Source organism: Globicephala melas, chromosome 8, assembly GCF_963455315.2.
Source record: "Globicephala melas chromosome 8, mGloMel1.2, whole genome shotgun sequence".
Lineage (NCBI taxonomy): Eukaryota > Metazoa > Chordata > Mammalia > Artiodactyla > Delphinidae > Globicephala > Globicephala melas.
This window is the reverse complement of record NC_083321.1, coordinates 48,961,140-49,422,801: the sequence shown is the minus strand read 5'-3', so window position 1 is coordinate 49,422,801 and position 461,662 is coordinate 48,961,140. Positions and strand designations below refer to the sequence as shown.

Sequence of the window (461,662 nt, the reverse complement as noted above, 5' to 3'; positions counted from 1 at the left end):
GTGCCCAGCACTAGTTGACAACTAATCTAGTGTTTGATGAATGGCTGAATGAATGGAAACCCAAGTAACCATCTTGGGTGACTGGATGAATAATAAGGATGGTAGATTACGCGAGACTCTTCTGTTGGCAAGTTCACAGGAACCACCCTGAGCTGGATGAAGCCCAAAGAGGAATTAATCACAAGGATCCCAGGGTATCTAACGGGACCCAAAGGTCAGAAGTGAAGAGTCTCTAGAAACCCAAGGAAGTGTCTTGCTCTGCCTGTGCCTTGGCTTCAAGCTGCTCTCTTTTTTCCTCAACCCTCCCTGCCTCTTTCCCTGGGGACCTTATCTCTTCCCTGACCTCAATACACCTATGACTCTCAAATGTCTTTTATTGTCCATTCTGCTCCATCTTGGATGTCTGCCCCTAGAGTGTCCACATGTGCCAAACTGAACTCACCAGTTCCCCTCCTAACCTGATCATTTATTCAATACATTTTTTTAACTGAGCACCTACTATGTGCTGGGATGAGCTTTTAAAGTTTCCTCTGCTTCTCCTCTGTATTTCCAAACCCGAGCATGGGAACCAGAGTTGTGAGCCTTGATTTCCCGTCTCATCCCCTAAATCCCATCAGACACCAAGTCTAGTAAATTCTACCTAGTAATGCTGTGTCCACCTTCACTGCCAATACCTTAGTCTGGCCACATGATTCAATGTCTGACTTCACAGTTCTCCTGCCCTATCACAAGCCTCTGGTACCTTTTATTGCTGTGTTTCTGCAGGGCAGAGACGGGGACAGAAACAGGATAGTGGAGAAGCAGTGACAGACATAGTTTGCCTCATGTTTTCACTGCATGACCATTTTGCTGTGTGCCACAAAATCTCAGTGACATGCAAACATTTATTCTCATACCCCTGGGTCTTCACGTTGACTGTAGGTTGGCTAAAGTGAGCTTGGATGGGCAGCTCTGCTTCAGGCTGCCAGTCTGCCTCAGCTGGGCACCTCCCTGTTGTGGGCTGGGCCCAGGTCTGCTCCACTGGGTCCAGGCTGAAGGAACAGTTCTGGGCCATGTTCTGATGGTTTCTGACCCAAAGAGAAGACCTTCTCTCTTGGTTTGGGTTCCCCCAAAAGCCGACCCCGAGACAAGGATTGGGTGTAGTCAGCTTATCTGAAAGGTGATCCCAGGGAGTACCAGTGAAGCAGTGGCAAAGTGAGTTGAAGAAGAGAGAAAAGCTCCCCCGCAAAAATTGTGCGACCACTGTGGTCAACTATGTCCCATCGGGGACCCTCTGTGGAATAGAGAATCTGACTACCCTCACTGGGTGACAGCTGTCCTTGGGAACATTAAATCTCCTGCACTTTGGGGTTGCCCTGAGCAAGCTCCCAGGGTGATGGAGAAAGCCTTGGGCACAGAAATACACAGAACACTAAGGGTGGGAAGCTGTCAGATGCTTGAGGACTATCCATTGCACCTGTGTTGAACTTCAAGATGAGCTGAGGGGATACGGGCTGGGGAATAAACAGTGTCTGGCACACTCTCTTTTACACAACACCCATCTATCAAATCTCAGGAAAGACTCTGAGTAGTCTTGCTTGGGTTATGTGTCCATCCGTGAGCCAATCACAATGGCCAGGGCATTAGAGCACCAGTTTGGGGTCATGTATTCCCCTCATGGGGGTACAGAGTGAGGAAAGCCCCACTTGAACCCATGGACTAATTTCTCCACAAAGAGAAGATTATAGAAGCTCAGGCTTTTCTGGTGGATTCCAAGAGACCACAAGAGTTCAAGTAGTTTTTGCTGCTGAATTCTCTGCCCATTAGCATTCTATCCTGGAATTAGGGAGCGGTATCTCAGGTTTACACCCCACTGTGATGCCTTTTTTTTTTTTTTTTTTTTTTTTTTGCAGTACGCGGGCCTCTCACTGTTGTGGCCTCTCCCGTTGCGGAGCGCAGGCTCCGGACGCACAGGCTCAGCGGCCATGGCTCACGGGCCCAGCCGCTCCGCAGCATGTGGGATCTTCCCGGACCGGGGCACAAACCCGTGTCCCCTGCATTGGCAGGCTGACTCTCAACCACTGCACCACCAGGGAAGCCCTGTGATGCCATTTTTAATTCTACCTGCTCCGAATCTCCTCTGGTCAGCCCCTCACTTAAACCCACTCCTTGTACAAATGTGTTTCCATCAGGCTCTCTGGGTTCTTGTAACATGCTACTTGAAATTCCTCACTCCAACTCCATCTCCACCTTAAAAGAGCTTAAAGAAGCAGGGATGTGGATTTTGTTGTTTCTGTTCATAATTTTATCCTCAGTGCCTGACACATTAGAGATGCTCAAGAATTTTCTGAATAAATGAGTAAGCAGGTTTTGAGGGAGGGAAGATAAGTTCAGTTTGGGACATGTTGAATTTGATAAACTCTGCTGGATGCTAACTCCATCGCCCAGAGAAACTCACACCTCAATTTAAACTGTATACTGGCAATTAGAGGATCTTAGATTTGGAGACTCACAAAATCATAGCCACATAACATCCCAGCATCTTAGGGTCACTGAACTATCAAAACTTAGGCCCCACCAGAAGCCAGAGTAGATTCGGGAGCAAGGATGCTTAACCTGAGTGAGACTGGGGCAGATGCATAACCACCCTGAAATTTGTGTAACGTCTGTGTGAAGGTGCATATATCCATTTTCTGAGGAGCAGTTTCAGGTTTCATCAGACTTCTAAAGATAAAAAACCACTAACTGTATTACAGTCTGTATAAAAGAAGGAAAAGAGAAATACCCGAGAAGTTGCTGGTATGCGTCTAGAGTATCTCTGGAAGGATATACAGGAAATGGGAACATTGGTTAGCTCTGGGGAGAGCAGGTTGGGGCTGGGGGATCAGTGAGAGAAAGACGTTTCACTGCATGCTTCGTGGACTATAAATTTTGAATAATGAAAATGTACTACCTTTTATTAAGTTAAAACTTAAAAAAATTAAAATTATGGGGATTTCCTGGCAATCCAGTGGTTAGGACTCCAGCTTTCACTGCCGAGGGCCCAGGTTCGATCCCAGGCTGGGGCACTGAGATGCCACCTGCCACGCATCGCAGCCAAAAAAAAAAAAAAAAAAGTTACAGTTATGATTGATCCTGTTAAGTGACCAGAGACGTAAATTAAAAACTAGATACCATTTGTACCACCAGTTAAATGAAAATTAAGAGAGATTAATAATGCCCAGTGTTGGCAAAGACATGGAGAAAAGGACACTTTTGTCCATTGTTGGTGGGAGGGTGAAGTGGGACCTTTTGGATGGCAACCTGGCAGTGGCGCAGTGGCTATCTAAATGAATACTATTCAGATCCTTTAAATATCATCTTCCTGATATCTTTCCTATAAAAATATGCAGACAAGAGGACAAAGATTTATATACATGGATGTTCACTGCAATATCATGTGTAATAACAAAAAATTAGGAAAAAAACCCTAAGTGTCCCTCAATAAGGAAATGGTTAAATAAATTATGGATTAACTATATATGAAATTCCATGCTGCCATCATAATGAACAAGGTAGATATGCATGTGTGACATGGAAGGAAGTCCATGGTACATTGTTACCTGGGAAAAGGTTGTAGAACATGTATGCATAAGCACACTTCCTTTTTCTTTTTGAAAATAGTGACAATAAAAAAACCCAAAACAGGCTGTATACAGAAAACTATGTGTGTATGTATATTTAAATATATTACTTGTGTGTGCATCAGAAAAGGTCTTGAAGGTACATTACCACGGAAACAGCAGGCATGGGTAACAGTGAGAAGGGGGACATGGAGGGAAAGCAAGAAAAGGGGGACTTGGGCTTTGTGATTCATTCATACACAATAAGCATTCATTCATACACAATAAGCATTCATTCATACACAATAAGCATTACTCGGTAAAAAAATAAAAAAAGAAGCAGCACCAACTTAGAAACTGTCTGTTCCAATCTTGACCCAAAGCTGGGACACCTTCTTGGAGCCACTTTGGGCCCTCAGCGTGCCCACCCAGAGGATGCAGGAGGCTTCCCTGGGGGAAGCAGTACCCTCTGTACTCTCCCCCACCCAGCCCCTCTTCCCGCACCACCTGGGGGTCCCTGCCTGGCATCAGCTGAGGGCTTAGGGTGAGGGTTCAGTTGGCAGCAGGATTGCAGGGACAGAGGAGGACCCTCTGGATCCCCAAGCCCTGCTCTAAGCCTGACCCTGGAGTCCTGCTGTGGCCCCACCAGCTGACCACTCCTGGATCTGCCCTGTTCCAGCCTCATGTCCCCCTGAGGGGAAGCCTGAACCTCTCACTGTGGCAGTCAAGCTCCTTCAGGACTGGCCCCAGGCTTTCCAACACTGCAACTGCCACACTAGCCAGAACGTCTTTCACTCTTTACATTCCGAGTCCCTACCTCTAATACCATTGCTCTTCCCATTCCTGCTGTCCCAAACTCCTTTCCCACCCTCAACTCCAATCTTTTCTCTCCTACCTTCCCTGACTGAAGCCTTATTCTCCTATTTGTCCCACAAGACCCTGTTCACATGTCACCTCCTCCAGGAAGTCTCCCATGTTCCTTCCGGCAAGAAGGGTCCCCTCTCGCTTCTGAGCCTCCGTTTCTACGTTGTGACTCTGTGTCAAGCACCCAAAGGGGCCCAGGCTAGGTGTCAATTCATCACAATTTATTAAACTGTGCAGATTCCCATTTTCCAGACGAGGAAACTGAGACCCAAAGAGTAACTTGCCCAAGGTCACCTCCAATATGCAGACCCCTGCCATGATGTCTCTGCTGCTCGTGTCCATGGGCCTCATGGAAGCACTTCAGGTACAGTCATCCTCCGCTGACCCCATGCCCTAGCTGCTGGCTTCTGAAGTCTGCCGGATGCTTCGCTTGGAGATCGCTCAGAGCTTGGAGATCGGACAGCCCCAGAGCCTGGTCTCGGGGATCTGTAGCTAGTAGTTCCCAAGCCCCTTCCCCTCCAGGTGTGTCTGGGGCCCTTACTCTTTCTCAGCTCAGTGGAGGGGGAAGCTGGATAACAGGGCTCCCGTTCTCCCAGGGCCTAATCTCTCAGTCCTTGCTGCTCCCCCTGCCTCAGGCCCAGAGCCACCCCATCACACGACGAGACCTCTTCTCTCGAGAAATGCCCCTGGACATGGCCCTGGCCTCCTTTGACGACCAGTATGCTGGCTGTGCCGCAGCCATGGCGGCGGCTCTCCCGGATCTCAACCGCACGGAGTTCCAGGCCAACAAAGTGTACGCCGATGTCTGGGCTCAGGCAAGCAGCCAGTGGCAGGAGCGCCAGGCTTGGGGGTCCAAGTGGGGCCTCAGCCCTACCCGTCTGTCCCCGCCCGCAGGCTTCCGAGAAGAGCACGGGGTGGCCCTCCTGGCCTACACAGCTAACAGCCCCCTGCACAAAGAATTCAACGCGGCCGTGCGCGAGGCTGGCCGCTCCCGGCTCCACTACCTCCACCACTTCTCCTTCAAGACACTCCACTTCCTGCTGACTGAGGCCCTGCAGCTGCTGGGCAGGGGCCAGCGTCCACCCCAGTGCCGCCAGGTGTTCCGAGGGGTGCAGGGCCTACGCTTCCGGCCAGCAGGGCCCGGGGCCACCGTCAGGCTGGGGGGCTTTGCCTCTGCATCCTTGCAGAATGTTGCAGCCCAGCAGTTTGGGGAAGACACCTTCTTCGGCATCTGGACCTGCCTCGGGGCCCCTATCAAGGGCTACTCCTTTTTCCCTGGGGAGGAGGAGGTGCTGATCCCTCCCTTCGAGACCTTCCAGGTGATCAATGCCAGCAGACCGGCCCAGGGCCCCACCCGCATCTACCTCCGGGCCCTGGGCCAGCGCAGCATGTACAACTGTGAGTACATCAAAGGTGAGCAGGGCACGTGCCAGCCAGCAGCTGGGCGGAAGGTGGCCTTGCCCGTCCCGTTTTCAGAAGATACATACAGAGATATTAGAAACAGTGAGAAGGACCGAGTCCTGTCCCCCAGCCCCTCCACCCCTTCCGTCCAAGGAGAGACATAACCTTCTTAAGTAGCACGCTTGCTTCTCGACCCTGGAGGTGTCTAAGCCAGAGCTGGCCACTTGCCTGCGGGGAGACTGAAGAGGGTTTCCTGACCAACGCAGATGTCTTTGGCCATCTGAGGGCCAAAGAGACTTGGTGTCAGGCTTTCCTCCCAGCTGGAAGCTGCTGCCAGAAATGAGTAAGCGGCCCACCCCAGTTTTCTGAGAGGAGTGTGTTTATTTGACTGAACAGAACCCCTGTGCCGTCATGTGTGCTGGCGGGGGTGGGGTGGGGTGGTGAGCCAGCAGTCAGGTGCATTACCCCTAAATTCCAGCTTGGGCTCTGGCAGGTCTTGGATGCTTTCCTGTCCATCCTCCCTGGACCATCCAGAGGAGTAATCATGAAGATGGGCCCAGGTCCTTAACCTCTGAAGGGGCTGTGGGCTGCTGGTCCTCGTTGAGGGATGCCCAGGGGCCTGTGAGGCCCACTTTTCATATCAATAGTTAGAGGCAGGCTGTTGGCTGGACCCATGGACCACATCTCAAGGGATAAGTTCCAGCGTGGCTTCAGTTACCACCTTGGACAGCATCACGAGCGTGCACGAGTTGATGGAAGGTGAAGGAGACACACAAACTAGCCCCTCCTTGGCTGGGACAAGACATGGGAGAGGGAGAGGCGGGTGTGGCATGGAGGCAAAGTTACAGGCCGGGGGGGCAGGAGGAGTGCCCAGATGACCCTGGCTTCAAGGGCTGGTGCCTTTCTGGCCCTGCTATTCATGGGTCAAGTCAAACCCAGGCAAGGGAGGTCCCACTGTAAGGAAGCAGAATCAGGAGAAAACACACCAGCTTCTCCTAGAGGAAGTCAGGGATGGACCACGGGGCTCTGGAGTCCCTTACCATCCCGAGAGCTGCTGAGCCTTTGATTCTTTGCTGTTTCTTCCCTACAGACAAGCAGTGCAAGTCAGGGCCCTGCCGTCTGGATAACTCAGGTGAGGGCTGTGGGCATCTGTGGGGCTCTGCTGGGGGCTGAGCTGGCTATCCTGGGTCTGGGCCCCTCTCCTGGATGGACATCCCCCATAAAATAAAAACAACGCCCTTTCAATCAAAAAAAGTAGACTCCCTTAAGCAGACACCTGTGGGAGGTTGCTAACCCTCCCCACTGAATGTGTATGTGGGAGATGGCCACCCAGCCTGGGGCCGTCTCCGCCTTCCCAGGAGTCCACTGACCAGAGCCCAGAGAGCTCCAGGCTGCACTGAGGCGACGGAGGGAAGGGCCACTCCACAAAGTCCTCCTGGGCCTTCTCCTCCTCCTGCCGCAGAGCCCTCGGTCTGTTACTGCCTTCAGAGCTCTCTCAGACCACCTCCCAAGATCAAGGTCAGGTCTTGGCTTCTGGAGACCTGGGCTCTAGCCCAGGCTCTGCCCTAACTCTCTCTGTGACCAAACATCTCTCTCTGGGCCTCAGTTTCCCTATCTGCATAGTAGGCATATCGGACTAGACGGTCCCCAGGTTCCCTTTGGCTTGAACACCTGCTGTGCCAGGTCCTGCCTCAGCCACCACTTCTCTAGGCGGGAACAGGCCATTCTCAGGGAAGAAATCACAGCCGCCCCTCCCCCTCGGGTCCCGCCTCCTCCCTCAGGGCTCTGAGAACAGCGGATAGGAAGGAGCCCCAGCCACCCTTCTCCATGACACAGTACCACTCAGGGTTCCGTGAATCCTCACCATGATCCAATGATGCAGGTAATGTCATCACCCCTGTTCCACAGATGAGAGAAGGCAGGCACAAAGAGATGATGCAACCAGCCCCACACACAGAACTAGAAAAGTGTTCGGTCCAAACAGCCTGGTCCTGGAGCTGAACCTGGAACCACCGTACCAGGCTGGCCCCCACCTCCTCAGATATCATCTCATTTTATCCTTACTGGACAACTATCGACTGGAAGGAGGTGGGACAGGGAGTATTATCCTCATTATATAGTAAAGTGAGACTCGGAGACAGAAGTGACTTGCTCCAGGTGAGAGTGAGTTAGTGGCAGAGTCAAGACCAGCCAGGTCTCCAGACGCCAACTCAGCCTCTTTGAGGTCTGATAACGTAATTTCAAGCACTGCGAGAGTTTAGGATTCCCGCCCCCCCTCCCCATCCCCCATCCCAGTGCACCAGCAACTCTCCCACCAGAGTTTGAGCAGAGGAGCAAAGATCTGCATCACCAGATCCCACTCAGATCTCTAACCCTTTTCATTCCACCCTGCAGTGCCTCAGCTGTGTCAGTAGGAGACTGGGGGACAGACCTAAGGACCTCTGGAAGGGGAACTGGGGCTCTCCTTGGTCTCATCTCCACCTTCCTCCCTAATTTTGTGTATCAGTCAGCTCACTCTGCTCTGTTCATCTTGTTTCTTTGTGTATCTCACGTTGCCCCTAAATCTCTGTGCCTCTGTTTTTCCTGCAGCCATGGGTCAGGGCCCCCTGTCTGCAGTCTGGTCCCTTCTACTGCTGCTCTGGTTCCTTGTTGGAGAAGCCTTTCCAGAGAGTCCAGGACTCCTCTAATCCATCAGCCACTGAACAGCTCTGCCGTCACCTCTGCCCAACATGAGGCTGTCAGCCACATGTATGCTTTAAGCGTGGCCAAGATCTGCGGTAATTCCATCTGGAGGGAACTCTGGGATTTTCTCTGGCAGCTGCCAGGCTTGCTAGCGGGAAGAGGAAAATGTAGGGACTGGGCCTCATCCAGGGGTCTAGGAGTAAGACGGTGAATAGAGGTGGGGGGACTGCAGGACAGGTAACCACTCACTTGGAGACAGAAGATTAAAGTCGTTTGGAGGTGGGGCGATTGGGGAGAACAGTACTTGGCCATGGTATTTGCTGATACTACTCAAATGCTTCCCATGTACACCTGGACTGCTCCTATTCGCTCCTCCAGGAAGCCTTCTCTGACCCCTCCACCCTGCTGGGTTAGGGGCCCTGCCTCTGTGCTCCCAAAGGGCCATGGTCTCCCAAGTCCAACTGTGAGCTTATGAGGGCAGGGACGGCGTCCGAGGCACAGAGGTGGTGCCAGAAGATGTGTGGAAGTCAGAAAGGAACAAATAAATACCTTGTGAATGCTGGTTCCTGTACTGCCCCTACCTTGGGCACCTTCAAGCTCTCCGGATGTCACTGTGTGGGAACAGGGTAGACTGGATCTCATCTTCTTGTCAGCAAAGATGTAATTTCTGCTCTGATGCATGAGTCCTAAGGTCCCTAAGAGGCTGGTCCCCAAGTTCCACCACCATGGGCCCTAAGGATAAGAGAGGACACGGAGGAAGTGATAGGCACACACTTTATTATCAGTCGGGGCTTTGGGGCCAAATCCTTGTGTGGCCTCCTGCTCTGGAAACTGGACCAGGAATCCTGAATTCCCAGTTGCCATCCCTGAGCCCCCAGGTAGGGACAGGCAAGACCAAGTCCCTGTAACAGCAGCCACAGAGGAAGGAAGAGAAGACAGGAAGTGTGGCAGTTCTGTTTGTACTACCTGCACTCTCCTCACTGAAAGCACTAACACTCAGCATCGGAGTTCAGTTCTGTCCCTGCAGGACTGCCCTTTGATCTTGACCCTTCTTAGAGTCCCTCCTCTGCAGGAATCAGGGGAGCGGAAAGCTCTGGGTTTCCCTTGGAGGTTAGGGTACAGAGACAATGAGTACTCCCTCTGGTGTGTGAAGTAAGTAGCGCTGAAGAGAGGATGTCCCAGGCTCTGAGGGCCAGTGGAGAGAGACTGAGTGGCCTGAGGGCCAACCACCACCTGGCCTGGCCATTCCATCCCCGTCTGGAGGTGCTGTGGCTGCAGCAGACCCCTGGGACTCACAGGGCCTGCACCAGCACGAGAAGGCTCATCACCAGAGCCATGGAGAAGAAGATGCCCAGGAAGAAACGGTCCATGACACGGGCCAGGCGCTTCCACTCCTCATGGCAGCGCTGGGCAGCCCTGTGTCTGTGGAAGGTGTTGGTGATGGTGGCTACATGGCGCAGCAGGGCTTCCTGATGGCACAGACACCGAGGCTCATGGCAAGGGCCTGCTGGTGGGCCAGCTTCTCTGTCAGGAGGCTGGGGGCTGGGGGATGACTCAGGAGGTCTAGACTGCCCACAGGGCTCCCCTCGTTCCCGCACACACAGGCCCCGCGCCAGGCGTCCCAGCAGGAGGGTCCGAGCCCAGGCTGGCACTGGGCGGGCACTGGGACCACAGTAATGCAAGTTCATGATAAGGATGGTGAGCGCTGTGGAGAAGGTGACCATGGTCATGGTGGCCATGTAGTACTTTCCTGCAAGAGAGGGAAAGGGAACTGAGGCCCCAAACAAGAACTCAGGGGGCCTGAGCTCCCCAACTGCCTGAGCACAAGGAGGAATGAGCTCATTCCCCCGTAAGGCTCGCAGGACCCTCCAAGCCCAATGGATGGAAGCGGGAAGGAGGTAAGGGCCAAGGGCTCCATCTCCCGCATTCCCCCGTCAGGTTCTCAGAAGCGACCTGCTCCCTAATTGTTCCCCCCACTGCTGGAGGCTGGACTCACCCACAGTCCCGTGAAAGTCACACTCTTAAATAGAACCAGCATGATCTGAAGCAAGTTATAACAGAAACTTCCTCACAGGTGTGTGGTGCTGCTTCCTTGAGTTAATAAACGTCAAGTGTTTAGGAGACCGCCTGACACGCAGTGAGCACTTAGTATGGTTTGCCTGTGATTGTAACACTGGGGATGTCGACCTTCCTCCATCAAGTCCTTGAGGAAAGACCAACTCTTTCCTCTGCCCCTTCTCCCTGGAGGGGGCCGACCTCTTCCCCCTCAATCTCAGAACGAGGCCAGACCCCAAGACGGTCGGCGGGGCCCCTCCGCTGACCCAGGCCGGTCCGGCTCCCACTCCTGCACCTGCGGACACCCGCGCACTTCAAACCCGGGTTGAGGGCGTCCTCTTCCGGCCCCCTCCCCCGCCACCCCGGGCCCTCAGAGCTCACCGATGAGCGGCACGCTCTCGGCCGGCGGCATGCTCTCGGCCAGGAGCAGCTGGAAGACCGTGAGCGCCAGCAGCACGGTGACGCCGAGCGACACCTTCTCGCCCGAGTCGGCGGGCAGGTGGAAGGCGAGAGGCGCCAGCAGCGAGATGAGCACGCAGGGCAGCAGCAGGTTGCACACGTAGGCGGCGGCGCGGCGGCGCAGCAGCAGCGTGAAGGTCACGTCCGGGTAGGGCTCGGAGCAGCAGCCGTAGGTGAGCACGCGCCGCCGGGCCGGCATGCCCAGCACACGCCACTCCACGTTCTCCACGAAGTCGGCCAGGCTGGCGGCGGCGCCGCGCGTCTGTACGTCCAGCTGGTGCCCGCCGTGCGTCCACGAGCCGAACGTCAGGCCGCAGCGCTGCGCGTCGAATGGGAAGGCCGACACGTCCACGCGGCACGAGCTGCGCGTGATGGCCGGCGCGTCCCAGCGCACGGCGCCGTCGTGCCGCAGGACCACGTTGGTGCTGGCTGAGGCTGGCGCCTGCGCATCCGCCCTGCGGGCAGGGGGTGGGGCTGCCTGAGGCGCCGTGGCCTGGGAGGTAAGGGCTGCCCCTTGAAAGGGGTGCGCTTCCGGCCCGCTGGGGGCGGCACAGAGGGCAAAGGGAGCAGTAGAGAGGGCCCTCTGTGCCTTTGGAGGCCTAGCGGGGCCGGCGCCTGTAGGGCCCAGAACGAGACACAGACCTAGCTCAAAAGTTGGCGCGGGGCTCACGGTGGCTTTCCTTGAGTGTCATCTGCAAAGCTCCTAGAGGGGCCCTGAGGAAAATATGCAGAGCTATGTGTTGTCTGGGAAGCACAGAACTGGCTTAGGCGGCATAAGGGACTACAGAGGGCTAAGCCCTGAAGGAAATCCCTAGGCAGGCCCTGGGGTGCCCTGAGAAAAGGGTGGAGAGTGCCATAAAGAGGCACTTGTGTCCCAGAACCCCTTCTGCGAGAGATACAGAATTGGCCCTGGACCACACGGAGGATTCCTAGGAGACACTCAGCCTGGGTTGGCTTGAGACAGCCTAAAGTGGAGGTGCCGTCAAGGGGCTGTGAGGTCCCTCCAGCAGGCCCTTGCCATGAGCCGCTGTGTGTGTGTGTGGGGGGGGGGGTGGTCAGGAAGCCCTACTGCACCATGCAGCCACAATTGCCAACACCTTCCTGGCAGCATAGAAGGGTCCTAGGGGAAAGCGTCTAGGGCACCATAGGAGCCGGGTTCGATGTGGAGGATGGGGGACAAGTGCATCACCAGAGCCAAGGGCAACTCTAGGGAGGGGTAGGAGAGGGAAGGGGCCCAGGTAGGAAGTACTTGTTATAGAGTATGATGTCCGGTCGCCACACGAGACTGCTGGGGATGCGGATGGCATCCAGGCCACCATAGGCGTCAGGGTCCCATCGTAGGTAGGCATCTGTCCACTCCTGTCGGATCCACAGGTACAGGGTCAGCACCTGGTTCCGCTCATCCTAGTTGGGGGCAGAGAGTGGGCATAGATGTGGACAGACGTCTGCACATAGCCTGCCCTGTGTGTGCACACTCACCTATAGAGCTCTGGTCAGCACCCGCAAACCTGACTTGCCCATACAGTTCAGTTCCCACCCAGCCTTGCTATGTGACCTTGGCAGGTCCTTCTCTTCTCTGGGCCTGAGTTTCCTCAGAAGTTACATGGGTGGTAATCTCTGCTAGGCATGGATTCAAGTGTGCAAAGTATTGGGCACACTGTGGGCACCCAACAGTTAGGATCCAACAGTTGGTAGCTGTTATTGTTGCTAATCTTAATGTTTACAGGAAAGAATTGATTGGAGATTAATCCCAGTCTCCCATTCCCCCATTCCTTGACACTGTCACCAGCACACTCCACGACTGTACAAAAACCAACGCACCATGTCAATGATCTGGGACAACGTCACTTCCAGGGTCACGTTCAGAGCCTGGTCTGTGTCTGCCACAGGTCTCAGGGCACTTGTGTAGTTGGCAAAGAGGTCTCGGAACAGCTTGTGTGCCAGCCTGCCCTCAGCTCCGAAGCACTCTGGGGGACCAGTAAGAAAGGGTGTCCATCCGAGACCCTAGTCCAGGGGCCTCTGCTCACAATCTGTACCCTCCACAAGACTGAGGCCCTGTCAGCTGCTCTACTGTCTCACAGCTGTCTAACTGTCCCTGTTCTCTGTCTCTCTACCTGTGGCTCTAGTTCCTCCCTGGCCTGCCTCCAAGGATAGATGAGGTGAAGGCCATAGTGTGAGTAGGTACTATCTTCTGAAGCAAGGCTGATGGGTTTCTTCCCCACCATTCCCTTCCCAAGGACCTGGATTCTGCTTGCCCCACCACAAATGCTGGAGGGGCTGGGAATTCCCTGGCAGTCCAGTGGTTAAGATTCCACGCTTCCACTGCAGCGGGCACGGGTTCGATTCCTGGTTGGAGAACTAAGATCCTGCATGGCGTGTGATGTGGCCAAAACAAAACAAACAAAAGAACAAATGCTGGAGGGGCCCAAACAGATGGCAAGAGTCCCAGTTCTCAACCAGGCATCCAGAACCCTGTTGCCCTGCCTCTTCCAGTCCCTCCAGCCTGTCTCTGCTTCTCTAGCTGCACTTCAGTTGATGTCTTCAAAGCTTCTAACACTATGGGCCCCTCCTTCCTGAAAACACACTCTTCCCCGGGTTTTGTGACACATCCCATTGTCCTCAGTCCTTTTTTTTTTTTCTCAGTCCTTGATTTAGGTATTGTTCCCCAGAATCTTGTCCTTTGCCCTTGTCTCCTTTTTTCTTCAGCCCAGATTTTTCTCCTGAGCTCCGACCTGAATGTCCTAAATGTCCTGTAAGCACTTTAAACTGTGTAGGGCCAAAATATGAACTTCTTTCCTCCCACCACGTTCTTGTTTTCTTTTTTTCTTTTTTTAAAAATTTATTATTTATTTGGCTGTGCTGGGTCTTAGTTGCAGCACACGGGATCTTCGTTGTGGCGTGCGGGATCATTTCACTTGTGGCGTGTGGACTCTTTAGTTGCGGCATGCAGGCTCTTAGTTGCGGCACGTGGGCTCTTAGTTGCGGCCTGTGGGATCTAGTTCCCTGATCAGGGATCGAACCCGGGCCCCCTGCATTGGGAGCGCGGAGTCTTAACTGCTAGACCACCAGGGAAGACTCTCCTCCCTCCATGTTCTGAAACCTGTTCCTTGTCCTGTGTTCCCCATCTCAGCAAACAGCACTCCCCGGTGACCTCAGCTGGAAATCTGGTAATTTGTCTCTCCCTTCTGCCCCTCCTCTCTGCAGACCACTCTGTGCCCGCATCCTGTCAGTCATACTGCTGAATGCTCTTGAATGCTTCATCACCTCTCCAGCTCGGGCCCATCCTCCCTGCATATGGACCACGGCAGCAGCCGCCTCCTCCCTGCTCTCCCATCTCGGGCTCACCTCTCTAACCACCTGCCACACTTCTGAGAGATCAAGCTTTTAAACAAATGAATCTGACTAGACCAGTAGCTGCTTAAACCTGTTCAATGGCTCCCCAGGCCTGCTAGATAAAGCCCAAACTCACCCTTCGCGCTCTGGTCCCCCTGGCTTTCCCAGCCCTATCCCTGGGAGCTGCCCCATCGACTGCTCCCGCCCCAGTCAGGCAAGCCCCCTCTTGCCCTCTTCAGCTCCCCCTCCTCCACACTCCCCAGACAGTGCTTGCTCCCAGCACAGAAATGAAGAGAGAACACGTGGAGAGAGGTTTGGGGAGCATGGGAACAGCAGCAACGCCCAGAGAGGCCAGGGCTGGTTTACTGAGCATACCTGGCAGGAGTGGGAGCAGAAGCAGAAGGCCCAGACTGGAGACAGAGATGCTGAGGCTGAGGCGGTGGCTGCCGGGCCCCATGGCCTTGCCGCAGCCAGAGGAAGGGCAGGTCTCTGGACAGGAGCCTCCTGGCCTGACCTACGGCAGCATCAGGCCCTGCTGGCAAGGATGGTGTAGACAGTCCCTGCAAGGCAGAAGGAAGACTGGGATCTCTGTTGAGTCCAACTACCCTGCAGGGAGTCCTGCAGCCCTTCCAGTTCCTTGACCCTGCTATTTGTACCTGCCCTGGGATTTTAGTCCTTGGGCCTTGGCATCTACTGTTTCTCCTTCTCTTCTGGCCTCTGCCTCTGCCCTGTTCTTCGCCTCCCACCCCCTTTACCTCTCACTCAGCCTCTCTGTCTCGATTTCCTTCTAGCCGTCCCTCTGTAACTCTTTCTTGGTCTCTGCCTCCCTGACTCTGGTCTTCCTCTCTCTCTTCCTTTCTCCTGCCTCTATTTCAGCCCCCTTGACTTCCTCAAGCCCTTCCCCACACCTGACTCTGGGGGAGCCTGGCGCATTCTCAGCAAGACAGGGACAGGGACTCCATCAGCCCTGAGCCTTCAGAGGCACAGGACAGAAGGCCGTGCCCCCTTTCCCTTTCATTAGCTTAATTACAGAGTTGGGACACCTGTGTCCATGGGAACAGAACAACTGAAACTGACACCTCAGGTCACTGGGACCTGAATTATTCAAATTCTGTAAGGTAGCACCCATGCTCAGGCCCAACTTGGGGGATTGGAGGGTACAGAGATGCCAGGTCAGGATCTGCAAGAGACTGGGGCTTAAAGGTGTGAGGGGAGAGGGCCAGTGGATGGTAACTGTCCTCCCAGCTCTGTCATCATTACTGAATTCTTCAGGCTCCCTTTCATCTGTCAGCTGTGCCCTCAGTTAGGGACTGAACACATCTGTCTAGGCCGGGTGCTTTGTGCCAAGCAAGCTCTCCCCTCCTGGTGAGAGGGGTGCCAAGACTGAGGCTGCTCCAGGTGGCCCCACAAAGCAGGAGATGCAGCCTGCATCCTCGCCATCCCACAGCCATCCCAGTCTGAGCCTCAGTATTCTCCCTATGCTTAAACATCACGGGCGGTATTGGGCCACAGGGAAAACACAGCCTTTATTTATTTATATTTATTTATTTTTTAATATCTTTATTGGAGTATAATTGCTTTACAATGGTGTATTATTTTCTGCTGTATAACAAAGTGAATCAGCTATACATATACATATATCCCCATATCTCCTCCCTCTTGCATCTCCCTCCCACCCTCCCTATCCCACCCCTCTAGGTGGTCACAAAGCACGGAGCTGATCTCCCTGTGCTATGTGGCTGCTTCCCACTAGCGATCTATTTTACGTTTGGTAGTGTATATATGTCCATGCTACTCTCTCACTTCATCCCAGCTTACCCTTCCCCCTCCCCGTGTCCTCATGTCCATTCTCCACGTCTGTGTCTTTATTCCTGTCCTGCCCCTAGGTTCTTCAGAACCATTTTTTTTTTTTTTTTAGATTCCATATATATATGTGTTAGCATACGGTATTTGTTTTTCTCTTTCTGACTTACTTCACTCTGTATGACAGACTCTAGGTCCATCCACCTCACTACAAATAACTCAATTTCGTTTCTTTTCATGGCTGAGTAATAGTCCATTGTATATATGTGCTACATCTTCTTTATCCATTCATCCGATGATGGATACTTAGGTTGCTTCCATGACCTGGCTATTGTAAGTAGAGCTGCAATGAACATTGTGGTACATGACTATTCTTGAATTATGGTTTTCTCAGGGTATATGGCCAGTAGTGGGATTGCTGGGTCGTATGGTAGTTCTATTTTAGTTTTTTAAGGAACCTCCATACTGTTCTCCATAGTGGCTGTATCAATTTACATTCCCACCAACAGTGCAAGAGAGTTCCCTTTTCTCCACACCCTCTCCAGCATTTATTGTTTTTAGATTTTTTGATGATGGCCATTCTGACTGGTGTGAGGGGATACCTCATTGTAGTTTTTTTTTTTGCGGTACGTGGGCCTCTCATTGTTGTGGCCTCTCCCGTTGTGGAGCACAGGCTCCGGACGCGCAGGCTCAGCGGCCATGGCTCACGGGCCCAGCCGCTCCGGGGCATGTGGGATCTTCCCGGACCGGGGTACGAACCCGTGTCCCCTGCATCGGCAGGCGGACTCTCAACCACTGCGCCACCAGGGAAGCCCCTCATTGTAGTTTTGATTTGCATTTCTCTAATGATTAGTGATGTTGAGCATTCTTTCATGTGTTTGTTGGCAATCTGTATTTCTTCTTTGGAGAAATGTCTATTTAGGTCTTCTGCCCATTTTTGGATTGGGTTGTTTTTTTGATATTGAGCTACATGAGCTGCTTGTAAATTTTGGAGATTAATCCTTTGTCAGTTGCTTCATTTGCAAATATTTCTCCCATTCTGAGGGTTGTTTTTTTGTCTTATTTATGGTTTCCTTTGCTGTTCAAAAGCTTTTAAGTTTCATTAGGTCCCATGTGTTTATTTTTGTTTTTATTTCCATTTCTCTAAGAGGTGGGTCAAAAAGGATCTTGCTGTGGTTTATGTCGTAGAGTGTTCTATGTTTTCCTCTAAGAGTTTTATAGTGTCTTGCCTTACATTTAGGTCTTTAATCCATTTTGAGTTTATTTTTGTGTATGGTGTTAGGGAGTGTTCTGATTTCATTCTTTTACATGTAGCTGTCCAGTTTTCCCAGCACCACTTATTGAAGAGGCTGTCTTTTCTCCACTGTATATTCTTGCCTCCTTTATCAAAGATAAGGTGAGCATATATGCATGGGCTTTTCTCTGGGCTTTCTATCCTGTTCCATTGATCTATATTTCTGGGAAAACAGCCTTTTTTTTTTTTAACATCTTTATTGGAGTATAATTGCTTTACAATGGTGTGTTAGTTTCTGCTGTAAAACAAAGTGAATCAGCCATACATATACATATATCCCCATATCTCCTCCCTCTTGCATCTCCCTCCCACCCTCCCTATCCCACCCTCCCTATCCCACCCCTCTAGGTGGTCACAAAGCACAAGCTGATCTCCCTGAAGACAAAGCCTTTAGAGTTACTTTCAGCTCTGTCCTATGAGCTGTCTGACCTGGGTAAGATACTGAAACTCTCTGTGTTTCAGTTTTATCAAACAGGTTAGTGGGATTAACAGTCCTCACCTAAATAGTTGTCGTAAGAATTAAATGAGACAATGCAAGTACCTGATAATGCAAGGCAACTGCCTAGTACATTGACAAATGCACAGCAATCAACAGTATTTGCACTATGGTCCTAGTGAGTTAGTCAAGATATCTTCAGAAACACACATTTAGATTCATAAGCCCCAGCCCCCGGCAAATACCATTCTTCCTTCTGTCTCTGTGAAATCATGTCAGTATTTGTCTTTTTTTTTGGCTGCGCTGTGCAGCCCACAGGATCTTAGTTCCCTGACCAGGGATCGAACCTGTGCCCAGTGCAGTGGAAGCACAGAGTCCTAACCACTGGACCACCAGGGAAATCCCAGTATTTGTCTTTTTGTGCCTGGCTTATTTCACTTCATATAATGTCCTAAAGTTTCATCCATGTTGTAGTATATGTCAGAATTTCCTTCCTTTTTAAGGCTGAATAACATTCTATTGTATGTATATACCACATTTTGCTTATCCATTCATCTCTTGATGGGCACTTGGGTTGCTTTCACATTTCAGTTATTGTGAATAATGCTGCTATGAACATGGATGTACAAATATCCTTTCAAGATTCTGCTTTCAGTTCTTTTGGATATATACCCAGAAGTGGAATTGCTGGATCATATGGTAATTGTTTTTAATTTTTTGAAGAATTGCCATACTGTTTTCCACAGCGGACATACCTTTTTATTGAATACATTCCCACCAACAATGCACAAGGCTTCCAATCTCTCCACATCCTCACCAACATCTTTTACTTTGTTTTCTTTGATAATGGCCATCCTAATGCATACGAGGTGGTATCTGGTTCATAGTTTTGATTTGTATCTCCCTAATGATTAGCGATGTTGAGCATCTTTTTACGTATTGGCCATTTGTATATCCTCGTTGGAGAAATGTCCGTTCAAGTCCTTTGTTCATTTTTAAATTGATTTTTTTTTCTCTTTATGTTGTTGAGTTCTAGGAGTCCTCTATATATTCTGGATATTAATCCCTTATCAGATAAATCATTTGCAAATGTTTCTCCCATTCTCTAGGTTGCCTTTTTACTCAGTGTCTTTAGAATGAACAAAATTAAAAATTCTTCATGTAGTTCATTTTGTCTATTTTTTTCTTTTGTTGCTTGTGCCTTTGGTGTCATATCCAAGAAATCATTACCAAATCCAATGTTGTTAAGATTTTACCCTCTATTTTCTTCTAAGAGTTTTATAATTTTATTTATTTAAATATTTACTTATTTATTTGGCTGTGCCAGGTCTTAGTTGTGGCATGTGGGATCTTCGCTGCTGCCTGCAGGATCTTTTAGTTGCGATTTGTGGGCTCCTGTAGTTGCAGCATGTGGAATCTAGTTCCCTGACCAGGGATTGAAACCAGGCTCCCTGCATTGGGAGTGTGGAGTCTTAACCGCTGGACCACCAGGGGAGTCCCTAAGAGTTTTATAATTTTAGGTCTTACATTTAAGTCTTTGATCTAATTTGACTTAGTTTTTCTATGTGGTGTTAGATTCTGATGAAATATATAAATAGAAGGTGGTATGTCCATACAATCAAGTATCATATGGCCATAAGATGGCATGAAGTACCAATGTATGCTACAACATGGATGAACCTTGAAAGTATTATGCTAAGGGAAAGAATCCAGTTACAAAAGGTCACATATTGTGTGATTCCATTTATATGAAATGTCCAGGACAGGCAAATCTATAGAGATAGGAGGTAGATTAGTGGTTGTGTACGTCTGGGAAAGTTGGGGAATGATGGCTGAAAGCTATGGCGTTTCTTTTTAGGAGGATGAAAATGTTCTAAAATTGATTGTGTGGTGATGGCTGCACAACTCTGTGAATATAGCTAAACTAATTGTACGCATTAAATGGGTAATTGTATGGTATGTGAATTCTATTTCAGTAAAGCTGTTATCAAAAATATTGGGGGGGCTTCCCTGGTGGCGCAGTGGTTGAGAGTCCGCCTGCCGATGCAGGGAAAACGGGTTCGTGCCCTGGTCCGGGAAGATCCCACATGCCGCAGAGCGGTTGGGCCCGTGAGCCATGGCTGCTGAGCCTGAGCATCCGGAGCCTGTGCTCCACAACGGGAGAGGCCAGAACAGTGAGAGGCCCGTGTACCGCAAAAAAAAAAAAAAAAAATATTGGGACTTCCCTGATGGTCCAGTGGTTAGGACTCTGAGATCCCAGTGCGGGGGGCCCGGGTTTGATCCCTGGTCGGGGAACTGGATCCCACATGCTGCAACTAAGGATCCCTCGTGCCTCAGCTAAGACCCTGCGCAGCCAAATAAATTAATAAATATTAAAAAAATCATAATCCACCATGAATGAGTTAGCTGAAACAAAAACACTCATAGAAACAAGAGATCACATATTGGACATATTAATGATAATTTGAGTAGCTAATATACTTTGGGTAGTGCTCTAAGCACTTTAACATATATTAATCCATAATTCTCACAACACCCTATGAAGTAAATACTATTATTGATTCCATTTTACAAATGAGGTAACTGAGGCACAGGAAATAACTTAGCCAAGATTCCATAGGATATTCCAGTGGACCCAGGATTTGAACGTAATTGGGGTAAACAGTCCATCCCTATACTACACTATACTATAATTATACTGCCTCTTTTAAAAACAACATATAAGTGTATGTAATATGATTTAAGAAATAAATGAGGACTGAAAAGTGAAAACAAGAGGACTATCAAGAATGAGTAGGTAGGGACTTTTCCCTGGTGGTCCAGTGGCTAAGTCTCTGTGCTCCCAATGCAGGGGGCCCAGGTTTGATCCCTGGTCAGTGAACTAGATGCCACGTGCTGCAACTAAGATTTCACATGCCGCAACTAAAGATCCCGCCATGTGGGAAGCCGCATGCCATGCGGCGCGGCCAAAAAACCAAACCAAAACCAAAAAAACAAAACAAAAACAAAGGAGGAAGACAAGACTTAAGAGTGAGTGGCAGGGCTTCTCTGGTGGTGCCGTGGTTGGGAATCCACCTGCCAATGTAGGGGACACGGGTTCGAGCCCTGGTCCAGGAAGATCCCACATGCCGCAGAGAAACTAAGCCCGTGTGCCACCACTACTGAAGCCCGCGCGCCTAGAGCCTGTGCTCCACAAGAGAAGCCACTGCAATAAGAAGCCCACACACCGCAACCAAGAGTACCCCCCCCCCACAGTAACTACAGAAAGCCCACGCGCAGCAACAAAGACCCAACACAGCCAAAAATAAAATAAATTTATTAAAAAAAAAAAAAAAGAGTGGCAGATGTTGTAGGGATGGGTGTCGGGGTAAAAGATGCATTTTTCTTTCCGTACCATTTTCTTCAGCAGTTATTCAATCTTTTGGGGGCACAAGGTTGTCTTACCCTCAAATTACATTTAAAAGCAACATTTTGCAGAATACCTTTAGGCCAAAATAAAGGCTAAATTCAAGAGTGCTTCAAAACACATGGAAATATCACATACATAGAATAGACTGGAGAGTTACAGAAAAATTGGTATGTTTACCTGAAAAAATGGTGAAATATTTCTTATAACATATTTAGTGTGTTTTAGGGTAAAAATGTTAATTTGAAAAAAATAATTCTAAAAGTTGGTGGGGGGCTTCCCTGGTGGTGCAGTGGTTAAGAATCCGCCTGCCAATGCAGGGGACACAGGTTTGAGCTCTGGTCTGGGAAGATCCTACATGCTGCAGGGTAACTAGGCCCGTGCGCCACGACTACTGAGCCTGTGCTCTAGAGCCCACAAGCCACAACTACTGAACCCACGCGCCTAGAGCCCGTGCTCCGCAACGAGAGAGGCCACTGCAGTGAGAAGCCCGCACATGGCAACGAGGAGGGGCCCCCGCTCGCCGCAACTAAAGAAAGCCACGCACAGCAACAAAGAAGCAAAGTAGCCAAAAATAAATAAATTTATTTAAAAAAAAAGTTGGTGGGTTATTTTTAAAAAGCCATTTTGGAAAAAAAAAGTACCTGGACAACAACTGATTTTAGTCTCTATTTTGAAAATACTGAATCATCACATATAAAAAGATAAGGAATGTGCGATGATGAAACAGTGAATCTTGGTCATGATTATTAGGTGGAAGGTTGATGGAAGCTTTAGAAAGGGTGAATCAGGCTGACAACACCTGAATCAACAATCTTAACATCACTAGAAGTAGAACAGCGAGACAGTGTCTTCCGTAGTGATGAAACACGGCACCACCTATGAGAAGGACCCTGAATCTAATCAAGTCTCTAGATCTAACCAGTGGTATACAGCAAGTAAGGGAGGTAGAGGCACAATCAGCCAAATCTAGAAGCCCCTGGCCCTCTATGCTAAAGGATGAATGTCCCAGGTACTTCATCAAATAAAGGGCATTTAAAAAAGGAGAGAGGAGAACTGTTAATAGATTAAAAGAGACTTAAGAGACTTATCAGCCAAATGCAAGTGTGGACTCTGTTTAGATCCTGATTTAATTTAAACAAATCAACTGTAGTAAGATTTTACTTTTGAGACAACTGGGGAATTCGAAAATGCAGAGAGTATTAGTTAATATTTTGGAATTATTGTTAATTTTGTTAGGTACGACAATGGTATTGTGATTATATTTATAAAAATTTATCTTAGAAATGCTTAGGTATTGATGAAATGATGATCTCCCTTAGAAATACCATGGTGAGGGACTTCCCTGGTGGCACAGTGGTTAAGAATCCGCCTGCCAATGCAGGGGACACGGGTTCAAGCCCTGGTCCGGGAAGATCCCACATGCTGCAGAGCAACTAAGCCCGGTCGCCACAACTACTGAGCCTGCGCTCTAGAGCCCGCAAGCCACAACTACTGAAGCCCACGTGCCTAGAGCCCGCGCTCTGCAGCAAGAAAAGCCACTGCAATGAGAAGCCCACACACCACAATGAAGAGTAGCCCCCGCTCTCTGCAACTAGAGAAAGCCCACGCACAGCAACGAAGACCCAATGCAGTCAAAAATAAATTAAAAAAAAAAAAAAAAGAAAGAAATACCATGGTGGGTGCGTGGGTAGGAATAAGAATGGGGGTAAAGATATTAAATAAGATTGAAAAACTGAGACATCATTTTATTTTTGCATGGGTGAAAATTTCTACAATAAAAGATTTTTAAAAACCCTTAGGAAAGCATAAGAAATGAATGTTTAAAGCAGAAATGAATATATTACAATACAGAACTCCAATAAAACTGTTATGTCTGAGAGCTGGTTCTCTGAAAGACAACAAATTTAAAAAATCTGAAATAATTCCCTGGGAATACAAAGTAACAAAACAAGTCAAACAGCTAAAAAAGACCAGCTAGCCTGCAGGTCTTGGCTCTGCTAATCCAACATTTAATCTCCAGACCTCTATTAACTTTGATTTTGGCATTATTCCAGCATTCTGCTGAGGAAATACTTTGAACATTGTATGAGGTTGTGGATTCCACAGATCTGTTGAGTTTTGAGACAACTGGTTCTTATTTTTATATTTTTGAGAAACTTAAATTTTTAAAAATATGTTTCAATGGGATTTTGAAATATAGAAGAGACCGCTTATCATCTTTATTGTTCACTTTAACTGTAAGTCTATTCTCTGTGACGCAAATAGCTGCTGTGATAAATATTTGACTTACAGGTTTTTTTTTTTTTTTTTTTAAAGGAAATACCTAAGAGGAAATACTGCCCATATTCACAGTGCTTAACATTTCTAAAGGTAAACCACTTCTAAAGCACTCACTTTTCACAAAACACCTCTGGTGAGGAACGCAGAACAAATTCTTTGCTCTAAGTCCAGCAAATGCTCCGTGACTCGCTCAGGTTCACAGTCAGTCAGTAATGGTGGGAGATTCCCAGCTGAGTAACCCTTATCCTCAGGGGCCCAAATTAAAGGGAAGCCCCAGCCACTGCTTGCTCATCTCATCGATGTCCCAGAAATCTTTGGCCTAATCCTCATTGGAAATTGCTCATATCTTCAATTTAACACAACCAACCAACCAACCTACTCATCAGCCTCATTTGATCCCTCTCAAGCACAGCTCTGTGAAGCAGCAACATCAGGGATCATTATCCCTTTTACACAATGGAAGCTGAAAGATGAAGTGCCAAGGTTTAAAAACAAAAACCCCAGAGCAGAGAGGCTTTGAATACTAAGTATATACCACTGGGCAATTTGAAACCCTGCCCCATTCCCCACTAGGAATCCAAGCGCATAAAAATAAATGTATAGCAGTCAGGATCCATCAATAATCTCAACCCCCTCACCCCAAAATTGACCCTTATAAACCTAGCCTTGATCTAGTCTGCAAATATTCTCTCATTAACCCACGGCCAGTCTCTCTTTAGAGTGCAAATCAAACAAGGCCACCATAAAGCTCCTTGGGACAAGGCTCAAAACCACAAAAGGAAAGCCAATACCAGGAATGCTATAAACATTTCATTTTATTTATTTTTTTTAAGAAAGTAGCTTCAGAAAAAGAGGAAAATAATCTAGGTCATATATATATATATATATATATATATATATATATATATATATATATATATACACACACTTTTTAATAAAATCCTTTCTGTAATCTTCATGCATGAAGACCCAGGGAGGCATGCCATGTTGTCTGTGACAGCCCTCACACCGCAGTCTCAGACCGTTACCTGGGGCTCCCCACAGCTGTGGGCAGCAGTGTAGCAAAAGCCCCCTGCCTCCCCCTGAAGCCCAGATCCTTGCCTGCCTCAGTGATGGTTTCACCATCTGGGACTGTAAATGGAGGGTGGGAAATGCTCTGGGCTAGAGTGGGAGGGACAGGGAGGGCTACCCAACCTGCCATGTTTCATCCAAACTCTTCAGGCAAATCCAGACAGGAGGCCTAGCAAGATGACTGAAAACCAGGCACCAAACTGAATTCTGGGAGTTTCCCAGAGATGTGTGATCTGGTACCAAGAGCTCCTGCACGGGGAAGGTTTGGTGTTCACAGAACATTCAAGGCAGGAAGAACAATCAAGCCTTGAAGCCCCACCCCTCGATGGCAGGCACTCACTTCTACCCTAAATGGGTCAGAAAGACCCTGTTCTGCCTCCTAATTCAGTCCAACTCTCTTCTGACGCCAAAAGTCAGTGTTAATCAACAACCTACTTCAGAGACAGATTCTCCTTCCTTCTGTGGATAGTTTACTTGTTAAGAGAGGACAGTCCTAGGTCAACACATTTGTCCCATCACCTGTTCCACTCCTTCTAAAGAGTCCTAGTATAAAAGGGCAGGAGTAGGAGTAGGGTAGCAGTTTGGCATCGAGTCACAAGATCCAGAATGGCTGACGGAGGAAAAGCATTCCCTGGTTCTTAGGGGGTGTGGGAATTCTGCCAAAGGTGCTTTACCGACGCTTTACTGACCATTTACAAAAAGAAAGGGGGAAAAAAAAAAAAGAATAGTCTTCAGGATGGTAAAAAAGAGACTTGGATCCTTTTTTGGGGGTTCCAAAAGCCCTTATGCTGTGTTTAGTATTAAGAAAGCCGTGAACAACTGGAGGTTGCTGCTTGGGCAGCAGGAAGGGAGGGTGGATTCCATGGCCAACCCAGAGAATGGCAAATGGTGCCAATCAACTCAACGTAGGGGACCTCTGCGTAGTGAGTGTGAATCGGCATGTGAGTGTGGTGCGCGGAGCCTGGGGCTCACTGGCTCCCCACAGTCAGTTCCCGCAGGTAGGACTGTGTGAGACTGCGCAGTTCCTCCAAGGCATAGTCCTCAGGCATGGGGAGCCGGCCAATGTGGGGAGCCAACAGGCGCAAAGGGACTCGCTGAGGGTCTGGCGTTGAGTCGGAGGTTGCATCAGGGGCATGCTGAAGGCTCAGTACCACCCGCAGCAGGTTGGCTACACGTTTGGCCATGTCTGGAGAAAGAGAGCAGAGTAAGCACCAAAGGACTGGGGGTGAGGTGTGGTTATAATAATCATAAAGACAGGCAATGAGCAGGCAGGAAGGGGGAGGAGGCGAGAGGCTGACCTGACTGAGCCAGGCGATCCTTGGCATTGTAACACTGGATCTGCTCTATCCGGTTGCACAGTGAGGTCACTTTGGTATGTAACTGCTCTAGCTCATAACCTGAGCAATCCACCTACAAAGAAGCAGAGGAACCAATTAGGCCAAGAGGAGCTCCCATCACTCCAATCCTACCCACAGACTGACTATGCAACACTCTGAAACAAGAGTGAGGTGAGGGAGGGGAAAACCCAAGAAGCTGGCCGGCAGTGCCATGTCACCACCATCCAGCCTAGTCACTGAGGATAAGACGAGACCTTAGCAATTATACACAACAGGAAAACAATATAGTGTACAGGGCCTAGGATTGGGCAAGTCTTGAAATCACCATTCGTGAACCATGTAACTATCAGGCTTTAACACTGCACCAAAAATCTATATAAATCTGGGTTCACAAACATGGTATTGATTTCTTAAGAGCACACAGTGAGAGGTGGAGCCCAAGCCAGCACTTAATTTAAGTCTCCTGACTCCAACTAAGAATCAGCATTTAATTATGCAGATATTAACAGGAATTGTGGCTTTGTTAACAACAGAAATCAATTACTTTCATGCCAAATGTTATGTGAAACATCCTCACCAAATCTCTGACCTTACTCTATCTCTCAACCCTAAGCTTCTCATTTAAAACTAGGGGAAAAGATGAGAACAAGGGGAGGAGACTGACTATGGACAAGGCTTAGGAATGTCCATTGTACACACTACTTGGCAATAAGCACCAAAAAACGTTTTAAAGTTTTGATAGAGCTGTCATAGTAACTACATCAAATTAGCTTCATCAAAATATCCCTCCTGGGCTTCCCTGGTGGCGCAGTGGTTGAGAGTCCGCCTGCCGATGCAGGGGACACGGGTTCGTGCCCCGGTCCGGGAGGATCCCACATGCCGCGGAGCGGCTGGGCCCGTGAGCCATGGCCGCTGAGCCTGCACGTCCGGAGCCTGTGCTCCGCAACGGGAGCGGCCACAACAGCGAGAGGCCCACGTACCGCAAAAAAAAAAAAAAAAAAAAAAATCCCTCCTACACTGACAGTGCTATCTCTGCCAATGAGTTTTTCAAGTCGTTGCTCAAGCCTTTGGAGGTCGCTATGGCTCTGTGGGCCAGGGAAAGGGGAAACTAGGCCGTGGTTTAAGGAACTCAGGCACCTGCTGTATATGATGGAGCATTTCGATGACCCGAATGTAGTCCAGGTAAACAAGCCCAGATGTCTCCCAGTCCTGGATTAGGCTGCTGCGCTCCGGGGGTGCCAGGTCTTCCAAGAACCCCTTCAGGTAGTCATAGTTCTCGTTAATAATGGCATCTGAAGAAACAAAATATTGACCAAAAGTGCACAAAGGAAGGACATGGCAGAAAGATCTAAGACAGGAAGAAAGGGAAAATTATGTTGGGTCAGACTTGAGAATTACAGTAGAATATTTTGAAATTCTCTTAAGAAAACTGTGAAGAATTTCTGGCTTCAGTTTCCCAAACAGATATTTCTGGTGTTGCTGAATAAAACTCCCTAAATAAACAAAGAGTTTAACATAATTAATGAATATCAAGAATATTCCTGGCAAATGGGAATGTAACAATATTGCTGTTGACCCCGCCCCTCACCCTTACCAAGCATCTTCTGCACAGAGAGCTTTTACAAAGTGTGATCTGATTCAAGTCTGCCATACCCTGTTCTGATCATCATTTCTGGCCTGACTCATCATGGGCTCAGAGACTGGAAGAATTGGGGGTAATTCCAGGAGACACAGGCCCTAGTCTGAAGCACTCACCAGAAGCTAAGTGCTGGATGACGAGTTTGTGGCAGCGGTTCCAGTGCCCCGCTTTAAATAAATAGAGGGCCTCCAAGTGCCTGTCGGATTCCATGTGTGCTCGCACTGCTTTGGCCTCATGAATCCACTCAGCAGGCACACAGAGCTTCTCCGTCAGGAAAATCTCCTTAGCCCACGATTCAGGGGTCTCCAACAGTTGGCAGTGCCGCGTAAGCAGCTCTCGAACAGCCTTCTCACGCATGCTATAGGAGGAAAGGTCAGCTGGGATAAATCTCATTCTCACTGATGGAGAAGGCTGCCTCAGACAGCTCACAGTGGCCCGTGAGGCAGTCTCTTAAACTGCAGGTCCTGACCCTTAGCGGATCACCTCAAACTTCACTTAAAAAGCTATCACACCAGCATTAATTTTTAAAATGAAACAGAATAGAAGCATTCTGTAAAAACATTATATTTTCATGGTCAAAAAAGTCTGAAAACGAATACTCTTGGGAAGGTTGCCCACTACCCTGAAAAGGTTTTCTCCTGACTCGGCTCATTTCTTTCCTTTTTAAAAATTTTATTGGAGTACAGCTGATTTACAATGTTGTGTTAGTTTCAGGTGTACAGCAAAGTGATTCAGTTATACATGTACATATATTCATTCTTTTTTAGATTTTTTTTCTCATACAGGTTATCACAGAATATTGAGTAGAGTTCCCTGTGCTCTACAGTAGGTCCTTGTTGTTTATCGATCTTATATATAGTAGTGTGTGTGTGTTCATCCCAGTAGGCTCATTTCTTTGTTTCCTTTCTCTAACAGGAGATGAAGGACTGGGATAGGGGAATTCTAGATCCACCGAGCACTCTGCAGTTTATTTCTAACCTCCTCCCTGCCCTCTGTCTCACGTGGTCAATGCAAGAAAACAAAGTAGTTTTTAAACATAAGGTCTCTTCCAGGTCGTTTTTTCCCTTAAAAGTCATCGGCCTTCCTAATTCATTTTCTCTTTACTGCTAGACTTAGGCTAAACTCAATCTTTCTGCTCTCAAGGCCACTTAAATAGAGTCCTTCTATGTCTGGGCCAAAGGATCAGTCATTTTAATTTCAGATCAAAGCTATTCTCCTCATCTTAGATTCTTTTCTCAACTCCTAGCTTTTTCAAAGGACTCCCAATCTCATGACAACTGCCTCCTTTTTTCCTCCCCTTTAGGAAACAGGATCTGCTTTCCCACAGCCAATCATCAATCATCCCATCAGCCAGCCTTTTACCACGTGAAATTCTCCATGAGTGTGTTTAAATAAACTCAGAGGAAAATTCTGGGATCATTTTGTTTCCTGGTAAGGAGCAAGAGGAAAGAGAAATTCCTTAAAAGTAAGGTTGTGCTGGATGCTTTACACTTTTAATTCCACAGTCACCTTTGAATAGAGATTAATATTTAAAAAAACTGAGGTCTAGAGAGTGTCTTTACTCAAAGTCAAAAGTGAAGTAAGCTCTACCTTAGGTCAAAGTGAGTACATGGTGGAGCCAGAATTTAGAAAGCTCTGACTACAAAACAACTTCTTTCCACACCCTAAGACATGACAGATAGTACAGTACAATGATCAAGAGCACAGACTCTGGGTGTCTTGAGTTGAAAGGCTCACTCTGCCATTTAGTACCTATGTGACCTTGAACAAAAGTTACCTAATCTCTCTATCCCTTGGGTTGCTCATCTATAAAATAGATAGTAAGAGTGTCTCATAGGTTCATTATGAGCATTCAATGAGTTAATATATTTAAAGTACTTGCAACAGTGTATAAAGATATATAAAAGCATTATATAACAAAGTATTATATAAATGTTTTTGTTCTTAGTGTTATGCCATGCTGCTACCATTAACAAAAAACCTCCAACTTCATCTCATTCAAAGCATGGAACAGAGATGTTTCTCTGGTTTTTGTTCAGCACAAAGAACCAAAACATTACACATCTAAGCAAGATTGTATTGGTAAATAGGTAAATACAACACTATCAAACTTGAGGGATAGGGGTGGGTGGATGGAAAGGGAAGGGCCAGTAAAGAAAAAGCAGGGGCCCTCCCTGCCAACCATTACTCCACAGATCCAACTCGGACAGCACTATTTCTGCATAATTCTAAACATGCCACATTCAAGGAATCTGTGCCTAGTTAATGGGGTTTCTCCACCCGGGCATATCTTTCCTTCCCACTTAATTATTTCCTATACCAATTTTACACGTACTTTGAATCTTATCTCTAGAGAGACTCAGAGATTCTGCAGTTCACAGAGATCTCTTCTCCCTTCTCGGACTATTGGGAGGCCTTATGATAAATAGCACGATTTGGCACTTAATCAAGGGCAATCTTTCTAACGTGTTCACATGAATACAGAGACAGTCTGGGCTGCAGGTTGAACTGTCTTAAGGTTTATCACAAGGCTGGACCCAGAAATACATTCTAAACACTTACTTGCTGAACTGAACCCTAAGAGACTGATTCCTTTGGCATTGCCCTGTAGCGCTGGATGCAACCAGTGTGTTTGATGGCTTCTCACTCACCTTGAGTTGTCAATGTGCAGGAGGACAAAGATGGCCCACTCCCAGAGCCCCTCACTTTCCAGCTGGCCAGCATAACTGGCCTGCAGCACACCCTCACACTGCTCTGAGAGATGGGTGTAGTTAAGAGCCCGTAGCACCTCCCACAAGTGCCAGCTTAGACGGTAGTCCAAAGGATCTGCTGTTATGCTTCGAGGCTCCAGCAGCTGGTTGAGATCATAATGTCTGCAAAGGAGAATGTGCTGAGAGTTACCAAACCCAGCTAGCAGACCACCTGTACTGGACGAGTCAACTGTCTCAGCTACAGCTTACAAAACAATAAAGGCAGGCAGCCAGGAGCAGAAGCATCATAAGCCTTATAGTCTTCCTCCTCTAGGTTCAGTCACATTACCGATCTACCAAAAACCAAGGCACTTCGTCTTCGGTGGCTCTTCTACCAGGTTTGCTGGTAGTTGTTTGGTCTATTTTTACCATCCTGGTACAGGGAGTCTTCACAACTCTCTCCCTTCCATTCTTTCACTGTAGTATCAATTACTTTTCTTAACGATTTAAAAAATACACGTTAATTTAAAAAGAGACATGTACCACAATGTTCACTGCAGCACTATTTACAATTGCCAGGACATGGAATGTCCATCAACAGATGAATGGATAAAGATGTGGCACATATATACAATGGAATATTACTCAGCCATAAAAAGAAACGAAACTGAGTTATTTGTAGTGAGGTGGATGGACCTAGAGTCTGTCATACAGAGTGAAGTAAGTCAGAAAGAGAAAAACAAATACCATATGCTAACACATATATACAGAATCTAAAAAAAAAAAAAAGGTACTGATGAACCTAGTTGCAGGGCAAGAATAAAGATGCAGACATAGAGAATGGACTTGAGGACATGGGGTGGGAAGGGGAAGCTGGGGCAAAGTGAGAGTAGCATCGATATATATATACTACTGAATGTAAAATAGTTAGCTAGTGGGAAGCAGTCGCGTAGCACAGGGAGATCAGCTCGGTGCCCTGCAATGACCTAGAGGTGTGGGATAGGGAGGATGGGAGGGAGGGAGACGCAAGAGGGAGGGGATATGGGGACATATGTATGCATACGGCTGATTCACTTTGTTGTATAACAGAAATTAACACAGTATTGTGAAGCCATTAGACTCCAATAAAGATCTATCAAAAAATATATATATAAGTTATTTAGTATCTTTCAGGTTGTTTTACTATCTGAAGTTGCTGGAATGCTACTTCACCTGTTTGTTTGACCAGCTAACTAGTCTTTTTTGTTGTTGTTTTATTTTTTTAAATTCAGATTTATTTATTCATTTATTTTGGCTGCCCTGGATCTTTGCTACAATGCATGGGCTTCTCTAGTTGTGGCACACGGGCTTAGGTGCCCAGTGGCAGGTGGGATCTTAGTTCTCTGACCAGGGACTGAACCTGGGCCCCCTGCGTCGGGAGTGTGGAGTCTTAACCACTGTACCATTAGGGAAGTCCCAATAGCTAACCAGTCTTGATGGTTATTTCCTTCTATGGCTTATAAATCTTACTTTTGATTTTGTCTACAGTATGTATTATTCTTTATATAGAAATCCAGGTTTGAAAGTCTCCCTACAGACTTTCACTTTTTTTTCTGCTGAGCGCCCAGGGACTTCAAAGACTCTGGACCAGTTTATGTGTTATGTTCTTAGCTTCCAAGTCCCAGACCATAAGAAGAGTAAGAACTAAGATCCCACACCTAAAAGTTTTAAAGATCTGGGCCTTGATTACCAACCAAAACTTTTCCCTTTCACCTAAGATCCCAGACATTTTACAAGTTCCTAACACCTCCCCAAGTAATGAGTAGTTTTTCTTGACCGGTGCTGTCAAACTGAACTCTGTGTGATGATGGAAATGTTCTATAATCTGCCTTGACCAATAAGATAGGCACTAGCCACATTAAACACTTGAAATATGGCTAGTGTGAATAAGTAATTATATTTAAAAACTAATTTAAAGTAGTATTATGAGAATAGCGGCCATTATACAGTGCAGTTCCTTACAGTTTATGTAAGGGTTTTAGTCATAGCAATTCTACCTTACATGAGAAGAACACTTTATTATCTCATTCAGGCTTTGGTTTCTCTATTTCTGACACTTTGAGATATATACTTTTCTTCCTCTTCCTTTTTTCTTTTTTTTTGACATTAAAAAAATTGACATACAGGGCTTCCCCTGGTGGCGCAGTGTCCGCCTGCCGATGCGGGGGACACGGGTTCGTGCCCCGGTCCGGGAGGATCCCACATGCCACGGAGCGGCTGGGCCCGTGAGCCATGGCCACTGGGCCTGTGCGTTCGGGGCCTGTGCTCCGCAACGGGAGGGGCCGCGGCGGTGAGAGGCCCTCGTACCGCAAAAATAAATAAATAAATAAGAAAAATTGACATACAATAAACTGTACATATTTAGAATGTACAATTTTCATAAGTTTAAACATATATATACACCTGTGAAACTACCACCAAGGTCAAGATAACAAGCATACCCATCACCTCCAAAAGTTTCCTTAAGTCCCTCTGTGATCCCTCTCTCCTGCCCCTCCCTACACCTACCCTTCCCAGGCAACCACTGATCTTTCTATCATTATAGATTAGTTTGCATTTTCCAGAGTTTTACATAAATTAGAATCAAGCAGTAGGTACATTTTTGGGGGTATTTTTTTTTTCTCACCGCTTCAAAAATAAGTAAAAGTATTTTGTGATTCACCATGCTGTTGCATTTTATCAACAGTTCATTCTTTCTTACTGCTGAGATAGTATTCCATTGTATAGATGTACCACAATTTGCTTATCTAATCACCTGTTGATGGAAATTTGGGTTGTTTCCCGTTTTGGACCTTTACAAATAAAGCTGCTATCAACATATAAATAGACATATGTTTTCATTCCTCTTGGGTAAATACCTACGAGTGGAATGGCTGGATCATATGTATGTAGCCGTATGTTTAACTTTTTAAGCCGCCAAACTGTTTTTCCAAGTGCCAGTATTATTTTACATTTTCCCCCAGCAGGGTTGAGAATTCCAAATGTTCCGCTTCCATGATGACATTTGGTGCAGGTGTCTTAATTTTTAGCCATTCTAATAGATGGGTAGTGGCATCCCATGACGGCTTTAATTTGCATGTCCCTGATGTCTACTGATAAAAACTTTTCATGGGCTTTATATGTACGTCCTCTTTGGGGAAGCATCCCTTTAAATATTTTTCCCAATTTTTAAATTGGATTGTTTTCTTATTATTGAGTTCAGAGAGTTCTTTACATGCTCTGGATAAAAGTCCTTTATCAGATATATGAATTGCAAGTATCTTCTCCCAATTTGTGGCTCATCTTTTCATTCTCTTAACAGTCTGTCTAATGAGTAGTAGTTTTTAATTTTGTTAAAGTCCAATTTATCAATTTTTTCTTTTATGGATGTGTTTGGTATCTAAGAAATCTTTGCCTAACCCACAGTTGCAAAGATTTTCTTCTAAGAGGTTATTGTTTTAAGTTTGACATTTAGGTTTATGATTCATTTTGAGCTAGTTGACTAATTGAGATAACCAATGAAACCAAAAGCTGGAGACAGACTAATCAAGAGAAAAAGAGAGAAGACACAAATACCAATATCATGGAAGAAAGAGACACAGCCACACATCCTACAGACATTAAAAAAGAATAAGGGGGCTTCCCTGGTGGCGCAGTGGTTAAGAGTTCGCCTGCTAATGCAGGGGACATGGGTTTGAGCCCTGGTTCGGGAGGATCCCACATGCCGCGGAGCAGCTAAGCCCGTGTGCCACGACTACTGAGCCTGCGCTCTGGCGCCCGCGAGCCACAACTACTGAGCCCACGTGCTGCAACTACTGAAGCCTGTGCGCCTAGAGCCCGTGCTCTGCAACGAGAGAGGCCACCGCAATGAGAAGCCCGTGCACCGCAATGAAGAGTAGCCCCCGCTCGCTGCAACTAGAGAAAGCCCGCATGCAGCAACAAAGACCCAATGCAGCCAAAAATGAATAAATAAATAATTTAAAAAAATGAATAAGGAGGGACTTCCCTGGTGGCTCAGTGGTTAGAATCTGCCTGCTAATGCAGCGGACACGGGTTCGACCCCTGGTCCAGGAAGGTCCCACATGCCACGAAGCAACTAAGTCCGTGTGCAACAACTACTGAAGCCCGTGCGCCTAGAACCCGTGGCTCCGCAATAAGAGAAGCCACCAAAATGAGAAGCCCGCGCACCACAACGAAGAGTAGCCCCTGCTCGCCACCAACTAGAGAAAGCCCGCATGCAGCAACGAAGACCCAACGCGGTCAAAAATGAGTGAATGAATGAATAAATAAATAAAAGAATATAGAAATGTTATAAAGAACTTTATGCTAATAAATTTGGTGACTTTGGTGAAACAGACAAATTCCTTAGGAAAAACAAATGAGCAAAACTGACTCAAGAATAAATAGAAAACCTCGACAGCTCTGTATCTATTAAAGAAACTGATTTTATAGTTTAAAAACTTCAATAAATTGGACTTTATAAAAATGTAAAACTTCTGTGCCTGTGTATTGGGAGAAAATAATTGCAAAAACACATTTATAATAAAGGACTTGCATCCTAAATATATAAAGAACTATTACAACACAATAACTATTAGGCGACCCTATTAAAAAAAGGGGGGCAAAAGGTTTCTAATAGATTTCAACAAGGAAGATATATAGATAGATGGTAAATAAGCACATGAAAAAATGCCTGCCACCATTAGGCATTAGGGAAATGCAAATTAAAACACAATTTTAATTATGTGTATTTTACCACAATAAAAGGCTGTATTATTCTATAATTTATATAGTTAATTTAAAAAAGTATTTAAATAAAGAAATGAAATGAGATGTGAGCTAATACTTTTGACTGGAGAAAACCACTCAGTGTTTCTGATAAGGTAAAAAGACAGCTCTGAGATAGTTTTGATTATCTGATTAGATATCATAGCATGTTATTATATTAATTTCTTATTAAGCACACAAAAAATGACACACCACTATGTGCCCACTAAAATGGTAAAATTTTAAAAGCTGACAATACCAAGTTTTGAAGAGGATATGGAGCAATTACAGATCTTGGTGGGAATGCAAAATGATACAAACATTTTTAGATACAAATGTTCATAGCAGCTTTATTCTTAACAGCCCAAAACAAGAAAACTGTCCATTAACAAATGAATAAATAAATAAATTTCTGATACACATATTAACATGGATAAATCTCAGAATCACTATGCTGGGTAAAAGAAGCCAGGCACAAAAGATAACATACAGAATGATCCCAATTACATAAAATTCTATAACAGCAAAACTAATCTACAGTAATGAAAAGTCAGTCAGTAGCTGTCTGTGGTGTAGACTGATTGCAAAGGGACATGAGGTAACTTTTTGAGGGTAATGTACATGTTACCTTGATAGTGATGGTAGTTAGATTACATTAAAACATATCAAACCACAAATTCATTATGTGTAAAACTGTATCTCATTAAAGTTGATTAAAATAATTTTTAGATTTTTAAAAAACAATTTCATTTAAGTATAGTTGATTTAAAATGTGAATTTTTAGATTTCTAATTCCAGTTCCCATGCTCTTTGCACTCAATTACTGTAAGTTATATTTTGGTAATTTATATAGACTTAGGGCAATTTGACCACATATAAAAGGGAAAGGACTCCCTAGGGTTCATGGAACCCTCGAGTGACTATAACATATGGCTCTGATTTACCTGTCACTATAGAGTTTTAGAAGGTGAAAGCAGACATCTTGAAGAGGTCTCTGTGAGTCTTGCTCCTCCTCTACCACAAAGCCAGAGTCCTCCAGGTATGAGGGAAGTGGGCAGCAGGCATATCTGTCACCCTCAGAGGTATTCTGAAGAATTTGATAAAACAATACATCAGCTGCTAGTATGTTTCACTAGATTCTACTGTGTCTCAGTTACTCAGATGTGTATTAAGAATGGTGCGACATCCTCTAAAGGAGTGTTTCAAGGATTTTAAACTTATTTTGATCAGTGACATATTCCACCTGCCTTCAATGGACTGGCAAAGACCTCAGACAGCTCTAACCCCACCACCTTTCTTGCCACAATTCTTATTACACTCAATTTTTTTTAGTGTTCTCTTTTTCCTGACAAATACTTATAATTCTGGCAAATGATATCAAAGACAATAAAAATGAACAGTAAGAGAAGAACCAAATAATGGCATTAAAAACATTAATAATCCTTTAACCTCCAAATGGACAAGGAATATGAAATATAGTGATATTTAGAGGCAAATTTCAGACCTGCTAATTTGGGGCTATAATAAACACGAGGTCAGGCTGTATCTCAGGGAATTCCTGAAGGAATAAGACAGCATTAGGAATGAAGAAAAACCCTCCAATGTTGAGGCAGGAAAACAGCAGTAAGAAAATAAATTGTGGAAACTCATCGTATTAAACAAAATAGAAGCAGAAACTTGAAGAAGTTTCCCATCAGATTTCCTGTGTCCATTTCAATTCTATGGTACTTTTCAAAAAGCAGTTAGGAAAAAGTATTATGAAATGTGATTTGATGGTTTTTTCTCTGTAGTACTTTTCTGGCAAAAACAGAAATCCTACCAGGACTCTTTTGTTTGGCTATACTGGATACATATACCTGAAATGCTTCTTCATACATGCTGAGTGCCTTGGAAATGGAGGCTGTTGGTGGGAGCAAATACCAAAGATGGATAGCCAGGGACCTTTTCCAATCCAACTGTGAGCATACATTGATTTGCTTCTGCTCTGAGAGCTGCCATACCTACAGGAGACAAAATCACCATCACAGCTCTAAATTATACATTACCTTGTTATTGGCCAGGCCTGCACGTTGCTCACTTACTCAAGTTGATTCTAAATGATTTAAATAGCAGTGTTAATGATCCGGATATAAAATACACAGTCCCTTCGTGGCAGGTGATAGGGTGGACTTAGACAGTAAGTGCTGAGAAGAGGTGAGAACCACTCATTGACCACAGCTGCCAACTTTAAGATGTGAATAAATTCTGATTAGTGATTTCATTTTTGGAAATTGACTTTAAGATGGCAAGCAAAATGGGTAGGCAGCAAGAAAACTGGCTTAAAGTAATTATGATACATCATTCATAAAATGGAAGAGAAGTGGCTATTGAAAGAAGAGGGGCCACACAACATGAAAAATGATCATATTCAGTAAGTTAAAAAAAAGTTGCAGAACTGCTACATATAATTCATTTTATTTGAATATATAACAAGTGTAAATACGCACACATATATGTCAAAATAGACTTAAAATGTGTCTAGAAAGACAGACAATGAATTATGTTGTTTATCACTATGATAATGGGATATGGTGAATTTTAACATTTTAATTTCTATATAACCAGTATTTCTTCCCCACAATGTACATGTTGTACATTTAAAATCTGAAAATATTTCTGCTGAAAGTTAAATACAAGTTGCTTAGTTATATGTAATAGTGTACAATTTACAAAGATAGCTCTTTGCCTTAACCTCAAGCAATCCTGAACCTATGAGAAAATTTATGTAAGTTTATGAGAAAAGAGAAAAATACCGGTTTTCCAGCCAAGAGGGCAAAGATACGCAGTCTCTCCTCCTGGATGAAACAGTCAGCCTGGAGCTGATGCCAATCTACCAGCTGCATAGTAAGCAGCTCCCGGACCGACTGGCTGCCAACCAACTGGGATAAAAGAAGGGCAAGACGATGATCACCTACAAGAGAAACAGTTCTCTGGTGATACTGAGAATTCACAGACTTGGGAAAACACTTGGGGGCATTATTTTATTTCTTCTGGCCCTCAAGAAACACCTCTGACTGCTCTCTGCAGTAGTGCTAAAATACTGATCAAGAACTTAACGTTTTTGGCTTGGGTAGAAAACCTTCAAAGTATTGTAGCTTAAACTAATTACATATAGATTATATAGTACACAGAGTTCAGTGTCAGATCTACTATTATTTCTGTGACCCTACACAAGGTACCTCATCTGTAAAATGGAGGGAAGTATCATTTGATTCAAAGGTCTATAGTGAAAACTGAGATGACATAACTGTAAACATGCCCAACTAGCAGGTACTATATAATGACACTGAGAAATGGCAAACTCAAACCTAGAGGAAAAACAAATGTATGATATAAAGAAAATGGTTGAGTCTTTCACTCTCTAGAGTCCAGTATCTCTTTTAATAAAAAATTTTAAGTACAAAGGCTTGAGGCAATAAAAAAATTCTAGGGACTTCCCTGGTGGCGCAGTGATTAAGAATTGGACTGTCAATTCAGGGGACATGGGTTCAAGCCCTGGTCCGGGAAGATCCCACATGCCGCGGAGCAACTAAGCCTGCGCACCTCAACTACTCAGCCTGCACTCTAGAGCCCGCGAGCCTCAACTACTGAGGCCCGCGCGCGTGCTTAGAGCCCATGCTCCACGACCAGAAGCCACTGTAATAAGAAGCCCGTGCACCACAACGAAGAGTAGCCCCCGCTCACAGCAACTAGAGAAAGCCCACGCGCAGCAACGAAGACCCAACACAGCCAAAAAATAAATAAATAGATAGATAGATAAATAAAATTTATCTAAGGTTATAAAAGGAAAACTGGAAGACAGAGTCCCTACCTATTCTGGAGGAACTGGCGATCTTCCTGGGAAGTTTATACTTAACATTCGGGTTAGAAGACAAGGGCAAACGCACGATTAAGGGGTAGGGACAGTGAGTAGGAAGTAGGCAGGGGTGCAGAGAAGGACGGTATGCCCCACCTGACTGCTGGGCCAGGGAGCAGGCCTCACTGATCCTCTTGCCCGTGAGGTAGCTGAAGACAGCCTCCACAGGGTTGTCTTTTCGGGTTAGGGAGACTTCCTCCTCAATTCGAGGTGCAGCTGTATGGGACAGCCAGCGAGAGAAAGCTCTTCTTCGCTCCAGAATCTGAATGTATTCAGTGGGCTCATCCAGCTGGCTGTCAAGCTCCTTCAGGTGGCCCCATAGAGCTTCACATAATGTCCACGTTAGGCTCCAGTGCTTCACAACTAAGGAAGGGACAGGAAAATAATGCAATGACATGAAGCCATACAATAACTACAGAGAGGGGATCACTTCAATGTGGCATTAAAAATACATAAATTAATAAATACCCCAAACAACAACTCAAGTTGATTTCCCTGAATCTGTCTCCACCTCACTCACCTGTGTCTTACAAGCTCCAGAGGTGTGTGGTATTGCCTGCTCACTCCATGTATCCATGGTACTTACATAACAAATGTAACTCCAGGCTCCTTTAAACAGGTTCCTCTAGCCTAATTATGGCTACATATAGTCTCAAATGATAGAGAAAAATCCTCTAATTTGATCAAATTCTGTTCAAAAAATGCTTTAAGAAATATAAAGTGCTCTGAAAACTTGTGAGGGATTATTATCTGCTATAGGCACAGCCTAACATTTTAGTGAGCCTAAATGATACTGTTCAAAGCACTCAGGAGTAAACCAACTCTCATCTACACAATGTAACTATACAATAGTTACCACCTTCATTTTACAGATGAAGAAAATGAGGTACAGATCATTAAGTGACTTGCTCAAGGTTACAGGCAAGATGTAACAGAGCCAGGATTCAAACTCAAGTACTCAGAGTCCAACTCTATACTCTTAACCACTAATGCTATATTGCCCCTCACAAAGGAAAACAAAAAGGAAGCACTGTTTACCACCTTAAGCTACTTACAAGTATGCATTGGGAAGATGGCTCACATATTTGAAGAGATAAGACAACTACAGCAAACACAAAGAAATGAACATAAACAATTCCCAAAACATGTGGTATGGAACATTCTAATAGTCCCCATTTTTCAGTAAAAGTGACGTGAAATGTTGTGTGAAACATGTAATTTTTCTACTTGAAATAGTAAGTGCCCAAATTAGAAAAGCCCTTTATGGAAGTACTGGTTCAGAAAAACATGATCAGAATCATTATAGAGAGGTAATAGTGAGAGAAGTCAGGAAGGGAAGTTATAACCACCAAAGTTGTTGGGAAGAACAAGTGGGACTTGAGTTGGACATGGAAGAATGGGTAGGACTTAGGTAGGATCTCTCTCCCGCTATGTTCTCCGGGTAGGGTAAGGGATCTAATTTTATAAGCCCACGGGATGTGACTGGCTACAGTTCCTTTGAACAGTGGCCTAAGAGTAATGATAAACAATGATGTGATTTCTTCCTGCTTGAGATTTTGCTCATCCCAACTCAACTACAGATAAAGTGTAAGCTCAGGCATCCACCACTACATTGGCACAAGGAAACTGTGTCCTCCTATGAACATATGCTCCTACTCCTGTTCCTGGGGCATCAAGGGTTAGAAGTATAGTCCATACTCACTTTGTGGTTCCAGTAAGTCTCCTGATGCTTCCTTAACCCAATCTGCATAGTCATGAATGATAGCAACTCCCGGATTGGGGACAATGAGAGGACACAGCTCATCCACATGGACAGTGCTATGTTTTAATTTAAGCTCCAGAGATGTCTGGTATAATTGCAGGTCTTCATCCAGCTTCTTTTGCCTCAAACTGAGTTTTTCCAAATGAACTTTGAATGGAGACTCAGTTAGGCTACAAGAGAAAATAACAAATAAGAAAAGACAGATGGTAGAATTTTCCTACAATGAAACCTGTTTCTTTTTATAATTACAAAATAGGACACGAAACATTCCACTTTGATTTTAAAGAAAATTTGTTTCTTAATATCAAACTATAATGAACTTATTTGATATATATTGAGCAAATTACCTGACCGATGCATTCAGAAAAGAATCCTAAGCCTTCTTAGGCCAGATTATAATAGGCATAGGAGTGAGTACAATTAGACCTGGAAATGGCTCTGCATGTATATAGATACTATGAAATCCAATGGTCAAAAGCTAGTGTGGGACACCCGTTTCTCAAACCACACTTAACTCATTAAGTTATGAGTTATCAGTATCAAAAGTCATGAGGCTAAGCTTACAGATGCTAAAGAACTGACTCTCAATTAAGATGAGCATACAGTTGAGCAGCCTTGATCCAATTTTTAGGACTGACATTAACAATCTCTAAAATATCATGACATCATGGATAACCTGGGTTTAGGATCAATATTCCTAATTGTGAGGTATAAGAGATGCTGTTGATTTTTTATTTCTTCAAAATCAACTTTAAAAACTAATAATAATAGGTGATCATAGTCACAATCTGTAGTAAAGATAGCAGTTTGTTACAATTATGAAAAGTAAATAGAAAAATGTTACAAATTTTACAAAAAACTGTATGCATACTACGTAATGACTACCAGAACACTATATATATTTTTATATATATATATAAAATCAGTACGGTAATATATAGTATATAAAGTATATACAGAACTATAATCATACATATGTAAATATTAATGGTGGGAACTGTGTAGAGATATATAACATGTATAATTATCAGATGTCATCTTATTTCCAAATACTTGTGTATGGATTATCCACAGTTCATACATTTACCTTATTAAGTCTAAGACACAGGGAATGTGCTTTAATGAGAATATACCTTACTTATGAAGATATTACCAATATCTAAGTGAGAAAATAGAAAAATGACTAATGCAATAAAAAGGATGAAAACTCAAGGAATGCTGCAGCATTAGCTTTGAGTCTGTTACTTTTCCACCTAAAGTTTAACTGTTAGATAACTATTCTATACTCTTCATACCTTGATGGTACAAATGGAGCTATTAATCATTTTAGCTTTTAATTATACAAATAAAATTGTGCTAAGAATATATCTAGAAAGATCACAAAGCAGGGCCCTGAACATGGGTCTCCTGGTGATGAAAAGCTTTTTCTCACCTACCACGTTGCCCTTCTCAAAAAGCATAAGAATACGTGACTCACGATTTAACAGCTACTGGATTAGGCAGGAATCCATATTCCATAGAATCAGCAATCTGATGATTTTCCAGTTCCTGAGGGCCACTCAGCTGTTCTCCACTATTAGCAAGAGTCCAGTTAGGGCCCCAACCAACCCGAAATGAGCGTCCCATAAACAGGGCCAGGTCCATCAGGAGTTTCCCCTTTCCATAGGTGACAGACTTTTCAAGAGGGACTAGGCCTGGTTGTCTGCGTGTACCCACTGTTTTCAACTGAACCTCAGGTGCTGGGCTGGGCACCGTAAACACAGAGGTCAGGGGTGGAGGGACAGACCAAGGGGATGTGGATGGAATATTCATCAATGACGATGTTCTGGGAGTGCGACACTCTTGTAAAGAGGCACTTGGTGAAAGAAAAGTTCCACTTGCAAATTTTGATTGTAGTAACCCACCTACTAAAATAAGGAAAAAAAAAAGACTATTAGAAAATACAGTCTATTGATTCTTGAACAACAACCATCAAGGCTGAAATTATAGTTTTATTAAGCTACTTAAATCACATACAGATGACCAGGAGTAGCTTATATCAGACTCTACAGAAATTCCTCTTTCACACAGGAAATCAAGGCAGGAATTCTAATGATGATGATGTCACCAACAATAACAACATTAATAACACTACTACTACTACTACTACTACTACTACTACTACTACTACTACTACTACTACTACTACTATTTAAAAAAACTATCTAGCAGTTATCTGCAGCAGACTCTATATAAGCCATTTATATACACTGTTTCATTTCATCCTTCAATAACTTTAAATGAAGAACATTACAGTCCTCACTTTATAGATGGGAAAACTGGGCTCAGTTAAGTGACTTGTCCAAATCCACAAAGCTACTAAGTGGCAGAACTAAGAGATAAACCCAGCTAAGTCTGACACCAATACTCATGCCCGTATCAGAATGCCAAATGTAACCTTTCTTAGTCAACATAAAAAGTTGGTAAGATCAAAAGTCAAATTCATACCACTCCAGTACTCAATGTCAGACTTAAGAAAACAGAAACCTATCTGTGATTGCATATATGCCTTTCAGAGGCATCTTGTGATTGCATATATGCCCTTCAGAAGGATAGTTCTTGTTATTTTTGCCTGTTTTCCAATTTTATGTATTTCCTGTCTAAAGCAAGGACTTAGTTACTGAAGTATGAGATTTTCATGTAGTGTTCATTACGGAAAAGCTTGCTATAAATGTTTAACTGATGCTTTATTAAAGTATTTTTAAAAAGGAACGTTAACTAGGGTACTCAAAAGAACTGAAAAATAAACATTTAGTTTTTGTTTTTGTTTTCGTTTTGGTACGCGGGCCTCTCCCGTTGCGGAGCACAGGTTCCGGACGCGCAGGCTCAGCGGCCACGGCTCACGGGTCCAGCTGCTCCGCGGCATGTGGGATCTTCACGGACTGGGGCACGAACCCGTGTCCCCTGCATCGGCAGGCAGACTCTCAACCACTGTGCCACCAGGGAAGCCCAAACATTTAGTTTTTAAGGCAATATAGCAAATATCTTCCTGGTAGTTCCTCTGGCTTTCAAACCGTTTTGAAATTACACCTGCTGAACTCCTCTGTTGATATCAATACTCTACCTCCAATCCCACATAGTTACAAGCCCACTAGAAGAGATAAGAAAAGCTTTAAAATGTACAGGCAACTGCTGTCCTGGGAATTTGGGAAGGTTTAGGGAAAGGTAGAAATCTGAAAAGTTTTGCACATTATAAGAAGCAACATTTGCCCCTAGAAAGCAATAATGATAGTGTTAGAACTGCACAAAAAGAGTACAGAGCAAGACAACTTGCTGATTCCTCTAAGGTATGATAAAAATTAGGATATCTGAGCTTACTATCTAACCCACACTCATAAGCAAATAAAAACATGCCCCCCAACAAAACAAATGCTTTTTTTCTCCATACAACTTCTGCATCTGCACCAGTGACCATGTTTTTTAAAAACTGGCCCCACCTAACAGGTGCATTTATAAGAGTACATTTCTGCTTGGCATCATTATGTCATACACCTTTAGGGAGTTGTTTGCTAGAGAAGTCAACTCAGCTTAGAAGAAGATACGTGAAAAGCCAGACTTTACAGCTTTCTTGCAAAAGAGCATCTTTTACAGTACCTAATGAACGGGATTTTGATGAGTGAGTTGCTGAAATGGGGAGCCTGGGAGAACAGATTTCTTGAGACGTATCTGCTTTAGAAGGAAGGCGACTGAAGCGTTGATCCAGGACCATATCTACATCTTCTTCATCAGCAAGCAATGATGCTTTCATGATCTAAAAAGGCAATATCTATAGAATGAATGTGCTCCCCCAAATCCAAAGGCCATAAAAGAAAAATGCAGTTTACAACGACCAATTTTTTAAAAAGCTCTGTCTCAGGCTGTGTCCAGAGCTAGTATAATATTTGTGTGACTCTGTTCCACTGTATGTGCCTGAAGGACAGAAGTTATATAAAACTCCTCTGCTTTGTATATACAGTCTCACCAGAGGCTGGCACACAGCAGTTGCTCACGTCTGCTGAATGAATTAATTTCAAAGTCAAATGTAAGTCAAAGGCTAAATTCATAATATGACAAAAGGCACAGGCAGGGAGAAGTTGAGACAGAGCTTAAAGAAACTTGTAACTACAATTTAAAAAAGAGAAAAAATAAACAAATGAACAAACAAAACTCCTGTGGAGCACTTTCCAGAGCTTCAAAACCTCTCTGTAAAGTAAATGAAATTAATATTTTATAGTGCTCACATTAAATGACTTGCCTAAAGTCACACAGTAACAGTTACAAAACTGGGGTTAGAATCCAGGTCTTCTGAATCTCACTATAGCCTTCCTCCCACGAATGGGAAAATGATGCCTAAACATGGGCCATATTCCTGGTTTTTCTCATTCCAGTGACCATTCAACACTCTTAAGTGATTAATGAAAGGAAAAGCCTGATGTTATGAAGGGAAGATAAATATTAGTTTGGATTCCTGTTGTAGTAAGGGTGGGTTAGGACTTCACCTGTAAGACATGTGGATTAATTCCCAGTGAAGACGCAATGTGTGTTGAGGCAGACACAGGTTCCTGATCCTCAGGCACGCTCTCTTCTAACATGGAATCCAAAACTGGCTCCTGGGTGATATCTATCATGTCACTGTCCAGTTCCACAACCCTCCCTAACTGCTCCACCTCTGGGCTCTGGCTCTGTAGACAGCAGAAAGATCAGGGAAGCAGCATTAAACGACACCAAATAGACACAAAGCTTCTAGACCATATTTACTTTATTCAAAATATGATACAACAATATTAGATTCTGCCCATTCCATCATAATGTGAGGTAGCATATTTGCTAAAGAGGATTTAAAAATTACCCCCCAATTCCTCTATTAGTACTTGGGATCCAAATGAGGATTCATGGAATCACCCTTTTGTAATATTATGGTCTAGAGCCTGGAACCTAAGCCAGCACCCATACTGAACATATGGTCTTCTTGAGACAAAGATTATGCCTTACTTGATTTAGTTAGCAACTATAATTTTCTGATTTATACAGGGTTACCCTTCCCTCACATTCCTTGCAGTCAGAAGCCATTGGGAAAAGAGAATAAAAGATACAAATATCAAAGTCTCCAGTAACTCTGCATTTTCTTAAAGAAAACATTTAGACATAAATTTCTAGTTATCACAAACACAATTTTGGGCCTGGAATTTATCTTTCAGGAGACTGAATCCTAAGGTTAGCTGGGCTCTACCCGTGCAGTATCATATCAGATGACGAACGTGTACTCTAATTTCCCAAAAGAAAAAGCAAAGTTCTATTAGGAACAATTTTTATCTGGGAATAATTCCTTTATGTTTAAATGTGTCAAGAGTTAGATTTACATTTATTAAGCAGTTTTAAAGATACAGCCATGATTAAGTCTATGGTTTGAAAAGGTAAACATTCATAAAGCGGAAACACACTGTAAAATTGGCTCAGTGCAAATTCATTAAATATGTCCTAAACTTGCATATGACCTGGTTAAAATGTTAACAAGCGGCTAAGCCAATTTACAAAACATTCTCAAATCTAAAAGTTCTTCCAATTAGTTTTCTTCCATAATCTCATCTGTAGATTATTAACCTTCCACAATTTTTGGCTTATCTTTCATGAGTGGCCTATTTCATGCTAAACTTCAAATGGATGCTATTGTACAATAGGTGGTTAAAAAAAAAAGTTTCATGATTTCTTTGAACCAAGAAACAACCATTAGCATAACTTTTTAAACTTTAAATTTTTCAATGGTGTATTATCTATTACTCCCCTGAATTCCTTTAACAAATATCCTTACTAAAAGAATGACTATTTCCATCTATAACTGTAGAAAAGTTGAGGTGTTGGAAACGTGGTGAATTGCCACTTAAGTTGTGAACAATCCCCAAGGACTGCTCTAACAAACTGGAGGCTAAATAATGGTTAAAAGACAAAATGATACTATTTTTTACCTATTGGGGAGGCTACAGGCAGGTCTAACTACTTTTACGTTTTAAAATTCTGGAAAAAAAATGAAAAGCAGCCCTGGTGGTGATCCTCTCATTATAATTACAAGAATCATGGGAACAATCCAATGCCCTCTGGTCTGTTAACTTTTAACCAATTCACTTTATGAATAGTTCTGAAATTCCCCATCCTCTGTCAACCTGTCAGGATACCCTCTTCTGCTGGGCTCCCGTAACACCTTGTCTATACCTATTTTATACACTATATCATGGTATAATTCCTTGTGTGTGTGTGTATACACACATACACACACACACACATATATATATATTTGACCCACCAGATTGTGAAGGCTTGAAAGTAGAGATTATAGCCTACTATTTTCTGTATCTAACACCAAGCACATTGTTAAATTCACCAAAACACTTTGTTATTTCTACTGGCTAATGCAGTGTCTGCCACGCAGTAGGAAAAGCTAATACCTATGAAAGATAAGGAGCGAGTATAGGTGCGAGGAAAGGAAGGAGGAAGAGGGTTTCAATTTACTATACTATTCAACAAAGGAATAACAGTAACAGCAACAGATGCTCACTTAGAACACTTTTAGGCAGTGGCAGGATTTCATCAAGTAACTAGATTAGAGACCTAAGGGACTCAGCCTATCTTTAAGAAAGCTAAGGATCAAGGTTTTATTTGTTTCATCCTCATGCATAGACTTCAAAGCTACTGTCATCTAATAAGTGGACAGGGCGAAGTGAATTTGAAACTATGAGGACCTGGTAAACTCCTAGAAACCCCATGTGTGGATTTCATTTAAGTATATCTAAGTAATTTCAACAAACTACCCCAACAGATGTTATTTTCAGAGAAATCTTGGGAGATCAGGTGCTTCCTCAAAGCCAGTACTAGAAAGAAAAGTAGACAATAAAAAAAATTGGTGACACAGAAGGACCTGAGTAAGGAAAGAAGGGGGTTAAAAAAAAAGAAGCCCATCAAATACTAAGTAAACAGACAAGATCTACAAAATGACTCTCTTTAGATATATGGAGGGTGATGTTTCACAACTGAAACCTTTAATGTTTTTAGAAACCTCCACTCTCCAGCTCAAAAGAATCTTCCTCATGTAAACAATACCCTAAAGATACAGCATCTCTTAATCCAACAGATAAAGTAATGCAATGAAGTTAAATCAAGATACCCTTATTCAACAAAGGGTAAATATCCAATCCAAGGTCAAATCCATGTTTAAATAATTCATATTGTTCTCCCAGCCAAATAGCCTAATCCAGTATATAAGTACTACTATTGCCTGCCTCCAACTCGTTTTCTAACAGCAAAGAATGTTTCATATTCATTTTGCTGGAAAATCAGCCCTGTCAACAATACTGTGTTCAAGAGCAATCCCATGTCAGGGTTACAAGGGCCCATGAAAGTGTGCATGTTTCTACACATACATTCACGGATATTACTGCAGGAGGCATAGGATTCAATAACATGAATATCTGAAAAAGGCTTGTGACTATAGAATTATTTTATATATAACATGTATAAATTACATAAAATATAAATTAAAATATATATTGATTCACTGGCTAAATTTAGATACCTGCCACTTTTTAAAACAAGTAAACACAAGATAAAATGGAACTTTCTTCTAAATTCTAATCACTTTTTCCTTTAAAAAACTTTTAAAGTTATTTGAATGTACTCACCGAGTAAACAATGCTAAGTTTCTGAGCAAGTCAACTAGTGTGTCTTGATGGTACTGAACACAAGTTACATTTCACTATAAGGCTTAGGAAAAAGCTACATGTCTCTCTACGTCACTGCTGAAGATCTGAAGCCTTTTGACAGTTTCGAAATGAGGCTACATTTCTCAATCACTTGGGGGAAAGCATTTAAAATATAAATATGCCTGAGCCTCAATGCCAGATACATGGGCTCTCCAAGGTATTGATGCAGTTGGCTGAAAATTGGGTCTTAGATCAGCATTTTAGAATAAATGTTCTAACTACCAAACAAATGTTTCTGTAACTGCCCTAATTCACCTGTGATGAAGGGTTTTCTGCCAACATTTTCTCTAACTTAAAAGGCATAGAGAGGGAGTTCCCTGGTGGCCTAGTGGTTAGGATTTGGTGCTTGCACTGCTGTGGCCGGGGTTCAATCCCTGGTTGGGGAACTGTGATCCCACAAGCCATTCAGCGCAGCCAAAAAAAAGGCACAGAGGAGAAGATTACATAAAAATATAGTTACCTTTCTGTTTTCTGATTGCTTAGATTCACTTGCTGTTTAAGGAGCAAAGCAAGGTTTAAGAACGAACTGCAAAGACAGGACTGAGGATATTATACAAAAGATAGTTGAATAAATGTAACCATTAAACAAAACTATATATCTTCCTAATGCCTTAAGGACACCATCCCCCCCCCCCCCCGCTAAAGTCAGAGAACCTGAGATTGTGTACAGTGGGGGAAAGAAAGCTACAGCAGACGGAAGGAACACCGTATCACGGAAATCAACCCCTCCAGGGAGCCAGGTGACAATGTGAAGACAATCATCTTGACACTGGAATGAGAAGACTGTGCTGTTTCCAGTTTATTCAGATGGCTCAAGTATTTTCCTCATGCCAAGTAAAATGTAGGTCCTGCTGCTAATAACTCAAAAAACTGTGCAACCACTGGCATTTCCCCTAACCTCACTTAGGTCACTGGGCATTACAAAGAGTTCTCCAAAGTCCCCTGTTATTGTTCTAACACATTAGCCTAAATATCTAAACAAGTCTACCCATTTCTCCCTTCTGCATCCAAAAGGTCAAAGACGGTCCACTTCCTCAATCAAAGGAGATATCTGGATAAGATACCTATTCACTATATTCTCTTTGCCCATCTTGATCCTTACCACCTCTCCTTTTCCTAGAACCTTCTCCTGAAATTTTTTGGTGCTCAGTTTTTCAAAAGAACTCTCTCACCTACTGTAGTGCCATCACAGGAATTTATTGTTATCTCTTACTATTTGTATTCTGGAAATTAAAGAGCCTAGAAATCACTGATGGTCAACATTACATAAATTTGCTCTACCTGTCCAAAAGATGAAGCTTTTCTTTTTCAGCTGTATCTTTAAGGAGCCTACATATTACTTTTATTGGCAGAAAAGAAGGCTATCTGACTCTTATCCAAAGAAATACATATACAGTATACTGCAAAATTGGAAAGAGAGATTATACAAAGCATATGATTCAGACAAAATGAATGTGGGTAACTGGAAAACCAAGTCCATTTACAGCATTTCTTTAGTTCAGAAGAGATGTATTCTAAATAGAGGGGTATTCTAAAGGCTAAAATTATAAACATAAAAGTCAACATATTTCCCATTTCCCACTTGTATCATACCCTCCCCCTCACCCTGTACGCGCAAACGTGAACATATATACACAAAAGTCTCCAAAGTGCCTCCCAAGAAATTATTTAATCAATCATAAAAATCGCACATTTCAGCAGCCTTCAGCATTAAGAATTGTAGCATGGAAAATTCCAAAGGTCCTGCTTTTAGCAGCTGAGAGGTAGAGGATGCTTTACAAAGACATTTTATATCAAGTTCTCTTCTTTGAGATGAGTATGGCAGCACAGAAAAAAACTGTTATAACCTGATTGAATATAAACAACATCCAAATGAAAGTAAAACACCCTTATGATTTGGCAAAGAAACTACCTGATATTTAAATTACAAACCTTTCCTTACAAGGACAAAAGGTTTATACTGGCTTAACAATACTGAAAAAGAGTGTGGTACAGGTAATTGCAATAAATGATGTAGCCCCTACTCTCCCCAAGCCAACAATTCATTTGTATTCTAAAGCTTTATGTATTTTCATAAAGACTATGTATTGTCAAAATACAAATATCAAGAGATTACCTGAAGTATAAGCAAACAACTTGAGAAAAATGGAGTTAAAAACCCTTGCAGAAAGCTAACCTGAACTTTTAAAAAAACCATGGAGGTAAAGAATAAGATTAAACTGCACATTAGGTAGTCAACAGAAGTCGGGTTTACTCTGCATCAACCCACACAAGCAAAATACTATCTTAAGTTGATCACTGAGCAGAGAATTCAGCAAGTCCAAATGAAGAGAGAGGGAGGTGTTTAAGAATGACAATCTGTAGAAGGAATGATCCAAACAGCAAGAGAATTCTTTGAATCTCTCAAGTAAACAACAGATACCAGTACCACCTCATGCCCTCCCTTGTAATTGTCTTAACATGATTGCCAATACATTTGTACTCTTCAAAGTTCCGGGGTCATAAAACAGCTTTGTACTAGCTGAATGACTTGCTTTCAACGTCTGTATCATGGACTCCATTCAAATTCATTGTCCTGTCTCTACCTGGGGCGGAGGTGCTGGTTTGCCATTAAGAGCCATCTGGAATGGGGTGGCCTGGCCTGCAGGAGGTAAAGGGGCAGTCTTCAACTTCTTTGTACTAGTTTTGGATGGCCGTTCCTCCTCCTCTTCATCAGAATCCTGAAGGCCATACTTAGAAAAATGAGAGACCTAAGGAAGAGAAGAATCCAACAAAATCACTTTTAACACTGTTATATTCAGAAGGGCTTCCATTATACTTGCCCTTGCAATCTTACAGAATTAGCTTCAAAAAAAAAAAAAAGAGATCAAAATATTTAAAGCAAAATGAAATGTCACGTATCATACTTTACTGTTTTTTTCTACGATTTACTATTAATACAGGAAACCAAATCCAGAAGAGTCATTACTATTTTCGGTATATATGTATATATTATGTGCGTGCGCGCGCATGCGTGCGTGTGTGTGTATGTACTGCCTAGTTGTTCCTTACCTACACAAGGGCCTTCGACAAGCTAAATAATCCAACTGGTCTAGAAGAGAAAGAATCCACTGGACTAAACTATTAAGGAAGGGAGGAAGTCAACCTCTACATACCCAGAAATCTTTAAAAGAATAAAAATTATTTAGGAAGAGGTGATCTATCAAGAGACAAAAATTCTGCCTGATGTCCCCAATGATGTCACAAATTAAAAAAACACACCATAGAAGTATATCTAAATGGTCATAAGATGGGGCGTAGAACTTGAATCATGTGCTCAAAAAGTTTATAATAGTTCCTTACTGCTCTGGGGTTTAATGAGATGTGTAATTTGAAGCAAATTATGATGTATCTCTATATCTATTTCCTAATTTGTAGAAATAGAATTTAAAAAAGGATCTCTTCTAACACAGTTTATAACTACAGTTTATAAGAACTAGGTTAAATGACTATACCTTAAAAAAAAAAAAAAAAAAAGACTATACCTTAAATACCCAAGAACCAGTTTCAGGACGGTACTCTTTGAACTGAGCTCCCTGTTTCCTTGAAACTGCTTCCAATCTTCCCTCATAGTTGATATCAGCAAGTCGATCTGGGCTCTTTATTAAACAACGAGATGTTTTATCTGTTGGCCAAACTCCATCCAATGTAACTTCAGCCTTCCTGTAATGTACAATCAAGTAAAGTGTAAATGTTTCATATCTATGACCAGAAAGCCAAGTAACACATATATACACAGCAAATAAAGGTACCTGTGTTACTGTGGAATTATTCTGCAGGTGTTTCATAAACTTGAGTCTTGGCTCCTAAGGTAGATGGGCTTAAGAGTAAGGAATTACCCCCACATCAACTAGCTAAATATCTGGTTCAAGAGTGTCAAATCCCACTTACTTCAAACTACCATGGTACATCAATTATTTCCAATCCGATTTTTTTTTTTAGTAAATTTATTTATTTATTTATTTATCTTGGGCTGCGTTGGGTCTTCATTGCTGCGTGCGGGCTTTTCTCTAGTTGTGGCGAGCGGGGGCTACTCTTTGTTGCGGTGCGCGGGCTTCTCATTGTGGTGGCGTCTCTTGTTGCGGAGCATGGGCTCTAGACACGCGGGCTTCAGTAGTTGTGGCTCACAGGCTCTGGAGTGCAGGCTCAGTAGTTGCAGCGCATGGGCTTAGCTGCTCCACAGCATGTGAGATCTTCCTGGACCAGAGCTCAAACCTGTGTCCCCTGCACTGGCAGGTGGATTCTCAACCATTGCGCCACCAGGGACGCCCCTCCAATCCGATTTTTTTTTTTTAATGGACGGGGACGGGGGTGCGGGGGGAGCCTGCATTGGGTCTTCATTGCTGTGCTGGGGTTTTCTCTAGTTGCAGGGGGCTACTCTTCGCTGAGGTGGCTTCTCTTGCTGCGGAGCACGGGCTCTGGGCATGCGGGCTTCAGTAGTTGCAGCACGTGGGCTCAGTAGTTGTTGCGCACGGGCTTAGTTGCTCCGTGGCGTGTGGGATGTTCCTGGACCAGGGATTGAACCCGTGTCACCCGCATTGGCAGGCGGATTCTCTTTTAATTTTATTTATTTATTTATTTATTTATTGTCTGTGTTGGGTCTTCATTGCTGTGTGTGGGCTTTCTCTAGTTGCGGTGAGTGGGGGCTACTCTTTGCTGTGGTGCGCGGGCTTCTTGTTGTGGTGCGCAGGCTTTTTGTTGCGGTGACTTCTCTTGTTGCGGAGCACGGGCTTCAGCAGTTGTGGCACACGGGCTCTAGAGCGCAGGATCAGTAGTTGTGGCACATGGGCTTAGTTGCTCCGCAGCATGTGGGATCTTCCTGGGCCAGGGCTCGAACCCATGTCCCCTACATTGGCAGGTGGATTCTTAACCACTGCGGCAGGCAGATTCTTAACCACTGTGCCACCAGGGTCCCCAATCTGATTTTAGTAACACTTAAGCTATGCATCCTTGACCAAGTCCAGTGTTAATAGTTCAGTGCAAAGACCTAAGTGTTAGTGAAGGTCTTAAAGTGTTATTGTACATAACAACAACAGTAATAATAGCAGCAACTACCATTAACAACGAATGCCTGCAGAATGAGGTATCAGGAACATCACAGTATTAACCATTAAATGAGTGTGAATTGATGATAATAATGGTAATGTAATCCTTCTAATAGCAATATCTGAGATCAAGGACTGTGTCCTATTCATCCAGTATGCCTTGCATTTAGTACAGTGATTACCACATAATAATAGATTACTTTTTTTTGATGACTTTAACATTAATTTTTATTGTGGTTAAAAAGGTGTAACAAAAGTTATCATCACCATTCTACTGTCTTGTTTCTATGAATCTGACTCTCTACGTGCCTCAAATAAGTTGACTCATACATTATTTGTCTTTCTGCAAGCAACTGGCTTATTTCACTTAGTATAATGTCCTGAAGGTTCATCCGTTCCGTAGCATGTGTCAAAGTTTCCTTCCTTTTTAAGGCTAAATAATATTCCACTGTGTGTACATACATTTTGTTTATTCACGGACACTTGGGTTTCTTCTACCTCTTGGCTATTATGAACAGTGCTGCTATGAATATGGGTGTGCACATATCTTTTCAAGACTCTATTTTTCAATTCTTTTGGATATATACTCAGAATTAGAATTGCTGGTTCATTTTTAAGTTTTTGAGGAACCATCATACATACTCTTTCCCATAGCAGCTGCACCACATTTTACATTCCCACCAACAATACACAAAGGTTCTAATTTCTCCACACTCTTGCAAAAACGTTATTTTTCTTTTAAAGTAACCTCCTAAGGGGTGTGATAACTCACTGTGGTTTTGATTTGCATTTCCCTAATTATTATCAATGTTGAGCATCTTTTCATATGCTTGTTGGCCACTTTTTTATCATATTTGGAGAATCATGTATTCAAGTCCTTTGCCCATTTTTAATTATTTTTTTTTAAATGGTTGAGCTATAGAAGTTCTTCATATTCTGGGTATTAACCCCTTATTAGATACATGATTTGCTGGCTTTTCATTCTGTTGATTATGCCCTTTGATGTACAGAAGTTTTAAATTTTGATGTAGTCCACTTTGTCTATTTTATTTATTTATAAATTTATTTATTTTATTTATTTATTTTTGGCTGTGTTGGGTTTTCGTTGCTGCGCGCAGGCTTTCCCCAATTGTGGCAAGCAGGGGCCACCCCGTGTTGCGGTGCGTGGGCTTCTCATTGCAGTGGACTTCCTCCCTCCCTGTGGTGGGCTCTAGGCACACGGGCTTCAGTAGTTGTGGCATGTGGGCTCAGTAGTTGTGGCTCGCGGGCTCTAGAGCCCAGGCTCAGCAGCCGTGGCGCACAGGCTCAGCTGCTCTGCGGCATGTGGGATCCTCCTGGACCAGGGCTCGAACCCGTGTCCCCCGCACTGGCAGGTGGACTCTCAACCACTGCGCCACCAGGGAAGCCCCAGTTTGTTTATTTTTACTATTTGTTGCCTATGCATTCAGTGTCGTACCCAGGAAGTCTTTGCCATGTATGTTGTGAAACATATTCTAAGAGTTTTATAGTTTTAAGTCTTATGTTTTAGGTCTTTGATCAATTTTGAGTTCATTTTTATTTATGGCATAAGGATACAACTTCATTCTTCTGTTGTGGATATCCAGTGTTCCCAAAACCATTTGCTGAAGAGATTTCTTTCTCCATTGCATGGTCTTGGCAACCCTGTCAACATTTAACCCTGTATGTGTGGGCTCTCTATTCTGTTCCATTACTCTATATGTCTGTCTTTATGCCAGTAACACACTGTTTTGGTTACTGTAGCTTTGTTTTTCAAGTCAGGAAGTGTGAGTCCTCCAGCTCTGTTATTTTTCAAGATTAGTCTGGCTATTCATGGTACTCTTGAAATTCTGTATATTTTAGGATCATTTTTTCTATTTCTGCAAAAGATGCAGTTGGGATTTTGATAGGGACTGCATTAACTCAGTTGACTGCTTTGGGTAGTATGGACATCTTAACAATTTTAAGTCTTCCTATCCATGAACATGGGATATCTATTCATTTATATGTCTTCTTTAATTTCTCTCAGCAGCGTTTTGTAGTTTTCAGCATATAAGTCTTTTGCCTCCTTGGTTAAGTTTATTCCTAAGTATTTTATTCTTCTTGATGCTACTGTAAATGAAACTGTCTTAACTTCCTTTTCAAATTATTGTTAGTGTACAGAAACTCAACTGTTTTTTGCGTGTTGATTTTGTACCTTGCTAAATGTGTTTATTAGCTGTAAAGTTTTTTGTGGAATCTTTAGGCTTTCTACATATAAGATCACATCATCTGGGACTTCCCTGGCATCCCAGAGGTTAAGACTCCACACTTCCACTGGAGGGGCATGGGTTTGATCCCTGGTTAAGAAACTAAGATCCCACGTGCCACACGGCATGGCCAAAAAAATAAATAAGTAAAAATTAAAAAAGAAAAAGATCACATCATCTGTGAACAGAGATAAAGTTACTTCTTTCTTTTCAATTTGAATGTCTTTTATTTCTTTATCTTGTTTAATTGGTTTGGCTCGGACTTCCAGCAGTGGCAAAAGCAAGCATCCTTGTCTTGTTCCTGATCTTAGAAGAAAAGCTCTCAGTCTTTCACTACTGAGTATGATGTTCCCTGTGGGTTTTTCAAATATGGCCTTTTTATGCTGAGGTAGTTTCCTTCTATCTTTATTTTGCTGAGTGTCTTTAAAATGAAAAGGTACTGAATTCAGTCTACTGCTTTTTCTGCACCAAGATGATCATGTGGTTTTCTTCCTTCGTAAATGTGATGCATTACATTCATCAATTTTTGTATGTTAAGCCATCTGTGCATTCCAGAAATAAATCCCATTTGGTCATGGTGTGTAATCCAATCGATGCAGTACTGAATTCTGTCTGCTAGTATTTTGTTGAGGATATTTACATCAATATTTATTAAAGATACTGGTCTGTAGTCTTTTCTTGTAGCATCTTTGTTTAGCTTTGGAATCAGGGTAACGCTTGCCTCAAAGAATTAGAAAAGTGTTCCCTCCTCAATTTTTGGGAAGAGTTTGAGGAGAATGGTGTAAATTCTTCTTTAAATGTTTAGTATAATTCACCAGTGAAGCCATCTGGTCCAGCACTTGGGTGAAGCAGGCACCAGGGAAGGGGGTATTGATTACTAATTCAATTTCCTTATTAGTTACAGGGCTGTTCAGAGCTTCTATTTCTTTGTTTTTATTATCATTTATAAATTTATTTATTTATTTGGCTGTGTTGGGTCTTCGTTGCTGCGTGCAGGCTTTCTCTAGTTGTGGCGAGCGGGGGCCACTCCTCGTTGTGGTGCGTGGGCCTCTCATTAAGGTGGCTTCTCCTGTTGTGGAGCACGCGCTCCAGGCATGTGGGCTTTGGTAGTTGTGACACTCAGGCTCGGTAGTTGTGGCTCATGGGCTCTAGAGCGCAGGTTCAGTAGTTGGGGTGCACAGGCTTAGTTGCTTAGCACGTGGGATCTTCCCAGACCAGGGCTCGAACCCGCGTCCCCTGCACTGGCAGGCAGATTCTTAACCACTGCGCCACCAGGGAAGCCCTAGAGCTTCTATTTCTTCATGATTCAATCTCAGTGGGTTGTGAACATAAATGACTTTAATTATGGCCCTTTCACCTGGACCATATTAGAAGCTAGTATCTCACACTAACATATAGAGAAAGAGTTAAGCACAGTCACAGCAGAAACAAGAAAAAAATACTATTAAAAAGCATTTTCCAGGACTTCCCTGGCAGTCCAGTGGTTAAGAATCTGTGCTTCCACTGCAGAGGGCAAGGGTTCAACCCCTGGTTGGGGAACTAAGATGCCACATGGTACGCAGTGTGGCCAAAAGAAAAAAAAAAGGCGTTTCCCAAAAGTTTTTGGAAACTAACCAATTGGACCTGATGATATTAGGGAAAAGAAGCCAAAGAAGTCATACTATATCATTTCTTTATCACTTACACTTTTAAATGAAAGTAGAGAAACAATAATCATACACTATAGTAAGTCAAAGGAATAAGTTGCAAAGAAATGTATATAATATGAATACATTTGTGTTAACAGAAAAAAACTGTGATTTAACTGATTATTTTTTAAATATGTAAATAAATTCATACCTATTTAGCCCTTCACCCACAGGTGGTTTTTGGTTATCATCTAAGTAAACAATCACTTCTTTCCTTCGGATATGCACAATGTCATCTAAATTTAGATTTGTCAAATTCACATCTCCTTCAAAATAGATTGAACCATAACCTATAAATCAGAACAAACAGTTAAAAACTCATCCTGTATAGAGGGCAAATACCCATTTCATACTTCTAGTGATTATATAATGAGAAGGAGCAAGCAGCTTTAAACATTAATCAATATTCTAAATCACCCAGCAATTCCTTGAATGGGTTATTTCATCTATAATATGTATTAGAAGGTGACATCAAATACATTTATCTGATTTAACATGTGCGTTTTTACAGCACTTAACGTTATCCTCAAAATAGCCTTTTTAAATCTCTCCCCAAATTTAAATCTCTCCGGCTGCTACATAAACAACCCTTAACACCTAGCCTGCAGTATGAATTAAAATACTTGAGCCCTTCTTTTAATACAATACAGCAAGATGAGATTTTTCCCCAAGAAAATTTATCTGTAATAACTTAATAATATGAAGTTGAACCTAAGTATTACCCATCTCTTGTCAACTATTAATTTTCTCACTATTTCTTGCTGTTTACAGTATTTTAATTGTAGAAAATTGCAATGAGCCAAATACTTACAAACAGTCTTTGTGAAGACTATTACAAAGTTCTAGTCTTTTTTTGTTACTTGTCAATCAAAGTGTCTATTCAGGCCAAGGTGGGTCCAAATGTAGGTAAAAAACAAATTTAGCTATCAAGAGCTTCCTTTACTTAATTACAAAAATAAAGTGAAGATCTCTGGCTTATACACTACTAACTCTCAAATTCACACTCACCTTTACGACCAATAGTGAAGTCAGAGACAATGCACTCTCCTTTTTCATTGGTAATTTTAGCTAGGTCATCCATGGATGGAATAGTATAGTAGCCAACCTTAGTGAGAACGATGCCTATGACAAAAGAAACAGAAAATACTAGTTGTGACTGACCTCAGGTAGAGGAATTTTCGGTAGTATTTATTTCACTTTTTCCTTTTTAAAAATTTTCTACAGAATGGAATTTAAAAAATTACCTGATCAGTAAATTATTATAAAAAGAGAAAATATATAGGAATAAAGCATTTTTCCAAGCTAGTTTTCTTTTTTTTTTTCAATCTGCTTTTCTAAGAGACACTATTCCTAAGAGAAACCAAGTGTTTTTTTAAAAAAACCTCATGGTTAAGTAAGTCTGGAGAACATGCACAAGATAGTATATTACAGGTTCTGAAAACTCACAAAACAATGAAATCTATTTACTTAATCCAGTGTTTCCAAGACTTATTTAACCACAGAACTTCCTTTTCATATGACACCTATTAACATACGTGCACTATGAAAGGCATTCCATAGAATACATTCTGGGAAAGACTTATTGTTTTCTTTTATTTTACACATGGAAGACGCCCAAACCCAGGTTTTTGGCTTATGTGGTAATTCAGTGGATTAGAGGTGGAGCTAAAACTCCAAAACCAATGCTTTTAGTTTTACATGTTATTGCCTTCTATAAACCTCTTGTATCTTTCAAATTTACATCCTCAAATTGAGAGCTAAAATCAAGATGAAAAATCCTACATGAGAAAGTCCCATAGACAAATGGAAACTTAAAGGACTACACTGATGTTATTTTAAAAAGTGCTAACTAGGCAGATTTCTGAAGAAATCAAAGAAAATATAGCATGGGTATGCTTGTTCTAGTCACTCCTTGTTCCATTTACAGGAAGAGATCAGGCTAACTTGCTCTCTGAGAGGAAAGAGTTTAAGGCCAATGTAAGATCAAATTCCAGCCTCCAGCAATGCCCACTCACATGTTTAACTTGCTTCTCTATGGGCGAGTTTTAGAGGGTTGTTAAAGTGTCCTTGAGAATGGAATTTTAAATTGGGAGGCGGCAAAAAATGTCAGTGAGAAAACTCGAAACAATAAAAAAAAAATCTAGACTGGATATTTAAGATGTAGTATTATAATGAACTCATGTAGATATCTAAACACAAATGTAGATAACATAGGATTCTTAATGTGGAAGTATAAAGTTGTTTCCTTAGGGCGCCAAGTGGCCAAAGATATATATGAAGGCAATAAGATAATTAGATATAGAACAAGTTTACAGACACATCAAGACAAACTGTAAAATAAATTAAAAAAAAAAAGACTAGGCAAAACTAATCTATGTGACAGAAACGAGACTGTGGTTGACTTCTTGAGATGGGGACAGAAAAGAACTTTCCAGAGTGAAAGAAATGTTCTATCTCTTGATTGAGTATATATATGTCAAAATTCATTGAAATGAACACTTAAGATCTGTGTACTTCACTATATGTAAATTGTACCTCAATTAAAAGGGGGGAAGGGGGAATGTAATGACATTTGTCAAAACCCAAATGAGATGTTAAGTCAACAGAGAGAAAAAGCAAACTTTAAGCATCCCATCAAGATACTTCAATCTTGTAGTTTATACTGTTTCATGGATTAGTGTGGAAAAACTAATCAGTTCATTGTTGGGGACAAAAAAGAAAAGCACAGAACTGAGGTGATAATAACCATAGCAACCACTAACATTTGAATGCCTATTCTAGTCAGGCATTATGGTCTACTCAAATCTCAAAAATCTCATATGATAATACTGCTATAATTTTAATTAAAAAACCAATAAACAATATGTGAGTTTATAAAGCTAGGAAAAATTATGAGGATAGTCTCTCTGGCTACAAAATTTGGGATATTTAAACTATACCAGGATAATTAATAAAATGAATTTTAACTACTCCAAAGGTACAAAAAAAAAGTGAATTCCAAATCAACCAAAGCATCAGTGAGAAGTGTTTAAGTGTTAACTTCCATAAAATGCAATAAAAAACATTTAGAAGTTCAGATAGCTGACTTCTATTATGTTGAAAATCAGTGACAAACAGGTCTCATATGACTGGTAGGAGATTACTTAAGTGCCAATCTGAATCTGACCTGCTGGATGCATATGGTAAGTATTATTTTCTATTTCTTCTCGGTCATCCTGAAGTGACTCCTCATGAAAAGAGGTCTCTTCACTGCTTCCTTCCAGCCCATTTCGCAAGGCAGCATGCATGTTTAACGCAACAATGGTATCATCCACACTGTTGCTGCTGTTATGTTTATTTCCAGCACTCTCTGGGGTTTGAGGAATGGGTTTGGCAATAGGGTTAGTATAAAAACGTGACACAAGAGAATCATCATCTCCATCCTGCTGATGGTTTTCATCGACTGGTTTGCTCAGAAAACTGAATCTGAAAAGGGAGAAAATAAATACTATCTTAGTCCCTTGAGTAGGAACAGTAGTAAAATGGTAACAATCAAACATTACTAGGCTTTTACTAGCTTCTGGCACCGTTCTAGGTAATTCCATGTATTAAAAATTCACTTAATACTTACGGTAAACCTGTAAAATAGGCTATCATTCTCTGTATTTTACAGAAAACTCGGACACAGAAAAATAACTTGCCAAGGTCACAAAGCTGTTAAGTGCTAGAGTTGGGATTGTAATCCAGGAAATCTGGCTGTAGATTCCACAGCTTTAACTGACCTATTTTCATGAATGAATGAACCTGAGCGTCACAACATTTAGTTTAAAGGGGGAAGGGGGTGTCTACTATGTGGGGTCAAATAATCAGTGGTGAATTTCAAAATAAAAAACTGAAAATTTAAAATTTTTAATATTATAATCAATAAGGTATTAGTGATTCATTTATGAAAACTCAAACTAAAATTTTATCCAAAGAGAAAAAAAACAGAAGTGCAAAGACATATATACAAGGATTTTTCACTGAAGCATTATTTTGAATATAGGAATACCAAAATAATCTAAATGTCCTCTAATAGAGAACTGATTGAATTACCTTACATTTACAATAATGGTTACAGACTCATTTAAAAAGAGGAGGCAGGTTATTCATATTGATACGGAAAGGTGTTTACAGTAAATGGAAATAAGCAGGTTACAGAATATTATTTCATGCATAAACTCTACAATATATAAGAATATATTTATAAATAAATTTTTAAACTGTAAGAATATATACTGAACTCTTAAGAATTAGTGTATATACTTGTACTTCCTCCTTTATATATTTCTATACTTTTTTATTTTTTTGGTTTGGTTACAGTGACTGTGTATCACTTTAACAACCCCATCCAAAATGACATACATGGATACCAAAATAGTTTTGCAGAAATGAATCAGAAAAATAATTTTATGGTCTAAAGTACTCAAGAAGTAACAACACAACATAACTTCTAGATGCTGATATGCTGTAATATTGGGTTGGCCAAAAAGTTCGTTTGGACTTTTCCGTAAGATGTTATGGAAAAATCCGAACGAACTTTTTGGCCAACCCAATACTTCTAACTTCATACAATTTCATAGAATGAATAAATTCTAAGCTCAGAATCTTTTCTAAATGAGCACAAGGCCCTCTACCAGAAGTAACCCAAATGAGAATTCAGTTTACCTCTCTCCATTTTCTGGATAATCAGATGGTGAAGCTAGATCTTCTGAATCACGATTAACAGGAGAGAAGAGATTGCTATTGTTAAGGTTTTTCAAAACCAACTTCTTAATGCTCTTCCTATAAAGAGACCAAAAGAAAAAAAAGAAAGAACTCAGGCACACATAATTACATCAAAGACCATCTTAAAACCTTAAGTGGAAAGGAACACTCTTATTCAATTCATATATATCTAAAATTGACCTAACAAGTTCAATTCACCAACTTATCCCATAAATACATAACCAGAACACAAGGTCTCAAATATATTACACTCAGGTGTTTGGAAGAATAAGCTAAGCACATCAAAATCAAGTAGGAAATCCCCCAGAAAATACTCTTCCCTTTCTGAACTCCCTGAGCATTTTGTTCAGACACTAGTTTACTCATCACACTGTCATATATTTCAATTACTTCTCGACATGTCTTTTCTCTCGTTAAATACTTTTTCTTTTTTGGCAGTCAGGATTTATGACTGCTCCTGCATAGAACCTGGCACGCTGCCTTGAAGGAAAATAGGATAGATGTTTGTTGATTAAATGAGAAAGGTTTCTTTAAAAAAAAAGACAAGAAAGAGGAGTAAAATCCCCTGATATCCAATGATGGAAATGACCATGAATACCTAAAAAGTTCGTTTGTGTACAATAGGTTTAATTAAGGCAACAACCTCTACAGCATACCAGCTTTAAGTAGAAAAACAATACAAGAGATCTTAATCAACCTCCACTTAAAAAGTCACTGGATTACCTAATGCACTCCATTCCCTCTTTTAGAAAAACCAACCACTGGGAATTCCCTGGAGGTCCAGTGGTTAGGACTGCACGTTTCCACTGCGTGGTTTGATCCCTGGTTGGGGAACTAAGATCCTATATGGTGTGCGGTACAGCCAAAAAAACAAAAACAAAGCAAAACAAAAAAAACCCCACCAACCAACCCGCCTCCCCACCCCCCGCCCCGACCGCCGCCCAAAACCAACCATTAAGTAGTTAGGCCACTCTCTAATTTATTCTAGTCTCAACAACTGGGTTATATAGTAACAAACATCTAGTGTTTGTTCCTTACCTATGTATGCTATTTATACTCCCTATAGTCATGATGTTATTAAATAAGTATTAAGTAAGCCAATGAAATAGGCACTTGACAATAAAAAATTATTATTTCCATGAAAAATAAAAGTTGCTCTCCTATTAATGGTAGACTAGGTAATGCAGACTAATTCTCCTAGGAAGGATTACCAGAAAACTCAGAGCTCTTTCTAGGCATTAAGAGCCAACAAGATAGTAAAAAATGACTGTACCAGCAACCTGGGGGGACAGTGGTACGGGGAGCTGTCCGATATTTTGGGTTGCTTTTCTCCTGGAGACTTTTCGGATCCAAAGGGAAGGCTGAGAGGCTGATGGTGAACTTGACAAGTCTTGTGGGACCAGGGAGGCAGAGATGAGTCTAGAGCCACCAAGGGGGTGGGTCACTAGTAAATGCCACTTGTTTTGTGTTGGGACCTGAAAAGTCTCTACCCCTGGAGTTAAGAAAGAACTAAAAGTAAAAAGCACATGGTCCTAAGTTCAGCTATGACTCATCTCATAAGCACTGTCATAAAAAAAGAAAAAAAAAACTCTGAAGGTCAATATCATCATCCTTGAATTCCAGTTACTGCCAGTTTTCTTCAAAGAAGATAAATGGCTAATAAGCACATAAGACACACAACATCATAAAGGGAATGCAAATTACAAGCATGAGGTACCACTTCACCCCCACTACAATGGCTATTATAAACAGACAGACATACCAGAAAATAACAAGAGCTGACAAGGATATGGAGAAAATTAAAACATTGTGCACTGCTGGTGGGAATGTAAAATGGTGCAGCGGCTATGGAAAACAGTTTGGCAGTTCTTTCTTTCTTTTTTCCTTTATTTTTTAACATCTTTAGTGGAGTATAATTGCTCTACAATGGTGTTAGTTTCTGCTTTATAACAAAGTGAATCAGCCATACATATACATATATCCCCACACCTCCTCCCTCTTGCGACTCCCTCCCACCCTCCCTATCCCACCACTCTAGGTGGTCACAAAGCATGGAGCTGATCTCCCTGTGCTATGCGGCTGTTTCCCACTAGCTACCGATATTACATATGGTAGTGTATATATGTCCATGCCACTCTCTCACTTCATCCCAGCTTACCCTTCCCCCTCCCCGTGTCCTCAAGTCCATTCTCTATGTCTGCGTCTTTATTCTTGTCCTGCGCCTAGGTTCTTCAGAACCAATTTTTTCTTTTTTTTAGATTCCATATTTATGTGTTAGTATACGGTATTTGTTTTTCTCTTTCTGACTTACTTCACTCTGTATGACAGACTCTAGGTGCATCCACCTCACTACAAATAACTCAATTTCGTTTCTTTTTATGGCTGAGTAATAGTCCATTGTATATATGTGACACATCTTCTTTATCCATTCATCTGTCAATGGACACTTAGGTTGCTTCCATGTCCTGGCTCTTGTAAACAGAGCTGCAATGAACACTGTGGTACATGACTCTTTGAATTATGGTTTTCTCAGGGTATATGCCCAGTAGTAGGATTGCCGGGTCATATGGTAGTTCTATTTTTAGTTTTTTAAGGAACCTCCATACTGTTCTCCATAGTGGCTGTATCAATTTACATTCCTACCAACAGTGTAAGAAGGTTCCCTTTTCTCCACACCCTCTCCAGTGTTTTTTGTAGATTTTTTTGATGATGGCCATTCTGACTGGTGTGAGGTGACACCTCATTGTAGTTTTGATTTGCATTTCTCTAATGATTCGTGATGCTGACCATCCTTTCATGTGTTTGTTGCCAATCTGTATATCTTCTTTGGAAAAATGTCTATTTAGGTCTTCTGCCTATTTCTGGATTGGGTTGTTTGTTTTCTGGATATTGAGCTGCATGAGCTGCTTGTAAATTTTAGACATTAATCCTTTGTCAGTTGCTTTGTTTGCAAATATTTTCTCCCATTCTGAGGGTTGTCTTTTCGTCTTGTTTATGGCTTCCTTTGCTGTGCAAGAGCTTTTAAGTTTCATTAGATCCCATCTGTTTTTGTTTTTATTTCCATTTCTCTAGAAGGTGGGCCAAAAAGGATCTTGCTGTGATTTGTGTCAAAGAGTGTTCTTCCTATGTTTTCCTCTAAGAGTTTTATAGTGCCTGGCCTTACATTTAGGTCTTTAATCCATTTTGAGTTTATTTTTGTGTATGGTGTTAGGGACTGTTCTAATTTCATTCTTTTACATGTAGCTGTCCAGTTTTCCCAGCACCACTTATTGAAGACGCTGTCTCTTCTCCACTGTATATTCGTGCCTCCTTTATCAAAAACAAGGTGACTATATGTGGGTGGGTTTATCTCTGGGCTTTCTATCCTGTTCCATTGATCTATATGTCTGTTTTTGTGCCAGTATCATACTGTCTTGATGACTGTAGCTTTGTAGTATAGTCTGAAGTCCAGGAGCCTGATTCCTCCAGCTCCATTTTTCTTTCTCAAGACTGCTTTGGCTCTTCGGGGTCTTTTGTGTTTCCATACAAATTGTGAAATTTTTTGTTCTAGTTCTGTGAAAAATGCCATTGGTAGTTTGATAGGGATTGCATTGAATCTGTAGATGCTTTGGGTAGCATAGTCATTTTCACAATGTTGATTCTTCCAATCCAAGAACATGGTATATCTCTCCACATGTTTGTAACATCTTTAATTTCTTTTATCAGTGTCTTCTAGTTTTCTGCATACATACAAGTCTTTTGTCTCCTTAGGTAGGTTTATTCCTAGGTATTTTATTCTTTTTGTGGCAGTGGTAAATGGGAATGTTTCCTTAATTTCTCTTTCAGATTTTACATCATCTTTCACCATCTGAAGAGTTTGAGAAGGACAGGTGTTAGCTCTTCTCTAAATGTTTGCTGGAATTCGTCTGTGAAGCCATCTGGTCCTGGGCTTTTGTTTGTTGGAAGATTTTTAATCACAGTCTCAATTTCAGTGCTTGTCATTGGTCTGTTTAAATTTTCTCTCTCTTCCTGGTTCAGACTCGGAAGGTTGTGCTTTTCTAAGAATTTGTCCATTTCTGCCAGGTTGTCCATTTTATTGGCATATAATTGCTTGTAGTAATCTCTCATGATCCTTTGTATTTCTGCAGTTAGTTGTTACTTCTCCTTTTTCATTTCTAATTCTACTGATTTGAGTCTTCTCCCTTTTTTTCTTGATGAGTCTGGCTAATGGTTTATCAATTTTGTTTATCTTCTCAAAGAACCAGCTTTTAGTTTTGCTAATCTTTGCTATCATTTCCTTCATTTCTTTTTCATTTATTTCTGATCTGATATTTATGATTTCTTTCCTTCAGCTAACTTTGGGGTTTTTTTTGTCCTTCTTTCTCTAATTGCTTTAGGTATAACGTTCTGTTGTTTATTTGAGATGTTTCTTGAGGCAGGATTGTTTATTTGAGATGTTTCTTGTTTCTTGAGGCAGGAATGTATTGCTATAAACTTCCGTCTTAAGAACTGCTTTTGCTGCATCCCATAGGTTTTGGGTCGTTGTGTTTTCTTCATTGTCATTTGTTTCTAGGTATTTTTTGATTTCCTCTTTGATTTCTTCAGTGATCTCTTGGTTATTTAGTAGTGTACTGTTTAGCCTCCATGTGTTTGTATTTCTTTTTACAGATTTCTTTCTGTAATTGATATGTAGTCTCATAGTGTTGTGGTTGGAAAAGATACTTGATACAATTTCAATTTTCTTAAATTTACCAAGGCTTGATTTGTGACCCAAGATATGATCTATCCTGGAGAATGTTCCATGAGCACTTGAGAAGAAAGTATATTCTGTTATTTTTGGATGGAATGTCCTATATCAATTAAGTCCATCTTGTTTAATGTATCATTTAAAGCTTGTGCTTCCTTATTTATTTTCATTTTGTATGATCTGTCCATTGGTGAAAGTGGGGTGTTAGTCCCCTACTATGATTGTGTTACTGTTGATTTCCCCTTTTATGGCTGTAAGCATTTGCCTTATGTATTGAGGTGCTTCTATGTTGGGTGCATAAATATTTACAAATGTTATATCTTCTTCTTGGATCGATCCCTTGATCATTATGTAGTGTCCTTCTTTGTCTCTTGTAATAGTGTTTATTTTAAAGACTATGTTGTCTGACATGAGAATTGCTACTCCAGCTTTCTTTTGATTTCCATTTGTATGGAATATCTTTTTCCATCCCCTCACTTTCAGTCTGTATGTGTCCCTAGGTCTGAAGTGGGTCTCTTGTAGACAGCATATATACACGGCTTGTCTTTGTATCCATTCAGCCAATCTATGCCTTTTGGTTGGAGTATTTAATCTATTTACATTTAAGGTAGTTATCGACATGTATGTTCCTATTACCATTTTCTTAATTGTTTTGGGTTTGTTATTGTAGGTCTTTTCCTTCTCTTCTGTTTCCTGCCTAGAGAAGTTCCTTTAGCATTTGTTGTAAAGTTGATTTGGTGGTGCTGAATTCTCTTAGCTTTTGCTTGTCTGTAAAGGTTTTAATTTCTCCGTCAAGTCTGAATGAGATCCTTGCTGGGTATTCTTGGTTGTAGGTTTTTCCCTTTCATCACTTTAAGTATATCATGCCACTCCCTTCTGGCTTGTAGAGTTTCTGCTGACAAATCAGCTGTTAACCTTATGGGAGTTCCCTTGTATGTTATTTGTCGTTTTTCCCTTGCTGCTTTCAATAAATTTTCTTTGTCTTTAATTTTTGCCAATTTGATTACTATGTTAACCTGACACGGATTCCCTTATATGTTATTTGTTGTTTTTCCCTTGCTGCTTTTAGTATGTTTTCTTTGTATTTAATTTTTGATAGTTTGATGAATATGTGTCTAAGCATCTTTCTCCTTGGATTTATCCTGTATGGGACTCTGTGCTTCCTGGACTTGATTAACTATTTCCTTTCCCATATTAGGGAAGTTTTCAAATATAATCTCTTCAAATATTTTCTCAGTCCCTTTCTTTTTCTCTTCCTCTTCTGGGACCCCTATAATTTGAACGTTGGTGTGTTTAATGTTGTCCCGGAGGTCTCTGAGACTGTCCTCAATTCTTCTCATTTGTTTTTCTTTATTTTGCTCTGAGGTAGTTATTTCCACTACTTTATCTTCCAGGTCATTTATCCGTTCTTCTGCCTCATTTATTCTGCTATTGATTCCTTCTAGAGAATTTTTAATTTCTTTTATTGTGTTGTTCATCATTGTTTGTTTGCTCTTCAGGTCATCTAGGTCCTTGTTAAACGTTTCTTGTATTTTCTCCATTCTATTTCCAAGGTTTTGGATCATCTTTACTATCATTACTCTGAATTGTTTTTCAGGTAGCCCGAACAGTTTGCCAGTTCTTTAAAAGGTTAAGTATAGAATCAATGTATGACCAAACTATTCAAGTCCTGGATATATACTCAAAGGAATTGAAACTGGGACTCTGATACTTGTACACCAACATTTATAGCAGCAGTATTCACACAGCTGAAAGGTGGAAACAACCCAAAAGTCCATCAATAGATGGAATGGATAAACAAAATGTGGGTTAACCATACAGTGGAATATTATTCAGCCTTAAAAAGAAATGAAGTTCTGGGCTTCCCTGGTGGCGCAGTGGTTGAGAGTCCGCCTGCCGATGCAGGGGACACGGGTTCATGCCCCAGTCTGGGAAGATCCCACATGCCGCGGAGTGGCTAGGACCATGAGCCATGGCCACTGAGCCTGCGCTCTACAACGGGAGAGGCCACAACAGTGAGAGGCCCACATACCGCCAAAAAAAAAAAAAAAAAAGAAATGAAGTTCTGATACATGCTACAACTTAATGAACCTCTAAAACATTATGCCAACTAATGAGAACATACTGTATAGCACAGGGAACTCTACTTAATGCACTGTGCTGACATGAATGGGAAGGAAGTCCAAAAGGGAGGGGATATGTGTATATGTATGGCTGATTCATTTTGCTGTACAGCAGAAACTACACAACATTGTAAAGCAACTATACTCCAATAAAATTTAAACAAATAAAATAAAACATTATGCCAAGTAAAATAATCCAGACATGAAAGAAAGAATAAATTCTGTATGATTCTCTGTATATTAGTTATCTAAAATAGGCAAATTCTTACAGACAGAAGGTAATATAAAGGTTAAGAGGTTAACAGGTTTCTTCTTCTGTGGGAAGAAGAAAATAGGGAATTATCGCATGGCAGGTACAGAGTTTCTGTTTGGGATGATGAAGTTCTGGAGATACTGGTGGTGATAGTTACACAATATTGTAAATATACTTAACACCACTGAATTGTAATTGTACGTAACATAAATTTTACCATTTTAACCATTTTCATGTATATTTTACCACAATAAAAATTAGTAAGTAAAAAAAACACAAGTCATTCACGCACACATTTGTAAAAGCTGTTAAATATTAAAATAGATAAATTTAGGAAAACTGAAGATGTGTTTATATACGTTTTTGTGATTTGGAGGTTAAGGAAATAAAGTAACTGAAATATCCAAACCAAATAAATCACTATGTATGTAGAAGACTTAAATGATTAGCAAGCTTAGTTTAATTTAATATCCCCATACCCAACAATTATGGAATATATATTCTTTTCAAATACACATGGAATGTTTATGAAAACTAACCACATGTTGGACTATTAAACCAAGCCACAAGTTTCAAAGAACTGAAATCACCTGAAGTACTCTTTTCTTTTGCACATAAGCTAGAAATCAGTAACAAAGAGATAACTTAAAAATCTCCATGTTAGGAATTTATATTCTTGAATAACCCAAGGCTCAAAAAACCCTATGAAAATCAGAAAGCATTTATCATATAATTATTTTTTGAACATTAAGAGTACTCCATATCAAAACTTGTAGAGTACAAATAGAGCTGAACTAAAAGGGAAATTTACATCTCTAGATGCATAATTAATATTTGAAAAGAAGGAAAGCTGAAAATAAAAGCTAAGCATCCATTTAGACAAAGGACAGAAAATTAAATACCATAAAAGGAGGGGGGGAATGGACCTCCCTGGTGGCACAGTGGTTAAGAATCCGCCTGCCAATGCAGGGGACATGGGTTCGAGCCCCGGTCCGTGAAGATCCTACATGCTGTGGAGCAACTAAGCCTGTGCACCACAACTACTGAGCCTGAGCTCTAGAGCCTGCGAGCCACAACTACTGAGCCCGCACACCCAGAGCCCATGCTCCACAACAAGAGAAGCCACCGCAATGAGAAGCCTGTGCAGTGCAACGAAGAGTAGCCCCCGCTTGCCACAACTAGAGAAAAGCCCGCGTGCAGGCAACAAAGAACCAATGCAGTCAAAAATAAAATAATTTTTTTTTAAAAGAGGGGGGAATGGACTAAAAATAAATATTAGTGAAAATATGATAAATAAAATTAAAAATTAATGAAAGAGGAATTAGACTCAAGAGCATCAATAATGCCAGAAGTTAGTTCTTTGAAGTGGTCAATAAAACTGGTAGATCCCTGACCACATTGCTAAAATGAGAAGGCACAAAATACCTACATGTCAGGAATGAAAACACAGACATCCCCACAGATTCTACTAAAATGAAAAAGCCAGTAAGGATATTTTTAAACAACTTTATGCCAGTAAGTTTGGAATTTTAATGAGCTGAAATGAATATTATAAGAACATAACTTGTCAAAAGTGACTCAAAAAAATGAAAAAGCTGATGTCCTATAACTTTAAAGTCAATAATTAAAACAAAACACCTTACTACAAATAATACTTCAGACTCGTATCTTCACTAGTATCCAACATCTAATGGAAGGGGGGGTGGGGAAAGGCCTATCTTACCCAAAGTCTTCCAGAGAATAGAGGAAATGATACAATTTGTGAGGTCAGCCTAATTTTTATACCAAAACTGGGTAAGGAAATTATAAGACAGGAACATCCAAGCCAATCTAAATCAGGAACACAGAAGGCAAAAAAAGTCCTGGACAAAATTTTACATGGTGAACGCTACAAGAAAGTAAGTTGGGCTTCCCTGGTGGCACAGTGGTTGAGAATCTGCCTGCCAGTGCAGGGGACGCGGGTTCGAGCCCTGGTCCGGGAGGATCCCACATGCCGCGGAGCAACCAGGCCCGTGCGCCACAACTACTGAGCCTGCGCGTCTGGAGCCTGTGCTCCACAACAAGAGAGGCCGCGGTAGTAAGAGGCCCGCGCACTGCGATGAAGAGTGGCCCCCGCTTGCTGCAACTAGAGAAAAAGCCCTCGCACAGAAACGAAGACCCAACACAGCCGAAAATAAATAAATAAATTAATTAATTAGAAAAAAAAGTTAAAAAAAAAAAAGAAAGTAAGTTACCAAACACTATCAGGGTCTATGGAAAGGACTTAGGAGCCAACATAAAAGGGTCCCTTCTGGCCAAAGAGCGAACAACCTAGTGATCACAGAAAATATTAGCTGTAATGGATGGAAACACAGCAACAGGGGTGGGGTGGGGGGCAGGAGAGAAGATGGCTTAATTAAATGTTTCACATGAAGAACGTACAAGTAAAAAACAAGGAACTAAATATGAAACATAAAAACAGTGTCAGGCAAATGTGAAGAGGACTGGAATCAGAAATATCAAGGTGAGACAGGTACAAAGAACAGACACAAGAAGCCAAAGAACAGAAAAGTGTCGCACAATTTGTGAAGCAAAACTATGTGACTTTGAACACCAGATTTATTTCAACAATGAAATATTTCATAAGTAAAAACAAGTGACAGATTCATGTATATTTCGCCATATTTACGTCACTGCCCTCACTTGGCTTATAGGAATATAGCGATATAGGAATAAGAGTTACTTGTTTGAACTTGTATTGAACTTGTTTCCCACAACCTTGCTACATTTACTTATTAGTTCAGAACTGACATACAGTAAACAGCACATATTAAGTTTTGACATGTGTATAAGTTTTGAAATGTGTATACGCCAGTGAAACCATCATCACAATCAAGAAAAACAACACAGCCATAAATACCCAGAAGTCTCCTCATACACCTTGTAATCTCTCCTTTCTATCCCTCCAAGACCTCTCCCTCATGCCCAGGCAACAACTTGCACTTTCCAGTATTTTCTATAAATGGAGCGGTGGGGGGAGAGACTATCTTGATAAATACAAGACAGAATACCATTCGGTCAAGTCATGTTTGAAACAAACATTGAAAAAAAAAACTGGAAAATAAAATTATATCCGCTTGAAAAAATATATGTGTATTTAAAACCAGAAACATAACAAAATACTCCCTCTGCCTGACAGTCCTCCCTATCCCTCTTCAGTTTAAACAACACATCCTCAGAGAAGCTTTCCTTCATCATTCTGTTAGTCTCTCGTACAGTGGCAATCTCTACTTCTGTCACTTGTCTCACTTGTGATTATTTTGTCAACATCTCTCTTCCCCCATAGTTTGTGACAGAGGAATGTGTCTTGTTCACAGCAACTAAGCCCGTGTGCCACAACTACTGAGTCTGTGCTCTACAGCCTGCAAGTCACAACTACTGAGGCCCACATGCCTAGAGCCCGTGCTCCACAACAAGAGAAGCCACTGCAATGAGAAGCCCGCGCACTGCAACGAAGAGTAGCCCCTGCTCGCCACAACTAGAGAAAGCCCTTGCGCAGCAACAAAGACCCAACGCAGCCAAAAAAACAAAACCCCCCACAACATTGTAATCAACTATATTTCAATAAGTTATTTAAAACTTAAAAAAAAAAGAATAAACACACATGCAAACGAACAAGCATATAACTTGAATAGAGCATCACCTAATACATCAAAGTAGCATTTAAATTCCCTTGGGAATGGTGCAGTTTGTTTAACAAATGATGCTGGCATAACTGGCAGAAAAAATAAATAAATAAAAGAACATGGGGAGTTCTGACAAGAGAAAAGATGGGTAAAATTTAAAATAGGGTGGCCAGAGTAGTATTCACCAATGTGACATTTGAGTAAAGAGCAAGAGAGTTAGCTATTAGGATTTATGGGGAGAAGTGTTTTAGGCAAAGAGAACAATTGGAGGAAAGATCCAAAGGCAATAGCATGCCTTTCTTGTCCTAACAGCAGCAAGGAGATTATGGTGGAGTAAACAGTGAAGACAGTAGTAGATGTGTTTACAGAGGTAATGGAACATCAGATCTTACAGGGCCTCATATGCCACTGTAAGGAATTCAGCTTTTACTGGGTGAAGTATGAACCACAATTGAGTTTTGGACAGAAAGTGACGTGGTCTGACTTAAACTTCAAAGGAATCACTGTTAGCTTTATTCTGAACAGAATGCAAAGAACAAGGGTAAAAGCAAAAAGATCAGTTAGGAGAATATTGCAATAATTCAGTCAAGAGATGATGGTGCCTTGGGTCAAGGTAATTAGTAGCAGTGAAGGTGGTAAGAATTGGTCAGATTCTGGATAACTTTTAAAGGTAGAACAAAGATTTGCTGATGGCTTAGATATGGGATGTATGAAAAAAGTCAATGATGATTCCAAAATTTTTGGCCTGAGCAACTAGAGTGATAGAAATGCAATTATCTGCAACAGGAAAGGCTTTGGGTGGAACAGCTTTAAGGTGGAAGATCAGTTCAGTTCTGGACATGTTAATTTTGAAATAAATGTCTATTAGACATGCAAGTGGAGATGTTGAGTAGGGCTGGACATTGGATATGAGCGTGGAGTTTGCGAGAGAGGTCCAGGCTGGAGATAAAAGTTTGAGAATTAGACTACAGATGATCAAAAAGTCTTGAATTAAATTAAATCACTTTGGGAGTGAGTAAAGATAATGTGATCAAGAACTGAGCCTAGGGGCACTCCAGTTTTAAGAGGCCAGGAAGAAGAGTAACCAGCAAGGGAGACAGAAGGAGCAACCAGTAAGGTAGGAACAAAACTAGAAAAGTGGGGGGTTCCTGGAAGCCACATTTCCAGGAAAGTAAATCAAGGAAAAGTGACAGGTAAACCGTGTACTTCCAATACATCAAGTAAAGACTGTTGAGAGCAACACCACAGAAGTAGAAGCCAGGAAGGGGATACCATATTAACAGCAAAACGTGTGCTTTCCCACTCCAATTCTCTCTATTTGTATATCATATTTGTAGATCCTAAGACCTGGTGAAATTGCCCTGAAAGCTGTTGATCTAATGACTGGACTAAAAAGGGTGACTCTAAGCCCTTTTTATTTACTCTGTGCCGAACAATTTGCTAAATGCTGGGGACATAAACATGAATAATACACAGTCCCTGCCTTCAAAATAATCCAGTGATGTTCTAAAGAAATGCATAAAATCGGACTTTCCATCTTTTCTGAAGCAGCTGTCCAACATACTTTTAAGAGAAAAAAAGGAGTGATAATTTTTTACACTTTATAACATTCACAGACTAAGAACTATAAGAGATGAATTTCTACTTTTCCCCCCAAAGCTTTAAAAAAAAAAAAAAAAAGCTTTCCTTTCTGATTAGAAAAGTATTCGGTATTTTAAAAAAGCCTCTGTGTGTGTTTAGCAATGCATCTAGAAAAATAAACAACTTAGAAATGAAATGCCCTGAAATTATATCTCCAGAAGTTAACTACTGTTGACACTTTGGTATGTATTTTTCTTGTTTTTTTCCCCCATGCATATATAGTAACACTCTAATAAGGCATGTTTGCATACTGTAAGTATAATTTTCAATGTTTACCAACAACTCTTCTACATACTTTCCTGAATTTATTTTCAATGTAATTAGTTATTTTATTATTTAATATCTATATGTGTAGGAATGAAAACAAATGTGTGTATACGTATATATATTTTTTCTTAACTAGTTTGGCCAATTTGAGTTGTAAGAAAACAGTGTCTTCTGCTTAAAATAATGTAAGCACTAGCACTAGCTTATCAAAAACAAAACCAAATAACATGATATAGGCAAAACTTGAAGGATGTTAACCAAAACATGTTAACTATGATTATCTCTGGGAGTGACTGAGTTATTTTTATTCTTCTTCATGATATTCTATATTTATCACATTAAGAAAAAAATGTATATACAACATTTGTAGCACATTTAAGTAAACAGTTTTATACTTAGTTTATATTAATATTTTACATCTAATTTAACAGAAACTCACTTGGGCATGAATGCTCCATTGGCTAAGGATGGTTCATCGTCATCTAGCCCATCGAAGAGGTGTGACTTGGCTGTGCCTGTTGTTTGTAAAGCCTTCGGTCGGACTCTGGTGGCAGGGCGGGGTGTCAGTTTATAATGCGTAGGTGTTGTGAGAGCCTTCTGGGCTGCTGGATTTGTCGGTTTCAATCTCTGAAAAACAAAAAAATCAAGGACAGTTCTAGTTTAACTCAAATATGATACTGGCCTTAAAAATCAGAAGACCAGAGTTCATACCTCATCTCTGCCATTCACCTGCTAGATCCCTCTTGGAGTCTTGGCTCTCAGAACTCAAGGATTTCCCACCCAACTTTGTATGTAAGAATGCTAATGCTAATTAGCATTCTTACATACAAAGTAATGCTTTGTAACTGAATGCTAATGTACAAAGTAATGCTTTGTAACTGAATGCTAATGTAACTGTCTTTATTTCTCTATAATTGATTTTCATTCATCTCCCCAGCCCCCATTTCACTGGGTTTGTCTGACTTGTTTCAAAATGTAATGGAGATACTGCATCTGAAGTGCTTTGTAAATCAAAATGTACTAACATATTAATATACCTTGTGCATTTCTCTTCATCTTACAAAAGAGAATAGCCTGCAGTTGTTTTGCTTTCTAAAACAAAGACGACAATATTTACATTCAATTTTAAGAAAATACCAAAATAATTCTAAGCCTAATTATTTTTCAATTAAACCAAAAATCTTATCCTTCAAGAAAAACTGAGGCACAGCCATAAATATTCAACTTTTATGCAATCTACATCACTCTGAAAAAATGGATAGATATTAGCCTTTATTTATCCACCATTTAATAAATGCTGATAATTACCATGAGTCAAACACTAAGAATAAAAATAATACAGTTGGGACTTCCCTGGTGGTGTAATGGTTAAGAATCCGCCTGCCAATGCAGAGGACATGGGTTCGAGCCCTGGCCCAGGAAGATCCCACATGCTGCGGAGCAACTAAGCCCGTGTGCCACAACTACTGAGCCTATGCTCTAGAGCCTGCGAGCCACGATGACTGAGCCCAAATGCCACAACTACTGAAGCCCATGTGCCTAGAGACCATGCTCTGCAACAAGAGAAGCCACTGCAATGAGAAGACTGCGCACCACAACGAAGAGTAGCCCCCACTCACTGCAACTAGAGAAAGCCGGTGTGCAGCAATGAAGAAAGAAAGGAAAGAAAGGAAGGAAAGGAAGGAAGGAAGGAAGGAAAGGAAGGAAGGAAGGAAGGAAGGAAAGGAAAGGAAGGAAAGAAAAGAAAGAAAAGAAAAAGAAAGAAAGAAAAGAAAAAGAAAGAAAGAAATTTAAAATAATACAAATACTCTCCCTGATTTTTGAGGGTATTAAAAGTTAGTGGAGGAGACATACAACTAAATTAATTAGTCTTCAGGTTAGTTTTTTTTGTGTGTGTGGTACGCGGGCCTCTCTCACTGTTGTGGCCTCTCCCGTTGCGGAGCAACAGGCTCCGGACGTGCAGGCCCAGCAGCCATGGCTCACGGACCCAGCTGCTCCACGGCATGTGGGATCTTCCCGGACCGGGGCACGAACCCGTGTCCCCTGCATCGGCAGGCGGACTCTCAACCACTGCGCCACCAGGGAAGCCCTTCAGGTTGGTTTTGATGGCACCTTTACTATGTCTCCATAGTATCTTTAGGATGTTATACATTTGTTTTTCTAAACAGTATTCATGGGATTATATAACACTTGAAACAACAATATCTAAAATATAAAACTTGTCACAGTTTATTCTTCTCTTCACAATGCAGACTGTTTACACTTCAGTAACAACAAACCTTCCCAAATCTCTTTTGAGATCTTTCACAATTCTGTGCCTTTGCTTGGAATGTCTTGACCTAGATCTACCAACTTCTACATATGTTCTCAAAAAAAATTAAACCTTACCTCTTCTGAAAACCTTTATCAAACTCACCCAAGAATCTATGCTCTTCCCTCTGTGATATTTTAAAATATTTATTAACATGAAATTCACTAACATAAAATTCACCATTTTAATGCATTTAATTCAGTTGAGTTTTAGTATATTTACAAGGCTGTACAACCACCAACCACTAAATTCCAGAACATTTCCCTCATTCCAAAAAGAAATCCCGTGCCTCCCAGTTCCTCTCTTTATCTCTCTCCTTTTTTTAACATTCATTTATTTTATTATCTATTTGGCTGTGTCAGATCCTAGTTGTGGCATGTGGGACCTTTTAGTTACAGCATGTGGAATCTTTAGTTGCAGCATGTGGGATCTAGTTCCCTGACTAGGGATCAAACCCGGGCCCCCAGCACTGGGAGTGTGGAGTCTTAGCCACTGGACCACCAGGGAAGTCCCCTCTATCTCTTGGCAAGCATGTCTTTCTGTCTCTATGGATTTGCCTATTCTACACATTTCATATAAATAGAATCATGTGGCCTTTGCGTTTGGCTTCTTTGACTTAGCATGTTTTCAAGATTCATCCATGTTGTAGCATGGATCATCACTTCATTCCTTTTTATGGCTGAATGATATTCCATTATATAGACATACAACATTGTGTTTATCCATTCATCAGTTGATGGGCTCATCTATTACTGCATATACTATACTAAAGCTGAGTAAATTTAAGCATGTACAGGTCTGATCTTCCTCACTAGATAGCAAGCTCTTAGAGAATAAATTCTTGTTTACTTTTATTAGGTATCCTCAGTGCTGAACACAGTAACTAGTGAGACATAAATGGCTAAATAATAATTTCTGTATACTGAGCAACTTACTCTAATTCTCAACACTGAACAGAATTGCTATTCCCATTCTACAGATGAAACACATTTCAGAGAGGCAAAAGGAGATGCCCAATATCTCACAGATTGTAAGTGGTAAAAAAGGATTAAACCGACCAAAGACTACTTTCAATGCCACAACACAGTGAGCACAAGATCATTTCTAGAGCCTAAGAGATTAAGACAAAGCTATGTAGAAATCAGGAGAAAAGAATTTTGATTTGCCGCTTAAGACATTATGATGTTAGAGAAATCAGCCTCTGTGAGCCTTAGTTTGCTCAACTATAAAATGAGTATAATATCTGCCTCGTATCAGGGCTGTTGAAAAGTCTCAGCCTTCACTTCCAGTTCAATACTTATTTCACTGTCATGCTGCCTTCCAGATACAAAAATAATTTACCCCCTGGCCTAGTGAAAAGCATAAATAATGCGTCTTAAAAGCTTAATTACACCTAAGTTTCTCCTACTCTGAGAACAGATTTTATAGAAACATCCTTCAACTTACCTCTTCTTTCTTCTTCGGGTCTGACATGGGATTCCGGAAGAGAGGAGAGTCTCCAAAAGGTGAGTATGTCAGACTATTGATGTGCTGTTGGAGAACAGCCTGCTGGGCAGCAGAAGCATTTGGATCTGTCAAAGCTTTTTAAAAAAAGAAAAGAAAAAGCAAGATGTCAGTCCAAGGATCCAGTGCCTTAAATCAAGAGAACTTGAGATTCTCTTCAAAATGTTCAGACTCACTCAGTGGCATTACTGGTTGAGAGCAAAGGAGCAAACTGTGAAGAAAATCAACAATCAAATAATCTAAAAGGTCAAAGATATGTGGAGCACTTCATAAGAGAGAACACACATAAAATTTTACTTAGGTGTTCATTATTGCCAACAATCAAAGAAATGTAAACCTAAACAACGGTGAAGAAATTTTATATCTACCTCATTATCTATCAATGGCATAGCTATATAAAAAGGGATCAGTCTGACTTCCAGAAACACTGCAAATTGGTTTAATGTCTAAAAGAAACAATATGACAGTACACAGAGCAAGTAACGTTTTTATATTTTTTAACCTAATAATTTTAATCATAAAAATCTAACCCAAGGACTTAATCAAACTAGAAGGAAAATAAAGACATATTTGTAAGTGTTCACTGAACGTTATCTGTAATGGTCAAGACTTGGAAACAACCTACGTCCAACATTAACAGTTGTAAAAATCATGATTCATCAACATGGTGGATTAAGTAGTTGTTAAAAATGACAATGTGGAAATAAAGTATCTTTGATTTAATAAGTAAAAAATTCCAGAATAAAAAATATTAAGTATACTGAGAATATAGAGGAAGAGGGTAGCAAATGAAAATGGCTGTTAAGGCATCCTTATATTTACTATTTGCATTTGATATTCATATTCCATTTAAGTAAAAATTGAAAGGAAAAAAAGATCACCCCATTTTCTTTCAAAGTGTAAGAACAGGGCTTCCCTGGTGGCGTAGTGGTTAAGAATCCGCCTGCCAATGCAAGGGACACGGGTTTGAGCCCTGGTCCAGGAAGATCCCACATGCCACGGAGCAACTAAGCCCATGAGCCACAACTACTGAGCCTGCGCTCTAGAGCCCGCAAGCCACAACTACTGAGTCTGTGTGCTGTGACTACTGAAGCCTGCGTGCCTAGAGCCCATGCTCTGCAACAAGAGAAGCCACCACAATGAGAACCCGTGCACAGCAAAGAAGAGTAGCCCCCGCTCGCTGCAACCAGAGAAAGACTGTGCACAGCAACGAAGACCCAACACAGTCAAAAAAATAAAGAAAGAAATAAAATAAAGAAATAGAGAAAAAAAAAGTGTAACAAGAAACGTCATCAGACAGGAACAATGATCTACAATTGTACACGGTAAAAAGAAAACAGCAACAAAAAAATCTGCACTGTACCCTGATTGATGAAGAAACCTCTTCACAAGATAAATATTTCAAAAAAAAATACTGGTAAAAAAATCAAATCAGGGCTTCCCTGGTGGCACAGTGGTTGAGAGTTCGCCTGCCGATGCAGGGACATGGGTTCATGCCCCGGTCCGGGAAGATCCCGCATGCTGCAGAGCGGCTGGGATAATCCACAGAAAAGAAGTGCCACAAACAAAAAATTTTGAAAAATTTAATACAATGGAGCAGAGTGGGGGGTGGGGGAGTGGAGAGACAATAGCAGCATCAACAACAAACTCAAAACAGTTAAAATAAAATTAATGAAAAGGGGTAGATCCACTGTAGTCAAATTAAGCATTCTTAAAACTGGATGTATTCACTAAATACTAAAACACTGTATGTTGATATTTTAGGAGAGGGTACAAATTTGCTCAGGATTGTGAAACCCAGAGGAGATGTCAATTTAATGATCATATAGTAAAGCATCTGTATTCAGAAAGCTCCTAAATCCAATTTAAGACTACTGGTGAGAAAAAAATACAGAAAAGTAGCCACCCAATAACATAATGTTGTTCTGTGGACTATTCAATAAGATTAAAAAAACCCTGGATATTTTTAATGAACTCTGATATTCACTAGTCAGTTTGTTACCTGACAGCCAATTACACATTAAAAAAACACTGATCAGGGACTTCCCTGGTGGTCCAGTGGTAAAGAATCTGCCTTCTAATGCAGGGGATGCAGGTTCGCTCCCTGGGCGGGGAACCAAGATCCCACATGCCGCAGGGCAACTAAGCCTGCGCGCCACAACTACTGAGCTCGCGTGCCTCAACCAGAGAGCCTGCGTGCCGCAAACCACTGAGCCCACACACCACAACTAGAGAGAGAAAAACCCGCACGCCACAATTAGAGAGAAGCCCCTGCGCAGCAACGAAAGATCCCGTGAGCCGCAACTAAGACCCAACACAGCCAAATAAATAAATAAATTAAAAGAAAAACACTGACCAGCACTAGCTGATCCCACCATATAACAAGTATAGGTCACCCCTCCTGGGTATGCTCAAATAAAAACCTCCTCAACAAATTCAAACATACGTAATTAGGAAAGTGTGTGAGGATGTCTTTATTTCTGTATGTTTAAATATGAAATTTTCTCTGTTAACTGAATTATTTCAAATAAAATACAGAAAAGAGAGCTGATAAGTTAGCAAAAATAAGAGAATAAGCAAGCATAAGCGCTAGTTAAGCTATCATTTACTGGTGTTATATTCAGTTCTGGTCATAATTTGAAAACATACTGAAAAACCATATCATAACCAAATGATTAAAGAGATAGAAAAAAGGTATAAAAATCAAGTCTTCTGAGACCAGAGGAAACTGATACTTTATCTGAAAGAAAGGCAATAGGTTACCACAAAGAAATTGTAGGAGACTGATTTTGCTTGGCTTTAGGAGATAGAAGTAGAACCACCGGGTGGAAATTCTATAAAGGCAGGTTTTGGTTTCTAATCAACCTGAACAAAACAATGGACTGGACCAACCTGTAAGAAAGCCACCATAGCCAAGACTTTTAAGTAACGGACTCCCACAAGCTCTAAAGCACCTTATAACTAAGATCCTGTGATGCAAAGATGTACATTCTAAATCAATACAACTACATTTAAATGAGCAGAAACACTACTGTATATAACTGTAATATCAAATTCATGTCAGGAACTTTTTATTGGCTTTGGGAAAAGATGGATTATTAAAAACCATTCAAAAGCTATCTATGTAAAATAGCAGGTTATGGTATTTATGCTACCTCCTACTAAAATCAAAACTAAGGAAAACAAATAAAATTTGAATATAATTTTATGATAAAACTGATTCTAATTTTCACAGAGAAATTAGAGTTCTAATTCACCTCTGCTAGCTCCAAAGACCTAATTTAAAGCTATGGATAAAACAAATTAAAATATCTACACAGCCCACAATGACAAAGAATAGGAAGGTAGTAAATGAACAGATGAGAAAATATAACAAATGCCTAGAAGAAAGAAGTGGACAAGCAGGAGAGAGTAAACCATACCTTGGAGTACACTCAAAGGGGATTACAGCCAAAAGGAGGGACTATCTGCCTGAAGCACAGAAAGCTGAGAGATTCAAGAAGACTAAATTTGATGAACTGAGACTGTGGAAGGAGAGAAGAACCGATGCAAAGCATATATACACAACAACTACTATACCCTGTCATCCTCCTAATCCCTGATGCTCAACAGATAAGTCAAAATATCAGAGAGAGTTCCTCTGATGAAATCAAGTTAACAAGGGCAACAAGGGGACCTGCATCATCCCAGAGCTAAGAATGTGATATTCTAACATTTAGAGGACCCTTGGCTAATAGCTGGTCCCTGGGCTACTTATCAAATGAAATCTACTGATGAAAATGCTCTACCCAGGTACACAAGTTGCCAGTGAGATTTTTATTATTTTATTCTTAAATATGACTGGAAAGCATCACTGAGTATTAAAGAATAGGATCAAAACAAAAATAAAACAAACAAAAAACCCACAAAAATAATCCTGAAAATTTAAGGAACAGAAGAATTCTAAAAAAATTTTAATGCCAATTAAATTCAGAGTTTCAAGAAAAAAACTGCATCTAAGAACTGGATGCTTAAAAAAAGGAACTTCCAGAGAATGAGAAAGACAGTAAAAAAAAATCCAAAAGGATGATTCAGAAGACAATTAAAAAAAAACTTCTAGAAAGTAGAAACATGGGTGAAAAAAATCAAATGTTAAGACAGAAAAGGTCTAGGAATTCCCTGGTGGTCCAGTGGTTAGGACTCGGCGCTCTCACTGCTGGGGCCCAGGTTCAATCCCTGGTCAGGGAACTAAGATGCTGCATGCCTCATGGCGTGGCCAAAAAAGAAAAAAGACAGAAAAGGTCTAAGCAAATCACTGAAATTTCAGAACAAAGGGACAATCCTAAATGGTTGTGAGCCTGGGGGTAACAAGTCTCAAGAATCAGAAAGGCATTAGACTTCTTATCAGAGATGGTTAATGCGAGAAGTATCGTCAAAGTTCTGAGGGTGAATTATTTTTACACCAGAATTCCATAACATTAAAGTGTGTGGAACAAATGAAGATGTTTTCAGAACTGTAAGTAGTCAAAGTTTACCTTTCATATCCATGTTACTTAAAGACACATTCCAGAAAATTTAGGAAATAGAGGAAAACCCTATATCCAGGACATAGCAGTCCCCACTGAGTAGACTTGAAGGGAATATACTAGAGCAATGCTGAAGGCCTAGGGAGTAATCAGAGTTCATACTGCTACAGGAGGACAGAGAGATCAAAGAATGAGGTATCCAGGGTAAAAGAATTCTAATACTACCCTTAAGAATTTGGACTAGTGTTAAGAAGGTGATAAGGGCAGGTAATGTAATGCAAGGGAAAAAAATTAGAAGTTCCAGGACAAAGAAAAAGCTGTATGAGAAAAGATTACTTGGTTAAGTAGCAATATTTTCACAGTTATAATAAAATGCTATGCTCATTTGAAACTGTTATTCTTTCCCCAAAGAAAAAAAGACAGTAATTATTAGGAGAGAGTACTTTATCAACTTTATCAATACAAAAATATAAAAAGGGCAAAGAAATGACAGAAAAAGAAGGGTAAAGAAGAGGACTATTAGCCTTACTTGACCAAGGGGACTCAAGAAATACTATCTCCTAGTTGACAGAGTAAGAAAAAGTATGTAAGGACATGGCTTAAATTTGCAAAGTATGTAAGGACATGGAAATTTGCATGGCTTCTCAAAATGTGAAACATGGATCATGATAATACAGGAGATGAATTTAATGGTACAGAGACTCACTCCTTCCTTCTCTCCTTCCTTCCATCCATCCATCCATCCATCCATCCATCCATCTCAGTTACTCTATATCTGCCAGGTGACATCAGTTTTTTATTTTTGGTAAAACATAATTTTCTTTAAAAAAAAGATATTTAAGTTACAAAGTAAGTTAATTTTAAATAAGAAATAATAACAAAGGTGGCAGGCAGATATAGCAAAAACTAGGAAGGGGTATTCAAACAAATGAAGTATGAAAAACACTTTAATAGATAAAACTAAACTTGTGGGGGACTTCCCTGGTGGCACAGTGGATAAGACTCTGCGCTCCCAATGCAGGGGGCCTGGGTTCGATCCCTGGTCAGGGAACTAGATCTCACATGCATGCTGCAACTAAGAGTTTGCATGCCACAACTAAGGAGCCAGCAAGCCGCAATTAAGGAGCCCATGAGATGCAACTAAGACCTGGCACGACCAAATAAGTAATATTTTAAAAATGTCTCAAATCCAGCTACAACAACAACAAAAAAAAACCCCTAACCTTAGGGAATTTAGTAAACAGATATATTGGGAGAAGTGAATAAAAAACAGAGCTGATAACTGAGCTAAATTCTCATCTACCATTAACAAGTTAAATATTGATATATGTAGACTTAAGCAAAACACAGCAATATAAGCACATCATTCAGAGATATAAACTTACTTACATGCCAGATGAATTAAAAGCTGTAACAAAAGTGGTTTCTTTGGGGGAGTAAACCTAGGAGTGGGGAAGCGGGGAAGGTCAGGACCTATTCTAAGTGCTTCTGCACTACATGATTGTTTAATGACCTATGTGTAATATACCGCTTTGGTAGGGACGGGATAGGGTGGGGCGGAAAATCAAGTCAGCAAGTTAAGTATTAGCAAGAAATAAACTGAGTAAAGGCTTCTAAAGTGACTGACACTTACCTACTGGGGCCTGGGGGGCTCCAAAGCCCAAAGTGGCTGTCGTAGTATTAAATCCAGGGGCCCCAAAGGCTCCTGTACCAAGAGGCCCTCCGATCTTAGGTTGGTTGTTCCCAAATAAAGATGCTTGTCCAGCACCAAGAGCTATGGAGACAAGAGGAAAGAAAAAGCGCCACAGAAGATCCTTTGAATGTTACGCCAGAGGTCAGTTACTTAAAAATGTAATACATTTGGAAACTTCATAATAACCACTCATTTCAAAAAAAAATCTAATACAGTAAATGCTAACTATATGCCAAGAACTGTTGAGTACATCGTATATATCATAGGCAAAATACTTAACCTCTTTGTGCTTCAGTTTCCTCAACTATAACATGAGATAATAATACATAGCTTAGATATTTATCCTACGATTAAAATAAACACATATTAAGCATTGTAGAGGTCTGGTAGATACTAACATTCATTAGATATTAACTACTATCATCTCATTTAACCTTCACAAGCCTGAAGCAGGAACTATTGTCCCTATTTTACAGGAGAGAAAATGGAGGCTTTAATAATTAGCTCAATGTCACAAACGTAGTAAGTGGTGAAACCAGAGTTCACACCTCGATGCATCTGACAATACAACCAGGGCTCTTAATTGCTACTCTATAGTAAAACAGATTTCTAAAGAATTTCAAAATTGTCAATTCTCCTTAAATTTCAGTATCTGCAAATCAAATACTCAACTGAACCAATTAAAACGTCACCTTTTTGACTAACATGCAGGTTATAGAAAACCAAATCCAATATATCTTCTTTGAAGAGCAAAAAGTAACACTTTCAAGTATACCGTCTCATGAAAACTATTTCCGACAATTTTTTTTTTGTTTTATAAAAAGCTGAATGCCTTGTGATGAGGTTACTAAACAGATTCAAGTTTCAGCCTAAATCTGTGGATGAAATAAGAACTTATCTTCACCAGGGAGAAGGCCGCTGCAGAAACCTGTAATGTTTTAAAGCTTAATGAATCTTGCTTATGGACCGTGCTGTTGGCAATGATTTTAAAGTGTAAAGTGGGAAGAATTTAGTTTTTTTAGGATAAGTTATTGGCATAAATTAAAAACATTTTTCCATCCCTCCCCCACCCCAAAGAAAAAGTTAATGGCAATTTGGAAGATCTGAAGTTCTTTTTTTTTTTTTTTTTTGTGGTATGCGGGCCTCTCACTGCTGTGGCCTCTCCCGTTGCGGAGCACAGGCTCCGGATGTGCAGGCTCAGCGGCCATGGCTCACAGACCCAGCCGTTCCGTGGCATGTGGGATCTTCCCGGACCGGGGCACGAACCCGTGTGTCCCTTGCATCGGCAGGCAGACTCTCAACCACTGCACCACCAGGGAAGCCCTGAAGTTCTTTTTAACATACAAATGTTTCTTGACAGAGATATGGTTTACCAGGAAAATCACTTCAAACATATAATATAATACTTGGAGGTCAAAAATATCGAATGGAAACTGTCTTGAGATTGCAACCCCAAAAAAAGGATAGGAAGTTTACACTCAGAGAATGCATTACAATATAAATTAATGAGGATGACTCCTAAATGAACAAAGCATTCCTTAACTGTCCAACTCTCACTAATAATAATAAGATAACAATATAGCAATGGGATTATTTCACCTTAAAAAACCCAGCTTTGAAACAGGGAATAAGACTCCTTTTAAAGTTCCAACCCATTAGAAACTGGTGAAAATTCCAAGAAAAACTAAAATTATATTACTCCCTTTTTTTTTTTTTTTTTTGCGGTACGTGGGCCTCTCATTGTTGTGGCCTCTCCCGTTGCGGAGCACAGGCTCCGGACGCACAGGCTCAGTGGCCATGGCTCACGGGCCCAGCCGCTCCGCGGCATGGGGGATCCTCCCGGACCCGGGCACGAACCCGCGTCCCCTGCATCGGCAGGCGGACTCTCAACCACTGCGCCACCAGGGAAGCCCATATTACTTCCTTTTTGAAAAAATTTATTTATTTTTGGCTGCATGGGTCTTCATTGCTGCGCGTGGGCTTTCTCTAGTTGTGGCAAGTGGGGGCTACTCTTCGTTGCGGTGCGTGGGCTTCTCATTACAGTCGCTCCTCTTGTCGTGGAGCACAGGCTCTAGGCACGCGGGCTTCAGTACTTGTGGCACGTGGGCTCTATAGCGCAGGCTCCATAGTTGTGGCGCACAGGCTTAGCTGCTCCGCGGCATGTGGGATCTTCCCAGACCAGGGCTCGAACCCATGTCCCCTGCGTTGGCAGGCGGATTCTTAAGCACTGCACCCCCAGGGAAGTCCCTATATTACTCCCTTAAAGAACATGGTTTACAGTAAAAATTTCAGGATTCTTCTTTTTTCTCCCAGAGAACAAAACCTCCTTACCACCCCTAAACAAAAGGCTTAGATGAAACCTGAATATATAAAATGGATAAAAATTTCTGTTCTGGATGGGTGTGTATTTGCATTAGCCCTGAAGGAAGAATCATGAAACAGTCTAAAAATCACTATATTTCAATAACCTACAAAATAACAAAAACATGTATTTTATCCAGATCAGTCTTATATTATGTACAAATGGCTTTTTATACTTAGTGAAAGGACTTACACAAGTTGAGGGACATTCTGATGTATAATAATGTCAATTTATGAATTGTGTTATATTTACAGGTAGTTGTAGGAGTCATAAGGAAGATATACTGGTGGCACCATGGTAACAGTGGTCCTAAAAACTCTAAGGATGCTCAAAGAATAAATAAAAATGGTTATACTTTATTGAGATTTTCTAATAAATGTTAGAATTTAATTTTATCTATGGTACCTATTAGCTTTGGGTAGATTTTTCTGTGTATATCTTAGTGTAACAAACTTTACTAGATGTACCCTTAAACTTATGGCTTCATAGAAAATCTTAAGAACTAAAACTTCTCAGTATTGTTACTAAGTAACTACCAAGAAAATGGCATACTATTGATAGTGCTAATGACAGTTAATACCTGTGTGAAACAAGAAACTGATGCACCCATGATTTAATGATACACCAAAGGATAATATAAAACATTTTACACTAAGATTGGTCACTTAAATCTAGGTGTACAAAAAATTTATGTATTTGTACACTTAAGGTTTCTACAGTCGACTACTCATGAAGTACCCAAAGGCCTATGTTACATGAAAATGTACTTCTGTTGAGGCATGAGTTTGAATCTCTATCATTCAAAACAAGAAGCTATCTACATAGGAATACCCACTTAGCTAATGACCCCCTAAAACACAGTCCAAAGCTACAATGTTATCCTAATTGTGATACCATGAAATGCAGAATTCATTAATGTGGGTATTTATATCTGATAGTCTCCAGACACATTCCTCTCAGAGCCAAAAGTCTGCTTTAGCAGACGTGACCACCAAAGAATTTCAATAGTGTGTACTCAGTGATTCACAATTCTCGTTTCCCTACATGATCTATTGCTGCTAAGGTGGGGGTGTAAAATTCTTTATTAATTTTATTTGGCTTTTAGTTTATATGGGCAAAGCATGAATTAGGATTATATAACAGCAGTGAAAATGAGATTCATCGTCTGTGAGGTACAACTGTTCAAGGAAAACCGAATATATTCAAATAAATAAAGAGGTTGAGGTATTACATTATTGTAGAACAGAAGACAACAGCATCAGGAAAAAAGTTATAGGCGACTTTATAATCTTAGACTACAGAAATAAAGCACTGCTAATCATAATCTGCAAGACCCAGAAGCCAAAGAGGAGAGAATGACAACTTTGACCACATAAAAATAAAACTTGTACATTAAGATATCACAAACAAAATTAAATGATAAACAAAGACTGAGTGGAAATATCTGGTAACAGACATTAGAGCAGCATCTTATCCCAGCTTAGGTTTATGGTTCATAAGCTGTCTAGCATCAAACTACCTTGAAAAAGACCACACCAAAGTTAATTTTCCTTCTGCGATTAGAAGAGAACATGATGTCAGATGTTATATTCTGCTTAAGTTTAAGGATCACATTGTACAAAAAACTACAGCTTTTTAGTTTTTATTTCTTGCAAAATATATGTAGTAGAATTTGAGTAAGCTCAAAGGCTCAAGAAGTTTACCATACGACCCAAAAGAGTTAATATCCACAATATATAAAACGTTATCAAAAATAAAGAAACAATGATCAACAATGATTATGAATAGAGAACTGAAAGATTCAAATGTCCAGTAAACATACACAAGGGTATCCTTCACCGGTAATCAGTGAAGTGTAAATCAGAACATACCAACTTCCACTATCAGGCACACAAAGATGAAGAAGCCCAACAATATGGAAAGGGTATGAAAAAATGGGCACTTTTATAAAATATGAGCAAAAATGCAAACTGGCATTCTTTTTGGAAGGCAAATTAAAAATTGGCAAGACTGACCAAAATTCAAAATATGTGTATCTTCTGACATAACACATTAAGTACTGAAAATCCCAGGCACACCAGGACTATCAGAGGACAAACATTTTGTACAAAAGGAACAGACAGCCTCTAAGATAAATGTGCCAGCATTTTAAAATCTGGTAAAGCATATGGGAATGTTTTCTAAATCCATTTGTGAAAATGAAAATCTAGGCCTCTTATTTCCATGTATATGATCAAACAAAGGTCTTAAGTTGCAGCAATTAGATTTAGTTGTATCACTTCCTAAATCTTATGGTACAGTTCCTTACCTGTTCCAAATCCTGCACCAAGCCCGGCTCCCAGAGTTCCAGGTCCTGGTTTACTTCCAAAAATACTATTCCCACTGGTATTTGTGCCAAACCCTAGAAGGACAAAAGAATGAGTGGACTGTACATTAACACAACTCTCAATGTCCTGTACAAGGGAATTTCAAACAAAGCAGTCTGACCCTAAGTTTTGCATCCCTTCATTTTTTGATATTTAGAAATCCTAAATGGTAGGCTAATTTAATGTTTAAGTTTAAGTAAGTATAAACAGATCCCACAGTCTTCCTATTTACTTAATTATATTTTAGACTTGAAGTATCAATTCAATATAGGATAATACCCAATATTAAAGCAAAGTGATTGTGCTTGAGCTTGGGGAACATTCCCTTTGTAATACTCAAAGCCTCCATTCTATGTTTCACGTTTAATTAGTAGAAGAAAAATTAATCCCCCCAAACTTTCACTAAAAAATAAGACAGTCAACAAAGACACTTCACTGAACCTAAAGGTTCTTGCTAAGAGAAGATTACCTATAAAAATCTCTACAGCAGCTTTTGTTTTGAACAGATGGACCTTGTATGAATAGTAATGTGTGGCTGATCACACATGAGGAGCGTTAATGGAGTCAGACTCAAACAGCTCATAGGAGCATTCGAGGACTCAGCTAGCTGACGTTAAAAAGAGAAGATAATCTATGAATAACCTTTCTTGAATTGAATTGTTTCATTATCGGAGATGATGGAGAGTTGAACAAACCATCCTCTTTCACTATGACCCAACATTTAGAGAAAATCCTGTGATTCCCCTCTAAAATCCACAAGTCTCCCCACAAAGACACCTACACATCACATTACTGCTATTATTTCTCTTTTGTTCAGATGTGTGCACAGTTTCTGTACTCCTTTTGGAGCTAAATATCAACAAATGATAATGAACATATCATTAATCTCTTTTGATAAGAGGAAAAAAACCCCAATCACTGGCCAGCAAATCCTGTTTGTGGTACACCTGAAGTCTTTTAAAAAGGTATCATGGAGGTGAACAAGTTCAACATAACAGAATAAAGAAAGTGTCTTGGAATATATGTCAGTGTCACCAACTAAGATTATACTTTGTCAGGCCAATATTTGAATTTATATATGAATGAAAAATGTAAAGAACAAAAGTTAAAGAATTATACAGTTTGAAAACATATTTCTAATGTCATTTAAAAATCTAAGCAAGTAACCTGACTTACTTTCAATACATTTAATTCATGCATTAAGTCTTTTCTTCAATTTTTCTAACAGCTATGGCCACAAAAATGGAGTACTGCCCACTCAAGCACAATCAATTTTCTTTAAAGAAAAAAAACCAAAAAACCCAGAAAATGTACTTGGAGATGTTGTCTTTCTGAGTTAAAATTTAACCAAAAAGGATCTTCCAACCCCATAAACAGCAGAAAACAAGATACTAGTGAACTACCTCAAACCCACAGGAGGGAAGTAAGTCCCAACTTACACTGTTTATACCACACATTTCCACAGATTCTTACTGACAAAAGTTTATCAACTCTGTTATTTCAAAACAACTTTAAAGTAAAATTAAGAACAATTAATTAATTAACAGTCAATAATTTATGACAAAGGAGCCAAGAATATACAATGGAGAAAGGACAGTCTTCAATAAATGGTGTTGGGAAAACTGGACAACCACATGTAAAAGAATAAAACTGGACCATTATCGTACAACATAAACAAAATGGATTACAGACTTGAATATAAGATCTAAAATCATAAAACTCCTAGAAGGAAACATAGGGGTAAGCGAGAAAAAAAACTTTCTATCTATATATGATGACAGACGTTACTTAGACTTATTGTGGTAATCATCTCACAATTATACAAATATTGGACCATTACATTGTATTGGGTGGGCCAAAAAGTGCCTTCAGTTTTTAAAGTAAAAATAAAAGATACATTTTTCATTTTCACCAAGAACTTTACTGAACAACATATTCACCCTTTTGTTCCACTACCTTCTGACATTTTTCAGCCCACTTCATAATTCTATCTTCCCAAAACTTTTTATCTTTTTGAGCAAATAACTGTTCCAGGTGCCTTTTACAGTCTTCCAGGGAATTGAAATTTTTTTCCATTAATAGAATTTTGTAAAGACCGAAATAAATGGAAATCTGAAGGTACAATGTCTGGTGAATATGGCGGATGAATCAGAACTTCCCAGCCAAGCTTTAACAGTTTTTCCTTGGTCATCAAAGAAACAAGTGGTCTTGCGTTATCCTGATGGAAGATGATGCATTTTCTGTAGACTAATTCTGGACGCTTTTCATCAAGTGCTGCTTTCAGTTGGTCTAACTGGGAGCAGTGCTTATTGGAATTAATTGTTTGGTTTTCTGGAAGGAGCTCATAATAGAGGATTCCCTTCCAATCCCACCATATATACAACATCACCTTCTCTGGATGAAGACCGGCCTTTGGTGTGGTTGGTGGTGGTTCATTTCGCTTGCCCCACGATCTCTTCCGTTCCACATTGTTGTACAGTATCCACTTTTCATCGCCCATCACAATTTGTTTTAAAAACGCAATGTTTTCATTACATTTCAGTAGAGAATCGCATGTGGAAATACGGTCAAGAAGGTTTCTTTCGTTTAACTTATGTGGAACTCACACATCAAAGCAATGAACATAACCAAGCTGGTGCAAGTGATTTTCAAAGCTCGATTTTGGTATTTTGAGTATGTCGGCTGTCTCCCGCGTGGTTTAACGTTTATTGTTCTCAATTATTGTTCCAATTTGATTGCTATCAACTTCAACTGGTCTACCCAACCGTGGAGCATTGTCCAGTGAGAAATCTCCAGCATGAAACTTTACGAACCACTTTTGACACATTTTTCAGTCACAGCACCTTCTCCATATGCTGCACAAATCTTTTTGTGCGTTTCAGTTGCGTTTTTACCTTTCTTGAAATAATAAAGCATAATATGCCGAAAATGTTGTTCTCTTCCATCTTCAATATTAAAATGGTTACACAAAAATTCACCAATTTTGATGTCTTTTTTCAAATGCATGCTGTCACATACAATCTAACAAAATTGTTTCAAATGAAGTTAGAAAACTAAGTGCTATTAGAGCCATCTTACGAAAAACGAACTTTTTGGCCCACCCAATACATCTGAAATATAATGTTACATGTCAATTATATCTCAATTAAAAAAAAACGCTTAAAATATCAGATGTCTATGTACACAAAGAGCTAAACTGTCCCCTTAACCATGTAGCATGAGGAACCAATAATTTATTACCAAGTACCATCTTATCAATACCCAAAAGATCTTCAACCTCTTTAAACTGTTGCTCGCAAGTGCTGACATCCTGCTTGTAATTTCTCTCCTGAAACAATTCTATTCATTCACTTAACCTTAAACTAGTCCCTGTTAGGTTAATTACTAAGAAAATGAACTGATGACTCTAAAGAATGACTTAAGGATGTGGCAACATCAATTGTAGATGAACCTTTTCACTCTGTGGATTAATCACCATCATAATGAAACACAATCCCATACTGGGTAACGTGCAACCAACTATGATATGATACTACAAATCTTTGTGTAACCTTATTCCATTTCCAGATTTGTTATATGACTTATTACCAAATCAGAAGATCATCTCTGCCCACAACACCAAAGTTGATAGCTTCCCAAGACAACAGGAACATCAAAGAAAGTCTTAGTTAGATCTGGATCCCTCTGGGGTGGTAATGGAATGACAAGTTCACCCAAGAGTAAAACAAAACTTGCCACCCTGCAACCCCTACTTGTATAGGGAATCTTTCCTCTCAGGGCCCCACTTATTCATTAATAAACTTTTAGTGAGCACCTAGTCTATGCCAGGTACTCGGTCAACATTAAGGATTTAAAAAAAAAAAAAGGACAATTCAAATTCAGCACATAAGTAGTGAGGCATATCAAATAAAGATGAGAGTTTTCATTTTCAAATCAATAGCCTACATAAGCACCTTGTCAGATAGAAAATATATTTAATTCTGAACGTGAAGTATGCTATCAAAAAACATGCATTTTCTTTTTTTTCCTTTTTTTTTTTTTTTTTGCGGTATGCAGGCCTCCCACTGTTGTGGCCCCTCCCATCGTGGAGCACAGGCTCTGGATGCACAGGCTCAGCGGCCACGGCTCACGGGCCCAGCCGCTCCGCGGCATGTGGGATCTTCCTGGACCGGGGCACAAACCTGTGTCCCCTGCATCGGCAGGCTGCTCTCAACCACTGCGCCACCAGGGAAGCCCAGAAGATAATTTTTAAGAGGAAAAAGGTCTACAAAGTCTCTCTGGGGAAGAGGGAGTGACAGTGATTTAAAAAAAAAAAAAAAAAGGCTGAAAAACACTGATTTAACCCTTAAGTATCTTTCCCATCTTACTTCATAGATAAGAAACAAATACACAAAATTTGATATCCATGCTAACCAAGTCTACTGCCTCAAAACCATTCTTTCATCGAGCACAGCCAAAAAGAATTACAGGTAGAATGATAATCATTACTAGGAATGAATGAACCCAACAAAAGGGGTTATAAAACTCAAATCAAAACATTAATTTAGGAATTGGCACCTGACAAGGACCTATCTATCTCCTTCACATAGTTCATATTTCCATGAACACATATAACCTTCCAATGGATGCTTAATGTAGCCTCTTTCTCCAGTACACGATCATTAAAAAAACTCACTGAAGGGCTTCACTGGTGGCACAGCAGTTAAGAATCCGCCTGCCAATGCAGGGGACACGGGTTCGAGCCCTGGTCCAGGAAGATCCCACATGCCACGGAGCAACTAAGCCCGTGCGCCACAACTACTGAGCCTGTGCTCTAGAGCCCGTGAGCCTCAACTACTGAAGCCCGCACGCCTAGAGACCACGCTCCACAACATGAGAAGCCACCACAACGAGAAGCCCACGCACCGCAAGGAAGAGTAGCCCCCGCTTCCACAACTAGAGAAAGCCCGTGCGCAGCAACAAAGACCCAACTCAGCCAAAAATTAATTAAATAAATTTATTAAAAAAAAAACTCACTGAAAAACTGTAACTGCTGACTTACGGCAAATGGCCATATGTTTGTACTCATCACCCACTAGATATCCAGAACCTAATGTTGCATCTGGCACATGAAATCCTTAAAACAAATATTTCAACCACTATTCCCCTTGGTAATGAAATGAACTTTTCATATATGATTTATCTCAAAATACATTGAATTTGTTTGAAAACTTAATTAGGTAGTTATAAAAGACAGTTAAAATAATAGAAATAATGTTTCTATTAAATGAATTTAAAATTTTCCAGCATATCTCTGGAAAGTAGTATAAGGTTTGTTTTTCTGTTATTCAATCTTACATATATTTTCCAAATTTCTTCCAATGAACATGTATTCAAAAATACACACAGCTATAGGAAAACTAATGAACAGTCCCCCAAATCAGAGAGGCTTCAACTTCCAATGAGAATCATTAAATCTCAAAAAAACAACAAAACACAAAACAACAACAGAAAGTTAAAAAAAAGAATCATCTAATCTCATCTGTTTACTACTTCCCTGCTTGAAACCTGGCCTAACAGAATGTGTTATCTCAAGCAAATGTGTTTCACTTATTGTTTCTCAATTATTGGTGAGGTAATCCAAAGAAAATGATTCCTTATTTTGAAAAAAATCTACCTCCATTAGAGAACCAACATTCTGCACAGTACTGCTACTGCATGTGCTGAATGCCCCATTTTATCCAAAGCAGGGAGTCAAGAGAATATAAATTAGTTAAGGCAATTTACATACATCTCTTTCCAGGCATCTCAACCCAAGTGCTTGATTTTAAACCTTTCCCTCTGGAACCTCATATCAAGCCACAGCTTACCTGAGAATTTTAAAATATTCCCAATAATATGAATCAGGAGAATGTGTGGTATAGTCAGTATAACTTTAAGAGAGTCAAACCTGCTTTTTATATGTACCAAAATTGGAAGTGTTTGTATTGGTTCCTAAAGTCAGGGTTGGTTTGTTACCAAAGAGCCCGCCACTGGTTGTACCAAACGAAGGAGCACTGGTTGTGCTGGTTCCAAATGTAGTAAGCTTGTTATTGCCAAACAGGGTCTAAAAAGAACACAACACAGGAAAATATTAAGTAGTATAAAGATACACTCCAAACAGGAAACAGAGGTTACCTTAGGTACACTGGATTGGGTGTGTGGTAAGGGAGAGAAGATATCATAATTTTTATAAAAAAGGTATAAAGAAGGATGAATAACTATCAGAAAAACATACTAATCTGAGCAAGATTAACAAGACAGAATGCTCCTGGCTTGAGAAGTTAATGGTAACACTTCATCAAACATAATATTTCAGTGAGACAAAGAAAACAACAACAACAACAACAAGTCAATCAAATATTTTTTACCTGGTAACAGAAACGTTATCATGTATTTAACGTGCCAGTAGAAAGAGTTACAGTAAAAAGTTTAAACATGCTACAACATGGATGAAACTTCAAAACATTATGCTAAGTAAAACAAGTCACAAAAGATGTGACTCCATTTATATGAAATGTCCAGAATAGGTAAATCCATAGACAGCAGGCCTGAAGTGACTTGGGGGAAATGAGAAGTGACTATTAATGGGGATGACGTTTCTTTTTAGGGTGACAAATATGTTCTAAAATTGACTATGGTGATAGCTGCACAATCTGTGAATATGCTAAAAACAGCTGAATTTTAAACTTTAAAAGGGTGAATTGCATGGCAAATGGATTATATCCCAATAAAGTTGTTAAAAAATAACTTTCTGAAGCATTAGATAATTTTCTCAATTTCTCACCTCAAATAAGAAATAATAGATTTCAATCTCCATGAAAACAACCACACGATTTGGGAACTTTTCCTTTTTTTTTTTTAAACTGAAGTTCAAAGCTTGTTATAATGCGTACATAATACAGACATATCGTTTCTCTAAGTGGTATTTACTATTGTTTTTTAGGTCAAGTGTATTCCTATATAGTAATTTTTTACTTAAATGACTTAACAAGGAAAAAAATTCAGTTAAGCCTCCAGTGGCATGAAGACCTTCAGAATACCAACAATTTTAACAACTTGATCACCACCAAAAATACTTAATTAACAAATACGATACTAACTTATCACCCAAAATAGAAGTTAGAAATAGGAATTTAAAATTACCTGATTTGGGGCTTCCCTGGTGGCACAGTGGTTAAGAATCTGACTGCCAGTGCAGGGAACCTGGGTTTGAGCCCTGGGTCAGGAAGATCCTACATGCTGCGAAGCAACGAAGCCCGTGTGCCACAACTACTGAGCCTGCGCTCTAGAGCCCACGAGCCACAACTACTGAAGTCTGCGTGCCACAACTACTGACGCCCGCATGCCTAGAGCCCGTGCTCCGCAACGAGAAGCCACCAAAATGAGAAGCCTGTGCACCACAACGAAGAGTAGCCCCCTCTCCTCGCAAATAGAGAAAGCCCGCGTGCAGCGGCGAAAGCCCAACACAGCCATAAAATAAATAAATAAATAAATAAATATTTATTTATTTAAAAAAGAAAAAAAAAAACACCTGATTTTAAGAGCAAAAGCACCTCAACTTAAACTCAACAATTTAACCAACGGGAGTGAAATTTTACTAAAAGAAGTAAACTCCACATAAGTATTGAAACAAACAAGTTTTAAAAAGAACTTACTTTTTGAAAATAAACCTATTATAAGTTGCCTATTTTTAAGTTACCAAATAGCTTTCAGTTACTATCAGTATCAAATCATACACTATAACCCAAAAGAATACTTGAAGACAGACTTTTCTTTCTTCTTTTTTAAATTCAGCATTCTTTTTTCTTATTCTGTTGTTTTTTTTTTTTTTTGCAGTATGCGGGCCTCTCACTGTTGTGGCCTCTCCCGTTGCGGAGCACAGGCTCCGGACGCGCAGGCTCAGCGGCCATGGCTCACGGGCCCAGCCGCTCCGCCGCATGTGGGATCCTCCCGGACTGGGGCACGAACCCACGTCCCCTGTATCTGCAGGCGGACTCTCAACCACTGCGCCACCAGGGAATCCCTATTTTTCTTTTTTTAAAATTTATTTATTTATTTTTTTGGCTGTGTTCCGTGGCTTGTAGGATCTTAGTTCCTTGATCAGGGCTTGAACCCAGGCCCATGGCAGTGAAAGCACTGAGTATTAACCACTGGACCACCAGGGAATTCCCAAAAGACAGGTTTTTCTTAGAAATTCCTTTAACAGATTTATACACATCTTCAAGTTACAGTCAACTGCAAAAACCTACCGAACCAACAGCACCAAATCCAGTACTGGTCTGCCCAAAGAGACCTGTTCCCGTTCCAAATGCTGTCCCAGTGCTGGTGTTTGTAGCTGTCCCAAAAAGACCTCCCGGCTGTGAGGCTTGGGTTACTCCAAATAAACCCTGTAAAAGGTAGTCTAGATTACAAGAAAACCTACAATAGTCAGTTGTCTTTAAAAGTCTTAGATTATTAATAATAGTTGCCATTTTTTTAAGTTTATGTGACAGACATTATGCTAAATATATAGAACATTTCTTTTCTTCACAACAACCCTGAAACGCAGGGCCGTTTTCCAAAAGAAAATAAGGCTCAGAGCAGTTAAAAACTTGCCCAAGATGTCACAGCCCCTAAGTGGAAGGACCAGAAATTCGTATCTGTATCTAAGCCTGATGAGCAACACAGTCCTGGACAGCTATAAAAACCTTATACTAACTCTTGTGCTCTAAGAGATAACAGGGTTGCCACACTGAAAACAAAATGCCATGACAGGGTGCTTCATTTTCAGAGTTATGCCAAAAGAACGTATTAATACTGAGCTGGGGAATGGACTTTGAATCAAATAACTGAAAATAATCAGCTGAAAATAATAAAATTAATCTGAACAAAGGCAGTAGTGTAATGTTAAGTCTTCATTTGTTATGATAAACTACACAATTTCAAATAAGCAAAGTTTGTATCATCCAATGTTTAAAGATTTTTTTATGCATTAGTCAACAAAAGAAAAATATTTAATTAGTGGGCTATAGCTGAATTGAGAATTCAACGTAGTGTTTTAAACAGCTTTATTGAGATATAATTCACATACCATAAAGTTTACCTATTTAAAGTGGACTATTCAGTGGGTTTTTTCTATGTTCAGTGCTATGCAACCATCCCCACTCTAAATTCAGAAAATTTTGATCACTCTAAAAAGAAACCCTGGACCCATTAGCAGTCACTCCCCATTCCTAGGCAACCAACCACTAATCTACTTTCTGTTCCCATAGATTTGTCCATTCTGAACATTTCATATGAGTGGAATCATACAAAACGTGGTCTTTTGTGAATGGCTTCTTTCACTTAGCATGTTTAAAAGGTCTCTCCATGTTGTAGCATGTATCAGTACTTCATTCCATTTTAATGGCTGAATAATAGTCCACTGTATGGATATACCGCGTTCATTTATCCCTTCATCACTGATGGACATTTGGGTTGTTTCCACCTTTTAGTTATTATGATCAGTTGTATACAAGTTCTTGTGTTTTCATTTCTCTTGGGGGAAATACCAAGGTGTGCAACTGCTGGGTCATATGTTAACTCTACATTTAGCATTTTGAGGCATTGCCAAATTTTTCCAAAGTGGCTGCACTATTTTATATTCCAAACAGCAATGCATGAGGGTTCCAATTTCTCCAAATTCTTGAAAACATTCATTATCATTGTCTCTCTTTTTGTTTATAGCCTTCCTAGTGTGGATATGAAGTGATATCTCACTGTGGTTTTGAAGTGCAGTTTCCCTGATGCCTACTGACATTGAGTACCTTTTCATGTGCTTATTAGTCATTTATCTTCTTTGGAAAAATGTCTATTCAAGTATTCGGCCCATTTTTTAATGGTCTGTCTTATTATTCAATTATAAGAGTTCTTAATTGTTTGGACACAAGTCCTTTGTGAGATATATGACTTGAAAATATTTTCTCCAATTTGCAGGTATTCTTTTTGCTTTCTTGATGGTATCCCCTTTGACCCACCAAAGTTTTTAACTTTGAAGAAGCCCAATCTATTTTTCCCTTTTGCTGCTTTTGCTTTTGGTGTACTATCTAACAGATCATTGCCTAACTCCTTTTCTTCTATGAGTTTTATAGTTTTAGCTCTTACATTTGATCCATTTTAAGCTTTTATAGTTACCACAATTGTATAAAGAAAAGGTCCAACCTCGTGCTTTTGCACGTGGAAAACCATTATCCCAGCACTCTTTGTTGAAAGATTCTCTCCGTAGTGAACTGTTTTAGTACTCTTGTTGAAAATCAATTAACCATGAGGACTTGTTTCTGGACTCTCAATTCTAGTCCCCTGATTTTATATGTCTAGCCTTATGCCAGTATTACACTGTCTTCATCACTTCATCACTCCAGCTTTCTTTTCTTTCAAGACTGTTCTGGCTATTCTGAGCTCCCTTCTATTCCTTTTTGAGTGTTTTTATTATGAAAGGTTGTCAAATGTCTTTTCTCTACCTACTGAGGTGACAATATGGCTTTTGTACTTTATTCTACTTTATGGTTTATTACATTAATATGAAAATACGTTGAACCAACCTTCCTAGGATAAATCCCACTTGGTCACAGTGTATAATCCTTTTTATATGTTGTTGAATTCAATTTGCCAGTATTTTGAAGATTTTTGGGTCTACCTGTATTTTTTATTTTTTAATCAGGCAAAGTATCTCTAATTTTAAAACCAGGTATATCCCAAGGATTCTAATCAATAAATCATACCTCAAATTTACCTTTAATTTTATACTTCCCTAAAAGAGTCCCTAGAAATAAACTGCTCATGACTATAAGGACTTTCTCTTCTACTATCTGGACAGAAGTAGCAATTATCCAACATGGCTCTAAGTTTTAGTTCTCTCTTATTTATTTTAATGAACTAAACTTCTTTGCCTGATTCCACTTAAGGGAATGAGCTGAAAGAACCTTCTGAAACAGAGCCAGTAGTTTATAAATATTTTCTCCTATACTCTACAGAATGCCTGGAGTCAATGTCCTAAGGTATAGCTTCAGGACGGCCAATTCTAGCACACTAAGCAGCGATTAGTGATGAGAAAATATGCCCAGAAAGGATAAGTGACTTGTTCAATAGCCCCTCATTAAATACGGAGTAGAGCCTGGACTAGAATCTATGTCTTAATTATTCAAAGATTTTTGCTCTCTTCCCTTTACTACACATACGTATCGTCAACCCTTAAGAACTGCAGTAGAGATAGAACTTGTTAATTTGACATGATTAGAAGCCTCATTACTTAGCTCTACAAATAAGACCTGTTTCCTTACCATGGTGTTGGTGCTTGGCTGTCCTAGTGTGTTGGTATTACCAAAGGAAAAGCCAGTGGTCTGGGTGGTTATGGCCTGGGCAAATGGTTTGCTGAAGAGGCTGGTAGCCTGCTGATTCTGTTGGCCAAAAAGACCACCTGGATTTGTTCCAAATCCAGTCGTACCTTTCAGGAAAAGAAAAGGAAAAATAAACGGTGGGGGGAAATGCCAAACCTCACATTATCTAGTTACTTCAATAGTCTATGTTATTGATTATATACCTAAATTACCCTACATTCATTCATTACTCAAACTGGATAACCACTTCATTTTCCACCTTTCTTCACGTAACTCCAGATTTGGTTCAGACTCGACTTTCTATAAAAATACTCTGACCCCAAGAACCCAGGCTGGGCTAAGTAATCTTCCTTTGTGACCCCACAGCTTTTTGTCTATTTTACAAGGTAACACACTACACTTAAAGTCTATGTGTGTATTTTTAACCTCGTTAGACTAAGTTTTTCTTCAGAACAGGGGCTTTCTCTTTATAGCAATATATCCAGCATAGGTGTGACACAATAACAATACTTAATAATGGCTAAACTAAATCACAGAATACCAAAACTGAAAAGAATGTAAATGCCATCTAAACGTGTATTCATTTGTGTATTTGTGTATGTAACTCTATAGAAGGCTACCCTCAAAAATGTAACTTTTGCTTGTTTCTACAGAAGCAAACTGGTGGCTAAGGGGGAAAAAAAGAAAAGACCTTTGGATATGTACGTTTTTGTATATCATGAACTTTAAATCATATGTGTATATTACTTTTGCAAAAGTAACACTTTTATAAAGTAATTTAGTAATCATCCTAGACTCCCCTCTTTCACATCCCACATAAATCAATCCATCAATAAATCCCATCGGTTCTACATTCAAACTGGCTCCAGAATCTGACACTTTTACCATACCATAGCACCATTCTCTGCAAGCCACATCATCTCTCATGTGGATAGGGCAACAGCTTTTCTAACTGATTTGTTTCCACCCTTGCCCCCATACAATCTACTCTTAATACAGCAGCCTTCAGAATGATCCTTTATTCATAATCACATGACTTATCTAAACCTTCTAATGGCTTCCTGACTCAAATAAAAATTCAGATCTTGACACTGGCCCACAAAGGCCTATAAAATATATTCCCCTAGGGCTTCCCTGGTGGCGCAGTTGTTGAGAGTCCGCCTGCTGATGCAGGAGACATGGGTTCGTGCCCTGGTCCGAGAGGATCCCACATGCTGCGGAGTGGCTGGGCCCGTGAGCCGTGGCTGCTGAGCCTGCACGTCCAGAGCCTGTGCTCCGCAACGGGAGAGGCCACAACAGTGAGAGGCCCGCGTACCGCAAAATAAAAAAAAAAAAAAAAAAAAAATATATATATATATACACACACACACACACACACACACACACACACACACACACACACACACACACACACACACACACACACACACACACACACACACACACACACACACACACACACATATATATTCCCCTATACCCTCCAGTACTTCCCCTTGTCCTCTCCCCTTTGGCAAAAACTCAGGATTTCTAGATTTCTAGTTTCCTCCAGCTGGAATATTCTTCCCCCAGAAATCTGTATAGCTTTATGCTTCACCTTCTTCAGATAGGTCACTGATCAAACACCACCTATCAGTGAAGCCCTTCTTAATCATCTGCACTTAATACTGTATTTCTCCCCACCCCCCACAAACATACCAGGCATTTCCTATTCCTCTAGCACCCCTGAATCATTTTTCTCCATAGCACTTAAGCACAAAAATGACAATGTTTTACTTTCAGCTATCTGTCCCTCCTCAATATGGCCCAACATGATGTCAAGTGCTTACTAGTTCCAAAGCCTGTTTTGTTCTGACCATAGGCAAAGCCTGAATTTGTAGTGGAAGAACTGAAGAGTCCTGTTGCACTGGAGGTGGCTGGAGAAGACCCAAACAAGCCAGTCGTGGTACCTGCTCCCACCTGGTTCTGCGGGCCTTTCCGGTTGGCCTGATAATCCTCTAAACGAAGCTCCTAGAGTAAGTGAAAACATATTCCAAATTAATATGCAGCCAAAAAAATTATTTAGGAGGCTAAATAATACTTGCATTTAGTATTCAATTTCTATGTTCACATAGGAACCATGATTAAAAAAACAGAAAACTATGGAATGGTTAACTTACTATCATTACAGAAAAACACTTTCAACAGTGTATAATGGACATTAAAATTCATACCATAATTACCATAAAACTACAGGCCAAAGGACCAGCCAACCACATCTTAATTTCAATTTTCTTCTATAGACAATAATACTTTCATTTAGACAATAATATCTACTCCCACCCCAAATGTAAAGATTAGCTGATTAAAAGATGGATGATTCTGAAGAATTCAGAAAACTCAGGAAAAGAAGAGATAAAGTTTAACAGTTTTGTCTCACAAGTAAGGGTGTTTCTGTATACTCCAAAGAAGCAAGCACAGTCTGGGATGTAAAAGAAGCAACAGCAACAACCAGAGATGACAGTCAAAATGTACAACGAACTATCACACAACAATGATAATGAACAACCTATAACTTCGCACAACAACATGGATAAACATCACAATGCTGAAAGACAGATTTAAGAGTACGTAATATAAGATCCCATCTACGTAAAATTCAAAAATGGGCAAAACATGGGCAGTCAGGATAGTGGTTACCTTTGGAAGGGGAGGATTGTGACTCTGGGGGCAGGGCCCAAAGGGGACATCAGGGATGCTGATAATGATTTACTTATTGTGTTGCACACTTATGACTTTGCATGAGTTTACTAAAAACACATGCATGTGCACACACTGCCCAGTGTAGTATGAGCAACAGCCAATCAGAATAGACTATTAGTAAAACTATACCCGTACATACAAGCTGAATATCATCCTTGCCTAAAACAACAAATATCTATAAATAATGTATTAATGAAAAAAAATTGGTTAATCTTAATTTTTTACATAAATCCTAAAAAATAATCAAAAACATTTTAAAAAGCTGCTTCCCAATAGAATCAAAAGGTTAGGGTGATACTCTGTAATGCATTTTACTGACCTCTAGGGACTTGCTTTCATATTCTTTCATAGCAGTAATACACTGGTGCTTGGTACTGATGTTAGTGCTAACTCCAGCTTTAACCATAGTATCTGTACCAGTTGGAGGCTGCAAAGGAAGATAAAGGCAAATCTGAAAGTCTAAAGAAAACGTTTAAGTTCAAGCTTTATAACCCTACTCTCCCAGACACAATTCTTCAACGACTGAACTCTATAACCAGTCCCCTAGGTTCTTTACTTAACGGGACAGTTTTAAGAGTGCTTGATTAAATACACTGCATTCTTGATCTCTCCCTGTATCAAGGTTATCTGCATAAGTCAATCTCAGAAACAGTTATCAAAAACCCAGGGATTAATCCCATAACGAAGCCATTCAATTATCTACTAAAATACACTTAATAATATATGCATAAGGGAAGCTTTATCCAATTTACCTAATATATACATTTAAACCTCTATTTCTGAGTTCTAATTCCTACTTTGCTCTGAAGTGTCTGCTTTGTGACTATTGTTGCATTTATGAAATATGGAAGCCTGGTTTTTCCCCCATAAGCTTAGGAGGCAAAAGGCACTAGGTAACTAAAGATTCCTACTTAGGGTCTTCCCTGGTGGCGCAGTGGTTGAGAGTCCACCTGCCGATGCAGGGACACAGGTTCGTGCCCCGGTCCGGGAAGATCCCACATGCCGCGGAGCAGCTGGGCCCGTGAGCCATGGCTGCTGAGCCTGCGCGTCCGGAGCCTGTGCTCCGTAACGGGAGAGGCCACAACAGTGAGAGGCCCGCATATCACAAAAAAAAAAAAAAAAAGATTCCTACTTGTATTGTTAGTTTTCTCAATTACTGTACTTTCTAAGAGACAACACACAGTATTTTTCTCTATCATTTACATTTAACTTTATTTTAAATTCAGGATTCTAAATTGAGTATTATGAATTCAACACCCTGCCTAAGAAATTCTTCATTTTCTGGAAGAATTTTAACAAGTTTTGCCAATCCCTATATTTGCCAGAGATTTCCATTAGACTAACTGCACTGCCAGCCTATCCTAAGTATCTCCAAAACAATCACATCAAGTAGTATCTTACATCAAGTGGTATTCCATGTATTTTCATAAACAGAATCTTTCATTCTAACCCTCTATCCAACTTCTCTCAAAAAAGCTGAAGAAAACACAAAACTCATTTGCTTCATTTTGTCATTTCACCACAAAAGTTTTATTTCTAATTGGCACACAGAAACTGATGAGTTATTCCATACAGCTCCTTAAGGAGGCCCTATTTTCAATGATTTTTACAGTTTGCCCCATCATTCCTTCTTTACTTCTGTAAAGAATGGTTGACGATTCAGAGGCCAATTATGAACACAGTAAATACAAGCTCAACCTGATATTTCCTTTTTTCTGGCTGCACCACAAGGCTTGTGGAATCTCAGTTCCCTAACCAGGGATTGAACCCGGGCCACGACAGTGAAAGCCTGGAATCCTAACCACTAAGCCATCAGGGAACTGTAATCAACTACTACTGTAAACAACCTTGTGAATACAAATTTAATTGGTTTGAGCATAATTCAAATATAAATTATAATCTAGATTTATGTTTCATGACTCTTCCTGTCTACTATACAACTATTCCCAGATATTGTTCTTAACACATATTTCAGGAAGAGTGAGACTAAGCTATGCATAACTGGAAAGAGAAGAAATGTTATGATTCCTCCTACAAAAAAACATACAGGAGACAAAAATATTACACAAAGATCGAAAGACAATACTTACGTTAAACTTAATAGTAGTCCCAGTAGGAGCAGCTGTAAAACTACTTGGCCCAAAGAGGGAGCCAGATGTGCTACCAAAAGGATTAGAGGTGGTATTTGTAGTTCCAAAAAGTCCCCCGCTGCTGGTACTTGTTCCAAAATCTATAAATTAGAAAGAAAAATGGGATGGTAACAGTAAAGAATTTAAGAATCTGTAAGCTATCTTGGAATTGGCCTGTGGCATTAGAGCAGCATTACTTCCAAATCCTCAGGTTTTCTATCTTTCCAATCTCCCTAGCAAGTACCTTCAAACAGATATTTCATACAGACACACACAGTTCTAGGCTCACAACTTTGACGTGAAACAAAATCTGAATCTTTAGTCAGCTAAGTGTCTGTAAAGTCCTTGGGCATACTTAAACAACAAGTTAGAAGAAATAGTATTGTTTCATTAAATATTTTATCTTATTTCTCTTGGTAAGACCAGATGCTCAATGAACTTGTCTTTCTGACAATGCCTTACCACAACAGACCTGAACAAGAGTCACAGTATATTTTATTTACATATATTATTACAAACACCCACATATAACCAAAACGTTTAAAACAAACAAATGGTCCCATTAGGGTAACCACACATAGGTTAATATAAAATTTCACCCAGAAAAATAATTTAGAAAAATTAGTAGGCATGTTGGTCATTTACAGAAATAAATCTACTTTCCCAAATAGCTGAGTTTAAAAAAAAACACATAACAGAGAATTTAACTGTAATCTAAGGAATGTATTCTTCAAAATATAAGATACTACTTCTAAAGAAATTACACATATGGTACCAGAAATAGCAGTAAGCAATACAAAGTTATTTGCCAATATTTAATATTAAGTGACATCCTCATACCAAGTTAAGAGGAATGTGATTTCTCACTGGCAATCATACTATTTCTTTTCTAAAAACATGTCCTAATATATAAAGTAAATAGGCATATGTCTTTTGAATTAGTATTTTAGATTGCATTTTATATTGTCATGGTTAAATATTTCAACATCCCCTCAAACAACTTTCCCTTTGTAAAATACTGATAGCTGGCTAACTTACTTATTCTACCATACCAGTGCTGGGAATGGCATCAACTCACAGGGCACACCTGTGCAACTAGCAGTGTTTCTGCCTCAAAGAACTGTGTGGTGAAGTATCCCTGGGTCACATTTAGACTTAAAGAGAAAGAAGCCATCAATTAAAAACACCTGCCATGGCTAAGGAATGGAGGAGTAACCATGTCACATCCAGTACTTACCATTCCTGCTTCAGTCTCTTCAAACCAAAAGCGAAACAAAGGCAGGAAGGTGCCCCTGCAGTATACTACAGTTAACTACACATATTTCTCCTTGAAATTCTCCCTTCTTGACACCTATGACAGTACTCTGACCTGGCTTTTCATCTTATTCTCTGGTCATTCTATATCAGGTACCTCTTCCTCTGCATATTCCTTAAATACCAGTGCCCCTCAGACTTCCATTCTTGAAGAGATGTACCCCTTCCCTTCCAGCCTATTAAACTTTTCAATATCATTTTGAGTTTTCCTCTCCCCATGTTTTTGCTATGTGGTGAGAAAAGGAGGTGGGTGAACACAGGGAAAAGGAGAAGAGAGAACACATTCAATAAGCAAATCAAATTGTTAGATGCAGAAATCCAATGATTTACTACTTACTCCCAAAGCCTGTTGGTTTATTTTGTGCAAAGGCATTGTTTTGGGATGAGAAGAGACTGGTCCCTGTGCTTGCAGTTCCAAACAAGCTGTTTGATGTTCCTGTTGATGTGCCAAACCCAAAGCCACTGCTTGTGGAGGTAGCTGGCTGGCTAAATGAATTGGTACCAAATAAGCCTCCTGAAGAGATAGAGAGGGGAAAAAAAGGGTTAAACAGACTGGAGTCACTAAGTGAAGCCCTATACCAGCTATGAATAAACCAACTGTATTCCAAATAAAGCCCCTACCTGGTTTGGTCTGTGAATTTCCAAACAGGCCTCCGGTATTGTTGCTAGAACCAAATGCAGATGTTCCAAATGCCCCTCCACTAGTAGTGCCAAAACCAGTATCTGATAAAGCAAAATCCAGGGTCAGAATAAAATCTAAACCAGGTGGCCCAATGAAAGAGGATTTTAATATTTCTTAACATTCTGCATTTGAACAGGACCACTGGTCTAATCCAAAAACTATTTTTTCAAAATTCCATCAGACTACTTATAACAGAGCTGATATTAAGCCACACTTTATTCATTGTCCTGGGTAAAGTAAGGAAACAAAGTTAAAAAGCTTATAACTTTTCAATAAGTTAAAGATGTTGATAGGTTTAAAAAAAAAAGTGCCAAGCTACTATGAACTACAGACAAAAATAATCAAAATTTGGGTTTCCTGGTGGCACAGTGGTTAAGAATCCACCTGCCAATGCAGGGGACACGGGTTCGAGCCCAGTCCAGGAAGATCCCACATGCCGCCGAGCAACTAAACCCGTGCGCCACAACTACTGAGCCTGCACTCTAGGGCCCGCGAGTCACAACTACAGAAGCCCATGTGCCTAGAGCCCGTGATCCGCAACAAGAGAAGCCACCGCAATGAGCAGCCTGCGCACCGCAACGAAGAGTAGCCCCTGCTCACCGCAACTAGAGAAAGCCCACGCACAGCAACGAAGACCCAACGCAGCCAAAAAACAAAACAAAAAAAAAACAAAAGAAACAAAAAACTGTTAAAATTTTCTCCAGACACCGTACACTCTACAGTCTCTGGGATGAATGGTCCTTAATTAGAGGAGCACATCAGAATGACCTGGGAAGTTTTCAAAATACACATGTTCAACTTCCAATCCCAGAGATTCTAATTCCATAGTTCTATGATGGGATATACATATTTCGGGAACAAACCTCCAAGAGTGACTCTGAGATAAACAACAAGGTCCTACTGTATAGCACAGGGAACTAGTAATGTAGTCAATATCTTATAAAATGAACTATAATGGGAAAGAATCTGAAAAAATATGTGTGTATAACTGAATCATGCTGCTATACACCAGAAACTAACACAACATTGTAAATCAAGTATATTTCAATAAAAAAAAAATTTTTTTTTAAAGTGACTCTGGGGGCTTCCCTGGTGGCGCAATGGTTGAGAATCCACCTGCCAATTCAGGAGACACGGGTTCGATCCCCGGTCTGGGAAGATCCCACATGTCGCAGGGCAACTAAGCCCGTGCGCCACAACTACGGAGGCTGCGCTCTAGAGCCCATGAGCCACAACCACTGAGCCTGTGTGCCGCAACTACTGAAGCCCACGTGCCTAGAGCCCGTGCTCCGTAACAAGAGAAGCCACCGCACTGAGAAGCCCATACACGGCAATGAAGAGTAGCCCCTGCTCACCGCTACTAGAGAAAGCCCACATGCAGCTACAAAGACCCAACTCAGCCAAAAATAAATAAATTAATTAAAAAAAAAAAGTGACTCTGGACTTCCCTGGTGGTCCAGTGGTTAAGAATCCACCTGGTGGGCACTCTTGGTTAAAAATCAAGGACCTAGATATATAAAATAGTTTAAGAAAAGGTCAGGGGTCACTTGTAAAAATTTTCTCTAATATTTTTGTTAGGAATGATTGAGGTTTGGTAGTTATGCTTTTTAAAAATCTTCATGAATTAAAGTTCCTGGGATTTCCATTAAAAAACTGTTCAGATGCTCCACTTAAAAAGAGAGGGATAGGGCTTCCTTGGTGGCGCAGTGGTTGAGACTCTGCCTGCCGATGCAGGGGACACGGGTTTGTGCCCCAGTCCGGGAAGATCCCACATGCCGAAGAGCGGCTAGGCCTGTGAGCTATGGCCGCTGAGCCTGCACGTCCAGAGCCTGTGCTCCACAACGGGAGAGGCCACAACAGTGAGAGGCCCGCGTGTACCGTTAAAAAAAAAAAAGAGAGAGAGGGATAAAAACAAGATCGGGAAAATGCTGATAGCTGAAACTGGGAAATAAGTACACGAGAGTTAGTTATACCATTCCTTCTGTTTTTGTGTTTAAGTATAAATTTTTAACAAAAAGTTTAAAAGTGAGTAAGGGTTGCTATAGACAACTAGTGCCATGTGGAATGGAAGGGGAAATGGATCTCAAGAGGACTGGTGGGAATTAGGGACTCTTACATTTTAACCGTTGTTTCTTATTCACAGAGCAAATCTCAGAGCTGTTATTCAGTAACTGCATTTTATTTTATTTTATTTTTTTGGCCACGCAGCATGAGGGATCTTAGTTCCCCGACCAGGGATCCAACCCAGGCCCCTTGCAGTGGAAGCAGGGCATCTTAACCACTGGACTGCCAGGATGTCCCTCAATAATTGCATTTCATTTTTTTAAAGATTTATTTATTTATTTTTGGCTGTGTTGGGTCTTAGTTGCGGCACACGGGATCATTGCTGCAGCTCGTGGGCTCTTCATTGCAGCAAACGGGCTTCTCTCTAGTTGTGGCGTGCAGGTTCCAGAGCATGTGGGCTCTGCAGCTTGTGGCACACAGCCTCTCTAGTTGAGGCGTGCAAGCTCTGGCACGCGGGCTTAGCTGCCCCGCGGCATGTGGGATCTTTGTTCCCTAACCAGGGATCGAACCCGTGTCCCCTGCATTGTAAGGCGGATTCTTTACCACTGGGCCACCAGGGAAGTCCCAATAATTGCATTTTAGACTCCAATATTTAAAAAAGGATTTCCTGGTCTGAAAATTAGTAACAAATTATAAATTTCTGCCAAAAGAGCCAATTAATAACAATACTTTAAATACCTTCTACTGATGATCAGAAAACCATGAAAACTCAGAACTTATTTCTCTTTTTTTTAGAAAATTTTAACAAGATCATATCCTGGTCATTTTTCAAAGTTATTATAAAGACCAAAGCATAAATTAATTCCTATCTAAAACTACTGGAGTGGATTTATTCTTAATAATAGCTGAAGATTTTTCTCCCTCATTTGTTATTTTTTAAAACTTACTCTGCCCAAATGTTGAAGCTGTGCCAAAGCCACCGGTGCCACCCCCAAAGGGTGTTCCAAATGACTTATTAAACATCTTCGAAATCTTCAGAAAGCTGGAAAGAAGAAAAAAATTATCACTTTTTAAAGACCACAGAATGCAATGGAATTTTTTTCAGAAAAATATATCATTCTACAAATTTAGTTAGGTCTATTCAAACTATAGCATAACGTTCACTCTCATTCAATATCCTAAAACTCTATATGATAAAACAGACTTTGTAAAGTTGAGCTGAAATGAATTAGTACCATAATGTGAAGTTAAACTTCATATCCCACCAATAACCATCCCTTTAAAACAATGTTTTTCGACCTTTTTGAAAAACCTAAGCCCCCCTTTAATAAAGATTTCAGGTCTACTATACCAGATTTTGGTATGTCCCACGTAGTAAGTTATGCAGAATACCCATTAAAAATTACAAGGATATTCTCTTATCCCAACCACCTGAGAAGCTAAAATTTTTGTCAGGCTTTAGTTTCAACAGTTTGCATTGTAAAGTTTCCCCCCCATTTGCTTGTATATAAAATGATGTAATATTGTTCTTCAAACTATACACACACCTCCTCCTCCCATCTCTAAATCCCAGAGATTCTGGTGCCCTGACATTCTTTTTGAGATTACTTCTTAACACTACTCTCTATGGTCCCCTGCTTATCTATCTTCTACTTCTTCTGGGAATATTACAGAAAACCTTTGGTCAAAACCCCCACTGCATATGAATGAGTCCCCTCCAGTATCCAAACTATACACCCAGGCACACTTAATGAATTGGACCAAAGTTCCAACAAGTACAAAAATGAAGTTTGACTTCCCCCACCTAGATCTGAATGAAAACAAGGTAAAGGTATAGTTTACTAAAGAAGTAAACACTTTCCCCCTCTATAAATTTTCCTTAAACTTAGGACATCTGCTACCACTTACCTGCCAGCAGACAAGAAAATAATGAGTAAACTACTTTAAATATGAAAACTCAGAAAATAGTCAATCATGTTTGTTTGGATTTTATAACAGGCATGATGGCTTTTTTATTATTTACACATAATGAAGTAGTTTTTTTCTTCTAGTAAAATCATATGCCTCATTCATATAATAGAATTAAACGTATCAATAACATGTTGAGGTGTGCCCCACCCACAATATTCCAGTGTCCCATTAGCACTTTGGTATTCTAACATCCAAAACATTTTGTGCAACACTGGAAAAAAGGTGAAATAAGAAATGCTTTTTATAGAAAGCAATATTCTGCCCCCTGTGTTCCCCTAGAAAAAAAATTCCAGCACTTAGTTCTTTATCCTAACATCCAGGAATTTAATAACTCCTTCAATTAAACAAAGCTCACTGAAACCAGTGGTTCAAGAAGGCCACATCAGAATTAGATGGCAAGCTTTTCAAAGTACAAGCCTCTAGGCCCCATTCCAGAAGTCAGAAACCAAAATGTCCAGGATTGGGATGTAGACATTTGCATTTTGAAAGGCTCCTCAAGTGACTCTAATCCATTCCCTTGGAACTGGAGGCTATATTTCAGGTAATCATCATTTCTCTTTCAGTAATGAGATCTGCTTGAAGTTTCCTGCCTTCCCAATTTATCAGGTGTCACAAAGTGACAGACTGGACCTTTACCATATTAACTGGTGACTCTCCCTTCCAGGGGAAATATTCTTGGAAGTACTATTGTTTTGCTTTTCAACAGTTGATTCAGAATTGGCAGTTATGCTAGGGGTCAGATGTCTGGACCAACTCATTTTGATTGTACTCTCTCTCACACTGCAGTCTTGGGTCACAGCCCCAACTAAATCCACTTTATCTGCTGACTAAATTTTTTGACCTGTCACCAGTAAGGTAAAAACTGAGTTGTAATATTGTTATCATGCTAAATCTGCCATTTGTTTTCTTATTTGACCCCACAAATAGCAATCTATTCGTGTAAATCTGACATCTTCCATACAGCTGACATGTCAGGATGCAAAAGCCTAGTTAATAGTTTTTCTCTATGAAATCTGTCCTCATATAGAAGATTTTAGTGTTAATTAGGGTTTCAGTGGCACTAGGTTCTACAGACCAAATCCACAACTTCTAGCAATCAAAATTTGATTTTAAACAGTCTTATCCTAACATAAAAACCTAGTATCACACATATATTCCACAAAGGATTTTAAGTAGTAATAAAATATCCTGAGAAACACCTCACAGTTTACAAGCCCTTATATATTATCTCAACAACCCTAAAAGGATCGTATGAAAACAGAATCAGGTGTTTAGCAAGTTTCCCCAAGGTCAAAGAAGTGATAAGTGGTAGATCCCCAGTTTAACCTCTGACTTCCCATGGACACCTTCAATCCTAGGATGGAAGATACTAAGAAACAAGCAAGAACATGTGCTGTGGGCTTCCCTGGTGGCGCAGTGGTTGAGAGTCCACCTGCCGATGCAGGGGACACGGGTTCGTGCCCCGGTCCGGGAAGATCCCACATGCCGCGGAGCGGCTAGGCCCATAAGCCATGGCCGCTGAGCCAGCACGTCCGGAGCCTGTGCTCTGCAACGAGAGAGGCCACGACAGTGAGAGGCCCACATAACGCAAAAAAAAAAAAAAGAACATGTGCTGTATATTAAGGAAATTCATCTGTTCCAGACCCAAGAACAAGGACAATACAGGGACCAAATCCAATTTAGACTCCTGGAAAAAAAGCTTCTCACTCAAGCTCAGCCTATCTTTTTGGTTCTGGCAAGGATGAGCCTGGTTTAGCCTCAAGCCTGATCACACTGGGATTCTAAGTGTTTTTTTAAAAACTATCACCATGGAAGCCAACCAAGATTTTGGAAACAGCCTCATTATTTTTATCATGATCGTTAGAAATTAAAGAATGGCTAATACATTAAACCCTTTGCTCTTCAAACAAATCAATTTCCTGAATATGCTATGAAATGTCAGTGACTCATGAGAAATGCCCCCCACCCATCGCCCCTACCAAACAACGTACTAATTCATTCTTCAAAACCTAGTTCAAATGACATCTCTTCTATAAGCCTTCTCAAACTCCCTTTAGCAATTAGTCATTCCTTTGGGCTTCCATGGCACATTATGATTTGTTTACACATATCTATCTTGACTCTATAGTGGACCTGTGATAACACCAACTACACAGATCTCCCTTTGGGACTCAAGGATTTGTTGTCCCAGCTGCTGAGAAGTACTACCAAAAGATTGCCCTCAGCTGTCGGCCCTCTTCAGAACAGCTGAGAGCTGCCTCACCCAAGGTCAGATCATCTCCGGAGGATAGACCATATCCAAAAGCCAGGCACCTTTGCTCCACCTTAGGGTAACTCTGAAGGGTGATTCTAGCTTCATACTCTCCATGGATTGGCTGAGGCCTTCATTAAGATCACAATTCAATTTCTTCCTCAGCTCATTTCTGCTTCCTTCTCTCCCACAGATGGTGATCCCAAGCTCACTCTCTAATAAAACTCATGCAGGATTATCTCCAAGTCAGTGGCTGCTTCCCAAGGAAGTCAACCTCTCAACCTCCCCCAACGATCCCCTCAATACGTAATCAACTCCTCTAAGGTAGGAATAGTACCATTTGTTTACTATCCCAAAATGTAACAATGGGTCTGAAACATAGATGTACTCATTTTCCAAATTAATGATAATCATCACGAATGTGCCTTTAAAACACAGCCTAAATGATCAAGTTACTTTTTTTTTTTTTTAATTTATTTATTTGGCTGCACCGGGTCTTAGTTGCAGCATGCGGGATCTAGTTCTTTGACCAGGGATCGAACCGGGGGCCCCCTGCACTGGGAGTATAGAGTCTTAACTGCTGGACCACCAGGGAAGTCCCATGATCAAGTTACTTTAGAAGTACCTTCTAACTTAAAATTATGCTAGATTAATTCTCACAACAAAAGGAAGCCATGAAAGGAAAGATTCTTGGTAGAATTTATCATTTAATTCAGAGGTTGCTAAAGGGAAGAGATCACACAATGGCTGGATACAACCACCAGACACTTCTTTGGCCTGTTATATATACATACATACATACATACATACATACACACATACATACATACACACACACACACACACACGGTATATTATACACATACATATGTATGTATGTATTTTGAAATGTTTATGTGTATATATATATTGTCAATCTAGCTGATAACATTTAAAATAGGGATATGTCAGAAAAATGATTAAGCAGACTAGGATTATAATCACTTCATGGCAGTAAGAGTCTGGAGCTTAGTAGGAACTGTCTCTTTTGGTCATAGCCATACTCTAATGTGCCACCATACCCACCCAGTATCATTCATCTCCATCAGCTGCCTGGCCCCAACAGGTTTTGAGTTTGTAACTTCTGATATAATCACAGAAAGAACCCACACATTAAGAACTCAAAGAGCATGTAATTGCCAAGAAGTAAGAAGTCAAAATTAGGCAGGAAAATGGGCGAGAACTGTGAGGAAAAATTCCTGATGACTTAGAATGCGAACTAGGTCTTAAGGGATTAGAAAGAGAAGAGAGGGAAAGCATAAGAAAGGTACACAGGTAAGAATGGGTTATTTGTGTACCTCTCCTATCTGGCCTTGTATCTCAACACCAAGCTCAGTTTCCCTCATATGATAAACATATAATAAATGTACTTAACAGTTTATTATGTAGTGATGTCATTAACATTAAATTACCCAATTAAAGGAGTGAATCAGAGCATTCTGCTAAGTATGTACCCAGAATATGGTGTATCAAGAGTAAGGCACCACCAGAACATTTGAACAAAGTTACCCTATGAGAATTATTCCAAGTAAAAGATGTTTAATGAAAAAAAGGAAGTTGAAAAAGACACATTTGGCAGATTCTTTCTGTAAAATAGAAAAGGTAATACACTGTTATTTATGGATACATATATACATAGTAAAAGTAAAAGAGGGAGACTGGTTACTAAAATAGATGAAGGTGGTTGCCTCTGGGGAGAGGAAGGGAAATGAGGCATGGGGCAGAGATTCAGAGGACCCAAACTTTTCTGTAATGTTTACTTCCTCTATTAACAATAACAAAAGATCTAGAGGATGCAGATATTTGCACTAACTCTCTATTTCCATTAAAAAATCTATTCAAAAAAGAGAAAGAAGTAATCCTAGAGACTGAAATGTGTGGAACTTCTAAATTCATTCAAGTTTAAAGGAATAGCACATATTCAAGTCTTTATCCTTTCAAATACATTAACCTGGCCCAAACTAAAACCCTCCTAGAGTAAATAATACTAGCTAATTCTTAAGTTCCTACTGTGTCCCAAGGGCTGTTCTAAGTGCTTTTTTAAAAAAATTCTATTCACTTATTTATGGCTGCGTTGGGTCTTCGTTGCTGCGCGCGGGCTTTCTTTAGTCTTCGTTGCGGTGCGCAGGCTTCTCATTGCAGTGGCTTCTCTTGTTGCAGAGCACAGGTTCTAGGCACGCGGACTCAGTACTTGCGTCGCAGGCTCTAGAGTGCAGGCTCAGCAGTTGTGCACACGGGCTTAGTTGCTCCGAGGCATGTGGGATCTTCCCGGACCAGGGTTGAACCCCTGCTCCCTGCATTGGCAGGCAGATTCTTTTTTTTTCTTTTTTAAATTAACATCTTTATTGGAGTATAACTGCTTTACAATGGTGTGTTAGTTTCTGCTATATAACAAAGTGAATCAGCTATACATATATCCCCATATTTCCTCCCTCTTGCATCTCCCTCCCACCCTCCCTATCCCACCCCTCTAGGTGGACACAAAGCACCAAGCTGATCTCCCTGTGCTATGTGGCTGCTTCCCACTAGCTATCTATTTTACATTTGGTAGTGTATATGTGTCCATGCTACTCTCTCACTTCGTCCCAGCTTACCCTTCCCCCTCCCAGTGTCCTCAAGTTCATTCTCTGTGTCTGCGTCTTTATTCTGGCAGGCGGATTCTTTTTTTTTTTTTAATTTTTTTTTCGGTACGCGGGCCTCTCACTGTTGTGGCCTCTCCCGTTGCGGAGCACAGGCTCCGGACACGCAGGCTCAGCGGCCATGGCTCGGGCCCAGCCGCTCCGCGGCATGTGGGATCCTCCCGGACCGGGGCACGAACCCATGTCCCCTGCATCGGCAGGCGGACTCTCAACCACTGCGCCACCAGGAAAGCCCTAGCAGGCGGATTCTTAATCACTGCGCCACCAGGGAAGTCCTAAGTGCTTTTTAATGAATTCTCTTATAAACCTCCCAAAACTCCAATAAGGTAGTTATTCTTATCCTTATTTTACAAATGGGGAAATTGAGACAGAAATAACTTGCCGAAGACCACAAAGTTATTATTTACTCCAGAAGCTATGCTCCTAGAGTCCTCCTTAAGAAAGAACACTGACAACTAAAGGGAAATGACTTTACATTCATTACAAATAGGGAACCTATAAGACCAAAATTTGGCAGTATTGATCCAGCACTATCAGGAGAAAGAGACACTTCTCTGGCAAACATGGGAGTTCTAGTCACCAGGAAGGTAATCTCTCTCAGGGACTGACAATTCATAAGGTTATCACCGTGGCTTCTATGAACTTTCCTACAAAGATTAACCACTTCCTCTATGGACGGACTGACTTACACTCGTTGCAATTTTTTTTGGTGTAAGACATATTTAGAGGGACGTCCCTGGTGGAGCAGTAGTTAAGAATCCACCTGCCAACGCAGGGGACACGGGTTCGAGCCCTGGTCCGGGAAGATCCCACATGCCGCGGAGCAACTAAGCCCATGTACCACAACTACTGAGCCTGCACACCACAACTACTGAAGCCCACACGCCTAGAGCCCGTGCTTTGCAACAAGAGAAGCCACCTCAATGAGAAGCCTGTGCACCTTAACGAAGAGTAGCCCCTGCTCGCCGCAACTAGAGAAAGCCCAGGCACAGCACCAAAGACCCAATGCAGCCCAATAAAAGTGTCTTTCAACTATTTCAATTTATTCAATTTCCCTTTAAAATTAAAAAAAGACATATTTAGAAAGAAAAAATAAAAATGAAATAGTGTTATACAGAAAGAGACAATGTCCTTAAATTTACTGTTCTCTATGCTCAATCTTCTAATTAATAATTCAGACTGTGAGATATAAGAAAGAGGTAGCCTTAATGACAGGTTAACAGTAGTCCAGTATTCTCCCACCGTCCCAACTAAAGCTCAATAAACTGATGTCCAATTTTCGTGAGCTTTGTGAACTCTGGGCACAATGACAAAACTGTTTTCTTCCAGAAAAGTGGTGGACAGACCCTGAAACATGGTAACACCCAGTCAACTGCCAACTTTAAGTGCTATCTGAATGACTAAGCAAGCTTGCTGCTCTCTGACAACAGAAAGTCACACAAATGGGAAGTAATTTTTTCTTTCCACTTCACTGAGTTCCTTTGTATCAAACTCAGTAAAGAGCAAAAACACTAAATATCTGTTACACAAATGGACTAGTATAGTACTTTCCAGCTTACAAAGTATTTTTTCATATAGTCTCTCATCTAATCTTCACAAAAGTACTTAAAAAGACAGGAATTATCATCACAGATAAACTGAATAGAAAAATACTAATTTTTGCCTTGGATGAGAGAGGAGGGATGGGAGTTGGGGAGAATTCCAGGTAAAAGAGATTGGCCTAATCTTAATCACCTAATAATATAGCCCAGCAAAACTATCCACTTGTTTTACAGTATCCTTCCTATGATTAATCCCCAGATCAAGCCATTCCCCTTGTTAGAACATTCATTCTTCTCTCTAAATACTATGTTCCCTTTTCTTTCTAAAAATTGCTGCTCAAGCCTCACCTGCTTCACATGACTGTCCCAGATTAGACCCTTCAGACTCTTATCAGTATAAAAATACTTCCCCTCCCCCTCCCCCTTTCCAACCCCTATTACATAAACTAATGCCTCCCAGCTGTTTTTAGTTATGCAATATATTTGCTGTTATACCTGCCACTTGAGTATATGAGTTGTTTGCTGCCCTGGTAAAAAGCATCTTGATTTTGCTTCATTTCTCCCATTCGTGTGTAAAATTAACTTGAAATAATCCACAGTGTCTAATACAGCTCCTTCCTCATAGTGCTGAGTAGCATTTTTTCATCCCCTTAACATAACACTCATTTTACAAACTGAAGTAGTGAAGAATACATTAGCTTTAGAGACAAATCTATATTAAAAACTCTCTGCCACTTAGTATGTTTGCAGTTCTCTGTAAATCTAAAATTAATTCAAAATAAAAAGGTAAAAGAGGAATAAAAAACCGCTGCTACTTGCTACTGTGTAATTGTAGTTAAGTCATGATATTCAACCTCAGATCTCAATTTCTGTTGATACATCTGAACAATAGGGATTATACAGCCTACACCAAAGAACTGTTAGGAGGACAAAGTTGTCTCAAACTAGAGTTCCTCAAAAGCAGGTTTGTGTTTAGTTTTACAATATTTTTAATTAGAAAAATGTAATAATTTCCCCCCACTCTAAACCTTGATTGATCAATGCCTAGCTAGAACTCCATACATAATATGACTTATTTCCCAATACTTCAGTGTCATCTACTGACCACTTAACACAACTGTAAAGCACCACTGCAAACAATGAAAACAATTACCTCCCCACACAATATACCGAGTCACTCTGGATCATTCATTCACTTCTGCTCCTTTCACATCTCTAGCCTCATTCCCAACTACTCACCTTTTTAATTTACAAAACCATTTGCCTATTTCTTAAGAAGCTTATTCCAGCAAGAAGGGTTCGGGGGGCTGATACTAGTAATCTTTGTGTAAAAGAAGCACATGGAGGTCTAAACAAAGGTGTGATGATGAGTGACTCCAACACGTATTCAAGGAGGATGAACTGTTCCCTTCCTGAACAGATTAATTCAGGCATTCGATTATTCTTCCCTTGATCAGTGGTTTTCAAATAGTTAGCTATGGAACCCACTCCATAAAACAGACATAAGCACAAAAGCTGCCCTGGCTGAAGTAAAGAGGGGTGGGGGCACAGTAGAACCCCATCAGCTGACCCTTTCAAAGAAGCTTACAGCTGTATGAACCAGTGTGAAAAATCATTGCCCTAGATTAGTGGTTCTCAAACTGTGGTCCAAAGGCTCCTAGAAGTCCCCAAGACCTTGTTCGGGGGCCCAAGAAGTCAAAACCATTTTCATAACAATCCTAAGATATTATTTGCCTTTTTAAAAAAAACTGTGCTCACCTCTACACCTAGAACCTGAGCATGAAACAAGACAACGGCCCCAAACTGTATACTCATTGGATTCTTCACTGCCACCCACTTATAGCACACACAAAACTCCACTTTCGGGCTTCCCTGGTGGCGCAGTGGTTGAGAGTCCACCTGCCAATGCAGGGGACACGGGTTCGTGCCCCGGTTCGGGAAGATCCCACATGCCGCGGAGCGGCTGGGCCCATGAGTCACGGCCGCTGAGCCTGCGCATCCGGAGCCTGTGCTCCGCAACGGGAGAGGCCACAACAGTGAGAGGCCCGCATACCGCAAAAAAAAAAAATCCACTTTCACTTAAATGTCCTTGATGGAGCAGTAAAAATTATGGATTGTATTAACGCTTGACATTTCAGTACACATCTTTTCAATACTGTGTGATTATTTGGGGGGACAAAGTGGGAAGTACTCAAAAGCACTTCTACATATTGAAATACAATGGCTGTCCCAAGGAAAAACACTTGGGTGATTACTTTTGAGTAGAAAGCTGAACCAAGTTTTTTTTTAATGGAACACCATTTTTATTTCAAAGAATAAATGACAAACTATGGTTACTTAGATTTGAAGAGAAAATTGGAATATTGAAAACTTGTGTACACCACTATGAGCTTGTCAACTTCCCAATTCTTAAAAGATTTATCTGATGAAATGGGTGGAAATATTAGCAACTGTAAATTTGTCAACATTTGGAAGAGCTGCGTAACTCAGTGCACCAATGATTCCTAATGACCAATATATAATGTCATAAAATCATGCACAGGTAAACAAACACCCATTCAAAGTGCAAGACAGACCAATGAATTTTAATGTAACATTGTACAAAAGTTCAATGATATGGTTTCAGATTCCATGTTGCAACAAACCTTTAAGAAGGTTTGAGTGTACTGTCAAAGGAGAAATCTACAATTATTTGAAGAGGTCATTAGAACACTCCTTTTTCCAAATACTATATATCTGTATAAGGCTGGATTTCTTCACATACTTCAACTAAAACAACATACCAACCATCTGAATGCAAAAGATCTGCAAATTCAGTGATCTTCTATTAAGCCAGACATTAAAAAGATTTGCAAAAATGTAAAACAATGCCACTGTTGTCACTAAATTTTTTAGTAACTTTTCGTAAGAGTATTTTTTAAATCAATAAATCTTTTAAATATTAGTTTCAGTTTCTAGCTGTTCAGAGTCCGCAATAATTCTTAAAAGCATAAAGGAGTCCCAAGACCTCAAACTTTGAGAACTGCTAGACCATTGCTAGAGCCTCCTTCTAATCGTCTGACTCCAGTTTCACACCTTCCAATTTACCCTACTACCTCCCAGCTTAAACTAACTCTTAGTACCAGACTTAGCTAATTAGACCTATACTTTAAGAAATCATTTTTATTTCTCTACTAAAAAATTACAATTGTTTCGCAGTACACTGAATTAAGTACAAACTCTTAAAATGTGGCAAATAATTCTCAGTGTTTATTAAATTCTCAGAGTCAGTACAATGGGACAAGACCTCCGATTCACGTGGCAGGTCGTGTATCAGTGAAATGGAAAGAGAATGGAATCACAGAGCATCACATTTAATTGTATCAATTCAACTACAAGCTCTTTTTTGCCCTCTTCCACAAAACAAATAAATATTGCTCTATTTACCCAACAACCTATCTCCTTTCAAACAGGACTTTGATTTCTCCTATCTCAGAGGAAGGGAGGTTACCACAGAAATGAAAGGAGAAACTAAAGAAAGTGACTCTAGGACTCTTAGCTTTTCAGCTTCCCATACCAGATTCTGACAATTTAAGGGTTTTCGAGAACAGTTTCAACCAGATGCAACTTATTAGCGGACTCCACAAGCATAGACCAGACATGATAAAGGTAAGATTTTTTTACTGAAATAGTGGGAACGTTTTCTCTAGAGCAGTGGTCTCACTCAGGGGCAGTTTTGCCTCCCAGGTAACATGTGACAATGTTTGGAGACATTCTTGGTTGTTACAACTTAGGGAGGGGGTGTTATGAGTACTTTATGGGTAAAATACTACAATACACAAATGCCAAATACTTAGGTTCAATTCCAAACACACAGAATGCACCAAGTTCTTAAGAAACGCTGTTTACATACTTTGTCTCTAATACCTACTGGTAAATCTCTAAATTTCTTAATCTCCTAAACTTTGGACAAATTGCATAATTGCAGATGTGCTCTTTATTTACTGGAAATTAAATATCAGTACTACTACCCCTTTCTTCCTAAGGTTAATTGCTACCATAAAAAATCACAATAAAGTAATATTACTGATTTTTTCCAAGCTATGAACTTGGTTCCCTAAAAGTTGTGCTTGTTCTTAGTTATCCAGGAGCAAGTGGACATGAATAAAGTCAGGTACCAAAGTACCGTGTATCACACGAATGGTATGGGTCCTCTTATCTGGGCCCCGTATTTCAGGAGTACACAAATACCCAGCCTCTTCATAGACTATTTTTAGGCTTAACTTCTCCATATCTGTTTATCCATTCAGGCAAGCACACTTACTGCGGGGCTACTCTGTGCTAAGCAAACTGAATACAAAGTCAAAAATTTTTTACCAGTCTAATAAAAAGACACAGCTAAAATACAAAATGATTTGTGCTATAAATAGAAGTATCAAATAAGTGTTATGGAAGCTTGCAGGGGAAAGAACGCCAGGAAAGGCTTCCCAGAAGAGAACATGTCACAGAAAACATACCCTGTTCACCTCTTAGTATTAAGACTACAGTTCTCTTCTGCTCTTACATACATTTTTCAGTTTTTGCTTCGTCATCTAAACAAGAGGAAAGTGACGATCTGACTTATGTGAACAGACCAAAGTGGCCTTCATCAAATCTCAATGAAGAGTCAAAAAATAACCTTATCAAATTATTTCCCAGTACCTCCTTCCTGTCCAACTTCTGGTTTTTTAAATATCCTAACTTCTTCGATCAAGTTCCAAACACACCATCTGTCACTCACTCAGTCAACAAGTGTTTCCTTCTGAATTTATAAGACTGTCACAGGGGATGATCACTGCTCTTTTCTTTCTTTCTTCCAGTTAGCTTCTTCTCCCAAAATAGTTTAATCTTCTCATTTCATTCTACTACAATTTTCGAATTCAGTAAGAGAGGCGTTATGAGTTCCGAGGTACAAGAAATACAAAATGACTGCTGTGTACCTTTCTAAATCTTGTCCATATTTCTGGTTTTCTATTGCAATATTGCTGTAGTTCATTAACTGGACTCTTTCTTCTGAGTCCCCAGCAGCTGTCACAAATAAAAATTTCAGACCTGGGACAGGAAACTAGCCAATGACATGTAGTTTTATCGATTCATTTCCAATACATAACATAACTAACATTCTTTAACCAACTTGTAAGTTTAGTTCTCATAGTCTAGGTGAACTAATGAAGCGTCTGCCTTACCACGAACAGAGCTGGTAGTAACTAAATCGGAAACGCTATTGAAGACTAGGTCTGCTCCTAACTATCCATGTCCCTACCTTAACCCCTCCACTCTTCCAAAGGGAATCCTCAGTAATGGGAGGCTGGAACACCCAGGGCGGGCAGTGTAGTAGAAAAATTTCTACACTGAGTCAGATGTAGCATTGGCTAATCCTGTTTCTTCTCTAGGCCTCGGTTTCTCCACCTATAGAACTTGCATTTAACGTAGAGTAGGGGGATTGGCTTAATTTCTAAGGTCCTTATGGCGATAGTAATTCAAAAACCTCACCTCGTCTAGCTTTACGTGGAACACGTGGGAGAACAGAAAATAAACTTTCACTCCATTAAACCGACCTTAATTCTCAGATACTGTTTTAAAAAGGTAACAAACTCCCGACGCACTCACACTCCCCTGGGGCTGCAAATTTCCCCTTGGAGAAGCCAAGGCACATAAAGTCCATCCCGCACGATGGTCAGAGAAGTGCTGGGAAAACCGTACTCAGGGTCTCAAGGCGCTGCCCCAGCAAAGGGCCGGCCCACCTAACCACCGCCCGGCAAATGAATGAGTACAACCAGCTAAAGGGACGCCCCTCAACGTAGGCTGCAACGCGAGACCCCAGGGCCCAGATCCCACCGATAGCGACTCCTTCCCGGAGCCCGAAAAGCTGGGCCTCGGGGCCGCAGGGTCGCGGGCCCCGCCCCCTCCCTCAGGGCAGAAGGTGCGCGCCCCGGCTCGAGACTCGGGCGCGGAGAGGGCCTGGGACTCCCCGCGAACCCGCCCGCCCTGAGAGGAGGTGGAGCCTGCCGGTCCCCGGCCGCCACCACCCCGGCTCCCGACTTACCGCGATGCGGTGGGGGACGGGAAGTGTCAGGAGTGAGGGCCTAGGCCCGTCTGCCACCCGCCGCTCAGAGAGCAGCGCGCGGCCGCCACAAAACCGTCACCGCCGCCACCACCTCCGCTACCGACCGCCGCTTCGGGCGCAGCGCGCAGAGGGCCCGACTGCGTCACACGCCGCCTGCCGTCAGAGGCTCGCTGCGGACGCTCCGCCCTCGCTGTCTGCTCATTGGCAGATACCGCCGCCACTCTAGGCCCACCCTGTTATGCATTGGACCTAGAGTCTTTTGAAACCGAACGTGAGGGCTGTCTTTGGGAGACTGGAGAGGGGGAAGAGGAGGGACGGAAGGAATTAGGGGGAGGAAGCGGGAGGGGCAGTGGGAGGGACATGAAGTACGGCCCCTCGCCGCCGCGGTTGGCTGGGAGGGAGTCGTGACGTCACAAGGGCCCCTAGAGGTAGGCTGGTGAGTGGCTACATCGGGCGGGGGGAGGGGAGAAGAGTGATGACGCTATGCTGAGGCTCCGCCCCCTTCTTTGGAGCGGAGAGACTCGGGTTGCTGATGCTCGGGCCAATCAGAGTGAAGGCTCCAGGATGGCATGGTAACTATTCTACCCTTACTTTTCCCCAGTCCTCGGGCTGTGACGGGAAAGCTCCCCCGTTGTCTTGCCCTTACTTCCTGGCCAGACCACGTGCGGAGCTGGAGTGACCTCCTAGGAGGTCTATCTGCGTAGCTCACCTGCAGCTGCTCCGAGGCCCGCAAACCTGGCCTCCTTGTCTCCTGACCCATGCCAACCCCAACACAACCTTTCCCTCTCTGAATCCCTAGAATGGACGTTAGGAACATTAGAGGTGCCTTAAGGGAATGGTTCAGCTTAGAGTTTGGTACAAATGACAATTCTCGGAACTTCTTTCCCACCTGCACTTTAGGAACCCCTACTTATTCTTAAAGTCTAGTTGAAATGTTCCCGCTTCTCTGGGATCTCTCACAGCTAGTTGGAGTAATGCTTGGGCAGGCCTCTGTCACAGCCTTGTTACTTTGTATTCTGTTATTTACTTTCCTATCTTCTGGTGCCGGGCTCTTGAAGGCCAGAGCTTCATTTTCAAGTTGGTGTTCCTTTCCCTCAAGGCCTAGCCCGGAGCAGAAGCCTGATATCTCAAGGGGGTGGGTTGAGCATGTTCTAGAAACTAGATCTAGTGACTGTGGGTCCCACACAAAATAGCAGGGACTGTGTTCAGAAAGCAAAACCTATTAGGATTACCGCTCCACCACCCCCTCCTCCTGGGACATATCTACAAAATTGAAATGGGCCCTGCCCAAAACATGGATAAACTTAAATCACTCTGGGTTTTCAGTGGTGGCAAGGGATTAGAGTTACTTAGTCAAAAAGTGAACACACCATTGTAAAGCAGTTATACTCCAATAAAGATGTTAAAAAAAAAAAAAGTGGAGTGATCTGGTAGTAAAGGTAAAATAAGATAATGGATGGAAGAAACCTAGTGCATTGTAGATGTTCAGTAGGTGCTTGAAGAAAGAAAAAAAATAAATATGTGGATGGTCAAATAGGAAAGCTAAACATCTGACTCCAGACACCTTTCCCCAACTACTCCATCCAAACATCACTCCTTTCCCTCCACCCTCCCTTGCCTATATTCAGCATCAGAAAGTCATTAGGTCTCCCTGGAGAGTTACAGTAGCTTCCTCACTGCCCTCCTGAACCTTTGATTTCTCACCTTCCAATCCTCAAACCCAGCTCTGTTTAAGGCTCTCCTCTGCTTATTTATTCTGATGTCCCTAAGGCCAGCCACACAGCATAGGTGTGCATTAAATGTTTGATGCATGAATGAGAGAATTATTTTCTTAAATAGAAAAGAAGTATGGGACTTTTGAGTCAGAGAACCCTGGGTTTAAATCTGAGCCCAACCATGTATTAACTGTATGAACTTTGGGCAAATTTCTTAACCCCTCTGAAACTCAGTTTCCTTGTCTGTAAAATGGGGGTAATAATTGTACTTGCCTCACAGAGTTGTGAGAATTAAATGAGCTGAGGCATATGGTAACTGGTACACAGGTACCCTCAATAAATGATAGATATTATTTGTATTCTTTAAAAATGTTAAGGAATTCCCATTCTAAATATTCTAAGACATGGATTCTGACACAGAAAAGGAGCTCAGAAATATGTCTTGTGTGAGTGAGTGTATTTAGTCCAGAGTACTAGCAGGTGTGCAGGAGTTGGGTCCCTTAAGTAGTGTATACTTATTGGAAGACTGGAGGGAGAGACACTGGACAAGGAGTGCTCCAGGGAGGAATTTCCTGTGATCATGGTGATTTCTAAGTAGAAGGACCTCTTGTTAGGTACTCTGGCAGGCATGTGGCCTACAAGCTCATCATTCCCAGGGACTTCTGCCCCAGGAAGGACTTCTTTGTGGACCAGGGCTTCCTAGGCCCACATAGTCTTACTCTGCCTAATTCTCATAACACCCCTTTTGATTGTCATCATCTGCCTTCTTCTCCTCTAAAGCCAAGGAATTTGGTGCATGTTCTCAAAAGCTTGCTGAGCCAAGCTCTGTCCTGGGCATTAGGAGCCCAGAGATGTCCACCGCTCAACACTCTGCCGTGGCCAAGAGAGACAGAGCTAAGTAAAGTCCATTTCTGTCCTGGAAGCTTCCAGTCTCTCTCACACATGCCCTGAGAATTCACTCTATGCAGCTCTGAAGGATTGATACCCAGGGAGTATAGAGACCTGTAAGGACTGCAGAATTATAAAAGAACACGAGACTTCCTTCCAGAGAGATGATTCTAAATTTCTTATATGGTACATTGGAAAGAGCAGCAGAGTTAGATTCAAACAGATCTAAGTTCAAGTCCTAGATCTACTACTTTTTAGACCTTGCACAAATTATTTAATTGTTCTGTGCACCAGTTTCGTTGTCTATAAAGTGGGCACAATAATTTCTGTTTCATAAGGTGCTTGTGAGGTCAAATAAGATCATGAAATTTGCAAAGGACTGGGCCCCTGTTTGGTACCTGGTAAGCATGCAGTAAATGTTGATTTCCTTCTTTTCCTATAACTTGATAAGGAAGGGTGATGTTTATAAATGACATATAATTAGATTTACATAAATCTTGTGTGAATATCTGACTTTTAACTAGAGCATTTAGTCAATTGCATTTAACGAATTTACTGGTATATTTAGGATTTTATCTAACATTTTAGACTTTCTGTTTGCCCCAGATGTTCTGTTTCTGTGCTTTTTAAAAAAATTTTTTTTTTTTGGTAAAAATAACTACCACTTACTGAGGCCAAGCTCTTTGCCAGATTTTTTTTTAAAAATTGAGATATAATTTGCATACTATAACATTCACCCATTTGAAGTGTACAATTCAGAGGTTTTTAGTATATTCACAAGGTTGTGCAACTACCACCACTATATAATTCCAGAACATTTTCATAATCCCAGAAGAAACCCCAGGCCCATTAGCAATCATTCCCCATCTCCCCCTTCCCCCCAGCTCCTGGCAATTTACTAGTACACTTTCTGTCTCAATGGATTTGCCTACTCTGGACACTTCATATAAATGGAATCATAAAATACGTGGCCTTTGTGTCTGACTTCTTTCACTTATCATAATGTTTCAAAGTTCCACCCATTTTTATAGGAGAATAATATTCCATTTTATGAATATACCATATTTTGTTTATACAGTCATGAGTTGGACGGCATTTGAGTTGTTTCATCATGAATAATGATTATTCTATTATTCCACTATGAATAGTACTGCTATGGACATTCATGTAAAAGTTTTTTGTGGACATGTGTTTTCAATTCTCTTGTGTTTATACCTAGGAGTGGATTTGCAGGGTCATATAGTAACTCTATATTTAGCTTCTTGAGGAGCTGCCAAACTGTTTTCCAAACTGGCTGTACCATTTTACATTCCTGCCAGCCACATCTTTGCCAACACTTGTTATTTTCTTTTTTCTTTCTTTTTAAATTATAGCCATGCTAGGTGGTGTGAAGTGGCATCTCACTGTGGTTTTTTTTATACGTTTCCCCGGTGACTAATGATGTTGACCATCTTTTCACGTGCTTATTGGCCATTTAAATCTCCTTTCTTGCATTCTTTTGGATTACTTCATTTTTATTCCTGCATCAGTTTGGAAATTAAATTCTTTTTCTATTATTTTAGTGATAGCCCTAGAAATTACTGCATGCATGCCTAACTCACTAAAGTGTCATGCTAATCTATACCTTTATAGGAAGGGTAGAGTTTGCTGAGACAAGGAAAAGATGCATTCCATGCCAGATGAACAGGGAGAACAGAGATGTGGGACCAGGAAAGAGCTCAGTGTATCCATGGGTGCAAACTGGGACTTCATCCTAGAAGTGATAGGGGAGGGGCTTTACTGGTGGCACAGTAGTTAAGAATCCACCTGCCAATGCAGGGGACACGGGTTCGAGCCCTGGTCCGGGAAGATCCCACGTGCGACGGAGCAACTAAGCCCGTGTGCCACCACTACCGAGCCTGCGCTCTAGAGCCCGTGAGCCACAACTACTGAACTGAAGCCCGCGCACCTAGAGCCCGTGCTCCGCAATAAGAGAAACCACTGCAATGTGAAGCCCGCGCATCGCAACGCTCGCTGCAACTAGAGAAAGCCCGCTCTCAGCAACGAAGACCCAACACGGCCAAAAATAAATAATTTTTTATAAAAAAGAAGTGATAGGGAAGCTAAAGAATGTTCTATAGAACAATGAAGATGTAATTACTATTTGAGGCAGAATGGAGCTGGAGCAAGATGGGTGAGCCTAGGGTAAATAGTTTAAAGCCATCCAAGAAGGATGTGTCTTCCATGAGAAAGATCTCTGGGAAGAAAAAAAGAACACTCCTCCTCAACCCAGGAAGACTTTCCTAAGGCTGCCTAGGAGGCAGGGCAGCGTTTGGCCTGAAATTGGATGCTTTTAGCACTGTTTCTGTCTCTGTCACTTTACCTACCTCCCACCCCCACCCCGAGCCATGCACCCTCTGCCTCCACCCTCTATTCCCAGCAGTCATTCTTCAAAGGCCTTTCTTGCAGTTCCTAAATCTCTTCTTGATATATCTAAATCCTACCCATCCTTCAAAATCCAGTTCAATTAAATCAATCTAGCAAATATTTTCTGGACTCTTACTGTATGCCCATGCCTGGGCTAAGCTGAGAGATTCAGAAATAAACAGAACAGGTGGAGGTTCTGTCCTTAAATGAGCTGCCAGGAGGGTCGGGGAAACAGGCAACAGATTATTTTGCTTCATTGTGGTTAGAGCCCTCATAAGGGTGTGATGGAAGGCCATCCAAGGCTGCCTGAGGAGTGGGGAGGTGGGCAGATCATGGGGGGTAGGGAGAGATAAGGAGGAAGTTAAAAAAGGCTCCATGGAAGAGGTGAGTGTAGTTAGAATGTAAAACAAGTGGTTGCTGGAGTAGAGGATGGCCACGTTATGAAGGATACTGAACATCACACTAAGGAATTTGCCCTTGATGCTGAAAGCCATGAAAATTTACTATTTTGCCACAAGGCACAAGGGCGGGACATGATCAGATCTGTGTGGTAAGAAGAGCCAATGTGGCTAATGGGGAGAATGATGGAGAGATAGGAGGGCAGTGAAGGAGTGAAGGAGATCTCCTACAGGAAGCTTTCCTTGACAACTATATCCCACCTTCACTTCCCCTCTTCTGCCCCCCACCTCTACACCGCCCTATGCTTCTGGGGGCTGGAACATCCCTGAAAACAAATGCTCAGTGAGCTTGGGATATCTGGTATGTGTATGTGGAAAGGGGAGTGGAGCAGTGATCATGGCTAAAGCTTGAAGACAGTGGTGCTGTTTCAGGCACAGGCCTCTCTGGGATATGTCCAGGCACCAGGCAAACCAACCAGGAGGGAGGAGACACTGAAAGGCTTCAACAGCAGCAGCAGCTACTTGGACAATGGACAAATGCCAGTTCAGCAAACACTGAGAGCGTCCTGAATAAGGTCGAGCCTAGATGCTTAGATGCTTGTTCAATTTTTTAATCTGTAAAATGGCTTTCATCAAACCTACCTCATCAGATTATTAAGAGGATCAAATAAGAGAATGCATATATAGTCCCTGGCACATAGTAAGAACTCATCTTTTTCTTCCACTTTTCCTCATATAAATCAAGTAGGTGATAGTCTTTCAAACTGACAGTGGAGGAAACAGATTCAGAGAGGGTCAGTGACAGCTGAGGTCAGACAGTTCGGAAAAGGCTCAATCAGGACAAATTCAGACTGTTGCTGACACATCTAGCTGTCATCAACCTGGCACACTGCTCTATTACCTCATCTAATTCTCACAACAACACTATAATGTGGATATTCCTAAAACCATTTTACAGATGAGGAAACAGACTGAGGACTGTATGGTGGGGAAGTGCCCAAATCACCAGAGAACTAAAGGCCAGTTAGAGCACCTCAAGTTTCAGGCACTGGGGGGTAGTCTAGAGGCAGGGAGAAGAGACCCAGCCTCAGGGAATGGTACTTAGAGCCAAAGGAACAGACAAGGGGTTAAGACCGGCAACAGGGGCCAGGAGCAGGCATGTGTGGGTTGGAGCTAGACAAAGAGCATCACGTGAAGCCCCAAGGAAGAAAACCTAAATCCAGTTATCAAAACTAAATGGGAGTGGTTCTTTCAGTAACAATTAGTTTTACTAATTGTTCATTTGCCCTGGGACTTTAAAGGCCGGGGTGGGGTGGGGTGGGGTGGCAGAATTCAAGTCAAGAAAACTATTTTTTTTAGAATAAGACACCTTCCCTGTAGACTTGGACCCCCAGGAGTGAGCACGATATCTCTTGGTCCCCCACCATTGCCCAACCCAGGGCCTGTCACAGAGGGGGCCTAGGCTGAGTAAATGAACAAGAGTGGATGCATGCAAAAGGGTTCTGGCAAGTTAATCAAATTTGGGCCTTTGTTTCCCCGAATTAACAGTATATAGTGATTAAGGGAATGACCTCAGGTGCCAGACTCGAATCCTGGCTTCTGACACTTACTAGCTGTGTGAGTAGGTAACTCATCTTCTCTGTTTTCCATTGGTGAAATGGAGATATTAATAGTATCTACCTCATAGGGCTTTTATCAGGATTAAATGGGATAACATAAAAAAGTAGAAAAGTGCCTGGGACACCGGGGGTGCTCAAAATGTGCTAATTATTACTGTGGGGATTTAAACGGGAAAAATGTGATGGTAACGGTGTCTAGGTCAGATGTCCTCCACCTGCTGCAGGTGCTCTGACAATCCCACATTGTAACTGTAGGAGGGATTACTGGTCCCTTCATTCTTTTTCCCCGTTGAGGTAGGATGGTCTTTACAAAGGTAGCCAAGAGTCCCCCTCAGATTCCTTTAGGGGGTCAGTCAGGGTGGGGAAGAAACCCTGGCTGGGGGCTGGTTTCTGGGGATCAGCCCTCTCATGGTGAAGAGGGACCAGGACTAGGGTGGGGTTGGGGGGCAGGAGATCCGCTCTCTGCATTTCGACCGGCGGGACAGGGCGCCCTCTCCTGATCAAAGGTGGGAATAGCTGTGGCCCAGAGTTTCTCCGGTGGGCCCCACGGGATCTCGTTCCCTGTGAGGCACTCTTCCCTTTGCTGAAATGCCCCGATTGGGCTCTGGGGAGCAAAGTTTGGGGAAGGGGCGCCGAGGCTGGGGCCAAACTGGTTTAATGTTTAAGAAGTGCGAAACTGGATAATTTCGTCTAGGTTGGGGTGGGAGGTGGGTAGAGACTGGGGTCAAGAAATGAGAGAATTCGAGGTCCTGTTGAATTAATTTTATGTTCTTTCAACAGGTGATGGAACGCAGCCGAGAGGTAAGTGACAAGGTGGCTGATCCAACGTGTCAGACCCAGGTGTCCAGTGCTCTTCCGGCTGCCCCCATGCAGCTGAAATTAGTGGAGCTGACCAGTGCTGGATCGGCATGGCATGAGGGGACGCCAGATTAAGGGGGACAGCCCGGGGTCCCGGGCCGCAGAAGCGGGGAGGGGCCAGCAGAGGATCTGGGTGCTGTTTCCTTCCCAAGTTCCGCCCCAAGCGCGCCGGCCCCGCCCCCGCCGTTCCCGCTCCGACCCGCCCCCCACCGCTCGCCCCCCAGGCCCGGCCTGGGCTTCCCCCGGGTGCTCCCTGCTCTCGGACTGCGCCGGCGCGGCCTCCTCGCCGCCACGGCCTGGGTGAGTATGGAGATGGGTGTGCTGGACTGCCGGGCAGCCCCACTTGGGGGAGCTCGGCCACGCGGTCTGGCCTCCGCGGGGCCCGGCCCCGGGCTGTGGGGATCCTGGTGTCTGTCCAGGACCTGCTGCTGTGCCCGCTGGGGTAGCTGACCCCTTTCCCCTCTGCTCCCTGACAGGGGCCCGATGTTCCAGAGTGAGCTCTCCCTTCTTCACCCCGCCGGCACTCCTAGTCCAGATTCTTCCTTAGGTGCCCCAGGAGAGAGGTGCCGGGGACCTGCAACCCTTTAGATTAGTTTCAAATCCCAACTCTGCCAGCTATTAGCCTGTGACCTTGAGCAAATGTTAACCTCCCTGAGCCTCACTTGCCTCTTCTGTAAAATGGAAATATACAGGCTATAGCTAGCGCCTACCTCATAGAGTTGTAGTGAGAATTAAAAGAAACAATGTATATCTAGTGCTAAGCAGGGTGCCTAGTACTCAGAAGGCACCCAGTAGGTGTGGATTTGGACTGGAGGCTGAGAAGATCTTTGAGGATCTTTGGAAATAAGGTAGGGATACTCCTAAGAAAGCAGTTTTCAGTTAAGTGGTACCTGTGTGGAAGTTAGAGTTGACTGGGGCTGGACAGCTGCCCTTCAGGTAGTGAGCTCCCTGTCCTGAAGCCTGGGAGAGTAGAATGACCTAGTTGGTATGGCCTTATTAGTTATCCAAACCACAAGATCCCCATGTTGTACAACTGTGAAAACAGGCCCAGAGTGGTTAGGTGACTTGCCCAAGGTCACACAGCTAAAAGGGAGGTTAGGCATACCTCCAACAAGTGGAACAGACTGTTCCTCAAACCTTATCAACCCCTGCCTTGGGCACTGCCTAGTCATTCCCTGAGGATCTGGTCTTTGGTTTGGGGGTCCCAGTGATTCCTGAGGGATCCAGAGCAGCTGGCTTCAGGAAGGGATGTTGGAAGGGGGGACTAGTACCATGGCAACCACAGAATCTGGGTTTGGGCTGGGTGGGGAAGGTCTTTGGGGATGATCCAAGGACTGTAGGAATGTGCTTGATTTGGGAGGGCCACCAGAGCCACTTCCACCGCTCCTGGGAAACCCCCGGCCCGCAGAAGGAGGAAGGAGGTTGAGCAGTTGGGGCAGGCTGCCTGATGGAGCCTGGCAGAGAGGTGGGTGGAGGAAGATGGTTGAGAGGCATATCCACCTGGCTTGTTCCAGATGCCATGAGGCCAGCCTCCTGGAGGTCAGGGTTCTTCCTGCGGGCGGGACTAGGAGAGCGTCCTGAGGGCGGGGCCAGGAAGAGCTAGGACTTGATCTCCAGGCAAGGTCCTGGAGTCCAGAAGGGCAGGTTCTTTATGTATCCAGAGCCAGCCCTAGTTTGGCAACTAGAAGCCTAAATTCTGAGGATGGCTTTCCCTCAGGTTCAGCATATGGCTTTGAGGAAAGACCTTCCTCTCTCTATGTCTTGGTTCCTCTGTCTTTAAAATGGGAACGGGGCTGACTGACTCATTTATATAAGATTTGGTTTTTTAGTTTTTTTCCTCCTATGGACAGGTACCCCTTCACTTTTCCCTCCTAACCTGACGTAACCTGACCTCTCTGCCCAGAGCTCTGGCCCAGAGAGCAAAGGGTCAAGGAAGGTGAGAGCTGCAGTTTGTGACACTGTGAGCCCCACATCTGCCCACTGCTGGCTCTTCCTTCTATTTACTATGTGACCCTGAGCAGGGTCCTGCCCCTCTCTTGGCCTCAACTTCCCCTTCTATACACTGAGGGGGTCCAGGCTAGGATTGCTGGTATATACTTGGCTAGTAGTATAGTGCATGACCTCATATCCTCATCTGAGTGGGAGAGTGCAGTGAGGAGGAGCCCAGTCCTCAGGAGCCCTTACCTAGTCTCCAGAGGGGAGCGGACAGGCCCCTGGGCACTGGGAAGCCTCCAGAAGCTGACCAGGCAGCTCTCTCTAGCAAACAGCAAGCCCAGGCTAGCACCAGGCCTGATTCTGCAAAGCCTTTCACCCTCAGAGCACGTGAGGCAGCGGGTGGGGACAGGCAGGGGGTTGAGGTTCTGCTGGCTTCCATGGAGTCCTTGCTGCTGTGGACTGCGGTGCAGGCACACAGAGCACACAGAGCTGGGAAGGGATTGAAGGTGCAGAAGCACCCCGGGCCGGTGGGTGAAGCAGTGAGAGCTGATAGGAGGCCCTGAAACATGGAGGTTCCAAGGCCTGGGGGAGGAGATGGGCCATTCTGTTCACTGGGAGGTTTTAGGATTGGTTCCTGAAACAAGAGAGACTAGTTCAACCGGCTCCTGTAGTACTAGGCCTGTCAAGCCAGGCCTAGGGATGAGAAGAAGTTTTCTCAATCTATTCCGTCTTCATCTTAGCACAGATTTGGTTCATTGTCTTTCCTCTGAAATTGAGGGTGAATGTTCTCATGGGATTCTCAGTCCATCTTCCTCATCCAGGGCAGTAGCTGTCCAAGTTTAGGGGTTAGGTGGCTTCCATCTCAGACTCTCCACCCCATAGCATAGCTAAGCTGAGGACTGAGCACAAGGGCTAACTTCACCACTGAGTCCCAGCCTCACTACCTTGGGCCCTGACAGCACACCACTCCATCCCCAGGTCTGACAAGATGTACGAGGTCCCACTGCCACTGGATCGGGATGGGACCCTGGTCCGGCTCCGCTTCACCCTGGTGGCCCTGGTCACGGTCTGCTGTCCACTTGTCGCCTTCCTCTTCTGCGTCCTCTGGTCCCTGCTCTTCCACTTCAAGGAGACTACGGCCACACACTGTGGGGTAGGGCTTGTGGAGGGGGGCACTGATACCTCATGTTCAGGCCCAATCAGATCTATTTTGGATCCTGATTCTGTTGTAACAGGATTAGCCATCAAACATACTGGGCTGCTGGGGGGATGCCTGCAAATTGAGGTCCCAAGGAATAGTCTCCCTCCACCTTCAACGGAGGTCATTGAGGGCCAGGGTCCCTGAAGTTGGGCAGCCCCAGAACCCCGAACCCAATCCTTAGTTCATAGAGGGGCAGATTCAGCAGCCCCAGTGTTTTCTGGGGGACAGAGAAAAAAACTGGGCTAGAGGGCATTTGGGGCTTTTTAGTGGGGCACTGTGGGCTGTGCCTGTCCCTACGGGAATGTGATTATGTATATGTGCATGTGTTAACTGTGAGGGACATGACTATAATGGCTTTGAGTGGGCTATGTGTGTGAGAGAGACTATATCTGTGTCTGTCTGGTTGGGGACCTGATTATGTGTGTGTACATGTGTTTTCTGGGGTAGGTCCCATGACCTCTGAGGTTCCATAGGTGGCCATACACCCTCTTGGACAGGGATATAGGGTGCTGGGCCAGGAAGGAAGTTGTGAGAGTTCTTTCTCTGTATGTTATGGGTGTAAATGGGGTGAGACCTGTGTGGACCTTTGTTATCCTGCTAGTTCATCCACTGACTCTGTATATTACCTGAATTTCAGAGGCTGAGCCTCAGTTTCCCCATGTCTGTCAGGGTTGCTAATTCCTGTCCTCCTCCTTCTCAGTGTTAGTGTAGCGCTCCAGGTGGAGGAAATAGGAAAGTGGTTTGGGAAATGTGAAAGGGGAGGAGCAGAAGGAGGAAGAGGAAAAGGAGATTGTCAAGTTGGAAGACAGAGCAGGAGAGGAAGTTAGCCAAGGGTCTCTAGGTGGGAAAGAGGCAGAGCCTGGACATGGACCCTTGAACTAGCCTCACAGAGAGCTCAGAAGGCCCCCAATCAGCTGAGCTTCCACCTTCCTATAAAGAGCATTTGCTTGAGAAAAAGGGGTACAACCAGGAGTGGGATCTGGCTGGCAAGCATGGGGGCCCACTTCTTTTGTTCATATGACTTCAAGTTTTCCCTCTTCTTGATTTGTCAGTGGGTAGATGTGGGCCTTGAGTTGTGGGCAGCCAGCCTGGTGAGACTCAGGGCTGGGAGCTATCAGAAAGAACAGGACTGGAAGAAAAGGGGGTGACCAGGTGATCAGAGGGGGAAGATCAGAAAGGATCCATCCAACAGCCTCTCCTGACCTAGTTCTCACCTTAGATAATGCATCAAATGTTCTATTACCCTGGCCAACTCCTCTTCATCCTGCAAAACCCTTCTCATATGTCTCCTCCTCCAAAAAGCTTTCTGCAGCCTCCATGGGGCAAGCTTAATCACTCCCTCCTCTGGGTGCCCATAGTTCCAGGTGTTCTCTCTGATATGGTTCTATCACATTATATTTGTGTCTCTCTTCCCTACTAGGCTGGGAGCTCCTTGAAGATGGGCACTGCATCTGAATCACAAAGTATTTGTTGAGGGACTTCCCTGGTGGTCCAGTGGTTACGACTTTGTGCTTCCACTGCTGGGGGCATGGGTTTGATCCCTGGTCGGGGAACTAAGGTCCCGCATGCCACACAGCGCGGCCAGGGAAAAAAAAAAGTATTTGTTGAATAAATGGATAGGACTCCCCCCCCCCCGACACACACACACACACACATACACACACACACACACACACGCACACACACACACACACACACACACACACACACACACACACACCAGCCCTGGGAAAAGGAAGGCAGGATATAATGCAGTCATAGTCCATACAGAGAATTATAATATTTGTATGGCATATGGAGTTAGACGGAGTAGGCTCAGCATACTTATAACCCATTCTCAACATATTAGATAGGGAGCTAAGGCATAGGTAGCTGCTGGAGGGGTACCTGGCCTCTCTGGGGCAAGACTAGGCCTAGTGACCCCAGGGGTATTTTGTCCCTACTCCCTGGGACTACTATGATGGATACACCTGGGAACTTTCCAATATACTCTGAATTTTTCACCCAGAGAATCCCAGGAATGGCCAACTGAGGAATGAAAGAAGTAGCCTTAGTCTATAATTGCCAATAGATGACATTGCCTCTGCTTGCACATCCCCAGTGATGGAGAGCTTCTTTCCTTCCCAGGCAGCTGATTCTGAGGAGACTTAGTAACTAACAATTAGCAAGCTCTTTCTTTCTTTCTTTTTTTTGCGGTACACGGGCCTCTCACTGTTGTGGCCTCTCCCGTTGCGGAGCACAGGCTCCGGATGCGCAGGCTCAGAGGCCATGGCTGACGGGCCCAGCTGCTCCGGGGCATGTGGGATCTTCCCGGACCGGGGCATGAACCCGTGTCCCCTGCATCGGCAGGCGGACTCTCAACCACTGCGCCACCAGGGAAGCCCAGCAAGCTCTTATAGTGAGCATACACCCTCTTTCTGGTGAATCTCTGTCCTGGCTCTGGCTCTGCTTTGGGACCCTTGGAGCTACTTTTTCCACCTGGCTTCCAGCCAGCCCTGCAGAGATGGGAAGGCAGTAATGGCGGGGGAGGAGGGTCCCCTGAGTTTACTTTTCTCAGGTAGCATAGCTCCAGTTCCTTCAGGCAATCCGTACAAGACATGTGCCCTGGACTTGGCCCAGTTGATCACTGTCCTCTCCTAGGCCCTGATCTGGGCATAGGACTTCATATGGCCTGGGAAGAACAGCCCAAATCAGGACTGTTCTATTCCTATTACTGGCTGTTAGACCTCTGTTAATGCAGCCTGAGCTGCCACTAGCTGTTTCTGCACAGGTACAGGCTGGACACTGATACCTCATATTCAGGCCTGTCTAGATCTGTTTTGGACTGCGAATCTACTGTTTAAGATTAGCTAGCTCTCTGATGGGGCCCAACAAACATATTCAGTCCTGCTCCAACAGAAAGGGGCTAAATCCTATTCTGCTTTCTCCCTTTCCCTTCCCAGAAACCTGCCTACATGCCTGGACCCAACCCTCAGAAAGGTCCCCACCGCCATGTCTGGCAAAGGGATCTGCTGTGGGCCAACCTTGGCCACTATCATTCTTACCTTTGCAGAGTGTTCTGGGATTTATGACATGGCCTTGTTGGTCGTGGGAAGGCTGTGTGCCCGGGGAAGGCGTGGAGATCCGGGCTCTGTGGGCGGGAGGCAGGCCCTCAGGAACTGGGGGTGGGACCCTCCAGTCTTAGAGCAGTCTCAGTCTGGCTAGAGCCCTCAACCCAAGCCCCGGATCCTTCAGCACCCAGTGTGAGTGTTGCTTAGTGCGCCTACCCCCACCCTGATTCCCTGATGCTGAGCTGGACTAGTAGACTAGGGTTCCCTTAATGGAGGGAGGTCTGAGTCCCCAGGGGAGATTTGGTCCTAGGCCTTTTAATACAAATCTGCCCTCCAGAAGGAAGCCCAGCGTGAAGGGTCATGGTGGTCGGCGCAGTGGGGGTGGGGGAGGGAGTTCTCTGCCCAGAGGGAGAAGAAGCAGAAGAAGCCCAGCTGCCTCAGTCTGGGTCTGTCCTTCCTGGGTCTGGCCCAGCACAGGAGACTCAACCTGAGTGGAGAAGGTTCCCATGACCCTCAGTTCCCGAAAATCTTGGATCGGGTGACATGGTCTTCTCAGAGAGGAAGGAGATAGAGGTCTGGGCCTCCGGAGGGACTCTGGTATCTCGGGGTCAGGGTACTGCTGGCCTGAGGCTTGGATCATTCTGAGCCTGGGGGTGGGATGGCTGGTAGCCTGTGGTCCCATTGAAATAGGTTATGGGGCCCTCCCACTGTTCCTAGTTAACTTGGGTGAAGAGCAGGAATGTGGTCAGACAGGGTCAGTGGGAAGGCTTGGGTCAGTCTGAGCCAAGGTCCTTTATCTAGGTTACTTGGCCTGAAGTAAACCTTGACTTGGAGCCTTAAGCTATCAAGTGGCAAGAGGCCTTAGTCCTAATGTTTGATCCTAGCATAGTTCTGGGCCTTGGTCTTCCCTTCTGTGCAATGGGAATAATAACCCTTCCACCTCTGATCCTTCTCCTGAGTGGGTATGAGGGTCATGGGAATGAGGTGGGCCATCAGAGCTCCCATATCCAGGCCACTGGGAGCCTCTATTCTCCATACTCTTCAAGAGGTGAACCTATAGGACCAGTGTGCCAAACGGATTCCTATGAGCTGACCCTGTCTCTCTGCTGTTCCTGCCCCATCTCCCTCTGTACCTCCTCTTCTGCACTGCTTTCCTTTTTCCTTTATGCCCTTCCTACTCTTTATACTCTGGCTCTTCCCTATACTCTGAAAAGCCAGCTCTGGAAAAGGCCCCACTTTCCTAGGCCCAGGTAACCCCACCAGGCCCCAAGTTGTGTCCCTTGCCCTGCCTGGGCACCACTCCCTACAGGATGTTCTCTGCGGCCTCCCAGCCCTTGGACCCCGATGGGACCGTGTTCCGGCTCCGCTTCACGGCCATGGTCTGGTGGGTCATCACTTTCCCCGTGTTTGGCTTCTTCTTCTGCATCATCTGGTCCCTGGTGTTCCACTTTGAGTACACAGTGGCCACTGACTGTGGGGTGAGTGCCAGGCTCCCCAGCACCTGGGTCAGGGCCAGGTCAGGAGATGGTGATAAGGGTGGAATCAGACAGTAGGAGAGAAGGTGGAGGGACAGAGAGAGGGGAGAGGGATAAAAGGATGGTGGGGGGAAAGTCAGAGCTGGGGGAAATTTGGGGAGAGAGACTCAGGGAAAGTAGAGTCACAGTCCTCCAAGAGTAGAAGAGGATTGTAGAGGGTACAAGGGAGCAGAGGGGGCCTGGGGGAAGGGAAGAGAGTGGGAATAAGCAGGAGAGATTGAGAGAGGGAGAAGGGGGCTGAAGAAAGACCAGACTGGAAAGGAAGCCAGGACTGAGGAGGTAAGATGAGGCCAGGAGCCAGGAGAAGTAACAGGTCCTTTAGCGCAGACTAGGGGCCTGACCTGAGAAGACGCCCAGCCCTGCCCTGGCTTCTTCTATCTTTGTTTCTCCTCTGGCAGTCTCAGGCCCCACAACCTATATCCACTCAGAGCTTTGCCAGCTAGAAACCTAGAAGGAGTTCCTGTCTCCAAGAGCAGTCCATCAAGCCTTTCTTGAGGGCCCAGGGGTGGAGGTTCTGTGTCAGGGGCATGGAATTGAACATGGACTTGCCCTTAGCATCTTATTCCTCCAAGAGACAGACCTAGGCACAGACAGTCACAACACTGTGAGATGAGATCCCTTCTGTGATAAAAGGGAGCACAGGGATGCGGGGCCCAGGAGAAGCACTTAAACCGGCTTGGATGTTGGAGACTTCCTTCCTGGAGGACGGGGAATTGTTGCTGTGGGGTGAAGAAGGACCTTTGTGAGTGCCAGGCGGACAGCTTTTGATTTTATCCAGCGGGCAATGGGGAGCTTTGGAAAGATTTTAAGCAGGGAAGGGACACGATCAGATTTGAGCTTTAGAAGACCATTCTGGCTCCTGAGTGGAGAACAGATTCAACGGCAGAGGGCAAGAGTAGGGTGACCAGTAAGGAAGCTAGTGCAATAGCTCATGGTACAGGGGATACCAGTGCTAAGATGGGGGACTATGAGGTTAGAGAAGAGGGGATGGAGTCCAGAGAAGAGTAGCAAGTAGGATTGACAGGAATGGGAGTTTTTGTCTAGTTGGTGGGGAGGGGAAGGGGTGGTAACGTATAAAGAAAAGTCATCCATAATTTCAGGGTACTTTTATCTGAGGCCAGAGGAATGAACCTCTAATGGTGAAACATGAGGTTCTATGATAAGGAAGTTTTTGGACCCTCTCCCTTTGTACCATGTGAATTTCTGATCTACTGCCCTGCCATAGATCCACCGAGCCATGTCTTCCAGGCCAAAGGGTTTCTATTCTTGGGGAAAGAGGTTATGTTCCCATCTCTCAGTACCCTTAGCTCTGGGCTTTTGGGGAGGTTTGTGGTGAGCTGTGTACGTGGGCTCTGATATGTCCTCATGTTGCTTGTTGTTGGTATAGTTGGTGAGTGGGGAACTTGTGTATTCGGAATGGCGGGGGTGTATATGAGTATCTGTACCTGATTAAGCGTGTGTGTGTGTGTGTGTGTGTGTGTGTGTGTGTGTGTGTGTGTGTGTGTGTGAGATGAGGGAGGCAATCCCTGCTCTTAGAATCCTGCCCCACCCTTAATTTGAGAGGAGCTTGTGAGGATGGGACAGGCAGCCACAGGGCCCTAACCCTCATCCTCCTGAGGCATCCCCCTAACTCCGTGCCATCTCTACCCTTTACCTCTTTCCCAGCATCAGTCAGGGCTCTGGGCCCTTGAATATTCTCGGCTCTCCCAGCCAAGCCTTAGATGTTGGTACTGTTCCCTTTAAAGTAGCTGAGATTGGGGCAGGAGTTTTCAAAATGAATATTCTAGAAAGTGGAGGCAACACTCCCACTAATCCTACTAGGGGACCTACCCAGAGAGGCAGAAAAGTCAAGTAAGGAGGCTTGGAGGTCTCAGAAGTGTCCAGTCAAGATATGATTCCCACCTTTCACTCATAGGTCGGCCTTGCCACGTTCAGTAGCCACATAGATCACAGCCAATTTGCAGGCTTTTCAGGAAAGTTTGTCTTCTGAAAGCCATCGCTTGTACTCACTGCGTGCCAGACACTGCAGATGCCTTGCATACATTATATTTAGTATTCACCGTCCCCTGCAAGGTAGGTGACGTCATCCCTATTTTGCCAATGAGGAAATCAAAGCTCAGAGAGGTGAAGTGACTTGCTCAAGGTCAGCCAGCTAATAAAGGCAGAGCTGGAATGTAGACCCAGGTTTGTGTGGCTCCAAAGCCTCCATGTTACCCTTCACTGATTACTCAGAGTGAATATCTGAGCCTGGTCTCAAGCTATGGTATCTCAAGCCATGGCCTCGATAGCATCACCCTCTCTCTGAGAGCTCTGCACTTAGCTTCCTCTGACAGTGCTGAGGGGAATCCATCTCTGTTTCTGTGAAGGCTTGTGAGGGCCCTGGCTCGTCCTGTCCCAGGCCCACCCCTGCCCTGTGAGCTTCCTCCATCATTGCCTGCCTTCCCAGCCACTCTGGAGACCCATTCAGCATCCCCACTGGGAGAAAGGAAGGGGTCTTCCAGAACTCCATCTCTGAAGACTTGTCCTGCCATAGTCACGGCAGGGTCATTCCCTCTCTGGGTTTCTGGGCTCTGGCACTGCTCTGGCTCTTGTTGAAGGTCTAAAAAAGTCCACGGAAAGTGTGGGCAACAGACTGGTAGATTCTGCAGTCATGGAATCTTTTAGAAATGCAGATTCTCAGATTCCAGACCTTCTGCATTCTCACACAATTCCAGGTGACTCGTATGTATATTAAAGTTTGAGACATACTGCTCTAGGCCCCTGAGTCTAAGAGAGCCTCTTCCTATTCCTGACCTTCCTGTTCCCATCGAAACTACTGTTCATCCATCCCCCATTCTCTCACCCTCCAAAATAAGCAACATCAGTCCTTGCAGCTGTGTGATACTATCTCCTTCCTCAGCTTTAAAGAATGACACTCCAGTTCCTTAAGGAATGAGGGAATTCCAGCCTTTGAGAAAGATGGATGAGAGGGATGCATAAGAACAGGGTCATTTTCTTAGACTACCCCAGGTTAGGAGCACCCATTTTCCTAAACGTGACCAGAGTGAATGTATCTTCTGGCCCAGCTTCCCTAGGATCTCACAGCACCCTCTACTACCTTGGTACCCCAGACCAGAAGAACAAGTGAAGCTGGGAGCAGTCAGGAACAGCTTAGCTGGGCAGTGAATCCAGCGCTGTGCCAAGGAAGCTCAGATGCTCTGTGACTCGTTTCTGTCCTTGGGACTGAATCTGGGTTGCTGGGCTCATGGACCCTCCCACAGGACTTTATCCAGGTCACAGCCCTGTGCTGTGGGCTCAGAGAGCATCTGAACCTGCCTATAGCTTTCCCAGCCACCTGTAGGGAGAAGGAGGCGGTCCCACTATGCCCCAGCACAAACCCCAAGCTGGCTAGGGAATGAGAACCAGGCACACTGGGGACCTGGAAGGACCTGGAAGGGGAGGTCTCCCTGGAGAGCTCTGGGGCTCTGAAGAAGGACATCCTGGAGGCAGGGGACTGGACCAGAGCCTTCTGAGTGTCAAGGTGATTCCACAGAGAGGAAGATCTCAAGGTGGGTGGGGCCGGCAGGGGGCTGGTGCCCAGATGGTTTACAACTCTCTAGGTGCCCAATTACCTGCCGTCGGTGAGCTCGGCCATCGGCGGAGAGGTGCCCCAGCGCTACGTATGGCGCTTCTGCATTGGCCTGCACTCAGCACCCCGCTTCTTGGTGGCCTTCACCTACTGGAACCACTACCTCAGCTGCGCCTCCCCGTGTCCCAGCTACCGCCAGCTTTGCCGCCTCAATTTCGGCCTCAACGTCGTGGAGAACCTTGCGCTGCTAGTGCTCACCTATGTCTCCTCTTCCGAGGACTTCAGTGGGTGCCCAGACAAGGGAAGGAGGAGCGGGGAGGGGTTCCGGGAGGGGATGTCCCTGCCCCCCACCCCCGCCCCCCGACCTTACGACGCAGGGCTCTGGGTGCTCCCTGCGGTGCATGCTCCCAGCCCTCCTCTCTCCCTCCAGCCATCCATGAAAACGCTTTCATTGTGTTCATCGCCTCATCCCTCAGTCACATGCTCCTCACCTGCATTCTCTGGCGGCTGACCAAGAAGCACACAGTAAGTCAAGAGGTACGGTCTACTCCTAGTGGGGCTGCAGGCGGCCCAGAGGAAAATCAAGGACACTCGTCCTCAGGATGCGGGTAATGGTGAGGTGGGAAATGGAGTTCTTTTGCAAACTGGGGCTGGGGCTGGGCTTGGGGACAAGTGGAGGGTGATTGATCAGAATCTGGGGCTGTGTTTGGGTAGCATGGGAAAATGGAGAATAGAAGAGGTAGTGCCTCCAAATGGGAGTAGAATGAGGGGCAGCACCCAGGCTGCAGGGGGAACACTGCGTCAGGGGTCTGTGGTCTGTAATAACTCTGGTGCCTCCCCCCGGCCCTGCCCCCCCACACCCCGTACTTTTCTTCTCCCCACAGCATCTGGAGGTGTTGGGTTGGTGGGTAACTCCAAGTAACTTTCATACTCTGTCCCCCTGAAATGGGAGGGACAGGGACCCCACTGTACCTTGGCCTCATTACACCAAATGCAGGGGTATGAAATGCCCATCATTCCTGCTGCCCCTGCCTCTGCCCCCTTCCATGACCAAAGGAGGCAAGACAACAGCCCTTAGGAGTTGGGGCCAAGAGGGGAGGCTGTCCGCACATATCTAACAAGCTGCAGAGTGATCAGACAGCCCATCCCCTAGGAGCGCAAGTCCTACAACTGGAAACAGCGGCTCTTCATCATCAACTTCGTCTCCTTCTTCACGGCGCTGGCTGCGTACTTTCGGCACAACATGTATTGTGAGGCTGGAGGTGAGGCCAGGCGAGGATCCACAGGTGGTCACAGTGGCTAAGGGACAGTTGGGATGTTTTCTGTAATGTGCAGTATGGCAGTGGCAGTGGTCTTGGGGACTGCCTGCCATTGTGTTCTTTGCGTAGTGATGCAGTGGTGGTGATCTATCAAGAGGCCCCTGGGGGGTAGGGAAGGAGGCTTATCACGCCCTGTTCCTTGTGTCCTTCCCACAGTATACACCATTTTTGCCATCCTGGAGTATACTGTTGTCCTAACCAACATGGCGTTCCACATGACGGCCTGGTGGGACTTCGGGAACAAGGAGCTGCTCATTACCTCCCAGCCTGAGGAAAAACGGTTCTAAACCCTTCTCTCCTGCTGGCGAGGAGGCCCACTGCCCAGAGAAACTAGGACAGGATACCACTCTGGCCTTCCCTCACCCCCTGCGTCCTCTCTGAGCCCTACTGAAGCTGGGGTAGAGGGGAAGAAGGGAAGAAAGGCACAGGACAAGGCTTTCCCCGGCCCTACTGGCTTCTCCTTTCCCCCAGCCCACGTGAAGGCACAGGCTTCTTCAAGCAGCATCACCCGTACCTGAGAAGCCCCAAGAAGCTGAGCTGGCAGGAGAGCTCCACCATCTGGTGCTAAAAGAAGTCCTGAGGTTCATAACCACCATCTGGTTCTTGGCCTTTACATAGCCACCTCTCGCTGAGGTCAGGGGCCACTGAGCAGTGGCTGCTACCAGAAAACCGCAGCCATTTCTCCCCATGGGGTCATTCACTTGACCCATGCGTCTAATGATCTACTCTGCACATTCAGGCTTGTGACCACATTCCCCTGCTGAGTATGCCCAGGTGTCCCAGACCTGACTTCCCCTCTGATATGGTGTATGCCCTTCCCTATCTGAGCCTCCTCGTGTCCGTGTGGATGATGGGGGTGAGGGGTGGGAGGCTATATGGTTTCCGAGGGCTCTGCCAGTCTGTGCTTCTCCCTGTGGAGGTGGTGTTCTCTACCCAAAGGATACAGAAAAAGCACTGGCACAGCATGTATTTCCCTTCCCTTCTGGAATCTCTGGTTTACAGACTCTTCCTCCTTGGCAAAAGGTGCCAGGTAGAGGGGACAGAGGCACAGATTCCTACCCCAAAACGGGCTCTCTGGTGTCCCCCCCATCCTCCCTACTGCCTTAGGCCCTGTGCTCTTTTGGTTGTACATTTTATTTCAAAGGAAAATAAATTTTTTTTTTTTGCCAACAGTCTGGGCTAGGCTTGCTTGTTCGGGGGCTTGTCTCTTTAATGGAACTGAGGGGAGGGACAGGCTCCAGGATGGAGGGAATAAGTCCATGGTAGGGTATGATTCCATGTGGCGTTCCCCCACCCCACCCCCTTAGGCCTGGAGTCTCCCAAGGCTGGTCCAAGCCTTGATTTGATGAGCAGGAGTGACTGAGCTATCCCTGTGATGACTCCAAGTCTGGAAGCTGGGCTACCTGGGAGAGTCTTGGGTTGAGGCGATGGCCTGAGTTCCAGCCCCAACTCTGACAGTAAAGATTTGTCCCCTTGAGGGTATAAGGGGACAGCTCTCAGATGCACGACTGTGAGAGCACCCACCTGCAGGCTGATGGCTCTCAACCTCTCCCTTTCTGAGTCCTAGATCAGGAGTTTTTCCTCATGCTTTGCATCCCAGTCTACTACAGAATATGTGGCTGGGCCCCAGAACAAGACTGGCCCCTCCAAGGGAGCCCAGAGCTTTGTTAGGGAAATTGGGGGGTGGGGGGACCACAATGAAGCCTATTGTCCCCTGTCCCCTCTTGTAGGAAACAAAAGGCTCCCAGTCTCTGGGGAGCCCTAGCCCATGCCCGGCCCCTGCCCAACCCCCCAATGCCCAGCACACAGGGAGGAGCCAGCGCCACTGGAGACAGGAGGTTTTATTGATGCTGATGGGGGTAGGAGGGGCCCCCAGGAGCCCAGAGGGGGTGGGGGTGGGGCTGAGTCAGTCAGCGGATGCGTAAGGCCTGGGCACATGGGGGTAGGTTAGGGCACATTCATCTTCTTAGGAGTCTGTGGCTCCTTCTCTGGGGAGGGGAGAGAGCATCTTGGGGGGTGGGGGCAATTTGAAGAGCAGCGAGGGAGAGGTTAGGGATGGCTGAGAGCTCCTAACCTGAGAGAAGGCACCACAATAGGCAGCAACATCTGTGTGGAAAGCTGGATCAACTGGTCAGTAGGGGAAAGTGGGGAGGAGGCACTGGGTTGGCTTCTTGGGGAGGGGTCCGGCCTTGGCCTGGGTGAGCTCTTGAGCATACCTGGTGTTCCCAAGCAGAGTGGGGCAGGGCCCAAAGCCCCTTTCTCCGTGGGCCTCCTCAAGGAGAAAAAGGCATTCAGGGAGCCCCCTTGGCAAGGGGTGCCAGAATTAGTCCTTAAGGCACAGCTGGGGGCAGACAAGGCGCCAAGGCACAAAGGCACAACTGGTGGCGGGGCAGGGGCAGCCTCCAAGCTGAGTGCCAGGGTCACAAGAGGATGCAGGACCGCCCACGTTTGACAGGCGTGGGGTTGAGCACGGCCCGGACAGCCTCAGCAAACACTTCCTTGACGCCGTCCTGCTGCAGGGCTGAGCACTCGAGGTAGCGCACAGCGTGGATCTGCTTGGCCAGCGCCTGGCCCTGCTGCGGTGTGATGGGTGCCTGGCCCTGCTCCTTCAGGCGCCGTAGGGTGTCAGGCTGGGCTCTCAGGTCCTTCTTGGTGCCCACCAGGAGGATGGGCACGTCGGGGCAGTGGTGGCACACCTCTGGATGCCACTTGTGCCGCACATTCTCATAGGAGGGCGGACTGGCAATGGAGAAACAGATGACAAACACGTTGGTCTGAGGGTAGGAGAGTGTGCGGAGGCGGTCGTACTCCTCCTGGCCCGCTGTGTCCCACAGGTTCAGGTTCACTGTGCGCCCGTCAACGGCACTCTGGGCGCTATAATTGTCGAACACTGTGGGGATGTACTCCTTGGGAAAGGCGTTGGTTGTGTAGCAGATGAGCAGGCACGTCTTGCCCACAGCCCCATCGCCTACCACCACACACTTGATGCTCTGCATGGCGGGTGCAGCTGCTGTGGTGGAGGCTATGCCTCCTTCCCCTTCCGGGCCCCTCTGGATGCAGTGACCTATGGACAGATGAGAGGGATACTCTTGGTTAGGGAGGACTGTATCCACTGGGAAGAAAGGATGGGGGCATACAGAGGGAAACCAGCTCCAGTTCTTTTAACCTGAACACCATCCTGCAATTCCATCAAGACAGACCTCAGAGAGACAGACACGAAATGGGAGAGAGGCCCTGAGACCACACAAAGATGCTCAGGGATAAAGAGGCTGGCACTAAGGTGTAATATATTATGCAAAGCACATACGTTCTGATGCCAGACTGACAAAGGTCAAAATCTGGTTCTCCTATCTCCTAGATGTATGACCCTAAACAAATTACTTAACCTCTCTATGTCTCATTTTTCTAATCTGTAAAATGGGGATAAAATAATACCTACTTCATTGGGTTGTTGTGAGGATTATATGAGTTAACTCACGTAAAGCATTTAGAACAGTGCCTGGTCATAATAAGCATTCAATAAGTATTAGCTACTTTTATTTTTCCTCCGGGAAGTATAGACGCAAAAGGAGGGTGCGCATTTGTAGGGATCTACCAGATCCTCTGTCAGATATGGACCCCTCCCACCGAGTAGACTGGAGAGGGCTTCTAGCACAAGGCAGCTGTCCCAGGTCACTCTGAGTTGCAGCCATGGGTGGAGCCTCTCCCAACTCAGGGCCCACACCCTGCCTAGTGCACTTATGCTTCAACTCCAAACCTGACATCTTGGCTACTGAACGCAAACCAAAAGGTGCAATGAGAAACCTGCTGAGTAGGGGCACAATTCTCTAGACAGTTGCCCTGTCTCAATCCAGGGTACCCTGGGGATGGGGAAAAGGAAGGAGAGCTTACCCCATCATTCTTGGAAGCATGGGAAACCCTATCTGGCCACACATACCCAGGCTGGCAACTCAGTGTAGGAGAACACTGGAGACCGAGCCAGGGCTGGAATTCGGTCTGGAATCTGTGTGTGTAATGATGAATGAGGCAGAGGCTGTGGCTCCCAGATGTCTGCATCTTCTCTCAAGGTAGGGTGAGGCAGATCCTCCAAGCCCAGCCAGAAGGGATGAACAGAAGAGTAAGACAAAAACTTGATTTTCCCCCTTAATCTTCTGTCCCTTTCCTGAGACCATGGGCTGTGCCTCTGAAGAACTTGAGGGGCTTCCAGACTCTTGGGTAGAGAACACAGTGCCATTAAAGCACTATCACTGAGAAGACATGCTGGAATCAGACTGGTCAGGGATTCTAATCACAGCTCCACCAACTAGTCATGTATGATCTCAGGCAACACATTTAAGTTTCCTGAGCCTCAAATTTTCTCATCTGTAAGATGGGGATAATCTTGCCTATTGGGTTAGAGTTGGTCAGAGTATGAAATGAGCTAACATGTAGAAAGTGTTTGGCATGAGGCGTGGCACACAGGAAGTGCCAAATAAATAAGCTGCTGTAATTATCAGTGGGGTGAGTTTCAGAGGAGTCCTAGCTCCAGCCATCACCCTGGTCACCTGGGCAGCTCACAGGGCCTTCAGGTGAGGAACTGCTCTTCTGAGTTGTGGAAAAGAACAGAGCTTCCGGAAACCCTGTGATTATTTATACTGCTGTGGCAGGGGTCCTCCTCTAATTGGCTACTTCCTCTCAGCCATGGGGGACTTTTTCTAGCTAGTATGTGACTTCCTTTCCCTGCTACTCTCTCACGACCAGGCCCCTGCTCCCTGGAAGGGGATAGTCCTGTTTCAGACACACCCAGAGCTCTTAAGTATCCCCCGCTCCACCCCAGCACCTTCACCACTGGCCCATTTTCTCCACTGCACCCTGGTCTGACAACCTCTTACCTCCCAGCCTGACCTCTCAACCACTGGTTCCAAAGCCTCAAAAATCACGTTGGGAGAGGGAGGGAGAATCCGCCACTGGGAAGTGGAAAAGGAACTCCATGGTGTGGAACCTGCAGAGGATCCAGGGCTTGGTCCCAGCTCCCTCCCAGGCCCCAGCTTCCCCTGGGACCAGCTGGGAGGGAAATGAGTTCATTCTATGAGGTTGCCTCTCTGGTTCACATTAAAAATATTTCCACCTTATTTGCATGAGTAAGTGTGTGTGTTCAACCTCAGGAGAGAGGATACAGAGCCTTGGGGTATGGATCCAGGAAGAAAATAAGGACCCTCTAGGGCAGTAGAGAATTTGGGATTGGGAGTCAAGAGAACTAACCTAAGTCCTAGCCCCAGCTCTGCTCTGCTGCTGACTCACTGTAACCAAGCATGAGGCACTTACCCTCTCTGAGACTCAGTTTCCCAACCCATGAACTGGAGAGAAAAAAGCCTGTGCAAGGGTACTAAGTGGATGAGGTGAGACATTAAGGAATCTGGGAGCAGGAGATAGGACGATGGGGATAGGAAAGGCCCGCAGGAGCACTGGATGGGGGTGGGAGGGCTGATCAGTCAAGCAAATGCGTTAAGACCTCAGCATGTGGGGTCAAGTCAGGCCACATTCATCTCAGGATTCTGTGGCTTCTTCCTTGGGGGAGAAGAGACAGCATCTTGGGGTGGTGGGTGTTGGTGCCATTACTTGTGTCCACTGGATTTTCCAGGAGACCCCAGCATCTCGAAAGCACAACTCCTAGGCCTGTAAATCCTCAGTTCCACACAAAGCAGGGGAGTGGGCATGGCAGTGTGACGGGGAACTCTTCCCCCTCAAGCCCAGCACTGGGCTGGCCCAGGCAGGAAGGCAAGGAGGGAACTCTGGCCGGCAGTCACAAGGCCCAAGAGACTGAAAGTACAGCTGGCTCCAGGCAGCTTTCTAGGGAGGGGTTATCAACCAGCAATCAGTAAATCAGCCCTCAAAGGAGCGAGGAGGGAGAGGGAAGCTTCCGGGCTGGCAAGGGAACAGGGACTGACACCACCGGAAAAGGATCACGAGTGAGGTAGTGTCCAGAAACAAGCAGGGCAGAGGCAGTATAGTATAGGGCCAAGAGCACCGGCACCTGAATCTGACCTCCTGGGTTCACCTGCCCACTCTGCCACTTGATTAAAAGTCCTCACAAGGTACAACCCTTTATAGATCACAATATAGATCATATTACATTGTTTTGATCCTTATAACAACTCATTGGTACTATTCCTATTTACAGGTAAGGAAACAAACCCAGAGCAGTTAAAATAACCCAACGTCACATAGCTAGTCAGCACGGGAGCTAACACAGATGCCAGTTTTTTAACACAGACCCCAGTTTTGCAATCCAAAGTCCTATGTTTTCCTCAATGTGTCACAGAGCCTCCAAGTTACCCCTTAGCAGCTGACTTTGTGACCTTGAGCAAGTAAGTCACTTCCCTTCCTGGAACCTCAGTTTCTTCAACTGTACAACAGGCATGATAAAACTTGCCCTCCCTGTCTCAAAGGACAGCAGTGAGGATCCTGAGCACAGGAATGAATGTGCTTTCTAAATTCAGAAGTGGGGTGCACAGAGAAGGTGGCAAAACCAAAGTCTTTCATACCAAGAGGCAGGAATCATTGAGTACGCAGGTGTCTGAGTGGTGGCGGCAGCCCAATTCTCCCTCTTCAGGTCTAGTTCAGACCCTTATCCTCTCTCCCAGGACAACTCTTTTCTCTGAAATCCTATGGTCTGAACTGGGTCAAGTAAGTTCCCACAGCTCATTTAAGGAGGGCACATGCTAAAAGGTAGGGTCTAGCCTGTACCACGCAGGAAAAAGGGACGGTCAACGCTGCAGGAGGCCACACAAGGAGAGTGGCTTGCCTGGGGTTGGGGATCGACTGTGGCTTATTCACCAAGTCACTTTTTTTTTTTTTTTTAAAGAAAAGAACTTTTGTTTAGTAAATAAATAATATTTGCAGATTGGTATAGTATTAACCATATCACAATGACTTGTTCTGGCTTTCGATTCCCAGCTTAATTCAGATCATGCCTGGTCCTTCATCTTGGCATTCAGAATTCTTCATAATCTGGCAGGGGTTTTGGAGTCAGATAGACCTGGGTTTAAATCCTAGTTCTGCCACGATGAGCTAGGTAATAGTACCAACCTTATAAGGTTGTTAAACGGATGAAGTGAGTTAATGCACAATGTATATATATAAAGCAGGTACTCGGCAATGTGAGTTCCCTGCTCCAGAGGGGTCTACATTGTCCTGTGTAAACAAGCCAGGATCATTCTGGCCTCTGAACTTTTACTCTTGTTGTTCTCTCTGCTGCCATTCCTTCTCCCCTCTCAAATCTTCCTGACTCAAAAGCCTAGCTTAAGTCTCATGGTCCCACGAGGCTACTGAATTCTCCTTTCTTTGAACTTCCACAGTATGGCCACCCTTTAAATCCTTCTTTGGCTCTGTGTGACTCTCCTTCTCCAGTAGTCATACATAAGTTCCTTAGCTTGTGGATGCCCCCCCAACCCCGAGCAATACTGAAGCTTGAGCTTCTCGACTCCCCTACAGAAAAGCTAAGTATAGAACTTCTGACCTGCTTGCTTCTGTCTGTGTTACTGAGATCTGGATAGACAGGTCAGAAGCTCAGAACTGGGCTGATACCCCCCCAGTCAAAACTGCAATGCTGAATCTTTTTGGACAGCAATAGCAGCCAAAAGCTTTGACTGGGATAGGAAAATCTTTCCTCCCAGTAGCAGCTGGACCTGGCTCCCGCAGGGAGCACAGCCCATGGGGCTCACCCTGAGTGTAGTCCCCAGAGCCCAGCTTGTACCCAGTGGGGCCTGGTCTTGGGTGTGGCCCAGGCAGGCCCAGAATGGGGGAGGAAAAGGAAGCAGTGGATTGCCTGATTGCCAGATCTCCTGATTGCCAGATCTCTGTGGCCATAATAGCAGGGGAAGTGTCCCAACTGGGAGTGGAGGAGGGGAGGAATAGGCCCGAAGAGATGGGGGAGTGTGGAGGCAATAGGAACTTACTACAGCCTTCTAATCTGCCTCCCTGACACGGGGGATCCCCTTTTGCAGCCCTCGCTGAAACTCATTCTGACTGTAATCCATCACTCTGGGTATTCTGATCCTAAGCTCTGGCCACATCACCCTGATCCTCTCTACAAGCAGCCTCTACATTCTCTTTCCCAAAACACATCAAGCAGCCATATTCACTGTCCCGGTGGGAAACCAGTATTTCTCCTCCATTTCCATCCTTCAACCCCCCACCCAGCAGCCCAGAAGACTCCAGTTGCCTCAAAGGATCCCCCAATTGGTCCTCCAGAGCCAAGCATCATTGCCACCTCCTTCAGGGAAGTTTTGTAAATCACCCAAGTCACAAATGACTTATCCCATCCATGGTCTGGTCCCATTTTCTCACAAGTGCATTATCTTAGTCACGTGGAAGCTGATCTGAATCTTATCTCTTGTCACTGGACTGGGAGGACCTAGAGGGCAAGGTCCCGGCTGATCTGTCTCCCCAGGCTGAGCACAGCACACAGTGGCTGTCAGTAAAAAGCTGAATGAACACAATCTGTCCTTCATGTCTTTGCACATGGGAGCTCCTCTTCCTGGAATTCTGCTTCCTGCCCCCACCCCCTCACCCTACCCCACAGCCTCCCAGTCCTTTAGGGCCCAGCTCCATTCCCCAGCTTCTCCAGGACACCACAGCCACCCCTTCTTCTGCCCTACCTTCCCCAGCACTGTTATTATGGTTCACTGTGCTGAACTTAACAGGATGCCTCATGAGGAGGGAAATCTGTCCTGCTTACTTCCAGAAGCCCAGCAGAGAGCTGAGCAAAAGCTGCAGACTGACACACATCTCCTCCCTCATCAATTCAGATTTTGACTCTGGGAACAAGGAAGAGCCTCCATGCCCAGGAGACATCAGACAAAGGTAACTAACTTCCTCCCCCTGAGGAGTACAATTCAGAGTAATGAACACATTGGCTAGATTGTCTTGTCCTCAACTGGAAGGGTGAGAGGGGTGGAGCAGGCATAGCTCTAGCCCAGTGGTGATGAGGAAGATGCGTAGGAAAAGTGGTCCTGATGAGGCTAAGGACTGGGGATATCTGAAGACCAGGATTGGTCAAGGACGAGGCCAGGGTCAGGGTCAGGGTCATGGTCATGGTTAGTGTTAGAAACAGCTTCAGAAGCTCTGCCAGTCTGTCTGTTTGTTTTGAAGGGAGGAGTGGAGGAGAGATGGTACGAAGAGGCTCAAAGGGGCTGCAGCTGGGCTAGGAGGAGGAAGCTGGGGGAGACATGAGGTCAGCGTGGGGCTGGGACCAGGCCAAGGGCTGAGTCTCTCTTTTTCTTCCCCTTCTCTCATTAGCAGGGGCAGAACCCAAGACAGCCTAGTTCCCAGCCTTAAAAAAAAATTCACACTGGAGAATTCTCCACCTCTTGCCATTCTCCACCCTTCAGCCCCTGCAGAGGATCCTGCACTCCACGGATAGGGTAAGAGACGGAGCGAGTTGACTTTACCCACTAGGGACTGGAGAGGAGGAGGAAACAAGACAGCTATAGCTGGGAGGGCTGTGGGAGGCTGGGACCCTTTCACTCAGTCCCAGTTCCCTTCCTTCTTCTCTCGGTGTCCCAGCACCTGAGATGCTCCACACACAGTAAGTCCCAGGGTTAGGGCAGCTCTGGCTGGGGGAGCTAAGGAGGCTGCCCCTCCCCCATCAGGCAGCACAGAGGAAGGCCCAACACTTGCTTCCTTCTGCCTTCCTCCTCCCCACCTAACAGCAGCTCAGCAGTCCTGGGGCCCCATGAAAGGCCCCTGAAGTGGCACTTCCTTTGCCTTTGCTCACTTCGCACGAGGCTGTACAGAAGTGCCATCCTCCCAATCCTGCCTCCCCCACCTGAAAACACCCACAGAGAGACCCAGGGCTGCCCAGTCCCTTGAACCCCGCCCCAGATCTGAGGGGGTTTCCACAAGGGAAAAAAACATCAGGGAGGAAACTCCGGCATCTATTTTCCACTGTCAGTTGGGGCAGAGCTGGAGCAGGGCACCGGGTACCCCCACACATTGCTGAGCTCTGGCAAAATCCTTGATACTCTCTGCCCTCTTCTCTTGTGCTTTGGGGAAAGGGGCCACAGCACTTGTCCCAGACAGATACTCAGACCTGTTCAAGGCTGGGTCCAGAGTCAGGGGCACAGCTATGAGGAGCCTCTTGAGGGAAAGAGAGTCAGAGCCATCAGTATTCTGTATGTTCTTTGGAAGTATTGATAGGCAACTTCTTAATCTTGAAGCTGAGCCACAAGAGACAAAGCTGACTAGGGTTATACAGAGGGTTGCGAGCAAATCCAGGACAAGGACCTGGGTCTCCTGACCTCCAGCCTGGGAATGGGCCCATCTCTCTGACCTCATTCAGGATGACCCTACCATGGTTTATCCCTTCAGGAAATGGGCCAAAGGGGCCAGGTTGGTGTCTGAGCCCGTTTTGCTTCCAGGGCCTCATGCCTAGCCCATGCCGGGGCATCCATGATTTAGAACTGACATTACTGGACAGACAGCCACCCTGAACTAGCCGAGGAGAGCCTCCTCTAGGCTCAGCTCCTGGGGAGATGCCCTCCCCCCATGACATGAGGACAAAAGAGGAAGCTGGACCCTGGACAGGAAAACCGATCTGTTCTGGGGAGGCGGCCCAGGCTTTGTCTTTGGTTTCCCTCCTCAAAGAACCCTACAAGCCTCACCACTAATGGGTCTATACTCTGTATGGAGAGGGGTCTTCAGTCGGGGACCACATCTTCACAGTTGCCCTGCTACCCTCATTCTTATATCTTCTCAACTGTCTCGCTACAGCCACAACCTCTCAAATCTTCCTGCTTATTACCCCCTAAAAGCTCACACCAGCCACCTCAACTGCCTTAGTATCTTGCCAGAAACAACTCTCCGTATTCTCAACCAGGATCTGTGACAATCTTGTATCAGCCACTTCTGTTCATGTCAAGACCTTGACCATATTTCTTTAGCCAAGACCTCAAGGGCAGCCTCCCTTGAGGGATATAGCAGACACATATCCCCCACCCTCATCCCCCCACAAAATATTTCCCCACTTAGATTCCTCCCACCCTGGTTATATTTTTCCAGCAGTGAATTTCATGCAATTAGCTCAAACCTCCAGTGGGGCCACATCTTGCCTGGGAGAACCCGTCTCATCCATCCTGTCTTCACTCTTAGAGTCCTGTGGGTTGCTCAGTTATCTAAAATAAGTACTGGTTTGGCAGGTGGGGAGTCAGGACTCCTGGGTGGTTTTTTACTGAGCCCTGATGCTGGGAAAGTGCCTTGCATACATATCCTTCCCTGAGCTGGGATTTTTATGTAGGTCCCTGGGATTTCCTGCTGGGGCCAAACCCCCCTGTACCTCCCAGAATCAGAGTAGCAGAGACAGGAGTGTGGAGGAAGGGACAATCCATGGGAGAGGGACAACGGTGAGAAGGAAAGAGGACAGAATGGGGAACAGGGATAGTCCTTAAATCTAGCTGTGCTTGGGAATCCCATAAAAAATAGCACTTGCTCCCCTCCACTTCTCTTTTCTTCTAGTGGACAGAAATGAATAGAGTAGACTTGAGGAGGTAGAGAGAAACAGGATCTCTCAGCATGCATCCCAAAGGCTTAAAGAAGGAGCTCTAGAATGGGAACAGCAAGAGCTTATAGAGCCAGGCTGGAATACAGTTAGACTTGCAAGAAATTCCCGAAAGAGAGGGAATAGGGTCCTAGGTGAGGGGGGCATGTTAAGGATGTGTGAAGGCAGAGGGGTGAGCAGAACTCCAGAGAGCTTCCTGGTCACCAAGGCCTTGATGCAGCCCTGGGCACATGGGAATCTGGCCTGCGCAGGCCTTGGAAGGCAGCAGGAAAGAGGGGGCAGACACCTTTGCCTCATACCCTTCTTTTTTTCCTGAACTGGAACTACCACAGTTAAGACTGAACTTAGACCAGCTATAGTCTTCCCTCCAGAATCCTGCCTTTACCCCTCCCTTTCCTTCCATCACACCTAGTTGACCTGGTCCCATTGTCCCCACAAGGTGGTGCTGGAACCAGTGAGCACTGGAGTCAGGGACCTTTAGGCTGTCCCCCAGCTTCCAGGCCTGGCCTCTTGATCAAGCACCCAAGGGTCTGGGGGATTTTGATTTCCCACGGCCTCTCTCACCAGACCTATTCCTGTGTCACTCTACCCTGATACCCTGACTGCTACAGACTGCTTCCTCCTACCTAACCACAACCTCACCCACTGCAGGTTCCCTTCATTCTGCTTGCTTCCCCTGCTCTGGGCCCTCACAAGGCTGAGGGCAGTTATTTTGTCTCCAAAAGATAAAGATGTGGACATGCAGACACTTGCATGCACATACACATATACAGCGGTTTTCCAGCCCTTTCATCACCTCTACCAAGGGGAGGCTGCAGCCTGCCTCTCTGAACTAGGGAGGTCTGAAAAGGCTCCCCAAAGCTGGAGATAAGTGGCAGAAAGGAAAGGAGAAGAGAGGGATCCAGAGGAATGAGGGGAGATAGAAGAAACAGAGGGTGGATGTGTGTGCAGGAGCCAGAAGCTGGGCACGGAAGGGAGGGGGAAGGCCACTGGGAGAGGACAGAGATGGACAGAGAAGCAGGGTAGGTGAGAGGTCAGGGCCCAGGCATGACTGTGGGGGGGGGGGGAGAAGGGACTGAAGAGAACGCAAGAAGAGAGTAACGGAGGGTTCGTGTCTGAAGTCTGATGGAATCTGAAGAAGGAATGGAGGAAGACAGAATGAGAACATGTAGAATTCAGGGACTAATAAAGGGGACGGGGGGGGGGGAAGACCAGGAGATGGCTCCTGATCATCTTCCAAGGCTAGAGCCTCGTGCTGCCTCCCAGAAGCCCTGTTCTCTCCATCTCCTGAAACCAGTCCTGCTCTCCTCAAGTCCTGCTCTCCTGATGCCATCTCCTCAAGGACTATCAGTACCTCTGAATAAGAGTCCTTTCACCTCTAGTCACAGGGCAAGACCAGGTCCCTTCCTTCCTCAGTTTACCCAGCAAAGACAAAGCCAGGCACTAAGCAGCGAGGCACAGCCGATGTCTGCTCATTAAAATACCTGTTGCTCTGTTCCAGGGATGGAGAAGTTGGGCCTCAGAAAAACAGACATAAAGAGAGAAGGACTGGGGTCGGGGGGCTCCCCCACCCTCCGCCTGAGCGCAGAGGACCCTTAGGTTGCAGGCTGCGGCTGTGGGTCTGGACCAGCTTCGATCTTCCAGGGAAGGAGCTCTTTCTCCGCAGCCTCGGGCTTCAGAGGCAACAGACAGCCTCTCTCTCTACCTCACAAGTGTCACAACTGCCAAAGCAGCGGGAGCGCCTTCTCTAGCCCAGAGGCCCCTTCCTCTCAACACACTTCGTAACAGCCCCCTGCAACTCCTGGGGGCACCCCACCTCTGAGTCCCATCTCCCAGCCCTAAGCTCTTCCACTCAGAGACTTTTCTCTCGGAGCGGGAGACCCTCCAACCTCAGGAGTTCCTCGCGGCTCCCGGGGGCCGGTACCGCCGCCCTTGGTACAGGAACCCACAGTCCCCGAACCGCCGCCGGCTTGCAGTGGCCCGTCCCCGCCCCGCCCGGCCGGCCGCGCCCGCCCAACTTGAAGCGAGCCGAGCACCTCCCGCCGCGGCCTCCCGCAGCCAAACTTCCCGGGCCCGCGGCCGCGTCCAGTCCGGGGCCGGGCGGGCTCCCCTCCCACGGACCCCCAGCCTGCCGGCCGGAGCCAGGCCTCACCTGGTGCCCTCCCCGCCGCGGGGGAGCTGGGGGGCGGCGGCAGCGGGTCGGGGCTGGAGAAGGAAGTGAGAGCAGGAGGCCGGAGGAAGTGGGGGGGGCGGGCCGGCCGGCGGGGCGGGGCAGGGCGCGGGGGCGGGGTGGGGCGGGGCTCGACAAGGAAGTCCGCCGGCCGGTTCACCCCCCCCCCGTCCTGGTCGCCCCCAGCGGGTGGGTCCCGGGCCGGGTACTGGGCTCCCCCACCCCAGCCCTTTACCTCTGAGGCCCTTAAGGTCAGTCCTCCCAGTCCCCTTCTTGCCACCTCCACCCCAGCAGAGGCCCTAGCCTAGGCGCTTGGCTTTTGTCCCCCCTCCCCCTATCTGGCCCCCACCAACCCCTGCGGTAAGATGCTGTGAACAGGCGCCCCTAGGCCTGGTACCTTCAGTCAAGCCCAGGGATCGAGCGATGGCCCAGGCTGGGGGTTGGCCAGAATAGGTCCGGCGGGGCAGTCCCCACCTCTGCCCCGAGCCCCGGGGGAGTGCGGGGTGGCGGTGATTCAGCAGTGGGAAGGCCCCAGACCCCTGGGAAGGGTGCGGAGACTGGGGGAAGGAGAGCTGGCGTCAGCACCCGGGGAAAGACAAGATCAGCAGAGGCGCAGGCGGAGCCGCGGGCCCCAAAAACAGGATGTCGTGTCGTTGTTCCGCACCCGGCGGCTCCGCGCGCCTGGGCTCTGGGGAGGGGGGTGGGGCGGAGCCAGGACGTGGGGCTCCCCTCGCACCCTCTTCTCGCTGGGGCGCTCAACTGCTTGGGACAGAAGGGCCGCACCCAGTCCTGATTCTTGCCGGGGCTCTGGGGACCGGCGGGTGGGCGGACTCGTGGGCGCCCTCTGGTGCTTCTGCTCCCTGGCCTTGCGCGTGGAGCTCTGACTTGAGAAAGGATATCCTTCGTTCATCACAAACTTTCTGAGTGCCTACCACGTGCAGAGCTGCGTGCAGACCTAGGTGCTGTGGAGGAGAACAGGCATTAACGAAAGGCTCCCTGTCTCCAAGAGGCTTTCCAGATAAAGAGGAAGAACAACTCCGAGAATAAATAGTCCAACCTTTCTGAACCTCCATTCTGTCTTTGGCAAAATAGAGTAACTTCCCCTTCATCCTGTAGTTGTGAAGATGAGAATGGATGTAAAAGGCCTGCTGCCAATACCTGGTTCAAAGTAAACACTCAACAAATACTTCTTTTCCTCTTCTTTTTAAAAATCATACTACTGTAAGAATGAGTTCCCAAAACACAGTGTGCCAGCCCACATCTTTGGGTCTTTGTGCATTCTATTCTTTCCGCCTCTTTCCTGTATTGACTGCCGGGCGAAATCGACTCAGTCTTTCACAATCTGGCGGTGATGGACCACTGCCTCCAATGACACTCGCATGCGCGCACACATGCATGCACACACACCACCTCTGCCATGCACTTGGTAGTCTCCTAGTGCTGTCTAGTGGAAATATATTGTAAGCCACATATGCAACTTAAAACTTCCTAGTGATGACATTTTTTTTTAAAAGTAAAACGAAGGATTTCCCTGGCGGTCCAGTGGTTAGGACTCCACCCTTCCATTGCAGGGGGCACGGGTTCGATCACTGGTTGGGGAACTAAGATCCCACAGCCGTGCAGCAAATAAATAAATAAAAAGAAACAGGTAAAATTTAATGTTAATAATATATTTTACTTAGCCCAACATATGCAAAATATAATCATTCAACTTCAGCATGAATCTGTATAAAATTAGTGCTTATAAAAGTGAATAGGAGGGGCTTCCCTGGTGGCGCAGTGGTTGAGAGTCCGCCTGGCAAAGCAGGGGACACGGGTTCGTGCCCCGGTCCGGGAAGATCCCACATGCCGCGGAGCGGCTGGGCCCGTGAGCCATGGCCGCTGAGCCTGCGCGTCTGGAGCCTGTGCTCCGCAACGGGAGAGGCCACAACAGTGAGAGGCCCGTGTACCGCAAAAAAACAAAACAAAAAGAATAGGATAGTCTACATTCTTTTTTTGTACTAAGTCTGAAATCTGGTGTATGTTTTACACTTAGAGTACGTTTGAATTTTGACTAGACACATTTCAAATGCTTGATGGTTCATGTAGCTAGTGGGTATGGTGTGGAACAGAATATTAGAGTCTCTATCAGATTCAGGCTGGTAAATGATTGAGTAGATGAATTCATTCTCCATGATCCTTCTGCTCAAGCTTCCCCAGATCCTCCAGGCAGAGTTTGGGTCTCTCTCCTCCCTCCCCACAGCACTTGGGACATACTCCTCTGTGTGGAGACGAGGAAACAAGGAAAGACAAGGGGAAAATCAGATTCCCCTCCGTACTCTAGTGGGAGCACATGGCTGGTGTTTGCCATTTGATGATGAAGAAAGGATTGTGAGTTTCCATTAAAGACAGGGTTCAGTGGAGGACCATATACTAAAATGGCTTCTATGAAGCCATTAAAAATTGTCCCATGAAGTGAGAGAGTGGCATGGACATATATACACTACTAAATGTAAAATAGCTAGTGGGAAGCAGCCGCATAGCACAGGGAGATCAGCTCAGTGCTTTGTGTCCACCTAGAGGGGTGGGATAGGGAGGGTGGGAGGGAGATGCAAGAGGGAGGAGATATGGGGTTATACGTATATGTTTGGCTGATTCACTTTGTTATACAGCAGAAACTAACACACCATTGTGAAGCAATTATACTCCAATAAAGATGTTAAAAAAAAAATTGTGTCCCAGAACAAAGGTTTTTGAACTGTGTTCCTAAAGTTCCCTTCCCAGGACTTGAGGGTGGGAAAATAGTGGGGCTCTGGCCTTCCTTTCCTTCAACTGGAATTAGTTCACTTTTATCTGATTTATATACTAGTGTTCTGGGTAAAAGGCTCTTTAAAAAAAAAAGTTTTCTGCAAAAATATTTGAAAATCATTTTAGAAGCATAGTGGTAAAAATAGGTGCGGTAGACCAAAAGGCTGGATTGGTAGTCTGGGGTGACTGCATTTCCTGAGGCCTTGGTCTTGGACATGCCTGACCCTGGTTCAGCTTGCTTAGGTGGGAGAACCTGACTTGGCCTTGAGGATGTCATGGTCTGATGGGATATGGGACTGTTGCATATGAAACTACTAGCAGAGGAGGAAAGGGCCCTCGGCTGGGCTTCAGAAGACCCAAAGTCTAGTCTTGGCTCAGCCAGACTGGCTTGTGAGACTTTAGACGAGGCCTGGCCTTTCTCTGGGTCTCAGACTCCTCCACCGGAAAGCAAGGAGTTGAACCAGATGATACTTTTGAGCTGTGACCTTCTATGATACACACTTAAAAATAATCATTAAGTAATTAAGGTTTATGCATGTAACATATTGCTCATAGTTCTTTAATACCATTTAGGTCATCTTGCTTTGTGCTCCAGTTAATTGTATCTGTGCCTAATGTCTGCCTTCTCCACTAAGTGTAAGTCATTTGAGGTGGTGTCTGGTTCATCTCTGTGTCCAACCACTGGGCCTGGCACAGGCAGGCCTTCAGTATATTGCAGAATATACTTGCCTGCAGTATATTTGCCTTCAGTATATTAGCAGAATAAAATTGCCCTAATAAAGCACTAATATGTATGGAAACATCAGAGACCAGGTGACTTGGAGCCACTTTTATGGCACAGGCATAGGAAGGGCCAATAAGACCAGAGGAGAAGGAGACAGGTAGACAGGTGGGGCTGTCTGCAAAGGCTTCTTGGAGGAAGAAGGTGGTGAGATGAAGAGGGTAGGAAGAGGACACAACTCCAGATGGACTGTTTCTCTCTCTTGCTTTCCCTGAATAGGTGAGTTCTTGGCAGTGTACATTTGTGTTCACAAGCAGCTGAGAGAAAAGGTCACTGAGCTAGGACATTTAGAATTGAGAGAATATATGAAAGCACTTGGTAGGGGTAGAATAGAGAGATCAGAGACAGGTTCTGGAGCCAGACGGTCCAGGATTCAAATCCTGGTCGTACCACTTACATTGTGGCTTTTGACAAGTCACATGACCTCTCTTATTCATTCCTTAAACACATATTTATCGAAAACCTCTCGGCCAAGCATAGTGTCACATGCCAATGATGCAGTGGTGAAAACAAAAGCAAGCCCCTATCCTGATGTAACTAGAAAGGGAGATAAATCTTAAACAGGTAATGATACAAAAGTACAGAGTGCTATAAAAGCGTACAACAGAGGCATTTACTTTCATTTTAAAATCAGAATGACAATACTGTGTGCTTTGTGGGATTGCGAGGATTCAGTGAGATAAGCAAGCTGAGTGTCTAGCAGATTGCCCAGGGTACAATTAATAAACATTTATTTCTGCATGTACTCATGTTGTTTTCAAGTTTTTCTCCCTGATAATTCTTCCCTCTTTCTCAAGATCAAATGCTAAAGCTGACTCAGTTCCCCTGAAAGAGCAGGATGAAGACAGAGAGGGGGAGGAGAAAGGCCCTGAATTGATCTCACCCCTGCCCTGGTGTTTTCCAAACGGGTCTTCCCAGCCTGGTCCTCACTGAGCTCCAGCTCCTATGGCTCACCAGTGGCCCACAGGGTTTTCTGCTCAGTCCCAGTCCCAGCCTCTTCAAGCTAACCCTAAATCTGAGTTCTTCTTTTTCTCTCATGTGGCTCCAGGGACTCAGCCGTCTCGGTTCTCCTCTTGATCCCCTGGCCTTCCCTCTTTCAGGCTGCCTGAGCGGAAATACGAGTCTCCTGCTCATTATTCCCCTCATTGCTACTCCCAAAGATAAGCCCAATGTCTCATTTCATGAAATGAGAAGGTGATGGGTAATACAGGAGATAGCAGAAAGAACAAACAGGGGAAGTGACAAATGAAACAAAGTTCTAGAGTCGCATCCTCGGACCAATTGTTCCTGATTCCCCCTGAGGAAATAACTGGATGGAGGGAAGGGGGACCAAGCACATGCCCAATCCTTCTGGAGGGTCCCTCCTCCCAGACAGGCAGAACAGTAGTTGTCCTGTTTGCCTCCAGGACACCTTTGCCTCTTTGAGCTTCTCCAAACTGGGTGGTACCCAGGTCATCTGGCATACTCCCTCTGGGAAATTCCTCTTTCTTCAGCCCTGGTACATTCCAGGAGCAGCTTGGTTTGCCCAGAGTCACACAGCAGAGCCACGATGTGAATCTAGGCAGTATAATTCCAGAACCCGTCCTCCTCCCCCAATCCGTATGCACAGCCTCTCTGACTGTTTTAGGCAGTTACTTGTTCCTCCTCTGTGCTCCTTCACTTGCCCCTGTACCAATTTCTCTCAAGACATTATCAACACGTTCTAATTACTCTTCATCTATATATTTCCCCGAAAAATTGAGCTCTTTGAGGGTAGGAACTGGGTTGTTACAAACAGGGGCTTGGTAGATGTTGAATGAACGAACATTGGCCGTGAGATTCTAGAACTGATTCTGGAAAGGAAGATGATTCTCTTTGTGAAGCTAGCCTGGGAAGAGTTGTTACAAGCCAAGTTTTCTCTCCTCATTCTGTACACAGCCAGACTCTTAGTGATAGCTGTACTTGCCATTTTTGGACACCAGGGAGCACCACTGATAACACAGCCTAAACTTACAGATTCCTAAACTTTTCTGAGCAGGAGATTTCGGACTCTTTTAGAACACTTCTACTGAAGATTCTCTTGAAGATTCTCTCACTTTCCAAATGAAAGCTGTTGGTAATCAGAAACCCTGTGAGAGAAAGGACAGCTAAGCTGCTGTACAGAACACTCATCGTTCATTCGTTTACTCTTACTGAGTACCATCTCTGTACTGGGTACAGTCCTATCTTGGGAGAATACAAAGATAAATGAAAAGGGGCTTCCCTGGTGGCACAGTGGTTGAGAGTCCGCCTGCCGATACAGGGGACACGGGTTCGTGCCCTGGTCTGGGAAGATCCCACATGTTGCGGAGCAGCTGGGCCCGTGAGCCATGGCCGCTGAGCCTGCGCGTACGGAGCCTGTGCTCCACAACGGGAGAGTCCACAACAGTGAGAGGCCTGTGTACCGCAAAAAAAAAAAAAATAAATAAATGAAAAGAAGTCCTGGGACTTCTCTGGTGGTCCAGCGGTTAAGACTCCACGCTTCCAATGCAGGGGGTGTGGGTTTGATTCCTGGTTGGGGAACTAAGATTCCACATAATGTGCCATGGGGCCAAAAAATTAAAAAAACAGAAAAAAAAGAAATGAAGTCCTTGATAAACTCAGGAGCTAATGGGGAAGATAAATACTTATTGGATAATCATAATTCAGTTATATAAGTACTCTAAGGTACTTAGAGTAGCAGGAGACTGGAGAGACAGGGTAAGTCAGGGAAGGTGGGAAAAGAAGGGAGGTGACTTTTGAGCTGGCTCTTTTTTTTTTTTTGACTAATCATAACTTTTGGTTCATGCTATGCTGTCATCAGTGATCAAGGTATGGCTGATTTGTATCACTTGAACTGAGACTTGAAGGCTAGGGAGGAAATCCCAGAGGAGAAAGAGAACTTGATGTGGTTGTCACTTCTTCTTAGGCTCAGTTTCCTCATCTGTAAAATAAGTATAGTCTCTGACTTATCTAGCAGAGGTTTTGTGAGAGAGAGATAAGATAATAGATGTGAAAGCTCTTGCAAATAGTAGAATAGAGGCATAAGAATTGTTAATCCGGTTTGATTTAACCAACATCTGCAGAATATCTATTAGGAGCAAGGCCCTAAGAGTGATGCAAGGGAGATATTCCTGGCACACGGTAAAGGCTTGGTGTATAGGTTTCAAAAAGACACAGAGATGAAAAAAACAAAACAAAACCAAGCTCTCAATTTCCTCCTGAGACACAATGTGGTGAGGGCTTCTTGCAGAGGCTACACTTACATGAGGACCCAATCTAGGGTCTACTGAGGTGAGAGTCACAGCTTCTGATCCAGGAAGATCCACGAGGTCTCAGGATTTTCCTACCTTATAGAATATTAAAGCTGAACTGGATCAATAATCTGGTCCCTACCCATCCTATAGTTGGGGAGACTGAGATCCAGAGGGGCACTGGCTTTTCTGATGTCACATCATGATCTTGGAGGCAGAGATGAGACAAGAATGTTTCTCCTAATGTCCAGGCCATGGCTTTTGCTCCCAGACACCATTTATTTTTACTTTTATTTTTAACTGTGGTAAAATACACATAATATAAAATTTACATTTTAAGTGTATTAAGTACATTCACATTGTTTTGCAACCAGTTTCCAGAACTCTTTTCATCTTGCAAAATGGAAACCATATCCACTAAACAATTCCCTATCCTCTTCTCCCCCCAGCCCCTGGTGACCACTATCCTGCTTTCTGTCTCTATGAATTTCACTACTCTAGGAACCTTATATAAGTGGAATCATACAGTATTTGTCCTTTTGTGACCAACTTATTTCACTTAGCATAATGTCCTTGAGGTTCATTCATGTGTAGCATGGAGAATTTCCTTCCTTTTAAAGGCCGAATAATATTCCATTGCATATATATATATATATATTTGTCACAGTTTGTTTATATAGTCATCCATCCGTGGACACTTACTTGGGTTGCGTTTGGCTATTGTGAAGAGTGTTGTTATGAATATGGGTGTACAGATATCTCTTTGAGACCCTGCTTTCAATTTTTTTTGGCATACGCCCAGAAGTGGAATTGTTGCAGCATATGGTAATTCTGTTTTTAGTTCCTGGAGACCATTTTAGCCTCACAGGAAATGCAGCAGGCTCTGAGAGTTTCAAGGTCTTGGTGTGAATTGGTAATAGACCCTTGCTTCCTGTCTCCAAGACCCAGGCTCTTTGTACCACATGGGTTTTGCAACCATACCCCCAAAGAACTCACATGGTAGCTAAGAGAAAGATGCACTTGAGTATAAAGGAGGTTGTATTAAGCATGATTTATTTTTCTTTTTTCTTGTGTGTTCTCTTTGACAAATGAGTACACAGGCAGGTGGGTTGGCTTAGGCAGAAATTATAAACTTGTAGTCTGAGTGATCAATTTATGCTATAGATGTAGGGCTATATCATTTTTAAAGGGCTATATCATTTTTTTTTTCTGTTTTGATTTTTTTAAATTTATTTTTTTGGCTTCTCTGGTGGCGCAGTGGTTGAGAATCTGCCTGCTAATGCAGGGGACACGGGTTCGAGCCCTGGTCTGGGAGGATCCCACATGCTGCGGAGCAATTAGGCCCGTGAGCCACAACTACTGAGCCTGCGCATCTGGAGCCTGTGCTCCGCAACAAGAGAGGCCGTGATAGTGAGAGGCCTGCGCACCGCAATGAAGAGCGGCCCCCGCTTGCCACAACTAGAGAAAGCCCTCGCACAGAAACGAAGACGCAACACAGCAAAAATAGATAAATTAATTAATAAAAACTCTTACCCCCAACATCAAAAAAAAATTATTTTTAAAATTTAATTTTTATTTTATATTGGGGTATAGCTGATTTACAATGTTGTGTTAGTTTTAGGTGTACAGCAAAGTGGTTCAGTTATACATATATCCATTATTTTTCAGATTCTTTCCCCATATAGGTTATTACAGAATATTGAGCTCCCTGTGCTATACAGTAGGTCTGTGTTGATAAAGGGGCTACATCATTTAAAAGTCCAGATTCCCATCTTCTCTTAAAGATGATCCAGCAATACTGAGTTCACCTTCTTGCCTGCTTACCAGTGTGCCCCAGTCCCTACCACTCCCTATTACTCGCACCTACTTCTCTCAATAATATTAGCTATTTTCCCATTTTCCATTTGAATTTCAGACTCCTGGTTCCGAGTGTAGGTCTAGTAGAACCTAGATCAGGGGCTCATCTTCTGTTAGGGCCAATTTCCCAGCAACACAGTTGTTACTCAATAAATATTTGCATGATCAAATGAATTAACTCATGTCAACCAGCTTTTATTGAGCACTTACGATGTACAGGGCCTATGGCTGGATGGCCATTTCCCAGAGATGAATAAGGCACAGCCCCTGACCTCTGAAAAGTCACAATCCTATGGGGCGGGGGAAGGCAGATATGAGTATGGTCCAATTGTGGATCTGAGGTGGCAGTCAGAGTAGGATTTTCTGAGAAGATCTTGAACTGCATCTGAAAGAATGAGAGGCCAGCCATACGAGGGAGTTGATGGGGAGGCCAGGAGGGGAGACGGTTTCAGGTAGAAGCAACAGCCGATACAAGGGCCGGGAGGTGGCTGATGTTCCATGTGTTTGAGAAACTTAAAGAAGGCCAGTGCGGGGCTTCCCTGGTGGCGCAGCGGTTGAGAGTCCGCCTGCCGATGCAGGGGACACGGGTTCATGCCTCGGTCTGGGAGGATCCCACGTGCTGCGGAGCGGCTGGGCCCGTGAGCCATGGCCGCTGAGCCTGCGTGTCCAGAGCCTGTGCTCCGCAACGGGAGAGGCCACAGCAGTGAGAGGCCAGCGTACCGCAGGAAAAAAAAAAAAAAAAAAAAAAAAAAAAGAAGGCCAGTGCGACTGACGTTTAATAAGAGAGTGGGAAGAGTGGTAGTAGATGACGTCAGACGTGTGTTTTTATATCGACAGCCTAACCCTTAAGCCAGGCAGCTATTGGGCAAATCCGTGTTCCCGGTCTTCAGAAGCCTTGCTCAGAACAGGTAGCTGGCTTAGCACTGTCAGAGTGGGGACGGGGCCTAATCCCTTCCTCTGCCTCAGGTGCCAAGGACAGGGTAGGGCACAGAGCAGGTTTCAGTAAAGATTTGCTGACAGCACACTTGAGAACAGGAAGTGCAGGCTCTGTTGAAGGAGGCCCAGGCTCAACTCCCTCTTTATGGGGGCACTCATTCTCAAGTCGCTAACACCCCCAAGCCACACAGAGAGCTGGGAGAGTGAGATGCAGGGAGGAACCAGCCACAGGCCCTACCCGCAAAAACCTCAGAGGGGAGGGTATTTGGAGGGGGGGTTAGGAAAACGGGCTGTGAGAGTTAAGGGAGGGCATCCGACTTAGCTTGGATGAGGCGGGGAGGGGGCGTCAGGTAGGCAGATGGGGTCATTTAGCCAAGACTTACGGTATGTGTAGGGCAATTTTACCTACAGTGGTTTGGACGCTTCGTGTATTTTCTGGCATCATTTCCTCCGAAACCACTAGCAGGCCCTAATGGGCCTCCCCCGGGGCGGGTCCTAGGTCTATTCCTCAATCCTCTGCAAAGGGGCAGGGCCTCCCAACGAGCTCGGGCCCTGTTCGCAGCGCCCAGATTTGCCCGCCAGGGGCCGCTGCACACGGGTGACGAAGCGCGAGGGTTCCTAAGCTGCAGAGAGGCGGAAGCGGATTGGTTGCAAGGCGCGGCGGGGAGGGCGGAGCCTGGGATACCGGCCTGGAGTGGGGGGCTGGCAATGGGCCCCCCGGCCGAACCGGGCTGGGCAGTTGTCGCCTCAGGCAGCCCCGGGCGGCAGTCGTGGTACCGAGGGTCTTTGCCCTGACCAGCTCTAGAGCTTGGGCGAGTGGAGCAGCACCGAGGCCCGGAGATCGGGCAGGGCAGCTACTGTCATCGTCGCTGCCGCCGCAGGCCTGGGTTACCTGAGCGACTGCGTGTCAGGGGCCCGCCCGCTCGTTCGCGGGCTGTTAGTGCGGGAGGGGCTCTCGTGGGGGAAAGGGAGGCCGGGACCCGACCCTTGGCTGGGGAGAGGGGTCCTGGCGGAGACTAGAGCGGGCCGAGAGCCGGGAGAGCCCTCCGGGGTCTGGGGGTGCCGGGCGGCTGTCTCTAACAGGTTATTCCGGGGTAAGCCGGGCGCTGGGGCGGGCTCGGGCTTCGCTGGGGGCCGGGCGGCGCGGGGCGGGCCTGCGGGAGAGCACGCCCCCGCCCGCCCCGGGCCCGCCCCGCGCCTCCCGCCCGCTCGCCGGGGAGCCTCTGTCCCGGGCCTGGCCCGTGCGCGTCCGCCTGCTGAACCTGGGCACCGCCGGCCGCCTGGGCACGGGACTGGGCGGGAGCACTGACCTCGGCCTAGGAGGCCTGGGATCCCCGAGCCGCCTGCGCCCGCGGGGGCCTGGAAGTCGCACGCCCTTCCCGAACCTGTGCCCCTCGCCGATTCTCGGCGGTGCGAGGCCAGGTGCCCCCCTCTTTCCCTCCCTTCTTTCCCTCCCCCACTCCGGTGCCCGCTGGAGGTCCCGCCCGCCCGCCCCCTCCGGCAGGGGTGTAGCCGGCTGCGGAGCTGACACCGGCTCCGCGGCCACCCTGTCCAAACTCTCCGGAAGCGGCCCGAGCCGACCGGGTACTCAGGCCGTCGCAGCTCCGGCGGACCCACTGTTGGACCCGAGGCGCCGGCCCTCCTCCCGCGCCCAAACTTGGAGCACTTGACCTTTGGCTGTCTGAGGAGGCAGACTCACGGGTGGCTGGACAGCTGCGGCACCTCGAGGGCATCTTGCCTGGGGTTCCAGGACCGTCAGCTGCACTCCCGGGCTCCCAGCTTTGCCTCTGGGATCCTGAGGAGTCTACATCAGGCGCATGTTGACTGAGACCTGGAGTCATGGATGTGTGCGCCCGTCTTGCCCTGTGGCTCCTCTGGGGGCTTCTCCTGCATCACGGCCAGAGCCTCAGCCAAAGCCACAGCGAGAAGACGACGGGAACCGGCTCGGGGGCCAGTTCTGAGGAGTCCACTGTAGCAGGTAAGGCCTTGGCCACGGACAAGAACTGAGTTGCCCAAGTGGGGAAGTCGAACCCTAGGTTTATACACCTGCGATTGATGGCAGACCCACACATGGCACTGCCTGTTCTTAGTAGTCCAAAGAGTTCTTTCCCTTCTAATGTCTTTGTCTCTCTTGAACAACTTTCCTCATCCCTCCTCAGGATATCTTTTGTTGGCAGTGGAAAGAGCTTTGCTTTTGGGGCACCTTGGCCTTTCAGATCAGCAAGTCAAGACCCCTTCTCATGACTACTTGTCTGGACTGATGCCCTGGGCAGATGATAAGTCTGTTGCTCTTGGCCAGTTTCAGCACTTGGCAGCACAGGGGAGGCTGAGGCTACTTGGGTTGGGTAGGAAGAGTCAGGACTGGGCCAACTCTATTACTCTCTAACTTAGTGTCGAGGTGTGCCTTTCTATTCCAATGAGCGTGGGGACCCTATTCTCTCCCTTCCCTTAGGTAATCTGCTGTCTTCTAGCTGTGCCCATTTGAAATATCAAGGCAGTTCCTTAGATGGAATCCTATTTACCACCAGGGAGTTAAATGGCCTTTTGTTGACATGGGCATGATGTAATTCCTGGGACCACTTGTTGACTTATTCTGTTTCTTCTGACTGATGAGGGTAGGAATTGTACAATATTTTTGATCTGTCCTGGTTTTTCCTATGCACTTATGGAGGCTTGTCAAACAGTAGGAGCCCTGGTATTGTTGCAGAAGAAAGAGCACTTTTAAAATGCAGTTGTTTTACACAAGGCTTAGAGGTATTCAGTTTTTGATCCCTGTTTCTCTCACCCGGTCACTGTGATCTGCCCAAAGTAGTGAGATGCAGAATGAGGAGAGTTTATAGCTGGGTTCTTTCTACGGCGGGGCAAGCTCAAGTGAGGGGACGCCGCAGTGAATACCTGTTGATACAAGGAGGAAAAGGAAGCGTAAATCATGGTGGCCAGGAAGTTTCATGGATGGATCCAGAGGCTGACTTTGGTGCTAGACCCTTTCTTAGGAAACCCCCTTTTAAATTCCTTGACTGGGCTGGGTGTGACTGCAGGTACCCCAAGGGTTGGCTTCCAAGTGAGGCCAGGGTTGCCCTATGTACAAGCATGGCACCTAGGCTGTTGCTTTGAAGATAGGGCCTTCTTGCATATTAATCCTGTTTCTCCATACAGTGTCTCCTTGGCCCCTGAACCCTAGCTCAAAGCTTGGCTGTCATTGGGCTATGAAGGCAGATGTAGGTCAAACTGTGCAGAAGACCTGAGGAGCATCTCTGCTGTCCCAGTGACATCCCTGTTTGTAACTGATAATATGTCCTTTTTTCACCCTAAAATATGAGTGCCTGACATAAAATGAATTTTCTTTTGGGGGGGAGGAAGTGTTCTTTATTTTAGACACAGTGCTAAAAGAGATGAAGTTTTGAATTTAGGCATTAGCTAGCTGTCAGGAAGATTTGTGTGTTTGTACATGCCATAGGTAAGAGGCACTCCAGCATCCCTCGTAAGCAGCCCCTGGCTTGAGCTTAAGGAGACAGCCCTCCACACAACATATTTTAGAGGCTTGGCTGTGTTGATTATACTACTTAGGCTTCTCTTTTGGTCTTTTTTTCCTCTCAGTTCAGAAATTAGTTTCTATTGTCACAGTAATATTGAAGCCCAGGGAGGAAATCTCAGAGACCCTAGGTGCTGGGAATGACTATAGTTTGTGGTAACCTGGAGGCCCCAGCACTGTTGTTCTGGTAGGTTATCACCTTGGGCCTGTCTGGGACTTTGACTCAGATAAGAACTCATTTTTGCAAAGAGGTGGACTGGGCTCATGGACGGGGCTCTTCTAAAGGATTTGGTGAGGAGCTGTCTACACAGCCAGGAACTCTTGTAGCCTTTCCAGTCCCTCTGTATCCTCAGAACACAGGAGTTTTACTTACCCTTAAAGCTTCCACTTTTCTAAATCAGACTCAACATATCTAGTCAATTTGTATGTTCTCTAAAGTTTGTATTTTACACAGCTGTTTTTCCCATAGTCTCGCAATTGCTCTATTAGAATGCAGGGCAGGTGGTATTATCCCCATTTTTATTGTTGAAGAAATTGAGTCCTATGCTCAGTTTTCTGATTTTTTTTTAAAAGATTTTTTTGATGTGGACCATTTTTAAAGTCTTTATTGAATTTGTTACAATATTACTTCTGTTTATGTTTTGGTTTTTTGGCTGCAAGGCATGTGGGATCTTAGCTCCCTGACCAGGGATTGAACCCGCACCCTCTGCATTGGAAGACAAAGTCTTAACTACTGGACCACCAAGGAAGTCCCACGTTTTCTGATTCTTAAGTCCTAGACTTCTTCTGTCTTCTCAGGCCCTGCCCTGTTAAAGGAGCACTAGGTAAGGCCAAGAAAATGTTACTTTCCTCTTGGTGAGTTAGTTAGGCAGCCCCTGGTGACTCTGTAGCAGAGATCCAAAAAAAGGCTGTCTTTTTCTCCTCTGGAGGGTCTTCTGCAGGGGCCAGAAAATTGCATTTTTTCTCTTGTTGGATGTACATGGCTATCTTAAAGGTCTGCCCCTCCAGGGAAGGCAGGTGCTCTGCTAGAAGGCCTTCTCATTGGGAGAGGCCATTCCTGTCACCTTCTGGCTCTTTGATGCCTGTATACCCAGTTGTGCTAAGTTACTTTCTCAGTAAAGATCTGTGCTTGACTGTGCTGCTCTGAAGCCTGCACTTCTGAAACTGCCTGGAATTGATGCTTGGAACCTCCCTTAGACTCTGGACTCATTGCCTCCAGCAACTCAAAATGTTTCCTGCAGAATGTGTGTGAGGGGTCCCACGTGAGTCTGGAGTTGTGACTGCCAGTGTTGGTTGAGGACCTCTACTCAGGAACTGTAGTTCTACTCAGTATAACTAGAACTGGGCTTTGGAGGATAGGCCTCTAGGCAGTTTATGGAGTGCAGGTTGGCTTCTCAATTCACCCCTAATGGAGTGGGAGGCCAGAGTCTTGCCTGCCCACCCAGCTAGTTGCTGCTGCCTCCAAGGCTATAAATGGCCTGGCCATCTTGGTGGCTATGCTAATTTTAGCTGAGGGTGGTTCCCGGAACTGGATTGGAGCCAAGGGCAGGTGGGTGCGGCTTGGCTGAGGCTAATATTGGGGGATGGGCAGAGGGTCACACTAATCCTGGGGCAGCTAGGACATCATCTGCACCCACACCTCAGCTTTGACAATCATCCTTAACCAGGTTAATTTATTCAGCAAACATTGAACAGTGTCAGCTCACGTGCTGTGTATTCAGCATATATTTGAGTGCCTGCTCTGGGCCAGGCACTGTGTTTGGTGTTGGGAATTAAAGGATGAACAAAACAGACATGTTCTCTGCCCTCATGGAGTTTACAGTCTAGTGGGGAGATAGAAAATAAATACATAAATAAATATAGTGTCTTGTAATTTTTGTGGAAGAAAACATAAACAGAGTACTGTGATGGAGAACGGGAAGAGGACAGAGATCCAGCTGAAGTAGGAACCCAGTGCCTAGCAAGACATTAATAACATCAGTAACATCAACAATAATAGCAACTGACATTTTTTAGTGCCTACTGTGTGGCAGGCACTATTCCAAACATTTTATTCTTTTTAATTCTTACAGCCATCCTGTGTGCTTGGTATTATCCCTGTTTTATAAGTGAGGAACTGAAATCATAGAGAGGTCAAGTAAATTACCCAAGGTTATACAGATAGTAGGGAATAGAGCCAGAATTTGAACCCAGGCAGTCTGACTCTTATCCCCACCTCCACCTCAGCCACTAGGTTATACACTCTTTCAGAACTTTGTGATAAGCGCTGTAGTAGAGGTATGATATATGCATACAAAAGGCTGTGGGAAGCCCAGAGGAGCAAGTGACTAACCCTGCCTGGGAGAGCTGGGGGAGGCTTCTCAGTTTCCTCCATAATTTTTCTCAGATCTTGGGGAGATAAAAAGTGGTTGCCTAATTCAAAAGTTAAGAGGTGGAAACATCAGTTAGTTCAACTTATTTATTTTTACATATGAGGAAACTGATGTCCAGAGAGGCGTCACATAGAAATTCCACAATGGGTTATTAGTAGAACTAGACTAAGACATTTGAGTCAGGGACCCTGGCGTAATCAGTTATTCAATCCACAAGTCTGTAATGAGTGCTTACTGCTTGCTTTGTACTATGGAAGGAATTTAGGGCTACCAAAGTAGTCTAGTTTGGGGGTGGGGGTGGGGATATATATTTAGAGACTATTAAATACAACATAATGCACAAGCTTAATGAAGCACAAAACCAAGCAGGGTAGACAGTGTAGGCTAAGGATTACAAGAGCTCTGCGTGGGCTGAGCTAGGCTAAGGTGGCTGGGGAGGGCTTCCTGGAAGGAGGGGTTGTGCGGAGGCATAAGAGAACGGGGTGGGGAGTGGTCTGACTTGGGGATTGTTGGAGGGAAGGGGGCATTGTAGAGGTCTGGATCACCAGTGTGAGCACATGGGGTCTCACTGGCGGCTGAACAATAACTGGGCAGAGTTGCTTCACAGTTGGCCAACTACCTCGCATGAGGGCTGGTAGACAGGAAGACTGCAGTCACGTGTGGTCTGTGGCAGGTCTCATAACTACTGTAATTTTGAAGTAATGATGATTATGAATAATATTTGGAGATATCTATACCAATGTAATGTGACATGAAAATGTCTGTACTTTCTGTTGGTGACAAAATCATAGGTAGTGCTAATAATATTATGGTTGGTTATTATGTATGATTGAAGGAAATGCTAACTTTCAGTAAGAGAATGTTGAAAATAAAGATGTAATTTCTTTCCCATCCAAATTCACACCCCCCCCCCAATTCTTCTCATGGGCTCCTTAGGAATGTGGAGCCATCATGCTAAGAACTCCTGTTCTCTGACAAGGAAGGGATGAGGTCCTGATGGGAGGGTTTCCTAGGTCTTCACAGGACTTGAGTTTGAGCCCCAGGGGGCCCCTCATTTCCTGCTGAGTGGCTTTGAGATACAGTGCTGAGTGACTTCATGGGCAGGCTGTGGTATACTGCTTTCTGTGAGAAATGATTCTCCAGGAAACCCAGCAGTTCTGGCTGTCAAAGTTTTTGGGAGAGTGAAAGATACCAAACTGGGTCTCCAACAGAGCTTTCTTTTTTTGTTACTGCTGATCAAAAAAAAATTATGAACTATTAAGATATACAACTAAGTATAAAGAATAATACATTGAATACGCCTGTGCCCATAACACAGTGTAAGAAATCAAGTAATAACAATACAGAGCTTTCTTTATTACCCCCTGGATATTTTGTATAAATTTCTAATTTAACACATAGCACACTGTACATATATTTGCTCACTTACAAGTGTAAGCTCTTTGTGGAAGAAAGGAGGGGTTGTATTTTATTTATCTCTGTTTTTATTGTGCCCAGCCTAAAATTTCTGTTGAAGTTTGTTGGAAAAGCTGAAATCAGGGCCTGTTTGAATGGATCATATTTTCTCTCTTCCTTTCATACCTTCTCATATATCTTGGTACACATTCTGGGCTTTTCAGCAACCCTTCATGGTGTTGCTCACCCAGGGCACTTTGTATTTTCATCCAAGTTCAGATCTGTTTATCCCTTTTCAATGTACTATTTTATTTTATTTTATTTATTTTTTTTTAAATTTTTAATTTTTTTTGCGGTACGTGGGCCTCTCACTGTTGTGGCCTCTCCCGTTGCGGAGCACAGGCTCCGGATGCGCAGGCTCAGCAGCCATGGCTCACGGGCCCAGTCGCTCCGCAGCATGTGGGATCTTCCCGGACCAGGGCACGAACCCGTGTCCCCTGCATCGGCAGGCGGACTCAACCACTGCACCACCAGGGAAGCCCGTATTATTTTATCTTATCCTCAACTTTGGAAGTAGGTATACCTGTTTTTATTATTATGCCCATTTTTTTTGGCCATGCCACGTGACATGCAGGATCTTACTTCCCCAACCAGGGATTGAACCCCTGCGCCGTGCAGTGGAAGCATGGAGTCCTAACCACTGGACCACCAGGGAATTCCCATTATGCCCATTTTAAAGGTGGAGAATTCGTAGCTGAGAAATTTGTGTTCTTTGTCACATAACTAAAAAGTGGCAGGATCAGAACCATAACTCTGGGGATCTGTGTATCAAGCCCTTGTTGTTTTTATCAAAACACAGTACCTGTCAGTGTGTCCCTCACCAATCTGGCATGCAGAGCCTTAGCCTCAATGGTCTGGCCATAGCTGTGCTAACAAAGGTGTTTGAGTAGTCTTGTCACCTATGACAAAGTGCTGCTCTGGAGGATGATGGAGTCTATAATCTTACCAATCATGCTACCCTGTTGGAGTTACCTGTGTATGTGCCGGCCTTCCTTGATAAAAACTCCTCGAGGGTTAGGACAGGAAGCTCCTAGCACAAGCCTTGGCACATGGTATACTTTACATACTGTAGAGTTTGTAAAACTGAATTGAAGGGGATTTATTGTCTGGTTCTTTTTCAACTGTAGTTTACTAGGTTGGAAGTTGAAGAAGTTTTACTTCGAAAGGGTTAGGTAAAGTGGAAGAAATAAGCTTCACTTATTTAGAAAGTTCACTGTTCTAGAATTTCTCATTTTTTGGGAATTCCCTGGTGGTCCAGTGATTAGGACTCTTGTGCTTTCACTGCTGGGGTCCAGGTTCGATCCCTGTTCGGGGAACTAAGATCCTGCAAGCCATGTGGTGAGGCAAAACAAACAAACAAACAAAAAATAGAATTTCTTGTTTTTTGCTTTTGTTAAAAAAGTCATCCAGATCAGTTTGAGTCCAATGGCCTCATTTTGCTTGGAAGAAGTTTGTCTAGGATTTTAAAGAAACCAGACTCTTATTGTTGCAGGCCTTAGCATGAGAATGCGGTTGGGAGTAGCTGGGAAACTGTCTAGTTCCACAAAAGACCTATGGGTAGTGGGGAGGAGAGAGTTGGGAAATGAGTGGGTGGGGCTGGGTAGAAGCTCAGATGAGATGATTGGCTTTGGTTGGCAAAAGGGTCTCAGTTGGCCACAGCCAGCAGACATAAATATCTGGATTTAGGGGAGCTTCAGAGTTCCAGCTTTTTTTCTTACTGTCTGTGGACCTTGTAGAGGGTAAGTCACTTTGCCTCTCTCAGCCTTAGTTTTTTCATTTGTAGAAAGAGCATAACCTTAATGAATAGATTTGTAGTGAGGATCAAATGAGATAACTTATGTGGTGAAAGGGCTTTATAAACTCTAAAGTACTACACAATTAGGGATAGTGGGGTCCTCACAACCTCTGCTTTTATGGGCCTGGAAAAGCCTCAGTCAGAATCTGAGTGTCTTCTTACGGTTGCGCCTCTCTAATGGAAGTTGCTTCTCTGGAACTGCTGTAGTGCCATTGTTTTACATCAGGTGTACCCACCAGACTTATATGAACCCTGTGTGTGGCCAAATTAGGCTTTTACTCAAAGCTTACTCTAGGCCATAGGGAAGCTGTTGATAAAGTCTGGGTGCTAGTATTTCACCTTATTTCCGGCCTATATCCCCTTCCTTTTGCTGGCTGTAACCACTTCCCTAGCCCCACCTGCAGACTTGAAACGGCTGACCAGATGGGCCTAGTCCCTACCTGTATTGGTACATAACAAATTATCCTTAAATGCAGAGGCTTAAAATAGTAAACATTTATTATTTTCAGTTTCTGTGGGTTAGGAATCTGGGTGCTGCTTAGCTGGGTGCCTCTGGCTCAAGGTCTCTCATAAGGTTGTAGTCAAGCTGTTGGGCTGGGACTGAAGGCTCAGCTGCGGGGAGAGTATTTACTTTCAAGCTCATTTATGAGCTACCATTTATGTTGGTAGGCCTTGGTCCTTTGCCACATGGGCCTCTGCACTGGGCTGCCTCATGACCTGACAGTTGGCTTCCCCCAGGACAAGTGATCCAAGAGGGAGCGCCCAAGATGAGAGCTGCAATCTTTTTATTGCCTAATCTTGCAATTGATGTGCCACAACTTCTGCCATATTCTATTTGTTAGAAACAAGTCAAGGTGAAGGGATTATACAATGGCATGAATACCAGGAGGGTAGGGATCACTGGGGGCCATCATAGAGGATGCCTGTGACATCATTCTAGGGCCATGATCTTGGGAACAATGGGTGCTGAGTCCTCTTAGTTTTCCTCTGACTTCCTTTGCTTGCCTCCTAGAGTCTTGTGGTGTCTTTCTGTACTCCCTTTGGTATTATGTCCTTTTGATTCATGCATGACCGCATTGCTTTGACATGTAGAGTTGACATGGCCCTTCCACCTGTATTCCTCCCCTGTTTTAAACCCAATTCTAAACTAGATTTTTATCCTAGGTTCTAGTCATGCCTCCCAACTCCTTGTTTGGTACCTTTAGTTCTGGAGCACATTGTACAGCCACTGACCTTGGAGGCTTTACTGCCCCAACTTGCCTTCTGAGAGCTAGACTTATAAGTGGCATTGAACTGGGACTTACACATTGACAGCTGAAAAACTTACTCTGACCTTTAGGGCCGTTGATGTTGGGTGCTATCACATCCTAGTGTGTCAAAGTTGGAAGGGCTTTTAAGTACCATCTCAACTAAACTCCTCAGTCTACATATGACAGGAACAAATTTGCCCAAGGTCTCAGTTGGGGCCAGAATCTAATTTTGTCTGATTATTATTCACATGCTGTTCCCACTCTGTTGTGGAGCTTCTTTACCCTAACACAGCCAGTTTGGGTTGTTAGGGGGTCTGAGACCTATACAGAGGAAAACCAGAAAGCAGTTCACAATATTGTATTGTGTTCACAGAAATTGTGCTGGGCAGAACTGGGGGGGTATGCAAAGTCAGTGCTGCTTCTGAGGATCTTCCCTGCCCAGCTAGGGAGCTTTTATATGATGCGCAGAAAAAGAAGCCCAGTGATATCTGTGGCGTATGGTGACTAATGTCTGCATTCTGTACTCCCCTGGCAATCTCAATTCAAGCAAGGAGAGATCTGTTTGTTTTGATGTACAGAGCAGATTTCCCGAAGGAGGTGGGTCAGTGTCGTACTGCATATCTCACCATTTTTTGGCTCAGCTGGTTGCTTTATGTATAGATTTGGGGCCTCCACAGGCAGGGTAAATGTATCTAAAGCCCTGTGGGGTTACTCGTGGCCACCTAGGGGGACCTTTCTGGGCACTGAGAATTTGACAAAGCCTTGCCTGTGTTGGCACAACTTGCTAAGGCAGGCGAGACTTGAGTAGGGATGGCTATGGCCCTGTCATGTTGATCAGAGTGGAGCAGATTTATTTCAGTGAGAGACCTGCAAGGAAAAACCTGAAATGAGCCAACAGCACTGTACTTTTGTTTTCTGCTGGGGAGCTTGGAATAGAGACGGTGTAAACCCTAAAATCCCTCTATGGGTGCTAGTTTCCTTCCTGACCCAGGGTTCCGGCCCCAGACCACTTTGCCCACTTCATCTTCCTCGGTTCCCCTCTCTACATTTTGGCCCAGCCAGGCTTTTTTCTTTGTCCTGGTCTGCAGAGCACACCTTATACTGCTTCTCTTTTGCCTTTACTTATGAATGCCATTTTACTGCCTCCCAGAATGTCCTCCCCTCTCCTCCTTCCTTCCTACCTAACCTCTGAGTCCTCTGTGAAGTGATCCCTGACATTAATGCTAGCCACAAACTCCCTCTCATTTCCAAACTCCGGTAGCACTTGCTATCTACAATACTCTCTGTGCCCTTCACACCCTACTTATGCCTCTTAAAGCAAGAGATAGCCTGATGTGGGAATCAAGAGCACTGGGCACTGATTTGAGTCCTTACTGACAGTATGATCCAAACTACAGTTTCCTCACTTGAAAATGGGATTAAAACTTGTATGAAATAGCTTTTAAAGCCTTTTTTTTTGCATATTTTCCTCTCTCTTGAAGGCAAGAGCCATGTCTATTTTTTCTGACCATAGCACCCGTCCTTAGTATCTATCACAGTACGGGTCACAGGGTATGTGCCCAATAGATATTTGCTGAATAAATGGATGAATAACAACGAGTTGATCTTTGGATTGAGTAGTCATGGAGGGAGAGTGCCAAGTGACGAGCTTGGACAAGAGTGCCCTGAGATTAGGGGTAGAGCTCACGTGGGGGATTTCTGAGGTGTTCTGTGGGCACTCACTATTTTTCTGCTGCCTGGTACTTCATCCCTGTTTACTGAGTACCTCCTGAAGCTGCGCGCAGCGACAGTTACCAGTCGCACTGGGAGACGGTTCGGCCCTTGACTCTGGCTGGCCTTTTCTGTTTGCCATAGCACTGGCTGCCCTGAGCAGGTGGCTGTAGTAGGAGTGGAGCAGGGCTGTGCTCCTGGAGGCCTGAGATGAGGCTTGTGGGCGGGGCTTCCTTGGCTCCTGCTGCTGCTTGGCTTTGGCTCCATGGACCCCCTGGGTTTACCACAGGGCAAATGTGAGGCAGCTGAAGGAACAGAACTACTTTCCTTAGCCGGGCTTGTGGGATGGAGAAGGGAGCCTTTGTTCATGCTGGGCTTTGCAGCAGCGAGGTAGGATAGTCCAGTGAAGATCACTGGTGTTTTAAAGGTTATCTCTGATTCTGCGAACTCCCTGGGCCTCAGAGAACTCCAGCCTGAGCAGACGTCACACCAGCTTTCCTTCAAGGCATTGGGGAGGGGCCTCTAGGGGAACTTGGTAAAGGAGGCAGAGGCATAAAAGAGTCAGCTGTGCTGTCAGCATGGCCCCGCTGGGCCAAACCTGTCCCTTTTCCTGTTAGCCATTTTACAGAGCTCCTGGCTGCCTTGTGTTGAATGTTGGCCTAAGTAATGACCAGAAATCTCACTGGCAGGCAGGCAGGCAGGCAGGCAGGCAGGCAGGCTTCCAAGTCTCATGTGCCTCTGATTTTCTCCAGTGAGATTCAGTAGCTGTGCTCCTGATTGGCTCTCTGGGTCATCTCAGGGCTTGTAGGAAGCTCTCGGAGCTCTCATCACTACAATGTGTACATTAAAGCAAATGTGTTTGTGTTTTCCAAGTTCCTAGAGCCAGCATCTGGAATGTAGGGACCAGGGGAGCTGGGTGCCCTTCAGGCATAACACATACACCGGTTAGAAAGCAGCTTGTGTGTGTGTGTGTGTGTGTGTGTGCGTACCTGGGTACTCAGACTTGTGGAGGTCTTATTTCAAGAAACTTTTGCCGACAAGGGCAAAGTTCACTGAAACTCATATTGTGTATTGCTAAAGAGATAAGTATGTAATTGAGACAACTCAAATAACTTCAATGATAAGAATGATGATGAGGGGCTTCCCTGGTGGCGCAGTGGTTGAGAATCTGCCTGCTAATGCAGGGGACACAGGTTCGAGCCCTGGTCTGGGAAGATCCCACATGCCATGGAGCAACTAGGCCCATGAGCCACAACTACTGAGCCTGCGCGTCTGGAGCCTGTGCTCCGCAACAACAGAGGTTGAGATAGTGAGAGGCCCACGCACCACAATGAGGAGTGGCCCCCGCTTGCCACAACTAGAGAAAGCCCTCTCACAGAAACAAAGACCCAACACAGCCCAAAATAAATAAATATTAAAAAAAAAAAAGAATGATGATGATAACTGCTATTTATTGAGCACCTGTTATCTTCTAGGTCCTGGGCTAGGTGCTTTACAGCTGTATAACAACGCTTAAAGGTGGATATTTTTCTCATCTTATAGATGGGGAAGCTGTAACTCTGAGAATTTAAGTAATTTTCCCAAGGTGACTAAGCCAGGATTTGAATTTAGGTTTATCTGACCCAAAGGCCAATGCTGTTTCTATTCTTGTTTAATAACTGTGGAAAGGAAGGAAACAGCTATATGAATTTAAGTAGAGATGTGTGTTTGGATTGAAAATTGTACAATTTATCAGACTGTTAGTGGCATTAGTTTGTTCTATTGCCTAAGTGGCCTGGAATAACCTGGGATTGGAATTTGTAGGGGATGGGGGAGGGAATGAGAAAGTGTATCCACTTAATAAATTCTGAATGGGAGTATCACACTGGTGAAGTGTATAGCTACAGAGTGCTGTGTGTTCAGTTTGTATCCTCTAAAAACAGCATTATGGTTGAGCTCTTGTGGATACAAGCTTTGGGATAGGGTCTGTATCTATGTAGTGTTTACCTCTTCAGCTGACATTTAACATGTATGTTATACCTTGCCCGGTAAAAGGATTGAATATAATAGGGAAGTTAAGATGTGTACGAACATTTTTCCTTATCATAATAAGAGCTCCTATTTATTGAGCACATATTCTATACCAGGACTGGGTTAGATACTTTCACATACGTAATCTTGTTTAATCCTCACAATGGGTTTCCCATTTTACAGTTTATCATGCAAGGCAATCTAGTTTCAGTGCCCTATGAATAATACCTATGATCCTATTGGAAAATGGGATCACCTCTGCCTGGAGAGATCAGGGAAGCTTTATGGAGGAGGTAGCAGCTTAGTAGGTCTTCAGGTACTTCAGGCAGAAATATAAGGTTTCCTCTGGCTGGGAAGCATTCCAGCCAAAGGAAATGTCATGAATAAAGGCATGGAGTGAGACAAAGTGAAGAGTCTTTAGGGGACATTGGTTAGTCCAGATTGGCTGGAGAGTGGCATCTATGAAGGAGAGTATGATAAAATAAGGCAAAAAAAGATTAATTGAGGAAAGATAATGGAGGGCCTCAGTGTTTGGCTAAAGAGTTCAGACTTTGCTGTGTAGGCAGTAAGTAGTCCTTGCAGGTTTTGAGCAGGGGAGAGACTTGACCTGAGTTTTGCTTTGGGCAGATTAATCTCACAGAACACGCACAATGCATTGGTGGGATGAGGTTGGAGGCAGGGAGTCTAGATAGGAGACTTTGCAATTGTTCATGAGCAGAGAGGTGTGTACTATGGAGGCAGAATCAGTAGGACTCAGCGTTTAAGTGTAGGGAGGGAAGGAAAGAGGCAAAGATGTAGCCATGTTTTGCGTGTGGGTAATGAGGTGCCTGGTGGTGCCAGTAACAGAAAATATATGGCAGTCTGAAGGAGGGGGCTAGTGCTAGGCTGTGATGACTAGGGGGGTAGTTGACTTTTTTTGACGTGCTAGGCAAGGGCTACACTTCACAGTACTCTAGGAACCAAAGAATTGTCTTCTCTCTACGGTTGTTTTACATCACTTCATTTTACAGATGAGTTTTCTGATGCCCAAAGATGTGAAGGGATTTGCCAAAGGTCATACAAGAACTGCTTGGTGGATTCCAAGTCTGAGAATACAGGTCTCTTGTTTTTAGCTATTAAGCTTCCTTACAAAGCTGGGTCTTCACTGCAGGAAAATCAGAGACTCTTGCAGATAGGAATACCTGGGTTCAACTCCAGACTTTGCCATTTTCCATTTGTGACATCTTTGTTTTTTTCATTTTTTTATATATAAATTTACTTATTTTATTTATTTTTGGCTGCCTTGGGTCTTTGTTGCTGTGTGTGCATGGGCTTTCTCTAGTTGCGGCGAGCAGGGTCTACTCTTCGTTGCGGTGTGCGGGCTTCTCATTGTGGTGGCTTCCCTTGTTGTGGAGCACGGGCTCTAGGCGTGCAGGCTTCAGTAGCTGTGGCTCGCAGGCTCAGTAGTTGTGGCTCGCGGGCTCAGTAGTTGTGGCTCATGGGCTCAGTAGTTGTGGCACACGGGCTTCGTTGCTCTGCGGCATGTGAGATCTTCCCGGACCAGGGCTCGAACCTGTGTCCCCTGCATTGGCAGGTGGATTCTTAACCACCGCGCCACCAGGGAAGCCCCATTTGTGACATCTTGAACAGGTTGCTTTTTTTCTCTGAGCCTTAGTTTCCAAATTTGCAATAAAAGGAATATTAACCTCATGGAGGCAATGGAAGATAAGGCACTTTGTGAAACCTTCAAGTGCTATGTGAGGGTGTTATTCCAGGATTTTGGCATGGGTTGGAGCCATATATACAGTGATTATTTTGGCCGAGTGAGAGCAGACAAACTCACAGTTTCTCAGGGAAGGTCTTCTTTCACTTTAGGCTTCCTAGGCTACTCACTCACCTGCAGTTGGGGCTTTCAGGTATGGGAACATGCTGAGTTTTCCACAGTCACACATCTCTAATTTTCTAGTGTGAAATGGAGCTGCAGAAGGAACACTAAGCCATCATACCCTGTCAGGAGTTCTTGGCCTGAGAGAAGATGATTACTATCCCTTTTCCCCAGGGTCTTCTACCAACCTTCAGCTGGCTCAAGGTGGGGGGGCACAGTGCTAGCTGAATTTAGGCTATGCTTTGAGGGGAAACTCCTGCTGGACTAGAGTAAGCCCTGGCTGGGGACAGAGGTGCCAGGGTGCAGCTGCTGATCAAAACTGGTACCTGGAGTCCTCTTGTAGTCATCTGTTTGGTTTAGCACACATGTTCCTGCATCATCTTGAGACGGGGAGGAGGCTGCTCAGGTATTGTCAGGTAGCAGGTCTGTGGTTGTGTCAGCTCATTGTCATGGGAGCAGGCCTGAAACTGGCCATCTTGTCTGATGTCTTGTCACATAACCTCTGAGAGGGTGGAAGGGGGATTGCAAGAAGATTTTCTGATTAATGAGATAGCTGTTTACTGTTTTGTAGCCTTTTTTTTTTTAAAGAGGGCCTGATTCTTTTTTATTTATTTAGTTATTTAGTTGCATTGGGTCTTAGTTGTGGCAGGCGGGCCCCTTAGTTGTGGCATGCATGTGGGATTTAGTTTCCTGACCAGGGATCAAACCTGGGCCCCCTGCACTGGGAGCACGGAGTCTTACCCACTGTGCCACCAGGGAAGTCCCTGTAGCTTCTGTCTTAAAGCGTGTTTTTTTCCACTTTTTCCCTTGAACCCTTTTTTCTTTTTCTTCCCTCTTTCTAGCTAGAGTCTCAAGAGGCTCTAGTTCTCTTGAGTCTTCATAACTTTCTTTATGAAAAATCTAGTTTAATAAAAAAGAACAGTAGACTAGGAATTAGCTGTGGTTGTGATACTATTGACGTTTCTGGGCCTCAGTTTCCCCATGCCAGGTATTTTGAACCTATCTCACAAGGTTGATGAATGCAGATTTTATGAGATAATGTGACAAGTATTTAGTGTTATACAGATGTGAGTAATTTATTATTAGTTCTCTTTTTCTGAATTGTCTGATCAACTATACAGTTCCCTGGTTCTTCCCCTCTTTTTACTACTTTATGTCTCCTAGGTTCTCACTTTTCCTTATAACCTTCCTTTCTAACTCTTAATGACAACTGGAAAAGTGTGGCCACACCTGGTATAGTTGTAAGGCAGAGGGCTGAGCCTTAGAAAAAGTGATGTTTGTTAGCTTTTGAGTGTAATATCTTGTCATTAACTTGAACGAGACTCTACCGTTCTGTGCCTCAATTTTCACATTTGCTCCCGGTGTACCACGCAGCTTGATTCTTGTGAGCCTTGAAGTCATTTTCATTCTGGAGAATCTCCTTTAAAATACAAGCATTACTGGGTTGAGGGTACCCTTGAACTGAGAATCAAAACTAGCCTGTGTTAGATTCCATATATATGTGTTAGCATACGGTATTTGTCTTTCTCTTTCTGACCTACTTCACTCTGTATGACAGACTCTAGGTCCATCCACCTCACTACAAATAACTCAATTTCATTTCTTTTTATGGCTTAGTAATATTCCATTGTATATATGTGCCACATCTTCTTTATCCATTCATCTGTAGATGGACACTTATGTTGCTTCCATGACCTGGCTATTGTAAATAGAGCTGCAGTGAACATTTTGGTACATGACTCTTTTTGAACTATGGTTTTCTCAGGGTATATGCCCACTAGTGGTATTGCTGGGTCATATGGTAGTTCTATATGTAAGTTTTTAAGGAACCTCCATACTGTTCTCCACAGTGGCTGTATCAATTTACATTCCCACCAACAGTGCAAGAGTGTTCCCTTTTCTCCACACCCTCTCCAGCATTTATTGTTTCTAGATAAGAACCTAGGGGTAAGACGGGAATAAAGACACAGACCTACTAGAGCATGGACTTGAGGATATGGGGAGGGAGAAGGGTAAGCTGTGACAAAGTGAGAGAGTGGCATAGACATACATATACTACCAAACGTAAAATAGATAGCTAGTGGGAAGCAGCCGCATAGCACAGGAAGATCAGCTTGGTGCTTTGTGACCACTTAGAGGGGTGGGATGGGGAGGGTGGGAGGGAGGGAGACGCAAGAGGGAAGAGATATGGGAACATATGTATATGTATAACTGATACACTTTGTTATAAAGCAGAAACTAACACACCATTGTAAAGCAATTATACTCCAATAAAGATGTTAAAAAGACAAAAAAAAAAAAACAACCCAAAAAACCAGCCTTTGCTAGTGCGGATTAAGTTAGGGTATATCCACTGGGGGAATAGGTCACAGTAGGACACTGGGGTGGGGGATGGAGGCTGGCAAGAGGGCAATTCTTAGTTTACTGATGCAGGAAGGGTGTCAGGGCCTCAGGGCATACTTGCTGCTGCCTTTCTTGTAGCCCACACCCAACTTCTCTTCCTAAGCTGAGCACGTACCTGTACTCTCAGCCAGAAGTCAGAGCTTGGTGAAGCCTGATTCCCCCAGGAATTCAGTGATAAAAATTAGGGCACTTGAACAGATCTAATTGGCTGAACTGAGTGAAGGGCAGAGGCTTTCCCTGGGGGCTCCTTGTAATCTCCTGTGGTTATAGACTTTTCAGGTTGGACTAATTAAAATGTTGGCAGCTGGACTCAATACTTTCCTTGTACTAGGTCCTGCTTCAGACTCTTGGAGTACCAGAAGTTGGCATGGGGCGGTCTTTCTTGGGGAACTGAGGAGTGGGTTTCCATTTCCTCATCTAACTAAATGCATGATGATGTGATAATTTCTGTCCAGAATGGGCGGCTACACATTTCATGGTGGAGAGAGATGTAGGCTGAGCCCTGCATCCACATATGCCTGGATTTGGTACTCTCCAGACTCCCAAGGTGCCCTTTCAGGTCGATTGTCTGTTCTATTAGCTCGCAAATGGCTTTGCTCTGTCAGCTGGCAAGTAATTTCCATTGCCCTGGGGTATCCTTCCCTGGTGTGTGTTCCTGTTCCAGAAAAAGGGATATTTATTAAGTCCTGCCATGTGCCAGGTCAGGGCTAGTGTTTCACACAGCTGTCTTTTGAGATATGGCCACATCTTTTCATAATGCCCAATTTATAGATGAGAAAATACTCATAAAAGGAAAATAATTTGCCTGATAGTCATTACAGCCTGTAAGCAACTGAACCAGAATTCAAATCCAGGTCTCTCCCAAAGCCTCTGGTTACCTTCCTAAGGCAGCACAAACACTTTCCTATCCTCATATCTTTCTAAGCTGAGCAAATTTCCTGCCTCCAGTTCCTACAGCCAGAATTATTTTCTTGACCTGCCTTTCCAGAGCACTCTGCCCTTCCCTCTATTCTGGCTGATATCCAATGAGGCATGGATCTACCTCCCTCATTTGGCTGCTCCCACTCCTGCAAGCTGTGGCCCTCAGGATGTGTTCTCCGAAGACCCAAAGGAAGCTGTAGTGTTGAAACTTCAGGCATCATGACAGACTGGTAAGGAGAGAGGTTTTGGGCATAGTCTCGGCTAGTTCCCTGCACGAAGCCAGGCCTGGGTCTTCCTGGTTTGCGGGAGTGTGCTTTGTTGTTCTCGAGGCAGTAGGGCCTTCTAGGCAGCATGCCTTTTGGGTTCCCAAGGAGCAGGCATCTTTTCCCTCAGGTCATTTTCCTTGGCATCTGGCTTTACAGTTTCTTTCTCGTAGTCTCCCTTTGATTAAGAGTCAGATCAGTGCCACCTGGAGTAAAGTACTATGACAAAGCCCTCGGCCTGGCCTTGGTTGCTGGAATATTCCTGCTGACTGTGGGTACTTGGGTTATTTTTGCAAAGAGCATGCTAAGTTATTAACCCTGCATTTGGGTCTTATGTTTTCTGCAGCCTCTGCCTACTGGTGTGCCTCACTTCACAGGATAAAGGCTTTCCTGAAGAAGGCAAGCCTGTGAAGGCATTTTTAAAAGTTGAATTATCTTTCTCACTGACTTGAAAAAAATTATAAAAGTATTTTCATGCCTTTTTCTGTGCATATAGCATATATGTTTAGTGTTTAACATCAAAAGTTTGTTCCTTTGGGAATAAATGGCAAATTAGAACATAACAAAATACAGTTAAAAGACCTTTAACAGGAAAAATAATAAAATATTAATGACAATCAAAATAAATTCCAAAATAGGTAGGCTGAAACACAGTGTTTTTTGTTTGTTCTGTTTGGATACAATGGGAAATCTGGAATAGCATAATCAGCAGAATGATCTAGATAGTGACATGACACCGTTTTGCCTTCTCCAGTATTAGCAATAGATTAGGAGATGTCCTTAGGCGAAGGGGAGAAGAATGCATTCTGGGAGTAGAACTGTGTAGTTCCAACTACTCATTTGTGTCTAAGGACAGAAGTAACTAGTAACTACCTTTCTGGGTGTCTGTTTCCATGTTAAATGAAAGCAATACCTACCCTGTTTAATTTTATGAGGATTAAATAAGACAATGTATGTAAAGTGTTTTGTAAACTCCGAAATAGTATTGTTGTCATACTCAGTAGGTGACTGGAGCCAATTTGCTAGCACTGCAGGAGGCTTTTGGTTTAAGATATGCCTTAGGGACTTCCCTGCTGGTCCAGTGGTTAAGACCCTGCACTCCCAATGCAGGGGGTATGGGTTTGATCCCTGGTGGTCCGGGAACTAAGATCCTGAGTGCTGCCTGGCACAGCCAAAACAGCAAGAAGAAAAAGATGTGGCTTAAACCTATGACATAGGTGGGAAGAAGAATGCTAAGTTGATGAGTAAACTGTTGAATGTTGTTTGGGCAGCAGCTGAGAGGAATTCCTGTGAGGTGAGGGAAAGAGCCACATTCGTCCCTTCATTCTGTATCTGTTGAGTCCTGTCGGGTGGAGGAGAAAGAAATACAGATGTCTACCTATTAAATGTATGGTATGCTAAGTATGGAGGGTTCTTGGTTTAGGAATGAAAGCTCCATAAAGACAGGAGTTTTTGTCTGTCTTTTACACTGTTGTGTTTTCACCCAAGAGCAGTACTTGGCACTTGGTAGGCTCTTGATAAATATTTGTGGAAAGAAAGGCTAAGTTTTGGAATCAGACAGACTGGGTTCATATTTGGGCTCTGCCCTTCACCAGCCCCTTTCCTGAGCAAGCTGCTTAATCTCTCTGATGCTCAGTTACCTCATTTATAAAATGGGACTAGGATTAGCTATTACAGAGAATAATTGGGGGGATTTTTTTTTAAAGTAAAGGTTTTAAAACTTTTGTACAAGTCCTAGTAAGTGCTCAATGAAAGATGGTTCCTTTTGTTTTCCCTTCCTGGTTTGCAAAGTGGGATGGAAGCACCGAGGACAAAGCAGATCTGCTTGGGGAGCCTAGCCAATGGCTTCACAGGTTTGATCTGACCACGTCTTTCTAATGTGTGAGATTAGAATTATTGGTATTATTTCCTCACAAACAGAAGTCCCTGGGATTGAGCAGGAGTGTTGGAATATATATGCTTTGCCTCTGTGTTTCCCGGGGTCTTGGTGGGAGGGTCTGGCTCTTGTCTTTCAAGGCAAGGTAATGTTTGCCCTGCAGGTTTGTGCAGAGGTTGTTCCCAGAAAGAGCAGCTTCCCCTGGAGAGTCTGGACTCACCTGATTTGGATTAGGCTTTCATAGCCAGCCATCACTGCCTCCCCTTACACCAGTTATTGTTAGTTATAGCTTTGAAAGGTGTCCTCAGCTTGACTTCTGCTCCGGATCAGTTGTAAATTCTCACAGCACATGGAGCAGAGCATGTTTGCATGAGTTAATCAGGTATTTTATGAGTTGACCTTTGCTAGTGAAAACCTAATTTTCCCTCATGCCTGGGTGACTCCAGCAGGCTGAGGGCCTTTTTCTGAGACATTCCTGAAACTGTTGGAAGTGGCAGCAGGTTTGCCTGCCCTTGTCATATGTGCACAAGACCAGTGGGATATATTTGCCCTTCAGCAAGTGTGCTCAGTGCCTCTCCTTTCTATCCTGTGGTCTTAAGACACTGGACATAATACCACTCTCCTTTCTTTTATCAACATTTAGACTTCAGAGCTTTCTCTTCTGGTTTAGTTTCTTGGAGGATGAGTAAGCAGGGAGGAATTGTCTGGCCATCAGACAGTTGAGTTGAAGCCACTTGGCCAGAAGCAGCTAAAGAACATGTTCCTAGATGGGGGTAGTCAGGCACTGGGTAAGTTAGGGTTAGTTTAGGGGTTAAGTGGACCTGGTGTCTTCTAGAAGTAGAGACAGTAGGTGCTCTGGCTGTGTCCTCAGTGCCCTCCTTTGGGAGCCAAGCATTGCTACAAGGAAGATCTCAAATATAGGCTTGAGGAAAGGAGACAGAGGGAAGAGAAGGAATTTTGCTAAGCTGTTGTTATGCTAGGTGCTTTAGACCAATTATTTCCTTTAATATTTACAACAACCTTGTGAAGTTTACAGATGATGAAACTGAAGCCCAGAGAAGTTAAGCAACTTTCCCAAGGTCACAAAGCTAGTGAACGATAATAATAGTTATCATCTGTTGTATGTCGAGAAGGCGCATACCAAGTTTCTTTTTTTAAGTGCTTTATATCTAGTACTCACCACCATCCTATGAAAGATTATTATTACTTCTGCATTGCAAATAAGGAAACTGGGAATTAGAGAGCTTTGGTTACTTGATGAAGGTCACTCATCTAGCAATGGTGGCACAAGGACTTGAATCCAGAATTCTGTGATTGTGAAGCTTGTTCTTTGATGTACACGTCACTGAAGCTGGAATAGTAGGATTCAGACACAGAGTCACGAGCGCAAGTTTCATGTCTTATTCCATCTCTGTATCCTTATAATCTGAGATAGCGCCTACCGCATTATTAGTCCTCAATAAATGTTTGCTGTGAAATCCAGCTCTGCTCTCCCCCATTGTCCCCTGTTGCTGACTGCATCCTGCCCCAGCTCCTTGGCCTGACTGTCTCCTCTCCACAGTCTGGCCTTACCCTACCTCCCATTGTGGCCTCCCAGAGCTCCCAACACACAGCGTATGATCCAGCTCTGTTCCTCTCTTGCTTCTTCACCACTCTTTTCCCTGGCTACATACTTTTGCTGCCACTATTGCTCTCCATCCCTCTTCAATCCTGTCTGTTCTTTTCTATGCAGTTTCTCTGACTAATCCCTGAGAACACCCCTATCCAGAGTATAATCTTCTCAGTCTGTGCCATATAACTTGGTACCTAATTAACTACTGTTTCACCTTCTAATTGTTTCATGGGCATTAATCTTCTCTCCAGCCAGCTTGTGGTAGTCATATCATAATGGCCCCTCATTAATCTGTGCTTCACACTTTTCAAAGCATTCTCCTATTCAAGACCTGTCTTTTTGCTTGTCATGTCCACAGTAAACCTGTGAAATATGATGGGAGGGAATTGTTATTTCCATATTATAGCAGAAAACACAAGTGCAAAGAAGGCAGGTGACTTCCCAAGGTCGTATAACTAATTAGGGGCAGAACTGAGACTAGGTCTCAGGTCTACTGATTTCTGGCTTGGTGTTTTCTTTGCCATGCCTTCCACATTTGTGTTTCTCTCTGGCATTTCTCCTCCTACCTTCAAGGCAGAACATCTATGTTTGGGTTTTCAGCAGGCTTGATTGGTGACCTGGGGAATGGTGGAGTAGCCCGGATAGCAATCTCAGGTACTTCTCAGTGGTGTCAGTGCTCTGGGTTGCTACTGCCTGAGAGAGGTTCTGTCCTTGATCTACTAGGATTATGTTAAACTGAGAAGCATTTTTTTTTTTTTTTGCGGTACGAGGGTCTCTCACTGTTGTGGCCTCTCCCGTTGCAGAGCACAGGCTCCGGACGCACAGGCTCAGCGGCCATGGCTCACAGGCCCAGCCGCTCCGTGGCATGTGGGATCTTCCCGGACCGGGGCACGAACCTGTGTCCCCTGCATCGGCAGGCGGACTCTCAACCACTGCGCCACCAGGGAAGCCCAAGAAGCATTTTTATTTTGAGTGGTCAGAGCATTTTCTCATGGACAACCAGGAAATAGTTGGGGCAGGATGTGTGGTGCTGGCCAGTTTTGTGTTGTGGCAATGGCATAAACTTTGGAAGCATGCAGACCAGAGCTTAAAATCTGACTTTGCCATTGTTTATTAGCCTCATGACCCTGGGCAAATTATTAATCTGTATGAGCCTTAGGGCTGTTGTGAGAATGTATTTAAAGGCCACATAATGGCCCTTAAAAAAGGAAGTATTTGTTGGTGGTTTTTATTGTCAATATTACTATAAATATAAAGCATGAGGAGCCTGGGGAAGATGTGCCTGTGACCCTTGCAGGTTACTCGTTATGGCTTGAGTTCCAGGCTTCAGTGATGGCATGCCTGCTACGCTGGAGCCTTTTGGCTGATAGGGCTGAGCTTGAATGCTGTGCCCGGAGTCTCCAGCCTCTGGGTCTCCAATGCCTCCTGAGGGCAATGAAAACAGCTTGTGGACAGCTGGGGGATGGCTTCAGGGTCAAACTTTGGGAGTAAAATCTTTGTTGCTTTTTTGAAAGACTTTGGCATTAGAATTGTTGCTTTGGAAAAGTCAAGAACCCAGTTGTTACTGAGAGATTTTTGTTATTTCTGAAACCAGATATTGCTACAAAGTTGTTTGTTAAATACTTCTCTATTCTTCTTGAACCCCGCCCCACGCCAAAGAGAATAAAACAAATTCATACCGTTGTGTGATGATTGTATCTTTGGTCTCCCTGGCCACCCAGCCTCTAGCTCCCTTCTCAGAGATAGCACCGCTCCAAACTGCTGCTTCAAGAGAGGTCATTCAGACCCTTTCCCCCTGCTCTCCACCCCTGACCTGGTCTGTGCTGTAGGGGAAACAGAACAAGTACACGTGGACCCTATTTAAAAGGAAGCTTGGGACTTCCCTGGTGGCACAGTGGTTAAGAATCCACCTGCCAATGCAGGGGACACGGGTTTGATCCCTGGTCCGGGATGATCCCACATGCTGCAGAGCAACTAAGCCGGTGCACCACAACTACTGAGCCTGCCCTCTAGAGCCCACGAGCCACACTACTGAGCCCGTGCGCCACAGCTACTGAAGCCCGTGCGCCTAGAGCCCGTGCTCTGCAACAGGAGAAGCCTCTGCAATGAGAAGCTTGCGCACCACAACGAAGAGTAGCCCCCGCTCGCCGCAACTAGAGAAAGCTCATGCGCAGCAACAAAGACTCAACACAGCTAAAAATAAATAAATTTATATTAAAAAAAAAGGAAGCTTGCTTTCTCACTGGGGACTTTAGACGGCTTGACACAGGGAATGACTAGAAAATGAGAACAAGGGAACATAACTCATTGCTAAAATGGCAGGTTTGAATGTCTGCAGGATGGGAGGGCAAGCATCCTGGAAGGGCAGGAAGGAGCAGTTGGATACGGAAACACTTGCTTCTGAGTTTTTCCTTTTAGAATATGATGCCATGAGCCATTTATCTTTTTCTTAAAATTGAGGTGAAATTCACATAACATAACAAAATTAACCATTCACATACATAATTCAGTGGTATTTAGTACATTCACAGTGTTTTATAATCACCCTCTCTATCTGGTTCCGAACCATGTTCATTACCCCAAAGGAAACCCATACCCATTAAGCAGTTGCTCCCATTTCGCCCTCTCCCCTTCCCTTGCAGCCACCAATCTTCATTCTGTCTCTGTGGATTTACCTATTCTAGATATTTCATGTGAATGGAATCATATTTGTGACTTTTTATGTTTGGCTTCTTCTACTTACACTAATATTTTGGAGGTCCACCCATGTTGCAGCATCTAGCATGTAGAATGAAGCTAATATGCGTAGCTTCTTTTTTTTTTTTTTTTTTTTGCAGTACACGGGCCTCTCACTGTTGTGGCCTCTCCCATTGCAGAACACAGGCTCCGGACGCACAGGCTCAGTGGCCATGGCTCACGGGCCTAGCCGCGAGCGGCATGTGGGATCCTCCCGGACCGGAGCACGAACCCGTGTCCCCTGCATTGGCAGGCGGACTCTCAACCACTGCGCCACCAGGGAAGCCCCCGAAAGTGCTTTCTTAAATGGTGATAGCATGATGCTTGGCTCTTCCTTTCCGAAGTCAAGAGGATGAGTGAGTAGTGTGGGAGCCAGCCAGATGTTTTCAGCACCTTGAAGACCAAGGAACTGGTTTACACTAGAAACTGCGTGACACCTTATTCAGAACACTGACTGATGCAGCCCTGATTCAGGGGCTGAGAGCGAAACCCATGCTCCAAGTGAAGCTCTGTGTAAATTGGTCAAAGGGAATAGCCTGGGGAATTTGGAGCCTATTTAGCTCAGCCTCCAGGAGGAAGAATGTGATTTCTCTACTCTCCTGTGCGGTGCTCGAATTCTCTCTCTCTGTCTCTGTCTCTTGCTCTCTCTCATTTTGGCCTTGTTTCCTGCTATGTCTGAATCCAACCAAAGGGAGTAATAATAGTCAGCAGTCCTCCAGAAACATTTAGATTGAACCTCTTGCTCTGAGTTTTGCTTTTGCTGCACTTGGGCCGTAGAAGAGACTAAAACATGTCCTCTAGTCTTGTCTTTGGGGAACTTACAAATCAGATAATTTCTTAACTAGTTAGAGAGCGGTTAAATAAATGTGAAACATAGAAGAAGAGAATAGTGTGGACTGGAGTAATCCAAGAAGACTTTCTGAAGGAGATGGTGCTTGAAGGGGCCTAGAGTATAGGATGAATAGATTAGATTAGTGGTTCTTTTTCATGCTTCTTTAATGAAGTCATTTTTTTTTTTTAATATCCTGATATGACTTCTACTCTTTTGAAGTCCCTTAGCTCTTTTTCTGGACTTCATTTGTGCCATTAGCACATCTTGCCTTATTATAATCATTTGTGTGTAATATAGTGGTTAAAAAGACAGACTTTGGAGTCAGATTTTGTGGGTTTAAATCATGGCTCTATTTACTAGCTGTGTGACTTTAGGCAAGTTATTTAACTCCTAAAAGCCTTGATTTTCCCATCTATAAAATGGGAATATACTTACATGAGGTTGTTATGATGATTAAAAGAGATAATCCCTGTACAGGTCTTGGTGCAGTGTCTGACCCATTGTAAACATCCATTAAATGTTAGCTATAATTGTTCTAATTATCTTATTCTTCTAGATCAGCACTGTCCAATAGAACTTTCTGTAATGATGGGAATGTTCTATATCTGTGCTGTCCAATATAGTAGCCACTAGCTAAGATGGTAGCCACTGGGCTTCTTTAGGTGTGTTGGAGAGTGGGGCTGACCATGGAAAGTCTTGACAGAGAGGAAGGCAGAGGAGTGAGTTAAAGTGTTTTAAAAGGTAATTTCACCTCTAAGTTAAACATAGAGTTACCATGTGACCTAGCAATTCCCCTTATAGGTATATACTCATGAGAATTGAAAACACTTTCATAGAAAAACTTGCACACGAGTGTTCACAGTAGCATTATTCATAATAGCAAAAAAGTGGAGACAACCCAGATGTTCATAAACTGAGGAATAAATAAACAAAATGTGATATACCCATATATTGAATATTTTTCAGCCATAAAATGGAATGAAGTACAGATACATGCTACAACGTGGATGAACCTTGAAAACATTACTCTAGGTGGAAAGGCCACATATTACATGATTCTATTTACATGAAATGCCCAGAATAGGCAAATCTATAGAGAAAGAAAACAGATTAGTGGTTATCATGAGCTAGAGGGTGGGCATAATGGGGAGTGACTGCTAATGGTTATGGGGTTTCTTTTGGGGGTGATAAAAATGTTCTGAAATTAGATTGTGGTGATGGCTGCACAACTTCATGAGTATACTGAAAACCATTGAACTGTGTACTTTAAATGGGTGAATTGTACCTAAATAAAAACAAAGATAATTTGGGTCTGCTAAAAACTATTGGTTTTGGGCTTCCCTGGTGGCGCAGTGGTTAAACATCCGCCTGCCGATGCAGGGGACACGGGTTTGATCCCTGGTCCGCAAAGATCCCACATGCCGCGGAGCAACTAAGCGTCTGCACCACAACTACTGAGCCTGAGCTCTAGAGCCCGCAAGCTACAACTACTGAGCCCACATGCCACAACTACTGAAGCCTGCGCGCCTAGGGCCCGTGCTCCGCAACAAGAGAAGCCACGACAATGAGAAGCCCACGCACTGCAACGAAGAGTAGCCCCCGCTCACTGCAACTAGAGAAAGCCCGCACACAGCAACGAAGACCCAACACGGCCAAAAATAAATAAATAAATATATTAAACCCCCCCCCCCAAAACTATTGGTTTTAACACAGCTGTAGAAAGTTATAATTTATTTTCTTTTCTGATTGGAAGTCTTCCCCCAGGACTTCAGCCCACAAAAGTGAGGACTTAGGGGCCCACTCCCGGTTAGAGACGTGAACCTGAACATGATCTTAGGCACGGGCTCACCAGTGGGTAGGTGCAGGATGCAGCGTTGTCCTGCTTTGGTTCAAGGGAACTTTTCCTGTCTTTGGCTGGGATCGGCATAGATGAGTCACCCCTTGTAGTGTGAGGAATGTGGGATGTGAAGAATGAGCTGTCATCTCTGTTCTGATGACATCTTGAGTATCACACAATTGTAGGCCAAATATAGGTGCTGAACCATTTGGCCTGAATTCTTTATGGAGAATTCCCTGGGAACCAGCTGAGGACATGGCGAAAGAGAGATAATCTAAGCCTGTGGGAGCAACCAGGTAAAACCAGGTGAGGGATGCTGGTGCAGATATTCTTTTCACCTTTTCACAGATGAGCAATTGAAAGCTCAAGGGAAGTTGATTTTCTTTTTCTTCCCTCTGTAAACAATTATTGGTGGATTACCCTGTGGCTGGTCCATGGGCCTTGTGCTCAAGGAGATCCCAAACACACCCAGGAGATGAAACAGACATCTAATATGTCAAGAACCATCTAGGGAATGCTTCAGATAGGATTGTGCAGAGCCAAAGGAGGGAGAGATGGCTGTGAGCTTGGTGATAAGAGAGGGAGCCTGAGCCTAGGGCCAGAGGGCAGCATGTACTGGGTGGGGACTCCAGGGGGAGTAAGGCAAGATACGTTCTTGTCCTTACACTTCCTGTCCTGTTTCTGTACCTGCTCACTTTCGCTCTACAACAAGCAGGCCTTTGTGCTCCTAATCTAAGCATGCCCCTGTGCTGGGCAAAACTGGAGACATAGACATTATGAGACCTGGGCCCTGTCTCTAGAAGTGCTTAAGGTGTTGGGGGAGACAGACCTGGAAACAGTTGACTCTAATGGTGTGGATCAGGGTGTGTAATAGACAGGGTTGGACTTGGTGTGTAAGACTGAAGACTGATTGACTCTAATTTGGGATTAGGTAAATCTGCCCTTAAATGGGCATTGAGTTAGGACCTTGATAGAGAAGCCTCTTACGGTCATTGCCAAAAAGATGAAGCAGAGTTATAGAATGGTTCTTTTTTTTGGGTGTGGGCTGCTTTGGGTGTCTTTCTTTTTACCCTTAGATTTTATGAAAGAATAGCGGATCTGTGTCTGGGAATAGCTCTCTCTTTCCCTGCCATGCCTTCAAGCAGTGCTGGGCTGACTGCAGAAGACCCTTGTCTGTTCTGCACTTGTTCCATTGCTGTTTTGGAAATATGATGCCTGAGAAGTGCCAGAGCTATGCCAGTTGCTATAGGGCAGGAAACAGGTGAGGCTTCCAGCCCTGCCTGAGCTCAGGAGTAAGGGGCTTGTCCTCTTCAGCCAGCTTAAGGCCTGCCTTTGCAATGAAACTGGATAAGTAGTCCACACAGCTTGTTTTTCATCTGGGGCTATTTTCAGCCCTGGAGCCCAGCAAGGTGGAATGACCGAGATGCTTTTGTGGGGTTCAAGCTTTTGCCAGATCCTATTTGCCAGGATATGGGCCCAGCCATTTCCCAGGAGATTAGCTTTTCTAAACAAGCAGCGCTAAAAGGAAGGAGCCTTTCCTTCCTTCTCAGTGGGGAGTGTAGGAAATGTGACGGTGGGTGTTCAGTTTAATATTCCAGCTCAGGTCCTAAATGGAGATGTAGGGAGTTTGGAACATTGCCGTATGGTCTCTCAGGTGGTTTTGAGGAAGTCATCTGGATCCTTCTTATATTTTTCTGGTCACCTCAATGGCCAGGCTCTACTATGGGAGGGGCTCTGTACACATGTAGACCTGCTGCTGGCCAGGGACTTGATCTCTTCTGTGTTTGCATGTCTCCAGGGTTAGCAGAGCAGATGGATTGGTCTTGCTGTACTGGCAAGCGACCCATCAGTGGTCCGTGTCCAGTAGTCTTCTCGAGAGTTCCCTATTTAGTGAGTGCTTACTGGATCCAGGCAGCTATGATGGGCGCTGTGCTAGATGCTGAGGTTCCAGCAGAGAAGCCTCAGATAAGATCATCGTCTTACTCCTGAGGCTTAACACAGTACCCTCAGGAGTACTGTGTTAAGGGAGCTAGCAGTCATTGAGTGACTGCTATGTTCAGCTACTGTGTTAAGTGCTTTCATGGACATTTACTTTTTCATACAGTCTTCTGAGATGACTATTGTTATTAGTATCTTACAGATGAACAGTTAAGAGGTTAAATTACTAGGCCAAACTAACTTTCTCTTAGCCTCTTTCTTGAGGGTCTGGCCTCTTGCCCTGGCAGATGCCTAATAGGATACATGTGCCTTATTTTTAGTATTGTGGGTGTGAGTGGGTCTAGTCTGAGTCTTTTCTAAGTCAGCAGGAGGTGCAGCTATATGCTTAGGCTGGGTGTTGATAATATAGGTAAAGATAATAAAATGTGTATAACCTTGAGGAACTGCCATCGAATGGGGGAGATAGGTAAACAGATATTACAGGGTAGTAGGTATTAAAGGAGCCATAAAAGCAAGGAGGGACCCTTTTACTTTGTGAGGGATGTGGTGAGCAGGGACTTCTACTCTGAGGCCTTCTGTACCTGGTTTCTTGTTCTTCCTTTTCATACCTGAAGCTCCTCATAGGAATCTCCCTTACCACCTGATAATGTGTTTTAACAGTTTTGTGAGTCTTACCTTGTCATCAAGATTGTCAGTCCTTGAGACTAGGTGCTTTTTTTTTTTTTTTTGCCGCTTCTTAGATATCTGACTTGGGGTATCTCACTTACCGTCTCTGGACCTCAGTTGCTTCCTGTAAAACGAGGCTAATGATAGATAGGTATATTACAGTTTGAAAGCGGGGGCCAATCCAGGTGGTAATCTCTGGATATCCACCTACTTCTCCCAATTCTATGATTTCTGTGATCTTACCCTTCTGATCCTGATATAGGACTGGGTGTCCAGCAGGCTTTGAGTTGTTTGTCACAGCGATTGCTGAGAATGTTTTATGGCACCTCAAAAGTCTAAAACTTTCCTCCTGTTAGACCCAGCAGCACTGGCAGAAGCTCTTGGCTTCTCTTTTGGACTCAGTCAACCTTTCTAGCCTGGCAGTTAAGATTTGACTTAGGTTTTAAGCTCAAGGGGATATTGTATTTAAACGTGTTTTCTAGTGTGGTTTCCTTCATTATCATCTAGGTCAGCTAGAGGTAGTGGTTTCCTGATTTTGCTTCTGGAAGTCATGGCTTAGGCAATGGGGATTGGGACCCCACCCTTAGGACTTTTATCTCTCTAGACTTTGGGCCAGAAGTCTAAAGCTCCTTGAAACACTCTGTGTACAATACCCACGTGAGCTCTAAGCTTGTAAAATACTCAACTTTGGTAAGACTTGGGGAGGGTCATGGAGGGGGTCTCAGGGGACTTAGGGAGAAGTCACAGGAACTCTGAGTGATAGCTAAGTCCACCCACCACTAATCAAACAGTTAATAATAATGAAAATAAAATAAAATAATAAAAATACTGTTAATTGTTATGATAAAAGACAAAGGTATATTGAGTATGTATGTGTTAGGTACAATTCTGCATTTACCTTATTTAATCCACACAACAGCCAATGAGATAGATATTGTTATTCTCATTTTATAAATGAGGAATCTAAGGTCACATATCTAGTAACTGGTGGAAGTGGGACTCAACCTAATATGGGCTAGGCTGCCTCTTTGGAAGGAAGGAGATGTGGTTACAGGCTGTCTCTTCCTTAGCACCTGAGTCATTTATTTTTGGAATGCCTGCTGAGTGGCAGGCACTGTTTGTATACCAGGGGTACTAATTTTATTAATTCATAGTTTTTTTCAATAAAAAGGTAGTATAGCATAAAGTTAAGAGCACTGAGCTACATCCAGAATCCTTGCTCCACTTCTTACTAGCTTTGTGACGTTGGACAAGTTATTCAACTTATTTTAAATTGATTAGTATGTTTAAAGCTCTTCAAACAGTGTCTGGAACCGAGAAAGTGGTCAATAAATGTTAGCTATTATTAATATGATTTCTAAATTGAGAGCTAATAAATGTATCAGGCTGTGGGAATACAGTGGTAAACAAGATAATCTCAACCCTGTCCTTAAGGAGTTTATAATGTAGTGAGGAAGATAGATTTTTAAACAAATGATTAGAAATATGCTGCGAGCTATGGAGAAATGTAGAGTGTGGTGGGTTTCTATATAGAGGGTCTTAACACCGACCTGGGGCTCAGGATTCTCTGAGTCATAGGTAGGAGAATGGCACAAACTCTGGGGCCTAAGTGCCTGCGTTCAAATGCTGGCTCTGCCATTTATTAGCTGTGCTACTTTGGGCAAGTTACTTAATAAGCCTATGCCTTTTACCTGAATAATGAGGAAAATAATAGTATCTGTCTCACAAGGTAGTTATGAGGATTAATAAGTAATATTTGCAGTGCTTGGCACATAAGTACTCTGTGTATATATTAAATAAATAGATGCTTTTATGCATTTATCCTTTTTAAAGCATAGATCTTGGTATTCTTTTGTAAAAAACCCTTTATTAACTTGTGCTATCTTGTAGGTCAAAGTCCAAGTTCTTTAATATGGCACATTATAGGGTTATGATATTTTCCTGGGGTAGTCTTTGTTTACAACTATTTTTCTGGTTCTCTTTTACTCTCAGAAGTGACCCTGTTTAGACTATAAATTATGTGGCCACCCCTCATATGAGTCTTTCCATGATCTGACCCCTTCATATTGCTCCAGTCTCATCTTTTGACATTGCTCTGCTAGCACCTTATCTAAGTGTTTCTGTGAGTTACTTGTCATTTATGAAAGGCATGCCTTTTTTTTTTTTTTTTTTCCTTCAGTTCTGAGCCTTTGCATATGCTGTCCCCTCTGCCTGGAATAACCTCTCCCTTTCACCTCCATTTTTCTTTCTCTACCACTGCCCTTCTGGTATATACCTACTCATTCTTCAAGATATACTTCAGTTATCTTCCCTACGAAGACTTGGCCTTGCATTCCTGGCTAGGGTTTCGTTTTCTCTTTTGTACCATTACTGTAATTAGTATAGCTCTTCATTATGATTCTTATCACCATTGTACTGCAGTTGTTTACTTTTACGGCCTCTACCAGATTTTGAGTTGCTAGAGGGCAGGGACCAAGTATTCTTTATTTCATTAAAAAAATTGAGTTATGGCGATAAAATGAATCTTTACATATGTGTATACCCATGTAACTACCACCCAGATCAAGATACAGATACACTTCTGCATCTTCAGAGTTTAGCATAGAGGTTGGCAAACATTTTCTGTAAAGTAGCAGATAGCAAATATTTTAGGGCCATACGGTTTTTGTTGAAGTGGCAAGTTGTTGCAGGAAAGCAGTCATAGACAATATGCAAATGATCATGCATGGCTGTGTTCCAGTACAATTTTATTTGCAGAAACAGGTGTTGGGCTGGATTTGGCCTGAGGGCCAAATTGCTGATCTCTTATCTAGCACAAATCTGTTGAATTGTAGACAAAGACCTTGCTCTCAGAAACCCTTTTCTTGATTTTCCGGTAGTGGACCAGCTTGTATCTCCAGAGCAGGGCTATGTTTTTGAGAGGTACTTCTTGAAGCAGGTTGCCTTTTCACAGGTTGTTCATATTTATAAGGGAGTAAAATGTAAAATTCCTTCCAGCACAGTTTTGGTGCCCTGTGGTCTGTGGAAATTTAGAGATTAAAGGAATTTATTTGTGTGACTCCCTCATAGTCCCTTTAGGCCGTGGACTATGTCTTATTCATTTTGTGCTTAGCGCCTAGCTAGAGTAAGGTCTTAGACAGGGATGCTTAGTAAATATTTGTTTTTGAATGAATAAATTAAATTGCTTTCAGTATTTCAGTAAGCCTAATGAAAATTATATATTTACATACAATTCAAGTGTCTTTGCTTTTGGTTTCAATTATGCCAGTGCTGTGTGGTAATACTAGTTTGCTCATGCTGATTGGTGATTTGACTGGCAGTTGATGGCATCATAGAACATAAACCTGTCCAGTGAGTGAATGACCTTGGACACAAGTACAGAGCCAAAATAAGCAACTGGTAGCAGGGCCCAGTGCTTGAATGTCTGCATGTTTACTTTCACTTTCTTGCTCATTTAGCGTCAAAGCCAGGATGGAGAGGTGTGTGATTTCACAATATGGTTATGGAGTTCTGATAACTGTATATGGTTGGTTAAAATCTGGACCAGCATTTTGAAAAGAAAAAGTAGTGATAATAAACACAGCTGAGAATGTTGAATTATTTCTCAATAAATGTACTTTGTTTATAGACAAAATCATTCAAACAATGAGGAGCTGTGAAAGGAAAATAATCAAAGAGTTGATAAAAAGGATAGGTCCTATTATTTCTGAGTCAGGAATAGGCAGCTAAACTCTGTCATTAACACTAAAATTTTTCCCCTAATGGTTGGCCTTCCTCACAAGTACTTTTTACTTATTTTTTTCATTTGGGACTTGTAGTTTAGAGACCTAGATCCTAGTCTGAGGGTAACTTTTCAGTAATCTCTAGGGCACTTTCCCACTACCTGTCCTCCGCCTACCCCCCAAACACATACACACTAAAGCTGGCCAGGCACATAGGGGTTGCCCACTGAGTGACCCTTATTTCCTGCTTCCTCTCATGTCTTAACAGAATTTACATGTATTTGCTGAGGATTGGAAGGGATTGGCATGAAGATTAGGGTGGGGTGGGGGTTGAGTAACTTTACTGTCAAGAAAAAAAGGCAAATTCTCTCCCTAATGGTCCTAATAATGATGAACATATAGATGTTAAGAATGCAAAGGATTTTCCACCTTCCAATGCAGGGGACGTGAGTTCGATCCCTGCTTAGGGAACTAAGATCCCACATGCCGTGGGGCAGCTAAGCCCATGCGCCGCAACTAGAGAGAAGCCCATGTGCCGCAATGAAGAGCCTGCACGCTGCAACTAAGACCTGATGCAGCTAAATAAATAGATAGATAAATAAATATTAAAAAAAAAAAAACTACAGCAGTGCCTCTTTTTTTTAAAAAAGGGGGTACTTCCCTGGTGGTCCAGTGGTTAAGAATCGGTCTTGCAATGCAGGGGATGCCGGTTTGATCCCTGGTTGGGGAACTAAGATCCCACATGCCACAGGGTGACTAAGCCTGTGTGCTGCAACTACTGAGCCCACAAGCTGCAACCGGAGAGCCCCCATGCTGCAACTAATGAGCACATGCACTCTGGGGTCCGTGCCACAACTAGAGAGAAGCCCATGCACCGGAACGAAAGATCCCATGGGCCGCAGCTAAGACCCGACGCAGCCAAATAATAAGTGAATATTTTTTTTAAAAAAAGAGAATATAACGATTTCAATCCCTTATTTTCTTTGACCCTCATTGCTATCCTGGGAGATAGTCCTATTTGCACAAGAGTAAGACGAAGCTCAGAGGGTACCTTCTTTAAGGTGTCACACTGCTATTAAGGCAGCAGAGCCAAGATTTGAAACCAGGTTCTCTTACTCAGGTATCTGTGTTCCTTATAATGCAGGAGTGTTTTTCAAACTGTTTCTAGGTGTCCTAGGGCTTCTCAGAGTGCCTAGGAATCGCCGTGGGAGAGGTGAGTCATGGGAAGAGCTCTAGACTTTTCTCATATGTCACAACCGTAACTCCTCTACACGCAGCTTATTATTTTATTTTTAACATCTTTATTGGAGTATAATTGCTTTACAATGGTGTGTTAGTTTCTGCTGTATAACAAAGTGAATCAGCTATACATATACATATATACCCATATCTCCTCCCTCTTGTGTCTCCCTCCCACCCTCCGTATCCCACCCCTCTAGGTGGACACAAAGCACCGAGCTGATCTCCCTGTGCTATGCGGCTACTTCCCACTAGCTATCTATTTTACATTTGGTAGTGTATATATGTCCATGCCACAAAAAAACCTTTTCTATTATGGAAAATTTTAAACATATTTAAAACGAGAGAGGGCAGTATAATGAACCCCTATGTGCCCATTACTCCCCATATACAATTACCTACTCATGGCTGATTTTATCAATCTTGTTTCATCTTTATCCTCCCACCCCCTTGGATTATTTTGAAGCAAATTCCAGACATATCATTTCATTCACAAACATTTTAGTATATATTTCTTTTTAAAAAAAATAAATTAATTTATTTAATTTATTTATTTTTGGCTGTGTTGGGTCTTCGTTGCTGCGCGTGGGCTTTCTCTAGTTGTGGCGAGCAGGGGCTACTCTTCGTTGCAGTGCGCGGGCTTCTCATCACGGTGGCTTCTCTCATAGTGGAGCATGGGCTCTAGGCGCACGGGCCTCAGTAGTTGCTGCACGCGGGCTCAGTAGTTGTGGTGCACGGGCTTAGTTGCTCCGTGGCATCTTTCCGGACCAGGGATCGAACCCATGTCCCCTTCGTTGGCAGGCGGGTTCTCAACCACTGCGCCACCAGGGAAGCCCCTGGTATATATTTCTAAAAGAACTGTGTTTGAAACCATAACCAAAATATCATTATCATGCTTAAAAATATAACAATAATCCCTTAATATCATCAACAGTTAGTGTTTAATTTCTCGTAATGACTCAAAAAATTTTTTTAAGTTGATTTATTCATATCAGTATCTGAAGAAGGTCTACACATTCATTGATCTAAATCTTGAGTCTCATCTAATCCATAGCTTCCCCCTTCTTTCTTTTCTTTTCCTTGAAATTTTATATTGAAGAAGCTGGGTCATTTGTCCTGAAGAGTTTCCCAGTTTCTGGGTTTTGCTGATTATCTCCCTGTGATGGCATTTAACATGTTCCTACATCCTCTGTATTTTATATAAATTGGTAGTTGGATCTTAAGGCTTGATCAGATACAGGATCAGATAAAGAATCATTTCCTTTCCTTCCTCCCTTCCTTCCTCTCTCCTTCATTTTTTTGAAAATATGTTTAACCACATCTGACTTTCTGTCTTTTTGTAATGTTAACATCGAGGAATGGGTTCAGATGTTGTTAACTTGATCTATTCATTAAAATATTTCCCATCAGCTTTTTGTCTAATGATTTTAGGAGCCACTGATGTTTACTACCTAGATCCATTATTTCATTAGAGACCTAATTAGATATTGAGACTACTAATTAGGTTTAATTTGAACTGCGTTTGAAAAAGAGGGTTACATTGTTTAAAAATAAACTTTGAAAACTATTGGATTGTAGCTGTTCTCTAAGAGCACCTCTTATGACAAGAACTAGGAACTGTGAAGTGGGGACAGTGACTGTAAGTAACTTGTAAGACTTTTTAAACTTCTTTACTTCCTCACGTGTGTTGTTTTGGCCTATAGTCTTTCCCAACCCAATGGTTAAACCCTTATAACAAAAAGAGCCCATGTGTTTTAATTTTTGAAGGGTGAGATGAATGGACTGACAGTTTAACCCTAGATCTAGGTTTGGGGTAGGGAGCCCTAAGGGGCAGAGTGAGAGTTTTGCATTAATGAGCAAAGGAAGTGGCTAAGTCCCTGGGGCCTATGCAGCCTGAAGAACTTGAAAAATGGCCTTGGGAGCATCTAAGACAAAATACTACTAGCTGAGAATGGGAAGACCAGGCCCTTATCCTTACCCCTTAAGGAGACTCCCTAGTCTGTCCAGAGGGCCCGGCTGGTCGGGCTTCAGTTGTGTCACATCTGACATGTTCCAGACCCAGGGTCCTGGTAGCTGTGTTTAGGGCTGACTCTTAGGAATCCTAAACTGATAACCTCAGGACAGCCCGAGGGCTCCCTGTTTTGGCTGTGTTCTGAGGAAGGCCAAGGGCAAGAACCTTTTAGCAAAAGCTTTGGCTAATCCTTAGCCAGCAATACCTTGTCACTCTGGCCAAGAGAAGAGCTTCTGTGGAGCACTTGGTGTTCTCGAGCCTTTGCAGAGGTCACAGGCAGACAGGGCAGGGGAGTGAAGCCTTAATTAGTTAGGGACTGCAGGAGCAAAGCCATTTGGCAGTGTCTTACCTCAGCTCCTCAGTGGGACAGGCTCCTTCCTGTAGTGACAGTGCAAATATGCCCTCCTTTTTTAGATTTTGGTCTCTGAGAAATCACTCTTCTGTGAGCTTCAAGACACTTGTATGCAGTGTGGTTCAAGGCTGATTAAAAGCCAGATAGGTGGTATGACAAAAATTCCTTCCATCTGTGCAGTGCTTTTTAACCATTGAAGCACATTTTATTTCATTTGTTCCAAACCAACAGTTCTTGTTTTGTGGATGAGGAAATTGAAGCCCAGAAAGGAGAAGTAACTAAGATTATAGCTAATTAGATTCTGGATTCCCAGACTAGTGTTCTTTCTACCAATATATGTAGGACAAGGGGAAAGGAGGAGGATGGTAAATGAAATTGACTGCCTTTTATGTGCGAGGAGCTATATAAGGTGCTTGGCTTAGGTTTCTCAGAAGGTTATATGGTAAAAAATGTTACCACTCTGAGTCCCAGAGTGATTAAGTGACAGCTAAGATCATATAGCTAAGAAGGGCTGTGCCTGGACAGATCTAAGTCCGTTTGACCTTGAAGTCTGTGTATTTCTATCATCAGTTGTTTACTCTAAAAAATCGTTATTGAGCTGCAAATGCAGTGCTAGGTATGAGGGATATAAGGAAGCATAAGGTTTAGTAATCTCTGCCTTCATGGAATTCATAATTTGGTGATGCTCACTGCTGTGATAGAGGGAATGGGGACAAAGGAGTAGAGAGAGGAATGGAGGGGGCGATGGGAGCCAGGGGCCCCCTAATTTTTGGTAGGAGAGGAAGTTGTCAAGGGAGGCTTCCTGGAGAAGTTGGTACCTTAGCTAGTCTAAGGATGAAGGACATGAGCCCTGGGGTTGGTCTGCCTGGGTGCCATCTCTTGCTAGTAATACTTTGGCCAAGTTACTTAACCTCTCTGAGCCTACTTCCTGATCTCTAACAGGGAGATAATCATCTTATCCACCTCATAGGGCTGTTATGAAGATTAAGATGAGATAATCCATTTTGAGCACTTAGCAGATTGCCTGACACATAATAAGCTCATTGATTGCCAACCATTATAATTATCATTGTCTAACGTGTGGTTCTCCCATATTCAGCTCGTGGGGACAAATGAAGCCAGGCTGTCTTAGGACCTCTTACCATCAGGGAAGTGGGAGTTTCTTTAAGTGATTTCAAAGTATTCCTTTCAGGCCTAAGATTCTGTCAAAGTAAATACTGCCCGGTTGTTTCCAGGAGGGCAACTGGCAAGTAACTTTGTGTCTGGCAGCAACCCAACCTGTGTGTGCTCCCTGAAGCCATCTCTGGTTGGCCCCCAGAAATGCTATATCTGATAAACACCCTCTTTTCTTTGCTGTCTCTTCACTGGATGGTCTGGAAGCTGGCCTCCTGTAGAAACTGGTCTTTTCCCCTCGAGCTGATGTTCTTCATCGCTAGACTAGCTGAGGTACCAACTTCTCTGGGAAGGCTTCCCTAACAACTTCCCCTGCCACATTGATTAGGGGGCCCCCTGAGCTCCCATTGCCCCCCATCCCTCTATCCCTATTTCCCTATTCCCTCTATCACAGCTGTGAGCATCAGCCAATTATGAGTTCCATGAAGGCAGAGATTACTAAATCTTATGCTTCCTCATATCCCTTGCTGTATTTCATCTGCAGCTCAACAAAGATTTTTTTTTTTTTTTGGTACGCAGACCTCTCACTGTTGGGGCCCTTCCCTTTGCGGAGCACAGGCTCCGGACGCGCAGGCTCAGCGGCCATGGCTCATGCGCCCAGCTGCTCCGCGGCATGTGGGATCTTCCCGGACTGGGGCACGAACCCGCGTCCCCTGCATCGGCAGGCGGACTCTCAACCACTGCGCCACCAGGGAAGCCCAACAAAGATTTTTTAGAATGAACAACTGTCAAGGAATATAATATAATGATGGGACGACACAGGCTTTAAAGTCAAACAGACTTAGATCTGAATCTAGGTTAACCTTTCCACAAGTTTATTGTGTTGGCGAAAGTAATGTAATTTTAGTAGTCCAAGTGGTCCAGGCATTCTCTACTACTTTAGGGTCCTGTCCATTTTGTGTAACCGTGGAGTAACAGTACCTTTATATATTTTACAGTGCACTCTTTTAAAATAAGTGTTCTTTAGAACATCACTATCATATGAAAAGACAATAGGTATTAGTCTGTAAAAGACCTTTGAGATTAAGTTTGGAAAAGCTGTGAGTCTTTAATATGGTAAGGAAAAGTATGCAGGGTTTTCTACATTTAAAAACATTAAAAAAATTTATTGTTATTGTTTAAAAAATTTTTTGGCTGCACTGCACGGCATGTGGGATCTTAGTTCCCTGACCAGGGATCGAACCCACTCTCCCTGCCTTGGAAGCATGGAGTCTTAGCCACTGGACTGCCAGGGAAGTCCCTACATTTTTTTTTAAAATTGAAGTATAGATGACTCTACATATTTTGATCATGGAATTCCACCCCCCCCCAAAAAAAACAAACCAACAACCCATCTATTGATATTTCATAAAATACCAGTGTTCCATGTGACACAATTAGGTAAAATGAGCATAAAGTGGCTACTGATTTTCTGTTAGTTGGATTTGAAGAAGTAGAATGGCAAACTGTCCTTTGGCTGGCAAAGTACTTCCAGGACTCCCCTTCTTTTCACAGACTGGGGGGTTGTTATAGAAAGCTAGAAATCTTGGTTAATCCACCAGTCCCTGGTTATGTCCCAGACTCAATGGTAGGAGATTTAGCTAATGGAGCCTCTATAGTTGGCCTTGTTTGCTACTTCTGGAAGGGGAGGTAAATGGTCGGCTTTGAGGGAATAATACTCAGTTCAATCAGAGAACTATCTATTTGCTCTCTTGTTAATTGCAGCTGGCTAAGAAGTGGGTTGGGTAGGGGGGATTGCATTCAATATTTCAGTCTTAGGGAGTTCTGGGTTCCAGTCTCACTTTGAGTTAAGTTAGGTACTTCTACTTTCTCAACCTTGATTTCCTTATTTAAAGATGCAAAAGTTGTGTTAGATTGATTACATTCAATAAATATTTATTAAACATTTACTATGATCCAGTCACTGTTCTAGGATAATGGGAATGTAGTGATGGAAAACCAGACACTGCCTCAGGAACTTAATCTAGTAGAGATGATTAGATTATGTGAGAATGGAAGTGTGTTTTATAGGTTAAGATTTTAGTAGTTGAGGGAAGGCAGACATTGTCTAGCAGGCTTCCTGGAGATGGTGTGACTTAGTCTCTAAAACTGTAAGGTTTTTATACTGCAGAAGTTCAGGGAAGCATTTGGATTATGCAGATGACCGGAGTGCAGGTAGGAGTGAACATGAAATGCTCAGAAGAAGGTGGTATCCTGTACTGCTCTTAGCCATGGCATCTCCTATGGGCACTCTGCTGAGGGGGCTTATTTCCGGGGCAGTTGAAGGTAGCACTGCCAGAGAGAATTCGCAGCTAAGGACAGAGTGGGGGCTGGGCAGATGGGGATTGGTATTATGGGTAGGGGGAAAGAATCATAAGTGATGAAGTCAGAAGTTAAAAGGATTGGGAGCTGGTCAGTTGAAGAATTGGAAATGGGTCAGGGTAACAGTTCATGTCTCAGGCTATGAAGATAGAGGACTTGAAACCTGAATATGTTTTGTATAATATACGAAGTTCTTTCCATGTGCTAGGCGCTGTTGTTAGCATTTTTTTAAATTAATTAATCAGTTTATTTATTTATGTATATTTTTGGCTGCGTTGGGTCTTTGTTGCTGCGTGCGGGCTTTCTTTAGTTGTGGCGAGCGGGGGCTACTCTTCATTGCAGTGTGCGGGCTTCTCATTGCGGTGGCTTCTCTTGTCGCGGAGCACGGGCTCTAAGCGCGTGGGCTTCAGTAGTTGTGGCTCATGGGCTCTAGAGCTCAGGCTCAGTAGTTGTGGCGCATGGTCTTAGCTGCTCCACAGCATGTGGGATCTTCCCGGACCAGGGCTCGAACCCGTGTCCGCTGCATTGGCAGGCGGATTCTTAACCGCTGCGCCACCAGGGAAGTCCCCTGTTGTTAGCATTTTTAATGCTAAGCTTATTTAATTCTTTTTTCATTATTTACTTCTTATTATTAGTACATTTAATCTTTATACCAGGTCTAAGAGGGTAGGTACTATTATTTTCCTATTTTAAAGGTGAGAAAATTGAGGCCCAGAGACTTGCTCAAACTCGTATGGTTAATAAATGATGAAGTTAGGGTTCATGCCTGGGTGATATTTTTCCAGAATCCTTGCTCTAAATCACCATGTTATGCAGTTTTAGGCCATCATACATCATACAGTGAGAAGCCACCATAGATTTCTGGCTAGTGAAGCAACTTATTGCAAGTAGCATGGTACAGGGCAATTTTCCAAGGCGGGGTGGTGGCATTGAAGGCAAGAAGACTCGCCACAGATTGTCGTAGTAATCATCTCAGTTGCTTTTGAAGGTGTAGAAAGATCTTGAAGTTATTTCACAAATTACTTCCTGAGGTGGCCCTGGTAGTTGCCATTTGTACCTGTAATCTTGGCCCATTTTAGAAATCATTTTCCAAAGAATTTTAATCTACAGGAAACTCTCCTATCCTCTGCCTGTTCTAGGCAGAGGGGCCCCAGGAATCGGGTCAGGAATACCTCCTGTGGGGTCAGAGTCCAAGCAGCATCTGGAAGCATTTGCAAGAGGGGAAGCTGAACCTATTAAGACTTCCTGTTGCCATTGGAGTTTGCTCTCCTGATATGGGGGAGTATCCCTTGTCATAACTGATGGTGAACCTGGTTGCTCACTTTGAGAGACTGGGCAAGTGGGCTGGGGTATAGAGATGTGATATGATCCTTGTCTTTGAGCAATCCACAAATTACTGAGAAGATAAGCACACAAGAAAGTACACTCAATATAATGTCACAAGTGTGACAATAGAGGAACATAGAAAAATAGACTGAGAGACAAAGGAAAGAGGGTCTAAATGCTTAGCAAGAGAGAGTCAGGGAAGGCTTCAGAGTTGTTCAGGCTGGATCTTTAAGGATGACCAGGAGTATGCCAGGCAGAGAGGGCCCTGGGATGCATTCCAGGCATTGTGAGTGTGGAAGTGCACGGCATATTCAGGGAATGGTGAGCTGTTCATCATGCTGGAATGGGGGTGCTTGGGAGGGATTCTGAATGCTGAAGACCTTAAATCCTATCAGAGTGGTGTTTTAAAAGATCTCTTTGATGCCTGTGCTTAGGAGGATTGGAATGGATTGAGTAAACTAGAGGCCGGGAAGCCAGCTAGAAGACTGTTGCAGTAGCAAGTGATGAGGCTGGATCCAGGGCAGTGATCATGGTTGTTGATTTAAATTGTGTGACTAAAGGAAGAGGGAAGAAATGTTAGGTGTCTGGGTATTACTATGATGCTATTAACACATGGAATACAGGCTGGAGAGGCTGGTTTGGGGAAGTTAATGTTGGTTTTGAGATGCCTTTGGGTGACATTCAGGAGAAAATATCTGGTACTTGGGGGAGAAGATATGAGTTTTGGAGTCCTGAGAGAGGTAGGATTGATCATAGATGTAGGAATGATGATTTCTAAGTGAGAGTGGAAACCATAGGAATAGATGAAATTGCCTGCGTAAAATCCATAAAATGGGGAACGGAAGGAGGCTGAGGATAGAGCTCAGAGGAACTCTGATATGTGTAGCCAGAAAAGTCAGGGAAGGCATCTGAGGAGGAGCAGTTGGAGAGGCAGGAGAAAGTACTGTCTGGGAAGTCAGGAATGAGAAGAGTTTGTAAAAGGAGGCGAATGCTTGTTGGAGCTGAGAACAAGTAGGGTGAGCCCTGAAGTGGGGCTACTGAGTCGTTGGTGGTGCAGTGAAGGCAGTTTCAGTGGAGGGGTGGAGACAGAAGCTAGACTGCTGTGGCTTAGGGAGTGAGTGTGAGGTGAGGGCCTAGAGGCAGCAAGTACAGACTTCTCTTTTGAGAAATATGGTGTTCCGGGAAAGAAGGAAAGAGGGCAATATATATATATATATATATATTTTTTTTTTTGCGGTACGCGGGCCTCTCACTGTTGTGGCCTCTCCTGTTGTGGAGCACAGGCTCCGGACGCGCAGGCTCAGCGGCCATGGCTCATGGGCCCAGCTGCTCCGCGGCATGTGGGATCCTCCCGGACCGGGGCACGAACCCGTGTCCCCTGCATCGGCAGGCGGACTCTCAACCACTGCGTCACCAGGGAAGCCCGAGGGTAATATTTTGAAGAGGAACCAGGGGATGCAGGTTCAAAGATTTTGTTTTTTCAGCGTTGGGGAATGGAATGGGGACCTGAGCTGGTATAGGTTGAGGGACAAGAGATAGAGAAAGGTGGCCAAGTAAAGGTGCCGTGGCTTTCTGAATACTCCATATTAATGTGGGAGCCCTAAACTGTGGTGCTGTGCTGAAGCCTGCGGTCACTAGAAAGAGTGTGGAGTAGACAAGAGAGACCTTGACACTCATAATAATTAATGACAGCACCATGTATTGAGTAACCTCTGTATGCCAGGAACTTTTCTAGATACATCTAAACATTAGATGCAATTCTAACACTCACCACAACTCCCAGAAATATGGTATTGTCACCATTTTCCGGATTTGGAAACAGACAAGTTAAGAAGCATACAGCTAGTTAGTGGTAGAGCCAAAGTTTCAGCCCAGGTCCGTGAAACTGCAAGGTGTGCTCTTTCTACTCCACAGTGCTGTCTTTTCCATTAGGAGCTCAATGTTGAGACTCTAAAGAGGTCTGGAAGGGAGAGTAGGGATGGATGGACAGGAGGGACAAAGGCAGAGCTCTGAAGATGGCCCTAGCCTGGAGGGAACATGACTTAATCTCTGAGATGAAGGAGAAGGGTCTTGGTCTGGCCTTGCCCAGCCTTCTCTCTGCTTAGCCAGTGGCTTTGGTGACTGTAGGCTTTCATTTTTCTCCATCTTTCTGTAGCTTCCGACCAGGGCCTCTGAGGTCCTAGCTGCTGCCTGTTATTGATGGTTTATAGAGAAAAAAGGATCCACCTCTAAGCCCAAAGAGCTTACCCTTTCTGACAAGCTACCTGCAAGGAATTGCTGAGCTGTAGGATGGCACTCTTTTTGGCACAGGCCATATGGTAGGCTTCTTCCTGATAAGTATTTCTATTTGAAATGAATAATTTTGGATCGGTGGAAGGAGCAAAACACTGAAAATTAGAAGACATGATTTCTAGCCTAAGTGATTGCTCAGGTTACCTTGGGCAAGTCACTTCCCCCTTATGTGTTTACTTGACATAAGGTAGGGACTGTTTTACTTATCCCTGTATCCCACTACTTGGCACATGGCCTGACTGAAGAGGTGTCCTGAGTAAGTTTATTATGGAGTAAGTTAATTTGCTTATCTGTTAAATGAGGGAATTGGACCTTTTGATTTCTAAAAGTCATTCCAATTCTAAGTGTATTGTTCTATGAAGATTTATATGCTTTAGTTATAAAATAATAAGTACTATCATTTATTTAGCACCTACTTTTTGCCCAGGCACTGTGTGAGGCTCTTTACGTATTTATTTTATTTAGATGATTTTTTAAATTTAAAACTTTTGTCTGGTCCTTTAGAAGTATTATGGTCCCTTGGGCAATAAGCTCCGTGAGGACAGTATCTGTGCCTGTTTACTACTATAACTCTAGTGCTAAACACAGTCCTGGGCATGTGATGAATACTCAGTAAGTATTTATTGAACAAAAGAATGAATAGATGTCTTATTGTTACAACAATCCTGTAACATAGGTACTATTAGCCCCATCTTACGGATAAGAAAATTGAGGTTCAAAGGTCATAGAACTAATACGTGGCTAAGATGGAGGATTCAAACCCAATTCTGTCTAACTCTAAAATTGGTGCCTTTACCACTTAACAGCACAATGCCTCCACTTATCTAGTGTTTTAATTGAAAATTTGGAAGGAAGGAAGGGAGTTGAGGGATTGGGGATGGGGTTGGAGGTTGGGCACTGAAGTTTAAGTATTCATGGTAAGAGTTGGCAAGTATTTCTAGCACCTTAAGAAAACAAAGGGAGGCTTTCCTGGTGGCATGGTGGTTAAGAAACCGCCTGCCAATGCAGAGGACACGGGTTCGAGCCCTGGTCCGGGAAGATCCCACATGCCGCAGAGCAACTAAGCCCGTGCGCCACAACTACTGAGCCTGCGCTCTAGAGCCCCCCGGCCACAACTACTGAACCCGTGTGCCACAACTACTGAAGCCCGTGCGCCTAGAGCCCATGCTCCGCAACAAGAGAAGCCACCGCAATGAGAAACCTGTGCACCGCAACGAAGAGTAGCCCTGGCTCACTGCAACTAGAGAAAGCCTGTGCGCAGCAACAAAGACCCAACGCAGCCAAAAATAAATTAAAAAACCCCCAAAAAACAAAAACAAAGGGGTTATAATAGCAGTTACTATTCACTGGGTAATTCATTTATTGAGTAATAAATAAATGGCATTTAAAAGCCACTTTAATGGCTTTAATTATCATCTGTTAATTGACAACTCTCAAATCTTTGTGTCTAGCTCAGACGCTCCTCTGAACTTTAGCCTTGTATAGCCAACCCCTTAATTGACATTTTGAATGTCTAACTGGCATTTTAATTTAAACAAGTTCACACTTAACATTCACTCTGTCAGCAGATCCTATTGGTTCTACCTTTAAAACACATCAACAATTTAGACACTTTTCATTGCCTCTGCTCCTACCACCTTGATCCGAGCTACCATTGTTTCTTGCCTGGAGAAATAATAGCCTCTTGATTTGTTTCCCTGCTTCTGCCCTTGCCTGCCTACAGTTGTTCTAAACAGAGCTGCCAGAGCAATCCTTTCAAAACATGAATCCAGTCATATAGATCACAGTCCTTTAGTGGCTTCCCATATCCCTCAGAGAACAAGGCAAAGTCCTTAGAGTGACTTGGCTCCCAGCAACCTGGCTTATCCTTATCTCCTCTCCACCTGCTCACCCTGCCCCATTGGCTTCCTCACTCTCCTTTGAACAAGGTAAATATGCTCTTGCCTCCTTTGCATTTGTTCTTCCCTCTTTCTCCTCTGCATGGCTTATTATCTCTTTTCCTTCAGATCCTTTGTTCAAATGTCATATTCTCAGTGAGGCCTTCTTCAATCATTCTATTTAAAAATAACAAACCCTCCCCTGTAGCATATTCTCTACTTAATTTTTCTCCCTAGCATTTATCATCCTCTGACATATTTATTTGTCAGGCCCTTTACTTTGCCCCCTACTCCCTGATAGTTCCATAAGAGCAGTGATTTTTGTTCATTGCTGAATCCTTAGTGCCTAGAACACTGACTGGCACATAACATATGCTTAGTAGATATTTGTTGAGTGAAATATTTTGGGCCAGGTACACTGGTAGATACCTTATATATGTTTACTTTTCTTCACAACAGCCCTGCAAGATATTCCCATTTTACAAATGAGGAAAGTTATGTGCCTAGGATTGCATGGCTAGAAATTTGTAAAGCCTAGGTCTGTTCCACTTAAAACATTACCAAAGTCAAATAAAATATTTTAGAAGGATGGAGTCTAAATATTATTTCTTTGTTTCTGAATGGAGTGTTTAAACCACAGGCCTAGAAACCAGAAGAAAGGCAAAGTCCAAATGCCCAAATTGGGCATTGTTCATTCACTCGCATGGAAACACACTGATATTTGTGATGCTGCTGCAGTTAGAAGCCTAAAACACCTGGAAAAAGGCCTTTGTGTGAGATCTTCCTGTGCACCATTTGACAAAACTTTGGCATGTATATACAGAAAGTCAGAAGAGTTTTGTGATAATTTGGAAAAATTTTCTCCCCCACTCCCCAGGAAAAACCTTCTTTCCCTACTTTGGAATAGCATTAAGGTTATTTTGGGCCAATTGCTTCGCATCACTTTCCTTTCCTGAGGTTTAATGTCACCCAAGGTCAGAGTGCAAACCATCTTCAGAGTATTCTGTAGCATGACTTTCTTTATGGTGTGGTGATTGGGAAGGCCTAGATCAGAGCTATTCCCAGAGTAAGATGAGGCTGGAGTCAGAGATATCTCCAGGGTAAAATGGGGCTGGGTTCAAATGCCATCCAAATAAAGGTACAGCATTCTTGGGCTTCCCTGGTGGCGCAGTGGTTAAGAATCCGCCTGCCAATGCAGGGGACACGGGTTTGAGCCCTGGTCCGGGAAGATCCAACATGCCGTGGAGCAACTAAGCCCGTGTGCCACAACTACTGAGGCTGTGCTCTAGAGCCCGAGAGCCACAACTACTGAGTCCATGTGCCACAACTACTGAAGCCTGCTCACCTAGAGCCTGTGCTCCACAACAAGAGAAGCCACCGCAATAAGAAGCCCGCTCACTGCAACGAAGAGTAGCCCCCTTGGGCTTCTCTGGTGGCGCAGTGGTTGAGAATCTGCCTGCTAATGCAGGGAACACGGGTTCGAGCCCTGGTCTGGGAAGATCCCACATGCCGCGGAGCGGCTGGGCCCGTGAGCCACAACTACTGAGCCTGCACGTCTGGAGCCTGTGCTCCGCAACAAGAGAGGCCGCGATAGTGAGAGGCCCGTGCACTGCGATGAAGAGCGGCCCCCGCTTGCCACAACTAGAGAAAGCCCTTGCACAGAAATGAAGACCCAACACAGCCCAAAATAAATAAATAAACAAACAAACAAAAAAGAGTAGCCCCTGCTCATCGCACCTAAAGCCCGCGCACAGCAACGAAGACCTAACACAGCCAAAAATGAATAATAAAATAAAATAAATAAATTTATTTTTTAAAAAAAGGTGTATCTTTCAGAAACAAAGGTCAGGGAGAATGAGACCAGGAGCCAACCCCTCAGCTGGCTGGGATATAGTTATATCTCTCTCCTAGGTCTCAGGTACCCATAAATTTTTTCCCAAATTAAAAAAAATTGTGGTAATATAACACATAACATGAAATTTACCATTTTAATCATTTTTAAAGTGTATAGTTTAGAGGTATTAAATACATTCATAATGTGCAGTCACCACCATCATCCATCTCCATAACTCTTTTCATCTTGTAAAACAAAAACTCTGTACCCATTTAAACAGTAATTCCCCATTCCCACTTCTCCCCAGCCCCCGACAGCCACCATTCTGCTTTCTGTCTCTACGATTTTTACTATGTACTCTAAAACCCACATACGAACTTTGGGTTGGGAGACCTGGTGAAGCCCTGGGCTTATAGGAGGCCCAGACGGAGGGAGCAGAAGCTGATTATTCAGGGTAAAGCTCTTCTCAGTAACATGACAGAAGTAGAAGAGGAGGAGGTAGAAAAAAGTCATTCTATGGTATGATGTGGTCAGTGACATATCCAGAGAACAGTGAATAGTGAAGTGTGGATCAGAGTGGTCTCCAGGGTAAAATGAGACTGAGATCAGAGCTGTTCCCAGGAAATAATGAAAATAGGATGAGAACTTTCCTCAGGGTAAGATAAGCCTGGGGGAAAAGTGTATGGGGATGACAGCACCATTCCCAGGGTGAGAGAAAGAAAATAGATGTTGGAGCAGTCTCAAGTAGCAAGGGAAACATAATGAGAGGAAAGAATTTTAGGGCAACATGTTTAGGAGATGAGGGTAGGGAACAAGCAGATGCCAGGTTGCAGAGAGTCTTGTATGTCATGTTAAGAATTTGAAACTTCATTCTTTGGGCAAAGCAGAGCCACTGAAAAGTTTTAAATAAGAGATAGACATGGTCATTTTGCTTCTGGTCACTATGCCTTGTGTTCCCAGGGGAGGTGAGGTCAGGAAAGGCTAGGAGACAGGATGGCAGCCGCAGGACTGTAGACAGATGTTTGCTGAAAGCCACAGTCATCTGGCATATCTGTCTGAGCAGAGACACCTGAGGAGTGAGTGGGTGGAGCCTGACCTCAGTGAAATCACAGAGGCTTTCCTGGACCTTGTCAAAAACTGAGAACTTTGGTGGTTGCACGACATTGGGAATATACTAAATGCCACTGAACTGTTCATTTAAAAATGATTAATACTGTGTTATGTGAATTTCACCTCAATAGAAAAGCTTAAAAGCAAACAAAACTAAGAACCTCATCCTGCCTCGGTCTTTGTAGGATTTGGCCTGGGGTTTTGTTACTGCCTTTCTTCTGCAAGGACTTGGCTTATCGGTGGCGGTACTGGGGAGTCAAGGATGGGACTAGGTGTAGCAGCAGGGATGTGAGCCCAATGCATGTTCTCTTTTTGTCCATCCTTCCTATAGGCTGCCATAGTCATCTTTCTAACAGGTCAATCTAACCATGGCCCTTCCCTGCTAAGAATTCTTTGTTGCTTTCCCATTCCCTACATTGTAAAATCCAAGCTTTTGATTGAATCTGGTTTCATGGCATTCCATGATCTGGCTCCTGCATTATTGTCTTTTCAGTAAACATCTTGCATGTTTTTATTCATGCTTTACATCTTGCTTGAATATCTTCCTACCTTTTCTATCTGGTAAACTCATCCTTCTACACTCAGCTCCAGTGTTACCACTTTTTTGAAGCTTTCTTGGTTCTCCCTGCCCATAGGCAGACAGTCCATTCCTATGTTATTCTTCCATTAAATTTTATATGTCTCTCTGTTAATTATCTCACTGCATTGTGATCGCTTTGTGTGTGGTTGCCACACAGATGGGGAGTTTTTCAAAGACACATGCCCTACAGGTTTTTTTCTGTACCCCTGCCCCAATATTGCACATAGACAGCTCTTACTGTTTCTTTCTTTCTTTTTTTTTTTAAAGAAGCGTTTATTTCTACACTGTATATTTCCAGTGACGAAAGGCAAATAATAGGCTATGTTGGCATTGGTCATTGCAGTGAGGCTAACAGGGGACATCAGTCCATAACTGCCTTGCACTCCTTTTCTTGTCTTTCTACCCTAGCTGGGAGGTTCCACTGAACAATAACTGCAGACCTCTGGGTAGCTGGGCTTTGGAATAAGTTCTTTGTTTAATTAGACAAATAATAAAAAAATAAAGAGTATTTGAAGTGAGTATGGCAGAGACTGTTAATTGTCCTTGCCAATATTGACTCTCTCATTCGTTTTTTTTTTTGGCTGCTCCGCTTGACATGCAGGATATTAGTTCCTCGACCAGGGATTGAACCTGTGCCCCCTGCAGTGGAAGCTTGGAGTCCTAACCACTGGACCGCCAGGGAATTCCCTCTCATTCTTTTTTTAATGATAGAATGCCTGAGTTTTAGCGAGGCATATAGTCCCCCAGCCTCTTTTGCAACCAAATGTGGCCATATGTCTAAGTTCTAACCAGTAGGATCTAAAATGGAAGTGGTGCACCTACCACTTCTGGGGCCAGGTGCTTGAACAGAGTGGGTAAGTACTTCTCTTGCCCTCTTTCTCCTCCTGCTAGCTGGGAGATTGTGAGAGTACAGCACTCTTTTTGGTCCCAGAGATGGAAGCATCATGTTGAGTGAGGATGGCAAAGTTCCACTCAGCCCCAGACTGCTCGCTACCAAACTATTATACGAAAGAGAAAGAAACATCTCTTTGGTTTAATCTACTCTGGGCAGGCGTCTCTTAGTTTTAGCAGGTTTGCCTGTACCCTCACCAACGTAGGGAAGCTTCCGGGTGCTGCAGCATCAAGTGGCTTCTTGCTGCTGTTCCCAGACATCTTTTACGTCAGACTATTTACTGGGTTCCTGACAATTTTTGCCTTGCCTTGCCACTTAGCCCTGATTCCTGCTTCCCAGATGATTGCTTGAGTTCTCTCATGTACTTTTTTTTTTTTTTTTTTTTGCGGTACGTGGGCCTCTCACTGTTGCGGCCTCTCCCATTGCGGAGCACAGGCTCCGGACGCGCAGGCTCAGCGGCCATGGCTCACGGGCCTAGCCGCTCCGCGGCATGTGGTATCTTCCCGAACCGGGGCACGAACCCGTGTCCACTGCATCGACAGGCAGACTCTCAACCACTGCGCCACCAGGGAAGCCCAAAATCAACCGTTTTAAATTGAACAATTCAGTGGCATTTGGTACATTTACAATGTTGTACAACCATCACCTCTCTCTAGTTCCAAAACATTTTCATTACTCCACAGTAAAACACCTTACCGATTAAGCAGTTTCTCCTCATTTCTCCCTCCACCTGGCAGCCATCAATCTGCATTCTGTCTCTGTGGATTTACCTGTTCTGGATATTTTATATAAATGGAGTCATACAATATGTGACCTTTTGTGTCTGGCTTTTTTAACTTAGCATAATATTTTGTAGCATGTGTCAGTGCATCATTCTCTTTTTTCTTTTTTCATTGTTGTGGTAAAATGTATAGCATAAAATTAGCCATTTTAACCATTTTTAAGTGTGTAATTCTGTGGCAGTAATTACATTCACACCATTGTGCAACCATTACCACTATTCCAAAACTTTTTCATCATCCCTGACAGAAACTCTCTACCCATTAAGCAATAACTCCCCATTTCCCCCTCCTCCTAGATCCTGTTAAACTCTAATCTACTTTCTGTTTCCATGAATCTGTCTATTCTAGATATTTCATCTAAGTGGAATCATACAATATTTGTCCTTTTGAGTCTGGCTTATTTCACTAAGCATAATGTTTATAAGGTTCATCCATGTTGTAGTATGTACCAGAAAACTTCGTTCTTTTTTATGGCTGGAAAATACCACCATTTGTTTATCCGTTTTCTGGTGATAGACGCTTTGGCTGTTTCTACTTTGTGGCTATTGTGAATAGTGCTGCTATGGACATGCGTGTACATGTACTTGTTTGAGTACCAGTTTTCAATTCTTTTGGCTATATACCTAGGAGTGGAATTGTGGGGTTATATGGTAATTCTGTGTTTAACGTTTTGAGGGACTGCCAAACTGTTTTCCACAGCAACTGCACCATTTTACAATCCCATCAGCAATATGTAAGGGTTCCATTTCTCTACTTCTTTGCCAACACTTGTTATTTTTTGGTTTGTTTGTTTGTTTTAATTACAGCTATCCTCATGGGTGTGAAGTGACATCTTATTGTGGTTTTGATTTGCATTTCCCTAATGCTAATGATGTTGAGTATCTTTCCATGTACTTGTTGGCCATGTGTATTTCTTCTTTGGAGCAATGTCTGTTCAGGTCCTTTTTTTGTTTAAAATTAGGTTGTTTATCTTTTTGTTGTTGAATTGTTAGATTTCTTTATATATTTTGGATACCAGATCCTTATCAGATATATGGTTTGCAAATATTCCTTCCCATTCTGTAGGGTAATTTTTCACTTTCTTGGTAATGTTCTTTGATGCACAGTAGGTTTTAATTTTTATGGAGTCACATTTATCTATTTTTTCTTTTGTTACTCATGCCTTTTGTGTCATATCTAAGAATCTACTGCCAAATCTAAGGTAGTTAAGATTATCCCTTTGTTTTCTTCTAAGAGTTTTATGGTTTTAGCTCTTGGGTTGTTGATCCATTTTCAGTTAATTTTTTGTATATAGCATGAGCCTAATGTATTTTTAAACCCTTGAATGTACGCTGTTGGAGTTTTTCCAGTCAGTAATGATTTTTGGATCTTCAGATTCCAATAGTTATAGAAGTTGTATTAGTTTCTGTTAGCTGACTTGCAGCTTCTCATCATAGGCGCACCTTATTTCTTCCTCCTCAGATCTTATCTATTGATGTGCATTTGATAGTTCTAGGGCTACTTTGAGAGTAAGGCTACTGACTTTCAGTGTTGCCAGTCAGTTGAGTGACACACCCTTATGTGCACGCAGTGGGATGCTGTGCTATGAGCTTGTCTTTATCTCAGGCTATGTGGAAACGGAGCAGGGCGAGGCCTGTTTGAAACAAGGCAAAACTGCCAAGGGTCAGGGGAACATTGCTGTCAGGTAGCAAGTCTGTACTGAGCCCAGGCAGGTTCCCAGACTTGTGCATGGCTTGCTGAGAACTGTGCAAAGCAGTAATGAGTAGTAAAAAGGTATAATTTGGAGACAGAAACCTTGATTTCAAATTGGATGACTTAGGTTAGTCACTTCTCTCTGAGCCTCAATGTCTTCAAATATACAGTGTGAATGCTGACCTCAGAGGGTTGTTTTGTTTTTGGAGATCAGGCGAGATTATCAATGGAAACTGTAAAATACCATGCATTTTCTTTCTTTTTTAAAAAAAAATTTATTTATTTTATTTTATTTATTTTTGGCTGCGTTGGGTCTTCGTGCTGTGCACGGGCTTTCTCTAGTTGTGGCGAGCGGGGGCTACTCTTCGTTGTGGTGGGCGGGCTTCTCATTGTGGTGGTTTCTCTTGTTGCACAGCATGGCCTGTAGGTGCGCAGGCTTAGTAGTTATGGCTTGTGGGCTCTAGAGCGCAGGCTCAGTAGTTGTGGCGCACGGGCTTAGTTGCTCCATGGCATGTGGGATCTTCCCGGACCAGGGCTCGAACCCGTGTCCCCTGCATTGGCAGGCAGATTCTTTTTTTCTTTTGTTTTAAAATTAATTATTTTTAATTTTAAAATTTATTTATTTAATTTTTAAACATCTTTATTGGAGTATAATTGCTTTACAATGGTGTGTTAGTTTCTGCTTTATAACAAAGCAAGTCAGCTATACATATACATATATCCCCATATCTCCTCCCTCTTGTGTCTCCCTCCCACCCTCCCTAATCCACCCCTCTAGGTGGTCACAAAGCACTGAGCTGATCTCCCTGTGCTATGCGGCTGCTTCCCACTAGCTATCTGTTTTACATTTGGTAGTATACATAAGTCCGTGGCACTCTCTCACTTTGTCCCAGCTTACCCTTCCCACTCCCACTGTCCTCAAGTCCATTCTCTACATCTGTGTCTTTATTCCTGTCCTCCCCCAAGGTTCTTCAGAACCATGTTTTTTTGTTTTTTTTTTAGATTACATATATATGTGTTAGCATATGGTATTTGTTTTTCTCTTTCTGACTTACTTCACTCTGTATGACAGACTCTAGGTCCATTCACCTCACTACAAATAACTCAATTTCGTCTCTTTTTATGGCTGAGTAATATTCCATTGTATATATGTGCCACATCTTCTTTTTCCATTCATCTGTTCTTGGACACTTAGGTTGGTTCCATCTCCTGGCTATTGTAAATAGAGCTGCAATGAACATTGTGGTACATGACTCTTCTTGAATTATGGTTTTCTCACGGTATATGCCCAGTAGTGGGACTGCTGGGTCATATGGTAGTTCTATTTTTAGTTTTTTAAGGAACCTCCATACTGTTCTCCACAGTGGCTGTATCAATTTACATTCCCACCAACAGTGCAAGAGGGTTCCCTTTTCTCCACACCCTCTCCAGCATTTATTGTTTGTAGATTTTTTGATGATGGCCATTCTGACTGGTGCGAGGTGATACCTCATTGTAGTTTTGATTTGCATTTCTCTAATGATTAGTGATGTTGAGCATCCTTTCATGTGTTTGTTGGCAGTCTGTATATCTTCTTTGGAGAAATGTCTATTTAGGTCTTCTGCCCATTTTTGGATTGGATTGTTTGTTTTTTTGATATTGAGCTGCACGAGCTGCTTGTAAATTTTGGAGATTAATCCTTTGTCAGTTGCTTCATTTGCTAGTATTTTCTCCCATTCTGAGGGTTGTCTTTTTTTTTTTTTTGCGGTAAGTGGGCCTCTCACTGTTGTGGCCTCTCCCGTTGCGGAGCACAGGCTCTGGACGCGCAGGCTCAGCGGCCATGGCTCATGGGCCCCGCCGCTCTGTGGCATGTGGGATCTTCCCGGACTGGGGCAAGAACCCGTGTCCCCTGCATCAGCAGGTGGACTCTCAACCACTGCGCCACCAGGGAAGCCCTGAGGGTTGTCTTTTCATCTTGTTTATGGTTTCCTTTGCTGTGCAAAAGCTTTTAAGTTTCATTAAGTCCCAATTGTTTATTTTTGTTTTTATTTCTATTTCTCTAGGAGGTGGGTCAAAAAGGATCTTGCTGTGATTTATGTCATAGAGTGTTCTGCCTATGTTTTCCTCTAAGAGTTTTATAGTGTCTGGCCTTACATTTAGGTCTTTAATCCTTTTGAATTTATTTTTGTGTATGGTGTTAGGGAGTGTTCTAATTTCATCCTTTTACATGTAGCTGTCCAGTTTTCCCAGCACCACTTATTGAAGAGGCTGTCGTCTTTTCTCCATTATATTCTTGCCTCCTTTATCAAAAATAAGGTGACCATATGTGGGTGGGTTTATCTCTGGGCTTTCTATCCTGTTCCATTGATCTATATTTCAGTTTTTGTGCCAGTACCATACTGTCTTGATGACTGTAGCTTTGTAGTATAGTCTGAAGTCAGGGAGTCTGAGACCTCCAGCTCCATTTTTCTTTCTCAAGATTGCTTTAGCTATTCGGGGTCTTTTGTGTTTCCATACAAATTGTGAATTTTTTTGCTCTAGTTCTGTGAAAAATGCCATTGGTAGTTTGATAAGGATTGCATTGAATCTGCAGATTGCTTTGGGTAGTATAGTCATTTTCACAATGTTGATTCTTCCAATCCAAGAATATGGTATATCTCTCCATCTGTTGGTGTCATCTTTAATTTCTTGCATCAGTGTCTTATAGTTTTCTGCATGCAAGTCTTTTGTCTCCTTAGGTAGGTTTATTCCTAGGTATTTTATTCTTTTTGTTGCAATGGTAAATGGGAGTGTTTCCTTAATTTCTCTTTCAGGTTTTTCATCATTAGTGTGTAGGAGTGCAAGAGATATCTGTGCAGTAATTTTGTATCCTGCAACTTTACCAAATTCATTGATTAGTTCTAGTAGTTTTCTGGTAGCATCTTTAGGATTCTCTCTATATAGTAGTATCATGTCATCTGCAAACAGTGACAGCTTTACTTCTTCTTTTCTGATTTGGATTCCTTTTATTTCTTTTTCTTCTCTGACTGCTGTGGCTAAAACTTCCAAAACTATGTTGAATAATAGTGGTGAGAGTGGACAACCTTGTCTTGTTCCTATCTTAGTGGAAATGGTTTCAGTTTTTCACCATTGAGGACAATGTTGGCTGTGGGTTTGTCATTTATGGCCTTTATTATGTTGAGGTAAGTTCCCTCTCTGAATACTTTCTGAAGGGTTTTTATCATAAATGGGTGTTGAATTTTGTCGAAAGCTTTTTCTGCATCTATTGAGATGATTGTATGGTCTTTATCCTTCAGTTTGTTAATGTGGTGTATCACATTGATTGATTTGAGTATATTGAGGAATCCTTGCATTCCTGGGATAAATCCCACTTGATCATGGTGTATGATCCTTTTAATGTGCTGTTGGATTCTGTTTCCTAGTATTTTGTTGAGGATTTTTGTATCTATGTTCATCAGTGATATTGGCCTGTAGTTTTCTTTCTTTGTGACATCTTTGTCTAGTTTTGGTATCAGGGTGATGGTGGTCTCGTAGAATGAGTTTGGGAGTATTCCTCCCTCTGGCAGGTGGATTCTTAACCAGTGCGCCACCAGGGAAGCCCATACCATGCATTTTTGGGAATGTAATGAGGAGTCAAGGAGAAGACTAATTCTCCTGGGAGCTTTTTTCTAAAATTTTCTCTTTTTTTAAAAATATTCTTTCCCCAACTGTGATTTACAGTAAAGGTTTGAGGTTTATTGACCAGATGGATGTTTTTAATTTTTTTCAAATAATTTTACATTTGCTGTGCCTTCTTTGCAAGTGACAGAAATACAGGTCAGACTGACTTATGAGAGGCACTTATGACTGAAGTAACTAAAAAGCCTAGAAGGAGATTTACCTTTAGACACAGCAAGATCCAGGGACTTGAATCATGTCATTTGGACCTAATCTCTCTCCTCTTGGCTCCGCTTTTCTTTGTTTTGGTGTTAGGAAGCCTCCACCATGTAGTGGCAAAGGTAGCTGTCAGCTTTGGGTGTGTAATCTACCAGCTAAGCAACCACTATTGGAAAGATAATACCTCTTTCCTGATGGTGCTGGCAGTCGTGGGTATGATTTTGGCTTGGGTCATTTGCCCACCCTAAAGTATCACTGGGACTGGAAGAATGCTGGACTTTCATTGGCCAACAGTTATATTCTACTCATGGAGCCCAGGGATCATGGTCAGCTACCCTGGAATCATGTGGGCTGAGAGCAGGGGAGGGATGGTTCCCTCAGGGAAGATCAAGGTACATGTACTTAAAGAGGGCTTGGGAGGTGGGGAGATTGTTAAATCAGCAAAATTCATAGATGTTTGCTACATAATTGTGCCATTTTAATTTCTTTTTTTTTTAAGTGTGCTTCCAATATTTAAAACTCAACAAAGTAGAGCTGCTCTGCTTGAAGTTGTAGATATTGCCAAGGAACCTGAGTGGGAGGAGGGATCTGCAGAGCATAATTTGAAAACTGCTAGACAGTTTGTCCAATAAATATTTGTTTGAGGTGTGATAGTCACTGAATCCTTTCTTCCTGCCTTTCTGGCTTTATGTAGAAGAGATTGTATTTTCCTTCAAATCTGGGACAGTGAGGTAAGTAGCAGAGCCAGCTACTGCCTGGGGTTGAAGATGCCAAGGACCTTGCTTAGCCTGGACACCAAACTGGTTTTTTTTTTTTTTAAATCCATGAGCCTTTCAGATTTAAATAGGAACTCCTAGAGAACAAGAAGAAGTGACTTTACAATGTACTGGTTGATGTGAATGATGAAATATATTTGTATCCTAAGCATTTTGCAAGGGCTCAGTATGCTAGAATGTATAGCGCCATGAGCTGGATTCTGTATTGTAAATTGAGTGAGGGTGAAAGCAGCCCTCATACATCAGCCAGCTGCATAAGGCAGCCAACGGCTGTCTTTGTTTTTCTATTTTTGTTTTTTTAATGTGATAAAATTCACATAACATAAAATTTGCCATTTAAAAATATACAATTCAGTGGTTTCTAACAATTTTGTGCAACATCTCCACTATCTAATTCCAGAATATTTTCATCACCCCCAAAAGGAACCTTGTTACCCATTAAGCAGTCACTCCCTATTCTCTAGTCCCTGGCGACCACTAATCTACTTTCCATCTCTGTGGATTTGCCTATTCTACACTTTTCATATAAGTGGAATCATGTCTGGCTTCTTTCACTTAGTGTAATGTTAACATATATTTATCTAATTACTTTCTCATGATACTTTTTAGAATTATCCCACAGACCTATCCTCAAATGTATAATTGGGATGCACATACTTAGTAGCACCCCCATCAGAACCTTGACCTGTCACATAAGAGCTATCATAGTGGAGAAGGCCAAGTGGAAGCTTTTGAAACTGTTGCATTTTCCTCTGGCCAAGATAGTGAATCAAAACTAATATCATATTCTGTGAGGGATGGTGGAAATAGTGCTATCTTTAAGTATCTTTAGAATGCAGGGTGGTGATCCCTATTATGTCTACATTTAATTCACTAGTCTGCCCTCTTCTGCAAAACTGGATGGATTCTGGAGAACGTAGACCTCAGCAAGTTTAATTTAGTAGCCCCAATTATGGATTCTGTGATGGATATGGTATCTTTGCTAGAGCAAATTAATATGGTATGTGGGCATTGGTTTGGTGAATGTGTTCTTTTCTGTCTCAATCAGAAAAAAAGGCCAAAAACAGTTTGCATTCTTGTGGAACAGATATCATTACACTTCCATAGTTTTGCCGAGGGCTATATAAACACTTCCACTCTTCTACTCTTTGTCATAATATAGTCAGAAGAGACTTGGACCATCTGGCCATCTATAGAACATCACTTTGATCTGTTACGTTGATGACATCATGCTAATCAGACAGCATGAACAAGAGGAGGTTAGCACACGGAGGCCTTGGTAAGATACATGTGCTCCACAGTGGGTACTGCCACATTCTTTGCCAAAGTAAGTGTATTTGTTTTTAAATATGTCCACGAATTGTTTGATACCCCTCCCATCAAGAGGTGGAACCTAATTCCCCTCCCTTTGACTCAGCTAGACCCTAGTAACTCAATTCTAAGAAATAGAATAAAATGAAAGTGATGGTATATGACTTCAGCGACTAGGTCATAAAAGGTACTACTGTTTGTCTGTCTCACTATCTCTTGGATCACTCACTCTGTCGGAAGCCTGCCTACATACTGTGGGGACACTCAAGCAGGCTATGGAACAGCCCACATGGAGAAGAACTGAGGCTTCCTGACCCACCCAGCACTGACTTGCTAGGAGTGTGAGTGAGCCATCTTGGAAGCAGATCCTCCAGCCCCGGTCAGGTCTCCAGTGGCCCTAGCCCTTTATGAACCTTATGCGAGATCTGAGCCAGAACCACTCAGTTAAGCCACTCTTTGTCCCTGACACTCAGAAACTGTGTGTGATAATAAATGTTTATTGTTTTAAGCAACTTAGTTTTAGGGTAGTTATTATACAACAAGTGATACTAATACACAGTCCCACAAGCTGTGTGTGTGTACTAGTTTTTAGACATCCTTTCCAACATCTAATATTTCCCTATTTTTGTCATTTTAGCCATTCTGATTGGTGTATAGTGTTCTCACGCTGTGGTTTTAATTTGTGATTCCCCAATGACTATGAAGTAGAGCATCTTTTCATTCATATATATCTATATACATGTATATAGATATATACAAATACTGTCTATCTGTATATACATACATACATACATACACACATACATATACACACATACACACACATAGTCTGGACTTATTATTTTGTAAAGTGTTCAAGTTTTTTGCCTACTGTTCTTTGGGTTGCTTGCCATTTTTTAGTTGCTTTGTAGGAGTTCATGTATTCTGGATCCAAGTCCTTTGTCTTATATGTATTGTGAATATCTTTCTCAGTTTATCAACTTTTTCCTTCATGTTTAGGCCTTTTGGTGTCCTGTTCAAGAAAACTTTGCCTACTCCAAGATCATGAATATGTTCTCCTATTTCCTCATTTAAAAGCTTTATTGTTTTACCTTTCATGTTAGATCTGCTGTCCATTTGAAATGAATTTTTTTGTGATGGTGTGAGGTAGTGAGTCAAGGTATATTTCCCCCCCATATGGATATCCATTTGATCTAATACTATTTATTGAAAAGTTCATTCTTTCCCTTCTGTACTGTAGTGTCACCTTTGTTATAAGTCAGGTGACTGTTATGTGTGGCTGTGTTTCTGGACTCCATTCTATTCTATTGGCTATTTTTGTATCCTTGCAATTGATACCACACTGTCTTAATTATTATTACAATAGGTTTTTTTTTGATAAATTTTTAAATTTTTGGCTGCCTTAGGTCTTTGTTGCTGTGCATAGGCTTTCTCTAGTCGCGGCAAGCGGGAGCTACTCTTTGTTGCGGTGTGTGGGCTTCACATTGTGGTGCGTGGGCTTCTCATTTCACCCTTAGGGTTCACTTTAATGAAGTAAAGAGTGTTGCACATTCTATGGGTTTGCATAAAAGTATGATGACATATATCCATCATTATAATGTCATTCAAAGTATTTCCACTGCTCATAAAAACTTCCGTACTCTGTGTATTCATCTCCTCTCTCCCCCCACACATGTGGCAACCATTGATCTTTTTATTGTCTCCATAGTCTTGCCTTTTCCAGAATGGCATATAGTTGGAAGCCATTTTTCTTTTTCTTTTTTTTTTTTCCTTGAAAAGAGAGATTCAAAGCCTTTATGTCTATAGGACCACTCGTGGCCCACCCATGTAGACTGGACAGGCTCTAGGTGGCAAACTCCCCACATAAATACTGTAGCTTTTCTACCAGTATTGAGCTCTGACCCAGCAGCCACGTGGAGGTGCAGGGGGGACATGTGTCAGGTATTTGTTCATAGGAAGGCCACAAGTTTTGTGTCCCTTGTCACAATGTACCCAGATTCCTGTTGGATGTGTTGTAAACAGAGGAACCATTTCTTCAGGCCCCCTGCTCTGAGCACACCCCATATAGGGGATATTTCTTTTTTGTACATTTTTCCTTTAGTGGCCCTTAAAAAGCAGTTCCTTTTGTACTTCAGTATTTAACAGAATGTAGCAAATACGTTTAAGTGGCACATGAAGGGAAACTTACATTCTACAGTCTAGCGATCTCCCGAGCTCCGTAGTTTGTAATTTTTATTTTTTTGTTTTTTCAATTTACGTTTTTTATAGTTTATTATTATTATTTTAAAATTAATGAATTAATTAATTTTTGGCTGCCGTTGCGTCTTCGTTGCTGCACGTGGGCTTTCTCTAGTTGCAGTGAGCGGGGGCTACTCTTTGTTGCAGTGCGCGGGCTTCTCATTGCGGTGGCTTCTCTCGTTGCAGAGCACGGGCTCTAGGCGCGCGGGCTTCCGTAGTTGTGGCATGTGGGCTTCAGTAGTTGTGCCTCATGGGCTGTAGTGCGCAGGCTTAGTAGTTGTGGCGCATGGGCTTAGTTGCTCCGTGGCATGTGGGATATTCCCGGACCAGGACTCCAACCTGTGTCGCCTGCATTGGCAGGAGGATTCTTAACCACTCTGCCACCAGAGAAGCCCTATTTTTTTTAATCTTAAGAAATATTTTGTATATATTGTTCAAATCACATTTGCTGGCAAATGAATGCAGTTTACAAAATATTGCTTTTCATGTCCTATTTAATCCCATTTTTCATTGCAGCAAGAAGGAAATAGTGTTTCACCAGTGATATGTGCCTTTTATTTTTCACTATTAAGCAGGAAACCTATAAAGAGACTTCTTAACTGGATTGAATACCTTCAGACTTTAAGCATCGCAGAAAATTTGTAGAGTTTTATCTTTAGATTTAATTTTTAGATGTATTTTAAATCATGATAGCTTTATATCATCATTATTAAATACAAAGATTGGAAAACTACACTTGCTTCTACAAATAAATCCATATATATATATATATTTTGTATATTATCTGTGGCTACCTTTGCACTAATGGCAGAGTTATTTAGTTACAAAAGAATAGAGGATGTTTGGCCTGTGAGCCTGAAATATTCACTGTCTGGCCCTTTATAGAAAATGTTTGCTGACCCCTGATTTAGTGTAACGTATCAAGACACAGTATATACTAAGGATGAAGTTCACTGTTAATGAGAAATGTAAATCCATCTTTCCAGAAGTTTTTTTGATAGTTTTCAATCTTTTTGGCCAACTTATTATTTGGACCAGTTAGATTGTTTTTACCCTGTAATGTAGCTGATAGAGAGTTTAGGAATAGAATTAGGAATAGAAAGGTCAGCTCTGTCATTTTCTTGTTATTTATTTTTGTGTGTAATTTTAATATTATCTTCAACCAGTGGGGATTGTTTTTTATTTTTGTTTACTTATTTGCAAGAATCCTTTAAAATCATTGATCTATGTGGTGGGGGTTGGCTTAGTTGGGAAAAAAATAGAAACCATAATTTGTAAGTTTATTTAGTCAGACATGTATTAATTGCAGTACAGTATGTCATGGTATCCTGAAAGCACATGAGTAACTGCAGACAGACACTGTTGTTCTCCCTCGAACACTGTGGAACTTCCATTCTATTCTCAGGACACCTTATATGTAATAAATGATATGGAAACACTTGACAGATTCAGAGAGGGCATCATTGTTCGTCTGTACATTTAATACTGGCAAAGTGTAATTCTTATAGTTTAAGATTAAAAACAGGATAAAATAAGAGTTTTAATGTTTCTGTACTTTCATTGGAAAGTCTTGTGCATTCCGGTTAGGAGATGACTCTCTTATATACTGTTTGTGTAAGTTCTTTCTGAATGTAGGCGTAATCCCTGAATATAAATAAAAGGTTGTAGCATAATAAGAATTGAGCTCGAAGTCCGGCAAAGACTCTCTTGTGTGAATAGTACTATCAGCAACTATGGTTAGAGAATCTGGAGGCCAAACAAAGCCTCACTTAGGTGCTTCATCTGTTCTTGTCCTCTGTGGATAGCCATCTCTCTTCCAATAAGATTTTGTATCTGCAGCTAATTAAATCCAGAATAGAACCTTAGAATGGAGGTTACAGGACTCTGTCTTCTTGCCATTCTGTAACCCACCAGAAACACTGCAATGAGCAAGACACTACCTAATAGGCTTCCTTAGGTGGGGATTTACTTTGGGGAGCTGACAAAAATATGGAGTCACACTACCTGGGTTCAAATTCTGGACTTCTCATTTTATTAGCTGTGTATTCTTAGGCAAGTTTACTTTAAACTCTCTGTGTCACAGTTTCCTCTTATGTTAAATGGGGAGAATGGTATCCAATTTATAAGGTTGTTATGAAAAATTAGTTAATCCATATACAGTGCTTAGGATAGTATCTGGCACATATGAAGTGCTCAACAAATGTTTGTTAGTATTTCACTTTTTGAAGGTTCAGATTTTGTCGGTACACTGAGAATATTTATCTCTTCAAGCAGATTCTCTTAACCAAGTTCACGAGGCTGATATATAAAAACCTCAAGAATGCCTGTGTTGGTATGACCAGTGCTTTTTTGCCTTTGGGTGGCAATGTGGAACACCAAATCCTAAGCAGAAAGGTTATGGTGAACATGAAATTTGAATTAGGGCCATTAGTTAGATGAATCCAGTGTTTTGTGTATAATACCAAAGTAGCTAAAATGAATATTTATTACCTTTTCCTGTATTTAAGAATTTCTCCACTTAAAATGCCAGACATCTACTTTCAACCTCATTTGCAGCTTGCCGTAGGTTCTTTTGGTCTGATCCGCTTTCCATGGACTTTGACTCTGAAGAGCTGGTGATGCAAGCAAGCAGGGACTGCAGTGGTGGTGGTGCATGTAGCAAGATTGAGTTCCCAGAGCAGCAGTGGTAGTCGTATTGCAGTGGCTGGGGATAGTGGAAGTTGGCAGTGGAAGCAGAGATATCCTGACCAGACTAGTTCTACTGCCAGATTTTAGGTGTTGTTCTTGACATCCATCCCTGGGTTTTCAACTTCTCCAGGTGAGTCTGAGCTGCTCTTAAAATAAGGTTTTGTTTTGTTTTTTTTTCTGCTTAGACTATCTAGAATCAGTTTTAGTTGCTGAACTTACAGACTAAGTTGTTCTTGCGACTAAGGACTCTGGCTGATACTGACGCTACAGTAGCCTGATGCATTCGTCTCACAGTAGGGATGGAAAGGTCATGGGAATTCAGCTGGAATGTTTGAAGTTCATTGGCTCCCTCTTTTTTGAGAGTGTTAGGGTCACTGTATTCCCAGGGCCTAGAATTGTGCCTGGTATATAGTAGGTGCTCAGTAAACCTCTGTGGAATGAATGAGTGATGGGTTCATTCTGCCAATGAACCCAATTGTATGTCTGCCAATATGTGTATCAGTGATTGCTTTTTCTCAGCTTCTGGGGCTGTCCAAAACTTCCGAATGAAGTACAGATTTTTTTCTTTAGGTGTGTTAATACATATGTAATCCTATATAACAGTTACATTTTATTGGTTTGGGAATTGTTTTGTCTTTTAAACTCATTTGGCTTATCTGTGCTCTGTGGGCGTTTTAGTTTAGCCCTGGGGTGTATGATTGTCTGTGATTTTGTGTGTGTGTGTGTGTGTGTGTGTGTGTGTGTAGAGGGGCACTTCACAGAGCCCCAAAGTGCTGACAAGGACTTAAATCCCTTCCTGGTGTCAGAGCTTTCCCGGCATTCTGGAAGCCATCACTTCTTGAGTCTTCCTCATGAGGCTTGTTGGTGGAATAAAGAAAAGACCATACACCCACAGACAGTTCCGTACACGTGTGCACACGCATGTGCATGCACACACACACACACAGAGAACTGTATTTAAATCTAATAACTTTATGACTTTATGTAGTTAAGTTTCCTACAGATGTCCTGCTTTTCCCCTGATGGTGATGCTGAAATTGGGAAAGACAGAAAATACAGGCCCCTTATCTCCTCTTTTCTTTTTCCTCTGTTCCAGGTCTTCCCTTTAAGAAACTGTATGGGAACTGGCAATTTACACCCATATTCTGGTCATTTGCCTACATTTACTGAGCCCCTTCCTGGGTGCCATAGGATGATGGCCTTCTGAGGCTGGAGGTGCTGGGATTTGAGAGGTCGAGGTGGCTTGTTCCCAGTTCCTTATGTTCCTTGCCTCTCTTCCTGGTCGAGGGGCTGAGGCTGGTGGCAGAGGGCAGTATACCGGAGATCCCTCTCTCTCCATCTCTAGAACACAGTGTTTTAGACTTGGTGTTCTCATAAATCAGGACTTTGAGATGAAGATTCGTGAACAAGCTCATCAAGAGGTAGGATCATCTGGCCTTCCCTTCTTGAGTTTCAGATAAAGAAACAAGCCTAGAGGGTAGTGACTCATCCACGGTGATGCAGTTGGTCAGGGCTAGAGTGAGTATCTAAATATATTTCCAAGGGCAAACTGAAATCCTATAAACGCTGAGCCCCATCTGAGGCCTCCTGTAACATAAAGCTAGCAGGGTTGGGGAGGGTGAGGGATTTATTCTGTAGTTTCCTTCCTTGCATCTTATGAAGAGTCAACACCTTACTTCTGGTTGCTCTAGTTTGCTACCATGCTTCATTGTTGAGAGTGGACCCCAGTCTGCAGTCTTTGGTCTGGAACACAGCCCAGTCCTAAATTGCCTGTCTTGGGCCATGGGTTACCAAGTTTACAGACAACAATCCTGTGCCTCTGTAGACACGTGACCAGGCTATTAATAGATCTGAAGTTCTGGGAGAGTCTCAGCTCTTCCCCCACTTCCCCACTCCCAGCAGCCTGCCTGCTGGTAATTTCCTCAGTGCTCAGCTAGGCACAGAATGGAAACAGGGCAGTCTGCCCATCCCCTTTTAGGAGGTAAGACAGGCCCAAGTCTGTATGAGTAACCTCTGGCCTTGTGGGTCTCTGTGCTGTATCAGGTCAAATGAAAGTGCTTAGCATTTAGGAGGAAATAATAGCCCTGTGCTCTAGGTGGGATTTTTTTTTTTTTAAATAAATCTGTGTTGGACCCTTACTATATGAAAGACACTGAACTAGGCCCTTTGAATGTGTTATCTCAACCTTCTCTACAACCTTGTGAGATAGGTATTATTCTTATTTTATAGAGATTATTAAAACTCAGAAAGGTTGACTAAGTAACCTACTGTCACACAGCTAAACAACACTTGAATCCAGGCCCTCTGATCTTGTTTTTCCTAAATGACAGCTTCCCTGTTTACAACTTTCTTTAGTAAAATTGGGCTAGGGTAATTTGCACAAATTATCATTGGGGGCACCTGTGTTATTGAATGATTCCACACAGCTCAGAGAAATGGGGGTGAACCTGAAGGGAGGGCAAGAAGGCCTGTCAGTCTGTGGGCAATCAAAGGGAACTCAGTGGGTGGCTATAGCAGGATGGTACCTTTCATAGGCCTGTGTGCCCTGAGTGAACTCAGGTCAGATAGTGGTTGTCCTGCAGGCTAATAAACCATATTCCTTAGCATGGCATTCAAGGCACTCAGAGGTGGGGTTTCTGCTTCATAACTCCTCTTCCGTCTCTTCTTACTTCCTGTCACACAGACTGTTCTTTGTTCTATTGTTCGTCAAGTCTGCTGTCATCTTCCATGCATGGGCATTTGTAGGCTCTATTAAGGTCTGAATCAAAAAGTAACCATTGACAGCTTAGGGCTGAGCAGATAGTTTTGAATCCCCAGTCACTCCAGAGCCATTTTGGACTGGAGCTCTCTCATTCCTTCATTCCTTCACTCATGTATTCAGTTATTCTAACATATTGGGCACTCCCTCTGTGCCAGGTACTGTACTAGGCTCTGGGAATCAGTATAATGAACAAGACAGATATGGTTCCTGCTCTCCTAGAGCTTACAGTGTAGGAGGGAAGGCAAAAATAAAACAGATAATCACAATGAAGTCTGATGACTTATGAGGCAGAAATAAGGGATGTGATGAGAGCGTACTTATGGCTGGGGAACTTAATATTGTTTAGGGTGTCAGGAAAGACCTCAACACTACCATAATAGATGACATTTAAGTTGAGACCTGAGAATTGAGAAAAAATAGCTAAGTAAGTGGGGTTAAGAAAGGTAAATTCTAGGCAGCAGATAGAGTATATGCAGAGGCCTAAAGTCCAGGTGATAGGGATAAGGCCACGTCCTTGTTGGTTCATTTATTAAGCAACCATTTACAGCTGGTGGGTTGTGTCATGCACTGTGCTAGGGTCTGGGGACATACAAAACAATCAGACATGGTCCCTACCTGCCCTGGAGACGCTCAGTTAGGAGCAGTGGCTTTACTGCTTGGTAACCAGGGTGCTAAAGTCATCCTAGGTCTTGGATTCAATCTCCTGGCTCCCATGTGACAAGACTTAACACCTTCAGAGACACTGCCTGCCCTTGAGTATTTGGGCCACCTGTCAAGCAGAGAGGATGTGGACCACAGCTGGAAACTTGTAGCATTTGCTTTCATCCCTGGCTTCACACTTGCCAGATCCTTGGTTGATGGGGTTCATCTACAGACCTGAGGTTGATGGAGGTCAAGAAATTGGCTTTTACCTCAGCAGGAGCATAGAAGAGGCTTTCTGGCTAAGATGGAGTTGCCGTGGTTGTCAGAGATGTGTCCCTGTTGCCTCATATTTGTTAGTTGGATTGATTGTGTGGTCTCAGACCCATCCATTGTCTTGAATACACCTATGGTGGTATTTTAGCTCTGTTTTTCTGAGTTCTGGTACCTCTTATAATAGACAGAAGGCTCAGTGGCTGGCTGCCTTGGACTGTGCAATTGCCTAACTCCAGGGTGCGCTGTTCACATAGACTGTGTTGTGAATGGGGCCACCCCTCCCTAACTGTGCAGCAGTGCATCCTTGTGGCTCTGGTTAAAGGGAAAGGAAGTTATTTAAACACTGACTGTGTGCCTCAGGCTAGTGGTTTATATTCTTTACTTCATTTAATAATCTCAATAATGCTCTGAGGTAAATACTATCATTATGCTTATTTACAGATGAGAAGACTGAAGGTTCGGTGAAGCTAGTGAGTAGTGCCTTGGGATTAGAGCTCGGGTCTGACTGAAGTTCATGCTTCTCTGCCACTCCCAGCTGTTTCCCAATGTGGTCACAGACTTCAGGTCTTGCGTGTCATCTTGTTTCCATGGCTTGCTTGGCCTTGTCTATTTTGACTTATCTGTCTGGCCGCCCTGTGTCAGTAACCTAAGGATTCTCAGCATGGCTGAGGCTCAGGAATGTGTCCTGCTTGGGAGATACTCTAGAGTCATTTTTTTTTTCCATCTAAAATTATTTTTGTGTTTAGCAGGAGGCAACAATATAACTGTAGCTAAAGTCATTTTAAAGGGTAAGTCAGCTCTGGATTTGCTGGGCTGCCTTTCTCACTGCAGCTCCCACAGCGTTCTCAGTAGGATAGAAGCTGGGGATGGCTCACTGGAGATGAGTTTGGGTGAAAAAGGCATTGGATCTGGGCTTGGCTGATGGGATGAGATTCCCTCAGCCTTTCTAAGTTGCATGGCTGCTAGGGTTGGTTGGATCTTTGCAAATTAGTACTTAATGTTCCTTTTCCAGGGACCTGTGGTTCTCGTTTCTCCCTTTTAGGAGAGGACCTGCCTCTTCACCTGGGGATTCTGGAGCTACTGACCTTAGAGTGGGGAGGGTTTTTCCTTCCTGGAGTTTTCGGGGGTGTGTTTGGTGTGGGAGAGGGCTGTGTCAGGCGGAGTCTGGGGGAAGGCCGGAGGCGAGGTGGGTTGTGTATTTACTGCCTCACCTGCTTTTCAGTACTCTTTCTTCCCTTCCTTTCTCTTGGCAGTTTTGCAGTCCCATTTGAGAAGTAGGATCTAAATAACAGAAGGCCTCTGCACTCACCTAGCTTGTGCTTCAGCTACCCCAGACTGCTTGCAGGTCCTGAAGCATGACAGGCTATTTCATATCTCAGGTCTTTGTACATTCTGTTCCCTCTGTCCTTTCCATCCCTAGAGAAGAGGGAAGATGTCCTTTCCATCTTCTCTGCCCCATGGATACATCCTCATCCTTTCAAGACTCAGTTTAGATGTTACCTTTTCAGTGACATTGCCTTTGATCCCCTCTTTCTATGGAGGTAGGCACTCTGTACAGGCCTTTGTTGTACCATGTTTACTCACTTAACTCTCTGCTTCGCTGTGCATATCTTGAGCCCCTTAAGAGCAAGAGACTGAGTCGGTTTCATCTTTCTTTAGCAGGCACAGGACCTGAAGGAGACTAGAGTATCAAGAAATTTGAACTGAACTACACTGATGCCTGAACTAGATGGTTGTACAACTATCTTGTGTACCTCCATAAACTAAAAAAGGATTCTCTTGCATAATTCACTGTATTGTGTTATCTTCTAGGTCCCATAGTCCTTCAAACATGCATGACGGTAGCTGACTTCCAGAGAGAACGGTGTCGTGCTCTACAGGTGTTGTCTTTGCCTGCTTTGCCCTTCATCTCACAGTGCTCTTCTAGCCCCCTGGGCCTGATCCAGGGAATGAATAGGGAGGAAATGCCAGAAATGAGCCACACTTGGTATCCTGAATCCTTAATTTGCAGGTTTGGTCCTGTGGGGCAGTGCAAGATGAGAAAGTAGAAATGAACCCGTTCCCTGTAATAGCAGCTGAACCGATTGCCTCCAAGTTATGACTGCCATCACTGTTGCTGCAGCAGCCATAGCCATGAGGCACTCCCCTTACTGTATTCTGGGTCTAAGACAATCAGTTCTTCTAAATCAGCTCACTTGGCTCACCCTGAGTTTCTCAGAGGACTGAGATCCTGAAACAAGTCCTATTACACTTGTTTTTCTACCATTGTCGGGCCACAGACTGTGAGATCGTTTATTCTTATCCCTTCATTTTTATAGGAGAGGAAACTGAAGTTCACAGTGCCCTGGGACTAGCTCATGGTCATGTGACTAGTAAGTGTCAGCTGAGGCTAGACACCGGTCTTCCAGCTCCCTGCAGAGTGGTCTCTTCACTATGCCTTGTTGCCTCTGATATGTTTCCTCTTTTTATTTGTAATTCCTGTAGATTGTGAACTTGGTGAGGGTGAGGGAGCCAGGAAACTTGATATCTTTTCCTTCTGTCACCCCCTCCTCCTGCCTAGGCTAGGCAGAAAAGACGTTCAGGGAAGACTTGGTGAAGGACTGAATAGAAACCTAAGTTGGCCCAGGAAGATCTCATGGGCTAAGCCAGAGGAAGACTAAAGAAAACAGATCCCTCCCAGTTTCACTGGAACATCTTTGATTTTGGTGATGATTCCTGTGGTTTGGCTTTGCTAGTGTTAAACGCAACCTTGGCTGGATCATGGACGAGGTGTGGTTTGTGATACTGGTATTTTATCTGGTGAAAGCCAGATCTATAATGAAACTTCTGGGAAAATACCACATCTCAGCTAACTGAAGATCCCTTTGGGTTTTCAGACCCCTCCCTTGCTCTCCAGCAGCAATCACAGGGCATAGAGATTGGACGCATCATTGCTAACTCCATTACAAATAGATAACGTTGCTTCAGTGCTTACTATGATTTCTGGAACTATTTTAGGTATTTCAAAATTCTTTTAATCCTCACAATTCTCCATGAGTAGTTACTGTAATTTTTTTTAACCTTTCAAATCGATTTTATTGAGATGTAATTTACATATAGTAAAATGCACTCATTTTAAGTGTTCAGTTTGAGTTTTGACAAATATATACACCTCTGGAACCTCTCCCCTGCAGTCAAGATATAGAACATTTCCATCAGTGGGTACTATTATTATCTTCATTCTACAGGGAGAACACTGAGGTACAGAGGAATTAAGTGGTTTGTTCAAGGTCTCGTGGCTAATAAGTGATAGAACCAAGATTTGAACCCAGGCTGTCTGACTCCAGAGCCCATGTTCTTAACTACTGTGCTATTCTGCCTTCCGTCTCTTCTTTTGTGGTCCAGCCATTGCCTGTCTTGCCCTGGTGGACAAGTGCATTAAAGAGTAAGATGACATAGGCTTAATAGTCTACGCACTAAAGGGGTCTTGAGGAGCAAGAGGCCCAGAAGTAGGCGGTGGAGAGGGATGAAACAGCTATCAGTACCGCTAGAACCTCAGGACCAAAGTAGGCAGAACTACTTGCCTTATGCCCAGCCTTTGCCTCTCCAGGCCTGTGAAGAATGGGGTGGACTAGGGAGCCTGCTAACAGGGTATAATGTAGTGTCTGAAAAAGGGACTGGCTCCTAGGCTCACAGAACAAGATATAGAAATATAGATGATAGATCACGATAGTCGCATATGCTCTGAGACTGCTCTCTGTGGTAGGCTGCAGCCAGTTCTGGGCTAGGCACTATAAGGGCAACATGGACAGGCCAGAGCATATGTAAAGGAGGCAAGATGGAGGGGGGCCTTGAAATCTAGTGCTTTGGAGAGGAATTGAAGGAGCCAGGTTTGGAAGCCCTGAAGAGAAAATGTAATCATTGTCTTCCTATCCTTGAAAGGCTGTTCTTTGGAAGAGAAAATCAACTTGTTTTCCTGTGTGGCTTCAGAAGGCATAATTAGAGCCCTATGGGTGGGCCAGTATAGCATATTTTGGAAAAATTAAAGTGCAGTGGATATGAAATGCCTCATTAGCTTGTCATCTGTTTGAAGTACAAATAAGGTCTGATGTCTTTCCAATATTAAGGTTAATCTCTTGAATGACTATAAAATTATCAGGAAATTTAGTATGTTTCTCTTGGGGATTTTCCTCCTCCCTCTTTCTCTTTCTGAAGTATTAAGAACTCTAAGGGGTCAGGCTTAGTTCCAAATAGTGGGCTAGAGAATCTTATTGGTCTGGTTGTGGGCCCCATATTTTAGCTTCTGTTGATGATAACACATTGTGGCTTTTAAAAACGGACTACTCACAGTATGTTGTTTCCTTATTTAGTGTAGCTGTGAGGACTTGGTTCTGCACAAGTGACAGTGGTTCTTTGAGGGAGGATGATATAGTGCTCCTTGAATGTCACACCTGGCCTAGGCTTTACTGTGTTTGACCTCTCCAAGTCATGTCTATATATGCTCGTCCACCGGAGAAGGGAACTTCTTCAATCTCTAGTTGGCTGGGTCTAGAAGTGTTTGCATAGCCAGCATTCTTCCATGATCATTTTGGTTATGGTATTGAGCTTAGAACACCCATTCATACTTTCTCTTTCCTCAGTGTGAGTGCTTACTGTAGGCTCTTACTGTCCTTTCCTACCTTTAACTTGACTTAAAATCTCAAGACAGTCTGAGAAATTCTAATAGTATAGAACCTCAAAAGAAAGGTGGTCAAGGTTTCAGTCTTTGGTCCTGGGAGAGCTTTGGACCCTGTGTATATTTGTATTCATTTTTCCCAGTTTTACATACCAAGGAGTATTGGGAACAGTCTTTGCCAAGTCACAGAAGATCATGTTGTATCCTTTTCCCCAGGGATAATGTGTGCCTGCTTGCTTTATATTTATATAATTAAAGGGGGGTTAAAAAAACCCTTAAGAACAATAGTCTGTGCCAAGATGACTTGATATTTCTAAGAGAGAGAGGGGCTGACAACTTTTAAAATGGCAGTTTTTCTCTAACTAAAGTAGTTTGGATTGTTGTTTTATCTGGTCCCCTGCTAATAAACAAGGAAGATTTTCCAAACTACTGTAACTCCCTATCACTGGGCCATGCAGAGATAGGAGTGCTTTGACTTTACAACTGTTAAACAGAGACTAGCTGCCTAGGGCCACAGGGAGGAAATGCTGAATTTCTTAATAAGACCACCATCCAGAATGACTAAGGTTGGCATTAGAAGATGTGAGAAGGGGCAACTGGACCATGTCATCTGAACCTGGATCTTGAAACCCTTTCCTTCATTGAGGGACTGATTCTTACTAAATATCTGTACTACCACCATACTAGCTTCTGGAAGGTACTGCTTTCCTTTTATGTTTGGGTCCAAGTTGGGTACAGGAGCTTTTTTTTTCACTATCATGTAACTGGGTCCTACACAGAATGTTGTTGTTTGGTCTTGCTTGACTATTTTCCTTTTTTTTTTTTTGAATTTTATTTTTTATACAGCAGGTTCTTATTAGTTATCTATTTTATATACATCAGTGTGTACATGTCTATCCCAATCTCCCAATTCATCACAACCCCATCCCCACCCCCCACCCCACTTTCCCCCGCTGGTGTCCATACGTTTGTTCTCGACATCTGTGTCTCAATTTCTACCCTGCAAACTGGTTCATCTGTACCATTTTTCTAGGTTCCACATATATGCGTTAATATACGATATTTGTTTTTCTCTTTCTGATTTACTTCTCTCTGTATGACAGTCTCTAGGTCCATCCACGTCTCTACAAATGACCCAATTTCGTTCCGTTTTATAGGTGAGTAATATTCCATTGTATATATGTACCATGTCTTCTTTATCCATTCGTCTGTCGATGGGCATTTAGGTTGCTTCCATGACCTGGCTATTGTAAAGAGTGCTGCAATGAACATTGGGGTGCATATGTCTTTTTGAATTACGGTTTTCTCTGGGTATATCCCCAGTAGTGGGATTGCTGGGTCATATGGTAGTTCTATTTTTAGTTTTTTAAGGAACCTCCATACTGTTCTCCATAGTGGCTGTATCAATTTACATTCCCACCAACAGTGCAAAAGGGTTCCCTTTTCTCCACACCCTTTCCAGCACTTACTGTTTGTAGAGTTTCTGATGATGCCGATTCTAACTGGTGTGAGGTGGTACCTCACTGTAGTTTTGATTTGCATTTCTCTAATAATTAGTGATGTTGAGCAGCTTTTCATGTGCTTCTTGGCCATCTGTATGTCTTCTTTGGAGAAATGTCTATTTAGGTCTTCTGCCCATTTTTGGATTGGGTTGTTTGTTTTCTTAATATTGAGCTGCATGAGCTGTTTATATATTTTGGAGATTAATCCTTTGTCCGTTGATTCATTTGCAAATATTTTCTCCCATTCTGAGGGTTGCCTTTTTGTCTTGTTTGTAGTTTCCTTTGCTTTGAAAAAGCTTTGAAGTTTCATTAGGTCCCATTTGTTTATTTTTGTTTTTATTTCCATTACTCTAGGAGGTGGATCCAAAAAAATCTTGTTGTGATTTATGTCATAGAGTGTTCTGCCTATGTTTTCCTCTAAGAGTTTTATAGTGTCTGGTCTTAAATTTAGGTCTCTAATCCATGTTGAGTTTATTTTTGTGTATGGTGTTAGGGAGTGTTCTAATTTCATTCTTTTACATGTAGCTGTCCAGTTTTCCCAGCACCACTAATTGAAGAGACTGTTTTTTCTCCGTTGTATATCCTTGCCTCCTTTGTCATAGATTAGTTGAACATAGGTGCGTGGGTTTATCTCTGGGCTTTCTATCCTGTTTCATTGATCTGTATTTCTGTTTTTGTGCCAGTACCATATTGTCTTGATGACTGTAGCTTTGTAGTATAGTCTGAAGTCAGGCAGTCTGGTTCCTCCAGCTCCGTTTTTCTTTCTCAAGATTGCTTTAGCTATTCGGGGTCTTTTGTGTTTCCATACAAATTGTGAAATTTTTTGTTCTAGTTCTGTGAAAAATGCCATTGGTAGTTTGATAAGGATCGCATTGCATCTGTAGATTGCTTTGGGTAGTAGAGTCATTTTCACAATGTTGATTCTTCCAATCCAAGAACATGGTATATCTCTCCATCTGTTTGTGTCATCTTTGATTTCTTTCATCAGTGTCTTATAGTTTTCTGAGTACAGGTCTTTTACCTCCTTAGGTAGGCTTATTCCTTGGTATTTTATTCTTTTTGTTGCAATGGTGAATGAGATTGTTTCCTTAATTTCTCTTTCTGATCTTTTGTTGTTAGTGTATAGGAATGCAAGAGATTTCTGTGCATTAATTTTGTATCCTACAACTTTACCAAATTCACTGATTAGCTCTAGTAGTTTTCTGGGGGCATCTTTAGGATTCTCTATGTATGGTATCATGTCATCTGCAAAGAGTCACAGTTTTACTTCTTCTTTTCCAATTTGTATTCCTTTTATTTCTTTTTCTTCTCTGACTGCCATGGCTAGGACTTCCAAAACTATGTTGAAAAATAGTGGTGAGACTGGACAACCTTGTCTTGTTCCTGATCTTAGAGGAAATGGTTTCAGTTTTTCACCATTGAGAATGATGTTTGCTGTGGGTCTGTCATATATGGCCTTTATTATGTTGAGGTAGGTTCCCTCTATGCCCACTTTCTGGAGAGTTTTTATCTTAAATCGGTGTTGAATTTTGTCAAAAGCTTTTTCTGCATCTATTGAGATGATCATATGGTTTTTCTTCTTCAATTTGTTAATATGGTGTATCACATTGATTGATTTGCGTATATTGAAGAATCCTTGCATCCCTGGGATAAATCCCACTTGATCATGGTGTATGATCCTTTTAATGTGTTGTTGGGTTCTGTTTGCTGGTATTTTGTTGAGAATTTTTGCATCTATAGTCATCAGTGATATTGGTCTGTAATTTTCTTTTTTTGAAGTATCTTTGTCTGGTTTTGGAATCCAGGTCATGGTGGACTCATAGAATGAGTTTGGGAGTGTTCCTTCCTCTGAAAAGTTTTGGAAGAGTTTGAGAAGGATGGGTGTTAGGTCTTCTCTAAATGTTTGATAGAATTCACCTGTGAAGCCATCTGGTCCTGGACTTTTGTTTGTTGGAAGATTTTAAATCACAGTTTCAATTTCGTTACTTGTGATTGGTCTGTTCATATTTTCTATTTCCTCCTGGTTCAGTCTTGGAAGATTATATCTTTCTAAGAATTTGTCCATTTCTTCCAGTTTGTCCATTTTATTGGCATAAAGTTGCTTGTAGTAGTCTCTTATGATGCTTTGTATTTCTGCGGTATCCATTGTAACTTCTCCTTTTTCATTTCTAAATTTATTGATTTGAATCTTCTCCCTCTTTTTCTTGATGAATCTGGCTGAAGGTTTATCAATTTTGTTTATCTTCTCAAACAACCACCTTTTAGTTTTATTGATCTTTGCTATTGTTTTCTTTGTTTCTTTTCCATTTATTTCTGCTCTGATTTTTATGATTTCTTTCCTTCTACTAACTTTGGGTTTTGTTTGTTCTTCTTTCTCTAGTTCCTTTAGGTGTAAGGTTAGATCGTTTATTTGAGATTTTTCTTGTTTCTTGAGGTAGGCTTGTATTGCTATAAACTTCCCTCTTAGAACTGCTTTTGCTGCATCCCAAAGGTTTTGGATCATTGTGTTTTCATTGTCATTTGTCTCTAGGTATTTTTTGATTTCCTCTTTGATTTCTTCAGTGATCTCTTGGTTATTCAGTAACGTATTGTTTAGCCTCCATGTGTTTGTGTTTTTTACATTTTTTACCCTGGAATTGATTTCTAATCTCATAGCGTTGTGGTCGGAAAAGATGCTTGATACGATTTCAAGTTTCTTAAATTTACCGAGGCTTGATTTGTGACCCAAGATGTGATCTATCCTGGAGAATGTTCCGTGTGCACTTGAGAAGAAAGTGTAATCTGCTGTTTTTGGATGGAATGTCCTATAAATATCAATTAAATCTATCTGTTCTATTGTGTCATTTAGAGCTTGTGTTTCCTTTTTAATATTCTGTCTGGATGATGTGTCCATTGGTGTAAGTGGGGTGTTAAAGTCCCCACTATTATTGTGTTACTGTCGAATTCCTCTTTTTTTTTTTGCGGTATGCGGGCCTCTCACCGTTGTGGCCTCTCCCATTGCAGAGCACAGGTTCCGTACGCGCAGGCTCAGCGGCCATGGCTCACGGGCCCAGCCGCTCCGCGACATGTGGGATCTTCCCGGACTGGGGCAAAAACCCACGTCCCCTGCATTGGCAGGCAGACTCTCAGCCACTGCGCCACCAGGGAAGCCCTGAATTCCTCTTTTATAACTGTTAGCAGTTGCCTTATGTATTGAGGTGCTCCTATGTTGGGTGCATATATATTTATAATTGTTATATCTTCTTCTTGGATTGATCCCTTCATCATTATGTAGTGTCCTTTGTCTTTTGTAATAGTCTTTATTTTAAAGTCTATTTTGTCTATTATGAGAATTGCTACTCTGGCTTTCTTTTTATTTACATTTGCATGGAATATCTTTTTCCATGCCCTCACTTTCAGTCTGTATGTGTCCCTAGGTCTGAAGTGGGTCTCTTGTAGACAGCATATATGTGAGTCTTGTTTTTGTATCCATTCAGGGAGCCTGTGTCTTTTGGTTGGAGCATTTAATCCATTCACGTTTAAGGTAATTATCGATATGTATGTTCCTGTTACCATTTTCTTAATTGTTATGGGTTTGTCTTTGTAGGTCCTTTTTTTCTCTTGTGTTTCCCACTTAGAGAAGTTCCTTTAGCATTTGTTATAGAGCTGGTTTGGTGGTGCTGAATTCTCTTAGCTTTTGCTTGTCTGTAAAGCTTTTGATGTCTCCATGAATCTGAATGAGATCCTTGCTGGGTTGGGTAATCTTGGTTGTAGTTTCTTCCCTTTCATCACTTTAAATATGTCATGCCACTCCCTTCTGGCTTGTAGAGTTTCTGCTGAGAGATCAGCTATTAACCTTATGGGAGTTCCCTTGTATGTTATTTGTCATTTTTCCCTTGTTGCTTTCAATAATTTTTGTCTTTAATTTTTGTCAGTTTGATTACTATGTGTCTTGGTGTGTTTCTCCTTGTGTTTGTCCTGCCTGGAACTCTCTGCGCTTCCTGGACTTGAGTGGCTATTTCCTTTCCCATATTAGGGAATTTTTCGACTATAATCTCTTCAAATATTTTCTCGGGTCCTTTCTCTCTCTCTTCTCCTTCTGGGACTCCTATAATGCGAATGTTGTTGTGTTTAATGTTGTCCCAGAGGTCTCTTAGACGGTCTTCATTTCTTTTCATTCTTTTTTCTTTATTCTGTTCCATGGCAGTGAATTCCACCATTCTGTCTTCCAGGTCACTTATCCGTTCTTCTGCTTCAGTTATTCTGTTATTGATTCCTTCTAGTGTATTTTTCATTTCAGTTATTGTATTGTTCCTCTCTGTTTGTTTGTTCTTTCATTCTTCTAGGTGTTTGTTCTTTAATTCTTCTAGGTCTTTGTTAAACATTTCTTGTGTCTTCTGGATCTTTGTCTCCATTCTTTGTCTGAGGTCCTGGATCAACTAAACTATCATTATTATGAATTCTTTTTCTGGAAGGTTGTCTATCTCTATTTCCTTTAGTTGTTTTTCTAGGGTTTTATCTTGTTCCTTCATCTGGTACAAAGTCCTCTACCTTTTTATTTTGTCTATCTTTCTGTGAAAGTGGTTTTCCTTCCACAGGCTGCAGGATTGTAGTTCTTCTTGCTTCTTCTGTCTGCCCTCTGGTGGATGAGGATATTTAAGAGGCTTGTGCAAGCCTCTGGTCATGGGTGGAGCTGTGTGTTGCTCTGGTGGGCAGAACTCAATACAACTTTAATCCACTTGTCTGCTGATGGATGGGGCTGGGTTCCCTCCCTGTTGGTTGTTTGGCCTGAGGCAACCCAGCACTGGAGGCTACCTGCCTCTTTGGTGAGGCTAATGGCAGACTCTGGGAGGGCTCATGCCAAGCAGTACTTCCCAGAACTTCTGCTGCCAGTGTCCTTGTCCCCATGGTGAGCCACAGCCATCCCCTACCTCTGCAGGAGACCCTCCAGTACTAGCAGGTAGGTCTGGTTTAGTCTCCTTTGGGGTCACTGCTCCGTCCCCTGGGTCCCGATGCGTACACTACTTTGTGTGTGCCCTCCAAGAGTGGAGTCTCTGTTTCCCCCTGTCCTGTTGAAGTCCTGCAGTCAAGTCCTGCTAGCCTTCAAAGTCTGATTCTCAGGGAATTCCTCCTCTCATTGCCGGACCCCCAGGTTGGGAAGCCTGACATGGGGCTCAGAACCTTCCCTCCAGTGGGTGGACTTCTGTGGTATAAATGTTCTCCAGTTTGTGAGTTACCCACCCAGAAGTTATGGGATTTGATTTTATTGTGATCGTGACCCTCCTACCGTCTCATTGTGGCTTCTCCTTTGTCTTTGGATGTGGGGTATCTTTTTTGGTGAGTTCCAGTGTCTTCCTGTCGATTATTGCTCAGCAGTTGGTTGTGATTCTGGTGCTCTCACAAGAGGGAGCGAGTGCATGTCCTTCTACTCCGCCATCTTGAACCAATCTCCCTACACAGAATGTTTAGACAAGAATTTTCTAAAGACTCAGACATGGCAATAGGACAGTAAATATAGTTATTGAAACTAGATAACCTGGCTTATAAAATGCTGTTTGATATCTGATGCTCTCAGAAGATAGGCAGTGCCATCACAGTTATCTGGTGATAAGCTGGAAGAAAGATGAGACATGGATGTGGGTCACGATGAGTTTCATCCGAAAGGCCCTTCTAGCTCTGAGAGTCTATGAGTCTTTTAGACCTTTCCATTCCTGAAAATTCTAGAACTGACTTTGTGCAGTGATTCCTGGAAATCTTACAGGCCCAACAAGGGGTCAGGAGAGTGGGTGACTGTGACGAAGTTGAGGTTACCGCTGATCTCATTTCTGCATTTCTGCCCACCACTGCTCTGCCCTTAGGCCAGAGAAATACAGATATAAAATAGAGCCACTTATGTTATGTGTGCTTTACCACAATTAAAATAATCCCACAGGCTTATACTTTGTCCATGATGTTGATCTGTCCTTTTCTCATTTGACCCTCTCAACAGCTTGTGAAATGGGCAAGAAAGTGCTTATTAAACTCTTTTTAGAGGTCCAGAAGAGTTAAGTAACTTGCTTGTCTGGATTACACACTAGATTGACTGGTATCCTCAGTACTTTCAGTAAGTGTTGTTGAATAAATGAATGAACCAGAACTGGAGCCCACATTCTCTGCTTCCTTGGCCAGTAGTTTGCTACTATATTCTTCTGAGCCCTCTGGGGGCCTTCTGTGAGCAACTTTAGGATTGGTTGGGTTTTGCTGGCCTTTCCTTTGGGATTCCCTCATTCCATAGCTGAAGCTGTGTGCACCCGTTAGAGAGCATCATCCCAATTGTGTTCCCTACAAAGTGGGAAGGGAAAAAACACTCCACCCACTGTAATTCTTTTTTTGCTACTTGTTTTCTGGTATCTTCATGTTATTGCTGACAGGAGTGACTCATAGACTTCACTATGTGATTTTCTTGGTTAAGAGAACTTTTTCCTTAGCTATAGAAGAAATTAATTAATAGTTATGTGTCGTTAAGGCACAGGTGTTCAGCAGCTTTACCCAGAACACAAGAGTCCTCTCTTCTAGCTAAGGCCAGACATGCTGCTTTGGTTTGGTAAAATTCTGTAGCCATTGTGTGCTTAGCTATGTGTTAGGTGCAATAGGGGAAGTCCTTGGGCTGAGAGGCTCAGAGTTCAGCTGGAGAGATAAGACACATATATAAACAGGAAAATAATAGGAGACAGTTTTTAATAAAATACAAAATCAAATAGTATACCTGTAATTATTTAAACATGGGGAAAAAGTCATAAGGGACTTAGAAGGTATAGTGGAAAGAGTGTGTGCTTTAGTATTGTGGGCCATTGACAAGTTAACCTTCTGAACTACTTTTTTCTTTTCTGTGAAGCAGGCATAGTGATAGCAGCCTTACAGGGTTGTGAAGATCGAATGAGGGTAATGTGTCTAAGGCACCCGCATAGTGTCTGATGCATGGTGGGCATAAAACCAGTGGTAATTCCCTCCTCCCCTTTTCCAGGAGCCTTCCTAGAGGAGCTAAGCCTGAAAGGTTGATTAGGATTTGGGGGAAGGGAACAGTGGAAGAAGGGTGATAGAAAGAGGGGGGGATGGGAAGGTTCAGGTCCCGTGAGTATGTCAGTCTGGTGGGAATGGAGGGCACATGGAAGAAGCAGTAAGAAGTAAAGCTAAAGAGACAGAAGTTTAGGCTTTATTTATTCAAAAGAGAGGTTGGGGACTTCCCTGATGGTCCAGTGGGTAAGACTCCATGCTTCTAATTCAGGGGGCATGGGTTCTATCCCTGGTCGGGGAACTAGATCCCGTGTGCATGCCACAACTAAGAGTCCGCGTGCTGCAACTAAAAAGATCCACATGCCGCAACTAAGACCTGGTACAGCCAAAATAAATAAATAAATACTAAAAAAAAAATAAAAGAGATGTTATCATGGGAAGGTTTTTTTTGAGCTCTCTATACTGGTGTATATATATGTATTTAAAAGCCCCCCCCCTTTTTTTTTTTTTTTTTTTTTTGCGGTACGCGGGCCTCTCACTGTTGTGGCCTCTCCCGTTGTGGAGCACAGACTCCGGACGCGCAGGCTCAGCGGCCATGGCTCACGGGCCCAGCCGCTCCGCGGCACGTGGGATCTTCCCGGACCAGGGCACGAACCCGTGTCCCCTGCATCGGCAGGCGGACTCTCAACCACTGCGCCACCAGGAAGGCCCTAAAAGCCCTTTTTATACTCTATTGTGTAGTATAGTAGCTAGAGGCTTGGACTCTGGAGCCAGACTACCTGTCTCTAAATGCCACCACTTAGTTTATTTCTGTGTGCCTTAGCTTCTTGATCTGAAAAATGGAGATGATAATAATGATACCTTGTAAGGCTGTTGTGAGGACGAATGAGATAACAAATAGAAAGTGCTTGAATAGTGCCTGACACATAGTACTACATAAATGTTAGCTGCTATAATTATTGTTGTTATTCTTTAAATGAAATAAAACTTCCATAAAACAGCATATGCCCTTACTGATGGACTCTGATAAATTAAAAAAATAATCTGATCTATTAACTCAGGGATTGTCATCTGTACTTTGAAGACCTCTGCTCTAGGTAGTGAAGAGCCATCACCGTGGTGAGCCTGCATAAAGTGGTGGTAAACAAGATCTGATCGGGAAGTGCAGGCTGAATTAGAGGGAGGAGAATTGGCAGTGGGCTCTTGAGGTAGGATGTGTCCACGTTAAATCATCTAGTATAATAGATTTGTTGCATGCAGAGGCAATTCTTGGTGGGGTTAGGCAGTAGATGTGTAGGACTTGGGCAGCCTTGTCAAAGAATTTGAGTTCCGGTGAGGGGAATGCAGCAGTACCGCAGCAAAGAGTGCTGCCATAGAAAAAGCATTGCTACATATTTTCTGAGTGAATAAATGTTGTCTGAATGAAACAGGGTGATCATTGAGGACTGCAGGAGGCTGGAAGCTGTTCTCAGAGGAGGCAGTATGTGGATTGGGCTTGAAGGTATGGTAGGATTTGATATTGGGGACTGCATGGAGGTGAGAATGGGTGTAGAATATGATCAAGTTGGTCACCAAACTTCAACCCGCTTTCTCTATTTCAGAGCAGCACTCCTTAAATAGCCATTAGTATCTAGACTGCGTGTGGCAGTCCTGTCATGTGGGCTGCAAAAGTAGCCTGCATTTCCTGAGAAGTGTGATCTGTGGTGCTTAGGTGGTACATTGCCAGCTTCTTTGCGGATTTTCAAGTCCCACAGGGGCCAGGCTGGGCTGGCATTCTGTGGGGTCGGGATGGGGCATGGGAAGGGTGCAGCTGCTCTCTTCCATTTGGATAGTGTTTCAGGTAAGCGTCTGAGCACCTGCTCCCCTACCCTTCTTTCCAGTGCTGCTTGTGCTGTGTGCCTAGGCTGGGCCTAGCTGGAACATGGGTTTGGTGACAGGTGGGTAGGGTGGCAGGGACTACCGAATTTGCAGCTTCCACTGAATGGACTGTAGTTTGATATGAGTTGTTTGCTTTGTTCTGTGTTTGTGCATTAAAAGGACTTTTGTCTTCATCTTTGGCTCGCTCAAGGTTAAAGCACTAATGGTTGCATTTGAACTGAACTGTTTCGCATTTTGTCTGGCTTTAAGTCTTAAGACAATTAATGGTGGTATCCACCAGCAGAGCTCTTTGGGAGATAAGGTGGCTCTGGTTGCTGTGGGAGGCTGTGTGCAAGACAGGAAGAAGTGTGTGAGGGCAAGATAGAGAAGTCTCTTGTAGAGTCTCAGAGCTTATGCTCAGAGCTTTGGGTCTGTTTGAGTGCAGGGTAGAGTTTGGTCCCTTACAGAGTCTGATGAACTTTACCTGGAGCAGATGCCCCAGAGGGGTAATATAATTTTTGAAACAACCAGGGCCATGACATATTTCTTTTATCGCAAGGCAACTCCTCTGCTAGGAACCTAGGACTACTCTTTTTTTTTTTTTTATGGCCACGCCAAGGAGCTTGCGGGATCTTAGTTCCTAGACAGGGGATCAAACCCGGGCCCTCAGAAGTGGAAGCACAGAGTCCTAACCACTGCCAGGAAATTCCCAACCTAGGGCTGTTTAGTCTGCCCTTAGAGACCTCTCCTGCCCTGTCTGTGCAGGCTCAGCATTCTAGCATCTAGATGTTCCATATTCTCTGAGGCCAAGCCAATGGCCAAGCCAATCTTCTCTGGGAAGTCTTTCCCTGACCCGTAAAGGAGAATTAGTCATCTTGCTTCCACAGAATGTGGTATATCCCTTGATTATACCTCTTTCCTTGTATCCTGATTGCCTGCCTTCTCCACTAGAAGGTAAGGTTTTGTTTCTGTTTTTCTGGTAAAGCTATTGATTTTTTTTTTTAATAAAAAGAGATTATTGGGACTTCCCTGGTGGCGTAGTGGTTAAGAATCTGCCTGCCAATGCAGGGGACACGGGTTCGAGCTCTGGTCCGGGAAGATCCCACATGCCATGGAGCAACTAAGCTCGTGCGCCACAACTACTGAGCCTCTGCTCTAGATCCCACGAGCCACAACTACTGAGTCTGTGTGCCATAACTACTGAAGCCCGCATGCCTAGAGCCTGTGCTCCGCAACAAGAGAAGCCTCCTCAATGAGAAGCCTGCTCACTGCAACAAAGAGTAGCCCCCGCTCGCTGCAACTAGAGAAAGCCCGCGCGCAGCAACGAAGACCCAACACAGCCAATTAATTAATTAATTAATTAATTAAAGGAAAAATAAAAGATTATTTACTGCTGAACATAGCTCTTTCCAAAAGAGCCTCAGGCCAACTCAAGTTTCTAAAAAGAAAATCTTCTGGAATAGATGAAAAAATATATCAAAGAACAAACACGCCTTTCCTTCATTCTTCCTCTCCGTGTAACTCCCATAGTCATATTACTAAGACTTGAAAAACACAAATTATCACTTATATACATAAAACTCACATAAATGATAGAAGCAAATGAATTAGTAAAAAATGGCTTCATCTACAACAATGGAGCATAAACTAAAAGTTAAGCTTTTTGAAGGCAGAGGTTGTGTGTGTGTGAGTGTGTGTGGCTCTAACACCTAAGTTGTATGCAAGGTAAACATCAATCATAACGAAAGAATGAATGAATAAATGATTTAATGATGGAGTTTTAGTACTTTTCCTTATTAAAAATTCAAGATCCCAACTGAGTTGATTTTGTGGGTGGACCTCAGGCTGGGGCTAAATATGATGTCTCTGTGCAGACTTAAGAATCGTTTGAGATGTTCTTCCCTCATAGGGTGTTTCTCCCTGACCTTTCCTTTTTCAGTATTCCTCTCTTTTCTTTAATTGCTATTTAAAGATCTGTATGCTGAGGAAGAGCTGGTGGAGGGGAATGTTTCCCTGAGGACGTGGTGTCTAATAGCAGCCAAGGCTTTGTGGTTGATTAACTCACTGATTGAATCACTGACTTTCGGGCATCAAGGGAGGGAGCATGGGTATATGTAAGCAGAGTTTAAGAACTCTGTGTGCATGTATGGTGAGGGGTGGAGGGGGTGGAGTGGTGGGAGTGATGGTAAAATGAAAAGAGAATGGTCAGAGAAATCTAGAATTTTAAACTCTTCCTAAATACAATGTTTTGAATTTTCCTTTTTGTGATCTAGAGTCATAGTAGGTTAGTAGAAAGAGCAGAAGTCAAGAGACTTGACTTTCTTCTGCCGCCACCTCATATCTAGGACAAATCACTGCTGCTCTATTGGTCTCATTTTTCTCATTTGTCAAGTGGGAATTGGGAGTCTCTGCCCTGCCTGATTCCCTTGACTGTAGTGAGGATTGGTGAGATGTTGGATGAGAAAGCTCTGCAGAACAGAGGTAACGGTGCCCTGATCAGAGCAGGAGAAGAGTAAAATGACTCTGGTCACCCTTTCATCTTTTCTCACCAGAGACTTCCTGTCTCTGGAGCAATCAACTATTGTAGCCCAGTCCTCGATGCTCAGGTTCCTCTGAACTTTCTGTGCTTTCTAGCCTCTAGATAGTCATTCTTCATTACAGTTGTCCCAGCAAGGCCCTCCATTGCCTCCGGCCTCCCTCTATCAGAGCCCTCACCAGAGTGTCTTGCCATTGCCTGTTTGGAAGTGGCTATTAAGAGTATAGGCTCTGGGGCTTCCCTGGTGGTCCAGTGGTAAAGAATCCGCCTTCCAATGCAGGGGACATGGGTTCGATCCCTGGTTGGGGAACTAAGATCCTACATGCCGAGGGGCAACTAAGCCTGCGTGCCACAATTACTGAGCTTGCAGGTCTCAACTAGAGAGCCCGCGTGCTGCAAAACTATAGAGCCCACGTGCCACAACTAAAGAGAAAACCCGCACGCCACAACTAGAAAACCCGCACGCCACAACCATAACGAAGAGCCCGCATGTCGCAACGAAAGATCCCGCATGCCTCAACGAATATCCCGTGTGCTGCAACTAAGACCCAACACAGCCAAATAAATAAATAAATAGATAGATAAATAAATAAATAAAATAAATATTTTTTAAAAATGAGTATAAGCTCTAAAGAGGGAACTCTCCTACACTGTTGGTGGAAATGTAAATTGGTGCAGCCACTATGAAAAACAGTATGGAGGTTTCTTAAAAAACTAAAAATAGAGTTGCCGTATGATCCAGCAATCTCACTCCTGGGAATATATCCAGATAAAACTATAATTCAAAAAATAATGCACCCCTATGTTCATAGTAGCAGTATGGACAATAGCCAAGACATTGAAACAACCTAAATGTCCATCAAAAGATGAATGGATAAAGAAGATGTGGTACATATATACAATGGAATACTACTCAGCCATAAAAAAGAATGAAATAACGCCATTTACAACAACATGGATGGACCTAGAGATTATCATACTGAGGTAAGTCAAAAAGAGAAAGACAAATACCATATGATATCACTTATATGTGGAATCTAAAATATGACACAAGTGAACTTATATACAAAACAGACTCACAGACATAGAGAATAGACTTGTGGTTGCCAAGGGGTGGTAGGTGTGGGAGAGGGATGGCTTGGAAGTTTGGGATTAGCAGATGCAAACTATTATATGGATAAATGACAAGGTCCTACTGTATAGCCCAGGGAACTATATTCAATATCCTGTGATAAACCATAATTGAAAAGAATGTGAAAAAGAATGTATATATAACTGAATCAATTAGCTGTAAAGTAAAATTAATGCAACATTGTAAATAAACTATACCTGTGTAAATTAAAAAAAAAAAAGAAAAGATTATAGGCTCTAGAATCAAGCTGCCTGGGTTTGAATCCTTACTTTTACAACTTACTGGCTGTGTGCTCTTGAGCAAGTTACTTAATCTCTCTGTGCCTTAGTTTCCTACCTGTACATGAGGAGAATAATAGTAACTACCTTGGGATTCCCTGGTGGTCCAGTGGTTAGGACTCAGCGCTTCACTACCGTGGCCCGAGTGTAATCCCTGGTTGGGGAGCTAAAATCCTAAAAGCTGCGTGGTGTAGCCAAAAAAAAAAAAAGAAAAGTAACTGCCTCACTAAATTACTGTGAGAATTAAATGCAGCAGTATATGTGGAGAGCTTAGAATAGTACCTGGCATATGGTAAGCATTCAAAAATGTTCTATATTGTTATAATAATTATTACTTAACTCTCTAATCCCTGATTGGAACTCCTGTAGGCTGGGCGCTATATCTATTTCCTCACTGTATCCCTAGCCCTGTTCCACAGGATTGGAACAGCAGGCATTTGCTAAGAATTTCTGGAATGAGAGTTTATGTTTGAATACTGTATTTGCCATATACAATACTAACTTTACGATTGTGAACAAGAGACTTGTCTTCTCTAAACCCTAGTTTCCACATCTGTTAAATGACAATCATGGGACTTCCCTGGTGGCGCAGTGGTTATGAATCCGCCTGCCAATGCAGGGGACACAGGTTCGATCCCTGGTCCGGGAAGATCCCACATGCTGCAGAGCAACTAAGCCTGTGCGCCACAACTACTGAGCCCATGTGCCACAATTACTGAAGCCTGCGCACCACAAATACTGAAGCCTGAGCACCTAGAGCCCGTGCTCCGCAGCAAAAGAAGCCACTGCAATGAGAAGCCCGCGTACCGCAATGAAGAGTAGCCCCCGCTCACCACAACTAGAGAAAGCCCATGGGCTGCAACGAAGACCCAACTCAGCCAATAAATAAATAAATAAATAAATTTTAAAAAATGGCAGTCATGATCCTTGTCATGCAGGGCTGATGTGAGGATTGAATATATATGAACTGCCAGGAGTTGTGTAAATGTAGTTCCCCACCACACCTGCCAGCTGTGTGGCATGTGGGGCCCGGGAATCTGCTGATTACTATAGTACCCCATAGTGGCCGCTGAACCCAGGGTTGCTCCTGCGGTGATGTTTTCTGGATATTTTGGCCTAGGACGGAAGAAGGAAGCAGTACCTTGGGATTTCCCTTAGAGTTTCCGGCCTTTTCTGTCTGCCTTCCCTACTTGTTCTTATTTGGATTTTAAGTTCCTAGAATAGCCAAAATATTTTTCTGCCTCTTAGTTTCCCAAAGTGTCTTAAGCAACCAGACCACTTTGGTTTTGGCTCCTTTAAGCTTGCTCTGTATGGTCCTTGTCATTCTTCATTAGCTGTTAGTATATTCTGCTTATTTTCAATTTCCTGACATGTATTTTTTCCGAGACCAAAAGAGCACTCAGATCATCTGAGGCAAACCCCTTTATCTTATTCACTCTAACTAGTGGGAAGCATACTGGCCTGTGAGGTAGAAGACCCGGGTTCCAGTGCTGCCTCTGACCCAGTCTAGCTGTGTGACATTGGGCAAGCCTCTTTCCCTTTCTGGGTCTTAGACAGCTCATCATTAAAGTGAAAGATTTGAACCACGTAAGTGGTTTCTAAGGGTGCTTAAATTCTATGGTGTGAGTTTGGACATGCCATTTTTCTTTTTTGGGGGGTCTTAGCTTCCTCATCTGTAAAACTAAGTGGGTTGGCCTGAATAATTTATAGTCAATTCTAAGCCTCAGTCGTTTCCTTTTTCTCTGCCTTGTATTACTTTCTGGAGCGTTTCTCTGACAGTTAACAGCTGTGGACAGGAAAGCCGTGAACACTTCTAACTTGGCAAAGGTTGCTACGCCCTCTGAACCTCACCCCAGCCCATTTCCTGTGTTTACAGTGTTTGGCTTTTTTGCTTAGTGACAGGCCTGACAGTTCATACTCCAGTTCTGTCTCCATGGCCTGGTGCAGGGTAGACCAAAATGAGCGCTAATTTGGGAGCTGGGAGACAGGGTTTCAGTCTCCATTCAGCTGTGTGACCTTAGGCAAATGACCTTGCCTTTTAGGGTTCAACATCCTCATCTGTAAAACCAGAGAATTTAACTAGTGAGTCTTTCTGGCTCTGATATTATAGGATATGAATATTTGCCTCCCTTTTTATTACCCCTGAAAGGCCCTTGGTTTAGCCTGTTTCTTCCACATACTCCAACCTGGAAGGGACACAGGGGAGCTCCCTTCGCATTTCCTATGTGGGACAAAATAAGAGGAAGAAAGAAAGTCAAACAACTGTCTCGGGCCCAAATTGGCAGCAAAGAGGAGTTGAGATGGGAGGCTGGTGTGACCGAATTGCCTTACAAATCAGCTATATGGTTGGTAACCAGGCAGATACCAATATGCACTTATTATTATGAAGACTCTGGAGATAGATAGTATCCCAGTTCCAGCCCTACTTACACCATTTATGTGACTTGAGTAAGTCATGTGGTATATCTGGGCCTCAGTTTCCTCATCTTATATTGGGGATAATAAAGGTACCACCTTCACAGAGTTGTAAAGAGACACCATATGTAGAAGTTGCTGCATAGTTCTTGTCATGTTCATCCTCCCTTTCTCCCTTAGGCAGTTAGAATGTCCTTAATTCTGTTCTTGTGGAGATAGCAGCAAGACAGTCAAGTCCCACTCCAGAGGAGCTAACAGGCCACGTGGGGGACATAATTCAATTATGATTAGAAGAAACCTTATGAGGTGGTGCCTGGACCAGACTGGGTTCAGTGCTCTGACCTCAGAAGGGGAGACTCATAGGGGCTGGAGTGGTTCAAGAAGGTTTCCCAGTGGAGATGGACTTTCCCTGGGCCTTGAAGGGCCAGCAAGTCTCCATTAAACATGAGGAGCTGAGGGGAGAGTAATTCTAGGTACCCGTCTACACCCTTTGTCAAGCTGGTACTTTGTATAGGTCGGTTTCACATACATCTCATTCTCCCATCAGCTAGGCAGTTATTATTCAAGGGATATATTTTCAAAATTTTAAGAGAAAAAAATTTTTTTGAGTCAAGGGGAAGACATAACATTTATCCAGACCAAACTAGTTTTACTTCAGTCAATGGGCTAGGTAGTTTTCTTGCATAATCTTAAATACTTAGAAAATTGTGTTATTATGCCACATTTTACAGAGGAGGAAACAGTGCCTCCAAAAGGTTAAGCAACTTTTTCAGCTCAATGTTAACAAGTTACAATGACAAATCAAAGGAGTTCTTCATAATAATTGAGTACAGCCAAAGCCAGGTTAGGAGATACGTATAATTTAGCAGTTCTCAGTTGTGTTTATTTACCCAAGTTCTCAGTAACGTGTAATAGTGCTTATCTTTCTGAGATGGCTATCTTATTCCTTGCTTGCACCCTATACTTACCTCTTGCTCTTAGTAGTAATTCCCAATTTTCTAGATCCCCCGTGCTACCATTGACTTAAATTCTACCTCCTTACCTCAAACTTAGATCCCTTAATTCTTTTCCCAAATATTGATCAGGCACCTACCATAGACCTAGAGATGGATGCAAATACTGATTCCTGCTTGTATCTTTTACTGTAGTGGTTAGACAGACAATTAGAACAAAAACAACTTGGTAGTAATCGAACGCTTACTGTGTGCCATGTTCTATTTGAAGTACTTTAGATGTGTTAACTCATTTAATTTGCACAACTTTATGAGATAGGTACATATTATTTTCTATTTATTTTAAGATAACGAAATGAGGGGACTTCACTGGCAGTCCAGTGGTTAGGACTCTGCACTTCCAGGGGGTCCGGGTTTGATCCCTGATTGGGGAACTAGGATCCCAGAAGCTGTGAGGCGTGGCCAAAAATAAATAAATAAATAAAATGAAATGGGGCATCAAGAGGTTGAGTAATTGGTCTAAGTGTGATAGAGGGAAGCACAGGGAATATGAGAGCACAGAAGAGGGGCTCCCAATCTAACCCTAGGAGTTTCGGTGCAGAGAAGACTTCTTGGAGGAATTAGAAAAAGCCTGAGTAGAATCTTGAAACTTGAGTAGGAGTTAGTCAGGCATAGAATGGGGCAAGGATATTGCAGGCAGAGGGTACATCATGTACAAAGCCGCAAAGTGAATCTTGTGTATTTATGGAATTGCATGTGGTTTAGTGCGGTGAGAGCGTGGGGTATGTGTGAGTGAGCGGCATGGGGTAAGGCTAGAGAACTCAGAAGGGACCACCTCTTGAAAAGCCTTGCATGCTTTGTTCATCTATATTCATTATATGGGCCAGGGGTTTCCAGTCTTGGGGATCTGAAGCCCTGAAAAGGGTCCTTGAGGGGTGTCTCATGAATCCATATTATTTCCACTATCATTTTTCAGTTGGTGGATACTAAAAGAACAACCATTATTATATGGAGCTTTTTTGAATTACTCATTGAAAAAAAGTTAGGAATCACTGTTGTAGGAATTTGGGAGCCCTGCAAAGGATTTTGTTTTTAAATTAGAATTTTTATTGAGATAATTATAGCTTTATCTGCAGTTTTAAGAAATAATATAAGTGCTTCCCTGGTGGCACAGTGGTTGAGAGTCCACCTGCCGATGCAGGGGACACGGGTTCGTGCCCCGGTCCGGGAAATCCCACATGCCGCGGAGCGGCTGGGCCCGTGAGCCATGGCCACCGAGCCTGCGCGTCCGGAGCCTGTGCTCCGCAATAGGAGAGGCCACAACAGTGAGAGGCCCGCGTACCGCAAAAAAAAAAAAAAAGCAAAGAAAAGAAATAATATAGAGATCACTGGGAAACTTTGTGTAGTTTCCCCCACAGTAACATTTTGAAAAACTGTAGTATAATATCACAATCAGAATATTGACATTAACACAATCCACTGATCTTGTTCAGATTTCCTCACTTTTACATGTATTTGTGTATGTGTGTGTGTGTGTGTGTGTGTGTGTGTGTGTGTGTGTATGTGTGTGTGTGTGTACCAAGTTCTGTTCCAACACCGTAAGGATCATTCATGTTATCTTGCTATTTTATTTTTTCTTTTTCAGCCATCCGAGTGGCTTGTGGGGCTCTTAGTTCCCCGACCAGGGATCAACCCGGGCCCTTGGCAGTGAAAGCGCCAAGTCCTAACCACTGGACTGCCAGGGAATTCCCTCATGTTGTCCTGTAATCACACCCTTCCCTCCCATGCCCTTCTGTGTCCCTAACCCCTCTATCCTCCATTTCTAAAATTCTGCCCTTTAAAAAATGTTATATAGGGCTTCCCTGGTGGCGCAGTGATTGAGAGTCCGCCTGCCAATGCAGGGGATGTGGGTTCGTGCCCCGGTCCGGGAGGATCCCACATGCCGCGGAGCGGCTGGGCCCGTGAGCCATGGCCACTGAGCCTGCGCGTCCGGAGCCTGTGCTCCGCAACGGGAGAGGCCACAGCAGTGAGAGGCCCGCGTACCGCAAAAAAAAAAAAAAAAAAAGTTATATAAATAGAATTGTGGAGTTTGTAACCTTTTTGAATTGGCTTTTTTTGCACAGCATAATTCCCTGGGACTTCACCCAGGGAAGGTATGTGAATCAATACTTCATTCCTGTTTATTGCTGAGTAATATGTAAGTACTAGAGTGTAACCATTCACCTGTTGAAGGACATATAGCCTGCTTCCATTTTTTGGCTATTACACATAAAACTTCTATGAACATTTGTGTACAGGTTTTTATGGGAACCTGAAAGGATTTTATTCAGGACCATGGTCTAGTCAGATTTGAATTTTAGAAAAATTATACTGACTGCTTTGGTAGAGGATGACTTTAAGAGAGACTAGAGCAGAAGCAGGGAGATCAGCGAGGAAGCTATTGTAGTAACCCAGGCAAGAGACTTTGAGACCTGAACTCCGTTCTCTGTGAGCTGGAATGTGCTTTGCCAGAGAGGCCTTTCCTCAGAAATCGCATCAGGCTTGTGCAGATGAGGGAGCAGGGTCAGAGAGCCTGGGCTGTAAGGAGGCTCAGGCATACTTCATTCCTAATAGTCAGTCCCTCTTCAGGGGAATTGCTCTGCCACCATAGCTGACAGCTGCATTGGGTAAGGAAGGGCTGCGAACCTAGTTCTTAAAACGATCATCCTGACTGCCAGGTTTTTCAGTAGGTGTTCTTGGTTATCTTCTCTCAGGAAAATAAGAAGGGGGCCCAGTTAGCTTCCTTGGATTGTTTGAGTGGAGGCTTATATGGGGCAGAAAGATGGTGAGAAGTTCTCTCCTAGTCTTGGTTTCTTTTGGAGCCTAGGAATGTGTTCTCTGGTAAGCCAGCCAGCAGTAGGCCTGGGAGGCTTGAGGAAGAACCTCTTGTTGCTATGGAAACTGTAATCCACATTGTTTTTACCCCATGCAGTGGTGTGCCTGGCTCCTCAGTGTTTATATCTTCAAGGCCTTTATCACTGTGCTCTTGGGGCTGCTGTGATAAGCACTGATTATTGGGAGCCAGCCCCACTTCTGAACCCAGAGGGTATAATCCTAGAGGGTCCACTAATAGGTTGGACATCTCCCCAGGGCACTGCGCCAAGTCCCTATCTGGGCTGGTCCTTGGATGGCCACCCCAGCACTGTTAGAAAACTCTTCCTAGCAGAAAGCTGTTTTGAGTTGTTTGTAATTATTTTTTTGGCCATCGCAGACCCTGACAAGTACTGGCCAGGACACAGGAATGTTTGGGTCAGGCGCCAGATCAGAGAATTTGGGGTGGCTTTTGAACGAGAGTGTGTTGAATTTCTCTGGGACGGTCACACTTCTTGGCACAGACGCCTTTAGAATGTAAAGAATGTAAAGACCTGTGGTGTGTGGGACCCCAGAGCTGAGAAAGTGAATCTTCCAAACCTGTACGCACGCACCTTTCAGTTGTCACTAGAACCGGGTACTGTGCTGCCCAGCCCAGGGCCAGACACAAGGGATACTGGAAAAATCAGACTCCTCCTGCTGTAGTTGGGAACATCAGACTCACAGGTAAAGCAAAGAATAGAGAACTGACAAATGAACGACTGACATTTTTATAGGGGTTACGATTTTAAAGAACTTTACTGATTTTTCAGATAAGAAAATTAATCCTTAGGAGTAGTCAGGGTATAAGAAAGTCAGATTCAAAGACCTACATCTACCACTTATGTAATTCAGTATATATTTTAATAATTGGGGGGTAGGAATGGAGAGGACCCTGGAGGCCAGAAAAGTGTGTCTTACTTCTCTTTGTACTGCCACTGCCTTTAGCTAGCTATTTCATCAAATAGCTGTTTGAAAGTCATAAATGAGTGTTAAAATGCCAGCATGTGAGCACTGAATTTGGGGTCAGACACTTCTAATTCAGTCAGAAAGTTTATAGGTTTAAAAGTGCAGGCAAATAGGCTGTTAAGCAGATGGGCAAGAGTCCAAAGCCCTGCAGGAGACCCAGGAGTAGGCACCAGGAGTCAGAACAGCCAGAAGGACCAGAAGCCCAAGTTATTGAAGGCATGGCCTGCCTGGTGGGGACTAACTTTAAGGATTAGCCATCTTCTTCTGGAAGGAGGCTTCTTGTGAGATCAAAATTTGAAGAAAAGAATACTGAGAGGAGGAAGATGGTAGAAATGGGACACAAAGGGGTGACTGAGTGCCCCTCTAGTGTCTTTTTAACTTTGTTTCTAAGTCCTAGTGAAGAAGGGCCTTTGGCTAGTGCTAGACACTGAAGAAGTTAAGGCAAAACCGGGAAGTTCTGTTTTACCCTGCTTGGGGAATGGCACAAGCTCAGTTAGGGCTTCTGTGTTTGCCCTTAATAGACAAACAGAACCTAATGGAACCCATTCCCCGCTACCCCTGTTTGTTGGCCTTGGAGAGTAAGAATTAGTCGTTCTAAGAAGCCCTGTTGCACAGGCTCATCTGGATCTCCCAACCATAGTCTTGCCACAAGACATGGTATAAGAAGATGGTGAGGCTTCTCACCAGTCAGAATGGCCATCATTAAAAAGACTACAAATAACAAATGCTGAAGAGGCTGTGGAGAAAAGGGAACCCTCCTGCACTGGTGTTGGGAATGTAAGTTGGTGCAGCCACTATGGAGAACAGTTTGGAGGGTCCTCAAAAAACGAAAAATAGAGCTACCATGTGATCCAGCAATCACACTCCTGGGCATATATCTAGAAAAAAACTATAATTCGAAAAGATACATGCACCCCTATGTTCATAGCAGCACTATTCACAATAGCCAAGACATGGAAATAACCTAGATGTCCACTGACAGAGGAAAGGATAAAGAAGATGTGGTGTACATGTACTATGGAATACTACTCAGCCATAAAAAAATGAAATAATGCCATTTGCAGCAACATGGATGGACCTAGAGGTTATCATACTAAGTGAAGTAAGTCAGAAAGAGAAAGACACATACCATATGATACCACTTATATGTGGAGTCTAAAATATGACACAAATGAACTTATCTATAAAACAGAAACAGACTCACAGATATAGAGAACAGACTTGTATGTGCCAAGCGGGAGGGGGGTGGGGGATGGATGAATTGGGAGTGTGGGGTTGGCAGATACAAACTATTATATCTAGAATGGATAAACAACAAGGTCCTACAGGGAACTATATTCAATATCCTATGATAAACTGTAATGGAAAAGAATATTAAAAAATATTACATATATGTAAAACTGAATTACTTTGCTGCACAGTAGAAATCAACACAACATTGTAAATCAACCATACTTCAATAAAATAAATTAAAAAAAAGTTAGTGAGGCTTCTAATCTGGTTCTAACAGTATTTTGCCAGCCCGCCTATGGCAAAACAACCCCATTTCATGGCCTCAGTTTCCTTCTCTACTTGTAAAGTGAGCAGTGGCCCTTAATGCTCTCCAAAGCTCCTCCAACTCTGCCATTTAGAGTTTGAGTATGATGAGAGCTCCCACTATCCGTTACTCCCATTCTATGCCAGGAGCTTTTGCAAGATTGGCAAAAAGAACCCTTTGACTTTGGCCTATTTGTTTATTTATTTATTTATTTAGGCTGCACCAGATCTTAGTTGCAGCATGCGGGATCCTTAGTTGTGGCCTGCAGACTTCTTAGTTACAGCATACGAACTCTTAGTTGTGGCATGCACGCGGGATCTAGTTCCCCGACCAGGGATCGAACCTGGGCCCCCTGCATTGGGAGCGTGGAGTCTTACCACTGGACCACCAGGGAAGTTCTGACTTTGGCTCTTTTAATAAATCAAACCATGTGAGGTGCTGTGCTCCCTGCTTTTGGGTTGCTGTGCTTAGGTAGCCTTCCCTTCTGCCCCCACTGCCTTCTACCTGTTGTTCAGACTGTGCTGTCTCCTGTTGCTCTGGTCTCTTGACCCTTTACCATATTCTACTTTGTGTCTTTGTAACTCATGTACTATGCTCATTCTAGTACTTTCTGTGAGCAAGGACTGTATTTGTTCATCTCTGAATTTGCTCCTTCATGCAACAGGTTCTTTTGGGCATTCATTTGTTTATACAACAAATGTTTATTGAAGCCCAGCTGTTGTGCTAGGGACTTTGCTAGGTGCTAGAGTTTGGCTGGAAGCTGGGATTCAGCCACGAAGAAGATAGCCATGATTCCTGCTGCTATGGAGCTTACAGTTTCGTGGAGAAGAGAGATATTAAGCAAAGTATCACACAAATAATTACAATTGTGAAAAGTGTTATAAATGAAAAATATAGGGTACTTTGGAGAAAATATAATTTGGGCCTAAACTAGTTTGGGAAAGAAGATGAATCAAAGAAGATTCTTTGGAGAAAAAGTATTTAAACTGAGACTAGCAGTATGAGTCAGAGTTTGCAGGTTAAGAAAGAGAAGAGCCTTTCATATAAAAGGAATTCTAGGTGGTTCTCAACCTGGGCTTCACATTAGCATCATCACCAGGTATAAGAGAGTATATGAAGCAACAGGACTGGTGCTTCGTACTGGTGCTTACTGGTGGGAGTATAAAGTGATACAACTGCTTTGGAAAACAGTTTGGCAGTTACTTAAAAAGTTAAGCATACCCCTGTCATCTAACCCAGCAGTTCCACCCCTAGTGGAACTCAAGGAATAAAACACTCATTTTCACTCAAGAAAAATGAAAACATGTGTACACACATAGACTTATACACTTAACATTCATAACCTTTATTTGTAACAGCTAGAAATTGGTTAATGGATAAACAAATTGTATATCCATTCAATGGAATACTACTCAGCAATAAATTGGAGCAAACTACTGATTCACGTGACAGCATGGTTGAATCTCAAATCATGCTGAACAAAAGCAGCCAGACACAAAAGAGTACAGAGCTGTGATTATATTTATTTGAAGTTCTAGAAGAGGCAAAACTAATTTCTAATGATAGAAATCAGATCAGTGGTTGTGTGGGGACGGGGATGAAGGTTGGCACTGAAGAGCCAAGTGGGAGCATTTTGAGACCATGGAGGTGTTCTAGATCTTAATCAGGGTGGTGGTCATGTGAATGCATATGTTTGTCAAACACATAGAACTGTATACTTAGAATGGGGGCATTTTATTGTGTGCAACTGTACCCTAAAAATATCCATGCTCCATTTTTTTTTTTTTTTTTGCGGTACGCGGGCCTCTCACTCTCGTGGCCTCTCCCGTTGCGGAGCACAGGCTCCGGACGCGCAGGCTCAGCGGCCATGGCTCACAGGCCTAGCCGCTCCGCGGCATGTGGGATCCTCCCGGATCGGGGCACGAACCCATGTCCCCTGCATCGGCAGGCAGACTCTCAACCACTGTGCCACCAGGGAAGCCCCATGCTCCATTTTAATAAATGTCGGGAAAAAAGGCAAAACTTATCTATGGTGATGAAAGTCAGAATAGTGGTTACCGCTGTGGGGTCGTCGTAGTAGTGATTGGAGAGGGACAAGGGGAGGGAGTCTTCCTGGAGTGTTAGGAATGCTCTGTATCTGGATTTTGGTGAAAGTTACATGGATATATATATATATATATATATTTAAATTGATCCTTATGTTTATTTATGTACTTTACTATATATGTGTTATTTCTCAATTAAAGAAAAAACAACCCCCAAACCCAAACCCATACCTAGGTCTCACCCACAGAGATACTGGGGGCTGCATGTCAGCAGTTTAAGAGCTCCTTAGGTGATTCTAATATGCTGCCAGAGCCGAGAACCACTGTGCTGTGTGGAAAGGAGGGAAGAAACTTGGCACATCAAAGAAGGGTCACACGAAGCAGGAGTAGTTGCTGGACATGAGACCAGAAAGGTGGCAGGTGGCAGATCGTTCTGGCCCTGGCAGGCCACAGTAGGGACTTTGAACTTTTTTTTTTTTTAAATAAATTTATTTATTTTTGGCTGCATTGGGTCTTCGTTGCTGCGCGCAGACTTTCTCTAATTGCGGCGAGTGGGGGCTACTCTTCGTTGTGGTGTACGGGCTTCTTATTGCGGTGGCTTCTCTTGCTGTGGAGCACAGGCTCTAGGTGCACGGGCTTCAGTAGTTGTGGCTCGCGGGCTCTAGAGCTCAGGCTCAGTAGTTGTGGCACATGGGCTTTGTTGCTCCGCGGCATGTGGGATCTTCCCGGACCAGGGCTCAAACCTGTGTCCCCTGCGTTGGCAGGCAGATTCTTAACCACTGCGCCACCAGGGAAGTCCTGAACTTTATCTTGAGAATAATGAGAAACTTTTGAAGGGTTTTAGGAAGGGAGAGGCCTTGGACAGATATGCAGGTGGTACGCACCAGCACTGCCTATAGCCAGCACTCCTGCTGATTGCTCATTAAGTATTTAGAATCTCTCTGCTGAGAGTGACATGCTGTGTGGAGAATGAGATCTGGAATAGTTAAGAGTCTTGAACTAGGATTGGTGATTGATTAAATGTGGGGAGTGAGGGAGAGTGAGATGTCAAGGTTTCTGACACAAACAACTGGTGAAGTAGGAAGTTTGGGGGAAAGGTAATGAGTTTAGATTTAGACGTTATGAGTTGAGGTGCCTGTTACACATCCACATGGAGATGTTTAGTAGGTAGTTAGAGTCTGTGGGTTTCTGTAGGCCAAAAGTGAAATTTGAACCAGAAACATCATTTTGTTTTTTGGAAGTTGGTAATGGCTAGTAATTTCTTTAAAGGGTAGTTGAAGCTATGAGGAGAGGTAAGATTACTTAGGAGAGAGTGTAGTATGAGAACAGAGCCTAGGACTGAGCCCGCATTCTTTGAAAGCCCAACATTTAAAAGTCAGGTAGAGGGGCTTCCCTAGTGGCGCAGTGGTTAAGAATCCACCTGCCAATGCAGGGGACACGGGTTCGAGCCCTGGTCCGGGAAGATCCCACGTGCCGTGGAGCAACTAAGCCCGTGTGCCACAACTACTGATCCTGTGCTCTAGAGCCCGCGAGCCACAACTACTGAGCCTTCGAGCCACAACTATGGAAGCCCGCATGCCTAGAGCCCGTGTTCTGCAACGAAAGAAGCCACCGCAATGAGAAGCCCGTGCACCGCAATGAAGAGTAGCCCCCACTCAATGCAACTAGAGAAAGCCTGCGCACAGCAACGAAGACCCAACACAGCCAAAAATAAATAAATTTATTAAAAAAAAAAAGTCAGGTAGAGAGGAGAAGTCTGCTCTGCACATTAGGGAAGACAAAGATTTATTTATTCATTCAACAAATCTATACTGAATACCTACTATGTGCCAGGCACTGTATGAGTCCCTGGAGATACTGCAGTAAACAAAAAAAGTCCCTGCTTATGAACCTTACATCTATTGGAGGGAGACAGATAATAAACAAATAAATGAACAAGTATATCATGTGTGAGGTGGTAGTAGGTGCTATGAAAAAATGAAAAAGACATAGCTCTGCCTTCAGATACCCTCAGATAACTGCAGCTGTAAGCTGACCGTGGTAAGCCTGCATGAGGTACAAAGTCAGAAATGCTGAAACTCAGAGGTATATCTCATTATGTTGCTCATTGGAGCTTTATATATAGTTGATGCCATGGATTATCATTTTTCCACTGATGACTTTCTTTAATTATGTTTAATATAAATTAAACAACTGTTAAAGAAGACGTGGTACATATATACAATGGAATATTACTCAGCCGTAACAAAGGACGAAATTGGGTCATTTGTAGAGACGTGGATGGACCTAGAGACTGTCATACAGAGTGAAGTAAGTCAGAAAGAGAAAAACCAATATCGTATATTAATGCATATATGTGGAATCTAGAAAAATGGTACAGATGATCTTATTTGCAAAATAGAAATAGAGACACATGTAGAGAACAAACATATGTAAACCAAGGGGGGAAAGGAGCGGGGCGGGGGGTGAGATGAATTGGGAGATTGGGATTGACACATATACACTATTGATACTATGTATAAAATAGGTAACTAATGAGAACCTACTGCATAGCTCAGGGAACTCTACTCAGTGCTCTGTGGTGACCTAAATGGGAAGGAAATCCAAAAAAGAGGGGATATATGTATACGTATAGCTGATTCACTTTGCTGTACAGTGGAAACTAACACAACATTGTAAAGCAACTATATTTCAATAAAAATTAATTTAAAAAAAGAGAAAATGAAAAAAATAAAATAAACAACTGTTACTGGAGTATTCAAATCTCAGGTTAGAGTGAGAATATAATTATCTCACATTATAATCAACATATGTAATATTTTTAAAAGCAGGCTAATAAGAATTGAACAAAATCTCTACCAATCACACACATATTACAGGCTATGTTTTTTTTAAGACTTTATTTTTTAGAGCAGTTTTATGATTACAGCAGAATTGAGAGGCAGGTACAGAGATTTCCCATATAGCTCCTGCCTCCACACATGCATAGCCAACCCCGTTATCAACATTTCTCACCAGAATGGTGCTTCTTTTTTTTAACCAAGGATGAACTTACATCAACACGTCGTAATCACCCAAAGCCCGTGGTTTACGTTAGGGTTCACTCTTGGTGCTGTATGGGTTATTTTTTATGTATTCTCCCTCTGAGGAGAAGTGAGCATGGTCAGAAGTCTTCTGGGTCAGTGCTGCTTGGGTAGCTGAAACCAGTGCCAGCTTTGTCTAGAAGGGAAGCGCTTCTCAGTTCCTGCCCCCTGCTGAGAAGAGCTGGGCCTCTTCTTGGATATGAGGACGTGATGTTCTAACAAGGGAAGGAACATCCCTCAGGTAGGCTGGATTTTACACAGCCCAGGAATCCTCTTTCCTCAAAGAGGAATCCTCTTTCCTCTGTGGCTAGGCCTGCTACATGCTGTATTCCAGGGGGGACCTTTTCTTGACAGTTCCATGTCCCAAGCCAGTTCCCCTTCTCAGCCTTCACATTTTTGTCTAGAGGGTCCCCTGCCCTCCTCCCCAGCCCCATCCTCATTCTAGGTTCCAGGCTGTTTTATCTCTGGAACCTCATGGTCCTTGGTCAAATCTGAAAGTCTTCCTAGGGCTCATGCTCTCAGTCTTACAGTCTTTTGAGCCCTTTCTAAGGGTAAGGGTGGATTCTGATCCCATCAGAGTCACTGCAAAGCCTGCCAGTCCTGGCTGGGGGGTGGAGGCTGAAGGGGGAGAAATTATTTTCGGAGATGAGGCCCCTGTTGGTAAACTTTAGCCATTTCCATCCAGATTCCCCTCAGGTTCCAGCCAAGCGCTGAGGACCAGTCTGACCAGTGCCCTTCTCTCCTCCTTCTCTCTGCCTTCTTCCTTGACTGCTGTTTCTCTCATTTCTTTCCCTCTAGGCTTGTGTCTCACATCAGGTAATCCACTGTCCAGCTCAACTGTAGTGGCTCTGCACGGTAGTGCTGGGAGAGGAGGGGCATTAGGTGCATGGTGGATATTGCTGGTGGGAACTGGTGGGTTGCCCTCAAGAATTCTGTTGCCTTTTGGGGAGGTGGTTTGTTATGAATCCATTCATTCATGCATTCATTCGTTCAGCCAGCACTTACTGATTTCGTACTTGACAAGGTGGATATTAGTGATGGTGCCATACTGGGCCCTGGGGGATAGAGTGAGTCAAATTTAGCCCTTGCCCTTTTCTGGATGTGGCATGCAAACAACTCAGAGCATGAGAATTAATATAACAGAGTTATGTACAGAGTGCTTTGGAGCATAAAACAGTAAATGATTAGCTCTGCCTTGAGAAAGGAGAGGAGATTTGGACATGAGGGAAAAGCCTTTGTGGTTTTATCCGCCAGTGGTTAACAAAGTGTGGTCTGCAGACCACTGGAGGTCACCAAGATCTTTGTGGGGATCCAGAAGGTCAAAGCCATTTAATAATAATACTAAGATGCTATTTGCTTTTTCCATCGTGTGTACTTTTGCACTGTTGGTGCAGAAAAAATTAGTAGGTAAAACTGCTGGCACCTTAACAGGAGTCAAAAGAGTGGCACAAAATTGTGCCAGTAATCACTGCATTCCTCACCTCCATGCCCTCTCAGTTTTTTTTAAGCTTTTAATAGAGAAGTAAAAATTTATTAATTTTATTAAATTGTATCCCATGAATACATGTCTCTTTAGTATTCTGTGTGATAAAACAGGAAGTATGCATAAAGCACTTTTGCTGCACGTAGGAGCCTGATGTTTATCTCAAGGAAATGCATTTGTGTGATTGAGTTGCAAGCTGAACTACCTCCTTTTCTCGGGGAACACTAGTTTTACTTGAAAGAATAACTGACAAATTGCAATTACTCAGACTTATGCTTTTGGCAGACATCTTCTTGAAAATGAATGAAGTGAGTCTGCAACTTTAAGGAAAACAACTGATAGTATTTGTTGCCAGTGATAAAATTCCAGCTTTTAATTGAAAATAAGAGTTTGGGAAAACTTGTATCTGCCACTGTGAGCTTGACAGCTTCTCCAGATTTATAGCTTTTCTGATGAAATCAGTGGTGATATTAATAATTGTGATTATTTTGATATTGTATAAATGAACTGTGTCAAATTTGGAAGCTCTGCCTAACTCATCGAATCACTAGTTTCCAAATGATTAGTGTATCATGTTTCAAAATCACCAATGGGTAGGGACTTACCTGGTGGTCCAGTGGTTAAGACTCCATGCTTCCACTGCAGGGTGCGTGGGTTCAATCTCTTGTCAGGGAACTAAGATCTGATCCCGCATGACATGTGGCCAAAAAGAAAAAAAAAATCACCTATGGATAAAAGATCCATTCAAAGTGCAAGATAGACCAATGGATTTTATTGTAATAGAGTACAAAAAGTTCATCTGTATAGTTTCAGATTTCACCTTGTAACTAACCTTTAATAAACTTCCTACTTGTTGAGTTTCGGTGAAGTATCAGAGAAGAATGACCACAATTATCTGAAAGGTTATTAAAATACTCCTGCATTTTCCAACTGCATATCTACGTTTTGATCTTCAATCAAAACAACACCTTGAATGTGGAAACAGATATAATGAGGCTGTAACAGCTGTTTTCTATCAAGTCAGACATTAAAGAGATTTACAAAAGTGTGTAACAATACCACTCTTCTCATGAATTTTTTTGCAGAAAACAATTATTTTTCATTAAAACATGTTTATATTAATGTATATGAGATTTTATTGTTTTAAAATGAATTAATTACTAAATATTAGAATTTATGTTTTAATTTCTAATATAGTAAATATCAAACAGTTTGGGACTTTCAATTTTTTTTTTTTTTTTGTGGTACGTGGGCCTCTCACTGTTGTGGCCTCTTCCTTTGCAGAGCACAGGCTCCAGACGCGCAGGCCCAGCGGCCATGGCTCACGGGCCCAGCCACTCCGTGGCATGTGGGATCTTCCTGGACTGGGGCATGAACCCGTGTCCCCTGTATCAGCAGGCGGACTCTCAATCACTGTGCCACCAGGGAAGCCCAAGGGATTTTCAATTTTTAAGTGTAAAAAGGAGTCCTGAGACCAAAAAATTTAAAACTTGGTCCTGTACTATTCTCTCTACCTAAAATTCTCTTTTCTGCCTACAGAAATCCCATATATAATTGTAGAGCTGATATTTAGTTATTCATTCAGAAAACATTTACTGAGCATCTACCAAGAACCTGGTTTTTTCTTGCTGCTGGGTACATAGTCCCTAGCCCTTATGGGGAAGACAAATTAAATAGACAACTACAACACAGTATGATAAATGTTACCAGTGATAGACATATAAATGCTGTGGGAAGACAGACCATTGTCAGAGTTGCTTGCCAGCTCACCTAGAACGTTCCTCTGAGCAATGTGATTGGACTGTACTGCCTGTGTTTGATTCTTTATGGTCTTAGAGGGAAAGTGGCTGAAGTTAGCAAAAGATGGGAACTGTTCACTTGCTGGTCTGGGAGGAAAAAAGGAAACTACAAATGTATTAAATGTCAGCTTCATGCAGGCCCTATGCTAGGTGTTTTAACAAATGTGGTCTTGCTTAACTCTCACAAAAACCCTATGCAGCAGAGTTAATTATCCTTATTTTGCAAATGAGATATTGGAGGCTCAGAGAAGTTAAACAACTTGTCGAATATCATATGGTTGTAAATGATGAAGCTGGGATTTTGACACATGTGTTCTGACTCCAAGTGCAGGGCTCTTTCATTGCAGTAATAATGTGTTGCTAAAATGGGTGGATCTTTTAAGGTAATTTCTGGATGGGTCTGGGAAACCTTGCCAGATTGGAATGTATTAAGAGAAGATAGAAAAGGTCTCAGGAAGGAGAGAGAGAGACAGCCTAGAAAATGCTTCATTGAAGGAATTATTTGTGAATTTTGGCTGACATGATTTTTCTGGACAGGATTCTATGGCCATATGGGACATCAAGATTTTGTACTCCCTTATCCTCAATCCCTTTAATCCTTCTCTATGCCAGATGATGCCAGCAGCAAAGGTCACCTGTCTGTCTGATCAGGTTACAAACTAGAGCCTGATGCTTGAAGCCTAGATTTCTTGGACCTGCTGTAGGCCAATTGTGCCCAGCCTGGAGACCCTAGTCCCTAGAGCTTGGTAAACTATTCCCATTATTTTTTAAAAGCCTAATAGAAGTACTTTACTTAGGTTCATCCTGTGGGTGGATACTTGCTAATGAAAAGATTAGGTTTCTTTGTTTTGGGTCAGAAATCTGTCGATCTGATGTGCTTCAGGTGTGCTACCTATGGAACTCTAGAAAAGGGGTCAGCAAAGTATGGTCCAAGGGCCAAATCCAACCCACCACCTGTTTTTGTAAATAAAATTTTGTTGGAACACAGCTAAGTTCTCTCACTCATGTTTTGTCTGTGGCTGTTTTTGTGCTCAATGACATAGTTCAGTAGCTGCCACAGAGACTATATGGCCCATAAATCCTGAATGTTTACTGTCTGGCTTTTTACAGAAGTTGCTGACCCCTAGCATAACCTCAATTCTTTCTATTATGGCACTTAGCGCATAGTGTTTTAATTGCTTATCTCCCCCACTTTTATAATTGAGCTCCTTGAGAGCAAAGATGAAGTCTGATTCATCTCTTTATACCCTGTGCTGATTATAGACCCTGATATATGAAGAGTACTCAATAAATGTTGTTTAAATGGGCATATCCTATGCTGATCAAAAAGCTCTTATAGGCAATTATATATGCCTTTGAGTAATATAAAAACAGGAATAAGGGAAGGAAAGTGTTATGTTGGTTGTGGTAATCTCAGTGCTGTGTGCTTCATCTATGGACTAGTTGTTACTTACTGCAATTTTTGGGGGATAGGTAATTTGTGGATAGGAGTCCATGAATGAAGCAATCATGCCAAGAGCTCTCGTTGGTGAGGAAACTGAGAAACAATTCCTTAATTTTTGGCTATTTTCTACTCTTTTCCTCAATACCCACCACCCCTTTACCCCACCCTCCATTTTCCACTCCACCTTGCCAGGACAAAGGTAGAGGAACATAAGATTGCATGGAGGTACTTATTTCTTTTGTATGCATACTATTTATCTACTTTTTTCTTTTATAAAGCCATTTCTTCAGTGTGCTTCCTACCAGCATTACTATCCGTGGCTTCCAGAAGATGAAACTAAAGCTGTCTAGTTACCTTGGCATAAAGGCAGTCAGGTGAAGTGCTGGCCTGCGAGTCAGCAGACCCGGGGTCTTGCTGTGCCTCTTCAGCGACCTTTGACTTTGGGCACATCCGTTAACATCTGTGAGCTTCAATATCCAACATATTTTTATTGAGTCACATCTGGGACTTAAAAAATTTAATATTTACACCCCTCCTCATTTTGAAAAGGATTTGAGCAACTAGCAAGCGATAGAGAGGTGACCTGTCCAATCCTGTCTCTGTTTCTCACCAGCAGACAAGTAAATGATTAGATGGATTAGTGTTTCCGGTCTCTGATCAGGGACTTCTAGAAGGCTTCACAGCCACAGCTTCTTCACCCTGTCCTTGCTTTCTCTTCTGTGACTGCTTCTGTTATCTGGGAGGTCACGGTTTTTCTTCTGTCTTCTTTGGGGGTGATCTGAAGAGTGTTTTGCCTAGAAAGATCAGGGTCGAAAGGCAAGAGGAATTTTATACTCTAGGAATTGGAAGAAATACCAGAAACTTTAGTTAAAATATCTTTTTCAAATAGTGAACTTGAAGCCTGAAGAAGGGAAGTGACCTCCTTAGAGCCACATAGTAGAGCTACTAGACTAGATTCCAGGCTCTTTCTGCTATGTGCCTTGATCAGGCTAGGTGTTTTCCAGGTTCGTAAGAGAGGATTAGGTGTCATGAAAGAGACATGGGTGGGCTAGGCTCTTGTGCTGGTTTTATTGCTGTATGACTGTATGGTGGTGGGTGGAGGAAGTTTCACTCCAGACCTCCATGCTTGCTGAATGTAGCTGTCCTGGAGAAGGCATAAGATGTGAAGGGTTTCCTCAGTTGGCCTGTGGCTGGCATTATATGTACAGGCAGTGACAAAGTGAACAAAAAGGAAAACTACGTAGTACTCTGGCCTTGGAACAAATGGCCTGTTTTCCTATTTCTAGAAAGATTGTATTAATTCACCTTTATTTATTGACTAAAAATGATGTTTCATTTGAATATGTATTTCTTTGATTTTACTAGTAAGACCTTTCCCTGTGTTCATCAGCTATTTGTATTTTCTCTCACTTGTATATTTTTTCCTTGTGAGTTATTTATTCATGTTCTTTGTGTAGATCCCAGTGTATTCCTAGTCCTATGCTTGACTTCCCTGCCAAGGAACTATTAGGATAATAAAGCATTGACCCTAAATAGGGAAGACAGTTACTATGAAATACTTTTATCACTGTACAAATAGTCTGTTAAGTGGCTGTGTGAGGAGTCAGGCGCTAGAAGCCAGGGACTGTGAGACAGGTAGGTAATAGAGCTGGGTGGCAGCCCCCAGTAATGTTGTCTCTTGCTTTTCCTGTACAGAGTTCTGCCGGATTGACAAGCCCCTGTGCCACAGTGAGGATGAGAAGCTCAGCTTTGATGCAGTCCGCAGCATCCACAAGCTGATGGACGATGATGCCAATGGTGACGTGGATGTGGAAGAAAGTGATGAGGTGAGCTCCCTCACCCTGTGCGGCTCTCTTCTCCTCCTGTGTGAACAGTCCCTGAAGCTGTCTAGACAGGCTGTGCCCTGAGGAGAGGTGTTCTTGATATTGGCTTGTCCTCTAGGAATGCATCCTTGTCAGGGAAGGTGATTCTCAGCAGAGCAGCCTCTAGGAGCCGGCCTGCCAGAGTGCAGGCCTTAACATCTGTGTGTGTGCCTGGACTGGCTCCTGTTTGCCTACCGGCTAGAAGCACAACACTGACCGAGCTGTGCTGTTTGAGAGGAGAGGGAGCCCTGAGGCTCGTCTGTACAGTTTCCCTGAATCCTTGCTGTAATCCTGCTGTAGAAGGAGGGCATCCATCTGTCCTTACTCTGTGCTCAGCCCTGTGCTGGCATGTGGAAGAGAAGGCAAGACAGTCAGATCTTGCCCTTTGGAAGCGTATACTCTATTTGTGAGGAAGAAACAAAGGTTCCTAGAAAGATCATTCTGAATTCCAGGCTGCAGTTGCTGGGATCCAGTTGAGTGGTCCAGATAGTAAGAGCGAGAGGAATCTCTAGGTGGAAATAGCTCTGTTATTGTTTCACCGTTTGGCGTGACTGCAGCTCCAATTCCACAGAGCCCAGAGCCCAAAGTCATCATGTGTCAAAAGACTGAAAAGCTTCAGTTGTTTTCAAGCTCCACTTGAGCCAGCAATGGGGTGAAGCTGGCAAGTTATGCCAGCTTTTAGTAGCAATAGGGTGTATATCGTGAGGGAGGGGCCAATCTAGTCTCTCCTCCTCTGGTTAGCCCACCTTTAAGTTGTGAATTCAACTTTGGATTTCACGTTGCCAAAAACATTTGAAACAGTGAAAGAGAGGAGTGACATGAATGATGAAGGGTATGGAAACTCTGAAACGGACGGCATTCAATACAATTCAGTGTTTATAACTGTCTATTATATGTGTGCCAGGCACTGTTCTAGACGTGGGGATGTGGCAGCAAATACACATAATTACATAGAGATACATCTGTCCTCATATAATTTACAGTCTAGTGAAGAAACTTTAGCCTGGAAAAGAAAAGATTCAGATAATACAATTTCTATTTTCAAATGCAATCGAAGTAGAGGAATCAGACTTAAATGATGACGATGATAACAGTGAAATCCTTACTCTGTGCCAGGCACATTGTTAAGCTCTTTGCATAGTTACTTTTTTAACTTTGTTGATAGCCTTAGGAAGTTGGTATTACCATCAAGGACTGGAACTTTGGAAAGGTTAAGCATTTTGTTCAAGGACATGCTGGGTAGGAGAACAGATCTGATTTCAAAGCCTATGCTGTTAAGTACTGCAGTATTGTTTCTCTTATGCTAAGGGCAGAACCAGGACCACTGTGGGGAAAGTAAAATATAGGCATATTCTTCTGGAATAAAGAATCACCTCACAGCGCTATCTCGTCATAGAAGAGGCTTCCTTGGTAGGTAGGTAGTGAACTCCCTGTCACTGAAGATGGGACAGTAGAACACAGCACTCCACTGATTGGTCAGCAGAGGGGATCCTTGTATCAGGTTGAACTAGATAATGTCTAAGGAACTTATAAGAGGAGAAAAATAGACTTCCTGGAGGAAACAGAATTGGGAGAGAGTGGAAGGGGTGGGGCAGCCTGAACAGCAGGAAGCAGTGTGAGCAAAGATGTGGAGGCAGTAAGAAGCGTGGAGGGTAGGTTTGGTCACACAGAGTGACTGTGGGAGAAAACTGCAGGGCAAAAGCCTGGCAAGGAAAGGGGGCCCAGGCAACCGGGCTGAGATATGTATACTTGCTGAACCTGGCAGCTGTAGGTTCTTAAGCAAGGCCAACAGCCATGATGAAAGTATCCGAACTTTTGGTCACATCTAGATGTGTCACTGACCCTCAGAGGACCCACATTTTATTTGTCTGTGCTGGGAATAGAGCCATGTTCCTGGTGGTGAGGGAGGCCTAGAGGTTTCCTGACCACAGGACTGGGAGATGCGTGGCACCACAGTCAAGAAGGTGATACGATCCAAGATCCACAAATTCCTGGATATCTTTGTCATCCGCTCCTCCTTCTTTTTTCACTTTCTGCTGAATTACTTTGTCAATGGAGGGAGGAAGAAAATGTTCTTTTTAGAGGAATGTACCACAACAAAAAGCTCATCAGCACAAACTGTTCTAAAATAACACAAAAGCTGTCACCCTGCTTTTCCCTGTGCCAGTGGTGAGCTGTTCTTTTTCAGTGTAGCTTCTGCCTGCCTTGGCTTCAGCTGCTCTCCCTACAGTCCGGGCCTCTGGTGGGCAGAGGGGCCTGCCAGTCTGGGGTCTCATGATCATTCACAAGCTATTTTCTCCTTGAAAGAGAAAGTCACGGTAGCAAAGTGTGTGTGTTTGAGTCAGTCTCAACATAGATGGAGTTCATGATCTAACTAGACCATTGGGTGGGCAGCTCAGAGCTTGGAATATCAGATTATGGATGCTGAGACACCAGAGATGAAACCCTGGTTGTGCTGGCCATCAAGGACCTGAGATTCTTATGTCCCGCTTAAAAGAATTGCTGATTACCCAAGGACCCTAGGAGAAATATGCTGGGATACTCTATTAAGCCCTCATTTATTCAGCCTCATATCGGTAAGTTTTTCAGATAACTGAACTATAACCTCATTTCTAGATATTTAAAAATCTTAGCCATTTTTGAAGTAAGTTTTCCTTCTTACAGATGACTGTGAACAGATTGTTACTTTCTTTGGATTATTCAAAGCATGTCTTCAGGGCCTCTTGCACTGTTACCCCAGTGCTTACATTCCTGTATGCATTGTTGTGATTTCTTTTTATAGTTTTCTATCTCTTCGTTGATTCATTCTCATTTCTGATCTTTCTGTCTCTGCTGTAAGCTATGAAATTAGACTTTCGGTAAACTGAGACTCAGCAGCCATTTTATAGACAATATACAGTCGCTCGTGTGGGGGGAAGCCAATTTGACTTCTCAAGTGTCATCTCTGCTTGCTTTTGTCCTAGGTAGCAGAGGCTATGGATTGTGGGCCCTTCAGATGAGCAAGATGGCACTATTGGTGCTGGTGTCCTCCTTGCAAAGCTGACAGGGAGTTCTGCCAGCCTGGCAGTGGGGGAATTCATGACCTGTGTTCTACTGAGACCTCTGGTAGGGATACTGCCTCTGGGCAAAGGATTTGCAGCAGTGGGATGGCACTTCAGGCTGTCCTGATAGTCTGAGGTGGGCAGACAAGAGCCTTCCTAAAACCACTGTCCCCTTGACGGGACCAGACAGTTTGAGAGCAGTTTTATTGTCTTCTGTGGAGCCTACATGGAAAATAAAGGACATTTGTTCAGCTATTAAACAAATTCTTATTGAATACCTGTTATGTGTGAGGCACTGTTGTAGGGCTATAGATTCCATGATGAACAAAGCAGATAAGATCCGTGCTTTAATAGAGCTTGCATTCTAGTAATATGTATGTCATAGGTGATTAAGTGATAAGTAAACTTTGAAATTAGGCAGAACTGTGATCAGGTTATAGTAGTTTAGTGACTTCCCTTTGGTTTTCTCAGGGTAAAATGGTGGTTAATGATTCCTACCCTTGGCAGCGTTGCTATCAGGATTAAGTGAGAAAAGTGCTGTTAAAAGTTCCCAGTCCAGGGCTTCCCTGGTGGCGCAGTGGTTGAGAGTCCGCCTGCCGATGCAGGGGACACGGGTTCGTGCCCTGGTCCGGGAAGATCCCACATGCCGTGGAGCGGCTGGGCCCGTGAGCCATGGCCATTGAACCTGTGTGTCCGCAGCCTGTGCTCTGCAATGGGGGAGGCCACAACAGTGAGAGGTCCATGTACTGCAAAAACAAAACAAAACAAAAAGTTCCCAGTCCAAATAAAGAACTCTCAAAACTCATCAATAGACAACAAGCAACTCAATAAAAAATGAGACAAGATTTGAGCAGACACTTCATCAGAGAAGATATATGCATGGCAAATAAGCATATGAAAAAATGCTCAGTATCATTAGCTATTAGGGACGTACAAATTAAAACCACATTGAGGGACTTCCTTGGTGGTCCAGTGGGTAAGACTCTGTGCTCCCAATGCAGGGGGCCTGGGTTCGATCCCTGGCTGGGGAACTAGACCCCTCATGCATGCCTCAACTAAAAGTTTGCATGCCACAACTAAGACCCGGTGCAGCCAAAAAAAAAAAAAAAAAAGAAAAAGAAAAAAAAAAACCAACCCACAATGAGATATCACTATACACCTATTTGGATGGGTAAAATTAGAAAGTAGTCAAAACCAAGTACCATGTGAGGAGGAAGAGCCACTAGAACTCTTACAGAGTTTCTTATAAAGCTGAACACAATTTAATACATATCTCAGCAGTCCTACTTCTAGGTATTTACCCCGATAGATAAAAGAAAATTTATATTTGTATTAAAACCTGTACACAAATGTTTATAGCAGCTTTACTCATTATCACCAAAAACTGGACACAAATCAGATGTCCTTCAGTGTGTGAATGGATAAAACAAACTATGGAAAACTACTCAGCAATAAGAGGAATGAACTATTGATGTACACAGCATAGATGAATCTCAAAGGCATTACTCTGAGTGAAGGAAACCATCTCAGATAGTTACATACTATATGATAACATCTAATGACATTCTAAGAAAGGCAAATCTATAGGGATGGAGGCCAGATCAGTGGTTACCAGGGGTTAGGGGTGTGGGGAGGGTTTGATTACAAAGGGGCAGCATGAGGGAGTTTTTTTTTGGTAATGGAACTGTCCCATGTCTGGATTGTGGGGCAGTTATAAGAATCTACATAGGTACTAAAACTCATAGGACCAGATTCCCCCTGTGCCCTCCACCACAGTTAATTTCATCATATGTTAAGTAAGAAAAATGTTCCCAGCATAGCATTGACACACAATTCAGGCTCAGTGAACGCTACTTATTGCCACCTTTCTGTTTCCTCTATATTTCCAGGAAAGCTACCTACATCTGACGATTGTGTGTATATATATATATATATATATATATATATATAATTTATTTATTTATTTTTGGCTGCATTGGGTTTTCATTGCTGCACGCGGGCTTTCTCTAGTTGTGGCGAGCAGGGGCTACTCTTCGTTGTGGTGTGCGGGCTTCTCACTGTGGTGGCTTCTCTTGTTGCAGAGCACAGGCTCTCAGCACACGGGCTTCAGTAGTTGTGGCTCATGGGCTCTCGAGTGCAGGCTCAGTAGTTGTGACATATGGACTTAGCTGCTCCGTGGCATGTGGGATCTTCCCGGACCAGGGCTCGAACCTGTGTACCCTGCGCTGGCAGGCAGATTCTTAACCACTGCGCCACCAGGGAAGTCCCTGACAATTGTATTTTAATGTTCATGTGTGGAATGACTGACCAATATCACTGTAGCAAGCATGTCGTCAGGCTGAGATGGGAGTCTTATGCAAGGGTGAGATCACACATTTTGCGGGGTGGAGATGGGTACGTTAGTATGAGCCTGGAAAGCTGCAAAATATACTTAACCTTCTGTTAGTGTCTGTGGTGTCTGGTGTAGAATAGCACAGGGTTAAAAGCTTGTGCTGCAGAGTCACACAGACCCAGGTTTAAACCTGGCTTTCCCTTTACCAGCTGTGGAAACTTTGAGAAGTTACTTAATCTCTTTAAGCCTCAGTTTCCTCATTAGAAGTTGAGTGATACCCATTTACCGTTGCAACAAAAAGAATAAAATACCTAGGAATAAACCTACCTAAGGAGACAAAAGACCTGTATGCAGAAAACTGTGTGACACTGATGAAAGAAATTAAAGATGATACAAACAGATGGAGAGCTATACCATGTTCTTGGATTGGAAGAATCAACATTGTGAAAATGACTCTACTACCCAAAGCAATCTACAGATTCAACGCAATCCCTGTCAAACTACCACTGGCATTTTTCACAGAACTAGAACAAAAAATTTCACAATTTGTATGGAAACACAAAAGACCCCGAATAGCCAAAGCAATCTTGAGAACGAAAAATGGGGCTGGAGGAATGAGACTATAGTACATACTTCTATATATACTATACTTCAGACTATAGTACAAAGCTACAGTCATCAAGACAGTATGGTACTGGCACAAAAACAGAAATATAGATCAATGGAACAGGATAGAAAGCCCAGAGATAAACCCACACACATATGGTCAACTTATTTTTGATTAAGGAGGCAAGAATATACAATGGAGAAAAGACAGCCTCTTCAGTAAGAGGTGCTGGGAAAACTGGACAGCTACATGTAAAAGAATGAAATTAGAACACTCCCTAACACCATACACAAAAATAAACTCAAAATGGATTAAAGACCTAAATGTAAGGCCAGACACTATCAAACTCTTAGAGGAAAACATAGGCAGAACACTCTATGACATAAATCACAGCAAGATCCATTTTAACCCACCTCCTAGAGAAAGGGAAATAAAAACAAAAATAAATAAATGGGACCTAATGAAACTTAACATCTTTTGCACAGCAAAGGAAACCATAAACAAGATGAAAAGACAACCCTCAGAATGGGAGAAAATATTTGTAAACGAAGCAACTGACAAAGGGTTAATCTCCAAAATATACAAGCAGCTCATGCAGCTTAATATCAAAAAAACGAACAACCCAATCCAAAAATGGGCAGAAGGCCGAGATAGATATTTCTCCAAAGAAGATATACAGATTGCCAAGAAACACATGAAAGGATGCTCAACATCACTAATCATTAGAGAAATGCAAATCAAAACTACAATGAGGTATCACCTCACACCGGTCAGAATGACCATCATCAAAAAATCTACAAACAATAAATGCTGGAGAGGGTGTGGAGAAAAGGGAACCCTCTTGCACTGTTGGTGGGAATGTAAATTGATACAGCCACTATGGAGAGCAGTATGGAGGTTCCTTAAAAAACTAAAAATAGAACTACCATACGACCCAGTGATCCCACTACTGGGCATATACCCTGAGAAAACCATAATTCAAAAAGAGTCATGTACCACAATGTTCATTGCAGCACTATTTATGATAGCCAGGACCTGCAACCAACCTAAGTGTCCACTGACAGATGAATGGATAAAGAAGATGTGTTACATATATATAGTGGAATATTACTCAGCCATAAAAAGAGACGAAATTGAGTTATTTTTAGTGAGGTTGATGGACCTAGAGTCTGTCATACAGAGTGAAGTAAGTCAGAAAGAGAAAAACAAATACCGTATGCTAACACATATATATGGAATCTAAAAAAAAAAACAAAACATGGTTCTGAAGAACCTAGGGGCAGGACAGGAATAAAGATGCAGACATAGAGAATGGACTTGAGGACAGTGGGAGGGGGAAGGGTAAGCTGGGAAGAAGTGAGAGAGTGGCATGGACATATATACACTACCTAATGTAAAATAGATAGCTAGTGGGAAGCAGCCGCATACCACAGGGAGATCAGCTCAGTGCTTTGTGACCACCTAGAGGGGTGGGATAGGGAGGGTGGGAGGGAGACACAAGAGGGAGGGGATATGGGGATATATGTATATATATAGCTGACTCACTTTGTTATACAGCAGAAACTAACACACCATTGTAAAGCAATTATGCTCCAGTAAAGATGTTAAAAAAAAAAAAAAGCGGAGTGATAATAGTAGGTACCTCATGAAGTTGTTGTGAAGATTAAATGAAATAATGCATATAAAGCAATTAGTACAATGCCTGGCATATAGAACAGGCTCAATAAAAGTTAGTTTTTGTTGTTATTATTATTGTTGTTATCATCAGAAAGAACCTACATTTTGTTAGAGATAGGCCTGTGTTCAAAACCTGGCTTTGCCACTTACTGTCTATGTGATGACATATAGGCAAATAAATTCACCTCTCTGAGCCTCAATTATTCAGCTATTTGAGGAGGGTAACTCTTTGCAGGGTTGTTGTAAGCATTTAATGTATTCAAAGCTCCAAGCACAAGGGCTGGCGCGTGATAGGTTCTAAATTCATGTTTTTTCCTCCCTCAGCGTGATGGTACAGATAGTGAGGGCTGGCTTGTATCGCAAGAATTCCAAATCAGCTCTCTCATCATCCCAGGGCACCACAGTGTTCAGCTCTGGGAGCCACCCCCAGCAGTTCGGCTGACACGGCTAGGGCCAGGACCCTGCAGGAGGTAGTTCTGTCTTCACCCGAGTAGCTGATGTTAAGGGAAATGGCACATGATAGAGCAGAGTCACATGTTTCTAGGGGCCACAACTTCTCTGTTAGCTCACTCAGCCTCCTGCCTATGCCTTTATTTTAAAAAAGGTCTAGGTGAGAACTTCTGATTTTCCCCTACCCATCTGGAAGGCTAGAGGATTTTGAACAAGGCCATGCTGTGGTAGTGTCATTAGATCTGCTTGACTTTAGCATGGTGAAAGTTGACTTGTTTTTTACCTTTTTAAAATTGTTCCACCAAGAAGCATGCTAGGTCCTGGGAGGCTGTGAGGGTTGAGGAAGGATGGACTCTGGCACCAGGTGGAATCAGGGCTGGGGAAACAACCCGAAGGGGTGCAGCCGGCAGTTCCACTTGCAATAGCCAGAGGCCCAGTAGGAATTGGGCTGGAGGGGCAGTATATAGAGCCCTAAGAGCTTCTCACACGTAGCCAGTGCTGTGGCCAGCGTGGGTTAATTTGGACGAAGATAAGTAGCTGCATTATGCTCAGAAGTTATCATCATGACTAACAACGATTGTTATTCCCTCCTGAGGCTTGTGGCTTCATTTCTTTGTATCCAGATAGCTGTAGACAGCCCTCAGTATTCCGTTGCCTCTAATTTCTCCTTCACCAGCACATGTACACGCTGCCAGTGATCTTTCTAAGTTACATTTTAATTTCCTTTTCTTATTCCATCTGACTTCCTGTGCCTGGCACGCCATCCCTTCAAATCTGGCCTTAACCTTTTTTTTTTTTTTTTCCCTTTGGCCATGCTGTGTAGCCTGTGGGATCTTAGTTCCCTGGCCAGGGATTGAAGCCGGGCCATGGCAGTGAAAGTGCCAAGTCCTAACCACTGGACCACCAGGGAATTCCCCGGCCTTAGCCTGTAAGTCTCTCTAGACATACCTCCTACCACTCTGATCTGACTCTTGTCCTTCTTTGGGTCATAGTCATTCCATGTTTATTCCAGGTGCCTTTCTTTGCTCAGATAGTTCTCCTTTCTGGGAATTAACTTTTTATATCCCTCCCTCCAACCCCTGGCTCTGTGTGTATTGGTCTTAGGTGTCCTCTGGAATGCCCCAGCTTCACTTTTCATGAACCTTGCCTGGCTTTCTTCCCCCACTGATCTCTCTCATCTCAGTACTAACTCCTGCAGCACAGTCTATATCACTCGTTTAGCACTTAGAATGTCTTGCTTTGTACCCCAATGATTTTGATTGTATTGTTGCCTATAAGTTTGTCTTTTTGCACTAATACTGGAATTGCTAAAGCACGACTCTGATCGTTAGTCCTACCTTGTAAAGGGAGTGCGGTGGAAAAGTAACATTCCTACCATGTAATAAGTCCTGTGCCAGCTGAGTATATATGCGGTTTCATTTACTTCTCAACCACTCTGTGAACTCGGTGTTATTAACTCTGTTTTAGAGATGATGAAATTGTAGGAATGGCTTACCTTCACTTACTAAACTAATCTAAACTCTGACCTGCCCGCCAGGGTTCCTGCAGTCTGACTTTAGCTCGCCTGACTAGTTCTTCTTATACCCTGCATTCCCTCACTCTATGCTGCAGCCATCTCAAACATGCTCTTAATCTCTCATCACTGTGCCTTTGCTCCAGATAAACCCTCATCCTGGCATCGCTCTGTTTCCCACTTTTGCCTGTAAAAATTCTACTTGTCCTCCAAGGCCTAATCAGGGTTTCTCAGCCTCAGCACTGCTGACGTTTTGGGCCAGATTGTAGGATGTTTAGCACCATCCCTAGCCTTTCTACACTAGAGGCTAAGAGCAGCCACCCCACGCCCCACACCACCCAAGTTGTGACAACCAAACTTTTTTTATTGCCACTTGTCAGTTGCCCTGGGGAATAGAATTGCTCCTGGTTGAGAACTACTGGCCCTAGATTAAATGTTGCCTCCAAGAAATCTTGTTTGTTCCCCTACAGTGGGAAGTAATCCTTCCTCTCCCATGCTCCAGAGTACTTGGCATGAAGCCTGCATCTGGCATATTGCTTTGCTCCATATTGTAATTAGTTGGGTGCATCCTTGTCTGTCCTACCAGACTGTGAATGCCTCCCAGGAGCAGGAACCAGGTCTCATGCATCACTGCTTCTCCCACAGTGCTTGTTGCAGGGCCTTGCACACAAAGGTGATGAGTTACATTTTTTTGAATTTGAAAGCAAAGATTCTATCTTATCTGTGTGTGCTCCTTAAATTGTTTCACTAGGGCAGAGCAAGAGTATAGAGTTGGCTGGTCAATGGTATGGGGGACAGGGTGCTTTTGACTTGTGAGTTCCTGGCCAGGATAGCAGCTGAGTCAATGGTGGGCTGTTTCTAGAAGTTGCTAGGGTCTGGGCTCCAGGCGTTTGTGTATGATGTGTGTGTCTGACCTCCTCTGTGACCGCTTCCCTATCCCTCTGCCCTGTGCTATGAATCATATACAGAATCTGGATGGAGGTGAAATCACTATAGTTAAAATGTTAGGAAAGACAGAGAAGAACATACAAGAGGGGTGTTGAAGAAAGGAAAAGACGCTGCTGAGACTGCTGAAAGGCTGTGTGACTGAGCAAAGGCATGCAGAGGCATTGGAGCAAGAAAGACGAGGGTTTTAGGTGTACAGTTAATAGTTGTATGACCTTGGGAAGTTTGTTAAACTCTGTGAGCTTCGTTTCCTCACTGTCAAATGGGGACAGTAATCCTTACCTTGAAAGGTTATGGCACAGATGAAATGAACTTGTGCATAGAGAGTCCCCAGCCTGTGGCTTAGTTCCCAGTAGTAGTATTACTTACTACTTCTTCTACTCCTACCCGCCTGTAATGTGCTAGGCCTGTGCTGGGTGCTTCTACATACAATCGCTCATGTCATCTTTACAAGAAACGTCTACTGTGGGGTACATAGTGATTTTTCCATATAACTGGTAAGGAAACTGAGACTGAATTAGCTCACAGTTATCCATTTTTTGGGGTTATTGCAACACACATCTGCCTCAGGCTGATGAAAATGTTTCAGACTTGTGGTGATTGTACACCTCTGTAATTATGCTAAAAACCCTTGAGCTGTACACTAAGATGGTATGTGCATTATATCTCAATGAAGATGTTAAAAAAATAAAAGTGTCACTACATTGGTTGGAGTAGTGATCACCTTCCACTTGCCTTTCTGTAGCCCAATCCATAAGAATCCCTAGTGCTCTGTAGAAAACACATTGAAAACCATGTTGACTTCTATCTCCCTTTCCCCCACTCCTTACTTTGACAGATATGAAGAGGTGCTTCTAAGTCTGAATTACCATGATTTCTGGAAGCAGAGATCCCTGGTTAGCTAGCTGACAGCTAGGTTCCCTCTGTTTCTGGGCAGGTGTAGATCGCTTTTGAGGACACCAGACTGAACAGCCTTTGGGAGAATTTCTTTCTCCTCCCTCCCTCCCCTCCTCCCTTCCTCCCTCCCTTCTTTCTCTTTTTTTATAGTTGTCACTTCTGGGGAAGCTAAGGGAGAGCCAGGTGGTAATTCTCTCTCACCCACACACCAGGAACCTGAATCCAATTCTTGACCCTTATCATATGGAGCTCCATGACAGGAGATATCAAACGCAGCTGGCTAATTGGCCCCAGTTTTATTTTTCCTGGGTTTGCCTTGTGCTCAGGGCCTTCCTCTGATATCTAGTACTGCTACCATGCTGGCCCCTCAGAAGCAGAGTTCTCCCCTTGGTCCCTGAACATAGATTTTCCTTGTTTCCTCTTTGAACAGCTTTGACAGCCTAGAGGTTTTTTTTGTTTTGTTTTGTTTTGCTTTTTTAAGTTTACTATATGAAAAGTAGGGCAGAAAAAACTTGCACACAATTATTCAAATAACCTCAGCATGGGTTTCGATGTATACATTTCTGCTGCTGCAATAACTCTTCTTTGACCTAAAGGACTGTTACAGTTTGGAGGCACTTTGCTGCTTTTTTGCCTTCTAGCTCCCTGCCTATCTCCTGGTGCAGTCACCATCCTATCTCCTGCCTTGTGGAACATTCTGACCGCCTGCCCTTAATTCAGACAAAGCACAGATTGAAGTCTGCTCAGACCCTTTGGACAGAACAGAGATGACTGATACCATGAGAGATCATCCTTCAGATAACACGTGCTCTTTAGGCTAGGGAATGACCTATCCCCATTTTTCCTTGTAAATACTTAATTATGGATGGCTGTAGCATTCACTCACCAGGGGTACCTCATAGTCAGCTTCCAGGCTACAACCCCAGTGAGTCCAAGCTCTGTGGCCTTCCTCAGGCATTCAGCCCTAACTTCTAGGAGGGCTTCCTGGCATTTTGTGAGTTTCTTAGAATAAAGTATCTGGAAATTGACTTTTAAAAGTCTAAGCATGAGCTGTGGAGTCTGACCTGAGTTCAGATGCAAGCTCGGCAGCGTACTAGCTATAAGGCCAAGTAATTCGGAGGCTCACTTTCCTCATCTGTAGAATAGAATAGAGATGAAAATAAGACACTCTTTGCCATTCATAAGCCCTTAGGCTAGTGAGAGAGGCGGGTATGTAAACTGGCAATGACAACAGCACATCTTCAGGGCTGTAATGGTGGTGTGCACAGGAGACTGTGGGAGTTTCAAGAGGAATAGGGGTGAGGTAATCTAACATGTGCTGGTGTAGCAGAAGACACATTGTCAGCCAGCACTCAGGGAGGGGTACTGGTTGCTAGACAAACTGAGCTACACATCAGAGGGAGTAAGCGTCGTTTGCAATCTGTCCTAGTGCCTTAGCCAGATACAGGGTGAAGCAGCAGCTCCCCCAGATGGTTCCACTCATGTTTCCAGGAAAACCCAGACGGTGGTTTGCTTTGACAGATAGGGAAATTCTTTCTCACTAAGCAGACTGTTGTTTTCCTTCCTCCCATCTTTGTTGGTGAGTCTGCTTTGTCTATTCTGGATGGCAATCCTGTTAATGGCAGGGATTAGTTGTACTTGTAAGGCTTCTGTGTGTGTGTCCATATATGTGTATATGTCTATATGTGCCTTTGTGTTTGTTTCTTTGTGGGTGTGTATACATCATTTTGTGCCTTTCTGTATTTAGATGTGTCTGTGTGCATAAGAAGTAGAGGAGGGGAGGAACACTGAGCCAAGGAGGTAGGAGCTGAGAGAAGGCCCATGAGCCAGGTCAGAGATCAAGGAGAAGATTAGGAGCGAAAGGTTACAGTGCAGTACGGTGTGCAGGACCTGGGGGCAAAAACAGAGCCAGGAAGTATGATCAGGAGTCCAAAGCTGCTGTTAGTCTAGGCAGGATCTGGGCCCTACAAAGTGGTAGGCAGAATGCAAGGGTCATCTACGGCCAGAAATGGTCAAGCCAGCAGAGAGAGAAAAGATCAACTTCAGGTATTAAGTAAGCTTCTGGATCTTCCTGTCTAAGGAGGAATCAGCCACTGGCTCCCAAGGTCCTGCTTGTCTTCAGACATAACTGGTGTTTGTGTTTGTTTGTCTGTATGTATCTATATTTATGCCAGTCTCTCAGTGCATATCTGTATCTGCATGTGCATCACATTCAGTGTACTTAATGGCATTAGAAACAATTGGTTTCCAATGCAATGTCTGATTCACTTGAGGATCCATGACCACCACCACCCCTTATTTGTCCTCGTGTTCCCCATCCCCTTATTTCTGTCTTCCTTCTCTAAACATATTTAGTGTCTGGTCTGTGCTGGATGTTGGGTATGCAAAGACTAATAAGGAAGACAGATTTTCTACCTGCAGAGAGCTCACGTATTAGTGAGGCAAAAAGACACACGTGTTCAATCCTAACAGGTATTGTGACCAGAGATGAGCACTGCATGCTCTGTAAGTACAGAAGAGGGAATTTAACCCATCCTAGGGTGCCAGGAAAGACGACACAGAAGAGGTGATGCCTGAGATGAATAGGAGTTAGCCTTGAGAAGAGAAAGGTATAGCAAGTGGAGGAATGAGTATGATGTCCTTTTGGGATCTGTGAATCAGTGGTTGTTTTACTTTGAGCATAGAAGGTAATGGTGGGGCAGGGAGGGAGAGGTTGGAGATGAGGTTGGAGAGGCAGGCATAAGCCAGATTCTTGCCATCCTGAGAAACTTGGATTTTATCCCAAAGATGATGAGCTAGAAGGATTTTAAACAGAGATGCCTCTAATTCTGACTGAAGGTACGTCAGGAGCAGGCCTTGCCAAGCAGATCAAACTGGAACTTGGTTTTCAAAGGGGAGCAGGGTTTACCAATGAAGAAAGAAGGAGGAGCATTCCAGGAAAGATGAACTTTATGAGTAAAGGCAGGAGGCAAAAAAAGAAAAGAGCAAGTTTGGGAGACATCAAGTAGGGAGATGTCTAGAGAATAGTTTCTTCATCTACAAGATAGCGATACCGGTAATACATCCCTTTGATGGCTGGTGAAAGGCTCAAATAAGATAATGGATGTAAAGAAGCCTTTGTAAACCATAACGCTGTATGAACATTTCAATAGTAGCAGTTGGTACGCAGCTTGTCCTCTTCTGCCCTCAGTGCCCAGCAGCCTCAGGCCCTCCCGGGGGTAGGTCAGGTAGGCATGCACCTCAGCAGCATGGCATGATCGGGTAAGAACCAGGCCCTCTTTCACCTAGCAGCCCTGCATCTTGAGAAGGAGGGGCTTAGAAGCTGCTGGGACTCAGAGCTGGTTCACTCAGGATACATCATTTTCCACAGTGTGACCCCTCTTGCCAAGCGACCCAGGTTCAGAATAGTCAAACATTCCTGAAGCACCTTCTACATACAGGTACTGTGAGGGACTGTGCCTTACATGATCTCATTGTCTCCACACTGTAACTGTGAGGTAGTCTGCATTTTACAGACTTAAAGTGATGTGGTGAGTAGGTGGCAGAGATGGGATTCGAGTCTGTATCGGTGAGGTTTTTTCCTGTATGTCCCTTCACAAGTCTTCTGGTATCTCTGGGTGGTGAGCAAGTTCCCTGATTAGTTCAGAGTGGAAAATTCTGTGAGGTCTCAGGCAGTGTGGGGTTGAGAGGATTGGAGAAAGTGTTTCTGGGCTCTGCCTTTGGGATTGAGCCGTAGCCCTTTCCTCCACATAGGACAGTGGTTCTTGCCTTCAGGGACTGACTTTCCCCCATATAGCTGACTCACCCAGGTGCTTTCAATATGTCTGATTAATCTCTGTGTCCTCAGATACCAGCATAGGCAATGCCACATAGTCACTACTCAGAAGATGCTGGTTGGGCAAATGAATGAACAAATGCCTCTTAATAGAGGCTTCATGTCTTCACTCATCCCTTCTACCTTCTCTTGTGGTACCATCATGCTCTAAAATGAGATTCTGCTCTTAAGGATTTTTTTTTATATTGCTCATTGACACATAAGCCTAAATTCTCCCTCTTAGAGTTGATTAGGAGCCAGAAGGTTCTTAAAGAGGAGGCATGAGTTTGCCTTACTCTCTTATATTCTCTGTTCCCAAGCCTTTTCCTCTATCCACTCAGTGCCCAAAGGTGAGTGGCATTTATAAAGAACACATGGTGAGCCCTCAACTCTTACCAAGTTGATGTTCTATTTTGGAAATGGAGTCCGGGAGGTTTTCCTGCTGTTGAGTACTTGGCTGGGTTTGTATTTCCCAGGGTGTTGGAAAGCCATGCATAGGAATGGTAGTGAGTGTGGGGGAAAAACTGAAAGGGGAATCAAAACTGACTCTTGTTCATGGGGATTGTAAGGGAGAGAGATTTCCTTAGTACTTGAAGCCATAATGGAGGGAGGATTAGGTGCATTTAGTCCAGGGTCAGCAAAATATGACCCCCTTCCTGTTTTTTATAGAGTCCACAAACTAAGAATAGCTTTTATTTTTTTAAAAAAATTTTTTTGAATTTTATTTAATTTATTTTTTTATACATCAGGTTCTTATTACTTATCTACTTTATACATATTAGTGTATATATGTCAATCCCAATCTCCCAAGAATAGCTTTTACATTTTTAAATAGCTGGGAGAAGAATCCAAAGAAGAATTTTGTGACATGTGAAATCTGTATGAAATTCAAATTTCAGTGTCCATAAGTAAAGATTCATTGGCACAGAGCCACTCTTATTCATCTACATCTTGTCCATGGCTACTTTCACAGAAGAGCAGAGTTGAGTCGAGTAGTTGTAACAGACTGTATGTCTCACCAAGTCTAAAATATTTACTGTCTGGCCCTTTACAGAAAAAGTTTGCCTGGCCCTGGTCAAACCCACCAGTTTTTAAAAAATAGCTTTATTGGGATATAATTCACATACCATATAATGTACCCATTTACAATTTAATGGTTATTAATGTACAATTTAATGGTTATTACTGTATTCACAGATATGTGCAACCATCACTGGAGTCCGTTTTAGAAAATTTTTGTCACCTCAGAGAGAAAACTAATACACATTAGCTATTGTCCCCCTGTCCTCCTATTCCCCCTAGCCCTAATCTACTCTCTGTCTCTAAAGATTTGCTTATTCTAGACATTTCATATTGGAATCATATAATATGTGGTCCTTTGTGACTGGCTTATTTCACTTAATATAATGTTTTCCAGGTTCATCCATGTTGTAGCATGTATCAGAACTTGATTCCTTTTTATGGCTGAATAATATTCTATTGTATGGACACACTACATTTTGCTTATTCACCCATCAGTTGATGGATATTTGGGTTGTTTCTACCTTTTGGGTGTTATGAATAATGCTGCTATGGTACAGGTTTTTGTGGATAGATTTTTTATTTTATTTAATTTATTTAAAGAATTAAAAAAAATTCTTATTATTTTGACCACACTGCATGGCTTGTGGGATCTTAGTTTCCCAACCAGGGATTGAACCCGGGCCACGGCAGTGAAAGCTCGGAGTCCTAACCACTGGACCGTCAGGGGATTCCCAGTGGACAGATGTTTTTATTTCTCTTGGGTATATACTTAGGAGTGGAATTGCTGGGTCATATGTTGACTATGTTTACCCTTTGAGGAACTGCCAGACTGTTTTCCAAAGTGGCTGAACCATTTTACATTCATGTCAGCAGAGCATGGGTTCTAATTTCTCCATATCCTAACACTTGTTATTATCTGATTTTTTAAATTATCGCTATCCTAGTGGATGTGAAATAATATCTCATTATGGTTTTGATTTGCATTTCCCTGGTGATTAATTTTGCCAAACATCTTTTCATGTGCCTATTGATCATTTGTATATCTTGTTTTGAGAAATTAAAAAAAATTATTTTATATTGGAGCATAGTTGATTAACAATGTTGTGTTAGTTTCAGGTATACAGCAAAGTGATTCAGTTATACATATACATGTATCTATTCTTTTTCAAATTCTTTTCCCATTAAGGTGCTGTATAATACTGAGCAGCGTCCCCTGGGCTATACAGTAGGTCCTTGTTGGTTACCTATTTTAAGTACAGCAGTGTATACATGTCCATCCCAAACTCCCAAAGTCCCCTTCTAAGAATTTGAAAGGGATCTGAAACTTACCATGACCCAAACTGGGTTCTAAATGTCACCTCATCCAACACCTTCTCTTCCTACAGCCTTTGTCATCTCAGTTGAAGACAACTCCATTATTTCCATTGCCTGGACCAAAAAATACTCTGAATCATCCATAATTCCTCTCATCCCCATATCCATTGGTAAATCCAGTGGGTTCTACCTTCAAAATATGTCCAAAATTTAATCATTTCGCACCCCTACTCCACTGTAGGTACTGAGACTCAACAGCCTCATAACAGATCACCATGTCTACAGTCTATTCTCAGTGTAGCAACCAGAGAGCTTTAAAAGATGTAAACCAGATCATTTCACTCCTCTACTCAAAACCCTGTTTTAGCTTCATTTCTCATTTAGTGTGAAAGCCAAAGTTAACACAAGAGTCAGCAAGGTCCAGGGCTTCCCTAGTGGCGCAGTGGTTGAGAATCTGCCTGCCAATGCGGGGGACACAGGTTCGATCCCTGGTCCGGGAAGATCCCACATGCCGCGGAGCAACTAAGCCCGTGCGCCACAACTACTGAGCCTGTGTTCTAGAGCCCGTGAGCCACAACTACTGAGCCTGCATGCTGCAACTACTGAAGCCCATGCGCCTAGAGCCCGTGCTCCGCAGCAAGAGAAGCCACCGCGAGAAGCCCGTGCACCTCAACGAAGAGTAGTCCCTGCTCGCTGCAACTAGAGAAAGCTCGCGCACAGCAATGAAGACCCAACACAGCCGAAAAAAAAAAAAAAGAGTCAGTAAGGTCCTATGTGACCTGGCTTCCACTTATCATTAGGATCTCCTCCTCTTCATCTATCTCCTTTGGTCTTTCACTTCAGCCACACTCCATGCTGTTTCTCAAACACTCCTTGTTTTTCCTGTTTTAGGGCCTTTGTTCTAGCTCTTACCTCTGTCTGGAATATTCTTCCCCCAGATATCCACTTTGATAACTCCCTCATGTTTCCCAATATTTTGTCTTTTCTCATACTTCTCCTTATCGATGAGACCTTTCCCAGACTACCCTATGTAATAATGAAATCTGCAAGCCTACTGCATTTCTGGCACCTACATCCTCATTACACATCACTTCTTTTTTTTTGTTTGCTATTTTGGGTTTTTTTTTTATTTTTAAGGACTTAATCACCTTCTGGATTCTATCATTTAATCCATAAGGGCAGGGGATCTGTTTTGTTCACTGCTAAATCCCTGGTACCTAGAATAGTGCTCAGTGTTGGTACTCTATAAATATTGTTAAGTGAATGAATGCATTTATTTAAAAAGGAACAGATTTATTTTTTTACATGGATTCAAATTACTATCTGGGGTCCCTTACTAACCTTAAAAATGTCCTTTAGTGCTTTTTATCAATATCAGGTGTGTCAGCTAGCAATGAATTTTTTCAGTGTTTATTTTGCCTTCACTTTTTTTTTTTAAATTAATTTTTGGCTGCGCTGGGTCATCGTTGCTGCGCTAGTGCTTTCTCTAGTTGCGGGGAGCAGGGGTTATTCTTCGTTGTGGTGCTCCGGCCTCTCATTGAGGTGGCTTCTCATTGCGGAGCACGGGCTCTAGAGCGCAGGCTCAGTATTTGTGGCGCACGGGCTTAGCTGCTCTGCGGCATGTGAGATCTTCTCGGACCAGAGCTGGAACCCATGTCCCCTGCATTGGCAGGCAGATTCTTTTTTTTTTTTTGCGGTACGCGGGCCTCCCACTGCTGTGGCCCCTCCCGTCGCAGAGCACAGGCTCCGGACGCGCAGGCTCAGCAGCCATGGCTCACGGGCCCAGCCGCTCCGCGGCATGTGGGATCTTCCCGGACCGGGGCACGAACTCATGTCCCCTGCATCGGCAGGCGGACTCTCAACCACTGCGCCACCAGGGAAGCCCCGCAGTAGGATTCTTAACCACTGCACCACCAGGGAAGTCCCGCATCCATTGCTTTTGATGAGAAGTAGGCTGTTATTTTTATTTGGCTTCCTTTATGTGTAATGAATTATTTTTCTTTTGCTGCTTTTAAGATTTTCTCCTTGCCTTTGGCTTTTAGCTTTTTCTGTGATGTGTCTGTGGATCTCTTTGCATTTATCCTATCCTCTTTGAAGTTTGTTGAACTTTCTGGATAGGTAGATTAATGCTTTTCAATAAACTTGGGAAATTCCCAGACATTATTTCTTTCTCTCTCTCTCTATTTTTTCTGCTCCTTTCTCTTCATCCTCTCCTTTTATTTATTTTTACTTTTAATTTTTTTTGGCCACACCACACGACTTGTGGGATCTCAGTTCCCCGACCAGGGATTGAACCGCGGGCCACAGCAGTGAAAGCCCGGAATCCTGACCACTGGGCCACCAAGGAACTCCCCATACTCGCCTTTTGATCCTTCCATTACGCATATGAGCAAAATGGTGTTCCACATTTCTCTGGAACTGTTCATTTTTTCTCATTCTTTTTTTCTCTCTGTTTTTTGGATTGTGTAATCTCCTTCAGCCTATCTTCCAGTTTGCTAATTCTGTCTTTTGCTGGTTCAGAGCTGCTGTTGAGCTCCTCTCTTAGTTACTGTACTTTTCAACTCCACAACATACCTTTGGTTCTTTTTTGTAATTTCTGTCTATTGATATTCTTTATTTGATGTGACATTGTCACCACACATTCCCTTACTTCTTTAATCATGGTTTCCTTTAGTCTTTGAAGATATTTATAATGGCTACTTTGGAGCCTTTTTTTGTCAAATTTGAAATTTGCTTGCTCTCACAGACAGTTTCTGTTGCCTGCTTTTTCTCTGGTGTATGGCTCATACTTTCCTGTTAATTCGCATGCCATATATATATATATATATATATATATATATATGAAACAATATATGTATTGTTAGAAACTGGATGTTTTTGATCATATACTGGAGCAATTCTGGCTACTGGTCCAACCCCTCTGGGGCTTGTTATTATTTACTTGTTTGTTTGTTTGGTGACTGGAAAGATTATTTCAGTGGTCTGTTCCCACCACCTCCTGACCGTGTGAAGCCTCTGATGTTGCTTCTCAGAGGGTGCAGCTTTGGATATGCCCACAGTCACCTTTGGATGGCAATGGTTTTGGCAGGGCTGTCTTTGACTCTGTCTTCTCCTGGCCCCACTCAGCTGTTAAGCTCTGTTAGTTGCCATCTGATTACTCTATTGTTTTCAACAATGCCCTGGGGCATAAATTTTCTCCACAGACTGATCCACTCATATTAGGGCTCCTTTGAAAGGATAGTTTCTGAGATCAGTGTTTGAGATTTGTTCTTACAAGAGGAGGGCTCCTCCCAGCTGTCTCTGTTCCCAGTCAGCAAATTCTTTCCCCTGCAGTTCAGCCTATATCTCCAATAAATCCACCCCTCTCCTCCCAATTGCCTTTCACCAGAACTTTCACTGTTTTTCAGAGAGCCCTTGGTCTTAAACTTCTTCACATTCTGTTGCAAATAAAATAATTTCCTTTGGGGAGAGGTTCAAAACTCTCTAAAGCCTGCTTCTCCTACCAGGCAAGAACTCTGAGCTATGGTTCTGGAGTTGGAGGTGGGGACGATGACGTTCTTCTCTTTGAGTGACACCCCCATTTTAGGAGCTGAACACTTGGTGGAGGGATGGCAGTAGCCTCGTGCCTTCTTGACTTGCCTCTCCCAGAGTATAATTGCTGTCTTATAAGCTAGGGAAATGGCAGTGAGGTCCCCAGTATGCTCAGTGGCTCTGCATCCAAGGTGAAGTCCCTGCCCCATGAGTGGGGGCTGGGTGAAAGTAGGGAGGCCCACTTCTTTGCTGGATTCACCTAGAACTTAGCTTTAGCAACAGGTAACTGGAAGAAGGAGGAGACATAGCCTTCCAACTGGGAGCTTGGGGATGAGGGAGCCCTGTGTTCTCAGCTGCACCAGTCTGGAATGGGGTTTCTGTCTTACTGATTTGGCAGTGGGGAGAGAGAGAGGGAGCAAGTGTTAATTAAAATACTACAGACTCTCACTGTTCTTACTGAGTTTTAGTAGATCTTCTTGAGCAAATGTTTCTTCATTTGCTATATGCCCTAGGACAATTTCTAGAGATTTTGAATGATGGCTTTTTTTTTTTTTTACGGTATCAGAGATTATATATTTGCATTTTCCAAGTTTTCTGTGAAAATGAAAGTTATTTGTCATCCGTAAAAACATGCTTATTAAAAAAACCCAAATAACCTAGAATGAAGTAAATTACGTAAAGCCCCTTTCATTCCTCCTCTTCCAGTCCTAGTGCCTTGGGCAGAGGAAACCATCAACATCTTGATATGCATTATTACAGACTTTTTTCTAGGCATGCACAGACACACGCATGCCATATATATGTAAACAGGTCCATAACCATATAAACATAAACAGGAGTGTGTGATTCAGTATTATTGTACACCTTGTTTTTCATATCACTATGTCTTAAAAATATTTTCATGTCCACACTATAGAGCTCTTTTCATCTGCTGCAGAGTATTGCCTGGTAGGAGTTAGTATGTATTACTTCAACAATTTCTTCATTTATGTACAATCATGTTTCAAATTTTTTGTTATTTCAAAAAATGCTTCGATACACCTACTTATACGTGATTCCTAGGACTTGCGTGAAGATTTCTTCAGGTTGGATGCCTACAGTCAGAGCTGTTAAATCAGAGGCTAGACACCTTTTAAGTATTGATATACACTGACAAATTGTCCACCTGAAAAGCTACATGGATGTATACCTTCTCCAACAATGACAGAGTGCTCATTATGTCCAGCACTAGTTATTACCAATCCTTTCATAGCTGCCTTTTCAAGGGATGGGAAAATGGTATTCATTTTAATTTTTGACTGCTTATGAAGTTGAAAGTTTATACATGTTTGTTTATATTTCTTTATAAAAATATTTTTATATCTTTTGCTCATCTTTTGTTTGGTTTCTAGGTGCTCTTATATTAAGGATCTTTAACTTTCTGTTATATGTCACATAATGAATGATTACTTTTAAAAAATAACTTTTGCCACTTTCACTGGAGAGTGGTTCTATGAAGCTTCTCACACTGTCAAGCCAGAAGTCCCCTCTAACTCATCAGTTTTTTTTTTGTTTTTTTTTGTGTTTTTTTTTTTTTTTGCTGTACGCGGGCCTCTCACCGCTGTGGCCTCTCTCGTTGCGGAGCACAGGCTCCGGACATGCAGGCCCAGCGGCCACGGCTCACAGGCCCAGCTGCTCCGTGGCATGCGGGATCCTCCCAGACCGGGGCATGAGCCCGCGTCCCCTGCATCGACAGGCGGACTCTCAACCACTGCGCCACCAGGGAAGCCCCAAACTCATCAGTTTTTAAAAACATTTTTACCCATAACACATTCTGTCCAGTGCTGTGTATTCCTCCTATGTAACTGTAGCAGTATTGACCCCAAGAAGATAATCCTTTCTGTCTGGGGAAATATTTTTAAATTAGTGATCCATTTCTATCCCCCTTTCATAAGATTCCCCTGGCAGTAGTCCTTGGCTAGCTTGGATACTTTGGTCCCGATAGTTTGCAAGACTGGAGATGTCAAAATTTCTTAGTCTTTGCCATTCTGGCCAGGTACCTAGCAAGTTGCAACTTCAGATGCTGCCTCTAGTATTTGATCTGTGTCATGTGACCAATGTCATGGCCTGAGGACATCAAAGATGATTCCATGACAAGGACTAAGCTTTATCATCGACCTCAGAGAGATTCTCTGTACCTGCATGTGTGCTGGGTACTAGATATATAGGAGTAAAAGGGAAGGTGAAGTTGCTGCCTTAGAAGAAATTCCTCTAGTTGTGGAAATAGCCATGTAAACACATGAGGATACTGCAGTAGGATAAGTGGATACTGTGATGGAGTCACGGAAGAGGAAGACCTAAGTTAGTTTTACCCATGTACAGAGTTGCTGATATGTCGTTTTGGTCCGAAGAGATGATGGGAGAAGGAGAGTGTTTTAGCTAAGGGAACAGTATGTGCAAAGTCATGAGACTGGTCAAGAGCCTGGTACTTTCAGAGAACTTCAAGTATTTCATTATCATTGGGGTTGGGAGGAAGTGACAGTTGATGTGGCAAAGAAGGCAGGGAGGGTCTTGCCAAGGTTGTGAAATCTCTGTTTTAAATGGAGTTAAAGCTTTCAAAGTAAGGAACATAGAGTAGAATGGAAAGGGCCTTAGAGGTCAGTAGATTACAGTGTCTTGTCTATTGCTGATCGCTTGGCACATGGTCTTCGTGTAGCAAGCACTTAGGAAATATCTGTCTTCTACCTCCTCTGTGTGTCTCCTTTACATATGAGAGATCAGCATCATTGTAATAGTGGGCTTCAGGATTGCACATTCTTAGTATCTTTATATTCCTCTTATAGTATATCAAATGTATTAATATTTAGGAGAGCTCAATTCATACATAGGAGAGCTTATTTTGTGCCAGGTACTATTCTAAGTTCTTTATGTGAATTAATCCATTTATAATACCCTCAATATAAGTGTATTATGAAGTTTGTACTATTATGTCCATTTTACAAATGATGTGACTAATACAGTGAAAGTGAGTGGTAGAACCAGGATTCAAACCCAGGCAGCCTGGCTCTAGAATCAAGCTCTAAACCATCATGTTACACTGAACCCAAGCCAGTGTAACCCTCTGGCCCCTAGCTGGATATCTTTGTTTTAGATTGGCTGGCAATGTGGGGACCTTTTTCTTTCTTCTGTATAGTAGACATAATATGCATTGAGTACCTACTCTAAGCTAAGCATTCTTCTGGGTGTTCTAGGACAAGCTCAAGTGAGAGATACTCATTCAGTTATTTAATAACCACACACCTTGCTCTGTGCCAGGCTCTATGCTTGGAGCTTGACTTACAGAGCTAAATTAATTATTTATTTAGGTGTTCCAGAAAATTTGCAAGATGCCGGATAAAGAGATAAGTGACAAATAAAACACAGTTTCTATATTTGAGTTGCTTAGGGGGAGTAAAAAGGGGATAATTAAATAGTAATTATGGTATAATGGGATAAATACTGTCAGAGATATATACCCTGAGGACTAAGAGAACAAATAGGATAGGGCAATTAATTTGCTTGGGAGAGGTCTGGAAAACTTCACAGAGGCAGTGACTTTTTCTTCAGCAGATAAAGAGAAGGAGAAACATTTTAAAAGGAGCACCTTGTGTAAAGGAAAAAGAGCATGGTTTAGTTTGTTCAAGGAGCCTGAAGTGGCTTGATGTATCTAGAGCAAATGTTGGCAAACTTTTTCTATTAAGGGTCAGATAGTCAATATTTTAGGCTTTGCTGGCCACACAGTCTCTGTCACAACGACTCAAGTCCGCCTTTGAAGCCTGAAAGCAGCTATAGATAGTGCATAAATGAATGAATGTGGCCGAGTTCCAATAAAACTTTATTTACAAAAACAAGCAGCAAGCTGGATTTGGCCCATGGCCATAGTTTCTTGACCCCTGGCCTGGAGTGTAGATGTCTGATAGGGAGGGAGAATGGCCAGGAAGCTGACTGGAAAGTTAGTCTATGGGGCAGATTGTAAAAGGCCTTGAATGTAAGGCCAAGGGGCTAGGGCTCTATCCTATTGGTAATGGGGAGTCATGAGATTTTAAGTAGGTACATTGGTATAGTTAGATTTATACTTTACAAAGGTCATTCTGGTGACTAATGTGGTAGATGGACTGGCAGAAGTGAGACTAGATGTACAAAGGTGAGTGAGAAATGACTGTCCTCTCCCTGACTTTTTTTTTTTTTTTTTTTTTTTTTGCGAATGCGGGTCTCTCACTGTTGTGGCCTCTCCCGTTGCGGAGCACAGGCTCTGGACGCGCAGGCTCAGCGGCCATGGCTCACGGGCCCAGCCGCTCTGCGGCATGTGGGATCTTCCCGGACCGGGGCACAAACCCGTGTCCCCTGCATCGGCAGGCGGACTCTCAACCACTGCGCCACCAGGGAAGCCCGTTCTCTCCCTGACTTTGAGCAATAGCTTCTGGTCTCACTGAGGACAGATTTTTCACCCCTGAGATGTCCATGTCCCCAGCATTCTGTACCAGTGACATTCAGAGCTGTTGTATCTAAAATTTGTGTCCTTGCTAGATGTTCACGTGGTAAACAAGAGTTGGGAAGCTTCTCAGATCTGGGGCACGTGTGTTGTGGGTTCTAAACATTGTATGTGTGGGGAAGCGGGAGTGGTGCTGTGGTGGTGTGGTTTGGGAGATGTGGTGCATCAGCAGTGGGGAACAAGGGTGGAAAGGGGAAGGAGGAGTAATTGCTTCCAGGCAAGAACCCAGGAGACCTGCCTGATTCCTGCACCCACAGATGTGCTGCTCCTCTTCAAGCTTTACCTCAGTGAATTCTGTTCCCTGATGAAGCTGGCTGGGCCTGTTTTGTTGGGAATTCTAGAGACATGTCTCCCCTCCTGTCTGCTCTCACCCACACCCCCTCACTACTGCTTCACTTGGGATGGGGTTGCATGCTTTGTGCCACTGCCAGGGAGATCACTTTTCTGAGCTCATAGAACTAAATATACCTAGTAACAACTGGTCCCTTGGCTCTTCAGAGAGCTGTTGAGCTGCAGCTCTAGCCAGTGCTGTATTCCCCCTGGTAAGGCAGGACTTTCAGGGAGCCTCCTTAGACCTTCCTGAGAGAAGAGCTGCTTGTTCTGAGTCCGAAATAGTAAATCCTTGTTGTGGGAGCCAAAAGTTGCCTCTTTGGTTTTGTTTTGGTTTTGCTTTTTGTTGCTTTTAAACTTTGTCTTATATCAGACACTAGCCATTAGCTGGATGTGGGACAGTGTTCAGAGTAATATGTGATAATGCCTACCTCAAGTATATTGGACATCAAAGTTCTAGTTCTGTACAATTTTCTTGTATGCTATGTTTATGGCTGGGTAACTGGGACCGTCTATCAGAGGGTATATGGTTTGGTAGGGGAGGTAGACGCATAACAAGACTGATTAGGGTATACACAGGGACTGTGGGAGCACAGAATAATCATCTTTGATCAAGAAGCCCTCGTTGGGCTTCCCTGGTGGCACAGTGGTTAAGAATCCGCCTGCCAATGCAGGGGACACAGGTTCAAGCCCTGGTCCAGGAAGATCCCACATACCACGGAGCAACTAAGCCCGTGCGCCACAACTGCTGAGCCTGTGTGCTGTAGCTGCCGAAGCCCACGTGCCTAGAGCCCGTGTTCCGCAACAAGGGAAGCCACTGCAGTGAGAAGCCCGCGCACCGCTACGAAGAGTAGCCCCCGCTCGCCACAACTAGAGAAAGCCCGCGCTCAGCAACGAAGACCCAATGCAGCCAAAAATAAATAAATAAAGGAAAAAAAATTTTTTTTAATTAAGAAAAAAAAAAGAAACCCTCGTTATCTTCCTCAGGACCAACTGCCCCACCTCTAAGCTGCCCCAAATTGCGACTTATGTATAATACTGTTTGATACGGACAATTAATTTTTTCTTAATTTTAAGTAAAATGTAAACAAAAGCATCTTCATAAAATGTTGCATTATAAAATTAATTTGTAATGAATGATCTACATAAAAACAATGTGCTTGCTTTGCAAACACAACCTCATGACAAGTCCCTTAGCCACCACCCTCCCTTCCAATCAAATTGTAGCCCTTAAGCCTCTCCCAAATAAAATTCCAGAGTTGTCACTGGAGCTCAGTGTTGCTAGACCTTTAAATTGTTTTTTTAAAGAGAGCTGGACTTTTGGGGTGAAATTTGATTTTTTAAAAAAATATTTATTGATTTGGCTGAGCTGGGTCTTAGTTGTGGCACGCGGGATCTTCATTGCGGCATGCAGGATCTTTTTAGTTGTGGCATGTGGGCTCCTTTAGTTGTGGCTTGCAGGCTCTTAGTGCAGCATGTGGGATCTAGTTCCTTGACCAGGGATTGAACCCAGGCCCCCTGTGTTGGGAGTGTGGAGTCTTAACCACTGGACCACCAGGGAAGTCCCTGTGATTTTTATATATAGTTTCAATTTATAAAATGCTCTGTGGGCCATTAAAAGACATGTGCAAAGGCAGTCTATGACTTGTGCAAACATGAGTCATTTAATCCTTATCACACTCAAATGAGAGGGATAATTAGCCCTCATTTTGAGGGGAATACAGGCTCAGAGATGCTAAGTAGCTTGCCCAAAAGTCACATAGGAAGGGGTCTGTTTCTAAAGGTTCTGAACTCTTTATATTTACAGTACACCGCCTTTCCTCCCCTTAAAGCCTCAGCTCGGTACTTTGTGACCACCTAGAGGGGTGGGAGGGAGACGTAAGAGGGAGGAGATATGGGGGTATATGTATGTGTATAGCTGATTCGCTTTGTTATACAGCAGAAACTAACACACCATTGTAAAGCAATTATACTCCAATAAAGATGTTAAAAAAAAAAAAAAAAGAAAAAAGCCTGATTGTTGCAGCCGCACTTCCTTGTTCTCTAACGAGGTTCCATCCAGCATCTGGCCCTTCCTTCAGGTATAGCTTCTGTCAGCCCACCCTCCTTGTTTGGCACCACCTTCTTGCTGGCCTTGTTTTCTGACCTTACTCTGTCTTTGCATGCTTTGTGGTACCAGCAGAGCCTGATGTGAGCCCCTGTGCGGATACTCCTTGCACCTTCTTCCCATGAGCTTCTCTGCTCTCCATACACCTCAATGACCAGACTTGGCTATAAAAAGCAGTCTGTTTCTTGTTGGCTCCCTAAAAGTAGCTGGTATATCTCATCACATGGTTTCCTGGAGTTAGCTGATAATGGTAGAAAATCCTCTTCCTTGGGGATTTTGGCATTTCTGCTCCTAAGGCCTGCATATGACAAGTGTTTCTCTAGTCTTAGATTAAGAGGGTCTGGGTTAGAGCCTAGGAGGACTAAAGTAGGGTATACCTTAAAGGACCCCTGATGAATCAAAACTAAAAACGTTATGAGGATTAGAAATTTGATCTCTGTAAAGTTTATGTAAAACCTGACAACTTCTCATTATATCCACATTACTACTTTGTTTCAAGCCACCATTAGCTCACGTCTTGATTATTGCAATTGCCACCTGGTTGCCCCGCATCTGCCCTTGTCCTCCTATAGTCTGCTTCTCAACACAGCGTTCAGAGAAATGCTTTTAAAGATGTAAATGCGATCGTGTCGCATATCTCTTCAAATTCCTCCAACAGCTTCCATCTCAGAGTAAAACTCAAAGTCCTTATGATGACCTACAAAAGCCTTTATGATCTGTACCCCTGTTGCTTCTCTGAGTTCATCTCCTGCTAGTTACCACCTCACTTGTTTCTCTTTGGCCACACTGGCCTCCTTGCTATTCCTTGAACATACTTGTTCTTGGCTCAGGGCCTTTGCATTTGCCATTTTCTGTTCTTGGGATACTCTTCCAGTTATCCTGTGTGCCTTTCTCCAACATCTCCTTCAGATATTTGCTTAAAAGTCACTTGCTTTTTTTTGGCAGTATGCGGGTCTCTCACTGCTGTGGCCTCTCCCGTTGCGGAGCACAGGCTCCGGACACGCAGGCTCAGCGGCCATGGCTCACGGGTCCAGCCGCTTTGCGGCATGTGGGATCTTCCCGGACCGGGGCACAAACCCGTGTCCCCTGCATTGGCAGGTGGACTCTCAACCACTGCGCCATCAGGGAAGCCTGAAAGTCACTTTCTTAATGAGACTTTCCTTGACACCTCTAATGAAGATGATAAATCACTAATACCACAACTCTTGGCCTTCCCTCTTGACCTTCTCTGCTTTATACAAATTATTGTCTCTCTCACCCAAATTGGATGTTAGCTCAATGAGGACAAAGATTTTTGTCTGTTTTGTTTACTATTTACTGCATTTCTAGTGCCCGGAACATAGAAATCTTGTATTTGTTGAATAAATGAATGAATGAATTTCTGCCTCCAGACTGACTGTCTCAGACTGCTTGTAACTGTGTCTTCCCTGATATGTCCTAGGGTGTGGTGTTTAAGGTCCAGTGATTTCATCACTTACTCATCACCCAGTGAGAGTAATCAGACTCTCAATAAAATTAACAAAATTGTTTTAAAATTCGTTTTGAAAAATAAGTAACTGAGATTGACAAGAAATGTTCTGAAATAAAAGAGCCATGGAAAGAGGGGGTCAAGACATTAGAAAAATTTTAAAAGCATAAAATAAAATAAAACTGAACTAAAATAAAAAGTATAATAAAATAGTCAAGTGCTAGCAAAAAAATATGGTTTAGTGCAAAAGAATGGAGAGGCTAGAAATATACCCAACTATATATGTAGTTGTTATTACTTTATAATTACTTCTTATTAAATAGCATTTTTCCAAAAAGGGAATAAAAGACAGATAATTTTTTTTAAGGTCTAAGGCATTTATTTATTTATTTTAATTGAAGTATAGTTGATTTACAATGTTGTGCTAGTTTCTGGTGTACAGCAAAGTGATTCAGTTTTTTATGTATTGATATATGTATGTGTATATATGTGTGTGTATATATATATATCTATATATGTGTATATATATATTCTTTTTCATATTCTTTTCCATTATAGGTTATTACAAGGTTTTGAATATAGTTCCCTGTGCTATACAATTGGACCTTGTTCTTTATCTATTTTATATATAGTAGTTTATATCTGCTAATCCCAAACTCCTAATTTATCCCCCACCCACCCCCATTTCTCCTTTGGTAACTGTAAGTTTGTTTTCTATGTCTGTGAGTCTGTTTCTGTTTCGTAAATAAGTTTGTATCAGTTTTTTAGATTCTACATATAGGTGATATCATATGATATTTGTCTTTCTCTGTCTGACTTACCTCACTTAGTATGATAATCTCTAGGTCCATCCATTGCTGCAAATGGCATTATTTCATTCTTTTTTATGGCTGAGTAATATTCCATTGTGTATATATACCACATCTTCTTTATCCATTCATCTGTCAATGGACATTTAGGTTGCTTCCATGGAAAGACAGATAATTTAATAAATGGAGTTGGGATACTGGGTAGCAATTTGGGAAAAAATGTTAAGAGTCACAATTTATAGCATACAATACATTGGATGTTAGGCGGTCTAAAGGGCTGACGATTAAAAAATCCAAACATGTTAAATACTTCAGTCAGTTTACCTTTCTAAGAATTGACAAAATCTCCTTGCTCTGGGCCCTTCACCATGTCACTTACCTAATTCTTATTAAAAAGTAGATTCTCTCACCAATTTCAGATGAGACATTGGGGAGCTGGAGAACCTAACCCACACGTGTCAGAAGGAACCTGAGTTTAGTTGTGGGGGGAGGACACAGAGAACTGTTAAACTTAGGCACTGCTCTTCACTCCTCATCTCGCCGGAGGTCTTGACTTCCCTTCAGGATTCTAGCCTCCATGGGAATGTAGCTAGGCCGTACCTATACCCCAGGTAGTAGACTGCACTAGAGCTGTACTCCAGTATGTAGCTATTAGCCACATGTGGCCATTTAAACTTAAATTAATTTTTAAAAAATTTCTGTTCTTTAGTCATACTAGCCACATTATGAGTGTTCAGTAGCTGCCTGTGCCTAGTGACAGTTGTTTGGACAGGACAGATATTGAAGCTTTCCATTATTGCAGAAAGTTGTATTGGACAGTGCTACGTTATAGTTGTGGACATTGTCAAGTTCCTTGTGCTCAGCAGCCTATACCCTGACTAGGTTGAGAGTAATCCAGTGTGGTCTCTCTTCAAACTTCTCTCCTGAGTCTTTAAGCCCAGACGTCTTATGTGTGAAAAACCCAGGGGAGAAAATCATCCCTCGATTATGAGTTTAAGGAATCTGGGACCATTCTGTCAATCATCTGTTCATTTAGTCAGCAACATTTACTGACATTACTCTGGGTCAGACCCTTTCCTTTCTTGGACCCTGGGGATAATGAAAGGTGGATAAGAGACATTTCCGGAAAATTCTACTAAAATGTGTTCTTGTGAGAGTAGTGATCAGAGTTGCGTATTTCTTTGATGTTTGAGGCTCTGTGGAAAGCAGTGATCACTGTTCAATCTTATACATACTAATGTGGTTAAGGATTGGGCTGAATGAGTATCTGTGAAATTAATTACCAGTTAAATTTCTAAAAGCTTTGATTTCTTTTGCTTTTCTTTTTTCTTATAAAAGTATAGTGTGAAAAAAAATCCGCATAACTAAAGGACAGCATATGCGGTACAGGGGAAAACTTTAGACTATAAAGTCAGATACCTTGGGTTGGAATACTAACTCTATCACTTATCAGCTGTAACCCTGGGCAGATGTTTCAGTTATCTAATGCTGCATAACAAACTTCCCCCAAACTTAGTGGCTCCAAACAACAAAAACATTTATTTTATCATGTTTCTGCAATCTCGGCTTGGCTTATCAGGGACAGCTCCTGTGTGTCCACTTGGCATCAGGTGAAGTAACTCAAAATCTAGGGGCTAGTATCACCTGAAGTCTCAGTCACTCACATGTCTGACTCCTGGGCTGGAAGACTCAGACAGCTTGTGCTGCTCAGACATTGCTAGCTCTAAATAGTCTTTACACATTATCTCTCCAGAATGATAGCTTCAGAGTAGCCAGGCTTCTTACATGGTGGCTCAGAGCTCCCAAGGCATGTGTCCCCAAAGGGAGTGAGCCAGGTGGAATCTATACTGCCTTTTCTAACCTAGCCTGGGAAGTCATTTGACATCATTGCTGCCACATTCTGTTTGTTAGAAGATGAGTCATTAATGTCAGCCTATATTCAAGGGCAGAAGAATTCAACTTTTATGGAAGGATTGTCAAAGAATTGTGGACATATTTTAAAATCATCACAGCAAGTAATTAAATCTCTTTAAACTTAATGTTTTGAGAATTTGGGGCAAACTGTGTTCTTTAAGACTATTACTGCTTTTGGGCTTCCCTGGTGGCGCAGTGGTTAAGAATCTACCTACCAATGCAGGGGACACGGGTTCGAACCCTGGTCCGGGAAGATCCCACAGCTGCAGAGCAACTAAACCCACGTGCCACAACTACTGAACCTTGCTCTAGAGCCCGCGAGCCACAACTACTGAGCCTGCGTGCTGCAACTACTGAAGCCTGCATGCCTAGAGCCCGTGCTCCACAACAAGGGAAGCCACTGCAATGAGAAGCCCGGGCACCACAATGAAGAGTAGCCCCCGCTCGCCGCAACTAGAGAAAAGCCTGCGAGCAGCAGCGAAGACCCAACGCAGCCTAAATAAATAAATAACTAAAGACTATTACTGTTCTCATTTGTAAAATAGGTGTGATAATTCATTAGTTGTGAAGATTAGATGAGAAAATATAAGCTCTTGGAATGTTGCTTAGTGTGTAAATGAGTGCTCAAAAGTTGTTAATTCTTCCTTTTCCATAATTAAAAAAATATGAGGAAGGAATTTCTTATTCACGTTTATTTTTTTCTCAAACGATACATATAACAAAGAAGAAAAGGCAGTCTAGTTAGTAAGTAGGACATATTCACATGGAAGGATACATGGGTGATGTGATACACTTGTACATCCGGCAGGTGGGATGTGCTGTGGGTAGCTAGGTGACCTGTGAGGAGATCTTAGTGGGCTGGCTCCCAGGTATCTCTTGTGACTTATGTGCTTTCCCTTGCAGTTCCTGAGGGAAGACCTCAATTACCACGACCCAACGGTGAAACACAGCACCTTCCATGGTGAGGATAAGCTCATCAGCGTAGAGGACTTGTGGAAGGCATGGAAGTCTTCAGAAGGTAATAGGCAGCTTGGTTGTCAATCCTAGTTGCCGGAAGGTTTAGAGAAGAGAGAAGAAGATGGGTAGCAATTTGGCCTTTAAAGGACATGAGTATAAAATGCTTATTAAAGAGCAAATTACTGAAATGGTTCTACATACAGTCACTGAATAGAGACTGTATAGAGACTGAATAAGACTGAAGAGAGTCACTGTGCTGAGAATGGGGGAAGATGCTCCAAACAGAGTTGGAGTTGTTCTCATTAGAATTCTTATCGAATCCTATCCTATCCCTACACCTCTCCTTACCAGCTCCCCCCATCCCCCAAAGGAACCTCACAGCTTTGGCTGCTTCATCTCCAGAGACAGGGAGTTTGCTGGCCTTTTGAGGCAGCCCCTTTCTTCTGAAGCTCCCCACTTGGTCCTGGCTCTGCTGAGTCCTAGATGATTCAAAGGTTGGGTCGAAGTGCAGTTGAACTCTCTCCCGAGTCTTCTCTTCCAGGTTAAATAGCCCTAGTTCTTTGAAGAAAACATTTTTTTCCAGCCTCCTCTTCATCTTGGTCTCCTGCATATGGACACTTTTGTTAATGTATTTCTTAGATCATGGCTCCTACAGTTGGACGCAGACCCCCAGGTGTGGTTTGATCAGCACAGAGCCGAGCAGGACCATCCGCTTCTCAGTTCTGGACCCTGTGTGTCTGTTAATGCAGTCTGATTAGATACTGGTACCCTCAGCAGTCAAATCACTCTGCTGACTCATGTTGAACTTATTAAATTAAAACTTTAGGGCTTCCCTGGTGGCGCAGTGGTTGAGAGTCCGCCTGCCGAGGCAGGGGACACGGGTTCGTGCCCCGGTCGGGGAGGATCCCACATGCCGCGGAGCGGCTGGGCCCGTGAGCCATGGCCGCTGAACCTGCGCGTCCAGAGCCTGTGCTCCACAACGGGAGAGGCCACAACAGTGAGAGGCCCGCGTATGCAAAAAAAAAAAAAAAAAAAAAAATTAAAACTTTAGCTCTTTAGATCTTTTTCATGTGTAAGACTGCTAAACCGTGATTACCTTTTTTTTTTTTTCTCCTAGAGCATTTGCTTCAAAATTCTGAGTGAAAGAGCATGTCTAATTGTATGAGGCTTGACAGGGAAGGAAAAAACAGTGCCTTAGCCTCCTTTCCATTTGTGTCTATGGCTAGAGCTTCCTTTGATACTAATAAGAATGGAAGCAATCTCTCCCCTGGGTCTCTTAGGGTATGTCTTGATGCTAAGAAGAGTTAAAAATAAGTGACCACCAGCATTCCTGGTTTTTCAGATGAGGAACCTTAGGCCTAAATTTATTTATTTATTTAATTAAAAAAATTTTTTTTAACATCTTTACTGGAGTATAATTACTTTACAATGATGTGTTAGTTTCTGCTTTATAACAAAGTGAATCAGCTATACATATACATATATCCCCATATCTCCTCCCTCAGGCCTAAATTTATAAAGTTACTTGTTCATTGTATTTAGTAAATAGTGGAGCCAGGACTTAGACCTGGACCTTCTGCTCTCTAGGCCAGTGCTTTTCCATGCCACCGTGGTTGAAAGCACTGGTCTGGTTGTAGAGAAGACCAGTTTTGGTAGGAATGAGGCGGTTTCTATTTTTGTTTAAATTCTTACCTAGGGGGCTTCCTTGGTGGCATAGTGGTTACGAATCTGCCTGCCAGTGCAGGGGACACAGGTTCAAGCCCTGGTCCAGTAAGATCCCACATGCTGCGGAGCAATTAAACCTGTGCACCACAACTACTGAGCCTGCGTGCCACAACTACTGAAACCCGTGTGCCTAGAGCCCATGCTACACAGCAAGAGAAGCCACCACAGTGAGAAGCCTGAACACTGCAAGGAAGAGTAGCCCCTACTTGCCACAACTAGAGAAAGCCCGCGTGCAGGAATGAAGAGCCAGTGCAGCCAAAAATAAATAAATTAAAAAAGAAAATTCTTACCTAGGATTATGGAATTTCAGTTCTGGAAGGGATCATCTATAATATAGATGGAGAACATTAGATTTAAACAGGAAGACCTGGATTTTTAAAAAATATTTTATTTATTTCTTTGGCTGCTCTGGGTCTTAGTTGTGGTATGCGGTATCTTTGTTGCCACTTGTGGGATCTTCATTGTGGCATGTGGGCTCTTTAGTTGAGGCATGCAGGATCTTTTAGTTGCGGCATGTGGGATCTAGTTCTCTGACCAGGCCGAACCTGTACCCCCTGCACTGGGAACATGGAGTCCTAATCAGTGGACCACCAGGGAAGTCCCAGGAAGACCTGGATTCTAATCCTGGTTGTAGGATGGACAGGCTGATGCTTGTTAACTCTGTTTTTAATCAATTTAGAAGAAGCATAATTTAGCTATGTAGATAGCTTTCTGGAAATTGTTATCCTTGTGGGGGCTTTTGTTTAATAAGCTCCTGAGCAACTCAGGCTGTCTACTGATGAGAGATCAAGCACAGAAATGATCTTTGGAATGATACCAGCACTGCCAGGAAAAATCTTCTAACAGTACTATTTAATTTTAGTTTTCTTCTTTTTCTGTAGTAACTTGAGGCCATGGCGCCTGGGTTTTAAGAGAGGGTGTCAAAAGTCGGAACTTAGAATGAAAGATGGCAGGGAGAGCATTCCTGACCTTCTCTGAAAGCCAAAGAGAAGTAGCTGGGAAGGGAAAGTGACCAAGAGAGGGCAGAAACAGAGGGATTAAATCATAGTATTAGAAAACAGCTCAAGACAATTTTCTGGTAAGGACTTTATTTCTGGACTCAGCAACTAATTGGAACACTACCAAGCATGTTCTAAATGACAGGAAGATGGAAGACAATGGAGTGAGTTTTGCAGAGTTGGTACCCGTTACTGGTGAGCAGAGAAAAACATTTCAATGCACAGTGATGTAGCTCATAGCTAAGCTAGAAGTGATGTATATGTACCATTTTAAGATTTGCTCACCATGTGTCATGCCTGATGGTTTGACAAACTAAAAGTGAGAATCTTCTTGTGTACTATTTCTCCCAACAGTTTGTTTCATTCCAAGTAAGGCCTCTAATCTCTCCGGAGTTATGATTTCCAGAGCTACAAAAAACATGTACTATTCTGTCACTGGCTCAAACTGGCTGGCCTGAGTTTTTCTAGATGATGTAGATATCAGCAGTGGTCATTTGTATTCAGAACATTAGCTGACTAATGCCAGTACCATCTATGTGATTAATGTTGTTAACATTTTCTGACTAATGTTGGGGCCAGCCTTTTCTCTGTGTTATTTAGATTTAAGCAGAAAAGCCTGATAATCTCTACATTAGCCAGCTCTGGACTTTAATAATAAAAACAACAACAACAACTACAAAACTACTCTAATGTTTATATCGTATTTAATATGTGCTAGGCAGTGGTCTGAGTGCTTTACAAATATTAACTCTTATTTCTTACAAAAACCTTATGAAGTTTAAATATTACCATTGTCTCCATTTACAGATGAGGAAGATGAAGCAGAAAGAGTGATTAAGTGAAATAATGTAATGCAATTTTGTCACTAACTATCCAGGGTTAGTGCAAACTTCATAAGAAAAGGGCACAATACCTAACAAGAATACTGTCACTTCAGACACCAAACTAGCCATAAGCTCTGGGTGTTCCTAGACCACCTGTGCTCTGACCAACTGGCTACAAAATCGGGGTTCCCACAATCCCCTCAGGTTTAATAATTTACTAAATAACTCTTAGGATTCAGGGAAGTGCTATGCTTATGACTACAATTTCATTATAAAGGATAAAAATTAGGACCAGCAAAAAGAAGACACCCATATGGAAAAGTCTTGTAGGGACTGAATGTGGAGCTTCTGTGTCCTCTCCCCATGGAATCAGGACATATTGCCCTCCTGGCACATCAGTCATCAATGCAACCGTGAAGTTCAACCAAGCCTCATTGTCCAGAGTTTTCATTGGGGTTTCCTATAACTTAGGCATGATTGATTGACCACATGATTGAACTCAATCACCAGCCTTCTATTCCTCCCCAAAGGCTGGGCTGATATCACCTGGCTCAAAGCCCCAGTCCTCTAGTCACATGGTTGATCTTTCTGGTGACCAGCCCCCATCCAGAGTCATCTCATTAGCATGAACTCAAGTGTGACCCAAGGGCCTACCATGAATAACAAAGATACTCCTATAATCAGGGAAATTGACCTAAAGATAAAAACCAGCCAAATTCTTTATTATACAAAATTAAGTCATTAAGTAAGGAAGAGCTGAACTAGTAGAGCTGAGGAAGAGTTGAGAACAAGGGCAACTCCAGGGATCCCAGCATCAGGGACTACGGGATTGGCCTCTTCTAATTAGTAACTCTCATATGTCTCGGCTACATTCATTCTTCATCTCTGTCTTTGCTCAAGAGTCAGATACAGTGGAGGGAGAATCAGATTGGCATAGTTTGGATCACAGACTTATGTAGGGTAGTAATGGTGAGAGAAGAGAGTATGTGTGTGTGGCAAGAGTTGGAGGGTGCTGCAAATTCCAATCTCTCTAAGATCCTTGAGGTAGGGAGAGTAGCAGTTCTTTTTTTTTTTGCGGTACATGTGCCTCTCACTATTGTGGCCTCTTGCGGAGCACAGGCTCCGGATGGCTCATGGGCCTAGTCGCTCCGCGGCATGTGGGATCTTCCCAGACCGGGGCACAAACCCGTGTCCTCTGCATCGATAGGCGGATTCTCAACCACTGCACCACCAGGGAAGCCCAAAGTAGCAGTTCTTTAACAGAAGAGATGCCAGGTGAATTTGTAGAATCTTTGAGCAGTAGAATTGTTGTTTGTATGTTTGAGCCAATGGAAACAGTAACTATGCCCTTTGTAGTGAAGGGTGGTGGGAGGCATTGACCTAAGAGGATTCCCTTCTAAAGCATGGCTTCCATTCTTCTAAACAAAGTGCAGTGTTGCTGTTTCTTCTCCCTTTTCGTGGACATGAGATTTAAAAAGATGTTGTCTGCCAAACAAAGCATATTTCTTAATAATTTCTTTACCCATTTTTATGGATCAAAGGCACCTTAACCATCAATTTTGATTCTAACCAAAGAGTATGATTCCAGCTAAAAGCAAAATAACCTGGTATTCTAGTGTCACTCTGAACTTTGTCTTGAGAAGATGTTTTTGTTTTTTTTAAAAATAAATTTATTTATTTATTTTTGGCTGCATTGGGTCTTTGTTGCTGCACACGGGCTTTCTCTAGTTGTGGTGAGCAGGGGCTATTCTTCGTTGCGGTGCGCGGGCTTCTCATTGCAGTGGCTTCTCTTGTTGCGGGGCATGGGCTCTAGGCGCATGGGCTCAGTACTTGTGGCACACAGGCTTAGTTGCTCTGCAGCATGTGGGATCTTCCCAGACCAGGGATCGAACCCGTGTCCCCTGCATTGGCAGGCAGGTTCTTAACCACTGCACCACCAGGGAAGTCCCGAGAAGATGTTTGTTTTCTACTGGGCTTTTGGAAATAAGAAAATAAGCTGACAGATCTCCTATTCAGTCTGTTCGTTTGTAGGACAGGATTTTTTATTGGAGCAGTAGAGCAGTACTGGAGAACCAGGAGGGTTTTAGGGAGAAAACTCAGCAGAACTGGCCTCTCTGTTGACATAACACAGGGAGCCAGGTGGCATTGGACTTTTGTATAAACCATTTCAAAAGTCAGATCAATATAAAAGAGTTGGCATCCCCTTTTTGCTTTTATATAAACCTGACGAGATATCTATTTGTTCTGTTCTTTTAGCTATTTAAAAATTACTTTGCTAAGTGAATCTTCAAGTCATTTAGTTAAATTCCTCAACCATAGTTGTTTGTTGCTATATTTTTTGGGGAAAAGGTACAACTGGCTTTTTCTTTCTCTTACATTCTTTCAGGTATAAATATAAAATTACCATGATGTGTTAAATCATTACATCAATGCTGGTTGTTTTTTGTTATCTGAAGAAAATGAACTTATCACAGTCATTTTCTATTTATATTACATAGCTATTTGAGGGTAAAATGTCTTACTTGTATCCACATTTAATAAAGGAAACTGAGCATCTCTTACCTATTTCTGTTCCCAAGTCCTGAGGATTCTACCTCTTTAATATATTTTATGTGCATCTCCTATGATACTGTTTTAGCTCAACTTCCTCTTTTGAAAGAGATTTATTGAGTTGTAATTGACAATAAAATAAGGTATAAATATTTAAAATGTACAATTTTCAAAGTTCTGACACATGTATACAACGGTGAAACCATCACCACAATCAAGATAGTGAATATATTCATCACCCCTACAATTTTTCTCACAGCCTTTTGTGATCTCTCCCCTCCTACCTCTCAGACAACTACTGATCTTTCAGCTGCTATAGGCGTGTTTGCATTTTATAGAATTTTATATACATGGAATCATATAATATACACTTAAAAAATTGGCTTCTTTCACTTAGCATAATTATTTTGAGATTTATTCATATTGTTGCATATATAAATATTTTATTTATTTTTATTGCTGAGTAGTAGTCCATTGTCTAAATATACCACAGTTTGTTTATCCATCACCTGCTGATAGACATTTGAGTTATTTCCAGTTTTTGGTTATTACAAATGAAGCTTCTATGAACATTCATGTACAAGTCTTTCTATGGGCACATATTTTCTTTTCTCTTAGGTAAATATCTAGTAATGGAATGGCTAGATCACATGGTAGGTATATATTTTTAAAAAACTGTTGGACCGTCTTCAAAGTAGTTGTATCATTTTACATTCCCAGCAGCAGTGTATGACTTTCAGTGCTTGCACATCCTTACCAGCACTTGGTATGGTCTTTTAAATTTTAGCTATTCTAATAGTGTAGTGTTATTACATAGTGGTTTTATTTTGCATTTAGCTGATGACTAATGATGTTGGGCATCTTTTCATGTGCTTTAACTGCCATTCATATATCTTTTTTGGTGGATTATCTGTCCAAATCTTATGTCTTTTTAAAAATTGGGTTGTTTGTTTTCTTATTGTTGAGTTTTTAGAGTCCTGTATATATTCTGGATATAAATCCTTTATGAGACGTATGCTTTGCAAAGATTTTCTCTCAGTCTATGGCTTATCATCCTCTTTACAGTGTCTTCTAAAGAACAGAAAGTTTTAATTTTTCTGAAGTCCAGTTTATCAATTTGTTCTTTTATGGCTCATGCTTTTGGTATCACGTATAAGGAATCTTTGCCTAACCCAAGCTTACACAAACATTTTCTCCTACCTTTCCTTCTAGAAGTTTTATAGTTTTAGGTTTTACATTTAGGCCTATGATCTGTTTTGTATTAATTTTTGTATATGGTGTTAAGTATGGATTTTAGTTCTTTTTTGTCCTTGTGGATGTCCCAATTGTTCTAGAATCATTTGTTGAAAATTCTATCCTTTCTCCACTGCATTGCCTTGCACCTTTTGTCAAAAATCAGTTGTCCGTATAAACATGGGTTTATTTATGAACTCTCTATTCTGATCTACTGATCTATTTGTCTGTCTTTATGTCAATGCCATGCTATTTTGATTACAATAGCCTTATAGTAATTCTTTCAGTCAGACAGTATTAGCCCTCCAACTTTGTTTTTCTTTTTCAAAGTTGTTTTGGCTGTTTGTCCTTGAACCAACTTGTCAATTTCTACAAAAAACCCTACTGGGATTTTGACTGAGATTGCATCAGATCTATAGATTAGTTTGAGAGAGCTGACATCTTAACAATATTTAGTTTTCTGACCTATGGACAAAGTATATCTCTCCATTTATTCAGGAGATAACACTTTCAGCAATGTTTTGTAGTTTTCAGGATACAGGTCTTTCATATATTTTGTCATATTTGTTTCTAAGCATTTCATAGGTTTTGTTCCTATTGTAAATAGTATTTTTTAAATTGTGGTAAAATATACATAACATACATTTTACTGTTAAATGGTATTACAAATTTAATTCCTGATTGTTTCTTTATATAGAAATATAATTGATTTTATATATTGATCTTGTATTCTGCAACATTGCTAAACTCACTTATCAGTAGGATACCATCAGATTTTCAAATTAGACAATCATGTCTGCTGGTAAAGAAAGTTTAACTTTTTCTTTTCCAACCTGAATGCCTTTAAAAAATATTTTTCTTATTTGATTGCCCTAGTTAGTATCACCAGTACAGTGTTGAAGAGAAGCGGTAAGAGCAGACATCTTCGTCTTGTTTCTGATATTAAAGGGAAAGCATTCAGTCTTTCGCCATTAAATATAACATTCGCTGTGGGTTTTTTTGTTTGTTTGTCTGTTTGTTTTTGTAAAAGACCTTTGTTACATCAAGGAAGCTACCTTCTATTCCTAGTTTTCTGAGAGCTTTGATCAGAAATGCATGTTGGATTTTATCAAATGAGTTTTCTGTGTCTTTTGAGATGATTGCCTGTTTTTTCTATTTTTGTTTGCTAATGTGATAAATTATATTGACTGATTTTTCCATGTTAAACTAACTGCATTCTTGGGATAAACCCCACTTGGTCATCTTCTTAATATATAGTTGGATTTTACTTTTTAAAAATTTTATTTTTAATTTTTCTATTAAAATGTTTAAATGGAAGTATAGTTGATTTACAGTATTATATTAGTTTCAGGTGTACAGCATGGTGATTTAGTGTTTTTTACAGATTGTACTCCATTAAAAGTTATTACAAGGTAATGGCCATGGTTCCCTGAGCTATACAATATATCCTTGTTGCTTATCTATTTTATACATAGTAGTTTGTATCTCTTAATCCCACATCCCTAATTTTCCCCTTCCTCCCCTTCCCTCTTCCATTTGGTAACCACTAGTTTGTTTTCTGTATTTCCTATTTGCTAAAACTTTGTTTCAAACTTGTGCACCTTTGTTAATGAAGGATATTGGTTTGTCATTTTCTTTTCTTGAAATATCTTTGTTTTTGGTATCAGGATAACGCTGGCCTCATAGAATGCGTTGGGAAGTATTCCTCTTCAATTTTTTCAGAAGACTTCATACAGAATTGTTATATTTTTCCTTGAATATTTGGGAGAATTCACCAGTAAAGCTGTTTGAGCCTGGTGTTTTCCTTTGTGGGACGGGTTTTTTTTTTTTTTTTTCCTATGAGCTTTTGTAGTTTGTGTCTTCAAGGAATTTGTCCATTACACTAAGTTGTCAAATTTACTGGCATACATTTGCTCATAACATTCCCTTATTATTCTTATAATATGCCTTAAATCTGTAATGATGTATCATTCCTGATGTTGGTAATTTGTGTCTTCTCTCTTTTTTTTACTGATCTTGTTAGATTTTATTAATTTTATTGATCTTCTCAAAGAATCAGTATTTGGTTTCAAGGATTTTCTCTATTGTTGTTTATTTCATTGACTTTTACTTTGAACTTTATTTCCTCTGATTACTTAGGGTTTAATTTGCTCTTTTTTTCTAGTTCGTTAAGGTGGAAGCTAAGGATATTGATTCAAGACCTTTCTTTTTTTTTCTAATATAGGCGTTCAGTGCTATACATTTCCTCTAGGTCCTGCTTTAGCAGCATTTCACAAATTCTAGTGTGTTGTAGTTTTTTGCTTTTTTCCAACTGATTTATTCATAGCATAGACAGAGTGAAAATATCTAAAATGAAAACGCAACTGATGGTAAATGCTTATTTTCACCTTTTTGGGGGGCCTGATATAGTCTTTAATAACTTAGCATCCCTTAATGTGTTCCAACTTGAGGGATTATTTTTGCCCTAGAAATGCATACCTCTGAAATCTGTCTTATATCTTAGTATTGGCTCTTCACTATCTTAGATGATGTGTTTTGTTTTTATTTTCATTCAGCTTAAAATACTTTGTTTCCTTTTTGATATCTTCTTTGATTCATGAATTATTGAGAAGCAAGTTATTTAGTTTCCAAATATTGGGGATTTTTTAAGAGATTTTTCTGTTATTGATTTGCATTTCAAATCCATTGTGGTCTGAGGACATACTTTATATTTAATATTTTTAAAATATTTTAAGGCTTCTTTTTTTTTTTTTTTTTTGCGGTGCGCGGGCCTCTCACTGTTGGGGCCTCTCCCGTTGCGGAGCCCAGGCTCCGGACGCGCAGGCTCAGCGGCCATGGCTCACGGGCCCAGCCGCTCCGCGGCATGTGGGATCCTCTAGGACCGGGGCACGAACCCGTGTCCCCCGCATCGGCAGGCGGACTCTCAACCACTGCGCCACCAGGGAAGCCCCTAAGACTTCTTAAAAAATGTACCTGAACATGATCTATCTTGGTAAATGTTCCATGTGCCCTTGGCATTTGTTGGGTAGAGTGTTCTGTAAAATTCAGTCTGGCCATGTTGGTTTATGGTTTTTCAAGTCTACTGTATCTTTGCTGATTTTCTGCCTACTTGTTCTATCAATTAATGAGAGAGGAGTATTTTAATTTCCAGCTATAATTGTGGATTTACCTATTTCTTGCAATTAATTCTGTGAGTCTTTGCTTCATTTTGAAAGTCTGTTAACTAGGTGCATACAGATCTAGGATTATTATGTCTTCTTGATGAACTGACCTCTTTATTATTATGAAATGACCTTCTTTATCCCTGGTAATATACTTTGCCTTGAAATCTACTTTGATATTAATATAGCTTTCTTTTGAGAATTGTTAGTTTGGTGTATCTTTTTCCATCTATTTTTAACCTATTTGTGCTTTTCTATTTAAAGTGCATTTCTTATAGACAGCATATGGTTGAGCCCGATTTTTTTTTTTTTTTGCAATAAGACAGTCTCTGCCTTTTCATTGGGGTGTTTAAACCATTTACATTGAATATGTTTATTAATATGGTTAGATCTGAGTCCATCATCTTGCTGTTCATTTCCTGTTTTTCCCATCTGTTCTTCGTTCACTCTTCCTTATTTTCTACCCTCTTTTGGATTAATGAGTATTTTTTATAATTCCAGTTTATCTTCTTTGTTGGCTTAACTTTTTGGTTTGTCATTTTAGTGGTTGTTTTAGGAGGTAAAATACACATCTTTAACTTATCACAGTCTATTTTCAAGAGATAATAGTACCTCTTGCCACATATAGTATAAGAACCTCCCAACAGTGTATTTCCATTTCTGCCCTCTCAACCTTAGTTTCACTCTCTGCACAGTGGCCTGGAAATTTTCTCACAGCCATAAGCTGGGGCAGTTGTATGATTTGCCTCATTTGTTTACCAGCTCTCAAGATCACTGTCCATTGTAGGCTGATGTCCAGTGTCTTGAAAACCATTGTTTCATATGTTTTGTCTTTTTTTTTTTTTTTTTTTGGTTGTTTCATGAGGCAGGGTGAATTCCATCCCTGTTACTTCATCTTGGCCTGAAGCAGAAGTCTTAGTTTAATCACCTTTTGCTTTGCTTGAATGTTTTCATACTATTCTTCTTGGCCCAGTCTAACTGTACTGCAGTTTGTACTTTAGTTGGTTCCAGAGAAATCTTTCTAAAACAAATATCTGACCAAGTCTCTGCTTTTCAGTGGTTCCCCATTTCTTTTTTAAATAATGAAACAAACATGCTAAGACACCAAATTTCTGTGTGGAGTAAATATTACTAAATGGAACCTGGAGAAATAAAGGTACTGCTAAAAATTTTACAAGTAAATTCCTGCATAATCATATATAGTAACCATATACTATTTTGAAAAGATAAATATTGATTTTTCTATTGGTCAGGTAACAATTTGTATAGAACTAGCTTTTAATTTAAATCACAACTGCTGTCTCATTTGGAACTCAATAAAATATTGAAAGCTCAGTAGTTGTTGACAAAATTAATTATTACAGGGCTTCTCTGGTGGCGCAGTGGTCAAGAATCCGCCTGCCAGTGCAGGGGACACGGGTTCGAGCCCTGGTCCGGGAAGATCCCACATGCCGCAGAGCAGCTAAGCCCGTGTTCCACAACTGCCGAGCCCATGTGCTGCAACTGCTGAAGCCTACGTGTCTGGAGCCCGTGCTCCATGACAAGAGAAGCCATCGCAATAAGAAGCCCACACAATGAAGAGTAGTCACTGCAATGAAGAGTAGCCCCTGCTCACCACAACTAGAGAAAGCCCACTCGCAGCAACGAAGACCCAATGCAGCCAAAAATAAAATAAATAAATTTATTTAAAAAGATTAATTGTTACAGAAAATGCCACTGATTTTTTCATGTTTATCTATGAGATGTTAGTCAGATGCATTGACATTAACCCACTTGTAATCTCAGAATGAATTACCTCAATTAGGAAAAAAAGATCAATATGTACATATATGTAAAAATCTGGTTGTCTTCTCTTATATTCTGAGAATTTCTTAATATTTTCATGCTGTCATTCCTTACTCACCTCTGTAGTATTGGCCTCAGTAGGTACTGTTTCTCTCTTCCAATTTGTGCAAACATGCCTGCAAAAAACAAAACAAAAAAATTAACTGAGTACCTTCTACATACCAGGCATTGTGCCAGATTACTTTAACATACCAGGCTCAGGCTCGTTTCTGTGCTCCACTTATTTTCATATTTCCTATCACTGTTTATCACACATCCTTCTCCGTACCTGCACTGATTTATCTGCAGTTATTACGATATGCCATTCTCTTTCATCCTTTGATGCTTTCTCATATAGTGTTCCCTCTATCTTCCTTTGTTGATCTGGTTAAATCCTACTTGATAATTAAGACTCAATTTCAGTATACCCTTCTTTAGGAAATCTTCCCTGAAAACCACAGGCTAGGTTAGGTGCCTTCTGTGTTCCCACAGCCTCTTACATTTATCTCATCACAGCACTTAGCACACTAATTGCAACTATCTGTTCCCCTCCCTTTTTATTTCCCCACCAGACTGCCTGAGGGCATTATCTTATATGATTCCATATCTTAACACATAGCCCAGGACCTGGCCCAGAGCAGGGATGTGGAAGACAGGAGTTTGTCCTTGGGTCTGCCATTGTGTGATGTTATATGAGTTGTTTGGCTCATTCAACATTCCAAACTCTAGGTTCCCTTACTACTCTGCAGCCATGATGTCAGTCTTTCTCTAATCTGGTCTCTGCTAGCCATGTAGCTTCTTTATAGGTGGTGTTCACTAGTGTGTCCTTTTGGGCTCTGAAGACTTGGTTTCTGCCAGGCAGCCTAGTGGGCCTATCACATGAGGCCTAAGTGAAAGGGCCAGATTCTTTTTGCAGTAATGGTTTAGGGCTTGGTATTGGACCATGTTAGAAAACTAACATAGTATCTGCCTTAGTCTAGGCTCAGATGACAAACTGCTAGTGAGAGCCAGAGGGAAACCACTCAGAGAAAAACCACAGGTCTAGGCTGCAAACTGTCTTTAGGGAGGGCCACTGTGGTAAGATTCTGTAGGCGTCTTGGAATGCTCTCTCTCCACAGTAGTCAGATAAAAAGCTAGCCTTTGTGATGCATTTTCTGACTCTCTCTGGCAATCAGTCACTCCTTTCTCTGTGCCCTCACATCACCCCATACATCCCTCTTACCTAGCACTTATCACACTGTATTATACTCATTTAATTTCCTATATGTCTCCTTCTCTAGAAAAGAGCCCTGGATGATGGAGATCATCCAGATTGATCTCTGTAACCAACCAAGGATCTACTAGCGTAGAAGCCAGTGAAAGCTTAGTGAATGAAGGAGTGAATGAATGGTGATAATAATGGATAATATTTGTTTAGCACTTACTGTATGCTAGGAACTTCTCATATCTTCTACACTCTTATGATGTGAGAACTCTGATTCTCACCATTAGGTGACAGAATGAGGCACAGAAAGGTTAGGTAACTTGTCCATGATCTTATATCTAGTAAGTAGCAAATCTTGAATTCAATCCAAGTCACTTGGTTCCAAAGTCCAAATTCTTAACCATTGTGCTATATCTGACTGGCTGACCAAAAGACTGACCAAAGGCTGACCAAGTGACCAACTAACTGACTAACAGCTGTGTGAAAGAGAGGCAAAGAAGGTACTGGTGACTTTTCTGCCAGACATAGTTCTTTTGGGATGTGAGTTTGAAACTACAAAAGTGAGGGCTTTATTTGGAGGTACCACCAGTCCATTAGGGGAAAGACATACTGATTCAGGAGCCCATTTCTTACTGCTTATTCTTTCTCTGACAAGAAAAAGGATTGGCCAAGGCCAAGGATCTGTTCTGGCATATCCCTGGAGGTATCACTATAGCTCATGTGCTAGGAGTAGTACTTACTGTTCCATCTGCCTGGAATGCCCTTCCCCCAAGTATGCACATGGCTCATGACTTCATTTTATTTTCTCCTCAAATGTCATCTTGTCAAAGAGGCCTTCCTTGATCTGGTCTGATATAGCACTACTCTTTATCCTCTTACCCTGCTTTATTTTTCTTCTTGTATTTATCACTACCCAACATACAATTATTTGTTACAGTGTTTTAGTTTGTCTCTCTCCACCAGAATATAAACACTAGGAACCGGTGACTCTTTTGTGCACTGTTATATTCCTAGCTTCTAGAGCAGTGCCTGGCAAGTAGTAGGTACTCAATAAAAATTTCCCCCCAATGAATAAATGAATTTGGAGTTTTGGACCGACTGCTTTCAAGGCCTTTTATCATTTGGCCTCAGCAGTGCCTCACCCTCCTTGTCCCTATATATAACCCTTGGACTCCAGGCAGATGGGAGTCAGAGTTCTCTGAACAGGCCCCACACTTTATAGTTCTGTGTCTTTGCTCATGACTTTAAAATGGGCTCCAAAGAGTTTCAATAAGTGAAGAGGTAGAGCTGGGTTTTAAGGGTTAGTTGGTGTTTATCAGGCCAGGAAGAGGGAAGAGAGCTTTTCCAGAAACAGCAAAGACCTAGAAGTTTGAGAGCAATGTTCAAGGATAAATAAGTAAATAGTGCAAGATACTGATTCTAGAAGAAGACTGAGAAGCTAAAAGCTATAACAGAGGCAACATGTAGGGTAAAGCTGTGAAGTTTGGGTCAATGGTTTCCAACTGTACAAGACAATCAATTGGGGTGCCCCAAGAGAATATAATAGCTTGTATTTATATTGCATTTATTTTTATCTCATTTAATTTTTATGTATGTTTTACAGTATACCTAATGTTAGTACATATATCTAATTTATAAACAGATATTCTTATATTGGCAATGTGTGCTCAAATTTTTTTTTACATGTAGATTATGTCATTAGAAAGGTTGGAGGCTACATAGTCAGTCACCTTGTCCATTTCTTTTATAAAGGACTATTTGTTGTGGAAAACTCCAGAGGTTGGCTTTCTCCGATTCTGTGTAGTTCTGTTTGCCATTTTGCCCAGAGATGTAGTCTTTGATGTCTCTAGGAGCAAAATGGACAGGCTTAGGGGGATGAGAGAATCATGACCTTAGAAAACTCTCTTTTGCTTGCATGTCCTCCTGGGGTTTGGTCGTGTGAGTCACTTGGAGTCTCTATCTGTACTAAGCTCCCCTGGTCAAATTCTGTCTCCTTTTACTGTCAGCCACAGCTCTCTGTACTTGCTGTTACCTTCTTCCTCACTTCGGCTCAGGGATTCTTCCCATTTTCTCTTTTGGAATGAGAAAGCAGAACAAGATTTTTAACTTTTAGATACTTGAACCTTAGGAACAAGGGGCCCTAATATCTCACCTTGACTGTTGAGTGAGATCTTCATGCTGGGACACAGCGTTGCTGTCTGACAAGGATGCAGCTCGTCCTGGCTTACTTTGTTCAGACTGCAGTGACTCTGAGTGGGCAACACCATACTGCCAAGCCTTACCTAGGTAGGGCATCAGGTAACAGAATAATATGTGGAGCACAAAACCCAAAAAACAAGTGCCTTGAGGTTTGTCCTGACATGCTGAAGTCATCATCCTTTTCTGCAAAGCTTAGTTCTGTAGGGACTTACTATGTTCAGAGTCCATCCTTATTGGAGTGTAGTGGTCTCCTTACAGACCCTCTGCCTCACTTAGTGTAGTGTTTAGAGCAGTAGTTCTCAGTGGGGCGCAGTTTTGCTCCCCAGAGAACGTTTGGCAGTATCTGGAGATACTTTTGATTGTTATGACTGGCAGCATGCTACTGGCATCTGGTGGGTAGGTGCCAGGGCTATTGTTAAACATCCTACAATGCATAGGACAGCCCCCAACAACAAAGAATTAACCTGTCCAAAAGGTCGGTGCTGCAGAGACTGAGAAACCCTGGTCTAGAGTGACTTCTGTCTCCACTGCAGTGTAGGGCACAAGTGGAGGAGTTCCTGCATGCCAAGCGTTTATGCTCAGGCTTGTATCAGGTCGTCTTCCCCGTAGACAGAAGACCCTTGTGGCACCGCTGGCCTCAAGCCTTTCAAGCAACAATACGTGACGTGGCCTTTCTACTCCATACGCCATGCTGGGTGAGGCCAAGCTCCCTTGACAGTAGTGGAAGGAATGTGTTCTCTGCACTTTGCAGGCTAGCACTTGTCTGTCTGCCTCACATCTTGTGCCACTCTGCTAGGCCTTCATTACCTAACACTCTGGACCGTAGCAAGTGATCACGTTTATAATGTATGTGGAGATATATTCATTTTCAGGAATAAAAGACCAGTCTATTCTACTTTCCTCAACACTTCTTTAACCCCAGTTCTGTCATCCCTCCTATCCTAAGCCCTAGGACTTGAGCATATCTCTTGGAAATTAATCTTTCTCTTCCCTCCAATGTATTCTAGACTGGAAATTAGATATTCAACCAGGCAATGACTAAGCACTCACCGCCTAAGCCTCCGGGATCTTGTCTTCTAGGATGCAATCAATCTGAGTGCACTAGACCTGCCTCATTTCCTCTCCCGGAACCTTTCCTGTGCCTCTGCAAATGGTCTAATCTACCTTCAAAGTCTCTCGGCTTCAGAACTTTCCTCCTGAGCTCCAGCAGCTTCTTGAGGACATGGAGAGATTAGAGCATTTTTGTCTTCTATTGTTTCATTCGGAATGTTTCTCTGAGTGTCTGCTTTGTACCGTGTGCTGGGCTCCCCTATGGGAGATAGAAGGATGAAGGGTCAGAGCCCAGCCTTCCAACTTCTCTAGTTTATATGCGAGTGACAGAAACAACCTAAGATCTGAGGTGTGCCTACCAGAGGAATGCTGATTTTTGGACAAGCATTTCAGAAGTTAACCTCCACCTGAGCTGTATATTTGTCTAGGAGGATTGTGGCTGCTGTCTGGAGGCCCACATTCAGAACATTTCTGGAACTCCTCATTTAGGGTAGTTATTCTTTCAGTAAATTCTTATTGATGCCACTGTATAAGAGGCACTATTTTAGTGACAAAGGAGCGAGCAAAAATGAATAGGATGTGGTCCCTGCCTTCAATGTCTCCTGACTACTAAGGAGAAATTAGAACGCATTCTGATGAAGGACAATTTTGGGGAAAGATATGTATCTTAAGAGAGGAGGGTGATAAATCTCACCATTTCATTCTGCTTCAAAACTTTTTTGGCTTCTTGCTGCTCACAGCGGTAGTTTTCAACTTGAGAAATGTACAGATTCCTTTTAAGGGAAATCATTTATCTTGGGCCTGCAAAGCTGGCTTTATTTAATGGTATTTAAATATGTAGAAACATAAAATGAGGTTTAAGTTGCTATATAAAATTTGTGTACAAATATGAACAAAAACACACTGATACATTAAATAAAAGCAAATTTCAAATCCAATAAAATGACATGTTTTTGCTGAAACCCAGTTGCTCCCACCCAAGGCTCTTTAAGTTCAGCATAGCTGTATTACTGGGTGCTATATGGTGACTCAGTCCTCCCACCATTTTTCTCTACTCAAGCTCCTATGAAACTTTGATTTATATAATACATCATGATGTCATTTGACTTTTACTTGGCTTGAACATATTCCTTGCATGTTAAGTCCTCTTCTGTTCTTTTATTGTTGATTCTTGATAAAGTATGGAAATAAATTTGTTACATATGTGGCTAAATACCACAGAAATATTAAAATTATTTTACAAGGATTATTTTTATGGTTGTCCATTTAAAAAAATCACAGTCTTATAGTATTGAGGAAATGATTAGGTACAGTGATCCGTGTATGGTAATGACATGATTTACCATGTTGTGAATGATCACTCAGTAATTGTTTCAGTTAGAATTGGCTCCTGCTGTGACAGAAAATCTTTTTAATCTGATATAAGCAAAATGGGAAAATACTTTTTGCACAAAACTGAAAAATGTATGAATAGGGCTGTCTACAGGTGTGATCTCATTCAGGGCTTAAGTGATGTCATCTGGATCCGTCACTGGGCTCAGATTTGCCTTAGTATGAAGCTTTCCAGCAGTGTCAGGGAGGATATACATATGTGTGTATGTGTGTGTGTCCATATATATATATATACACACATATATATATATCCTTTATATATATTATTTATATAAATTTTAAAATGTTATATACGTATTATATTTATGACATAATGGCTAGGGCAAGGGCTATTGACGCCAGACTGCTTGAGTCCAAAATTGGCTTTACCAATTCCTGGCTGGATAACTTTGGGAAAGTTACATAACCTTTTTGTGTGTCAGTTCCTTCATCTGTAAAATAGGGATGAAGTGGAACATATCCTTCACATGGTAGTTGCAAAGATTAGTGAGCTAATATCTGTGAAGTGCTTAGCACAGTACCTGTTATATAGTAAGTGCTATGTAAATGATGGCTTCTATTAATATCATTTGTTATTATTATATTGCAATAATATATAATATAATACTATATATAATGTAGTATATTATATAATAATTAAGGATTATTTTATCCCAGATACTTGAATAGTGGAAGAACAAGTCCATCCCCTATAGGTCAGACAAAAAGTACTGTATGTATTCCTTTCATACTTGGGATTTTATGGGAGAGAGATCTGTTAAACACGTAGACATGTGCTGAATGTTAAGGTCGTGGAGACTGTGACAGTAAGAACAAGCAGTGCTTGCGTTCTGGAGTCATGGCTTTGCTTATCTCTTCCCGCAGTATACAACTGGACCGTGGATGAGGTGGTGCAGTGGCTGATCACATATGTGGAGCTGCCTCAGTATGAGGAGACCTTCCGGAAGCTGCAGCTCAGTGGCCATGCCATGCCGAGGTCAGGAAGGGACTGGGTTCTCTCACTGGGGGTGCAGGGAATGGGCTGGGGTCGGCTTGCCCTCACGTTGCTCTCACCTGTTAACTGAAGTTTCACCCCTTTCAGGGCAGGATCTGTAGACTTCTCACATTTACTGTGCACTTGCTAGAAAGCATATGGACACTCCACATCTATTCTCTTACTTAATAGTTCTGTCAATCCTGGGACTAGTACTAATAGCTACCATTTATTGAGTGCTTAGTGTATGCCAGGCACTCTACTCAACACTTTATGTACAGTATCTCATTTAATTCTGACATCAATCCTGTAAGGTAGGTATTATTGTATCTAGATGATGAACCTGGCCTAGTAACTTTTCCAAGGTCACATGGCTAGTTAGAGGCAAAACTGCGATTTGAACCTAGATCTGGGTAGACTTCAAAGCCTGTGTTTTTTCTCTTTTTCTTTTGCTGTCCCCCCAGCAGTTGCCTCTTTCATTGCCCAGGGGACTCGGGGCTCTTTTAACCTTCCCGGAACTATCCATCTGCAGTTTATCTGCTCTAAAGAACCGGTGCAGAGGTGGGGGCTGACTACCATTGGCCCCAGTCTCCTCTCTGGAATGACTCTTCCGACAGCTGTTATGCCCTAGCTCTGCCTCCCTTTCAGGCACAATGTACTAGGACTTGGGGTGGGTGTGGGGAGGGGATGGAATACTGCTTGGACTTCTTGTTATGTCAAACTAGCGCCATATGTCATTCAGTCATTAATCCATTCACTTATTCATTCACCCAGTATTTACTGGGTACCTGCTCTGGGCCAAGCACTTGTGCTGGGTGCTGGGGATAAAGATGACAACAACCTGCCCTTGCCCTCAAAGGGCTTACTGTCTGGTAAGTGCTGATTATGTATAATCTGTCATCTTATTATGTAGGTGCATCTGGTTATGAGCTTCAGCAAAGGGGAAAGGGGAAGGGGAAGCTGTTGGAATGCCCACACATCGCAGCCTCCAGCCACAGGGCTACCGGGCGCTGCTGTCCAGGCCTAGCTGAGCTGGCTGGTCCCTCCTCTGCTGCCTGCAGCCTCTTATTCACAGCTTCTCCCTACTCTGAGAGAGTAATAATCTTAATGTCTGTACATCCCTTTATAGGGTACTTTCCTACCTATTATTTCAGTTGATTCTCACAATTCTGGGAGGAAGGAATTATTATCCCAACTTTCGGGCAAGCAAACTGAACTTCAGATATTTTATGATTTTTCAGAGCTGGTAAGTGGCAGAGCTGGGATTTGAACTCAGGTCTGCCTGGTTCTAAGTGCCCTGCTTTTTTCACTGCACCTTCCTCTTGCCCCATGTAGTTTGAAAATAGGCTTCCTGGAAATACTCAGTTTAGTTCTATTTAACAAAACTTTACCAAGCACTTACCATGTGCCATGCTCTCTCCTGGGTCCTGAGGACAAAGAAATGCATTAGACCTCACATTTGCCTTGAGGAACTCCACGTTTAGTGGAAAAGACAGACAATTAAACAGATGATTGACCATGAAGCTCCAGGATTTAGGTTTCTTTCCCATGGAAATAGCAGTATTGCCCTGTGGATCCCTGGCCTATTCCATCTTGAAGAACGGCTATGGCTTGGATTAAAACTGTAAAACATAGGGTAAGAAGTTAGTTCTCAGGCAGTGCGCTCACTTGGCCATTCTGTGACTAGGATTAGATCCAAGACCAGACCCAGCCAGGCTGGGCATAGGGGTAGAGATAAACAAGCTGTGGTACCTTAGCGACAGCAGGAAGCATGGAGCGTTCAGAGAGTAGGGTGTGGGGTAGAGTGTGGGCGCTTCTAGGCCCATCCCTAGGCAGCGTGGTATAATGGGACGGATCTAGCAGATTTGCGTTGTATCCTGCCTTTGCCACTTACTTGCTGCGTGACTTTGGGAAGTTACTTACCTCTAAGTCTCATTTTTCTTATCTGTAAAATGGAGCTAATAATAGAACTGGGTTCTTAAAGTGTGAGGACCAAGTGAGGTATTGTATCTAAAGTGTCAGAACAATATGAGATATACACAGCTGCTTATTAAATGTTAGCTCATCTCTCATTTCTTAGAAGTTCTAATGCAATGCTTGTTGCATTGCATTATAAGAAGACTAATGCAATGCTTGTTGTCAGCAGATTTATATTTAATGACAATGTGTTAGGATTAGGATAATTCAGAGGTCCCTAGAATCGCTGGGTCACGTGGCATAACATTTTGACCTGGGCTGGACAGGTGAATGTGTTTGCAAATGGTGGGAGTATGGGGACAGGTATATAGTGGATAATCCCTGGAAGGAGAAGTACAACAGAAAATTTACAGTTGGGTGTGGGAATGGTTACAGATGGATAATCCTTTGAGAGTAGGATATTCAGGAGATGGTGGACATGGGGAGAAGGGTGAACAAATTCTTGGTGAATGTTATGTGTCCTGTTCACTGCTTGTTGAGATCCACTGGTACAGACTCTGTGTACTTGAGTGCAGAGGGGAGCAATCGCCAGGAGCTAGAAGTCATGGAAGTGTTCCTGGGCGAGGTGGGTAGTCCTACCAGGATCCTTCCTGCTTTGCCGGCAGGGAACTGAGCCCCTACTCTTTGTCCCAACAGGCTCGCTGTAACCAACACCACCATGACAGGGACTGTGCTAAAGATGACAGACCGGAGCCATCGGCAGAAGCTGCAGCTGAAGGCCCTGGACACAGTGCTCTTTGGGCCTCCTCTCTGTGAGTCCTGTGGCAAGAAGGGCTGCTGATGTGCCATGGACCCGAAGGCAGTTGGAGTGGCTGGGTTGAGGTCCTGGGTCTGCCCTAAATGGATAAAATGAATGTTCTAGAGAGGTACACAATGCTGCTGAGATCCAGGGGAGGGATAAAGAAGGCATCCTATAGAAGAGGTGGCGTGTGACCTCTGCCTTTAAAGATGGATAGGGTTTTATTCCATGGAGGTGGCAGGAGAGGGCATTCTAGGTGGAGGAAACAACCTGAGCAGGGATACAAACGCTAAAATATGAATGGCATGCTCAGGTATAAAAAGTCACCCAAAAGGGGCCGAGTGCCATTTAGCTGTTCCTGCTCTCAGCTGTGGATATGCAGAGGGTATGAACTGATTGCTGGACATTTTGTGTCCTTGGACAGACAAACGGGATTAAGCAGGCTTTCACTGAATCAATAGAGACACACTCAGACCAAGGAAGTTTGGTCTCTTCAACCCAGGGTTAGTTGAGGGTATTAGGTGCTTCAACTCCTGAAGATCTGCGAGGTGGGAAGGGCCAACCTTGCCAACCTTTTTTTATTCTAAGTGAACTCAGCACAGAAGTAGCAAGATTTCTTAGAAAATTAGTCTTGACCAAACAGTCTCTTAGGGCCTACTCCCTGCCCTTTGGGAGCTGTTGGCATCAATTGAGGATGCCAGCAGCAGAATGCTATAGAACCAAGAACCAGTCCAGAGAAGCAGCTGGCAGGCAGGGTCATGGGCAGTATAACATTTCCCTGTCCGTGCATTTGGCTTGACAAGTGCCCAAGCTGATGTCTCAATAGAGGTGGATGGGTCTGTACTTTCCGTGGTTTAAAAAAATTTTAATAGACTTTATTTATTTAGTTAGTTAGTTATTTGGCCATGCGGCTTGTGGGATCTTAGTTCCCCAACCAGGGATCGAGCCCAGGCCCACAGCAGTGAAAGCCCGAGTCCTAACCACTGGACCATGAGGGAATTCCCTATATTCATTTTTTTAATTTAAAAAAATTAAAAAAATTTTTTTTTAGCCACACTGCACAGTATCCTAGTTCCCCGACCAGGGATTGAACCCGTGCCCCATGCAGTGGAAGTGCAGAGTCTTAACCACTAGACCACCAGGGAAGTCCCTAGACTTTATTTTTTAGAGTAGCTTTAGGTTTACATCAGAATTGAGTGGAAGCTACAGAGATTTTCCATATACCTCCTGCCCGCATGAATGCACAGCCTCCCCCATTATCAGCATCCTCACCACAGTGGTACACTGTGATGTCACAGTGGTAACAACTGCTGAACCTGCACTGACACAGCATTATCACCCAGAGTCTGTAGTTTACATTAAGGTTCACTCTTGGTGTTGTGCAGTCTGTGGATTTCGACAAATGTATAATGATGTGTATCCATCTGTGTGGTGTCATATAGAATGGTTTCACTGCCCTAAAGATCCTCTGTGCTCCACCTATTTACCCTGCCCTCCTCCTCAACCCCTGGCAATCACTGATTTTTTACTTCTCCATAGTTTTGCCTTTTCCAGAAGGTCTATATCTTTTGAAAACGTGAAACAGAGCAACATGGGAGAAGACCATTTCCATCTCCTTTGTTGCCCTGTTTTTGGTCCTAGGACACATTTTTTCTTGTGATTCATTTATAAGTTTTGAATAAATGACACAGCGAAGTCACTACTCTTTATATGAGACCCACCCTGCATACTGAGCAATGGGCTTTCATTCATCCACTAACATTTATTGAGCACCTACTGTGTACCACTATGCATGACAGGGTCCCTACTCTCAAGAAGTTCCTTCTGAGTGGAGATTGGCATGTCAACAAATTGAATAAATGGTCAACAAATACGGTGGTATAACTGTCGTGTAAGTCATTCCATAGTTCAGGCGGGAGCACAAAGTAGGGAGGAGTTTTCAATTGCAGACCAAGAAGCTTTATGGAGAGGATCACTCTTGAGCTGACTCTTGAAAAATGGGAAGTGGCTTTATTAAACTCTCTCCGTTAACAGCCTATTCCCCTCTCTTTGTATATACCAGCAAGAACACTTCTGCCAGAAGAATCAAACCCAGCAGTGAAAGCTAAGCTATCTTTGCAGAGGCTGTCCTCTGTCACACCTTAGTTAGGGGAGGTCTCCGCCAGCCTGAAAGTCTTCCTTAGTCTTCTGAGACATATTAACTGTTACATGTTCTGATTCAAAATAGGATTTACCATATCTGAAAGGGTGCATTAGAAACTGCAGGTTAAAGTCAGCAAGGATTGTATATAGAAAAATCAGCTAGGGCTGGAAAGCATAGGAACCAGAATCCTGAGTACATACATGGTACTGAGTCCCAGAGGTCAGAGCCAGCAAGAGGAGCCTTGGTGAAGCTGGTTAGACTGATACCAGGACAGGAGTATCTTATCCTAGACTCATTTCATATAGCCTATAGGTTGCATATGACCTAATCTAAGGGAGGTCAGAGGTCAGCAGAAAACTATTTCTGAGATTGGCAGAGCAGGGGTACTAGAGCTAAGAAGATACTTCACACCCACTAGGAATAGCTACAATAAAAGCGAAAACAAAAAACAGAAAGTAAGTGTTGGCAGGGGTGTGGAGAAATCAGAACCCTTGTACATTTCTAGTGATAATGTAAAAAGGTTCAGCTACTGTAGAAAATAGTGTTCCTCAAAAAATTAAACATAGTTATCATGTAACTCAGCGATTCCATGCCTAGGAATGTACCCAAAGAACTGAAAACAGTACTGAAACAAGTATATATACATAGCAGCATTATTCACAATAGCTGAAAAGTGGAAGCAACCCATATATCCATCAATGGATGAATGGATAAATAGTGGTGGTATATAAATACAGTGAAATATTACTCAGCCATAAAAAAGAATGAAGTTCTGATACATGCTACAACATGGATGAACCTGGAAAAAAGTGGCCTAAAAAAGTGAAAGAAGTGACAGAACTGAGGGAGTGAAAGAAGCCAGACATAAAAAAGGACACATATTGTATGATTCCATTTATATGAAATATTCAGAATAGATAAATCCATAGGGACCAAATACAGATTGGTGGCTGGCAGGGGCTGGAGGGAGTGGGAAATGGGAAGCGGCTGGTAATGGGTATGGGATTTCTTTTTGAGGTAATGATAAGGTTATAACATTAATTGTGCTGATGGTTACACAGCCTTGTGAATACGCTAAAAGCACTGAATTGTACAATTTAAAAGAGTGAACTTTAGGGTATGTGGATTATATCTCCATCATAATCATCATCATCATCATCATTATACACAAATTGATTTTTTATAACTCCTGGACTTCCATTTAGAGAACTTCTTATAAAGTTTAGGAAAGCACCTTGGTCTCTTCAGAATTGCCACTCACTGTGTGACCTGGTGTAGGTCACTTTTCTCAGTATGTGTTTGCTGATTTGCATCATGAAACAGCTGAACTAAAGGATCCTTATAATTCCTTTCAGCTGTACATTCCATGATTTTGGGCAAGAACCCTTTGGTTGATAAGGGTTCTGTGTAAAAGACAGGAGGAGGTCTGTTCTTTCCTCCTGTATCCTGTATCCTGTACTTTTAGGATTTCTGTATTTGGCCCTTACCTTATCAAGTGACCTTTGGCAATTTAGTTCTCCTGCCTAGATTTAGCTTCCCTCATCTGTAAAATGGGCTTGGTCGTTAAGGCTCTTACTGGCTCTCTCATTCAAGGACTCAGGTAGAGTTGGTGTACTCCTGGGAGCTAAGATTTTGGAATCCAGCAGCTGTCCTGATGGCAGAGATTGTTTTTATACTTTCCTGCTGATGCTTCTTAAAGAAAAATTTTGAAAATTGCCAGCTGGAACCTGAGGAAGATACTAGGAAGCTCTTTGCCAGGAGACTTCTGCAAGGGCGGGGCCATGCCTGGTGGGTATCTGCAAAGAATCCCTTGATCTGTGTCCCTCTCAGCTCTGTTTTCCCATTTGCGCATGGACTGAAATCCCTAGGTCAGTGCTCTTCCCTGTGCAGCACTCACGTAGGACTTAGAGTGATGGCCTGTGCTGGCTCTGCTGGGTTCTACATCCAGGGTGAGCACTCAGGCCTCACCACAGGCTTGTAGTAAACACCCCCAGAGCACCTGGGCCCACTTCAGTTTCCAGTCATGGCTACTTCTCCCAGTCTTAACGGGTCTGAGGTTTGAGAAATCGCAAATCAAAATTTTGTTTACAGTAGCTGGGGGTGTCTGCTGAGCGAGCAGGATCCATCCACTCACAGCAGCCTCAGAGCTTGGGAAGGGGGAAGAGGGATCACACTGGCTCGGCCCAGAGCCCTGACAATGGCAGACAGCTCAGTCCTCCCCATGTGGCCACAGAGCAGCACAGGTGCTTTCCTGTCTTTTCCACCTGCAGAGTTGGCTCCAGGCTGGCCCACCTGGGGCTCTCCTGGCCGTGCCGCTAGTCAGGTGTCAGGTGTGCTCTGAGACATAGAGGCCCAAGGACAGTGTTCAGTTTGGGGCCTAAGTTGATGTCTCATTAGGGCAGCAAATGATTCACTGAGGGAGAAATTGAGGCCCAGATGAGGTGAGTTTTTAGACGTCGTTCAGCTTTTCAATAGCAGAGCCATGCCTCAAACCTAGGTCTTTTTTTTTTTTTTTTTTTTTTTTTTTGTGGTACGCGGGCCTCTCACTGTTGTGGCCTCTCCCGTTGCGGACCACAGGCTCCGGACGCGCAGGCTCAGCGGCCATGGCTCACGGGCCCAGCCGCTCCGCGGCACGTGGGATCTTCCCGGACCAGGGCACGAACCCGTGTCCCCTGCATCGACAGGTGGACTCTCAACCACTGCGCCACCAGGGAAGCCCCCTAAACCTAGGTCTTTAACTTACATTTCAGTGCTCTTTTCTACTGTATTATCCCACCCTCTACTTGTGTTAGAGGAAACAAGATATAAGAGTTTTAGCTTTGAAATCAAGCAAACTGGCTCTATCACTCACTCACTCGCTTTGTGACCTTGGGCACATTCCTAAGGTTCTCTGTGTCCCAGTTTCCCCTAAGTAAATGATAGCTACTGTTTTTAGTGTAATGCCTGCTGTGGTTGGTCTCGGGCTAAGGGCTTATGTGCCCTTTGTGCTCTTAGCACAAAGAGAAGGGTGCAGAGAAGGGTGCAGAGAGAGGCCTGCCCAGTAATTGCGAGGGCTGGGGAATTTTCCTTTGTGATAGAGGAAAAGACGAGACTGCACCTTGTTTTCCTTCCTCAGTGGCTCAGGTAATAGGGAAAAGTCCTCAGGAAGCAGGAGTAGCTGCCTCTCTGGCACAGCTTGCTCTGGTCTCTGTCAGCTGTTCTTACCCTCTTTCTCCTTTTTGTTATGTTCCAACTTACCCTTCAAGCCTTCTCTAGGATGCCTTTCCAGCCTCTTCCCGGGCATGCTCAACCCTTCCCTCTTACTTTCCTCTGGGGATTCACAGCCCTTTGTACCTGCTTTTTTGTGTGTTTGTTATTTCAGATTTGCCTTTTTGTTTTTTGAAGTATAGTTGATTTACAATATCGTGTTAGTTTCAGGTGCACAGCAAAGTAATTGTACCTGCTTTCTGTATAACAATCTGTTTTCCTGTCTGTTACTCTTTAAACTGGAAACTCCTTGAGGGTAGACACAGCTTTGTTCATCTGTCATCAGCACTCAGTGTAAGGCCCAGCAAGGAAGAAGTGCCAGGAGATGAATGCTAGAAGTTACACAGAAGGAAGCTGGGGGAGGTGGGAGAAGAGTCTGGCCCAGCTTAGTTGTGGGGAGAACCGCTCCCTATGTAGTGTCTGTGCATAGGTGAGGCAGCTAAGGCAGTTTTTGGCTACAACCAGAAGGGAGGAGGGCCCAGAAATAGTTCTTACAGGTTAAACAGATACCTCAGCACAGAAGGCTGTGTAAATGACAAGAGAAACTCCTAGCACATACATTAGTGTGGGCAGTAGAACGGTGGAGAGAATAGACTGGGAGAGGGGATTCCAGAAAGTGATAATTATTGGAGGCTCACATTCTCATTGCTAACTGGCACCCTGAAAATTCTCACCATCACCCCTGACTGTGTTCACATGTAAGCATCTCATTTGTTTACACCCTCCTCCCTTGCCTCGGGCCTGATTGTGTTAACAGTTGACCTAATTTTGCTAAAATCTATTTGCAGCACTCAGGCTGGGAATTCTGCCACCCTCTGGCTCCCCAGGTCCTAACCAGCTTCCCTGGGTTCGCTCTGTTCACCTAGCCAGCCACCTCTGCTCTCATGAAACCTCCATGGTTTCTCTGTGGCTGTGTTCCCTGGTGTGAGGTGGATTCTGAGAGCTGAGCTCCAGTCGGGGTTGTGAGGACAGCTTGCCATATTTTTTCTGATCCCAGGAGCTGGTATTTATTTGCCTTCCACGTGCACTTTATATTGTATCTCCCCTTTCCTGCTAAAACCTCCCTTTCTTCTTCCCTTTTTCTCTCCTTTCCACCTTTGCTGAGTACCTGCTCTGGCCAGCCTCTATGCTAAGTATGAGGCTACAGAGATAAGTAAGTCTTGTGCCCTGGTCCTGAGTAACTCACAGATTACCAGAAGGTGACTGCCATGGAAGCTGAAAAACACACAGGGCCGACCTTGAGATAATACATGTTTTAAGCTGTCCAAAGAGTGGGTTGGTCAGGGAATCCTAGGGCAGACCTTGAGATAATACATGTTTTTAGCTGTCCAAAGAGTGGGTTGGTCAGGGAATCCTAGTTCAGAGGAGAAGGAATGGGCAGGTCTCTGTGAACTGTGGTAGGCTGGGAAGGTGGTGGGAATTGAAGAATAGGATTGAGATTATGATAGGAAGAGGTACATCACTAATAAGGCATAGACTAGACTCTTAAATTCCCTATTTTCCCTTCTTTTTCTGACACAATAGTTTATAGATTCTGTATTTGTCAGGGTTCTCCAGAGAAACAGAACCAATAGGTTATGTATATAGATACATATACGAGGAGATGTATTATGAGAATTGATTCATGCTATCATGGAGGCCAAGAAGCTCCACAATCTTTCCGTCTGCAAGCTGGGACCCCAGGAAAGCCAGTGGTATAATTCAGTCTGAGTCTGAAGGCTGAGAACCAGGGGAGCTGATGGTGTGAGTCCTTGTCTGAGTCTGAAGATTGAGAGCCAGGGGAGCTGATGTAAGAGGGCAGGGGAAGATGGATGTCTCAGCTCAAGCTGAGAGAGCATATTTGCCCTACCTCTGCTTTTTGGTTCTGTTCAGGCCCTTAGTGGCATGTGGACGATTGGATGATGTCCAGTCGCATTAGTGAAGATGACCTTCTTTACTTAGTGTACCGATTTAAATACTAATCTCTTATGAAGACAACTCCACAGACACACCCAGAAATAATGCTTTACCAGCTATTCAGACATCCCTTAGCCCAGTCAAGGTGACACATAAAGTAAACCATCACAGATTCCCTTAGGACTGTGGGGTTCAGCCCGGGGCCCCACTGAAGGGAACTGACAATTCTCACATCTACTTCTCCAACTCCTACCTCTTCCTCAAATCCCACATCTACATTCTTTATTACCTATGGGATATGCCCATCTAAATGTCCCAAACACCTCAAAGCACTTTCATTTACAACTATGCATTTGATCTTTTAGTAATTCTGTGATAATGCATTTTACAGTTGAGGAAGCTGAGACCCAGATGGGGGAAATGAATTTCATGACAGATTGGGGCAGAGGCAAGCATAGAACCCAGACTTCCTCATACTAAGTGCAGGATGCTTCCTCTGATGAAACAAAAATTTCTCTACATGAGGCCTTACGTGTAACCTCAAAGGCCTGGCCATTCAGCCTTTGGATCTTCACTGTCCTGATGACAATGCCACAGCCAGCTCCCAGCATGTTGTTTCGTGGGAAAACTCAGGCCTTGGAATCCTTAGAGTTGAACTCAGGCTAGATCAGGGGATATAGGCATCTCCATGGTGAGAGATGTTTGCATGTAGTAAAACAGAAACAATACCTGCTGCATGAGTATGAGAAAGTGGGGTGTAGCAGAAAGACCATGCAGTCAGGCAAATCTGGATTTGAATCCAAGCTCTGTCACTTTTTATGGACTCTGGCAAGTCAGTGCCTCTCTGGAGCCTCAGTTTTCTGGTCTACAGAATGGGAAGACTCTACCTTATAGAATAGTTGTGAGAATTTGAAATGAATATAAATGCCCGTTCCATTTTATATTTTCTCTATTTCCCTTCTTTGTTTATGTGGATTAAAGAGAGGGAGATATCACACTTGAGGCTTGTCAGTGAAGATTCAATCCCACTAATATTTATTGAATACCTTCTGTGTGCTGGTCAGTGCTGTGCTGGGCACTGGCCTACAGACAAGGGATGATCAGTAGGGGCCACAGAGTAAACCAGCTAGATTAGACTTATTTTCTTCCCACCAAGCTTGGTAGCCCGTGGGATGCGACAGGCAGTATATTTGAGCTTCAGCTATGCATTTGAAAAGGCAGAGGGATATATGGGATGGATGCTTGTGTATTTAGGTGGAGTCAAAACTGGCTGAAGAGACCCAGGGAGTGACTGATAGAGCCTATCCTTGCCCCTGGTCATTCAGTATTTTTATTTATGCGTTGGATGAGAATATGAAGCTGGGAAAAATAGGATCTTGTTTCAAATCAATCTAGAGAAGGTAGAATAAGGGACTGAATAGAATAGATCCACACCCAATCTGTATGCCCACCTTAAGAACTTTGAAGTGTTGGAGGTAATAGGGGGAGGGTGCTGGTCGCATGGAGTCTTGTTTGAACAGAGTACCTTTGACTTTGAGTAGGAACGTAAAGGAGATGTTGATGATGAGAAACCCTGGGAAGCCAAGATGAAAAGTCTTTAATAAACAGGGGAGACAAACAGTACCCCAGCCTTTGGTGGAGGCTGGATAGGAGGCAGGTGTGTTCCAGAAAGGAAAGCAGCTCGCTGTGCTGCAGAGATATCCCTTCTTGGGACCTGAAGGATGGGAGAGTGGGGACTTGAGAATGGCTGGAAGTATAGACCTTCCGGGAAGCTAGAGGATGGCCGCTAGAGGACCCTCAGTTTTCTCTGTTGGAGTCTGGCATAAACACGTAAAGGACACGGCTACACCCTGGACCTAGTAACTCCCCTCCCTTGGATGGAAATAGAATGTGCTAATCTGTCCTTGATCCCACACCATCCCCAGGTCCTACTGCTCAGCCTTTCAATGAGGAGCTATGAATATAACCCTTTTTGTCAAACTGGGCCTCAGCTTCGTGCAGTGGGATTTCAGCTCCATGTGTCTTTTCCTGCTGTCTAGACCCTGCCTCAACTCGGTGGCTCCACTGGATCCTTTTGGATTCCCCTCAGCCCCTTGTCCTTACTGGGCACGGAAATCCTGTCAGTCCTGCCTCCCCCTCCCCAACACCAGGTGACGCACTGTGCACAGGACGTCATTACCTCTTTTCCCTCGTCTGGGGCCCCTCTGAGCCATAGCTGCTCTATCTCAAGTGGAGTACAATGCAGGCAGGGCCTACAGGAGCAGCCTCTTTCCCTCCTGGTGTCTCTTTCAGTCTCCTGTGCTGTGGCCGAGAGCCCAGGTCTGGCACACCGGGACCAATCTCAGGCTCCAGGACTGCCCCTCTTCTGGCGGGCTCAGTTCTTGGGACGTGGTTTTTACTCTTATCTTCTGATGTTATTCCTTGTCTAGCTTTTTGGTTTTGCTCTGGAGACTGAGCATTGCTTTGAACCCCAGCTGGCGGCCAGGGCCCTCGCACCTCACCAGATTGCTGCCAGGCCTTCCCTGGAGGTATTCTCTCTTCCTGGCACATGTCATGTCTTAATGTGTACCAATCTCTTGATGCTACTCCTGTTCTACCTGGTCTCTGGGCTGAGCCGCAGCCTAGAAATGCTCTCTGTAGATGAGACTTGCAGACCTTTACCTGCTCTGTTCTTTGTACCTTGTACCTAGAATAGCCTTGTAGTCCAGGAGACCCAGCTCCTGCAATAATCTCAGTCCCACAGCCAGTCCTCAGGCTCCAGTGACATTGCTTGGTACCCTTACCAGCCATCCCCTTCTACCTAGTGTAGCACTGTAGCCTTGCTTACCCTGTAGGGTAAAAGCCACTGCATCTGGGCACATGGGCTCATCGCAGCCCAGAATGGCTGGGATGTATTGAGAAGGCACTAGTTCTCTTCACTGTGTATTAGGAGAGTATGATCCAGTAAGCATCCTGTATTGCTCTAAGGCCTCTCATCCTTTCCAAACTAGGCCTTGACTTAGTAGAGAAAATGGCACAGAGTGTGGCCAGTGTGTGTCTAAGAAGAGAAACGACTTCCTCCTGAGCGGGAAGGCTTTGTGGAGGAGGAGGAGGGCAGCAGGGTCTGGAGGGCTAAGTGTGTAGTGGGCACCCCGACTCACTGTGCCCTTCTTCTCTGGCAGTGACCCGCCATAATCACCTCAAGGACTTCATGCTTGTGGTGTCTATCGTTATTGGTGTGGGCGGCTGCTGGTTTGCTTATATCCAGAACCGTTACTCCAAGGAGCACATGAAGAAGATGATGAAGGATCTGGAGGGCTTACACCGAGCTGAGCAGAGTCTGCATGACCTTCAGGAAAGGTAAGGCCCTGTCCCTTCCCCACGGCCCTGATGCTGCCATCTCTTGGGAGCCTCCAGTTTCCACCTGCGCTGTGGGCCGTCTGGCTCCTGAGACCCTGCCGACGACGTAGAGGCCCAGGCTGTGTCATCCTTCCAAACCTGCATCAGAGCCTAGGTTCCTGCCATTCCATTCGCACAGGCAAGTATTCCTCCCCAGGGCAGAAGCTTATTTCTATCTTTTCTCCCTCGGAGCTTCAGAGGGAGAAGTGTGGAGCTGTCAGAGGTCTTGAGCTTCCCTGGTTGGATGACTAGTTAGGGGTCATTCTATCCTCCGTCCCACCTCTGGACTGCTTCCCTTCCCATAGAAGTAGACATAATTAACTGTTCTTCACTGTTTCCCAAAGAAACCTCACAAATCTGTCTTCCTAATACCTTTCCTGCTTTCTTGTACAGCATCTAAATCTCATGAGACTCACTTGTTGTATGACTTTGGGTAAATCCCTTTCCTTTCTAGGACTTATTTCCTCATCAGTAATGTAAAGGCATTGAACTAGGAGAATACCAGGGCCTTCTAGCTCTGATAGTCTGGTATTCTGTTTAAATAAAACATGGCTTAGAGACTATTGTAGAAGATCTAGCTGTGAAGAGAAGGTGCCAGTCAGTCAGCCAACCTAAGTATTGGGTTGGCCAAAAGTTTCCTTCGGTTTTTAAAGTAAAAATAAAAGACACATTTTTCATTTTCACCAAGAACTTTATTGAACAGTGTATTCACCGTTTTGTTCCACTACCTTCTGCCATTTTTCAGACAGCTTCGTAGTTCCATCTCCCCAAAACTTTTTATCTTTTTGAGCAAAGAACCGTTCCAGGTGCCTTTTACAGTCTTTCAGGGAATTGAAATTTTTTCCATTAAGAGAATTTTGTAAAGACCGAAATAAATGGAAATCCGAAGGTGCAATGTCTGGTGAATACGGCGGGTGAATCAGAACCTCCCAGCCAAGCTGTAACAGCTTTTGCCTGGTCATCAAAGAAACATGCCGTCTTGCGTCATCCTGATCAAAGACTATGCATTTTCTGTTGAATAATTCTAGACGCTTTTCATCGAGTGCTGCTTTCATTTGGTCTAATTGGGAGCAATACTTGTTGGAATTAATCGTTCGGTTTTCTGGAAAAAGCTCGTAATAGAGGACTCCCTTCCAATCCTACCATATACACAACATCACCTTCTTTGGATGAAGACCGTTCTTTGGTGTGGTTGGTGGTGGTTCATTTCACTTGCCCCACGATCTCTTCCCTTCCACATTATTGTACAGTATCCGCTTTTCATCGCCCGTCGCAATTTGTTTTACAGACAGAACATTTTCGTTACACTTAAGTAGAGAACCGCATGTGGAAATACGGTCAAGAAGGTTTTTTTGCTTAACTTATGTGAAACGCAAACATCAAAGCGATTCACATAACCAAGCTGGTGCAAATGATTTCCTACGTTTGATTTGGATATCTTGAGTATGTTGGCTATCTCCTGCGTGGTATAATGTTGATTATTCTCAATTAATGTCTTGATTTTATTGCTGTCAACTTCAACTGGCCTACCTGACCGTGGAGCATCATCCAGCAAGCACGAAACTTCGCAAACCACTTTTGACATGTTCAATCAGTCACAGCACCTTCTCCATACACTGCACAAGTCTTTTTTGCGGTACGCGGGCCTCTCACTGTTGTGGCCTCTCCCGTTGCAGAGCACAGGCTCTGCACGCGCAGGCTCAGCGGCCATGGCTCACGGGCCCAGCCGCTCTGCGGCATGTGGGATCTTCCCGGACCGGGGCACGAACCCGTGTCCCCTGCATCGGCAGGCGGACTCTCAACCACTGCGCCACCAGAGAAGCCCCAAAAATTCACCAATTTTGATAAGTTTTTTTTTTAAATGCATGCTGATATGACAGCTGTCACAATACAATCTAACAAAATTGTTTCTAATGAAGTTAAAGACAACTAAGCGCTACTGGAACCATCTTACAGAGAAAAACCAAACGAACTTTTTGGCCAACCCAACACTTCCTGAAGTCTAGGAATCAGGTCTGTGCAGGGAATTGTAAGGAAGTCACTGCTCCTGGGGCCACAAAGCTCACACTTAAGAAGGAGCAGTGACTCAGTGCCAGCTTATGGGACGAGAGCTTCAAGGACTGGAGGGGAACAGAGGTAGGAGATGAGTGGATGTGGAGTCTGAGGAGGTGGCCTTGAAAGACGGGTAGGAAAGATGTAACCTGGTAGTTCTGGTTGAATGTATAGAGTGAGGCCAGATCCCTGGCACCTACAGACTCACATGGAGAAATTTAGCAGGATGCAAAAGGCAATAGAGAGTCAATGTAGGTATTTGGCTTTTTTGCTTTGTTTTGGTTTTGAGAAAAGGAGAAGCCTACTTCAGAACTGTCTTTTAGAAAATTATTCCAACAGCCTAGGGGCTCCAGTTGGGAAGTCTTTGCAGGAATCCATGTAAAAAGGAATGAAGAAGTCTGGCTCTTTTCTGTTATTTTAAAATGATAGATATAATTTTCTTTGGAGGGATGGGGAAAGGATTTCTTAAGAGCTAGGTATTGTTAAGTACTTAAATGTATTATTGTTTTTAATCACCACAACCCTGTTAGGTAGGTATTGTTATCCCAATTTTCAAGTTGAAGAAATGAAGCCTCAGAGAGGGTGAGTGTCAGTAAGTAGTAAGCTAGGAATTTCGACACCCACAGGGTGCTGCCTCAATAAAGGCAGGCTTAGCAGATTCATTTCCATGGGCTGGACTTTTAGGAGGCAAGAGGAGTTTTATCTCTGAGCCGATTCCTGGCTACTTTGCTGGACCCCCTTGTTCCTGGGCCCTTTTCCAAACGGGGGCTAAATGCTGCTATGTGGGCAGTCCCCGTTCTTCATTTGTCTGAAAAATGTACTGTTTTCATTCCAAAGGCAAAGAATCTAGGCAGGAGACATTCCAAGTTTGGGGATAAAACTAAGCTCCCAGCCCTCCCTGCTCCGCACGGCCTCCAGAGCTAAATGACCACTGCGGCACTTGGAGAAACAAATGCACACACTCCCCAAAGACAGGCTTGCACCTGTGCACACACATATCCTCCTCTGACAGTGTCCAGAGCCCATGTGCCTCCTTGTCCCTCCTCACTTTGGCAGGCCTACACTGTCAGCCACCAAAGAGCTTTTTTACAGAGTTCCTGATATTTTGGGTGAATAAATGTAATGCTACATGTGCATTCCAGTTAGGATTTCATTGGGTTTCAGGATAATTCTTTGAGGCAGGCAGGAATTTTGATTCCCATTTACAAAGGAAGAAACAGGCCTAGTCCAGGGAACAGACTTGTCCATAGTCATACAGCTGCTTAGAGCCAGGGCTTGCAGTCAGGCTGCCTGATTTTCTTGCTTGTAATGGTAACTGATTGCTGCCTTCAGGGTGCTCAGTCTTCTGTGGAGGAGATGTAGTGAGACAAGGCTTGATTGTATATTCATTTTCTCATTTCTGTACCCAGTGGTATTTATTGATCTTCATCTCTATTAGATCCTGTTAGGGTTATGAAAGTGGGTCAGTTCTGATTCTACTTTAAAAGGAGCTCCCTATTGTATGGAGAAGACAGGCATATCACAGGCTTTTCAGAAGAGGCTGCTTCCAGAGAGGATAATATTTCAGTGAAGAATCGAATCCCTAGTGGTGTAATTTCAAGCAGTGGGGTCATGGAAGAATACAATAAAGGAGGACATTCAGCAAGGGGAAGGGGAAGGGGATGGGGCTGGAAATGGCGCCTCTGATTTGTTTTTAGCTGTGCATGTAGCGCCACCTGCTGTATACCTTAAGGAGGTTCAACTCCCTTTCACTCCAGGAACAAAGTAGATAGAAGGCTGCAGTTTGTCAGCAGGAAGCGTGCAGCCTAGACATTTTTCCTCTTCCCTCCTTACTTGTCACCACATCTTTTGAGGCTTCAGTCACTGACACATCTGGACTTGGGATTATTTAGAGGCTGAGTTCTGTTTCTGCCTCTTCTGTTTCACCTTCTTAATGAACTCAGTGGTCAGTGCTCTTCTCTGTGGGCCCTACTTGTTCTGTAGCCTATCCTTCCTCTTCCGTACCTCAAGTCTAAAGCCATATATCACTTGTCTTCTTCCTCATCCTTTCCCCCTCTTATCCTGGTTCCCCGGTAACTTGGTGGTTCCTGCTAAGATCGGAAGACCTGACAGTGGCTAAGTCCTTTCCCTCTTCCAGAGGGACTAGCCAACTGTTCCTCTTTCTTCTGGGTCTAGTCCCAGGCCTCACCTTCCCTGACTCCTTTCAGGCAGAGTTGATCACCCCATCCCTGGGGCCTACCCAACACCTTGTATATCTCTCTATCATAGAACTTATCACACTGTGTGCACCTATCTGTTTACTTGTTTATATTGGACTAGATTATGAGTACCTCAGCAGCAGAGACAGTTTTCTCACTCATTTCAATATATCTAGGGCTCAGCACAGGGCTTGGCATTTAGTAGATGCCTTAAAGTACTTGGTGAATGAACGGATGGATGAATGAATGAACATAGATATGTGGCGGAAAGAAGGGAGGAAGGAAGGAAGCTTGGTTGGATGGATGAAAGGTTTTGTCAGTAAACAGAGGGAATGTGTGGGTGGGTACAAGGGCATATTTTCATTATAACTGATGCCCTTTAGATCTTACCCACCATGGAAGATACTTAGGAAGGGAACTCAGGGCTGGGGACAGCAGGGGCTCTCCCAAATCCTGTCCAGCCCCTTTGGCATGAATTTCATTTTTTGGTGCTTCTGGGAACAGGTACTCAGGAGTCCAAGAGGTACAGCTCAATAGTTCCTCTCTCATCTTCCTTAAATCCCCCCCACTACCACCACCCCTGTCACATCTCACCATCAGGCTTTCTCTGGGTCTTTGGTCTAGCTTGCAGGGTGTTCTACATTTATTGCACCTTCCAGATGCCTTGGTATAAGGGTAGTAACTGTGGGATTTGAAGACATATAGATTGGAATTCTGGTCTCAGTTCTACATGCAGTTAATTCCTGTCTCTAAGCCTCCATGTCCGTATCTGTCCCAGGCTTATAATGATACAATATATCATTATCTGCAGGGAGAACAAATGTGAAATACCTTGTAAATTAGTAGTTGTTATGATCTGAGTATGTGAGACACTTTAGAAGGAAGGATTCAGGTACCCAGGAACCTAGCTTCACAGCCTTTATTACTGGCAGCAGAATGATGGCCCACATAAGAATTATGGTAGTGACCATGGTTTCTGTTGGCTCTGAGCTACCTCAGAGCCAGACAGGCAGCAGAGTAGGGAGAATATGTTCAGAGTGCTGGAGCCCTCATTTTCCTCTTGGATGCCATGCCTCGTGGCGTGTTGGCTGGCGCCCGCTTGCCTAGCCTTCTCCAGCTCCCCGCATCGCCCCCCAGGCTGCACAAAGCTCAGGAGGAGCACCGCACAGTGGAAGTGGAGAAGGTACACCTGGAGAAGAAGCTGCGTGATGAGATCAGCCTTGCCAAGCAGGAAGCCCAGCGGCTGAAGGAGCTGCGGGAGGGTACTGAGAATGAACGGAGCCGCCAAAAATATGCTGAGGAGGAGTTGGAGCAGGTAGGGGAAATCTGCGAATTCTTGGACACCCCGAGGGGGTGGGGTAAAAGGGCAGGGGCCAAAGGTCTGGCTAAGAGTAGTGGGAAAGTTGCAAAAAATGGTCACTGCAGTTGTCAAAGAACAGTGAATAACAGGTGGTAACAGTTATTTTGTTCCTTTTTAATTGAGGTATTTACATAAAGTATACAAATCATAAGTATACAGCTGGCACACTTTTACATATGCATGTACTTGTGTAACCACCATCCAGATCAAGATACAGACTCTCTTAAGCACTCAGAAGGCTCGCTTTTGCCTCCCCTTTCTCCCTGTCAGTATTCCACCCAAAAGGTAACTACAGTCTTAATCTCTAAACCAGATTAGTTTCACGTGCTTTTTGAACGTCATCTAAATAGCATTATACAGTATGTATTCTTTTATGTTTGGTTTCTTTCACTCAACATTGTGTCTGTGAGAGTCATCCATGTTTCATGTAGTGATAACTGATTTATTTCCATTGCTGAGTATTAATCCATTGTATGAATATACTGTAAATTATTTATCCATTCTCCTGTTGATAGACTTTTGGGTTGTTTGCAGATTTTTTTTTTTTTTTTTTGCAGTTTATCAATAACATTGTTTATGAACCTCCTTGGCGGGCATCACTTATTTCTGTTGGATATGCAGTAGGTCATTTATATATTTAACTTTATCAGAAATTGACAATTTTCCAAAATGGTTGTACCAATCTATACTGCCACCAGCAATAGTGTGAGAGTTCTAGTTGAGCTACAACCTTGGTATTTTTAGGCATTTTCATTTTATACGTTCTGATATGGATGTAATGGTATCTCATGGTGATTTTAATTTTTATTTTCCTATTGACCAATAATATTGAATACCTTTCCATAAGTTTATTGACCACTTTATTTGGGAATCTCTTCTAATTTACAAATTGGGTTGTATTTTTTCTTAATTGATTTGTAAGAGTTTTAAAATATATTCTGGATGTAAGTCTTCTTGTCTATATATATACATACATATTGCAAATATTTTCTCCCAGACTGTGGCTTGCTTTTTTGCTCTTTTAATATTGTCTTTTAATGAACAGACGTTGTTGACTTTAATGAAGACCAATTACTCAATCTTTTTTTTTTTAAATGGTTGATGTTTTTTGTGGCCTGTTTAAGAAATCTTTTCCTAACACCAAGATATTTTCCTCTAGAAGCTTTATTGTTTTACTTTTCACATTTAGGGGTATGGCTTATTTCAAACTAATTTTTGTGTATAAGATGAGATAGGAGATCAAGGTTTTTTCCCAGGTAGATACACTGTTCTGTGGTCTATATGTCTATCCTTATCCCACATTGTCTTACAACAAGTCTTGATATCTGGCAGTGTTAGGTTCTCCAGCTTTGTCCTCCTGCCAGATGGCCTTGGCTGTTCTAGGTTCTTTGCATTTCCATGTTGGCTTGTCATTCCGTTACAGTGTGCTCTGCTGGGATTGTTATTTGTTTTTACATTGAATCTATAGATTAATGTGGGGGAAAACTGACACTTTAACCAAATAATTATTCTAATTCATGAGGATTGGTTATCCTGTCACCTATTTAGGTCTCTAAAAATTTCTCTCAACAATGTTTTGTAGTTTTCAGTGTAGAAGTCTTGCACTTAAATTTTTTTTAACTTGTTCTTATTTTTCTAGCTGCTTGAGATGGAAGAATAGGTTATACATTTTAAACCTTTAATCTTTTCTAACACATGCATTTGGAGCTATAAATTCCCATTTCAGCACTGCTTTAGCTGCATTTACTAAGTTTTGATATTTCATATTTTCATTATCATTCACTTCAAAATATTTTCTAATTTCCATTGTGATTTCTTATTTGGCCTGTGGTTATTTAGAAGTGTGTTGCCTAATTTTCAAACACTTGGGTACTTTCCTATTTATCTTTCTCATTGATTTCCAGTTTAATTTTTCTGTGGTCAAACAGTGTGTGCTATAGGGTTTTAGTCCTTTCCAATGTGCTGAGACTTGGTTGATGTAAACAGACTACACAAAACGATTGAAAGGCAAAGTGTCAGACTGGATAAAAAACAAAACCCAACTATATGCTGTTTACAAGAGGCAAGCTTTACAAATAAGGATACAAGATGGTTAAAAGTAAAAGGATGAGAACACTAGGATAAACACTAAGCAAAATAAAGCAGCTGTAGCTATATTAATATCAGACAAAGTAGACTTTAGAGAAAGAAGTATTACTAGAGACAAAAATGGACATTTCACTTACGATATGTGTGAATTAAACAGTAATATATAACAACCCTTAATTTGGTACACCTAATAATATAGTTAAAATACATATGTAAAGCAAAAGTTAAGAAAACTAAAAGGACAAATTCATAATCAAAGTTAGAGATTTGAGCATCTATCTCTCAGTAATAAGCAGCCAAAAATATCAGTAAGGATATAAAAAATTTAAACATGGTCAATCAATTTCACCTCATTGATGTATATAGAGCATTTTACCCAACAACTGCAGAATACACGTTCTCTGTAGTGTGTATTATGCTTAGTTCTGTTCTTTATTTCTCTCTGTGCTTTGGTTTGGTTATTTTATATCGATCTGTCTTTGAGTTCCCTAATCCTGTGTTCTGCCGAGAATTGTGCTATTTAGCCCATCCAGTGGAATCCTACTCTCGGATAATGTATTTTTCTAGAATGCCCTTTCATAGGGCATTTTCTAGAATGCTCTTTTATAGGTTCTCATTCCCTGTCCAGAGTCTCCATGTTTTCATGTTTCCTGTCCATCTTTTCCCATATTTTCTTTAACATTTCAATCATAGTTGTTTTAAAGTCCTTGACTGGTAACTCTTAACATCTGGATCATTTGTGGGACTGCTTATTTTTTCTCTTGATTATTGCTTATATTTTCCTGCCTCTTCTCATGTCTAGTAATTTATTTTTATTAAATGCTGGACAGTGTGCATAAAAAATAATAGAGGCTGCAGGTGATTTTTAATCTTCCATCAGATATAGGGTTCTGTTAGGTATGTTGGGTGAGGCTCTGATTGCCTCAAGCCAATGAGAGACTGACATATGTTGGAACTGGGTTGTAGTTTAATAAGACTTGGTCTAAGGCTCATTTGTCCCAGTTTCTCAGGTATGCCCCTTCCTGACTTGTTATTCAGATCTGGTGGATTTCTTTCTCCTCAGCCCTGAAAGGCTATGAGAGATTCATTTCTGCCCCTTGGAGGTTTTTTTTTTTGTGGTACGCGGGCCTCTCACTGTTGTGGCCTCTCCTGTTGCGGAGCACAGGCTCCAGACGCGCAGGCTCAGCGGCCATGGCTCACGGGACCAGCCGCTCCACGGCATGTGGGATCTTCCCGGACCAGGGCACGAACCCCTGTCCCCTGCATCGGCAGGCGGACTCTCAACCACTGTGCCACCAGGGAAGCCCTCCTTGGAGGTTTTTAAGTTAGCGCTTTGTCCTCCTGCTCCTCATAGCTTCAAAGTTTTGCAGCTACATCAAACTGCTTTTAATGTAGAACTTGATCTTACACTTCCAGACTCGGTGTATCAGCCTCTAAGGTATCTGTTCCTCATTTTAAATCTATAAAGCCAGGAGTGGGCCATTTTATAGTTTCCTTTTCAAGGAGCAAAAACCAATTGATGCTTCATCTTGTCATTGGCTTTCAGAGGAATGAAGGTGTTCTGTCCTTAGCTAAGGCCCTCCCGGTCTATATTAGGTTCAGGGGAGGACCTCAGGCCTGCTATGGGATACTTCCCCAGTGGCTGAAGTTGGGCATGAGACTGCTCTCAATCTCTTTTCTCTGGGATTCTGACCAGCTAAAAGTCAGTGTTCAGATGGGGGAGTTGGGGATCATTTATACTGGTAGGCTGGGTGAGATAGAAGGAATTCAGTGAATATAATGGATTCTGTATATACTCTCAGATTCATGCTTAAGTGCTTTGTGACCATCTGCTTCATTTTATGCTCCTTGCTGAGAAGTCAGTGAGGAGGTTTCTGCTTACACATTGGTCCTTCCATATCTTGGCCTCTGTTGGCAGTGCCCATGTTAGGTATAAGCTTGCTTGTTGTTTTCTTGCCTTGTAGAGAGTGCCTATTACAGCCTACCCACCCATCTCAATGGAAGAATCACTGATAAAGTCTCTGGGCTGGAGGAGACTTTGGAGAGTATTCAGGCCAATCCCCTTCTGGATCAGCAATCATTTTGAAGGTCTTTCAGACATGAGCTCTTTACATACCTCTCATGACGGGGAGCTCACGCTCTCCTGAGATCACCCCTTCGCTTACAGTTTGGATTTGCATGGGAGAAAGCCTTACACTGATTGAGGTCTGCTTTAGGAAACACATGGTCACACAGCCAGTTGAGTGACAGACCAGGGACCAGATCATATTTCCAGACTCCCAACCAAATGCTTTTCCTGCCACATTGTGATGTCTTGGGTCCAGGAACAGACCCAACTGTCAGAAAGAAGAGGATTTATTGAGATAGCCTGTACCTTATGAGAGCAGGGAAGATTGCTGAGATTGGCTATATGATGAGGAGAGGCAACCAGTATGTGAGAATAGATTGCTCTACTCTGGCAGCAAAAATCAATCAATCAATCAATCTCCATCTGAGTTCTGGTTGACACTACTGACTGTGTGACCTTGAGGAGGTTACTTTCCTTCTCCAAGCTTGGTTTCTTGTATGTAAAATACAGAGAATAATCCTTGCCCCTTCTCCCTCTTGGGAGAGTTGTGAAGCTTAGGTGAGACAGAAGAAAAGAACTCTGAAGTATCATACAGAGGCATTGGAGAGGGTCTTGGTAGTAGTAAGGACTCACATCCTCTTGGCTACACAGGTCCGGGAGGCCTTGAGGAAAGCAGAGAAGGAGCTGGAATCACATAGCTCATGGTATGCTCCAGAGGCCCTTCAGAAGTGGCTGCAGCTGACACACGAGGTGGAGGTACAGTACTACAACATCAAGAAGCAAAATGCCGAGAAGCAGCTGCTGGTGGCCAAGGAGGGGGTGAGACCTGCCTTCCTGCTGCCCTCTTCTCTCCCCCCACCCTCCTTTCACCTGCCTTTCTTCCTCCTCTCTGCCTCTCTATATCCCTCCTGTTGGACACAGAGACATCCTGGTGTTGGGTTTTGTTTCTTTTCCTGATAATACAGTTTCTAATAATGTCTTCAGGCTTCTGGAGGAGGGAATGAGGGTGTGGGGCTACTCCCACCTGCCTTTTGGGAAAGATGAAGCAAGTGGAGGCAGGTAGAGGGAAGTCTCTGCTGGCCCCAGACTGACATGGGGACAGAACCCTCCTGGGGCCAGGATCCCTTTGCTTGTCTCACTGCCTCTATTTTCTTTCTTCCCCTATGCTTTTCTCTCCTGTTGCCTTCTGTTTTCCTTTCCCTTCTTGTCTTCCTTCTTCTTGTGCAGCCTAAGCTGTGCTAGGAGGAAGGGGAACCAGTCACAGAATAGCATTTCTCATTTCTCCAGCCTCTATCCCTGCTCTTTTTAAGCTGAGGGCCTCATCTTTGCAGGCTGAGAAGATAAAAAAGAAGAGAAACACACTCTTTGGCACCTTCCACGTGGCCCACAGCTCTTCCCTGGATGATGTGGATCACAAAATCTTAACAGCTAAGTAAGTAGCCCCTGTTGCCCAGCTCTGGCGATGTCCATCCCATCCTCAGAGTCGGAGGTCGTCCAGGGCCTCCAGCCCTAACTCTGCTTCTTCACTGGTAGAGGTACAGCTCTGGTCTCGTGCCGTAGCCCTTGGCTATTTCCCACCTTGCTCTTAAGTTTATGATTTAATTGTGTTTCTTATTTACACATATCCCCCCAACTTGCTCCTCTGAGAAGCAGCCTCACTTCTGTTGGGGCTCACACCCATGCCTGCCATTTCCTTTCATCCCTCTTCAGGCAAGCTCTGAGCGAGGTGACGGCAGCACTGCGGGAACGCCTGCACCGCTGGCAACAGATTGAGATCCTCTGTGGCTTCCAGATTGTCAATAACCCTGGTGTCCACTCCCTGGTGGCTGCCCTCAACATAGATCCCAGCTGGATGGGTAGTACGCGCCCCAACCCTGCCCACTTCATCATGACTGACGATGTGGACGACATGGATGAGGAGATTGTGTCACCCTTGTCCATGCAGTGTAGGTGACCTCTTGGCTGGGGAGGAGGGAAGGAGCCTTTGATGTGCAGATTGAGAAGTTGGCCTCTGCTGTGCTTAAGCAACATATGGGGCAGAAACCAAGATGGTTTAACTCATGACCTTGGTTAGTAAAGCATAATCCGCATCAAGATACCCCTTTATAATTGTCCCTTTGGTGGTTTTCCCTTTGCTATATATTCTGTTTACCCTATGGGTCTGTTGTGTTAAGTGTGTCTCCCTTCACTCTTTGTGTTTTTTTTAATCTCTTTATTCTCCTTTCCCCCTGCTCCTATCTATCTTTATAAAAATAATCTCCTTTAGTGGTTCATAATATAAAAATGGCATTCATTTTGACTACTTATTGCTTTAATTGGTTTTAATTTTATAATCCTTACTTTTAACTGCTAAAGTAGTTGAATGGAATGATGTCTCTTTCTTTTTGTTTTTTCGTGTGAGGCCCCAGGAAGCAATAGTCCCTTACGGTAAAAGAGCCCTAAATCCTCCAAGCCAGAAAGACATTCTTGTCCAGGAGGGATCTCCTGCACAAGCATGTCTGTCTTTCCACCTGAACTCTCGGCCATCCCCACCCTCTGTCCCGGGTCTTCCCTCTTCCTTTTCTCCCCTGCGAGTGGTAAGAGCTGAGTAGGGCAGAATTGAAGGAGACAGCACTCTGTGGGAATTCTTAAGTGAAGGAAGGGACATACCCCTTACTGACCCTGTTGAATTTTTCTCTGGATCAGAGGCTATTTTAGATAAATAGGATAGACTTTTATGGAAAAGCTCTTGTGCTGGGCCCATATCCCATGAGTGCAGAGGGGATGGCAGAAAGCTGGGCTGGGTTAGGGGCTCACTTTCAGAAAGTCAGATTCTTTAATCAGGCTGGATTCCAGCTCCAGACAGGATTTATTTGTAAGTTTCTTCAGCGATAGTCTGCCTCTGGGCAAGCCTCTTCTTTCCCTGGGCTGTTAACTTGGCAGGGCTTTAGTCAGAGGCCCAGCAAGGTTAGGATCCCTAGCAGGTAGAGCTTGATCTTGATGTATTGATCTAAAGGCTCCCATGTTCTCCGGGTTGGGAGGGACCTTCATTAGCTCTGAGCCACCCACCCCTTGCCCCCTGGCCCTTCCCTTATCCCATTGAGGGGCAGGGCGAAGCCCTCTGTAAATCAGATTCTCTTCTCCTTTTGGCCTGGCTGTTGGACCCTAGATGCTGCCTGGCTGATGGGGCGTAGGTTCAGTGACCGCTCTCTCTGCTCAGCATCCGCCGGCTCGGATGATCAGTCCCTCTGGAAATACCCGGGTTTGAGGAGCCCCTTTGGGGCTTTTGTTTTTCCAACTTTTGGGGCTAAACCAACACTCCTATCCCACGGGCCCCTTCTCCTGCCTGCATCCCTCCCCTGCCTGCTCTGCTATTCCCTCACCACGGTCCCTACTAACTTCAGGGAAGGGTTCGGAGGTGAGAAGAATCAGCCTGCTCAGCTGAGTGCTTGAGAGAGAACAGCCATGGTGATGGGAGGCTTAGGCTTCTCCTTTCAGCCCAGCTAGACAGATGTCCTGGCGGCCCTTCATCTAGCTGGGCTGAGATGAAAGAGGGAAGGAAAGATTCTCTTCCTCTTTTCTCCTTCTGTGTTCCCCTTCTGTCTCTCTTTCCCCGTCCCTATTCCATGCCTCCTCTTCCCCTTAAGCCTCCCTTTCATGTCTCGAAAGCCACCAGCCATAGAAGCCCTGGCTCCCTAGCTCTCCATCACCATGGAACTGTGTTCTCTTCCTGGTGGCCCTTCCAAGGCTTCTGCCATCCATGTAACCGTGTCCTTTCTCCCATCTTTAGGGAGAAGGCAGGGAGGCCCATATATCAGGGTAGAGGAGAAAAAAACAAAGGTGTGAATTCTATTTTCAACTGGAGCTGGGAGTGAGCCCAAGAGGGATGTTCTAGCACATCTCTAAGTTATCTGGTACCCACATACCCCTTCTCTGGGCATGGTGGCCCTCATCTTCCAAGAGCCTGATCTGCAGCATTGATCCAAGAGCTGGTTCTTTGTTGGGTACATGCTTATTAGAAGAAATTTGGATAGTAAAAAGAGTAAATGTGGGCATAAAAAGCTACCTGTAATCCCATCATATTGAGTACCTTCTCTTTCAGTCTTTTGTCTGTGAATTTTTAAATAATTTTTTTACGTGGTCAAGATAATGATAACCACTACCATTTATTGAGTGCCATGAACTGTGTCAGGTACTTTAAAAATATTATCTTGAAGCCTCAGGACAACCTGAAGGATTTTGTAAATTAGGAATTAAAATAGGGAAGTAAGTTACTCAAGGTCACAGCTAGAAACAGAAAGGCCTTGTTTCAAATTCCTGTCTTTTTTATTCTATAGCTCAAGGTATTCCTTTTACATGAAATTTGGTAGCCTTTTGTTTTTCCTGAGCATTTTAATAGACATTTTTCTATGTTTTAAAAATCTTCTCACGAGCAGCTTTTTTTTTTTTTTTTTTTTTGGCTGCGCAGTGCGGCTTGCAGAATCTTAGTTCCCCAACCAGGGATCGAACCCAGGGCCTGGCAGTGAAAGCGCTGAGTCCTAACCACTGGACCGCCAGGGAATTCCCATAAGCATCATGTTTAATAGCTGTGTAACCTTCCAGCAGTTGGATGTGTTATCATCTTCCTGTCGTTCCACCTTTATTTTTACTTTCATACAATTATTAATAATGATGTGATGAGCATGTCTGTGTATAAATCCTTGTCTGAGTTGTGAATTATTTCCTGAGTTTGGCTTTCTAAAAAGGCTGGTTCTTAGTGCCCTCCCGGACCTTGTCCCAAACCCCTATCCTACCCCGTCCTGCCTGTGCCCTCCCACTAACTGCCTTACCGTCTCCCTTCATAGTAATGTTGGCCCTAGGTCTGCTTCCATTGGAATTGCCATTAAAACTGACCTGGGTACCTCATCTTCAACTTCCCCTTCCTTTTAGGACCCCTGGTGGGAGGTTTCGGGGAGGAGGTGCCCCATTCTCCAGATTGGCCACTGAAGGCCCAGAGTGGTCTCCAGTAAGCATTTCTCCATGGGCAAACCTGCTTGCCACCAGCCCAAAGTAGGCTGGCCCTTCCTCACACTTTCTTCACTCTCCTTGCAGCCCCCAGCCTGCAGAGCAGCAGCGTCCGGCAGCGCCTGACGGAACCACAGCATGGCCTGGGATCTCAGAGGTTGGTAGAGGGCGAGGCTGGCCGCTTCTTGACAAGCCGGGTCTCTCTGCGGCGAATGCGCAGCCTTTCATCTGGACAGTCTTTCAGTTCTGAAGGCCTCGGGACCAGCGCTCCATCTGCCTCTGCTTCTTCTTCCTGCTCCTCTACCACCACCACCACTGCCACCACCTCCAGCACCATCACCACCACCACCACCTCCATCACCACCGTCCACATCCACCCTGTTTATTACCACCACAGCACTTCCTATTTCCTCCAGATGGAGCCCTACCCTGACCCACCCCCTTCTGACAGCACCGCTGTGATGCCTTGGCATTCAGAGACCTTGGGGTACCAGCTGTCTCTCTTCTCTTTCCTTTCTCCCTTCCTTGCCCCTCTGCTGCCTTTACCTCGGCCTTTGCCTGCTGGCTGCTGCTTGGTCAGCTGCGGGGTGTGTGTGTGCGGTGGGGCACTTCTCCTTGTCCTATCCTTTCCCAGCCTGCGAATCCTCCTTAAGGTCAGCCTAACTCCCTAAGGCTTTCTTCCCTTCTCTGTTTGGGGTTTGCTGACTCTAAACATGAGTAACAACCCCGCTGCCTCACGGTCCTATAGCACCTTGGCCTAAACTTTCACATCTGTTATCTCAATGGAGTCCTCACTTCCTTCACACCCTCAACGAACATTTATTGATACCTACTCTGCCAGGCTCTGCTGGGCATGGGGATTCGTAGATGATAAGATACAATCCCAGCCATCAAGAATTGCAGTCTGGTCTGGGAGAGGTACATAAATGATTCTGGAACAGTTTGATAAGTGCTAAGGGGGTGTTGAAGAAGGAATGGCTAACAGTGTGAACCCGGGTGGAATGCTTCACAAGAGAGATGACATTTGTGCTGGCACCCTGTGTGCAGGCAAAGGAGAAAGTGTATTCTAGGCAGAGGAAACACATGCACAGGCATAGAGTTTCAAGAGAACCTGATCTACGTGTGGTTAGAACATTGGCTATGTGTTGGTGGGAAGGGGTAGCAGATGAGGCTAGAATGATGAGGGGTTCTGAAAGGACACGGGCTTTGGCCATTACCCTTTAGGAGACGGAGAACTGCAAAGGGGTTTTTAGAAGAAAGTGAATTGGTCATATTTGCACTTTAGAAATAACATTTTAGTGGCCTGTATAAAGGAAACAATGGGGAGACTACAGGAATTTGGAAGTCATTGCAGTAGGTCATCAGGGGAGGTAACAAGGTCTTGGTATAGAAACAAGAGGATTAATTTGGTAACTGGCTTTGAGGGGTGGAGGAGAGGAAGGAGTGTAGGATGATGCCCAGGTTTCTAGCTTGGGTGACCGAATGGATGTAGTACCCTTCATGGAATTACTCTTCAGAAGGGGGGGAAACAGATTTAGGGGTTTTGGACAAGCGAGGTTTATAGGTCGGGCCGGCATTAAAAACACTCACGTCTGAGAAGGAAGTTAAGGTTCTGAAAGGTTAAGTAATTTTCCCCAGGTCCCAAAGCTAATTAGGAGCAGAACACAGACTAGGACTTGGCTTTCCATTCCAGGACACTCTGTCGGATATTTTTGTCCTTTCACAAGGTCTCAGTAAGTGAACTGTATCAGAACTGGTGAAAGGCTTTCTCCCACAGCCTGGTGTGGCAGCTGCAGGGACTTTCCCTGCTATAGCTCAAGGTGATAGGCTAGGGTCAGATATAGTAGCCTTGACCTCACCTGAACAAGCTTAGAGGACCCTCAGGAAGTCCCTCTCCTCTGGAAGGACCTCTCATCTCTGAAGCTGTGGCCACGGCTCAATCCTGGTCTCTGGGTTGCAGCCGCCTTACCCTGTTGCTTCCTTTTGGTCCTGCCTCACCCTGGATGCCAATCTCTCTAGCTCTGCCCCTCGAACCTCTGGATAATTATCCTTGAAGGCTGTTCCTTTCTCTTTCACAAAAGGACAGCCTTTACTAGAAGCAGAGCTACTCATCTTCATCCTCACCCTCATCTTCATCCAAAAGCCTAGGCAGGGAGACTGCCCTTCCCAGTACAGATGGAGAGGACTGAAGTGGGTTGGGGGCACTAGAGGATGCTGTGAATCTCACGCTCCAAGGCCCAGGCTGAGGGCAGTGGGGAGGGAGGGTGGGGAAGTACGTGCCTCTGCCTGGCCTGTTCACTACTGAATTTTCTTTTGCACCATGCATCAGAGGATCGTCTCTAAAGGCAAACAGGCTCTCTAGTAAGGTTAGTAGCTTGGGGTGGGAGCCCAAGGCAGCCCAACCTTTGGGGAGGGACACCCCTGACCTGAATTGTCTCAAAGACTCAGGGAGGGAAGGTGAGCTTGCCTCAATGGGCCTTTCCCCTCCTATATCCACCCAGGCTTCCTCCCAGGTTCTTTTCTTGCTTTGGAAGCCTCAGCTTTCGTTGATGATGGAGGCACAGAGGGATGGGAATCATGACCAAATGGGGCAGTGGGCCAGGGGGAGTGAGTCTGGGTAGACCCCAACCTCTTGACCTCTCGTCCTTCCTTGGTATTAGAAAGGTGGGCTCCTAGGATCCTCACCTCCTCAGCCTAGAGGGCCCCTCTTCCCGGTGTGGCTGCCCCCCAGAATTTCCTTGGCACCATGCTCAGTGGTTCACACCTGTGTGGAAAAGGCAGGATACGGAGAGGGTCATCTTGGGACTTAGAGAAACAAGGACACATTTAGATAGAAGCAAGGACACCATCTGAAATATGAAAGCAAATATGAGACCATTCATAAACACTAGAGTACGTGGCTGAAACAGTATTTGGAATGGGAGTTGGAGCTGGGATTGTTCTCTGCTATCCCCTGTCTTCAGCAAGGTACTGGCCCACAGCGTGGCTGCTTAAGTTAATTGTTTCCTGCTGAGAATTAAACCTATAATAACTATTAGTCAACCTCCTGCTTTTGCCTGTTTTTGGAGCCTGGTGCCCTCCCTAATTTTTCCACCCACAGCCTCCTTCTTTCCGGGTCCTGCTGTGCTCTCCTCTCCCACTCATGACCCTTTCCCTTTGGTTTCCTGACTTGGATGTTTAAACATTTCCCTTAGCCCTCTCCTCTGCCTCTGCCATGGGTTCTCAGGCCTCTGGGAAAGGAGAAGGAGGGTTACGGGATTGGAAGGGGACTCCCATATCTACCCTCTTGTCTATAGAGGCAGGAGGTGTGGCGTCCAGAATTAGTTCGTGGTCTTCTTAGGAACAGCCAGCCCCTTAAAGGGTCTCGACTATCCTGGACTGCCTCTGTGTGTGCACGTCCAGTGTGCAGTGCCGTGTCCCCGTAGCTCAGCCTTGCAAAGAAACCTCTTGTGACTGGCCCACGGAAGGGTCTTCCTGCTTGACTGGCCTCATCATCTTCATTCCCACAATACTTTCTACATTTTCAAGTGCTTTGCCAACATATTTGGGCCTCCAAACAGTCTTGCAAGATAATTGAATTGGTGTTATCTTCATTTGGCCAAAATTGAGGACCAGCAAGGTTAGATGACTTGTCCAAGGTCATACAGCAAGCCTCAGGCAGAGCTGGAAATTGAATTAGACCTTAGGACTTCCAGCATGCAGCTCTTCTGAACCACTGCTCCTTAAAGGCCAATGTCCTGTCTTTCTATGCCTCCCTACGTTCTCCCCGTCTGTAGAGCTCTGAAAAAGACCCCAGCCTTCCTGCTGTCAGCCAGCTTTGGTTTGAATGCTGAAACACTTCTCTGTGACCTCCTTTGAATCCTGACAGAGGGTTGGAAGAGGCAGCATCTTGGCCTTTTGGGGTGGGTGAGGGATTGTTTGCAAGGCTGTTCTTACCCTTCTCTCCCCAGGCTGGGTCAGGCTCACTTATTGCATGTGCCCTGTTCCTTGGGGCCTGGCCCAGACTGGATGTGTCCCAGGGGTGACAGGAGTAAATGGGGGAGGGAGGCATGGAAAATGGTGACTCAGAGAAATATACGGGTTCTGGGTTAGCTTAGGGTGCAGTTGTAAGAAATCTAGCCAGCTATGGAAGCAGAGATTTTATTGAGGAGGATGCCTGTGGCATTGAAGCCAATGGTTGCACCGGTTTAGGGCCTGGCCATTCATCAGGGGTGGGGTGCAGGCCTTAGAAAGCCCTTTGCCAGAAAGATAATGGTATAATGACATTTGTTTTTGATTCTTGTCTGTCTCTTCTCTCTCCATCACTTTTGCCTCTTTCTTTTCTTCTCTCCCCTTGGTCCTTCTTATTTCTACCTGCTTCTCCTTTTGCTTTTCTTCCTCCCCAATTTTACTCTTTTCTCCTTATCTCTTCTCCAATCTATCCTTATTCCCTATTCCTTCCTTCTCTCTTATCCCGTGCTTATGGCCTGCTCAACTTCCCTCTGTTTCTCATTCTTCCCTCTTTCCCACCTGCTATTCACCCTATTTTATCTCTCCTGCCCCTCTCTCCATCCCCATTTTCCTACCCTGCCCTTGTCTTCTCTCTTGGCCCCTGTCTCCTCTTCAAATTCCCCCCTGCCCCCCCATCCTCTATGCGTCCCTTTCTTCCTCTCTGACCTGTCTTACAGGGATTTGACCCATTCCGATTCGGAGTCCTCCCTCCACATGAGTGACCGCCAGCGTCTGGTCCTCAAGCCTCCTCAGATGGTCCGTGCTGCAGATGAGGCTCTCAGTGCCATGACTTCCAACGGCAGCCACCGGCTGATTGAGGGGGTCCATCCCGCCTCTCTGGTGGAGAAACTGCCTGACAGCCCTGCCCTGGCCAAGAAGGCACTGCTGGCACTGAACCACGGGCTGGACAAGGCCCACAGCCTGATGGAGCTGAGCTCCCCAGCCCCACCTAGTGGTTCTCCACATTTGGATTCTTCCCGTTCTCACAGCCCCAGTTCCCCAGACCCAGACACGCCGTCTCCAGCTGGGGACAGCAGAGCCCTGCAGTCTAGCCGAAATACACGTATTCCCCACCTGGCTGGCAAGAAGGCCGTGGCTGAGGAGGATAATGGCTCCATTGGTGAGGAGACAGACTCCAGCCCAGGCCGGAAGAAGTTTCCCCTCAAAATCTTTAAGAAGCCTCTTAAGAAGTAGGCAGGATGAGGGTGGCAGTTGTGGGACAGCTTGTCCTCACCTGGTCTTCTGCCTCCCCTTCCCTCCCTTCCAACATACCTGGCCCCCAGCATGGGGCATGGGAGGGGCTGGCCCTGGGGCCTGGGCACTGTACATACTTGCCCCCCGTATCCTTGGGTCCTTCAACATTATTTATTAACTGACCACCATGGCCTGCCTGCCCTGCCTCCCTCCCAACCATGGGCTGCTGCTGTCACTCCCTCTCCACTTCAGTGCATGTCTTAGTTGCTGCCCCCTCAGCTCTCAGTCCACCTCTGGGGTCCAGCTTCTGTCTCTGCTGTCCCAGTTTTGAGGTTTGGTTTCTTGTTTCTCTCTGTCTCCTGCTTTTGGACTCCCCCCCCCCCCGCCACTCCCCAACTTCCCCTAGAGGCTAGGGGGGAAGAGAGGGGCAGTAACTTCTGACACCTGTGCCTCAGATCTCTTCCACCTCACCGACCATGGTTCTGTTTGCCCCAGACTGGGGCCTAGGACCTAATATTTGCAGTTTGCTCTCTGGGAGTGTGGTGGGCCAGAGGGAACCTCGGCCTGGAGCTCACTGAGGCCTCCAGGGGTCCATGGGGGAGCGAAACCAACTCCCAGAGGACAAGCCACTAGAGTTCTGAAGAGAGGCTAGGCTAGGGGATAGATCGGAAGAGACTTCTCCTAGTTGGAGGATGAGTGGAAGCCAGAGGTGTGGGCTACAAAGCAGTCACCTTTTCTCTCTTCTCTCACTCACACCTGCCTCTCTCTTATCCCCGCTCCCCCACCCTGCAGGAGGGTTTGTCTATAAGAGGCGCTGCCCAAATGCTCCCCAAGCCTCATTACTCCTGAGGCTCAGGACAGTGGGCTCCCATGGCCGTGGGAGCCTCAGCTATGATACAGGGCTCTAATGGGGCCTTGGAGCTGCTGGGCAGGATGTTGTCACATTTGAACCAAAAGACAGTTTAAAGTTGAAAAATGAAATCTCCTGAATTTCCCAAGTGCCTGCACTGCATACTTGCCCTGTGAGACCCCATTTTCATGTTACTGCATATCCTGGGCCAGAGGCTCAAGAAGGACACAGCCGGTTTAGGGAAGGGGGTGGCTAAGGAAGATGGTGTAGGTCAAGGTGGCTGTGTGACCACTCCCCCGCCCTTCCCACCCTCTAGACAACTCTCTCCCTTCCCTGTTTTTGCAATGGCTGTAAAGGTATTTTCCCTCTGCCCCACTCCCTGCCGTGTCTTTACTCTGGGATCCTATTTTGGGCCTGGGGTGGGGGCACCTGGGGCTGGTCTTGGGAGGGTGCTAGGCTGCAGACTGCCTTGTACCCCCTGGACACCCTCACATGGGTTTTTCTGTGTTATTTCATAAGACTCTTTGAAGTCCAATAAAGCATGTAGGAGATTTTAACCTCTGCTGGCTTTGACTGACTCTCCTTGTGTTCTCTGTGCTCTTTGTGGCACAGCAGACAGGATGAAGAGACATTTCTCTGCTGCCAAAGGAAAGTGAAACTCTCATACACATTCCCAAAAGCTCTCTGGGTAGGGTTACCAGATGAAATACAGGATACAGTAGTTGAATATTAGACAAACAAATAAATTTTTAGTATAATTATGTCCCATGAAATATTGGGGATACATTTTTATTAGCTAAATCTGGCAACCCTATTTCTAGGCCATCTGACCCTATCTATCATATGGCTTCACTTATCACCTGTGACTGTTAGAATTACAGGCATAACTCATTTTATTGCACTTCGCGAGTATTGCATTTTTTACAGACTGAAGATTTGTGGCAAGCAAGTCTTATCAGCACCATTTTTCTAACAGCATTTGCTTGCTTCACGTCTCTGTGTCACATTTGGTAATTCTTGCAATATTTCAAACCCTCCACCAGCCAAAAGATGACCACTTGCTGAAGGCTCAGATGGTGGTTAACATTTTTTAGCAACAAAGTATTTTTTATTAAGGTATGTACATTTTTTTAATAGACATAATGCTATTGCACCCTTAATAGACTACAGTATAGTGTAAATATAACTTTTATATGCACCGGGAAACCAAAAAGTTTGTGTGACTTGCTTTATTGTGATATTTGCTATATTGCAGTTGTCTGGAACCAATATCTTTGAGGTACCACTGTACTTCACAGGAACCTTGGAACCACCTTCAGGGCAGTAAGGAACCAGTGAAAGGTTTTAGGGAGGGGATGCCACGTCAGATATCATAAAAATCAGTCTGCCTAGCCCAAATCGGAAGCTTCTACACCAGCCTTGTGAGTCATGTCTCACCTATTCTGACTCTCCACATTCGGTAACCAAGTCCTGTCCATTCTACCTCCACGAGCCACATCCACTGGATAATTCTAAAAGCAAATGGATCATAGCCCTGCCCTGCTCAAAACTCTGCCAGGGCTCGTTCCCATTTCCGTCAAGATAAACTCCAAAGGCCCTTGGCCTAGCAAGGCTCTCTTCCAACCTGACTTGAGTGCGAGATTTCAGGCCGCCCGAAGGGCCCTGGGGCCCTCCGGCTGCGGATCTCAGGCTAGAGCTCAGCTCGGACGGCAGTCTTGGGTTATCATCACGTAACAGTCTTCAAGACAAGAAAAAGCGGACGGTTCGGGTTTTGCTATTTCAAAAATACTCGAACCGCCCTGACTTCCGCGGGGCCTGCCGGCAAGAGAGGCGGAGCCACGCCTGGCCTGCCTCTGCGCGCTACGTCCGGCCGCGGAGCCCCAGATAGGGCTTTGCCCACACCCAACATGGCGGCCGAAGAGCGGCGTTCCCGCCGGGCGCACCCACACCTAACACGACCGTGGGAGAGGCGCCGTCTCCTGGGCCCTGCCCACACTCAACATGGCGGCTGTGGGAACGACTCTCTTACGCTAGGCCTGCCCGCCGGCCGTGGCGCCGGCGGCATCGCATAACTTCCTGCGAGCTCTGTCGCGCCCCTTTTGCGTTGCGGCTGGCGGGAGCGGGAAGAGGATTCGGATTGCCTTGCCCTGTTCTGTGGAGGGAAAGTGCGCTCTGGCCCTAACGCCAGGCCCTGCACCCGAGCAACCCCTCGAGCCTGACCTTCCGCACTCTGCCACCTTCTCGATCCTGCCGGCGCGTCAGAGCTGCAGCCGCGTCTCGCATCCCTCGGCGCCTCAGCCACTAGCTGCGATGCATGTTATCAAGCGAGGTGAGACGCCGGGGAGGGGGCGGTGGGGGAGGTACGCGGGCTGCCGCCGCCCTAGCAGTTAGCCGCGCCCGCCCGCCTCCGCCGCTTCCCGCGCTGCCGGCGGCAGCTTCCCGCCCTGTCACCTTCTCGGCCTCCTGCCCTTTCGTCAGTCTGTCCCCAACCCCCCTCTGACCTTTAGTCTGCGCCCCGTGGCTCTGCCATCCGGCCGCATGTCGAAAGGGTAACACCTTCCCTTTAGCGAATAGTAGCTGTGCGCGCACAGCTCTTTGCAGGCGGTACTTGATTCCTCACCGGGAGCCCCTGAGGTAGGGGTTATTGGGTCCGCCTCGCGGGTGAAGATACTGAAGCGCAGAGAGAGGTGCGGAGACTGCACGGTCACCCGGTTCGATGCTGGTGAGGCCAGGCTTCGAACCCATAGCGAACAACAGAGTTTTATTTGAAAGGCTTGGTCACCTGTCCTAGGCACGGGGGGATCTAGTGAAGCAGGGGCTCTGCACCCTACACGGGCACCTAGCAGCTTCCTGAGCTCTTTTGTGGGGTGAAAAACGTCAGGCTCAGATACAGACATCTCCACGGAGTTTGCCCTTCGTGAGGGATGTGTTGCCGTTTGCCCCAGGAGTGGTCCCAGAGGAGTTTGGGATCGGGACTGGCTGGCCTTACCCTTGATGGGAAGAGATATGGAATTAGAGTAGGGTGGCCAAGACATCTTGTGGCGGCGTGGGGGACCGGGAAGGGCCAGGGACTTGTGTTCTTCCTCAACACTTATTTCCCGTTAGGCTTGCTGAGTACCTTCCTTTGTGTCAGTCCTTTGCTTGATTCTGTGAAATTAATTATAAGAGGAGACAGACTTGCCTCCGGAAAAGATTTAATCAGGTTGGAAAAACAAGAGCAAAACATACTCTTAACAGAGAACCATATGGGACAGGTACGAACACGTTTTGAGTCGACTCTACTTGCCTCTGTTGAAGCAAAGAAGTTATTTCAAAATTGTAGGCACTTAGTGAACACTGATTGACTGATTGTTTTGTCCACTAGGCTGTGAGTGTTTCAAAGATGAGGACTTTATGCCCACACTTAGCACAGGACCTGCCATGAATATAGATGCTCATTTATGAGTGGATGAGAATAATTATTTTAAAATATAGGATATCATGAGTGTTGTGAGTAGGCAGGTAGTTGATTTGGTTGTAACTAGGTGGCGTACAGCTGAGAGATGGACAGTGGTGGACCTTCCTGGCATCAGTATCTTTAGAACATCATTTTCTGAATTTCCCAAGTCTCCCGTTTTAGCTGATGAGACCAAAGATCAAAATACATAGTGCACTTTTATTGGTCCATACCTGTGAATGAGAGAGGAGCATTCAGTTTTTTAGACCTTTAGAAAAAGGTATGTAAGTATGAGGAGCCCTTATGATAAATCTGTAACAGATGAATTGACAACTTGTGGACTTAGATCTCTGGAGTGGGTAACACCTCTGTGTTGCATTTTTAACCTTTTGGGTCCACTTTCGAATACTGTGGTTTAAAAAGTACTATCTACAACAAACAAAAGGCAGGTCTTATTTTGTTTCTCATTCCTTCAGAGAACCTAATATGATCCAGATGGTTTGCTGCTAGACTCTGCCAGCCTTGTTTTTTCTTTTCTTTTCTTTTCTTTTTTATTAGTTATCTATTTTATACATATTAGTGTATATATGTCAATCCCAGTCTCCCAATTCACACACACACCCCGCCCCCCAGCGCTTTCCTCCCTTGTTGTCCATAGGTTTATTCCCTACCTCTGTGTCTCTATTTCTGCCTTGCAAACTGGTTCATCTGTAAAGGCTTGTTAATATACAACATTGTACTTAGATTTGTTTCTTTATTTTATTTTTTGATCTTTAATTTGCTTAGGGTATCCACCCCCCCCCCCCATTTCTGGCATGATAGTATAGTAGCAGACTAACTCATGTAGGTTTTGTTAATCTTAATGTGATTATTCAGGAGGGCAACTAGCAGCCTACCTAAAGTATTACTGAATGTGCTAATATCTTGCTTAGCACCATGAGGGAAATAATAGAGGGAGAAGGCATCTCCATCTTCCATGATCTTAGGGCTGTTAGGGATGCAGGAATAATCCATATGAAAATTGTTAGATAACAGAAGGGAATAGTAGATGAGTTTTTCTCATCTGCTGTCTTGGGCTATTTTTCTTGGTGGGACAGTATCGTATTGCTCAAGGAGATTAAGGTTAAAAAAAAAACGTTGAGAACCAATGGAACAAATGCAGTGTAGCTGAGTTGAAAAGTGTGCTTTGGACTTTAGTATAGTGTTTTCAAAACTTTGCATTTTATATCATGACTGAGTACACACACATGTATATGTAAATATTTACATAAAACTGAAACAAAAGTTTGCAAAATAATACCTTTTAAAGCATCTGTTTGCCCTCTGATAATCTCTTCTATTCCATATCCTTTGTCTATCCCTCCCTCTCTTCTCCCTTCCTCCCTCCCATCCTTTCTAATTCCCTTTACAGCCCACTGTGTTACTATATTTTACAGATCTGTGTGGATACTGTGCTGGGCACTGAGGTTACAGTGGTGAGTAGGCAGACATAGGTCTTGTTTTCAAAAATCTTTACAATCAATTGAGAAAGATAGACAAGAACAATAATATAATAAAATATGTTCAATATTCTAATAGGTAAAGTATAGGCTATAGAAGCCCATTCATTCAATTATTCAGAAGGTATTTACAGTCATTCCTCAGTATCCGTGGGCATTTGGTTCCAGGACCTGCTGTGGATACCAAAATCCGTGTATGCTCAAGTCCCATAGTAGTCCCTCGGCCTCGGTGGGTTTTGCATCTGAGTTCCAGTTCCCCATCCAGGGCTCCAACCAACTGCGGATCGTAAATTGTACATGATCCACGGTTGGTTGAATCTGTTCATGTGGAACCCATGGATACAGAGGGCTGACTGTATTCAGCATCTCTTTATGCCAGGAACTGTTTTAGGTACTGGGGATTCAGCAGTGAACAAAACAAGCTAAATCCCTTTTCTCATTGGAGTTTACATTCTGCGGTGAGTGACAGTAGTTAAGTGTATATAAGAAACAAGTAAACATGTAAGAATCAGTTAATTCCAGATAGTGGTTAGTGAGATGATGGTAGTAAAACAGGGTAATGTGATAAAGATGAATGAGAAAGTAATCTTGGTTTGTACCCTCAGGGAGGGAGCTGACATTTGATCTGAGCCCTGAATAATACTAAGAGTCAGCTATGTGAAGGTCCGTGGGCTGAACGTTGCAGGTAGAGGGAATAGAAAGTTCATGTCTTGTAGAAGAGACACATCCTTGGTCTTACAGTATTAGCAAAGTCTTCCTGAAGAGAGAGGAATTAAAAAAGACAGCTTACACCAAGAGGAAATCAGACAATTAGTGTTCTAGAGGATTTCACAGGAAGAAGAGGTCAATGTGGGTTACAGTTTTTGGGGCAGGTTTCATGGATGTGGTGAGAGTTGAATAGTGAGGAGGAGTTAGACGTATGGAAAGGTGGAAGAGGGACTTTTAGGCAGAGTAAGGTATAAGCAGTGATATGGATGTGGGAATGGGAGGCCCTGTTGGGACTTAGGCTATTTCACAAGGAACAGTAGAGGAGATGTGGTACCAAATTAAGGAAGGCCTTGTTTGAGAGGATAATAATGTAAGCAGGGATTAGTGATATGATAAAATCAACATGTGGGTTGAAAAAAGTGACCAAGAGGAATGATAGGCTAGAGAACAGTGGATCATTGGTCCTTCAGCCCCTTAGTGTGCCTCCACTTTCCAGTGTGAATTAAGACGGTTGCCATTGTACTTTCTGTCAGTTTCCTGATTAATTTGGCAGCTGCAGATTCTCAGTTTGCTAATATTGCCTTGTGGTCACCTGTCTGCCTAACCAGCTGGTAGAGCATTGAGGGCTCAGTCCCAGTGTAGGCCAGCTAATTAACTGTATTCCAGAGTTAAACACTGGCATATGTGCGTCTGGTTAGAAAAGGAGGTCACAGTGGTGATCAGAAAGAGAAGGGCTATCTTAGTTAATATATCAGTGTTTAAGAGAAACTAACTTGTTCTATTGGTGATGGGTTACTAGTGGTATCTGTTTATTTATTCTTTATCAAACATTTGAGAACGTCCTTGGGCCAGCCAGGACTTTTTGTTAGGAAGAGCAAAGAGCAATAGGATCTAAGTCCAAAACCATAAAAGGACTAACTAAATGAGATCCATATGTATATGCTTCCGTATCTCCAAAATAAAAACTAAGAGGTTGCCTCTGGAAGATTGTTTTGAGTTACAAATAGAAAGAAGTACTTCTTTACATGGTGTGAAGTAAATTCAAAATCATTCATCACTCTAGGAGAGTATGTAAGCCAAATTTATCATGAAGATGTTAGAATGGAGACAGGTTTATAAATCATTTAGCATTCAATAAATATTTGAGTACCTACTATGTGGTAGGCCTTGGTCTTTGGTCTGGGCACTGGGGAATACATTGGTACATAAACCGTGACAAAATCTTTTTCTTTTTGGAAATTGTATTCTAGTGGATGTGGAGAGCCACACAATAAACAAATACGTAAGTAAAACATAGAGTATGTCAGATGACCATAAGTGCTATAGAGAAAAATAAAGCATAGAAGGAGCATAAAGAGGAGCAAGGCTGTGTTTGGGGCATTGCAGTTTAAAATAGAGTGATCTGGGAAAGCCTTATTGAGAAGGTGACATTGAGCAAAGACCTAAAAGAGGTATAGATAGCAAGGAGCCAGGGTTGCGGGGTATGGTGAGTGAGGAAGGTGGGAGAGTAGGAGATGAAGCTGGGAAAGGGGGCACACAAGGCAGGTTGTGTAGGATTCTGTGGACTGTTGTAATGATTTTGACTTGATTCTGAAGGAGATGATAAACCTCTATTGGGCGGCGGTGGGTAGTGATATGATTTTGACTTAAGTTTTAAAGAATAATTCTGCCTGTCATTTGGACAAGGTGGGGTAGGGAAATTTATTGCAAGAATCCATCTGATGTATAATGTAAGGGAAGAATCAGTATAGAATCCCTGCTTTTTGAAGATGAAAAAATAATCTCTCGATGAACTATTGGGGGTCTGAATCTTTTATCTATGAAATTGCATTTCATGTTGGCCAATTTAAAAAGTTTACATGCTGATTACATTTGATTCTTTGACATTGCTATCTTAATAAGTGCTAACATGAATTTATGGTTTGATTCTTTAGATGGCCGCCAAGAGCGAGTTATGTTTGACAAAATTACATCTCGAATCCAGAAGCTTTGTTATGGACTCAATATGGACTTTGTTGATCCTGTAAGTAAATGGGCTTTATATCTTGGGTTCCTTGCTTCATGCGCTTCTTTTTACTTGTCTCTTATCTCTGGCCCTTCACTCACTTGCTCTATATTTTGGTTTGGCCTTGGATATAAAATGTGAATTTATTGCTTAAAACTTTCTTTTTTCCTGGGAATTCCCTAGCGGTCCAGTGGTTAGGACATGGTGCTTTCACTGCCATGGCCTGGGTTTGATCCCTGGTCAGGGAACTAAGATCCCTCAAGCCGTGTGGCGTGGCAAAAAAAATAAAACAGACAAAACAAAACAAAACAAAACTTTTTTTCTAAATCTTGTTCCGTGCTGTGAGTTCTGACTTTTCAGAGAACTATAAAAGTGAGCAAAGAGGAAAACTTGACATTAACATTTCATATTAGAGAGTTCTTTGAGCAAATTATTTTATTCATAAGTGGAAAAACTTGTTTTGGAATTGTGGTCATTTGGGTAGAAACTGGTTGGAAATTTGCTTTTCTGTTATCTATGTAGAAAGAATACATGAAAGTAATATAAAGTAATATAAAAGTAATATAAAATAGATTTCATGGCCAGCTTTTAAATTAAGGAGAGCCAGCTATTCATAAGCAAGTTGCTGTGCTTTTCTCTTTCTATAACTCCTCTACTCTAGACCCTCAGCATCCCTTATCTAGACTGCTATCTGTAGTGGTCTCTGAAGTGTTCTCCTGGTCTTCCTCTCATCTTGCCGTCTTCAAATACATCTTCCACATGGCTTTCAAAATGATCTTACTAAACGGAGTCTCTAAGAACCTTCTTTTTTTTAAACCCATACTGCCCCCTCCTTATTTAGGTATTTTATCTGTCCTACTCTAGCACTTGTGCTGGCCTCATAGCATTAACCACCTAGTATAGAAATTAATTATATGTCTCTGTCCTCCCCGAGAGTTGCTGGGGAGGCCTGTATCTTGTTCTTGTGATATCCACAATGCTTAACACATATATAATTAGATGCTCAATAAATATTGAATTGACCAAAATGGTCAAAAGAAAATAATTTTATACAGCTTTAAAATATGCTTATTATAAATTCCCTTTTACATTTAGAAATCTAGACGATAATTAGAATAGTAGAATATTAGAGTTGGAACGAACCTGAGAGATCATCGCATTTCATCTTCCTTGTTTTATAGATAAGGAAGGTCCAAAGTGAAGGGGAGTGACTTGTACAAATGAGTGGGAGTGTAGGAAGAAGAACTTAGGTATCTTGACTCGTAGGTGTTCTGTTGCCTCATGCACACATTTCAGAGTGCAGGTGTGCTAGAGCTGACTCGAGCTTTCTAGGGTAGATTTAGTTGAAAAAGTCTACGTGTTTTTAGATCTGGCATGGTTATTAGCACACAGACGTTATTTTATTCTGAGTTCTGATTACTTGCCACGTAGCACCAGAAATCATTTAGAAGACTTCACTACTCTTTTACTGAACATGAGTTAATTGTTGGATCTGAGAAGAAAGGAGCAACCTGAGCTTAGGTCTGAAATTTAATTGGAATAGATTTTAAACTAGTAAGTACACACTTTTTTTTGAGGGGGCATGCTTTTGTCAACTGGGAAATGGCATTCATTTTCTGTTGGATTAATCTGGTTTTTTTTTGTTTTTTTTTTTTTTCGGCTGCATGGCTTGTGGGATCTTAGTTCCCCGACCAGAGATTGAATCCGTGCCCCCTGCAGTGGAAGCTTGGAGACACAGCCACTGGACCACTGGGAAATTCCCTAATCTTTTTTTTTTTTTTTAAAGATTCAGTAAACACATACATATATACAACATGGAATTTGTCTTTTTTTTTTTTTTTTTTTTGGTACGTGGGCCTCTCACTGCTGTGGCCTCTCCCGTTGCGGACCACAGGCTCCGGACGCACAGACTCAGTGGCCATGGTTCATGGGCCCCACTGCTCCACGGCATGTGGGGTCCTCCTGGACCGGGGCACGAACCCATGTCCCCTGCATTGGCAGGCGGACTATCAACCACTGCGCCACCAGGGAAGCCCCGAATTTGTCTTTCTTGACTTGTGCATTGTGTGTTTTATTTATCTATGTATTTATTTATTCTTTAACATCTTTATTGGAGTATAATTGCTTTACAATGATGTGTTTCTGCTTTATAACAAAGTGAATCAGCTATACATATACATATGTTCCCATATCTCTTCCCTCTTGCGTCTCTCTCCCTCCCACCCTCCCTATCCCACCCCTCTAGGTGGTCACAAAGCACCGAGCTGATCTCCCTGTGCTATGCGGCTGCTTCCCACTAGCTATCTATTTTGCATTTGGTAGTGTATATATGTCCATGCCACGCTCTCACTTTGTCCCAGCTTACCCTTCCCCCTCCCTGTGTCCTCAAGTCCATTCTCTAGTAGGTCTGCGTCTTTATTCCTGTCCTGACCCTAGGTTCTTCATAACCTTTTTTTTTTTAGATTCCATATATATGTGTGTTAGCGTCGTGTGTTTTAAAGAGGGGTATCTCTTACAGTACGGTCTTGAAAACAGTGAAATGCATTGAGGTTGAATGGGATGTGGAGCCAGAAGACTTAGATAGTAAAACTTGGGCAAGTCCCAGTAACCTGGTTCCTCATGTAAAGTGGTGAAAGTTATATACCCATCTCACAGGTAATTGTGAAATGTCAGAGAAGATCATGAAAGTTGAGATATTTTGTAATTTGTGAAATGTTAAAGAGGGAGTAGCCATTAAATTATTTGATGACTCAGCCCCAACTCTAACTTATATCTTCATCTCCTTTCATTGGAATGATTAAAGTTTGATTCATTTGCTTTCCCGTACTTGTCCTTAGGTAGAATTGGGGCAAAATGGGTAAATATGTAGCGTGAACCCTGATTATATAGAGAGAATTTGAATGCAAGATGGGGAAATAATGATAGAATCATTGGTCTGTTTTCAGCTGTTTCCCTGTGTGACTGTTAATCTCTGTAAAAGCTCTACTTAGATTTTAAAACTAACTTCCTTCCTTCCTCCCTTCCTCCCCCCGCTTTCTTTCTTTCTTTCTCTCTTTCTTTCGTCCCACACTTCTTCATTGTATATGTAGTATGCATTTTCTAGGAGCTCTATGGGCTTATGAATTCTCATTACTAAATTTTCCACAGCCCACCATTCTGAAAGATAATTTTTCATAAAAGGAAGTTGTTTTTTATCTTGATATAAATTGATTTGTTTTCTTCATTGCTCTCTTAAGGAAGCTCTTGGTTCTTGGGAAAGCACAAGTAATTCTTGGTTTTGCTTTTATAGGCTCAGATCACCATGAAAGTAATCCAAGGCTTATACAGTGGGGTCACTACTGTGGAACTAGATACTTTGGCTGCTGAAACAGCTGCGACCTTGACTACTAAGCACCCTGACTATGCCATCCTGGCAGCAAGGATTGCCGTCTCTAACTTGCACAAAGAAACAAAGAAAGTATTCAGTGGTGAGTCTAGAGGAAAAAGAAAGAATTTAGTATTCTCAGAAAATTTATAAGTTTACTAGAATGAAACCTTGAGTGTCAGAAAGAGAAATTCCATCTTGTTTAAAAAAGCAAAGTGTGCAGGTTAGTGGCAGAGGGAGACTAGAACTTCCTATTTCTCCATGCTGCTGACCTGCTGCATGGAAGGGTCAATGGATACTTTTCTTTATCTTTTTGTTTCTTTTTTTTTTTGAAACGCATCTTTAGATGCTTGGTGGTGGTGTGGTTGGAAAAAAGAATAATATTTATTGATAATTTCTGGGTTAAACAAAGTGTTACAGTCAGTCTTTTGTCACCATTAGTCAGCACTCCCATTTTATAGCTCAGGGAATGTGGGCAAAGGAAGGTTAAATAATTTGTTAGGTATATAAAAAGTGGTATATAAGAAGTCAGCTGGTAGACTGAGAGTAGAAATCTTTCAGCTTTCAATTCGAGATCTGTTATATGGGGACTTAAACATTATATCTCACTCTTCAGTAGATTTATTGTAAAGATATCAGTTCTCCCGAAATTAACTATGGATTCAAGTCAAATTCAGTCAGAATGCCAGCTTTGTGTATATGTGTATTATATGTATAAATGCAGAGGACTAAATACTGCTGTGATGTCTGGAAGAGAGAGGGCTTATTACTAAATGTGCATTTATAGAAGTAAAATGCCTGGGATGATAGGTTTTGAATTTTAAGTTGAGTGTCTGTTTTGTTAGGATAAAAAAAACTTGAGAAGAGGTTGTAATTTCTGTTTTTCTTTATTTTCAACCAGTAATTCTCAATGGGGTTATATGTCAGAATCATCTGGCAGTCTTTTTCAAACTACAGGAGCCTATGCTCACTCTAACTCTGGAAGATTTAGCTTATAAATATATATATTTCCTTATATATTTATTAGACGTGTGTATGTTCATTGAGCACTTTCTGTGCTAGGTACTAAGGTGGGTTGGGATGAAAAACGGTTGAGAACCACTGTTTTAAACTGTTACCTGAAGATTGAATTAGCTGTTAAGTGATTTTGATATTTTAATTTTCTGTTGTTTTGTTTTTAGATGTAATGGAAGACCTCTTCAACTACATAAATCCGCATAATGGCAAGCACTCTCCCATGGTGGCCAAGTCAACAGTGGATATTGTTTTGGCCAATAAAGATGTATGTATAATGCTTTTCTGGTGAAAAATTTTTTATGGATTCTTTTTTTTAAGACAATAAGCGCATTTTTAAAAATTTAAACACTACAAGAGATAGAGGTAAAAAGTAATTCTTTCTGCTTCTCTGAATCCTAGTTTTCCTCTCTAGAAACAGCAACGTTTTGTCATTTTAAAATGTAGTTTTCCAGAGCTGTTCTGTAATACACGTATGTGTACCTTTATTTTTCCTTTTAGTGGTAGTGTACTGTGCATACTATTCTTTCTGTTACTTTTTCACTTGCAAGTATATCTTAGAGATAGTTCTTTATTAGCATTTATGAATTACCTGCATAGAATTCCATTCTGTAGCTGTATCATCATTATATATATATGTAAGAATTGCTGTAGTGATGAATATTTGTTTTCCATTTTTCACTGCAGTGAATATCCTTGTATGGTAGCACTTTACTTGTAGATGAGTGTATCGGTAAGGTAAATTCCTTAAGTGGAATTGCTGAGCCAAAGAGTATGTACATTTAAAATTTTAGTAGACATTGCTAAACTGACTTCCAAAAGGGTGGTTCAAGTAAAATTTTGAAAGATCTTCTTGCTCAGCAACTTAAAAATTATCCATTTGTGTTTCAACCCCTTTCTTAATTACATCCCAAAGAACAGAAGGGAAAAGATGGGTAGGTCCAGCCAGCCCTTTTGCACACAGGATTTATTTACCATGGATATCTGCACAGGTTAGAAACCACTTTTAACTGTAGGTAATAGAATGATTAGTCGGCTGTCTCTAAATATGTATCTGATGTTAAAGAGACTGAGAGAAGACTGAGTTGTGTGTTGTTCATATGTATAATCTTGAAGACAGGTGAAAAACTAAAATAAAATGACGACAGCAAAAACCTGTATCTAAAAAATAAATATTGATAATCAAGTATTTCAGTTCTCCATTTTTCATGCAAGGCCCCTACCTGTCTTTGGCAACAAAGATGCCCTTAAAAATTTAAGAGGAAGGGAAGAGTTTTGTTTTTCTTTTTTACATCTTTATTGGAGTATAATTGCTTTACAATGGTGTGTTAGTTTCTGCTTTATAACAAAGTGAATCAGTTGTACATATACTTATGTCTCCATATCTCTTCCCTCTTGCGTCTCCCTCCCTCCCACCTTCCCTATATGGTTTTCATTTTATGACAACTTACACTAGTCTTCCACTTATGGAATCAACATACAAGTTTCTTTCTTTTTTTTGGCAATGTCCTGCAGCTTGTGGGATCTTAGTTCCCCTACCAGGGATTGAACCCGGCAGTGAAAGCATAGTGTCGTAACCACTGGACTGCCAGGGAATTCCCACAAGTTTCTTTTTCAAATAAACTTATTAAAGTCAAAAAAAGTGAGAATGAAAGTCTTAATAGAATGGATGGTAGTTAACACAAATCATGGAGATGAGATGATACCTGAATGAATGGAATTTGGAAAATGTTGAAATATACTGTGTAAAGCAGTATTTCTCGGGCTCAGAGCGCGGGCTCAGTAGTTATGGCGCACGGACTTAGTAGGGAAGAGTTTTGTATAGATTTTTCAAGTCCTTGGACATGGATCCTTATATGGAAATACTGATAGTATTTTGAAAGACTGGCTCCACATTTCTCTATCCAAAATGATTATTTGTACCTAACTGCTTTTGTTTTCTTTAAATGTCTCTATAGCCTACAAAAGCCTGTAACAATGGCCAGTTCTGCTTTAAAATATTACTGTCACAGCAGTAGTTTGTTTAAAACCTGTTAAAGGACCATGGATTTGATGAGCCTTAGAATTAACGTAATTATTTATCTTATATATTGTTATGTGCAGTTTAAAATGGAAGATAAAAATACATATTATTAATTATATGGCTCCGATACTTTTGGAGTAATAGCTAATCTAAAAACATGTTTAAGGGTGATAATATAGTCCCTTTTATGCTCATGTTCTTTCCTTCTTCAGAGATGTACTGTAAACATAATAGGGAAAGTTTGGTAAGTCACATATGTATTTTTACTTATATACAACTTATACTTAAATGTTTTCTTCTAGTCCTTTAATGTACATGTTTTTAAACCTAATTAGGATACTCAATTTATATAATTTTTTTTCTTGACATCAGGTATGGATTTCTATTCTATACTAAGTAATACTTAGTGTTATCTCTTTTATATTCTATGTCAGTTTTAGTTCTGGAGTCAGGGCTGAAAGATACCAGAGTTTGTGAAAATAAATCTATTTATCTTAATGATGGATTTTTTTTTTACCTTCACCAGCGCCTGAATTCTGCCATTATCTATGACCGAGATTTCTCTTATAATTACTTTGGCTTTAAGGTAAATAATGGGTTTCAAATGAGTGGGAATTCCTCCTTGAATCAGGAAATACAGGTTTTTGTTTATGTTTTAGTGATATAATTATAGAGGTAGTAATTTGTTGGGAGTTGGGGGACCTGTGGGATTAGTGGGGTTAGAGTGGTGGTCGTTGTTTGAATTAAGGAAAGATAGCTTATTCATTTGCAGTTTTCAAGTTTTCCAAATATTACTTCTGGATACCTTTGGAGTTATGCAGGTAATTTGCCAGAATGATTCCATATTCTACTGTTTATGCAACAACTGTTTATTGAATTCCTACTATGTGCCAAGTGCTTTTCTAGGTACTTTTGTGTTGATAAACAGTATTATGTAGTGATTGAGAACATGAATGTTGGTGTCAGACCACCTGGGTTCAAATCTCTGCTCCATTTCTTATTAGCAAGATACTTAATCTCTCTGTCCTCAGTTTCCTCATCTTTAGAATGGGGATAATAATAAAATTTCAACAGCAAATTCTCTTGAGGAGTGAGTGTGTGTGTTACTTTGGTCAATGCCTAGCCTGTTATAAGCACTTCATAAATGTTAACCATTATGATGTGGTGATGAATACTACAACATCTGCTATTAACATTATACATATTAACATAGGGCTGGCTTTTTCCATAAATTTTCAGGCAGTCTTTTCCAAAACAAATAGCCAATTGATAATGTTCCAAGCTAAAGCTAGTAAAACGAAATATGCTATTCTTGTCATTTAAGATTATATTAAAAACGGAGAAGATTTAAAAAGATTGCCTTATTGTGAATGATATATCTACTATGTCTTTAAAAACTATGCCCTGGAAGTTTTTTGTTGTTTTGCTTTTTCTAGACGCTGGAGCGATCCTATTTGTTGAAGATCAGTGGAAAAGGTGAGACATGAATGTGTTTGTGTGGTACATTTTCTATTCATTATATTGAAAATAGAGCTTTGAGCTATTAGCCTTAGCACTTCTATTTAAACTCTAACATTTTAAACTTCAGGTTTAGTTTATGAATAATTTTGCTGCTTATTGGTGTAAAATTTTTAAAATTGTCTTTTGGTGTTCCTTTTTTTGACTCAAGTACATATCTCAGCCTAGTTTTTCTCACATGTCCCATTACGTGAAAATTCCTCTTTTGTTTTTAGTGGCTGAAAGACCACAGCATATGTTGATGAGGGTATCTGTGGGCATTCACAAAGAAGATATTGATGCTGCTATTGAAACGTACAACCTTCTCTCTGAGAAGTGGTTTACCCATGCCTCTCCCACTCTCTTCAATGCTGGCACCAACCGCCCACAACTTTCTAGGTATGTGTCATCTATAGTCGCTTTTAATGTTCTGAAATGCTTTTGCTAGGGAAATAAACCTTGACCTGAAGAAACTAGGCAGTTCATCACTTAAAAATTAATTTGATATACATTTTTTTTTTTTTTTTGCGGTACGCGGGCCTCTTACTGTTGTGGCCTCTCCTGTTGCGGAGCACAGGCTCTGGACGTGCAGGCTCAGCGGCCATGGCTCATGGGCCCAGCCGCTCCGCGGCATGTGGGATCCTCCTGGACAGGGGCACGAACCTGTGTCCCCTGCATCGGCAGGCGGACTCTCAACCACTGCGCCACGAGGGAAGCCCTGATATACATTTAATCGCTCCTGTTCTGATTAAATGAGATTTACTTTCTGGAAAGCTCTCTTACTGCAGTGTGGTAAATGAATTGAAGAGAGACAAATGCCGATAATAAAATTTTAAACATGATTGTGGTGATGGTTGTACAACTCTGTGAATATACTAAAAACCATTAATTGTACACTTTAAATGGGGAATTGTATGGTATGTGAATTATATCTCAATAAAGTTTTTTTTTAAAAAGTAAATACTGACAGTAATTAGAGGGCTCTAATCATAGTCTGTATGAGAGATTATGGTATTTTGGGTTAGGGAGGTGAAAGTAGAGATTGAGAGAAATAGACAAATTCAGGAGATTTGGGAGGTAAAATTGATAGAATTTGATGATTTGGATATGAGTCAAGAGTGGTTCCTGAGTTTATGGGTAGAGTAACAGGATTTATTATGGTGCCATTTTCTGATAAAGGAAACATTGGAACAGAGTCTGGTAATTTGTAAAAAAAAAAAAAAAAAAGACTAATACACCCTAAGCAAGTTTGTTTTATCCAAGGAACTCAAGGATATGCTAACATCAAAAAGTGTATTAATGTACTTCATTGCACTAACATTTTATATCATTTAATACTTTCATAATAAAAAAACTAGCAAAATAGATACAGAAAATAACTTCCTTTATTTGGTAAAAGATAATCCACTAAAAACTTAGATCTATTGGACCTCTGTTTTCAGCATTCTAGTGGAGGCCTGATCCAGCATTGTAAGATAAGAAAAAAAAAAGATTGGAAATGAGGGAACAAAACTGTAATGATTCCTGAAGAGCATCTACAGACAAATTATTAGAATTAAAAAGAGATTTCAGCAGGATATCTGGATGTAAATTCAACATAAATTAATCAGTTGAGTTTCTGTATTTTAGCTGTTAGAAGATTTAAGTTTAAAACATATCATAATACTGGAAGGTACCCAAGAATAAATCTAATGAAAGGTGTGTAAGGCTTTTAAGGAAAAAATTCTAAAATGTAATTGAAGGACATTAAAAAACAAATAAATGGAGAGTGATCTTATATTCATAAATGGATTTAATATTGTAACAATGTCAGTTTTTTCCAAGTTAATCTATAGTTTCAGTGTAATTCCAGTCAGAATTTCAACATGCTGATTCTAAAGTTTATATGGAAGAGCAAAATGCTAAGAATAATCTAGTGCTGCTCAAAGATATCAGGTCCTAATCCCTGGAACCTGTAAATGTTACTTTATAAGGAAAAGAGTCTTTGCAGTTATGATTAAGAAAGATCTTGACATAGGGAGATTATCCTGAATTATTCAGGTGGGCCCTGAATCCAGTAAAAATATCCTTATAAGAGAGAGGTTGAGGGAGATATGGATACATACAGAAGAAAAGAAGGCAGTGTGTAGATAGAGGCAGATATTGGAGTGATGTGGCTACAAGCAAAGGAGCCACCAGAAGCTGGAAGAGGCAAGGAGTATATTCTCCCCTAGAGCCTCTGGAGGAATGTTCTTAATTTTGACCCAGTGAAACTGATGTTGAACTTCTGGCCTCCTGAACTGTGAGAGAATAAATTTCTATATTAAGCCACTGAGTTAGTGGTATTTGTTAGGACAGCTACAGGAAACTAATATAAATAACAAGATAGTTTTGAAGAAAAAGTCCTACCAGATTTCAAGACCACTATAAACCCATGGTTTGTCTATCCCAGAGTAAATACCATACTTTGTGATATTTACTCTGGGATAGTATAGTATTTGCTCTGGCCACTGGAACATAACAGAGAGCTCAAAAAGAGATTCAGGCTTATATGGGAACTTGATGAATAACAGGGTATCATTGCATTTCATTGGGAAAACAGTGCTAAGGAAATTGGTTATCCTACGGGGAAAAGTATAATTAGATTTCCCTTCTTCATGCCATATATAGAAATAAATTCAAGAGAATGTGAAAGTAAAATCTTTTAGAAGAACATATAGAGAAAATAAATATTTTCCTCCTCAACTTTTTAATATGAATTTCAAACATTCAGAAAATTTAAAGAAAAGGACAGTGAACTCCACCCATGCACTCACTTCTGCCTAGATAAAAAACTTACTAACATTTTGCCATATATATGTATTTTTATCTTTAAAATTAAAAAAAAATTTTTTTTGGCTGAGTCATTTGAAAGTGAGCTGCAGACATCATGACTATCAACCTAAATCTTGATAGATTATATATGACCTCAGAGTAGTGAAGGATTTCTTAAAGTAGATACAATAAGCAAACAATATAAGGAAAAATTGACTACATTAAAACTTAAAACTTCTGTGAACCAAATACAGTGAAAAAAGTTTCAGACTGGGAGAAGATATTTGCAATGTATGTTAACTGTTGAAGGATTATAAGAAAAAGACACAAAACGAAATAGAAACATGGGCTAATTTGTAGAAGAAACTGATTGGCTAATAAACACGTGAGATGATGATAAACTTTGCTGGTGATTAGAAAATGAAAGTTAATATCATAATGAGATATTTCATACCCAACAGATTGATACAAATTAAAAGGCTGATAATAGTAAGTATTGGTAAGAGTGTGGAACATAGGGAACTCTCATGCATTGCTAGATGGAGTATATGTACCCATTCACTTTGGAGAATGTTTAGTAAAGTGGAACACATGCATATCTTTTGACCCAGAAATTCCTCTCCTAGGTTTATACCCTATAGAAATCCTTAGACATAAGCACAAGGAGATATGTTTAAGAACTTTCACAGCAGCATTGTTTAGAATAGCAAACAAATTGGAAGTAATCCAAATGTCCACCAGTAGGCAAATGGACAAAATATATTGGTATATTCATACAATGGAATACATTACAGCAGTGAAAATAAACTAGTCCTATATGTATCAGTAGGAATGAATCTCTAACACAGTTTTGAGTTAAATAAAAGTGGGTTACAGAGAGATAAGATGGAGCCAGAAATTTCAAAAATGTGGAACATATGTCAATGCTAAAAGAACGTAGAAAGGCATGGAAATGGTATATGATTGTAATTAGGTTATATTTGTAGTGTCTTATTTCTTGAGGTAGGTGCTAAGTACAAAGTATATGTTATATTATTCTCTGTGCCTTTCTGAATGTCTGAATATCTAATAGAAAAAGTCAACAGAGTCCGTCTGATTGGTTGAATTTTTAAGTTACTGAAGGGATCATTGGAAGACTAAGGTTCCTGGGGTAGGAGGATAAGATCCAAAGCACAGGTAGAAGGGTTGTCTTCAAAAAGACTGTAAGGAAGCTAAATTTTGATGGACATACCAAATTTGGTTCAGTATTGGATAGGTGGGGTTTTTTTCATAAATGTTTAATTTTTCTTGGCTTACTAATAGGTTGAAAAGGTGTTATGTATGCTTAGGAATTTACATGAGAAAATGTTATAATGGCACATTTGCAGTCTGGTGAACATGGAAGCTAATATTTTTAGACTTATCTCTTAAGCCTTCCTTCCAGGCTTAGCATCTAGGGTAGGCAGCAAGGTGATTTTAAAACAATATATGTTGATATATCTTATTGTGTCATATCCAGTAAAAAGTTTTATTTTGTGTTTTTCCTTCTAAAAACCCCTAGGAATTTTGTAAGCTTCAAATTGTTTATTTGCCTAACTTACTGTCTTTGGATTATATAGTCATTTTTTGATTCTGCTTTGCTTCGGTTCCTTGCTGAGTTGTGACTTTTTTCCCCTGTAGCTGTTTCCTTCTGAGTATGAAAGATGATAGCATTGAAGGTATTTATGACACTCTAAAGCAGTGTGCATTGATATCCAAGTCGGCTGGGGGAATTGGTGTTGCTGTGAGTTGTATTCGAGCTACTGGCAGCTACATTGCTGGGGTAAGCCTCTGTTGTGTGACTAAAAGTGTATAGGCTTAGGGGGATTCAGGTCCGTAAGCAACCAGGCTTGTGATTGAGAGGGCATTTGCTGGGGCTTGGGAGACCTGGATCTCTGTTAATTACTTGCTGGCTGTGTGACTTAGACTGAGTAATTTCACCACTTCTGGTCTCATTTTCATCTGTCTTATTAGAGGTTGATTAGATGGTCTCTAGGGTCAGATTTTGGAATCCTGATTTATTTTAGCAATAATGATAGCATTATTATTATTCATTGCTCACTACATGCTGAATCCGTTGTAAAAGTTTTATGTGAATTACACATTTAACCCTTACTGCAACCTTATGAGATAGATATCATTACAGATACAGTAAACTTTATTCCTTACAGTAACTTTGTGAGTATAGCCACAAAGTCTTCATTTGATAAGTGAGGAAGCTGAAGCTTAGAAAGCTAAATTACTTCCAGAGATTAGTCACTTAATATGTGATAGAGCCAAGATTCAAGCTTTAAACATTGTCACTTAATGAGGTAAATTTCATCTCTTCTAGTTCACTATTCACTGGGAGTCAAGATCATGGTTTTGGGTAGAATCTAAAAAATAATACAACTGGATGTATATGCAATACAGAAACAGACTCACAGATAAAGAAAACAAACTTGTGGTTACTGAAGGGGAGAGAGACGGGGGGAGGGACAAATTAGGGGCATGGGATTAACAGATACAAACTGCTATATATTAAAATAGATAAGCAACCAGGATATACTGTATAGCACAGGGAATTATACCCATTATACTGTAATAACCTATAATGGAGTATAATATGCAAAAATGCTGAATCACTGTGCTGTACACCTGAAACTATTGTAAATCAACTATACTTCAGTTAGGAAAAAAAAGAAAAAAAAAAGGTAATCGTTTTGGTTAAGTCCTGGATTTAAATCCTATCTTCACTAATTACTAGTAGTGTGGCCTAGTGCAAGTTATTTTACATCTCTGAGTTTGTTTCCTCCTCTGTAAGGTGAAGAAAATATCTAACCCTATAGAATAAAGTTAGAGTCCAGAAGAAAACCATTCCATTACGTGGTGTTCATTACATAATAGTAGGGTGAGCCATTGCTCACTTATCTTTCTAGGTTGTTTAAAGGCTTGCCTTGAGGTTAGAAGGATTATTTTTAAAATTTGATGAGGTGTCTTTTAGTCTTAAGAGTTTATGTATTTTTTTCATCTTCATTCTAGAATCCATTTATTGCTGAGAATCTCCATTTACCTTATTGTCTTGATTTATCCATTGCATATAATTCTTATTGTAAATTGCCTTGAATTCTTTTGGGAAAAAGATACTGTAGTAGCGTTTTTACTCTACCCAAAGTATTTCTTTATATAATGACCTTTTGAATGTGTGGGGTTTAAATTTAGCTATCCTGATTTTGGATTCTTTTGACTTGTAATTTCTCATTGTAAATTAGAGATGCCATGAAATAACTTCGTACATAATTGCGATTTATTCAGCAAAATTTTATTTTATGTTGGGCATTATGTTTTTAAAGCAGAGGGAGAGATGGGGAGCAGATGAAACTGTAGACTGGGAGAGAGTAATTTGTCCACTGTTGAACCGTTTTGTTCTTTTTCTTGCTGAGCCCCCTATTTCTCCTCCAGATGCCTTTATCCTCAGTTTCTCTTTCAGACTAATGGCAATTCCAATGGTCTTGTACCGATGTTGAGAGTATATAACAACACAGCTCGATATGTGGATCAAGGTGGAAACAAGGTATGCTTTGTTACTGAAAGTCCTAGAAACCAGAACTGAAAATCTTTTCTCATATATGCTTATAATAAGATGGCTCATTGTGTATGTTTCTAACAACTTTGCTTTTTTTCCACTTTTATGATCAATTTAATGAGTATAATTTTTACTTTTAAGTGTATACAATTGAAGTATACATTTTGATGATTTTGACAGATGTATATATTTGTGTAATCACACCAGTCAAGACATAGAACATTTCCATAACCCCAACATGTTTCCTCATGCACCTTTGTATTACTCACCCATCACTCCCACCAATACATACTTTATCCCTGGCTCCAGGCAGCCAGTGATTGAGTCAGCTGTCTTACATGACAGTTTATTTGCGAGGAATTTCTAAAGTTGTGATTCATATTGATACCTAACCTTGAAAAAGGGTTGTAATATGTTTTCTAGGTTTTTCTTTAAAAAAAGAAAACAAAAACAAAACAAAACTCTGTCTATTTTATAGAGGGAAAAGTAAAGTTGAGAGTATTGGATCATTTCTCCAATGTTATCAGCAGGATAGTTTGCAATTATCTAGCCTGCCTTTTATGGATATGTAGGCATAGTAATCACCTATTAGTTTATGAATTTCCTTCTGATGCACTTAAAAAAAATATATGGTGGGGGGACTTTCCTGGTGGCACAGTGGTTGAGAGTCCGCCTGCCAATGCAGGGGACACGGGTTCGTGCCCCAGTCTGGGAAGATCCCACATGCCGTGGAGCGGCTGGGCCCGTGAGCCACGGCCACTGAGCCTGCGCGTCCGGAGCCTGTGCTCTGCAACGGGAGAGGCCACAACAGTGAGAGGCCCGCGTACCGCAAAAAAAAAAAAAAAAAAATCTATGGGGACCTTGATAAGACATACCACCTTCTTGACCTTTTGAGCACGACATTATTGTCAAAGTTAAAGTGATTTTCTTTGGGCTTTGCATACATGTCACATAGTGTAAAGTGAGCTGGACGACTGCTGAAGTGGAAGCTCCATCCCTAGTTCACTGTGTCATTTTGGATAAATTATTTAGTCTTTTATTTTTCTTATATTTTTAAAATAAATTTATTTATTTATTTTTGGCTGAGTTGGGTCTTTGTTGCTGCACGAGGGCTTTCTCTAGTTGCGGCGAGTGGGGGCTACCCTTTGTTGAGGTGCGTGGGCTTCTCATTGCGGTGGCTTCTCTTGTTGCAGAACACGGGCTCCAGGCACGCGGGCTTCAGTAGTTGCAGCACGCGGGCTCAACAGTTGTGGCTCACGGGCTCTAGAGCGCAGGCTCCTAGTAGTTGTGGCTCACGAGCTTAGTTGCTCTGTGGCATGTGGGATCTTCCCGGACCACGGCTTGAACCCTTGTACCCTACATTGGCAGGTGGATTCTCAACCACTGCGCCACCAGGGAAGTCCTATTTAGTCTTTCTTGTTCCACATTTTCTTTATGTTAAATGCTCTTTTTTACTGCTAGAATTGTAAGAAAACTACTACTACTTTATATTTTTATAGTACTTTTATTTGTATTATCTCATTTAATTCATTAATTGTAGTGAAGATCCAAGGAGATATTATTGAAGTGCTTTGGAAAATATGAAGTTTCTTTGTTTTATTCTGATTCTGAGAAGAATGATGATTTGTTTACCATTAGCGACCTGGGGCATTTGCTATTTACCTGGAGCCTTGGCATTTAGACATCTTTGAGTTCCTTGATTTAAAGAAGAACACAGGAAAGGAAGAACAGCGTGCCAGGGACCTTTTCTTTGCCCTTTGGATTCCGGATCTCTTCATGAAACGAGTGGAGACTAATCAGGTGAGAGATAGGTACTTGTTAGTAATAACAACTTGATTCATATAAGTTTTCTCCTCAGTCATCTTAAATCATGCTTAGGAAGAGTCCACCTATATGTTATGCCATGGAAAGGCATACTGAACAAGTTAAGAGATGCCGTTCTTGCCTTCTTGGATTTTTATTCTCTAAAGTAGATGCTATCTGACCTAAATGGTTGAAGGGTCATGAACAAACATGCAAAACTAGATGTTTGGGCCTGAGCCTAAAATTATTATTTCTAAAGCAAATTTTTAAGACAGTCTATGGAAGCCACAATATCCCTTGCAGGGTTCCTAATGGACTACGTGTGGTTGGTTATTTGAAGTTTCTTATGGTTGGTACTCTTCTTCCCTTTGCAGGACTGGTCTTTGATGTGTCCAAATGAGTGTCCTGGTCTGGATGAGGTCTGGGGAGAAGAATTTGAGAAGCTATATGAAAGGTATGGGAAAAATATGAGAGTAATAATGCTTTAACTGTGTGTTTCTTTTATTTACAGGATCTAAATTTTAAAACTACGTCAATCATTAGCCAGTTTCTAGGAATCTTGAGAAGCATCTAGAAGAGAATGTGACTAATAATTTTATTTTGGTCATGTTTTCTTCCTGAATCTTCACCAAAATTTTGGTTTGTCTTCTTTCTTGAAACTTTGGGACATGTAAATAGGTATTCAGGTTTTTTTAATTGATCCTTTAAAAAAATAATGCAAAGAGTTATTTAGCAGGGTTGTTATTAATTTGCTTTGTCATAAAGTACATTTGACAGAACAAGTTATGCTTTGTGTAGTACACAGGAATCAAGGGCAACTGGGACACACATGTCAATAGTTCATTAAATAATAGCACAACAGTACTGCTTTAGCACAGTAGCACAATTTGAGTACTTCAGGTTTTGTTCCTTTTTATTATGGAAGGTTTTGTTGATTTGGTGGGATTGACTTTAGCCATAGTAAAATAAATATCATATTCCTAATTTCTTTCTCTTAGCAAAACTTAGTAAGAAATTTAAGAGTTTTCAATATTTTATATTTTGGTGTTTCTCTTCATGTTATCTGCAATAAAGATTTTCCTTAGGGAATATTAAAATAATACTAGCTTTGCCTTTCAGTTATGAGAAAGAGGGTCGTTTCCGCAAAGTTGTAAAAGCTCAGCAGCTTTGGTATGCCATCATTGAGTCTCAGACAGAGACAGGTACCCCGTACATGCTCTACAAAGATTCCTGTAATCGGAAGAGCAACCAGCAGAACCTAGGAACGATCAAATGCAGCAACCTGTGCACAGAAATAGTAGAATATACCAGCAAAGATGAGGTAGGTAGAAAAACTTCTGCCTCAGGTACTGAGAGAAGAATCTTAAGGAGTTTGTGAATTATTTGTGACTCCCTCACATGATTTCCCTTAAGTTGGGTGAAGGGGGTTTTCGTAGCTTGCTGTAAGCAGAAGGGCACTAAAATAGAGATTATAAAGGAAGAGGTGTGATGTGTGCCCTTAAATATCTTTTAGTCTGAGCCATGTAGAAAAGACTGTCAATTTTTTATTTCACACACATTGTTGTAATAACCTTTACTTGAGAAAAATAGCAATATATAGTTATTTAGGTTAGGGTTAGGACAAACACAGTAACGTGTTAGGGTGCTCATTCAGTTTAAAGTATGTAAGCATGAGAGAGTCCTTTCAGTGAATGGTGAGACAGAGTTCTCATCTCAGATCTTTAAGGTGATTCACAGAAGAGGCAAGGCTAGAAATGAGACATAGATTTGGATATTTTAAAAAGAAATTTATGGAAAAGCTTTCCATTTGGGAAGAACTGCCTGTATGACAGATCAGAGACAGGGATAGGTTTTGTGCAGTGAGTGTAAAAGTTTGTTTGTTTTGATGGAGCAAATACATTAAGGTTTGGTGTATGGAGAGATGGCTGCAACTGGGGGAAGGGAGATAGTATGTGAAAGATGACATGTCTCAGACGCAGGAAAGCCCTTGTAGATTTCTGAAAGGAAAATAGCATCCCTAGGATAGGAAGGATGGCTCTTGCTTCTGGTTATAGAATGGCTTAGTGTGAGAAGAGGCTGGAGGTTAGTTTAAGGAGATTGTTGCATTAGTCAGATGTCAGGCAGCTTGGATATTGGATGTAAACTACGAAAATGCGGAGGAAGGAGCAGATCCCAAATTCTAGGACCTAAAAAACACATGACAAATGAAAAGTCAGAAAGAAAATGGTGAGTGAATTGAACATATTGCTAAGGTTGCAGTTTAATTTAACAAAGTTTATTGAGCACCAGCCATGTGTAAGACACTATACTAAGTGCTCTCAGATATAAATGAATGTGGCTCAGCCCCTGCCCTCTGGAAACAATTTAGTTGGAGGAAATTGACATACTCATGACTATTATACAAGATAGATTATATTATAGAGAATAAAATGACCCTTCTTAAAACAAACATCAGATCATATCATTCCTCTGCACAATACTTGTCTTTGATTTTCCAGCCCATCCAGAGTTCGTTCATCCTTTTTTTTTAAATTGAGATATAATTCACATACCATAAATTTCACCCTTCTGAAGTATACAATTCAGTGTTTTTTTAATATATTCACAAGGTTGTGCAACCATCACTGATAACTAATTCCAGAACATTTTCATCACCCCAGAAAGAAATCTTGTACCCTTTAGCAATCACTCCCTGTTCCCCTCTTCACCCAGACCCCGGCACCGCTAACCTATTTTCTGTCTCTGGATTTGTCTATTGTAGGTATTCCATATAAATGGAATCATATGATATTTGGTCTTTTGTGTCATTTGTCCATACTGTAGCATGTATCAGTACCTCATTTCTGTCCTTGTAATGCCCTGTGAGATCCTACACAACTGAGTATCCCACCTCATCTGCTCTTACTTTCCCCCTTCCTCACTGTGCTCCAGCTCTACTAATTTTATTGCTGTTTCTCAAACATATGAAGCATACTCCTGTCTCAGGATTTTTTTTTTTTTTTTTTTTTTTTTTTTTGCGGTATGCGGGCTTCCCACTGTTGTGGCTTCTCCCGTTGCGGAGCACAGGCTCCGGATGCGCAGGCTCAGCGGCTATGGCTCTTGGGCCCAGTCGCTCTGCGGTATGTGGGATCTTCCCGGACCGGGGCACGAACCCGTGTCCCCTGCATCGGCAGGCGGACTCTCAACAACTGCGCCACCAGGGAAGCCCTGTCTCAGGATTTTTGAATGTTAAAATGCTCTTCTCCCCAGGTAGCCATGTGGCTTGCTTTCTGACTTCTTCAGTTCTTTCTTCATATATCCCATTCTCAGTGAGGTCTTCCTTGGCAACTCTATTTAAAAATGACACTCCTGGGCTTCCCTGGTGGCGCGGTGGTTGAGAGTCCACCTGCCGATGTAGGGGACACGGATTCGTGCCCCGGTCCGGGAAGATCCCACATGCTGCGGAGCGGCTGGGCCTGTGAGCCATAGCCGCTGAGCCTGCGCGTCCGGAGCCTGTGCTCCGCAGTGGGAGAGGCCACAACAGTGAGAGGCCCGCGTACCGCAAAAAAAAAAAAAAAAAAAAAAAAAAATGGCACTCCTTCCATCCTTAGCCCCAAGACTCTGTTTTCTTTTCCTGCCTTATTTTTCTCCCTAGCATTTATTAGGCTTACATGATTCAAGCTATGTTTTAAAAATGGGTACTTTGGCAACATGTGTAAAATTGAGTAGATGTGAAGGGCATGAGGGAGTCTAGGTGAGAGGAGTTAAGGGCTGTCAGAGTCTCAATGAGGGTGAAGTAGACTTGCAGTTTGGAAGAACTTTCTGCAGTGATAGAAATGTTCTGTATTGGGTGGCTACTGAGCACATGAAATGTGACTAGTGCAATTGAGAAACTGAATTTTAAATTTCATTTAGTTTTAATCTAGTGGCTGCTGTATTGGACAGTGCACATCTACTGACAGATACATATGAAAAATTATAGCATAATGTGGCATACGTCTGGTAGTAGAGCCATGTACCATGAAGCATATGGTTCTTTCCCCATCTTACCTATTTCACTGGTGTGTGGTACAGTTCACATATGTGAATAGGTTTTGGGATTTAGAAATGAACTGGTGAATGATGAGGAGGGAGGAGTCAAAATAGAAATTTAAAATTTTAATGTCAGCAAGTGTTAGAGGCTTACAGAGTAGTGTCATTGACACAGTGGAAGAAATAAAAATCGTGTGACTCTTGACCCTTTTTTTCCGAATTCCAGGTTGCAGTTTGTAACTTGGCTTCCCTGGCCCTGAATATGTATGTTACATCGGAACACACATATGACTTTATGAAATTGGCTGAAGTCACCAAAGTCATTGTCCGAAACCTGAATAAAATTATTGATATTAACTACTACCCTGTCCCAGAGGTATGAATAGATTTCTCTGCTTATTGGTAATTATTGAAATCCAAGATGGAAGGAGTTTATCACAGTCTTCTAGTCATTGTCTAAATGGTTATCATTGGAACGGTGTGAGAAAACTGAGATAAAGAGAGAGAGTGTGTCATTTGTTACAGAATGTTGCTTTTACTGTTCATTAATGTTGTCTCTTCTCTAAATCTGTTGGCACAAAGGCAAGCATATCAAATAGATGCCATCGCCCCATTGGAATTGGGGTACAAGGTCTGGCAGACGCTTTTATTCTGATGAGGTACCCTTTTGAGAGTCCGGAGGCCCAGTTATTGAATAAGCAGATCTTTGAAACCATTTATTATGGAGCCTTGGAAGCCAGCTGTGAATTGGCCAAGGAGTATGGCCCATATGAAACCTATGAGGGCTCTCCAGTCAGCAAAGGAGTAAGTATATGCATGAAGTTTCTTTTTGCCTGTGAGTTCCTATGGTAGGCTGAATGGTAGCCTTCAAAAAGATATGTTCACATCCTAATGCCTGGAACCTATGACTGTTACCTTATTTGGTTTAAAAAGGGTCTTTACAGATGTTGTTAAGGAATTTGAGATGAGGAGATTATCCTGGATTATCCAGGTGGGCCCTAAATCCGGTGACAGTTGTCCTTACAAGAGACACAGAGAAGAAGAGGAGGCAACACGACCATAGAGGCAGAGATCGGAGTGATGCAGCCGCAACCCAGGAGTACTGAGAGCCACTGGAAGTTGGAGAGGCAAAGAACAGAATCTCTTCCAGCCTGTGGAGGGAGTGAGGCCTTCCCAACGTAATGAGTTCGGGCTTCTGGCCTTGAGAACTATGAGAGAATAAATTTTTATTTTAAGCCACTAAATCTGTGGTAATTTGTTACACCAGACAGAGTAAACTCATATGGTCTGTTTGTCCTCTGGAGTAAAAAGGATACTCTGTTTAAAACTAATCATTGCTAAAATGACGTAAGAAGAATGCTGACTGTATTAATTTTTTTTTTCTTTTTTGGCCGTGCCATGCACAGCTTGCAGGATCTTAGTTCTCCGACCAGGGTTCGAACCAGGGCCCACAACAGTGAAAGCGCTGAATCTTAACCACTAGACTACCAGGGAACTCCCAAGTATTAGTTTTCTGTTACTAAACTTAGTGTATTAAAACAACATACATTCAGTATCAGTTTGCATGGGTCATGAGTGCAGACTTGGGTTAGCTGAGTCTTGATCTCTGGATCTCTCAAAGCTACAGTCAGAATGTCGGTAGAGGCTGTGGTCTCATCTGAGGCTCAGGGTCCTCCTCCAAGCTCACCTGGTTCATTTCCTTGTAACTCTAGAACTCTTGGCATCTTGCTTCTTCAAAGCCAGTAGGAGGGAGAGTCCCTCATTTCAAGAAGAGCCCAGTCCTGTCACCCATTTGAGGGTTTTCATTTGTTAGGTCAGGGCCCACCCAGGATAGTCTCACTTTTAACTAAAAAATTAACTGATTTTCACCCTTAATTGCACCTGCAGAAATCCTTCACATTTGTCATAGTTATGTGAGTGGCATCCATTGTATTTCCAGGTCCTGTATACACTGAAGGGGAGGAGAATATAATGGCCTATACCCTAGGGGGCTGGGAATCTGGGAGCTGTCCTAGAATTCCACGATCCACACTGCCTTCATCATGAGTAGTATGATTCTCCTCCCTGTAAAATAAGATGTTATTTTTCGTTCTCACAGTTCCTGCTGATATTTAGGAACTCTACATTGTTTGAAAATAAGTTTATTAGCTAAATAGATAGATTGAGAGGCAGATCAAGGCAGTTAAAAAAGATGAGGCTAGAGTAATTCTTTTACTGTACAACAACAACATGCTTTCATAAATGTTAGAATTTCCTGGTTTGTAGATATGGTAGGGGTCCTCTGAGAGGACTCAGCCAGAGACATGGGGAAGAGGTAAGCCTTAATGAGTTTTCTTAGCCTGCTTCTAATCAATATGACTACATAGAAATTTGTCCAGGAAAGTCTCTGGTCCTTGTATTTCTTACACAGCTTTACCAAAAGACAGCATTTGTTGGGATGTGGGGGCATGGCAGTTAGTTATTTGTTTGGTTTTTGTCATAGTTTTAAATTGTCATACAATGATTTATCATAAATTTGGGTTGTTTATTCCTTAGATCCTTCAGTATGATATGTGGAATGTTACTCCTACAAACCTGTGGGACTGGAAACTTCTCAAGGAGAAGATTGCAAAGTAAGTAGAGATGTAAAGTGGCTTTGAAGTGAGGAGGGTTCAGGTTTTCAGCCTGGCTCTTTCGAACTTAGGTATGTTATTTTAGCTTCTGAAATTCATTTTTTGTCTTTTAAATGGGACTAAAAGGACCTATCCATAGAACTATTTTTTTAAAAATGCTTCCTAGGACAATATATTTTATATGTATAGTAACCTGCAAATTGCTTGGCACAATGAAAGCATTTTAATACCTGGTAGGTATTATTATTATTAGTTGATCTTGTTTTAGGGGCTTGAGTACCAAGATTAGGTAATTCTTTTTCTCGTTAAACCTTCATATTTCCAAGTGTGTTTGCTTTTTAAATGTTTTTTTAACTTTTATTTATTGCTTAACCACATTGGGCACATAAATGACTTTCAATGAATTGATTGTCATAGGACTTCATTACGGATTTTGGAAGAGCTTTTGGAGGGTTTAATGTGTTAAACTGTGTGAAAGAAAAATGTAAAAATTGAAAAATGTAGTCCTTTCCGGCTAATAAACATAAGAGATTTGAGTGCAGGCAGAATGTTTTGCTGAATGTTTGTCTGTCATGTCTAGGTTAATGCATATACAAAGTGTTTAATGTTTGCAGAAGGAAGCAGTAGCTTTAAAATGCTCTTTAAAATATCTGTTTACCTTAAAATTGTTTTGTTACTCAAATAATACATGTTAGATAATTTAGAAAACATACATGTGGAAAGGGAATAAAATGAAAATTATCCCAGTACCATCACCCCCCAAAAAAACCTGTTTGTATCTTTTTGTCTGTCATCCTCAGACTTTCTTATGAGTGTGTATATATGTGTATATTTACATGCAAATTCAATTTTTACAAAAATGGACCTGTATTCTATTTATTATTCTGTTTTTCTCAAAATAATGTAGTTTAAATATTTTTTATGTATAACTTTTTTAAATTTCAAAATTAATACATGAATACACATTCATTGTTAATAAAGTTCAAATATGGAAATAAAATAGAAAGTAAAAGCCCTTCTTTATACCATTTGTATATAAATGGTTCTGCCAACCATTTTGTCCCACAAAACAAACAAAAAAACCAACTGACTCCTTTTCTCAGAGATAACCATTGTGAATGGTGTATATTTTTCTAGACCTTTTTCAGTACATTTGCAGATACGCACACACAGTTTTATTATATAAATGAGATCAAACTTGACATGTTTTGAGACTTTTTATTTAGTGATTTATTTTGGAGATGTTTCTCTTTCAGTACATGCAGATTTACCTATTGTTTTTAGTGATTACAGACAATTCCATAGCTTGGATATATCATATATATATGACTTTTCAAAACATTTTCCTGTCTCTGGACAGGAAACCACTGTCCACTCTACTGAGGGAGTAAAGACATGGAGATAGTTGGTGGTTTGCTTGATGCCTCACAACTAGAAAGTGACATAGAGAGGTTGAAAGTCCAGTTGTACAGACTCCATTAGGATGTGAGTCTCTATGCTAAGTGCTGTATGAATCCAGAGGTATGGAATGTAGGAAAGATGAACTCTTTGTCCTTGAGAAACTTAAAACTAAGTAAGGTAAGACATGTAACACAAATATACGTAAAGGTACAGGTCACAGAAAATATTTGCAATGCAAATATTTGTATTTGACAGTTGTATTTAGTGTTGTCTGCCTGGTTAGGAAAGATGTTGTAGCGTAAGTATCTCTTAGGCTGAGCTTTGAAGGATGTGCTTAGGACAGTTTGAAGATTTCTCAGAGTTCAGATACTATATATTTATTTATTTTTTATTTATTTATTTTTTTGCGGTACGCAGGCCTCTCACTGTTGTGGCCTCTCCCGTTGCGGAGCACAGGCTCCGGATGTGCAGGCTCAGCGGCCATGGCTCACGGGCCCCGCCGCTCCGCGGCATGTGGGATCTTCCCGGACCGGGGCACGAACCCGTGTCCCCTGCATCGGCAGGCGGACTCTCAACCACTGCGCCACCAGGGAAGCCCTAGATACTATATTTTCATGCACTCTCTTTGGCACTGAATAGAGTCAAAAGATGTTAGCATTCTTCTAGGAAATTTAATTAAAGAGGTGATAGAGGAAGTCAGAAATATACTTGGAGCATAATTTTTTCTATTCATTATCCTGTTCAGGATAAATGGAGAATTGCGGGGATAGAGGTCTGGTTCTGACCACTTTCACATCATTATGTTTCCTTAAAGGGCCTAGCACAGTGATCACATAGGCACTTAGAAAAGAGCAAGGGTTGAATGAGTGTACCCTGATACAGGTGGGGACTCTCCAATAACCACGTGAGTGTTTTCTTGGGCAAGATAGTGTATCAAGTGCTGTGATTCCTAACTTGATACGGAATCACAGCATGGCATGATAAGGTTTACCAGCAGTAAAAATGGTGCTGATTCTGTTTAGGAATTAGGCATTTAGGAGAGGGCCAAGTTATACCACCCATACTGTGGAGTTGCATCCCTTTAGGGGTTAAATGCAAAAGTCAACATGTGAGTCTAATGGATGTTTGGTATTACTCGCAGCAACTGCATTTACTACAATGACTTAAAGTAGCTGTCTTCCTGACAGATTGTAGCTTCAGGACCAGCACCTAATAATCTCCTTTTCTTTAGGTATGGTATAAGAAACAGTTTACTCATTGCCCCGATGCCTACTGCTTCAACTGCTCAGATATTGGGAAATAATGAGTCAATTGAACCTTATACCAGTAACATCTATACTCGCAGAGTCTTGTCAGGAGAATTTCAGGTGAGAAGATCACAACCAGACCTACAGGAAAATCTTTTAGAAGCCTGATGTTGGGAGTAAATGCTACTCATATTTAGTATATGCCCCTTCATTTTAGTGTCGGTGCAAAGTTTTGATAAAGTGAGTTATCATCTCTAATATTGTTTATGTTATTTCAGCATATAATAGACATTTAATAAATATCTGTCAAAAGAATGAAGGATTGAGGGTTGAGTATGAAAGCAACTTGATATTAGAGTTCACATGATGTTTAACCATTTTGTAATCATAGTGACATATACTATAACCTCATATGCTTAAGTTGATGATACTCAAGGTGTATAGAAGTATCTTTTAAGATAGTGGTTCTCAGCCTTGGTTACAAATTAGAATTTCTGATGGGCAGGACCAGTGTTTTTTTTAAGGTTCCCAGGTAATTCTCATTTGCAGGTTGAGAACCACTAATTTAAAAGATACTTATTTGTGAATTTGCAGATACTCTGAAATAAATTTCTGTAAGGTTTGGCGTGGGTACGTTTCTAATTTTCTTAAGTATTTATTATGTCCTTACTTAAAAAGAAAAAAGAATCATTCTACATACCCAGCTTAGGCAGCATTAGCTCTTTTCACTTTTGCAAATACCATGTGTTATGTTTTGAATAACAGATATAAAGATTTTAGAGGAATATAGCTTTCATGTAGTGGGATAGGTCTCTCAGTTTTATAAAAAATAGAATTTACCAAGCAATCTAATGTTCTTCATTGATCTTATTTACTTTAAGCTCCAAGTCTGTGATCCTGTTTAGGCCCTGTCTTTGTTGTTTATTCCTTCACATCTTTCTCCTTTCCGTTTCAGATTGTAAATCCTCACTTACTGAAAGATCTTACTGAGCGGGGCTTGTGGAATGAAGAGATGAAAAATCAGATTATTGCATGCAATGGCTCTATCCAGGTACAGAATTTAAAAAAAAAAGTGTTCTCTTCAGGAGCTAAGTTGGTAGTTACATTGGTAACTTCTCACTTATCCCAGGCAATGCAGAGAAAGAATGGCTATTCACTGTGGTCATATAGGCTTATGTAGCTCTGTTCAACTCTGCATTGCTGTGCTAGGATTAAATGCATCTTCACATAGCTAGGCCTTACCCTCTTGTTTGTGCAGCAGTATAAAGTAGTGGTTCCCAACTTCTCTGCACATTAGAATACATTGAAGAGCTTTTAAAATCCTGAAGCTTAGGTTGTACCCCATACAAATTAAATGTCTGGGAGTGAGAGCCAGGCATCAGTATTTTTTAAAGACTCCCTAGATAATTGCCAAGTGAGTCAGAGTTTGGGGACCAGTGATATAAAGCCTGAAATTAGAGTCAAACTTAATTAAAAAGTATGATGGAGAATTGAAGACTGATAGTCCAAAAGACAGAGCCAGAAATAGTGTTTAACAGTGAAATATTTGCAACTGAGAATCAAGAAGCATTTATTTATTTGTAAATAGAGGCCTCTGGCTAAATATTTGTCTGCTTGGCAACACAGATAAAGATTCTTGTAACATTTCTATATTTGCTGATGGAAGCTGTAGCATTAGCCAGTCTGTGTTTTGATGCAAGCTAACCCTAGACCTAAGAAATAGGAAAACCTTTTTCTGTTGACTCCAAATGGAGTTTGTGAAGTCCTAGCTTATTTAAAGGGTTTTGCCTCATTGCTTCCTTGTGTCATGTCCCTGTGAGTTACAGCCCTGAGTATTTGTATTTTCTGCAAAAGTCAAGGGTCATTTATTGTTGCTTAGCTCTGACTTTTCAGTGAATGTTTTGGCCATTAACCAATTAAAGATGAGTCTTAAATAACTACCACCAGATTGATATTTTGTTGTTTAGATGGGGTTTTGTTTGACTTCATAAGCCAGAAGTGAGTAGTCTTAGGAAACTTGATAAGGATCATACTGTATTAAATGGAATGGTAGCGTCAGATCTGGCTGGAAGTAGAACCAAGGCCAGACCCTGGGGGTCACCATTCTGTTAATCATACTGCTTTCTTCAACCAGAGTGCAATAAACATTTGACTTCCCTTCTTCAGAGCATACCAGAAATTCCTGAGGACCTGAAGCAACTTTATAAGACTGTGTGGGAAATCTCTCAGAAAACCATACTCAAGATGGCAGCTGAGAGAGGAGCTTTCATTGATCAAAGCCAGTCTTTGAACATCCATATTGCTGAGCCTAACTATGGCAAACTCACTAGTATGCACTTCTACGGCTGGAAACAGGTTAGTGGAGGAAGTCAACCAGCTTGGGATATTTTAGAATTGGAACAGAGTTCTATATTCTAGCTACATACTAAGTGTTGCCACCTGGAAGTTCTTTCACTTTAAGTCCAGTATATTAGAACCAACCCATGGGTTTTATACCAGATTAAGCTCTCACTTTGAATTTTCTTATTTCTTTTAGGATTATTTTATTCTAAGCTTGAAACCTTGGAGTTACCTATGATCCTTCCTTTACTTTCCATGCAGTCATTCACCATGTAGTGTCAGTTGTTCCTTTGTACTATTTCTTGAATGTCTTACTTTCTATTCCACTGTTGTTATTTTTAACTTCTTAACTGATCTCTTTTCTTCTGGTATCTCTACTCTAGGCCATCTTGTGTACTGCTACCATTCCTAAAATAAAACTTTACACATGTCAACCCACTGTTCAAAAATATCCATTGTTTCCCCACTTTATCTACAGGATAAAAGCCAATCACTTAGCTAGTCATTGCCAACTGTAAAGGCCTGTGAGTCTATAATGTATTCTTATTCCCTAGCAATATTCTAGGTGTTTATGTAGAATTATGAATTTATTTTTCTATTTAACAAACTTTTATTGAACTTATACTATGTTCCAGGACTGGGGATACTGAATAGAGAATGGTGATTCTTATCCTTGAATTAGTCATAATCTGTTCTTATACAGAGATACAGTCTAGACCTCTAAATAGTTATAATTTAAGGCAGACATGTTTTCTTAGGCACACTTGGAAGTCATACACATAAAAACAAACAAACAAAAAGACTAGAGAACAAAAATATTTGACATTTTCAAAGAGATAAGCTTGTTTTAGGGGTGAAAAGGACAGAGTATACTGTTTGACCATCTTTTTCTCTCTTTAAGCATTTTTGAGAGGGCTTCCTAGAGGAGATATAATTCTAAGTTTAGAAAGCAATTTGACCTGGTTTATGGAAATGTATTTTAAACATTGGCCTTGAATGTCTAGTGTTCTCACAGCTTCTCCTAATTAGTTGTATTTACTTCCCTTTTAGGGTTTGAAGACTGGGATGTATTATTTAAGGACAAGACCAGCAGCTAATCCGATCCAGTTCACTCTAAATAAAGAAAAGCTGAAAGATAAGGAAAAGGTATCAAAAGAAGAAGAGAAGGAGAGGAACACAGCAGCCATGGTGTGCTCTTTGGAAAATAGAGATGAATGTCTGATGTGTGGATCCTGAGGAAAGGCTTAGAAGAGACCAGCCCTTCTTTAATAGCCAAACTACTTCTTGAGCATAGATAGGTATAGTAGGTTTGCTTGAAGTGATAAGGTTTTGCTGGACGTTATTGCAGCAAAAGAATCAATTGATTTAAAGTCAATTTAAATCAATTTAAATCAATTGATTTAAAGTCAATTTATATAAACGTGAAAGTAATGATTTTTTAAAATTGATATATTGGGAATCAAAGTAGATGTTTTAGGAATGCAAAAGAAGTCATCTTGCAAATAGGGAGTGATTAAGTAGGGTTTCATCACCCATCTGGTACCCCTTTTCTGGTGACTTCAGTTTTGGTAAGGAGACTTTGACTGGTGTGTCCATAGAAGCAAAACTGAGTCATAACACGTGAGAAGTGCTGACAGAACCTTTATCTGGATAAGGTCCTAATAGGTCATTCTGAAATAAAGATAAACATTTCTAAATGATTGTGTGAGACTAATTTTGTCATTTATTTTCATACAAAGGTCAACTTTGATAAAGGATTTTTTGTTATTTGAGGGTTCAGGGAAGAAATTTTAAGACAAATTACTTAGACACCATATAGAATTCTGATTTTAATATATGTCTTTTTCTTCTTTTTAAAAAAATTGTGGTAAAATATACATAACATAAATGTTACCATTTTACCCATTTTAAAGCATACAATTTAGTGGCATTAAGTACATGTACAATGTACAACCATCACCACTATCTATTTTCAGAACTCTTTCATCATCCCAAACAGAAAGTCTATACATAAAACAATAATTCCCCATTCCCTTCTTCCATTATTCCCTGGTAACCTCTATTCTACTTTCTGACTCTGAATTTGCTTATTCTAGGTATCTCAAATAAAAGGGATCATACAATATGTGTCCTTTTATGTCTGGCTTATTTCACTTAGCATAATGTTTTCAAGGTTCATTTATGTATTGTGTCAGAATTTCATTCCTTTTTTAAGGCTGAGTAATATCTCATTTTATATATATATATATATATATATATATATATATATATATATATATATATATAGACATTTGGGTTATTTCCACCTTTTGGCTGTTGTGAATAATGCTGCTGTGGACATTGATGCACAAGTATCTGTTTGAATTCCTGCTTTCTGTTCTTTTGGGTGTGTACCTAGAAGTGGAATTATTGGACTAGATGGTAATCTTATATTTAACTTTTTGAGGAATTGCCGAACTGTTTTCTACAGCAAGTGCACCATTTTACATTTCTACCAACAGTACATGAGAGTTCCAGTTATTCCACATCTTTGCCAATACTTGTTAATTTTTTGTATTTTTTATAATAACCATCCTAATGGCTTTTGACAGTTTGATTGTAATGTGTCTTGGTGTGGGTCTCTGAATTTAGCCTAATTGGGGTTTGTTGAGCTGCTTGGATTGATATATTCACATCTTTTGTTAAATTTGGGAAGTTTTCAGCCATTATTTCTTCAGGTAATCTTTTTTGCCCCTTTCCCTCTTTTCCTTCTGGAGTTCCAATGTTGCATCTATTGGTCCACTTAGCAATGTCCCAACAGGTCCCTTAGGCTTAGTTCACTTTTCTTCATCCTACTTCAGCTCCTTAGACTCAGTAGTTTCAATTGCCTTATCGTCAAGTTCATTTATTCTTTCTTCTTCTTGCTCAGCTTTGCTGTTGAGTCCCTCTAGTGAAATTTTCATTTCAGTTATTGCTCTTTCCAGCTCTAGACTTTCTGTTTGGTTCCTTTTAATTGTTTCTACATCTTTGTTGATAGTCTGATTTTGTTAATACATTGTTTTCCTGATTTCCTTTACCTGTTTTCCTTTAGCTCTTCAATCATATTTAAGACAGTTGTTTTAATGTCTGTCTAGAAAGTCTGACGGCTGGGCTTCCTCAGGGGTGGTTTCTGTCAGTTTATCTTTTTCCTTTGAATGGTCTATGTTTACCTGTTTCTTTATAATGCCTGTGATTTTTTTTTTGTTGAAATATTCTGAGACTAAACTTTTTGCAGTGAAGTCTCTTCTGCAGAGTATGTTCAGTTAATGTTTTGACAGCTTTCCTTGGTCTTTGCAGATTGACTCTGTGCTAGGACACTCCCATACTTGGTTAGGCTTGCTGTAAGCCTAGGCAATGTCATGGTTAATTTTATTTGCCAACTGGCTAGGCCATGGTATCCAGATATTTGATCAAACACTAGATAGAGCTGTGAAGGTATTGTTTTTAGATGAAATTAGCATTTGAATTCGTAGACTTTGAGTAAATCAGATTATCCTCCATAATGCGGGTGACCTCATCCAATCAGTTGAAGTCCTTAAGAGGAAAAATGCTGAGGTCCTCTGAGAAAGGACTTCTGCCTACAGACTGCCGTTGGACATGACCTGCAGTATCAGCTGTTCTCTGGGTTTCCATCCTGGAAGCCTACTCTGCCAGTTTGGGATTTGCCAGTTCCACAATTGTGAGCCCATTACTTACTTACTTACTTAACTTATTTATTTATTTATTTATTGCTGCATTGGGTCTTCGTTGCTGCACACAGCCTTTCTCTAGTTGTGGTGAGTGGAGGCTACTCTTCATTGTAGTGCACGGGCTTCTCATTGCTGTGGCTTCTCTTGTTGCGGAGCATGGGCTCTAGTTGTGTGGGCTTCAGTAGTTGCAGCACACAGGCTCAGTAGTTGTGGTTCGCAGGCTGTAGAGCGCAGGCTGGGTAGTTGTAGCACACGGGCTTAGTTGCTCCATGGCATGTGGGATCTTCCTGGACCGGGTCTTGGACCTGTGTCCCCTGCATTGGCAGGTGGATTCTTAACAACTGCACCACCAGGGAAGTCCCCCGTATTACTTTATGTGTGTGTGTGTGTGTGTGTGTGTGTATAGAGAGAGAGAGAGAGAGAGATGTATATGGTTGACCCTTGAACAACATGAATTTGAACTGCATGGGTCCACTTACACTTGGATTTTTTCAATAAGTACTACAATACTACACAGTCTGTGGTTGGTTGAATCTGTGGATGTGGACCCGTGGATATAGACACTGTATGGAACTTGAACATCCATGGATTTTTGTATCCTCTGTGTGTCCTGGAACTAATCCCTGCATTGTTCAAGGGTCAACTGAATATATAGATAAGATTTTGTGTGTGTGTGTGTGTGTGTGTGTGTATATACACACCTTATTGGTTCTGTTTCTCTGGAGAACGAGAACACTGACTAATATAGGTTCTGGTACTGGAAATGGTTCTAGAGGAATGGAATCCTAAGGATGAGTTTTCTGGGTTGGTTCTCTAATTTGATGAGATTTAAGCATGACTTTTCAGTAGTAAAGAGAGCTCTGATAGTCCCTGGTGGTGATGTGGCAATAGAGACATGCAGAATACCATCACTGGATACTCCTAATCAAACAGAGAGGCAAGGGTCTGGGTGACCATGTATGTGTTCTGCCTCAGGGGTGTATCAGTTATCAGCTCTCTAGCCCAGTGTCATAATTTAGTTCATCTTGATCACTTTTCCTTTCCACAGTACATCACAGTGCTCCATTACGTTGAGATGCGGATTGGACCTAGCAGGAAATGGCAGCTACTCTAGACTTACTGGTAAGACGTTTGTGTGTCAGAGAATGAGAAATAAATCAAACAAAAATTCAGGGACCTTCTACCTCAGTGAAATTTCTTGGGGTCCAATGATATAAGGCATGTTGGGATATTCCTTCTATGATGAGGGATAAATTCTTCTATCTGGCTCCTCTTACAACCAAAAGAAAGGTATAAGGGCTAGTGGGCCTCTTTGGATTTTCGAGGCGACATGGCAACGTATTCCTCTTTTGGATGTGCTACTCTGGCCCATTTACCATGTGACCCTAAAAGCTGCTAGTTTTGAGTGGGGCCCAGGACAAAGAACAAACCTGGCTCTGCAACAGGTCCAGTCTGCCATGCAAGCTGCTCAAGTATCAGTGGCAGATAGGGATGCTGTTGGAAGCCTTTGGCAGGCCCTGCCATCCTCTCTTGATAAATACTTACCTTGTGAGAGACAGCTTTCGGCTGCTACTGGGACTTGAAGACTGCCTAACCAAAGACCACGAAGTTACCATGCAACCTGAGCTGCCTGTCATGAACCGGGTGTTGTCTGACCCCCTAAGCCTAAAGTTGGGCATGCATAGTAGCATTCCATCATCAAATGGAAGTGGTATATACAAGACTGGGCTCAAGCAGGCCCTGAAAGCACAAGTCATCTACTGAAGAACTGGCCCAAATGCCCATGGTTCTCGCTCCTGCTACACCTTCTCTCTCCCAGCCTGCACCCATGGCCTCATGGGACATTCCATATGATCAAGTGATAGAGGAAGAGAAAACTTGGGTGGTTTACAGATGGTCCTGCACAGTATGGGACACCATAGCCTCTTTCTGGGACATCCCTGAAGGATAGATACTCCATTCTATAGATGACAGCTATGGAGGTCTTTCAAGCAGGGGTGACTTAGATAAATCACACTGGCTACCATGGGAAAGAGTGGCATGACCTCTGGGTTTGGGTCAAGCTCAAGTACAGATAAGGGCCTAGTCTGGTCTTTGGATGAATTTGGGTCCCAAGGAGAAGACCTGGCTTGGGTGTCTGTCAGACTGGAGGGCCCCCTGGCTGGACTTGACCTGTTTGGGCTAGACTGGACCCCTGGGGTAGGCCTGACCTGTGTGCCTGGGGATATCAGACTGGGAATATCAGGCAGAGCCTCACCTGTGTTTGGAACTGATTGGACTCTAGAACCTAACTCGTGTGTTTGCATTAGACTGATGGCATCAAAACTGCCCTGTATATTCGGTGAGACTGGGCTTCATGTCAAGTCTTACTATGTATCTGGGAGAGACTGGGCACCAGGGAAGAGCCTGGCCTGTTTGTTTGTTTCAGACTGGGTGTTCAGGGCAAGTCGTGGTCTGTGCAACTTGCTCTATACAACTTCCAGTGGAGCTCCATATATCCAGATATTAACTGGGGGGCTTTCTCAGGAGTCAGGGAGAAGAGGACAGAGAAACTAACAAGGATAAATAGGGAAAAGCAATTTTTTCATTGGAGTGAAAACAGAGCATTCTAAGATTCAAAAAGGAATAGTTTACCAACAATGAACCTGCTGTTGAGTCCTCCATAATCTCAGGAAATTCCAGCCTGTTCCTCAGTACTGCCTGCTTATCTCTTGTTCCCAGAGGTCACAGCCCCAATTTCCCAAGTTGATGAAGTTCTCTCACCCTGGCAGTTTCTCCTTCACTCTCATATTCTGCAGCCTCTCTGGCTTCTCCCTAACCTCCTGGGCTAATTCCTTTCCACAGAGCATCTTTTCTACATGTTGCCTGATCTCTCTGATCCTTACCCCCTAGATGACAGGATTCAAGGCTCCTGGGAGCAGCAGACAGATGGTACTGAGCAGGTTCTGGACATTCCGAGACACAGCCTTGGCTACTTGGAAAACGATGGAAGTGGAGAGACTAGAGAGGTAGATGGTGAGGATGACCAATGGGAGTGGGAGCCACACGTGTGCAAGGCCTTGGTTCGGGCTCCCCCAGGAGATATCCAGAAGACAGCATAGATGATGCGGGTGTAGGAGGTCCCCAGCAGGGCTAGATCAAAGGTCACAGTGACCAACCGCATGGCCAGCCCCAACTGGTTGTTGAAGGTCAAGTCTCCACAAGCTATGCTCAGCAGTGCGATGTACTCACAGGTACAGTGTCAGATCACTGCTGTCTGGCAGAATCAAGCTCGTGAGGTTAGCACTACCAAGGGCACTGCCACTCCCAGGCTCCATGTCAGGGCAAAAAAGGCCAGCATGCCTAGCAGACGGGAGGTCATCAGGTCACTATAACAGTGTGGGTGGCACATGGCCACCAAGCAGTCTAGGGCCATGGCCAGCAGGAGGTTGTAGTCCAGAAGAAGAGTGAAGTAGATGAAAAACATCTGGGCCAGGCAGCCATGCAGTGATATGGGGTTAACATAATGCACAAAGCCCTCCAGCATTTTGGGTATCACCGCTGTAGCAGTACAAATGTTGACAGCCAGGAGCAGGGCAATGAGCATGTACATGGGCTGATGCAGGCTCTGCTGGGCTGCCACCATGTGGATGATGAGGGCATTGGCAGAGACGATGGTCACATAGGGAAAAGTAAGAGGCAGGACCAGGAGGGGCCTCCACTGTCGCAATCCAGAGAAGCCCCCCAGGAAGAAGTTGGTGTAGGAGATGTTGAAGGTGCTGCTATTTCCATCCTTACCCACTGGCTTTGGCCCTGAGCTGGCCCCAGGAGTGGGGATCAGAGACTGTTAGAACAAAATGGTCAATGGAAGAAAACCTATTTTTATTTTAGGGCCTGTGTGGTTTGCGATGAGGATCCACCTCTTCGTGCACGTATGTCTACTCTTTTGGGGCACAGACAGGTACTATGTCAGGTGTCATGGGAGCAACAAAGATGAACAAGACATTCCTTGTCCTTAGGGAGCTCTTGGCTTTTGTATGTGAAATGTAAACTTACAAGATGCTGTTTATCTGTGATACTCCAGGTATTTGATTGCTGAGTAAAAGATTAGGCGGAAAGTAGGTGTGGTATAGGAGAGAAAAAAGAGTGATGGGCCAGAGGCAATAGAAAGGATGAAGAAGATTCTTGATTAGGAGGAAAAAAGAATATATGAGGAATCTTTGGTCCAAGAAGCCTGGGGAGAACCAAGTGGAGCTTATTGGGAGAGAGGAAAAAGTCAGGAATGATGGCGTCACTTTTGTGCCTGGGGTACACTGTGTGGCAAGGGGAGAGGAAAGTTGCTGAGGAATACTTCTGTTCTTCCTGGACACAAACAACGGGCCACAAAGACTTCTCGCTTCCTAAGACCCTCTAGACTGGATATGGGGCTCCTGCCTGGCCTTGTCATCAGTGTCATGAATGATGCTTGCATTCCTTTCAGAATGTGAGTTCCGGGAGAACAGGGGTAACAGCATACCTCTATTGTGTTCTCTGAAGCTCCAAGCACAGAGCCACCATAAACACACAGGAAGTGCTCGAGCATTGCTTGTCGGGTAAGGTGAATGAGGAACAGGTAAGAAGCTAAACAGTTAACTGGGCTCTGAGAGTAGTAATTTCAAAGCTTTGGCCAGGTTTTTGTATAATTAAGAGAGCAGATATTAAGATTAAAGATGTGTGATTCAGTACTGAGCTCACATCCAGATTCTTAGGGAGCACCATTTGGTGGTGGTAGGTGTGATGATTAGAGGAATTAACACTGATATGCATAAAAGTAACTGACACCTGTTGGACATTTACCCTATGTTAGGCAGTGTTCTAAATGCTTTCATGTATTAACTTTTTTTAATCTTCTTAATTTTACTGAGGAAGAAAGTGAGGCACAGAGAGATTAAGTCTAGTTCAAGATCATACAGCTGGTAAGTGGCAGAGCTGGATTTGAACCCAGACAGACTCCAGAGTGCATGCTCTTAACTTCAGGATGACCAACTAGTCCTGGCTTGCTGGAGACTTACCTGGTGTTAGACCTGAACATCCGCTGTCCCAGGAAACCTTTCAGGCAAATGAGGCAGTTGATCATTTTACTATAACTACTAATTACTTTGAAGATTAGAGAAGCCTTATGAATTGTGGAGCAGCTAGGAAGAAATATTCTTCTTTCTTATAGGTTTAAATGTATTGTCTCTGAAAATCAACGTTTACATTGGTGTTACTATAGCCACCCTCTGAATACTCAGAAGACTGAAGAGGAACATCTCTAAGTTCACAGACAGACCTCAAAAGGAAGTGGATTTGGAATTCCAAAGCCCACCCTGGAATGTGTTTCTGGAACTCTTAGAGCATTATTTTAGTCAGAATAACTCAAATTTTGGGAAATGTACTTTCATTGTGGTTGGGCAAAGACCAGACAACACTTGTGTGGAGGTGGTAAAAATTCTTAGGGGAGGTCTGTTGAAGACTTTCTGGGGAGGGGGTGGAATTCAGGAGCTGAGAGTGAGTGAGGTGAGAGGTGATCTGTGATGGAATAAAGGGGCATGGAGGAAAACGCAGCATGGAGGAGCAGTGGCCAAGAAGACATTTAGGGACCCCCGCTCCTTCCCAAACACCACAGGATGGTCATCCTTAAGGGGGAGAATAAGCTGGCATGGGCTGCCCACAAACATCTTAACTTGGACAAGGTTGGTCTGTCTCCGTCACGTGAACTGTAATTTTCTCTCCTGTTCTGTATCTTAGGATTACTTAGGTAAACTCCTAAAGGAGCTTCTTTGACACTGGGCTCCAAAGCAGTCAGTAGAGGAAATGTAGAATAACAAGCTCCTCAAGGCAGGGCAGAAGGAATGAAAAAGACTGTAAAAGATGAGGAGATCAGTTTACTGGCTAATGAAGGTCTTAAGAGAGATGAATAGATGTTTCTAGAGACCGATCAATCAGACTTAAGAACTAAGTGGAAGTGGAGAGAGACAGAGGAATCAACAATAATTTCAAGGTTATTTTGCTTTTGTTTTTCAGCTATGATGACTGCTAAAACCTGAGGAAGGAGGAACAGTGTTGGAGTGTTGGGAGGTACACTTAATAAACCCATTTGGATGTTGTGAAAACTCACAAATGAAGAGATGTCCAGTCAACAACTGGAAATAAGGGTGGAGTGCTCAGATGAAGGATTAAAGCTGGATTTGGGGATTATAATGTTATTGAAGGCATGGGATAGAATCTTAAGGGGCCGACAGAGTAACATAACAGGTGTCAGTGAAGGAGACAGAAAAAGAGGGAAGAGGGGTGGAATGAGAACGAGGAGCAAATGGGATTCTGGAAACCAGAGAAGGAGATGTTCTGCTGCTCTGGAGGCTTCAAGGTAAAGAATTTACAGACTGGGCTTCCTTGGTGTCGCAGTGGTTGAGAGTCCGCCTGCCGATGCAGGGGACACGGGTTCGCGCCCCGGTCCGGGAGGATCCCACATGCCGCAGAGTGGCTGGGCCCGTGAGCCATGGCCGCTGAGCCTGCACACCTGGAGCCTGTGCTCCGCAACGGGAGAGGCCACAGCAGTGAGAGGGCCGCGTACCGAAAAAAAAAAAAAAAAAAAAAAAGAATCTACAGACTAGTAGAGGCGAAAGACCAACACAACTAAGTCACCCTGCAAGGCTTAATGTTCTGAGTAGCAGAGGAGGGGGACAGATAGGAGGGCAGAGATAAAGTGGCCAGATGTCATGTGCTCTCTGCAGAAAGAGACACAGCTCCTCTACTGTAAAAGTCAGCACCACAGACAAGAGCTCCTTTAACTTCCCTGTCCCCACAAACTGGCTACTGTGCTCATCTTTCTCTCTTCCTTCTATTCCCAGTGAAAGAGATGTCTTTCCTCACTTTTGTCCTCATGATATCTTCCACTTCTCCCCTCTTACCCTCAGCATATGGAGTTCAAGTCTGTCATTGGTGAAAATAAACTCATCCTTAACTTCTTTCAGTCCTCAAGCTTCCAATCTTTCTCCTCACCATTAAAGCCAAGGCCCTGGACATGTCTTTATCATGCTATAATTGCTGGCTTGCTGATCTAGCTCCCCACTAGACTGAAAGTGTTGCTGGTGGGGAGACCATGTCTTACTCATCTGTCTCCCAGTGCCCGGCACAGAGCCCACGGCAGAGTACGTATGTGCTCAGTAAGTGTTGTGTTGAAGGAATACATGAATGCACCAAGGGATTTTAATAAACATTTTCATTTGCAGCTAACTTAGAGTAGCTCTTTGAAGTTGAATGAATGAATGAATGAAAAACTAACCCCATCAAGGCTAGGAGATTCTAAGTGATTTGCTTAGTCTCACCTAGCAAGAAGAGCCTGGCCTCAAATCTAGGTCTTCTTGGACTCTTCTGTCTACACCACCATTTTCTCCCTCACACCCCACACACAAGGCAACATCAGAGAGGCTCCAAGCAGTCTTAGTCTCAGCGACAATACTACAAGTTAGCATTTATTGAGTACTTACTACATGCCAGGCATGGTTCCAAGGGTTTTTCCATAGAGTATCTCTAATATTCACAGGAACCCTAAGGGACGAATACTATTTATTAACCCAGTTTACAGATGAAAATACTGAGGCTTAAAGAAGATAACTAATTAAAGTGTCATAAGTGTTAAATGATAGCTGGGATATGAATGTAGATTTGTCAATGGTAAATGTGGAGTTCAATTCCAATCTCATGTTTACCACCTCAAATCCCCCATAAATCTCTTGTCTTTTCATCCCCAACCTCACCGTGGTAGCCTGTAGAGGACTCCCGTTGGGTCATAGCCTTCTGTGGCTTTGTTTTCACCTCTGAAAAGGTAAGGCCTGAGGTCAGTGCCCAGCTCCAAGGCACTTCTCTATGAGGCTGAGAGGAGGGATGGATAAGTAGCCCTGTGACTCCAGGGGATTTCCAGTGGAGTATGAGATACCCAGTGGGGAGGCATTTCCAGGGACTCAAAAGAGGAAACAATGAGAAACCCAGAAGAACTTAGGGAGGACCCCAGGGATAGAGGCTGGGTGGAGATGACAGTGTACTAACATTTTAATTTCTATGGCTCTTGTTTTTTCTCACAGAGCAGTCACATCTGCTGAGGGGTTTCCCTACTTTACAGGTGAGCCATTAGAGAGAGCAAGTCAGGGTTCAGGGCAGCTTCCATTTCAGGGGCACTAACAGGCAGAAGCTGGGGATGACCTGGGGCTCAGCTGAGGGCGAGGGGCTCCTGCAATTTGGGGGTCACCCAAAGGCAGGAAAGGGCACTTGGGTGACAGTGAAAGCCCTGTGGTGGAGACAAGGATGTGATTTAGGTGTGGTGTGTGTGTGTGCATGCATGTGCCTGAGTGCCTGATCATGTATGCACACGCTGAGATTCATGAGGCATCTACTTCCCCATAATAGGCAGCTTAGGAGCTCGGGAAGGAGGTGACTTTGGTGTGGGTTGTACTGAGAACAGCCAGGACTCACAGAGACAGGGGCTGGCTCTTCCAGAGAGGCATTTGTTTGTCCTCTGGAATTTGAGAGCGGTAGGACTGAAAAACTTTTCCTCTTTTTCTGCCTTCTTTGGGTTAACTATTTTCATGATTTCATTTTATCTTCTTCATTGGCTTATAAGCTGTGCCTCTTAGTGGTTGCTTTAGGATTTGTAGTACACATCTTTAACTTACCATAATCTACTTTTAAGTAATATTATGCCACTCGAACAAAGAGTATGAGATCCTTACAACAGGATTCTTCTGTTTCCCCCCTTCCATTGTTTGTGTTATTGTTGTCATAGGCTTTATTTATGCATAAATTATAAACCCCACAATACATCTGTATATTTTTGGCTTTATACAGTCTATTGTATTCTAAGGAGATTTACAAAAATAAGGAAAAATTAATATTTGTTTTGCAAAATTCATTCATGCTTTTATGTGACTGTAGCTTACTTTATTGCTAGCATCCAGTGTATAAATGTACCATAATCTATTTACATATTCTATTGCTGAGGGACATTTATGTTGTTTCTGGTTTTCCACAATTAGGAATAATGCCAATATGAATATTCTTGTACATGTATTTTGATGCCCAAGTGCCTGAGGAGATTTCTGGGATCAAAGGGTATGCATATATATCTTTGATTTTACTAGAAAATGGCAAACTGTCTTCCAAAATGGTTGTACCAATCTGTAACCTCAGTAGTAGTGCATGAGAGTTTCCAGTGCCATCTGCTGAGAAATTGTTTGAATACATATACAAATCTACTATGTCTACACAATAGATGTTGTGAGGTTGTATAGTGCACAACCTGAACATCTGTATATGAGAGGCTGGAGATCAAATACCTTTTCTCTTTTTTATTTCTTCTTTTTTTTTCAGTGGGAGCCAGAATAGACATAATACCTATACCCAAAAGCCTACATCCATAAGGACATTCTGAGGTCAACCAAGAGATGTGAGCTCTGAAGTTTCACCACTTTTTAAAAATCTTCTCCCATTCATGAGATTATAGTAGTGGCAGCCATTTTGTACCATTTTATACAATTTAGTCATGCCACCAGCCCCAGTCATAGTTGATAAACCATAAGCAAATGTTGACCAAGCTAGTGTAATCAGAGACCTTTCTCCCAGAATGAGGAATAAAGAGATTAAATTTTTGTATCATGTAGGTGGTTATATGTAGGGCACGCAAAAATCCAGTTTTCAGAGAGAGAGAGAGATTGTAGAAAAAATAAATCACACTCTTAGAGGATAGATGAGCAAAGGAAAACAGAGAATCTTAGTCATTTTTATAGTTGTTTGTTCTTTCCAGAAATTTCTTCAGGTTAAGCTGCACTCCAATCTTTTGGTGACTTAGCACCTTCATTTTAGAATTCCCCAATTTGTGTTAGCACTGGTTTGCCTTGGTATGTACGTATTTGCAACTACTTAAATGTGAAATCCATAAAGGCAATGAGTTTTGTTGGTTTTGTTCACTATTATGCCTCTTAGCATCTAAAATAATTGTTGCACCTAGAACTCTCTCAGTAAGTAGCTGTTTTTTTTTTGTTTTTTTTGTTTTGCGGTACGCGGGCCTCTCACTGTTGTGGCCTCTCCCGTTGCGGAGCACAGGCTCCGGATGCGCAGGCTCAGCGGCCATGGCTCACGGGCCCAGCCACTCTGCGGCATGTGGATCTTCCCGGACCAGGGCACGAACCCGTGTCCCCTGCATCGGCAGGTGGACTCTCAACCACTGCGCCACCATGGAAGCCCCAGTAAGTAGCTGTTGAATGAGTGAATTGAAGAGCAACAACAAAAAAATGTCTACACAAGTCTCATAGAATTGTCCCTTATTTCAAGAGAGTTCTGGTTAGATTACAACAGGAATAAGAAAAAGAAAAGTACTTAGACTACAATAAAAGAGAAAAGTACAAGGTTCTATGACCTCTAAGATAAAACAATTGACTCTTTTCAAGGTCTTAGCTAATCAGTGAGGGCTTCACTGATGTGGCATTTGGGATAAATATTGAAGGATGTCATAAGAATAAACAGTAGTGATTCAGGCTGGAGAAAATATGAAATTTAGAAAAGATTTAGATTAGGTTAGAATTTTCTAATCTGAAAATTAGAAAGAGGAAACAGAACATGAGGATTCCCAGAGGCGCAAAAAAAGATAATGAATATATTCCGGATGCTTAAAAATTACCTTATGATTGACAAAATTTATGTGGGAATCTAACTATGGGTGAGACTAGAGAGAACTGGGTAGAAGATCACATCACTAGGTCTTATAATCATAATTAGGAAGTTATCAATATTCACCCAAAAGCAATTGGGACCCACTGAAAATCATGTCACTCTTCATAGTAACTCCTGATCTCCCCAAACTGTGATATGTTCATTTTCTGAACACTTGACCTCTTGCCTGCTTTTGAATGACAGATAAGTAAGTAGCTTACATTAAAAAGTTTTTAGTCCATTATTTTTCTAATGGTACATTGCTTTGTTGATTTATTTCTCTATGCTACTTATTTAAAAAAATACATTAACAAACAAACAAAAAACCCACACTCATTCTGACGTCAGAAGCCTGTGTTCATATCTGCTCTGCTGTGCTGCAATCTAACTGGCTAGTCCTACTTTCTACTTTCTACTGTTCTTTCCCATTAGGAGAAGGAATTAAATGCATTGGAAATAGCTGGAATATAGCAAATGATTAGCTCTTGTATTGATGGAGGCTGTAGAAGTACTTAATTTTCTAGGACAACTGGCTTACTTTTATCCAGGTTCTATGGAAAATTCCAAGTCTAGCTGTGGACACGAAACAGTTCTTAGTCTGCAAAAGTGATTTTCTTCCCAATTTAATGCAGTGTGATGTGACTTTAGTGCCATGGAAAATGATGACACCCATGGTATATAACGACCATGCCAATTTCAGCCAAATTATCTTGGTCCTTTTGCAGTTTCTCTGTGGAAACTCTAATTTAGCTGAAGAAATCAAGTTTCTTTAACTGAAATATTTTTGTTTTTTCTTTTTACATTTTTTAAAAACTGTGAAATACATTTAGTTTGTTTTAAATATGTGAGCTAGAGTGAGACATTTCATTCTGCTTTAAATCATAAATGACTAACATTTGAATTCTGAAATAGTATAGACAAATACCTTTTCATATGCTTATTTTCTGAAGTGACTGTCAAATCTTTTATCAATTTTACCTATTTATGAAATAAGTTATCTGTCTTCTTATTGATTTGTAGTTATTCTTTATAAATTCTGGATACTAGTTCTCTGTTGGTTAAATGTATTGTAAATATCTTCCCCAAATCTGTGGCATGCTTTTTCACTTACTTTTGACATCTTTTGATTGAAGATATGTCTAGTACATAGGATACCTTTGTACAAATTACAAAAAGGCTCCGTTTCTAATGGCTTGGTAAGTGTGGTGTGGTAAGTGCAGTATGGGCTGAATTTCATCTTTCACTTGCTTTTGTCAGATGCCTTTGTGCAGATTACCTATATAATGTATTACATAAAAGTGGCAGGTCTGCTTTTGATTACCAAACATTCTGAATTTTAATGTAGTCAAATTTATATCATTTTTTCTTTCCTCTGTAAAAAAAGGTTAGTGCTTGTTGTGTCCTATTTAAAAAGACTTTCATTACCGCAATGTCGTGAAGATATATTCCTCTATTATCTTATAAAAGCTTTATGGTTTGGACTTTAACATTTAGATGTACCTTTCTTTAATATTTCCAATAAATAATGAAGTGTAATGTATACAGTTATTATATCGTGTGCATAGCCTCTTGTGAGTTCTGATAATACAGAGCCCTCACCATGATTTCAGCAAGTTTCTGTGGCTTAACATATCACTTTCACTTTGTCTTTGTTCTTATGTTTGCTGTTCTCTTAGGTTTCTGCGTGGCTTTTGTGATTTTGTAGCCATCACTGAGGGGGCTTAAAGGAGGGTCACACTATAGAGTCTGCACACTTTTGTTGTGTCCTAGATTGTCCTTTCTCTTTCTCATTTTCCTTCTCTCTAGGAGCTCAACATTTCCCTCATTTTTCCCGGAGAATAGTTCTACCCACTTTTACAAATATTTAAAAATTTTTCAATTTTGAAATAATTTTAGACTTAAAAAATGTTGCAACAACAGTACAGAAAATTCCTGTGTACCCTTCACCCGGATTCGCCAATGTTAGCGTCTTCCATAACCGCAGTACACTTATCAAAACCAGGAAACTAATGTCAATACAATACTATTATCTAATTTACAGACATTATCCGAATTCTGCCAAATGTCCCACTAATGTCCCTTTTCTGATCTAGGATCCAATCCAACATTGCATGTTTGCATTTAGTTTTCATGTCTTCATATTCTCCTTTATTTAGAATAGTTCTTCAGTTTTTCCTTGTCTTTCATGATTTTAACACTTTTGAAAAGTACTGGACAGTTGTTTTGTAGAGCATACCTCATTTTGGGTCTGTTTCATGTTTCCTCTTGATTTAATTCAAGTTATATATATATTTTTGCAAGAATACCACAAAAGTGGTATTGTGCCCTTCTCAGTACATCATTTCAGAAGATAGATGATACCACTTTGTGCCATTACTGGTGATGTTAACATCTATCATTTGTTTAAGAGACTGCAGTTTTCTCCATTGCTTTCTGGCAGTATAAGAGAATCTAGATCATCTTCCATTTTCCATACCCCAACACTGAATCAGCCATTTCCCCAGGCATCCTTGATTCCTTTTATTGGCACTATCCCCTCACTGTTAACACCTTCTTTCTTCAAACAACTATCAATGTATTTTCTCTAACAAACAATGACTTTCCTATTAAAAGAATAATGTTTTCTTACTACCTTACTCTGATATCTTTAAAATACAGTTTCTACCCTTATAGAACACATTGTCAAGCAGTTAAAAAGACATTTATCCAACATATATTACTATAGTGGGATATGGGAAAAAGGCAAATATTTATTGTAGACATAATATGTAGAAACCATTGTTTAGTCATTTTGTCAGTTATCTCTTATCACAAAATTGCTGCATAACGAGCAGTCACAGAAAAATCAATGGCACGTACTTACTGTAAGCATTTATTGTTCGCACACGTGGGTGGTCAGCTAGGTGGCTGGGCTAACTCATGTGTTGGCTGGCTATAAGCTTATCTAGGTTAGCATTGGGTGGGATGGTTGGGGCAACTCAGCTATGCATCTTCTGTTCCTCCAGCAGGCTAGCCCAAGCATGCTCTCACAGTCACGGCAGAGATGCAAGAACATAAGTAGAAATACTATAGAAGAAAAACCAGAGTTGGATAGTAGTTAAAGAGGTAAAAACAGATTTTATTCAAAACTATGTCAATAGCAGAAGAGAGACCTCAGTATAGAACCAGGCTCAATTACAAACACGACATGGTCAAGTGGGAATTTATAGACAAGAAGCAGGAGGGGGGTCAATGGATGGAGAATTACTAAGAGGAAACAATAAGGGTCAGGGGATTTGGGCTAAAGGGACCTACCAGGATTCTTTGCTCAAGGACAGGCCAGGTGATCAGACATTACCTGAGGGATGGTAGAGGCTGAGGAACTGGATTTTTGATATTGAGGGTGAAGGATTCTAGTCAAACTGACTTTTGATATTGAGGGTGAAGGATTCTAGTTAAACTGACTTAGCAGGGTTCTTGCTGAGACTGGATTTTACAAGGAAGTGCACAGATGGGCCTAGGAGAAGGTTCAGGAGCCTGACCAGAGTTTGGTCAAGCAAAGATTCTTTGTCAATACCCAGGCACTTTTTTGAGTCTTTGCTTGTATCAGCTTTGCTAACATCCCCTTGGCCAAAGAAAATCCCATGGCTTAACTCAGAATCAGAGTTTCCTCTCTGCTTTTCTTGCCTTAGTCCTCTGATTAGTCTCAGGCCAACGCCACATATTTTATTTTATTTTATTGTTTTTGCGGTACGCGGGCCTCTCACTGCTGTGGCCTCTCCCATTGCGGAGCACAGGCTCCGGACGCGCAGGCTCAGTGGCCATGGCTCACGGGCCCAGCCGCTCCGCGGCATGTGGGATCTTCCCGGACCGGGGCACGAACCTGTGTCCCCTGCATCGGCAGGCGGACTCTCAACCACTGCGCCACCAGGGAAGCCCGTAACGCCACATATTTTAGATTTTTGTTATACAGCACCCTACTCCTGCTACCACTATCTGTTTCACTTGTCCATTGTGACAAAATTGCCATGTAACAAACTACTGCGAACCGTCAGTGGGACACAGACATCAGCAAGAATTTATTGCTCCCATCTTGTTGGTTGACCAGCCTGCTCTGTTGATTTTGACTGGGCTTGCTCACGTTATGGCTACTGGCTGCGCTTGGCTGGGATAACTGGGGTGACTCGGCTCTGCTCCATCTATTTTTCATCCTTTTGCAAATTAATCTGAGAATGTTCTCTTGGGGCTGGCAGATGTGCAAGACAGCAAGAAGAAACAAACACTTTGTCAAGATCTGCTAATCTCCCTTTCACCAAGACAAGTTGTTACCGAATTGGTTAACTTGACCCTCGCTGGAGTCCTAGCCCATCTGAGACTCCTTGTCTCGGCCAGGGAGGTTCTTTTTCCAATTGGATTCGCACAGCCAGTAACTGGAGCAGCACAAGTTTTATTCAATTGCAAAGAATGGAGAAGCTGGCACCTAATTTGCAAGTCAGCTCAACCCAGTTCAGCGGAAACACCAAATATCCAGGAAGGTTGAGATAAAAGGGAGGGAGTTGTAAAGAGTGGGAGGAATACTCATGAGTTATCTGAGAACAGGGGAGAACCTGGAACTGAGACAACTCTCCTTTTCCATCCTTGTATGGGCTTTCCTTATTGTTGTCATGGAGATTGTCAACTGTCACAGCGCTGGTGGCTGTGTCATTCAGCATGCTTATGCATTACAATGAGTGTATGAAGAGGCTCAAGAACTCCTGGAAGTCGAATCTTCCACCATCTTGGGCCTAGTTGGTTCTAACCCGTTCTTGTTTTTTCTCTTTGCAGTTTCCTCCCAAAACTTAGATAACAGTAACTGGTTTCCATTCAAGGGAGGGGCAGGGGTATGATTCTGGGGCAACAGCCTTGGTAACAAAGCCACTTGCTGTCATTGCAATATCTGTTACAGGAGCTATTGTGGGAATATCCTAGACAGTATGCCTATCTTCCTGGCTGAACAAAATGTAAAGGGAGCCTTTCATGGTCCTCTTTCAATGTGTGTAAAATATATAAGAAATAGACCAGAGTTCTTCTCTGCTCACTTGCAAAATGGTTAGGTCAGGCCAACAAGGTCAGGCAATACTCTCATTTTCTCTTTTTCTGTGAAACATTTTTTGCAACAGTTTCAAAGTTGTGAAGCTATCATGTCTCACCCCAAACTCGACCTTCTATACTCAGCTTTGTTATGGTGGGGTTAGGACTCTGCAAATTACTTCTTATTCGGGCAGGCATTAGTTTGTATTACTCTGTCGATGGATACTTGAGGGTTATTGGAAAGAAGGAGGAAGGCAGAATGGACTGGCTCCTTCCTGTTTGCTTATTATTCCAGTCAGTATCACCACCAGCAGACCTTTGCTCTGGCAACTGCAATTGGTTTCAGTTTATAACTTCTCTGGGCCCTCCCAGATCCAGCCTCATTGTATCCCCTCAGAGGTACCAGCACCTTCTGGGCAGTCCCCAGCCCACCAAGAGGTCTGCATCCCAGTCTCATGGGGCTCTGAGCTCCAAAGGTACAACACTAGCCAAAAAGCACCTCCTTCTCATCAATCTGTGTCCCCGCTGTACACAGCCCTTCCTATGAGTTCCTAAGGTACCAGCAGCATCCTTGCAGCACGTTCTGCTCAGAAGCCCAAGTTTCAGCTCTGGATACTTCTTCTCCAAGTTTCTAGGTTCTGACCATCTCAGCCTCTTCCCTTTGTTCCTTGAACCCTGGGGGTGGTCGCTGCTCCTGCTACCCATGTGTTACCTCAGGGTTTTCTTTTTGCCTTTTCAAGTCTCTACCTCCTGTCTAACTAAATTCCTTACATTAAATTCTCTGTTGAAATACCTAGTGTAGTTTCTGATTTCCTATCTGGACCCTGACTGGTAAAACTTGTTAGGGGACCATTTATATCTTCAGAATGGTTTTCTCTTTAGAGAAGATGTTAGGGCAATTTAACTGATACTCTGAAGGTGGAACTAGGAGAGAGTGAGATAAAATCCAAGGTGATCATTGTGGTTTGTGGCTTCTAGTTCTGTGAAAACTTCCCCTCACCTTTAGAACAGTGAAGCTGCAAGCAGGGCTCAGAGAGGGCTTGCTGTGCTAATATTTTCTTCTGTAGGTCTGCATTTGTCCTTTGTTCATCATGCCTACCAAGCAGCTCAACCTTCAGGCATAGCTGGGTTTTAAACCGACATCTAATGGACTCTAACACCCATGCTCTTTGCTCCACGTTGAACAGTGTCCTCAGGTGCTAGTGGTGAAGATGAAGGCAAGGACGTGAGGGACTCTATGGAGAGCATTAGGAGACATTCTGTTGTATTTTGAAATCATATCTGGACGCTTTGGACAGTCATGGGACAGAGCAGTGGCTGACTCAGAAATGAGTAGCCACCTTAGAATGGAGAGAATTGCTTCTGCCTCCCTAGGATTTTCTCTAGGGTTATGACATGTCACTGAATTTAATCAAGAAACATTTATTGGGCTTCTTTGGAAACTTGACTGTTTCTGTCTGGTAGAGAAGGAGAGTGGTGGAGCAGCAGAGTGCTAGTAGTGAGTATATACTTAGACCAAGAGTACCCTGAAGGTGAGGGCTATTTCCTCCTGCAGGGAGGAGAACATGCTGTCTCCGAAATCCTTGGAAGACCACAACACGTCTATCAGCCCCGGTGCTGCCCACTTTGTGCTTCTGTCCTTGTACACTCAAAGCCTGGGAAGGATGACTTCTGTGCTATTGCACTCTCCTGTTCCCAGGGACATTGTAAACATGCTTGTTTATTCTCCTCATGTGTCCCCCACCCCATGTTCTTCCTAAGAAAAATCAAGAACTATCCCCCCAACTCCATCAATAATATCTGCTATACTCATTACATGTTGTTACTTTGAAAGAGAACTGATGGAAAACTTGGGATGTAACTTGGCCTGGTGAAGAGAAGAGCAGGTTATATAAAAAAATAAATAAAATAAAATTCAAAAATTAAAAAAAATCAATTAAAAATTAATTAATTAAAAAAGAAAAAATTTTAAAATAAATTTATTTATTTATTTTTGGCTGCATTGGGTCTTTGTTGCTGCATGTGGGCTTTCTCTAGTTGCAGTGAGCGGGGGCTACTCTTTGTTGGGGTGTGCAGGCTTCTCATTGTGCTGGCTTCTCTTGTGGAGCACGGGCTCTAGTCGCACAGGCTTCAGTAGTTGTGGCACGTGGGCTCAGTAGTTGTGGTTCGCGGGCTCTATGGCGCAGGCTCAGTAGTGGTGGCACTTGGGCTTAGTTGCTCCGCGGCATGTGGGATCTTCCCGGGCCAGGGCTTGAACCCGTGTCCCCTGCATTGGCAGGCGGATTCTTAACCACTGCACCACCAGGGAAGTCCCAAGAAATCTTTTTTTAAAAAATTTGCTTTATTCAAGTATAGTTGATTAACAATGTTGTGCTAATTTCTGCTGTACAGCAAAGTGATTCAGTTATATATATATATGTATATATATTCTTTTGCATATTCTTTTCCATTGTGGTTTATCACAGGATATTGAATACAGTTCCCTGTGCTATACAGTAGGACCTTGTTTTTTATCTATCCTGTATAGAATAGTTTGCATCTGCTAGTCCAAAACTCCCAATCCAACTCTCCCCCACCCCCTCCCACTTGGCAACCACACGTCTGTTTTCTGTGTCGGTGAGTCTGTTTTGTAGATAGGTTCATTTGTGTCATTTTTTTTAAATAAACATTTCTAAGAATTCTTTTTTTTTTTAAAGATATTTATTTATTTATATATTTATTTTCGCTGCTCTGGGTCTTAGTTGCAGCACATAGGACCTTCTAGTTGCAGCATGCAACTCTTTAGTTGCAGCATGCATGTGGGATCTAGTTCCCTGACCAGGGATCGAACCCGGGCCCCCTGCATTGGGAATGTGGAGTCTTACCCACTGAACCACTTGGGAAGTCCTGTCATATTTTATTTTTTTAATTAAAAATTATTTTATTAAAAATTTATTGTATTTTATATTGGAGCATAGTTGATTAACAATGTTGTGTTAGTTTCAGGTGTACAGCAAAGTGATTCAGTTATACATATACATATATCTATTCTTTTACAAATTCTTTTCCCCTTTAGGTTTTTACAGAATATTGAGCAGAGTTCCCTGTGCTATACAGTAGGTCCTTGTTGTTTATCTATTTTAAATATAGCAGAGTGTACATGTCGATCCCAAACTCCCAATCTATCCCTCCCCTCACCCTTCCCCCTGGATACCATGAGTTCGTTCTCTAAGTCTGAGTCTGTTTCTGTTTTGTAAATAAGTTCATTTGTATCACTTTTTTTTTTTTAAGATTCAGCATATAAGTGATATCATATGATATTTGTCTTTTTCTATCTGACTTCACTTAGTATGATAATCTGCAGGTCCATTCATGTTGCTGCAAATGGCATTATTTCATTCTTTTTAATGGCTAATATTCTATTGTATATACGTACCACATCTTCTTTATTCATTCGTCCGTTGATGGACATTTAGGTTGCTTCCGTGTCTTGGCTATTGTAAACAGCACTGCAATGAACATTGGGGTTTATGTATCCTTTTATTTATTTATTTTTTGGCTGCATGCGGGCTTTCTTTAGTTGCGGTGAATGGGGGCTACTCTTTGTTGCAGTACGTGGGCTTCTCATTGCGGTGGCTTCTCTTGTTGTGGAGCATAGTCTCTAGGCGTGTGGGCTTTAGTAGTTGTGGCACGCAGGCTCTAGAGCACAGGCTCAGTAGTTGTGGCGACAGGGCTTAGATGCTCCGTGGCATGTGGGATCTTCCCGGACCAGGGCTTGAACCCGTGTCCCCTGAATTGGCAGGCAGATTCTTAACCACTGTGCCACCAGGGAAGTCCCTACATGTATCCTTTGGAACCATGTTTTTCTCCAGATATATGCCCAGGAATGGGATTGCTGGATCATATGGTAGCTCTATTTTTAGTTTTTTTGTGAACCTCCATACTGTTTTCCATAACGGATGCACCAATTTACGTTCTCACCAACAGTGTAGGAGGGTTCCCTTTTCTCCACACCCTCTCCAGCATTTGTTATTTGTAGACTTTGAAATAATGGCCATTCTGACCGATGTGAGCTGGTACCTCATTGTAGTTTTGATTTGAATATCTCTAATAATTAGCAATGTTGAGCATCTTTTCACGTGTCTGTTGGCCATCTGTATGTTTTTGGAGAAATGTCTATTTAGGTCTTCTGCTCGTTTTTCAATTGGGTTGTTTGTTTTTTTGTTATTGAATTTTTTGAGCTGTTTGTATATTTTTGGAAATTAAGCCCTTGTTGGCCACATCATTTGCAAATATTACCTCCCATTCTGAGGGTCGTCTTTTCGTTTTGTTTATGGTTTCCTTTGCTTATAAGTTTGATTAGGTCCCGTTTGTTTATTTTTGCTTTTATTTCTATTGCCATGGAGATTGACATAAGAAAACATTGGTACGATTTATGTCAGAGAATGTTTTACCTATGTTCTCTTCTAGGAGTTTTATGATGTCATGTCTTATATTTAAGTCTTTAAACCTTTTTTTTTTTTTTTGGCCGCACTGTGCGGCTTGTGGGATGTTAGTTCCCCAACCAGGGATTGAACCTGGGCCCTCGGCAGTGAAAGTGCCAAGTCCTAACCACTGGACTGCCAGGAAATTCCCTCTTTAAACCATTTTGAGTTTATTTTTGTGTATGGTGTGAGGGTGTGTTCTAACTTCATTGATTTATATGTGGCTGTCCAACTTTCCCAATACCACTTGCTGAAGAGACTGTCTTTTCTCCATTGTATACTCTTGCCCCCTTTGTTGAAGATTAATTGACCATAGGTGTGTGGGTTTATTTCTGGGCTCTCTATTTTGTTCCACTGATCCGTATGTCTGTTTTTGTGCCAATACCATGCTGTTTTGATTAGTGTATCTTTGTAGTATTGGCTGAAGTCCCCAGCAGGAGGGTTATGCCTCCTGCTTTTTCCTCAGGATTGAGATAGCTGTTTTTTTTGTTTTTTTTTTAAACCACTTTATGGAGTTATGATTGACATACAAAAAGCTGTACATATTTAATGTATTTAACCAAATGAATTTGGTGATAAATACAATTGACCCTTGAACAACATAGGTTTGAACTGCATGGGTCCGCTTATATGTGGATTTTTTTTTTCAATAGTAAATACCACAGTATGACACAATCTGCAGTTGGTTGAATTCACAGGTGTAGAACCGTGGGTACAGAGGGCCATCTATAAGTTTTTCATGTATTTTCATCTGTGCAGAGGGTGTGTATCTCTAAGGCCTGCGTTGTTCAAGGGTTGATTGTATATACCCATGACACCATCACCACAATCTATGCCATAAACCTATCATCACCTCTAAAAGTTTCCTCCTGCCTATTTATTTACTTATTATAATTATTTTTTGTGATGTAGCCTAACATCTAACATCAGATCTACTCTCTTTCATGTTCCTCAACTGATTTGATTTCCCCATCACACCAGGGAGGTAGGAGGCACCACTTTATGGCTGAGGCTTGGAGCCGGCAGTCTTGCAGCTGCTTGGTAACAGAACGGGGCCTGGAGCTGGTCCCCTGGCTCCTCCTGGCTCCTGAGCCCACTCTCATCACTGGGGAGCTGGAGGTCCCCTCAGTACTGGGGATGTTGTGGTAGGTTCTCTCCGTGTGTGATGGGCATGGACCAGGACTAGCCCAGTTTCCCTCCTCTTGCTCACCTTGCTGTGTCCAGTCTTGAAGATGGCTCTCTGTCCCCTCAGGCAGACCCCTGGCCTCTCCACACTTAGCTCCTCCTCTTGGGAAGGGGCGGGGGAAACCTTCCAAGGGTGGCAGGTCAGTGGGCCTTCACCTAGGAGAGAGGGCTTCCTTTCCCAATGGGACAGCTCTCAAATCTTCTCCTCTTCAGGGAGCAGGCTGGTCTCTCCAGACAGGCTTCTGGGGCCCACCCTGCCTTGGCTAGAGAGAGGGGCCTGACTAGCTGTCTTTCAGCACAGGGTAGGGGGCAGAGCAGGGGGTGGGGGCAGACCTCCAGCCAGGGTGGTTCCCTATACCAGGCACAACCTTGTCAGCAGACTCACCTGTGGGTCCATCTTTGAGCCCAAAGGAAGAATGCCTGGGCCTGAGGAAGATGGGACACCAGCTGCCTGACTCTGAAGGGTCAGACCTGATTTGCCTAAGCCTGGGGTCTGTCTCTGGCTACTTTTATCAGTTGTGACTGGAGTGCTTCAGCCTCCTCTAAGCTCTCTCAGTGACCCCCTCCCCTGGCTGGCCGGGGGCTAGAGGGAAGGAGTAGCTCATTCAACTAGCTCCTGCCCTGGCCAGGTCTCGTACCTGGGGTGTTACATGTCGTATCTCATTTAAAACAAGCCCTTGCAAGGTGGTAATCATTAAACCCATCTTACAGATGAAGAAACTGAGTCTCAGAGAGGTTACTATTGGCCAAGCCTCAGCATTAGTAAGTGGCAGAGTTGGGACTTGAAGTCAAGTCTGGTTCTGATCCCCAGACCCATAAGATGCCTGACCTGGCCAAGGCTGGTGGTAGCCCCCATCTCCTGCAAGAATGGGAAATGGGAAGGAGGCACTCTATAGACTGTCAGTCCATGAGGGCACGTCTCAGATTGAATGAATGCCTGCCTGAATCTCAGTACTTGCTCTGTTGTTTGATTTGTAGGAAAAGGGGGTCCTTACTGAGAATCCACTGGTTTGACAGTCTGGAGGCCTGGGTTCTGGGACTACCTGGCCGGGGCCCATCCCCCTGTGGGCCTCATATTCATAAGGAAGGAGAGGGAACTCTTCACTCTGAGGGTCATTTGGGCTGAACACCCCAGTCCTAAGAAACCAGGCTGTAGACCCAAAGACCTCAGGCTGTGGCAGTGGGAAATCTGGCAAGTGGCCTGATATGGCCCCTGTGTGTGTGGTTTGTGAGACGGGCAAGTGAGGGGCCGTCTGGGGTTGGTGGTCCAGAAAGTCAGAGGCCATAGGCCCCTGCTAGACACATGAGCACCACCTGCCCCCATCTCTGCCTGACCTAGCCATAAACAAATTATTTGGCTCTAGGTGCCCTTTGCTCTCTGAGAGAAGCTTTTGGAGCAGCCTGTCCTTCCCTATCCATGTCTGGGCTGGGGACCTTGCCCAGGATCTGTGGACTGACAGCTGTCTGCATGCAGGGCTGACCTTCCTCCGCACGGTGAGGTCTTCTGGCCAGGCCAGGTGCAGCCTGCACTTCCCAGAATAGCCACAAGGTGGCACCCAAGCACCATGTCAGGCAGAGGCTGCCTCGATTCAGGCCTGTGCTGCAGTCTGTGCCTGGGGGAAAGAGTATTCTGTGCCCGGCAGGGCTAGTTAGAGATGCCTCATCCTTGGACATTCCTGGTGCACACAGCCCCCTCCCTGTGAGCCTGAGTCAGTCAGAACACACTGGTGTCAGGGCCTGGGACAGGAGGCCTGGCTCTGTGTGGCCTTAGCAAGTTGCCTGCTCTCTTTTTGAGCCTCAGTGTGCTCTCCTGAAAAATGGGCATAATAATAACACCAATCCCGTCTTCATTCACTCATTCATTGAATACATATTTATTGAGCACCCAGTAGGCTAGGTGAAGTATAGAGCTGTGAACAAGCAAAGCCTCGCAGTGATGTTCTAAGGATCAAATGCGGCGACGTCTGTAACTTATTCAGCACAGTTACTAACACAGTGTGGACTCTATAAATATTGGCTAAGACTTTCTCTCTAATCCTCACAACCCGTGTGTGGTTGGCCCCCACATTTTATAGAGAAGGAAACCGGTAAAGGCCACACACTTGTCCAAAGCCATGCAGCCTGTAAGTGGCAGAGCTGGGACCTGAACTTAGGCTGTCTGACTCGAACGCCACTGCTGCTGGTTTCCACATTTAATGTGTGTGTGTGTGTGTGTGTGTGTGTGTGCGCGCATCCTCAGCTCTCTCCAAATATCCCCCAGGGGACCTGGGACCAACCTGGGTCACCTCCTCAGACCTTCCCATCCAGATCCTCAGCCCCCTCCCTCCCCCATAGTCTCCAACTTCTCCTGCAGGTTTGGTTCTTCTGGAAGGGGAAGTCTGTGGCCACCAATGATTCAGGGGCCTGAGAAAGTCCCAAGCCCAGCTCCCTTCTGCTTTCACCTAGGATCAAGTCCTGCAGGGGAACAGAGGTCAGAGCTATTCAGGCCCAGCCCTGGTCCATCGTGATGACCCATCACACTGAGCTCAGACCTTTCCTAAGGGGCAGAGAGTGGAGGGCCCATGAGATTTTCTCTCTCAGAGAGACAGTGGGGCCCCCATCTGATTAGAAGGGGGCTTTGGGACATGTCTTGAAGTAGTGTGTCTATAGCAGGCTCTCTGCTTCTGCATAAATTGTGGGGTTATCTGGTGGCAAAGGAAGCAGAGGAGGGAGGGTCCTGGAGCTCACAGGTATATGTCTGAGCAAAGAAAGACAGTGGAGGCAGCTGTCAGCCCTCACTCCCTCTGGATGCCCCCAGGCTGTGTTCCCTTTCCTCATGTATTTTGAGTATCTCCTGCTTGTCTTACTGACCCGCAACTGTGAGCCCCTGGGAAGAGGTAGAGTCTGCCCCACATATCTCACCTGCTGGCCAGGGAGTCTGGAGGTGGAAGGCTGAGGAAGGCTGCCATTCCTGCCAGAGTGTCGAGCATTGTCTGGGTAGAAAAACCCTGGGATTCATTCTGGGCTTGGACACCACCAGCTGGGTGACCTTGGGTAATGATGGGAGGTCCCCGGACCTCAGCCTCCTCATCTGTGGAACAGTAGGGATATTTCTATACGGCTCTAGAATCTACCGACCATGCTTACCTTCGTCATGCACCCAGCTCTCATGATAACACTTCGGGGAAGATATCTCATTTAACAAATGATAAAGCTGGGCTTGGAGAGGCCAAGTGACATCTCAGACTGACCGCTGAGCTGTCCTCCCCTCCCAGTGCACTTATTTCCTGGTCTCCCCCAGCTTGGGGAGGGCAGGGAGAGCCTCTAACTGACACTGCAAACTCTAGGGCCTGGGACAGAGCCTGGCATGGATCAAGGGGGCAAACATATTTTTTGAATTGCTGGCTCCAAATCCTGTGCTTTTTTCATTCCACCGAGCAATCAGTCATTTAATGAATGTTTACCCTGGGCCAGGACTGTGATTGGCAGTTTATATATGTTGTCTTTAACCTCACAATCTTATGAAACAGAGATGACCTCCCCAATTTACAGATGAAGAAACAAAGACTCAGAGAAGTTAGATAAGGTACATAAGTTTACACAGCTGGTTAAATGGCAGGGATTTGAGCCCAAATTAGTCGCACTTCAAAGCTAGTATGTTCATACAGGAAAAGCTTGTATGAGGTGTGTGAACTTATCTCTGAGTCTCAGCTTACTTATCTATGAAATAGGGATACTAATTCCCACCTCATGGGGCTTATCTGAAGGGTACATGGGCTGATGCTAGAAGATGTTTAGCTCTGATAGAGTGACCTTTTGTTTGCCACTGTCATCATCTTTACATCACCCTTCCTGCCTCTCTCCTGAGGCTGGTGTGAGGAAAAATGGGCTAACGGGGAGGGCCTCGGTGCACTGCCTCGGGGTTGGGAGGCCCATGGTCATGTTGACTGCCAGACATCTCTTCCCCATCAGGGATGTAGTTCTCGGCTCGGGGGAGGGCCCAGACCCTGCTCCCCAGGTGTGGAGGGTATGCTGTCCCACCAAGTGTCCTGGGATGGGGTGGGCGAGTGGAGGACAGAGCTAGGGCAACCCTCCCCAGACTGAGGGCATCCATGAGGCTCTGGGGAGCTGGGAGGCGCCTCAGACAACCAGGCTACAGCTGAGGGTTATACCAGCCCCAGCTTGACAGCAGTGTATCAGTGGTGCACCTGGGCCTGGGCATCTTGGAGAAACCTGGGCACCAACAGGGACCTCGGTGCCCCTAAGGGCTGGGAAAGTTTGGGCCACTGTGGAGAAAGTTTGGGCGGCTCAAACTTTTCTCACTCTGAGCTCATCACTCTGCGTCCCTGAGGTTGGCTGAGGGATTTGCCACCAATTAGGCCATAATGAGCTGGACCTTGGTGGCCTGTGAGGCTCCCCGGGGGACAAAGGCTCAGCAGGACACGTGGGGCCCAGTTACAGCAGCCTGGGCCTGGCGCTGGGTCCAGCGGTGGCCTGAGCCCCAAGGAGCTCTGCCTGCCCACATGTGCCCACTTTTCTTGCCTGGCCAAACTTTTAGTGAGTGGAAAAGGCTACTTCTTTCACTTGACTCTGGTCCAGCCATGCCACCTGGGTCCTGCTCACTCCCTCCTTAAAGAGCCGGAGCAATTTCTGGAATATGGCTTATTGCAATTTAAATTGATCAATCAACAAGATGGGTCATGTGAGGTCTAGATGCTGAGACACTGTGTGACCCTGGGCAAGTTCTAGGCCTTAGTTCTCAGGGGTAATAATCACAGGGTTGGCATGAGACCCAGGTGAGATAATGCAAACTGTAAAGTGCTGGCTACCTGTGAATGGTCACTATTGCCCTTAGTTATTATCACAGTAGCCTGGCTGGGACCTTGACCCTGACCCCCGCTCCTAGCTGAATTAAGCCACCTCTGACCTGGGTGCTCACAGAGGCAGCAGTGGGGCCTCTCCCTGCTCTGCTGGGCCCTGGCCTACCCTCTGCTCCAGGCTGGGCCCACCAAGCTCTTGTGCTGTTTCTAGGTTTCTCTTGGCCCAACCTCCCTTTCCCGCTCTCCTTCCCTGCCTTCTAGGCCTGCAGACAAGCATCATCATGAGTGTAAGAGCTTTGATATATAATAAGTCCAACCTTTATTTCATAGATGGGGAAACCAAGGCCTGGGAGGAGCAGGCCTTGAACCAGGGATTCCTTCCTCTTCTGGGAACTCATGACAATAAACCTCTGTGCACATGTAGGGCTTTTAGTATCTTTTGGCCTTCTCAGCAGCCATGCGGGAAGGTAGGCACCCATCTGTTCACTTTTTTATTGTGGTTTAGCTTACAGGCTCTAAAGCCAGACTGACTGGGTTCAGATTCTTCTCTTTTTTTTAAAATAAATTTATTTATTTTTGGCTGTGTTGGGTCTTTGTTGCCGTGCGTGGGCTTTCTCTAGTTGCAGCAACGGGGGCTACTCTTCCTTGCAGTGCGCAGGCTTCTCATTGTGGTAGTTTCTCTTGTTGCAGAGCACGGGCTCTAGGCGCGCAGGCTCAGTAGTTGTGGCGCACAGGCTTAGTTGCTCCACGGCATGTGGGATCTTCCCGGACCAGGGCTCGAACCCGTGTCCCCTGCATTGGCTGGCAGATTCTTAACCACTGTGCTACCAGGGAAGTCCTGGGTTCAGAATCTATCTCTGGGTTCAGATTCTATCTCCACATTTATCAGACACATCTCTGTGTCCGTTTCCTCAAATGGAAAAACAATAGTGCTTACTTCAAATGGTTGTTGTATTAGATGAGTTAGAATCTGTAAAATATTTGGAACGGCCTAGTGCACAGTGGGTTCTCAATTAATATTAGCTATATCTCTTGTTATAATTCAATCATTAAGTCAGCAAACATTAATTGTGTTCCTAATGAAAAGGGAAACCTCATATGCTGTTGGTGGGAATGTAAATTGATACAACCACTATGGAAAACATTATGGAGGTTCCTTAAAAAACTAAAAATAGAATTACCATATGACCTAACAATCCCACTACTGGGCATATACCCAGAGAAAACCATAATTTAAAAAACCACATGCACCCCAATGTTCATAGCAGCACTATTTACAATGGCCAGGACATGGAAGCAACCTTAATGTCCATCAACAGAGGAATGGATAATGAAGATGTGACACACATATACAATGGAATATTACTCAGCCATAAAAAGGAATGAAATTGGGTCATTTGTAGAGACGTGGATGGACCTAGAGAATGTCATACAGAGTGAAGTAAGTCAGAAAGAGAAAAGCAAATATCGTATAATAACACATATATGTGAAATCTAGAAAAATGGTATATATGATCTTATTTGAAAAGCAGAAATAGAGACATAGACGTAGAGAACAAATGCATGGATACCAAGGGGGAAAGGGGTGGGGAGGGAGGAATTGGGAGACTGGGATTGACACATATACATTATTGATACTATGTATAAAATAGACAACTGATGGGAACATACTGTATAGCACAGGGAACTCTACCTAATGCACTGTGGTAACCTAATGGGAGGGAAGTCCAAAAGGGAGGGGATATCTGTACGTGTATAGCTGATTCATTTTGCTGTGCAGTGGAGGCTAACACAACATTGTAAAGCAACCACACTCCAGTAAAAATTGATAAAAAATAAACAAAAAAATTAAAAAATTGGGCTCCTACTATGTGCTGAGCTCGGTGTGCTAGGCCCTGGGGATATAGCCGTGAATGAGACTGACTTTGGGGCTCAATTTTGTGAAATAAAACCATAATTTCAAGACCAGGAGGTGTGGCAGGCTGAGGTGGGGATAAGCCAGGGACACAGCTGAGAGGTCCTGACCCGCGTGGGGGTGGAGGAAGGCACACACAGTCAGGGAATTCTTCTCAGAAGAGGTGGAAGGGGCCATCATTTATTGAGTGCTTAGACTAGGTCGGGCCCTGTGCTAAGCGCTTTATATCCATTATTTCAGTCCATCCTCACACAAACCTGTGAGGTAGATGGTGCTCTCTCTTTTTAAAAAAATTTATTTTATTGAAGTGTAGTTATTTACAATGTTGTGTTAATTTCTCCTGTACAGCAAAGTGATTCAGTTATACATATATATGTATATTCTTTTTTATATTCTTTTCCATTATGGTTTATTAGAGGATATTGAATAGAGTTCCCTGTGCTATACAGTAGGATCTTGTTGTTCATCCATTCTATATATAATAGTTTGTATCCGCTAATCCCAAACTCCCAGTCCATTCTCTCCCCACTCCCCTACCACAAGTCTGTTCTCTATGTCTGTGAGTCTGTTTCTGTTTCATAGATAGGTTGATTTGTGTCATGTTTTAGATTCCACATATAAGTGATACAGGGTATTTGTCTTCCTCTTTCTGACTTACTTCACTTAGTATGATAATATCTTGGTCCATCCATGTTGCTGCAAATGGCATTATTTCATTCTTTGTTATGACTGAGTAGTATTCCATTGTATATATATACACCACATCTTCTTTATCCATTCCTCTGTTGATGGACGTTTAGGTTGTTTCCATGTCTTGGCTATTATGAATAGTGCTGCTACGAATATTGGGGTGCATGTATCTTTTTGAATTATAGTTTTCTCTGGGTATATGACCAGGAGTGGGATTGCTGGGTCATGTGGTAACTCTATTTTTAGTTTTTTGAGGAACCTCCATACTGTTTTCCATAGTGGCTGCACCAATTTACATTCCCACCAACAGTGTAGGAGGGTTCCCTTTTCTCCACACCCTCTCCAGCATTTGTTTTTTGTAGACTTTTAAATGATGGCCATTCTGACTGGTGTGAGGTGGTACCTCATTGTAGTTTTGATTTGCATTTCTCTAATAATTAGCGATGACAGATGGTGCTCTCTTTTCACTGAAGAGAAAATTGATGGTTAAGTTACTTGCCTAAGATCCCAGTCAGTAAATGGTGAGGCTGGGGTCCAATCCAGTGTTGTCTAACCCCAAGTCTTGTCCCCTTTCTTCTCCCATGAGGGAGCTTGTGGTTGTTGTTATGACAGGCAGATGGCATGGGCAGGATGGGGGATGTGGCCCTAGATAGAGAAGAGATGCTGTCACAGGCAATGCTGGCTTTGCTGATGAGGGCCCAGATCCAGGGTGTCCCCTCCACCTCTGGCAGAGAGGCAGACTGTATAGTGGTTACCAGCATAGGCCCTGCCCCCAGGCTGCCTGGGTTTCAATCCACTCACTACCAGTGTGACCTAGAGCAAGATACTTAATTTTTCTCTGCCTCAGTTTCCTCCTCAGTAAAATAGAAATAATGATAATAGCAAATGCTTGTAGTAATTCCAAGTGCTTTCTTCTAAGAATTTTACATCTCTTACTTATTTAATCATCATGGTCTCATACCCGCCCCTTTTTTTCCTGCCGGGTGGGGATAACACCTGGGTAATTGTAAAGTATAAGTTAGTTAATATATACAGAGCACTTAGAGCAGTGCTTGGTCCATAGGAAGTGCTCAGTAAATGTTAGTTATTGTTATTATCCAGCACTACAGAGTGGCCCAAAGGCCACAAACAGGATCCCAAAACTATAATGAAGCACATGATATGATAACAGTAATAATAATCCGTGCCCTCATAGCTCTACGAGCACTTCTCAGTGTCACTTTCCAGGAACTTCCACATCTATCCTTTCAGGAGGACAGGGAGGCAAGTGTGTTCCAAAGTGTATTTCATGCAACACATTCCCACAGGATGCCAAGAGTGTCTTTTAAAGAAGAGGTTTTCTGTTCAACTTAGTTTGGAAAACACTGAATTAAACCAAGGCAAACAGTTTTCTTCTCTGAGAGGCTCTAATTCACTAAAATGCATTGTCAGCCTCCACAAAAGCAGAGGGAGATACAGTATCCAGTGTTTCTCCAAATGATTGGGCCATGGAATCCCTTGCTCTGAGGAGCATCTGTGTGGGTTGTGAGGCCTGGAAGACACATGAAAACACTGGAGTAAAGAACTTTGGCTTTGAGTCACTTCCTGGCTGTGTGCCTTCCGGTCAAGTCAGTGTGATCCTAGGCCTCAGTGTTGCTATCTGTGAAATGGAAATAACGGTACACATCTGACAGGTCCCGTCAGCGTTGGTATGAAGACTAAACGAGGTAACTGGTGTAGCAATGCACCCAGCATAATTCCTGGCTAATGGTAAATGGGCAGTATGCGCATTACCGTACAGCAACCCTATTACCCCCATTCAGATAAGCAGAGCTCAGGGAGGTTAGCAAGTAGCTCCCGAGCCCCTTCAATTTCATGAGTATGGCTAGAGCACCCACACAGCTCCAGTTGAGGGCTGAGGGCGCCACAGACTTTCCCTTTTAGGGTCATCGGTTTTGGTGGGGCGAGGGAGAGTGCACCGGGGTCCCCAGCCTAGTCCTCGGTGGCAGCCGAGCCGGGGGGCCGGGGGAGGGGGGTGGTATGGGAGCGCTCCCGGTGTACAGCCGGGGGCAGCGATGGACACGCCTAGTGGGAAGCTGCGGAAGCTCTGCAGCTGGCGTCTGCGTTGCTAGGAGACGGCCTCTGGCGGCTTCGCCCAGCCAGGTGGCCAAGGCCGAGCTTCTTTGGCCGCCGCGCTCCCGGGGGGCTCGTTAGCTCTGCCCGGCCGGCCGCCGCCGCCCCGGCCCCGGGGAGCCGGGCCACCTCGCAAACAGCGGACCCGCCGCGCGCTGACGAGGCCCGGGGGCGACTAGCGGCGTCTTGAACCGCCGGGCTGGCGGCGCGCCCGCGAGCACTAGGCGTAGTGCTCGCGGGCGCGCCGCCGGGACCCAGGACACTCGAGGCAGGTGCGCGTCCCGCCCGCGTCATTCCGTGGACTCAGGCGCCCCCGCGCGGCCGCGGGAGGGAAGCGCACCTGCCTCGAGTTTTCCTGGGTCCCGGCGGCGGGTCCCCGAGGCCTAGTGCTCGCGGGCGGGACCCAGGACACTCGAGGCAGGTGCGCTTCCCTCCCGCGGCCGCGCGGCGCCGCCTGAGTCCACGGAATGACGCGGGCGGGGCAGCCGGCTGGAGCCGAGGGTGGCACCGCCGCCCAGACCCAGACGGGCCCTTGCCGGCGGCCTGGACGGGCTTGGAGCGGGTGCCATCAGGGAAGGCGGTTGCTAACCTTCCAGTTTAGTGGGCAGAAGCCAATAGGGTGGGACCTGGGGTACAGGGTTGCCTGCCGGATGCAGCACCGATCCTTATGCTTGCTCACTTGGCTATTTTAAGAGCAACTCTGAAGGCTTGAAACCACGGTCCGAAGCTGGTAGAGCTGTAGGAGAAGGTCTTGGCTTTAAGATTTGTGGATGCCTCAGTTTAATTTTTCCACCTTATTACCTGGCAGTAGTTGGTTTTTCTCAACGACTATTTTTTCTGTTCTAGCCTTAAAGCCAGTTAATTTTCTCCACCCCTTACCAAAGGAAAAATAACAAAATCAATCCAGGATGTCTAAGCCTCATCTTAAAGCCTATACTTTCACTTGTTAGCCACACAGGTGAGAGTCACCCGGGTCTCAGGATGTGTATCAACTCTCCAAGTAGCCTGACTGTCTTGGGGAACAGAGCCTGTGGGCTTCAGGGTGGCCTTGCAGGAGCATGTGCCCATCGCTTAACAGACAAGGGCCGTGCTTGTGATGCTCTGTTTGGCCTCAGGCGTTCTGAGTGGGGGCCTAGTGCTGCCTGTCTTCCCTTTCTGCTGTATCCTTATCCCCTTGGTCCAGAAAGCTGTAATGCTGTCCTTCTGCGAATAGCTCGTCTTTCCTTATACCTAAGGCCTCACTCTTTATGCCGTGCTGCCTGCTGCCTGCACTGTTACATTGCATTGGCACGTGCTGATGTCTATTTGCAGATGGCTTCCTAACAATAGTAACCAGTGCCCTATGCATTACTCCGTTCTTCCGCCCCAGCCCCAGCCCCACCCCCAGACCTCTGCTTTTAGGGTCATGTTTGACTGGAGTGGGACAGGGAAGATTTGGCTGCTATGTAGAAAAGGTCAAGAAGCCAAGTCTTGGCTAAAAAATGAAATTCGGTCAAAAGTTACCTCTCTGACTCTTTAAAATCCTATCTTTTATAAAATTAAAAAAATTTCCCTTTCAAATATTCCCTTTTACATATTTAAATACATTAAGGTGTGAGTTACATGGATTACAAAGGAACTTTAGCACATGTTTAAATACCCACATCATCATCTAAGATCAAAGTCGGCTGCTTGAGGACCTCTTCTGAGTTCGTGACTAGGGTGAGAACTCTGAAGGGGAGAGTTCTTAGGAAACGCCTGGCTTGGGGAGCAGGCTAGCCATTTTGGAATTAGGGAGTGGGTGCAGTGTGCTGGAATGGACGGCAGCACTGTTGTGGCTCCCAGGCAGAGGTTTGCATAGTGGGGGAGGCAGTTCTATACATCCTCAGTTCCCCTCTGCCCTTGGCCCAGCTTCTAAGGTTACAACCAGCATTGTAACATTTATTTATTTATTTATTTATGGCTGCATTGGGTCTTCATTGCTGCGCGTGGGCTTTCTCTAGTTGTGGCGAGCGGGGGCTACTCCTTGTTGCGGTGCACGGGCTTCTCATTGCGGTGGCTTCTCTTGTTGCAGAGCACGGGCTCTATGTGTGCAGGCTTCAGTAGTTGTGGCTCACGGGCTCTAGAGCGCAGGCTCAGTAGTGGTGGCGCACGGGCTTAGTTGCTCCGCGGCATGTGGGATCTTCCCAGACCAGGGCTCGAACCCGTGTCCCCTGCATTGGCAGGTGGAGTCTCAATTACTGCGCCACCAGGGAAGCCCCCCAGCATTGTAACTTTTGACTTGGTTGTGATGAAATTAACTTGGGTGGCAATCATGGCTACTCTGTTCCTGAAGGTACAGAGGTGGCACTGGAGGCAGATTGTTGTAAGGAAGCTAGGGGAGACCCACCCCGGTGGTACTGTTCTCACAACTCCTCCCCACCCCCACAAACAAAATAAAACAAAGCAAGCAAACAAAACTCCTCCAGGTAGCCTGTTGTATTTTCAGTTCTGCCCAGGATGATCCTCTCTTTAGCCTGTATTGTTTCCCAAGGGCTTCAGCTGGCCTAATGCTTGGTCAGGACCCACATCTTGGCAGGAACTGAGGAGAGAGACTTCCTTCCTGCTCAGAGGGAAGAGGGTCCCTCCTGGGTCTGCAGGGCTACACTCCCACCTGTGCTACAAGGAAAAACACACCGGACAGGAGTCAGATATGGTTCTATCTCTCTTCTCAGTCTCTCACTCACCAGGGCCTTGGACAAGTCAATTCTTTGTCCTCACCAGCATCTTGGGCAGAATAGCCCTTGAGGAATCTTTCAACTCTTGAGTCTCCTTCCACATCCAGGCCTAGGTGAGGCAGGAGGGAACAGGGAAGAAGTCTTGGTGCAGATTGTATAGTGTACTTCACAGCAGGGCCTGCATGAGGGAGGAGTTGGATAAGAAGGGCTGAGTAAGACCCGGGGGTGGGATGAACAGTTAATGATTCTTGGGCTGGAAGATAACCTACAGGTTCTCTTAAGGCTTTACAGACGTGAGAGCTGGGGGTTTGCTGCAGCAGCTCCTCCTTTGCCGGGGCTTAGTTTTCCCATCCCTCACTTCTTGTCTGGCACCAAACTTGGCTGTTTGTCACAAGGCTCACATGAAATTGTGACCGTGAAAAGTGTAAAGCGGAGTAGAAATACAAGGACGGGGCCCTGCTTTGTCACGGGCAAGGCTAAGATGTCTTTAATATTTGGGATCTGGGGAAGCGGTTTGCAGGAGTGGGTGGATGGCTCATGCTCCAGTCCTCTGCCCTGGGAGCTCCCCACATGGGAGATGGATAGTAGGGTGTCAGGAAGAGCTCGAAATGGGGAAGGGCAGGCTGGATAGTCAGCCTCTGTGCCAAGTATGGCAGTACCAGTTACTACAATTTTGAAACACTAGATACTATCTTTTTTTTTCTTTTCAATCTCAGCATTTTATTTTATATTTATTTATTTATTAACATCTTTATTGGAGTATAATTGCTTTACAATGGTGTGTTAGTTTCTGCTTTATAACAAAGTGAATCAGTTAGACATATACATATGTCCCCATATCTCTTCCCTCTTACATCTCCCTCCCTCCCACCCTCCCTATCCCACCCCTCTAGGTGGTCACAAAACACCAAGCTGATCTCCCTGTGCTATGCAGCTGCTTCCCACTAGCTATCTATTTTATGTTTTGTAGTGTATATATGTCCATGCCGCTGTCTGACTTTGTCCCAGCTTACCATTCCCCCTCCCCGTATCCTCAAGTCCATTCTCTAGTAGGTCTGCATCTTTATTCCCGTCTTGCCCCTAGGTTCTTCTGACCATTTTTTTTTCTTGTTTTCTTTTTTTAGATTCCATATATATGTGTTAGCATATGGTATTTGTTTTTCTCTTTCTGACTTACTTCACTGTATGACAGTCTCTAGATCCATCCACCTCACTACAAATAACTCAATTTCGTTTCTTTTTATGGCTGAGTAATATTCCATTGTATATATGTGCCACATCTTCTTTATCCATTCATCTGTTGATGGACACTTAGGTTGCTTCCATGTCCTGGCTATTGTAAATAGAGCTGCAATGAACATTGTGGTACATGACTCTTTTTTTTTTTTTTTTTTTTTTTTTTTTTTTTTTTTTAACATCTTTATTGGAGTATAATTGCTTTACAATGGTGTGTTAGTTTCTGCTTTATAACAAAGTGAATCAGTTATACATATACATATGTTCCCATATCTCTTCCCTCTTGCATCTCCCTCCCTCCAACCCTCCCTATCCCACCCCTCTAGTTAGTCAAACCAACGAGCTGATCTCCCTGTGCTATGCGGCTGCTTCCCACTAGCTATCTATTTTACGTTTGGTAGTGTATATATGTCCATGCCACTCTCTCATTTCGTCCCAGCTTACCCTTCCCCCTCCCCATATCCTCAAGTCCATTCTTTAGTAGGTCTGTGTCTTTATTACTGTCTTGCTCCTAGGTTCTTCATGACCTTTTTTTTTTTTTTCCCCCTTAGAGTCCACATATATGTGTTAGCATACAGTATTTCTTTTTCTCTTTCTGATTTACTTCACTCTGTATGACACACTCTAGGTCCATCGACCTCACTACAAATAACTCAATTTTGTTTCTTTTATGGCTGAGTAATATTCCATTGTATATATGTGCCACATCTTCTTTACCCATTCATCTGATGATGGACACTTAGGTTTTTTCCATCTCCGGCCTATTGTAAATAGAGCTGCAATGAACATTTTGGTACATGACTCTTTCTGAATTATGGTTTTCTTAGGGTATATGCCCAGTAGTGGGATTGTTGGGTCCTATGGTAGTTCTATATTTAGTTTTTTAAGAAACCTCCATACTGTTCTCCATAGTGGCTGTATCAATTTACATTCCCACCAACAGTGCAAGAGGGTTCCCTTTTCTCCACACCCTCTCCAGCATATTTTGTTTCTAGATATTTTGATGATGCCCATTCTGACCAGTGTGAGATGATATCTAATTGTAGTGGTGATTTGCATTTCTCTAATGATTAATGATGTTGCAGATTCTTTCATATATTTGTTGGCAATCTGTATATCTTCTTTGGAGAAATGTCTATTTAGGTCTATTTAGGTCTATTTATTGGATTGGGTTGTTTGTTTTTCTGACATTGAACTGCTTGTAAATTTTGTATCCATTCAGCCAATCTGTGTCTTTTGGTGGGAGCATTTAGTCCATTTACATTTAAGGTAATTATCGATATGTGTGTTCCCATTCCCATTTTCTTAATTGTTTTGGGTTTGTTATTGTAGGTCTTTTCCTTCTTTTGTGTTTCTTGCCTAGAGAAGTTCCTTTAGCAGTTGTTGTAGAGCTGGTTTGGTGGTGCTGAACTCTCTCAGCTTTTGCTTGTCTCTAAAGGTTTTAATTTCTCCATCAAATCTGAATGAGATCCTTGCTGGGTAGAGTAATCTTGGTTGCAGGTTTTTCTCCTTCAACACTTTCAATATGTCCTGCCACTCCCTTCTGGCTTGCAGAGTTTCTGCTGAAAGATCAGCTGTTAACCTTATGGGGATTCCCTTGTGTGTTATTTGTTGTTTTTCCCTTGCTGCTTTTAATATGTTTTCTTTGTATTTAATTTTTGACAGTTTGATTAATATGTGTCTTGGCGTATTTCTCCTTGGATTTATCCTGTATGGGACTCTCTGTGCTTCCTGGACTTGATTAACTATTTCCTTTCCCATATTAGGGAAGTTTTCAACTATAATCTCTTCAAATATTTTCTCAGTCCCTTTCTTTTTCTCTTCTTCTTCTGGAACCCCTATAATTCGAATGTTGGTACGTTTAATGTTGTCCCAGAGGTCTCTGAGACTGTCCTCAGTTCTTTTCATTCTTTTTTCTTTATTCTGCTCTGCAGTAGTTATTTCCACTATTTTATCTTCCAGGTCACTTATCCGTTCTTCTGCCTCAGTTATTCTGCTATTGATCCCATCTAGAGTACTTTTAATTTCATTTATTGTGTTGTTCATCGTTGCTTGTTTCATCTTTAGTTCTTCTAGGTCCTTGTTAACTGATTCTTGCATTTTGTCCATTCTATTGTCCATTCTATCTCCAAGATTTCGGATCAACCTTACTATCATTATTCTGAATTCTTTTTCAGGTAGACTGCCTATTTCCTCTTCATTTGTTAGGTCTGATGGGTTTTTATCTTGCTCCTTCATCTGCGGTGTGTTTTTCTGTCTTTTCATTTTGCTTATCTTACTGTGTTTGGGGTCTCCTTTTTTGCAGGCTGAAGGTTCGTAGTTCCTGTTGTTTTTTGTGTCTGTCCCCAGTGGCTAAGGTTGGTTCAGTGGGTTGTGTAGGCTTCCTGGTGGAGGGTACTAGTGCCTGTGTTCTGGTGGATGAGGCTAGATCTTGTCTTTCTGGTGTGCAGGTCCACGTCTGGTGGTGTGTTTTGGGGTGTCTGTAGACTTATTATGATTTTGGGCCGCCTCTCTGCTAATGGGTGGGGTTGTGTTCCTGTCTTGCTAGTTGTTTGGCATAGGATGTCCAGCACTGTAGCTTGCTGGTCGTTGAGTGAAGCTGGGTGCTGGCGTTGAGATGGAGATGTCTCGGAAATTTTTGCTGTTTGATATTATGTGCAGCTGGGAGGTCTCTTGTGGATCAGTGTCCCGAAGTTGGCTCTCCCACCTCAGAGGCACAGCACTGACTCCTGGCTGCAGCCCCAAGAGCCTTTCATCCACAGGGCTCCTTAATTTGGGATGATTGGTTGTCTATTCAGGTATTCCACAGATGCAGGGTACATCAAGTTGATTGTGGAGCTTTAATCCGCTGCTTCTGAGGCTGCTGGGAGAGATTTCCCTTTCTCTTCTTTGTTCTCACAGCTCCCAGGGGCTCAGCTTTGGATTTAGCCCCGCCTGTGCGTGTAGGTCGCCGGAGGGCGTCTGTTCTTTGCTCAGACAGGACGGGGTTAAAGGAGCCGCTGATTCGGAGGCTCTGGCTCACTCAGGCCCTGGGGTAGGGAGGGGCACGGAGTGTGGGGCGGGCCTGCGGCTGCAGAGGCCGGCGAGACGTTGCAGCCTGAGGCGCGCCGGTGCCTTCTCCCGGGGGAGTTGTCCCTGGATCCCGGGACCCCGGCAGTGGCGGGCTGCACAGGCTCCCCGGAAGGGCGCGTGGCCAGTGACCTGTGTTCGCACACAGGCCTCCCGGTGGCGGCAGCAGCGGCCCTAGCCGCTCTGGGCGGCCCTAGCCACGTCCGTCTCTGGACTCCGCACCCCTAGCCGCGGCTCGCGCCCGTCCCTGGAGCTCTCTCAAGCAGCGTTCTCAATCCTCTCTCCTCGCGCACCAGGAAACAAAGAGCGACGTAAAAGTCTCTTGCCTCTTCGGCAGTTCCAGACTTCTCCCCGGACTCTCTCCCGGCCAGCCGCGGTGCACTAACGCCCTGCAGGCTGTGTTCACGCTGCCAACCTCAGTCCTCTCCCGGCGCTCCGACAAAAGCCGGAGCCTCAGCTCCCAGTCCCGCCCGCCCCGGCGGGCGAGCAGACAAGCCTCTCGGCTGGCAAGTTCCGGTCGGCCCGATCCTCTGCGCTGGAATCTGTCCGCTTTGCCCTCCGCACCCCTGTTTCTGTGCTCTCCTCCGCGGCTCCCAAGCTCCCCCACTCCGCCTCCCGAAGTCTCCACCCGCGAAGGGGCTTCCTAGTGTGTGGACACTTTTCCTCCTTCACAGCTCTCTCCCGCTGGTGCAGGACCCGTCCCTATCCTTTTGTCTCTGTTTAGTTTTTTCTTTTGCCCTACCCAGGTACGTGGGGGGTTTCTTGCCTTTTGGAAGGTCTGAGGTCTTCTCCCAGCGTTCAGTAGATGCTCTGTAGGAGTTGTTCCACGCGTAGATGTATTTCTGGTGTATCTGTGGGGAGGAACGTGATCTCCGCGTCTTACTCTTCCGCCATCTTCCCGGAAGTCCTCCATGACTCTTTTTGAATTATGGTTTTCTCAGGGTATATGCCCAGTAGTGGAATTGCTGAGTCATATGATAGCTCTATTTTTATTTTTTTAAGGAATCTCCATACTGAAACACTAGATGCCATTTGGAAATGGCTGGGGCCCCAAGCTCCCTGAGAACCCCCAGCCACCTTGGCCCCCAGAAACCTTGTGTGGACCCCATCAGGGGTTGAGCTTGTGCTCATTGGCTCACACACCATCAGTGCTGCTGTCCTCGGGCTGACCCCTGTGTCTGTGTGTCCACCGACCAGGGTGCGCACCTGGACCCTGGTGGGAAGACCACTTCCCCAGGGATGGTGCCGGAGTTCCCAGATGCACTCGTGGGCCCCTGAGGCTGTGGCTATGGGATGGTGCCTGAGTCACACTCGCTTGGCAGCCTGTGGGACTCCTGCCTCCACTGTGAGGTGTATCTGTTGTTAAATTTGTGTGTGTGTGTGTGTTTGTAAAAGATGCTACTCTGCACACATTTTATGCTTGGAGAATTCCTACGCATTCTTTTTTTTTTTTCTTTTTAATTTTTATCGGAGCATAGTTGACTTACAATGTTGTGTTAGTGTCAGGTGTACAGTAAAGTGAATCAGTCATACATATACACGTAACCACTCTTTTTGTTTTTTTTTTTTTTTGCGGTACTCGGGCCTCTCACTGTTGTGGCCTCTCCCGTTGCGGAGCACAGGCTCCGGACGCACAGGCTCAGCGGCCATGGATCACGGGCCCAGCCGCTCCGCGGCATGTGGGATCCGCCCAGACCGGGGCATGAACCCGTGTCCCCTGCATCGGCAGGCGGACTCTCAACCACTGCACCACCAGGGAAGCCCCGTAGCCACTCTTTTTTTGGTTCTTTTCCCATATAGGCCATTACAGAGTACTGAGTAGAGTTTCCTGTGCTATACAGCAGGTCCTTATTTGTTATCTATTTTATATATAGGAGTGTGTGTATGCCAGTCCCAATCTCTCAATTTATCCCTCCCCCCTTTAACCCCTGGTAACTATAAATTTGTTTTCTACATCTGTGACTCTATTTTTGTTTTGTAGATACGTTCATTTGTACCCTCTTTTTAGATTCCACATATAAGCGATAACATATGATATTTGTCTTTCTCTGTCTGACTTACTTCACTTAGTATGATAATCTCCAGGTCCATCCATGTTGCTGCAAATGGCATTATTTTGTTCGTTTAATATTTTCCCTATTTTTTTGCTGAACTGCACAGCATGCAGGATCTTAGTTCCCTACCAGGGATCAACGCGCGCCCCCTGCTGTGAAAGCGTGGCATCCCAACCACTGGGCTGCCAGGGAAGTCCCTATTTCATTCCTTTTTATGACTGAGTAATATTCCATTGTATATATGTACCACATCTTCTTCATCCATTGCTCTGTTGATGGACATTTAGGTTGCTTTCATGTCCTGGCTATTGTAAATAGTGCTGCAATGAAAAATGGGGTGCATGCATCCTTTTGCATTATGGTATTCTCTGGATATATGACCAGTAGTGGGATTGCTGGGTCATATGGTAGTTCTATTTGTAGGTTTTTAAGGAACCTCCATACTGTCCTCCATAGTGGCTGTACCAATTTACATTCCCACCAACAGTGCAGGAGGGTTCCCTTTTCTCCACACCCTCTCTGCATTTATTGTTTGTAGATTTTTTGATGATGGCCGTTCTGACCAGTGTGAGGTGCTAGTTCACTGTAGTTTTGATTTTCATTTCTCTAGTGATTAGAGATGTTGAGCATCTTTTCATGCACTGTTAAGTATTTTGACAATCACTGTTGGATAGGGGTGGGGACAGCAGGGTGAGGAATTCTGTTCTGGCATCTGGTCTCTCCACTGTGGGGACAGGGTGGCAAGACCTGGTGGGTTTGTGGTCTTCCTCAGCTGTGGTGAAGAGGGTTGAGGGTGCCCAATCCAGCCCATCGGGGTTCCCACAGACCCTGGCATCTCCCCCCAACAGGCAGGGCCATCCGTCTGGTGCAGCCCACCCCCAGTTGTTACCTGCCCTTCCTGCTAGCCATCCCTGGCACGAGCCCCTGCTGTGCTTCCGGGAGCTGAGTCCTGCTGGGAGCTGGTGCCTGCCGAAGGCTGGGGGCCATTTCTTCCTCTACTCTCTGCGGGTAGAGCAGTTGAAGGGCCGAGTCCCTGCTTCCCTTGGCCAGTCCCTGCCACAGCTAATCTCTGTGTGTCCCGTTCCTGCAGTGAGCCCTCTCTGGCAGAGCAGGCTGCATGTGGGGTGTCTTTCCCAGGCAAGCCTGCCTCTGTTGCTGGCACTGGCCCCGTTTCCCTGGAATCTTTCCTGGGTCGCACCATTCCCTGTAGAATTCTCCTGGGAGCCTCCAGAGTGCCTCTCTTGCTAGTCCAGCACACAATCACTTTCCTGGATATGCCCCCTTAAAGTCTCCTGGTGTTTGCAGGGTGTCTTAACGGTGCACAGAGCACGTTCGTATTTTATCTCATCAGATGCTCAGAAGCCCCTCCGGGAGGAAGTGGTGCCCTGAGGCTGAGGGCCCAGGGCGAGGCAGATTTCCTGACCGATTTGCTCCAACTCTGCCTTTGGGCCCTCGGCCAGGGCTTCATGGGAGACTGTGTCCTGAAGGTCTGGATGGGGCATGTGTGTGGCTATCTCGTGGGGGTGGCCATGTGGCCTCTTCTTCTGGGGGAGGCATCAGAGGGGCCAGGAGAGTCTGGAGCTGCTGTGGTGGCCAGATCTGAAACCAAGAGGGTCTTACAAGAGCAACTGCTTTGGGATTGATCTGTAGGGGCCTTGAGAAAGGGTGTGTGGGCTGGTCTCCTGCGTTCTCAGGCCTCATGGAGACTTTCTGGGCTTGGAATGGGCTCAGGAAGCTACCTGATGAGGGGCACTCACTAGGGACAGATGTGGGTATGGGGGTGGAGCTGGGAAGGAATAACTGATCCATCAGTTGGGTCCATACAATATCTTGAGTGCCAGAATTTGGGAAAATGTTGTTTCCCCAAACCGGACAAGGCAACCTGAAGTTTGCAAGAGCTGGTGAACTCGCTAATCCTTCTTGGTGGTTTGTAGCAGGCTGCCGCCAAGGCCATTTCCACCAAACGATTCGGGGACGGCTCCCTGACCTTGCCCTGCCCGTCCTTCCATGGGTCTGCCTGGCCCCAGGGCTGAGGAGGGCTTTGCGGGGTGGGAGTCCTTCCCCTGCAGCCTGGTGTGCCCTGTGGCTTCGGGTCCTCCCCTTCCACCGGGCCTCCCCCCACGATGGGACTGGGCTCCAGTGGAGTAATCTGTGGACTCCGGGGCTCCATTTGTTTGTCTTCCAACAGTGGGAAAGTGAGATGGGGGAAGACAATTGTTTTCTCAAAATGTCACAGTTGATTAGTCATAGTCTGTGGCCCCTTCTAAGGGGTTCCTGGGGCCACCTCCCTCTCCAACTGCCCACTTCTTACCCCTGAGTCTGAGAGCCCCTCCAGGCTGACTCCTGTGTCCTTTTGTCATGTCCCCATCCTTCTCTGAGCACTTCCTTATTTTATGGCACAACAAGGTATTCCAGGCTCGTCTTGTACTTTCTCTGCCCAAGCTCTGGAATGAGGTTTTTCTAAGAAACACTGTTTCTTTTTAGTAGAAAATGGTGTTTACAAACAAACCAAGACCTGGAATAGGTGTGTTCATCGCTGGGGTGCCATTGTTGCCAGGCTTTGTCAGGGGGCTGAGCTAGGATACATGTGTATGCTTTAAGCACACACACATGTGTGTATACATACATGTGTGTATATGTGATCTATCAATATCTGTATCTATCCACAAATATATAGTTAAATATATACACACAAACACAACCACCCACGTTGATCTATCATCTTCTTATCTCTTTCTCTATGTATCTCCTATCTATCCATCTTAACAACCAGGAGTTCGTACTGATACGGGTTGGCCAAAAGGTTCATTTGGTTTTGCTGTAAGATGGCTCTAGTAGTGCTTAGTCGTCTTAACTTCCTTTGAAACAATTCTGTTAGATTGGATTGTGACAGCTGTCGTATCAGCACGCATTTAAAAAAAGACATCAAAATTGGTGAACTTTTGTGTAGCCATTTTAATATTGAAGATGGAAGAAAAAGAGCAACATTTTCAGCATATTATGCTTTATTATTTCAAGAAAGGTAAAAATGCAACGGAAATGCCAAAAAATATTTGCGCAGTGTGTGGAGAAGGTGCTGTGACTGATCAAAAGTGGGTTGTGAAGTTTAGTGCTGGAGATTTCTCTCTGGATGATGCTCCACCATCAGGTAGACCAGTTGAAGTTGATAGCGATCAAAATGAGACATTAGTTGAGAACAATCAGTGTTATACCACGCGGGAGATAGCCGACATGCTCAAAATATCCAAATCAAGTGTTGAAAATCATTTGCTTGGTTATGTGAATCGTTTTGATGTTTGGGTTCCACATTAAGTTCATCGAAAAAAACCTTCTCGACCCTATTTCTGCACGTGATTCTCTACTGAAACATAATGAAGACGTTCCGTTTTTAAAACAAGTTGTGACGGGTGATGAAAAGTGGATACTGTACAACAATGTGGAACGGAAGAGATCGTGGGGCAAGTGAAATAAACCACCACCAACCACACCAAAGGCCGGTCTTCATCCAAAGAAGGGGATGTTGTGTATGTGGTGGGATTGGAAGGGAATCCTCTATTATGAGCACCTCCTGGAAAACCAAACGATTAATTCCAACAAGCCCTCCTCCCAATTAGACCAAATGAAAGCTGCAGTCACTGAAAAGCATCCAAAATTAGTCAACAGAAAATGCATAATCTTCCATCAGGATAACGAAAGACCGCATGTTTCTTTGATGACCAGGCAAAAACTGTTACAGATTGGCTGGGAAGTTCTGATTCATCCACCGTGCTCATCAGACATTGCACCTTCCAATTTCCATTTATTTCAGTCTTTACAAAATTCTTCTAATGGAAAAAATTTCAATTTCCTGGAAGACTATAAAAGACACCTGGAACAGTGCTTTGTTCAAAAAGATAAAAAGTTTTGGGAAGATGGAATAATGAAGTTGCCTGAAAAATGGAAGAAGGTAGTGGAACAAAACAGTGAATACGTTGCTCAATAAAGTTCTTGGTGAAAATGAAAAATGTGTCTTTTATTTGTACTTACAAACCGAAGGCACTTTTTGGCCCACCCAATACCTCCAGGTCCAATCAAACAGCTAAGATTCATTTGAACTTCCTCTCTTTCCGTATATGTCAGTTCTCTAATGGTGAAGTACCAGGCTTCCATTATCTACAATATATTTACATGTTTGCTTAAGCCTAGAATACATAGAATGTAGTTTCAGAATTGCTACCTCATTCTGTGGTGGAAACCAATCAAATCTAGTACATGGAATCCAGTATTTGTTAGAACCTGAAGGTTTAGAGCCTAAATACTGGTTCAAAACTTACTTTTTCACCCCTTCAGTGTGTTATGTCATTCACTGGAAATATAGTTTGATTCACTTGCTTTCATTTGTATTCTATGTTAGGGTTTCTCTCTTTTATCCTTGATTTTTATTCATTAAAAAATTGAGTATGTGAAACATTAGCACAAACTCTAAAAACATAAAACCATAAAGTCTACTAAGTGTCTCTCCCCCATCTTTCCTACTCCGTTGCCACCATCTTATTCTTTTCACCCCATTTCCACCCACTCCCTGGATGTAATCAGTCTCATTAGTTTCTGGGTTACCTTCCTTTCATAAAAGGTGGCATACTGTAAATATTCTTTCTCACATTTTGCTTTTTTAAAAATTAATTTTTATTGGAGTATAGTTGCTTTACAATGTTGTGTTAGTTTCTACTGTACAGCAAAATGAATCAGCCATACATATACAAATATCCCTATCCCTTTAGGACTTCCTTCACACTTTGCTTTTTTAATTTAACAATATATTTTGGACTTCAATATATTTTTCTACTTCTGTATGATCTGATTTTTCAAAAAATAGCATACTTTCACATATTACTTTTATAGTGATCAGTCAGTATACAACATGAAATATAAAAGAACTAGGAAGCCTGCTACCTAGTAGTTATTCGAGAAATTTAATTTTACGAATGGGTAAATCAATGCCCATGAGTACTGAACCAGAAATCTTTTTATTTTTAATATAAATTTATTTATTTTATTTTTAGCTGCATTTGGTCTTTGTTGCTGTGCGCAGGCTTTTTCTAGTTGCAGCAAGTGGGAGCAACTCTTTGTTGTGGTGCACGGGCTTCTCATTGCAGTGGGTTCTCTTGCTGCAGAGCATGGGCTCTAGGCACGTGGGCTTCAGTAGTTGTGGCACACGGGCTTCAGTAGTTATGGCTTGCGGGCTCCCTCTAGAGCGCAGGCTCAGTAGTTGTGGCGCACGGGCTTAGTTGCTCTGAGGCATGTGGGATCTTCCCAGACCAGGGCTTGAATCCATGTCCCCTGCATTGGTGGGTGGATTCCTAACCGCTGCGCCACCAGGGAAGTTCCCCGAACCAGAAATCTTTTATGCACCACTTCAGATCCTCTTGGCCTCATCCATCTCTTTTTTCCTGTTGCTGCTGTGGCCAGCACCTCTGTCCAGCTTCGTGCAGCCTGACAGCACCTCTCCTCCAGCCTGTGCTGTGAGCCTCTGGGCTCCCACCTTGGGGCCTCCCCACCGAGGCTGTTGCTGGACTGCCCTTGGTGTTTGTACATAAGCAACCTGTGGTGCAAGGGATTCGTGCCCCATGGAGTAAACCTCTGACCAATGGGGGATGGAGCCGGTGGGTGCACTCTTCACTGTGTCACCCATGGACGGTCTGGAGATGCAATTTAGAAGGATTATGTAACACTCACCCTTGCTTACTCTCACAGCTATACCTACCTCCCTGCTGGTTTTTGAACGATACAGGGGTGATCCCTCCCCAAGACAGTTGCTGTAACTGGCCTTTCTTCCTGAAGCTCTATTCCCCAGGACAAGCTTGGCTGGCTCCCTCCTTCCCAGTAGTCTTATCTTACATCTTATATTCTCAGGATACTGATCCTGACCCTTATTTAATGTCATGGCCTGTCACCCCCAATCCTCTTACCCTCTACATTTTCCTGTTTCCATAACGCTTATCGTCTTCTAGCACATGGCACAATTTGATTATTTATTGCATATGTGGTTTATTGTCTCTCTCCCCTCTCCACACTGTAAGCATCACAAAGGCAGAATCTTTGTTCAAAATGTCCCATTTTCACCGATGCCTCCCAAATGCCTAGAGCAGTGTTTGGATCATACTATGGGCTGAATTAATTTTTGTTGAATGAATTACCTTTATAAAGTGATTAGAACAGTTGCTGGTAGAAATAAAATTGTTTCTTAAACAAATACAATGTATAATGTAAGAAAACTGTCCTGTTGGCCTCTAAGCTCAGGCTCTTGAGCCCTCTGCCAGTGCGCCTAGCTCCTCAAGATCAGATACACTAGGAGAGTAACAGTGTACATTTTTTCTCCCTGTAACTTTACTTATAGACCCACATGGCGAATCTCTCTTAGAATGAATTATATGGTAAAGTTCTTTCTCCCGAGGAACAAAACTACTAGATTCATTTTATATTCCTACCGTTGTCATGGTAGCTCAGAGTTCCATGTTGTGCAAGTCAGGGCAGAGACCTTTTCTAAGTTAAGGAACAATCATCTCCTCTATTCCTGCCTTCCTATATGTGGTGCCAGACCTATATGTTACTTTTTTGTTCTATACCTTCCTTTTGGGGGCTGTCCCCACAAATACCTTTCAGAAGTAGGAGAAGTATGAATTATAACAAAAAATTTACACTTCTCACCCAAGAGATGACCTACCCCTGGGCACACTGAACCTTTTCCTGCTGGAGGAGATGAAGTACTCAAGAGGTGGCAATATGACCCAGAGATCAGCTTTCAGCACAGTCATTTTAAGTATGGAAACCTGGCTGGGTCCCACGTGAGCCAGTTTAGGCAATTTAGCTCACCATTTTAAGCCTCAGTCTCCTGTTCTGTAAAATGGGGATAATAGAACTAATACACCATTGCAATGTTGAGAAAATTAAATGAGAACAATGTAAGCCACTGTTTTACTTTTATTAAGATTTTTTTGATGTGAATGTTACAATATTGCTTCTGTTTTATGCTTTGGTTTTTTGGCTGTGAGGCATGTGGGATCTTAGCTCCCTGACCAGAGATCAAACTCACACCCCCTGCATTGGAAGGCAAAGTCTTAACCACTGGACCACCAGGGAAGTCCCTGTAAGCCACTGTTCTAAAGGCCCAATAAATATCACTTAGAAACTGTATCCATCTTATGTGGTGAAAGGACCTCTAATTCTTTGAAAGATCATCTACGTGGCACAAATTTCAGTTCAGGGCTCTTTCTACATTGCAATGTTTCATCTGAACTGACTGCGAAGATCAGTTCAGGTTTAGAGATGAATGGACTTTGGGCTGTGAAGAGAGCATGTACAGCAAGAGACTAATGCAGTCCATCGCCAGCTAAGCGCTCTTTTCATCTTTCCCTTAGTGCCCTCTCTTTGATAACTTCTGTAGCCCCTGTGATGCCCCCCATGGAAAGACCTAGCTCCAAGAAGTCCTCTAGCCCCAGAAGGGAGGTGGTTGTGAGGTGTGATCTTCAAAGGAACGTTTATGAGAACACCCTGAAGCGGGGGACGAATTGGAAAGAATAGGCCGTCCATGGAGAACCCCATTGCTGGGCACTGGATCCCAATGCCGTGGCTGTGATAGTCAATGCCTCACCAAAGCATAGGCCCTGCCACATGTAGAGCCTTTCCCATTGTCTGGAAGGCTCACATTCACTTTGGGGGCTGCAGAGGGAGATAAACACACACCAGTTCCCATTTTCATTCCTTTTAAGCTTCTCCCTTTCAAGGCACCAACTGGATGCTGGAAAACTTATAAGCCCTAAGCACTTTAATACATCCTTGGTCAAAAATTCAATTGAAGATGGAGAATACAAAATAAAATAACATTTCATGAGAAGCCTAAAAAGGAGCGGTAGTAGACATAGCAGTTTTGAAATGTAATCCTCTGGGCAAAGATTATCCTTTGATGTGACAATTAGAGAGTTACAGATTATTTAAAAAGTCATAAGGACAACTACAACATTATTGAGGTGGGACAAAGGTCCTATTTATATTAGATACATGCATATTCTCTATTTTGTTATCATAAAATTGACTCCGAGATTAATTCTTTTGCAAGAAGTTTTCCTATAATATTTTTATTAAATTAAAAAAACTCATCTGTTGTGAAATGTAACACTTCATATCAGGATTCAAAGCTCATATGGATATTTGTAGTAGGAAACTACATTTATTAAAAATACATGTTAGAGAAAATAAACTAGAGAAAGGAACTTGTTCAGTTATACATTTTTTGCACTGATTATGATGACTCTAAACTTGTTAAAATCAATCTGGCTAGCTATAAGTCGTGCATGTTGTATTTTTTGTGAAACAATTTTTCTTTTTTAAATTTAGATTTTTTTCCTTGCAAGGGTTTTGCAAATAAAACATCAACTTGATCATAGAGAAGAATCTAATCCTGCATCCCAGCCAGGACTCTCTCTGGTGGATGGGGATTATTGGTGCATCAGCCCAGGAACCTCAGCTTCCTGGAATAATAAAACCGTTTCCTTTGTGGGTGTTTCATCTTCTCCACTTAAAAATATCCCTGGGAAGATTTAAAGCTCAGTGGAGAGATAATTAAGTAAATCAAACTCACTGTATTTATATTTTTGGGTTAGCATGGGAATATCCTGTATGTTTGTTACTTAATGTCTTATAATATGTAAGAGAATTTGGCATACTAGAGTACTGACAGACATAGTACTTAATAGATTCCAACTTTTAAGTGTCTATATGAATAACTACTATAGCATAATTTTAAATTTAAATGTATAATAAAATTCCAGTAAACTTACTTTAAAAAAATAAATTTATTTATTTATGGCTGTGTTGGGTCTTCGTTGCTGCGTGTAGGCTTTTCTCTAGTTGCGGCTAGAGGGGGCTACCCTTCGTTGCGGTGCACAGGCTTCTCAATGCGGTGGTTTCTCTCGTTGCGGAACACGGGCTGTATGTGCACGGGCTTCAGTAGTTGTGGCTCTCGGGCTCTAGAGCGCAGGCTTGGTAGTTGTGGCGCACTGGCTTAGTTGCTCTGCGGCATGTGGGATCTTCCTGGACCAGGGCTCGAACCCGTGTCCCCTGCACTGGCAGGCAGATTCTTAACCACTGTGCCACCAGGGAAGTCCAGTAAACTTATTTTTAAGAGAACCTCACATCTACCGTAGTTCTAAATTTATTTTATTAGATTGTAATTGTTTATTAGGAACTCGGTAAGACACTCAGATTGAAAAGCAATTTATATACTTAAAAGGGGAAATCAAAACTTGGAAGTTTATAAACATAGTTTAAAATTTTTAGAGAAAGTTAATTAAATAAGTAGTATTGGTCCCTTAAAAATGATTACTAACATTATCTAGAATTGTAAATAGAAGGAAAAATTTTGTAAAGTGAACTTAAAAATATCAGAAATAATGAGGTTTCTTAGTATGTAAAGAATTACACACTGAAAACTTACCAAAAAAATGAAAGAAAGGGTTAAGTAACACACATAAGTGGAAAGACACCTTGTGTTCATGGACTGGAAGAACTAATATTGTTAAAATGTCCATACTACTCAAAGAAACCTACAGATTCAATGCAACCCCTATTAAAATCCCAAAGCTGTTAAATTTTTTTAAACTGAAATATAATTGATTTACAATGTTGTGTTAGTTTCAGGTATACAGTAAAGTGATTCAGTTATACATATATATATATATATACATATAAATATATATCCTTTTTTTACATTCTCTTCCATTATAGGTTATTACAAGATATTGAGTATAATTCCCTGTGCTATACCATAAGTCCTTGTTGTTTATCTATTTTATATATAGTAGTGTGTATGTTTTAATCCCAAACTCCTAATTTATCCCTCTCTCCCCTTTGGTAATCATAAGTTTGTTTTCTATGTCTGTGAGTCTATTTCTGTTTTGTAAATAAGTTCATTTGCCTCCCTTTTTTAGATTCCACATATAAGCAATATCATACGATATTTGTCTTTGTCTGACTTACTTCACTTAGTATGATAATCTCTAGGTCCATCCAATTGCTGCAAGTGACATTATTTTGTTCTTTTTTATGGCTGGGTAATATTCCATTGTATATATGTACCACATCTTCTTTATCTATCCCTCTGTCAATGGACACTTAGGTTGCTTCCATGTCTTGGCTATTGTAAGTAGTGCTGCTATGAACATTGGGGTGTATGTATCTTTTTGAATTATAGTTTTCTCCAGATATGTGCCCAGGTAGCTCTATTTTTGGTTGGTTTCTTAAGGAACCTCTATACTGTTCTCCATAATGGCTGTACCAATTTACATAACCACACAACAGTGTAGGAGGGTTCCCTTTTCTCCACACCCTCTCCAGCATTTATTGTTTGTAAACTTTTTGATGACGGCCATTCTGACCAATGTAAGGTGATACCTCACTGTAGTTTTGATTTGCATTTCTCTAATAATTAGCGATGTTGAGCATCTTTTCATGTGCTTTTGGCCATCTGTATGTCTTCTTTGGAGAAATGTCTATTTAGATCTTCTGCCCACTTTTTTTTTTTTTTTGCGGTACGTAGGCCTCTCACTGTTGTGGCCTCTCCCGTTGCGGAGCACAGGCTCCAGACGCGCAGGCTCAGCGGCCATGGCTCACGGGCCCAGCCGCTCCACGGCACGTGGGATCCTCCTGGACTGGGGCACGAACCCGCGTCCCCTGCATCAGCAGGCAGACTCTCAACCACTGCACCGCCAGGGAAGGCCCTCTGCCCACTGTCTGATTGGGTTGTTTTCTTTTCTTGATATTGAGCTGCATGAGCTGTTTGTATATTTTGGAGATTAATCCCTTGTGGGGCGCATCGTTTGCAAATATATTCTCCCATTCTGTGGGTTGTCTTTTCGTTTTGTTTATGGTTTCCTTTGCTGTGCAGAAGCTTTTAAGCTTAATTAGGTCCCAATTGTTTATTTTTGTTTTCATTTTCATTATTCTAGGAGGTGGATCCAAAAAAGATATTGCTGCAATTCATGTCAAAGAGTGTTCTGCTTATGTTTTTCCCTGGGATAAATCCCACTTGATCATGGTATATAATCATTTTAATATATTGTTGGATTTGATTTACTAGTATTTTGTTGAGGATTTTTGCATCTATGTTCATCAGTGATATTGGCCTGTAATTTTCTTTTTTTTTTTTTTGTGATATCTTTGTCTGGTTTTGGTATCAGGGTGATGGTGGACTCATAGAATGAGTTTGGAAGTGTTCCTTCCTCTGAAATTTTTTGGAATAGTTTCAGAAGGACAGGTGTTAACTCTTCTTTAAGTGTTTGATAGAATTTGCCTGTGACGCCATCTGGTCCTTGACTTTTGTTTGTTGGGAGTTTTTAAACTGCAGACTCAAATTCAGTACTTGTAATTGGTCTGTTCATATTTTCTGTTTCTTCCTGGTTCAGTCTTGGGAGATTGTACCTTTCTAAGAATTTGTCCATTTCTTCTAGGTTGTCCATTTTGTTGGCGTATAGTTGCTTATAGTAGTCTCTTAGGCTTCTTTGTATTTCTGTGGTGTCGGTTGTAACTTCTCCTTTTTCGTTTCTAATTTTATTGATTTGGGCCCTCTCCCTTTTTCTCTTGATGGGTCTGGCTAAAGGCTTCTCAGTTTTGTTTATCTTCTCAAAGAACCAGCTTTTAGTTTCATTGATCTTTTCTATTGTTTACTTTTAATCTCTTTCATTTATTTCTTCTCCTGAACTTTATGATTTCTTTCCTTCTAATAACTTTGGGTTTTGTTTGTTCTTCTTTCTCTAGTTGCTTTAGGTGCATTGTTAGGTTGTTTGTTTGAGTTCTTTCCAAAGCCATTTTTAATAGAAATAGAAAAAAATAATCCTGAAGTTCATATGAAACCTGAAAAGACCCTGAATAGCCAAAGCAATTTTGAATGAAAAGAACACAGTTGGAGACATAGCACTTCCTGATTTCAAAATATATTACAAAGCTACAGTATGGAACTGGCAGGTACTGTCAACTCATCTTTAACAAGTGTGCCAAGAACACACAATGGGGAAAGGATAGTCTCTCTTCAATAAATAGTTTTGGAAAAACTGGATATCAACATCCAAAAAAATAAAATTGGACCCTTATCTTGAGTTGACTATTGATTTTAAAAAGTCAGACAATTGCACTGCAAAGCTTTCTGTAAGAAACTCAAAGAATTCACATGAACAAATGTAGCTTTAAAAAGTTTCAGTTCACTGATGTCCTAAAGTACATGAAACATAAATTGTTGCCTGGGTTCTTGAAGTAATTTGGAAATAAACAAACTGTGTTCAGCCACAGAAATACAACTGAGTGTCCACTGATTTCACATAAAAATGTGTCTGGAGAATATGGACTTTCTTGTAGAGGTAATTACAAGAAGACATAAGAACTTTGAGGGCAAGGTATTTTTTTCCAGAATAGACTTTAAAAAATTGGAAATAAAGTAGTAATAATAAAAAAGACATTTAAAAATTCAAAAAATACTGACTATAGGAAAAACCATCTTTTAAAAAATTGAAGTATGGTTGATTTACAATATTGTGTTAGTTTTTAGGTGTACAGCAAAGTGATGCAATTATATATATATCTATATGTATATATATATATAATATATATTTCCAGATTATTTTCCATTATGGGTTATTATAAGACATTGAATATAGTTCCCTGTGCTATACCATAAATCCTTGTTGCTTATCTATTTTATGTACAGTAGTTGTATCTGTTAATCTCATACTCCTAATTTATCCCCCCTCCCTTTCTCCTTTGGGGAGTGTAGCTTCAGGCAGGGGAAACCCAAGCCTCCTCATGCCCAAGGATGTTATTTTCTCAGTTAGATGGTCACTTATCATTCAGGTCTGAGGGACCATGAACGGTAACATACAGTGGCTACTGTTCCTCATTCTTCTACTCCAATACTGTCTTCCAGCCAGGTCTGGACTTATTTCTGAGGTTGAAATATGAACCATGGACTAGAACCCACTTGAGCGTCTCATGGACTTTCCCAGGGATAAGAGCAGCTGGAGCTCAGGAAGCTGGGGAGGAAGCAGAGAGAAAAAAATAATTCTGAATAGTCACTGTAAATTTAGATTTATTCTTTGTACAAAATGACAGTACTTAATATAGAAGACAAAACTGTAAATTTAATTTAGAAAAAAATTAATATATAGGTATGCTGGTGCATCCATTGGTACATCCATAGCTAGTTTCACAAATTTTTCATTTTAGGCCTCAAACAAATAGGGAAATATTTTTATTGCATAAAAGCATTGATTGTCTTGTACTTATACTCACTGCAGTATTCCAACTATATACTGGGTGACATCTTAACACGAGAGCTTCTCCTTCAACTCTCTGGCTGTCCTTCAACTTAGGCGGTTGAACAAGAAATTATTGTTGAGCTTGAAAACTTGGATGGTGCCTTTCAAAGCTTTCAAGCAGATTTTTCAGACCTCCAAAGGAAGAGATATATTATCTATTCCTGTATATTCTCTCAAGGAGTAAAAATTGGCTGCAAAACAACCTGACATTGAAGTGGATGAAACTACAGCAATTTTCATAGTCACCATCTTTCTGAAACACATTTGTATTTATATCCAAGAAATGAGAGAAAACAGATACATCTAGTCCATACATCTGAAAGTCAACTTTATCAAATAGGATTTTCTGTACTTAGATTCCCTTAGTAGCCGGATAACACAGGTACACAAATATTAGGTCTCTGGTCACCTAAGCTGAGTAAATTGGAGAGAGAATGCACAAAGGAGGTGATTGTGATCTGAGCAGTGGCTGTGTGTTCCTGCTGTAAACAAGCAGGACACTATGGGCCTTCTGGGGACTGACCCACCCTCCCCCCACTTGTCCTTTGCCTATCTCTTGTTTGTAGAAAAACTTTATCCTCCTAGGCCTTCTCTGAGTTCCAAAGAATAAATTTAATCAGAGAAGTGAGAAAATTCAGAAACAAAAGCAAACAGTTAATAATATAAAATAATAGTTTTGTCATTAAACAAAGTCAAGGACCTTAAGTTCCTTCTCAAGGGCTGTAAGATGATATGCTGAGCCATATCCTTTGAGTGATTTTGCAGATGCTACAACCCCCACCAGGTGGAAGAAGTTAACTGCATGCTAATCACAAGCATGTAGACCCCAGACCAGTTGGAACTAGAAGGTTGATGATGCTGACTCCCCATTACCTCACCACCAACCAATCAGAAGAAAGTCTATGAGGTGATCACTCACCATGCAACCCTCTACTGCACACTGTCTTTAAAAACCTTTCAATAGAAGCCATGGGGAGTTTGGGTCTTTTGAGCATTTGCCACCTGGACTCCTTGTTTGGCACCTGCAATAAACACTGCACTTTCCTTTCCCCAAACCTGGTGTCAGTAGATTGGCTTTACTGAGTTTGGGCAAGCGGAACAAAGTTTGGTTCGGTAAGACTACCCTCTCCTTCATCTGCTGTTTGAGGCACATCTTGTTGTCTTTTGTCAATTGCAAAGCTCTCAGGCCTTAGTCCTTGTCTTTGAAATATTTATAGAAGTAGTTCTCCCTGCCCTCCTTAGAGAAGCCCAAGATTTCTAGACAGTGGGAATTCTTCCAAAGGCCAAAGCTTTGTCAGGTCATTGAGTCAAATGGTGATGTGATGGGAGGTTTTGGGAAGTAGAGTGCTCTGCAGTAAACTGCTCAGCAGGTGAGGTATTATTCGCTGCTCCACTCAGTCTTAATGGATCATATGTGTGCTCCTCACGGGGTTATCTCTGTTCCTTGAACTAATCCAGGAAGAATAGGAGTCTCTCAGACTGGGCCAGGATCTCTGAATAGGGTCACAGAAGTCTGTTTAATACAGGCATCACATCTGAGATACAGATGAGTCCTCATAGCTCACATTTATAGTTCAGTTCATAACATTAATTAAGGTTGGACCAACACTCAGTAGAAATTTTCCATGCATCTTCTTGCTGAGCCCGTGATGGCAATAGGCAACTACTTATGGTCCTGGAGATCCTGGATGGGGACTTCTCTTTTGGTGATGATTTAACTTTGAAGACACAATAGATATTTTCTAAAATGATCCAGATAAACATTTTATTAAAAAATATCTGTCTGATAATTCCAATATTTAATTCATTTGTAGTTCTGTGCCTGTTACATTTTCCTCAATGACTTTGTTATTGATGATATTTCTTGAAATGCTTGGTAATATTTGATTGGGTGTGATTGCATAATAGACATTGTATGTGAAAAACTGCAGAGGTTATAGCTACTGTTCTTTCTCCAAAAATGCAGATCTTGCAGTGATTTACCATTTCTCAAAGATATATAAGCAGATGTACACAACCTTAACAGGAAAGGTAAAGAATGCTAGAGCAGGAATGGAACCTTACACACCTTGGGAAGAAATGAGAGAATCAAACCCCACTCAGAAGATTCAAGACTGCAAGTATCCCTTTGATGTCAATTCCACCTGTGAGGAGAGCATCTTCAACAGAATTGTGGAAGATCTGTGTGCCAGAGAGCAGGAGACCTGTCAGACTGTGCACTTGATCAATGTGGACACGGATGACACCCTGGAGGACACCACCCTTGGAGCTTTGATCATCTGTGAGCTCTGCCAACGCCTCCAGCATGCTGATGACCTAGAAGACCATCTGGCCCAGCTGCTCCTGGCAGTGGAGGGGAAAACTGGAAGGAGCTTTCTTCACATGGTCTGCTTCTACTGAAGATCTTGGGCTTCTTCAGCCATCAGAACTTGTGCCTGGAACTTTGAGCTAGTCTGTATTTTCTGTGAGAGGTGTCTTTAATGCTCTTTCCATTAAAATATCTTTGTACGATTTTTTTCAGGTACACCTACCCAGGGAAGAAAATGGATGGGAAAAGCGTTTTATGGAAATTGGAACATGGACTACCAGTAGTCATAAAATCCCTTCCTATGTGGGAGACGATGCTCAAGGTACTTACCTTGGAAGAGACAATTCAGGGATCACATCACTCTGCAATGAAGTTACCATCCAGGAACTCCATTTTCTAGATGAGCAAATTATGGCTGATCCTCCCAGTCTCCTCCCTTCACCTCTGTCCAAATTATACAGCACTATTTTGTGAACTGGCCTTCAAGGATTGGCTTAGCTTAGTGCTTCTCAATGCCTTTGAAACGTGATCCTCCCCTTAGGTCATGATTATAATTTGGGCTCTGAGACCTTAATTCTCTCCTTTAAAAATTTTATTTTATTTTATCTTTTTACACTATTCTTTACTGTTTAATTGAAGTATAGTTGATATACAATATTACATTAGTAATATTGTATATCAATATACAAAATGGGTACAGCAAGGTAATTCAAAATTTTATAGATTTTACTCCATTTAAAGTTATTACAAGATAATGTCTGTATTTCCCTGTGCTGTACAATATATCCTTGTTGCTTATCTATTTTATACCTAGTAGTTTGTGCCTCTTTATATATATATATATTTATATTAATATATATATATTTAATTGAAGTATAGTTGATTTACAATGTTGTGTTAGTTTCAGTTGTAGAGCACAGTGATTCAGGTGTATATATGTGTGTATATATGTACACATACATATATATACACACATATATATACATATATATATTCTTCCTCACATTCTTTTCCCTTATAGGTTATTACAAAATTATGAGAATAGTTCCCTGTGCTATACAGTAGGTCTCTTTTTTTTTTTTTTTTTTTTTTTTGCGGTAAGCGGGCCTCTCACTGCTGTGGTCTCTCCCGTTGCGGAGCACAGGCTCCGGATGCGCAGGCTCAGCGGCCATGGCTCACGGGCCCAGCCGCTCCGCGGCATGTGGGATCCTCCCAGACTGGGGCACGAACCCATGTCCCCTGCATCGGCAGGCGGACTCTCAACCACTGCACCACCAGGGAAGCCCTCTCTTCTATTCTTGAAACAGTGCTTTTTACAACTTCCCAGGGACTTCCAAGGTCCAGTCAAGTTGCAGAAACCTCTGCCTCGAGGCAGGTGCTCTTAAGCCTTGGTGTAATACACAATCATATGAGTGTTTCTAAAAAAGACAGATCTATGGGCTCCACTCCCAGAGATACTGATTGGGTGATCTGGGGTCAAAATTTGCATTAACACATTCCCAATTGATGTTGATGCTTCTGGTTTGGGGATTCCACTATGAGACTGAGTGTAAAAGACATCAGAAACCTGGTGGAGGCCACTGGAGTCTTTCGAGAATTATCATGAATTTAAGAAAATCAAAAGGAGGATGTGTGGTGTTCTTGTAACTCCTGAAACACTATCAGCAGGGATGTTTTCCAGAAGTCACTTTTTACACTGGTGAATCATTTTATGATTTTATGGACAAAACTGTATGTGCCTTCCTCTGATTTAACACAGTTACATTTGTAGAGTATCAATTGTATGAAAGAAATACACAAAACACTTTTAATTTTACATATAACTGAATTAAGTGTAAGCATGGAAATTTCAAACACATTTTCCACATGTGTGTTCACAGGTCACTGGAGTGGTCGGTGACAAGCTTGGGAATAGTCTAGGTATTTTGTCTAATATCAATAGTAGTCCCATACACAGGTGAACAAACAGGGCTAACTAGAGATTTCAAAACGCTCCCAGTGGGTAACCATACCCTTGCAAAGAATTAGATTTTCAGTTCATTTAATCACCCGATTGTTCTGATGACTGGATTGAGTTCTCTGGTCAGAGCCCACTATCCAAACCCAGCCAATCAAGAGTTAACCCAATCAATCAATCAATCAATCAAGAGTTCTCCAGGCACCAAGGGTGGGTGGTGACTTCATATAAGCCTGGTCTCTGTTCTTTGACAGTACACTAGTTGGAAGAGCTGGATGGAGGCAGTCTTCTCCCTGGCTTCAGAGTCCCCTCAATCTCCAGCCGTCTGGCTGGAGTCCCAAGTGGCGACCACCATGCCCTCCTTCTCGCTCTGGGTGGCTATGGTCTGTATGAGTAACATGAACAGGAGCGTGGAAGCCCACAGCATCCTCATGAAGAAAGGGTTCAGTGTCAAATCTTTTGGAGCCGGATCCCGTGTGAGGCTCCCAGGACCCACAGGCAACCTCTATGTCCTTTGCTCAGTCAACTGTGCAAACTAACAAAAGGAATGGAACTATAAATGACTATTTCAGTATAGAATGGTCCAACAGAGCCATACTTGAAGACATGGGAGAGCTGGTGGAGGCCACTTCAGTCCCTGGAGAATCATCATGAATTCAAGAAAATCAATAGGAGGATGTGTAGTGTTCTTGTAACTCCTGAAACACTGTCAGCAGGGATGTTTTCAAGGAGTCGCTTTTTACACTGGTGAATCATTTTATTACTTTATGGGCAAAACTATAGGAATCCTCCTGAGATTTGACACAATTACACTTCTAGAATATCAGCTGATGAAAGGAATATGAAACAACCCTTGTAATTTTATGTAAAATTGACTTAAGTGTGAGCTTGGAAGTTTCAAACACGTTTTTCACAGGCATGTTCTCAAGTCACTGGAGGGGCTGGTGACAAGTTTTGGAGGACTCTAGGTAATTTGCCTAATATCAATCGTAGCCCCATCCACAGGTGCACCAACAGGGCTAAGTGGAGATATCAAGACACACCCAGGGGTAAGCATACCCTTGTGGAGATTTAGACGTTCAGGTGATTTAACGACTGGATGGTTCTGATGACTGGATTGGGTTCTCTGGTCAGAGTCCACTATCCAAACCCAATCACTCAAGAGCTAAGCCAATCATCAATCAAGAATTCTCCTCCCACTGTGGGGAGGTGACTCCATATAAACCCGGTTTCCGTTGTTTGACACTAACACAGGTTGGGAGAGCTGGACCCAGCCGGTCATCCTTCTGGATTCAGAGCTCCCTCGGCCCCTGAAGTCCACTCATCTGGCTGGGAGTCCCAAGGAGCTTCCATCATGCCCTCCTCTCCACTCAGGGTGGCTGTGGTCTGTATGAGTAACATGAACAGGAGCGTGGAAGCCCACAGCATCCTCATGAAGAAAGGGTTCAGTGTCAAATCTTTTGGAGCCGGATCCCGTGTGAGGCTCCCAGGACCCACAGGCAACCTCTATGTCCTTTGCTCAGTCAACTGTGCAAACTAACAAAAGGAATGGAACTATAAATGACTATTTCAGTATAGAATGGTCCGACAGAGCCATACTTGAAGACATGGGAGAGCTGGTGGAGGCCACTTCAGTCCCTGGAGAATCATCATGAATTCAAGAAAATCAATAGGAGGATGTGTAGTGTTCTTGTAACTCCTGAAACACTGTCAGCAGGGATGTTTTCAAGGAGTCGCTTTTTACACTGGTGAATCATTTTATTACTTTATGGGCAAAACTATAGGAATCCTCCTGAGATTTGACACAATTACACTTCTAGAATATCAGCTGATGAAAGGAATATGAAACAACCCTTGTAATTTTATGTAAAATTGACTTAAGTGTGAGCTTGGAAGTTTCAAACACGTTTTTCACAGGCATGTTCTCAAGTCACTGGAGGGGCTGGTGACAAGTTTTGGAGGACTCTAGGTAATTTGCCTAATATCAATCGTA

At 43.1% G+C, this 461,662-nt stretch overlaps 7 protein-coding genes, 3 non-coding genes and 1 pseudogene across 36 annotated transcripts; 5 read left to right on the top strand and 6 right to left on the bottom strand.

The window, feature by feature from the left end:
• The first annotated feature begins 4,746 nt into the window (after window positions 1-4,746).
• Window positions 4,747-8,533, top strand: ART1 (ADP-ribosyltransferase 1). The gene is made up of 4 exons (XM_030831087.2): window positions 4,747-4,809; window positions 5,081-5,858; window positions 6,937-6,978; window positions 8,436-8,533. Exons 1-4 carry the CDS (start codon window positions 4,747-4,749, stop codon window positions 8,531-8,533), a joined length of 981 nt encoding a protein of 326 aa, XP_030686947.1.
• Window positions 8,534-9,820: 1,287 nt separating this feature from the next.
• CHRNA10 (cholinergic receptor nicotinic alpha 10 subunit) lies at window positions 9,821-11,241 on the bottom strand. The gene is made up of 2 exons (XM_030831153.3): window positions 10,965-11,241; window positions 9,821-10,278 (listed from the first exon to the last, which is right to left on the bottom strand). Exons 1-2 carry the CDS (start codon window positions 11,239-11,241, stop codon window positions 9,821-9,823), a joined length of 735 nt encoding a protein of 244 aa, XP_030687013.2.
• Window positions 11,242-18,234: 6,993 nt separating this feature from the next.
• Window positions 18,235-18,307, bottom strand: TRNAW-CCA (transfer RNA tryptophan (anticodon CCA)). Its single transcript has one exon. It is a non-coding gene; the product is annotated as a tRNA-Trp (tRNA).
• Window positions 18,308-25,378: 7,071 nt separating this feature from the next.
• Window positions 25,379-124,629, bottom strand: NUP98 (nucleoporin 98 and 96 precursor). Of its 6 annotated transcripts, none has more exons than XM_030831155.2 (33): window positions 124,476-124,629; window positions 110,918-111,012; window positions 107,906-108,007; window positions 107,622-107,798; window positions 105,932-106,071; window positions 104,161-104,268; window positions 102,929-103,109; window positions 101,043-101,206; window positions 97,995-98,132; window positions 95,671-95,809; window positions 89,667-89,759; window positions 84,937-85,077; window positions 78,742-78,875; window positions 75,424-75,611; window positions 62,250-62,366; window positions 60,730-61,028; window positions 58,572-58,685; window positions 57,715-57,853; window positions 52,070-52,247; window positions 51,131-51,295; window positions 45,294-45,476; window positions 44,410-44,566; window positions 42,254-42,683; window positions 40,717-40,946; window positions 39,111-39,377; window positions 37,912-38,069; window positions 36,976-37,119; window positions 36,064-36,206; window positions 30,296-30,517; window positions 27,761-28,002; window positions 27,143-27,297; window positions 25,967-26,078; window positions 25,379-25,854 (listed from the first exon to the last, which is right to left on the bottom strand). In XM_030831155.2, the coding sequence occupies exons 2-33, from the start codon at window positions 110,991-110,993 to the stop codon at window positions 25,637-25,639; spliced, it is 5,454 nt and encodes a 1,817-aa protein (XP_030687015.1). In that variant the 5' UTR covers window positions 110,994-111,012; window positions 124,476-124,629; the 3' UTR covers window positions 25,379-25,636. The 6 variants fall into 6 exon arrangements, with proteins under 6 accessions (XP_030687015.1, XP_060159590.1, XP_030687014.1 ...); XM_060303607.1 differs by having other exon boundaries at window positions 42,254-42,680; XM_030831154.2 differs by having other exon boundaries at window positions 95,722-95,809.
• TRNAE-CUC (transfer RNA glutamic acid (anticodon CUC)) lies at window positions 82,954-83,025 on the top strand. Its single transcript has one exon. It is a non-coding gene; the product is annotated as a tRNA-Glu (tRNA).
• A 7,675-nt stretch (window positions 124,630-132,304) lies between the features above and the next one.
• On the top strand, window positions 132,305-146,154 carry PGAP2 (post-GPI attachment to proteins 2). Of its 8 annotated transcripts, none has more exons than XM_030831173.2 (7): window positions 132,305-132,323; window positions 135,294-135,469; window positions 139,863-140,044; window positions 143,701-143,953; window positions 144,100-144,206; window positions 144,823-144,931; window positions 145,145-146,154. In XM_030831173.2, exons 2-7 carry the CDS (start codon window positions 135,304-135,306, stop codon window positions 145,273-145,275), a joined length of 948 nt encoding a protein of 315 aa, XP_030687033.1. In that variant the 5' UTR covers window positions 132,305-132,323; window positions 135,294-135,303; the 3' UTR covers window positions 145,276-146,154. The 8 variants fall into 8 exon arrangements, with proteins under 8 accessions (XP_030687033.1, XP_030687035.1, XP_030687034.1 ...); XM_030831165.3 differs by lacking the exons at window positions 132,305-132,323; window positions 139,863-140,044 and adding an exon at window positions 132,338-132,680 and having other exon boundaries at window positions 135,294-135,468; window positions 144,100-144,194; window positions 145,145-145,268; window positions 145,460-146,154; XM_030831164.3 differs by lacking the exons at window positions 132,305-132,323; window positions 139,863-140,044 and adding an exon at window positions 132,339-132,680 and having other exon boundaries at window positions 135,294-135,468; window positions 145,145-145,268; window positions 145,460-146,154.
• A 670-nt stretch (window positions 146,155-146,824) lies between these two features.
• RHOG (ras homolog family member G) lies at window positions 146,825-159,320 on the bottom strand. 5 transcript variants are annotated; one of them, XM_030831178.3, is made up of 2 exons: window positions 159,092-159,320; window positions 146,825-148,052 (listed from the first exon to the last, which is right to left on the bottom strand). In XM_030831178.3, exon 2 carries the CDS (start codon window positions 147,982-147,984, stop codon window positions 147,409-147,411), a length of 576 nt encoding a protein of 191 aa, XP_030687038.1. In that variant the 5' UTR covers window positions 147,985-148,052; window positions 159,092-159,320; the 3' UTR covers window positions 146,825-147,408. The 5 variants fall into 5 exon arrangements, with proteins under 5 accessions (XP_030687038.1, XP_060159587.1, XP_030687036.1 ...); XM_060303604.2 differs by having other exon boundaries at window positions 159,169-159,320; XM_030831176.2 differs by lacking the exon at window positions 159,092-159,320 and adding an exon at window positions 158,677-158,764.
• Window positions 159,321-169,491: 10,171 nt separating this feature from the next.
• STIM1 (stromal interaction molecule 1) lies at window positions 169,492-363,611 on the top strand. 11 transcript variants are annotated; one of them, XM_060303601.1, is made up of 15 exons: window positions 169,492-170,284; window positions 242,863-242,916; window positions 276,349-276,479; window positions 309,701-309,815; window positions 328,779-328,890; window positions 331,501-331,616; window positions 342,050-342,227; window positions 347,654-347,831; window positions 352,684-352,851; window positions 353,364-353,464; window positions 353,743-353,978; window positions 355,181-355,273; window positions 357,103-357,172; window positions 359,345-359,381; window positions 361,683-361,874. In XM_060303601.1, exons 1-15 carry the CDS (start codon window positions 170,146-170,148, stop codon window positions 361,725-361,727), a joined length of 1,773 nt encoding a protein of 590 aa, XP_060159584.1. In that variant the 5' UTR covers window positions 169,492-170,145; the 3' UTR covers window positions 361,728-361,874. The 11 variants fall into 11 exon arrangements, with proteins under 11 accessions (XP_060159584.1, XP_060159580.1, XP_060159585.1 ...); XM_060303597.1 differs by lacking the exon at window positions 359,345-359,381 and having other exon boundaries at window positions 361,683-363,611; XM_060303602.2 differs by lacking the exon at window positions 355,181-355,273.
• On the bottom strand, window positions 230,436-230,565 carry LOC115839629 (small nucleolar RNA SNORA11). The gene has a single exon (XR_004034124.1). It is a non-coding gene; the product is annotated as a small nucleolar RNA SNORA11 (small nucleolar RNA).
• A 1,436-nt stretch (window positions 363,612-365,047) lies between the features above and the next one.
• RRM1 (ribonucleotide reductase catalytic subunit M1) lies at window positions 365,048-400,470 on the top strand. Its single transcript, XM_030831189.3, has 19 exons — window positions 365,048-365,378; window positions 370,627-370,715; window positions 373,987-374,164; window positions 375,243-375,343; window positions 377,625-377,684; window positions 378,535-378,574; window positions 378,832-378,994; window positions 383,048-383,189; window positions 384,876-384,959; window positions 386,610-386,771; window positions 387,149-387,228; window positions 387,894-388,095; window positions 391,012-391,161; window positions 391,368-391,589; window positions 393,321-393,397; window positions 396,030-396,165; window positions 397,001-397,096; window positions 398,212-398,400; window positions 399,436-400,470. The coding sequence occupies exons 1-19, from the start codon at window positions 365,360-365,362 to the stop codon at window positions 399,619-399,621; spliced, it is 2,376 nt and encodes a 791-aa protein (XP_030687049.1). The 5' UTR covers window positions 365,048-365,359; the 3' UTR covers window positions 399,622-400,470.
• Window positions 400,471-404,851: 4,381 nt separating this feature from the next.
• Window positions 404,852-407,187, bottom strand: LOC132597735 (olfactory receptor 52E8-like; annotated as a pseudogene).
• Between the last annotated feature and the right edge of the window lie 54,475 nt (window positions 407,188-461,662).

What these genes read in the sequence shown, in the direction of transcription:
- ART1 (XM_030831087.2), top strand. Translation starts at nt 4,747, where the DNA reads ATGCAGACCCCTGCCATGATGTCTCTGCTGCTCGTGTCCATGGGCCTC. An exon ending in GCCTCATGGAAGCACTTCAG is followed by an intron (nt 4,810 to 5,080) that starts GTACAGTCATCC and finishes CCCCTGCCTCAG; the next exon opens with GCCCAGAGCCACCCCATCAC. An exon ending in CAACTGTGAGTACATCAAAG is followed by an intron (nt 5,859 to 6,936) that starts GTGAGCAGGGCA and finishes TCTTCCCTACAG; the next exon opens with ACAAGCAGTGCAAGTCAGGG.
- CHRNA10 (XM_030831153.3), bottom strand. Translation starts at nt 11,241, where the DNA reads ATGCCGGCCCGGCGGCGCGTGCTCACCTACGGCTGCTGCTCCGAGCCC. An exon ending in CGAGAGCGTGCCGCTCATCG is followed by an intron (nt 10,279 to 10,964) that starts GTGAGCTCTGAG and finishes CCTCTCTTGCAG; the next exon opens with GAAAGTACTACATGGCCACC.
- NUP98 (XM_030831155.2), bottom strand. Translation starts at nt 110,993, where the DNA reads ATGTTTAATAAGTCATTTGGAACACCCTTTGGGGGTGGCACCGGTGGC. An exon ending in AGCCAAGCACCAACACCATG is followed by an intron (nt 98,133 to 101,042) that starts GTAAGGAAACAG and finishes TACCTTTTACAG; the next exon opens with GGTTTATTTGGAGTAACCCA. An exon ending in AATCCAGTAGCTGTTAAATC is followed by an intron (nt 40,947 to 42,253) that starts GTGAGTCACGTA and finishes TTTCTCTTGTAG; the next exon opens with CCTAACTGAGTCTCCATTCA.
- PGAP2 (XM_030831164.3), top strand. Translation starts at nt 132,436, where the DNA reads ATGAGGGGACGCCAGATTAAGGGGGACAGCCCGGGGTCCCGGGCCGCA. An exon ending in TCCTCGCCGCCACGGCCTGG is followed by an intron (nt 132,681 to 135,293) that starts GTGAGTATGGAG and finishes CTCCATCCCCAG; the next exon opens with GTCTGACAAGATGTACGAGG. An exon ending in CATGTATTGTGAGGCTGGAG is followed by an intron (nt 144,932 to 145,144) that starts GTGAGGCCAGGC and finishes TCCTTCCCACAG; the next exon opens with TATACACCATTTTTGCCATC.
- RHOG (XM_030831178.3), bottom strand. Translation starts at nt 147,984, where the DNA reads ATGCAGAGCATCAAGTGTGTGGTGGTAGGCGATGGGGCTGTGGGCAAG.
- STIM1 (XM_060303594.1), top strand. Translation starts at nt 170,146, where the DNA reads ATGGATGTGTGCGCCCGTCTTGCCCTGTGGCTCCTCTGGGGGCTTCTC. An exon ending in CTGAGGAGGAGTTGGAGCAG is followed by an intron (nt 347,832 to 352,683) that starts GTAGGGGAAATC and finishes TTGGCTACACAG; the next exon opens with GTCCGGGAGGCCTTGAGGAA. An exon ending in CACAAAATCTTAACAGCTAA is followed by an intron (nt 353,465 to 353,742) that starts GTAAGTAGCCCC and finishes ATCCCTCTTCAG; the next exon opens with GCAAGCTCTGAGCGAGGTGA.
- RRM1 (XM_030831189.3), top strand. An exon ending in CTGGCAGCTACATTGCTGGG is followed by an intron (nt 383,190 to 384,875) that starts GTAAGCCTCTGT and finishes TTTCTCTTTCAG; the next exon opens with ACTAATGGCAATTCCAATGG. An exon ending in TTTGAGAAGCTATATGAAAG is followed by an intron (nt 387,229 to 387,893) that starts GTATGGGAAAAA and finishes TTTGCCTTTCAG; the next exon opens with TTATGAGAAAGAGGGTCGTT.